Source organism: Cydia splendana, chromosome 11 (assembly GCF_910591565.1).
Source record: "Cydia splendana chromosome 11, ilCydSple1.2, whole genome shotgun sequence".
Taxonomy (NCBI): Eukaryota; Metazoa; Arthropoda; class Insecta; order Lepidoptera; family Tortricidae; genus Cydia; species Cydia splendana.
In genome coordinates this window covers 15,653,631-16,230,346 of record NC_085970.1, presented here as the reverse complement: position 1 = coordinate 16,230,346, position 576,716 = coordinate 15,653,631, and the positions used below count along the sequence as shown (strand labels likewise).

At 38.5% G+C, this 576,716-nt stretch overlaps 16 protein-coding genes across 19 annotated transcripts; 7 read left to right on the top strand and 9 right to left on the bottom strand.

The window, feature by feature from the left end:
* Nucleotides 1-10,573: 10,573 nt before the first annotated feature.
* On the bottom strand, nt 10,574-11,602 carry LOC134795160 (alpha-(1,3)-fucosyltransferase C-like). The gene is made up of 2 exons (XM_063766991.1): nt 11,238-11,602; nt 10,574-10,859 (listed from the first exon to the last, which is right to left on the bottom strand). The coding sequence occupies exons 1-2, from the start codon at nt 11,600-11,602 to the stop codon at nt 10,574-10,576; spliced, it is 651 nt and encodes a 216-aa protein (XP_063623061.1).
* A 3,938-nt stretch (nt 11,603-15,540) lies between these two features.
* Nucleotides 15,541-17,172, bottom strand: LOC134795159 (alpha-(1,3)-fucosyltransferase C-like). The gene is made up of 2 exons (XM_063766990.1): nt 16,210-17,172; nt 15,541-15,826 (listed from the first exon to the last, which is right to left on the bottom strand). Exons 1-2 carry the CDS (start codon nt 17,118-17,120, stop codon nt 15,541-15,543), a joined length of 1,197 nt encoding a protein of 398 aa, XP_063623060.1. The 5' UTR covers nt 17,121-17,172.
* A 1,612-nt stretch (nt 17,173-18,784) lies between these two features.
* LOC134795158 (alpha-(1,3)-fucosyltransferase C-like) lies at nt 18,785-26,339 on the bottom strand. Its single transcript, XM_063766989.1, has 6 exons — nt 26,277-26,339; nt 25,379-25,571; nt 24,606-24,782; nt 23,698-23,918; nt 19,581-20,539; nt 18,785-19,070 (listed from the first exon to the last, which is right to left on the bottom strand). The coding sequence occupies exons 1-6, from the start codon at nt 26,337-26,339 to the stop codon at nt 18,785-18,787; spliced, it is 1,899 nt and encodes a 632-aa protein (XP_063623059.1).
* A 64-nt stretch (nt 26,340-26,403) lies between these two features.
* On the bottom strand, nt 26,404-28,029 carry LOC134794827 (uncharacterized). The gene is made up of 2 exons (XM_063766626.1): nt 26,838-28,029; nt 26,404-26,487 (listed from the first exon to the last, which is right to left on the bottom strand). The coding sequence occupies exons 1-2, from the start codon at nt 27,825-27,827 to the stop codon at nt 26,482-26,484; spliced, it is 996 nt and encodes a 331-aa protein (XP_063622696.1). The 5' UTR covers nt 27,828-28,029; the 3' UTR covers nt 26,404-26,481.
* Nucleotides 28,030-60,057: 32,028 nt separating this feature from the next.
* Nucleotides 60,058-61,799, top strand: LOC134795066 (alpha-(1,3)-fucosyltransferase C-like). The gene is made up of 2 exons (XM_063766905.1): nt 60,058-61,083; nt 61,448-61,799. The coding sequence occupies exons 1-2, from the start codon at nt 60,062-60,064 to the stop codon at nt 61,731-61,733; spliced, it is 1,308 nt and encodes a 435-aa protein (XP_063622975.1). The 5' UTR covers nt 60,058-60,061; the 3' UTR covers nt 61,734-61,799.
* A 38,236-nt stretch (nt 61,800-100,035) lies between these two features.
* On the bottom strand, nt 100,036-104,962 carry LOC134794826 (ecdysone oxidase-like). Its single transcript, XM_063766625.1, has 3 exons — nt 104,784-104,962; nt 104,056-104,189; nt 100,036-101,618 (listed from the first exon to the last, which is right to left on the bottom strand). The coding sequence occupies exons 1-3, from the start codon at nt 104,932-104,934 to the stop codon at nt 100,053-100,055; spliced, it is 1,851 nt and encodes a 616-aa protein (XP_063622695.1). The 5' UTR covers nt 104,935-104,962; the 3' UTR covers nt 100,036-100,052.
* A 2,134-nt stretch (nt 104,963-107,096) lies between these two features.
* Nucleotides 107,097-111,473, top strand: LOC134794941 (deoxycytidylate deaminase). Its single transcript, XM_063766810.1, has 5 exons — nt 107,097-107,233; nt 107,365-107,520; nt 108,948-109,036; nt 110,115-110,328; nt 110,995-111,473. The coding sequence occupies exons 1-5, from the start codon at nt 107,193-107,195 to the stop codon at nt 111,071-111,073; spliced, it is 579 nt and encodes a 192-aa protein (XP_063622880.1). The 5' UTR covers nt 107,097-107,192; the 3' UTR covers nt 111,074-111,473.
* On the bottom strand, nt 111,219-216,192 carry LOC134794959 (N-alpha-acetyltransferase 15, NatA auxiliary subunit). Its single transcript, XM_063766832.1, has 16 exons — nt 215,940-216,192; nt 215,576-215,660; nt 215,150-215,412; nt 214,168-214,475; nt 212,771-212,905; nt 211,364-211,504; nt 210,572-210,839; nt 210,019-210,175; nt 206,829-206,953; nt 205,594-205,807; nt 120,230-120,327; nt 117,921-118,019; nt 117,489-117,597; nt 116,989-117,146; nt 114,643-114,819; nt 111,219-113,821 (listed from the first exon to the last, which is right to left on the bottom strand). The coding sequence occupies exons 1-16, from the start codon at nt 215,994-215,996 to the stop codon at nt 113,639-113,641; spliced, it is 2,577 nt and encodes an 858-aa protein (XP_063622902.1). The 5' UTR covers nt 215,997-216,192; the 3' UTR covers nt 111,219-113,638.
* Nucleotides 190,050-204,140, top strand: LOC134794825 (uncharacterized). The gene is made up of 2 exons (XM_063766624.1): nt 190,050-190,281; nt 200,391-204,140. Exon 2 carries the CDS (start codon nt 200,391-200,393, stop codon nt 203,724-203,726), a length of 3,336 nt encoding a protein of 1,111 aa, XP_063622694.1. The 5' UTR covers nt 190,050-190,281; the 3' UTR covers nt 203,727-204,140.
* Nucleotides 216,193-216,502: 310 nt separating the features above from the next.
* LOC134794933 (uncharacterized) lies at nt 216,503-394,805 on the top strand. Of its 2 annotated transcripts, none has more exons than XM_063766798.1 (2): nt 216,503-219,074; nt 394,574-394,805. In XM_063766798.1, the coding sequence occupies exon 1, from the start codon at nt 216,623-216,625 to the stop codon at nt 217,310-217,312; it is 690 nt and encodes a 229-aa protein (XP_063622868.1). In that variant the 5' UTR covers nt 216,503-216,622; the 3' UTR covers nt 217,313-219,074; nt 394,574-394,805. The 2 variants fall into 2 exon arrangements, with proteins under 2 accessions (XP_063622868.1, XP_063622867.1); XM_063766797.1 differs by lacking the exon at nt 394,574-394,805 and adding an exon at nt 219,552-220,058 and having other exon boundaries at nt 216,503-219,369.
* Nucleotides 220,504-224,393, bottom strand: LOC134794824 (uncharacterized). Its single transcript, XM_063766623.1, has 4 exons — nt 224,192-224,393; nt 223,926-224,102; nt 223,313-223,666; nt 220,504-223,100 (listed from the first exon to the last, which is right to left on the bottom strand). The coding sequence occupies exons 3-4, from the start codon at nt 223,654-223,656 to the stop codon at nt 222,479-222,481; spliced, it is 966 nt and encodes a 321-aa protein (XP_063622693.1). The 5' UTR covers nt 223,657-223,666; nt 223,926-224,102; nt 224,192-224,393; the 3' UTR covers nt 220,504-222,478.
* LOC134794931 (nuclear transcription factor Y subunit alpha) lies at nt 226,770-234,684 on the top strand. Of its 2 annotated transcripts, none has more exons than XM_063766791.1 (9): nt 226,770-226,943; nt 228,436-228,609; nt 229,325-229,388; nt 229,895-230,023; nt 230,757-230,848; nt 231,206-231,397; nt 231,910-231,992; nt 232,705-232,795; nt 234,483-234,684. In XM_063766791.1, exons 2-9 carry the CDS (start codon nt 228,442-228,444, stop codon nt 234,555-234,557), a joined length of 894 nt encoding a protein of 297 aa, XP_063622861.1. In that variant the 5' UTR covers nt 226,770-226,943; nt 228,436-228,441; the 3' UTR covers nt 234,558-234,684. The 2 variants fall into 2 exon arrangements, with proteins under 2 accessions (XP_063622861.1, XP_063622865.1); XM_063766795.1 differs by lacking the exon at nt 226,770-226,943 and adding an exon at nt 226,963-227,147.
* Nucleotides 239,746-256,960, bottom strand: LOC134794823 (uncharacterized). 2 transcript variants are annotated; one of them, XM_063766621.1, is made up of 14 exons: nt 256,540-256,960; nt 251,054-251,238; nt 250,307-250,488; nt 249,371-249,851; nt 248,839-248,989; nt 248,162-248,309; nt 247,781-247,889; nt 247,611-247,690; nt 246,970-247,188; nt 245,422-245,636; nt 245,011-245,166; nt 243,908-244,004; nt 243,368-243,485; nt 239,746-241,189 (listed from the first exon to the last, which is right to left on the bottom strand). In XM_063766621.1, the coding sequence occupies exons 1-14, from the start codon at nt 256,622-256,624 to the stop codon at nt 241,040-241,042; spliced, it is 2,376 nt and encodes a 791-aa protein (XP_063622691.1). In that variant the 5' UTR covers nt 256,625-256,960; the 3' UTR covers nt 239,746-241,039. The 2 variants fall into 2 exon arrangements, with proteins under 2 accessions (XP_063622691.1, XP_063622692.1); XM_063766622.1 differs by having other exon boundaries at nt 248,162-248,306.
* LOC134795157 (uncharacterized) lies at nt 257,800-400,378 on the top strand. Its single transcript, XM_063766987.1, has 25 exons — nt 257,800-258,194; nt 268,144-268,305; nt 373,107-373,252; nt 375,622-375,770; nt 378,482-378,551; nt 379,130-379,265; nt 380,641-380,859; nt 381,367-381,521; nt 382,015-382,191; nt 383,056-383,209; nt 384,764-384,865; nt 385,143-385,253; nt 386,265-386,429; nt 386,954-387,073; nt 387,275-387,492; nt 388,225-388,290; nt 390,106-390,219; nt 390,944-391,146; nt 391,795-391,829; nt 392,255-392,419; nt 394,374-394,514; nt 395,533-395,610; nt 396,229-397,826; nt 398,234-398,326; nt 398,814-400,378. Exons 2-25 carry the CDS (start codon nt 268,147-268,149, stop codon nt 398,980-398,982), a joined length of 4,743 nt encoding a protein of 1,580 aa, XP_063623057.1. The 5' UTR covers nt 257,800-258,194; nt 268,144-268,146; the 3' UTR covers nt 398,983-400,378.
* A 10,757-nt stretch (nt 400,379-411,135) lies between these two features.
* Nucleotides 411,136-447,257, bottom strand: LOC134794939 (uncharacterized). Its single transcript, XM_063766808.1, has 3 exons — nt 447,163-447,257; nt 445,235-445,706; nt 411,136-411,286 (listed from the first exon to the last, which is right to left on the bottom strand). The coding sequence occupies exons 1-3, from the start codon at nt 447,163-447,165 to the stop codon at nt 411,150-411,152; spliced, it is 612 nt and encodes a 203-aa protein (XP_063622878.1). The 5' UTR covers nt 447,166-447,257; the 3' UTR covers nt 411,136-411,149.
* Nucleotides 447,258-477,227: 29,970 nt separating this feature from the next.
* On the top strand, nt 477,228-527,912 carry LOC134794949 (uncharacterized). Its single transcript, XM_063766820.1, has 3 exons — nt 477,228-477,436; nt 525,161-525,294; nt 527,538-527,912. The coding sequence occupies exons 2-3, from the start codon at nt 525,179-525,181 to the stop codon at nt 527,818-527,820; spliced, it is 399 nt and encodes a 132-aa protein (XP_063622890.1). The 5' UTR covers nt 477,228-477,436; nt 525,161-525,178; the 3' UTR covers nt 527,821-527,912.
* Nucleotides 527,913-576,716: the final 48,804 nt, after the last annotated feature.

Here is a 576,716-nt window from a genome sequence, read left to right as displayed (position 1 = left end):
AAAAGTTCTTGAATTGAATTTGCATTAGCTACTGATTTTAACAATAATAGTTCGGTCCGAAAATCGAAAATAAAACCCGGTTTTGTGTGAATATATGTATATATTTAGGTACGTGTGTGATGTGTAGTTATTTGACCTGAAAGCTTAAATAATTAAAAAAAAACTAAATCTCCAGTTAGAGTTAAACAAAGAAAAGTCTGCAGCGATTTTGATAACCCACGCATTGCAAGTGTTATTTTAAACGTCAAACTTCTATGAAATTATGACGTATAAATAACACTTGCACTGCGTGGGCTATCAAAATCGCTGCAGACTTTTCTTGGTCTAACTCTAAAATATCTTAATATATTACCGCTCTCAAAATTACTTTATTTATTATTTCTCATTGGAAATTATAATACTCGTACGATGGTCTTTCTTCTATTACGCAACCTACACTTTTCTAACCTTTCCAAACCGTTTGATCTGCCCAAACCTGTTCAAGACAGTGGCTCTGGCAATCGCAGTAGACACTTGAGCCTCCGACTGTTTATTGCAGTCCCGAGTAGTGGTGTGCACGGTGCCCTATTGATATTCCGAAAAAAAATACGCCGATTTTTGTTTCGCCGACAACGATTCGCAGACGGGTTGTTTGGCAGAGTAACGATTCGCCGAATCTCGTTACGCATAATAGTAGTTTGCGAGAGTAGTCAATAAGCATAACATTGATACGCATATTTACTATTCGTAGAATAATCATTTAGTAACTGTCATAATTACCCGAGAAAACATTAGTCGAAACACAATAAGTCGAATGTTTATTTGGCATTAATATTGAATGTTCGTTTTTAAGACATGTCAACGTCGCTTACCTTCTTTCTAATGCTAAAAAAACGAACTATAGCAGAACTTCTCTCTTATTTATGACTAGACTAGGATATGACTAACCTACACAACAAATTTTAGTTTGAATCTGATAAACATGGTTTTAGATACATTTAATTATACAGTGTGGAAAGATAAGTCGGGCCCTGGAGGGAAACTACCTTAAATCCTTAAGCTGGCTCATTTTACTTAAAGGAGACATTCCTTTATTTTTAAAAAGAAACAAAACTGCATTCAAAGATTTTCTAAAACTCGCTTGCCTCACCCGGGACTCGAACCGACAAAAAATTCCAAATAATAAACACTCGCAATTTTATTCTAGTAGTCGATACAGTTAATGTTAATGATAACATTTCTCCAAGAAACATTAGGTCTTACACTCGTCTGTCGTACAAAATATCCATAAAATCTAATATTTAGTACTCAAGATTTTTTTTTGACGCCAAATTGAAGAATAAAAGAAAAATCTTTGAATGCAGTTTTGTTTCTTTTTAATATATAAAGGAATATCTCCTTTAAGTAAAATGAGCCAACTTAAGGATTTAAGGTAGTTTCCCTCCAGGGCCCGACTTATCTTTCCACACTGTATACTTATTTTCACGTAGGTAGGTATATAAATGACCATAAAATTAAAATCTACGTTGCAAACCTACCTATGCTTTTGTTCATATTTAGGTGAAAAATTGATTAAAACCTAAACGCGAAACGTAACGTAAAATGTGAAACATTATTCGACAAAACATTGCTTAAATGAAACGATTACTCTGCCAAATGGAAATCGTCCAATAATAGTTCTGCGAATTTACACAGAAGCAAACTGAACGGTATGTGAACCAAGAGTCTACGTAACGTTAGTTGACCAGAAGTTACATTGACAAATAAATGACTCTGCGAAACGATGTTCGGCGAATCGTTGTCGGCGAATCGATGATCTGCTAAAAGTTTATCGGAGAATCATTAGGTACCCGGTGTGCACTATAAAGTTCCGGTTTCGGCAGGTATTTATTATAACAAGCGATTTGCTCTGCGATAGAACTAAAATTTGATAAATATTAAATTGGCAACGTGATTTCTTGGTAACTCCGAAGACATTTTCGGTAACGCCAGGGATGTGATAAGTGTCGGTCAAAAGTTGATTCGCGCACGAAACGAAATTTAGCATGGCGCCGTCAAAAAGTAGATAAATTTCTTATGTGTGCTGTACATTTAGGTATCTGAGGGCCTACCGCGAATCACATTCGACGTGTTGCCTTTCTGTCGCACTTGTAAATACGTACGTAAGTGTGACAGGGTTGCAACACGTCGAACGTGGTTCGCGGTAGGCCCTCTGTTTTCCCGGCAAAGGGAAATACGGCGCATCACTATTCGAGTAACCAGACACTCCTAAGCAGAGGGGTTGATTGAAAACGTGCGATATATCCTACTGAACACGATACTCTTTTACGACTCGAGGAAGCATTTGTGAGCAGCGATTCAGTAAAGTGGTGATTTCACTTGGTTTTCGGTTGCATGCCTGAAGAGTTAATGGCAAATGTGGAGCCATGTAGACGATTTTTATTATATTTAGAGTAGATTGAATGAATAATTTTGAACACAACAATAACAAGTAGGTACTTTTGAATAACAAGAGCGTGCGACTTTCAATCCGGAGGTCGCGAGTTCAAACCCATGTATTTACGAAATATCATTTGATATTTAACAGTTGCTTTTCGGTGAAGGAAAACATCGTGAGGAAACCGGACTAATCCCAATAAGGCCTATTTCCCCTCTGAGTTGGAAGGTCAGATGGGAGTCGCTTTCGTAAAAACTAGTTCCTTCTTAATTTGACGAGCCGGGACAAAATACCGGGATAACGCAAGGAAGGAGAAGAAATGAATAAATGTAATGTTTTCAGTTTAACTTTGCTTTATTAATATGAAAATGATTTTCATTATTTTTCAGGCTGGCAGTGCTCAAAGGGGCCCACTGATTACCAGTCCGCCGGACGATATCAGCCTGTCAGTTGTTCGTAACTGTCAAATCTTTCCTTTAACTGACAGGCTGATATTATCGTCCGGCGGACTGGTAATCAGTGGGCCCCTTAACGGATAGAGGTCATGACCATCGTTCCGGGTCATTCCTGATACAGAGGCGGTCTATCGCAATTCAGCGTGACAAATCGCCGAGCATGATGGGCACCTGTGCGTCGCGTCGGGAAGGGCGCGGGACAAGTTTTTTGACTAGGGTTTTATTGTGACTTTGTTTAGTTTAATTCTGATGATAATTAATCATCTGTAACCTAACAGATTGAAATTTCCAAATTAATAACAAAGTCTAACATTCTGATTTGTTACGAAAATGGCAAAATTATAATTTATAAGACATAGGATGACACAATTTCATATTTCCACCAGTTCAGCTCCTTGAAAATCCTAAAATAGTGTTTGCCGCTTTATTTCCTTTATTATTTCCGTACTTATTTTATTACTCCCAAGAATAATGTCTCAAAGAATAAGATAATCCATTAGTATCCCTTTAGAAAACACTTCCATGTAACATACAATTTAAGGAAATGAACGTCATAAACGAATATCTTGGAATTTTTCTAATGACCTGCATTTGAATATATACCTTGTTGCCTTCGTCATAGAAGCGACTTTGACCCGGTGAAATTTTTATGGTATGTGACGTTACTATTTGTTCCTACTCGTTCCGAATTTCTAGTGTAAATTTTATTCGATAGCGTGACGAACGTTCGCGTTTGCGTTATGTGTATTTTTGTATGGGATTTTGAACAGCGCGCCAAGCGGGACGATTTGGAAACTCAAAAGCCCATACATAATGATATTTAACGCTAACGCATACGTCACGTCACGCTATAGAATTAAATTTACACTAGGGGTATCGATATTATGAATCAAACTAATATTAAAGACCTGTAAGACAGAGAAGTAATATTCGCCAATATCTAGTCTGTTATGTCAAATCATCATGTCATTATCTCCGAGGAAATTCTGAGGTAGGTACAGTCTGTTCGGAAAGAGAAGAGTCTTGAAATGTATTGAGCCCCATACATTCCATGACCCTTCTCTTTCCGCACAGACTTTATTATTGGATAATCTCCAATCTGCTCTGAAGGCAGGAAGTTGGGTATTGTGAGGGATAACATGCAAAAGAAGAAAGAAGGTAGGAAGCTGAGTATTGTGAGGGATAACATGCTGCGAAGATAATTCTCAGCATCATTCCTGGAGACCGTGCGAAGTGGATAGGGACGAAGTCGGAAAGCGGACGCTAGGCTCCGAAGTAATAGCTGTGGATGCAACCAGGATTAAACGCTAAGATAGAGGGAATATTTTACTTGGGTTAACTTTTTGGACGCCAATGACGGATATATCCGCACCGTAAATCCAACGCCAAAGACTGAATAATCCGCCACAGACCACAGAGCAACACCGACCTACGTGCATATGCATAAAGTTCAATTTCCGTTTTGACACTTCGATGACGTGACAGCTTTTGTGTTTGACACGGCGTCGAAAAGGTTAAAAGCAGCTATTTCGTTTAAAATGTCAAGACTTATATCTTTTATGCCGGGGCCACACTATCGGGAAACGGCGGGAAATGCCGTTGATTATCATGACCGTATGAAAAACGTCCATTATCGCGATAATCAACGGCGTTTCCCGCCGTTTCCCGTTAGTGTGGCCCCGGCATAAAAAAATATAAGTCTTGGGAAATTCAGAAACCGATAGTAAGAGCTCCAACCCATGAATGTCTGTAATTCGCTATATTTTTCTACAATCTGAATGGAGCTGCGAATGTCTGCACTCGTGCCGTAGCCAATTTAATAATGCCGCCTTGTAAGCCGTTTTACATCCCCCACCACCTAGAGGCTATGAAAAGATTTCCCCTTTACTGCGCTAAGGGTGTAACTTGACGCGAACTATTGGGGGTTACAACCTTTTTAGTAAGAGAAGAACATGTGTGAGTGTTCTTTTGTCGTGAGAGATTTATTTAGGATAGATACTTGTGTTTGGTTTGATAAAATTACTATTACCAAATGCAAGTTATTACAACAAGTCAAATATAAGACCTAAGCATACCTACATAATTTATGTAAATCGAACGAAGTGTCAAAATTGCAGCGAACTGGAAAAGTGCACACCCATGAATTACGTTCGTAAAGCGGGTATGCACTTTTGCAGCAACTCCTTTGCCTATATCACATGCCCACTTGCACCATTCCACTAACCCGGGGTTAACCGGTTAAACCTGGAGTTACCATGGTTACCAGTACAATTTGGCACTGGATTAACGGTTTAACCGGTTAACCCCGGGTTAGTGGGATGGTGCAAGTGGGCCTTACGGTTTAGGGCCGATACAGACGGACTGCAACCCCACTGCAATTTGTATGGCAACTGCACGCCGACGTTGCAGTGGGCGTGCAGTTCCCATACAAATTACAGTCGGGTTACAGTCCGTCTGTGCCGTCCTTTACAGGCCTTACGGTTGTTACGCGATCTGGAGCAGAACTCGGTTTATATCACAAGATATTCTTTATAGCGGTTCGCGCAAACCATGCTTTTCTGCCCGATTCGAACTTTAAGATACGTCAATTAATAGATCTAGATGTGTCAGTGTCAAAAGTGACGTTTTTGTTTGAAGAAACGTCACATTTGACACTGACATATCTAATCCATATCGTTTCTAGATCTATTAACTGACGTATCTTAAAGTTCGAATCGGGCCGTTTGAATCCCGTCGAAGAATAAAATATGAAATAACGCTTTAAAACGTCAACAGCGCGCAGATAGTGTCGTAAAAGTGCCCTAAACGCCTGTTTCGCGTTCTCGCGTTCATTTGTTTATCACTTTATCCATTGCTGCTACAATCACTTGGCGAGCGAGAGCGAAATCAATCATCAATCGTGGTAATCAAATCAAATCAAATAATTTATTTCAGAATAAAATTCCATATACATTCCATTTACAATAAAATTAAAATTAACTAAAACTATAATTGAATTAAATATGTTAGTAACATTAGGTAATTCTTAAAAAACTATGTTAGCACACAATATACAAATTATTAGAGAAATATGAAAACACTTAATTAAATTTATTTCCCACTGTGGTATGGAGTTGAATCCATCGCCGCAGTATCGGGGAGTCCCACCTCTCGGCCAGTGTTTGTAGGATGGTGTTCGTGGAGCCGCGCACACGTCTCATCATCGAGGCGTTAATATGAAAACCATAATGTCAATATGCAGACCACGTTTGTATGGAGAAACGGTCGTCCCCTTTTTAGGGTTCCGTACCCAAAGGGTAAAACGGGACCCTATTACTAAGACTTCGCTGTCCGTCCGTCCGTCCGTCCGTCCGTCCGTCCGTCCGTCCGTCCGTCTGTCACCAGGCTGTATCTCACGAACCGTGATAGCTAGACAGTTGAAATTTTCACAGATGATGTATTTCTGTTGCCGCTATAACAACAAATACTAAAAACAGAATAAAATAAAGATTTAAATGGGGCTCCCATACAACAAACGTGATTTTTGACCAAAGTTAAGCAACGTCGGGAGTGGTCAGTACTTGGATGGGTGACCGTTTTTTTTTTGCTTTTTTTTTCGTTTTTTTTTTGCATTATGGTACGGAACCCTTCGTGCGCGAGTCCGACTCGCACTTGCCCGGTTTTTTCTTAAGTAATAACACTGTCCTGTGCTCGGCAAGCATTGTGAATATCCAGCTCAAACGGGGGCGTCGTAAAAGTCCAATCTGTATATTGCGTGGCCCCGTCGGGCAATCAGGGGGCGCAGATGAAAAATTTATCAACGAAAAACGTGGAATTTTGCGTTATGTAGTTTTGCTCTGTCTGTTTATTCTTTGGTTGGTTATCAGCACTTACTATACCTACTATACCTACGTCAAATATGTAATCATGTATGTGTGTGATATGTAATAAAGGTAGTCATACCGGGTGTGTCCTGTAATAGGTACGAGCAAAAAATTAAACTGTAGGCTGTACGTACGTACCTACTCTTCAAACTGACCGATATTTGTTAAGCGACTTTTAAAAATAACTTACTGTATTTTTATTTTTAGCACACTTCACAGTTTATTCTAAGACTTAATGTAGATACCTATTGCCAATTTTGTTTTATTTAAAGCGTGACTACCTAAAATCTTTAAAGCGTGATAGGCCAAAGGTATGGCGCCATCGCTCAAAAAGGCGCAATACCTTTGGCCTATACTCGAGTAGGTGGCGACACTATTTGAAATTTAACAAATTTAACACAAATCAGTGAAAGAATAAGGATCAAAGTCAAATGGCGTTCTATAAAATTTAATCACGTGTCGAAAGATGGCAGTAAATTTACTGTGACTACAGAATTTACTTCAACAATACGCCTCTATTTAAATTATCTTTGGTTGTATGAATAAAAAATACTAACTCTTAAGTACGCGTGTAATATGGCGATTGTCCACTTTTAGTGTTTAGTAGTAACGCTTTGGTTTACTGCGACATAAACGCGTATTGCTTGTGTCAGCGCAACCTAACGTGTATATATAGGCAGGCATTTAGAGAATATACGTTCTTATACTATCACACATAAGGTGTTTGACTTCTACTCCCATCACCCGCTCGAAACCATATACATAACTACTACTCTCCTGTTATTTGATGGCGACCCAGACCAGCGAACCAACGAACTAATACTCAAGAAAGAAGAAAGAATCTACCAAGACTACAACCCAGATAACCAATCACACTTTCAACGCAAGAATCCACGCAGTCAGAACCAACCACCATTAAGAACCAAGAAAAAAGAAGAACCACCCAACATCAAAAAACGGAAACCAAGTTAAGAAGAGAAATCAAGAAGAGCGAAGATCGAAGAGCGTTGTCCAGGGTTTCCCGGCTCGCAAACCAAGAGGTGTCCAGGGTTATCCCGGCCCACCATAATCATCGGAAGCAGAGCCAGCCAGCCATATGAAGCGTCAAGCGAGTGCCACGTGGAGGTGCCAGCTCGCCAGGCCGCGTCAATAGCTGCCAAGAATGCCGGTCGCGAACTCGCACCGGACCGGACGAAGACGAAGCCGAGGACGGCCAGCCACGCAGCAATAGGATGTAAATCCTACGTGTAATTTAGTATTTTATTTAATTTTCTCTAAAAGCCAGCATTTTTTTTTCCAATTCAGTAGCAGTCATATTTAAATCATGCATAATTATTAAAGGTTGTCGCTAAACTCAATTTCGTTTCGAGCATAAATAATTTTCATAAGAAGTCATAATATAATATAAAAATTAAAAGCGTCGAATAGTGTCCTCAATTATGTATGTTGCAATTTGCAGCGCGTGCCACACGTTGTGCGCACGTCGACAGAAAACTTAACTAGGCCGCGAGACTTTGCCGCGAGTTAGAATATTTTAATAAGCGATGAATGAAATTTGATACTTACATCGCATAACGATTAAGTAATAAACAACTCAATTCAATAAAATTATTTAAGTAATTGTTTTTGAGTAACGATTAGCTTCTTGTCGGACTGATCACCTGATATACAGCGAAAGTTTGATTTATTACATAATTTTTTTTTGAATTTTGGAAGTTAAATAAAAGTGTTTATTTTATAAAAAACCTTACAGTACGGTACAAGTTTGAGAAGTTTTAAGGAGTTTAATAGGCACATTCGTACAATGTGACCTTATAGCTAGAGCACTAGTCCTTCGTACTTGATCATAGTGTGATATACAGTATCCTCCGTGAAAGTTGTAGGAGACATTTAAGTCTTAATGTATTTGTGTCTCTAGGTACAGGCAGAGCCGTACAGCCTGGCCTGATATGCCGCTATTATTGTGTTTTAGGGTGACCATGCCCTCGGGTAGCCAATCCCGCGTGTAGTTATGAAGTTCGGGTACGCACGGGAGCGTAGCCTATGATGTATTGATTATAGGGTGACCATGCCCTGGGTAACCATTCCCATTAATTATGTTAGGAGCTTAGGACTCCGTCTTAATACGGCATTAGTTATTTTTATTACGAGATTTATAGGGTACCGTAACTATAAACAGCGAGAATGAATATTTTAAAGTTGAATACCAAATGTTTTTAAATGTTTTAAAGTTGAATAGTAAATGTTTTAAAGATGAAGAGTAGGTAAATGTTTTTAAAGAACGAGATTTATATTTTATGAGAAAAGCAAGTAAATTAATATTTTAACGTTTGAGAGATGATAACATTTTAAGTGAAGATAATATTTTCTTATTAAAAGATAACGATATTTTTTTACAAGGACTACGACATTAATACGACACATAAAGTCAAGCTAAATAAAGATTGTTTGCATTATACCTATATAATTTATTAACATTTTTTTTATTGATTTCAGAAAAAATTGTAAACAAGTAACATGCGTTTAAATTTTTTCTTCTGCCACCCCGGCGGTGACAGGAACTTTCGGGGGAGGTGTAATATGGCGATTGTCCACTTTTAGTGTTTAGCAGTAACGCTTTGGTTTACTGCGACATAAACGCGTATTGCTTGTGTCGGCGCAACCTAACGTGTATATATAGGCAGGCATTTAGAGAATATACGTTCTTATACTATCACACATAAGGTGTTTGACTTCTACTCCCATCACCCGCTAGAAACCATAAACAACAAGTACTATATATTGTTATTTGACGCGGTTGTTTTATGTGATAAGCGCAACATTGAATGAAATATGACATGACATTGCGCAGACCGCTGCGTTTACCGCGTAAAACAATATAGTGTCATATTAACTCACATTTATAGACGGGTCTATGGCGAATTTACTGTATAGTTATCATACAGTTAAGCTAGGTTCACACGGCAACGTCCTGCACGTTTTTTCACGTATTCGATTTTAAACGTACAACCAGTCGGGTGTTCACATGGTAGATTTTCATTCGTTTAAAATCCGTTTTCACGCCGAATAGCGACAGTTTTCACGCAGTTGTCGAAGTGGGCAGACAACTGCGTGAAAACTGTCGCTATTCGGCGTGAAAACGGATTTTAAACGAATGAAAATCTACTGTGTGAACACCCGACTGGTTGTACGTTTAAAATCGAATACGTGAAAAAACGTGCAGGACGTTGCCGTGTGAACCTAGCCTTAGTCGTCCTACCCCGTCGCCCCCGTACCGCGCAGGCGAGGTCTCATTTAAGCGGTCGGTCTCTAGCCGCGACCACGACCAGTGAAACCTATGTCGAAACGTCGGTACCTAAATAAAAGTAATAACATAAATTCGCGATAGACCCGTCTATAAATGTGAGTTAACACATTCAGTGCCAGCCCGTGCTACGCGCTACGAGCGTAGCCGATAACACGGGAAAAACCGTATGTAGCGAAAAGCGCCTACGAACAGTGAACTCCCCTAGGGAGTCGCTGGCAGTTAAAGTGTTAATATGTATTCAAAATGCGAAAGTTTTAAATATAATTCGGTCTTAACATGTCGATTATTGGTGGTGGTGTTTACGCTAGTTCGCTCACTGCCCCATTTCACAGTTTAAGTATGTATAAATAAATAATCATGGTCCTCATGGTACATTTTTTTTTAATTTATTTAGAAAACCAAACAGTCATATAAACATATCAACATAGTACATATTTGACTTATAGCTTATGCTAATAGTGAACAAGAAGGCGATATAAAATTACTTTTTAATTGCGATTGAGCCCAACAATAATATCTACGTTAACGAACATCAACTGCCCCAACTGTCATCTTGACATCTCTCTTCCCAGCCCGGATTCCACCAACTCCTGAAATGAGGATACGTGGACTCCATCGTCACCATATTCTCATCATTGAGCGCCGAGCACAAGTTGCACACGTCCTCTTTTTGTTCTGGCTCGGAGTACTTGTAGTGGTTCCGCCATCGGAAGAACTCGTGGTACTTGCTCGGGTTGGCTATGATGTCCGCCATGACGCGGGCCAGGGACTCTGGCTCGTGAAGACGGGCGTCGATGTAGGAGCCGGGCGGGAGGAACCTGCGGAAAGGTGGCACTTTACAGTAGATGTCGCTATTTACCTGTGACATGCAAAAGTAAAGTGATTTAAAAATGGTAAACTCGTATCTCCTATAACTGACACAAGCTCATTGCAGAGATCACTCGTTTGTCCTGCATGAGATGAGTTCTAAAAACGGTACCTAACAAAACTTCCCATTCCGTGCCCTTTTTTTAAATTATTTAAACTACTTAAAATTGATTATTTTGTGAGGATTCTAATGAAGAGTATTGTATCGGAGTGTTTATCAAAATAAAGAGATACAATTTATTAGTTGGACTGCCAATAAGTTGGCTAATTTATTTTACAAGCTGCAACTTTACCTACTGTTTTTATTGGACTAAAAGTGATAACTGTACCTGGTGTAGTTGGATCCTCCTAGCACAATCGGCACTGCGTCATTATTCAACGCGGTGAGCAACTTCTCTGTCACATAGTCCTCCGCGAAGGAATTCTCAAAGGAAAGATAGAAGTAATAAACAGAGGACACCCTAGCCCAACACTTATCTTTCTCATACCAGTGGCAAATGAACGTACCACACCTTCCGTATATGTCTACGGTCAACTCATAAGGTTGCAACGCCTTCTGAAGTGACTTCACATAATTCTCTCTCTTACTTCTAGTGATGCAGTGAGACACAAACCAAGCTGCCGCCTTTTTCTTACTTTTTAACTTCTCTTTTAACGTGTCATCAATTTCTTTCATATCTTTAACCCAGTCCATGTCTATTCGAGGTCCAACGTGTACGCCATTCATATCCCTTATATAAATATATGAGTACATTACGTCAGAGTTCAGCTTGTAAGTGGATGTCCAGTTGAAAAAGTTGTCCCACCAAGGGTTGCAGATCGGTTGGTTCGTAGACGACTCAGTATTGAGGAAGATGTATTTCTGATGAGTCGATCTTTGCTGGGGCAGCTTTGACGCATTTACGTACTTCAAGTTTCTTCCATTAAAAGCTATGGCGACGAATTTTGTGAGGTCTCCCTTGAAATATCCTCTGTCCGCAGTCACATAACAATTTGTAAACTTACACTTGTTCCTAATAAATGCGATTTGTCCTGTTCCAAAATAGGTGAACGGATGAACGCTTTTTCGTGTCCAAAGCAATATGTACTTACGGCCATTACGGTCAAGTTCATTATACCAGTTCATGTATATTATGAATACAAAGAAATCAAAACATAGCAATACAAAAAATATCTTTGTAAAACCAACTTTAATCATTGTGCTTTGTAATAGCAAATTTTCGTTTAATAAACTTATAATTTAATTCAATCGTTATTGTCTCCAATAATTTTTTTTTTTATTTTACTGTTTGTTCTGTCATATTATTTTTTAGCACAATTTTGTCCAATCTTGTTTGACGGGCACAAAATAACAGTGCTGTTTGACGTCTTGGCCTGCAATGATAGAATAGAAAACGTTCAAGACAAACCTGACCATTGTCTATTTACTAGGGCTGCAGTACAATCTTGTAAAACCAACTTTAATCATTGTGCTTTGTAATAGCAAATTTTCGTTTAATAAACTTATAATTTAATTCAATCGTTATTGTCTCCAATATTTTTTTTTTTTATTTTACTGTTTGTTCTGTCATATTATTTTTTAGCACAATTTTGTCCAATCTTGTTTGACGGGCACAAAATAACAGTGCTGTTTGACGTCTTGGCCTGCAATGATAGAATAGAAAACGTTCAAGACAAACCTGACCATTGTCTATTTACTAGGGCTGCAGTACAATCAGTTGAGATAACGTATGAGAAAAATTATTGAATATGAGTAAGTCATTTGAATGTCGCTAGTTAAAGATTCGCTATTTCAAACTTAAACTGAATTTATAGATGATCAAGAAAATCTTGTCAGTAGAAAAAAGCGCGATATTCAAATTTTCTATGGGACGATATCCTTTCGCGCCTACATTTTTAAAATTTGCCACGTTTTTTTACTGACAAGATCTGCTTGACCCAGTATAGCAAATAACAAGGGCACTTTTAGGGCCGATAAAGACGGACTACCCGACTGCAATTCCCTCCAAATCCTTCCATTCAATATCAGATTTTATTTCAGTCTGTACATCTTCCAAATATGTCTGACGGACACATCTGTACGTATCTCTAGCTTATGTGGGTAGTACCTACATACGTACATCGAGTTATCTTAGTTGGTGGACTAACAAAAGTATTAGTTAGGGAGGCGAGGTAGCTAAATGGCGTAATTCAACGGCGCCGTCGAGACCTATCAAAATCGAAAGATAAAATAATTTCGAAAAGAAAAGCTCGTATGGCAAAAACCATTTTAGCGGTGGGTTTGGCGTGTACGGTTTTTCAAAAATGTTAAAAAAAACAGTTACTTGGGCATTCTCGAGCGCGTCAGATATTCATACTACGTATGCCCCGAGTGCCTCTGATAACAACGGTATACTAATCTGCCGGTTTGCGTGGTGGGGGTAGGCATATAAAGTAGTCAAAAATGCAAAAAAAAAAATTTACTCGAGCGCGTCAGATTTTTGGAAGGGGTGTTAAGTAGGCCCCAAGGAAGCTTCCTTTAAAAAAACTGACGATTTCGGCGTGACGATAAGTTACGATGAATTTTTGAAAATGCAAAAAAAAAAAGTTTTTTTGAAATACTCGAGCGCGTCAGATTTTCATAGGGGAGGTTTATCTCGGTATCCTGAAAGCATATTTTTTTAATCTGACAAAAATGTTGGTGGGTTCTCTTAATCTGACCGAAAAAGGTTTTTTGGTTTCTTTTTTTTCCTTTCTTTCTCCTTGATAAAACGGGGAATTTAAGAATGACAATAAAATTACCTTTTTTGTTTATTTAAACTTTTTTTTTGTAAAATGTATCGTTCGCGACTTATATGCCGCAACGCGTTCTTAGGAAGACGAAATGGCTCCTCCACACTTCCGGTCATGCGGAAACCGGCAGATTTTGTATTTTTAGTAAGTTTTAGATTATATTCTTCAAAATAAAAAATAAAAAAATCGCGCTCGAGAATGCCGGATTAACGTTTTTTTTTTTACAAGTTCGCGACCCTATAACTCGGCGGCGTCAAGGACTTATCGTCAGATTAGTTAAATTTAGTCTTTAAACACTAAAATCAACCCCCAATATCTTAATCTGAGGCGCTCGAGTATTTCAGACTATCCATTTTTTTTTACTAATCTGATCGTCTATCCTAGGCGCGCGTCACTACATATAGAGCTAAATACTTTACAAGGTTGTTCTATTAGGTCTAAGGTATCTCTCATATCTTAAACTGCCACGCTCGAGTATTGCCGAAAATTCCCCTATTCGCCTCCCTAACTATATGTACTTAGTACAGAATATACAGAGAAAGCGGTTTAAGCGGTCGCCTGTGTGATTGTCCTTCAAATATCACTCAGGTTCTTCTTAAGCGTGAACGAGATAGAATTGGTAAGAACTCGAGTCTTTTAAGTCTAAATTTGAAGAACTCCACTCGTTATATTACGCGACTGTGCTGAAAATACTTTTAAGTCCATTATTGAGTGTTTTAAGTGCAACTAAAAAGGACTCGAGTCTTCGAATTTTATCTACAAGAAAGAAAATTTTGATTTTTTTATGATTTGTGCATATAGCCTTTTAGAAAACTTTTGTATATAATTTGACAGTTCGCTTTAAAGGGCCTCAAGTCTTTACAAAAGACTTAGGTCTCGATAAGGACTCAAGTTTCGACTTAATGACTACCGAGTCGAGTCTTACAGCAGAGGACTCAAAAGACTTGAATCTTAACCAACATTAGAGCGAGACGGCTGCGCGTGCCCAGGATCGCGGATATCTTGTTTTTGGATTTAATTTTTTTGTAAGTTTCAACAAAAATGTAATGGATGAGTTCGATCAAAAATAAAATTACGCCCATTTGAAATCAAATTTGATATTTTTAGCTTTTGTGCAAAAATAATTATACATTTTAAGATGCGCTTTAGACCTAGTTGTTTAGGTGATTTTTTTAAATCGACCGAAGTTCAAGAAATCAGGTTTCGAATCGATGAAGTTACCTAGGTACTAGAGAAAGGCCGCAAGACTGTTGATTTTGGCAACCGTAGGTATTGTGATCTAAAAAAACCGCTATGATTTCTCAAAAACAATGCTGGCTGAACCTACTGCACCATAACTAGCATAGAATGAGTTAACGACTTAAATGTTTTTACCTATTGTATTTCGTTGTATCAATAAAAAATACTAACTTTTGAGTGCGCGGTTGATTTGTGCGATAAATGAAATATAATAGTGCGCTTACCGCTGCGTTTACAGCGTCAAAGAATATACTTACTTACTGCTGTGGCACAACGACCCTAAGTGGATCTTGGCCTCCGACACCAAAGACCGCCATGCTACTCTGTCCAAAGCCGTGTGTGTCAAAGAATATAGTGTCATTAAATTATCAAATGTAAAATGTAATTTTTCCTACATTCTGTTGATCGCATGCGTACAACCCTGCGTTTATCACAAAAAAACAAAATAGCCCGCGTGGTTCGCTCACTGCCCAATTTAATAGTATATATATATATATATATAATCATGTTCATGGCCATATTTCGCTTATGTCATTATTATGCTAATAGTGAACAAATTGGCGATATAAAAATACATTTTAATTGCGATTGAGCCCAACAATAATATCAAGTTAACGAATATCAAGTGCCCCAGCTGTCATCTTGACATCTCTCTTGCCAGTTCGGATTCCACCAACTCCTGAAATGTGGATACGTGGACTCCATCGTTACCATACTCTCATCATTGAGCGCCGAGCACAAGTTGCACACGTCCTCTTTTTGTACTGACTCGGAGTACTTGTAGTGGTTCCGCCATCGGAAGAACTCGTGGTACTTGCTCGGGTTGGCTATGATGTCCGCCATGACGCGGGCCAGGGACTCTGGCTCGTGGAGACGGGCGTCGATGTAGGAGCCGGGCGGGAGGAACCTGCGAAAAGGTGGCACTTTACAGTAGATGTCGCTGTTTACCTGTGACATGCAAAAGTAAAGTGATTTAAAAATGGCAAACTCGTATCTCCTATAACTGACACAAGCTAATTGCAGAGATCACTCGTTTGTCCTGCATGAGATGAGTTCTACAAACGGTACCTAACAAAACTTCCACATTCCGTGCGCTATTAAAATTTACTTAGACTGCTTAAAATTGACTATTTTGTGAGGATTCCTATGAAGAGTATTGTATCGTAGTAATTATCCACATACTTAAATGGATTAAATTTATTAGTAAGACTACACATAAGTTGGCTAATTTATTTTACAAGCTGCAAGTGCCTACTGATTTTTATTGGACTTAAAGTGATAACTGAATACCTGGTGTAGTTGGATCCTCCTAGCACAATCGGCACTGCGTCATTATTCAACGCGGTAAGCAACTTCTCTGTCACATAGTCCTCCGCGAAGGAATTCTCAAAGGAAAGATAGAAGTAATAATTAGAGGACACCATAGCCCAACACTTTTCTTTCTCATACCAGTGGCAAACGCACGTACCACAGCTTCCGTATATGTCTACGGTGAAGTCATAAGGTTCCAATGCCTTTTGAAGTGACTTTACATATTTCTCTCTCTTACTTCTAGTGATGCAGTGAGTTACAAACCAAGCTGCCGCCTTATTCTTACTTTTTAACTTCTCTTTTAACGTGTCGTCAATTTTTTTCATATATTTAACCCAGTCCATGTCTATTCTAGGTCCAACGTGTACGCCATTCATATCCCTTATATAAATATACGAGTACATCACATCAGAGTTCAGCTTGTAAGTGGATGTCCAGTTGAAAAAGTTGTCCCACCAAGGGTTGCAGATCGGTTGGTTCGTTGAAGACTCAGCATTGAAGAAGATGTATTTCTGATGAGTCGATCTTTGCTGGGGCAGCTCTGATGCATTTACGTACTTCAAGTTTCTTCCATTAAAAGCAATGGCGATGAATTTTGTGATGTCTCCCTTGAAATATCCTCTGTCAGCAGTCACATAACAATTTGTAAACTCACACTTGTTCCTAATAAATGCGATTTGTCCTGTTCCAAAATAGTTGAACGGATGAAAGATTTTTGGTGTCCAAAGTAATATATACTTTAGGCCATTACGGTCAAATTTACTAGCAGTATTTTCAATTCTAGGGGTATATTGGTTTGCAAAAGATGAATACGGAACGGGATTATTCAAAGCTTCTTGAATTATCAATTGTTCATCGAGTTCTGTGTTGAAACGTTGACACCAGTTCATGTATATTATGAATACAAAGAAAGCAAAACATAGCAATTCAAAAAATATCTTTGAAAAACCAACTTGTGGTGAACTTAATAGAGTGTATTTCGTCATTGTGCTTTGTAATAAGAAATTTGCGTTTAATAAACTTGTAATTTAATTCAATCGTTTTGCCTCCAAAAAAACTATATTTTTTTATACTTTTTGCTCAAACATATTAATTTTTAGCACAATTTCGTCCAATCTTGTTTGAAATGCTGTTTGACGTCTTGGCCTGCAATTATAGAATAGAAAATTTTCAAGACAAACCTGACAATTGTCGAATTACTAGGCTGCAGTGTAATCAGTTGAGATTGTGGATGAGAGTTAGTCAATGAATCATTATTTCAAACTCATACTCAATTTAGAAATTAACAAGGGCACTTTTAGGGCCGATAGAGAATACCTACAAACTAATTTGTATGGGTCGTTCTACAACGTCGTCGGCGTGCAGTTCTCTTACAAGTTACAGTCGGCTTGCAGTTCGTCTGTACGGACCCTTACACGTCAAGTTGTTTTACAGGCAATGAAAATAAATCACCAAAAATTATACAATATAAATTTCATATTCATTACTTAATTTATTTTTAACTTCTGTGTTTTTGCAAAAATTGTTATACATTTTTCAGATTCGTGATTTTTTTTCTATCGAGTGAAAGTCAACAAACCAGGTTTCGAATCGATGAAGTTACCTACTCGAGAAAGGCCTCAAGATTGCTAATTTTGGCAACCGTATTGTAACCTAAAAAAACCGCTACGGCTTTTCAAAAACCATGCTGGCTGAACCTACTGTACTGCACCTTAACTAGCATAGAATGTTAAAAACAATGTTTTTACTTATTGTATTTCGTTATGTCAATATAAAATACTAACTCTAAAGCGTGCTGTTGTTGTTTTATACATAAATGCAGAGTTGATACCATTATTTTTGACATTTGTATATATTATGTACCTACTCTGACATTTGTATATATTCCTTTTTAATTTGTGTGGGTTATGTATTTCTAATTTTATTGTGTACATATTGTATATTTTGACATTAAAGATATTGAATTGAATTGAATTGAGTTGAACGCATGCGTTAACGGAATGTATGCAATATAATAAAGCGCTTACCGCTGCGTTTATCGCGTAAAGCAATAAAGTGTCATTAAATTATCTAATATGAAATGTAATGGCGCTGGTGGCCTAGCGGTAAGAGCGTGCGGCTTTCAATCCGGAGGTCGCGGGTTCAAACCCCGACTCGTACCAACGAGTACTTCGGAACATATGTACGAAATATCCTTTGTTATTTACCTGTCGCTTTTCGGTGAAGGAAAACATCGCGGAAACCGGACTGATCCCAACAAGGTCTAGTTTCTTCTCTGGGTTGGAAAGTAGATGGCAGTCGCTTTCGTAAAAACTAGTGCCTATAGATGCCAATTCTCGGGATTAGTTGCCAAGTACCAAGTGGACCCCAGGCTCCCATGAGCCGTGGCAAATAGCCGAGATAACGCGAGGAAGATGATATAAATAAATAATGTTCATGGTACATATTTGGCTTACGGCATTTATTATGATAAAACATAGTAAACAAGTAGGAGAAATGAAAAATACTTTTTAATTGAGATTGAGCCTAACAAAAATATATATGTTAACGAACATCAAGTGTCCCAATTGTCATCTTGACATCTCTCTTCCCAGTCCGGATTCCACCAACTCCTGAAATGAGGATACGTGGACTCCATCATCACTATATTCTCATCATTGAGCGCCGAGCACAAGTTGCACACGTCCTCTTTTTGTTCTGGCTCGGAGTACTTGTAGTGGTTCCGCCATCGGAAGAACTCGTGGTACTTGCTCGGGTTGGCTATGATGTCCGCCATGACGTGGGCCAGGGATTCTGGCTCGTGGAGACGGGCGTCGATGTAGGAGCCAGGCGGGAGGAACCTGCGAAAAGGTGGCACTTTACAGTAGATGTCGCTGTTTATCTGTGACGTGCAAAAGTAAAGTGATTTAAAACTGGTTCACTCGTATCCTCGAAAACTGACATAAGCTAATTGCAAAGATCACTCGTGTGTCCTGCTTGATATGAGTTCTAAAAACGGTACCTAACAAAACTTCCCCATTCCGTCCCATTAAAATTTACTTAGCGCCACTTGCACCATCCCACTAACCCGGGGTTTACCGGTTAAACCGTTAAATTGTACTGGTAACCATGGTAACTCCAGGTTTAACCGGTTAACCTCGGGTATGTGAATGGTGCAAGTGGCCCTTAGACTACTTAGAATGATTATTTTGTGAGGATTCCAATGAAGAGTATTGTATCTCAGTGGTTTTCTAAATAAAGATATTCAATTTATTGGTTGGACTCCCAATAAGTTGGCTTATTTCTTCTACAAGCTGCAAGGACTGTTTTTTTGGAATTAAAGTGATAATTGAAGCTGAGTTTGTAAATACCTGGTGTAATTGGATCCTCCTAGCACAATCGGCACTGCGTCATTATTCAACGCGGCCAGCAACTTCTCTGTCACGTAGTCCTCCGCGAAGGCATTCTCAAAGGAAAGATAGAAGTAATAATGAGAGGACACCGTAGCACAACACTTCTCTTGCTCCAACTCATTGCAAACTAACGTACCACATCTTCCGTATATGTCTACGGTCAACTCATAAGGTTGCAACGCCTTCTGAAGTGACTTCACATATTTCTCTCTCTTACTTCTAGTGATGCAGTGAGATACAAACCAAGCTGCCGCCTTTTTCTTACTTTTTAACTTCTCTTTGAACGTGTCGTCAATTTTTTTCATATCTTTAACCCAGTCCATGTCTATTCGAGGTCCAACATGTACGCCATTCATATCCCTTATATGAATATACGAGTATATTACGTCAGAATTCAGCTTGTAAGTGGATGTCCAGTTGAAAAAGTTGTCCCACCAAGGGTTGCAGATGGGTTGGTTCGCAGAAGACTCTGTGTTGAAGAAGATGTATTTCTGATGAGGCGATCGTTGCTGGGGCAGCTCTGACGCTTTTACGTATTTCAAGTTTCTTCCATTAAAAGCTATGGCGACGAATTTTGTGAGGTCTCCATTGAAATATCGTCTGTCAGCAGTCACATAACAATTTGTAAACTCACACTTGTTCCTAATAAATACGATTCGTCCTGTTCCATAATTGCTGAACGGATAAGAGTTTTTTGGTGTCCAAAGCAATATATACTTTAGGCCATTACGGTCAAATTTACGAGCAGTATTTTCAATTCTAGGGGTATATTGGTTTGGAAAAGATTGATCCAGAACGCGATTGTTCAAAGCTTTTTGGATTATTAATTGTTCATCGAGTTCAGAGTTGAATTGTTGAGACCAGTTCATGTATATTATGAATACAAAGAAAGTATAACATAGCAATACAAAAAATATCTGTGAAAAAGCAACTTGCGGTGAACTTAATAGAGTATATTTCGTCATTATGCTTTGTAATAGGGAATTTGCGTCTGTTAAACAGAAGATTTCATGCAATCGGTTTGCCTCCAATAAAACCTGTGTTTTTTTTTATTTGACTTTTTGTGGACAAACAATTTTTTTACACATTTATGTCCAATCTTGTTTGAGGGCCACAGAATAACACTCTGTTCGACGTCTTGGCCTGCAATGATAGAATAGAAAATTTTCAAGAGAAACCCAACAATGGTTCATTTACTAGAGCTGTCACGCAACCAGTTTAGAACGGATGAGAAAATTGATTGAATATGCGTAAGTCATTTGAATATTGTTAGTTAAATAATCATTATTTAAAGGTACTTATTAAGTTTGAGAAACACGAATCAACCATTGTACATAAATAGCTAAACCAAACTCTTACTTATAGGCAAGGGCACTCGTACACGTCTAGTTGTTTCACAATATGAAAATAAATAGCGACATCTTTGAAGTAATTTGAACAACAAACTAAACATAGTCCATATCGGCTCGAACAAAATAGGTATTTAAATATAAGAAGTGCTTAGGTTAAGTTAGGTTAGCATTTTCAAAATGGCTTTTTACCAACAATATTGGCATGCGCAATTTTCAAATACAACAAATGACTGTCAAAATGATAAATTGCATCTCCAACTTTCACAAAAACCGCTACAATTTCATTCGATACCGTGACGAGCGCTCGCTTTCGCGTTATGTCTATTTTTGTATGGGATTTTGAACAACGCGCCAAGCGGGACGCTTTGGAAGCTCAAAATCTTATACAAAATGACACTTAACGCAAACGCGTACGTCACGTCACGTCAGTACGTCACGGTAACGAATGTAAGTTATACTATTAAAGTATTTTTTTTTATTCGGTAGACTAAAATGACATTTCATACTAATGAAATGTTATTTTATGTTCATATACTAGGAAATGTCATTTTAGTCTACCGAATAAAAAAATAGACTTTAGGGGCACTGTGTGTCAAGTGGTGTCAAGTCACTAGTGACACTACCGTTTGGCATTCAGCATTGTTGAATCAGCATTCTTGGTCTTACTCTATTGCTAGAGTAAGACCAAGAAAAGTCTGCAGCGATTTTGATAGCCCACGCAGTGCGAGTGTTATTTATACGTCATTAATTTCATAGAAGTTTGACATTTAAAATAACACTTGCATTGCGTGGGCTATGAAAATCTCTGCAGACTTTTTTTAGTCTAACTTTAAGCGTGATTAAAATGCATCGATACGATTCGCACTGGGCCGTTTCATTCATATCTTGTATGTATGTTTATATACTTAGGTGGTATATGTAGATAACATTGTAATTTTCTTTAATCCATGGCTATAACACAGTGTAAAAAGTAACAGTGGTCCGACGGCCTTTGACGTGTACCGAGCTACTAACAATGGCGTTGACATCGATGTATACAGCTCGGGTGCAAACCCTCTAATTTCTGCAGAGAGTTTTGTTCAAGCAAATGGTTAGTTAATTACTGCTTTGTTTATATGTTGGAGAACATGAAAAAGTAATGGACACGTGTTTTGTTATTTTGGCTCAAACTCATATTTTACAAAATTATTATTATAATATAACACTTTAAACTCTCGCGTTTTGTACACATATTTAATTACACAAACGGGTCTACCGCGATATAATTATGAAATTATATCGCGGTTAGGGAATGCAAATCGGTTATTTTTTGTATGGAAATAACCGCGGTTTCGGTTAATAACCGATAATTTCCATACAAAAAATAACCGAAAATAACCGATTTGCATTCCCTAATCGCGGTAGACCCGTTTGTGTAATTAAATATGTTATTATTATAATGTTCATCACTTACTGATAAATACTTACTGATACTGTGTGGTAACTACTAACTACCTAACTAACCAGTGGGAATAACCCGGTGCAAGGTATACAGATGTATTGCATAATTATACTTGGTCAAGCAGATCTTGTCAGTAGAAAAAGGCGGCAAATTTGAAAAATGTAGGCGCGAAGGGATATCGTCCCATAGAAAATTTGAATTTCGCGCCTTTTTTTACTGACAAGATTTGCTTGACCGTCTATATTTACAATATTTACCTTCGTATTTTCACGGAAACGTAAGAACGTGTGTTGCTATTTCAGTCGGTGTCGGTATAAAAAATACCGAGTTTGATTGAAGTAGCATGACAGAAACGTTCGTGTAATATATGTGCAGGGTGCATAAAGGAAAGTCACACGTCCGTTTAGTAGGCGATTTATTATGAGACTGGCGGTAGGTCCATAACTCATTACGTATATACATATCATTACTCTCTTCTTAAACTTAAACATAAATAGTCTTAAAAAAAAAGAAAAACTTCAAATCCCAGTCGGCTAGCAAAACTCTTATCGTTAAATATCACTGTTATACATTTTAACAATTAGCTATTTCTTACTCTCTTCTTAATGCTACATATAAAAAAAAATGTATCCATACCTACACATCACAAAGCTAAACTGGAGTGCAATGCAAAATGTAAATAGTTACCCATCTTACTTAATGACCCGGTAACTAAACAAGATCATCGTAAATCGGAACATCGCAGATCAGCTGATGATCTGTAGGTATAGGAACGTACATAGGTAAGTATAACATGTAATTTAAAATTGTTGAGGGTTACTGACCTTACTGTAGATCAAAAATAGATAGGTAGTAATGTACTTACATTAAGGTATGTTTATTAATATTTAAGTTTTGTATTGATTCTAAACAGTAGGTAGTACTTATAACTAAAACTAATTAAATATAGGTCAGTATTCGTCTACTCACATGGAACAAAAGAAAAAGTTTTAACAAATAAACCTTTATTTTATGATCTATAATCAACAACGTAGCAACAGGCTAACCTAAATAACTAATTATTCACTACTGTTTATACAGGTAAGTTTATTATTGTCAACACAATTACTTAACTTTTGTGAACCCTAGTCCAACGAGGTAAGGTATATCAATGGTAAGTTAAGTTAAATTTATTTATTATCTGTTATGGCACAATGATTACGTTACACCAAAAAAAATAAAAACTAACATTACCTAACTAAAATTTGTATTTCGGGGGATTTAAAATCCGGCACTCCCTAACATGGCGGGGTTGAGGCGGTTCCTGAGGCGGCAAGGGCGACGTTTGGAGGTCACTGCTGGGGCCAGCGGTAGGTGATGGCGGTGTACTGTGTCGCGCGCTTCCGGGTGTAATGACCTCGCGCGCCGGGGTGTCTGGCGGTGTCCCTGGAGTGGGTGCAGCCTCTCTAGCCGTGCTCCCTTGTTCCGATGGTCTGCCCTGTGGTAAGAGTAAAGCTGATGGATCTGGTGGACATACTAAAACACCTGAACGCCGCTTTAGCTGATCGACGTGCCTATGGGACCCCCTGCCTAAGCTATCTAACACTGTATAGTCGGTTGTTCCCTCTCTCCGTAATATCTGCCCCGGTGTCCATTTGGTGTTGCCCTGGTTTTGGCGTGCCCAAACGAGTTCACCCGGTTGAAATACACGTTTTATACCTGCAGTATTAGACATCTGTTTCTTTTGGGACTCGCGCGCCTTTTTCTCACAATCCGGTCTAATCGCGTCCAATTTGGTACGTATTTGCCTACCTAACATTAATGCCGCCGGACTCTCACCCGTTGTGCAGTGTTCGGTGTTACGATAATGTAATAAAAATGTATTGATTGCAATATTTATATTTTGCTTTTGCCTAACAGCTTTTTTAATAACCTTTTTGATCGTGCGCACGGCATTTTCCGCTGCTCCGTTCGATGCCGGGTGATATGGGGCGGAAAACAAATGTTCTATACCATTAGTAGTCAAATATGCCGCAAATTCCCTACTAGTAAATGGCGGTCCATTATCGGATACCAATTGTCTTGGCAGACCCCAACGAGCGAAAGCTTCACTGAGTTTTTCAATTGTATTAACCGCGGAGGTGCTACATCGTGGGAAGACCTCCAACCATTTCGATCGTGCATCCACCAAAATGAGATAAGTTTCCCCACCTATAGGGCCTAAAAAATCCGTGTGCACCCTGGACCACGCTCTCGCTGGGAACGGCCACGCGGCGGGCCCGTGCCGGGGCGGAGCGTCGGCCTCGGCCGCGCACACCGTGCACGCGCGACACATGGCCTCCACGGCCTCATCGACGCCCGGCCACCATACGTAACTCCTTGTAAATGCTTTAGTTTTCACAATCCCCATATGACTTTCATGCAATAGATCCAACACTTTTTTCTGACAGCTCTGTGGTATCACAACGCGATGGCCCCACATAACACATCCTAATTCCTCATAAAGTTCACCTTTCCTGTTATGATAAGGGCGTAAATTATCTATTTCTATCTCAGATGGCCAACTTGATCGTAAATAACTTAAAACCCGACCTAAAATTGGATCTCGTCGCGTTTGTGTTTTGATTTCGTGATAGTCTAACAACATTTCATTTTGTACCAAATGCAAATAAGTTTGCTCTGGAGGTGGGCCATCCATAGACGTCGCATTTTTAACTGGCACCGGCAAGCGCGATAACCCATCGGCGCCATTCGCGTCTGTGCGCACGTATTCTATGTCGTAGGTATATGCCGACAGCTTGATCGCCCACCTTTGCAATCTACTCGCTACCATTGCTGTGGGATCCCTTGTTTTGGACCGAATATACTAACAAGGGGTTTATGATCAGTCCTTAACACGAAACGCCTACCATACAGAAATTGATGCAACTTTTCAAAACTAAACACAATCGCTAAAGCTTCCTTGTCAATTTGCGAATAATTACGCTCCGCGTCGTTAAGCGAGCGCGAGACATAGGCGACCGGCCGCTCCGCCCCCGCGCCCGGCCGCGCGCCGGCGCCGGCGCCGGCACAGGGTTGGGTCAACACGCCGGAAATGCCGCGCGAACTCGCATCTGTCGTAAGAATCAAGGGTTTGTTTTGATCGTAATGCATCAACACTTCTGCGCTAACTAATACCTGCTTAATTGTTTTAAATGCCTTTTCACATTGTTTACCCCATTTCCACGCTACGCCCTTCCTAAGCAAGTCATATAAAGGCGACAATATGGTGCTTAAGTTTGCCACGAACCTAGCATAGAAATTGACGACGCCTAAAAATGATTTTAACTCTGTTATGTTTTGTGGTCGTGGAATTTTAACAATAGCCTCAATTTTTGCCGGGTCGGCTTTAATGCCGTCTTTAGAAATAATAAAACCTAAGTACTTCACTTCTTCAGTAAAAAAGAAACATTTACTTTTTTTTAGTTTCATGCCATGACTATGCAATTTCTGTAAGACTTTGTCCAATGTCACTAGATGGGATGCCACGTCTGGTGTGCCAATTAAAATGTCGTCTAAAAATACTTCTACGTGTGGAATATCCTTTAGTAAACTAGCCATGATTCTCTGAAAAATACCCGGACTAGAAGATAGGCCGTAGACTAACCTATTGTACTTAAACAATCCCCTATGCGTGTTAATAACCGTATATTGCTTTGAATCGTCTAGTTCTACCTGATTATACGCTTGAGTTAAATCAATTTTCGAGAAAACGCGAGCCCCGTTCAGCCTTACTAATAAATCATCAATTTTTGGAAGCGGGTACCTATCGATCAGCAAATTCGGGTTAAGGGTTATTTTGTAATCGGCACAAATCCTTAATCCGCCATCAGCTTTACGTACCGGCACTAGGGGCGTGGCCCACTCGGAAGTGTCGACGGGCTCGATGACTCCGCTGCGCAGCATCTCGTCCAGCTCGTGGTCCACCCGGTCGCGCAGCGCGTACGGCAGCGGCCGCGCGCGACAGTACACCGGTGCCGCGCCCTCCTTCACGCGAAGAGTCGCCTTGCCGCCCGTAAACCGCCCCAACCCGCCGCTGAATAGCTCCTTATACCTGTCGAGTAATTTACACAGTTCATCATTACTCACAGTTTGACAGTTAAATACTGGGATCTGAATCCCTAGCTCCGTTAGCCATTGCCGGCCTAACAAAGATGTTGTGGCCCCTTCTACAACAAACAGTTCTAAAGTTTTTAATTTCCCTTCGTAAACAACATCTGGTCTTATAACTCCTAACGGTTTAAATTTACTCCCATCAAGAAACTTAAATGACAAATTGAATGGCCTAATCGGCCTATGCCTAAAATATTTATAATAGTTTTCTTTACTAATGCAGGATATTGGGGAGCCCGTGTCTATTTCCATGTCTAACATTATGTTGTCTACGTGCATAGACATGCTTACCGCTCTGTAGTCGCTCAAACAGAGATGATGCAAATTTTCTTCAAATTCAGTGTCCGACGAATTGTCCTCGTCGGCCCCTGGAGTCTCATATTGTGCCGCCTGGACGTGGTGAAAAGCGCGCCGAGGCCCGCGACCACCCGCGCCCGCGCCGCGTCTGCCGGCGCCCGAGCTGCGCCCCCTGGCAGCACCCTGGCCGCCAGCTGCGCCCGAAGACGGGCACACTCGCCTTAGATGCCCCACGCACCCACACTTGCTGCACGTGAAATTTCTATAGCGGCAATCCGCTTCACGGTGGCCTTCCCGTCCACAAACTGCACATTTGAAACCATTGTTCGACCTATTGCTGATGCTGGCACCGTTATTCTGTCGGTTATTTGGATTATTGCCTTTATTTCCGCCACGTGGTCCCGGTGTGATCGAATTTACGGACGCCATGTTTGATCTGGCAACGTTGCTCTCGCTCGCACCCGGGCGTTCTACAGTCGCTGCGTCCCTCTCCGCCGCTTCTAACGATAGCGCAAGGCTTACCGCTTTTGAATAGGTTAAACTCTTCTCGGCAAAAAGACGTTGTTTGATCGTGTCGTTTTTTAATCCACACGTAAACTGATCACGGAGATTGTCCTCTAATGACGTATCAAACTCACAATGTTTCGACAATTTCTTGAGCTCCGTGAGGTATTGTGCCACGGATTCCTCCTCGCCCTGACGCCGCAGCCGGAAACGGTACCTCTCGGCCATAAACGAAGGCTTGGGTTCCACATGATCTTGCATAATCTTAACGACATCAGAGTATTTCAAGTCCCCGGGCTTCTTAGGGCTAGTTAAATTTCTCAACAACTCGTACGCGTCCGCGCCCATGACAGCTATTAACGTTGGTAATTGCACCTCAGCTTTAATGTCGTTTGCTTTAAAATACATCTCCAAACGCTCGATGTACTGAGTCCAGTTGCCAGAAGCTACTTCGAAAGCCTTGATCTTCCCAACCGACATTTTTGTACCACGCCAATGCACCACAACAAAATAACCGCTTTCAAGCCAATTCAATTTTTTACACAACACTATCACAGCAAAAAAAAATGTTTATATTATATTTGCACGCATCTATAATCAAAAATAATTTAATCGTCGATCGCCAATGTAATATATGTGCAGGGTGCATAAAGGAAAGTCACACGTCCGTTTAGTAGGCGATTTATTATGAGACTGGCGGTAGGTCCATAACTCATTACGTATATACATATCAGTTTCCGAAAAAATACGAAGGAATAAGTTTTTGTCAAAAATTTCATTATTGGTACAAGCTTTTATCGCTGACTGTACTTTTCTTACGACAGACAACTAATACTCATCGAGACAATTCTAAAAACCCCTAACACAATTAGGTTGCGTTGTTTCATCACAGAGTTCCTATGGCCACCTCCTGTCCCCATCATCAGATCAGTTCGACAGTACCATATTATTGTATTGTCATCAGAACTACATACAGCTGCCAATTTTCATGACGCTACGATCCTTGGAAGATTGTTAAATTAGTTACCTTAGATTCCATTACAGTTAGTTACATACAGGTCGAGAGTTCCTATGGCCACCTCCTGTCTCCATCATCAGATCAGTTCGACAGTACCATATTATTGTATTGTCATCAGAACTACATACAGCTGCCAATTTTCATGACGCTACGATCCTTGGAAGATTGTTAAATTAGTTACCTTAGATTCCATTACAGTTAGTTACATACAGGTCGAGAGTTCCTATGGCCACCTCCTGTCTCCATCATCAGATCAGTTCGACAGTACCATATTATTGTATTGTCATCAGAACTACATACAGCTGCCAATTCTCATGACGCTATGATCCTTGGAAGATGGTTAAATAAGTTACCTTAGATAGTTAGTTACATACAGGTCGACCTAATAAAAGCTTGGTATTAAAAAACAATTATGCACCACATCTGTACGAGTATGATATATATTGGCATAGGTAGGCATCTACTGGCGAGTGCGGATAAAAGTACAGTTGGAAAAGTACAACAAAAGCCACTCCGTCCAAGACGTTAACGAAAAAAGTTAGCCAAGTTAATTAGAAAAGTTCAGTACGTGCACCCACACAGACGTAGCCGTGCGTGCACCGAATACCTCATATTATTTTATACGGTGTCTACCTGATAGAGTTAGACCGAGAAAAGTCTGCAGCGATTTTGATAGCACACGCAGTGCAAGTATTATTTTAAACGTCAAACTTCTATGAAATTATGACGTATAAATAACACATGCACTGCGTATGCTATCAAAATCGCTGCAGACTTTTCTCGATCTCACTCTAGCAATGAAACTTGCTTGTGACAAAGTTTTTATAAATAAGCCTGTAATTGTGACATTAAAAAACCGACGACTGCATTTTTAAAAAGCTTTTTATTAACTTGCAATGTACCTACAGTCGAAAGTTTTTATTTATGACCCAATGTTGTACCTAGTCACAGTGAAAATAGTATAAGGTCTCTAGCGACTTTCATATTAATACTTTCAACCGTACGTATATTAATAGTATGTTGTGCGGATCAAATCTTGCAACTTAAATTTGACCCACTTGACATTTTGACCCGTTTTTCTGTCAAAGTCGGTGTAGAGTTAGTTTATAGTATTTTTCAAACTCAATGGCTAGGATGACAGCTGTCATTTCAATAGAAGGATGGAGATGACACCTGTCATCCTACCCATCGAGTTTGAGAAATACTATAGACGGACTCTATCTCTGTCAACAACTTTCATATCTGTGTTTAGGCCGCCATTTTGTAATTGGATGAGGCCGCGGGCGGTAGCAAATCTACTTACAATCTCTTTGTATTGACTATCGCGGGACACGGAGCCATGAAGCGGGGAAAACGGTAGACAACATCTCTTAACGATGTGCCGTTCTCGAAATTTTCTTGAGAACACAGAAATCTATCGGAAACGTTCTCGGAAATGTTCTCAGAGAGTTTTACCCTTTCGTCGCAAAAGCGATGAATTCTTTTGTTTAATCGCTTATTCAATAAGACAAATAATAATTCTTTTGTTTAATCGCTTAGTCAATAAGACAAGGAGATAAGACAAACAAGATAAGGAGAAGGAGATAAGGAGTTAAGAGTGGGAGCTTAAAGGCAAATACTTGGCACCATTCATAGCAATATAAAAAATAATACTAATTGATAAAAAATACAGGAGTAACAACACACAAAATTGCCCAAAAAACACAAAATTGCCCAAAAAAGTTATATGAGGAAAAAGGTATAAACTTAACAAAAGTAAATATGTCATTCCATTAAAAAAAAAAGATTGATCATAATTTACTTATGCTTATAGGACAACGTTCTCGAGAAAGTTTCCGGAAATTTCTCCGGAAAGGAATTCTCAGAAACGAGAACGTTCTCATCGGCACATCACTAACAACAGTAAAAAAACGTGTATAATACAAACGGCCTGATTCTAATTTTAATATGTATACCGTAAACTCAGAACTCGGGTAACTATAGTCCTATAGGCGCCAATTGCACCATCCCACTAACCGGGGGTTAACTGGTTAACCCAGTGTCAAATTGTACTGGTACCCATAGTAACCCCAGGTTTAACCGATTAACCCTGGGTTAGTGAATGGTCCAGTTACTAACGTTGATTATTAACGAGCCTTTTTTATTTGTAGTCATTACATTTATTTTGGAGCTTAGATATAGGTAGTAATGCTTTTTCTATACCTACTTACATATTAGGATACTCTACATCATTTGAAAAATACTTATAGGCCATCGCCCACGCTGTTAACTGTACATCGATAGAACTTATGCCTTTTGTAATAAGGTCCACCGATGTACAGTTAGGAGTGTTGCTGTTTGTACAGTCACCTGCAATAATATGTTACTCTTCGAAGGCCGCAAAAATATGTGACACGTTATGGCTCTACAAATAAGATCGTGTCAGATATTTTTGCGCCTTCATTGTGTAACATATTATTGCAGGTGACTGTACATCATCATCATCATCATCTCAGCCATAAGACGTCCACTGCTGAACATAGGCCTCCCCCTTTGGGGGGGTGAATGCCATAATCGCCACGCTTGGCAGACGGGTTGGCGATCGCAGTCGAGTACACCGAATTTGAGGGACGCTGCTGCCCGTCCACCGGTGGCCTTGGACGTAGTTTAAGGAGGGTATGTCCTTCCCCTGTCCCCTGTACATACTCGTATTTTACTGTTTCTAGAATTGGGACCATAGTTGTGTACTAAAGTTACCTGAGTCTACGATACCTACGTCAAAAATTGGATATAGGTCCGAGGGTGGTTTGAGAAGTAACTTGGTTCGATAGAAATTTTTAATTTTTTTTTTTTCAAAATTCAAGATATGGTTTTAGTTGGCAGAAGAATAAAAGTACGCGAATTAGATGAAGCTATAAGCATCTACTACACGGTGGGCCATCATATTGGCCCATTAAGTTGGGCCAGCATGTAGAGAGGATAGTGGTGTCCGATGGCTTATGGCGCGGGGGGAGGGCGATCGGATGACCGCGGTGTCGGTTTTTCGTCCGCACATCAAAGGTAGTGGGCCAGCGATGGCGCGTATATGCATCTACACGTGGCCCATTCCATAGTGCGTGTTCGCAACCATCGCATGGCCAATAGCTGGATGCATCTACACGTGGCCCATTCCATAGTGCGTGTTCGCAACCATCGCATGGCCAATAGCTGGTCCAGCGCTGGGCCATCGTGTAGAGGAGCCATCAACTGTGTGAGTTCTTCACATTTTTCATAAACCTTGGTGTCATAAAGTACACATCAACATTCCTCAACACATTTGTTTTCAGATCGAACCAAGTAACTTATCAAACCGCCCTAGTACCTACGATATGGATCGGATCTTACCTGAAAATAAGAGAAACAACATTTAGGACAGAATTTTCCACGAACTCTATAACGTTTTAAAGAAAATATTATGTATAAAATTACATGACTATTAACGAAAACATGTTGTCAAATCAACTGTCATGTCATTGATATGTCATATGCTCATATGTTAACTTATTCTTCTTGTATTCGTGTCGAGACTTTGTCTAGGTTCCTTTTTCGTACGATGGATGCCCATATGCTAGTTCTAGAGTAACGAACGGACAATAGGGAATATTATGCAAAACTCTGCGTAGAGGGCGTCAGTAGCACAATCATAGGGTCTACCGCGAAACACGAAAATCGAAAGTTCGTAGTTCCTAGTGTAAAACTCACTCTTGCCTATTATTCGATCGATAGCGTGGCAGATAACGAAATTTCGATTTTCGCGTTTCGTGGTAGGCCACCTGTAAAAAACCGTCTTGGTGCATCAATGTAAATCATAAATAAATAAATCATAAATCATTTATTTTTCGTGATAAACTTAGTGTACATACAAAAGTAAAATTAAATGCTTAATACAAACATAATTACAAATTGTTTACCACGAAATGGGCTCGCCTCAGCATAATGCTGACCCGAGAGTCGGCGGTCTTCCGGCGAGTCCATTTTGGTGGGCCACGAACGCAGCTGTACGGCACGGCCTCGTAGAACTGAACGCAACCACTTGCGGCGGCTGCCAGCGCCATCTGGCCTACGGGTGTGACAAATGACAGATAACCTAAAAGGCAATGCCGTACAGACAGGGTGCTAACAATAACAATTGAGAATACTAGAACATTTCAAGCATAAAACACATGGAATAACTGTGAAAACATTACAAATATTAAGATACAAACAAACAACATAAATAAATAAGACTACATACGTGATTAACGTTTAAAAAGTTGTGATGTGTTAATATGTTAATGTCATAGTGAAAACTTGCCAAAAAACTGTTTAAGGCCTAGTATGTACAAGTTACTCTATGGTTTACTAAGTGCACTAGTGCTGCACTCTGGCGCCAGAACATTGCAGTAATACTCCCTATTTTGTTGCGCAGGTCCAAAATGAGTAATTCATACAAGCAGTAAGGCAGGCAGCAAGGGCATACCGCCTCCGATCCATCGTGAGTAGAAACGGATAAGTTTCGCAGCTCGGTGTGATCGCTTGTGCTCAGGGGCCCCGTAATGACATCAGCGAGCGATAGGCACTCTCCGGCCGCGCCGGGGGATTTTTATCACAAATGCGCGAGATATACACTTATCACACTGATGCGGATCCGTTCGCCGCTCCGGTGTGTGAGCGAGACAGCGATATGCACGTGTATAGCGGTGTCCCACTCGCACACCAGGGCGGCGTGCGGATAAGCAACCAATGTGAAGACCGCTTTACGCACAACCCGCGGGCGGGGAAGGAACTTGCAAGCGGTGTAGTAAAAACTAAAAACCAATTTTACTGCGATATTCCTCCTACTTAGAGTTACCATCAATAGTAACAGATAAAACTGCGCTGAAAACTTTTGCAAAATATATATATATCAATGTGTGAAATATTAACTCACATTTATAGACGGGTCTAACGCATAAACGGCTATTCGCGTTAGACCCGTCTATAAAATAAATGTGAGTTAATATGTGTTCAATACGCGAAAGTTTCAAATATTATAATGTGTGAAATAATCAGTGTTGCAAATACTTTGGAAGGTTAACTGTAAAGATACGTATTTATTTGTAGGTAAAAAAAAATTAAGGGTGGCAGATAGAGTTAGACCAAGAAAAGTCTGCAGCGATTTTGACAGCACACGCAGTGCAAGTGTTATTTATACGTCATAATTTCATAGAAGCTTGGCGTTTAAAATAACACTTGCACTGCCTGGGCTATCAAAATCGCTGCAGACTTATCTTGGTCTAACTCTATTTAGAGTTACCATGAATAGTAGCGGATAAGACTGCGCATCAAAACTTGGATATGATTGTGAAATAATTTTGCAAAAAAACAAAAAATACTACTAAGATACTTTTGAAGATAAACTGTAAAGATATATATTTATTTGTAGGTAAAACAATTAGAGGGGGCCAGATAGTTATCGTGCATTCTTCCACCCTCTAGGGCAGCGGTCGGCAACCTTTTAGCAGCCAAGGGCCACATAGTAGTTAACGGAGGTGACGCGGGCCGTACTTTGTTAATATTTATGACTTTATGAGACATTGTCGTTTGTCACTATTACATACAAAATAGCCAAGGCGCCTCTCGGGCCGCAAGTGACAGGTTCGCGAGCCGCATGCGGCCCGCGGGCCGCAGGTTGGCGACCGCTGCTCTAGGGGAAGGTGGGAACTGGGGAAACTTCGTGCGCTTTTTGCTCTGAGCCTAGTAAAATGAAAACTAACAGCTATTTTATGAAACTATAATGCTACTCCATCATCGATTTATCTGTTTATAATTTTCAGGCCGCGTATTTTTGATTTGATAAAAAGCACCTTGAGGGCTAGCCGGAGAGGTGGGCTAGCTTAGCCACCAAGTGGATGCCGGTAGAGGGACGTGGACGCGGTAGGCCTAAACGGAGATGGCGGGATGACCTGGACAGTTTCCTGAACAACTATAGCCGGAGGAAACACCAAATCGGGAGTCATGGAAATTAAGGGAAGAGGCCTTTGCTGCTGGGACACTCAAATATGCTAGGAAAAAATAAGCAACATGGCCAAGTTATAATGATTTTCCCAAAAAGTAGGAATTGTACGAATCCACCTCACACATGGGGTGGCCTCGTACGCCATTCGTTTAGTCCTAAGATTAATTATTTTCTCAGCTATTTCACCTGTTCTGTCAAAACCACATCGAAATCGGTCCATCCGGTTGAGAGCTACGATGCCACAGACAGACAGACAGACAGAAAGGCAGACAGACAGACAGACTTGGCGTCAAACTTATAACATCCTACTGTTTGCGTCGGGGGTTAAAAACACTATTGAATAGCTTTTAACTCTAGTCTTCAAATCCAAAGGGAGTTCATTAAGGTATCTCCAGAACAACAATCAATGCTCACCTCATTAACGTCCAAATGGAACGCCAGTGGTTGGCGGTCGAGTGAATTAGTACTGGAGAGAGTGGCTTACGGCGCGACAAGTGTCCAGTAATGGATACCTATTAACCGCAGGCCATACCTCATGGTTAGGGTTGGCACTTCGTTTGCTTTGAATTATACTTTCTTTCTCCTCCAGTGACCGACTGTGTCTTATTTTGTAAATACTTACAAAGAGGTTTTCAGGGTTCATCATGTGGAGCTATTTGAGGTCCATTATAAGTTTTTTACTAAACTTAGACTTGGCGACTCTACAACTCAGTGAGGTGATTATAACACACGAAAATCCACAGAACCGACTCATATATTCAGTACTAGTTAACATACTACAGTGCGGCTAACCTATGTAAGTGCCAACACAAACGTCAAATTTCCTTTAAAACACTCCCTGCAAATTTCTATGAAAACATAGGTAAGGTTAAGGTTATTAATATTTAGCAGCACTGCCACACTTTGTCACTGTCAAGTCTGTGCAGAGTTGAGACAGATTCTAACATACTAAGCGCCACTTGCACCATCCCACTAACCCGGGGTTAACCGGTTAAACCGTTATCCCAATGTCAAATTGTACTGGTAACCATGGTAACTCCTATTTTAACTTTTTAACTGGTTAACCCCGGGTTAGTGAATGGTGCAGCGGCACGGCTAGTAAAAACTTATTAAAAGTGTTAAAACAGTGCGTAGCAGCCCTACAAAGCGAGCCCTCCATCCATTACTCGGTTTCCTCAGCGCGGCAGCACGCAACCACTCGCGGCGAGATCAAAGCCACCTGTCCTCAAACAAAACGACCAAATTACATACATTTAGTGTGACAGTTACGATCTTTTGCGAATCGGCCGTCTGCCGGAATCAGAAGACGAACTGAAAAAGTGAGGATTTTTATAAGGATTCTTATTTATGTAACTTGCGGTTTCACATCTGGCTTGTTTCAGGTTAGCTGCGGAACTTACGAATTGTTAAATATGTATAATATTATGGTAAGTTGGACTGAGAAAAATCAACTTAAGTATGGTACCGTCCGTCGCCCCATATGTGAACCAGAGGGCCTACCGCGAACCACGTTCGACGTGTTGCCTACCTGTCACACTTAAGTACGAATTCGCACTTGTACGACAGAGAGGCAGGTTTGGTCTCCTGGCCCCAGTTGCCTGTTTTGGTCGCCGAGAGGCCAAGTCGCCGGGGACTAGTCGACAGTGTATTACGGCTCTAAGAGTGAGTTATAATATATCATAAGTAAATATCATATCTAAAGTAAACGTGATTGCTAAAAAACCTATGACCCGCGTGCGCGCATAAAGACGAGGGGAGTCACAGTTTTGTCTTGGCGACGTTAAGTCCGTTGTATAGGTCCACGATTAAAAGAACAAGGATCGTATCGCTTCGTTATCCTGTAATCCAACCGAACAATGGAACGCTCTCAGGGAGACGCCGTTTTCACTGGAGTAATCTGACATTTTACCGCGAGCGCTTCTGACGGCCGAAGCCTCACGCATGGTCCAAGTCAAATACTTACGCGGTTACTCCGGTATGCGAGCAAGGCAACGTTATGCACGTAGGTATATAGCGTTAACCCGCTTCGGAGCGGCGTGCAGTACCCCTAGTGTAAATTTCATTCTCATTTGCGTTGTGTCATTTTGTATTGGGATTTTAAGTTTCCGAAACGGCCCCCTTGACGCGCTGTCCAAAATCCCATACAAAGTGAGGCTTAACGCAACGCAAATGCGTACTCACGTCACACTATCGAATGTTTACACTAGGGATTCAGAGGGCCTACCGCAAACCACGTTCGACGTGTTGTCTCTCTGTCGCCCTTGTAAATTCATACGTAAGTGTGACAGGGAGACAACACATTGAACATAGTTTGCGGTAGGCCCTCTGATCCGCATCCAATGTGAAGACCGTGCCCACGCCTCACACTGGGACGTTCACTGCATGCTAACAATACCTATCAGTTACAAGCAAATCCGATGAATGACTCGACGTTACTGTACTTTTATTCAGGCAGTCGTTTTTAATGGTAAGCAAGAAATGAAGGCCAAAAAAATAAATTAAAATCTTTTATATATATATTTTTCGCCGAGTTCTAGACAAATCTAGCTCTACACAAATCTATTTATCCCATTCACCAAACAGATATTAATAGACGACCCACAGCCTAAACCGTAGAAAATTGGACTACATATATAAGGTAAGGTGGGGTCAGACTATCACCAGGGTAAGACTATCACTTGTACGGAATCCTCATACTGTTTATCTTGCCGCGAACAAAATAAACTATGTTAGTCTTAACCCACCTTACCTTTAAATGTTTTAAAGCTCCAAGCAGAAAGGATTATTTAAAATTAAATTTCTTGGGGGTGAAGGGGGTTTAGAGTTTTTAAAATCGTTTACGCTGACGTGGTCGCGGTTGGAAGCTTGTAAAACAAAATATGTACATGTGCACATATGTTTCCAATTTAGGCCACAAGATGGCAGAGGCTCCAACGCGCCCTATTGGCGTTTTCTACGACGTTTTCTGTGACATATGTCATCTTGACTAGGCCCCCTCTTGAGTTCCAATGCAATCGCTATCGCTTTTGATTTGAGGGGTCAATCCGACTCCCTCTTGGAATCGGAGAAAAACCGACATCTAAGGATTAGCGCACTTAGACATTAATTGAAGTCACGTTTAGGGGTTGTAAGGGCGGAGGGTCCAAACGTTGTGCTCACTCAAATAACTAGTTATACTCTGTATCTTCAGGTATTAAAAAAAACCGGGCAAGTGCGAGTCGTACTCGCGCACGAAGGGTTCCGTACCATAATGCAAAAAAAAAACGAAAAAAAAAGCAAAAAAAACGGTCACCCATCCAAGTACTGACCACTCCCGACGTTGCTTAACTTTGGTCAAAAATCACGTTTGTTGTATGGGAGCCCCATTTAAATCTTTATTTTATTCTGTTTTTAGTATTTGTTGTTATAGCGGCAACAGAAATACATCATCTGTGAAAATTTCAACTGTCTAGCTATCACGGTTCGTGAGATACAGCCTGGTGACAGACGGACGGACGGACGGACGGACGGACGGACGGACGGACGGACGGACGGACAGCGAAGTCTTAGTAATAGGGTCCCGTTTTACCCTTTGGGTACGGAACCCTAAAAAGCAAACAAAATCTACCCTCAAATAGCTTCTTAAGCCTGTTGAGTGTAGATGAAAATATTACATGATCAAATAATGTAGAAATCAAAACCAAAATATTACTTTGCTAATCCGCGAAAATAAAAAATAGCCTTTTCGCGGATTAGCAAAGTAATATTTTGGTTTTGATTAATATGAATTTCTGCAAAGTAACGCCTGATTCTATTCACCATAATAATGTAGATTACAGTCATTTCGTTCAGTGACAGATCCAGGCGGTTTTGTATTTGGTTGGTTAACCAATAAATGTTATAACTACCCGCAAATGTACAAATAACAATAACAATATTTTTATTGACAGTAAATTGTACTTTTATTTAAATTTAGGTATTTAAAGGTATAAAAAGATACAGACTATACTTTGGATTGAATCATACAATAATTAGTTGATTCTAACGTATTGTTTATGTTTAGATAAGTATACCAAAAAAAATATAGAAGTTATAATATTAGTTATATTTATTTACCATAAATTTTGTAAAAATTGTGGTCGCGAAAATTTATAGGTGGATTTTTGAGGTTAAAGTTCCACAAAAGCCTTCAATCACGGCGTTCGAACTTTAGAATTCGCTACTTGATTTGATATCGATTTGAGATTAATCGCAGTGCATTTTGTTTATACTTAAACATATGTATGTACCTACAATCAGCATCATTAGTAGCTCTTGAAACAACGTGCCAAAAGGAATACGTCTCCAAATAGAGGCACATCTCTTTCCTAAAACCAGACTACGGGTCAAAAGTATCTACACTTTTGACCCGTAGTCTGATCCACTACCTTTGCCAAAGTTATCGCATACCGCATATTGTACGGAGACACACGACACGAATTAGTCAGACATTACACATCTATACCTCTCACGCCGAATGAATGGTCCCTTGTAGACATTTTTGGGAACTTTAGCACATGATATATTTACTTAGACACTAGCTTTTGCCCGCGACTTCGTCTGCGTGGAATTAGTGATAGCAACTAAAGTAGATATAGCGCCTGGATAATGCTAATAGCAATCATTCAATTCGCGCATTGCTTACTTCAATTGAAGGGATGTTTACAAAAACAACATAACTGACTACACTGGTTGACACCTGAAACGATTAACAATGTTCTTAAAAAAGTGTAACCGCTCTAAGCAGTTATGTTGTTTTTGTAAACATCCCTTCAATTATTAGGCAATTCATTAACTCTTTCAATTCCCTTTGCACTCTCTTCAGGGATGATTTCCGACATTAAAAACTATCCTGTGTCCTTCCCCGGGTCTCAAACTATCTCTATACCAAATTTCAACTAAATCGGTTCAGCGGCTTAAGCGTGAAGAGGTGAAGAGGAGGACAGATACACTTTCGTCTTTATAATATTGGTATGGATGTGGATGTAAGATTAAAGTCATAAAAATACCTTAATATATACGGAAGTGCCGCACACTTATGGACGCTGTTTAAACCATCATCTTATTGAAGTTACAGGCCTATGATGATGACATACTTCTTAATTTTTTTTTATAAATTCCAACCAAAAGAGATTTGAAGTAACTCATCACATTCATTATTCATTTTTGGATCAATTGTTATTTAACTGCGAGTAATATCAAACCGAGTTAATACTTTGAAACTTCGAATGACGCCCAGCCCTCGAAGCGCAAACAATTCGGCGAAACACGCGCGCCGATTGACCGGAAATAGTAGCGGCTGTATTTACAACTTCCGGCCGGTGACGGGGAACAATTAATAACTTTTATCGCTTCCGGTGGCGTCGCGCGCAATTAGCCGGGCCATAAAAATCGTGATTGGGAGCCCTTCGGCTTTAGTATCGATAAAGTAGGTAGGGCCTAGCAGTGGTGGTAGTGTTGTCTTCACCAACACTACCTAGATACTTCAGTCTTCACTCGTCCTTTAAGAGTCCCAGCAAGCTCGGTTCTCCATCAAAACGCAGTTAGTAGAGATGCACCGGATATTCGGTTACTATCCGGTATCCAGCCGTTATTTTAATATCCGGCCGGTTACCGGATAGTGACCTACTATCCGGCCGGATACCGGATAGTAACTTTGCTTGATATCGGAGTAAACAAATTGGATTTAAGAAACAGTCACGGTCATAACTAATCGTACCAACTCGTTTATTAAATTTTGAAACAATTTAAATATACCACTCACTTGCACAAGCACTCATTTCGAACCTAGAAATGAGTCCGCGCGAACGTTCACTACAAAACAGATCAAAACCTGCATAATGCGCACCTTAAAAACCGAAATGTAGGTATAGTTCCGCGCGCGAATATTCAATAAGGTTAAGGTATATCTAGTCCTGTAAAAATATTTAAAGCCACGGACTCACAAAATGTCGTATCTTAGGTACTACTTACTACAAAAAATCCCGCTTTCCATTCTCTGCTTTTGAAGGTAAACACGTAGACACGTACCTTTGCATATTCCCGAGTCGGCCAAGCATGAGTTATCAGTCGCCAGGAAATGAGATTTTTGTCTACCCTCGAACGAACCCTGTTACCGCCTGTTTAGCGTGGAATGTATCGCTGAATCAAAGGAAACCGAGATACCGACTTCCATTTAAAAAGATGGATGATTGTGAAGTTAATTACATTTTCGCATAATAAAATCTTCTTTTACAATTTAACTTTTTTGCACGGAGCAATTAGTTACTTACCTACTTTAATTTGTTATTAAGGTTAGATTATATAGTTTGATATATGTTTGCTAATTGTAAAACTTTCTTATTCTAATAAAAAATCTTATTATAATCTTATATCCCTTGCTTTTAGATTAAATTTTATTAAAGGGCCTCTGCTCTGTTGGCTACGGCCCCACGCACGTCGCACGCCTCCCAAAGGTCCGAGACCCCATGGTCCCGAGATATGGAAAGACATACAAATAATAATTAAAATAAATAATAAAATGTCTTAACTAATAACTATTCATTATTTTAATTCTAGTTTCTTCTCTCTCCGTGGTCTCCAAGAACTTTATTTGTCTCTACTATTTAGTTTCTAATTTTCCTCCACAGCCTTATTTATATTAAACACTCTATGCTTCTTACCCCAGATTCATATCGCAATATTGCGGAATATCGCAATATAACTCAGTAGATATTAATGTAGAGTTTAGATTATCGAGCAATAGTCGGGACGTCGCCGACTGCAGATTAAACAAATATCACCCGAGCGGCTCTGAGCACTACGAACGGGTAGAAGTGGCTTGGATATAATTTTACTCAGAAGGGCTAAGATGGCCGGCTTTTTATCATTTGTCACCATGCCTGTCACGTTCTAACAAGTGCGAAAGTGACGCATGACATGACAGGTGATAAAAAGGCGACCATGATACAGATGTAGAGCTCGGGATAACTGGGTGCGCACTTGCGTAGCCAACGTGCAATCGTTAGCGCTCCATAGCGAGCGAAACGCAACTGTTACTGTCGCACTAGTGAGGAAGAGATGACTACGATCTACGGAGCGTTGACGATTGGCACGAGCTACGCGCCTTGAAAGGGATAAACTACACCACGAAACGCGTAAAACATTAATTTATAGAATGGCGTAGAGCACTGTTACTAGTGTTACTGGTGTTTCCAATATGACTTAAAACTCAGGTATCCATTTGAAGTGTCTTTACGCGTCAACAGCCCGCTCCACACTCGTGTGCGAAGCCGCGAACGCGAGTGTGGAGTCGATTTCGCTGATCTGCGATCTCGACTCCACACTCGCGTTCGATGATTCGCGCACGAGTGTGGAGGCGGCTAAATGCTTTTAGCGTGACATCTTTGATGTCAGCTTCTAACCCTTCCTAGGTCTGCGACGCCGCCGCAAGCTTTCGGCGCGTAATGCCGAGCAATATCAATACTACTGCAAGGAACCTGAGAAATGAACGCCGCAATAATATTGGAGCTGCCGATTGTCCCTACAGCTGAGATCTGAGATTGGTTTCCGAACGGCTCTGATTGACGATCATTTTGAAATCGGAGTGATTTCTGAAAGCAAGCTTAAAATGCTAAAGCTTTATCAGTTGGTAGAGAGTAATAACTAACGCAAGAATCTCCAAAAATGCGTTTTTTCATATTGAAATTTGTTGTTGCCTACTTACGAAAAACGCACAAGTGTAAGTTCGAAAAATTCTTCTTCTTCTTCGCGTTATCCCGGCATTTTGCCACAGCTCATGAGAGCCTGGGGTCCGCTTGAAAACTAATCCCATAATTTGACGCAGGCAATAGTTTTTACAAAAGCGAGTGCCATCTGACCTTCCAACCCCTGGGAAACTAGGCCTTATTGGGTTCAGTCCGGTTTCCTCACGGTGCACGGTGGTGTCGCATGACACCTACTGTTCATAAAATCCTTATTCAAGGAGTCGCAATAATATCTGAGCACCTGATCCCAATAGGCAATTTAAGTGAAGAGGCCCAGGAAGCGAGGAATAAGGATTTTAAAAACTATCGAGAGAGATTTAGTCGTAAAACTTGTAGATTCGACAACATGACAGATGTTTTTAATAGGCTCTTGGTTTCTTCTGATCCCATCATCACCTGCACACGACCTCTGCCAATTATTAATTCAAAAATATTTCACCCGGAAGCTGTCAACATGTTTATCGGTGAATATGTAACGTCATCATAGGAATATTTTATTTTTTAATATAAATATAATGTAAATAATTATTATTATAAGCACTACTTGACATTACGAATGTAGAATAGTATTTTTTTTGCTTAATTTTACTTATTGTAGTTTTGAGCACAGCAATGTATGGGCGGGTTCCAGTGTGCACCGATGATGTCCCAGCAAAATGTCAAAACAGAGATTTGTGCAACTACCCGACGAAAAGTGTATGGAAAAGTTTGGGGTAGACATCACATTTTCGAACCACCCATTACACATAATGTTAATTATTGTCAATAGTCCGACACGCAACACTCACAATATCCACGCACACGTTCGAAGATAGATCCTTTGGCTTTAACTTCTGTATCACTGGTTCCCAAGTTGGCGATAAGTTGAATCCATCCTCCCTATTAAAATTCCTGGGGTGTTTCTTGATTTCAATTGCTTCTCGCACAACTCGAGGATAATAATGGCGTTCAGTGGAGACAACTTTTGGTCTATGCAACTCAATCCAGTGATTTGTGCCAGATGTAAGAAGATGTTCGGCGATTGCGGATTTGTGTAATTGGCGATTTTTAACTGCCGCTATGTGCTCTTTCACCCTCTCTTGCACGCTCCGTTTAGTTTGTCCAATGTACCTACACACTTCCGCAGCTACAGTCTATTTTGTAAACGCCCGGATTTTGGTACAATGGTGGAATGACATCTTTTGGACTGCGCATCAGATCTGGTACTTTGAATAACGGCTTGTATACAGACTTGATGGAGAATTTCTTAAGTACTGCTCCAATTTTGTCCGTTATCCCTTTCACATACGGTAGAAACGCTGGTTGTCTGTTGACCTCTGGATGTCTTTCCGTTCTCTTCGGCTTACGTTTCATCCTCCCACGGTATCCATTCTTCTCCAGCACAGCTTGGACATGGGCTAGTCCCGTTAGACGCGTTAGACCCGTCTATAAATGTGAGTTAATATGTGTTCAAAACGCGAAAGTCTAAAATATTATATTGAAATATTGGCCTACACCGAAAAGAAACAGGTAATTATCATAATGATATGTATTTTGTACAATACGTCTGAGAAACTTACCAAAAATTACGTAAGAACAACAGTCAACTTACATTATATTAGAACCTTTCAGGCCCGGGCCGGGGCGTCCGACACTTCAGTTTTCTATAAGCATCACGCGATCACTGATTACATATATGCTATAGAAAAAGTGTTGGAAGCCTCGGCCCGGGCCCGGACCGTTCTAGCGTGAGTCATCCTTTAACACATTCAACACCAAGAACCCGACTGTCGGGTACACTGTTCGTAGCGACTACGCGCTACATACGACGAAACCGTGGCTACGCGCTACGAGCGTAACCCGTAGCACTTAGTGGTATTGAATGTGTTAAGCATTAAGCAACGACAAATACATTGGTAATTCATATTTTAGTATCTCCCTCCAATAGTACATTACGATACATGTGCGAAAGTAGGAAATTCACAACGAGTCGCGATAAATTGAAACACGACCGAACCGAGTGTTTTAAATCGACACGAGTTGCGAATTACCTTTTCGCACGTGTATTGTACAACGTTTTACAGTACATATAGCCCATTAAATTTTTGACATAGGCACGTATTGTCCTTAATCTCGCCCTATGCAGGCGTGGCTCACTCCGCGATTTTGTCGCTTTGCTACAGGTAGCTAAAAGTACATCCGTTCCGCCCCAATTTTGGGGAAAGCCATAAGCCGCGCGTGGCGCTGTCGCCACCTAGCGGCCATATCTGTGCTGATCGTAACAGACGCGTTTTGTTAGAGAGTGAATCTTCTGTACCTAGTACTATTATTTATTCTGTGCCCTAGGGAGGTAAAATATGCATATGTACTGTAAAATTAGTTTTACGTAACAAATTACGTTATCATTTCGGTGTTTGCAAAACCGACTGTCTCAGGCATCTTTTTAATCAAAATAAATGTTTAAAATTAGGTCTAGCTAATGTTACGTGCCTAGCGGAGATGAATAAATGTTTGCCGTGCTCCCGACTCAGGGGAAATTACAAAATAGCCAGTAGCAGAAATGCTTAAAGTCTAAAAAATGTGTTCATCTTACATTTGGAACATACCTCATGACCTTTTTAACTTAATATTTTTCTAAAGGTGAAGGTAGATACACCTAAGGTATACACATACAGTGTAGTGCTAATTTTCGTTTTGTAGCGATTTGTAGAAGCAACGCGATCTGTCTGTCCGTTATCTCTCAGGGATAAATTACTGACTGAACTACTACTTTAAACCTGCGCTAAAACGTAATTTTTTGGCGGTAAGCGTGCGACTTTTAATCCAGAGGTCGCGGGTTTAAACCCCGGCTTGTACAATGAGTTTTTCGGAACTTATCTACGAAATGTCATTTGATATTTACCAGTTGCTTTTCGGTTAAGGAAAACACCATCAGTCAGCCGCGACCACGACCAGTGAAACCTGTGTCGAAATGTCGGTAAATCAAGGTAATTGAATAAAATTCGCGTTAGACCCGTCTATAAATGTGAGTTAAAATATTTCAATACTCGTAAGGCTTAATTTTTCTTTGCTGATGTGACTAAACTTGGCCGTCTCGCTGCCTACCATTTGTTTGTGAAGTTTATGGAGTTAGTTAGATAGTTAGGGCATATTGAGTTAGAAGCTTGGCTCTACATGAGATCTGATAACTTTTTGACAGTCCGAGTCATTATGGTCTCGTCTTGGCAACATTTTGCATGAAAATGTTTTTGGTGGGATTGAAATTTTCAAAATTACCCTTCTTTCGAAGTTATCCCGATTCACCTTATTTATTTAGGGATTACACCAGATAATAAACTTCTTAGAGTCAGACCAAGAAAAGTCTGCAGCGATTTTGATAGCCCACGCGGGCAAGTGTTATTTATATGTCATAATTTCATAGAAGTTTGACGTTTAAAATAACACTTGCACTGAATGGGCTATCAAAATCGCTGCAGACTTTTCTTGGTCTAACTCTAACCGTGTTCCGCTGGTTACTGTAACAATAAAACGTAATTGTACCTAAGCTCCGTATTGTTTTTCCAAACGAGCTTGTCCGTCCGTCTAACGAACCGTGCTCCGACAACTAGTAAACGAGGTTAGGACAACGGACATACATCTTTCTAGATCCCTCAAGTGAATTTTCGCGTGCATATTATCCCTACTAATATTATAAATGAGAAAGTAAATCTGTCTCTTCTTCTTCCCCGCGCTATCCCGGCATTTTGCCACGGCTCATGGGAGCCTGGGGTCCGCTTGACAACTAATCCCATGATTTAACGTAAGCACTAGTTTTTACCAGGGACCGGAACCGGTTACCTTAACCGGGGTTTTTCATAGGGTTATTTTAGAAGTGGTTATAAAAACCCCTACCATAACGGTAACCTTCTGATAAGGTAACACTTTGATTCGGTAACCGTATCAGATCGAGTTAACCTCGGTTACCGGTAACCGAAATAAAAACCCAGTCGATTCAGTTACCTCATAATAAGGTTTTGAACCAGTTCAAACGATTGTAATCTTTACGCACACTTAAATTGAACTTATTATTGAATAACCGTGGTTGGCATGGGCGGTCTATTAAGTCTCCAGCACAAACATGTTTCTTTGTCGGTAACTTCGCTTATTGTCAATTCAAACAATATTGTACTTTGACTCCTTAAGCTAAAATTGAAAACATTATTGGGCGATTACAGTATTATTTTGGAGCGACAGCCGCAGCGCAGCCATTCCTTTGTTTATCTTTATACTTTTATACCTGTGTGTTCCTATTGTTTTTGTTCATTTCGGAGCAATTCTAGTTTGGAATTTTTATCCATCCTATCCTAGCAATATCTGTTATTGTTTAGTTATATTTTTAATAGTGTCCGACCGAAACATGTTTTTTTGCCGAAACCGAAACCGAAACCGAATGTTCGGCTTTGGCTCTAGTTTCGGCCGAAACCGAAACCGAAACCGAAACTTTTGTAGACTTGTTAACATCGTTGAAAAAATGTCATAAAACCGCTTTTAGACACATATTATGGGGCTGTCAACACCCAATGTCCTTGAAATTGATGTTACTTACGAAGTTTTTTAAGAAAATTACTAGAGTTAGACCAAGATAATTCTGCAACGATTTTGATAACACACGCAGTGCAAGTGTTATTTTAAACGTCAAAACTATGAAATTATGACGTATAAATAATATTTGCACTAGTTGCACTGCGTATGCTATCAAAATCATTGCAGAATTTTCTTGGTCTAACTCTATTGATTCACCAGTCAAGCTAACATGTAGATACAGGGTCAACCAAAAAACCAACCAAAAACGCGAGCGCAGCGAGCGCGAATTTTTTTGTTAACAATGTCGCAAGGCCGGGTACCGACCTTCACCTGGGCCTAAAAGTCCGAAGTGCCCCAGTGAAGCGAACTTTCATGCGAAGTCAAAGCCGTGCTTCAGGCTTCAGGATAAGTAGTTGAGCACAGACTCCAACCAATGTCCATTGTATAAAAAAAAGCGAGACCGCAGGCCGAGCATGGCGCAGCGAGGCCAAAGGCTAAGCTGAAGTAGAGGACATGTGGAACACAAACCAATGGTAAATTGAGGTAAAAAGTGAGGCTAAGATCGAGCATTCGTATGAAAAACTGTACTGGGGACACTTTTAAGGGTTTTTTCTTCGTTTTAATCAATAGTCAGCTGTTCAGGCTCGCAAAATATTAACTATTGAGAAAATCAACTTTGCGGCACAGTTGAGAGTGGCCTTTAGCCTCGCTTAAAATTTGCCATTAGAGGTAGATAGGAAAATGACTGAATAAGTAAGTGAATAAGAGCGAAAGACATCGTTCGACTCGGGTCGAGCTGATACTCGGCCAACGGCTACGTGCGACAGTGCTATCTCATTCACTCCGATACAATTAGACAGTGTGCGCGTTATAGTTATTGACAGCCTCTTAAGACTGCCTCGACCGTCCAGTGGTTCCCTCATTAGTGGAATTGTGTTTTATAATAAACCAATTAATTTCTGTACCTATACATGAATTAGTATATGTAGGTATTAATATTGTTGTCCTACTTATTCCCCAACTTTTGGTCTTTGTCCGAAGTACCATTTCGTAAGTTTCGGCCCGGCCGAAAGGTTCGGCCATTTTTTGGCCGAAACCGAAACTACAGCCGAAACATGATTTTTTGGCCGAAACTGGCCGAAACCGAAACCGAACCTTCGGTCGGACACTAAATTTTTAATGCTACTTAGATATTATTTTTCTATTTTCGGGTTCAAACTTGGTATGTACCTACAGATTAAAGACTGATTTAAGGAAAAAATTTAACCTAACTAGTAATTTTACTGGTAGTTATAGTTTATCTTTAGATAGAGTGATTAAAAAAATCACGTTGTGATAAAGATACATGCGTTAGCGGATTGTGGTAGATATTTAACCATTGTTGACAAATGACATAATACCTAATAATGAGCTTATTTTATAATAAGCAATTACTTTTAAACGTTTTCAGATGCGGTAAGTTGTGTCAGCTAAAAGTCGTAATTTACCTTGTTTTGCTTAATGCAGCGAGCAGAAAATATATATATTATCTATAGCAGTGATAACCTTATTTTAATACTTCAAATCTTTCATTAATACCAGAATTCATTATATTTATTTAGTATCTGTAACATTGGAAAGGTGAAATAATTATGATTAAATTAAATAGATACATACTTAGTAAGCAGTGTTGGGCATTCAAGAATAAAATCATAATTTGAATAAGAATTCCTAAGAATAAAATCATGTTGATTTATTCCCGTCCAAATTATTCAAATAAAAAATTTAATATCAAGTAAATGTAATCATGATTTTATATTCTTAATAATATTCCTGGATTAAAATGTAGTCTGGGTGCCGTATAGATAGAAGTAAATAATAATAGTTGTCTAATTTATACCTAATTTTATTCAATAAAATCTTAAGAATTTAATTTACTGCCGCATAGTCTTTGTATTGGTCGATACCCGTATTGCTTTTAATCTGATAACTAAATCATCAGGTACAATTCAGCTGATCTGCTCGGATGGTGGATAGCGAAACACTTCAATGGCTCACTGTGCCTAATTTAATGTAAAAAAATAAAATACCGGCCAAGTGAGAGTCGGACTCGCGCAGGAAGGGTTCTGTACCATTACGCAAAAAACAGCAAATAAATCATGTTTGTTGTATGGGAGCCCAACTTATATATTTATAATATTCTGTTTTTAGTATTTGTTGTAATAGGGGCAACAGCAATACATAATCTGTGAAAATGTCAACTGCCTAGCTATCACGCTTCATGAGATACAGCTTAGTGACAGGCAGACGGACAGCCGAGTCTTAGTAATAGGATCCCGTTTTTACCCTTTGGGTACGGAACCCTAAAAAATATGTTTTTAAAGGTATGATAAGGAATAGCTCGATATGGTGTATTCCTATTTCTCTCCGCCGGGCACAGATGGGAATAGGCACTTCATTTAAATCATTCCCATATGTCCCCACCTCATGTATCGCGGCGGTCACGTTGGGCAGGAACAAATGGGGAAAGTATTCATGATTTTTTGTTTTCGAATTATGTTTAGTATGTAGTTTCAGTGTCCGAGTTACTACCGAGACTCATTGTGTTTTTAAAAGTTCAGCTGATATTGATGATATTTAAAATTTTTGTACTCATTATTAGACGGAAATGAATAGGTATTAATATCGTTTGACACACTGCCTACCGCACGTGTTTAGCAAATGCTGACGAAAAATTCACCACGCCACGACTTAATCTTATTGTTATTGCCAATGAGTAATAAATGACGGTCTCAAGTGGAAACACAGCAAATAATACAATACAATTCATGCTGCGATCTGCGACATTCTGCAAATCTAGTGATAAGCGTAGGACTATTTTCTTACCTGATGTAATTTGCTATCTCATTCACTTTCCGTAGGTGTGAAAGAGATAGCATACGTAAAGACCTCAAGGCTGATAAGAATAATAAACAAAATATGACATACTTAATTGGCAAAGGAATATACATTCAACCATCATAATCATAATTTCGCAGTTTACTTTATATGTAGTTTCATTATCAAATTATCATCGCCGTTTCGAAGGCTCCAAAAAAATGTACATATCTATCACAATATAATCTTTTACGCTAAAAAAAATTCAAATCAATCCGACCGTTGAAAAGAGGGGTGAAATTCATTTTACTAACTTTATACATTGTACTACAAAAGTTAAATTAATTGAGTATAACATTCTAATTTAATAAGACGTTATTTAGAATAATCCTACATTAGGTATAAATATTCCGTTTTTTATTTTTCATTTAAATAAAAGTGACATGATTTATTAACTTTCATTTTATTCTAAAATAACGAGTGCAAGAACTATTCTAATTCAAATCTATTGGATTAAGAATAAAATTTCTGTGTTTATTCTTCTTCGTATTCAAGTAAATTTTAGCCCAACTTAGTATGCTTTCTACATTCCAACAAAACTTTCTTCTACAATTCACGGGATTTTTTTAAAACCCGAAAGAGTAAAAGGAAATAGGTAGTAGTAGGTAGTAATGTATGTAGTATTTTTTTAGACTCCGCTGTCCGTCTGTCTGTCACCAGGCTGTATCTCATGAACCGTGATAGCTAGGCAGTTGAAATTTTCATAGATTATGTATTTCTGTTGCTGCTGTTACAACAAATACTAAAAACAGAATATAATAAATAAATTAAATAAAAAAAAAATTAAAAAAAAAACAAAAAAACAAAATAAACAAAAGAAACAAAAGAAACAAAAGAAACAAAAGAAACAAAATAAACAAAGTAAACAAAGTAAACAAAATAAACAAAATAAACAAAATAAACAAAATAAACAAAATAAACAAAATAAACAAAATAAACAAAATAAACAAAATAAACAAAATAAACAAAATAAACAAAATAAACAAAATAAACAAAATAAACAAAATAAACAAAATAAACAAAATAAACAAAATAAACAAAATAAACAAAATAAACAAAATAAACAAAATAAACAAAATAAACAAAATAAACAAAATAAACAAAATAAACAAAATAAACAAAATAAACAAAATAAACAAAATAAACAAAATAAACAATATAAACAATATAAACAATATAAACAAAATAAACAAAATAAACAAAATAAACAAAATAAACAAAATAAACAAAATAAACAAAATAAACAAAATAAACAAAATAAACAAAATAAACAAAATAAACAAAATAAACAAAATAAACAAAATAAACAAAATAAACAAAATAAACAAAATAAACAAAATAAACAAAATAAACAAAATAAACAAAATAAACAAAATAAACAAAATAAACAAAATAAACAAAATAAACAAAATAAACAAAATAAACAAAATAAACAAAATAAACAAAATAAACAAAATAAACAAAATAAACAAAATAAACAAAATAAACAAAATAAACAAAATAAACAAAATAAACAAAATAAACAAAATAAACAAAATAAACAAAATAAACAAAATAAACAAAATAAACAAAATAAACAAAATAAACAAAATAAACAAAATAAACAAAATAAACAAAATAAACAAAATAAACAAAATAAACAAAATAAACAAAATAAACAAAATAAACAAAATAAACAAAATAAACAAAATAAACAAAATAAACAAAATAAACAAAATAAACAAAATAAACAAAATAAACAAAATAAACAAAATAAACAAAATAAACAAAATAAACAAAATAAACAATATAAACAATATAAACAATATAAACAATATAAACAATATAAACAATATAAACAATATAAACAATATAAACAAAATAAATAATGTAAATAACATTAATAAAATGAATATTATTAATCAAATAAACTACATTAATAAAATAAATATTATTGCTAAAATAAATAACATTAATAAAATAAATAATATTAATAAAATAAATCAATTATAGTAAATAAATAAAAAAGTAAAAAAAAACTAAATTAAGAAAATTAACAAAGTTAACAATTAATAACTTAACTAATTTTTTTTGTATTTTACTGACGGCACATCACTAAATACGGATGTAGCAAACCTATAAGCAACCGATAATAAAGGTTACCATAACTGAATAAAAACCTGTTAAAAACCCCTAACAAAAACCCTATCGCGATGGGGTTTTGAGATTAACTCGGTTAAAGGTTAGGGTTACCGTTTCAATAAGCTTACCATTACAATCAGGTAACAGCATGATAGGGTTACCGAATGATACGGTAACCGAATCGATTGGGTTACCGAATGGATAGGATTAAGCGTAAAGAGGGGTTTTCCGGTCCTTGGTTTTTACGAAAGAGACTGTCATTTGACCTTTCAACCCAGAGGGGAAACTAGGCCTTATTGGGATTAGTCCGGTTTCCTCACGATGTTTTCCTTCACCGAAAAGCGACTGGCAAATATCAAATAAGTTCCGAAAAACTCATTGGTACGAGCCGGGGTTTGAACCCGCGACCTCCGGGTTGAAAGACGCACATTCTTACCGCTAGGCCACCAGCGCTATTCAACTTTGTTAAAGTAACTCTGTCTGTATGTCCGTTGCCTCTTCACGCTTAAACCGTTGAACCAATTAAGATGACATTTGGTACAAATGGAGATAGTTTCAGGCCCGGGGAAGGACATAAGATAGTTTTTATCAATCATCATCATCATTCTACGTAGACGAAGTCGCAGGCAGAAGCTAATAGTTATCTATACTTTTTTTCTTTATTGAGGGTTTTTGCCAAATGCCAGACTTATAGTGCCATCCGCCATGCAATCGAAATTAGGCTCTCATTTTAAAACTACATTCTGAAATAACATTAAAATTGACATTAATATTCAAGTAACATTTATACTTGGTGGAACATTTCTAGAGACTGAGCTGAAAGGATAGGGTTATCTAAGTGATTTACAATCGAGTTATTATCATCGTAAAGCTGGGTGAATAAGAAGTAAAAGAAAATTATTAAAATTAAATATTTTTATATTAATGATAACCCGACAAAGTTATTCACATTTTAAATTGACATTTGACGTCATTCAATAGGATCTATTTGCTATAGGGTTGAAACATACTTACAGATTTTTGAAGCACAAACTGTATCTCAAAAACGGATAGAAATATTAACGTAATTAATGAGTGAAAATTAAAGTAGGTACATAGCCTAAACAATTCATCGTTTGCGTAAAAGTCCTTCGTTCTGTTCTACCCGATATATCTTATCATTAACATTCGAAGGTTATGTAGTAGAAATAAATATGGAAGTATTTATATGCTCATATGTATGGGTATAACCTTCTTTAGTTATATAGGTACCTGATAAAGTCTGTTCGGAAAGAGAAGGGTCGTGGAATGTATTGAGCCCCATACATTCCACGACTTTTCTCTTTCCGCAAACACTCTATTATTGATATAAACATAGGTATCTTTGAGGTCGACTGTACATACGCCGTCTATTATAGATGTATATCTGTAGTTACGAGGTTACCAGATACGCAATGTCCGTTTCGTCTTAGTAACAATACGATTTGGTAGGAATTCCTGTAAATAGATAAACTATAGTATCGATAAAACAAAAGTAATCAACATTTTCTCGTTGTATCTCAATGCTGATACGTTGTGCGAGGAAGCCGCCAGCTTTTCGGTCATCAGTTACTCCAACCAGACGCTTCGCGGCGTGAATTTCATTTAAATTCACACTATATTCTATCACAAACATTGTATAATTATGTATAAGCTGTGATATGATGTGTGATATGTGATATTATAAACTATGATATAAACACAGCGATTTTTTATATAACTTATCATCCCGCCACAACCCGCTTTATTTTTCTGAGTATGGGTTGGGAAACTCGATAAGGATTCGAGGCTTTTGTGTCGGATATATTTTAAAAATTAATGCAAGAAAGCGAATTAATCCATATTATTGCATTTTACACACAATTTGTATTTGTACAAACAGCAACACCCCTAACTGTACAATGGTTCTTATTAGAAAGCGCATAAGGTCCACCGATGTACTGTCAACAGTGGGCGATACAAGCACGCTGGGATTTACAAGGTTAAGACAAATACAGTCGGCTGTGGAATCTTGTAGGAATCTTGTGGAATCTAATATGAATAAATATTTATTTTAAGTAAATTTGGTCAGGGTCAAAGCTGCATTTCGTGGAATGATTAGATATGATAGATATCTATTAATTCTCGTTATCCATATATGGTGATAATGATAACACGTGGGTATTGAAACGGTGTCAGTCGATAGTGTACCTACACACGGTGTGTCTATCACCTTTCAACCACCATATTTGTGTCGGTTGATACTTGTGATATTTTAAAGGATTTTTTAATAAACGTGGTAAGTCAATAACACTCACTCAGTATTACACTGATATTCGCTACCGCTTCTATACCTCGTTTTTTTAGCATTAGTAAAATGGTAAACAATCTTGGCGTGTCTTTTTATTGAAAAACAGTTTTGAAAAATAAGTTACAGCAATATGTAACAATTATATAGCGAGGATATATATTTATATTTACATTCTTTTGGTTTCATAAGTTAAAGTTACAATTTTTTAAAGCGTTTTTCAATAAAAAGACATATCAATTTTGTTTGCCATTTTTCTAATGCTAAAAAAACGAGGTATAGTTCAGCCCTAGTAGCACGGTCGCATTTTTATCATTTGTCACCATGCCTGTCACGTTCTAACCAGTATGTAAGTGCGAAAGTGACGGACATAGTGATAGTCGATAAAAATGGAACCATGCTGAGCCCGCAGATTAGCAAACAATTTGCACAGGTTTTCTAAAATCCGACCACCTTAGGTTCTCATATCAACAGCTAGGTCCATTTTGGCGCTCCTCTATACCTATATAGTAATAGTATATTATGCATAGCAGTTATTGCCAAATTTATGTACACTTAGCGTGGTCGACGCTGCTTGTTACTCATTTGACAAACTTTAATGAATTATCATTGTTATAAGTAAAAAACTATAATGTTTCGATAAAAATCAAGATATCAATTCAACAAACTCGAATTATTAAAAAAATATTACATATAAAAAATATTACAGGCGCCTATTACGCGTAATGTACAGAACTTTGTATTTACAATAAAATTTAAATAATAAAGAAAAACAATTAAATTACCGTTTTTTGGAATGCTAAATTTGACTAAAAATAAGCAGTTATGGCCATGGATTAAAGAAAATGACCCTGTTATCTATTATATCAACTTATTATAAACACAAGATAAGAATGAAACGGCCCTGTGTGAATCGTGTCGACGCATTTTAGTCACGCTTACTCGTATTGATATTGCTGAATGCCAAACGGTAGTGACTTGACATCACTTGACATAGAATTGCGAGTTGGAGATGCAATAGGATAAATTGCATTGCAATTTGACAGTCATTTGTCATATCCAAAAATCGCACATGCCAATATCGTTGATAAGTAATAAGAATAAGCTATTTGTAAAATGATAACCTTATTTATACTTAGTTTTTAACGTCGTTACTTATAACGTTGAAAAAAGGAAAACAATCTGGACGTGTTTTTATTGAAAAACACTTTTGAAAAATAAAATAGGTACGTCACGGCAAATATGCAACAATTATAAGTCTTAAACGATAATTTACCTTATTTTGCTTTCATAAGTAATAGTTACTGAGTTTTAAAAAGCATTTTTCAAACAAAAGAAAAGTCAATTATGTTTACCATTTTTCTAATGCTAGAAAACGAGGTATGGCACGGGTTACACAAAACCTTAACAAACTAGTGATTATTCCTTTTTTTGAAATAATTGAATTTAATTTAATTTTTAATTTAATTTATTTGGGAAACATACAGCACATAATAATACAATAAGGTAAAATATATACCTAGTTGGAACATAAGCCAAAACAGTATCCACTTATAACTAATACAAAATACATTACTCCGAAAAAAAAAATTAGTATTTTGAATTTAGAAGTTGGTTTAACAGTAACATTCAGCAAATAAGATATTCCACAAGAACGAAAAAAAAAAATACATATGTATATATATATATACTAGCTGTGCCCGCGGCTCCGCCCGCGTGGAATTCGGTCTGTGTCAGTAAGCGGCTTATTTCTGAGCCTAATTTCTCTCCCTCTCCCCTGAAGGCGGAACTTGAAGTAAAGTTGACAGATGGATATGCTAGAGGACTGTAGTCCAGATAAAATATTTTACAATTAGGTACCACTAAATAAAACTGAACTCCAAAATCAATAGTTTTTTCGCCCTTATTTAAATTTTACACGTGATTTAAACGACAGAGTAGTAGATGTACTTATATCGGACGATACAGTAAGGTATACGCGCGCGAGCGAAAGCGAAGCGGCCTGCCTGGCTAGAGCGCCACCCACTCACCGTGGTCTTCTTCAGACTCCTGAGGAAGACCACGTGCCCCTTGTAACCTCATCGCGTTGCGAGACTTTCGCGAATGATTCGATTTTTTTCGGGAAGGCATGGTAATTAATGCGTATAAAATGTGAGTCCCAAATCGTTTGACTCCGCAAACGACCAGTTCCGGATTAAGATATTTTGATGCCCTAAGCATTTCTAGACCATGGTGCCCCCTGTCCCTAGCCCTAGGGTCATCGAGATTACATTGATTTTTTTTGGTAAGTTGAGTGACGTTCATTGACGCATTACAGCTGAGAATGGAAATCAGTCACATAATTTTATCACGAAAATTGACTGTGCCGCAGCAGTAACGTTGCAACAGAGTAATGCTGCTGCAGTCGCCATATGTTAGAAAGTGATTGAAAACGCGAGCGAAGCGAGCGCGAAATTTTTTTGATATAAAAACGCAATTTGATAGACAGTTGTACATTTCTACTTTTAGTATGGAAATCAGTCACATAATTTTATCACGACAATTGACAGTGCTGCAGCAGTAACGTTGCAACAGAGTAATGCTGCTGTAGCCGTCATATCTTAGAAAGTAATTGAAAACGCGAGCGAAGCGAGCGCGAAAATTTTTCGATATAAAAACGCAATTTGATAGACAGTTGTATATTTCTACTTTTAGTATGGAAATCAGTCACATAATTTTATCACGAAAATTGACAGTGCTGCAGCAGTAACGTTGCAACAGAGTAATGCTGCTGCAGTCGCCATATCTTAGAAAGTGATCGAAAACGCGAGCGAAGCGAGCGCGAAATTTTTTTGATATAAAAACGCAATTTGATAGACAGTTGTACATTTCTACTTTTAGTATGGAAATCAGTCACATCATTTTATCACGAAAATTGACAGTGCTGCAGCAGTAACGTTGCAACAGAGTAATGCTGCTGTAGCCGTCATATCTTAGAAAGTAATTGAAAACGCGAGCGAAGCGAGCGCGAAAATTTTTCGATATAAAAACGCAATTTGATAGACAGTTGTATATTTCTACTTTTAGTATGGAAATCAGTCACATAATTTTATCACGAAAATTGACAGTGCTGCAGCAGTAACGTTGCAACAGAGTAATGCTGCTGTAGTCATCATATCTTAGAAAGTAATTAAAAAACGCGAGCGAAGCGAGCGCGAAAATTTTTCGATATAAAAACGCAATTTGATAGACAGTTGTACATTTCTACTTTTAGTATGGAAATCATAATTTTATCACGAAAATTGACAGTGCTGCAGCAGTAACGTTGCAACAGAGTAATGCTGCTGTAGTCGTCATATCTTAGAAAGTAATTGAAAACGCGAGCAAAGCGAGCGCGAAAATATTTCGATGTAAAAACGCAATTTGATAGACAGTTGTACATTTCTACTTTTAGTATGGAAATCAGTCACATCATTTTATCACGAAAATTGACAGTGCTGCAGCAGTAACGTTGCAACCGAGTAATGCTGCTGTAGTCGTCATATGTTAGAAAGTTATTGAAAACGCGAGCGAAGCGAGCGCGAAAATTTTTCGATATAAAAACGTAATTTGATAGACAGTTGTATATTTCTACTTTTAGTATGGAAATCAGTCACATCATTTTATCACGAAAATTGACAGTGCTGCAGCAGTAACGTTGCAACCGAGTAATGCTGCTGCAGTCGCCATATCTCATAAAGTGATTGAAAACGCGAGCGAAGCGAGCGCGAAATTTTTTTGATATGAAAACGCAATTTGATAGACAGTTGTACATTTCTACTTTTAGTATGGAAATCAGTCACATAATTTTATCACGAAAATTGACAGTGCTGCAGCAGTAACGTTGCAACAGAGTAATGCTGCTGTAGCCGTCATATCTTAGAAAGTAATTGAAAAGGCGAGCGAAGCGAGCGCGAAATTTTTTTGATATAAAAACGCAATTTGATAGACAGTTGTACATTTCTACTTTTAGTATGGAAATCAGTCACATCATTTTATCACGACAATTGACAGTGCTGCAGCAGTAACGTTGCAACAGAGTAATGCTGCTGTAGCCGTCATATCTTGTCTGAGGTTGTTTTACCTCGAAGACTGCAATGCTGATGCAGCCTGCGCGTTTTTTTGCCTATGATGGTTGGTTTTGGTGCCCCCTAGACGTGGTGCCCTAACCAAGTGCTTATTTTGCTTAAAAGGATTAATCCGGCACTGCAAATGACAGAGGTCAATGCTTTTTTTTTTCAAAGTACCCACCCACCTTCGTGGCTATTATCTATTATTAAGTGCGAGACGATACCTCCGTATGAATATGGATTTGATATGGGTGCGATATAATTACGATTAGGTATAATTCATGATGGAGAAAATTTATAATTTTAAATAGTTATGCAATTATACGCGTGTTGATATGTGTGTTTATTTTACCACTACCAAAGACATATGTAACTTCGTATAAGACGAATAAAGTCTAAGGACAAAACGTGCCTCGGATTTCAAGAAAAAGTCATTCTCGAATAGATGCCGCACACACCTTTAGCCTATTCTCGGCTAGATGGCGTGACGACACCGTTTCATATTTAACAATTTTAACACATAGATATCAGTGAATGAACATGGATCAAAATGATATAAAAATAATAAAATCATTTATCCATATATATACTTTTTTTGATAATTTTATACGTTTTCATTTTGAGTTTTAGTCGTGTGTCGATAGATGGCAGTAAATTTACTGTGACTACAAAATTTACTATGACAGGACCCCTCTATACCATCTATTCTTTTTGCCACTACGTAACTATGTAAACTCATTTTTAGTTTTCTTGATTACTTAATGTTTACTCAGTTCCCCAAAAGATGGCACTGTGCAATGAGGGGCAATTAATTTACTGTCATTTAATTTTGTTGTATTATTAATGTATTAAATCAACATAATTATTCAATTATTTTTGTTGATATCCGTAACCCCTCTTCTAAACTTAGAGTTAATTTGGCAAAATCTTTCCTCGGTGGCTTATTCATGTCACAACGTATTAGATTCAGCGCCATCTGTTAGTTTACCAGGGTACTCAATAGTGGTAGCACATATTTGACAAAAGTTTGCCCCTCCTTCCTAAGTAGCGCCATAAGATTCAGGGGCAAACTTAAGTCAATCGAGTGTTGTGGCTACCCCCCCTTTTAGGGGTTGAATTTTTATACCCTATAACCTGGCCGGGAATTTTCTCGACAGATTAGTAAAGTTTTCATTAAAATCCGTTCAGCCGTTTTCACGTGATGCGCGTTCAAATAAACAGACAAACAGATAAACAGATAAACAGACAAACAGACAAAAATTCTAAAAACATTTGGAACGTGTTCTGTTATCGATTTTAAGTATCCCCAGCCAACTTTTTTTCAAATATCTTCCATGTACAGACTTTCGACCGTCTTCAGCTTTATTATATGTATAGATATGTATTTTTTTTTTCGTTCTTGTGGAATATCTATATATCTATCTATATATATATATATATACATAAAATATATAACAAGCATCATTTAGAATTTGGAAAATAACAAGCACACTTTACAATTTAGAATTTGAAATTACAAACAAAAGGTACAATTACAATAACAATTAGAACAATACTAGACAAGATTACAATTTTATTACGAGCTACGAGTTTTATTTAGTTTGATGACAGAAACAAATCTATTACACTTATGCTGAAACAAATCAATGTGTGAAAATAATGATCCTTTGACTAACGATATTAGAATTACTTAAATTTGATCGATTTTCTCATCCGTATTCTCAACTTGTTGCATTACAGCCCTAGTGAATGAACCATTTGTTAGGTTTCTCCTGAAAATGTTCTATTTTACCATTGCAGGCCAAGACGTCGAACAGAGTGTTATTCTGCGCCCCTGAAACCACATTCTTGGACAAAATGGTGGTAAAAAAATATATGTCAGAACAAACAGTAAAATGAATGGAGACAAAACGATTGATTGAAACCATAAGTTTATCAAACACGAAATTTCACGTTACAACGCATAATGACGAAATACACTCTATTAAGTTCACCGCAAGTTGGATCCACCCGAGTTTCAAGATTTTCAAAGATATTTTATGTATTGCTATGTTTTGCTTTCTTCGTATTCATACTATACATGAACTGGTCTCAACTTTCCAACACAGATCTCGATGACCAAATAATCCAAGAAGCTTTGAATAATCCCGTTCTGGATCCACCTTTTGCAAACCAATATACTCCTAGCATAGAAAATACTACTCGTAATTTTGACCAAAATAGCCTAAAGTACATATTGCTTTGGACACCAAAATCTTCTCTTCCGTTCAACTTTTTTGGAACAGGACAAAGCGTATTTAAAAGGAACAAGTGTGAGTTTACAAATTGTTATGTGACTGCTGACAGAAGATATTTCAAAGGAGACCTCACAAAATTCGATGCCGTAGCTTTTAATGGGCGAAACTTGAGATACGTACAAGCATCAGAGCTGCCCCAGCAAAGATCGCCTCATCAGAAATACATTTTCTTCAACGTAGAGTCTTCTACTTACCAACCGGTCTGCAACCCTTGGTGGGATAACTTTTTCAACTGGACATCCACTTACAAGCTGAACTCTGATGTAATGTACTCGTATATTTATATAAGGGATATGAATGGCGTACACGTTGGACCTAGAATAGATATGGACTGGGTTAAAGCTATGAAAGAAATTGATGACACGTTAAAAAAGAAGTTGAAGAGTAAGAAGAAGGCGGCAGCTTGGTTTGTATCTCATTGCATCACTAGAAGTAAGAGAGAGAAATATGTGAAGTCACTTCAGGAGGCGTTGGAACCTTATGGGTTGGCCGTAGACATATACGGACATTGTGGTACGTTAGTGTGCCACGGGTATCAGGAAAAGAAGTGTTGGGCTAAGGTATCCTCTGATTATTACTTTTATCTTTCCTTTGAGAATGCTTTCGCGGAAGACTACGTGACAGAGAAGTTGTTGACCGCGTTGAATAATGACGCAGTGCCGATTGTGCTAGGAGGATCCAACTACACCAGGTACTTTGTTCAATAATCACTTTAAATCCAATAACAAATCAGCCCTTGCAGCTTGTTGAAGAAATTAGCCAACTTATTGGCAGTCCAACTAATACATTTATTCTCTTTATGTGGATAACCACTACGATATGATATAATACTCTTCATTGGAATCCTAACAATATAATCAATTTTAAGTAGTCTAAGTCAATGTAAATAGGGCACGGAATGGGGAAGTTTTGTAAGGTATCATTTTTAAAACATGTGATCTTCGCAATTAGTTAGTGTCAGTTTTCGAGGACACTAGTCCAATTTTCCAATCACTTTACTTTTGCATGTCACAGGCAAACAGCGACATCTACTGTAAAGTGTCACCTTTTCCCAGGTTCGTCCCGCCCGGCTCCTACATCGACGCCCGTCACCACGAGCCAGAATCCCTGGCCCACGTCATGGCGGACATCATAGCCAACCCGAGCAAGTACCACGAGTTCTTCCGATGGCGGAACCACTACAAGTACTCCGAGCCAGAACAAAAAGAGGACGTGTGCAACTTGTGCTCGGCGCTCAATGATGAGAATATGGTGACAATGGAGTCCACGTATCCTCATTTCAGGAGTTGGTGGAATCCGGACTGGGAAGAGAGATGTCAAGAGGACAATTGGAGCACTTGATCTTAATTGACATGGACATTGGACATTTTGGTTGAACTCGATCGCAATATTATTAAAGAGTGTTTTTATATGGCCTACCTGTAGGCAGACAATACCGTCTTTGCTCACAAGAAACAACTGCCAGACAGATCTGACGGATACCTACCTATTAATGAAAATTGAAGTAAACTGGCATTTTTATTACTTTAGTACAGCGGTCGGCAACCTTTTAGCAGCCAAGGGCCACATAGTAGTTAACGAAGTTGACGCGGGCCGCACTTTGTTAATATTAATGACTTTATCAGACATTGTCGTTTGTCAATATTACATACAAAATAGCCAAGGAGCGCTTGTTGCCGACCGCTGCTTGAGTATAATTATATTAAACTTAAAGTGGAGTCCAATAGAAAACAATAATGTAAACAAACCACTTGAATTTTTAGTCGCTATTGGCGACATGTTACGGGCCCGTCGGGGACAATTTAAAATATGTCTCACGAAAGTTTAATATCGAGTAAACAAACCAATTTACCTCAGGTAATTTCTTCTTAATTTCCCACTTTTTGTGGACAACCATGATTTTATATCAATTACTGGTTAAAATACTGTATGTTTCTAATAATATTTCAATAAAAACAACCATCGTTAAACTTTTACGTCAAGTGCTAACAACATCTGCCATATTTAATTACATTATTTGTTTTTTTTGTATTGAACTCTACCTACAGTAGTCAAGAAACTCGTGAAAAACAAAACGTCGCTCTTTTGTTGTTTAAAAAGGACTTTTTTAAAGACAGGTGACGCAACTGGAAAGAAATTGAATTTAAATTTCCTAAAGCGTTCTTTGTACAACAGGGGCCCTGTTGTACAAAGAACGCATTATTTTTTATCATTATTTCTTTTATTACGCTTTCCCATTACTTTTATTTTATTGCTAGTCACAATGGAAAGTTCTTCTTTGGACGCTTTGAGAGATAATTGTGGTGAAATCTGTTTTGTTGAATTTGTTTTGAACTTTACTTTGCCGTTTAATGATTGTGGTTTAACGTTTTATGTTTGATCTTTGAATAACAAATAAATGTATGTCCTGCGCATGCATTAATTATATGTGTTTTTATCTGCACAGCAATATTGTCTATGCAATAAAACAATATTTATTTAAAATGAGCTTAGTAAATTATGATGTGAATTTGAATTAAATTCCAGTCCATTCTTCATAAAACTAAACCAGCATAGGTAGATAATAAACATATGAAGTAAATACAGCAATTTTTAATCGACTTAACAACCCGCTTTCATATTTAAAGTAATGTCTTGGGAAACTCGATAAGCATCTGAGGGTTAAGTCTGATTTAATTCAAATTAATGTAAAAAATCGAATTAATCCAAATTATCACACATCTACCTTCCTAAACTATTGTTCTAAAAACACGGTGTCTTTAATTTCTAAGCTTTCAGTTTGGCAATCCATTTCTGTCAGTAGAAAAAGGCAGCTAATTTAAAAAATGTAGGCGCGAAGGGTTGTCCTCCCATAGATTTTTTTTTTATTATTTATTATTTTATCATATTACAAATATTACAATAATCGGACAATAGTACCGTAAACTCAGCTAACTTTAGTCCACAACTTACAACTGTCGTCCAAAATCAACTTCGTTTAAAAATATTTATACATATTTTGAAATTAAACTGTTTTACGGTCATCGCTTATGCCACTGCTAAGATAAGATAGATAATATACAAAATACCTGCTACATATGTTTGTTAAGTTTATATTTCAGCAATTAAACTTCAGATTTGTAAAAAACACTATCCCCATACAGTAGCCACAAAGAACGCTGACTATGACTAGGCGGACAACACGATAAATCTCCCCGGGATAATCCCCGGTGGGCTGACTCCGCTTTGTCCCGTGTGGTCGCCCTGAGCCCTCTGTGATACGGAAATTGTTGAGTGGCCGAAAAATCTCGGATCTTGGTTGTACGGGCGATACTGTAATGCCATCTTATGCGGGACGCAATGTGTTTATAAGGAAACATAAGAATACTCGCTTGTCTGTTACGGATGAGTTTTCATGATTGAGCAATTCTCAAAAAGTTTGTACATTTCGATCACATACTTACTTACTTACTTACTGGGACATTTTGGGAAATGTGGTGGAAGTTGTTCAGCTTCATGTACTTTAACAGCATATAAATTTTTATAGAAATCTAAGATGTGATCGAAATGTACAAACTTTTTGAGAATTGCTCGATTATGCCTAGAATAGGTTTATAACACAACTTGATAAAAATATTCTCTCAGCTCTCGCGCACAATATCGCCTCGTGTGTAATGACCAATGTAACACACTTGTATCACAAGGTGTTAGGGGTTGTGCACAAATCACACGAGGTGTTTTCGGCTACTTTTTGACCCCCCCTCCCCTTTGGTGATATTTGGTGAAGTTTTTGGTTTTTTCTTTTCATTCGACCTAATTTTAAATTACGCGCTCCAAAATTTCGTAAAATAAGATAATAGCGAGCTATTTTGAAGTACGGAGTGAGATTTATGTTTAACGAAACCGAGAAAAAGTATCTACTCATGATGTGGTAGGTATTTTTTCTTAGTTTCGTTCACTGTAGAAAAATACACGTGAGGTCTCCTTATACTCCCCTCCCCCAACGTGATCTGTCGTGATTTTTTTTGGTGACCCCCCCTCCTTTATCGAACCTCGCGTGATTTGTGCACAAGCCCTTATTATGTGCCGCAGATACGTCTTTCTGGCTTGATAAGGTAATATAAGCGGCTTACACTCGAACTGTCGTGTTCCGAAAGCTAGTAGATACCTTGTGACGTCACGGGATTGGGGACAGCAGCAGCCATTAACAACTTTGTCTAGTTTGAAACAACGCTAGACTAGTTATTGTATCGGAATATGGGAAGTCAAATTAAACAAATCTTCGTTACAAGTACAGAAAAGTATATTATAAACTAAAGTTATTGAGAAATAATCATCTTTTTTTTCAATATTGAAAAGGCGCCTCTTTTTTTGCGAAGTGATTAACGAAATCATGACCCCAAAATTAATTAAATAAATAAAAAATTAAAAAACACGACTGCGAAAAAGCGAACTGAAAAGATAAAAATATTTTTTAGTTGTGTTAGTTACTCAACTTAATGAATGTAAAAATTCTAAAAAGTATAAAATAAAATAAATTAATTAAAAATTAAAAAACACGACTGCGAAAAAGCGAACTGAAAAGACAATAGTTATTTGTACAACAAGAGATCAAAGTTTGATATTTCTTCGAGTGCTTATTTTGAGTCCCGTGCAAGCGAAAGATTCTATAATCTAATTTAGAATCTTGAGCATAGTAAGGGATTCAAAAGCGCACGAGATGTAAATAACTTTGATCTCGTGTAGTACACAAAATTTTTCACCCTAAGCAGTGAGAACATACCTAGAGGGGCAGAGATAATAGAAGCCAAGTATATCGAACTTGTATTAGGCCCCGCATATTGAAATGACATTTGACTATAAAGGTCACTTGAATGACATTTTGTCTCACTCAGTGAGCAAAATGCGATCTTGCTCACTCATTTTGTCTCACTCAGTGAGCAAAATGCGATTTTGCTCACTGAATGAGACAAAATGACTCAGTGAGCAAAATCGCATTTTGCTCACTGTTTTTAAGAAGCAAAGTACTCTTGTTCGAGCTGCTGAGGTGAAAAAATAATTTTTAGTTGTGTTAGTTACTCAACTTAATGAATGTAAAAAATTATTAGAATATGAGTGTTTAGTGAAGGTTATAAACAACAAACGCAAAAGTTTTATGCTCATTTAGGATCGTGACTGTACCTGTGTATTTTATTTCAATTGCAGTCGGGGACCTTTTAAATGGGAAAATGTCAATACATCAAGGTCCCCGACTGCAATTGAAATAAAATACACAGGTACAGTCACGATCCTAAATGAGCATAAAACTTTTGCGTTTGTTGTTTATAACCTTCACTAAACACTCATATTCTAATAATTTTTTACATTCATTAAGTTGAGTAACTAACACAACTAAAAATTATTTTTGTCTTTTCAGTTCGCTTTTTCGCAGTCTTGTTTTTTAATTTTTAATTAGATAACGACCTGTAGGACAATGGGCATTAGACGTAATGAGGATTGAGGACATAAAGGTTAAAGTACAAGATAGAGATAACTATATCTCTACCGTTCGCATTCAAAAGTATGTGTGTCATTTTTCAATCTAATTGATCTACATAAGAGGCATGTGTATTTTTGTGAGGCTATTAGAAATGGCAGATAAATACTTTAGACGCGTCGTCTGATCCGCTACTTTAGCTGTTAACTATACTTACCTCGCCACGAACAGACACCTCGCGGTGTCAATTTCATGTTCTTTTTTAACTACCTACTTACTCGGAAAATTATCGTCCTAAAACTCTTAAACCATGGACCTAACAAACAAGAAAAGTGCACCGCTTGTTTACCTTAAGACATCTCTTGGTCGATAATCTATTTTTATTTAAGGAATCGGAAACTCCTGATTTCATTATTGACCAAGCGAGAGCGAATATATCAGATACAGCTTGGTGACAGATTCATCGTCATCAATATTTAAGAGTTATGCTCTTGTCGGTGGAGTAAACGCCACTCTTCTTTTTGCTGGGCCAGCCTTTTAACTCCCTCGTACGACACGACAGAACTCTATCTTTTATTTGGGTGAGATATGTGAGCCTAGGCCTTCCTCTACGTCTTTTCCCCTCAATCTTGCTCTCCAGGATGTTTAAAAAGAATCTGTCGTGCCGTACAGACAGATTACAGAGCATTAAATAATTCCTAACGAACATTAGATCGATTGCAAACTTTTTGAGTTAAATTCCTGGCAGTAGCGACTAGTGGCAAAGTTGGGCGTTTCACCGAGTGCAGTTTTATAAGGTTTCGGCTTAAGCGCCTAAGCTCACAGTGTATGTATTTATAGCCAGTAGACTCTGGCTAGCCAAATTTTGTTGACAGATATTTCCTTGTAGTATCACCAATTGTCTCTGATTTAAAAAAAAGTTAAAAGTCTGTTGTCAATTTATGTCATTCATTCATTTGAACGGTTTATAAGGCGTTTATTTAAATAATATTAATAATAACTATACCGAGTAAGGTCCGCAAACTATTATTTAAGCTAGTAAATAATTACGACAATGTGCGAAGTCGACCTGAAGCGTTCTATAACGAAAAACTGCAATGTTTAATTGCTTATAAGTCGTAAACAATTTAGTAGGTTGGTGCTCTATTAATATTTTGATAATTTAAGTACTAGTTCTAACATTTGCCTATAACTTTGATTAAGTACGTGTATTTATTAATACCTGAAGCTCATAAACAGGACAAGTGTGTAAAGAAACGGATAAACTAGAAGTTCTGGAAAATATCAATAAAATCAAAACATTGGAACGTAAACATATGTGTTTGTCGTTGACTGTACTTTAAATAGTGGTAGAAATTATGTAATTAATTTAATTAGTGGTGGGCTGACTTTGAGTGCACGTCAACGTATATTTAATTTATTTCCTTAGGTACTTGACGTGTGCACAGAAAAAAGAATCTAGTATCAAAACTATTATTCCTACTACACAAAGTGTGACCAGCCCAAGATTTTTTGAATAACCCGCCAAAAATTTGTGTGATATTTCAGTAGCCAGACTCTAGATTGCTATACAACGGAGCCATGCCGTTTTGTTGACTAAGTGTTTAGTTTATAAAATTCATTTAAATGTTAGTCAGTAAGATATTTGTAATATGGGCCTTGTTGCCTGATTTAAATTTTAATTAAATAAATTAATAAATTGCTTCATCATAATAAGGGATCAGACTATAGGTATTCGTTATTGAAATAAATTATTTGACATACGTACACAATACAAACATTCAAAAATACTTAGGATTAGGACTAGGGAATGCAAATCGGTTATTTTCGGTTATTTTTTGTATGGAAATTATCGGTTATTAACCGAAACCGCGGTTATTTCCATACAAAAAATTACCGATTTGCATTCCCTAATTAGGACAAAACAGACACATATTTCTGTACTTTTGAAAGGCTGAAGCTTAAGAGATCCGGTGACTGGTTATATCTTGGAATATACCTGCTGTTACAATTGTTACAAAAGCAAATAATTTACGCAGTCACATTAATCTTAAGTACTTAAACACTTTTAATGACACTTCACATCATTCCATGTTCGTCGCACTTTTGATATATAATTGACCGGCAATTTTATACATAGATCTGTAGGAAGGGTAAACTCGATCGTCAAAGAGTTTTAACAGAGTAAGTACTGCAAACATTTTTGTATCGTGTTGAAACCTTGAAGGGGAAAATTGCGAGTTGTACGCGTCGAGCGCCGCCAAATCCTGGCGCCGATTTGCTCGCTCGGTCCGGTCAAGAGATGAAACCTAGGTCTAGGCCGTTAATGGGACTTTATTTCGGCTTCATAACTTAAGTAGGTAACAAATAGTGCTTTATAGTAGAACGCGTGCTTTTTATTGTCGCAGTGTGGTTACCACCAGTGTGGCTTTGATATAAACGCTGTCGATAACGTACCTTACTTTCTATCCATCTCGCTCGCTGTACTCGCATATTACGTTAGCATATATGTCAGTTTTGACACTGTCAGTGACTCATGGTACGGGCTCAGGTATAAAGTCTAAAAAATACTTTAGTTTCCAAAAGTTGTTGTTTCACAATTACAACAAATTATGCAGTATCAAACAAAAGCTAATCGAAAAGTAACAATGTATTGGATTGACATTGATCATTTTCATACATTATTTAGATTTCGATTGGCGTTCAGGTACCTAATAAATGACTGGCAGGGTTGGTTGGTAAGGTATCCACATGTTTTCCCCGCGCCGCTCCCAAATCACGCGATTGTCAGTTGTTTAGGCTCCCGCCTTTTTTACTTCGACTTTTTATTAAGGCTCCATTATTCAACTATAAAATTTAAGTAACCGCAAAAAATCTGTAGGCTGAATAAAATATTACGTAATATGACTTACACGGTAACGCGGCCGAACGAGGAGTACAATGAGGGACAAATAAAAGTGCTTCTCGGATGGGTGAATAATGTACGAACACAGCGGCAGGGGGCTGGCTTAGTGATAGGGGCAGCGGAATGATAGCGTGAAATCCAACTATTATTCCAACGAAACACCACAACTAGCGGCTCGATTCGGAAAATGAATTAGATTTCTACTAGACTTCAACAAGTTACGATACGCATAATTTAAAGATATTTGTAAGATAGATATGTCAAATTTGACGTTTCCGCGATTCTGGAGGTCCTCTTGAACGATTTCGACAAGTTATGACTTAGATATCCAAGTCACATCTAGTCGATATCTAATGTTACATTAGATCTACATTAGTAATGTAGATCTAGTTGATCTCTAAATCGTCTAATCTTGTGATTATCTCGAAATCCGAATAGGCTGGTATGGTTCAGAAGTTCAATACGTAAATAAGTATCAATACCAATCTTCTTTTTGTTTTTAGGGTTCCGTTCCCAAAGGGTAAAAACGGGACCCTATTACTAAAACTCCGTCTGTCCGTCTCTCTGTCCGTCTGTCTGTCCGTCCGTACGTCTGTCTGTCACCAGGCTGTATCTCATGAACCGTGATAGCTAGGCAGTTGTTGTTGTTGGCAAATTTTCACAGATGATGTATTTCTGTTGCTGCTATAACAACAAATACAACAGAATATAATGAATATTTAAATTGGGCTCCCATACAACAAACGTGATTTTTTTGCCGTTTTTTGCGTAATGGTACGGAACCCTTCGTGCGCGAGTCCGTCTCGCACTTGGCCGGTTTTTTTTATGAATTTTTCTTCCTTTTATGAAAATATTTCATTTGCTGGATGTAAGATATATTCATGCCCATATCGTACAATACTACCACTTACAAGGTACAGTCAGCTGCTGATATAACTGACCCACATGCATCGAAATTTGTTTGGGGGGTCAAATCTCTGACTGTATAGTTGAATCATCGAAAGCGTGGAATTGCATATGTAGTAGTATTGTTTGTTTACAGGCATTCTATATTTTGAATTTTCTATTTTCTTGTACTATCAGCATACAACCACTACAAATGCAATTCCATCTTCTCGATAATTCAACTATACTTGCGTCGTTAGTAAAGTTTTTATTTAACTTTCAGTGTATACCCGTTCCGCTCCCCGCTCCGCTCATCACCTCGCCGCGCGGTGAATTCAATCAGTTTCGCCCGCAAGGTGATTCCCGCTAAGGGCACGTGCATAAATAAAGCGATCCGCGTCCGCCCTCATTCCGCGGATGGAGTGTGCGTAACTTATTGCCGCGTCCGAGATGGATGGGGGCTCCGCGTAATGAGAATAGAATTTGGTATTCTGATGGGAACCGTGAAGCGTCAGCGATAATTCTGAAAAAGATGTCATAAGGGATGACTCGAAATCGGTCCGGGCCCGGGCTGCGGCTTTGGATACTTCGTTTTCTGAAACAATCTTGATTATGTGATAATCCCCGATCACCTGTCATAGAAAACAAAGTGCCACACGCCTCGGCCCGGACCCGGACCGTTCTAGCTTAAGTCATCCTTTTTTATAGCCTATATCGTCAGGTGACAACCAAAACTCACTAATTACCACAAGTTCATAAGCCATAGTGAACCATATTAGTAGTTAGTACTAGGATAAGGTTGATTTTTGTTTAATTATTTTTTAGTAGTCAGTGAGTTGTGGTTGTCACCTAACGGTATAGTGCCCCACTGCTGGGCAAAGGCAGGCTGGGTGTCTTCCGCCACGCCACATAACGTGTTAAACTCGTCAAAGTTTAAATCAGAACCCCTAGGTGTGAATTTCATTCGATAGCGTGATAGCGTTTGCGTTTACGTTACCTATCCCTATCTATTTTTGTGTGGGATTTTGAACAGCGCGCCAAGCGGGACGTTTTGGAAACTCAAAATCCCATAGAAAGTGACACTTAACGCAAACGCGTAGGTCACGTCACGCTTTCGAATGAAATTTACATTAGGGGTACAGAACTCGCGACTGCCTCTGCATCCTTCTAAGTTAAGTAGTAGTAGGGTTAACTTGTCCCCTACGAAACGGATTGAGTTTCTTCGGCAGCAGGATTGATCCCCGTGATCCTGACATCGATCTCCGCGAGTGAATTGTTTCGCGGGGCCATTTGTCGGGCTTACTGCCTTTAGATGTGGTTGATTACCTGCCCTCTGCTACAACCCAATAGGGTATTTCACTACCAGTCAAATCAGTTTCTTTTTTCCAACTGTCAAAACGATTTTGCTTTTTATGGAATTTATATGAAACACTGGCATGTGACGTCACAATCAAATTACCTACTCTTTATCTATCTATACATCTATACATATAATAAAGCTGAAGAGAGTCGAAAGTCTGTACATGGAAGATATTTGAAAAAAAGTTGGCTGGGGATACTTAGAATTGCTAACAGAACACGTTCCAACAGTTTTTAGAATTTTTGTCTGTTTGTCTGTTTGTCTGTTTATCTGTTTATCTGTTTGTCTGTTTATTTGAACGCGCATCACGTGAAAACGGCTGAACGGATTTTGATGAAAACTTTACTAATCTGTCGAGAAAATTCCCGGCCAGGTTATAGGCTATAAAAATTCAACCCCTAAAAGGGGGGGTAGCCACAACACTCGATTGACTTAAGTTTGCCCCTGAATCGTATGGCGCTACTTAGGAACGAGGGGCAAACTTTTTTCAAATATGTGCTAACAAGTACCTTGGTAAACTAACAGATGGCGCTGAATTTAATACGATGTGACATAAATAAGCCACCGAGGAAGGATTTTGCCAAATTAACTCTAAGTTTAGAAGACCCCTCTTCTAAAATTTCATTCAATCGTACGATATCAACAAATTTAATTGAATAATTGTGTTGATTTAATAATACAACAAAATTAAACGACAGTAAATTAATTGCCCCTCATTGCACAGTGCCATCTTTTGGGGAGCTGAGTAAACATTAAGTAACCAAGAAAACTAAAAATGAGTTAACATAGTTACGTAGTAGTGGTAAAATAAACACACATATCAACACGCGTATACATAAAATTATTTATTTACGCCGTCATGAATTATACCTAATCGTAATTATATCGCATCCATATCAAAGCCATATTCATACGTATCGCCTCCTGAAGCACTTAATAATGGCCACGAAGGTGGGTACTTAAGATGTTTATGATAAAGGTGACATTTGGGTGGCGACTGCAGCAGCATTAGGTACTCTGTTGCAACGTTACTGCTGCGGCACTGTCAATTTTCGTGATAAAATGATGTGACTGATTTCCACACTAAAAGTAAAAATGTACAACTGTCTATCAAATTGCGTTTTTTTGTATCGAAAAATTGTCGCGCTCGCTTCGCTCGCGTTTTCAATAACTTTTTAAGATATGATAAAGGTGACATTCGGGTGGCGACTGCAGCAGCATTAGGTACTCTGTTGCAACGTTACTGCTGCCGCACTGTCAATTTTCGTGATAAAATGATGTGACTGATTTCCACACTAAAAGTAAAAATGTACAACTGTCTATCAAAATGCGTTTTTTATATCGAAACATTTTCGCGCTCGCTTCGCTCGCGTTTTAATTAACTTTCTAACATATGATAAAGGTGACATTCAATTTTCGTGATATAATGATGTGACTGATTTCCATACTAAAAGTAAAAATGTACAACTGTCTATCAAAATGCGTTTTTTACACCGAAAAATTTTCGCGCTCGCTTCGCTCGCGTTTTCAATAACTTTCTAACATATGATAAAGGTGACATTCAATTTTCGTGATATAATGATGTGACTGATTTCCACACTAAAAGTAAAAATGTACAACTGTCTATAGAATTGCGTTTTTTTATATCGAAAAATTGTCGCGCTCGCTTCGCTCGCGTTTTCAATAACTTTCTAAGATATGATAAAGGTGACATTCGGGTGGCGACTGCAGCAGCATTAGGTACTCTGTTGCAACGTTACTGCTGCGGCACTGTTAATTTTCGTGATAAAATGATGTGACTGATTTCCACACTAAAAGTAAAAATGTACAACTGTCTATAGAATTGCGTTTTTTTATATCGAAAAATTGTCGCGCTCGCTTCGCTCGCGTTTTCAATAACTTTCTAAGATATGATAAAGGTGACATTCGGGTGGCGACTGCAGCAGCATTACGTACTCTGTTGCAACGTTACTGCTGCGGCACTGTCAATTTTCGTGATAAAATGATGTTACTGATTTCCATACTAAAAGTAAAAATGTACAACTGTCTATCAAAATGCGTTTTTTATATCGAAAAATTTTCGCGCTCGCTTCGCTCGCGTTTTAAATAACTTTCTAACGTATGATAAAGGTGACATTCAATTTTCGTGATATAATAATGTGGCTAATTTCCGTACTAAAAGTAAAAATGTACAACTGTCTATCAAATTGCGTTTTTTTATATGGAAATATTTTCGCGCTCGCTTCGCTCGCGTCGCATATACCTTACTGTATCGTCCGATATTCACCTACTACTCTGTCATTTAAATCCTTAGAGAATATAACCAACGGAGACGCCATGTCTAGAATTTTCAGTACAAAATAGTCTGGTGTTTTTTGCGAGGGAGGGGCACATCAAATGTGTACCTACGTAACGTAAACATAGCCATGTCAGATAAACGTCGGTTGACCATTGGCCGCCAATTTTCGACAGAGGGGAACGCCTGTTACGACCACTCTCTAAGTTTAAATCACGTGTAAAATTTGAATAAGAGCGAATAAAACTATTGATTTTGGAGCTAAGGATTAGAAATTAGCCGCTTACTGACACAGACCGAATTACACGCGGGCGGAGCCGCGGGCACAGCTAGTAGTTTTATACGAGGTTTAAAATAGAAATTGTGTCTAAAAATAACTCTGCTGTTTACGTTTATCTATTCATCTTCTGGTGCTTTATTCCATGCACTGTGTAAAATAATTTATTTTAAATACAGTCAAATACCCTATTCTTGATGTTGTGAAGGAGATGTGTTCATTTATATCTATTTGATTTTTAATAAAAATTCTAAAATAAACGCAGACGACGTCGAAGTTTCTGGAGACTTATATGACAATTTAAAGTATGTTTCCAATTTTTCCATTCAAAAAGTTTTTCGTGAGAATTTTTCAAAAAGTATTCTTCAGAATATTATAATACTAGCTGTGCCCGCGGCTCCGCCCGCGTGTAATTCGGTCTGTGTCAGTAAGCGGCTAATTTCTAATCCTAATTTCTCTCCCTCTCCCCTGGAGGCGGAACTTGAACTAAAGTTGACTTATGGATATGCTAGAGGACTGAAATCCAGATAAAATATTTTACAATTAGGTACCACTAAATAAAACTACACTCCAAAATCAATAGTTTTATTCGCACTTATTCAAATTTTACACGTGATTTAAACTTAGAGAATACCTATAACCAAACGGAGTGGTCATTAACAGGCGTTCCCCTCTGTCGAAAATAGGCGGCCAATGGTCAACCGACGTTTATCTGACATGGCTATGTTTACGTTACGTAGGTACACATTTGATGTGCCCCTCCCCCGCAAAAAACGCCAGACTATTTTGTATCGAAAATTATAGACATGGCGTCTCCGTTGGTTATATATTCTCTAAGGATTTAAACGACAGAGTAGTAGGTGTACATCGGACGATACAGTAAGGTATACGCGCGCGAGCGAAAGCGAAGCGGCCTGCCTGCCTAGAGCGCTACTTACCGTGGTCTTCTTCAGACTCCTGAGGAAGACCACGTGCCCCTTGTAACCTCAATGCGTTGCGAAACTTTCGCGAATGATTCGATTTTTTTCGGGAAGGCATGGTAAATGCGTATAAAATGCGAGTCCCAAATCGTTTGACTCCGCAAACGACCAGTGTCGGATTAAGATATTTTGATGCCCTAAGTATTTCTAGACCATGGTGGCCCCTCTCCCTAGGGTCATCAAGATTAGGTACATTGTTTTTTTTTGGTAAATTGAGTGACGTTCATTGCTGCATTTCAGCTGAGAATGGAAATCATGCAGTCACATCATTTTATCACGAAAATTGACAGTGCCGCAGCAGTAACGTTGCAACAGAGTATCTAATGCTGCTGCAGTCGCCACCCGAATGTCACCTTTATCATAAACATCTTAGAATGTTATTGAAAACGCGAGCGAAGCGAGCGCGAAAATTTTTCGAAATAAAAACGCAATTTGATAGACAGTTGTACATTTTTACTTTTAGTATGGGAATCAGTCACATCATTTTATCACGAAAATTGACAGTGCTGCAGCAGTAAAGTTGCAACAGAGTAATGCTGCTGAAGTCCCCACCCGAATGTCACCTTTATCATATCTTAGAAAGTGATTGAAAACGCGAACGAAGCGAGCGCGAAAATTTTTCGATATAAAAACGCAATTTGATAGACAGTTGTACATTTTTACTTCTAGTATGGGAATCAGTCACATCATTTTATCACGAAAATTGACAGTGCCGCAGCAGTAACGTTGCAACAGAGTACCTAATGCTGCTGCAGTCGCCACCCGAATGTCACCTTTATCATATCTCAGAAAATTATTGAAAACGCGAGCGAAGCGAGCGCGAAATTTTTTTGATATAAAAAAACGCAATTTGATAGACAGTTGTACATTTTTACTTTTAGTACGGAAATCAGTCACATCATTTTATCACGAAAATTGACAGTGTCGCAGCAGTAACGTTGCAACAGAGTACATAATGCTGCTGCAGTCGCCACCCGAATGTCACCTTTATCATAAACATCTTAGAATGTTATTGAAAACGCGAGCGAAGCGAGCGCGAAAATTTTTCGATATAAAAAAACGCAATTTGATAGAGAGTTGTACATTTTTACTTTTAGTACGGAAATCAGTCACATCGTTTTATCACGAAAATTGACAGTGCCGCAGCAGTAATGTTGTAACAGAGTAGCTAATGCTGCTGCAGTCGCCACCCGAATGTCACCTTTATCATATCTTAGAAAGTTATTGAAAACGCGAGCGAAGCGAGCGCGACAATTTTTCGATATAAAAAAACGCAATTCAATAGACAGTTGTACATTTGTTACTTTTAGTATGGAAATCAGTCACATAATTTTATCACGAAAATTGAATGTCACCTTTTGTCATATGTTAGAAATTGATTGAAAACGCGAGCGAAGCGAGCGCGAAAATTTTTCGATATAAAAAACGCATTTTGATAGACAGTTGTACATTTTTACTTTTAGTATGGAAATCAGTCACATCATTTTATCACGAAAATTGACAGTGCCGCAGCAGTAACGTTGCAACAGAGTACCTAATGCTGCTGCAGGCGCCACCTGAATGTCACCTTTATCATAAGCATCTTAGAATGTTATTGAAAACGCGAGCGAAGCGAGCGCGAAAATTTTTCGATAATTTTTGGTGCCCCCTAGACATGATGCCCTAAGCAAGTGCTTATTTTGCTTAAAAGGGTTAATCCGGCACTGCAAATGACGGAGGTCAATGTTTTTTCAAAGTACCCACCTTCGTGGCCATTATTAAGTGCTTAAGGAGGCGATACGTATGAATATGGATTTGATATGGATGCGATATAATTACGATTTGGTATAATTCATGACGGAGAAAATAAATAATTTTAAATAATTTTATGCAATTATACGCGTGTTGATATGATGTGTTTATTTTACCACTACGTAACTATGTAAACCCATTTTTAGTTTTCTTGGTTACTTAATGTTTACTTAGCTCCCCAAAAGATGGCACTGTGCAATGAGGGGCAATTAATTTACTGTCGTTTAATTTTGTTGTATTATTAAACCAACACAATTATTCAATTAAATTTGTTGATATCCGTACGATTGATTGAAATTTTAGAAGAGGGGTCTTCTATACTTAGAGTTAATTTGGCAAAATCCTTCCTCGGTGGCTTATTTATGTCACATCGTATTAAATTCAGCGCCATCTGTTAGTTTACCAGGGTACTCTATAGTGTTAGCACATATTTGAAAAAAGTTTGCCCCTCCTTCCTAAGTAGCGCCATACGATTCAGGGGCAAACTTAAGTCAATCGACTGTTGTGGCTACCCCCCCGTTTAGGGGTTGAATTTTTATAGCCTATAACCTGGCCGGGGATGTTCTCGACAGATAAGTAAAGTTTTCATCAAAATCCGTTCAGCCGTTTTTACGTGATGCGCGTTCAAATAAACAGACAAACAGATAAACAGATAAACAGACAAACAGACAAAAATTCTAAAAACGGTTGGAACGTGTTCTGTTATGAATTCTAAGTATCCCCAGCCAACTTTTTTTCAAATATCTTCCATGTACAGACTTTCGACCCTCTTCAGCTTTATTATATGTATAATGTATAGATATCCCATACTAATTAGACAGACAGAGGAAAGATTTAATAAAGCGTAGGTATCTAGTATAGTCTTGACATGATTTTATTAAGTATTTGCTAATTTTAAATTTCTGAGAAATTAGAAAATTTATGAAATTTAGCAACTTCGGAAACTTCTCCTTAGTACAATTGTAACCCAGATATGTATACATGCATATGTTCTCAAAAACGCAAACAAATTGTAGCAAATACCTATGTGCTACAATTTGTACAAAATCGGCACAATTTCACATCAACCGTACCGGATCAAGAGGACTCATAAACCCCGGTTATTGAGTGCACATGGTAATTTATTGGGGTCCGGCCCGGCCCGGGTTCGGAGAGGTGACAAGTGCGCGCGTGCTTTTTATTGTCGCGCCCGTGGACGAAACCCGCGGAGATCACACAGACTCTTTTGAAACCCCGTAAACAGCGGAACTACTGTGAACATCGAAAATCGAAGTTTCAAAACTGAAACAAATGTCATACATATACGAAGAAAAAGTGACCAGGACCTCCAGTGCCCCAGACTAGAAACGAACCAGCGTCCTCTGCTATCGCGGCAGGTGAAAATAATTTAATTTGTTCTATTACTTCTAATAGAATCGAAGTTTCGTTTAGACATCTCTTTGTCACTTTGTCAGTTCGACTGCTCAGAACAAAAGTTAGATAGAATTTGTGCGGAAAGAGTAGAGACGTGGAATACAAGAGAACCAATACATTCAATGACTCTTCTTTTACCGCACAGACTTTACTTTGCATCACGGAAAAGTTACTGCAAAAAAAATCAATTTAACCAATCGTTATCAAACTTCTGGCGTGGTATCAAGCATTTGTCCCTTATGGGGACACATTTGTTGACGCGAGCCAACCAAATCTAGGTACTTACTTTATTAACGAAGTTTTTTTTAACGAAGACCGGGTTCATCCTGGGGGTCGCGAAGTTGGAATCTCGATACAATGCGAATTTTAATGCGTTTGTGGTGAGCGTTCTGATTGAACATCTAGCGACCTTCACCAAGGAGGAGTTTTGGCCGAAGGCTGTCAAGTTTCGGCGGTTCCGCGGCCGGCTCCCTGACACTGCGGGGTTGCGTAATGCATCGCAACCATAATGTGATTTGTAGTGTTTCGTTTTATAAGGTATTTATGTATGGGCCACTAGTTGCCTGAAATAAAAAAAAACATTTCATTTCATTACATTTCCGGATCACCTCCTACCGCTTCCACAGTCCGTGTTCGATAAAGTAGCCCTCAGCGTTAACACAGTAACCACCTCGCAGTATGTTGCTATTGCTACGAGTAGGGTACCTTTATGTCTTCCGTGTACAACTCGTGTTTGGGCCGTTACCTGCTTATTAGCTTTATCAGAAGTTTAAAAAAAAACCGGCCAAGTGCGAGTCGGTCTCGCGCACGAAGGGTTCCGTAACATTATATTATAGCGGCAACAGAAAATACGTCATCTGTGAAATTTCAACTGTCTATCACGGTTCATGAGTTACAGCCTGGTGACAGACAGACAGATAGACGGACGGACAGCGGAGTCTTAATAATAGAGTTCCGTTTTTACCCTTTGGATACGAGACCCTAAAAATAGCGTCAGGTTATATCTTAGGTATTTGAGTTATAACAGAAAAGTGTCGGTTACTTTTCTGTTATAATTATAACTCAAATATTTTGTCAGGTCTGATACAAAACAGCCTAATTTAATTATTAACTCCATTACACTGCAAGATTGTAAGCTGGCTTATTAGCACAGATTATAAATTACTCTCCCATTTTCAGTCCAGTTCAACTTCCAACCTTAACCCAACATAGCTAGGTCGTGTTTCCAATGTCACTATCACGTTAGATACGAGATAGTAGAGTTAATTTGTTGTGCACTTCGAGAGGCCAATTCAAACGTACAACATTGTAACATCAAAATGATATCTAAATGATGTCAGTTGCCTGTGCGTCTTGCTCGCGCCAACACATGTACGGATAATTAGGGGAGAGTGAGATAAACACGGACATTAGGTACTTCCGGACGCTAGAGTATCTAACATCGTACTAGCGATGTTACGATTCGACTTCACAAATCGGTTCAAACCGATTTAGGTCTGAAGTCGACTAAATCGACTTGAGTGTTCCGTAAATCGACTTAAGATACGATCACCCGCTCTAAGCGCACCCTTTCCGATTTGTTGCTGCGTCACTTTCGTCGGACATATTGAGGCATAAGATGTACACGAATCGACTTCAAACCACGAAGAAAAATGTTGGCATGCACTTTGCCGTCATTATTGAGTCGAGTCAAGTCAAAACTTGGTATCTACAGGTAAAGTAAAATGAAACTTATGGTTCAAGTAGTAAGGTTCAATTTCGCATAGGCTTAAAGAGATCAATTTGGCGGTTTACTTGGATCGGTTTGCCAGTTTTGCGCCGCGTCGATTTGCTAACTGAACGAATTCGCGGCAATGACTCACGGAATCGCACGAGACCGCACGCTCTTTCCAGCTTGCTCGTATAGTGCTTTCCCGTTTTATCTTTAGCAATTAATGACATTTTGATCTACCGCGCAACGGAAAGTAAAAAAATATTACAAAAGTTTTAAGTCAAAAGTTTTTGCTGTAGTGTTATTCTAAGAATTCTAAGGGTCGAACAAACCGTAAAATTTACAATTCCATTTCTTCAACTCAAAACCAAGCGACTACGGAGCGGTTTGAACTACTGATAATTAAAAAATAGAAGTTAAATCGACTTGGCCAAATCGGTTTGCAAACCGATTTGGGTTTAAATCGGAGTCGACTTATTCGGTTTGAAAATTTTTCGATTTGACCCATCACTACATCGTACTACCCTTCGCGCCCAGCCAATGACTACGAGTGAAATGCAGCGCGACTGACATCATTTATACAGGGTGTTTGGTACATCGTTTGCCAAATTAAAACGGCAGATAGGTTGGGTCATTTGCTATCTACTCATGCCTAGAAAAAAAAATTGGCCATGGTTTTTTTTACTACTGCGCATTGAGTTGAAAAAAAATACTTGCGCAAAATTAAAAATTTCTAAGCCTGGGAAGATAGCAAATGGCTCAACCTATCTGCCGTTTTAATTTGGCAAACGATGTACCAAACACGCTGTATATCATGCCGCGGTTCGCAAGCGCGGACTTCTGGCCGAAGGGTGTGGTGTTTCGGCGGTTCAGGGGCAACCTGCCGAACCCTACGCCGAGTCAGACGACGCTACGGAGCCACGCTGTTACGTCGTCGCCCAAATCTAATGTTTAGTTAATTTCATTTTAATGTGTATTGTTTTTCTTTGTCTTTTCTTTTATTTTGTAGTTTCACAGTGCCTTGGTTTTATACTGTAATGCTGTGTTACTTATTTGATCAATAAATAAATAAATCATTTTGATGTCACAATGTGAGTTTGAATTGTCCTCCGAGCTCCGTGAGGGATCAGGTACGGGCGGGATTAGAGATGGATGCTGTTTTAACAAGCGTTAACGATGTATTACACGGCTTAGCTTCCAGACACCTTCGAGTAAGCTCACGTATGGAGTATATTACAGGAGTGTTGTAAATGAAATCCGGATATCGCTAGAGTTAGACCAAGAAAAGCCTGCAGCGCTTTTGATAGCCCACGCAGTGCAAGTGTTATTTACACGTCATAATTTCATAGCAGTTTGACGTTTAAAATGACACTTGCACTGCGTGGGCTATCAAAATCGCTGCAGACTTTTCTCGGTCTGACTCTATCACTTTTATCATAGAGTTTGTCAAAACAATTAGCCACCATGGACTTTTTGAGAAACAGAACAGGTAACGTCACGGTCAAGTTGCATACTCTTGATAGTTCTATCCGGTTTATTAAAATATAGAAATTGTGTCAAAAAATAACCGCTGTGTACGTTTTATCTAATAATCTTTATAGTTTTAAACGGAACTTGCTAACTATGTAAACAAAAGTCACTAGTAAATTCATCATTCGGAGACATTTTTTTAATATGGCGGTTTCTTTACATAGTTAGCAAGTTCCATAGAATGGCACTTCACAATAATATAAAAACCGGGCAAGTGCGAGTCGGACTCGCGCACGAAGGGTTCCGTACCATAATGAAAAAAAAAACGGAAAATAAATTAATTAAAAATTAAAAAACACGACTGCGAAAAAGCGAACTGAAAAGATAAAAATAATTTTTAGTTGTGTTAGTTACTCAACTTAATGAATGTAAAAAATTATTAGAATATGAGTGTTTAGTGAAGGTTATAAACAACAAACGCAAAAGTTTTATGCTCATTTAGGATCGTGACTGTACCTGTGTATTTTATTTCAATTGCAGTCGGGGACCTTGATGTATTGACATTTTCCCATTTAAAAGGTCCCCGACTGCAATTGAAATAAAATACACAGGTACAGTCACGATCCTAAATGAGCATAAAACTTTTGCGTTTGTTGTTTATAACCTTCACTAAACACTCATATTCTAATAATTTTTTACATTCATTAAGTTGAGTAACTAACACAACTAAAAATTATTTTTATCTTTTCAGTTCGCTTTTTCGCAGTCGTGTTTTTTAATTTTTAATTAATTTATTTTATTTTATACTTTTTAGAATTTTTACATTCATTTAGTTGAGTAACTAACACAACTAAAAAATATTTTTATCTTTTCAGTTCGCTTTTTCGCAGTCGTGTTTTTTAATTTTTTATTTATTTAATTAATTTTGGGGTCATGATTTCGTTAATAATCATTTGAAGTCACTTTATATTACTTTTGCGAGGGCGTCCTCAGTACAGAAAGGCACGCTGAGCGCCACATATATCGGGCTACGCCCGACTACTTTGGAACGCGTACAGTGCGCCACGAACGTCGGGCTACGCCCGACGCTTTGAGCAAGAGGGCACTGAAGGCGTCTTGGTAAGGGTACAGCGTGTCACGTATGTGGGCCTACGCCCGACACTTAGTATGAGAGAGTCAAAGGCGCCTGGCTTTGGACCGAGTGCAGCGCGCCACGTACGTCGGGCTACATCCGACTCTTTTACCATTAGGGCGCCGAAGGCGCCCGGCTTTAGAACGCGTATAACGCGCCTCGTACACGCCCGACGCTTTGAGTATGAGGGCGCCGAAGGCGCCCGGCTTTGGTAAGCGTACAGCGTGTCACGTACGTCGGGCTACGCCCGACACTTTTAGTATGAGAATGTTGAGGGGACTGGCTTTAGACCGCGTGCAGCGCGCCACGTACGTCGGGCTACGCCCGACGCTTTGAGTATGAGGCCGGCTTTGGTAATCATACAGCGTGTCACGCTACGCCCGATACTTTTAATATGAGAGAGTCGAAGGCGCCTGGCTTTGGACCGCTTGCAGCGCGCCACGTACATCGGGCTACGCCAGAACCTTTAAGTGTGAGGGCGCCGAAGGCGCCCGGCTTTGGTATGCGTACAGCGTGTCACGTACGTCGGACTACGCCCGACGCTTTGAGCAAGAGGGCACTGAAGGCGTGTTGGTAAGGGTACAGCGTGTCACGTATGTGAGCCTACGCCCGACACTTAGTATGAGAGAGTCGAAGGCGCCTGGCTTTGGACCGAGTGCAGCGCGCCACGTACGTCGGGCTACATCCGACTCTTTTACCATTAGGGCGCCGAAGGCGCCCGGCTTTAGAACGCGTATAACGCGCCTCGTACACGCCCGACGCTTTGAGTAAGAGGGCGCCTTCGGCGCCCGACACTTTTAGTATGAGAAAGTAGAAGTCGCCTGGCTTTGGACCGCGCGCAGCGCGCCACGTACGTCGGGCTACGCCCGACTCTTTTAGTATGAGGGCGCCGAAGGCGCCCGGCTTTGGAACGCGTACAGCGCGCCACGTACGTCGGGCTACGCCCGACGCTTTGAGTATGAGGCCGGCTTTGGTTATCATACAGCGTGTCACGCTACACCCAATACTTTTAATATGAGAGATTTGAAGGTGCCTGGCTTTGGACTGCGTGCAGCGCGCCACGTACATCGGGCTACGCCAAAACCTTTAAGTGTGAGGGCGCCGAAGGTGCCCGGCTTTGGTATGCGTACAGCGTGTCACGTACGTCGGACTACGCCCGACACTTTTAGTATGAGAAAGTAGAAGTCGCCTGGCCTTGGACCGCGCGCAGTGCGCCACGTGTGTACGTCGGGCTACGCCCGACTCTTTTAGTATGAGGGCGCCGAAGGCGTCCGGCTTTGGAACGCGTACAACGCGCCACGTATGTCGCGCTACGGCCGATGATTTGAGTATGAGGGCGCCGAAGGCGCCCGGCTTTGGTAAGCGTATAGCGTGTCACGTACGTCGGGCTACGCCTGACCCTTTTAGTGTGGGGGCGTCTTTGGCGCCTGACTTTGGACCGAGTGCATATACTTGGACAAGTTGCAGGAAGCGCACATCTTTCTTACGCTCTGAGCCGTAGGCCCTACGTGGAGCTCACCCTTCGGCCTTAAAAAAAATGTCATCATCATCATAAATGTTAAAATTAAATCAAACCATACGGTTATAATGATACTTTCACGATTTGTTCTGCCAAAGTCGGTGCAGAGTTAGCTTAGACGGACTCTGTATCGTATCGATTAATAAATAGAAGTTATATTTTAAACTTTTCGATTCCATAAGCGCAATTACGAACATATTTTAAAAACTATGAGTAGTATGTACCTACCTAATATAATATAATTATATTTTTTTATGATCACCGGTCAAACCCTTTCCTTTTATTTTAATAAGTATCCCATTCAATAATAATATTTGGTTTTATGAGATTAGCTTCTCTTAACATATTTTGTCAATTCTTACTTTCTCAAAATGAAACTTAAACCCACATGTTGCATATATAGTATCAATCGGCTTTCAAAGCCCTTCATTTTGATACCCTACTCGATAGGTTTGCACGATATTTTTTCTAAAGGTTGCGTAATATGGCGTATTAAGTTCGCCATATTGTTTTTATAATGACGTCACATAGCCTATGTTACCCGGGATGACGTAAGGATTCTAATGATGTATCATACGTCTAAATCGGTTAAGGCATTCAGAAGTTAAGGTGGAATAAAGAAACTCACATACATACAAACATGAACGCTGAAAACAATACACTCTTTTTGTTTGGGCAGTCGTGTAAAAAACGGTCACCCATCCAAGTACTGACCACGCCCGACGTTGCTTAACTTTGGTCAAAAATCACGTTTGTTGTACGGGAGCCCCATTTAAATCTTTATTTTATTCTGTTTTTAGTATTTGTTGTTATAGCGGCAACAGAAATACATCATCTGTGAAAATTTCAACTGTCTAGCTATCACGGTTCGTGAGATACAGCCTGGTGACAGACAGACGGACGGACGGACGGACGGACAGCGAAGTCTTAGTAATAGGGTCCCGTTTTACCTTTTGGGTACGGAACCCTAAAAATGGTAGGTACCTTAGGTAGTTTGACCGGGACGTCACTTTTTCTGTATTTCACAATAAATTCCATAATGGCTGATCGTTTTGACATTTCGAAAAAGAAACTGATTTGACTTGTCAGGTCAATGCCCTATTTCATTGATACGTCCGCTTCAAGCGAACTCATCAATCATGCGGTTCGGTCCATCAACTCTCGTCCGGTCAACATCCGGATCCTGTGCGACGACAGTGACCCGTGAAAATGGTGGTATAAGTATATTTACAGGCACATTAGGTACCTATAGGTAGGTACTTAAATCACAAGATTCTAACAGAACCTTGCCATTTTAACCCCTGTCGCAAAAAGAGGTGTGTTATATGTTTGACGTAGGGTTTGCAATCCGGATCCAAAATGTATGAAATTATCCGGATCTGGATCTTCCCATACATTTCAGATCCGTCGTGCAAACCCTAGTTTGACGCCATCGTCTGTCTTTCTGTCCGTCTGTCTGTGGAATTGTAGCTCTCAAAGGGGTGGACCGATTTCGATGCGGTTTTGTTTTACGTGAAATATATTTTCCTTGTGGTTGTTCTTAGCTATGTTTGATAGAAATTCCATCAGTTTGGAAAGTAGGTATCACTAGTATCAGCGTTTTCCATAATGAGATACCTAAGGCATTTTTGAAAAAAAAAATGTTTTTGCATATAGCGCTTTCCGCACACACTCTATATTGTAATCACATCCTCACACCGTTAAGGAGTTTTCAGAAGTCAACATAATAATAGACTCATCCGATATATTTCTCGAACGATCAAAATATAAACAACAAAAATACGATAAATATGAACTGAATGTGGCAGTCTTTGCTATATTAAATAAGATAATATTTTTTCATATCTCATGCTCTGAAAGTGTGTCGTTGTTGTTCTAAAAGGTGCGCAGAAAGTGATACGTTTATGCTCTAGCGCAGAAAAGTGGTGTACTCCTCTGCGTCCCCGTCCCACGAACAACTGGGTGGAAACAAAATGGAAAAATAGTGTCTTTATTTCCTCGCCTGGAACAATTGGTAATTGTTTAATTTTACTAATCCCACGTTGATCCTTTTTTTTATGAAAAATGATGTAAGTAAATTGTTAAAAACAAATTATTCTTGATTTCTTTCGTTGAATTCTATTTACTCGATTTCATAAGGCGGGAACTAAAAGGAATACACCAAAAATATTTTTTAAACCTTACACAAATGAGCAAAGGCAGAATCTTATACAGCCACAGTTAAACGTTTGTACGATATTAAATTGGTTTTTAAAATTATTTAGCACTATATCCATGAAAATAAAATAAAATACAAGATAAAAAATTCTTTTATTATTAATTAAATTGTTATTTAATATTTAAAATACTTCTGTTATGTTATTACGTGGTGCGGCGCACCAAGGTCGCGGTGCGGTCCGGTAGTCTGTTGCGGCTTTTAGAACGAAAAAGTATAAAATTAAAAAGTAAGAAGCAATCCCGCTGATTTTCATAATTACTATAATGAACAAATAATTTTAAAATTACTGCAGTTTGTTAAAAAATGTGTGGTTTCGTAAATATTGCAATCTAAATGATTTTCGCTAGGGGTTATTAATCTTCACACATGTAAAGTCAGATTGCAAGTAAGTCCTAAGGAAAAAAATCATGGCCGTCGTCTATTAGGTACTTCAATTACTGATTTTGCGAAATTGCCTTGTCTTGTTTGGTTTCCTCGCATTCGATATGAAAAGTAGAGTGTTTAACTCGGGTGAAAGGCACCATTTCCGTCTCGGACTATTGGCGCTCTCACTGCGTTCGAGCGCCAAACTTCCTCGACAGAAATGGGTGCCTTTCAACCCTTGGTTAACAATCTACTATTGTGTTATTATTATTATTTCTAATTTAATGTGTACTTATAACATTAGCTTATTAAGATTAATTTCTGTTGTATTACTAACAAATGATATGGGCTTTTATGTCCCAAATAAATGATTAATTGATTGATTGAATTGTGCCATTTAATATTACATTAATTTTATTTTACACGAGTTATATTAGGAACAACGTTGGATGACTACGAGTATACTAGCGAAAGTACAAAGTTAGCACATTCGCAGCATGTGTCGCGGCATATCCCGGGGTTATCGCTGTACTTTCGATTTATAACGCACCTAACACGCAGCTAACCCTTCGCTTTTACTAGATTTATAACAGTAACGTGTTGTTTGGAGAAAAACTTAATATACAGTCAGCCTCAGAATGGCCGATTTATATTTTATTGTAGAATTATTTTTCGTCAGAGTTCTATAAAACTTGGAGGATAGATAGAGTACCTACCCTATAAAAAAATCCCTGTGTTACGAAGTCGTACCTATACCTATGATAATTTCCTAACGCAATGTAAGAACGATAAGAGCGAGAACGAGACGCTTTTCAAATCAGCCATTTATTATAGAAATCCAACGATGAAAATTAGGTAACAAAATAAAAATCTAGATTAGCAAATCTTAAACTTAGCAAAAATTAGCTTAGCTTAAACAGACAGGCGTACTTACAGAACAGTTTACTTTTTACTGTTGTAGCAGGGGGTTCTACCGTTTTCACATTGTCTGATCCGATATCGTAAGTCGGGTGTTCTTTTTAACCGACTTCCAAATCACAAAGAAGGAGGTTATCAATTCGGTTGTATGTTTTTTTTTATGTTTGTTACTCCATATCTCCGTCATTACTGAACCGATTTTGAAAATTATTTTTTTGATTGTATGTATGTACATACAGATTGGTCCCGTTTTTGTCAAAACCCAGTTCTGATGATGGGATCCATGAGGAATCGAGGGAACTCCTCAAATCTTAGAGGCATACATATAGTGATTTTTGGGTTTTTATCAACAAATCAAGCATCTACATTCAAAATCGTGACATTTGATGAAGTGGAACTGCTGATGATGATCAGAACGGAACTCTTCAACGACGCATAGTTCACCTTTGGCGATTTGTCCTCTTCGTTGTGTTTGTTGAGCAAGTTACGTTTTTAAGCCACATTTTTGTCAAGCTCGAGTTCTGATGATGGGATCCGTGAGGAATCGAGGGAACTCCTCAAATCTTAAAGGCATGCGTATATAGATTTTTGTATTTTCATCAGAAAATCAAGCATTTTCATTAAAAACTGTCGCATTTGATGAAGTGGAACTGCTGATGATGATCAGAACAGAACTCTTCAATGACGCATAGTACACGTTTGGTGATTTCGAATTTCGATTTTGACTGGGACCCGGACTTGGACCCAGACCCGGACTCGTATCCGGATCCGGTTCGGACCCGGACCTGGACTCGGACTCGGACCCGGACTCGGACCCGGACTCGGACCCGGACTCGGACCCGGACTCGGACCCGGACTCGGACTCGGACCCGGACTCGGACCCGGACTCGGACCCGGACTCGGACCCGGACTCGGATCCGGACTCGGACTCAGACCCGGACCTTGACTCGGAAAACCACTATGATTAGGTACCTACCATAAAATGTAGGTATAAAGTATGATGATGCCAAACCCCTCCCGCTCAAACCCCCGTACACCGCACCGCATGCGCCGTTAAGTGGGTTAGGTTAGGTTTGAACTGCGATCCTCACAGAACCGAACAAAAGTGGGTTAGGTTAGGTTAGAACTGCGAGCCTTACAGAAATAAAATGCTACTAGAAAAGTGGGTTTGATTAGGTTCGAACTACGATCCTCACAGAACCGAACTGCTATCAGAGAAGTGGGTTAGGTTAGGCTAGAACTACGACCCTTATACAGAAACGAAATGCTACTAGGAAAGTGGGTGGTTTTACCTCCTTTTCTACATAGTGCACCACTTACCATAATCTTTCACCGGGACTACTAGAAGTCGGTTTTTTTTTCTTAAAAATTATTACATTAACGATTTCTTTTAAACAACAAACAATACCTAATACAAAATTATACATTAGGTACTAAAACTTAAAAGGTCACTTTTTGCTTCTTTGTAGTCGACATCCGATATCGGATCAGACAATTGGAAAACGGTTTTGAAAATCATCTTTAAGCTATTTGTGATAATTCAATAAATAGACCTTGTATTGGTAAACATTCGATTTAGGCGGAAAGCCGCGGAAAGTGAACTGCATTCACTTGCGAAATGCATTTATACGTGCACTTTACTATTTCAGGCACGTAACCAGTGGGGCCAGGTGCATAGAGGATCGGGGATTACTAGATATATTAGATTGATTAGGATGTGTAATGACTTGTTAATTTTAGGATACAAGCGTTTATTGCATGTATAATAAAAATCACGCGAGCAAATCCACCTCATAGCAATGCATACAATTAATTACAAAAAGGCTTTTTGGTTTAATAACAGACATTTCATATGTCTTGAGTAAAACTGTCCTCACTAAACAGAAGGAATAGCCAAGATGACATCGCAGCAGGTATAGTTGTTCGATTTGTAGCTGGCCCCAAACGGCTAATCCTTTGTCTATTGTTAAGTAAAAATTCAATATGTGACCGATGCAGGTAGTAGCACACGCGCCGTTTTACTTAACAATACACAATTGAGGATTGGCCGTTCGGAGCCAGCTACAAATCGAACGACTATACATAAGGTAGAAGTACTAGTGCTCGACGCTGCACTAGTATTCGACATGGGCACTTTATGTCAAATTAATATAGGTTAAATTTGAACGGCGAAGATTTTTCTGTAAGTATTCAAATTTAATCCTTGTAACTTTGACATAAAGTGCCCATGTCGAATACTAGTACAGCGTCGAGCACTAGTACTGCTACCTTACATCAACAAACGCCAAACGAAAACTAGGTAAAATGTATCGGGATGACAGATGCCACAAAAAAGTCACGTGAATATTCATTCCATATGTTACTTAATTTTCGATTACTGTTTTCTATCAATGATTGTCATCTTGGCTAGGCCCCGTACTATAGAAATTCATGTTAAAAAACTTATAACCTCTGCCCTCCAGTAATTGCAGGGTTCCACGGTAGACAGGCACTTCGTAGCCCCACGGCAAGACGAGTTACTTACCCGCCATTCCGTATTCGGCGCGGGTGCAGCGTCCATTGCGTTACGAGTATTCGCCTGCATGTGTACGTGCGCGAGAAAGGTTCAATATTCTATATTAGATTTAAGTATGATGTTGATGATTTTCAATTACAACTCATTAGTACATCCCCCTCTCCCCTCCCTATTTTATATCACTTCAGAGCTGCCCCATCACGCAGATAAGATTACAAATGATAACAATCGATCATCGACGAATATCAAACGGAAAACCGGCCAAGTGCGAGTCAGACTCGCGCACGAAGGGTTCCGTACCATTATGCAAAAAACGGCAAAAGAAAAACACGTTCGTTGTATGGGAGCTCACTTAAATATCTATTTTATTTATTTATTTATTTATTTATTTAAACTTTATTGCACAAAATACAAATAAAATGTACAAATGGCGGACTTAATGCCTAAAGGCATTCTCTACCAGTCAACCATAGGGCTAAACAGAGATGTAATAAAAATGGTGCAAGAAGAAGAGTAAGAGAATTCAATTAGGAACTATTGCAAACAACTGAAAAACATAATAAACTACATATACAATACACAGATAAAAATAATAAAATATATACAATGAATATACTACTACATAATTCTCACATACATACTAATATATTACGATGGATACTACCTACTCATACTCTTGTTTCAGCAGATGTTTATGCAGCATCCTCTTAAAAGCAAATTTGCTCGGGGCTTGTCTTATGTTGAGAGGGAGTGAATTCCAGAGACGACTCGCCTGGACAGCGAAGGAATTAGTCATGAAACCAGTATGGTGAGCAGGAACTGAAAGTTTGAGAATACGAGAGGTTCGCAGCTCACAGCCTGGGCGAGGGGTGTCAAACACGAACTTATTCTTAAGATATTTAGGAGCAAAAGGCTCAAACATAATAGAAAATAGAGTACAAAGTATTCTGAGGCATCTACGGCGACGGATAGAGAGCCAATTGAGTTGGCGGCGGTAGAAGGAAATACGATCATATTTACGCAGGCCAAAGATGAATCGTATGCCATTGTTGAGGAGACGTTCTAGTTTGTTAAGGGACTCTTGAGTGGCGTTCGTTGTACACACATCACCATAATCAATAATTGGCAAAATCAACGCCTGTCTGTCTGTCTGTAATTTTATTCTGTCTTTAGTATATTTGTTGTTATAGCGGCAACAGAAATACATCATCTGTGAAAATTTCAACTGTCTAGCTATCACGGTTCTTGAGATACAGCCTGATGACAGACAGACAGACAGACGGACAGTGGAGTCTTAGTAATAGGGCCCCGTTTTTACCCTTTGGGTACGGAACCCTAAAAACTGAAAAGCTGTACCATCGTGATGACAGTTGCTACGAAGAGTCACGAGAATATTTCCATACATTATTAAAGTTTCGATTGACGCTGTCGACAAAGATCAACGATTGTCATTTTGGTTAGGCCCCCGGTGTGTTCCAAATTCATAGTGGCCATGCAGAGTGGCCATCTAGTATATGGCCTGCCTATTGTGGCATTATTTTAGTTGGCACAAATGCTTACGGTCGCTTACAACTCCAATGGGATCAAGAGGCCGGTGCCGTGTATGCAGTGACATACTTATACCTAGTTTATTACATTTGACATATTGAACAAAATCTATTATCCTGATCTTCAAAACGGCCTAAAATTTGCAAAATTGATTTTGAAATAAACTTATTCTAGTGGACATCTTTAAAACGGAGAGGTTCTTTTTAGAGGTGTGTTATATGCTTGACGCCAATGTCTGTCTGTCTGTGTCGTAGCTCTCCAACAGATGGACCGATTTCAATGCGAATTTCTTTTACGTAAAAGCGAGTTTCTTTGCGGTTGTTCTTAACTATGTTTGTTAGAAATTCCATCAGTTTGAAAAGTATAGGTAGTAAGTAAACTTATTCTAGTAGACATCTTTAAAACGGCACCTTTATAGTTCCCGCGCCTCGCCAGTTTCAATATAGATGAGTCCTTTGTTTTTCACGTGTAAGCCCCACTTTTTCTAAATGGTTACGGGGCTTATCCTCAATCTCATTTGCGGGATCCGCCGCCGCTCCCCGACGCGAATTACTCAATTTAATGCACAAATCCGGTATTTTTAGCCCATTATTACCTACCGTAATGGATCCCCAATTATTAAATTATTCGTTTGGCGCTTTTTAGGATCAGCGTGAAGATTTGTTGAGGGGGATAAAGTACCTAATGCAGGAAATAACAAAGCTAAACAAACCCAGTTGATTCTATTGGCAAAAAGTTGGAGAGCTAAGATTTGACTAACTCGAAAACTTAATTTTTTATTTATTTTTTATACGACTACATGTTAGTCTAAGAGTTAAATGCAAAAATAAATTTACTTTCATTATCTTGGTACTAACTAAAAAATTACGACTTGTTTTTCACGACGTGTTTGTAATTTGGTAAATGCAACCTAAACTTACAAAATAAAAAGGTGTCCCATAAACATAAGATTTTATTCTTTGTTATGAAACTATTATAGTTTCATAACAAACAACAAACTATAATAGATCGGTTTTATATGGGCACTAAATAATACGAAAACGCTCATAAAAGTAATCCTACTCGTATGTAACACTGTTTCTAATAGGTAAACAATATAAACACAACATAAAAACTAAACTCGAAAAATAAGAACCATCCTTTTAAAGAGTACCTTTGTTAGAGTTACACCAAGGAAAGTCTGCAGCGATTTTGATCGCCCACGCAGGGCAAGTGTTATTTATACGTCACAAGTTCACAGAAGTTTGACGTTTTAAATAACACTAGCACTGCGTAGGCTATCAAAATCGCTGCAGACTTTTCTTGGTCTAACTCTAGGTACCTACATGGTACCTACCTACTTTTATACATATTCAAAGACTTTCAGCAAAAACCAAATCAGAAGCCCTAACGCGAACCACGTGTTGCTTCCCTGTCACACTTACGTACGAATTTACAAGTGCGACAGAGAGGCAACAAGTCGAACGTGGATGTAGGCCCTCAGAATAACGATAGGTTCGCGAACGTCTTCATTACTTTTTGTATCTCCATCGTTCGTGGAGTGGTGAACATTATCATCAGGGGCGGGGGACAACCGACTGTATTCCAAGACATTAAGCCCCATTTCGGCGTGGCGAGATGGGTCATTACCCCTGATTCATATTGGTACTATGGGTAGGGTTGTCACTGGATACTCGCATTTGATGAATTTTAAACAGATTAGATGGTTTTCACCACAATAATTCAAAGGTATATATATATATATATATATATATATATATATATATATATATATATATATATATATATATATATATATATATGTATATACCTTTGAATTATTGTGGTGAAAACCACCACATATATATATATATATATATATATATATATATATATATAAGAGAAAGCGTGATCTGGAATTATCCATTCAGTCAGGTAGGTAAAGATATTAAGAAATTTAACTTTAAAATTGTTAGCTGCACTCTCTATAAAGAGTGATTTATCAACTTGCAACTCTAATCTAAAGCCATATACTCCGCAGAGTAGAGTAAAGGATGACACACGCTAGAACGGTTCGGGTCCGGGCCGAGGCTCCGACACTTGTTTTTGGTGGATCACGTGTAGCTTTCTATAGAAAACTAAAGTGTCAGACGCCCTGGCCCGGACCCAGAAAGATAAGTAGATAGCTCTAGTCATCCTTAAGTTGAACACCTACGAAACGACTTTTACTACAAGAAACTTCAACTTGCGAGTTCAAGGGTTGAAAAACACACTTACGGATGACTCACGACGCTAGACCGGGCCGAGGCGTCCGACATGTCATTTTCTATGACGGCTGATCGGTGATCACGTGGTGCTCCATAGAAAACGAAACGCCGGAAGCTCCGGCCCGGTCTAGCGTGAGTTATCCTTTATATACACGTATGCAAATAACTTATTCGCAGTCACTACGCAATAAACACTTGGAATGTACATGTGATAAGAAGATAAACCTTGATGAATATTCCATGTGTCTCATCTCGTAGTGCTCATTGACATATACCTAGGGACGGGCCTTACGGGCACTAAGAATGGTGCTAGTTCAGAGGTTTTTTCTTGGGTTTCTTTCGATACCTCCCTTAAAAGAGGTATGAGAGGCCGTGTCCGCCTTCCGGCTGCGACGGCTGTTGCGGATCGCTCCCCACCGTGTGGGGAGGTCAGTCATCATCGTTGTGAGGACGATAGTGTGGCTGGTGTGGGCCAGCTCTTCGCTACCGATCGTTACCCAACCCCACGACCCCTAGCCTGGTGACACCGTTTGAGCGGGGCCAGGTTTCGGGGCCGCGGTGAAGGCGACCGATAGCTTAGCTGGCGTAGTTCCGGGGTTTCACTCACGAATTCGAGCCGATCGTGCAGTCTAACGCAACTAGTTGCGGCCAATCGCGTGCGTGATGTGAACCTCATCAACCAATCGCGTTGTTGCGTTAGACTGCACGATTTGCTCGAATTCGTGTGCGTGACACCGCCTTAAAGATGACTCACGCTAGACCGAGCCGGGGCCGGGCCGGAGCTTCTGGCGCTTTGTTTTCTATGGAAAGCACCACGTGATCTCCGATCAGCCGTCATAAAAAATGACATGTCGGACGCCTCGGCCCGGGCACGGCCAGTTCTAGCGTGAGTCATCCTTTACTGGCCCCATTCTTATTGCCCGGAAGGCCCGTCCTTAGATAGGTATATGTCAATGGTAGTGCCCTTATTACACGACTGCCCAAAAAAAGAGTGTATTGTTTTCAGCGTTCATGTTTGTATGTATGTGAGTTTCTTTATTCCACCTTAACTTCTGATAGCCTTAACCGATTTAGACGTATGGTACATCATTAGAATGCTTACGTCATCCCGGGTGACATAGGCTATGTGACGTCATTATAAAAACAATATGGCGGACTTAATACGCCATATTACGCAACCTTTAGAAAAAAATATCGTGCAAACCTATCGAGTAGGGTATCAAAATGAAGGGCTGTGAAAGCCGATTAATAATATATACGCAACATGTGGGTTTAAGTTTAAGTTTGAGAAAGTAAGAATTGACAAAATATGTTAAGAAAAGCTTATCTCATAAAACCAAATATTATTATTGAATGGGACATTAAAAAGAAGGGGTTTGACCGCTGATCATAAAAAAATATAATTTTATTATATTAGGTACAGTATACCTACTACTCATAGTTTTTATAATACACCTTCTAAATTGCGCTAATGGAATCGAAAAGTTTAAAATATAGCTTCTATTTATTAATCGATATGATGCAGTCTCTCTAAGCTAACTCTGCACCAACTTTGGTAGAACAAATTGTGAAAGTATCATAATAACCGTATGTTTTTATTTAATTTTAACATTTATGATGATGATATTTTCACACTTTGTCTTAGCGAATGCTATGCAAAGTCAGCTTGGTATTTTCTGGATAAATGATTTCTTCTAAAAAAATTGTAGATTCTTTCCTAGGACGCCCGACGTACGTGGCGCGCTGTACGCGTTCCAAAACCGGGCGCCCGCATACTAATAGAGTCGGGCGTAGGTAACCCGACGTACGTGGCGCGCTGCGCGCGGTCCAAAGCCAGGCGCCTTCGACCTTCTCATACTAAAAGTGTCGGGCGTAGCCCGACGTACGTGACACGCTGTACGCTTACCAAAGCCGGGCGCCTTCAGCGTTCTCATACTCAAAGCGTCGGGCGTAGCCCGACGTCCGTGGCGCGTTGTACGCTTACCGAACCCGGGCGCCTTCGGCGCCCTCACACTTAAAGCGACGTACGTGGCGCGCTGTACGCGTTCCAAAGTCAGGCGCCTTCGGCGCCCGCATACTAAAAGAGTCGGGCGTAGGTAGCCAGACGTACGTGGCGCGCTGCACGCGGTCCAAAGCCAGGCGCCTTCGACCTTCTCATACTAAAAGAGAGTCGGGCGCAGCCCGACGTACGAGACACGCTGCACGCTTACCAAAACCAGGCGCCTTCGGCGTCCTCATACTCAAAGCGTCGGGCATAGCCCGAGGTACGTGGCGCGCTGCGCGCGGTCCAAAGCCAGGCGCCTTCGACCTTCTCATACTAAAAGTGTCGGGCGTAGCCCGACGTACGTGACACGCTGTACGCTTACCAAAGCCGGGCGCCTTCAGCGTTCTCATACTCAAAGCGTCGGGCGTAGCCCGACGTCCGTGGCGCGTTGTACGCTTACCGAACCCGGGCGCCTTCGGCGCCCTCACACTTAAAGCGACGTACGTGGCGCGCTGTACGCGTTCCAAAGTCAGGCGCCTTCGGCGCCCGCATACTAAAAGAGTCGGGCGTAGGTAGCCAGACGTACGTGGCGCGCTGCACGTGGTCCAAAGCCAGGCGTCTTCGACCTTCTCATACTAAAAGAGAGTCGGGCGCAGCCCGACGTACGAGACACGCTGCACGCTTACCAAAACCAGGCGCCTTCGGCGTCCTCATACTCAAAGCGTCGGGCATAGCCCGAGGTACGTGGCGCGCTGCGCGCGGTCCAAAGCCAGGCGCCTTCGACCTTCTCATACTAAAAGTGTCGGACGTAGCCCTACGTACGTGACACGTTGTACGCTTACCAAAGCTGGGCGCCTTTGGCGCCCTCATACTAAAGCGTCGGGCGTAGCGCGACGTACGTGGCGCGCTGAACGCTTACCAAACCCGGGTGCCTTCGGCGCCCTCATACTTAAAGCGTTGGGTGTACCCCGACGTAGGTACGTGGCGCGCTGCACGCGTTCCAAAGCCAGGTGCAAATCATAAAACATATGGTTGGTTTAAAAAATCTAAAAAGTATAAAATAAAATAAATTAATTAAAAATTAAAAAACACGACTGCGAAAAAGCGAACTGAAAAGACAAAAATAATTTATAGTTGTGTTAGTTACCCAGTCACATGATTGATATTTTTCATTGACTGTACCTGTGTATTTTATTTCGATTGCAGTCGGGGACCTTTTAAATGGGAAAATGTCAATACATCAAGGTCCCCGACTGCAATTGAAATAAAATACACAGGTACAGTCAATGAAAAATATCAATCATGTGACTGGGTAACTAACACAACTATAAATTATTTTTGTCTTTTCAGTTCGCTTTTTCGCAGTCGTGTTTTTTAATTTTTAATTAATTTATTTTATTTAGTACTCTGTGTGCGTAATCAATACGCCCTCGATCAATACTCAATACTGCATGCTTTTAGAATTACATGCTAGCAGATAAGGTTACCTTTTACATTAATCACATCTTCTTCTACTTTTAGTTAAACAAAGCGAAAAATGTTACGAAAAATGAGGTTTTCTCACGCAACAAAATCAACTATAAATTAGTTTTATTAGTTTTAGCTTTAATTCGTACTTATATATTTTATTAGTTTTATTTTATTAGGTTTTATTTATTATTGTTCTCGCGTCTACGTAACAGCGTGATAGGTAAACGGCCGAAGCGCTCAAAAATATTTGACTGCATTTGATTAACGTCTTGATGATGTTGAGGTTCCGTTCAGACATTATGAACACCATGGCTGCTCCAATAAATCTGATGGCAACTGTACTTAATAATATTGTACCATGAAAAACAGCAATCCCATCAAAAACATAAATGTGAAATGAGAGCCAAGTTCAGTTAAGTATATGCGTTTTTGACTCTTTGTTGACTTCGCCGGAAAAAGAATTGAGATCTATATGGGTGCCAAGTTCTAGTTCGCTTGGGATGTAATTAAAGTTCAGGATTTGACTTGGCTAGCTTTTATACCAACAAACTAAATTTTAGAAAAGTAACATAGAGAAATATAAAATAGCGTGGACACCAATTTGCAGTAAAACAATATATGTAATTTGCTGAACACGTGTAATTTAAAAAACTTTTTATCCACTTTTTACAAAAAAATGAGTTTTGGTCACACCCTGTATAAATTTTTATATTCACAAAATTCACCAAAAACACTATTTTGATTGTTTAAACTTATTTATAACACAGTATTATTAGTCTGCCTTCCGCATAAGGGGGGTAAACATGAAGGTTAAAAAAAGAATACGGCAGAAAATTTTGCTGAAAAGAAAAATGTATCAATGTGGCGAATAGTATGGACGATGATGGTTGACACGTTGGGTGAATCCTGCTGTAGATCAGGTGAAAATGCCGCGAGTTTCCATAGTGACCCAACGTCGAGATAATCATGGTGTAATAGCACCAGCTAAGACTTTGTCATGTTAACGAGCCCTTTACGGCCTCGTCAAGCGACCGCCCCATTTCAAGGGTCAGACCGCGGTTATGATTTTAAACTGATGTCACATCAACGATGCACCGGAAAGAATTAAACGTAGATGACAGAAGATAGAGATGTACTATATTAGTGAATATAAATATACTTAAGTTATTTAATTAACAAATACAACAGAGAAGATAACGTAAATGTAACCTAAAATTAAAACTACCTACAAAACTAAACTAACATTAAAATAAACCTACTTAAAAATTAAACAACAATAGAAAAAATATGAAAGGCCTATGAAAGGTCCCCCAAGTCTGTGCCCTGCGGAAGGGTGCCCATGAGGCTGGCTACGCTGGATGGCTATGCCTACTCGTTGACCTAGGAATGAGCCAGCCCTAGGGTCACCCGAGGTCTCCAGTAATTTTTTTTTTATTTCCTGGAAGAGGATATGGGCGTCGCTGCTCCACGGCCCAAGGGTCTCTACCGCAAACGCCGCAAATATGTGGTTGTTAGAGAGACCAGCATATTTGCGGCGCTTTAGGCCTTCAGCCTCTGCCGCCGCTCCGCCAGCCTTTAGTGACGTGGCGGCTAGATGGGACGGCGCTAGGGTGTCCACACATGTGGCATCCCAGATAAGCGGCCGCCCCATTTTCCATGGAATGAGGGTAATGCCATCGGGCCTCTTGCCATCGTCGCGCGCCAGGCCGGGTGGTTCTAACGCGGCCGGCACGCCCACGCTGACAAGGGCCCGACGGATGACATCGTTGAGGCTGGCATGGCGGGACAGACGACCGGCACTCCTTCGGCAGGAGAGGCCGTGGGAGCCCAGACCGTCAACTTCTGTTCCGCAGGGACAGCGGTGGGGGACAACTATTTCGGCACCCAGGCGAAGGCCGACAGCCAATATAAATTGATGTAGGTATATATGTAGATAGACGTATCTCTTTTTGTCGCCCGCGTAATATATTATAACGTTGCAACAGTAATGCTGCTGCAGTCGTCCGAGCAGTGGCGTAGCTAGGCGTGGACGAAGTGCGCCGTCGCCCACGACCTCACGTTCCAAGGGGGGCCTCGCGCGAGGCTCTTTCGGGCACAGTGAAAGAAAAAGACCTCGCAGATGTGATTTCGCCCACGGCTAGATTAGTTCACGCTACGCCACTGCGTCTGAGTGTCACCTTAAAAAATTCATCCTGCTAACCAGAAAATGTATTGCACCGCGAAACGCAACGGGCCCGGGCCGGAGCGCCCAACTCTTCTTTTTCTATGACTGGTGACGGTGATCACGTGACGGTTTCTATAGAAAACTGAAGTGTCGGATGCCCCGACCCGGGCCCGGACCGTCGTAACGTGAGGCATCCATAATATTTATTTATACTATGCAGCAATATCACGTTGTCTAACACATTATTAGCGGATCGTCTATCTAACAAATCACATGAACCTTCCAGAGATTGAGATTAGATTCCACAACCCGGGTCTCGGGAAGACAAAGACAATATTGTAATTGAAGCGGTGTTAAGCGCCGCTACGGAGGGCGCAGGCAGTCATTACCATCACAAAGCTATACCCTTCAGTTTATGCTAATGCCGAGGTTCTTTCATTGTTTTTCAGCTGTTGGGGAGTTAATTTGAGTTTCAGCACTGATTATTCGTGGCACGAAAACATTAATTACATAACCTACGCTGTTGAGATTCCTTCCTAATTGAGGATTACCATGTCGATGTGATGGATATAACTTCGTGTGCCATATTTTGGGGTGTTTTGCCATAACCATAATAATCAATTGTGGGACCATACCACCCACCACCAACCATAACAATCAACCTATGTGGGATTTTTGATAGTGCCAATAGCCAATAAAGGATGACTCACGCTAGACCGGGCCGGGGCCGGCCCGGAGCTTACGGCGCTTTTCTTTTCTATGGAAAGCACCACGTGATCACCGATCAGCTGTCATAGAAAATGACACGTCGGACGCCCCGGCCCGGGGACGGCCCGGTTTAGCGTGTCGTCGTTAAACAGATGCAATGGGTATACATATAATATGTACGTAATCAATTTTCCTTGCGTACCTCGTGTATTGGAGAATAAATTCACGGATAGTCAAAATAATATAAAACAAAAATTAATAATACTTTACTTCATTATATAATTAACAAAAATCAAAAGAAAAACAAACAAAACATATATTTTCTCATTTACTTAAAACGTGAACGTAGATTGGTAATCAGCCTTAATCACATCGGCCGCCCTCTCGCCAACCATGATAGCAGGTATGTTCGTGTTACCACTTGGAATTGAAGGCATAACGGAAGCGTCCACGACCCTCAATCCAGACATGCCATGTACCTTCAAGGTCTCGTCCACCACGCCATCAGGCCCCATAGCGCATGTACCCACCGGGTGAAGCAAGGAAGAGACCGTATTCCTAGCATAACATCTCCAGTAACTATCTGTACCCCATTTCAAACCCCTACATTCTTTCACGTTTAATCTCGCTACTCTACCTCCCACCTTTCGGAAATAAGACGTCTTCGCCAAACGCGTCATATATTTGATCCCCTCAACCATGACGTCTAAATCATTTTTATCCCTATAATACCCTAATTCTATAACAGGACTGTCGAGGGGATTTTTGCTTCGAAGCTTGACTTGTCCTCGGGATTTTGGATGTAAGAGAACTAAGATGGTGTAGTCAATTTCATTAAAAATGTTAGCAGTGCCGATTGACTCGCAGAAAGAGGGATCATAATTAGTTACAGTTACACAACCAATATTTATAAAAGGAGTCAACCCAGCTCCCATATGAATGTTAAATGACTGAAATTGAGGTTTATTTTCCATGATATAATTAGCTGATGACGTATTCAATTTGAATAACCCAACCTGAATAGGTGTAGGATAAGAATCTAACTCTGTAACTGTAGCTAGATTTTGAACTGTTGTCTGAAAACCACTTTGCCCTTGAAATATAACAGGAGTTAACATGTGGTCATGGAAATTCATACCAACTGGAAGATCGGAAATGACTTCAATATCCAGTTTATCTAGTTCCTTCTTTGGACCAATCCCAGACAGCATTAGAAGTTTAGGAGAGTCAATCGCACCTGCCGACAAAATCACTTCTAAATTAGCGAAAATATTGAAAACTCTTTTAGACATTGTCATTACTTGCACCCCATAGGCATGACGCGTAGAGAAATCGACAAGAACTTTTGTGACTCTAGAAAACTTAGCTATATGAATATTAGGTCTATTTTTTATTGGCACTAAATAAGCTTCAGCAGTACTAGATCTCCTTCCATTGGCAAACGTGAAATGTGGTTTGGACGCGCCAAAAATAGCAGGTCCATAATTCTCGAGCACTCTTTTCACTCCTATTTCATCGAGAGAGTTAAGCATCCTCTCATTTATAGCTTCAAATAAAGCATTTTGAGCCGGTCTCGATATCGCGACAGGTCCTTCTGTAGAATGGAGGAAAAGGTTTTCTTTTAAGACACTGGGATCAGTCATGCGTTCAAGTTTTCTGAAGTAGTGTAGTACAGTATCCCAGTTCCAACCAGGAGCTATTCGGTCCCACTGGTCGTAATCTGCGGGGACTCCCCTGGCATAGATCTCGTAGTTGTTGGAGGAGGAGCCGCCGAGCATTTTGCCGCGGGTCATGAAGATTGTGCGGTTGGGATGGCTGCTGCCCACGCCTGCGTCAAGCGAAGCCTTGTAGTCCCAGTCGGTGGGGGTGTGTGCTAGCGTCGCGAACATACTGGGTGACTGGAATACAGAAATTATTAAATGAAATCATTTCCATCCATTACAATATTAGAGTAATCCTACAAAATGAGTAGGTATTCTAAACATTATTAGGCGCCAGATAAAGTTGTAGTGTAACGAACAACAAAATGAAGATACGTAGAGTACCTACACGGAAAAATTATATGTATTGATGTCATGATTGTCCATCTGTATTAATTTGATCGTGTTCTTTACGGTACCTACAACATTTTGCGACATCAGTCTCATATATGTAGGTATGTCATTCCAATATATGACATTTTGTCATACCCAACCTACCTGACTCATCGTTGTTCACAAGTTTTTCATGGCTTTACTAAACGTGGAATGGGATACTATAAGAAATTTGCAGTAGAATTAAATACGTTTCCGAAGAATTGCAAATGTACTTGCAACTTCAACTGTGTACCTACTTGCTTGTTTAGTTGGATTAATCTAAACAAGCAAGTAGGTACACAGTTGAAGTTGCAAGTACATTTGCAATATGTAGTACATTTGCAGTATGTTTAAGGAATTACAACTAGGTACTAGTTTTAAGACTCTGGTTGGCACGCTTCAATCCAACTTAAAGCACTTGACATTGGCAATCTCAATGTCATTGTCAAGTTAGATATTTCACATTGATTAATCGCAGCTAGGTACCTAGTCCATCAGATACTAGTTCCTGACGTATTTTTATCCCATTTGAATTCAAACCGGTTGTTATGTCAAAGGCGAATGAATTAATTGCCAATCAAGGTTAAGTCGTTGCATAATGTATAATGCGCGCACGCATGAATGGCAGTACAACTCTGTTATTTGTAAACAAACTGGGTTAATGCTTTGTTCTTCTGAAAAGTGTTAATTAGGAGTCTTTGTCCATTTAGGTTTGAGCATGAACCTTTATATTATACATATCCTCATGAAGTTTTCGCATAGAGACAAAGTGCTAAGAAGGTCCTCTAATTTTGTTCTGCGGGATAACTCCACAAGCAGCACAGTCGCCATCAGACATATCAGAGCGGTCGAGGTGCTCAAAAATACCTGAACACGCACTCATAACGCCTTGACCAAAGACTCCATAGAGTCGTGTTCAGATATTTGTGAGCACCTTGGCCGCTCCGCTATATCTGATGGCGACTGTATGTGATATTCTTGGGGATGATGTTAAGGGTCTGTATTTGTATGAACCTGAATGGCGTGGCGCTCGCGCACTCTTAATTTTAGAGGAAGCGAATAATAAACACGCAAATAAACACGGCTCTAATTACGTTTTTATTCGAAGAACAATGTTTAGTGTAGGTAATGCGTGTAATAATTAAAATTGTTTTCTTAAGCACTAAAATCACGGAACAAAATTATCTTGTTTACTGAGGTATCTATAGGTATTTAGTGTCAAAATTCAAGTTTTTGCTTCGCTATCTTAATGCACTCTACGACGTTTGTTTGTAACGACTTTTTGATTACCTCTAACCTAGAGGAATCATTCCGTTTGGAGGTCAAACAGACTTTGATGTTAATAGAAAAAATGTTAAGAGGAAAACATAACATAGGAAACAACACTTAATCACACCGCTGCGGATCCGCACACCGCTTCGGTGTGTGAGCGAGATTGCGCTATGTACCCACTACGTAAGGTTAGACCAAGAAAAGTCTGCAGCGGTTTTGATAGGCCGCGCAGTGCAACTGTTATTTATACGTCATAATTTCATAGACGTTTGACGTTTAAAATAACACTTGCACTGCGTGGGCTATCAAAATCGCTGCAGACTTTTCTTGGTCTAACAGTATGTATCCTCCCACACCTGTATCCAATGTAAAGACGGATAACGCAGGATAACTTCAAAACTGTTTTTTTTTAAAGAATCGAAGGTGATTTTATTACATCATAAAAACCTTGGTCGGAGTAGGCCAGTTATCGCGAAGGTCATGATCTGTTTTGGGCAGGATACTTGTTTTTCTGAATTAAGTTAAGATTACTAGGACAAGGCAACATACTTACTTAAAAAGCTGCGCCGACCCGCTCCGCTGCTTTTGGTACTAGTACCAGCAGTGAATGTAGAGAGTTAAATACATGAATAAGGCTCTTGACAAAAGTAAGAAATACTTACTTACTTTTAGACAAAAATGAATCGGTCTCGGTCGGTTAATTGATCGGTCTGGTCGGTCATCAGGTTCAGTGTATTATTGAAAATACATAAAATTTTCCTAGTGACCCAAGAAAACAAGAGCAGCGTATTACTGATCGTTGTGGAGATCCTTGGGCGCCTTTAATATAAGGTAAGTTAGGTACCTACATACATATTCTAGATTAAAGCTATAGTCGAGCTAATATCAGTTGAGTTTTTTCGCTCTATCAGAGCCGAAAACTTCACCTGTTATGAGCTCATACAACTACTTATACGTATTATTACGTATACTTATAACTATAACGTACCACGCTAGCAGGCGGTGGGTCCCCTCCTGCCTCTATAAGCAGCACTTGCCAATGCGGCACCTCGCTCAGCCGAGCCGCCAGCGCAGCACCCGACGACCCCGCACCAACCACAATGAAGTCAAATTTCTCCCCATCTGTCGTAAAAACTAGATACAATGCAGCCGAACATAGCTGGGTTAAGGCCAGGCCACACCGGCTGCGTGTGCGTAGACGTGCACGTCCGCGTGCGCTAAAATTTTGGAGCCGCGCACGCACACGTCACGCAAGCGGTGTGCCGTCTTTCATAAGAAACTGTATAGTACAACAGAATAAATAATAGTACTACCGTACATAAAGGAAACTTCCTACAAAACCGAAGTTTGACAGTTGTTCAGGGTCGAATCATGCTGTCCCTTTCTAATATATGACACTATCCCTTTCGGCTATTTAGGATTGTCAAAATTCAAGCCGTTATCTTATCTGTGGTCGTGCACGCAAAGGGACGTCAAGTTGTGTCAACCCTAATAATTGCTCGGAGCAATTCTGAGCCGAGCGGAGCCGAGTTTGGCCGAAGTCAGGAGTTTCGCACCCCTGATACTACAACGCGCACGTGCACGTGCACGTCTACGCACACGCACCCGGTGTGCACAGGCCTTTATTCTCAAAAAATGTGTGCGGCCCATACAAAATAATTTTGCTGAGATACAAACATTACATTTTAACTTTTGCATGATATGACGATAGCCCACCTTTTAACTTGTGCGCTGCTGGCCATCCAATCGGCATCACAGCCTGGGAGATAGCCAGTGTCTGCAAAAACCATCGCATCAGACTAGATCTCGTGGCCGTTGACTGCATCGAAGACAGGACGTCGTTCACTGCTCCATTCACTGATGCCATCTTGTTGGTCTGTATTTATATACGCGGGATTTTTTTTTATGATGATAAAAAGATTTCTATTGTTAATGGTTTTATCGACGAAATATCAAATAAGAAAGTTCAAATAAGTTTGTCAGTAAAAAAAGGCGCGAAATTCAAATTTTCTATGGGACGATTCGCGCCTACATTTTTTAAACTTGTGGCTTTTTTCTACTGGCGGAAATTGCTTGACAGAGTATACTTTTAATTTTTAATTTATAACAAGGAGTACGAATTGTATTTTAATTTGTCTACTAATATACTACACTACACTATACACGAGCACTTGTTTGAATTAATTTGGAATCTTCGTAATTTTTGTATTTGTTAGGTAGGTAGGTACAGTCTGAGAAAAAAAGAGTAGAAATCATGGTATAATAATATACTCCGCCTGGTACTCCATTCCCGTCTTTTCTAGGTCACCTAACTGACACGGGCTTACGTCATCATGCGACAGCGCTATATGATAATATGCGATAGCGCTATATATAGCGGCCATGTTGTTGTGACGTAGCCCCGTGTCACTCTGGGAATGGAAGACCATGTTTTATTAGACTATGGTAGAAATTAAAAAGTGGTAATACTGTAATGTCGTCCCTTTCAAGGCGTATCCAGATTAGTCAATTTTTCGCCAATCTGATTCAATTGCCTGATCGAAACCAAGGTGCGGATGCAAATACCATTAATTTCTGATCAAATCGGTTGATCTGAGTCCCGTCTGGATCTAAACTTAAATCTAAAAAAAATGGAACGACACTACAGTATTGCCACTTTTTCATTTCTACTGTTTTTTGTCAGACTATAGGTTGCACCTCCGAAATATACACTGTACCTAGAGTCTGGCTAGCCAAAAATTGTTGACAGATATTTCGTTGTTGTATCACCAATTGTCTATGATTTAAAAAAAAAAGCTAAAAGTCAGTTGTCAATTTATGTCATTCATTCAAATTGTTTGCGGTTTATAAGGGGTTTATTATAATGTCTATACAGAGTGAGGTTCGCAAACTATTATTTAAGCTCGTAAATAATTACGACGATGTGCTAAGTCGACGTGTAGCGTTGTATAATGAAAAACTGCAATGTTTACAACTCCTAAACAAATGTAAACAAATTAGGAGGTTGGTGCTCTATAAATATTTTGATACTTAGCATTTAGCATATTTGGCATAGTACCATAGTACTTATGTATTTTTTTTGGTGATGGATTAATATTACTGTATTATCGAGCTAGGTTTTATTTACACTACATTTCATTTGTCGCCTTGTACAATGGTATATGGTGATAAAGTTTTAACATATGTATTTATCGTTGACTGTACATAGTGGTAGAAATTATGTGAGCTGACATTGAATGCACGTCAACGTATATTTAACTTATATCCTTAGGTACCTTACGTGTGCACAGAAAATCAAAAATATTTTCTAGTATCAAAACTATAATTCCTACTACACAAAGTGTGACCAGCCCAAGATTTTTTGAATTTCCCGCCAAACATTTGTGTAATATTTCAGTAGCCAGACTCTATTAGTTTTACCTTATCGAATATTACGCAGTGACACTTTATTCATAACAATAATTAACCCTAAGAAATAACCCAATGAAACTGGTTATTGTACTTAATTGACACTTTCGAAAAGGATATTGTTCGTCAAGGATTTTTACAAGGATTACCTATTCATTCCGCATATCGACAGCAATACCAAATAGCACAACGTGACTGAACTTAACAACAATACGATTGCTATTAATTTAAATAATGTACATAAGACCATCCCGTACGGACTTGGTATTATTATAATGATTATAACGTTGTCATCTCTATTGAATACTTGACATTAAGTCTACCTAAACGACTTTTTGCGATTTTTCGCGGTATCTGTTTCTTTAAAAGTGCCGCGCAGAAATTTATCACCTTTATAAAATACTAGATTTTGAAAACAAGTAATTCTTAAATAATTTCTTATTACATTACTAAAACATAATATAAAAATAAACATTCGTATCATAAAACACAACAAGATTGTTTAAATAAGTAGTTTCATGAATGGCGTTCCTTATATAAGTAGATGTTACCAGGCAACACCAAAGTTGACAGAAGGCGATGATATTTGACAACTTGACAAGTTGACAGCTAGTGACATTCATTTGGCCCGTTGAGACGTTTTGATAATTTTGATTCAACTGCTAGAATTAATTCAACGTGGTCTTTTTCCTTAGTGAATTATCATAATTTTAAACAATGGATCTCGCTGAAATGACCGCTAATATGTCTTTACAAAAGTAAGAGCTCATTTCGTGTTTATTAGTATTTGAGTTGCAGCGAATGCCTCTGTCTATCGTGTCTTTCCGGCTCAGAATAACAGTGTTTTGGTATTCCCCTTGACATAAGATGGCTTATTTCTGAATTTCAGTATAAACAGCAGCGTTCAGAAGAAACGAGAAGACTATATCGACTGGCGAGAGTATTTCATGGCAACAGCATTTTTGGCCGCAAAACGTAGCAAGGATCCCAGCTCGCAAGTCGGTGCTTGCGTTGTCAATAAAGACAATAAAATAGTCGGCATTGGGTAAGTTGAAGAACAATTATAGCTTCATATAAATAGTAAAAATAATTATGTTTTGCTTTACTTGTTTTCATTTTCACTTCAGTTTTTTATAATGACAATATTGTAATTAAACTTATTAACGGCATTGACGCTATTAACCGAATTTTATTTGATGATATTTTATATTTAACTAAGTATAAATGCATGAATAGTATCAACACTACTTCCGTAAACAATCAAAATTGGATCTTGGTACCTAAGTCTTAATCCTACAATTAAATCCGTATAGGTACTGGTATACTATTTTCACTGACATGCATATAAATTCAAAGGCAATTAGATGCTCTTGATATTGTTTATTTCTTTAAATATGCACAACAAAGTTTTATTTCCTGTAATTAACCAAGTGATAACTAGACTATATACCTAGACCAAAACAATGCTATTATTAAATCCTGTTATCCCTAAAAATTATAGTGTGCCTTAAAAAGTAAAGTACTACTACTTAATTAATAAATATGAAGTACTCACCACAGTATTCAGGAAATATGTTTCTCACCGGTTTAAACATAAATTCATTCCATTATGGTATTATTGTTATATTTTATTTATTTATTACAAGTTAACAGTCCACCCTCCAAGGAGTATAGGCCTACACTACCTTAAGGACTTGTAGTAGTTCACATTGACTACTCAGTGCAAGGTTAATATTATTAACATAACTTGTTTTTTATCATAGCTCAAGTTCAACAAAGATAACATAATAAGGTTTCTTATCAAAAATTCTGTTACTGGAATTAATCCAGACCTTGACAAATAGCATTGAGACATTAGTATGTTTAAGACAATGTAAGTATTACGAATTATAATATATACATATTTTTTAATGTATAATTTTATGTTTATTATGTTATAATTGATGGATTTTTGATACTAGTTATTAACTTATTAATATAGAACTATTCAAAATTAGGTCAACTTAATAATTGTCCGTGTATCTGCATAGCTCTCTTCATCCATATTTTAATTATCAAAACAAAAACTCTATAGTTTGAGAGACAGTTAAGACTAATTGGGCCACCAATTCTTAAATATTATTGAAAGAAAAATACTAACAAACAAACACAGACACACATGCACCAAATTTTCATAGCCTGTAGCCTCTTGGGATTCAATGTCCTGAAACTAGTACAAATTACCTCTGATGAAATTTAAATCTTAATGGAATAGAACAGAGTTGCTTTTATTTTGTTTTGTTTGATTTTAAAACAAAATTCAACTCTATTTTCTAATGCTGTTGATTCAACTTCGATTGCCCTTTGATTCGATTCGATTCGATCTTCGATTTTCCTTGTATGGTGGGCCGCTAGAGGGTAGATAAGATCACAAATTATAAATGTTTATAATTATTAAATATGTATATTCATACAAATATTTTTTTTTTTCAGATACAATGGGATGCCCATGGGATGTAGCGATGATGTGTTCCCATGGGGAAAGAATACTCCATCTCCTTTAGATAGCAAATATCTATATGGTAAGTCATTGCTGCATATTAATTTTATTTTATGTTATACTATCCAACCCACCCCCTCTCTTCGCATAAAAGGAATGGTGGTTGGTGGTTAATGGACCACCACCTTGAAAAAGAAATGTATAGATACATACAATCTGATTATGGCTAAGAAAGCTGATGGCAGATGAAAGTAAAAACAAAAAAAAATGTTATACTATCCATAGGACAGGAACTGCTTACCATCAGGTGGGCCTTATACCTGTTGACACAACCGCACACTCGAGATACTTTTCCTTTACAGTGTAATCTCGATAATCCGGCACTTCGATGGTCTGGTATACCCAGTAATCCGGCACTAAAATTGGGGTACAAATGATCATTCTATGTCCTAATTTACTAGGTATGTGCGCTTACATAATCACACTTCAATCTCTTTATAAATGGCTAAGTTCCAGATAACACGATATACTAAAAAACACATCAAAATAATATGCAGATTTGCTCTAACTTCGAGGAGTCCGAATTTTCCAGTAATCCGGCTATCTTGTGTCAGCATTAGTGCCGAGTTAGTGAGATTGTACTGTATTTCTTAGCAGCACATATAGGCGCAAGTGATCCAATACTAACCCTACATGAAAGTGCGAAGATTGGCAGTACGTCACTTAGGGCCACTTGCACCATCCCACTAACCCGATGTTAAGCGGTTAAACCGTTAACTTAGTGTCAAATTGTACTGGTAACCATGGTAACTCCAGGTTTAACCGGTAAACCCGGGGTTAGTGGAATGGTGCAAATGGCCCTTATTTCAAAGGGTTCAAAAGTTTGTTTGCGATAACACCACCTGTTGTTTAGGGCCGATACAGACGGATTGCAACCTGACTGCAATTTGTATGTGAACTGCACGCTGACTGCACACTAACTGCAACGTCGGCGTGCAGTTCCCGTACAAGTTGCAGTCGGGTTGCAGTCCGTCTGTACCGGCCCTTACCTCTGCTCGAGTTGTTATTTTCATTGTATATTGTTTTCTGTATTGAAGTGTGCAATAAAGAGTACCCAATTGCATTGTAGGTATTGTTCTAACCTATTGTTTGTCTTTCAGTATGCCATGCAGAAATGAATGCCATAGTCAACAAAAATTCAGCAGACGTCAAAGACTGTACCATTTACGTCGGTCTTTTCCCCTGCAACGAATGTGCCAAAATAATCATACAGTCTGGGATCAAAGAGGTGATTTACCTGTCGGACAAGCACGCACACAAACCTGAGACGGTCGCCTCGAAACGGATGTTTGATGCTTCTGGCGTCAAATATTGGTAAGTTTACCCCATAAGTGGTTTGATATTTATGTGGAGACATTCGATTTTGAATCATTATTCCTTTCGTCATAAAGTCGGACCAAGATAACTCTGCATTGCAAAAAATGTCATCAATAATATCAAATTTCTATGAAAATTTGATGTTTATAATGACACCGCCTCACTTTGTTTTGTTCAAATCGGTGCAAAGTTATCTTAGACAGACTCTAGACAGTCTAGATACTCTGATATAATTTAATCTTTGTAAATAAAGATGTGGAAATAAAAAGCTATTTTATTATTATTTTATTAAATAGAGATACAAGCAAAACATGTTTATGTTTGTACCAAATTTCAAACTAATCATGTTACAAAATGCACTTTTGCTTGGTTTGACATATCCTGTTTCAATGCATAAGATCCGATTTGGCATCAATGATCACGGATACCATTAGGGAACAAAATGTTATTGTAATTTGATGTAACGTTAAAAAGACTACAATTGAAATTGAAATAGCAAAGATCCTCTGGACAATATAATAGTGAATTATTTGGGTTCTTTTTACTAATGTTCTCATACATTACAACTGTTTAGAAGTTAGAAGTTGAACATGTATATGATGCTCACATGTTTAATTAGCAGTTACATAGCCTAAACTAAACAATAGTAATCTTTTGTTTCAGGCAATTTAAACCAAAGAGTGAGAAGATTGAAATCAACTTCGGTGATATTGACTGGGACAGAATGAGCCCTAGAAAATGACGCTAATGTATTTATTTATACTGATAAGGACATCTAATAGATATTTTTAATAATGTGTTACCATAATGTGGTAAGAATGTTTGATATTATCTTTTATGAATATATTATGAGTATAATGACATTTTGTGAGAAATAAAATAATTAATTCAATTTTGTAAAATAAAATTTTATTACTTTATGTACACGATGACAGAGGTACAAATACTTCGGTCACACAACTGAATAGGAAAACAATGACTGTTCTTAACACAATTATGTGGTAATTAGAGTACAAATAAATGTTTAACATGTGCATGTTAAGTTCCAGCACAACCAGTGTGCATTTAATGACATTTTGGTGTATCCAATTATTTAATTATTGTCCAACTTTACACATAAATATACTGTCTGAAAAAGAAAACTTTTTTTATTCAATGTTATTCGAACAATGTAAAATAATATCTAGCTCAAGCAGCAGTCAATTTGTCGACAACTGCACAACTGCAGAGTTTTAACGATATTGTATAGTACAGACTTAAATATAAGAATTATTTACAAAGCATACCTCAGAGTCTATATTGCGTGAGGTTCGAAAATTGCCACACAATTTTTATACACATTTTAAACCAGTCATTAAAACCCCTAAATACATTTGTTTGAATTGAACACGTGAGGCCACACCGCTAACTCTCATCAATTAAGTCCAAAATAGAGATTACACAGATTTTATACGAAATGCTTATTATAAATATCGAAAATTTACACTAATTAGATAAAAGATTATTGTACCTATTGGTGAGGAGGCGTGAGCGGGACTAGACTTGCGACCATTCATATCATACAACATCATAAGACCCTTTATTTTGCTATATATTTTATGTTCCTAGTTAATTCGGTATCATAATTGAAAATTATTTGCAAATATTGCTTGTCCGTTCAATTCATGTAAAAGGAATTTAAAACAAATAAAAATTACAAATAAAATAAAAATATCTCATAGGGCGACTCTAATAACGGCGGCCCGTGACATGTTCTAAACAGATACTTAAAAACTATAAAAAGGAACATGTTTTCAACCAAACAATCGAGCCTGTTTCCAATTATAGTCGAACCATTAGTTTGTAATTAACAAAATTAATCTTGTCACACTAGTAAGAGAGTCTGTTTACTAATATATTCTAATTTTAGCCAATCAATCTTTCACATTTGGGGTAGTTTCGTATTTAAAACTTAAAAAATTGACTACGAAACCACAATGTCAGAGAATTAAGTTGTAAAACTTTCGGCCCAGATATTTGTGACAACATTTGAATGTTTACTGATATGAACGCCAATTTCGAATCAAGACAATTCGATGAAGCCTAAAATTATGTTATGTATAATTTTTTTATAAATAACTATCTGTGATTGGGAATTATCATGATTAAAACATTTTTTTAGAACGAACAAACACACCGCAGTCACTAAACTGCATTTATTCCTTTATTAGAATCAGTCGGGGATTGTAAAGTACCAAAAAATTATTTCGTAATTCTACTCGCATTTCGAGAAATGAGCGTGGTTTAAGCATAAGATAGTAAAATAACAGGGTTTTGCAAGTTTCAGCGACGAATCCTGAGGTTACTATGACAAACCCTATTTTTTTCTATCACTATCCAATCTGTGAAACTGTGACAATAATTTAGGAGCCGTCTGAACACATACGTCACCTATTCTTGTATTCGTCGCACTTGCACACCCTATTATTACAGATTACAGACTACGGACTATCGTTCTTACTTGACATATTTGGTAAACAGCTCTTTTATGTTAATTATGTTAAAACAAATATATTATAAACAAGATATCTCATAAGAAAAGTCAGTATAATCTCGACACGTCAGATATCTAGGATTTACGAATAGCGTCATGTTTGTCTGTTGAGGTGACGGTTTACCAAATAAGTCAAGTGATGAGATCTACAAACGTCTACCTGATACACTATCCGTTTGTCGTTTAAATCCGTCGTATTGTTTTGAGGCCGCAGGTATTGTGATTTTTAACCGACTTCAAAAAAGGAGATTATCAATTCGACCGTATTTTTTGTCTGTAATTTTTGCAGTCGCACGCGTCATTCTACTGCGTCACTTAATAAATTTAAACGACATATTGGTGGTCAGATCGTTAAGGTGCGTCCACATCTGCAGAAGGCGTCACTAGCGGATCATTCTTAATCGAGCAGTTATAGTAACGTAAGAACTGAGTTATGACAGTATGAGATGAGTTGATCCTTAGATGTATCTGGTAAGGCTATCAGTTACACGGTAGGTCTTACTTCATATAAGGGTAAATTTAACCGTAAAAATCAATTCTTACGCTACTTTAACTGTTTCATAAACGTACGCGTTCGTGGCTCGTTTGTCAGACCTGTGTACTTAGCCAAGGTGACAATCGTTTGCGCCACGATAACGAAACGCTTTGTGTCTCTATCACTTCTATATTAGTGTGACAGTTTCGTTCGCTACGGAGCGTAAACGATTGGTATGTTGGCTAGGCATCCTGGATGCATGTTTACGCTTGTAGACCTAACTGAAGGTAGTCGGTGGCTCAGTTGTTCTGTTCCTTGGGCGCTCTGGCGTCGGCGACGTGGTTGGGCTCCTCGAGCTGCGGTGGCTTGAAGGCGATGGCGTGCGGGAAGCGGGCCGAGCACGCGGAGATGTAGGCCTCCGTCTCGGCGGGACACGAACCGAAGTCGCCTTCCCGGAGGCTCTCCAGAACTTCCACGCAACCCTGGAAATTAAAATACTTCGATTAAGAATGGGGTACATTTTAGGCAGCGCGATTCTTTACGTAAATGTGATAGATTCGGGTCATAGTCGACGGAGTGAAAAAAAAAAACCTATAGCATTTTATTACTAGAATGTTATACAATACAGGGTGGCTAAAAAATAACTGCATTCCCGTTGCCATGGAGGTCTTGGGATTATACTGACCAAATTTTACTATGGGACTAACTCCGAAATCGCGAAAATAAATTTTACTGTTTCATACATTTTGGCTAGTACATTTTTTATAGGAGGGTAAATTTTTTAGCCACCGTGTAAATTTTCCCGTCCCATCAGTTCAGTGAGATCGGGATGATGTATCTGTCATCATTACATTGCAGACGGCGGACAAAAAGTTGATGCGTGATCTGTTTTTTATTTGTTGTAAAACTTGTTTTTAGTATAAAAAAAAGTATGATGGTACCCCTGGCAAAAAATGAATGGATTTTAGTGAGTACAGTAAATCACACAGGGTTCCCAAATAAATTCAGGGAAACTCAACCAAATAGCCAGGCAAGTATAGTTCGTAGTACGAACTTCGTACACGAAGGTTTAGGGCCCGAGATGCTCACTCAGGTGTGTAAGTGGTGCGGAGGCCCCTCACTGGCGATAGTGACATTTCGTTTCTAAGGACCGAATGTTGGAACTTTCTCGAGTCCATAGTGCTACCGGCCACTAGTCGGTACAACGTTCACGCTCACCTCAGAATGAAGCGAGTAGATTTTTGTATGTATCCCGGAAAACATTCCTCCGCTGTTTGGTCGGAATGTGAAAGTTTCTGTCTACCTGTATGGAGAGGTCGGGATGGTCGAGCCCGGTGGCGAGCTGCAGCGCCGGCGCGGTGCGCTCGGGCTGCAGGCGGCGCAGCGCGCGCGCGCCCCACAGCGCGGCCGCTTGCGACTGCTGCGCGGGACCAGCGAAGAACTCCTCCGCCATCTGTTTCGCGCTGCGACCCCGCATCGACTGAAACATACAAGTTATAAGTTAGCGAGCGAGCTAAACAGTTCATGAGGCTCAAACCCGACCAATTTTTTTAGAGATCTATGTAAGTATACACCTTCACACGACTACTTATTTCGTTTACTTCTTAAGGTCTTACCATAAAGTCGTCAAAGCAGCGGAACGCCTGCAGCGATTCCTTAATTTTCCTTAATGATTTATATAAATCGGTGTCATAGAAACCACATTCAATGGCTCATACAATACATAAGACACCTGCTTAGATCTTCATAACAACCAAAGGGCTTGCAAAAAGCCAGGAACTGCGACGAGCAAAGCGAAATTTTCATTTTGTACAGAAGCGCACCAGACAGTCGTGCAAGTGCTGATGGGAGGCTCCTGTAGTCAGGGAGGAGTCTGCCTACCTCCTGCGTCTCCTTGTTGACGACCTCGGCCACGGCGGGTGCCAGCTGGTTCTGGTCGAGCCAGCCGCGGAAGCGCACCAGGCAGTCGTGCAGGTGGTGGTGGGAGGCTCCTGTACTCAGGGAGGAGTCTGCGTACCTCCTGCGTCTCCTTGTTGACGACCTCGGCCACGGCGGGTGCCAGCTGGTTCTGGTCGAGCCAGCCGCGGAAGCGCACCAGGCAGTCGTGCAGGTGGTGGTGGGAGGCTCCTGTAGTCAGGGAGGAGTCTGCCTACCTCCTGCGTCTCCTTGTTGACGACCTCGGCCACGGCGGGTGCCAGCTGGTTCTGGCCGAGCCAGCCGCGGAAGCGCACCAGGCAGTCGTGCAGGTGGTGGTGGGAGGCTCCTGTAGTCAGGGAGGAGTCTGCCTACCTCCTGCGTCTCCTTGTTGATGACCTCGGCCACGGCGGGTGCCAGCTGGTTCTGGTCGAGCCAGCCGCGGAAGCGCACCAGGCAGTCGTGCAGGTGGTGGTGGGAGGCTCCTGTACTCAGGGAGGAGTCTGCGTACCTCCTGCGTCTCCTTGTTGACGACCTCGGCCACGGCGGGTGGCAGCTGGTTCTGGTCGAGCCAGCCGCGGAAGCGCACCAGGCAGTCGTGCAGGTGGTGGTGGGAGGCTCCTGTAGTCAGGGAGGAGTCTGCCTACCTCCTGCGTCTCCTTGTTGACGACCTCGGCCACGGCGGGTGCCAGCTGGTTCTGGTCGAGCCAGCCGCGGAAGCGCACCAAGCAGTCGTGCAGGTGGTGGGGGGAGGCTCCTGTAGTCGGGGAGGAATCTGCCTACCTCCTATGTCTCCTTGTTGACGACCTCGGCCACGGCGGGTGCCAGCTGGTTCTGGTCGAGCCAGCCGCGGAAGCGCACCAGGCAGTCGTGCAGGTGGTGGTGGGAGGCTCCTGTAGTCAGGGAGGAGTCTGCCTACCTCCTGCGTCTCCTTGTTGACGACCTCGGCCACGGCGGGTGCCAGCTGGTTCTGGTCGAGCCAGCCGCGGAAGCGCACCAGGCAGTCGTGCAGGTGGTGGTGGGAGGCTCCTGTACTCAGGGAGGAGTCTGCGTACCTCCTGCGTCTCCTTGTTGACGACCTCGGCCACGGCGGGTGCCAGCTGGTTCTGGTCGAGCCAGCCGCGGAAGCGCACCAGGCAGTCGTGCAGGTGGTGGTGGGAGGCTCCTGTAGTCAGGGAGGAGTCTGCCTACCTCCTGCGTCTCCTTGTTGACGACCTCGGCCACGGCGGGTGCCAGCTGGTTCTGGTCGAGCCAGCCGCGGAAGCGCACCAAGCAGTCGTGCAGGTGGTGGGGGGAGGCTCCTGTAGTCGGGGAGGAATCTGCCTACCTCCTATGTCTCCTTGTTGACGACCTCGGCCACGGCGGGTGCCAGCTGGTTCTGGTCGAGCCAGCCGCGGAAGCGCACCAAGCAGTCGTGCAGGTGGTGGGGGGAGGCTCCTGTAGTCAGGGAGGAGTCTGCCTACCTCCTGCGTCTCTTTGTTGACGACCTCAGCCACGGCGGGTGCCAGCTGGTTCTGGTCGAGCCAGCCGCGGAAGCGCACCAAGCAGTCGTGCAGGTGGTGGGGGGAGGCTCCTGTAGTCCGGGAGGACTCTGCCTACCTCCTGTGTCTCCTTGTTGACGACCTCGGCCACGGCGGGTGCCAGCTGGTTCTGATCGAGCCAGCCGCGGAAGCGCACCAAGCAGTCGTGCAGGTGGTGGGGGGAGGCTCCTGTAGTCAGGGAGGAGTCTGCCTACCTCCTGCGTCTCCTTGTTGACGACCTCTGCCACGGCGGGTGCCAGCTGGTTCTGGTCGAGCCAGCCGCGGAAGCGCACCAGGCAGTCGTGCAGGTGGTGGTGGCCGGGCTCCAACCGCCACGCGCGCTTTATGCTCTGTAGCATTAGGAGGGGTTTCTCTGCAATCATATAGATGGATAAGATAAGATAAACCAAGCTAAAAAAAATGTTAACCTAAGAAAAGCTCGTAGTCTTAGTTTTGGAAGCTTTCCGTCGGCACACAGGCAGACGACGGCGCCATGCTTTTAGCACAGTGTAATAAAATGCCCTCGTGTGTTGAGTTTGTGAACTAGCCCTCAGACAGAATATCCGGTTGCGCTCGGTTCAGTCTATCAAACAAGGAAGAAGACGGGACATGCGTTAGGAAAAGTTAACATGACTCGTATACATTAGAACGCTTACGTAATACTATTTCCTACTTTGTGGCACATAGCAGTTTAAGTATTATACTGGTAGCTTACCTTTCCTAAAGTATATTTCGAAGGCCATTAAATATGTTTCTATCCTATCGGCGGCGAGCGTCCGTAGCGGCTGCAGAAACTTGATCGCCTGTTCTAGAGGATCCTCCGCCTGCAACACGTACAATTAATACCTAGCCTCTTTTCGTACCTACTAAGTTAGTGTAACAGCAAGAACGCTTGTTTCAGTTACGTCGACTTTAATTACCTGTGCTTATGTAAATTAAAAATAGCAAAAAAAAATATGATTTCTGCGCCACTTTATACCTTGTCAGAGTGATCATCAATATGAAAGCAGTTATGATCTCATATATCACAGTGACAAGGTAGACAAGATACATACGAACTGACACAGAAATGAAATTCCTCGACCGTACTCCCTCGTATATCTAGAGACTCTTACTACGCATTAAGACAATTGATAAAGCGACTTACCCTAGCCAATTTGTCTGGGATGAGCTCGTCTAGTTGTGGAGCCTCCGGGTCGCCCTGCTCCTGCTGCTGCCGCGCCTTGTGGTGTTGCTCTCTCTTCACCTGGAAACCAAACAAGATAATAATTAATTATAATTAGTAACGACCACCTCGCTCACTAGTGCCACCACGATCGCAGGGCAGATTGTGGCGAGCTGTTGGGGAGTAGCGACTCCACGTACCTTAGAGCTCCTGGGGCGTCCTGTCACCCGACAGGTGGGTGTGACAGGGCCCTCTGTCTCTGGCCTGCCTTAGCTGGCATTCTCGAGGGTAGATGTGGAAACAAGTGTCGATTTGCCTATATGTTAAAAGTCCGGTAACATCTCTCTACCCCCAGCTCTCTACACCAATGTTGCCCTTGAGACCTAAGATGTCGCTTTATGCTGGGGCCCATCTTGTAAGGGAGAATCGCCGTCTACCGGAAATAAAATTGAATATCGTTTTATTAGGGAGGCGTCCGGTATTCAGGTCCATCATTTTAACTCAATGAATTAGTAAATTTTAGATTTTATTAACTCTCAATCATCATTCATCCTGTGTGGTATTGCCTCTCCGTGCGTCCTATATTAATAATTTGTTTGTAAAGTGTAAGTTTCATAGCACAAATTGATAGAATTTAATGCCAATAGACGCAATTTTTGTCAAAGACTACGCCACCACGCCAATATGTAACACGGTCCTCTATAATTTTTTAGAGTGCCTGTGATATGTATGCAGCAATCATGTGTCAAAGCAATATATCGTAGGCCTGCTATAGACTATTGCACCAGGCGCTGTATGAGGCCATTTTCAAGTTTCGTGGTAGCTGTAATTCTTAACAGTCTAGTTTATAGTGATTATAATAATTTTTAACAAGCACAAACGTCTGCGAACGATGCTATTAAGCTTAGAATAAATTTAAAAGTGGAAAAACCCCAATCCATATTGGTGGAAAGTTTTGCTGGCTATGGATGAGGTCTTGATGGCTGAGATGGCAGAGCGCTGGAGTATCGATCCAGAGGCCGTGAGTTCAAGTCTCACCCAAGACAGTAATTTTTCCACTTTTAAATTAATTATAAGCTTAGTTTATAGTGTTCTTAAAATTTCCAAAGTTACCATTGATAAACCCTTTTCACATTGACATAAAGCCTACAAATAGCCAGTCAGACATGTTGGACGTCCATACAACGACTCAAGCTAAAGCTGAACTGGTACGAGTAATTAATACGGCACCGCATTTAATGGAGATCGCGGTTCATTAGCCGATACAAACTAACACTTTCTAAACTTGTAAAATATCTATTAGAGTACACATGGGAATTATAAATATGCCGTGGCTGTGATCTTGTGGACATTTCAAAATGCCTATCAGTAATTAAATGTATGTGAGAGTTGGCAGTAGCGAGGTGCAAGGCAATATGGATTCCTAAATAATATTAGCTGTTTACTAACTTCAAAGAGCCGCTAGTAAACGTCCTGGACGTAACACCTACTTACGTCACCCGCGGAAGAAAGTGACGTCCAGGAAAAAGCAAAGTAGAAACAGCCAGGCACGGGCTTACTTACTATACTTACTACTTACTATAGAAAACAGGTGGCAGGTATTATCGAGGACGGTGGCACTCAGCATCAAAGTGACATAATAAAACGGAGCACATCCTTATTTTTATGGCATTGTAGGGTTTGGTGCTAACTGTACGCTACCCTATCTACCTATGTATATAGTAAAGTCTCTCTTGGTATGTTTGTCTGATTATTTGGGGTGTAATGAATATAGAGTCTGTGCGGAAAGAGAAGAGGTGTGGAATATATGGGGTCCAATACATTCCACGACTCTTCTCTTTCCGAACACGCTCTAATATAGAGGTATGAACGTTCGATTCCGTTCAATACTGCGTTCATTCAGATAACAATGCCACAGAATTAATATTAGTACTAGGTACAGAAGAGTCACTCTCTAACAAAACGCGTCTGTTACGATCAGGACAGATATGGCCGCTAGGTGGCGACAGCCATAAGCTCTGTCGCCACAGCGCCACGCGCGGCTTATGGCTAGCCACCAAAATTGGTGTGGAACGGATGTACTTGTAGACCTGTAGCAAAGCGACGAAATCGCGGAGTGAGCCACGCCTGACAATGCGATGTAATTATGGATAAGTGAAATAGCTATTAGGAACTCCGTATTAAGTTAACAAACCCTTTCGTATTCATCTGTGAGCGACGATACGTTTGAAAGAACATTCGGAAGTAATAGACAACTTGTGATATGAAGAAGTTTGCATCCAAACACCAACCTGAACTTGTGCCGCCAGCATGCTTTCCTGTTCGGCTTTACGCTTCGCTTTCCTCTGTTTATTCCTCAGCTTCTTCAGTTCGGACGGCGCGAGATTCTCTGTAAGAATCAACATGCAAAATATTATTATACAGACATTGTTGATACAGGCTAAACCTTTCTACAGACCGCACAAAAAGTTTGGTAGGTACCTTAAGTATAGGCCTAGTAAAAACCCTTCCCCACAGCACTGGCCAAACTTTCCCACGAAGAAAATTAATGTCAACTTGTCAATGTAAGAAATACTAACTTAAGAAAGAATTTCCAAATATATATTTTTATTCTTTATCGTATGGCAAGCAACATCTGTGCCTGCCAATGAGTATAACGACAAAGAATATATCAGTATTTTGCAAATACGCAACGAACGAGCCAGTGTTCAGAGAGCTTACCCTCAAAATCGAAAAACGTTTCCCACAGCGGGGTATATAGGTATTATATACATACTATGTCGCTGCATGATGTCAGTGTACATAATTCTTAAAAACACCACTACATACATACATAATATAACGCAACTGATCAAATAGGCGACACAGAACACGTAATAATAGGTTACCATACCAGTAAGTAAAGCGAATATTAAAATTCATGCGGACTAACGATGTAGCGCAACATATCATAAAAGGATAGGCTGTTAGAACCGTATAAACAGGCGAATTACAACTATATGGGCTTTAATAAGATAATAAGTAGTATATTATAGTCGTACATCTTCATCAGGATCTGGATTGTAGTAAATGATGTTGGTAATGTCGCTCCTTGTTTAACGCCTACTGTCGTTTCTATCAATGTCGATGTTTAAGGGCTTGGGCATTTGGTTGCTAATTGTAAGTATCTTTTTAATAGATCATTTATCATCCAATAACAAGTCGTTATTGGTCTATAGTAGGGTGTTTCATTTTTCCGAATTTTCGATTTTCATCTGACTTTGCTCGAATTCTTGTTCTAACTGATAAAAATATATTATACGATAAAAAAAATTAAAATCGGTCAAAATTTAGAGGTTGCACAACATCAACAAAGATTTTTCAAATAACCAACGACTCTACATCGGAGGGTAGAAAATGGTTTAAGCGGCTACCATCAAAGCGGAGAGTAGTGTGATACTGAACTTTCTACATATAAATAAATTTTAAAATTAGTAGTAAACTTGGATTTTGGTTACTCGATAAATGTTCTAATTAAGATTTTTCAGTTTTTCCACCTGTTTCCAAACGAAAAGTGCTTTTATCGTGTTTTAGACGCAAAATTCAGTTTTCTCATTCGATTTTAGTATCAGTTAATTATATTTTGTCATTTTAGAACATAGTTCATTTTCACGCAATGTATGGGGTTCTCACTCTACCTTTTCAACTTGTGCAACCTCTAAACGTTATTCGATTCTTTTGAAAATTGAAATAGATAGTTTTTAGTGTGGGGAGACTCCATTGGTGAGCAAAGTCAGGAAAAATATTACAACTTTTTTTTCTCCATACAAAAGTGAATCACCCTAGTCTATAGGTGTGAATGTTTTACTACTAAGGCAGGCGATAACATTCATATTAACGATATTCCGATATAAATATCGCCACTGTGCATTTTCTACAAGTCGTTTTCTGAAAACGATTCAATTTTATTTTCGCTAATTTCACCACCTTTATTCTTCAAAAATTTTATGGGAAAGTTGCATTTTATTCATAAGAGTGCCAAAGTAATTTGATGCCAATTATGAGTTGTTTCCTCATTTTGGCTGGTTCAATTTTGGAATCTTTCGCTCGCTCGGGTAGCGCGAGGGATAAAACAACAACTTTGCCCTCATTTTAATTTTTAACAAGCAGAAACGTCTGCGAACGATGCTATTACGCTCCAGAAGTATCCAGAGGCCGTGAGTTCTAGTCTCATCCAAGACAGTAATTTTTTCCACTTTTAATTTATTCTAAGTTTGCCCTCATTGTAAAACAAATATCTACTCTGTGAGATTTTGCCTTCGTCAGTATAATCACAGAATGTATAATATTAAACCGAGACGTACACGCAAACAAGACTGTGGTTCTGCGATAAAAAGTACAAAATCACGCGTGACAATATAGCCCATGGTGTGAAAACACTGAATAGCGGCACTTTGTTAACTTATGAAATGATGGGAAAATTCAACACGAACAAATTGTCGTGTAACAATGCGGTTTCTGGGCTTTAACTTTAATAGCAATTCGACTACGGCTTATCGCGATAGTAGGGGAACGTTCGCATTAAAGTTCAAGGTTCTGTACGAGTACATACCTACTTCCATAAAACATTGTTTAAAGCTTTTTTTATTAAACAGATAAGTTTTTAGATAGTGTCAACCATATAAGCGTCCTAATTTTTAGAACGCGACAAAATATAATGGTCTGCATCAATTAGTAAAGATGCTAATTTTATAGCAGGTTTTTTCTAGGACCAGTTAAGGTAGTCAAATATTATATTCAATCCTTTCTCTCACACTTTGCCATTACAAACGCCCTGCAGAGTTAGCTTAGTCCAACTCTAGTTCATTATCCATGACTGTAAAAGGCCAATGTCCATCGATTAGCCTAGCAGCCGGCCAGCTGTTAGCGGCCGCATTAGGGTATGCAGGCACTTTGTCGTGTTAGGCACATGGCTATTTACTTCGAAGGTCAACTGTTGCAAACAGGGTGACCTGTGAGCCTAGCCAAGATGACAGTCGTATGCGCCGTAGCGAACGAAACGCATCCCTCTATCGCAATAATATAGAAGAGTGATAGATTAGCGTTTCGTTCGCTACGACGCAAACGATTGTCAGCTTAGCTAGGCCCCTAGAGCGACTAAGTATTAGGCCAGTCATATAAGGATATAAGGCCTTTGACCTGTAATTTGAAAAGGAAATAGAATCACTTTGAGAGTAGTAGCAGTGATTTAAGTAAGTAGTAAAATGGCATTGAACAATAAAACAAATAGTGGACGTCTTCAAACGAGGCTGCGTGGGAGCGCGCATCACCCACCCTATTGTTGTTCAAGATAACGTCTCGTTACTTCTGGGTTATTCTCTTAAAGTAGACAACGAAAATACGTTTAAATTTAAGCGATAATAGACATTATCACAGCCTTAACGAAAATAACCAAAAATAGTTACGGAATTAGTTAAGCTCATAAAGTTAATTGGCTTGAAATTCGGTGAGTGATGATAAGCGGTCATCCAATGAATTAAGTGCAGTGCAGCAACTATATCTAAGTCATTTAAATAATAAGCACTGGAATGTGAGCATAATTTATAAATGTTTTGTTTGTTTTGTCTTAATTATAATATAATACTAACTCTAGATATTATGTATGTAAGTCATTGTAATACCTAACTCTATATATGGACTTCACGTTCGAAATAAAAGTATTTCATTTCATAATTTACACCCAGCTGTAAAATTGCATAGCCACTTTATGCATCCATGCAATTTTGCAGCTCGGCGTACGTACTAGTTCAAAATCCTTAGGTGTATCTCTAAGCTCTAGTTCTAGCTCAAGCGCGTGGGTTTCTCTGCTATCAATATTACACAAGAAATACAGGATCTACTAATTAAATACTAGCAAAACACTCAGCTTTCAAACAAGGTTCGCTCTTGACTGAGCTGCGTAGATAAAATGACTAGAAAAAGCTGATCACGCTCGTCGAGTTCTTGTGGCGACAACTTTTTGTCCTAATGTAGTTAACGCAGGTGCATTCAAGTGTGAATAAATAATTGACTAACAGATAAATACAGTACTGTTGTATTTTACTAAAGCTTAAACGACCGTGAACTATCAATTGTCGACCAAAGAAAATAACGTTTATCTAGCGAGTCTGAAAATTTAAAAGGGAAAATTCGGTGTGATAATTAGAGACGTAGGTAAAGTCCCCATTCAAATCAGAGCTGGGCGAGATACCGAAGAGGTTGAACGAGGAATAAAAACAACCACTAAATATCTTACATTACTAAATATCTCTAAAACAAAACTGTAGCCTAAAGGTAATCAGACCATATGTACCCACGAGTAAATATTTCTTCTCAAATCCATATTTTAATTAGGTTAATCTATAACTAAATTAAATTTAGTAAGGTGCAGAGGGCCATTTCGGCTGCGGGATAATTTCAACTAATCGATATATCCTTCCATGTTTTAGGTACATTATTAACTAGAGTGCCATATATGTCGAGATAGCGAAAAAGATGTGTTGTGTGTGTTGTGTGTGACTCTAGTTAATAATGCAAAACATAGAAGATATTAATTTCCCCGCAGTCGAAATTGTCCCCCTGCACCTTATATGGATTTTAGAATAAATCCTAATCTTTGTGGGTCAAATTAGCACTAAAATCTGTAGTAGGCAAGACGCAATAAATCGCAGCTTGTCCTTAAATTCCCTAAGCTGGTAGCCGATTCGGCAGCCGTTATCAAAGTGGGCACGGCCGATTATGTCAGATCCGGTGATAAGGTGCGCGTGAGACGGCTAGGGCTCCAGTCACGACCCCGCTGACAGAGAGATAAACATCTGTGACGCCGACAAGCGCAGTTGCCTAGTTGATCTATTTTCACCTATGTTTATTCAAATTTTTCATTAGTCACGACTACAAATTTATTATAAATAGTATAGGTAAATACTTTAACCCGGTTACAAAATATAATATGGAAGTATAGTTCACCTGCAGCATATCTAGCAGCAAAAACCTATCACACTAAAATTATCATACACCCAGCATAATCGAATTAACGGATATCTAAGTTAACACTAATCCTAATCGCCCAATCATGTTTCTTATGCTCATTAAGATCACAAATTTCTCAATTTACATAGAACAAAGCGTAATTGTAATGAAGTCACAATTTAATAGGCTATTAATAATAGCATAACCCTTTATTGCAGGAACTACGATACATATATTTTAGAAGCCGTTCTACATGAAGACACGTGAAGCAATTTCTTTAATGAAAGTAGGCTTACTAAATATGCGTAAATAAATATAAATACGGGCGGCTATTACGATATATCATTTGTAAGCTGCTAATACGAATGCAGAGGCAAGTAAGGACACTATGTGGCCGAAAATGAAACTAAATAAAAAGAAACCGAAAACAGTAAACTGCTTTCAGAGAGCGGGTACTGAGCTAAGCATATGATTTTAAAAGTAATCTTTAGTCCGAGGGGACAAGCTTGTGTTTATAATGACGTGGATTAAGTCTGACACGAGTTTGGGAAAGCTAAAGACCGAAACTAACACCCAAACCGTGACGAACACTCCGCGACATACAACCGTAGAAACACAAAAGAGAACAAGCGACTTTATGCATAACAGACCTGTCGGTCTAGCATAAGTTGCGTTCTCGCGCGCGAGTCCATGCTTAAAGTCGCGCATGCCTGACCGGTCAACACTGAGACCCTACAGTCTTATCTCACATAATTATAATAGACATTTTTAATGACAGTAGATAAAGCAGCCTACTTATATCAAGTGATATTTGAATACCACGAGTGCTTTATCTACTCTATTGCGCTGCTAGTTGCGATTTACTTATTCCTTCAGCTACGCTCAAAAGCATAGTAAATAACTTGAGCACTTTATTTAGAATTCAATACTCGATATATCAGGACCTGATCTGTCAAATAAAGGAGCCAGGTGCCGTCACCACACATGCCTGATTACTGAACTGTCCCTTTACTATCAGTAGTTATCCCCGAACAATGGGCGGTTTCATTAAGGTCGCTGACCACAGCGGCATTGCAGTTTCGCAACATTTGCGACACGAGCGCGGGCGGCCGCGGGTGCGCCTGGGGTAACCATGGCTACGTGACTATTTTTTATTTTTTTTATTAGGTTTATTTCTTCCTAAACAACCATAGTATTACAGGCAGGGTTAGTAGTTGAAGTTATTGAAATGATTGACATTGACGACACAATTACGCTGTTTGGTTGGTTGGCGCTAAAAAAGGAATAAATTAAGTTATGCTAAGTTTAGGATTTCAAAACACGAATAACGAATTTCATCATAAATAAAATATTTACCTTGGCATTATGCAACGATCGCATCGGCTATGTTGACTAAATAAAATAAAATAAATTACTGATAATAAAATGCATTTACTTCAGACCAAGCTTTTCAATCTCGTACCTTACTAAACACGGTACTCGACTGAAAAGCTCTCTATTATATCACGATTGTATAAAATACTATTCTGTTAGTACTTACAAACTAAAAACTTAAACTATGATAGTGGCTAGGCTCAATGTGTCTTATCTAAAATTATTTGAACGAATCATACAATTCGAACTGTTTTCGTTTTTTAACCGATCGATATAACACGTAAGCATTGTACGTTATCAAAAATGTTATGGATTTTAAAAATAAATTCCTAACTAAAGGTTCCTGGATTCCTCATAGTCCTAAATCAGGGTGCTCCACATTTCTATAGCTCTAAGCAATCGTGGTCTCCAGCGTTCTAAGATCTACGGTTATTACGTATCGAACCAATGGCCATCGGGACTCGTTATGCATAACATTGCACCAATAAAGCGCTGTACAGTCACGTATCTCGACCACTTTTTACTATAAGTACTGTCCGACCAGAGTTGACAAGACGTAAGTGCACATAACAATCAATGAGAGATACGTCATTTCTTATTATGTTAGTGTAGGTTCAACTGATACAAGAGCAAGTCCAACGGTAGATTTTATCGAGTACTTGGAGAATTGTGAGGTTAGTTAGTTATATTGGAAAGTGTAGTCTTTGTAAACTAGGTGTAATGCTGGGTTGCCCCATTTATTTCATGCAGTTCTGTATTTATCAGCATTCTTTTGTAATGCCTTTACTCCAGTAGAAGAAGTAAAATTACCCTCAAAATAAGGAGGTGGCAACAGAGCAAAACATCGAACAAATAGCATTGTCGAAGGACGAGAAAAAATCATGAACATTTGTTGTAGTCGCACTTTACTTCTTAAATAGGGAGATGGACATTTGAGGCGATGATAAAAACATGCTGACCTAGCAAATCGTTTAAAAAGAGATAGATAATAATCTTCAAATTAAAATAGTAAGTAATTAAAGTAAGTATATTTACCGGCTCAAGCTCATGTAACTTGAATGAGACCCGGGCTATAAACCATTGAGTGCTAAAGTGCTAAATAAAACAGAACAGGTGTTCCTGGTATGTTAGTACACTTTTACTCTTGAATCCGGTCTTGATTGCTGATAACCAACGTTCCGTTCAAAATTGTTTTGCGATTAGCTATGCAATTCAATTAAGAGAAAATACAATGAATACATTTACATACCATTAATTATTTTTTGTTTTAAAGATCACCATGGTCGAGAATAACATTTTGAAATTTTCTGAATTTCTCTTCTAAACACAGTTGCAGCATGTCAGACATCCTTAACATGATTAAATTAGCATAGTAATAAATCCTTCTAAAACGCTTACAAAGTGTTATACACAGCATTATTATACCCAGCGAGTAAAATAGTAATAAAGCAATTAAAGTTTACTACCGAAAACCATACAGATAAATTGGTCCAAACCAATTTTCTAGACAGGATATAAAGTTTTAAGCGCGCCGTTGAATTTAAATAACCTAGTACCTACTAACAGTACTAACAGAATGAATTGCGAAATTTGCTTGAGGTTTAAATCAGTTCAATTTGTACGAGTACTTGCCTAAGAATCATAAATACTTCTTAACATTATTGACATAATAGCAAAGACTTTTTCAAAATCAAAAAAATCAAAATCAAAATCAAAATATACTTTATCTACACACATATCATAAACTCTCTATGACGCCTTCAAAATCCGTAAATAATGGCCCACATTACGATAAACTGTTTTGTTACAGCAAATTTCTTATCTGTGAAAATGTGGTAATAGCTTCATTACTATATCAAAATCGATTTGGTAATGCATTTTAAATTTCGAACATCTCTGAATAAAAGAAGCAATTTGATTTGACCCCTATTCTAATATCAGTCGAGATGACGTTTTATTCGAAATCAAATGACAATTGCATACAATATTGACAAATCCCGCATGTAAGTTGGTATCGGACGATATGGTAATCGACCCCGACTCTAGTTTGTCTCTGAAATAAAAAAAAAACTTCGGATGCATGACATGCGTGAAAAAAGTTGCCGCCATTTGACGTACAGTTTATATTTTAATTAATTTGTAAGAAAAAAATAATTTGTTTTGTTGTTTTTAAAGTAACTATAACAAAAGTTTCGTGTAAAATGTGCGATAAAGATATTTCGGAGACGCCAGCTCATATCCGCGAGTTCCGCCAGAGAGGAAAGTGCCCCAATGTCGGCTGTAATATGAGGTTAGTGAATATATCATAGAAAGTTTATAATATGTGTGTAGATAAAGCAGTGTATGTAACTGTACTTACATAATTAGGCATTAAAACACTCGTGTGATACTATTATGAAACTCATTTCATTCGTTTCATAAACCCACACTCGTATTTTAATGCCTTTCATTATGTAGCAGTCACATAAACTACTATTATTCATGTAGGCCTAGCAACAAGCTCTTATGAATCGTAATTAATCTTAATCTAATTATCAGAGCAATTAATTGATGTTAATATTATTCCATAATAAAATTGGATTATTATACATATCAAATTTAACACTAAGAATTTCACAAAAGGATCGTCAAACATTAAAAAGATTGTATAAAAAAATACTAGTCTAGAATTTCTAGAATAAAATCTAAATGTAAAAAAAAAGCATAAGTAACAAAAGAAGTAGATAGTATTACATCGGAATATCCATTTCCTCATCAATAATCAAATATACCTAATAAATAAATAATCATTTCGAATAACAATTAATCCCACGTTGTAATATCATTCATGTAGTCTTGTGTGGTATAATAAGCTTTAGAAATAAGTTTACGCTTTACATAATTCTTAAATTTATTAATAGATAATTCAGTAATATGGTTTGGAAGTTTATTATAAAATCTTACACAATTACCCATGAATGATTTTTTAATTTTATGGAGCCGAGTGACGGGCACTGCGAGCTCATGTTTATTTCTAGTATTAATATTATGAATTTCACAGTTTTTCCTAAAATTTACAATATTTTTATGTACATACAGAATATTCTCATAAATGTATTGACAGTGCACTGTCATTATGTCAATTTCCTTAAATTTATCTCTAAGTGAGTCTCTATGGTTCATTTTGGTTCAATTGCAGAATCCGTTTCAGTTTATTAGGTTTGATAAAGCCGCATAAAAAAACCTGTCGCCAACTAGCAGAAGCTACAACATCGTCTGTTATTAGGGTTTATTATATATTTAGAGTTTAGAGAAGATTTCGAAAATAAGAAAAAATAACAGAGTAAGTAAGTACTAACAAAACGAGCCTATAAAAAGCTGCACAGCATTAGATACCGTTTATTATCCTTTAGTACCATAATAAGGACGATAATCCACATAAGATAATGCGTCCCAGTTGCTGAATGTGTCTCGATAAGACTTCTAGATTAAACTTAAAGCTTTACATCTAAGGTATACTTTTAAACATATGTGTGTTCTTTATTAAAGCCCCAGTTTTGCCTTTTTCTAAAAGCGCATAAGTGACTGTATTATCCTTAAAAAGCCATGCTTTTTGTTACGTGGGCGTGTGCACGCGGCGGTTCCGTTAATAACGCGTTACGCCACGCATTGTGCCCTGATCCGTCTAGGACACGTCGCACACATAAATTGCTGCTCTAATTCACTCGGGTTTCGTAAAACTAAAACGAAACCGCGAGCGCATACCGGGTCGCCGGAGGTCAGGCATTTTATTATGAATTTTGGGTAAACAGGCTGAAGTCATTATCAAAGATAAGATTAACGTGATAATTCTCCCGCTGTCTCCATGTTTGCGCTGCACTTTTCATCGCAATTACTACACGTAAAATTAACTGAAAATCAGTTCATGGACTCAGTTTTTTAAAGCTTTGAAAGCTAAATGGTTTACTTAATTTTATCATTATTGTACAACACAAACGAGACATGCCCGGAGGTATTCTTTAGATTTCTGTCAGCAAGTCAACCGTAAGTCCGAACTCTGGGTTAAACAGTTGACCCCTAGACTTGAGCGTGTAAACAATATGCCACCCGAAGAAAATCGCCCTTTACTTGCGGCCAGTATGAATTACATGTAGGTACATTTTTAAATGTTATAGAATCAGAGATCAAAGGGCAGAGAGGGTCAATATTATTCTGTATTTTGAGGTAATAGCACAGATTCTGACGTTCGTTATGTGAAAATTACACATTCACATTGGAGTTCAGTAGGTAAGTACACGTTACAAGTTCTGTATGTAGAGCAATGAAAATCACTTCGGTTTGGTGCAAGCATGTGAGCTTTAAGTCTAATTTCGCAGGGGCACGGTAGCCGGCCGGCCCTAAGTGTTGCAACTGTGTAAGGAATAACTTCTACAAACATGACGTGATTTATGGTTTCATTTTGTACTATAAGGAGATTTAGAACGAATTACATTTTACGGAAAGATTATTTCTCGCAAGGCAATGTATGGATTTTATGGTTTTACCCTTATTAAAGTTCTGCGTCAAAGTTTAAATGTTTGTGTAATATACATACACATTAATACACTGACTACTACTTTCTTGTACCAAATAACAAATTATCAAATAAAAAAAGGTTAGTTTGGATTCAATATTCATATCCTGAACCAAGAAGGCCAAGTGATACCATTCTTGTCACAAGACTTACAATCTTGAATTTTGAGATTTGAAAATCCTTGAACAGTTAGTAAGATTATCTTAGTATATAATATACCTATATCTTAGATCAAGAAATCAGTTTAGACATAATGATCTGGTTCTTATTTCTAAAAAATCTGTGTCTGCATGTCTATCTGTGTCTCAAAAACAGAAACAAAAAACAAATTACTCTCAAGGATATCTGAAATTTGAATCCCTATCATAAAGAGATCTAAATGAGGCACATTAGCCTATAAAACACCCACGTGCGCGGTGAGCTTTAGCCTGCCTTAGACTTGTATCTAATAATTATTAGATTATATTTCGAAATGTTCGGCTGTCTTTATAGAACGGTTGCTATGGCATAGCCCCGAGGTCTTGGTAGTACCGATTTTGAAAAGTATTCTATATATTTATAATGTCGTGTGCCGACTGCAGAATGAATAACGAAGTAGGATCGAGTTACTGAGCTGTTAGCTGTTTGTTCTGTCATAGGAAGTCGCTAATAAAATGACGTGACCCTTCTTGATGAGCGACGAGTAGTAGATGCCCGTGAATAGATCAGTAGCTAGTAAAGATAAGATAAGAAAAGTAGAAAGTTATATATTTTTTAATTTAACAAATTAAGAAGGATATCGTGTTCCATATGGATAATTTCGAAATTTAGATGCCGCGGCATCAACACCAACAGTCAATTATGTAGCTAACTATATTCGTACAAAAGCTCTTAAGTACCTAAAGTACATAGGTACATAGGTATATGTGCAATCATAAACTTGTTTACACGTCTGTCTGTTGCCATGTGACTGTACAATTGTGCATTGTACATTTGTATAGGTTTAATAGGGACATATAAATTCTTTCGGCAGACAGCTTAGGTCGTGACTCGTTCACCTTTGAGCTTGTAGACAGGAATGTTACTTATTTGTTTTTTGTTGCTTATAGTACCTATCGGGGCGGGATATCATACTCGACAGTTTTTGTAGGTACGTATTATTAGAATTGAGTTTTTACATTGATTGAATTCAATCATCTGCGAATGAATATTGTGAACTATAAAGGTGCATGGCTCCCCACAGCAATTATAACACGTTATAAAACGTTGTTTATCAGGGGAAACAATGATATTTTGTAACGTTGTATTTCAGCTGTGTGTAAGCACCGTAAGGTAGCTTACCTAATTATTTTATGGTCTGTGCTTCTGCATATTTGTAAACGTACCGAATATTTAGCAAATTGTAAATAACAAAACAACTTTCAAAATCTTACGAAATATTGTTTGGGTGAAACAAGATTTCTATTATACTGTTTTAGCTTTCAACTTAGCTATCCAGCATTGCGACAGTCGTTGACTCTTGCAAAAAAACACATTCATTCCTATCTCTAATCCTGCGAGCTGGTAACATTCGCACATGTACAAAAACATCTGTCATTACATAATAAGATGAGAGCACTTTTATCCGAAGATTAATTTGCCGAATTAAATTGGGCTTAATCTTAATGAACTAACGGTTACTTTCAATTTGAACTTAATTACTCGCTTAATAAAGGTGCGATCACAATGACTGAATAAGATGAGATAGGCGAATGTCTTATAGTGGCACAACTGCTGTAAGTAATTCCAATCGCTTGCTAAACTTTCAAATCAGGTGGACCGGTATAACTTTGTCCTCCGACTACGCCATGATTACAGATTTTGTGGCCACAGATTAGTCTCTAGTTCACATGCTCTTGTAAGCGATGGATACAGAGCCAGCTTGAGGCGTGACAGATGGTGAAAGAGCACATGTCGTGATAGGTATTAATGGGCTGCGCCTGCACCTGTCGATTTGGACACGAGGGACACTTCCTAATAACATTGCACAACATCGGAAGTGCGGGGCACGAGTTCGAGACAAAGGGCTTAAAGTGTTGACTTGTCAAATGCTTCTGAAGTGGACAATGGGCTAATGTACCGAACAAGGTGACTTCCGAGTCCGACCGGAAACCATATGGTGGTAAAGGTAGAGTATAAGTTAAAAGAAAAGCAAGGCGACATTAGTACAGTCAAGTGTAAAAATATAACCCTGTAACTTACTCAAAAATATGTCCCATAGCTAGAGAGCTATGGGACATATTTTTGAGTATGACGTGTGCACCATATTTGTACACTTGACTTTACAAGAAACTGAGACAGTTTTAGTAGGTAACTGAATTTAGTAGTTAATACAAACTGAAAAATATATACTTACCATATGTTACTTATGTTAATCCATCAATCATTAGGTTAGTTCAATTTGTTTCTTGTTTACTTCGACACTTTTTTTCATTTATTGATACAAACTAAATAGGCGCCAACGCCAATTCAATCAAACTTCATTATCAAATCAGAATTTAAGTTTGAATTGGCCTACACATGAGAATACAAATCCAAACGTCTAGTTCTCTTACCTACATGCGTAAACAAGCACATCGTGATACGGATGAAATCTAAAAATAATTTGCATAGATATCAGACCACTTAGGTACTTACCTATTTTTATAGGATTTTCCCAAGCACACTTTTTATTAATGAAGCGGACCCTGGCGCTAGGCCGGGAAAACGCTAGGTCGAAGAAGAAGACTTTTTATTAATGAAGTCAATTCAGCCGCACACCGCCAAAAAATTGCACTGCATAGAAACGAAAATTAGCAAATCACCCTTTTGTGATTTTCTGTCATAACTCAGTCCTTGACTTAGTAACGGAGTTGACCAAATTGAAAATAATGATACAAAGGAATCGTTGAGAATGCATACGGTGTTGAAGCCGCCGTGTGCCTATCATTAATAATGATGCATGTGGTTAGATTGATGACAGTTAGTGCATTGTGAAAGCAGACCACCTGTAAGAATGTTGAACTTTGCGGTTACTGCGGTTGTAATGGTAACCGGTAGTATAATTGTTGACCGATACAGTTTATTAACCACTTAGATGGAAATCCATTTCACAACTAATTTGGAACTTTTTCAGATATCTGACTGCTTTCAGATATGTGACTGTAAGTATAAGTCTTTTATAAAGTCACATAATTGCATGAAAACAAAGAATTATAATCTTTTTGCACCTAATAACAACCAGTTAAGACGATAAAAATCGCTACAAAATAATACGTCTAGTCGTCTACCGCCCGCGAAGGATTTATAAATATCGTAAAATATAGCCGGATCAAAGTAAATTACAATAATGGTGGCAAATGGGGCTCGGGGCCCGACCACTTACCGACCCAACTGTTTTCAAGCATTATAAGAAATAAATCTCTTATTTATGAAGTTAAGCCTTGGCGCCATACCGGCACCCTATATGTCGCGCTAAAACCTGAGATTTTTGAATCCGACGTTGAGATAATATGATATTATCGAAGCTTTTAAACGGATTTAATAGTAGGTTCTAGTGGTTGTTAGTCTCTAACGAGGTTGAAACTAGCTCTAAATTATACACTATAAATTAACACAAACTACTGCCATACATAGTCAATTGCAGAATAATTACCGTGAGTCATAATTATATAAAATTATGCTTTACATTATGTTTTTGTATCACATATTTTGACTTCTACAAGGTGTTTTGCCGATCTGAGGAAGGTTGTGGGAAACCGTTGGATGACAGGGGACTAATTTAATCATTAGGGATATTATGTACCTACAAGTGTGCATAATAGGTAAACGTTCTTAATCTATAGGTATCATAATAGTATAAAATTTCAAATCTACCTAGTCACAAAGTTGGCGCAATATTTTAATTTTAATCCACAGCAAAAAAAATATGTCATAACAAAGAAAATAGTAGTAATTTATGTGAGGTCAGATGACACCGCGATACTTGCGATGCGTCGCGTAAGATATTAAATATCGACACGGACAAAGTGCCAAAAGCATGTATACACGTCCTTATTGCCCATACATTAAGGTAGTGTATACATATGTCGTCCGTGTCGATAATGAATACCTTGACTGTACGTTGGTGACATTGACACTGGCGGAAACCTGCGTAAGCTGACAATAATACTGGGCAGCGAGGTGAGCCGCTTCCATTGTATCAGATGCAGGATACCATTATTGCTGAATTATAATGTCTCTACAGTCATAATAGATGGGTAAAGCAGGCCACTGACGAGCCTTCCAAATGGATGCCGTTACAATGGATTCATCCAAATGGACGGCATCCTAATATTAAACATTGTACGTTTTTGACATTCACGGACCGATTTTGGATTGCAGCCACGCTATTTGGACTGTTGGAAGGCTCGTCAGTGGCCACCTTTATATATGTATCTGTCGAGTTGCATATGGCAGAAACTGTAAACCACTAACTGCAGCTGACGAAAAACATAAGTCTCAATGCGTTGCATAGGTATATTTTTTTATATATGATTCGAATTACTCCAATTTGTATAACTATAATAACTCAATGATATTATTCTCTAAGTGACAATTTTTAAATGTAAATAACATATAACTTAACAACGAAAGCAAAAACCATAATGTTTTTTTTCCACATTATTATTGTATTTATTGTCAAAACATGCCACTTGTTTTGGTCGGGATTTCCCAGTTACAGTGTAATATTATGTAAAATTTTTGCTACAAGTCAAATTATCATAAGTCTTTGTATTCAAATGTACGTCGTGCGAAGAACGACCCAAAATTCCGATATGACGTACAAATAAGTAATTTTACAACATACTTAATGGACCTTGTAAGCTTTGTATTATTGTTATGTAAGTCATTTGAAGGGTAACCGTCTAGAAAACTGTCTGGACCTATTAAGTAAGTCAGTCTTCACTAATTAATTAGTTACACTGGCCAATTGAGTCATCGACAGACTAAGTGGACGGATTCTTACTAAATGAAGTATCAAATCATTTATAAACATTATACAATAGACGTCCGAACAATATAAATCAATGTAAGTGGATCGCAAATGAACACTTAAAGCTAACAAAGCTGATTGAAATGTTACATAAACGCATTTTGCTGTTTGTTTACTTACTACAGACAAGCGACGTAACTAACACAAGGATATTTATAAATCAGATTATTGTTAAAGCCAATGATGGATGCACCAATGCCATTCAGTGTTATAAGACTAGCCCTTGCGACCTCTAAATTACTGATGTGTTTTGCAGCCCCATAGTTATAAGTAACGCCTAACGCCTTGAGCAATTTAAGCTGGTTGGGTAATTGTTTAAATACCGTATCTTGAGAAATGACGTTCCATTCCGATTGCTAGGCTGTGTGGAATGTATCGCTAAGGGCAACTTCATTGTCGCCATCGAAGGAGGCATATCGTAACTCGTAACATCATCGCAACTTCGTGTCTTATGTGTATACGCACTGTTTATACGTGTCGTATCTTCAGGGCGGGGCGGTAGGTATTTATTAGTTAGCACGTTTTAATAATGACGGGGCAAATTTCTATATATTGCCTTAGTAAAACCCATACCATAACAGCATAGATATTTTACACGTTTTTGTGGTATTTCTTTAACTAGTATGTAATTTTATAACTTTGCTGACCTCTGGGAAGTTCCCGGATCTATGGTAGGTATTAATATCATATGTATATTATTATTTGGATCTATGGTAGGCATCCTTACGGTGCAAATTCCGATGTCAAGAAGCATTTCATTGAATGAGTCATAAATCGAGCAGCTGCAATCCCTTGACTTATCGTCCTCGCTTTGATTTTCCTGTTGGCATTGATCCAAGACCTAAGCCGTATGGCGTAGATTAAGGACCTGTTCTCCGAAGGCTCGTTGATTAGACGTCCTATCAGCGTCAATAGAGACAATTGTGCCTCGTTATCTAATAGAAAGATCGTTTTCTTGTTTAAGGTACTTCTGGTGTCTTCATCACGTTTTGTCAAGTTCATTGTCAAGCAGTAATATCTTTGTTGTGCTCTTTTATGGCAATTGGAAAGTATATATTTCATTTAATGTCGTATTTAGAAACTTGACTCCGCCGCAGGATAACTGCAGCTTAGGCGAAAAATCCTGCGTAAAAATCTTTTAAATCAAGGTTTCGTACTCGACTGTTTCCTCCTCCAAAACTTAACCAAACGTAACCAAATTTGGAAATCTAAATGATTATAAAATTATCTGTGCCGGACCGTTTTGCTTTTTTGGCTAATTGATATCAGTTTTTAATACCACGCCTCTCATTGCGGCATTGTCAATTAGCCCAATTTGGCCATTTTTGAAGGGCTCTCTAGCGCTTTAAAAAACACAAATATAAAAAAAAGCAAAACCGTCCGACACAGATATTGACAATATTAATATGTGTTGAAAAAAACATTGTTCTAGCTTCAAAAACCACGAAGGAAACAGTCGAGTACGTTTGTATGGAGAAATTACCACTCCTGTTGGCTCTTAAGATCTTAGGTGGAATGATATATGGACAATGGTACAAACCAGCTATAACTGTAGGTATCACTTTATGGAAAAAAAAACATACTTGCACGGCTAATCTTTTCATTCATCAATCTAAAAGTCAAAGTTCACCACTTGTTGAAATATGAAAACCCAGATTTTTTTTTCTAACACCTGAAAAGTGCACTAGTAGGTATAGGTGTACTATTCCAAGTATACAAATCCAAGGTAAAGTAAAACAGTCCAAGCTGCCCGTTTCCCAATGTCCAGCAGAACATTCCGGTAAGGCGACCGACTGTGAGAAAGCACGTAACGAACCACGTTTCATAGTCGTTAAGTTATGTTTAAGGGAATCCTTATCGAGCTATTACATAACCGTTGTGCAAGTGACTATTTTGGTGCCCGTCCATGAGGAAGACTGGATTTGTGACATTGTTTCATAATGTCCGACTTTGTTCTTTCCCGCGATGCTGTGTGGTAAAGTGGTGGTAAAAGAACGCTTTGATGCGCGTAATGTGAACTGTATTGAGTCATCGGTGGCAATCAATTGAATTGTTTAATCGTGTTCTTGTGTTACCTTTCCAATTACAAATTGGCGTAGATTACCATAGTTCTCTTCTCTTGTGTGTAAAAAGAATGAATGCGCTTTAACAGCATTGTGTACTCGCCTACAATGTTTATGTACATACATTGGGAACACGAAGATTTAATACAACTAGTTACAACATAAAATCAACAACTATATTCTTGTGTACCTACCTAGAGCTACACTATACTTAACTCACAATTCGTCGTCGTAAATTTAAGAGTTAGACTCTTGTCGGTGTAGCTCTCTCCATTTAACTCTATCCAGGGCCGCCTCCTTGATTTCCTTATACGACATTACAGCTACCTTTTCTTTTATTTCTGTTATGTAGCTTATCCTCGGCCTTTCCCCTCCTCTCTTGCCTTAAAAAGAGTTGGAGAGAAAAGGCAACTGTTGAGGACAATAGAGAGTAGGAGAGGGAAAATGATTGGTCATCTTATACGACATGACGCTTTTATAAATAACTCACAATTACTTGTGATGAATTACTTAACTCGTAGCAGGCGCCGAATGTTAATGTCGTTTAATGTTACAGATTAATTAGAAATCTCGTGCGAGCTCGTATGAATCCGTACAATTATTTAAATTATAGTATTTATAGAAATAATATAACCAAACATTAATAAGATTTATAGTTGCTTTTACATTCTTGGCATCAACATGAACACCTGGATAAATTGGGTAAGAAAGAGTAAACATGCCTTCATATTTCCAGTGCCAGAAATGCATTACGGCTCGCAATTAGAAATAACATTGCGCAGGTGCATCACGTGTCAAGAAAATATTTAGCCGAAATATTTCCAAATACTGTACTAAAGCGAGACGACCAAATGAAAAAAAAAACAACCTCATTGCTGAATAACATGAAACATCCGTTAATCACGTCAGTACCAAAATAATTATTAATGTAAAGATGAGATTACTTTTAAAAAGAACGCGTTGACTGCTGAAGCAGCTACCTATATACTTAGGTCATACTGAAAATTCCTGGACTGGCCACTTAGAAAAAACAAGTCGTCTCATATATCAGAATCCAGAAACTTTCAGTATGACCCACGTATACCTGATAGCGTACACTTTAGTTGCGATTATTAAGTGATAATGAAAAAAGCGTCCGAATCTAATAATCCTGCTGTGTCAAAATATTAATCTATGGTTTATCTTATTCTATCACAATTTAGTATGTGCTCGTACATAATGTACAACCATGCGATTGGGCTGTACTTGCAGCATCAAGAAACATTTCCGTAAAATGTTCGTTCACCAATTGAATTTTAGTGTTCCACGTTAAAATAGTTACTGGCAATATAAATTATGTATTTAGCAGTAATGGACATTGGCAGGATATGTTCCAGATAAAATAACAGCCATTAGAAATAGCCGAGCAGACAGGCACAGACGAATCTAGGTTGCTGGCCCTGGTTTTGGAGCCGCACTTGCTACACTGCACTGGCCGTTTTTGTTCCGCGTTGCGCCGCCGTCCTACATTTTAATAAACGTCGATAAATTCTATTGATAGCGGTAAACTGGTAGGCTGATAGAAAACACGATTGTGTATTCCTTTCACAAGACTATTTAAGTTTAGGTCGAATGATATTGAGGTTTCGGGTCGGGATTCATTGACATTGGCTGTTAAATAGATTCCTATACGAAACAGCCAAGACATTTCGTAGGATAAACTGTGTGTGTCAACTGTCACTGAGTCATGAGGACAGCCCACTGACAGACGTACGGATTGGCAGATATACCTACCACATTGCTGAAAATCATGTCCGTTGTGAGAAATCTCTCATAATATAAAGCGTAGTGAAAACCTCCACTAAGTTCTTCAACTTAATTTATATCCAAGCAGTCCTTCCTCAATTTGGTTTTCGTTACGACGTTTCGTTTTTGCCATACTTTTGTGAGCTTGGTCATTGCATTTTTGGCCATTTGTGATTGTGACCTCCCATTACCTTCGTGCCTTTATAACGCACGTCTGATTTACTCCTTAAACAACTTCCATATACATCAGCGTGCGACTGATCAGCAACGTTGCAAACCTAACGAATACATCCGACCGGATACTTACGTTTGTTGCAGTATCGTATACTGCTTCAAGGGCCTGTTAGTAGAAGCAGTTGCTTACCTGAAATAAGGAAATTTTTCACATTAACACATTGTTAAAAATATCTAGTTAAAAAAATCTTAAGATATGTTAAATTGAGCACAGCCTCGAAATGTAATTTTGTAACTGGCCGGAAAAAGCACTACAACGGGAGTTGTGGAAATCAAGGGGATAGGCCTTTGCCCAGCAGTGGGACACTATAACGGGCTAATAAAAAAAAACCGGCCAACAAACGAAGGGTTCCGTACCATTATCTATAAAAACGGTCACCCATCCAAGTACTGACCCCGCCCGACGTTGCTTAACTTCGGTCAAAAATCACGTTTGTCGTATGGGAGCCCCACTTAAATCTTTATTTTATTATGTCTTTAGTACCCGCCGCCTCAATTTCGGGCAGGCTGAAAACCAGCGCTGAAACCACGCCGTAATGGCGGGGCTTCCAGCACATTAGCTGAGACTGTCCTATTGTCACATAACTCACGTAGATGTAATTGAGCTTATTTATACATAATTATATTGTCTAGGTTAAGTATAGCTTAAGAGTGTAAAACCAATTGTAATTTATAACCTTTGTTGTGGCAATAAATGATTTATCTATCTATCTATCTAGTATTTGTTGTTATAGCGGCAACAGAAATACATCATCTGTGAAAATTTCAACTGTCTAGCTATCACGGTTCGTGAGATACAGCCTGGTGACAGACAGACGGACGGACGGACGGGCGGACGGACGGACGGACGGGCGGACGGACGGACGGACGGACAGCGAAGTCTTAGTAATAGGGCCCCGTTTTACCCTTTGGGTACGGAACCCTAAAAAACAGGTCAACAGCAGTAATATTATCTAGTCACTTCTAGTGAAAGAAATGAAAGTTAAATTAGAAATGTTATTTCCATTTGTTTACGATTTTAGTACCATCTAATACTGGCGACCATCCAATCACCATCCATTGGACCATCTATTGGATATTGGGCATCTATTGGGGGTTGGGATTGGGATTTATTGATAAAAGTTATGAAAACCCATTACGTCGTAGAAACAAAAAATATGGTAGTTATGTATTAACATATTCTAAATATTATAACGATCCTCCCGTAATAAATTCGAACATCTTTAGATGCCAAAATGGAGTAAACACTTGTCTCCGGCTCCTTTACACGGTAATTTATTTGAGAACGAAATCCAGCAGCTGCACGTGGTTTCTAAGTTTGGTCGGCGCATGTGATGACTATTTACATTTCCGCCAGTATTAATTTTCGCACATTTAAATACAAATACAATTTTTATGGAGACTATATAATACAGGTGGACAATATTTGAGTGTGTATTTTATCGATGAGCTGTAACTATTGCAAATTACAAATAATAACACAACGTAAATAGCATTGTTGTAGTAAGAAGTGTGATGTGAGGGATTTGTGTCTAAGTATTACACATTCATATTTAATACTACCCAAACTCTTAGCATAGTTATTGAGAACATTAGATATCGCGTAAATACTCCATTTTGCCTTCTTGTCTTAAATAAAAGAAGCACATTGCGATATTCAATTTTATTACTTATATGTAACATAAACAACATTCCACTAAACCATAGCGAATTAAAGCATGACATTAAATTAATATACATGAACACAAGTCCACGATCGTGCATTTCACATTTGACAATCTATATCACCGGTATTACGACATCGTTTACGCATGTCCGTTACGAGAATTATGAATAACGTTTCGAAATAGAAAGCATGTCCAGATTTAGGGCTGCGGCAGATCAGATCTGAAACGGCGACAGTGTTGCAAAGGGTACACTCGACGTCAAAAATATGTTTACATTTTTGCACCTTGATCCTTTGTAATAAGGTGAAAAATGTAGACATATCTTTGACGTCGACTGTACAAGCGGATGCTTTGAACTCCTAATGATAGAGCTGGGGCCTATTTCTCGAACGGTATTAGACTAATATTATTATTCCACGAACTGTCAAATCGTATGGGTTGTCATGACAACACACTAATAATATTAGACTAATATCGTTCGAGAAATGGGCCCCTGTATTTCCGTTAAGCTCTTAGGTTGTGGTAATAAACGAAATCAGTAGTTATGCACTTAAGTAAACATTTCATCTAATTAAATGCGACTATCAATAACGCCATCTAATTGAATTATTATGGCAGTAATTTTATTGAGACTCAATATGTTACAGAAAATAATGTTATGGTGATTGGTGATCTCTTCAATATATTACAATCCTAAAATACTCGTTAAATCATAGTAATCATTGGTTAGTCAGAGTCGTAAAATCTAGAAATTGGCGAAGCCGCAACATAAACAGCGACCAGAATAGATTTGCATAATTGTAAGTAAAATTATCAAATTGTCGTCACAGCTCACAGCGATCGTGCGACCGCGAAGGACGATGACAGGCAAATTACGTCAATTACATAAATCTGTAACAAATCTAGGCTCATTTACAACTTAGAATCCGGGAAGGACTGTTAAGGTAATATCTTATTTTCTATAACAAAGGTCTAAGGCAGACGCAGCTGGAAATAATTGAGATAATGTCGCTATTAGGCATGCTTCAAACAGAATATTGTCAATTAAGATGGATCGAGTGCTAGGCGGTGCTTAAACCTAGCAGCATTGACTAATTTACAAATGCGAATTTGATAGAGATATCTAAAGAGAAGACTAAGCGTGAGGACATAAAATGTTCGGCCAATACCGAAAACGATGTAAACAAACACCGGCAAGTCACGCATGCATAAACACAGCGATTAGCAGCTGGCAAATCCACACGATACACATCCGTAAAGCTTCCAATTCGCAGTCTACCGGCGTCCGCGCACCGCTAGCGCCGTAAACATGAAAGTCATCCCAATCGCTGCGCTTGTTGATCGCTAGGACAAACCAGTATAAAAACACTCTTCAATTACACGTATTAGTTACGGATTGCGAGTTCACGTCGCTAGGGCTCGTGAAACCTATAAAATTACACGGCCAGTACCGAGAAAAACCCACACGATTCCTGTGTGACGAACACCACGTCAACTTCGTGTAGTCATACCCTAAGCTGGGTAATGCGATGATGTCGTAGGCGAAGCGCGTGCGCGGCATCCATACAGCCTCATCACGCCAATAGGCAATAATCGAAAACGTGGGCGTGACGTAGGCATAAATCTTTGACCCTGCCAAGTCAGCGGAAGCAGACAATGCATCATAACGCTAAGTATGGCTAAGATAACGTGTCAAGGTGCAGCCAGATTAAATCAAGATAATTGGATATAGGTAAATAATGATGTTTAGAGAACCATTAGCGGTGTTAAGTAACAGAAACAGTATAAATAATAGATAGTTATTTAGTAATTGAAAATGCTACATCATTCAGTCCTCCTCGCCGTATCCAACAACAGCAACATCCTTTTGCGTATTAGCTCTGATCGAATGTGCCTTCCAAAACCAATTATATCAGAATGCTACAACGTTATATGTGACGACACAGAAAAGCTCGATATATATTATGTTGAAATAATACGTCATAGATGACGGGACGAGTCACAAACCGCAATGACATCATGTTCATCATCTCGAAACATATTCAACGTCAGAGCATAGCTAAACGGTGACAAAGAATTTGACAATGAACTTAGCACCGCTTGTACAAACAGATATGTGACTCATAACAACTTTTGTCGTACTAGAACTTTTTATAAATGATGACCACAAATGACTAAAAGACATTTCCGATTTAGTAAAACATTAATGAAAACAGCAATCAGGATGTGGCAATTGACAACAATCTGATATACCAAGTATCAAAGCGAGCAGCGACCCGGATACCGGAGTACGTGCAGACTTGCTTCAACGCCAAGATCCGGGACTTAAACACTTTGAAAAAAGGAATATGGTCAAAACGTGTCTGCGAATTAAAAAGGAGAACAATATAAATCCAGTATACGCAGTTTATTTCTGAATGCACGACACGCAGACATCGTAAAACCGAAATATAATTTTACCAAAAACGTCTTTGTATTTTTTTTTTGTCTTTTAACGAGTCTGGTAACATTTCTAACATACATATAATTCTCCAATAAGAACATCTCCAACAAGAACTCGTTAATCTTATGTCAACTACTTAGTACTTACAGGAATCGCATTTCTGGCATCATATCTAAGTCACCGGAATTAATACAAGCCTTTAACGGTGACCCATTAAAATTAATGGCTACATCTTCCATGAAGCAAATGCAATCACAAATCACCATAGTTCCTTGATAAGATCACTTCATCACATGAACATAAATTATTTTTTGTGGTAAGGTATCTGTGGGGTACTAGAAGAGAGGCCTATGCTCAGCAGTGGGTGATAAAGGGCTGATATGATGAGATGATAAAGGTATGTATCTTAATGATTTTAAAATAACATTAGTATGATCCAAGTAGTTATACTAGTTATACATATAAGCTTTATTTGACGTTCATAAGCGCATTGTAATATGACTACTTGAAAATAGTTATTTGTTTTACAAGGGGGCAAAGTTGTTGTTTAACCGCTCGTGCTAATATTGATACCCAAGCAAGCGAAAGATTCCAAAATTGAACCACGAGCGTAGCGAGTGGTTCGGAAATGGAATCTTGAGCGTTGCGAGGGTTTCAAAGCACGAGGGTTAAACAAAATTTGCCCCCGAGTGAAACACAAAATTTTTCACCACACCAACCCGAAGCAAATATTAAATGTAAAATATCAAACAAAATCAAACCAAATCAAATCCAAATTAATGTTATTAAATATTTATCATCCAAAATCATCATTTAAAAGTCAATTCTACCAGCAAACATAAGAAAACAACTCAAAATTTGCATTTGATTACTTTGCCTCACATGTGAATAAAATGCAACTTTGCTATCAGTTTTTGAAGTGCAAAGTAAGGCTTTCCGAGCTGGTGTGGTGAAAATAAACTATATTTATCTAAAGGACATGAAGCAAATTGTGAAGCCGGAATCAAAGGCTCATCAATATTAAACCGATGGAAATATGTACGTAGGTAATAAATAGAAATAGCGTTCGGTACTAGGAAATACGAAGATGATTATAAAGAGAACAGAGCAATAGAGTCAGGTGGATCCTGGTGTAATAACGTATTCTGTGGGAACGAATAAATCAGCAGCCGACAAGGACGATCTTATTGTTTTGAATCGTCGAATGTGTGGGGTTTTTACGATGACTGCTATGTAAATGCTCATTTGCATGATGGAGATGTCGCAATAAAAAATAGAAACACGAGGAACAATTATAGTTACAGCTGCGTTTTGAACAACGGTTTATACTTTATTGAAGGTACAACGCGACTGCACGAAAACCACAAATTCCGTTGGTTTTTTATCAGAATACGGCAAATTCAAAAAGGCAGTTTTTGATTTTAGTCTATGTATAATTTTGATTTTAGTATATGTACCGTTCTTGTTTACACCGCAGCGTCGAATCTACTGAGCCGGCTTTATTGAATGACAAACCAGCAAAGGCATTTTTAAAATGTGGGAGAATATATTGGATACTAAAGATTTTTTACTTGTGACCATAATTAAAACTGATTTCAATAAAAGAAAAAAACAAAATGACCCAATGAGGCAATTAAAAATAAGCGGAAACTGAATGTGACGGTTAGATTGTAATAAATATGAATCAGGATACTAAGACAGGATTAATAATACATAAGGCCCTTTTAAGAACTCATATATTTACGATTATACATTTTAGATTTCTATGTAATCCGTGCAGAATTAATGTTTGTTACCAATTGCGGACGAAGGACCGTGAATCACGGCGCCGCGGCAGGTGTCCTTTTACGGACTCATCGTCTCGCCCACAATTCAACATAGCAATTTGTCGATTCGATGCGCATATTTCGTTACTCATTCTAGCAGTTAGAGATGCTCCTTTACAATTACACAAGACAAATCGTTTTCAGTTTGGAAGCGGAAGTGGTCAAGTGAATAAGAGTACTTAAATGAGAAGAGAAGTCTAGCTATTTAAATGAGAGGTCGTGAAACTGAACAGGATGTGGTATAAAAGTTTTGGGGAAATAGGTTTCCATGATGTAACTGAAAACCACATAAACCTAACAGCATTGCTCAAATCTACATTTGTAACGTTGATTTCAAATTGAACCGACAATAATAGCCTTTAGCTTAAAAATGGCACATTTACGCAAAATCTTATGAGGAAATCCATCTATAAATAAATCTGTGCTTTTGCCCTGGAAGTCTTCCTATCTTGTACGTGTGTACATCATCCTTTGGCAACCTGCACGTCCATTGTTAGACGGATTATACAGGACTTCACTAAGGGCAAGATCGATCGTGACATACATATTCAACGTACGCGTTTGCCGGATGCTAATGTGTCGTTGATCCGAGAGCAATACCCATTGGAGAGCATTCTAAATTAATCGAGACGTAACAAGCAATTGTAAGGGCATTAAAAACAATAAAAATGGAAACGTGTAACGGCAATTAGAGTAACAAAACACAACGCTTTTGAATAATTACACGAGCGTGAAAGTTGTCTAACAATTAAAAATTATAGTAGGTCATGGAGATATTTAGTTTTCTTTATCAAGTGTTTAAGAATAAGGCAAACATACTTCATCACGAATAATTGTAGGTACAGTCAGCTAAATTGTTTGCTTAGCACCCCTGCATCCTGCATATTATATCCAGGGGTACTAAGCTGTTTGCTGACTGTACATTTAGGTAAAAAAAAATTAGGTAGTTGCGGCAATTTTATTACCAATAGAAATATTAAATTTCACGCCTTTCTCTATTCTAATATCACCAATAACCGGCAAAACTCGGCAAACTTTTTACGGATATTAAGCTGCCGACACACGTAATATAGAATTTTCTCAAGTATATAAAAAAACGGCCAAGTGCGAGTCGGAGTCACGTTCCAAGGGTTCCGTACATTAAGTCCGACTCACGCTTGACTGTACATTTCTAATAGGTTTTCCTGTCATCTATAGGTAAAGAACTATTTTGTGTATTTTTTTCAAAATTTTGACCCAGTAGATTCGGATTCGGAGATAAAGGGAGGGGGAAGGTAATTTTTTGGCTATTTTCTTAAATAAGTTATTTAAGAAAATAGCCAAAAAATTAGAAGTTAATTAAAATAACTTCTAACGTTTATATTTTAAAATTATAAAAAATATATATTTGAAATTCTCAAAATGAGCTTTTTCATTTGACATATAACACGATATAGTTTGAAAAACTTTATTATATATTTTTTTCTTGCCCGACCTAAAGTGGCCAACATGTTTAAAATTCATTTATTTAAGTTACATGTCCGTCTTTGGGTCACTAATTTACATGTGTGTACCAAATTTCAACTTAATTGGTCCGGTAGTTTTCGAGAAAATAGACTGTGACAGACGGACAGACAGACAGAAGCACGAGTGATCCTATAAACTTATAAAGGTTCCGTTTTTTCCTTTTGAGGTACGGAACCCTAAAAAGAGTAAAAACCAGGAAACTATACTTTCAACATTACGTGTAGCAGATACACGTCAAGTTTTACCCATTAACAAGGCGATTACTATTAAGATAAGTGTCGTTTTAGCCGCTTCAAACCGTCCGTGGTAATCAGCGGGCCGTTTGCAGCGCAAAATGTTCTATGGTCATTAAATATAAATATAGTGCTCGCGTTTAATATGATGTTTGCGCACGTGTTATGGCGCAAATATGTGTAAAGATATACGTATAGTGCTTACTTAAGATAATCAGAATAAAGCCTTCTTAAACAAGGGAGTTACAGAATTTAAACCCTTTTATGCCATTTTGCTCGATCGCGGATTTTTTAATCTGCCAAATCATTAATTTCTCCTGTTTTGGGGAATATTAAGAATATAACATGAAGAAATCTAAGCAAAATTAAGCTGATTAAATCAAGCACGAAAAATAATAACTGGTTCCTAGACAATTTGGAACTGATGCTTTAATGACCGCATAGCCAAAATACTGGTCACGTCGTAAAAAACAAAAAGGCAATGAATATATATCCAATCGTCTTATAATAGACAGCTACCTACGTTACTGAGCAATTCTCAATGAGTTTGTACATTTCGATCACATCTTAGATTTCTATAAAAATTGGTATGCTGGTAGAGTATACGAAGCTGAACAACTTCCACCATATTTCCCAAAATGTCCCAGAAAGTTTCTAAGAAACATTTCTTTTTTGTTACCAAATGTGTAAGGAAATCTGGTAACAGAACGGGAAAGTTTTATAATAACTTTCTGAGACATTTTGGGAAATATGGTGGAAGTTGTTCCGCTTCATGTACTTTATCAGCATACCAATTTTTATAGAAATCTAAGATGTGATCGAAATGTACAAACTTTTTGAGAATTGCTCTCCTACGCCCATGTTCAGGCAATTTTCTGAACCTGCAATTAAAGAATGACGTGTCAAAACAAAGTTTTAATTACAGTTAAATCATAATGAACGAGCCAGGCCTTGTCAGCCTATGGGCGCAAAATGACTTCGTACAAAATGTATGTTTAGAAAACAAGCACACTTCACTGCAAGTATATGCCGTATCGCTGAGTCCTAAAGTTGCGTTTGCAAAAACTTTTCATATTGATTTACGGCATTATTAACATTGTTTGATCCTATGAAGTCGGTACCTGCTTTGATCAGATGGAGGGCGTATAGGAAAATCAGAATGAGTTGAGATTTCATTGCCATGTTTCATTTTGAAATATTAATAACGTACTTCGACACAATCATTAAGTAGGTACATCAAGTTAAAGCGCATACGCAAGTAATGTAGAGCTACGTCAATGTTGATGGTGCCGTCCTACAGACCATGGCAAGTAAGGATATCGGTATTAGATAGTCTAAGCAGGAGTTTGTATAACTATATTTATATGATAATGTTCTTAGTCCTCAGAAGCAAGCCGCTGAGAGTTAAATTCTTTGAAGGGTTCTAGAGATGTATCCTTCTACAATAGGCTAGATGAAAATTTTAATTTATGGTATCAATCGATCAGGTTTGTTTTTAGGATCAAATGTCTATATGAGACCCATTGCATTAAAGCAAAGTCAGAAATGATATTCAAACTCCGACAGTCGTACTTCACTCGCAAAACGCTCTTAACAAAACGATAAGTGACCGTGACGTCAAGGTCACTGAGAGTCCAACTTGACAAAATAAGAAAATTGCGTTTTTGTCTTTTTGTCGGTGAAATATTGCGTTTATGTATATAGTTGCTATACAATCTTTTTTTGGATAAAATGTAAGGAATCGAATGTCATCCTTACTTATTTTTGGAAGTTAAAAAAAACTTATATTTTATAACTTTCAGGTCCTGTATTTTTGTATTATTTTCATATATTATTTTAATATCCATATTATTGTGATAAATTGCTCATTTGCTATCTATTTTACTAGGTTTGTTATAAAATTCAAGAATAATTACCCACGTTTCAGCAACATGGAATCGATGAGGCTTTTGAAAAGGAAGTACCTACTGTATTAGTTGCACGGTTGAATAATTCTCAGCTGTATTTAAATTGCAAACTGCATTTTAATACGGAATCTTGGCAGGACTCACTGGCGCTGGCATAAAAAAGCATCCGTCTTTCCGAACGTACCTGTTACAGTCAAGGCGTGTCCAGACGAGTCAATTTTTCGCCAATCTGATTAAATTGACCGATCGAATCAGGGAGCGTTCAAGTATTACGTAACGAATTTGGGGGGAGGGGGGTCTTGTAAAACATTACGATGCGTTACAGGGGCGGGAGGGGGGGTTTAAACTACGCGTTACGTAACATTGTTTTTTAACCCTTCAGAACGGTCGCGTAGAGAGATTATCTCACACATTTTTTAAAACGTGATTTTTCTCAAAATTTTAGACATTTCAAATGTTAATTAATAATATTAAAGCGATTAAAACAATAACAAAGTATTTTAGCGACTTTCCGGTCATTGTGGCCTTTAGGTAAAAACAATGGTCACTTGGTGGTTACGTAACGTTTTAATAGGCGGGGGGGGTTGTTACAGAAAAACGTTACGGCGCGTTACATGCCAGTATTTTCGTTTTGGGGCATTTTTTCAGTTTAGAGGGCTCTAATATAATATCGGTCGATTTGATCACCTCGTCTGGACTCCACTTCATTCGATTTATAACGAGTTTGTATCACTGTGTATACTTACAGATGTAATTGTGATATACAATAGCATTTTCGTTTTTAATTTACCTCAAGTTGCAATGTCCTTGAGATGTTTTCTCATCATGCATTGACGTATGGTTGAGATCATAGTGGTATAATTACGATATTTATAAGATTATTAAGAAATCCCCGCTTGGGGGGTATGGGTTTTCTTTCATCCGGGTCTTTACATACCAAGCTAACTACTAACTGTTTGAATAAAACATTCACTTATTTAGTGAATAGAATCAGGCGTTACTTTGCGGAAATCCATACTAATTAAAACCAAAATATTATTTTGCTAATCCGCGAAAAGATAACGTGCTAGTCAATCAGTGCTAACCCGTTATACTTACTTGCGTATTTTTACATGCAATTAATATTCCCACCCTCCCACCGCAAAAATAAATACGCAAATAAATATAACAAACCACCACCAAAAGAATAAACCTCGACACGTGTTTCGCCTCTCTACGAGGCATCCTCAGGAGTTGTTGACGGTCTGACGCCCGGCAACGGAATGACCTGTCTAGAATGGTCGGCCATATTTATACCTTGACCACTCCCCCTACCGTGCAAGTGTGAGTGAGATGGAAAAATTCGTAATAACGGCGATGACGCAACATTCAATTGTTCGTTAAGAATCATGCCCCTATTGTTGTACCTAATTATTTCCAGTTGTTCCAGAACACCCAAACGCAATCCCTTTTCGCAAACATGTAAAATATCAAAAGAATGATTCTCAGATAAAGTGTGACCTGTATCTAATAAAAATCAATTTACTAATTTTCCTAATTCATTTGCATTTTTTTTATTAATTTTCCTGTATCAATTTTGCAAAGCACTTATTAGATACAGGTCACACTTTATCTGAGAATCATTCTTTTGATATTTTACATGTTTGCGAAAAGGGATTGCGTTTGAGTGTTCTGGAACAACTGGAAATAATTAGGTACAACAATAGGGGCATGATTCTTAACGAACAATTGAATGTTGCGTCATCGCCGTTATTACGAATTTTTCCATCTCACTCACACTTGCACGGTAGGGGGAGTGGTCAAGGTATAAATATGGCCGACCATTCTAGACAGGTCATTCCGTTGCCGGGCGTCAGACCGTCAACAACTCCTGAGGATGCCTCGTAGAGAGGCGAAACACGTGTCGAGGTTTATTCTTTTGGTGGTGGTTTGTTATATTTATTTGCGTATTTATTTTTGCGGTGGGAGGGTGGGAATATTAATTGCATGTAAAAATACGCAAGTAAGTATAACGGGTTAGCACTGATTGACTAGCACGTTATCTTTTCGCGGATTAGCAAAATAATATTTTGGTTTTAATTCACTTATTTTCTATTCGATTATTTCCGCAGTATATTTCACTCTTGAAACGGAGTTAAATATCGAACCGTGAAACGCTTGAATGCAAATATGATTAAATCACTCTGTCACTTTTGATTATAGTGTCTGCATTGCTGCAGATACCAAGCTCCTACCTAGTAACCCGTTTGACACATTTGCATGTGCAGAGATGCATACAATCTTGTCGTATTTACTTACTTGCAGCGTGCAATGCTTTTATAAAAAATAAAGTTACTAACGAAACAAAAACAATAGAGGTAGAACTAGAATGCAACCCTATCCCAGCGCGAAAAGGGGAGCGGGTCTAGGAATTCATTTAAGTTATTCGCAACCGTCGCGACACAATGTGCGTGCATTTCTCAATTAACCGGCATCGGCATCGAGCCTGTCGCAGGAATTCGTTATAAATAGAGCGGCTTATAGCGACAACTGAACGGAAACCTTTAGGCGAGTACTGTAAGTGGTCGCATTCATCTAGAAACGAAGCGTGTGATCTAGTTATTTGATTACATTAGGTTACCTATAGCTACTTAGTACCTAGGTATACATCTCTCCTTTCCTTTTAGGTAATTAGGTGTTAGGTTTTCATAGGTACTTTGGAATATTGAATGTCTAAGCGTAATAGTACATCGCTAGACATTTCGGAAGAAAATCCATTCATGAATACAATTAATACTTTTACTCTGTCGTAACTTTCGCACACGCTGCACCTGCGTATTTTTAGAACCATTAAGTTTTACAGGAGAACATGGACAAAACCATTAATATTCTTCATGAGTTTCAGAACCATTAATTTCTACAGGAGAAAAAGATACTACTAATAAGGTAATTTTCATTAGGTACATATTCCGAATAAATCTATCGGTCTCACATTGTTGCTTGCATACCAAATCCCTTAGACTGAGTTCGGAATGAGAAAGATTGTAACAATTCACAAAGCTATTCAAGTTTCAACATACTGCAGATCTACAATTCAGAAGGTTTGCCGTTTCGTGATCAGTATACGTGTTAAGAGTCCAATGGTTGAACAACACTAGAGAGGTAATAGACGAGGGAACCACGGCTTGTGAATAGATACGACAGCTGGCGGCGCCGGCGCGCGCGCCGGTCACGAGCGCGGCGCCGCGCCGCGTGCGCATGCCATGGACACAATGAGCTAGCGCTTATCATGCGTGTGGTCAGCATAATATAACTAACTTTTAGTTGTACTCTTTTGGTAACCTATTGTGAATCGGTCGTGAAGAACTACTACAAATATGAATTACTATTCAGTTTAAGTAGTCGCAGTATAAGGATTGTACCGATTGTATAAGCGCATTAAGATAGTATTTTATGTTTTTGTATAGGTAATTTACCTGAAATTTGCTACGTGGTATCCTAATCAGTCGCCGAATATTTCAAAATGTTATTATTATTTATAGAGAGACTGCTCTACATTAATTCACATGTAAACTTAATAAGCAATTTGTAAACACTATCAGTCATCGAATTGCGTTTTTTTTTTCATGAATATGTTTACGCCAACGAGATAATCAACTATTCAATAAAACAAAGAAACAAAAACGGATTGACTACGATGTCACACGTGAGTAGCCACAGCCGAGGCGCAAAGTTGCTGACCATACGAAAAGTCATGGAAATTTCGACTTTGAGCGCAAACAACAACCCAATTCTAAAACGCATAAGGTATGAAATCGACTGACAGTATAGTCGTCAATTAATTAGCGATGCCGTACGCAAGATGCGCCGGAGTCTCGGCATGCGTACGCATTTTTAGCAAATTAAAAGTACGTTAAAAGTCTACACGATTTGCATACAGACGTCTAATGCATGCCAGACGATATTTGTCTGCATTCATATGGTAATTTTATTAAAAATAGGCCCTTACACGTATACAATTTTGCTTTGTGTAGTACCTACTATAAAGCATTAACTAGAGAGATTTAATAGTATGACTGCCGTGGAGAAATTAGCTTTAAAAGACTGTCAATTAAAAATAAAAGGTGTGAATTTTCACTACGACTATTTTGTCACATATTATGTGATATTATGCAACATGTTCTCTGGAAGGCATAGAACATTTAACATGTGCGATAAGATCGCATGTCGTTAGGATTGCAAGTATGTAAAGGGTTATATATTTGCAATCGTAAATGTTGTGCCCTATTGCAATTCAGCGAACAACTACATATTCATCAGACAAGCTTCATAAACTATTTTAATTAGCACGGAACATTAAAAATGATCACGCTTCGTTCCATCTAGAATATACCTAATAAGTATCCGGTTTTAATCATCTATAAACATCACATCAATATTCTATAACTCGTCATTCAGGACTTGATGGTGCATAGCTATGATCGTCAGAAATTAAAGTATGCAAAACGGGCACCAATAAACGGTTTGTTTATAATATACACTTAAACGGTAATAATATATTATGAATGATTATAATGTTACGAGTGGATAATTTTCAATTTCACGCAACTGTTTTGAGCGTAATATAATAATAATTAGTTTTGGAATGCCGGCCAATGTTTTGAATTCGTGTTTGGTTGACCGTAAGAGATGGTTCTAAAACCAGATGGATAGATGTTGAAATAGTGCATATTTACTCGCAGAGCACGCGACCATCGCTACCACCGATAAGACGCGTTTACACTATTGAGTATAAACTCTCGAACTGTTTTTTTCGTGGTATGGATCGACCCAGTGTAAACCCCCCTAAAGTTGACAAAAACAAGTAAAGCCACAGATTAAATGATTATTATATAATAATAACAAAATATCCGTACAGCCGTTTAAAGTTGTAGAGCAAACACTCGACAACGTGAACTGAACCTCGCTTTCTTATCAGTCGTGTAAAAAAAAGGGAAGGCGTATAGTTAATTGAAACAATAATGTCTAGTATAATTAATTAGACAAAATAAAAACACGTTTTCAGACCCACGTGTTAGTACATTATCGTTGACACGGGCAATTAACCAAACTGAATTCATTATACATAAATTAAAACGCCCAGAAATACGTAATACACTAATATCGACGTGTGAAATATCAATCAAGTTGACATAATATGTTATGTATTACTGTCATTAGTAAGGTTTACGGAGTAGCAATCAGTATAATATATATGTCAATGATATCGAGCTGTCTTTTTCTTAAATGAGATTTGTGTGACAGTTGGGTTGTTACTATTTTTCACTGCCTGCAGCAGCCATTAAAAACTAATATTATCCGGATCATCCCATCACCTCCACCATTTTAACGTATAATAAGAAAACCAGCTTTGACTGGGCCTAAAAAGGTATAATAGATCCGTATTGTACATCTAGTCCTTAGTTGTCTATAGTCACTAGTGACCAGGAATGACCACGGGCCAACATGACCCACTAAATACACATAAAACAATCGTAAATACTTATTAGGTAAGTGAAAAGTCGTCGTTACATGACGTAACGAAGCCGATAGATCGTAACAAAACAGCACGCGATGTTGGTGTTGCATCAAAACTAGATAAACGAGATGATGGAGTCGATAAAAAAACGCTCAATAAAAATATCTACTAACAAATGTTAGTGCCTGTCTGTTTATATGAACAGATTCCGATAGGGTAATTAGTTTATAAAATTCCTTAAGCTAACTTACGAAATACAGGATACCATTACAGTATTATTCTTTAAACAAATTTGTAGTTTTCCAGTGCTTTGGTAGTAATAGTAATACAGTAAATGTATGTAATGTATGTAACTAAATTGAATAAAATGAAAAAAAAATAATGCTTTTTGGAAGAATGTAGAAAGAGCGAGAAAGTCATGATTTATATACCCTCGAGTTCCTCAAATAATCTGGGCCCAAATCGAAATAAGTTGAAGAATATAAAGCAATTAGATCAAGTAAGTCCCAACCCAATGTACACCCAATGTACACTTACACTTACATCCAAAACAACTTTCAATAATGACATGTAGCTAGCTGTAGCTGTGTAATAATTAATTATCGTGTCTCATAAGTCAATTTGAACTCTCGGAAATATGTTGTCTATTGTTTTGAAAGTCACTGAAAATAAATAGCCATCTTTCAACAAAATAATGACTACAGTAAAGCGCTTTTGGTCACTTGTGATTGGCGACAACTGGTGATTGTTGGTATGATCGATATTAAACTTTCGTGAGACATATTTGAAAATGTTTATACGACAACGGTTTCACTCACTTGAATTTTTAGTCGCTATTGGCGACATGTTTCGGGCCCATCGGGGGTCCTTCCTCAGTGCTCGCGGCGACTGCAACTCGGCGGGCGGCACGATCAGTGCACGAGCCGCCCGCGAGCACTCGAGCCTGAGGAAGGACCCCCGACGGGCCGGAAAAATGTCGCCAATAGCGACTAAAAATACAACTGAGTGAAACCGTTGTCGTATAAACATTGTTGGTATTGTTGATGGTTAAGGTGCATCCACACCGAAGTTAAATTTTGTAGAGCAACACTGTGCAACACGGTAGCATTAGGTTACTTACCTACTCGCTCCACAGTTGTTCCACAAAAGTTAACTGCGATGTGGCTGCACCTTTAGGTTCAACTAGTGTGGATGATTTCAGACCGTAAGTTTTCATTACGGATAATAATATTTAGTGTTAACTATGACAAAACTTGTAAACATACAACTGAAAGTTTAATTAGTAGAAGCTTCGAGAGTTCTACAATCAACAAGCCTAAGCTAATCATAATACCATTCTTATCTGTTAACAGTTTCTGAGAAATGGTTCACTCGTGTAATTGTCACATTACGGTATCGATGGCGATGTTCATTAGAAATTTACTTAATTACTGTCCCTCACGCGATGCATACAGGAAAAGGTTCAAATATATTACAATTAGTAACACGTGTTCGAAGATCTATTACGTCAGAATACAGGGTGATTTCGGGGTCGTGTAGCAAGAGAACAAGACATCATACAGAATTCAAAGATGAGCCTAATGATGTTGTTAATTATTGTTTATCACAAATAATGATGATTATTTTTCAGATGACAAGTAGAAAAAAACATATATGCATACAATTTGGTCACCCTACTCAATGTGACGTCTTGTCGTTTTCCATACAACGTATGTCAGAAGTCATAGGGTGACCATGATTACTTAGTGTAAGATTAATTTCACTTGAAAAATAAGAAAATTTAAACTAATTATCTTTCAATCATATTCTACCATATGATAATGAGGATCATTTACAGAGTCAGAAAAAGTGGTTTTGGATCACGACCCAAAAATCACCCTGTATAATCCCCCAATTAAACTTTATAGAGCCCGAGCCGTGGACAGAACAAAAAGTAATGCGTTTATCTACAAGACACTTTTGCAGTGGATTATTTAACTCCATCGATAAATACGCTTTTCTTTGAAGAATTATCCTGTGGTTGGCTACAGTTAAGGGAATAAGAGCAGAGAGCAAGGCAAGACGGTGGAGCGCAGCGCAGATCACAGAGGAGGATTTACGCCGCGCAGAGCACACCGACAAGGTAAAATACCCCGTGATACCGCGAGCGCCCGCCATCGCCAGCCCGGCGCTGGCGGCCGGCGCACCAGCGAGCACTTCGGCGCAGAGCCCTGATCCAGAAGGGTTTAATTAGAGTAGGGATATCTCATAAAAAAAAACTCTTAATGAAATTCCTCTGAGACAACATTGACAAAGTACAAAAGTAATAAAACGTAACAATATTCTTACAAACGAAACCGCAGGCCACAACATAAGCACAATAAGACAGGCACATCCGTCAGCGAGGAATGTTTTATGTCCATTGTCGGTGTGGCCGGTAATTATATTCGTATTAAAACTGTATCTCGTAAATAAGTCGATTTAGTTAAGAAAGGTGGTAGGGTATCATTAATCAGTGGCGAGATGTAATCATTGTCTTTAGACAGCATTAGGCAATAGTTAAAGAGAACGTTTAATAGAGATACTCTAACACTATGCGGTAGAGTGGGAAAAAGATGTATTGATGATAATGAGATTTGTATATGGTACTGAAACAATTTGAGTACCGACAAATAACATCAGGATTAGGATACTTTTTACCCAGGAATTATTCTACAAGGGGGAAACTACCAATCATCTTCAAAATCTTTCATCTGTCTCAGATATTTTCATTAGTCTTGAGTAAATTTAATAAACGTACTTTAAATTATTGAGTGTAGGTATTTAATAAACATTTTTAAAGTAAAGGAATCGTAAGCATGGGAAGACATGAAAAGAACTTCAATAAATCGTAATGACGAGATAAAAAAGAATATTTGGTTCAACGAATGCATGCGTACGTTAATATGTATTAATGTAGACAGTTGACATACAAATGTAGAAACGATCTCACAATGCAAACAAAAGGACAATTTGTTCGCAAGTGTCAAAGAGCAAATAAGAAATTTAGCAGACAATTACCATTTAAGAGACACTCAATTAAGCGTAAAGGTTGCGAAATTACGACGCTGTAAGAGTTGCGAACATTGTGTGACGATTGTCACCGAGTGAAATTTCTCGGCAGTATGTTGTGACGGGGAAAGCGTAAAAACTGTCATAATGAAGTACCTTCTCAGCTGTTTAACTAACTGCCAATATAAAGATGATTAACTGTGTGTAAATTTGCTTTATACTGGCGCTATGAAGAAGATTTTCTCGTAAATAATTTATACGTTTTTATTGCCTACTGTTTTTGGCATGTTTGTTACTATATTTACTATTTATAACCATTGTATATGTTAGAAAGCTACGAGATACAAATTATGGTAGGTACCATTAACACGATAAGTATTTACTTTTCGTTTACCATTTGCAGAATTTCTACTCACATTTATTTAAAATGATTATTACCTACTCATGTCCTGTAATGTTCCTTTAGGGAGGCATTTAAAGTAAGTTAATATGTTCTTTGTTTACGTTAATTTAAATACATAACATAAAAGAGCAACATTAAAAATAATGAAACACTTTGAAGTCCACATTTCAGAAAGTTAAACGAGCATATCAACAGATTAGCGAAATCAGGAACTGTCAAAGGTCGTTACGAATTTTAAAGTACCAACACCTCATTAGGTAGGTACTCTAATTCAAATCGTACAAGTGCAGGTGCTGTTTAGCTAGAGTGTTTCGTATTGAATTGTAGTTTCACTTTTGTCCTAGGCTACACGCAGAAGAAAGTTGTCAACTGGCGCGAGACAGTGTCATAGAAATAGTATCGTAGTCTTGTCATAATTTTAAGTCACATGATGTAAAATCATACACATAAACGATTTTACGTAATAATACTGTCTGTATTATTACGTAAAATCATGCCATCAACGATACAAATTTAAATGACCAATCTAATCGCTGCTAAATACAAGACGCAAGTAAATTACCTGAGGTACATGTTATCAGAGAAGTCAATTACAGTGCATTAAGTTAATACGTCGAACGCACGTCATAATAGGTGTCTACAATAATTGATAATGTATATACCGACCTACCTCAAGATATGCCGACATTAACATAAATGCGGCTTTTTTCTTGAAGACCGTTCAAACCCATGCAATGTTTAATTAACTCAACGAGGCAGAGCGTGTGAAAACTTCAACGCGCCGGATCTTTCTATGCAAAAGGCCGAACATTACCATTGCTAGCCTCAAGAAACCACCAATGTATCTGTGACTTCAAGCGCTATAGCAACTTAGCGTAAACCAAAAAAGTATTTACACCAGTTCGCTTGAGCGTTTGGCTCGCCTTAGGCTTTGTTAGTCGTAGTAATAAACACCGCAGTTCTATTGTATGCGGATTTTTTAAACGATGTCCAATCAAGCTGATTGCGAGACACTAAGACATCTGCTTATTTACATGTGAAACAAAACCTTTTATGTAATTTTGTACTAACGGCTTAGAACCTAGGCTAACACGACAGCTTTTTTTCTCTATCCGCTTATACCTATATGCAGTTTGTTAGCTAACCACCCACACGCAAGATAATACGCCCTGTTTAGCAAAAAGATATCGCATAAGTATAGTACATATCTTGCATATCGCATAATCAAAACGAGTATTATAAGATTTATAACGCGTTGGCAATGCTTAAATTCCTCATAAAATATGGCACGATCTATTTAGTTGCGACAACAAAACAACAATATAAAGTCGATCGTTCATAGTGTTCGGACATCCAGGAGATAGTATCGTCTGTCAGTCGGACAAGTGGGTTGAGGAGTTGGGCAACAATATTAATAATTAAAACGAGACCATTAGATGACGTGGGCCGAATATTAGATGCTTGAAACAAAGATACAAGATAGACCCTCAATCGATGTTCGCTTTGCAGTCAGTAAATTAAAATATAATTAGAGAGCAATCAAAGACATCAAAAATAGTCATAGATTTGTAACCGTATTTCGATAAAGTCTATGTTGAAGTTTGAAATATTTGACATTTCTCTAAGGGCCTGCTGGGCCAAGCTACCTGCACAGAGCACGGCTCCATATGTAAAGTCAATTGGATAATCAATTCGTCGATATACACATGCGTAATGAAACCCACCCTCGGAGATTGAATAATGATGGAATAAACTCGTGATTAATCGAATTGATGTTAAGATTTCTAGAATAAACAGTTTCGAACCTGTTTTCATCATCTTCTGGTGACCTTAACAAGGTCGTTAGTTCATTTTGGGGACAAATCCTCGCTGCGTAGTACATACCCCGTTTAGTTGATTAATGTGAATTCACTTGAATTTTATTACCGTAATTAATTGACAATATACCTATTCTTGAACTCGATTGATTACCCACTGTTGTGTAATAGAAGCGACCTGCCATTAAAAATAACATGAATTAATTTAATGCTTAAAAGGTTTGATGTTTTTTTTTGATAACGCAAACGACTCAATTAAAAAAGGTTGTCCTTGTCGACAACAAATTAATTTTATAGTATCTTATCGTGATGTTTTTGCGCATCCTCAGTTTTTTAGTAAGTATCGGAGTTAAGTGGAAAAACAGTCCTAAAGAAGTTTGATGTTTGGATGTTTAGGTAAATAGGTGTTCTTCGTTACAAGACCCTAAAAAAATGAATATTCAATATTTACAACTCTCCCCACCCTAAACCTTTGTAATAAAAACTCACATATGTAGATATACTACTTATTACATTAAAATTCATTTCCCGCAACGTTGATATTTTTGAACTATAACTTAAGGTGTAGTTAGCTTTAACTTTTAGTTTGACAGACGAGAAGATTTTGCCCTATTTTAGTACTTAGTAATTTCTTAGGAGATTTATCATGATTCATGATCTTTCGGGCATAAACATAATAATGATGGCCGGTACTGTGGTAAAAATTTAGGCTGAAGACACCGATACGCCATATAATTAATGTACCGCTTAAAGAGTTAATTAAAAAGAGATTAGATATATGAGATAACTTAAGCTATGGATAATTCTATGAACGGATCGTAAACAACATTTATTTCCACAGAAACGATTAAAACAGTTAAAACAATGCGGAAGAACTAAGAAAGTTTTCCCACGATCTTGCGTAAAAATTCGGTGTACAAATTAAAATAAGTAAGCGACAATAGCATAGTATTGTTTACATAATACACAATACAAACAGTGATATTACGCAATTTCTTACGCAACTTTAAACTGGTTGATTGGGTAAACAAGCCATTGAAGTCGTCTAAATTACGATGTTTTAAAAACCAATAATTAGCTGTGCACGGCATGCGAAATAGTAAGATGAACCTACCGCGTTTTGTAACACAGGTGTGACAATATGTGGTTTTCCATAAGAGAAGAGTTCTTATGCACATGGAGGAGAAGGACCCTTTAGACGCTTTTAGATGGAGCTACATATATTAAACAAAATGGTCTACAAAGTTTGTTTGCCAATTATAGAGCCAATGTTATCAGTCAAAGTGAAGCGTCAGGTAAAACTCAACCTCTTTTTAAGGTTTTCGAGTAGCAAAATCAGAAAGTAAGAAAATAAATGTAAACCAGAACATTTGCATATGGATATAATAACATTACAAAGACATCATTTCATCAAGAACTGGAATAACTTGAGACATTTTGTAAAAATCTCTATCATATATTCTTATATGGTAGAGAGTTGATACCGGTTTCAAATTACTACATTTAACGTGGATTTGCTAATAAATAAATAACTTCAATAAGCTTGTTACTAGCTAAAAATAAAAATGAACCAAATTCCGCAAATTCGTACTATTATAGCTTGGCAACTACTTCATATGAGAAAGTAAACATACGTATTCTCGGAGACAATAAAATTAAATCACAAAACAACTGAACGCATTATGACTTTTCCGAATGATAATTATAGAATGATCTGTCCTTAGTGTCATGACATTTGACAGATGTCAGGGACATACAAAAATAAGGGTTTGTTAAAGGTGAAATGAAAATGTCATCGATATGACAGTTATTTTGCAATCTTTGCAAACTTTATTGTGCATTTTCTTTGAATTTTCATATGCTTTCAGATCCTTCGGCTACTAAGAACAGAGGTCAAAACGGATATATCCAGAGTGATAAGAAAAGTACATAAATACAAGTGACGTTGTATACATACTATAGAAAAACACTCTTGAAGGAAAGTTAATAACGCCACAAATGCAAATGACACGAAAATAACGGATTTGCAAGACCGTGATCCCATAAGTGTTCCGTGAACAAAGTTTTGTACGGAACACTAAAAAGCAGGTACAAATATACCTAAATAAACCAGTAAGGTAAAGAGACTCCACATTTTTGAAGTCGATTAAAAAGAAACTAGTTTCCCTATGCGCCATACAACTAGTTTGCAGCAATTTGCCCTCGGCGGACGCAGCACGACCTTGCAAGGTCATGCGCAGCCAGGCGTTGCGCTTGCGATGCAGTATGCTAATCTTCTTTAAATACCATCGCGGAACCTTTTGCACGGCTAAATATTAAATAGTATCTATTTAAAAGCATACGATACGCGACTTACACTACTCGATTCTTTTTTTTTAACTAGTCCCAGATGTTTTATTTCAGTTCCTATCGTGTCCCCCCATTTTTATTTTTATCTTTGCAAATTTGATCAGCATTGTTTTTCACAAAAGTTATAATAATGGACGTCAAGTACGTGGTTCAATTTATACGACCAATCATTTGTTAAGTACCACTTTAGCCCTTGTGTTCGTTAATATGCAACCACTTTAATGCGGCAAATTTTGACAAATCTCAGCTCTCTTTCGCAATGCACCTGCTACCCACACAGCCGCTCAATGCACTTCTGCACCAACAGGTTGCCAAGTTGCGATTGCCCAACGCCCGATCATTGTGAGAATAGCTTTATTCATTGTGCATAAACACATTCAATTCATGCATCAAATAAATGCTACTCTATTGTTTGGTTTGTGCGAATGTTGATTTCAATTTAGTAACTTCGTTAAGTTCACAGTGTGGAATAATGGAATATTTTATAGATAGCAAATTGACTAAGAGTTCCGTAATGCCCCGGGGTATTTTACATCCTTTAGTACTAAGCACTTAGTAGAATACAACAGCGTGCCGGTACTATGTATAATAAAAAATGTGTCGTTTTGAAATCGCAAATTGGACTAAGAGTTCCGTACCGCCATGGGATATTTCACATCCTTTAGTACAAGCACAGCAGCGTGCTGGCACTAGAATTAAAAAGAAAATCTTAGGGTCTTTGAAATTGGTAAACCTAAATATTTCTACTGTGGTTGATGGTTTCTGTGTATAAATAAATGTTTGTTAACCCCTGAACAAAAGTAAGTCAATTAATACATTTAGGAATAATTGCTCATAAATTAGACATTTTGTAACATTTGCATAATCATTTCAGCATGCTTTTAGTATTTATTTACGATAATTGAGCAATTGTATTAATAAACTAGATAGGCAGTCATAAACGTCAAATACATCGAAAAGCACGATATTGGTTGAGCGTAACGCCTTGTATTTATTGAGGTCCAGTCGCCATCATATATATCTGAGCCGCCAAGGTCCCCACTAATATCTGAACACGCGTCTATTGTCAAGGCGCTAGAATGCGTTCAGATATTATGAGCACCTCGGCCGCTCCGATATATCTGATGGCCACTGTCCAACCGGCCTTGTTACAATTCGTAACTATAATTACTCAAAGTATTACGATATAGGAAATAATACCATAATATATAGTTGGTTCAAAAAAACTCGGTATATAATGCAACACATTGAAAAGTCGTGAACAAACATTCCCCAAACCAGCAATATAATGGGTCTGGCTAGAACAAAGCCGCGCGTGTTCGTACATGAGGAAGTATTGAGACACACCTAGATAGCGGACAAGCTGACTGAAATGTAAGATATATTAATATGGGTTAAACCAGACTTTTAGTGTCCTGAGTCTATGATGTAGGGAAAGGTTAACCCATGTCTTGTAAGTAACTCAGGAATACTTAAACCAACATAACATTGGTAAACAAGACGCTGCTACTTTTAAAACCTTCCTTTGCAATTATTTCTTTGGAGTTTTATGATTTTACATTAATATTAATACTCGACAACATGAAAGGAATCATGCTGGTGTTCTGAATTGAGACAAATCAAGTGTTGTCGGACTTGTCGGTCAGAAAGGGTCAGTTGGCAGTGTGACCTTTGCTCGACATTTTGAAAGTATAAGACCATTGTTTTGGTGCTTAATAAGAGATAAGCCATCTTAAATTCCTTGTATACAGACACGTGAACAGTATTTACAAAACGCTTCAATACAAATTTGTATAAGAATGGACACATTAATTCCCGACCAGTGTTGTATGACAACGATTGCAACAGATTGCGAGCAGATTAATAAACTTCGCTGACACCTGGACGATTACTTGTTTTTACGATCGATTTACATCAGGATATATTTATCTGTATCTGTAGCAGTCTTACTAAATTACAATTTCCCAATAAAAACCGCAAGCTAGATGCGTTTTCTTCAATGGAAATATAGCATCAAGATTACTGTGAAGAGTAATGATTCAATAGGCGTATGATATGTTCAAATAAGGATATATCTGATCATTAATAAGAGTTTCCTTAGTAGTAGCGCCCACAAGACCTTTGGCCACCACTTTCCTAGCCTTGGTGCCTACAATCCGAGATAATGATTCATTGAACGTTAAGTTAAATGACTAACAAGACAAACTAGGCAGCAATCGGTAATAGTTAGGATTTGCTCAAGTGAATGTTTACGTTCAAATTACTATTGACAAATGGAAAGGCTATGTTTAGACTAGAAACAAAGTGTTCATTACTAAACTTTACAAGTACCGTATAACCATCCAAATAGTCCAAAAGCTCCCAACCAGGGCCCTAAACTGACTCGTATATCTTTAGATGTGAAATTGTGATGTGAATATTATCTGAATGTTGCAGTTCTACGGCAAAACATTTTCTCAAAAAGACAAAACAATTTAAAGCATCAGCTCATTTGACTAATGTAGGTAATTTTAAGTATAGAACTTTACGACCACTGAAAGAAGCTCTTTCAAATGTATGGTAGGTTTAGTTAGACGTATTTGTTAGATGAGATGGACGTGCCTGGAGTTGTTGGATTCGTTTCAGTTGTGGAAGCGACATAGGCTGTACGACTAATAATAATTCTGTAAGTCTCAGTGGCGGTGCGTCAAGATTGTTCGTAGGCAAGCCGTAGCTAAGTTGCCCTTCCTTTTCTTCATAAGTTTAAAGAAAATGGCCCAAGAACCTGAATATCAGACAAGCCGATGGGAATTGAGTTATATGGACGCTCCGCACCGAAAAAAATAATTTTCTACAATACTACCAGAACGTATAGTAATTAAAAATATAGTTATACCTACTAAAATCCGGTAGTAATAACAAAAAATGTTGTATCGTGTAAAACTTGTTTTTTAAACATCACTGTTTAATTCTAGTTAAATGCAATTTAGTACTGCTTACAATTTCGTTGTATATGTAAAGATGCAAGTGTTGTAAATATTAAACGTTTGTCTCGTTTAATATATGCATCGTAACACTAACTATTGATATGTAAAAATAAAGATAAGAGTGTACACGTTACAAGTTATTATGTTGTGGTTACTATAATGCATTGTAGTCTGAACGAATCAAACAGTTGTGCCAACACCACGGTGTATGCGCGGGTGGCGGGGGGCGGAGAAAGGAATTGCGCAATTCACAGAACGGCAGCCATTACGCCAGCGTCTTACGTTCCGGCCGGTCGATGTTTTATTTACGTAGATCCTGTCCATAATTTTATTGTAAACTAGTACAAGTGTATAGTATAAGTGCGTGTTGTTTGCGTGTTGCTGACACAGCGAAATGTGCGGGCTCCGATTAAGGAAAAGTCCTCCCGCACCGATGTGGATAAGGAGGGATTCAAACTGGTGGAAAGGAAACGCAAGGCGCGCAGGGCGCCTCGTAAAACTCTGTGTGGCACTGCGGAGCCGGTTAATTCTGGCCTACGAGTTGCGACACCGAGTAAGGCGCTCTACGTGTCTCGCCTGCATTACTCCGCCGGGGCCGACGAGGTGGTGGAGTACGTCCGCCGGAAGACTGGCTACACGCTGAGGGTGCACCAGCTACAGTCGCGTCACTATGTGCACTTCAGTTCATTTGTAGTGCGCGTGCCGCGGCCTCTGCAGGACACCATCGCAAGCGCGGACTTCTGGCCGAAGGGTGTGGTGTTTCGGCGGTTCCGGGGCAACCTGCCGAATCCTACGCCGAGTCAGACGACGCTACGGAGCCACGCTGTTACGTCGTCGCCCAAATCCAATGTTTAATTTGTATGTCATTTTTGTGTCTATTGTTTTCTTTGTGGAGACAAAATGTTTTTTTCTTTTGTAGTGTCACAGTGCCTTGGTTTTACTGTAATGCTGTGTTACTTATTTGATCAATAAAATAAAAAAAAATAAGTGTGTAAAACTTGTCTGTATTTACTAGAAGAGCAGTGTACTGGTTATATATTGTTCACGTAACCAGAACCCACTGTGCTGAAGGGACTTCTAAACGGGCCATATGTTCACTGCAATATGTGGCCGGCAACTATTAGTGTCCCTCTCTAACATGTAAGTAAGAGGACACCAATAGTTGCCGGCCACATATTGCAGTGAACATATGGCTCGCTTAGAAGCCCCATTAGCACAGTGCGTTCTGGTAACGTGAACAATATAAAACCAGTACACCGCACAAATCGTTCAGTTACATATACTAAATACCTTGTTATAACAACAGGACAGGAACGTATATGTTACTGTATTATTTAGTAACCATTAACAGACCGGCTAGTTGGGTTTACTAAAAGTCTTATACCCACTACTATACACTTCATAGAATTAACAAATTTAATTTAACAAGAATGGTCTGGTTATGTTTACAAAGTGTCCTGTCGTCACATATACAACAAGACAATATAGTACAGCTAACCAGATTCTGGTTACCAGTACCAGGTTTTTTTTTCAGTGCGCCACTGGTAAGTCTTAAGATAATGCCTTCACCAACATTAAAAACAGAGTTCGTGCCAAACTCAGCTCAATATTATAATATAAACTGTCACACAATGTCAGCGCGAGCCGTGTCAAAACGCGGTCCCACATGCAAAGGCTACGACAGCCACGAGCGAGCAAGGCCGATGAGAATTGTCTTTCAAATACCATGGGTCCATGACCAACGCGCTTGGCGTTAAGTGTATCATGGCGCAACGAAATTTACTGAGCGGGTAAACATGTATACCGTGGTCCACAATGTTAAACTGTTCTTTAACCCTATTGTGTATACATAAGGTCTACCGATGGTCATTTAAAAGTGAAGCTCTTAAGCGCAATTAATGCGGGTCAATTTCTATGAAAATATCAATGTGAATGACATTTTTATTGCTCTGGGGTGTACAATCTACAACTAGCCATTACGGGGGAGGAGGTGATAAACTAGTTAAACTTATCTCGAATACTGCTATTTTGCTTCAATCGTAAAGCAGGTTCTTTGATAAAAGTAGCTATAGTAGAAGCTATATGAAGTAAGTCCACTGATAACCGGTAGGTCCACGTAGGCAGTGTTTAAGTGTTTATATTTTTGTATTTGCTAAAATAAAAATTATAAAATCCTACATAATGCCGGTTAATGTCTAAAGCTAAAATGTTTAAATTAGAATAATCGATTTTCACAATATTAATAAAGGCTGTAATAAATTGCATGCAACGGATATTGCGACGGACAGAAAACCTTACAATTCCACGATGTAACTTAAAACTGAGGTCAAAAACGCTATATCAATAAATCAATTCTAATAATTTGTTGCCAAAGTGAATCATCTGCGAAATGTTGGCTGGCAAGTGAAATTCGGACAATAAAGCTTCGGCGGAAAGGCAGACCACCATTAAGAATGCCGTTCCCCGGAGTAAATATAAAATGTACGAACTTCAAAAGACCTTCATAAAACCCAACACCCGTTCAACGGATATTGCGACTGACAGAAAACTTCACAATTTTACGATATAACTTAAACTGAGGTCGAAAAAGCTATATCAATAAATCAAAAGTATAATTATTAGGTACGGGCCAAATAAAACCGTAAAACGGTGAACTTGCTCGTGCATGTCACGATTTCTAACGTCGCCGTGTTTGTGGGCCAACGAAAGTCGTTGCCTTCGCAAATGCATAAATATGTCACGCATGCGTAATTTTGACCCATATTTAACATAAATACTGCGAAGGTTACCTCGGAGTCGAGATTTTATAGGCGAATGTAAGGACTAAGAAGTTTTTGAAATCAATTATTGGGAATATCAGAAATTACTCTCTGAACTTCTTTTGCATGAAACGCTAAACATAAAGGCTTGCCAACAAACAACAGCATCGAAATATAGATCTATACACATTTAGTCCAAACAGCTTGCAAAATCTCCATTGCATATGGAGAAGATCAAGATCAGTACGATGCGGTGTGGCATCGGCATTGCGATCGCCATATTGAGAGAAGGCTGACCGGCGGCGGAGCATCCGAATCGGTCAAGTTCACGGCGCGCGCGGCGCATCGGTTGCGTAGTGTCGCCGTCTAATGCCAAACGTATCTGGGGAACTATTTCTTACATAATGATTCACATCTGAGCATCGAGCTTTTTCGGACCCAAATTATGCCTGATACTTAAAATGGTCGACGGTTTTTTGCGGTTTGCACGAAAATAAATTTAGGAGTAAAACCTAGTAAAGGATTCAAGCCAATTTTAATATTTTGTAGCCATCAATGAAATTTCAGTCAAAGCAACTGTATTTTTCCAATTAAACGTGTTGATTTGAACTGAAGATTCCTCTATGTCAGAAGCAATGAAAGTGACTATAATTAATGAGTAAATAGTACCTAACTCTTTCTTTCCTTTGCTGGTTTTTATTAACACTTTCTCAAAATAAATGACTCTTTTTTGAACTGTCATAGGTTTTATGGTAAACTCCGAAGATGGTTTGAACTCATTGTTATATAGAAATTCATTCTGCTAATTGTTGCTTCACAAGAGTACTTATTTGGTTCCCACACTGACAATGGGGAAGACCAAGAAACAACTTAAAGCAATGAAGATTCAAATGCAAATTGTTTTTGTTTAGTTGACTAAAAACAAAGCGAAGAAAAGGATGATGAAACCGCACTGTCACTTAACAACGAAATTGTAGTAGAGTCGTTAAGCTTGCTAGCTAAACTAAATACACTAGATAAAGGTACCTTACTTACGTTTTACGTTCAATTCTTGCAAAATCAGAGCAAGCGGCAGCAGTAAAGCAAAGGTCAATAGTTATAGGATAACAATTGGTGCAAATTGATCTGTTAGCGCGTGAACAATGTAAAAAAAATGATTAAATTAAAAATACATTAGTTAAACTATTCACGGTCGGAGATTGTGATCTCGCACTAACCATTTGTGTAATGTATGATCTAATAGACTTACATAGTGACATTCGAGGTCATTGTCGTATGTTATAAGTCGGTTGACTTGATTTGAAGCAGAACAATGGAACAACAGGATTCGAGTTTCGATCTTATAATGGCATTACTGTTGCAAATTCTTCCGGTGCTATTTTTGTTCAGAAGATTGATCGAGGTTACAGTGGCATTTTATAGAAACTTAATTTATAAGTACATGAGAAAATAAATGGTTTGGTAACTGGTAACTAAATAGACAACAAAAGAATATACTCTCGCCACAAAAAAAGAGAAGTGAATGAACTGGGACTGACCGAAAAGTTCATGGTTAGAAATATCCTTACATCCGGCTGTCTACTTACGCGGCTGTATGCTTTCACACACCAATGGAAATGAACATAACCTAATTATAATATACTAGTAAATATTGTTCAAAGAAACTTGTATTATTAATAGTTGGAAGATAACAATGACCAATAAAGGATTTAATGAAATAAACACTTTTTACTATCTATTGTAATGGATTTCTAACTTCCTACACGATTAACACAATAAAGGTGTAATTTTAAAAACGTAGTAACATGCTCGCATCGAATCGATAATTGCAATATGACTATAAAGCCCTACGGTTAAATCGAACTTGCGAGTACCCTGATGTTAATTATAAATACCTATGTATAAGACTACAACAAAAGGTACTTACGACAACAAAGAAAATTATCATTGCGAGTTATCAGATATCGTATTTATTCAACAAAACGACATGGTATTTCAATCGTCCTGAATTTAAATTCTTAAAGCCTATGTCAACAAAATAGTCAATGGAATCTGTAAACTTGCTAAACCAGACTACGATGCTATTTTGCAAGGGAGCTTTTTCATTGCCATTGCCAAAGCCATTGCATTTCCTAAAGAGCTCAAAGTTCAAGTCATGAACTGGGTGCCGTCCTCAATATCTCGCCTCAGGCCGTGCCCAGTCGGTCACGACGGGTCAATGGATGCGGCCGGCGGACCGCGAATGTGGAAGTCTCGAACTTGACCCCACACCGTAGAACGACCTCACGGATCTACAGATTACGCGTAATCAAATAGTCCGTTAGTAGACTTTGATTAGTAAACTGGCATCATTAATAAAGTGGTAATTAATGAGAAACAACATTTATGACGCCGGTGATTTTATATAAGATGAAATCAGTATTAGTAGATGGTAAACAAAACACAGTAGGTAGTTAAAATAACCAAAATAAATTTGCAAATCGCATAAACAATCTAGTATCCATTGGTTTTCCCGAGTATGAAAAAACATGTTGCCAACGAACATGCTTTGTCAGGCATACGTAAGAGTAAACTATGTCGATATAACGTGAAAATATTTTTCGTTCGTTTGATTTATAGCCGGGTTTCCAAAATGGTTGCTTCAATAAAGCAACAAATCACAAATAGGATACTAATGAACTATGTTATTTGAGAAGCAATTATAGTTATGGAAGCATAAACTTTATATTGCCTCAATTAGTGCCCGCTCCTTTAAACGGAGTCAATAAATATAGATGACGTGATAATATTGAAATACCAAAAACTCTTGCTAAATCTGCAAGTTTCTATCTTTGGCAATTGTTATTGATTTGAGACTTAAAAGCAGTAGAAAAACTAGGCTGCTCGGCAACTTCAAGTTTCACTTGCAAATACCTATTTTGGATGAAGGTAAAAAACAACTAAGTAAATTTATTAAAATGTATATTTTGGGTACCTTAATACAATTAATACTTGTCATATGCTCCGATGTTTGTGTTATGTTCGAACACAAAAATGACAGCATATTTTCCTTCAATTTGCTTGCACAACAGAAAAAGTATAGGTACTTTCGAGTATCATTTTAAGCATAGCTCGAAGTTGTACAGTCGACGTCAAAGATATGTTTACACTTTTGCATCTTACTCCTTTGTAATAAGGCGAAAAGTGTAAACATATCTTTGACGTCGACTGTACTATAATAATCCGATGCAGTAGCGAAATGTAGAACGATGTAGATTACACGGACTACTGTAATAGTAAGTGATCGTATTCGTAACGCAACAAAACGAGAAAATGTGCAGGTACCGGCCGCGTACAGTGATTAGGTGTTGAAATGTGGACGGAAATGTAAAGCACCTGCTGCGGTAAGGGAAACAAACCGATATGTAATCTGCAAGTGTGCTGAATATAATCTTGTTTTAAAACCTCAACACATCGATACGTCTTTATAAAATAAAGATACAGTGTACGATTGAAATCGTAGGCCCTGGCAATGGATGTAACTATCCATTTTAATAAGAGATGTCACCACGAATGCTGTAAGAATTCCTTGCATTGTCGGTATCGATGAAAATTATTAAGACAAGATGTATAAGTAAAAACAAACTAAATTTACTATTGCTTTTAAATTTACTATTGCTTGTATATATTCTAAATCCTTCGCAAGTAAAAGTTAACGATCATACTCGAAGGTTTATGGGAATAGCATTTGATTGCGAACTTTGCACAAAACGTGTGAAATACATTCTGGAGTATCCGTTGCAACGTCCGGTATTAAACTAGCTATAATAATGTCTTTATCATTCCAGAAAGGGTATCTATATCTATGTTAATTAAAGTTTATGCAGTTAGCAGTAATTGTGTAGAAAGTACGGACACTTTATTAACAAGGTCTAAGATATTTTCATAAGTGAAACCCGTGACATATTTGGCACAACTGTCGCGTTGGTAACTGAGATGGATGTTCTTCGCCGATATTAAGTCTAAGTGGCCGTAAGTTATGATATCCCGACACTTTACTATAAATTCTCGATTGATGATAAAGCGGTGCGAGTTGGGAATTGTAGGCTATTATGGTGATTTATTGTACTGTCTGTGTAGTAGTGAAATTAACTTAAGAACTGCGCTCGAGTGAAACATTTCTTGGCCAAATCGGATTAGAAGGCCAAAAGAGTGGATAATTTACTAATTGATTCTAGAAGGTAACGTCGAAATTAATCGTTGAAATAAATAAAACATTGAAATCTGTTGTCCTAGGTAGAGACTTCGCAAAATGTTAATCTGGCTGCGCCACTACCAAATTATAATGAACTTTTTCACCCTTATTAGATCTGTGCGAAAGATTCCACTGTCGCGTGGTGGCGACAGTGATTAGGAGGACTTATATGCCACAGGATTTTTGTACCTATCGTGCACATGCAATTAACTGGCAATTTGCAAACATTTTTGCAAAGGCAATAAGTTCGACTAATGGTCGATTAAGAGTGTTGCATTCACGGCAGTAATACTACAATATAAGTTACTCATAGTAGTGGTATAATATAATTTCCACCGGCGGCAGCTTCTTTTCACGAGTCCGCTTGTGGGAAGCCTCGGGAAAGTGGAAAGTGGTCGGGTTATCATCTGATTGTCAGTGTCGAGGCCGCTCATTGTTGCTGCTCGCTTCCCGTGAGAAACTTGATGCGAGGATGTCAGGTGGAATGGAAGATACAGAGGTAATAATCATATAATTATGATGTTTGAAGTCATTAGTGAATAAAATTGAAAAATTAACGTGAAGTCGTATTAACGAAATCGTCGGCTCCGCTAGAAAAGGCAGTTACTAATGAATTAAAATCCAATACGCCCGTGGTGACATTTTTATAGCTCAGTTTGACTGGTTGTTATTATTTACTACAAGTACCATGTCGAATAGAAGTTAAGCCAGTGAATTAAAATTCTCCATATTCCAAATGGCGGGATAGACCTGATTTTAATCTGAAATTGCGTAACATCAAGGCTGTATTCTGATCCTAATCTTAATGAAATTCGGCGGTTCTGTTATCTGTTAACATCACAACACTTGGCAAGGCGTCAGATTAATTTAAACGCAGGGGCGGCGTGAACACGGATATTTAAAATTCGTTTAGACAACAGAGTGAATGAATACAGTATGAATAAGCGTTATACAAGAATCCATCCCTTAAAAAACTGTAAAAAAAAGTCTAGTCCTACTAGCCCACGGTGATAAGTTAACTCTAACTTTGATGTAAGATAGTACCTATATATAATCCCTACTAATATTATAAAAACGAAAGTAACTCTATCTGTCTGCTACCTTCTCTCACTTAAATCGCTCAACCAATTTTATTAAGATTTAGTACGGAGTCAGTTTGAGTCCCGGGAAAGGACATATAATAGTTTTTATCACGGAAATCATCATTCTACGCAGTCTAAGTCGCTAGCAGAAACTACATAGTAGGTACTAAAAAGATAAAAAAGCAGGCAATGCTAATACGTCTATCTACCATTGGCTCCTTAATAGGGTATTTGACTACTAGTCAAATCAGCTCTTTTTTTCGAACTGTCAAAACGATTTGCTACTATGGAATTTATATGAAATACTAGCATGTGACGTCACGATTAAATTACCTACTCTTTATAGTTTTATATGGGTTTTAAAATAGAAATTGTGTCAAAAAATAACTGCTGTCTACGTTTCTCTATTAATTTTCAGGTGCTTTATTTCATACATGGTGTAAAATAATTTATTTTAAATACAGTCAAATACCCTATTTACAGCATTTTAGCGACTATCTACTCATTTCATGTTTACGTAAAACGAAAACAAACAATACGAAACATACTACCTATTATTAAGCGATTTCGTAACTCAGTGGCAAATAACCAATCAACGTCGGTCAATTTATGAATATATATCACAGTGGAGGTCAAACATATTGTTATTCTAATAGCTACAATAAAGTGTCTCATACAACACCCGAACACTGCAGGATGGTGTTAATGTTCTTTAAAAGAATTTATGTGATTATGTAAAAAATATCATATTACAACATAATGCCTAATATTCCTAACATAAATTTTATAATGTCCTATTCTTAGAAACAAAACTAGTTCTTTAGAAATAATTTATTTACACGTGTAAGAAACTAGATTTAACAAAAATTATTCATTATTCAAAATCTAAATTATCCACAACAACAGTGGACACTTAACAATAGAGATAAAACCAACCCAACCAATGTCTTCAACTAACATTATTTATACCTGGTGTGTTCTATAATAACTGACCAACATATGTTTAGCAACTTTTAAAAATAACTTGTATTTTGATTTTTAGCACACTTTAAAGTTTATTCTAAGACGTAATGTATTGCGAATTTTGTCATGTTTAAAGCGTGACAAGCAACGTCAATTACACTGATGGCAGCGTACATTGAAGATAACATTTCATGTGTATGAAAAATACGAAGTCTAAAGTCTTCATAATTTTTAAAAGTCGCTGAACATATGTTGGTCAGTTTGAGGAGTATACTACAGAGGAGGAGGCTTTAGCCTACAGTTGAATTTTTTGCTCGTGTTATACAACCAGTATACGATAAATCATAAATAAAGCTCCTTCTAGCAAATTCTTTATGCACCGGTAGATGGGCATTTCTCTCCACCCACTGCAAGTATTACACATGCAACGATTAGTAGTAGGAAAAAAGCAGTTTTCCTACCGAACACAATACGTACATCGAAAGTGAAATATTCCCTCGCTTTATCTGGTTTCTAATTAGACTAATCAGATTCCTTTCATCTTGTTAATGTTAACAATAGACATGATTGCTGTGCATGGCACAGGTCTGTTCCAGTTGTTGGTAAACTTTTTAAAGGTTATAGCAAAAGTTTAAAAACAGAGCACGTATGGGATCACATTGGTGTCTGTGTCTCCGACTCACAGATTAACATATACATGTAAAATATACGTTAACTTTGTAGTCCAAATTTGTTTGGAGTAATCCTATTTGCAGTATATTCAACGTCCTAGTCTAGTACTCAAATGCATTTTTGTCGATTCGTGTTTCAATGCATGTCAAAAGTTTCACTGAAATCATACTCAACCAACTTTTGTGTAATGACTAATGACAGAAACAAGTTTTGTTATAACTAGTATGACTTATGCTTTCCATAACTAAATTGCGTATCGAATGCTGTGTGCTGGGACATGGAATTTGAGTATAAATGTGTCAAACTAGCTAAAACTGGATAATGGCTAACGATGTACTTTTCGAGCCGGATTTAGCGAAATTTAAAATCTAGATTAAAATTATAATAAAGTATCTAGATTTCTAGAAGTTCAAGGACGTATACCAGTCGTTTCCGTTGCATTATGATAAAACTATAATTTAATATAAAGGCGAAGTTAATCAGCTATTTAGATTGAACTTTTGAGTTTTATTGCAAAAGCTAAAACAAGACATCAACAACATTCCTATGTATGTTTTTATGTTTATGTGTATAGGTGGTTATACACTAGCACAATTTCTTAGGGTCAAGATCCAAGGTCGATGATCCAAATAAAATAACAAAAACAAATATCGAATACATAACTAAGCATTTGCAATATTATTCAGAAGATGAAACACGTCATCATAGTGTTTACGACATAACCAATATGCCATAAAGTAAGCGTCGACATGAGAGGCCCTACCGCGAAAAACTAAAAACGATATTTCTTTATCTGCTCGAATATGCAAGATCGATAGACGCAGAAATGTTGGTCTCAGTAAGAGAATCGCCAATAAAATTAAATGCAGGTGACCTTGTTCTACCAGTATATCTTAGTCTTTATGTTTTAAATGGTTTTTAATTGAACGGAGAGAAAAACAATAATTTAAGTTTGTTCTACTTTTTCATACTTTTTTTGGACTTAACACTATTGAGCTTAAGTTTTTGTTTTTAAAAGTATTGAATGAGTGTACATAAATTGAAATTGATATAATTCAAGCTGCATTAGAGCAAGATAAGACATAAAGTTATCCGTCCAGTAAAACGCACGCACAGTTACACGTGCTTGCTTTTTTTTAGTCATTCGTATAAAGTAAAAACAAAGTTTTATATGTGGTATGCTAAATATGTTAATACAGAAGTCGGCGGATCCATAGCGGGCTGGATTTTATAGCTTGTTTATATTCGACCCAACATTAATCATGCCTTTTGAATTATTCACCGAATCAGTATTCTTTAACAAAATAAGTCAGTCATAATCAAATCCACTTTTGTCGTGGATCTAAAAAACCAGAAAAGGTTATTAAGATTGGCGAACATTTGACAAAAGTGGATTGTCTTTGGATTAGATATACTTACAAAAATTTTGAAAAGCTACTTTCTTTACACGGAAAAATGAACCCATTAGCTTATTATTACTTCGTAAAGACGCCCGTCCCCTTACGATTTATTGTCAGTGAAAGAAAGAAAGTCAGTTGAATGTTGGCTTGTAAAGATGCAGAGCAGAAGCTGTCACAGTATGCCGACGATTTGTGTATATTAAATTCAGCACTTAGGCCGGATCAAGCTACACGGCGCGCTACATGGGCCACACTGTAAAGACAGGCGTGGCTGACTCCGCGATTTCGTCGCTTTGCTACAGGTAGCTAAAAGTACATCCGTTCCACACCAATTTTGGGGAAAGCCATAAGCCGCGCGTGGCGCTGTCGCCACCTAGCGGCCATATCTGCGCTGATCGGAACAGACGCGTTTTGTTAGAGTGAGTCTTCTGTACCTAGTACTATTATTTATTCTGTGGTAAAGATGTTTGTGAACTCGACTTTACAGAAAGAAACACTTAGGCCCATTTACCTGTTCGCTTCTCTTTCTCGTAAACTTTGCCGTATATAAATAACCGCCACCATATTTAATAACTACCTATCAATCTACAATTAAAAGCAAAAGTTAAACTAGTTATCTATGCTAGCACTAAATACTGTGATTAATGTAAAAGTTATAATAGGTCATAAGTTTAGCGCTAATCATGCGAAAATAGAAAATAATAGGTACACAGGTCACGACATAAATTCCCACGTGACACTTCACTAATATTAACATCAATCAGTCCCTCGTTCAACACTTTCTTTGTGAAATTGTGCTGGTCCGTAAACGTGTTCATTAGAAGTCATATTTAGGCGTTAACAGCTCTAAATATTTAATCAAAAAATGGTAACAAAATATTTGTAATCGTAATCTACTTTCGGAGATAAGTATTAACATCTTTATCATTGTAACTACGTTAAAATTATTTATTTTCGATTGTATACTTCAATGGTCACTTCTAGATGTTTTCATTTCATATCAACGTTATTAATTCTTCTTGGCGCCAAATCTCATCTAACGTCGAAATAACCTTTGTCACAGTTGTAAAAAAAGCCAAATTGGAGGCTTTCGAGCATTTATCACGACACGGTCTTACAGTAAAATACACCGTATTCTTGTAGCTTTAAGTTAGTAAATTAGTTGTGTGGGTATGTTGGTCGGGAATCCCGACCCAGTATCGTCGAGACGGCGCCGCGTGCGCACGCAACCGGTGGAATGCGGAGATGCGGATTTGGGCATATTTTAACTAACATCAAATACGAATAGTTCTGTTTTTGACCATCTTCTATGGATGCACGCTGGAAAGCTTGGGTGGCCAACATTGAGAATATCCGTTAAATAGCAAATAACAGTATAATCGTGAAAAATCAGAAATAGTATAATGTCAAATGTCTTGAGCGAATGGGAGGCGATCAGGCGGTGAAAAGAGCGTTTGATGAGGTAAAACCATAGTCTAATAAAACATGGTCTTCTCTTCCCAGAGTAACACAAGCCTACGTCACAATAACATTGCCACTTTATATAGCGCTATCGCATATTATTATATAGCGCTGTCGCATGATGACGTAGGCTTGTGTCAGTCACGTGACCACGAAAAGACGGGAAGAGAGTACCAGGCGGAGTATATTATTATACCATGGGTAAAACCGATAGGACGCCGCCAGGTTTGTCGACCTAGGTATCGAGGGGCGGATGTGGTGGACGCTGATCAGCGCGAGCTCCGGGTTGCAAACTGACGAAAAACGGCACAGGACCGGGATCAGTGGCGAGCAGTCGTGTTGGAGGCCAGGACACACTTTGGGTCGCTGCGCCAGACTAAGTAAGTACGTAAGTATCATGTAAAAGTACCTTCAACAATCAAAAACTTCATTTATGTCTAGCTCGCATTCGAAGTGTGCCTACTGCATTCATTTATTTAATGATTTGGGAAATAGGGGTATTTCATACAAGTAAACAGTAGGTAGGTACACAATCAACTGTAAAAATATGGGTGTAGCCAACTTATTCAAAAATATGTCCCATAGTTCTTAATTCGCTGACATAAGAGCTATGGGAGATATTTTTGAGATAATTTGTGCACCCATATTTTTACAGTTGACTGTACATAAACTAGAAGTTTTAAGTACAAACAAACGTTTACGAAAACTTTATTTTTATGGTGATTTACGTGCGCTTCTGATTAATAGCGGTTTTTAAAAGTATCATATAATTATAGATAAGCATAAAAAGGCTTCACGCGTGATCGAAGTTTACGATCGGCGTTTGATTTACTCGACGGGCCGCGTAATCCACGATCAATGTCAATGTTAGCCGAGCATTCGGCAGTGGTGTACTTATTATAGTTATTATACATATCTAATAGGAGATTAATTCAATTACGCAACTTTCTGTTATATTAAACTTAGCACTGTTATATTCAGTGAATTTATTTTACATGACGTGGAGAAAAACTAAAAATGTATACATAGCTCTACAGCTACTCACTTAATAATCTACTCGGACACTTTTTGTAGGTATATCATTTAGACTATTTGTAGACTTTAGGGGAAAATTTAAAATAAAAACTCCACAGAGAACGCCATCTACGCAACCCGTAGAAATCTGAAAAAAGTAGACGAGACCAAGGGCCGGTTGCATCAGACAGAATCGACGGTCTGATTAACGGTTACAAAGAACTATGAAACTTCCCATACAATAAAATTTTATAGAACATAATTACGGTTAGACGGTTAGATGCAACCTGCCGTGTGTAAGATTTAGGTTCAAGTGAAAATGCTGTATTTGTTAATTGACAATATTCTAGTCCCCATAGTAAATAACTGTAAAAGTTGATGACAGCACGTACCTACATATATTTCATTCCTACGTTTCAATGATGATAATTCAATTAGTGTAATATTAATATTTTCGCATGTTTACGTTAACTATCCTTAGATAGTACCTACTACAAATCACAATATCTGGGAGACCTAGCTTTGCTCGGAAAACATATAAAAACTCAAAAATCGATTTATCGCCCTCGAAAACCCCCATATAGCAAATTTCATCGAAATCGTTAGAGCCGTTTCCGAGATCCCCGAAATATATATACCTATAAATAAATAAACAAGAATTGCTCGTTTAAAGTTAGGTATTAGATTTATCGTTACTTCTATATAGTCTTTTAACCGACACATAAGACATAAGTTAGTCCCAAAATTGTCCGTATCTGCGACAGACAGACATATCTAGCGCATTAATTTAGCACAAGGCGCCTATGCGGCATGCAAAACGGCATATATATGTAAATTCCAGCTAACCTTAGAAACTCTACACGTGCTCATATTCTAATAATATGGTTGATAAAAGCTACGTCCTTTGGCTCCAATAGATTGTATGAATTAAGGAATATCTTGTAAATAAGACGTATTGATTCCGAGATACAGATATAGAAGGCACGTCTCCTTTGATTATTCTGATTAACGACAACAAAACGTGACTTGTTGACGTTATACGAAGATATGCAGACGGTTATCTATTCGGTCAGTGGGGTTATGATATGAGATGATTTTCCTGATAATCAATTAATGCATTAAATGTTCTGAGAAATGTCAGAGACTGAGAAATACTTGTCATGGAATTGTCCGATAAATCTTCCGCTTATATTCGAAAGATATCATTTAAAGAGTCAATTATCATCTTTCAGACTTAAAAATTTCAATGTCAATAGTTATAATATATTAATTTATGAAATGAAATGAAACAGAATAGATCACGATTACATTTTTTTTACAGCAATGTGAGAATACAATGCACAAACACTATCTAAGACTAATAGCCCTAACAGTTATGACAATAACGCCGTCTATCCGTTCACTCCCCTCATCAAAACCATACCCAGTTTCTTTCCGTCGGATGTTTTTGCTCACGATCCCTTTCCCTTCAGCTGACTTATGTGGTCCCAGACCACTTTCTAGCGTCCGCAGGAACTGGATACGTCCGTTGCGTAATGGCCTCTCTCCTGTCTTATCATGAGCTTGGGTTTAATTGTTTGTCATACTAGGCTGCTCAGGTATTTAAAACATGAAGTCTCATACATTATTCTTGGGAGAGAATCCCTGTAAGGGCTTTTATTTGTGTGATGAGCACAGATATTCGTACGTGAGTCTTGAGTGTTTAATAAAAAATCGAAAAAAGTCAAACGAAGGGGCATAGCTAGGTTAATACTTGCCACAACATAAACCCCATAAAATACCTCGTATTTTTCAAATTACTCGTCATCGTAGGAATATCTTACTATTTATCTTTATCTTAGCGACACCCATACAGAGTTTCACTCCAGAACCTCCTCGCTAAAATTTCCCCCTCTCGTTTAATACCATCCAAGTTCCATCGTGTGAAATTGACCATGATTGAGCTTGACCACTTCCTTGGCGCAAGCAAAACCACAAAATTAAAAGCAATCAACATTTACACAGAATGTGATTTCAAAGATTTAAATTTTCCTTTACCCACATAGCAACGAGGTCTTGATCAAGAAGATTAGATACCTATAGAATGTTTGTGGTCAGGACAGTCAATCTAACCGAGTAATACAAGGAGCTTGTCGCGACAAAAGCCATTAGCCGGGTATCCAAAAAAGTCAATTGTTCTGTGAAGCGATAAGGAAGGTCAAAGGATCATACATTTGTCTATTAAGCATAGGTAGGTATAAAATTGTTGAGGATTTATTGTAATGACATTATGTAGGTTCAGAGTTTCAGACATCCTTTCAAATAACTAAAAGTAGTCAAATACCCTTTCTGTAAAAGTTACCTATTTCTATCCAAACCTGTAACGCAAACCCACAGATGGTAAAATTTACGTGATGATGAATCGTGAGCAAATATTTGCCTAAAATGGAAACAGTTCTACGTCAAACTAGCAAGCTAACACAGGGGGTCAAATCAACATTAATATGTCATAAGTAACATTCCATATATGTACTATGAATAAGAAGAGTACCTAACATGGAGCCTTGTGGCACGCCACACCAACGCAGTCTCAGGAAGGTTTGGGTGTGAGGGGTAAGAGAAGAGTATCCGCGTAAAATCCGGCAGTTTGCATTTTTCATACCGTTTTGCATAGTTCGGAGCCGGCGGGCCAAATCCGCAATCTCTACAGTGCGACGACCTTGGAATTTTGCGCCGTTAATAAGTATGGACAATGACAGGTGAGAAATAATGGGGTATTTTGATTGCTGTTTACTATCTTATCTCGGTTGTCAAATATTTTATTCGCATCTATTAAGTTCCGGGAAGGAATGACCCAGTTTAATCTACATACACAGGTAATATATGTATGAAGTCGACCTTCAAACATGTTTTACATTTTATTTTACTAAAAAATAGTCTAGAAATTGTTGCCGACTTCATTATTCGGTTTCTTCGTTAACTCATTATTAGAACAAAAAAACAAAACAGTTTTATAGGCAATAAAAAACTCGTTAAATTTCATTTTAATAGGGTTTTTCGTTAAAATTATTATAATAAATACTAAAAACAATGTTCGTGTTGATGTCTATTAAGTATGGTAGATATACATATGTTGTATATGTTAAACAACATATTTTTCGGGACGACATATTTTACCCCCGCGTTATTATAGCTCAATTTTCGACAAGAAATCAGAAACTGAATTTGTGGGACAGTACGAGTACAATCCATATTTTACTTAAACAATTTAAAAGAACTTTGTACTTTAAACAATACAAACCTTTTATGAATAACTGGAACGTATTACAATATTCATAACAGCCCTCTTTACAAAGGCCGTAAGGTATGCTGACATAAGAAATTAACATTGAACATACGCAATAAACCAAAAGAAGTCAGTTTTCAAAATGGTCGACTTACCAAAAATGCGTTTCGCAAGTGCGTTAATTTCAAAATGTAGGTCCTCTGACCGAAAGGTCGCTCACTCGTCCGTAAGGGTTTTCTTTGGAGATATGATAATTGGACTTGCATAAGTGAGGTATGGCATCAGTTTGAGCGATGAGTTGCTTTTCTTTAACGATGGTACAAAAAGCAACACTCCTCACTGTCCATCGGTGGACACTTTTTGTAATAACACAGTTAACAGTGTGGGCGATAGTACAGATAGAGGACTTAGAAAACCGACAGGATAACGCATCAGGACAAGACCCACAAGAAGATGGTCCGACTATCTGGTTAAGATCGCAGGGAGCTGATGGATGAGGGCAGCGGACGGCCGGCCGTTGTGAAGATCCCTGGGAGAGGCCTATGACCAGTTTTGACGTTTTTCGGCTTTTCGTTGATATGATAAGATAACTCAAAGGTCTCTGTTGTGTTATTAAAATCGGATAGTGAATATTTCATATATGTAATTATAATTTATTATTTAAATCGATTGACATTCGTAGCTACGTATTTAGCTTCTTACTAAGCACTGTGTAATAAATCAAAAAATAACCAAACAAAACTATTTACCTAATAAGAAGATTAAACGTCTCACCGCATTGAATTAATCTGAATAAAACGTAAAGACAGTTGACATTTAAACGTTAATAGGTAAACGTGTCTGACCTCGACTTGTCAAACAATATTAGACAAGAACTTCCTGGAAATTATTCAATTGTATTACTAAAGTAAAATAAATATTGTTCTCTAAAGCCGCAACTTGGACGATATTTTATCAAATTCCAACAACAAAAGCTACATTCCAATTAGCAGCCAAACAATTGGTATGTTCCAATAGTGATATGTAGCATAATTTCATAAGTCAATTAAAAAGTTACTCATCGCCGCCCGTACTAAGAGCTCCGAGGGTGCTAACAAGCGCTAAATTCGCGCATAAACCAGACCGAGGTCCCGAATTGCAACACCGCATGGGAAAAGGTTCAGAAGAACATAACAATTGAATTAAATGTATCATAGTGCGAACATGCAGTCTTAATTAGCCTCTAGGATGAGAAACAATTATTCAATTACATTTTAGATTGAATTGACGTACCTTAATAAAGATAAGGTGTTGTTCACTGACCTGCAACAAAGAAAAGGTATGCAGTTGTGTAAAACATGTAAATGTAAATATGAATATATTTATAAGATCACACAATTTCAACTACGTGAACTAGGTAGTGTGATGGTGAAGGTGGCTGGTAAATATTTAAAAATACAGAACCAGTCAAAGGAAATGTAAGATCTTTCCGTACTCTGGCATACGAAGCTCACATATTTGAGATATTGTGATTATACTAAAATTTCCCTCATCATCATCATTGGCCTTTGCGTCTATTGCTGTCGATTTATGGTGTAGGGTCATTCTTTGATTTGGTGTAAATCGGCGGGTCCACGGTAAAAAAATAAAAAATCTTTATTTTGGGTATTTGTTTGACCATAATCAAATGTTTAGGATACAACGATGTTGAAAAACGTTATGGTCCCTTTCTGTGAAACTTATCTGCGAAGATATGGACCTCGCAATTTTAAAGTGTCATGGTGATGACTTTGTACGGCGATAATACATGGTAATGACAAATTATCATTTTCACCATATAAATAGTTATATATTTTTCTCACTTTAAGTGAAATATTATAGTATATGAATAAAATACAACAAAGAAAAAATAACTCTCCTTCGGCAAATTTTGTTAAAAGAGACCATAAACAATAAAAAAAGCGATTCATGTTCTTACCGTGGAAGAATGGTCATTACCCTGGTCGAAAAATACCGTGGTTCCGTGGTAATGACAACCACGGTAATGATAAAAACTATCATTTTGTCTCATAACCCTAAACATAGTTAATGTTCCAGAACATTCTTCCAATTACATCATAACAATTCGAATAAGTTATCATATCAAATAGGATTTGTATTAAAATGATTTCCACTTACCGAGAAATAAGACACACGGAACTGACACATTTTTTTGGACGAAACCACGGTAATCGAGTTATTATTTAAAAATAAAATATATACGGGCACAAATGTTGAAGTGTGTTCCCACTGTCGATAGGCGACGAAAGGCGCGCGGTGGCAGTGGCAGGATCTCAGCACAGCCTGCTATTCGACAGCTATATGATGTGCAAGTAGCATCCACGGAAATGACGGTACCGCGAGGCCGGAAAAATTCGATGCTGCCAGGTAGTTCTGTACGACACAATTTAATTTGTGCAATCAATAATTAATGTACTAACTAATATTGTTTTAGGCACTTAGTAAATACTAGGCATAAAGTTACATTTAAATTGAATTTTATCTCATGTTTTGATGAAATCTGGTCAGGCGACACGCGTTGGTAGTGACATTTTGACCCTTTGGAGCCTTAAAAAACATAGATCTTCTTAAGATATCGTGAAATGGAAAACGGCCTGTACTACTATTTTTTTATTTACTACTTATAAGTATAAGACACGGTAAAGATCCAACTTCGTTTAGTACCGAAAAACGCGGGCGACATGCATTTACACCAAATCAAAGAATGACCCTGTAACACACACCGTTTTGTATTTCCCTAAGTCGTATATTTTTTCTCGAAAATTAACAAGACTAAACGTAACTCTTCCCCTTAAAACAATTTGAAGAAAATTTAATCCAAAGACGTGAATAACGTATACATAAAGTCGAGGCTCAAAATAAGAATTAGTCTTCTTCCTCGCGTTATCCCGGCATTTTTGCCACGGCTCATGGGAGCCTGGGGTCCGCTTGACAACTAATCCCATGATTTGACGTAGGCACTAGTTTTTACGAAAGCGACTGCCATCTGACCTTCCAACCCAGAGGGGAAACTAGGCCTTATTGGGAATTAGTCCGGTTTCCTCACGATGTTTTCCTTCACCGAAAAGCGACTGGCAAATATCAAATGATATTTCGTACATAAGTTCCGAAAAACTCATTGGTACGAGCCGGGGTTTGAACCCGCGACCTCCGGATTGAAAGTCGCACGCTCTTACCGCTAGGCCACCAGCGCTTCTTCAAAATAAGAATTAGTAATACGCAGAAAATCATTAAAATACTGGAATTACAGAATTGATTCATAAAGGCCTTGGGAGGCGTCGGGACAAATACTAAGAAGACTGAAGATGACGATTCTGACGCTTATAAACTTGACATTATAAATAAAGACGTAATATTCTGAATTCCTGAATGTCAAATGGCAGATGTGGGTGAAGGAAAGCTATTCTGAGTGAAATTACCAAATGACGTAGGTATTGATATTAAATTAGCTCGAACGAATTCATAAAACTATACAACCACGGAAGCTTGATTTTTTAGAAACCTTGATCTGAATACCCTGATACTATTCAAAAATATATTTTTCTGTAAACAGGAATATATATATCCCCACTAATATTATGCATGCGAAAGTAACTCAGTCTGTCTGTCTGTTACCTCTTCACGCTTAAACCGCTGAACCGATTAAGATAAAATTTGATAGAGAGATAACTCAAATCTAAGTTTTATCAATCATCATCATCTTCCTACGCAGATGAAGTCGCGGGTACCTAGGTATATATAAGCGCAGAGCATATAAGTTTTATGAATACAGATATGAACTTTGCCAAAAATGTTACGAGTATAATGATAGGTCGAATATAAATGTTCTAGATGATAGAGATATTATAATTTTCAATCTAATGCGACTTGCCTCTTAGGAATTCATCGAACCAGTTATAATTTATACGTCAAATATAAATATCGTCATATGAAAACAATTCCACACACCTTATACGGGAAAAATAAACTTATTTACATGATAAGCATAAAAACAACGAATCCGTTTGAGAATTAATAGAGCATCCTTGCTCGCGTCACGGAATATTTAACGCTGTCGCGAATTTAGATGAGAATTGATTAGCAAGCATTATTATAGAAAAAAACACACCTGTTATTTTATTTAACTTATGTAACAATTAAAAGAGCAAGGATTACCAAACAGCGGAAGGTACGGATAAAGATATCAAAAAAAGAATCGAGTCAGGTCAATAATGAGAAATGGCTCAGACAATGTGAAATCGATTCTATCGATAATATCGAGGCTGTAACCTAAGTGGAAAAGGCGTTGCACCTATCGACATGAATATTCGATTACATAATTTAAGTGACCGAGGCGCCATATCGGAAATTGTGGTGTTACAGAGAATTGCTTTTACACCGTGCATTTTTACCTACAGCCAAGAACTAACGGTTTAAAGAGTACTCATTTGTATAAAACTATTTAATCTTCGAAAAGTGTAAGAGCTTTGTCCGGCAAGGTAATTAATTATTAAGGATTTGTGTCGTGGTTTTTTGAGTTAAAACATTGAGTTAAGGTTTTATTGTTATTTGTTATACATGCAGTCCAACACTTACCATTTTCTTCGCTGTTTTAACTAAACGCTGATATTATTACACGTCATTATCTTTTAGGTAGTGTAGGTAGGGATATTTTCACAATAAATTAAAATCAACTAAAATATCAGGCATGAAGATAACAAACATGGAAAACCTAAACACAGCATCAGAGAATCTGCATTTGGTCAAATCAAATAAACGATTACCGTCATACGGCCGCTGTGCAAATAAAATAATTTTTCGATAACGTCATGATCGATCGACGTTCAACTGTCATCGCTCATCGCATTCCTCGCGAGCAAGTACCTCGTCCGCATTCAGAACATATGAGTTAACTTAGGGCCATAGGGCATTGAGAAAAAGACGCACGTAAAGTTTGAGACTATGTGATATGGAGTTGTTACGAAAAGTTGAAATTTTAAACTGAATTATTTATCTAAAGAGATTCATATTTTCATTAAAATATTGATGAACAACAATCCATATTTGCAATCGTATCCGAACCGTTGTCAGAATACATAGTAGAAGCGATAGTTATGTCTTACTGAAATATTTTTCTCACAACTCCGTACCTAATTAGTGCTTTAAACAATGTGTCCTTGTTTCATGATGGAATCTTTTTTTTATTCGTGTTTACTATTTAATTATTTACCTATAAAAACTCTACATAGTTGAAGATCAGATAGGTACTCTCCGATACATTAATTATAATATTTATTCCCCACTATAAAATCCTAAGTGTTTTACAGTATAATAACAAAACGGTGCCTTCGCGCCAAAGGTGGTAAATATTAAAGTTATGGAATGTCCAAAGAGCCGCCACACCGTCGCCACCCAAAACACGATTCGAAGAAAAATATAAAATATTACTGCGGAAAATACGTGTGGCGCCAATAAGGACGTCTTCTAGTTTTGTTTTTTTATAGATTTCTAAAGGTCAACAAAAATGCTAGATCGTTTAGGAAATAAAAGGACATTCTTATCAGTTATCATATTTATGAGTACATTTTGCTAAGTGGGTATCAAGAAGACGCTAGAAATAACATTGTATATATTTGCGATTTTTAAAGGTCAAAACTGTTTCCTAAAAACCGAGATTCATTTGACAGTGTAATCCCCAACAGTTGTCTCTGTTTGACCCAGTGGTTGACTGGTAGAGAATGCCTTTAGGCATTAAGTCCGCCATTTGTACATCTTTCATGTGTTTGTGCAATAATGTTTAAATAAATCCCCGGACTCTGGGTTAGCCTTTATATGTCTTTGAGATGATAGTTGTTCCCAAACTTCCAAAGTATTATATGTAGTGGCTGTTTGTTTACCGTAAAATGGTCCTACTTTGCTCCTTGATGGGTAACTGTGCTCCGTTTAAAAATGGACTTAACGTCTAATTATATTCCAACATATATATTTTTTATATACTCAGATAAACGAAATTGTATATATATTTTGAATTTCTACGTTAGTCATAAAATTAATCTCTCTTTTTGGTGGGGGTATTAATTTGGCGCACAATGGGGTAACTTTGCACCAACCAAATAACTCTAGGTAGGAGCAAAAATACCCCAAAATATGGGTATCTTGTGCTCCTTATTCATAGATTCGTTTTATATGAAAAACATTTCATAAAGTTGATTTACCGATAAAAATATGTTACATAAGATGTCCTTCTTAATATTCAATTAGTCTGAATATTTAATAATGAACAGTTTAAAAAAAATTCAAAATTTTCTTAAAGTGGAGCAAATATTGGTGCAAAGTAGGACCATTTTACGGTACCTAATAAAAAAAAAGTTGATACCGCTTGATAAAAAGGCGTCGGAAAATTTAGTGGCACTCTGTGAAAGTAACCGAAACGTACTATGTACCAATAAATACTATAAATAGGTCAGAGTAGAAAAAGGAAAGGTCATTGTTCAGCACTGGAGCCCTAGGTAGGCTGCAGTTGATCTAAAATAACATCCGATAATACTCGAAAACCAGCAACAACCTATTCTCAAAATTGAACCTGGCTGCTCTAGATATCGGCTACTCTGCACACCGGAATGCACTCCCAAGATCCGGGACGTGTAAAAAACAACTGTAAAATGTTTCTGTACACAGTCCATTATGCAAATATGGGGGTCCGGGCGACCTTACGAGGACGCGGTGTCGATGACACGTTACATAACCTGTTTAATTGCTTATTGGAGTGAAGCGTTGATTGTGGTTCAGGTTAAAGTGGTGGAATAACATTGCTCGCTCATCGGAAGGCGTCGGTTTCGACGTTACCTAAAGGAACGACCTTACGATTATATTTAGTAGCATCAAATATGCGTGGCCGTGTTGACAATAACGTAGGTAATGCCAATAAATTAAGATTCATAATATTCTCAAATCAGAATATTAATCTAATACACGTGAATACAAAAATAACATAGCAAATGCATAACATATGCATAAATTATTGATGGCAGTTGAAAAATATTAAGATAAACACATTTTTCCCTTAATTTAAGACTTTGGGAGATCAAATCATTTTTATCTGTATACACTTTTACGATTACCAATAGGTATAAAGGTTATTTTACTTTTTGACGTGTGTTAATATTTTTTCCTTTGAATATTCCGGAAGTTAAGGTCAATTGTAGAGCCACCCACACAAACGTGGTCGTTAATACAGTCAGTACATTAATTATTAATCAGTTCTAGATATTGAATAAGTGAATCATTTCAAATCAAAGGACCATAGAAGGGCAATAGTAAATTATATAGTAGGATGTAATTAATCCAAGATCCATAGCATAAACACGTTACATCATCTTATGAACAATAGCGTGCCGGCGACATCCGTCTAAGCACGAGGACGATAGGGCTCCCCCATCAATTTAGTATCAAACACTCATCATTAGATATTAAACACGTTATTGTTATCCACGTGTGGGTGACAACCGTCAGCGTGTGCGTGAGCGGCGCACGCGCTACGGCCGGAGTATTTACTCTGAGCGCCCCCTACCACCTTGCCACTCATGCGCCGCGAGACTAGACGACCACACGTGCCACCCCACCACAGGAACCCGGGAGCCAGCATTCGAGCACCGACCGACCTCCGAGACAGTTCCCGACATGTGCCAGTGACTGACCAGTGATTAAAAAAAACTCAAGTGAAGTGACTTTAGCATCCGTGTGATGTGCGATTGAATATCAAGAAGTGTTGACCATAGCCGCAGCCTCAACCGTTATCAGAAATGTAAGCGCAAGTTTACTGTTGTTTTATGAGTTTTAGTATGGTTTTATAGTGACAATTCTGCAGTAGGGCCCCGACCCAGATCTCACGACGCCGGCAACAATGAACGCCACAACAATAAGGTTCGGTATCGCGACACAAATATTAAACTTAAAGTTTCACAGAGCTCAGCCTTCGACATAAAACTCAATGACGTGCTCGTATAAAGAAACACCTGTGGGAAAATGCAAACAAAAATGCGCGTTTCGGCGAATCGAGTCACAGACTCGGTTACCTATAAAATTATTTCACCAAACATGACTAAACCCTTTATATTAATTCTGATAATTGGATGATAATGCAAATAACAGCGAATAATAAACAGTTTCGCAAATATATAACAATAAGTAAAGACATGACCCGAAACGCCTACAATGTCAAAATGTTCACCCACACGTTGCATCGCTTCAAAAAAATTCTAACGATAGCAAATCAAGCGTAGGACTTTATGAATGGATGTGCGTGTTAATGTGAAGCATCAGTAACATCGTAACAACTCATTCAAAGCAATCTGCGTAGACCACCTAACATGGGCTAGATGGCTTTATTAGATATAATGAGTTTTGTCTAGGATAGGCCTTAATAGCATATGAGTGTGCATTCCATTACACCATACTGCTGTTAAGACAGTAGAATTCCATGGTAGCTAGGATTTTACAATTTATTTTCAAATCAGGTTTCGTCTCATTTACAACTTTACTGTTCTTTCATAATTAAGAATGTTGTAAACTAAGACATAAAATCGTAACAGTACAGCGGTAAACGTGTATGCGATACAAATGGTACATTTGCGTCGAACTATCGATACGAATTACGTGACTATTTAAGCTTGATTAGTTCGATACGTGTAACTCGATTAACTCTTATGTCACGTACATACCCGTTAATAATCAAGTCGTTAAAGGTTTATCAATACATAATCGATAACTAGAGCGTTCAAATCTGGAGCAGGTTCCATTTATAATTGCCAATCGATTAGCATTTTTTTAATTGAAGAAAGTTGATATGAACATTTTGATTGCTCGCCATATGGGTGGAAGATGAATAATGATCATGTAGCTATCAAGCATTAGAGAGTAAATTGGTGACTTCCGATCGCGCTCAGTATTAAAATAAATGCACCAAAGCCACACACGATGATGTAATCTTAAGATATGAGAGTGCTAGTAGCTTATTTACAAAAGCAATACAAGCGTAATGTTAAAGTTGAGGAAGTAAACAATAACAATAGTATACCCTCATCATTTGAACGTTTAGTTTAGGCAAATCGTGTGAAAATAACACAAATATCAATTAAAACGCGGATATAAACATTCGTTTATTGTACCCGTGAGTAAAAACCAGATAAATTCGGTTAAAAAACCATAACAGCCGAGATCGTAATCACGATAAAGCAAATATAGCCGGTTAGTTGTGATTGTAAATCTAATAGCTGCAAATATGTGTTTTAAAGTGTAACTTTATGTCTGTTAAACATAGTAGCACTTTAGCAATTTGAATGCATAGAAAGTAAAAGAAATTTCACATTTATGTAGAAACGCACACATTTAACATAAGATTCCGCATACATAAGTTTTGGCATTCCGCAGTTATGGTATTACCTATATCAGAAATAGCGATGACACATCGATATTCTACGTAGCTAGGTCACCTTCTTGGGTCTTACCTGATTGCAATGTCATCTGCCATATGCAAGTGTTGCCTTGAATTTGAAACGGGTTGAGTGGATACAATAACAATGTAGTAAGACTGAAAAATTTACTGAGCAAATAATTTATACGAAATGTAAGTAATCAGTTACATTTCGTTATAAATTACCATTAAAAATCAGGCTTCGTAATCGTTCATTCATATGAATCGGCCATGTTTGCAAGTACATTGATTAGATGTAGATATAAAGGTGTTGAATAAACAAAATGATAATAATAGGCAACATGTAATAGTACAATACATATCAGATTTCGTGTGTGACTGAGTGGACAAGACTGGCGTCCTCGGTCTATTTCACACGAGGTTCGACAATGTGCGCTTTAGTAACCTAGACGTTACTAAACTATAAACAAGACGAAACGCTTGCCGTTCCGAACGTGAATTATATATATTAGCATACGCAAATAACGATTAAATACTCATTTATAATGGGTTGAGACCGTGTTGACGTCAAGAGGTACAAGTAAAGATCCGGCTGAATAAGTGCAACAAAAACCATGATCAGGGAAAACCGAGATAGCAAAAACAAAATAAAAAGACAATGATTTTTGTAACTGCGTATGTAGCAAGAGACTGAGACAATAGTTGTGTTAGTCGCGCTTCGTCATCAGCGGGCTAACGAGACGAAATAACCGCAACCATAACTCATTACTGTTATTATAACTATAGCGTTGTCAGCCCATAATGTCGCTAGTTCCGCACGTACCTCGCAACAAATATAAAGTTTACCTTGGAAATAATTACCGTAAACGCTAATCTGATAACTATCCAAATTGCCGTTGAAAATAAAGTTACAAAATGCAACAGATATTAAAATATGCAGCTTTTCACGCGCACCGAGCGAAGGACTCGCGCGCAATCTAAGGTTGCCTATTATGCGCCACGCTCCGAAAAACACCAAAAGGCAAAGCATAGTGGCGGAAAAATTTTGAAACTCTTGCAAAAGAGGCTCATATTAAACAATACAGAACTAACTAATAGCTAGCATTATCTATGTATCAGCTAATTGATGTTTACCTCATACTGGTATATCACAAAGCGTTGTTGATCTTACCTTCCGATCTGAATCGTTGCCCACTAATAACAGTGAGATGATAGATAGATGACTTACCTGCAACAGTAAAAGATGCATGTTAAAGACAGTAATGGTTAATTTGATGAAATTTTCGTCGATAAGGAAGTTCATAAGTTAACAAGCCACGTACTGGATGGGGCCGGAACGGAGATGTAGAATTTGAGGATGCTGTAACAGCAATTACGAACGTATGACATGGGAGCGCATTACACGGCAGATTACGTACAATAAAGCTGGATGTGACCACTTTACGGACTTACGAAACAATGCTAAGAAAGCCGCTTAGTGGGAAAAGAAAGCCAAACTAAACGTGTGTAAATAGTTATATAAATATTAAAATTGGGACACGATACTAAGATAGATTTGTTTAATTAACCGGCAAATGAAAACATGTTATCGCTATCATGATCTGTGAGATATAGTGATACATTAAATAATGGACACACGACATATTTGTGAGACGAAGTTAACAAGCAGCTAGCACACGGAAGTTTACCAATTTAATTGGTGTGAAGGTTCTTTTCTTAAAAACTCAAGGGTGAGATTCCATTCAACGTGTGCATTTGAATAAATAGAGAAATAAAAACGAGCATACATTTTTATGTAAAATATGCAATAGACTTATAAGTCATATAAAAATGCTAGTAGAGAGAGACTTGACATGTTTTTTTATACAAAACTGCGTTTCTCACCATTTTTGTATTAAATGGTGAGGTTATAACGAGGCCGCAGCTCTTTATATTTACAATTATGCTTTGATGTCCATAGTACAACACATATATTCCTATCTCTGCAAGCCTACTAAATAATTGTCAATCGGAGGTCAAAACGACATACAAGGTGTATGAGACCGAGACCTTGCCATGTACACCAATGATCAAGAATGTTGTGCATGGAGATATTGTACAGTCACCAGCAATAATATGTTACTCTTCGAAAGCCGCAAAAATTACCGACACGATCTTATTAATAGAGTCATAAGAGCGTGTCACATATTTTTGCGGCCTTCGAAGAGTAACATATTATTGCAGGTGACTGTAGGTACTTTACTATGCTAGTGACACTGAAAATTATGCACATACACTGCTATGATACTGTAGAGACGGATAGACAGACAAGCAACCAACGAACCTGCCTAAAGTATATTCATAACAAGTACATTTTCTAGTATAATAACATTTGAAAATTGTTGTATATCCATTACTGTAGAAAGACTTGCACAATGTGCACGTTACCTTGGAGTTTAGTATCATTATAAATCATAAATCTGCTAACAATGGGCCACATGACAGAGCCCATAGAAAAATAGTTTGAAATATCTCACTGCGAGTGGCGCGTGCGCGCCGTACCTAGTCACGACTCGGGGAATTAGATCGATATTACAAGGTGATCTCATACCATTAAATGAAAATAACAAAGATTATTGTCATTGCGAATCTTACGTGTATTTATGCCATTGTAAGAAACTGTATGGCACATCACTTGAATACCAAAGCAAAATATAAAACAACAACGACATAGTTCCTTCTTAGAAAAACGAAACAGAACTTAACTGTGAATTGTATAAGACGTAGGTACAAAAGAGCAATTTTAAATAGGTACATGTAAACTCAGCATTAATAAACCAATAAAATCTATTTAGGTAAAACCAGATACGCTAAAAAGGATTTCAATCATTAATTTCATTATACACTAACGATTCTTAACATTTAAGACTAATAATCGTAAACGCCTACGTTCGTTACCAATATTGTGAATTTGGACAAAGGTGTAGCCTCAGCGTTTTATTAAAAGCTACATAATCTGATTCAGACTTTGTTTAAGACATTATAAAGGAATTCCCACATTAAGGTGAATTAAAATGCGAGGTCGTCGTCTAGGGGACCTTAACCAGGCGCGGCGAATTTATTCAGTGATGATAAACTATGAAATTACAATACTTAGTTTTGTTGCATTATCTAAAAGTGTAGTTTGAGATAATAAGAATAAACATATAGTAGAGATGAATGAGAAATGAATGAAAACTACGCAATGTAAGTAGTGATTTTACACATACTGTGCAAATATTTTTTCTCATCTTTTTGACAATATTTCCTTAAACCGATAAGGTTAATTAACAGTGGAATATACCTAAATATAACAAATTACAGTAATCCGGCTTTTTTACGAACTCATAACCCGCAAGCCGTTAACCATCTATACAAGTTCTGACGAATCGATAAAACAATCATTAATTTCCATTTTGTAATTAGGAAGATTCGAGGTAACAAATACGTTATAGAAAGACTAACATGCATCAAAAAGACAAAAAACATAAAACGGTAGAAACAGAAAAAGCCAACAGGCCAACAACACAATCACAGTTTGATTTTAATTGAACTTAAAAGGGCCCACTGATTAACAGTCCGCCGGACGGGATCGGCCTGTCAGTTAGAACAAAATTTTGACAGTTCCGAACAACTGACAGGCCGATACCGTCCGGCGGATTGTTAATCAGTGGGCCCCTTAATATCCTGAGTCGCGCTCTTACACATTTGTTTCATATTAACGCAAGCAAGTTTAACTTTTTTAAATCCAGTCTCAATACTTAATTAGCGCACAAATAGGCCCATTGATCTCGCTTATTGTTATCATCCAGTTGATTAATTTTGAGATCAAAGAAAATTCTCCTATACACATTTTTATATTGTTCTTTGACCTTAAAGCAATATATATATTGCAATGATTTATCACATAATGTCAGTACATCGACAAAGGTTGTATCCCTTTGAATGTTAGCATCGTGGATGCGCAAATGTCGTCTTCAGTATCGTTAATTACGTTAAGTTTCTATTGTTCCATATAGTAGATGCAAATAGTGTCAGGGATCGGCGGTCAAGGCGATGGAACCTGTTTGTGGACGCATCCAGTGTGATCGTGTCAACTGACACAGATTTCTAGTTATAGTCATATTGTAATTTAGAATTCGCTTTTCAATATTGCTTTTAACGGTTTGGTTGATTATTATTAAGCCGAGAAGCCAAAAGGACGGGTTTCCACGTTAGATTGCCGGGGTGACATATTTAGGCTTTACTTTTAACCAGGCTTTTAATTTGCAGGTCAATACTTAAATTGAAAAAAGATGGCTATGTTAAACGATAACTCGACGTTAAAAGATTGCAAACTTACCAAACCAAATGTGTTGTGCACGATGCATTGACAATACGGTTCGAATCAAATCTGGTTTGAATTTAGAGCCATTGAATGCTTGCCGTATATATTTTAAAAACAAAAGCTTAGCGCTATGCGAGGTTAAATAGCAGACCATAAACTATGTTTACAGAACGTCTACTCTAAACCTTTATAGCTACCATCGCAACTAAATCACACTAAAACGTACCATCTGTATGCAACAATTTTGCGATAAATTTGAGCATACCTCCAGCTACCATGTCAGTTACAAAAGTCACGTTTATAATATAAAGTGCGATGTATTTGCGACCTTTTAAACTTAACGGCATAATGAGGCTGTAGATCAATCAGACGGCACGCGCTCGATTAGGGTTGGCTCATCGCTTTTTGTTGGGATTAGAAAGATTTAGATTAGTTTTACAGTTGAAAAATGGATACGCGTTTCAGACAGTTTTGTTACGGTTGAGTAATTTACTGATTTTTATTTAGAAGACAACGAAACAGAAATTTAGAGATAGATGAACAAGAGTTTACGAAATCCACGCATTTCTAATTTCATGCCAATTTTGTTGGTGAAATGGGTACGAATTTTAGTTAGATACTCAAATAACAGCATTTATAAAGTCGCTTGATTAAGTAAATTGCAACATAAAGTAATTTCCTAACAAAATCGGAAAATTCAAGACAAACCAGCTAAGCAAAAATATAATGCAAACCTTGACCATGGACATTCTAATCTACTACGGTACCTTGATCACAGTAAAATTTATATGAGAACCCTAGTTTTCGTATGTACTAGAAGTATAAAAAACTACAAGTAGTTGACCGTACAAAATGTAATTAATGATAATGTAATGAATTTCCTCAGTAGCCTTCCCGTAATGTTGTCAGGTTAATAAAATCTACTGTCCTTAAAATGTTGTATGAAATTACCAGCAAATATCAGCCTTCGTGAATTGGGTGTCGCTAACGGTGACCGTAACGGTGACGCGAGTTCAATGGTTTTTTCCCAACTCAAAAAATGCCCAACGCGCCTAAAGAAAATTTCACTTAAAAACAATGTTTGTTGCTAGCAACCCTAATCGGTCCACGCTAACGACGCGACGCGTGCGCATCCTAAACGGCTGGCCGGCTCCGCTCACCCGAAACATTTACAGACTCAATTACGTGACGCGTCGCTACTTGTTAACGCGAATTAACTCTGCTGTGTAATTTTGAAAGTAATTATAGTTTGAAATTGAAATTATTTTGATTAGGAAAGAATACGACATTTAAGTAAATTGTTGCAAGGTACAGTCAACTGTAAAAATACGGGTGTACAAATCATCTCAAAAATATACTCTTCTGTCAGTGAATTAAGAACTATGGGGCATATTTTTGAGTAAGTTGTCTACACCCATATTTTTACAGTTGACTGTACAATTTTCTGATGCTGAATGATTTTTACCAAGGCATATATTAAAGTGCCCAGGGTGAAAAATGTGTGTTTCATTAAAATAGTAGATTAAAGTTAACATTTTTCTTTCCAAAAATAACGAGTTTATCTATGAAATACATGAACGAAGCTACTTTTCTAGTTCTGGTCAATGTCGTGTTTTTAAATTTTCAACACAATTTTGCTAGACGAAACTAGTTTTTTTAAAAACAGTATTTTTTAGAACATATGTTATGTAAACCTACCTGTATAACAAGCTAGGATACAAAAACCTAGATGATTTTAACTTAACCCTATATTTCCGAATCAATAATCGAAGACCACTCAAGGTGGACATTCCGACCATAATGACCACATTGTTACGCGCACACACACACACACACTACCTTATAAGGACAAAGTGCATAATTGTGCCGCTCGGGGCCACCAATGCCACAGTCAACAATTTGTTACAGTTTCGAAAGTGACAAAACCAGATCGCCACGTGTACTTTTAATAATATCGATTGATACGATCGATTTATTATTGTGCAATATTAATATTAACGCGTGTCCAGAACAAGCCTGACGGACAAGTTGTCAAACTAATAATATGGCAGACACACAGGTTGCAAACAGTCGGTACTTAGTGTAAGCTGTAATAAATACGCGTAGGTTTCCGTCGTTCCGTAAGCTCAAGATCTATGTATGCAATTATGCCGACCAGAGACGTCCGTACGGTAATTACGGTAATAGTAACTAAACACGACGCGAGAAAGGACCGGGTTGAAAAATGCGTGTGACGAAACACATCCTGGTGTGGACGCGAGCACACACAAAGGCCGATGGAAAGTCGCCGATCCAAGCTGAATACAAATCGTCAACAATGCATCACCCGGCCGTTTCCCAACGCTCGGTGAAAAGAGAACGTAAAGAAAGCTCACAGCATTAGAATCGGAGGAAAAACAATGGCTTTGTGTGCTGATCAGTGGTTAGGGCGTGATCACAACAGCCACAAGGCTGGGCATTGTTGAAAGCGGCTGCGACACTCCCAGGCCGTACATTCCCGTTGCTGGCTAAGCAACTAGAACCAGTAAATCGGTGATCTCGAGATTCATGGTAACTATGCGTAATCGGGAAGCTATCTTATACTGGTTAGTAGCAGCGTTCGATTCGCTCGAGCTCGGGAATCGATTGGAATAAAATCCCAGGCCGCTGGTTTTGTTTAATCATTGCACGTTTTGTACTGACCGCAAAAAAAATCGGGCACCTTGCCTCGCCAAGGCCGCGCGCTTGTCTTAGTTTCCATCGCTCATGTCGCATTACGACAGCCTTTTAATAATATAAAACCTTTAGTTCGGTAGTGACAATCGCGACAATACTTATGAAGGCTAACGAGATATAAACGAAAGGATGCACTTAAAAGATGATTCGGCAAATGTCAGGAGCCTATTCCATGTTTACTTTGAACTTTATACTCATTTATTTAAGTAGTTGTTTTCGCTGATATATAGTTTAGTAAAGTGGTAGTTATTGGGTTCGGAAAGCAAACAACCGGTGGGCGTTATGCAAGCGTTGCTCAACCGCGACAATGCGATTATTAAACAAATCAAGGTTGCCGTGATTTACGTCCAAATCCAAAGCATTTCCCTCCAAAATTCGTCTAATACCTATCTAACTTGTAGTTGAAAGGTCAGAGTAACCTATTGGGGTAATATCATTAGTATCAATCTGGAGCAGAATCGAACCAATTAAAAACATCGATAGCGCAGTTTTGCAAGGCGCGGCAGGGCACGCGCAGCCGCCTATTTCTGTTTAATGGGCCGGTACACTTTCCGCCGAGCGTTCGTGTTCTTATCGCGGCTGGGCGACCGTGCCTTTCACGGCGCCCTGCAACGCCCACCGGACACCGGCGACTCAACCTTCACTGCCCTAACTGCTCTAAATCTAGCTCCACCATTAAAGCACTCGAGACAGCCTCCGAGTACTTTCGCTGCAACAAACGCGCTCGTTTCGCAATATAATGTCGTTTAACCATTTCGCGCATTTCGGCCCCCTGTCACATGTCGCCCACGCCGCAATCATCTAAAGAGACGCGATTTTGCACACAACTCGGCTAATGCACAATCGTGACTTCAACCATAAAATTGCATTACAAGCTCGTGCCGTTCGATATTGAAAAATTATCCGATCATTGTTTCAAAACTCGCGTAGATTTCATGTCGTTAGCGATTGCGGCTAATGAGCATTTCTCTCGTCGAGGTTAAAGAAGAATGAGCGATTTAAAACAATGAGGCCCGATCGATTGAAACCAAAATGGAATACGGAGTCAAAGCCGAACAGCATGACACTCGCAGTTTTCGTATTAAGGCCGGCCTTCCTGTCTCGTGGTTATTACTGGCCATTCAATTTCCAATTAAACGCTTGATTCTCAATGCCAGGCAGGTCGGAGGTGGTCAGTAAAACTTGATAAAAGGCGAGCAGCGGCGCGCGGCGCGGCAGTGCCCGAATCAGTGGCCGCCGCCTTTGTCTCCGAGTCCTTTCACTTCGCGCGCTCATGAGCGAAAACTACGGAACGTATTTAAATAACAATTTGCTTACTTAGATGACTTAATTCATAGTTTTACTACACCCGTGTTTGGTTAGACGTAATACTTGTAGTGTGGCTTGTATAACTAAATGGTGATGTTTTCTAAATTTTCAGATGGTGAGAGGGGCGGCGATAGCGCTCGTGCTAGCGCTGGCATGTGCTTGCGAGGCGCGCGCTAGCGTGCTCGTGCCGACCTACGTGCTGCCGCCCGACTCGTTCGTGCGCGATCAGCGCAGCCTCGGCCCTCCGCCCGACGCCGACCCCGCTGAGTCGCAGCGAACCATTAAGCGACTCATCGGCGGACATATCAAGATCAAACCCGATAAAGAGTACGGTAACCCCAAGAACTCCATAGCGTACGACGCCAAGAGCGAAACCGGCAAGTTTGTAGGCGTGGTCGTGCCGGACCAGTCGGGCAGCACCGTAGGATGGAACCAGGGCATATGGGACGATGGCATGCTCATGTCCAGCGCTGGCGAAGGCAAAGAAGCGGGCAAACCCAAAGAGGTGGACGAGGACAAAAAGACTCTCTCCGATCAGGTGGCCGAAGGGAAATATGGTCTCATTCAGAATGAAATTTTCTCTAAAACACCTAAGCGGCCGGGAATAGTGAGTTACGAGCCAAACGCGGAAACTAGAGATAAGGATAATATACAGACATTAGGAGGTCTGAAGAAAGACGAAATTTGGCTAGCGGAGGACCATCTATTAGTGTTGAAAGGTGGTTCCTTCCCGGAGCGAACGAAAGAGACCGCTCGCAGGCCATGGCCCCCGATCGACGATTACGAGGCGCCCAGAAGGCAAGTAAAGCTACCGCAGAAACCAAAAGTGCCACCGCCCTTTCCAGTACGACTCTCCGACGACGGACCGCTCGTCTTCCTCACTCCTAACGGCAGTGTCCCTGCGCCCCAATTCCCTCCCTACGCTACGCGAGAAGGCGAAGGCCCTCTATATCCTCCGCCATTCCCCTTTGCACCAGGTCCGCCCTACGCCCCGGGTGAAAATCCGGGAAACACTTCTACCGGGGGAGCGTCGCTGCCAATTCCTCCGTTCCCATTCCTACCCGGGAATGCGAGCGAAGGAGCATTCCCTTTCCCTCCATCCATGAACGGCTCTTTTCCAGAAGGCTTTCCGCCGGGCGCAGCATTCCTACCACCACCGAGCAACCAGTCAGACCTGTACGACGAAGACGACCCTTCGATCTACTATCCGCCGCCTTACAATTTTTCTTACCGCGCGGACTACAACAATAGCGTGCCAGCCGGACCATTAGTACCTGGAATTATATTGCCCCCACCTCCGGACTTCTTTGCTCCTCTGGAAGATAAAACAACAACACCAGCGACCAAATCGACAACTCGACCGACAACCACATCGACCTACGCCAGGCCGAAACCGACGATAAAACGGCCGTCGCCGACACCGTCTGTGCATCGCAACAAGTACAAGACTAGACCTACCACTACTACCACCACTACCACAGAATACCCAAGGACAACTGAAGTGCCTACCACAATAACAACACCGCAGTATGTTGAAGTAGTCCCGACCCAGAAATTGAGACCGCATACTGTTGTGGAGATACCGAAACGAGTCCCAGTGCGTGTCCAGAATCTTCCTGAAGAAATTAACCAAAGACTGAAAACAGAAAAGCCTGCATACAAAATCAGGAGTAAGGTTACCTCAAAGCCTTTGTCGGTGTCCGTTATATACGACTATCCTGACACATATGAAAACCCGCCTACTACAACGGAGAAACCTTACATTGTATACAAAGTGCCAGAGAAAACTCCCGATGTGGTCACGGACAACTTTGTTACATCGACCCCAGTGCCATTAAGAGCGTACTACTCGAACACCCAAAATAGCAACGTACCGATCACGAAGCTTCAACCTGTGTACAACCGAAAGCCAAATGAAAACGCCTTGGCATCGTTCTACTTCTACGACGAACAGCCTAAAACTTCTCCGTCCCCAGCATCGTTCTTTGATGGTAGAAACTATTATAAAACCGTGCCGACACCGCAGCAACATCAACAAGCTTTCAATAACCAACAATCGTATAACCCGGCTGTGGACGTAGCTTACGGAGCGATCGATCAAGCCGATGCGTTGTTCTTGTGGCCACAGAAACAAGGCCCCCGTACGCTCACACAGGAATACTTCAGTATTCAGAAGCCCGTGTATGTACAACCACAACAAAAACGGCCCGAGGCGTTCTACCAGCAGATAGCTGACATACAGCAGACTATCGACTTGTTTACAACTAAGAGGCCCAAGCAACACAGACAACACGGCCACAAACCTAAAGCAATCACCGCGAGACCCGTGCAAGTACCTGTATACCAATTTAGCTATCAATCGAAGCCGAGACCCGATCAATTCAGTTTCCGAGCGCCGAAATTGGACCCTGAACCTTTCAGACCCATGGTGAGCTACAGCAAGCCATTTAATTTGGATAACGATTTTAACGCCATCACTCCATCAGCTTCGCCTGTGTCCCACCAGCAATATTTAATAGAGAATGTGCAAGTGACTACCGAGACACCGACATCTACAAGATACTATCCGAAAACGAAGACCAGGGACGAAGATTACGAGGACACCCCGATAATCAAGGAAGTCAGACCGAAAAACAATCGAAACCACATTCCGATACAAAACGACAAGCCAGCACAACATCACGTCAGCCACAGAGTTCCTAGCGTGACCCCGAGCCCGATCAGCCACGGGTACTACACGCAGCAGGACGAGAGATATCTGGACGACATCACTAAGAACTCCTTCGACATCTTCGGCAAGAAGATCGAAGACAGTACTCACGACGTCAACGGTTTGGCGGTGACTCCTCCTATCGGCACGGTTAGGACGCCGATAGATAACAACATCAACCTGAATTACGCGTATGAAATCATAGAGTCCCAGAGTCCAAATCCGCCGTCGCTGGACAGAGACACTCTCGTTAACGAGCGTCACCCTCGGCCTCAGATAAACCCTAACAGCGAGCCTATAGGGCATCATAACGCCGAGCTGATACAGCCTCCCAAGCCGCCGTCATTAGCCGATGACACTCTAGTGAACGAGCGGCTACCACGTCCGACGATAAACCCTGACAGCGAGTTTATCCCGATACCTAATCCGGGATACCGATCACAGCAATACAGGGTGCCATCTCAAGTTCAAAGGCCACAGTACACAGCAGGGGAGCAATATGACTTAAACAGACCATCGTTAGCTGGTGACACGGCGGTTAATTACAGAAGGCCGCTGCCGCCTATAAACCCAGATGCGGAGTGGATATCGCCCGTGAACGCGGCAGGGGAAGGCCGGCCGGGTTCGTTCGTGTCGTACCGACTGCCCGGGGAAGGCGCTCACGTGTATTTCCTGACGCCCCAGGCGGCGCAGACGAGGGACCGCGAGAGGTACCGGTCGGCCGGCTACGGACGGTGAAACCAAAGCTCTAGTCTGAACAGTTGTATTGTGTAAATATAAAGCGCAAATGTGATGTTAAAGTGTCCTAAGTAGTGTAAGCGAGAGACTAGCGGGCGAACCCGCGTTGCCATATTTAGAACGATTTTTGGACGTGCGTCCTGTTGGACGTTAGCGATGGTTGGACGCTCGTAATTATTTATTAAATTATTTTAAGAGACTGCGGTGCATGCATAGTTTGTTATTTATTTATGTCAGTATTTTCGAAATGTTAGGAATGTGTGATATGATAGATAAGAGTGACAATGTACTGAACATTGTGTTGTAATTATGGTGATGATTGTTATTTTTAACAAATTAATAACAAATCATTGTGATTTTGTACTGTATTTTTAATACAAAGAATATAAAAGTAAAATAAAACAATGTAAACATTTGAAAGCTTGTTTTTCTTTATCTCTCTAGGTGGAACTATAAAAACGTTAGAATATAGTAAACAAACAGACTCAGGATTAGACACATGTTATAATAAAAAATATAATATGTGACGGGTTCACCTGTTTAATGTTAATAAATTTACATAAAATTTTACAATTATGAAAGTAGTAACAAGTTTCCGATTTTCCAAACTAAAAAGACGACAGACTGTTTCCGGCAGGTCGCGCTTTTTAGAGTTCCGTACCCAAAGGGTAAAAACGGGACACTATTATTAGGGTTCCGTACCCAAAGGGTAAAAACGGGACCCTATTACTAAGACTCCGCTGTCCGTCTGTCCATCTGTCCGTCTGTCCGTCTGTCTGTCACTAGGCTGTATCTCATGGACCGCGACAGCTAGACAGTTGAAATTTCCACAGATGATGTATTTCTGTTGCCGCTATAACAACAAATACTAAAAACTACGGTACCCTCGGTGGGCGAGTCCAACTCGCACTTGTCCGGTTTTTTATAGACCATCCATTTCCGTCAGTTATTATTATCTTCACGCATTTTATGTTACATGAGTAGTCTAGATTTAGAACTTTTCAAATGTCTCGCTCTATTTGGCTTCACGGTGGTTTTGTCGCGCTCTATTGTACCCTTCCGTTTTTTATAATGGTGAGTTAAGACTAAATAATAAATAGATAGATATAATGTAGACAAACATTATGGGCCGGTGATCTGGTTAAAAACTCAAGACTGAATGGATGAGGGTAGCGTACTAAGGGTAGGGTTGTAAAAATCCTTGGGGAAGCCTATGCCCAACAGTAAAAGTGTTTAGGCTGATGTGGTAATGATGATAAGATAGATAAGATCGATGATAATATTGAGGTGATATCAGAAAGTTGTAAATATTGCGGAATTTTTTACATTGAAATATTTCGAAAAATTTTCATATTTTCTACATATTTTAAAGTAAAGACTTCATTTATTTATATTTCAATCCTCCGGTAAATTTCCGTAATCTTTTCAAATTTTCTGGAGACTTTCCGTAACCCTCACCTCTGTGGAATATAGATATTATCGTTTTCACACCGTGGCGGGTCGTGTCGTGAGAAAGGTCAACAAACATATAGCTGATACCTGAACCGGGCTCCTGTGGCTGTTAATTATCCTGTAGCGGGCCAGCATAAAGCGGAGATACGCGGCGATATCGGCGCGAAAAAAGGTAAAAGGTTGGGAATGCCTGCTCTAGGGATATTTCTCTATATCTAGAACAAATAGACTGTAACCGTTTTTGAACGCGAACTGTAGAGATACGTCCCTATTTGCAAAAGTATTCCCGGGTGGCAGATACTTTTGGCGCGTTGTTCCATCCGCTGCTATTGATGCCGACTGTACATGTGGCTACTGTATGTGGAAATCCCTTTAGTGAATCGCTTCACGTAAAAGGTTGAAAATGTAGTCATACCTGTATCGGGCTCCTGCGGCTGCACGTTGTCCTGCAGCGGGCAGGCGTAGAGGCGCAGGTACACGGAGATGGCGGCGCGCGCGGCGCGGAAGTAGAAGGGGTGCGCGCGCAGCACGTCCTCCAGCCGCAGCAGCCCCACGTACGAGCGGAGCGTCATCTTGCGCATGCAGTACGAGTGGAAGTCGAATTGATCCTCCATTATTTCGGAGAAGTGCTGGAAGGGGAGAACATTATGTTAAAATTTCTGATATGAAAACCAGGCCCACATAAATACGAAATCAGGGTCAAAATTATAGTCTGTACCTAAAAGCCCCGTCTCCATATCGCGCGGCGGCCGCGCGAGCAATGTTCGACCGCGGCAAACCTGTATTTTGGCTCGCGAGCCAATTTTGCCACCATCTTGAACTATAGCGCGGCCGCCGCGCGCGGCAGGCGATCCGACGATCGACCACATTATATTACAAAAATTAATTATTCGGAACAAAGTATAGCCAAATAGAAAAATTATATGCTGCGATAATCACTACATTAACTGTTCCATAGAAACTGTTTAGTGCCGTATAATTTAATTAAAGTACGACACTTTTCATTATCCACGTATGCGGCCGCGCGAGCCAACTGAAATATATACACATCAGTCCCAACTGCGCGCGAACATTCCTTTGCCGCGCGTCGAAACACCGACAGTGAATGGTTCCACGCGCGGCGCGGCGCGGCGCGGGGCGCGGGGCTTACTACGGGGGGGGGGGGGGTTTACTATTCTACGTTTTTATACGTTAAAAATCAATATCCCAGAGCCAGATATTATTCATTACTGTGGTCCGATCGCATTTAAATCCAAAATCAAAACTAAATATTTCAGTCAAAATTATGAAGATCAAAACTGTTTTCAAGAAGACATTTACAGGGCGACCCTGCCAATAAAGCATGTACAGTCGCCATCAGATATATCGGAGCGGCCGAGGTCCTCACAACGCGCCTTATGTCAAGTCAGTCAAGGCGTTATGCTCTAGTTTCCTAGGATAGTGGTGTCGTCATATAGCGGTCGTCTCCATACAAATACCACGACATCCATATTTAGCCGTATTATTTAGTATGGAGACGGCCGTTATATGACGGCACCGCTATCCTAGGAAAACCGATCTTTAGAGTACGTGTTCAGATATTGTGAACACCTCGGCCGCTCCGATATATCTGATGGTGTCTGTACAACGAGTAATTAGTTATCCACTCACCCTGTCAACCTCATGTGCCTTCTTGAGCGCCTCGCCCCACTGCCTGGCGCGCTGGTAGGCGGCCGCGGCTTCCGTTTGGAACCACATACACTGCATTTCGTTCAGGTTTTCTGTGGCTGGTACACCTGTAAAAAAAATTAAGACGTTTTGTGTGGAGAACCAGAATAAAACTTAATACACAGTAATACAAAACGGTCTTTTTTTTCTGGGAAAATATAAATGGTAGGCAAGCACAGCCAAATGCAAAGAAAATTGTTTATTTTTTTCTCCACTCTTGGTTTAGCTTTTCTGCTCAGCTCTACCAATGCTCTTTAGCTATAAATCTGTTCGTTGCGGTGCACAAACTTTTAGTTAATCACACATTAGCCCTGGAGATATCTTCTAGCCCTTCCTGAAGAATACATTTTACTTTTATCCCTATTCTCCTTTTGTTTACCTCTACTTGCTATATTTTCTGTATTATTTTATTTTATCCGGCATTTGCCTTTAGTCCTAGTCCTCCCATGCAACATACTGATTGTTTTAGTCCTGCCCATGGCATAAACAATCTCATGAAACAGTCTAATGAATTCGGTAAACATTCAACACACACATAACACTTCACAATTCATCACGTACTCTACACTCAAATCTTTCCCAGATCACACAACTACACACCCAGGAATAACGCGTATACCGATAGCGCCGAGTTTCTGGCAACAATAGTACAACAAGAGATCAAAGTTTGATATTTCTTCGAGTGCTTATTTTGAGTCCCGTGCAAGCGAAAGATTCTATAATAGATTCACGAGCGTAGCGAGTGAATCTAATTTAGAATCTTGAGCGTAGTAAGGGATTCAAAAGCGCACGAGATGTAAATAACTTTGATCTCGTGTAGTACACAAAATTTTTCACCCTAAGCAGTGAGAACATACCTAGAGGGACAGAGATAATAGAACCCAAGTATATCGAACTTGTATTAGACCCCGCATGTTGAAATGACATTTGACTATAAAGGTCACTTGAATGTCATTTTGTCTCACTCAGTGAGCAAAATCGCATTTTGCTCACTGAGTGAGACACACACAGTGAGCAAAATGCGATTTTGGTCACTGAGTGAGACAAAATGACTCAGTGAGCAAAATCGCATTTTGCTCACTGTTTTTAAGAAGCAAAGTACCCTTGTTCGAGCTGCTGAGGTGAAAAACACTTTACAGGGTGGAGGGGTTTAGTCCGTAGGCGGCTGGGAGGAAAATCTCCAACGCAGCCGAGTCGGGCATGCTGCCGGATACCGGGCCGGCAGTATCCAATGAGGATTACCTCCACCTCTGACAAAAAGTCTCATCTGGCACATTCCTTATAGTTTCAGCCCGACCCGCCAGCTCTAGTTCTGAGTGACGAATCCCTTTGTTCTAACTCCCGATGGTCCTTAGGCTGCATTGCCACCAGAGATGGGCAAGGATGCGTAGCTCTCTGAACCAAGCATATGTTCAGTCAGCAGCAGAAGTTGCTAAGCGGGCTAGGTGTTCAAAATGAACTTTATTGATTATTGATAAGAGAATAAGAGCGTGTCAAGGTAATTTTGAACACCTCGCCCGTTTAGCAACTTCTGCTGCTGACTGTTCTACAAACCCAATATACCTTCTCTGGTGAACTTGGCGCACATCTCCTCGGCGCGCGCCACGTGTCCGGCGCGCAGCATGTAGCGCGCGCACTTGCTGTTCACGTAGCGGTCCGCCGTGTCCATGGCCTGCGCCTCCTCCAGCCACTGGTACGTATACCTGTATAGTAGGTATACCTTCTCTGGTGAACTTGGCGCACATCTCCTCGGCGCGCGCCACGTGTCCGGCGCGCAGCATGTAGCGCGCGCACTTGCTGTTCACGTAGCGGTCCGCCGTGTCCATGGCCTGCGCCTCCTCCAGCCACTGGTACGTATACCTGTATAGTAGGTATACCTTCTCTGGTGAACTTGGCGCACATCTCCTCGGCGCGCGCCACGTGTCCGGCGCGCAGCATGTAGCGCGCGCACTTGCTGTTCACGTAGCGGTCCGCCGTGTCCATGGCCTGCGCCTCCTCCAGCCACTGGTACGTATACCTGTATAGTAGGTATACCTTCTCTGGTGAACTTGGCGCACATCTCCTCGGCGCGCGCCACGTGTCCGGCGCGCAGCATGTAGCGCGCGCACTTGCTGTTCACGTAGCGGTCCGCCGTGTCCATGGCCTGCGCCTCCTCCAGCCACTGGTACGTATACCTGTATAGTAGGTATACCTTCTCTGGTGAACTTGGCGCACATCTCCTCGGCGCGCGCCACGTGTCCGGCGCGCAGCATGTAGCGCGCGCACTTGCTGTTCACGTAGCGGTCCGCCGTGTCCATGGCCTGCGCCTCCTCCAGCCACTGGTACGTATACCTGTATAGTAGGTATACCTTCTCTGGTGAACTTGGCGCACATCTCCTCGGCGCGCGCCACGTGTCCGGCGCGCAGCATGTAGCGCGCGCACTTGCTGTTCACGTAGCGGTCCGCCGTGTCCATGGCCTGCGCCTCCTCCAGCCACTGGTACGTATACCTGTATAGTAGGTATACCTTCTCTGGTGAACTTGGCGCACATCTCCTCGGCGCGCGCCACGTGTCCGGCGCGCAGCATGTAGCGCGCGCACTTGCTGTTCACGTAGCGGTCCGCCGTGTCCATGGCCTGCGCCTCCTCCAGCCACTGGTACGTATACCTGTATAGTAGGTATACCTTCTCTGGTGAACTTGGCGCACATCTCCTCGGCGCGCGCCACGTGTCCGGCGCGCAGCATGTAGCGCGCGCACTTGCTGTTCACGTAGCGGTCCGCCGTGTCCATGGCCTGCGCCTCCTCCAGCCACTGGTACGTATACCTGTATAGTAGGTATACCTTCTCTGGTGAACTTGGCGCACATCTCCTCGGCGCGCGCCACGTGTCCGGCGCGCAGCATGTAGCGCGCGCACTTGCTGTTCACGTAGCGGTCCGCCGTGTCCATGGCCTGCGCCTCCTCCAGCCACTGGTACGTATACCTGTATAGTAGGTATACCTTCTCTGGTGAACTTGGCGCACATCTCCTCGGCGCGCGCCACGTGTCCGGCGCGCAGCATGTAGCGCGCGCACTTGCTGTTCACGTAGCGGTCCGCCGTGTCCATGGCCTGCGCCTCCTCCAGCCACTGGTACGTATACCTGTATAGTAGGTATACCTTCTCTGGTGAACTTGGCGCACATCTCCTCGGCGCGCGCCACGTGTCCGGCGCGCAGCATGTAGCGCGCGCACTTGCTGTTCACGTAGCGGTCCGCCGTGTCCATGGCCTGCGCCTCCTCCAGCCACTGGTACGCCGACACCGGGTCGCCGGCGTGCTGAAACATTCAACATTTTTACATTTCAAAAAAATCATAGAAAATACGGCACTTTCACCTGAGGGGCAAGAAACGCGCGCTCCAAGTACACGGGCCATGCACGCTCGGGTCGGTAATGGTCGAGACGTTAGAATGAGATAGCATACTCCTTACTATTCATTTTACTAGTAAACTTAACAACACTTCGTAAATCGCTTAAACACTAGGACGTAGGAGACTGTAAACGCGACTCTGGCGTCGTCGACCACTATACATGAACAACTGAACAGCGATCGAAGCTGATAATACTAAAAGCATTTTTAAAGTTTTTGTAATTTGCCTCGACCTTAGGCAAAATATTCCAAAATTCTAACTAAACAAGAAATATGGATTCTATAAAAAAGGCTATTAACCAACCTTATATATCCTTCCTTTAACAATAAACAGCTCGATCAACGTTGGCGTGTGTTCTATCGCGGCGTCAATATACTTCAAAGCCCGGTCCGTATCCTTCTTATAATCGAAGTGCTGAGCGGCGTAGTAGTACGCCCATAGAAGAGCGCTGGCCGGCTGTTTCGCTTCGCTCGGCTCGGAACTGAATGTGCCGGTTTTGGATAAATTCTCTATGTATTGCAGTACTAGGTTTTCTATCGTTTCCGCTTTGCTTTTGTCTGCGTATAACGATCTGAAAATAAAGGATGTTTTTGTTTAGCTCCATCTTATTTATGTAACAAAAATGATTTCCAGTTCTATCATATTTGACTATCATACAAGCATTGAATAAATATGAATCCATTATAATCCGTCAAAACATTTGCTTCCGAGGTTTCTACGGTGGGCACGGTGGCCAACCCTAGCGTTGTTACGCCGGTGCGTGCTGTTAACGACTGGTGCGTTGAAGGTCGCTTTATAGTATTATTGAATAAGCATTTCAAAAATCTGGAGAGAATGAATAAAGATCGGAATGGGAAAAGAGTGTACACCGACGTTCTGTCTAGGATATCGTTGTAGGATATCGCAGGTATCGCTGGAGCAACATGGTGGAGGCGGATCTGCGTTCTGCGCGAACTGCGAGTCAACGATTGGCGAGAAGTTGCGCAGGGCCGGGGAAAGTGGCGCTGTCTTGTGTTGGAGGCCAAGTCTCATTTTAGGTTACTGAGCCAATGGAGTAAATATGTAAGTAAGATCCAACGGATGGTGTATTGTTACCTAATGTCGACGAAGAGCGGCGGGATGCCCTTGTGCAGGCCGTGGCGCAGGTACTCGTCCACCAGCCGCGCGAACACGGCCGCCGAGCCCGCCTCCGACAGCTGCAGCCGCCGAGGCGCTATTGCTTTGGGATACTCTTTCCTGGAAACGATGTATGATGCGTTAAAGTGTCATTCTATGGAACTTGCTAACTATGTCAACAAGCCGCCATACTGAAATCATCATTCAGTGACAGTTTCAATCAGGGATGTTGCGAATATTCGCATCCGCATCCGCGTAAAATCGATGCGGAGCATCCGCATCCGCGTAAAATCGATGCGGAGCATCCGCATGATGCGGATGTCGACCAAGTCGGTAACAGGAACGTATTAGCGGCGGCGCCGGCGGCGCAAGTGCTAGGTAATTTTGTCATTATATATAACGAAATCGTCTAGATCCCGAAAAGTCGGCCAAGTTACTGTTTATTAAATAAAACGCACCTATATTCTTGCTCAAATACTAAACGTTTCGTTTTTTTTTAATAAAAAATGCTAAAAATGTAAAATTTGACGTTTTTTAAGTACCAAATCTTGACATCCGAATCCGCGGATGTGAGGCTTTAAATATCCGCATCCGCGTCCGCGGATGTCAAAAAATCTGCATCCGCAACATCCCTGGTTTCAATATAGCGGTTTGTTTACATAGTTAGCAAGTTCTATAGAATGACACTTTAGACGAGTGTATTTCTTTTTCTACGTCGAAAATGTCGACATATCGAAAGTGTTTAAGCCTTTGACCGCCAATGACGTTACGTGAATTCCGACAAGGGTCAGGATGACGCGCCGCGCACAAGAGGCTTGGTGTCCAAAGGGTTAATAAAAGTAACTAAAGTTTACTTAACTTTGAGCTTTGAGAAAGTTCATAATATGGGGACTTTAGGCGTGACGTTCAAAGGGTAAAAATTACAAAGGTTTACTTAACACATTCCTTTTAGAAATGAGAAATAAGGAGATGTATTTTTTCTATTAATTAAATGAATATGTTTATTCGTTAACCTGGCCACCTGATGTATGCCAGCCCTTCTCTTGCAGAGTATACAATTACGAATATTTAATATTCTAGTACATCAGTAATCTGCTAGATTTCAATTTTGTTTTTTGTTGTTTGGTACATCCACTCTATTTAATGTGATATTAAAACTGAATCAATAAATGTACTTGAATTAAATCAATATTTCTAACAACAGATATAAATATTAACCTTTTAACCGCCATAGAATTTTTCATCGAGCGTGCTCCTGTCGCCGGCGGTACGAAGTTATACGAAGATTTGTCTTATTTATCAGACCGCGGCGAAATGAGCCCGATTTTGTATGACTTATATATCAGTCTACGGCGGTTAAAAGGTTAAAGACTGATTTCAACTTACTTATATACATCGAAGAAGGCCACTTTTTCATCAGGATCACTAAGTTGTTTAGCTTCTATAAGTTTCTGATAATACATCACATTTTCAGGGTTCCTCTTTAGTAAGTCTTCATAAACTGCCTCCGCCTCTTTAAATCTGGAACATTCATTATAATTCTGTTTAAATATTATTTATTTATTTATTGTAAAGTTTTTAAACTTTCTTTAGCAATGAACTAAACGGAATAGGCTGTGGGGTTTGTGTGCATAATTTAAAATAGGAGGTTAATAAAATTCTGTTAGATAAATGCATGTTTCCTCTTGAACTTTACTTGAACTGATAACCCATACAAAAGTACTAAAAGTCCAAGTCTCGGATTAATCAGGATTTGAATCACCCAGGCCCTTATGACCCCTGAGAGCAAAAGGGCAACAATAAAGCTACAATACAAAGCATCCAGGGATATACAACTCAAAACCCTAACTCATTAAATGCAGGTCAAAAGGCCCCATGAAGTTGTTAATTTCGAGTTACACTACTTGCCGCAGCAAAGGTGTAATAGTGTATGTAAGTCATACAATTGTACACTTCATCTCACACTACAAACTTTCTATTCAATTCTATTTAATGCAATGTAGATCAAAACGGCACATAGGTCCTTAATAAATATTAACAATAACATTCTAAACAAAACTGGCATTGTTGTGCTAATTTGGTAGTGCTACGTATTGCATGTCTAAGGGTTTTAACTGTATATAAACACCTACCAACCTACAGATGTAGTGCATAATTGTTTGCCATCGTATTTTCTCGGAAACATTCCTATTTGTCATGTTGGTTCAGTCAATTCATTGTTTTTTCATCTAGATTTTTTGTCTTTTTGGGCCCATTTTTGTACAACAGGTTAAATGCAATACTAGACTTATACCCACTTAGCTATGCTTGATGTAAGAACACTCTTTGACGCGCCCTTCAAAAAATGAACCTACTAATAGTCGTAAAATGATTACTATGATTACTGTACTGTGATGTTTAATACTTAAGAACGTACTTCTCTTTGTTAAGGTGATTACAGTTATATTGTGTAATACATATAGTTTATAACTAAGTGAATAATTAATATTGTCCTTCGCTGCCTGAAACACAGGGAATCCTAGTTCAGGCATTTGTAAACCACTTGTCTCTGTATACATTCAGTCTTTAAGAACAACCACTGTACTATACTTTTCTCAATAAATTATTTGTATTTGTATTTTATATTTGTATTTGTAATGTGTACTTTTTGTACCGAGACTGACTGAATTAGCAAGACACGGTCGTAAGTTTCCGTGAAAATAAGATGGAAAATAATTATGCACTACATCTGTACAAGATGAACTAAAATAAGATGGATAGATGGACAAGAAAAAATTACAAACCTCTTCAACTTCAAATAATATTCCCCACTAGTTTCTTTCACTGATAATTTATCAAGTATCTGCGTCTGGAACTTGTGTAGATGTGACAGTGCCCTGTCAAACTGTCCGGACTCCGCAAGAACCATGTTTTGGTACAAAAGCAGTTCTGAGTGTTCATAGTCATACGGTCCTTTCATTTGGTTTGTACGGAAGGCATCGAGAATGCTGTTGGCCATCTCGTAGTCTCCGAGCAGGTGATAGCTCATTGCGAAGCCTATCCAGGAAGCCCTCTGTGTTGGTCGGAGCATGAACAGCTGGTACCGGGTGTCCTGAAATTATTTTAATAAAAAATTTAAAACTGCTTGCTTGGCATATAATAACAATAATATTTTAAGAATTTAATGCCTACTAATATTACCTATAGAATTATGTCTGTCCATCTGATATTTTGTCATGATTAAACTGCTCAACCGATTTAGATTAAATTTGGTATGGAGATAGTTTAGGCCCAGAGATGGACATAGGAAAGTTTTTATCAATCATCATTTCACACACATGAAGTTGCGGGTAGATGCTAGGCAAGTGTATAATAACCACCTTACCTTAATAATACTTTAACCTATCCGAAAAACAAGTACTTTGGGCAGAAATTAGTTAATTCATGTATAAAGTATAATCATGTGGCAAACCAAAGCCACATGAAAAATTGATGGGAACCCCATGTAGAGACTAAAGGTGAGGCCATCCATAGAAATTATCAACCACCTCAGATGCTACAGTTACATTTCGGATACGCATATGCAATGGTTAAACCACATTAATGTGTCTTTACAGCTATGTTTTAAAGCCTTGTCTTGAATCAATAAGTAGTAGGTAAATAAATTCTACTGTGCAACTGAGTTCACTATCATGTTGCATAAATTGTTCTAGTAACAAATATTATCTTAACTCACACAGATAGCATTGCATTCCTTATAATGAGTAGATAACAAAATGACAATACCTTGTATCCTTCTAAATCTCTCATCTGGATCTGGAGAAGGGATAAATCCCGTAGAATCTGTATATTCTCCTTTTCCCATTTAAGAGCATTCCGGTAACATTTGATTGCCTCATCATATTTCTTATCGGACCGCTGCAGGAGGCCATAGACATGCCAACAGACTGGGGACTTGAGATCATTGCGAAGGCCTCGGCGCACGTATTCATACGCTTCATCTTTCCGTCCCAGGCAGTTTAGAGTCAAACCTTTCATTGCCAGGGTCTCTGAAAAAAAAAATTGAATCACTGAACTCCTCTCGACCAAAATAGTTTTCCACTAAAAATATAGGTATTTTAAGTGAGATTTTATATTTATAACTGAAAACAATGTTTAACCACCATTAGGAACATTTATTTATACATAAATTATTGGTAAAAAAACACTCACCTCCATGTTCTCCGAATTTTGGGTTGGAGAGGATTTGCTTGGCAAATTTCAAACCATTTTTATATTGTTTATGTTCATAGCAACGCTGGAAAAAATAAGCGGTAATTAGATATTATTTAACCTTATTTATTATTAGATACAGGCACTCGGAAGATGCAAGGCCAGTTATTATATGATATAAATAAAGATACGAATCATTTACTAAAGGAACAGATGGTAGTATTAATAAATAATAATAGTGCCATACAATTGCATGAAGCCCTGAGTTGTCATTCAAAAGATATGCTTTATTTTATAATTCAATATAATCGCCGAGGATGACAAGCTATACTGAACCAAAATATATGTTTACAATTGCACTTACCAAAATTCTTTTGAATAGCGCATTTTCTTTGGGCGGCAAAGGATTACTGGGTGGCATTTTGTTCAAAGAAAACGAAGCGTATTTTTATTATTTCACTAATAAATTGAAATATAGCTAAAAACCTCGTGGCTATAAACCAAAGAAGTCGATGAAGGATTGTCTATGGGCATTCGGAAAGATGATAAGTGGGTCACGTGACCAAATTAGGTGATACCAGCATCAATTTCAAATGTAATAATGACAGCCGTATCATCAATAGACATCTTTATTTAAAAGTAAATAGTTTTTGTCTATGATTACCAAGAATTGCGTTTACAAAGAACGTTACGAATAAGAAGCATTTCAATAGCTCACTAGGTATTTTAGCAAATTAGAGCAAGTTTTATGGTGTTAATAGCTTTATTATACTACGTACTTTAAGATACTTTTGTGAAATGAATGTTATAAGTCAAATGGGAATATTGTTCAGATCAAGTTTAAATTTAACATAATTATAACAACCTCTGTCAACAAGCATAACGTCAAGACATATATCAATTGGCCAATGTCAATCATTCAATTCATTCATTGGATAATGTAGCGTTTTTTTAACTTGATGGTATATAAATAAATTGAATATTTTTATTTATGTTACTGTGAGTTTAATTAAGTGTGATAGTTCGTTTTAAGAGAGGTGAAATAATATGGGTATAGAAAACATGCGTCGCTGGCCCATGTACTTGATGTTCGCCGTGTGCATTCTGCTGGTCCTTTCACTATTAAATAGTGGAAGTATGCTCACCGTGTTGCGAAACAGAGTAGCTGAAATGAGCGTACAACTTCAAGAATGCTCTAAACAACAGACCTCATGTATGGAAGAGTCCCTGCGGCTTCTTGAACAAAAAGACGGTTACGTTTCAAAACTCGATGATCTCGACAAAGAAAAAGGGAAGTTGATTGACGACATTAAAGACTACAAACATAAGTTAACAGAAACGGAACTTAAAGTTAATAGAACTAAAATGGACGAGCAGCTGTGTGTTGCGGAGCGCGAGTCTTTAAAAAATCTGCAGCTGAGCAAAGAAGGTGTTATCCAGACTTTGAGATTAGAAAAAGTTACTTTAACAGATCAGTTAGCTGATAGAAAAAAGAAGATAGAAGATTTGGAGAAGCAGGTAGAAAATTTAAAGGCAACGTTAGCTTCTATGGCTACAAAGCCAGCTGCGAACTTAGTATCATCTAAAGTTACTCCTGCCGCCCAGCCTCCTAAGCTAAGCCCTGCTTTGAACGCTCATGAACCGCTTAATGAACCTATCCTTGACAATGATGCGAAGGAAGACATTGATGACACAAATGTGCTAAATGATGATCAAGGTTTTGATCCACAGATGTAAATAAGTTTTTTTAAGGTAAGGAATAACTGGCAGGGCAATAAAAGATGATTGTTACATCCTGACTGATAAGGAAAAACATAGCCAAATTGTGTTGAACTCCAATAAAATTGTTGACTCACTTTATTTTGTATTGTAATACCATAAAACCTCCAAACTATAGTCCAAAGCTCATAACAGTCCCAACTAAGGTCCAAAATTAACTGTACTTTTTTTTCGTTCAGGTGTGCCTTTTACTGTATTTTTTGTAGTTCTAAGACAAGGTATGTTTATAAGTGGAAGAAAAAACTTGGAGTAAACCAAAAGGATTGGTATTTATACTAAATTTCCTTTTGAACCCTGGACCATAGTTCTACTATTGGAGTATAGTTGGGAGGTTTTACAGTATTAAAGTGTGATTTATGATATTTTTAGCTACTGATACTTTTTGTATGAACAAAACAACACTCCCAGTGCAATTATATACATGACATTTTATCATTTATGATATTGCAATAGTTAATTATGCATTTACTACATTTACTCATTTTTCTATATTTAGTTATCTATTGTTAATTATACAAAAGTAATTACCATTTAGAAGGGTTATTGTTACAGACAAACTGATAAGTTTCTATGTTTTATATAATATGTATTAATTTCGCTAAATGCTGGCCTATACATGGGGTTAAGAGCTAGGCATATTTATCAGAACCAGGCCATAATACACAGAAGTGTAATAACTATTATGAAATGGTTTTGTTGTTAAGATCACAGAAATCACATTTGGTGAACAAGTTTTTTTAATGTTACCCAAAGTATTGCAAAATTGTACCTGTTATTATTTTGAATGAGGTACAATGGTACCTCACTAGCTAGAGGGCAAATGTACCCTTAACTAACTTTGATTAAAAGTAATTTTATAGTTGAGCTTATCAGGCAATCTTTTTTCAAAAAGTATGACCTGTAGGGCTAAGATGGTTGGCTCTTTATCATTTGTCACCATGCCTGTCACATTTTAACAAATATTTAAGTGCGTAAGTGACGCATGGCATGACAGGTGATAAAAATGCGACCATGATACCGCTTCTGATATTAGCTTTAACTACTAGCTGTACCTACAAACATCAAAAAGAAATAAGGCAATATTTTTTTTATATTTAAATATACTGTTGTATTCAATAGTGAAGTCAACAATATGTTATTAAACAATTATTTTCTGATAATTTTGTATATGGTTGTGGGATTGTGCAAGGAGTAAATTGAACATAAAGGCATTATCATGAACAGGAAACCAATCTTGTGTTCATATCAAGTGTGTTAAAGAAGGTCGAATATACAATGAATCTGTATAGCAGTTAATACCTTTTGAAATGAATGAGTGATGGCAATTTGTAAAACATCATTCTCAATTATATGCTGTAGGTATGTGTATTGTATACACTCCCCATACCAATAAAAGCAATTGGTTTTTAAACATGTGGTTGCCTTATACAGGATGAATGAACCAAATGGATCATAAAACAGCATGAAACTGTAAAAAAAGAAAGCATATAATTCTTTCTTGGGGTCTACACAGATCCACGATTCGTAAACCTTATTAGAAAACGGTACATTCAGGAATACTATTCGCTTAGCACCTTTGCATACAAACTTCTGTGCAGGGGGGTCACTTTTCTCTGCAGCTGACTGTACATAAGGTCCACCAATGTTCAGTTAAGAGTTGTGTTAATCTCGTAAGGCCCACCATACAAATATTTCCTATTTTTAATTTGAAACTTGTACAGTAAATTAGGATGAATTTATTTGAGAAAGATTTGAAACAAATGAAAAGCTACTTTATTTGGTTTATGAAAGGTTCTTATTAGATTGAAATGGAGTATACATTGTAATTGTAATGCACAAGCACATGTTACGAGTTTAGTACACATCCAGGCAGTAGTGCGATAAGAAACGAGTGTTTACTTTACACACTGTTATCATAGTATCAATGTTTTGCGTGAATTAAGTATTATAAATTATAAGCCATCATGGTGCCACAATTTGTGTAGTTTTAGATCTGATTTGTGTACTCTGCTCAAGTTACTACATAGGGGCTATTCATAAATTACGTCATTTCAAATTAGGGGGGGGGGGGGTCTGGACATCGGATGACCGTAGCATGAAGTAGGAGGAAATGGGGTCATTTGATGCATGATTTTTGGATGATTATAGGGGGGGGGGTCCAAAATCGTCAAAAATCGATGACGTAATTTATGGACAGCCCCATATATCATTGTTGTTTTCAAGAATGTTTAATTATTTATCAGGTACCTTGCGCTTGTTTGCCACCAATGCCTTAATTCATGTGGTTGACATTCTTGACTGAGTTTATTTAGGTCTTGGTCAGAGATAGTGGCGAAACAATATGGTAAAGAGGTCTTAATATTTTCCACAAAAAAGGGGAGGACATAAGATGAAGTTATCCAATTGATACGGTTACGTCTATAATTTATTATTTTGTCTTTATACGAAGAAAAATCTAATTAAAATTATTATGATTGATAAAATGAGAGACTAGAAGTTAACATTGGCAACTATAGGGGGATAAGTACAGTCAAAACATTTTGAGTGCAAAACTACTTCCAAGTTTATTTTATTTTGAAAACAGCATACCTAGTGAGTGATATAATTAGATTAATTAGTACCTATTTGACTTTCTTTTTTTATAACATTATTGTGTTGTATAAACCCATTGTATACTATGAATAAAGAAGGGAATTGAATTATATATATTTATACTGAAAGTTTCATTGATAGCTTTACCAAGCCCCTGTAATGTAGTGAGGAAACTGGAGTCTGGACTAATCCCAATGAGGTCTCGTTTCCCCTCCGAGGTTGGAAGGTCAAACGGCAGTCGCTTTCGTAAAAACTAGTAAGTACTATGTCAATTCTGGGGATTGGGTTACCAAGCGGACCCCAGGTGAGCCGTTGCAAAATACTGCGACGACAACGCTAGAAGGATGATGATGAGCCAAAGCACAGTTATTAGTGCTTCTTCGAATCTCTCACTATGCTCGAGATTGTAAATTAAACGCTACGCTCGTGCTTCTACTATACATACTACTATAGAATCCTTCGTTTGTTCTGGGCTCAAATCAGCCCTACGCATCAATAACTACAATCATGTATTTCTCCTATCCCTGTCACATCTATGGTAAATAAATAAAACCAGATTTATTTTAACAAGTTTACTGAGCTTATACACTTTAGCATAATGAAACAAAAATCCGTTCTCTCATTACTTCAAGTAATGAACTAACAACTTAAAAGATACAGGCTAAATCTCAATACTCATTAACAATGCATGTCAATAAAATCACTTTCAGCTACTGAAATTCTATAACTAATTGTGTAATTATTTGATAATTAATAATCACGCCAAAGTAAACTATATTTCACATAGGTAATATTAAAAAGGTCTATTCGAATATACCTAATCCTGTTCATTCAAATGTATACTAATGCGTTTAACTTTTGGACGCCAGCATAGGATTTACCAATAAATCCTACAAATACATTTTTTATGGCCTGGATGGTAGCCAAATCTCATAGAAAACACTGAAGACAGGTAAAACCTATGCTGGCGCCATCTATAAAGACCTTTGACAGTTGCCAACTCCATTTGTACGTTATTGGAATTAGGTTAGCATTCTCTTTTGCAGAATATTTTGACCGGGCAAGCTTAATGAAAGCTGTAAAAACTGATAATATACCAGGCAGTTGTGTTTCTATGTTTGGCCAGCCAAACAGACTTGCCGATGATATTTTTATAGAATTTTGATTTGGATTCGGTTTCCATTGCCATATTAGGCCTACATAATTATTGCATTATTTTTAAGAATTAAACATTATTTCACCTTTGTATACATAATGAGTAGATATAACCTAGCGTACACAACTAAAACTAGACATACTATCCCTTGGGAATAAAAAAAAGGAAATCGGTGGTATAGTGACAGAAGGGACCCCCTAGCACAATCGTTTGTTTTAGAATGCAGATACAGGTTATTTTCTAGCCAAGATGACAATATCGTACATCGACAAACGAAACGAAAAAAAAATATCGCTATGAAAAATGCTCCGAAAAGTCACGTGGCTAATTCCATACATTATTTAAGTTTCGATTGGGTTTTTTTTATCAACGATTGTCATTTTGGCTACCCCCTGGTCATACACCTTGAGCTGAACATCACCAGATTATTATAGTCGTACTGACTGAAAGACTAAGGACCAATCCCATAATGCAAAAAAATAATAGGTCAGGCTTGGAAACATAAGCAGTTTTTTCTATCAAACGAATAGATGCGAGGTTAATATTTTTTTTACCAAACATGTACTAGGGGTCAGATAACGGTGGAGGTAAAACTAGCAGTATATTGATGGTACTGGCAAAGGAATATCGACTTTAATCACAAGGTATTAAGAGTACAAATGATACAGCTTAGTTTGACCACCACCGTCATATAAAGAGATCTAAAAGAAACTGGACTTAGACAAACAATTCATGAGTTATAAAAATACAAGTTACTTGTTAATCAGTCAGTTATATGGCTACAAAAGATAACTAAAATACAGAGATCTTACATTTTACTATAGGTAAAATTGTTTAAGACAATCAAAAATTACATGAAGTACATAAAACTGTTATTACATTGTGAATTAACATTTTTTCTATTAATAAGTATATGCGAAAACTATCTGCTGAATAGAATATCAATACAAGAAATATCTACACCTTACCATCACAATATTCATATTTCATAACATATTCTCTTAATGTCAACTTAAAAGTAATAATTATAGTAAAGGTATTGCTACCACTAACAATATTTTAATTTTTTAGAAGCAAGTTTGGAAGACAAACATACTATCATAACATAAATTTCATACACCCTAAGGCTCTGTCAAAAGGTAAAGATATTCTTATATCAGGAACACAGTACATAAAATAATAAATTGTTGTAACAAATAAAAATATAACTATCATATCACAAGGTTAGCAAATGTATATGAAAAGAAAATGTGCAATTGCAAAACTGAAATTAACCGGCCATAACAGCATGCATTTTGTGACAAATACATATAGCATCATTATAATATAGCTTTATAAAATAAAAATGCTAAAACACTCAAATGTAATACCAAAAATCACTTGATCTTATTTGATTCTTCCTCCTGGGCCGCTGCTTCAAAGGCAGCCATCAGATTTCTCCTACACTTGGTTTCGTCAATATAATGTAAAGACCAAATTATGTACTCCCCAACGTTCAATGGGTCTTCCGAGTAACTAATTTGGACTTTACATTTCCTTTCCCATTTCATGCAGTCAGTACTGCGGTTGTTTCTAGTTCTAGTGAATTCTATGTACCCGTTACACTCTACTGCAAGTTTTGGCAGCTGAGCATTAAGAGCGTCATGGGACGCTGTGTTGGCGCTTGTAGAGGGCAAGCAATCCCCTTGTCCAAGCTCATGATTAGGTGGTGTGACAGCAATACATTTTTGTTTCGGCCTTCTTTCCACAATACTATCGCCCTTGCTACTGACATCAGAGTCTGGGTGACTACGTTTTAAGCTGATATGTTGGTCATCATGCAGAGATTCAATATGTCTGCTCTTTAGCCTTTTTCTTTCTGTGCTTTTATCCGGCTGGCAACCCTCTGCCCATTCAGGGCTGTTACAGTTAGATCTGAGCAACCTTTTCTTAGCTGATGACTTGGAACTTATTAGCTCAGGTGAATGCAGAGGGCTAGCTAAAACCGTATCATCCTTTCTGAAAGGTAAATAAGATTCTTATTAGAATAAGCTAAGTATTCTGGTAAGTTTCTAGTGTGAGTTTTAAAAACATTACAAGTAATGCTACTAGCCTTTTTAATTGTGATGTTGTAAGGAATTAAGTATGGAATAGGAGTTAATTGAAAGAAAACTTGAAGTTACATAGTAAAGCAAGAAATTTATTTAAAAAAGCATCATTTCAATACAGACCTCTTATTGATAATTCTTTCATGCCTTAATTGGACTTTATCGATGCTCTCAACAGTTGTAAAATCATGGCGGGAGCACTGCATGTCATATCTCATGAATGATTGAACTTTCTTTCTAGTTTTAATGGTTCTACCGAACCACTCAAGGATGGCATCATCTGATAGATACAAGCCAAAGTTCTGCCTCTCATGGTCAATCATGCGTTTGTACCATGAAATGAATGTGCGTGCTTGCTGGCGCTCGGTAAACTTATTGGTGGCATTGTTATTGTCTTCTTTGTATGTTTTTAGTTTGTATTTGGTAATATTGGTTTGTTTGCGAGGAGTCGCTGGAGAGTTTGACATGGTTTGTATTCTGTGAAGGAAAAATTAAAAAATTTAATGACAAACCAAAGATATAAGATGGTTTTTCTCATATCACATTTATCCACATAATAATCTTTCAATCAGTCTAGGCCAGCGGTCACACACACACATCTCTTAGTAAAAATCTTATAAGATTAATTAAAGCAACACATTTATATGCACATGGTCTTACTATTTAGGTATGAAAGGGTATATGTCTTGAATGTTCCTAGGTTAATATTCTTAAAAGTAATTCGTATACTACTTACATTTCTCAGAGAGTATTTCGACTACTTCTTGGGAACTTTTAGCCTGACGTGCAAGGTTCAAACGATGGTTTAGAATGCGTTTTTTACTTTCCTCGATGTAAGTAGTAAAGGACAGGTCGATCTCCACCAATTCCTTGTGTAATTGAGTTACGGTTTGTTGGTTCTCCACTATTTTCTCTGAAACAAAATAAACCAGTGTCAATTAGTTGTCATTGCAAACTAAAACAGTTGAATTTAGGAATCAAACTTTTTGTAACATAACCTACTTAGACAATTCGTAACCTGCAGAGCCAAATGATCCCGGCTCAAGTCTTCAGATGTTGTCGAATACATCTTATGTTAGCACTTTTGAATATTAACATTCGCTGATTAAGTCACAATGTACAAATAATAGTTTTACGAAAAGAAAAAAGTGTTTAGCGTCTTCCACAAAATTGTAACCATAGAGAAAACTTTTTATGTCATAACATAAAGGAACGAATTCGTTATTAGGTACCTTATACTGCAACCGTTATGAATTTCTATTTATATATAATTAAATAATTCAAATAAATACAGAATAATAAGTTAAAGGTATATTTATCAATAGGCCTGATGACAAATTTTGAAAACCCTTTTAATATCGTCGGTACACTTGTATTAGTTCCGAAAAACACTATATTTCAGTTATACTCATAAGATTTAACATAGATAATTGCATTTTATTATAGCTAGTTTAAACTTCGCGCGAAAACGCCTCGCATGCCATTTGTGACGTCATTATTTAGTTGGTGGTAGGGTGGTAGATATTGTTTACATACTTACAGTTACGAATTTCCCTTGAATCCGAATGATATTGTTAATTCAGCACCATATATTACGATTAGGGATGATAAATACATTACAAAAATTTATCACAATAACTCATTTTACACAAAAACTCTCACACGGTTGCAGTTTAAGATGAATTATTTAGATACATGTACATTTTGAGTGAAAATCACCGAACGCCGGTTTTACTTTTTAATTTTTCATTTTTTCTAGTTACGACAGCCAACATGGCAATGATAGTTCCATTCAGCCAAATAATTAAAAATGTTTGTTGTTGAAATATCGTATTATTTAGCATTTTATTTAAGTAATAACAAATAGATATCTACTTTATATCGTGTAATAATATTTTTTGGACGTAATAAATGTTTAGTGGCGAAATAACATTTTTTTTGCACCTTTCGAACTCTTTGGTGCCCACGTATAGATTTCGGTCAATGAGGTTGTCTATGTTGCTCTAAGAAATATGTTATGGATTGATGACGTCACTGTTTGGAACGTTTCTGATTGGCGTTTCAGTAAAAATGGCCGATTGGAGAATTTTGCACTTTTATTTTATTGAATATATTAATAATCCTTCAGTTTATACTGAGATTGGGCCATTTTTTAGAATCATATTAACATATATGTTTCGTTGAAACCATTATTTCCATGATTCTTTGTTACTTGCAACAGGCCTATTGTCATGGTATATCTTATTTATGATCCAACAACGCTTTTGTCAAGTGTATAAAAATATTTTTATTTTTAGTGACTATTTTACTTAATAAAACACCCAACATCTATACGTAATCTTAGTCTATGGTTTCAATAATGATACCAGTTGTAGTAAGAAACTACTATTATAGAAATTAAAGAACTTATTTAAATTAGTATAGCTGGTCAAGCAAATCTAGTCACTAGAAAAAGGCGCGAAATTCAAATTTTCTATGAGACTATAACCCTTCGCTTCTACATTTTTTAAATTTGCCTCCTTTTTCTACCGACAAGATTTGCTTGACCAACTTTTATTAATATGTTTTAGATTTATACTCTGGCACACCCACTTTTTCAGTAGAAAAAGGCGGCAAATTTAAAAAATGTAGGCGCGAATAGTTGTCAAAGTGGGTGTGTTTGAGTTTAAATTGCTGTATTTTTTCACATTATTTAGGGTTCCGTATCTCAAAAGGAAAAAACGGAACCCTCATAGGATCACTTTGTTGTCCGTCCGTCTGTTTGTCCGTCAGACCCTTTATCTCTGGAACACGTAAAGGTAACGAGTTGAAATTATTTTTTTATATATTTCGCACTCGGAACTTCAAGTCTATTTATACTTTTAAGATTTTTTTAGTTTACACAAGTTATAAAATGTGTAAGCACAACTTTGCCGGTCTGTTAAGTCAGTAAGAATTAGAGGGCCTACCGCGAACCACGTTCGATGTGTTGCCTCTGTCGCACTTGTAAATTCGTATGTAAGTGTGACAGGGAGGCACACGTAACGTAGTTCGCGGTAGGCTCTCAAGAAACTATACTCATCCCTTTCTTTTGGGTGCTAGTACTAGCGTAAGACAAATACAGTTGATTCTTTCTGTCTATGTTTGAAATGAGACAGTCCTGGGCCAAACTAACATTATAGTTTATGCTACACATTATAGTGCTTATAGTTTGTCAAGGGACTGTCTCATTTCAATCATAAACAGAGAGAATCATACTATCTTTGTCTTACACTAGTACTAGGTACTAGTACCCAAAAGAAAAGGATGAGTATAGTTTTCCTGGTTATTGCTGACTGACAATTTGGTTTGACCAAGTATAAATTATCTATTTTGTTTCTTTCATAATTCATAAACTATTTAGTAAAAACAATTCGTGTCTAACGATGACGACAAAAAGGTAACAAAGAGGATTACTTTCGCGTTTTATTCTATAATCGAATATGGATTAATGATAATTAATAATAGTTTAACAAACTCAACAATAACTTATTCAATCACAGGAAATCGTCATGATTTGTGCGGTTTTCTACCATTAGTAGGGTATCCCAAAACGCGAAGCCAACCATAGACGAGATTTTAATTACGTGAGCGAACATTGGATAGTGGAACATCCGCGCTTATTTGGGAGTGGTAATGCGCCGAACCAATCTACTGCGTTCCCGTGATCATTGACTTCGGCCATTGGTCTATCCTTTGTCAACCAATCATTGAAAAACCAGTGAGGAGACCCAATGTAAGTTTACAATTTTGACTGAATATCACTTTGGAAATGGACATGCTTTACTGGAATTATCGGAAAAGTTTCATTTTACACGGGAAAATGTGTTACATGTTCGAAGAAATAACTTGAAATCGGCCATTTTGATTGCGTTGCCTTCGCTCATAGTTCTAGCGAGTGACGTGAATATCTTATGACAAAGTACTTTTCCTATTCCACGTAAGAGAAATTATCTTTTTCGAGGTAGAAATCCTTTCTCTATATTTGTTTCAAATATTCTTATACTTACCATCTTGTGTAATTTATACGAATTACTTCAATTAACATTACATGCATGTACTGTAGTATATTCCTACTGTACTCTATACCTACTTAATTAATTAACCTTCCATCAACATAATTAAACTCGTTTTAGACGCTTGAAGGCAAAAATATTGACGGGCAACTATTTTTATAACAAGCAAACGTTTATAAAAACTTGTAATTTTATAAGTAAGCTCAGTTAAATATAATTTATTGACGACCGGTCTGGCCTAGTGGGTAGTGAGTAGTGACCCTGCCTGTGAAGCCGATGGGCCTGGGTTCGAATCCCAGTAAGGGCATTTATTTGTGTGATGACTCAGATATTTGTTCCTGAGTCATGGTTGTTTTCTATGTATTTAAGTATATATGTATATATGTTATATATATATCGTTGTCTGAGTACCCACAACACAAGCCTTCTTGAGCTTACTGTGGGACTTAGTCAATCTGTGTAAGAATGTCCTATAATATTTACTAGGGTTGTGTTATCCCTCATCAAATGGATGTGGCAAATATAGCAAACTCGGAAACGATTTCCTCTCTAACCGCTTTATTGATTTACAGTACTTATTCTCCATAGCCTCTTAAGACCCACCATACAAAAATTCAAATTTTTAATTTGAACTTTGTTCTGTAAGTAAATTGGAACTAATTTCGTTTGTTTGAAAAGCGATGAAACAAAAGAAATGCTACTTTGGTCAATGAAAGGTTGAAACAGAGTGTACATTATGCACATTGGACCTTATGACTCTTACGAGTATATACATACTTATTATTATAAAAAAAATTAAATGCCTTTTACTTATTATTTTATAGATTAGATGATTTATTCATTTCATAATATGAAATTACAATATTTATAAATTATTTAACACTAATCTATACGTATTTATATTATGATCGTCAAGTAGGAAAATAACAATTGATTATAGTTATACAAATGTCAAGCAATACACAATTTAAAAACCATTATAAGTTGATTATAAGTAATTGATTAATTATTTACTATATTTTTTAACAATGTCAAATAATATAAAATCGTCGGATGACAAGCAAAAGTCACTAACTAACACCATTGAAATTATTGGACAATAAACCGTGTTACAAGTGTAATAAAGTGCATTGTTACTTTAATTTTTCGATAGTACTTAGTGACTTTTGAAATGAAAAATAGAATGTCAATAAACGGTGTAACAAATTCCAGTGAGCCATGGAGCACGCTCAGATCCAGAACTCGGATGGTACGCAGGTGATGACCATCAACGGTCAACAGCTGCAGGTGCTGCAGATGAACAACGCTGGCGCGCACATGATCCAGGGGCCCAATGGACAGCAGATTGTGGTCCACGCTATACCAACCACTGCACCTACTATTCAGGTATATATAAGATAAATGTAAACCTTTTATTTTAGGTGATAAAACATAGGTATCTACAAGATATATTAGATTTAAAACTAGGTACATTATCAAACTGAGAGTTTTTAAAACTAAAATTAGTATGTAGGTATGCATGAAAACTTATAATTTTCTATGTGGAAGAACGGTGACTATTCACTAAGAAATAAATCGTTTTTGATATCTTATAAATCTCATTAATTTTATATACTTTATTTAAAAAAATATTTCAAGGAAAATTACATTACTTCCATGATTTGATACCTATCAATAGGGAACTGAACTATTCAGTTGAGCACAAGCAAAACTAAAATCTGAGAATGTAGATAGATTTTTTCTTGAAAATATTAACAAACTTTTTTATACATGCATACACAGCTGGGGACTCCACAAATCCAGGTAGTAGTATTTTATCAAGGTAGCAATTACCTACTGAATGTATAATTTACATATTTAAAGTCTTGCTAATATTTTACAACATCATGTGTAATTGTGTATGCAGTATGGACCCTGAACCACCAGTCCCGTAGCTAGACTGACGGAATTACAATTTGTGTTAATAAATAAGAAACCCTTGCAATTGTTTTAAGCGCCATTATAAGGCCAAGTATAAGTAGAAAAAATGTCTCTGTAATATTGTTTTAAGTCAATAAATGAATTAAATTGTCTACTAACTAGAACTTGTTGACTTTTGCAGATGGCAACACCCAATGGACAGCAACTCCAGCAATTACAGGTCCTACCTCTGTCCAGTCTTCAAGGTAAGGTCACAAATAATAGAATATTTAATTCTACAGCAAATGATTTACTAAAGCAACGCGCAGGAAACCCACTAGAGTTGCAAGCACCCATATGCTGTGGTGGCTGCTTGACATCAGGCGGTCTGCATGATTATTTGCCACCCTGCTCGATTTGAACTTTAAGATACGTCAATTAATAGACCTAGAAACGGATAAGATGTGACGTTTTTGTTTGAAGAAACGTCACATTTGACACTTACATATCTAATCCATATCGTTTGTAGATCTATTATATGACGTATCTTTAAGTTCGAATCGGGCCGGGTGTCACCGTCACGCTACCCAATAAATGAAGATTGTGAGTTTTGTATAGATTTAGAATTTGTGTTCTTTTAAGCAAAGAGACTCAAAAATGTTCAGAAGAAAAGTCAAATTATAATTCAGAATAAAATATGAATGCTGAAAAACCTAGTTTTTGTACTGAATAAGCCCATGAAAGCTATTGCTCAGTTTTAACTGTATTTCAGGCACAAGTAACAACATCCAACCAATGCAGCTGGTGCAAACAGCAGACGGACAGACATTCATCTACCAGCCGACTGCCAGCGCTCCGCAGCCTGCCATAGACCAGCATCAGATCATCCATCAACCTGCTGGTAATTCAGTTATACACAGATTTTTATAAATTAAGAATTCTATTTAACCTTTTGAACGCCACAGATGGCAATTGACGTGAACGCAAAATCGTGACAACGACGCTAAAGACGGCATTTGACGTCGATCGTTTTTTGATGAAAACCTACTGAAAAACATCCCACTTTTAGGTTGGCATTATTTAGTCATAAAATAAAATTTTACTCCCGTGGCGTCACGTCAGAGGCACGGCAAATGGATGCGCCGTTTGGCATTCAAAAGGTTAAGGGTGTTATTCCATCTTTCAAATATCTTGGTCCAAGTCCATCTCACTGCATCTCACTCTCTCTCTCATTAAGCAAAATTTGGGACAAAATGCACATTGGACAAAGAAATTGTAACTGGTGGAATACCACCCTAACATTATTCTGGCAAATCAATTTGTCAGTAAAAAAAGGCGTAGGGCATGAATTCAAATTTTATATAGGTGATCTACCTTTTGCTTCAACATTTTTAGTTTTTTTTTTAACTTCATTAGCATGAAAGAAAAAGTGACCAAATCCACCAGTGAAGTCCAGTAATCAACATATTTCATAAAATAATTTGATTTTGTTCCCTAGTTGGATTTTGCTGATATAAAGTAGGCTTTTGGACAAAATCGAGCTTACCACCCCAAATAAACATCCTACTTTGTTTATTTTTGGCATTTTAACTTTTTAATTGGCTATATCTAATGAAATCTGTTGTATTTTTCAGTGATCAACTTGAATGGTAACCTGGTGCAAGTAGCGAATGTCGGCAACGCGGTGCAGCAACAGCAAATTGTCAACCAGCCCAATATTGTGATGGTAAATATCAATGAACACTGCTTAGGGTTCCGTACACAAAGGGTAAAAACGGGACCCTATTACTAAGACTCCACTGTCCGTCTGTCTGTCACCAGGCTGTCACCAGGCTGTATCTCATGAACCGTGATATCTAGACAGTTGAAATTTTCACAGATGATGTATTTCTGTTGCCGCTATAACAACAAATACTAAAAAGTACGGAACCCTCGGTGGGCGACTCCGACTCTGAAAGATCTTGTCAACAATTACCAAATTCAGGAATGTGGAATTTATTGTTGTGACCCTTCCCTAACCCTTACTAATTTGCTGCCTTTGTTACTGTTTTGTACAACATTAGACGTCACGATTCCTCTGCAGATGGTAAACAACAACAACAACAACAACAACAACAACACCGGCGCCAGCACATCGGCAGCGCCGTCGGAGAGCGCAGCCTCGGACGAGGAGCCGCTGCTGTACGTGAACGCGCGCCAGTACAAGCGCATCCTGAAGCGCCGCGCCGCGCGGGCCAAGCTGCACGAGCAGGGCAAGATACCCAAGGAGAGGCCGGTGAGTAGTCACCACACCACATGTTATGCCATTCAGGGTTCTTGCTAAATTGGAAATTTTATAGCGTAAGTATTGAACAACCAATTTAGCCAGGACCCTAAATGGCGCAACAATCGCGGAGCGTGATGGTATACATGTCGTAGGCCGATCGTAAGATCAGGCAAATCGTAATGTTCCTGTGTTTTGACGATAGTCACATTAAACCAATACATAGGTAGGATAGGTTCGTTAGGTTGCTTCAGATGCCCGAAGGACAAACTACCCAGAAATAGGAGCCCCGCGTAGCGGGGCTCCGTCGACTCAGGGAAGGAGTCAAAGATTTTCACGTTTCACGATATGCCTAGGAATTTCACGATATGCCTGATCTTACGATCGGCCGCCGACATATACATTACATACCTTCAAAAAAGGCGTTCTTTGCAAGTGATAAATGATTATGAGAAGAATCAACCAGTCATGAATTAAGAAAGTTTAATCGACTTTTTTTAAGGATTATTATTTTTTGTTTTCAGAAATATCTACACGAGTCCAGGCACAGGCACGCAATGAATCGGATACGCGGCGAGGGTGGCAGGTTCCATTCCGGTAGTAGGAAGTAAGTATCTGTATACATTTTGGACAATCATTTCCTAAAATTTTTGACACAACACAAGTACCAGCAAAATTGTAACACTACTCGATTAAAAAACCGGCCAAGTGCGAGTCGGAATCGCGCACGAAGGGTTCCGTACCATAATACCATTTCGCAAAAAAATGGCAAAAAATCACGTTTGTTGTATGGGAGCCCCACTTAAATATATATTTTATTCTGTTTTTAATATTTGTTGTTATAGCGGCAACAGGAATATATCATCAGTGAAAATTTAACTGCCTAGCTATCACGGTTCATGAGATACAGCAGGGGTAACCAATTAGTTTCTTCAGGGGTCCGGTTCTTATAATAAAACGACCATCGCGGTCCGTTTCTACTTGAGTTTATAAATTAACAGATTCACCACCAAGAACCTGCTGGGTGGGTTCATTTTGTATTGGAAATGGGGAGCGTGGCACTAAAAGCGTTAAGCAAAAAAATTAAATAGGGCGGCGGTCCGGATCCCGTTTTTACCCTTTGCGTACGGAACCTTAAAAAAGTAACCTTAAATAATATTATGCTTGAAAAGTTGCTCAATATTTTTGAAAACACTGGCCCGCCACTCTATCGTATAATCGCGTTATATAATATATTTCTGTTATGAGTACAATATTTTCTTTGTTGTGAGGCGAGGATTATGTTCACATACTGACGTGTTGTAAACTTACATGTGTAGGAATATGGAGATGGCGGAGCAGGGCTCGGAGGAGGAACACAAGCCTCTGGAAGACATCAAACCGGACACCGTATCTATCACCATTATTCAGGTAAATGTCCTCTCAGTTCTATTAGATCTATTCATGAGAGCCTTATATGAACTTCGCAAAGTAGATATTTTTAATTCTGGGTTCGACGACGGTGCCGCCCTTCCACACATCGACTGAAACCCCTTTTATACCCTACCTATGTATTATACACGGTGTAACACGAGGAAACCGAATAATTTTAACAGCGTATTCCTGATCATATTTAGAGACAAAAATGTCCTATAAACTTTTTTGAAATTCGCCTAGTTTCAGAGATAATATTATTTAAAAAAAAAAGTTTTTATTGTTACATAGTGTAAAAGGCCTTTTTGATGGTGATTTGCTGCTATGGGACATAGTCTAAATATCTATCCGTCTAAATATTCCAAAAAGTGACAAGTAACACTTTGCAAAAAGTACGTTTTACGAAAAAAAAATGTAAAAATCAATTTTAAGTGACAAGTTTACCAATAACATTTATTTTTTTATGTACAAATACATTCAATAAATTAAAAAAACTAAACAAAAAAAAATTTATAAACTGAAATAAATGTCATATACTAAGAAAAAGTGACCAAGGCCTCCAGTGCCCCAGGCTGGAATCGAACCAGCGTCCTCTGCTATCGCGGCAGGTGCCTGAACCACTCGGCCACCGGGCCACAGCGACATTAGTCAAATTTTCCAAGTATATGCACTTCCTACTGAAGGCAGGGGGCGCCACAAGCCTTCAGTAGGAAGTGCATATACTTGGAAAATTTGACTAATGTCGCTGTGGCCCGGTGGCCGAGTGGTTCAGGCACCTGCCGCGATAGCAGAGGACGCTGGTTCGATTCCAGCCTGGGGCACTGGAGGCCTTGGTCACTTTTTCTTAGTATATGACATTTATTTCAGTTTATAATTTATATAGTAGTGTTTCTACTTGATAAAAACAAATTAAAATATTTTCTGAAAAATAATTTAATTTGTTCAAATACTTCATAGTAAAAAAAAATTTTTTTTTGCGAAATTGACCTAAACTCGTATTACATTTTTTCGTTCTTTTGACCTCAGAAATGCGTGGTTAAAATTATTCGGTTTCCTCATGTTACACCGTGTATACCCCTTTGCCTATGTATTATAATTGATATAAATTATTTACGACGAGAACTGTGTAGATAAAATAACAAAACGTACTTTTTAATTCTGAGACTTACTCCAGATTCCATAAATGACGATTCTTGCACAAAAAATCTATAAAAGATAACTATAACACTTGTAGTAAGTTTATGAAATTGGTCACTTCATAGAATGTCTACCTTACTTTTCGAATATATCCTAGGCGCCAATTGTTAACCCTTGGCAAAGATATATGTAACTCCATATAAGATAAATAAAGCCTAGGAAAAGACTTGCCTCGGAAATCAAGAAAAAGTCATTCTCGAATAGATGGCACCACACCTTTGGCTTATTTTATACTTGGCTAGATGGCGTTGACACCGTTTGATATTTAACAATTTTAACACATATCAGTGAAACAACATGGGTCAAAGTTATATGGCGATCTAAATATTCATTTTTACTTTTAATCGTATGTCGATAGATGGCAGTAAATTTACTGTGACTACAAAATTTACCATGACAATAACCCTCTATACTATCTATTCTCTCTGCCCTTGGTTAACAATTTACTATTTTGTCGAAAGCTAACTAACCTTCCTCACCTTTCCAGGATGAAGAGTCCCAAGAGCGCCAGCGGAGTCACTGGCGGCGCCTCGCGCCACACCAACCCGTGCCTTCTGCGTAGCAGCCGACACGTGCACGCTGAGACTGAACTAGACCGAGCCGGTCGCTTACTTTAGTTACACGACGAAACGTTTCATGTTAGCGCATCGGCCGAGAAAATATGGGGAAGTCCGCTATACCTATTCAGTTGGTTGGTGAGTTATGATTTACTACGGTTAACCTTTTGAACGCCACGCTTATGTGGCCTTAAACCTTGAGCCTTGTTGGAATGCACGAAGGTTGATATTAGGCTGTAGCCACGCGCGTCTGTCGACGTCTTCGGCGGTCTAAGTGATTGGTATTATGACTTCAAGAGCACGTAAAGTGGATCATAAGGCGTGCTCGCAGCGCCAAGAACACTTACATTGTTACGGCGCATGCTGTCAATGTAACCTACATATTTTCTCGTAAAGATTATAACTTTGCCGATAATGTTGGCGTGTGAGTGAGGATGTTAGACATTAAAAGGGTTAAAGATTTCCCAAACTAAGCTAGCCTTTATTAAAAAACCACCGCATAACTACACCAACCGACTGAGATAAGTGAAAGGCGGTAATTATAGATGGCGCTCTCGACGATAGTTCCTTTTTATGTAGGGACAGTCAATTTGACAGATGCCTTTCCCATTGTTCGTGTAAATGTTAATTTATTGGAAATCTTACCGCTGCCAGGCTTTTTACGTCAGCTACATAAATGATAGGATACATAACAGAATAGACAATAGATGATACCTATAAATTGATGGGTAGGTATTGACTCGATCGAGGCTAGACATATTAACCTTTTGAACGCCAAACGGCGCATTCATTTGCCGTACCACTGACGCCACGGGGGTAAAATGTAGTTTTGGGCAGAAATAATGCCAACCTACAAGTGCGGTGTTTTTCAGTAGATTTTCATCAAAAAACGATCGACGCCAAATGCCGTCTTTGGCGTCGTAGTCACGATTTTGCGTTGACGTCAATTGCCGTCTGTGGCGTTCAAAAGATGAATAATATCATGAATTTCAGTTTAGAGAGATTATAATATGTCCGATCTAGATTGATAAAAAATCAATTATATAGCATCTTTATTGTCAAATTGTGACTCCTATTAATTTAGTTAATTAATTTAATGTGGTGTCGATTTAAAGCAAAATACTGCAGCACTAAGGCATTACTTCCATAAGAATGCAATCAAAACTCACCCTTATCGACAACCTTTAGAATATTTAAGTAGCTGGCAAAAGTAATCATGTTTTGTAAACTTAAGTACTGCGGAGCAAAGCTCCTTTCAGCGATACATTTTATGTTTTTGAAAATATCGGACCGTGTGAAAAGGTCTTTAAACTAAAGGCTATTTGACATTAAATCTAAGTATTGTTGATTATTATTTACTGTTTAAAATATCCGTAAAAATAGTTTAGGCAATTAAAATCGAAGTTTCTAGGTACAGTCGCCATCAGATATATAGGAGCGGCCGAGGTGCTCACAAATATCTGAACACACACTCTATTGTTAGGGCGTTAGAGTGCGTGTTCAGATATTTTTGAGCACCTCGGCCGCTCCGATATATCTGATGGCGACTGTACCTATTAGCATTAGATAGACTAAAAGCTTGGTGATCTAAAATATCTAAATAATTCTAAAATGACTACAACACTGCCCGTAATGATAGACGACAAATAATAATGATAGCTCCAAATTGGTTTACAATTTTACCGCTTAGACTGTCTGTATTATTGGATCTTAATCCGTATTTGGGTGGATCAATTTTTTTTATCGTTATTCTGTCCGTTAGCCAGGCGACAATAGTAGCATAGTTTATTAGAATAAATGTTATATGTACTACGTTCTACTATTATGTGACAATCCAAACCAAAAGGGACCTTATGGCGGTCGGCGTTTACGTCGCGTAGTGCCGCATTAGTAATGGCGTAAGCGCCGGCCACCATATAAAACCCTTTTGATATGGATCGTCAGATATACTAAGTAGATGACCCTTTATGGAAATGGTTTAAAATTAAAACCGTTATAAAAATGTATGTTTGGTTATTTTAAATACAATAAAACCAGGGGTTTAAGTGTGACCCAGGTGACCGTAACCATGGCAACGAGTAAAAAGAAAAAGTTGATTCACCCATATGCAACATGCTTAAGATTACGCGTTTAAAACCCTTTACCAGTCTGACATTTCAAAAATGTCAATCGAATGTCAGTCTTACTCATCGACAATAGGACACATGTTTGAAGTGCCGTATGTTGGAAATATATATCCCTAACGCCCACTTGCACCATTCCACTAACCCGGAGTTAACCGGTTAAATCTGGAGTTACCATGGTTATCAGTACAATTTGACACTGGGTTAACGGTTTAACCGCTTAACCCCATGTTAGAGTGATGGTGCAAGTAGGCCTTAACCTGGTAAAGGGTTAAAGCGTTAACTAACATACCATAATCGATGTTAAATTAGTAATGGCTAGAGTAGGTTGATAATTTCAATATTGACTAATTCGTGGCAAGATTAGGCCACAATCAGCGTTTTAAACTATTGTACATGAGGCTTTTTTACTGAGGTGTGCCAATAAAGAGTATTCTATCTATCTATCTTTTTTCGCATCGCGTTTACGTAACGTTGGTTTTTATTTTTATATTGCTGGCAATTTACTGATATTTTACATGAAATTGTTAAATTATTCTTTTAAAATTGATTAATATTATTATAGTCGTATGTGAAGAGTAGATTTAATAAGCTTTAATATTTCTCAGCAAGGATATTCCATGAAATATTGGTCAGCACATTTTGCTCATAACGTTTTGTAAAATATGGGGATCGGACTTAGAATAAAACATATTTTCACTTATTTATGAGCGTGTAACGATTTTTAATGAACAAACTAATTGACAGTAGGCAATCATTGATTGTTGTAATAATAAAAGCTATTCTATTTGCGTTATTCATAAACGCTTATTGGGGTTGGCCGGTGGAAGTTTTTAGCAGATGGCGCCATCATAGCTTGCCCTGTCAATCCATAGAATTGTGTCATTTTTTTGTTTTTTTAATACTGGATGCCGGCCCTTTAAGCCAAATCTCATAGAAAAACCGGGCAAGTGCGAGTCGGACTCGCGCACGAAGGGTTCCGTACCATAATGCAAAAAAACAAAAACAAAAAAAAAAGCAAAAAAAAACGGTCACCCATCCAAGTACTGACCACTCCCGACGTTGCTTAACTTTGGTCAAAAATCACGTTTGTTGTATGGGAGCCCCATTTAAATCTTTATCTTATTCTGTTTTTAGTATTTGTTGTTATAGCGGCAACAGAAATACATCATCTGTGAAAATTTCAACTGTCTAGCTATCACGGTTCGTGAGATACAGCCTGGTGACAGACGGACGGACGGACGGACGGACGGACGGACGGACGGACGGACGGACGGACGGACGGACGGACGGACGGACAGCGAAGTCTTAGTAATAGGGTCCCGTTTTACCCTTTGGGTACGGAACCCTAAAAAGGGGCAAGCTATGATGGCGCCATCTATGCAAAACTTTGACAGTTGCCAACCCCATTTAAGTTAAGGTTAACAAGCTCTTGATAATCGTTTGCCTTATCTGTCATTTTGAGATGTGTTTGTTAGAAAGGGACAACAGTTAATGAATAAGGGGGTGTATTACAGTAACTGGCAATCCGATCCCCTACTTGGGCTAACCACAAGGTTCATGTTTCACACAAGCAATCTTATATTGCTTGTTTTTTGCTGAGCATCACAAACAGTTTTAGATATATTTGGATGAAACATTGTTGTTAGCCGTACATTTAGGATACAGAAGACCGTTTGGCGGTCACCATGTTTTTACCTTCCATTATTTTTGTATTTATAACAGTCCAGATCTTGACTTGTACTTATAGCTTTTTATGACAGGATTTGTCGAATAATATTGCTGTATCTTAACAAACACAAGGGTATGAACGTCTAACAGATACCCTACACTCAACAGATATAGTGCATAATGCCTAATTATTTTACATCGTTTCACGGAAACCAAAAAGAATAGATAGTATAGAGGGGTCCTGTCATTGTAAATTTTGTAGTCACTGTAAATTTACTGCCATCTATCGACACACGACTAAAACTCCAGATGAAAACGTATAAAGTTATCAAAAAATGTATATATATGGATAAATAATTTTATTATTTTTATATCATTTTAATCCATGTTCATTCACTGATATCTATCTGTTAAAATTGTTAAATATGAAACGGTGTCGTCACGCCATCTAGCCGAGGATAGGCTAAAGGTGTGTGCGCCATCTATTCGAGAATGACTTTTACTTGAATTCCGAGGCACGTTTTTTCCTTAGACTCTATTCGTCTTATACGAAGTTACATATGTCTTTGACGGAAACGTACGAACGCGTCATGCTATTTTAGTCGGTCTCGGTACAAAATGGACTGAAGTTGACTGAAATATCATGACAAATATGAACGTTTCCGAGAAAATACGATGGAAAACAATTATGCACAACATCTGTAAAGAATGTAGTGCCAATATCACAATTCACTGATATATCTTTGCAATTATTTGTACTTATTACGTTTATAGCAAATCTAAATCCAAAGATAATTTTAACAGACTTGTTGGTGTAACCTTATTTTTTGTTGGTGTAATATTATTTTCGCCATTAACTACTATGTGCCTGAAACTGTCAAGTTTCCATTTTATCTTCTATCCTTTTCGCACTCACAAGCCCCTGTGAACCCTGTTACACATTGATTAGTGTTAAATGCAAGTTAATACAATCACTACTTACGTTTTAGTGGCTAATGTAAGTAATGTATGAACTCGCACTTAACAGTAATCAAAACAGGCCTTAATATGTGACGTTATCTATGAAAAGGGACTTTATTGTCGATGGCGCTTACGCCATTACTAACGATGCTCCGATATAAATACAATGCCGCGCGACACTGTGCGGCGTAAGCGTCATCGACAATAAGGTCCCTTTTCATAGATAATGCCCCATATATCGTATTTTAAGGATATAAGATGAAATTAAAACGACGCCTTTTCGGTTGTTCTTCATAGTCATTTGTATGTATGTAAATATGACTTTTTATATATCTAGAACTGAGTATAAACGTATTGTAGTGTTTTATATTGCAATTAAACGAGTACAAAATATAAAATGCACCAAAATGATTGTTTTATTTCTATAATGAAATTTGAATCAGTTTCATAAGAGTTTATTATAAATCGTTAAGAAACTTATTTTACAATAATGAATGTTCAGGTAGATTAGTGGTTTTATATTCAATTGGCCTCACAGGGGTCAGGTATAATCTAATTAAAATAATAATATCTAAATTACTGATTACTAACTAACTACCTTATTGTAAAACAGGTTATTTGTAATAAGAGTATAACATAAAAGTGTACATTTAGAATAACAACTATCAAAATATCAACATAAGGTGCAGGGGGGCCATTCCGACTGTGGGGTAATTTCAACTAATCGAAATATCTCCCATGTTTTACATTATTAACTAGAGTGCCATATATGTCCAGATAGCGTAAAAGATGTGTTGTGTGTGACTAGTTAATCATGTAAACCATGGAAGATATTTCGATTAGTTAAAATTATCCCGCAGTCGAAATTATCCCCTGCACCTTAATTAAAAATATTAAAACAATAATATAAGCTTCATAATATCAAGTTTACAAACACAATGATGAGCATTAGCATCACTAAGATTTTTTTTTTTCGTTAAAAAAATGATTATTAAATATTCTACTCTTAAAATTATTTTTTTTAAACAGTTACTTAGATTTTTAAAGCTCCGAATGTAAGATAGATCTCTCATTACAACATTCGGATATCATAAAAAATTAATCATACTTGTAAACTACAAGTAAGTATGCAAACATGCATATTTAACTGATTTTTAAAACTATTTACCATTGCATTTCATGTCTTAACTTAAACTATTTTACAATGATTTTAATATTCATAAAAACTTAATATGGTTACAAGAGACATACATATCGCTGACACAATACACAGACCAATATTACGGGGTTCTATACTTCACTTTTTATCAATATTTTACTGAAATCTGAACATTGTCATAGTGACATTAAGTTGAACTTCAACTATCTTGAAAATGTAACATAGAACCCTGTAATATTGGGCCAGCGATATGTATTTTATTATATTGCTGTTTCGCTGATGATGCCGGCGCTTAACCTTTTCGACGCCGTGTCAAACACAAAAGCTGTCACGCGGACGCCTCGTCACCGAAGTGTCAAAACTGAAATTGAACTTTATGCATATGCACGTAGGTCTATGTTGCTCGTGGTCTGTGAGCGATTAATCAGTCTTTGGCGTTGAACCTGCGGTGCGGATATATCTGTCATTGGCGTCTACAAGGTTAACGTCAATCAGCAGTGTAGTATGAAACTTCCCATACAATAAAATGTAGCGAACGTTTTAACAGTGACAGACGGTTTGGTGCAACCGACCCTTAGTCAGGTTTGTGCTGTTCCCGTACGCGTTGTATTTCTGTTTTGATGGCGGATATGATCGGCAGCGCGGGGTCGGCGGCGGGCAGGCGCGGCCGCGCCAGCACCAGCGCCGGGTTCACTGTGGGCGTCGGCGGCAGCCGGGTTAGGGACTGTGTAAAGGAAAAAACCGGTCAAATGAGAGTCGGACTCGCGTTCCAAGGGTTCCGTACATTACTCAATTTTAAACAATGTATTTTTTTATGTGGAACTTGAATGAAATGTCTAAACCCGTAGGGTCGGATCAAAAACTTAGTTATTAAGTCCGACTCACGCTTGACTGTACATTTCTAATAGGTTTTCCTGTCATATAGGTAAAGAACTATTTTGTGTATTTATTTCAAAATTTTAGACCCAGTTTTGTGTATTTATTTCAAAGTTTTCGGAGAAAAAGGGGGGGGGGGGATGGTCGGGCAGACAGACAGACTCACGACTGATCCTATAAGAAGTATAAGATAAGGGTTCCGTTTTTTCCTTTTGAGGTACGGAACCCTAAAAAAGAACGATAAATATGGCGGCGGAAGTTGTCGTCCCATTAGACACTATCAAACTTTTCACACAATTATTCTGTCTCTTTTGTTTCTTTTTTTATGCAAAAGATTTATTGTGTGTTATTGTAACGCCTTATTTATCTTACAAGAACATTTTAATCCATTGACTGCCAAGTCATACATACAATGCGCCACCGTAATGTCCGTAAACCATATCAGAAAGTGCATGTCCGTGGGACTCTTTGGCGGTTAAAGAGTTATATAATGTTGACAGACGGTTTTGTTGAACTGGACCCACGGATGTACATTAAAAGCGAATAAAATATGAACGATAGCTTAAGGCTCCGTCACACAGGCGCGTTTTCCGGGTGGGACGTGAGCGGGGCGCCGCTTTTACATATAATAGACCGCGAGCCACGAACAGGTTTCCATGACCAATAGCCTCCCGGGCGATAACTCGTATAGTGGTTAACGGCTACGTATGATGAATCTTCGTGGACGTCAGCTGCCGCTCCGTTGGTGGGTTAAGGATTGGCAGCCACCGAAACACGTAAAAAAAAATATCTTTTCAGTCATCGCCTCCCGTTTGATACTTTGTCAGATGATAGTTTAGGTGCTATTGTTAATAAAAAAAATCGTCAGCCGGTTGTATCGCGGTGGAAACACCGTCAGCTGATCACATGAACATGTAAAACATTCATACACATTGTTATCCTTATACATAGTAATTTAGCACTATCTAATCTAATGAAAAAGATGACTTGGTTAACTAATATTTCTTAGCATTTGGGTATACATATTTTCATTACCTTTACTTGATAATGATAACCTTCAAGCCACAAAGACGATGAAGAAATTAAAACAAATAACGATGAAACTTCATTCCCCTTCCAATTTATTTCTGTCCGCTGCCGCTGTTTCCAATATTTTCGGAGAAAGTAAAGAATTATTTGTGGATAATTTTCAGGCTAATAAGACTGTCTTTTAATTATAATAGGTACCATAACACTCTTATCAAGTTGAACTGAACTCTGACAAAGCGAATTTTATAAGATTTTCCATGCGGAAAACAGATCCGGTCGCACATAACCTCAAACTTTACGCACATAACTGTAAGGAAAACCGGCCAATTATTTTACATGTTCATGTGCTGACGTTCTTTCCACCACGATACAACCGGCTGACGATTTTTTTATTAACAATAGCACCTAAACTATTGTCTGGCAAAGTATCAAACGGGAGGCAATGACTGAAAAAAGATTTTATTTTTACATGTTCATGTGCACAGCTGACGGTGTTTCCACCGCGATACAACCGGCTGACGATTGTTTTTATTAACAATAGCACCTAAACTATTGTCTGGCAAAGTATCAAACGGGAGGCGATGACTGAAAAAAGATTTTTTTTTACATGTTCATGTGCACAGCTGACGGTGTTTCCACCGCGATACAACCGGCTGACGATTTTTTTTATTAACAATAGCACCTAAACTATCATCTGACAAAAGTGACAAAGTATCAAGCGGGAGGCGATGACTAAAAAAAAATTTTTTTACGTGTTTCGGTGGCTGTCATTCCTCAACCCGCCAACGGAGCGGCAGTTAACGTCCACGAGGGTTCATCATATATGGTCGTTAACCACTATACGAGTTTTCACCCGGGAGGCGATGACTGACGAAATTTGCGCCTGGCCCGCGGTCTATAAAACGCTCAGGCCCCGCCCGGAAAACGCGCCTGTGTGACGGAACCTTTAAAGACCAATAAATGTCGGTTTAAAGAGATTATCAAGAGTAAACATTACGTGTGGTGGTGTAGGCCCCCACGCCCTTGCGGGAGGAGCCCCGCGCTCGGCGGCGCGCAGCTGCGACGTCCGCGGCCGCGCCTCGTGGGCCTCTATAGTGGCTGCTGTGCTTCCTCGACTGGAATAAGTTTTGGTACAGTTCATATCACGCAGTTTCCGGTGTCGAAGGAATTTAAACCTTCTAAACAGAAAATACACTCTATTTATTTTTAAACAAAGGTCAAGTCGCTACTATGCAGTAGGTATGCAGCTACTGAATAGAAGGGTCAAATCTCAAACGTGCCGCGAGTTGGAACTGCGGCCGTTTGATATGATATGAATTATAATTCTCACAATTCGTGTCGTACAAGTCAAAGGAATTTGTACCTTCTATCCGTTAGTTACAGTCCATATTTAAATGGCCCCAATAGTAGGTAGATAGCAACTGTCGTGTGTGTCTAAAACCTTCGTGTATCTACCTACCTAGGTAGGCACCTGCATTATTGATCGAGTTTTAGCTTTTAGCCTTTCATTAGAGTTAATCAAAATTACAAATCTTACCCAGCACCAGCAGAACGGCCCCGCACGGTGTCTAAAGCGGTGTATGGAGAACCAGGCAGGCGAACGTTGTCGTTTCGCGCCTGAGCTATTTCTCCTTCTGAAAACATAACAGAGATTTCCTTCAATTCAAATTCAATTAATTAAAAGACTGAATTTTTATTTCCACACATATAAATATCATTACAGGCAGAACCCAATGCGATATTGTTGCAAAAACTCAAACATAAACAGACAAACAAAAAAACAAGTACATACTAATCTATTCACTACAAAGAGTTAATAATGCTACTTTTGTGAATATTAATTGCTGCTCTTAAACCCGATGACCACTGGGGCAGACAAGCCAACCAGAACCAAAGGACGTAGCAAGCGTAGAAACCCCCAGCAAGGTGGTCCAAATAGCAAGGAACCGTCAGATCAGTATCCTTGGCCTCCTTGAGCATTCGATTCGATCGATTGCGCATTTGATCGAGAATCATTTGCGGTCTATGGTTAACTTGGCTAGACTAGATCGTACCATTCTTCTTCTAAACAATATAGGTATCAGTCAACACCACCGAAGAGAGTGAAGGGATCATCCATAAGCTCGTTGAATCTCTGTCGAATTCGAGAGACTACGTGGTATGGCAGACTTGGATGGACTAAGACCTTACCTTTCTTTTACTCAACGATATAGGTATCCTGGGAGTTGGATGAACCAGCGCTACCGAAGAGAGTGAAGGCATCATCCATAAGCTTTGAATCTCTGTCGCATTCGAGAGACTGGACGTGGTAATAGCAGACTTGGATGGACTAAGACCTTACCTTTCTTTTACTCAACGATATAGGTATCCTGGGAGTTGGATGAGCCAGCACCACCGAAGAGAGTGAAGGCATCATCCATAAGCTTTGAATCTCTGTAGAATTCGAGAGACTACGTGGTATGGCAGACTTGGATGGACTAAGACCTTACCTTTCTTTTACTCAACGATATAGGTATCCTGGGAGTTGGATGAACCAGCGCTACCGAAGAGAGTGAAGGCATCATCCATAAGCTTTGAATCTCTGTCGCATTCGAGAGACTGGACGTGGTAATAGCAGACTTGGATGGACTAAGACCTTACCTTTCTTTTTCTCAACAATATAGGTATCCTGGGAGTTGGATGAGCCAGCACTACCGAAGAGAGTGAAGGCATCATCCATTAGCTCGTTGAATCTCTGTCGCATGCGAGAGTCTTTCCGGGGAGTGGCAGACTTGGCTGGGCTTGGCGGTTTCGATGCTGTGAAAAGTAAAAACTGTCAGATGATTCCTTTTATAGGTAAAAAAGGGCAAAATCTTCGACCTAGTTGATTGACCATCCATGAAATTAGCTGCTAGTTTTTACATTTGATTTGATATTATTAGGCAAAGATACGTCAGTCATTAGGTCAAACTCTAAAAATCACCTATTTTTGACGGTCAATAACCACGACAGCTCACGATAAATCGTGTGTGGGAGATGTATGTCAGATGAAATTATTATTGTTCGTCATACCATCCTTAATCCTCTGGCAGTGTAGGTCCCACACCAAAGGCCCTATAACACCCGGGTCCTTATCAATGCTCCCCAGCCGGACCAACTGCGAGGCCATCTGGCGGCGAGGCACAGCATCCGCAGTTCTCTTCGGAGTAGTTATTGGTGAGTCGATGTCGAGGTGACGGACTGATACTGGTTCGAGGATGCGAGAGAGGGGTTCCACTAGGTTGCCTCTGGAAGAAATTGTTAAGGTCGATGATGTTTAAAAGAAATGTGAAACTTGCACAACCAAAACCTCTGGAATCTAATGAATGAGAGACCCTGGAAAGGAAAAGGAAGGAATTACTCTGGATGGGCGGCATCATGGTGTAGATTGCTTAATAGGTCATCAAAAGGCCGTAGTCCACTGCAATGCACTGGACATCTCAACTAGCTGTGTGCCTGACAGTTACGACGGAACACATTGTTTGTTTGTTCTATAATAATAATAATATCAGCTGCTTCGATCATACTATCTTAATCCTGTTTCGATTCTTCTGCTGCATTCTCAACGCATCCCCCTTCTATTTTAAACACACTAAATACTGCCGAAATCCTTATAGTTCCAACTCGATTTTTAATGTGGCATCATCAAAGCGTGGGGTTTCAGTCTTCAACACCCTAACACCGGATTTGATACTCCTAAAGCAGGCTGTAATTTTTGTGTTTTCGGCATAGTGCTTTAGAGACCTTAACAATGCTAAAAGCACAAGACTTACCTTGGAAACGAGTTAACTGAAGGCATAATCGACAGAACAGACAGGACGTCGGCGTCTGTGGGGCTGAAGGTTGCTCACTATCCGAACTGTCCAAGCCAGCCGCTTCTAGCAAACTATCTGTAGTCTCATCTCAACTCGTTTCTCCTGTGGCATCTGCACGTCTTCAACACACTCTTAACATCGAATCCGATACTCTACAGCAGTCTGTAATCCTTGTGTGTTTCCTTCGTACTTTACCCTATTTAAATCTGCATTTGGGCACTTACCTTGGGAACGAATTCACTGAAGGCATCGACAGGTAAGACGTCGGCGTCTGCGGAGCTGAAGGTTGCCCACTATCTGAACTTTCCAGGCCAGCCGCTTAATTCTAGCAAACTGTCCGTAGTTCCAACATGTTTCTTCTGCGGCATTCTCAGAGCTTGGGGTTTCAGTCTCCAACACCCTTACACTGGATTTGATACTCCTAAAGTAGTCTGCAATTTTCGAGTTTTGGCATTGTGCTTTAGAGACCTTAACAATGCTAAAGGCACAAGACTTACCTTGGAAACGAGTTAACTGAAGGCATCGACAGGTAAGACGTCGGCGTCTGCGGAGCTGAAGGTTGCCCACTATCTGAACTGTCCAAGCCAGTCGCTTCTAGCAAACTGCCCGTAGTTCCAACATGTTTCTTCTGCGGCATTCTCAGAGCTTGGGGTTTCAGTCTCCAACACCCTTACACTGGATTTGATACTCCTAAAGTAGTCTGCAATTTTCGAGTTTTGGCATTGTGCTTTAGAGACCTTAACAATGCTAAAGGCACAAGACTTACCTTGGAAACGAGTTAACTGAAGGCATCGACAGATAAGACGTAGGCGTCTGCGGAGCTGAAGGTTGCCCACTATCTGAACTGTCCAAGCCAGCCGCTTCTAGCAAACTATCCGTAGTTCCAACACGTTTCTTCTGCGGCATTCTCAACGCATGGGGTTTCTTTTGTCGACGACGCACGGTTGCTACGTCTTCGGATATTCCGGATGATGTCGTGGATGAACTGTTGGAAATTAAAATGATCACTGATTGATCAGTAAATGAGAAATTCCCTTAATTACCCTTGGGTCCTCGATTGTCGACTATTATTTATTACGAGGTCTTAAAACTCCATTTAGGCTTAGTTTAGTTTTTTATATTTTCTTGATATTTTTTAATGCTTTTGTTTTGGTCAGTTGTCGTATAAAATCTTGTTGTTAGCATAGCCGGCTGTTTGGTTTCTGCTCTCCCTAGCTATCCCTAACATTAATGATCCGGTTCAAAGGACCATTAATATTAGAGATCTAGGGAGAGTAAAAACCATACAACTGTCTCATTCAGGATTACCAAATGCTTTAGCTTTAAGCAAGGCACAGGATAAGTTAGTCTTTACGCATTATGTGAAGTATGATTGGAAATATATTTGATAATCATAAATTAACTCACCTCGAAGCACTCGCCGCTCTGTAAATGGGTAGCAACGTGCTACTAGGCCTTGTTCTGCTAGGGGACACTACGCTTATCAACTGAAAAATATAAAAAAAGTGACATCATATCAAGCAGAGTAAGCTATTTCCCTATAGAAGATAGAACTAGTTGATGATAGCAAATCTTACCCTGCCATCTTTTTCTTCGTGAACTTGTTTTAATTGATTTCTTTCTGCCTCTCTTAACATTTCATTTCTGTATGCTCGGAGGGAGGCTGCCGATTTGATTGCTTTTCGCCTAAAAAATAAACAATATACATCGACCAAGAAAAAAAATAGGTACCTACGTATGCAGCTCTACTACTACAAAGATTCTCAGGTAACGAACGGACTACCATAGCAAGATTAATTTTTTTGTGAGGTTTTGTCAGGATTGTAAGCCATGACTAACCGTCTAAAGTAACGTCACGGCGCTGAGGTGGGCAGAAGTGGTCGAATAGGTCGATAAAATAAGACCTTTGGGTTTGGGTTTCCACGATATTTAGTATCTAAATTAACAGAAAACCTCACCTCTGAGCCAAACACAGCAGCACAAACAGCACCAACACTAGCAGAACCGCTATAGTGGCTCCCACTGCCAGCGCCCACAGCTCCGTCCCGTGGATACCGCTCACTGCTGCTTCGCCTTCCAGACCCTCAGCCGCCTTCAGGTACGCTGCTGAAATGGCTTGATTTGTAATTTTACGCAAGTTTTGCTTAAGGAATAAGTATACAGGCATATGTGTATCGGGTTGGCCAAAATATTCATGCCCAAAGCCAGTGAGATTTTTTAGACTAGAAGAGCCGGATAACGCAACTCTACTTTATATATTCCTATAGGGGCCTAAATTTTTTTTTGTTGCGTTCTATTAGATGCAGTGTCATAAAGGTCTATAGGTAATATAAAGGCCCAATACGCCTAAATTCGTTAAGCCCTCAAGTTAACACACACACACCAAATTAAAACAACGGGTTGCACTCCGGGAGAGCCGGCAGAAGTGAAAACTCAATGACATTGTAACAGTTTTTCGATCAGGTCACGTGTCCGTCTTACGTCTTACGAATCTTACGGTCACGTGACCTGTCGCGAGTTTAACATTTTTTCCCCATCACAAAAAGTGCACAGCGCCGCTAAAGAAGTTTTCACTTCAAAAAGTCGATGACCAAAGTAGATACAGTCAGACCGGTTTCATTTGAGCTCTACTCACGCTCAGCTTTAGTAGTGACTACGGCTCCCAACTCCCTGGCCACTTCGGCGTCACGTACAAGTCTCATGTCCCTGGCAGCTACTGCTGCAGGCACCGCTCTACCGCCCACAAGTACCACGTAGACGATTTGGACGCTCCCGGTTTCTGTGAACTGAAAATTCAAAGGGCTTCTGTGAGCTGAAAATTCAAAGTTCAGGAGATAAAAATCTCACTCCGTCAACCAGTGAAGGATGAGCCCACGTGGTAAAAGTAGCCAAAGCCACGGGCGTTTGCCCCCCCCCCCCCCCCCCCCCCGCACCTTGCGCATTGTGGCCGTAAAAAAACCTAAGTTTCACTTCGTCCGTGGGCCCCATGATATAATTTGCTACAGGCCCCGCGCTGGCTTAATCCTGCACTGCCGTCAACTCGACTAACTTTGAGAGACGTTGGGAGAGATTCCATCCTGCCCAAAAAGGTCGAGATTTCTTTCCTAAATTTTGCTCTCTACACCTTTCTCGTATGATTGATTTTAAAATGCCTTAAACTATTTTACCTCAGTTATATTCTGGATGTGGACTTGCACTGGTGGTTGCTGTTCCGGTTTTATAATCTCTCTTTTAAACAACATCGTCTCATTGCTATTATCTTCTTCTAAAGGAATATCTATCAATTCCCCCTTCTCACTTTCTCCCTCATCTTGGTCTGATACTTCTCTCTTTCTTACTACTACTGTAGGAGGAACTAAGATCCATGATTCAACGTCTGCAAGCCTCGTTGCTTTTATATCCTCTTTTAAGGTAAGGTTTTCGTTTTCAATAGGGATGTCTATTTTAGAATAATCTATTATTTTTGTTAGCTGTACAATTTCAGTCATGGAAGGAACTATCGTTGAACTATCGAGGTATCTTAGGGGGGTGTTGGAAGCAGCGATTTGATTATCGTCTTTGTTTACTACAAATGAATGCACTTCGTGTTTCTTTCTCGTTTGCGGGGCGTCTAAAGACTTTATTATTCCCAGATGGCGTTCTTGTTGTCTGAAATATTTCAAAGGTAGTTGAATAAACGACGAAAGTGTCATGTCACATTATACTTGAAGTCAATTTCTAAATTACAACCACGCGGCACGCGGCTATGCCGTCAGTTGGATATGTTTCTTCTCCTTTTAACTAACCCCAAATAAAATCCGTTAGCCCGGCATGGTCACCATGCGTTGTGAGAAAGATGGGAAATCAAATAATTTATTGAAAATTAGGTCTGTTATTTTATGTAGACAGTCGATCTATTAACTATAATATTTAATAGGTAGACGGAAAGAGGTGGGGAGGTACTGCAGTTAGGCTATTAGAAGTATTTCCTCACTTCTTCTGAATAAACCAAATGCACTTCTATATTGTACAAGCACTACAAGCGTTGGGATGTGAATTTTAAACAATATACGCGAAAAACACGTTAAGGTTATTTTAATGAAATTAATAGGTATTCATTTTACCTTAGAAAGGCCTTCTGATACAACCTAGCCAGCCTCAACTGCAGACTGTCAGGGGTGGATCCTTGTATGACAGTCAGCAGCCAATACCGTCGATCCTCTGGTATCTCTGGCTCCAAACTGCCTGGAGGAACCGGCTCGCCGCAGTTGAGGACACATTCTCCTGTTGTTTTGTCAGTCACCGCCTGTATTTTAAATTGTCTTTAACTCATACATACATTCTCAAGACTAGTTATTGGTCTGAAATCCTTCAGGTTATATTATAGGCTCTCTCCCCTATTAATTTTATTATTGTAAGAGTGAGTTTTATCAAATGGGCATATAAAATAAATGGGTTAAGAATATTAGGCACTAAATAACAGTGGGAAATGCTCTAATTGCTCCAGTGTATATTTGGGAAATTCTATATACACATAGTGGATAATATTACCCATATTGCAATCCAGTCAGGTAAAGAACAAATTGCGCCGTGCATTAAAATTTCTCTTTTGTCAGTCTTTTGTTTACTTGAAAAGTAGAGGCACTTCCTACTCGAAGGTGTATGTTAATTAGAATTACATACATATAATGAATGAACCTTCTGTAGCTAAGTATGTTGTGCAGCTCTAAATCTGAACGCTTGCCCCCACAGAAAAAAGACAATTACCTACTGTTCTTTTTTTGCCCCTCACGCGACCACTTCCTCAGCCTTTGAATCCTCAAAACTCACGCATGAACTGCTCAAATACTTTAAATAGGGACACTGAATACCTGTGGCGGAAACGAATCCAGGTACACAGTGGCAAGAACCGTAGTTGTGTGCACAATTGGTGTGGGCTGAGAAGGCTCCGGCAGGGGTGAGTCCGGAGGAGGTGGCCCATCTCCTGAACCTGTCCAGAAGAAATCTTCGAGGCGTGGCGTGCGCTCGTGCTGGTCCGGGGATACCAGGAGGTACACTGGTAATGGAAAAAGAGAGTTAAGTAGTAGTCTCCTTGACTGATAAGAAATAAGTAGTTTGTCAAAAATTTAATTATTGATACTTCTCTTTCAACAGGCAACTAATACTCATATCATAGGTACCTATATAGGGACTATCAAACCCAAGCACAATTAGGTTGCGTTGTTTTATCACAGAGTTCCTATGGCCATCTCCGTGTGTCCATCAGTAAATAAACGTTGTTACAGTTCCAGACAGTAGATATTGTTAATTGGCACACAACTGTATAAATTATAAGTCGCAGGCAATTCTCATTGGGAGTCCTCACTTCATCTCTAAGTTGTCTGAAGTCACAATGTCTAAAATTCTCTTCGATGGAACACACATTCCTTTCCCAGCCACTGTAAGAAATATAGGCATTGTCATGGATCAGACTCTTTCTTGGGCATCCCACGTGACTGAAACCAGTAGAAGACTTTTTGCTTCCCTGCACTCGCTTCGTCGTCTCCAGAGTTTCCTCCCTGTCCACACGAAAGTCATGCTAGCACGTTCTCTGCTTATTCCCCTTCTTGATTATGCGGACATTGCTGTTATGGATCTCACGGAGGAACTACTTGACAAGCTTGAGCGTTTGCAAAATGTTTGCATCAGATACATTTTTGGCTTACGCAAATTTGATCATATTTCATCTTTCCGCTCCCAACTCAAATGGCTGCCCATTCGGCGTCGTAGAGACATTCATGTACTTTCCCTTCTCTTTAACGTCCTTTTCTCTCCCTCTTCTCCCCCTTATCTCTCGGAGAGATTTAAATTTTTAGCAGACGGCAGCGGGTACCGGCTCCGTTCCAGTGCAGATCTCTCTCTGGCTATCCCGCCACACAAACACCGATCCTATGACAAGTCTTTTACTGTGTACTTACTCTGTCAAATTATGGAATTCCTTACCGTCTTCTCTTCGAAAGTGTCAATCGGTCGCATCGCTAAAGGCGAATTTAAAAAAGTTATGACTTTCTGACGGAACTTCAATCTAAAAGATGTATGCGGTTAGGTAGTTTTAGTATATATGTATTATATCATATATAATGTATTATATGTATTATATATTTTAAATATATATAGCTGTTTGCATGTTTGTTATATTTCATATCCCATACTTTGTATATACATAATTATAGTATTAGGATATAGGTTTACCTATCTTGTAGGATATTAAATATTTTATCTTTATGCCGTTTAGTACAGCTTTTATGTCTACCGTTCTCCAATTCTCCCTCAATTGCTCAAGGGTTAACTGGAAGAGATCCCTGAAAGGGATAAGTTCGCCTTTGTACTAATGATGTGTGTTCTTTCATGTTTCTTTTTGTACAATAAAGTATTTTACTACTACTACTACTACTACTGTACCTTTATAAATTATAATAATATATGTTTATTTAATTACACAAACGGGTCTACCGCGATATAATTTCATTGTTTTTACCTTTAATTCCGACGTTTCAGCTGAGTTGCACCAGCTGTGGTCACGGAAAGACTGACGTCCCAACAAATGTCAACGGAGATATTAATAAAACACCACTAAACTACCCGAAATTAGTTTATAAAAATGTTCGGGGTAGACAAAGAAATTGCAGCTACCCGTTAAAGTTTAATGTTTATTGTCCACGGCACGACACGCAACACTCACAGTATCCGTACACTGGTCCGAAGATATATCCGCTGGTTTCAACATTTGAATCACTGGTCCCCAAGTAGACGATAATTTGTACCCGTCCTCACGATTGAAATTTTTAGGGTGTTTTTTAATTTCAAAACCCGACCCGACCCGGGGTAGACCCGTTTGTGTAATTAAATATGTGTACAAAACGCGAGAGTTTAAAGTGTTATATAATATATGTTCTTTGAATATACGTTTATAGTACCATGGTATAAATAAACCATTCGGTATGTTGTTCGAGTATGGCCAATAGATGACACCTCGCTGTCACCTCTATTGACACAATGACTTAAGTTTCAAGATGACATGTATTGGAAGAATTGGGACCGCGTCTAGCACCAGTACATTTACCTTAGTCGTGTTAGCCCTATCTAATCGCATTAGGTTCTGCAGGGATTGGCTAAAATAACTCAATCCTCATTATTCAATATCATAACAAGCTAACGTCGATGACAGGCTAACCGCATGAATGCATCGCGTGACGTACTGTAGGCTTTATTGGCTGGAATAACTTCGGCTGAGCAGGATACTGTGTGGTACAAGCCGATGTAGCGGGATGTTGGTTTAAAAATATTCTTGCGTACCTTAACCTACACCTTAACCTCTAACCTCGCTGAATTTTAAGTCATCATAATTGCATTTTATTCGAGAACAATTTTTTTTGCTCTACAAAATAAACCGAGGACAATATGAGATCACATTCTTTAGTGTATCGTAAGAGCTAATTTAATTACAATCGAGAGTTTTAATTTATGTCCCATTTTGTACCTTGTCAGAGTGACAATAGTATGAGGTCTCTATATAGAGACTTTCATATTGATTGTCACTGTGACAAGGTACGAAATGGGTCATAAATTAATAGTTTCAATCGCACATACAAGCTGCTATTTTGAAAATACAAAAAATTTGGTACGCACTACGTAGTTTGCAGTCATATTGTAGCTGGAATAGCTACCTACAGACGAATGACTGACTTCAACACTTTCAACCCTTGTATGAGAATTTTATTTAGGGTGTAAAAGTGTACACTTTTCTCCATTGCGAATAGATTTACCTATTAAGGGGTTGAATAAGCAATCTTTGACCTGACCTAGTAATTGAAAATCGGACGATACTGAAAAGCCCGCGGTTTTCTTATCCCTCGAGCCAAGCTGTCAGGAAAATACTTTTGCACCAGTCTGTGCCATCCCCCGCTTTATATATAAAAGAAACGCATTTCCTCGACGATGCCACGATATTGATACCGATATAAATTCCTTGACTGTTTTAGCAAGTAAACCTAGTTTGCGGGCCATTTTTGCATGGACTGAAGACTAAGGGAGACCTTTTGACGATTCTAACCAAGAAACATAGATTATCAGGCCATAGCCTATGGTCTTGGCCTGTCCAGAAGGACGAATAAAAAAGCAAGTTCGGTAGAGATGCGGAGAGATGTACGAATTTCGATGTTCGCCGTAGTCCCCATAGTATTAAACTAGGGCAAGATTATGAGGGAAGCGCAGGACTCGCAGGAGGCATCGTTTTATAGCAGTCGTCACGAATCTTTTGCTGCCCTAATCTTTAAAGTCGTATGTCGCGACGTGAATCGTATGGAGAATTGTAAATGTGACTTTTTGGGTTTGTGTGAAAGTATTGCATGCATTAGATAAATCGCATTTAAATCGATCTATGATCGAGATATCACTGGTAAAAGTACCAACAGGTACCTACTGGTAATAGGTAAGTATATACTGAATAAAATTTACAAATACTAAGCTACTTATTAGGTACCTTTAAAGTACATGATTAATTATTTTACATTTCAACCTCCGAGTTACCTACCATAACGTTTCCAACGGGCAAATATGCTTTTTACAGAAATCAATATTACATTAAATATTTAAAAATGTAATTTGTTGGAATATAATAAATATGTAAATTAACATTTTGTCTCAAACTGCTAACCGTGTTTATTGGCGCAGTCGGTAAACTCCATAACCCTGTAATTCGTTATTTATGTTATTATACGTTAACTACTCATGGCAGTGCGGTCAGATCGACTGTTGTATGTTTTGTGGTTCTCATGTTATACATACAGTAAGTGTCGCCATACTAGCTCCTACAGAAAAGTGGATACTTATGTTAGGGCACCGACAATACCACTTCACGTCTCCGAGGAACGCTAGGACAACTCATAAGTAGTTTTATGATATTTATACTTAAAAAAACTTCACAGAGGCCATTACCCAATTCTAGGTCTCAACTCAACTCATAGCACGCCCTTATGAAAGTTTTTTTTGGGAATGTTTCTAGTAAGTGCTGGTTCTCCATTACAGTTATATTTTATTTAGGCAAGGGAGACCAAGGACCTACTCTCATTGGACTGCTTGCACTGGGTAAGTGTTGAGCACACTTACTCCATGTAAGTAGCTCACTTTCATTTTAGCTTCACAAACTCCCCTGTTCACAAAATTTGTTGGGATCTGATCTGCGGCTCTATTTCCATGTAAGGTCTAGCCGAGCGGGCTACTTACATCAGAATAAGATCATATGATAGAATCATCAGACAGATGCAGTGCAGCTCACCTGAGGACTACCGCGAAACACGAAAATCGAATTTCGTCTCTATCCCTCCTGCATATTCGAACGCTAGAGAGTCAGATAACCCTACAATACAAAACGGAATTCAATAATTCTAAAATTCTAAAGTTAAAAAAATAACATGCGTGGTTTTATGTATCATGCTTAAAATACAATCCAAATTTCAGGTAGCTTAGTACTGGCTAGATCATCTCCTTGAACGGTATGGTTGCGTCGTCGTGTAAGCAGGGCCGTAACTTCACAGACAAGCAGTAATATTAGAGCACGTATCCTGTCAGTAACTAGGTTTTATAACGCCACACAATCGCATTAAAAAGGCATATAATAGCTGCATAAATGGCAGTGGGTTTACGCGGTCGTCCGCGCGTCCTTTGTGTGGACAGCGGATGTGGACATACTAGAAGCAGCCGACCGTATAGAGATGACCCTTGCCTTTGATCGATTAAAAAAAATGTTTCCCGCGTAATGAGGACACTGGCGACGGTTGCTCAAACTGTTAACAGACTACGAGTCGTGACTGACATAATTAAGTTAAGTATGGCTACAAACCTATTACAATTTACAATCTAAAACTTATTTATCCCTTTAAAATTTGGTGTCTGTAGATATTTAATTAAGTCATGATGTCATGAAGTCGAAAGTTAACGCGGAAAAGTGATAACTCGTATGATCATTTGATCATGCAATACCTACACAAAATTAGGGCAGTATGTCTACATAATTAATAAAGCGCTACCAAGTTTTTTTAAATAGTTGACTTGGTCAATGTAATAAGTAGGTAATGAATGATCATACATCCATGTTTTTGAACACGGAAATAACACTACAGTAGGTGTACAAAACAATAAAAAATGTACATGCGCCTAGGGTCCGTTCTAATACTTGTAATAATAGAGCCATCCATGGGGGTATATTTAATATTTCTAAGTACGTATTAGATAATGTTGGTACTGGCAGATATACACTTGACCACTCAAAGTTATTTGATTTTAATCAGCACATAATTTTATAAAAACTGGTACTTACTTCTATCATCATTCTCGTATTCTTCGGCCAAAACATAGAACACAAAACAACTAAATATTGAAACTAATAAGTTAACTACGAACATGTTTTAAGTCTCACGACACTGTTATTTGAGTTGTCGCGTCCGAAAATAACGCATTAACCACATTATGAATATCACAGATAATTTGTATTAAATTGCAGCCGCCGCTGAGTAAAAGAAAAAAAAGTTTTTTTTGTATACAAAAGCTAGGCCTAAATATACCTACGTATGTGATAAATGTTTTGTAAAATTATATGAAAGATCAAAACCGACCAGCCACCAAAAAAGCCCGAAAACTACTGTGCGAGTTGGATTGTTATCGCGTTGCCAAGCAACGAGTTTATCAAATTGAATTCCGCGCGCGCAGGGCAAAGGCGCAATTAAATTGTCTATGGTTATTTCAAGTCCAGAACCAAATGTTTAAAAAACAACAGTGAAACTTTAATTTAAAGGTTTTTTATTATCCTTTTCTTGCCTAAATGTAAATTACTAAATTTTTTATGTACATTTTTCATTTTCCAAAAGCTAAAACGTCACTTTCTCTATAAAATTGTCTATGGTCTGACAGTTACAAAATGTTGTCAAGTAATATTTTTTCTACTATTTTATAAATAATTATACTGTGTTAAGAAATCTATAAGTTATGTAAAGTATTTTCCATGGGCTTACCCAGGTTTTTCAAAATAAAAAAGATGTTTTATGCGCACTTAGAGAAGAAGTTTTAAAGTCAATCAGACTATTTTGATAGTTTATTCAATTAAAACCAAAATATTACTTTGCTAATCCGCGAAAAGATAACGTGCTAGTCAATCAGTGCTAACCCGTTATACTTACTTGCGTATTTTTACATGCAATTAATATTCCCACCCTCCCACCGCAAAAATAAATACGCAAATAAATATAACAAACCACCACCAAAACCACTTTTTTGCGGTGGGAGGGTGGGAATATTAATTGCATGTAAAAATACGCAAGTAAGTATAACGGGTTAGCACTGATTGACTAGCACGTTATCTTTTCGCGGATTAGCAAAGTAATATTTTGGTTTTAATTAGTATGGATTTCCGCAAAGTAACGCCTGATTCTATTCACTAGTTTATTCAATGCATTTACTGTAGATACCACTTATTTTCAGCATAAACTATCAGAAAATTTGCTATCTATAAAATGTCTAATAGAATGTAACGATTAGTGAGGAAAATACAGTTTTTATAACAGTCTGTATTACTGCTGCCGGTTATTTTGGTAGAATTCGTAACTTTATGCTGACAACACTGGCAGAGTGCCATCGCACCACCACTCGCAGCTCCATTCGTGTGAGTTCGTCGTTTCCGCTCGACGGACCTTACGCGACGTAAGCGGGTGTGTGCGAAAGTATGAAGTGAAATCGTACCCAGTGTGTGAAATGTTTAGTGGTAGTTTTTACTGTGAAATTTGTGCGAACAAAATGAGTGCAAACGGATAGTCGACTTTCTTACTTCCCGGATTTATAAACATTGGACGGTAGTGGAACACGTAACATTTTGTAGAAACGGATTCAAAATGGCTGTGTTTTGATGGACCCTTTGTCCGATTCGTGTGTTTCTTTCAGCATGGTAGTGGAATCCTACAGTCAGAAATTTGACTTAGAGAGGTGAGAAAGAGGCTTGTTATATAGTAGTGGTTTCCGGGTGTAGAAACTCGAGTGGAAAATACTGGTTCCCGCCGAAGTGAGGTGTCTGTGCGGTGCTTTCTACATGAGCGAGCGATATAAAACGCTTTCTGACGTGTGAGTTTCTCTCATAACATTTTGGTTTTCCGTTTATGTTGCTTATAAAACAGTCTTGCAGTCTTTTACGGCATGAACGTGCTGTCGTATAAATAACTTGGGTGTACTTTTACATTTTAGTTTGAGGCCAACTGTCAACCATGTAAACATATGACATCTTTTATTAGATATTTTTAAGTATTCTTATTGGATTTTTTCGACGTGGCAAGCCGATAATGCCTCGGTTTGTATTGGGAAATTTCCAGTTATAATCAACAGAACAATACTCATATCATTAGGTATTATTAAACCTTTTAAACAGATAATTATGAAAAAAAAACAATGATAGTGATGTAAAACATAAATGTTCATATAAAAGTTGGGTGATAAAGATGCATGAAATTAATCGGTATCTAGATTCAACACTCAAATTTATTATAGTTGTACTCATTCAATTATTGTAGTCATAATTAATAAAATGCTCTACTTTGGTCTACCTTTTGGCTTAAGGCCAAATGACCATTTGGTTTATTTTGGCTCAGAGCTGACAGGTACTCTTGAATCATAATCATAACTAAAACTCATTCACCCAATTTTAATTGGTATTAAAACTGGCCAGAGGCTCATGTCGGGTGAGAACGCAGAAACATATTAACCTCTAACTGCCCAGAGACCTATTCTTCTTCCTCGGTCCCTCATTGCTGAGGATCGCGACCATGTATGCGCTGATACCCACATTCTATTGTATATGATAACATCTAATATGTACGTGCATTTTTAGCAAATAAAATTTTGAATTCGAATTTGAATGTATGCAACGTCTCCACAGTGTGCGATCATAGGCCATATGGGTCAAGCACTGCATGTTGCCGCCAACAACCCTCTTCACTACATCAGACCATCTCGTGGGTGCTTTTCCTCGCGCTCGCTTGCCCTCAATTTGGCCCAAGATAATCTGACTTTCTAGGTCGTGCTTTTTAGACCGCATGATATGACCAAAGAAGCTGAGTGCGCGTTCTTGACATTTTGTAGAGAGCCGTGTGGTGATCTTCAGCTCCTCTAGGATAGACTTATTGGTTCTCATAGCCGTCCAGGGTATGCGTAGGAGCCTTCGCCTGATACTTATAGAAATCCCATTTCATTCTATTTTGAATCTTTATTTTGTTAAGGATAAAGATAGTTTATTATTCAAGTAGGCATATTACAATGCGCTTATGAACATCAAATAAAGCTATACCGGCTTCAACCCTACACCTCTGCCTCAAGAAGGTTTAAGTCCCCCCTCAATTTGACCAATCCAAATTGTTGAGGTTAAAAAAGTGTAGAGGTTAACTTCTAACTGCCCAGAGGCTAATAAAAAGGCCTTCCATTCGTTCATTGTATTTTAAATCTTTATTGATAAATCAAAATTGCAGTCTTGGGCGACTAGAAAATAACTTAGTGGTCATTTTAAGGCCAAGCCACACCGGATGCGTGTGCGTAGACGTGCACGTGCACGTACGCGTCCCGATGCGTTGTATAATACGAAAACTCATACGAGAGGACACACCGCTTGCGTGACGTGTGCGTGACGTGCGCATACGCGTGACTTGCACGCAACGCAGCTCCGACGAGACAAACCGGCTGCGTGCTGCGTGCACGCGTCCACGCAGCGGAGCGGCAACGTCGCTTCGTTGCGTGCAGTGATGACGTTGTGTTTAACTGCGTTCCCTATGAGAGGGCGAACCGAGCAGGTTCGGACACGCACAGCTCGGTGCTGCATAGGTGCTGTGCGTGTACACGCGCAGCTCGCTTGTATTTATTTACAACTCGGCCGGTGCGCGTGCTGGTTTTTAATATGGATTCAGTGATAAAAGAAAAACTAATTAAAATCGTTCGTCAATACGAATGTATATTTACAACATAGCACAAAGATTACAAAAAATACATCTTATAAAAATTTAATTTGGCCTGTGGGAACAAATCGATACTATACTATTACGATAGGTATTAACGATACTATTGGAAAACAAGGTTGTTGTATTGTGAACTATAGTGCGTCGGTGAATAATATTATGTACTCTCAATTATCTCGATTCAAATATGAGACATTTTTTTCCTCTAATTGCAATGGCGGCATTAGGTGAGCTGCTTCCATTTGCAACGGGAGTTATAATAACATGATGTAGGTACTGTCGCAGGCGTATTTTATTTTACTGCACGCATGACTGAGCTGCAGCGTGCGCCTGCGTGGCGTGTGCAGCACACTGCGTTGCGTGCGTTGCGTGACGTGCGCGTCACCCGGTGTGACAGGGGTGCTGCGCACGTCACGCAGCGCACGCAACGCAGCGTGCTGCACACGCAGCCGGTGTGGCTCGGCCTTTAATTCCATTTTTACTTTGTGTGAGGTATATACAAAGGCCGGAATTCTCGTGGCAGTTTTAATTGTCATTAGGGTAGTGTTGTGAATAACGCTCATTTCGAGGCTTAAAGACTCGAACCTTTAAGACTCTCGAGGCTTAACGCCTCAAAGGCGGCAAAGACGATTTCTTACATCCATACGCGTAAAATAAATAAATACAATTCTCAAATATAGTTGAGTCTTCAAGACTTACGAGTCTTGATGGCTCGAGTCTTTAAGCCTAAAAATTAGCGTTATTCACCACAGCATTAGGGACTTCTCATTTATTGACTTTCGATATACCTACCTACCTATATCAATACAATATAGAATATAACATACATATTAAAAAAATATTAAAAGTAGAGGTAAATAACAAGCGATCTTATCGCTAAAGAGCAATCTCTTCCAGATAACTTTTGAGTAGTCGAAAATGCGAAACAGAGACATTGCACATCTCTATTTCGCAATCGCAAAAACAATGAAAACTTGATAGTTAATAGTTTCACATTTAATTACTTTCGTTCGGTGTTTTTTTTTAATTTCACGTTCAAAGTCTATTGTAGGGCTAACAAATATTCTATTATGTGTATTGAAGTCGATAAATGAGAACTCCCTACGATAGTTCTAAAAAGCCACAATAATCCCGTTCTCTGGTTATCTTTTCTTGTTTGCTGGTAGAATTGACTTTTAAAAGATGATTTTGAATGATAAATATTTAATAACATTCATTTTGAATTGATTTCCTTTGATTTTGTATGATATTTTACAGTTAGTATTTTCCTTATGTTGGTGTGGTGAAAAATTTTGTGTTTCACTCAAAATGCACTGCAAAATCTGTTTAACCCTCTTCCCTTGAAATCCTCGCAACGCTCAAGATTCCACTTTTTGAACCACTCCCTATGCTCATGGTTCAATTTTGGAATCTTTCGCTTGCTTGGGTATCAATACTATCAATATAAGCACGAGCGGTAAACAATAACTTTGCCCTTTGTAAATAAATAACTATTGCTTTTGAAAATTACATAGGTATAAATATAACAAAAAGAAATAATAGACATAAAAGACGCTGATTTCAGGGCACCCATATAATCTAAAAGATGTCAGAAAATAATCCGAAAAATCTCTATTTTTGATAGCTAACTAGGTACCTACTACTAAAACTCGGTGAACATAAGGGTTAATCAATAGCTACAGGCATTTAAAAAAGAACAGTTGTATAGAAAATGTTTTATGTTCAGAATAGATAGGCACCTAGCAATAAACGTCGGTGCGAGAGAGCGCGGCGAACGTGAAATGTCGCCGGGACCGTTACTGGTACAGTTAGCAACTAAGTGCGCCTAAACTTTGGCATTGCATGTTTAATGTGCCGGCCGCAAACCTGCCTAGAGGATTGTACCATACGGCAGAAGTTTCTGCACAGAGGAACTGAACGAATGTATTAAAACAATGTCGTATGCAAATTTTGAGTAATTAGTCGGCTTAGTTACTTTCGCCGACCGTACAGTCGCTAGAAGTAGGCTTGACATCGACTAGTTTTGAGTGCGTAGTGCTGAAATATTTGCATTTGTCTACACTAGTGTACCTGTAGTCCTGTACACACACCTGACACACCTCAGGTAAAGTAGTAAGGCCTGCGAACACCGGCTTGCGTGTGCGTGACGTGCACGTGCGCGTGCGCTAAAACGTTGGAGCCGCACACGCCCACGTCACGCAAGCGGTGTGCCGTCTCTCATAAGGATCTGTATACTACAACGCAGCACGCGCACGTGCACGTCACGCACACGTAGCCGGTGTGCACAGGCCTTTGCCTCACACTGATGACTCGGTCGTTATTGTAATCAAGTAGGTACGTAAATACCTACCCACACCAGCTTCCGATATTTTGGGTACGGTGGTAACGACTGGAACGCGACCATCAAAGGCCTTATCGGCGCTTAGCTAATTCTAAAGTGGCCTTAGGGTATAATATCACTTACGTTAAAACGACAGAATAACACTAGTTGGATTATTATACGCTACGAACATAAATAATAAAAAATATAGGCAAGATACATACAGTCAGCAAAGATATAGTTCGTTTTTTAGCATTAGAAAGAAGGTAAGCGATCTTGACATGTCTTTTTATTAAAAATCACGATTGAAAAATAAGTCACAGTAAATATGTTAGGATTATAAATCATATACGATCTTTTACATTCTTTTGCTTTCATAACTAATATAAACTATTTTTTTAAAGCGTTTTTCAATATTTTTTAATAAAAAGACACTTCAAGATTGTTTACTTTCTTTCTAATGCAAAAAAAACTAACTATAGCTCAGCACCCATAATTGTATAATATATAATTATGTAATACACACATATTTGTATGTAGGGGTGCTCAAGTAATAGTTATGATGATTTTATTTCTAATATTTCCCTACAGAAACCGCCTGGTGTGCGTAATTTTCTCGACAAATATACACTTTTACTTAACACGTTGAAATAAAGTTAAAAAAGCAAACATCTCTATATATATCCACGTTGACTGCACCGGCTGTACGCTTTTCTATTCTCTTAATTAACCATCCTTTTCGTCGAATAATAGGTTTTTTTAGCAAATGAAACTTTTATCTTAATTTTCCTCATTATTTTCATACGCGCAATGCATCGTTATTTCCACATGTGGATTTTTCCCGGGATAACTATGTACTTATTTCCTCGTGGAGTATTATTCTGAGAAGGATAAATAAACAGACTACTGCTTGTTGACAAACTTCTGATTATATACCTTTTGTTTATGGTACTTATAGAATCTCCGTTTATTATAAAATTATGAGAGCGAGTGTGGTGATACAATTCCTAAGCAAAATATTATATGTATGTAATTCTTTAATTACGCACGTAGTTATTAACAGAATTGGTATTTACGTTAAAATTCAAGGAATGAAACTTTCTTGTGTAGGTACGTTAGCATCTACGGATTTAAAATTAAATATTGTGGGTCGCTACTGTCATTTTACGTTCTAACAAATTCCTGTTATTTTCTGGTCCCAAAGCGATCCTCGCTGGGCTCGCTACTTTCACCTTGTAACTTCCATCTTTAGGCTTTTACGTCAACCGATTTAATTTATTCTTAAAAGCACTTTATTCGTAAATGTTTCTTTTGTGAATATTTGTCTTAAAAAGTTATGAGGCCCTAAATGGGTTTTGGCTCAGTTACAAAACATTGTAGCGCTTTGTGGAGTAATAGCAAGATTAATCTTTTGAACGTAAAAGGTACGTTGGCATAATACTTTACTCCTTCGGTACTCCGCCTTCAGATGCCAAAAAAAGAAAGCATTGTTGTATTTGTGTACGATAATAACGTGTGATTAGTCTTTGTCAGACAAATGCTGTTGTCACGTTTTCGACATAACGCGTACGGTTACGACATGTCTTAGGTATAATTATTGAGGCTTACTTTAATTCCCTAGCAGGCAATTTGATGCTCAGACCGATGTATACCTAAGTCGGTTTAAAATTGCCACACGGTGTTGCTTAGGTGTTCACCCTAATTTAACTGACCTTATGTGTCTGCGTTTACTCATGACGGCTGTCTGTATTGTTTGTATCCCAACCCACTCCACAATATCCTCATTTCCAAACCACATTATCCTCATTATGTTAGTCTTTAGTTTGATCAAAATAGTTTTTTACTTTTTTTCCTAGAAGTGAATCTCTCTCGGCTTACGTTCCTATTTTAATGTTAATTTCGTTAGTTAATCCGTTTTATATGATGCAAAATCGTTGGTCAAAAGCCGAACTTATGCGTAATGTAGCAAGGTTCCAGCTTCAAGCAACCTACGCCGGTAACGTTTGGTCAATTCTGACATTGCGCTGTGGCCCATGCCGCTTCTGGTGGCCATGGCTTACCAACAGTATCTGTGTTACAGCGAGCTGCAAAAATACATACCCACTTCATCATCATTCGCTTGCCCTTATCCCATTCATTTGGGGTCGGCGCAGCATGTCTTTTTCTTCCACACCTCTATCTCGCCCGTCATCGCATCATTCACTTGCGTTCGTTTCATATCATCTCTCAAACAGTCCATCCACCTTTTCCTCGGTGTTCCTCTCCCGTTTTTCCCTCCACATTCATTCGTAATACCTTTCTCGTCACATGAAAAGTGCATACCCACTTAATGAATGAAAAAAAGAACGTGGTTATGAACTTTTGCAGCTGGACGTGGGTGTACCTTCACTAAATTCAAATGCACTTAGCCGTAATGTCCAGCGTCGCCCACGGTCCGTTTAGAAAGTCGATGGCTGCGATAGCCGAGGCTTTGTTCTCGCCACAATAGGATCATAGGATATCATTCCGACGGCCGTGCTGGCTTCCGACAGTTATGGCGTATTGTTGATAATACGTTAATTATACAAACAGCTGAGTGGAAGAATATTTCTCGTTGGTCACTTTGACAGCTGGGTTAGATATATTATATTGAATGTTGACTTCATTGACAACCTTTGTAACAACATTATAATACTTCTTGCGTCGAATGATGGTGCCGGTGATACGGCTGACGAGTAGTTGAAGAATTTCTTCGTGTGTTTTTTAACATACATATATATTTCCAAGGGAATTGCGAGCGTCCCCTAGCTCTCGTGACCTATTGATCTTTTTATCAATGTTATTACGTATTCAGTAAATCATGATGCTTAAGGTAGATCATAAAACCAATACCTCTAGCCCAGTACAGTCGCCATCGGATATATCGGAGCGGCCAAGGTGTTCTCAATATCTGAACACGCACTCTAACGCCTTGACAATAGAGGCGTGTTCAGATATTTGTGAGCGCCTTGACCGTTCCGATATATCGTGATGGCGACTGTACCTACCTCAAGAAACATTAATAAATATGCAACAAAACCGGCTTCATTATCACCACGTAATAAGGAAAACATAAATGACTGTCATATTATTCATTTCCTTCCCTCGTCTCGTTTCTTAGCAAGTTGAAGTAGTTCCTTATTTCGACAATCGATTTAAATCGGTTTCCAATAGCATTAAAATTCACACCGAATCGAACAGTCACTTCAATATAATTTAATAGGTATCTTGTTACAAAACAGGTAAACTTTTTTTTAGGGTTCCGTACCCAAAGGGTAAAACGGGACCCTATTACTAAGACTCCGCTGTCCGTCCATCCGTCTGTCACCAGGCTGTATCTCACGAACCGTGATGTATTTCTGTTGCCGCTATAACAACAAATACTAAAAAGTACGGAACCCTCGGTGGGCGAGTCCGACTCGCACTTGTCCGGTTTTATTTATCTTAATCCAAAACAGGCAGGACGACCTTAGACACCTTTCTCAACCACTGGCCGGAGAAGGCATTATGTCGGTAGTCGTGGAAGATAAGTGTCAAGGGGAGAGGCCTTTGCCCAGCAGTGGGACACCACAATAGGCTAATAAAAAAAACCATAACAGAAGGACAACATCGATGAACTATTACGTTCATTACATTACAGCCTCAGAGTAGAATAATCTTAGAATTTTGCTAGTATTGTTCTTTTTACGTTTAAGCATCAAAAGACTTTCATAAATATTATATTGGCACATCTCGGTACGGTTTGTTGTATCAAATGTCCAAGGCTTAAAGCAGAGCTAAGCGCATGAAACCTTGCAAAAGACTGTTCCGATTTTATTATAATAATCGGATTTAACTGTACCATCGGGGCTGCGCAATTCTTTGTCTTGCACTCAAGGAGAATCGAGTTTCATTGTAAACCTAGATTGTTTTGATCCGCTCATATTTCCTTGGGCCGTGTCTGTTTAATATTCTGTTAGAGCGGCGGCTGTTACTTTGTAACATTCAGTTTGATGCATTTTGAAGCGAATTTGACCTAACATTAGTGATTGCCATATTTTTGCTTTCCAGATGTCATAATACTCATAATCATTTCTTAAAGAACGACCACACCACAGTGCCCAAAACTCTTCTTTCGGTGCTTATAGAAAAAACCGGAAGAAAACAAAAAAATGTTTATATTTTGTTCCTAATTGTTCCACATCTCCTTGTGTTTACACACGTATCACGTTTAAATCTTTTGCATTATAAATTTCATTTGGGCTTAATTTGCCTTTTCTCGAGCGAGTGCCTTTGGTATGCCAATTATTTGCCCGAAAGTCTGTGGTGTACACCAAATTAAAATTTGTCTTTAGGCGCTCGGCAGCTTGCCAAGAATGGCAAGGATCTTTATATTTTTCAATTTCTCATTATAACCTGCCGTTGTTCAGTAAGCCCACTAATTTACTGCCAGTTTTGAAAGGCAGTAATGAACCAGAGTTTCAATTCTGTTTAAGTGGTTTTATATATGCAGCCGTGCTTTTACAGGTTGAAGTCACGTTACAGAGACATGCCTCATTGTAATGGCGGCTCTTAGCAAATGAGAACTCGATTTTACGACGCAGTCCGCAATATAGCTTCGCCACGAAAGCCGAAAATATTAAAATCGCCACGTTCGACGGTCCTCTGTTCGCAAGATTCGCCGTTCTTGTTATGATAATGTCCGCCCGTTGAAATTATTATAAACAGCCAAATTGCCTGTTACGGACAAGTTGAAATTACCTCTAGTAATTAATGCTTTGAAACTCTCTACTTCGCAATATTCTGGAATTCTGTTTAAGTTCAAGTTTACAATTCTGAAAACAGTCTGCCTACGGACTATCAAACAGTTTTATTAAAAGGAGGATTATTAAAAATGCTTAATTTTTTATTTCTTTTTGTAGGCAACTCTTTATGTCCTCATCACAATTTTTGTAAAAAACATTGCACGTTTGACAAAAACAAGCATATGTTATCTGTTCATAAAACTGTAAAATATGAGTAACAACGCAAAACGCAAATACAAAAATATGTAAAATATATCAGGCTCGACAAACACAACTGTTGCGTACGTGTCCGTTCACGGTCGATATATATAATATATATCTACATTGCATGTAGGTATCTCAGAACAGAATATAAAAATACTACAGGTACCTATATAAAGTTATGTATGGAAGTGTTCCTACAAACTTTATGTATACCTGTAGGTTCTTTATCTTTATGCTATGCTAATTTGTGCTATTTTTGTACCTGTATAAGTCGGAATATAATATCGAAGCTCAGTAGGTACCTACTTAAATTTCATAGGCAAATATAGTAAGTAGATTTCTGATATTCCAACATAAATAATAACAATAACTTCAGAGAATTCCAGGAATATCATCATTAAGATGGGTTTTGTTTTTTATGATGTCATGCGATCACGATCAGTTAATGTAATATCGAATTTGTCTTAAAATCGTTCGTAATTTTTTTGTTGTTATTTTTACGTTTCTGCTAAATCAAATGTCGATGCTAAAATCGCTAAATCGCTTAAAAATCTCTATACATTCATGAGATCCCAACTTATTCCCAACTGATGACACAAATATTTTTTTTTCAGGGAATGCATGTCATGTACCCGGACCCGACGCACTATCGCAATCAGCCAGCCAGCCAGCCCTCGTACCAGCCGGCCGTGTCGCCGGCCCGCCACCAGCCTAAGAAGCGCCGCGCGCTGAGCCCCGTCTCGCGACACGCGGGTCTCGATAACACTGGCTACAAGGTGAGTCGGCGTGTGGAATTGGATCGTAAGACTTCGGGACCAGTTGTAGTAAGTGTGAAGACTCTGAAGACGTAAATGCTGTATGACGTGTCTGGTGTGGTTCCACCTTAGGGGGCCTAGCCAAGACTACCAATCGTTTGTGCTGTAGTGAACGAAGCACTAACGTCTTTCTGTCGCACTTATATGGAAGAGTGATAGAGAGAAATATATTACCGTTTCGTATAGTGCTTTGATAGACGAAGTGCGCGAGGCTGGCTTGTCTCAAATACTTTATTGTAGAAAAAAAACAAAATTTCGCTCCGCACAAGTTTCTTTATGAAAGTGCAGTAATGAAACATTTCTCGTGCCTATGACAGCGACATTTATGGACCAAACACGGAGGTTACAATAATATCACATTTGCGATTTCATATCAGCTAAAGCATAATAAGTATAATAATATTCTTTATCATCTTTTATTGATAGTTTCAGATGCTAGCATTAACTTACAGAATACTTCGTGTTTTTCGAAGTTAAGTAAAGCTAGTACATTTTGGAGCGAACTGTTTTGGAGCCCGAGGTCCGGTATCCGACATTTTCTCGCCCATGCGGTGAGCCCAGTGGCAATTGGTGATGTAAATTGCAAACCAATCAGTAAATAAATCACCTATTTACCATACAAAACTAATAATTTACGATATCGACTAGTAATTACACTGAATGACTTTAAAATGAACGCCTGTCCTAACGAAGCAAGCATATTTCAAATTAATTAAATTGGACGTCGCGCGAGCGTGTGGTAGGCTGTTACTCCAATTGCGACTAGCACAGTCAAGTCGATCCAGCCAACCAGTGTAAGTGCGCTAATTGATTACTTATTGTTGTTCCGAACCATTTCATAAGTTACCTGGTTCACTTTACTATTCGACTCACTTCCGATTGCTCAGCAATGTAAATACACGAGCTGATGAATATTGAATCTATTTACCACATTACCACTGGCCTGTCGCCTCTCTATGTCGGCTCCTATGACAGGGCGCGGTTCTGAACTCGACGGAGCGTAAAATTTCCATGGAAAATGTTTAGTCCTTGTACTATTTTCTAATGGCGAGTTGACTGGAGTTCAATCCGGAACAGCCCAGACGTGATATTTTTAGGGACAATCCACTAGAATATCTTGAAAATGTTTATCTAAGACAGACGTTTTTAACTGATAGAAAAAGTCTGCGGGGCGACGTCTATTTGTAGATTTACATTTCGTATTTTCTTGTTTATTTGTTGAAATAACGAAGTAATCACCATCGGCCTTATTGTCTAGACTTTGAACTTGTTTTATAGCGGACCAAAATAAACGCAATAATTTTTGGAACACTTAAATGTTACGTGTTATAATGAAATGACACGTTTCGGTAGCGCAATCTAGTCGTGTGTCCATTTTTACCGAGCAGGAGACAATCGATCGTAACCATCAGTAACCCTAGTGTAGTTTTTATTTCGATCCGTGACAACAATGTATAACCAGAGAGAATACAGGTTCTTTCGAGCGTTCGGCTTTGTAACAACAACTATGTTTGTTTATCGATCGAAACTCGATCTATTCGTCGGTTTGTTTTATCGGAGTTTGGTGCCACCTGCGGAAACAGCGAAAACATCTTACAAATAACATCCCAACACGATCTTCCTGTGTTGACGGGAAACGGGTTTATATTTGAAACCTCTACCTCACAGTGCATCAAAACATACTATAAGTCATAAGCGCATTGTAACAAATAAATTACTAGGTGCAGAAAACCAACGGCTGCAGTACTAAGCTTCTGAGTGGAGGCCATTACGTTATCTCTCACTCATGTTTATTTTTTACTTTTCTTTAAAATGAAAAATGCAGAGATCGGATTCTCATGAAGTCGAGTGTTACAGCGCCTGGGAAAGCTGAAAGAAAATAGCCGCTTCTATCCGACCATAGATCAATCATCATCGCCCTGTCTTACATGATTGATCTATGTTCTATGCTGCAGCGTTGCATACAGATAGCCGTTTTAATTTCAAATCTTCCTTCAATCTGCAGCTTTAATGGTTTAAATTGGTATGTTCTATTTTATTTAGTGTAGCTTTTGATAACGAAACTGAAACTCACACGTTCCGAATTGTACAAGTATGTAATGTACTAAACAACTTTGCTCATAGGAAGGCATCAGCTGCAGAACTAATAGTCATCCTGAAGGATTTTTCGTAAAACTGGTCGTGCGCTGCTCTCATCTGTCAGTTCCCAACGTTCATGGCCAGGATAATCGAAAAGATGGAGCGACGAGGGAGTCTATCTTTTTGACCACAAAACAAAGAAGTAATAGAAGTGAAACGCGTCTATAGCGTGTGGCAAGATTAAGCCTTATTGTACTCAGTTTCACCACAGACTATTGTCAGTCGTGTGTCAATTCAGTATGGCGCTTTTGAGATGTCAGATGTGAAAACGATTCCAGGAAAAATTAGAAATAATTACAAATATGCCGTGCTGCTCCATTTTGGAGTGTAAAAACACTAGCCGAACAAAAAATATTAGATATGGAGGCATTTCATATCATCGGTAAGTATTATTTCAATATTTTTACATTTTCGGTTTCCGCAAGGATTTTTGGATTGTTTAGTGCAAAAATCAAATTTATGTAAATGAGATAAGGTTGATATCTACTGAGCGTCAAAGTCATGTACGGGTGCGCTTTTCAGCCACAGTGCGAGGACCATATCAAAAATGTTATCGATGTTGATGTTCGTATAAATACACAGTTCGGTTTGTTTATGTTCATACATGTTCTTAATAATTTATTTTTGTTTTGCCTCTGAATGATCATATCGAAAAAGTCGTCGCTTATGCACATTTTATATTATGTACAAAATATGTTCTTACTTATTTATTGCTATTCAATGGATTATTTGATTTAAAGTTTTTCTTATAGTATTGCATCCATGGATACATATATGTCAATTTTGTATATTAAATACGAGTAGGTAAGGTGTAGACGTGTGCGCCGATTAAAAAATGATCGGCGGCGGCGTTTGCCAAAAAATCGGCGGCGGCGGCGTGTTTTCGGCGTGAAATCGGCGTGACCTTGACTTTCGGTTTTCTTAAGAAAAATCATAAATTTGTTGTTTTTCTTGAAAATTTTATCAATGCAGGTTACTGGTCAGTTAACTACGTATAGTTTGAATATGCTGTGAGTAAAATAGGGTTTTTAAATGTACATATATAGGATAGGTATAATAACTTATTTTCCCTAGTTAAGAGGTTACCTGGTCCCAATGACCTTCGATCCGATCTGGAACTCTCCGTTTTCTCAAGCTTTCCTTGGCTTATCCTATTAACAATGACGTACTTTAACAAAACAGAACTCCACATATCCTAGACATTTGCTAGACTATAGTGGACTGCTATGGCTTATTTTTAATGGTTTTCTTGTCGTACAACCACCAGGCTTACTGAGACGTATCTTCTTTCTCGTTTTCTCATTGCTGAGGCTCGCGACCACATGTAATCTGTCTCCATTTCGTGCGGTCATAAGCCGTATGGACTGCACGGTGCAGACTGCTGCAAGCCGACCTCTTCATAGCGTTCGACCATCTCACACATGCTCCAACTCGAGCACGTTTACCATTCATTCGGCTTAAATCCATGTGTTTCTTCACATCATGCGTTGGATAATATGTCCGAAGAATCTAAGGGCTCACGCATGGCATGTTGGGAAGAGATGAGTGGCGATATAGAGCTCTTTGAGAATGGAGGCGTTTGTTCTTCTAGCTGTCCAAGGTATAAGCAGCACTGGCAGCAGTCTTCGTTCGTTCGTTAACATTTGACGGTGAATACTTAGGATTACTCAGTTACTTTAATTGGTGTGTCAAATAGTTTCTGCAACTGGCTATTCAGTTTCATTTAATTAATAATTGATGTACTTATTTAGTTGGTTTAGTTGATTTAGTTACGCTTCCGGCCTGACCGAGGCACCTGTGAAGCTATATTCTCTGTGCGTCAACTAAAAGAGAAAAGCAGAGTGCAAGGTCGTCAACTGTCTCTCTGCTTTGTTGACCTCGAGAAGGCGTTTGACAGCGTGCCTCGTGAAGCCCTCTGGATAGTTCTGAGCAAGCTTGGATGCACGGAGAAGTTTGTAAGGCTAGTGAGACTCCTACACGACGACATGGAGTGCTGCGTTGCTACTGACGACGAACAATCGGACTTCTTCCCCGTTACGTGCGGGGTGAAGCAAGGTTGCGTCCTAGCACCCACTCTGTTAGCGTTGTATTTTTCGGTCATAGTCCAAGAAGTCTTACTCACATGCTCTGAAGGTGTTCGCGTCCGCTTTCGCACTGACGGCAACATTATCAACCTGGCCAGGTTTAAAGCACGCACAAAAGTCTCATACTCAGTGATCACAGAGATCATGTATGCAGATAACTTGTGCTTTGTGACTGAGTCCCCGGAAGGCATGCAACAGCTCATGTCCAGCTTCGACGAGTCCTGTCGCAGATTTGGGCTCAAGATCAGTGTCAAGAAGACTGAGGTGATGTCGCTGGACGTTGTCAGTCAACAGGCACTGGTCGCTAACGACGTGTCTAAACACGGCGAGGACCAGCTGAAGCAGGTGGACAAGTTCCGTTACCTGGGGAGCACCTTAACATCCATGTGCGACCTTGATGCTTAAATTAACGGCTGCAGCTTTTGGCAAGTTAGACCACAAGGTCCTCAGCTCGCACGATTAAAACTGGCCACTAAGATATCCGTTTATATGGCAGTCGTGCTGCCCAACCTTCTATACTCCGTTGAGACGTGGACCGTTTATCGCCGCCATGTCCGCACGCTGGATCGATTCCACCTCAGATGCCTACGCAAGATACTGAAGATCCGATGGTCTGATCGTGTTCGGAATACCGAAGTGCTGCGTGGAGCAAATGTGGGTGGTATCGAGGTATACCTCATGCGACGTCAGCTTCGGTGGTGCGGTCACGTTTCGCGGATGAACGACCAGCGTGTGGCTAAGCGCATCTTTTATTCCGAGCTTGATGAGGACAAGCGGAAACAGGGCGGCCAATTCCTCAGGTACAAAGATGTGCTTAAGCGGCACATGAAAAAGTGTCGTATAGAACCCTCTCGATGGGAGCAGCAGGCAGCCAAAGCCATACGGACGGAAGGGCGGGCAGCAATAAATGCCAACGTAACTGATTTTGGATCGCGACGGCGCTTAGAGCTGGATGCCAAGCGCGATGAAGTAAACGCCAGACCAGCTGCGGCAATACATTATAATTACTCAAATGGTGTGCTCACATGCCCGCAATGTTCGCGAACTTTTATATTTGTGTGCGATGTATATTTGACAACTGTAACATAAATAATACAAAAATACATTTTGTAATCCAAAAATCAACCTGTAATAGCTAATTAACAACACTCAAGGTCACGCCGATTTCACGCCGATCATTTATCGGCGGCGGCGGCGTGGTCAAAAAGCCCGGCGGCGGCGGCGCGCCGGCGCGGCGCACACGTCTAGTAAGGTGTCAGTTTTAAGCTTTCACATAATTTTACTGCCGGGTATTTGCTGGCCAGTCTAAAGCCCGCTCCACACTCTTGGACAAATCTTAAAGCGGTCTTCACATTCGACCTCAATATTTAGTATTTGACGTATCTCATTGTTCGAATACGGCTGTAAAGTCTCCTCTCGGAGTTGGAAGGTCAGATGACAGTCTCTTTTGTAAAAAAGAGTGCATAAGCCAATTCTTGTGATAAGTTTCCAAGCAGACCCCAGGCTCCGTGCCTGACGCGGGCCGGCTCACGGGCCGTGGGAAATAGCCGGAACAACGCTAGGAAGAAGGAAGATGATGGTTGCGCGACATGTAGTACGTAACTGAGGACGCGGACATCACGCGGGGTGTGCTAAGGAGTAACAGTTTTTATTATATACTGGCTTACAGTTATATGCGTGGTTGGTGGCTTGATTACTTTCAATACGAGCATTTTTTTATTAAAAAGTAACTAGGTACCTAATCGTCGCCAGAAAATATAGTAATAGATATGTATAAAAAACCTGAGTAGTTTACGTGTACACTAATCATTAATAAGCGTTTATCGATATCACACCGAATCATGCACATCCCTATCGCATGTGTCAACCTCATAGTCGAATATTTTATCATATCGCATTCACTCTTGGAAAAGCCATGCAAATGCAAGTGTAAAAGCAATAGAGCATAAATGTCAATTTACAAAAATAAAAATCGTAGTGCAATTTCGACTTATTTTCTTTGCTGTAAAGTTCAAATTATTGAGATGGGCGAGAGCTCATAATCCTTTTCGAAATAAGAAAATATGGCCAATTTTTGTGACAGCGTTTTGGCGACATAGGTTTCCATACTAATCCAGGCACATGCCGTTTCCCGTCAGAGCGCGGCGCGCTCATTCTTTCTTCCGTGTTTTTGACAAAGCTACTACACAATTTATTTAATTACACAAACGGGTCTACCGCGATATAATTTCATTGTTTTTACCATAAATAGTAAAAACAATGAATGTAGTGTTAGTGGTGTTTCATTAACATCTCCGTTGACATTTGCTGGGATGTCAGTCTTTCCCTGATCACAGCTTGTGCAGCTCAGCTGAAACGTCGGAATTTAAGGTAAAAACAATGAAATTATATCGCGGTAGACCCGTTTGTGTATTTGAATATGTGTACAAAACGCGAGAGTTTAAAGTGTTATACTACACTTTTTGACTTATCTGACTGACCATAGAAGCGTGAGTATACATACAGTCTTATATAAAAGTTTAGAACTGTTTTATCGATTAATCCCTTCGTAGACATGAATTTGAAAAACAATCGAATTATTCAGTGGATGGAATTGAATTGCAATTTAAAACACGGCACAGCAAGTTGAAAACGCTGCGTTGCGCTGTTTGTACAATAAAAATTGCAGGTTTAAATTTTAAAGCGGGTCGCAGATTTAATTTTAAAATGGAACGCTTGCGTCGGATACATTATCACCTTTTTGCATGCGACTCATATTGGAATGTATACTTGTGTAGGGATCACTTTTCACTATAATATCGGATACAATAGAGAAGAAGTACGTAAAATATCGTTCTCTATACAAACTGCATTCCTAAAAATATTTTTCTGAAAATATTTTGGCACCTCTTCGATAGGATACGCCACTTGCACAACAGTGAACAGTAGGCACGTCATTCAAAGAGACAGACTGTCATCATGCTGTCACAAAGAAAAATGCGTTCCTCATATTCGTACTGTAGTTATATTGTGCCAGTTTTTCCTTGTTCCGAAAAAAAAACTCGAACTGCTGAATATTTTTTTGACTCCGTTTGCTCCGGTGATTAAATTATCATGTTGCCCCAGAACCACCGAAACACGATACCCTTCGGCCATAAGCGCACGCGATGGTGTCCTGTAGCTATTTAACTCTTCGTTCCAAAATTCGTATGGAACTTAACGATCCTCATTACTCCCGTCAGCATGCATTCGCACATCTGTCGCGGATGGTCTCTTTACCGTTAGCCAGCATCTGGGGCAGCGTCGAAAGTATCCGCCACGACGCCTTGCTTGCTTTACGACGCGCCGAAATCTTGTTACGGTCCTTTATTGTGTTCGGAGCCTACTTTTACCGGAATATCGGAGCTCCTTTCCAAAATTGCGGCGCTGAGTCGTGGCGCTACTGTACGTGACTTTTTTTGTGACTACTTTTATTAGCTTGGTGCATATACAAAAGTTCTCATGATAATTTATAACGTTGAAAAGTAAATTGTAGAAGACCGTCTAACAGGCAATTCAGAGCTATTTTTTGCACGCTCTGATGCTCAGTAAGCAGTTTTTCAGCTTACTCGTACGTAGTACATTTTGACATCGATGCGTACCTATGCATATGCATACACCACATAACGACCTAGTTTCCTACAGGTACACGACAAATAAAGTTAAATTATTCCATGATATCTAGTCGATGTTTCATATCACGCTTAAAACAACGCTCTAATTTTATATTCATGTTTTTCACTTTCCTTCACGTGAACGGCTGGCTGACACGTTACACGAAAAATAACGTGACAAAACGCCACGGCGACTATTTATAGACGAAATTTGCTCCACAACGCGGCTGTTTATTCTATTTTGCAAAGCACAGGCTAGCAATAAACTCAGTCAAACCAATATAACTGTAGACTTGTCTATAACGACTCGGAGAGTGGACTGGGATCGGTTTTGCTGAAAATTGAACTCGCGCAGGTTCGAACGATTGGAATACCACCAAGGGGTTGTGCACAAATCATGCAAGGTGTTTTCGGCTACTTTTTGACCCCCCTCCCCCTTGGTGATATTTGGTGAAGTTTTTGGTTACCCCCCCTCTCCAAATAACCTCACGTGTATTTTTTTGAATGTTTTCAATCCGACCGGTCAAGGCCACGCGTTCCAAAATTTCGTAAAATAGGCTCGCTATTTTGAAGTGCGGAGTGAAGATTTATGTTTAACGAAACCGAGAAAAAGTATCTACTCATGTGGTAGGTATTTTTTCTTAGTTCCGTTCACTGTAGAAAAATACACGTGAGATATCCTTATACCCGTATTTTTCGTGACCCCCCACCCCCCTATCGAACCTCGCGTAATTTGTGCACAAGCCCCAAGCTCCGTCCACGTGCCCACAAGGCAAGCCCCGTGACCCAACAACGTGATGCTACCGAATCCATAATACTGTTCAACCTAAGGGACTTTACTGTTTGATCCTACCTCAGCCTGTATTACCTTTTGGAATACAACCGATATTCAAACGTTGCTGAAGCATTGTTTTGTTTCATGGAAAGATTTGAGACCGCATTCATGAATGAGATTGACTCTAAAGGATGGTATTATTTCATAACATTTTCTTTTAATGCAATCAATGAGGTTTATTACTTGCAAGTACACGATTATTAATTTTATGCCGTGCCTTCGTTGCTAAATGCACTTGACCCCGTTTAATTGCATACAAATGAATATTTATATTTTATTTTGTGCCAATGCGATAATAGTTTCGCATTCTAACAAACAGGATACAAAACGTAGCATATTTATAATGGTCTTGCGAATTAAACCCTTACTGTTAAGGCCGGTGTTTCGCTAAATTAAACGCCTACAAATTACTCGCAAAGCGAAAATTTCGTGAATAACAATGTAATCAACACGTCGTACGTTGGATTTAGTGTTTTATCTCTCCATGATAAAGTGTGTTTTGGTCTGGCGCACGCTGTGACGCAATAGTTTGTTTACACGAGTGGAGTGGCTGCATGTGTGCGGGCCTCTCGACGTTGCCAAGTCGTGCGTTTATTCCTGATATGACCCCAAATTCGCGAATATTTAACACTTTTTTCAGGATTTTTGAATAAATGGCACTGTTTGAATACTTGATGCGATTGTATTAAAGTAATCCGGTCATTATGAATAAATAAGGAATATTTTCAGCTGAGTTCTCTTTCAAAAATGAATATAGAGTGATTGGAAATTCGCCGTATTCCTTGAAAGGGGTTATCCTATGGGTCATTTGCAATGATTTAAGTCCAGTCAACCACGGGTCAAAATTCATTGGTTTTCAAGTTATTTGAGTTTTTAGTTCTTTGTTTAAAAAACCCGCCTTTCGACTAAAAAGTGGTAATTGTGAAAAAACTACTCAAATTTGGAATAAAAAAAAGCATTCATCTAATAGCCAATAAACTACTGATTACGTGAAATAAAAAAAGATTGCCAAAACTTTCCAAAACAAAAGGATTTGAAGTCACAATTTTTTGTAATTTTCCCCTAATTTTGTAACATTTTAAGGCATTACTTTAAAAAAAAGTATGACACTTCGCTTTAAAAAATATAGATATGAGTTCCTTCTTTCTTCAGCTTTCCAAAAAAGTACAAATGTTGACATTTTCTCTTAAACTTTTTACAATAAGGAATACGGCGAATTTCCAATCATCCTGTATAAGTAAAGATAAAGTCGCTAGTGTCAGTAAAGTTTTTAGTCTCATTTTGACCACGAACATTCAAAACGAGATGAAAATAATTACACCGGAGCTCGTCAAATTTGCCTTATTAAAATGGCGCCCGCGACAAGGCGCCCGGACCGCTTTTTGCCAGTAATGAGTACGCCGAATTATCAGTATTATCACACAAAAACGTCGTATAAACTGGTATAACCTACGTTTATAGGACGTTTTGGAACTGTTAAGTTTCGTCATCAGATCTTGTTTGGGATGCGATAACCGCCCGTCCAGCTTGTTCCCTAAATTACCTTAACTTGCTTTCCACCTGTATGTTCGGTATTCGGGCACCAGATTACAATTTAACTTCGAAAGGCAAATAAGATCCCTGAGCAACTATTCTCATTACAGGAACGTCACTATTTTGCAAAACTTTCATGTCAAAACAACATCAGGTTGATTCGCAGCATTGCCTACTGAGTAGGCAATGCTGCGACATTATATAGAGTAGGCCCTACTCAATATGATGTCTCTAATATACCTAAACTAGAAAGTGTTTCAAATTACCAATAACTAACGTACCTTCCCAAGAAGAAACCTTGCTGTTGAAAATCCTGATTTCAGTGCGTTTTTTCAGATTTCATTTTAGTAGATAGATTTGATATTTATAAAATGTCCTACCTAGTAGGTATTTGATTATATCCACTAAAATGAAATTTCTTGAGCAAAATGTATACCTTTGATGTAACGTTGTTTACTCGTTCTTTAGAGAACTGTTGGTCTAACTTAGCAGCTATTTTTTGTCCGGCGATTTCGCCAGAACATTTCGCAACGTGATCAATTTTCAAAGTCACGTTTGTTTCATTGTTGCGACGTTGCCACTCGTCCGAAATTTCTTACGCTGTGCTGATTTCGCGGACCGTTGCTCAATCGCGAAAAAACTCGCTGCGAGCCGCTTAAAAACGCTGGAAAAACGCTCCCGGATGTCGCGTCTGACGCTTGTAATTTTCTCGCGACATTTCGTAGTCTTCCTGCTCTGATTAAGTTGGATCCAAGGTGTTTCCTGCGGCCGCCATATTGCTGTTATAATAATTGTATCCCCATGTTGCTTGCGCGTTTTTTCCTTTGACGGGCTGCGTCCGGGCTGCGGTTCTTTAACACCGTCAAAGGATGTGGCCTTAGAAACATCTGCTAAATGCTTTTGAAAGGTAATGGGTACTTTTGTATTCATTTTCTGTAAACGTAGATTGCCGAACACAGCTTTGTTTTTAGGACTTGTGAAAAACCTTCATGTTTTCGCGGTTGCATCTCCAGTTTAGCGAGAGATCACAAAACCACTTACCAAACTGAAACAATCTTGGCAACACGTTTAACAGTCCCATCTCTGTTAGCTTTGCATCGTTTGTGCAATGATTTCGTGATGTCGTGTGATGGGCGAATTGGCACCGGCGGACCATACAGGTCAGTAACCCGGCGTCCCGCGCCCCTCCCTTACGTAAGCGCTTGGCACATTGAATGCGACATTGCCAAAGCCCAAACGTTCGTGCCTGGTATCTCTCCTTATCACTTCACTCATGCCGAGGACTTTATCATTGTTTAAAGTTACATCATCTCCATTTTGGCATCGAACGATACTGAATATACTGTTTACCAAAAATTTTATTACGGGAAGCCTCTAAAGTCGATAAAATATTAGCAGTTAGCTTTAGCCTTGTCGATAAATTAGAACGCTGCCCTAACAAACTTCTCTTCATGAAACGTCAAAACGATTTCTACCAACTATAAAGTTAGGAAGAAACCTACTTTAAAAAGCATTAAAAGCTCAAGTAGGTAAAGTTGCTCTTTATTTAAATTTTCGCATATTTTTCAAGTTTCAAGTTTTTTATTGTATGTAAGAATCAGGTTACATTGCAGGTGGAATATACAATTACATATTTAGTTACACCGAAACTTTACCTTTTCATGTCTACATACATTTACAGTATACATATTTAGTTATAATTAGGAACACTCATGATACATTTAAATAATCATTTATGCAGTAAAAACATTTTTCTATTCATTGACGACCGGTCTGGTCTAGTGGATAGTGACCCTGTCTGCTAAGCCGATGGTCCTGGGTTCGAATCCCAGTACGGGCATTTATTTGTGTGATGAACACTAATATTTGTTCCTGAGTCATGGTTGTTTTCTATGTATATAAGTATGTATTTATCTATACAAGTATGTATATCGTCGCCTAGTACCCATAGTACAAGCTTTGCTTAGTTTGGGGCTAGGTTTGATCTGTGTAAGATGTCCCCTAATATTTATTATTATTATTATTTGTCTGTCTTTCCATATCTCGGGACCATGGGGTCCCGGACCTTTGGGAGGCGTGCGTGGGGCCGAAGCCAACAGCGCAGAGGCCCTTTAAGACAAATTAATCTAAAGGCAAGGGATACACGTGGCGGATACCATCCCCGAACGCACAATATGATACATCCGGAGATGGTCCCCGCCAGGTGCAAAGACTATTGCAGTGCAGCACTTTTGTGCTGCGATGGGAACTAAGGTCATAGGCTATAGATTTGAATGTTGGATGGACTGGATATCGGGCTATGGGAGGAGACTAGCGGACACCTGCCGTGACAATCAGTCTCAAAATTGTATGAGACAGGTGGTGACTTGCCAACTCATAGAGTGGGCCCCGCAATGGCCGCACGCACAGTGCGACAACAGGGCAACACTTTGGAGTGGCTGTAAGGTTGTCGAGAGGTGAGTCTGCGGTAGCCAGATCCCGGTAATCCGTTCAGCAGGCCGCCGGCGTTATGACATTTTACACTTCCAACCTGGAGCATAGGTCCCGCTCTTGCGACTCCACTCTGGCCGGCCAGTCAAGGCAAGCACAGAGGCGAGGGCCAGATGAAAGTGCCCTCTGGAATAGGGGTCCGCGGTGTCGCCACTCACCGTCAGCTCGCCACAAGCTGCCCCCGCGGGGTTATTATTATTATTATTATTAGCCACGTTTTTATATTTGTTTTGAAATGCTCAAGATCCATGTCTTTAAAACGATCAGGTAATTTGTTGTAAATTGTGATACACATAATATACGCATTTTTAGCCGTGAGCGACAAGTTAACATGTGGCCTAGGTAACCTGTGTCTGTATTTAGGTCTTACTACACGAGGACCCAATGATATATTTTCTGTGTACAAATATTTATATTTGTGATCAAAAACTGAAACTTCATAGATGTGTCTATAACACAGGGGAAAGTAAGAATATTATTTTGTATAAAATATGGACGGCATGACTCATTGTCAGTAGGACTAATCGAAAAAATGGCTCTAATACAGCGTTTTTGAACAATAAAGACATTATGTTTGTCTGTGCAGTTTCCCCAGATTACTACGCCATATCTTAAAATAGAATTTACATATCCATTATATGCTATTAACGCTGCTGGAATAGAAACAGTTTGACTCACCGTTCTTAGGGCAAAAACGAAGCTATTTACCTTGGAACATAGTTTATCTATGTTCCCTCCAGTTGAATTGATTATCAATAAGAATACCTAGAAATCGTGCATGTTGTACTTCTTTTATAGATATATTGTCATATTGTATGTTTAACTGTTGTGAGTTGCCTTTGTGTGTATGAAATTGAATGTAATTAGTTTTCTCCAGATTTATTTTCAAATTATTTCTATCTAACCTTTTAATTGTAAGAGCAAGCGTTCTGTAAAGGTCATCATTATAAGTTAAAAGATCTGTACATTTCACAATTATTGATGTGTCATCTGCAAATAATAAACTATTATGTGGAAGGCTTTTGGGCATATCATTTATATAAATAATGAATAGCAGGGAACCCAGAATACTGCCTTGAGGTACTCCATAATGATTATTGACGAAAGTTGATCTATAACTATTTAGAGACTTAGTTACTGGACAGTATCTTATGGTCTCTACACATTGGGTTCTATCACTTATATACATTTTTAACCATTCAAGAGCAGGACCACGTATACCATATTTGTTTAACTTTACCAATAATCGCTTATGACATACAAAATCGAAAGCTTTACTCTGGTTTTCGTGATTGCCTTAATTTATATATTAAAAAACTCCTATGGTCTCGTGCGTGTGTGTGTTGCATGTCTGTATTGTTTTTAAAGTAAATTCCAAGATATAATAACAATTTATCGTTCCTATCACCAATAAATTAATCATACCGCGATAATGGCACTTTAATTATTATGCTATATACTGTGCATTTCATAAGTCTCGCCTAATAATAACCATCTGGCGCGCAATCTATGTCGTGCAACGCTCAAACTGACAGACATGACATTTTGGATGCGTTATGAAACCATTGTGATTTATCTTCTATTGTTGGATTTTGAGCCTATTGCGATATTTGCGGCTAACGCCATCTCCACAGCAATTCAAGAGAATTGCTGTTATAAAGTATTTTCAACAACTTGACTGTAGCCTGACACGGCGTATTGTCAGTGTAAGGAGTCAATTGTAATCATGTACTCGGCGACATGGATCTGCTTGAAGACAAAACAATCCATTGTGCCGCTGTCTTCATCCGCGGTCGCCATCTTAAAGAACCTTTTTGGCCCAGCGCATTTAGTTTTACATGTGCTCTTCCAAAAAAACAAAAGAGTGTCACGAATAAATGGTGCTATCTATGTGACGTCAGAACCTCTAATCAATCTGCGGCCTTTCCTTTAAACACTTATGAGGCTGAACTGAAACTGAAGATGGCTCGATATTTTTACCGAGCTGTCAACATTTTCATATGCTTTCTGCGCCATCTCTGGTGACGGTAACAGCTGTCGACATTCACAAAATTATGGCTACCGTTTTGTAGTGCCTAGACCGTTAAATTACCTACCTCTTATTTATCTAAAAAAGGCTACCCAGCAAACGAATTTGAGGTGCTTATTTTATACATTTCCGTACATAAGTCTAAACTAAATAAATTACCTGTCTTTTAATTTATTACACATATGAGTATGACACATGTCTCTTAAACTGCGTGTCTGCCGAGTAGAACGTAGAATAACTCTTAAGTTTTATAGAGGTGTTTGTGTGACACAAATCGCTCAGTACTCTAATTCCAATAGTATTAAATGGCTTCCGATTGTCGGCGAGCATTATGGCAATCCAGTATGGCAGTCCAGCGGAATTTGAAATAACAGGGCCTGAGTTTTTTGCTGAAGTCTTGGCTAGGACAGGATTACTAAATTGGCGATAAAACTGTTATTATAATATTTATTAGGTTAAGCTTTAATCAATCTCACTAGAGCACAAACGGATTTACAAATGTTCATGAGGCTACAATCCTGTCAATCGCTTTATAGCCCCATATTAGGGCTGATTTAGACGGAGCGCGAACTCGCATGCGATTTTAGTTACATTGCGGACTGTTAGTTACGTCCAATTCAACCTACCGATTAAAACCCGCAATGTAATGAAACTCGCATGCGAGTTGTCGCACCGTCTAAATGAGCCCTTAATGTTTAACCAACCTTTGGTTCCGAACCAGCTGCTGTGGATGCCACCGGGATAAACGCTAACCCCTTATTCATAAGCGCGCTAAAGCCTCAATAACCGTTTGACAATTGTTTTATGAATGGTATCAGTCGATCACGTTTGTTTTGAGAATGAAATGTCTGTATCTGTCATTTCGACTTATGTATTTATAAGAAAGGGATAAAACATAATTTAACTCTATCAGGCCCGTAAAGTTTTATGAATAAGTAAGATGATAGAGAAAGCCAAGATGCTGGTGTGCCTGAGCCAATCGCTTGCGCTCGGTGAGTGGCAATACAGGGCGAAACGTGAGTGTTCTCTCTTGGCAACAGCACCGTTAACTTTCCTCGCGTTTAGCCAAAACGTGCAAAAAGCACCGCTCTGACACGGCCGATTACTCTATGTCACAAACTTTCACCTCTCTAGGCACATCCAAAGTGAGCAAAACTGTTCAACTTGTCAAACGCTGCGCCACATTACGTTGCATTTGTTCTGGTTAGAATGGAAACAGCGTGACTTAAGAGTGTTGTGGCGTAACTACATTGATCGAGTCTCCTAATCCGGTTGACTTGTATTATACAATTGATTTTAATCCGTATCAGAGACTAGTAAACTCGAGTATTTACTAGACGTGAAGACTCTGAGGGAGAAGCGATTTAACAACCACATGTAATTCTATATTAAATGAGTAAAACTTATTTACCTTCGATTATGACTATTGAATTAACAGCCGGGTTAAAGGCTAGCTTATTAAATGCGTCTTATATTAGTATAATGAAAGAAGACGCATTTATTTGCCCATTTGATGCTCAGTGACTTGAATATTTGGGACTGTTGATGAAGTGTCATATTTTGAACGACATCACAGCTTCATTGATGTTATTGTTTTACTTTAATAGTTTTTACAAATGGTTGCTAAGGTGCACGAGCAAAAAGTGCACGTTTCTAGTCCAACAGTATTGAGAGTGGTTTCTCAAGGTGCCGCGGCTCCGTTTCCAACGATGTCGGCCGTGTCGCTGCAACCGTGTCGCCGGCCCCGTGCCCTAGCTGCAGGCACTATGTACACCTGATTAACTCTAACATATGTACGATATCGTAACATACTAACTATTGATAATTACAGGTAGAATCACATGTAGTACGTTTCAAAACGCTGTTTGTGTTAAAAATGCAAGCCTCAGCGCTGAGGAATCCTTAGAAAACCATTGGACAGACATAAGTTCCATTTATCCCGATAGCGCCAGTCGCTGTTTTGGAGTCCTAAGAACTTGAAAGGAGGTTTTCAAAATTGTATCATCAACTTTGCACAATCTTCATCATCTTATTCTGTGATCGGAATAGATCAGATAGTATGTCAATCCTGGCAATGTGAAGTCATCATTTAATACGACCTGAAGAAGGCGACATAAAAAATTATTTCCGATTTCCCTCGTAATTTACACAAATACTAACGGCATGCCAATCAAGGCTAGGTATTTCTCTCTAAGACCTTGGTTTTTACTTTATCAAAAAGCTAGCGTACGAAATTAGCCCTCATAACCCTCATTATAATCTCGTTAGCTTTGTTCCTGATGCGAAAAATCTCAAGTAAAGTTGTTGTAAACACGCTCTTTTCTCATTATAATAAAGTCTTATTTTGAATGCAAATTTAGGTTATTACGAGCGACAACACTGGGAGTATTGTCGCCAATACTGGGAGAAGCTAGAAAATGATGTAAAACTATGTCTCAAGCGTTTGAAGGACTTATCATTAGCATTTCCTGCTGTCGGTGTAAATATAATAGCCGGCTGTTTCTAACACATACTTTTGGTTTTATAAACACACCTCCTGTTATGTATAAGATTTCCATGATTTAAAAGAAACATCTCTTTATTTTCACGAGTTATTTCGGTATTCATAAATCAAATGTTTATTAAGATATTGGTATAATACAGGCATAAAATCCCGGATTCGAGGTTTGTTTATACAATCAGTTTCGTTTTGGCGCTGGCTCCAAACAATTCCACCATAGATCTTTATCAACATCCACGAAATAGTGGTGAAGCTAAATCTAGCGCTAACCATAGTTAATTTAGGACCTACGGTGGAAGACTGGAAGTGGCTGGTATAATGTCGGGTTTGACATTCTTATTTGACTTTTATAGCGCTATTCCTACATGAAGTTACCAAGGCCTAGTTTTCCCGCTGGGTTCGAAAATGGCAGCTATTTTTGCAATAACTAGGTGTACCAATCCTTATTTCGAGCCTAGCATAGGTATGTGAGCGTAGCATAATACTGGGACAACGCTAATATGATTCAAACTTCTTCTAATAATAAGTAATAACTGACGTTTTCAGCACTTTACCTGTAACACAGTTGCAGTGGCAGTTGCTAACAATTATTGTGAATACATTAATCATTGAGAAAAAGTTGTTATTATTCAGTTTCACGTGCTTATAATGTTCATTTTCTTTTAGTTATAAGCAAAGTTATATACTCTGACGCTTCAGGACTCGTGCTAACTTCACAGGGAGAGTTTCTAGTTTCACCACCGTCTCAGCCTTATCTTAATTAACTTTGTTATGACGCAAGGATACTTGCCTGTTTTTTTTCTTAGTAAATGGTATGGTAGCATAAAACACACAAGTCTAAAAAAAGATAGAAAGAAAAATTAAGTTCGGTCGATGCCAAAAAAGGTAAACTAATTAATTAATTCTATCCATTACATAACTGATCAAATCAACACTTCTTCACTAATTGACGTAAATTGCTTAAGATAGTTGGGTAACTCACCGTTAATTAATTCACGATCGGAAAATCGGATAAAACAAATGATAAAAACTACCAGTAATTAAAGGAATCGGGTCGAATCCGATTGAATTGAAATGTTTTTGATACTGGTACATTTCCATCGGCCCAAGGTGGCTAAAGTAGGCAATTCGTGAGGTCAATCACGTACTGTGTTATTTGTTACCTACTCCACTTCAAGCAACCAGACCAGTGTAAATCGAATACTCGATTGTAAGTTGTTATATGGTATCTAGAGACCAGGTTATTTAGGATAGCTAGGGCGTGATCGTGATTTGTGAGCAAGGTGTGAGCGCAGACTTGCTAATGTACCCGTGAATATTCGCTATCGAAGTTTTCATACTGTTGGAAATTGAACTGAAACGCCACAATTTTTAAATGCGTTTAGGATTAATATTTTAGCATGTAACCTGAAATAGACGTCATACATCTACTGAAGAAGTAATATAGTGACTATTTGACTAAGTCTCATTCATAAAACTTCACAAGTCTCAATTAGTTAAACACTCAAAATCCATGTACATCTCAGAATGGAAATTATATTATGACCTTCTTGAACGCTTTAATAAATTACCTAGTCATAGTTTGAGCACAAGTAGATCAAGATCAATATATCTATGTAGCTAATTGTATATGATGCTATATATCTACCTGCCAGTGACAGCGTAGTACAGATATATTTTTTATTATTAGTTTATAAAGTTCTAATATTCTTGTAAACCAAATAATAGATACAAGGTTCGCCACATCTAGTTTTTGGTCGGCCTTGTTTTAGGCTGCGTGAATCACGTTGTGGTTTGTCGACACTTATCGCCTTAGATATAGCGCTTAATCCCATTACTAAAGGACCATAAACACGACCATAAAACACCTTATAAATGTATAATACGTCTTAGAAGTTACAAACAATCGGTTGTTATCTACGCGACGAATAGGCAAGCATTCGCCTCCTAGGGAGCAACGCACTCGCTCAATGCAGTCGCGATGGCCTCGGCCGCACGCGTCATACGTTCTGTGTCATGTCTACGAGACCTTATTAGAAAACTAATAGTATAGGGGTTTGCTGAGAAATGGATGTTTATGTGTACAGCGATCTTAAAGACGTGTCTCTGTCTTTTCAGGTTTATATTGACGTTAGATCCACCACGGGCAATCACAATTCGTCCTTGTTTAGCGACGCTTTGACAGCGAGCGTAATATTGGGTGCTGAATTTACACTTTAATTTACCTCTAATTATTGAAAGTAGGTGTATGATGTATAGTAATTAAAAACATTTGGGGATTGTGTCAGCGCGAAGTACTTTTCACTTTATTTCCGTGAAATATTGAAAATGTATAAGTAACCACATACCATGTATACCTAACGTTTTCCCTATAGGCCTTATTGCTAAATAACGCAGTCTTAATTATGTTTTGAGTATTATTTTCAAAACGTAATTTATTTTATAATTCAACAGGGCTTCGATAGCTTGAATTGCCAAGTAATCAAACTCTTTGAAATGCTAAACTGGCGCCGCATCGTAAATTTGTATATACATCAAAACACACCTACGCAACTATCGTCTAATTTACTAAAGCTTTCTCCAAACTAATAAACGTGACAACCATGCGTTTAACTACAGTTACATATAGGGTTGCCAGATCGAAAGGCGCTTTTATCGGGAAATAATATCAATTTTTCGGGATTTTGGGACTTAAGTCGGGGAAAAAAAAAACATTAAATTAAAGTAATTGTATTAAAAACAACGATATTTTACATTATTGGCACTACGTCAGCTGCTCTGCCCATAGAGCCCTTCCCCGGGACTCAAACTATCTCTATAGGTACCAAATTTCAACTAAATCGGTTCAGCGGCTTAAGCGTGAAGAGGTAACAGACAGACAGACACACTTTCGCCTTTATAATATTAGTATGGATAACGTGAAGCTGTTTTTCGGGACAATTTTCACTTTGTCGGGAATCGGGAACACATGCTAAAAATCGGGAGAATCCCGCCAAATCCCGACCATCTGGCAACCCTAGTTACATACGTAAGTACGTATTAACATTACAGGCCTCAACACAATAGATATGGCCCGCGTACCCGCAGCATACATCAGCTTGTCTATTCACAAGGCATTTTGTTGTCAAGTTACCTAGTATGACTTGACTTCAACATTAGTGTCAACTTCGTGTAATTAAATATTAGATTTATACTGGCTGGTTGGCTTGCAGTGGTTGCCCTATCGTGAACAAGAGCCCAGGACAAACGGTTCCATATAATGCTATCTATATGCCAAGAGACGAGCGACACACTTCGATACAATGCTCTGATGGCTGTCAGTGGAAAATATCGCAGAACAAAAGATAACGAGTAGATATGCCAAGGCGGCAGTAAAAACATTCATGTGAAAACAATTTTCACGTCACGCGAGTTTACAGTTTTATGAATGTTATGGAATTCATATTTATTATCAAGCCTGGGATGTCGATCGTTAAATATTTCATATAGCTATTGATGCTTAAAGATGTGTATAAATTTAATATGTACTCGTATATTGAACACGGACAATAAGTTTCTCAAACCGAACAGCATTAAGAACGCGAAATAACTCAAATAACAAACTTTAGGGCTGCGAAAATTTTGCTTCAATAGGCGGATGTCATTCATTGGTAAATACTTGGGATTGTCAATTGTCATGTTCAAAGTTATGAATATAAGGAATTAAGCAATATTGCAAAATATACGCAAGTGTAGCCCAATACATTATTATAGCATCGCTCACAAAATAGCGACGAATAATTTTCCGGAAATCCTTCAAATAAGTTCTAACAAACATTTGTTGCGGGTCACACCATCAGGTGACACAGGTTTCTTGTGGCAAATTAACTTTCAATTCTTATAACTACATACTTATTACCAAATACGATAGTAAAAAATCACACTTATATCAATCGAATTACCAATACAGTCAGGGCTAGTAACTTCATAATATGGAAGTACAAATCTAATCGTTGTTAAAGTAACGTCTAGTTGGGCAGATAACACAATAGCGGTCGGGCAAGTGTCGATGACACTGTCACCGTGTTGCTTGCTTAGAAACTATGTACCTCTCACCGGTGAGAATGGAGATTGATGGCTGCTGCGGAACAGTCAAGCTACGAATTGAATAACTTTCTAGGTAAGTAGAATGGTACCGGAAATATATCCTTTAAAATTTTTGCTACTTATTGTTATTTGAGATAAAAGATTATCGAGATTACTTTGATTGCAGACATTGATTTGATTCCTCTGGAATTCTTCATCAGAAGCCCCGCGTCTTAAGGGTGCAGTCAAAAAAGCTCTAATATGTTTAGGAGTAAGTAGAAATTAATTTCAGATTTTATTTGTGACTGCAAAAGGGTCCGATGAACTCCGATGCAAACCTCAATATGTGAAACTGCACACTACGCCATATACGAGACTATGCTGCTCACGTTCATCTTTCAAAATATTTATACATTTCCGCGCCTTATTCCAAAGATATAAGGTTGCAAATGTCTTTGACGTCGACCCTACAATGGACTCGTTATAGATAGCATCGAGTCGATGGCACTGCGGGATACTACACACATGTCAGTACACAGCGGGAAACGTTCGATAGAACGTTCGTGGCTGATTCATAGCTTAAGACTGAGAACTTTGATTTAGAATTTAGAAACATACTAGCGACCTGCATGCTAGATACACATAGAGGGACCCTATAAATGGGTTTTTTCATCACCTTCCCTCAATTTTTTCCACAATTTTACGGATTCCTAAAGAAAACTTTCACAAAGTTGATGGAAAGGTTTTATATAGTTGTGCTCGCAATTTTCAGTACGCTGCTAATTGTAGCACACATTCAATTAAGTAATAGCTCAACTCCCTACCTGCAATTTTCCAGATTGTCGTAGATTATGCAAGGCTATTTACCTATTTAGGCGTGCATTTGCAAATCCCATGTTCCCTTTAAAAGAAATGTCGCGTGCTGGCCGCATATAGCGCAAACCTATGGGAATTCTCATCCAACTGCCCATTATTATGCATTGGATGAACTTTACTAAGGTAATTCGTTCGAACATCGCCTATGTTCGCCTATAGACTATTCAAACGGTAGCATCACGTCTATCAAAGACATATGTAACTTCGTATAAGATGAATAAAGTCTAAGGAAAAAACGTGCCTCGGAAATGAAGAAAAAGTCATTCTCGGATAGATGGCACACACACCTTTGGCCTATACTCGGCTAGATGGCGTGACGACACCGTTTCATATTTAACAATTTTAACACATAGATATCAGTGAATGAACATGGGTTAAAATGATATAAAAATAATAAAATCATTTATCTATATAGACATGCATACATACACATGCATGCATACATATACATGGGTTAAAATGATATAAAAATAATAAAATCATTTATCCATATTTATCTATATACATTTATTTGATAATTTTATACGTTTTCATTTTGAGTTTTAGTCGTGTGTCGATAGATGGCAGTAAATTTACTGTGACTACACAATTTACTATGACAGGACCCCTCTATACTTTCTATTCTCTTTGCGTCTATTATCTAAACTTTTACCGTAACGCTGATAGTATGCAACGAACACTTCGAAATTGCAACTAGAAAGTGCTTGGTTATCTTATTTTATATACGGAACGATTTACCAAAGCAACCATTTGCCCATAACAAAGTGTATCTGTTATATTGCTTGCAGACAAAAGATATATTGGCATGGGAAAGTAATAACTAATAAGTATGTACGCAGAATAGTTGATGGAAACCGTGATCCAGTTTCACAAAAATGAACAGATGAATTTAAATTTTAAGCTTCCCAGCCCGAAATGGTTCTGTACGGCTACCACCAGTTTTGACATTGACATAACGCTCACGTTTACGTAACTTACTTTCTATGCATCTCGCTCGTACTCGCATATGCGAGCAATAGTGCAAGCGAGATGTACAGAAAGTAAATTACGTAGACGTGAGCGTTATGTCAATGTTAAAACTGATGGTAGAGGCTCTGTTATATTATATAGCAACCTTCGTTAATTACGCTTCAACGGATTTTCACTTATACCTATTTCAATGAGCAGATGGGTATATAAGTGACACAGATAAGACCCAAGCTACAGCTATTTACGGCTTGAATTCATTTAGAAGGGACACGATACGTCGGACAGTAACTAGATCAGCCCAAGGGGCTGTCCATAAATTACGTCATCGATTTTTGACGATTTTGGACCCCCCCCCCCCTATAATCATCCAAAAATCATGCTTCAAATGACCCCATTTCCTCCTACTTCATGTTACCGTCATCCGATGTCCAGACCCCCCCCCCCTAATTTGAAATGACGTAATTTATGAATAGCCCCCAAACCCCGTTTTGCGTAATTCCCGTAATTTCCTCTCTAATAAAGGACTGCGAATCGCTGAATATTGCATTTACGCTCCGAAAAGTTAAATCTAATAAGCGAAGGTACATTTTCGCTTAACGTTGTATAGAATTCGCAACATCTAAATGATTATCCCGAAAAGTTTAAATTGAATTAAAATTACGTTCAACACTAAGTGAAATGTCTAGAAGTTAAGTTAAATTACAATTATTACGTAGTAAGTAGTCTGCTAATTTAATTTATTCAAGTTGTTTACTTACCTTAATTTTTTCCATGGTTTCAGGTAAACAAAGCTGTATGAGGAGCATAATATAGCCGGGCGTGGAGGTCAGTAAACAACGGTAAACAGCGATCTCAATTTGCCAAATATTTATAGGTTCGTGGAAATTTTGCGTAGTCTCACAATATTCACACTGAAACTTGGGTCGGTGTGGGTGCGCTTATACCTACAGAGTGAAATCGGATAGGTAATCATTGGCATATTTAATCGGAATTGACATTAATAATATAATATTATCTTATACCTTTAAAGCTTTAAACTTTTAAACGATCAATTCTTGTATATTTATTTATATAATATATTTCGGGGATCTCGGAAACCGCTCTAACGATTTCGATGAAATTATATGGGGGTTGTCGGGGGCGAAAGATCGATCTAGCTAGGCGTTATCTCTAAGAAAACGCGCATTATTGATTTTTTATTTATCTTTTCCTAGCAAAGCTCGATCTCCCAGATATTATTGATTTAATTTAAGCGAACACAATTGTCACCATTATTTGAACTAAAACGGGACTTATTGCATACACCTACTTTTATTATTTGTCCTGACGTTTCGAACGTGACTTACGTTCTTGGTCGTAGGCAGACTGGTGAGGTGGCGAGGAATTGTATCAATATCTACTAGCTGCTCGTGCTTTGTGGACAATCCGCTCTTAGCCGTTGGAAAATTATTTTTTTTAATTTATTTATTACAATTTAATGAAGATAACAGTGATCTTATTTTATTTAGTCCATTCTTTAAAAAAAAGAAATGTATCATCCTCTTTAACTTTCGACACACATAGTACGTATACAGCATGAACCATAACGTCGCACTGTGTATGAAATAATTCAAATTATTAAAATAAATTTGATTATCAAAGCTATTATAATTAATGATAGAAGCTTCATTAAACCCTTTCAATTCTTAATCAGTAATCCCATTTCATGCTGTATATTTGTGGGTACACGTGTCGCGTACATACCTTGTGACTATATTACTGAGGTTTGTTCGTTAATGGGTTTTATCATTTTGCGCCGCCTACGCCCACCGTGATTCTGAAATTAACCATTTAAATTAACCTTGAAACGTGTTCTGAAACAAAATATATTGACGAAGATATTATACCTCCTATATATGCACAGTATGTGTTTAATAACAAAATGGTACTACATAATACATATTCTCTTCGGTTTCCGCGATTATAATTGACGAAAGTAATACATACTTTGTTTGACAGGTATTTGATAATTTGTTGACGTAGCAGCACATGGCGTGAAAATTTCGCGTGGACGGATTTTAAGTCTTATTGAAAAAACTAATTAGTCCTGTTAATGACTCATTTACAATTTCAACAATTGACTCATTTGCACATACTAACGCAATTAAGTAATTATCTGGCAATAAAAATGTCGTATTTGTATCTGTAATTTGAACGTCAATTCCTAACCATAAAAAAATGTCCAATTAAAAATCATGAATTTGTGTGAACAAAAATCTAACAAAAATTTACACTCGGAGAAACAAATATTTGGCTTCGAAAAGCTAAAACATTCTAGGTACTATTGTATCTTCATAATTGTATTTTGTTTTTTTTTGTGTATATAAAATTGTTAATCTTTGTTGAGGACATTTTAGGTTTAGTTAATGTCTGACATTTTCCAAACTTCATGCTTAAGTTCGTTGACATTTGAATCAAAGCATCCGCTTGTTATTCAGCATTAAATCCATTGCTATCATCTTGTTAATTAGCTGAGAATCTGAGATATACCTACCAAATTATCCGCTTTATGAATGGGAGAATTATAGACTTTCTGTCTATCCGGTAAGAGCCATCGACATATTGCGATACAAGAATGAAAAGGTCTTAACTATCCTATTCACTGTTACTGCAATTCAACACCGTTGTCTGATTTCATAGAGTCGAAATTCCTTCGAAGTTTCCTAGGATTAAGCAGGTTCACTAAAGTTCACGGTATTCTTTATATCAGATATGTTGACTGCGCCTATATTCCCATCGCTAGTACAACTATAGTATTTCCAAACGAACCAGTGAAATAATGACAGTGAGATTCGCAACACCTATGTGTTCCATGGATCACACTTGGACTGGGTAGCTACTGTAGTTAGACAAGCCATGAGAATTACAGCTGGCCCGTACTCTTGGCATGACGTCGTTTCGCAGCACTCATTGTGAGCCGTCAGACCGAAGCACATGTGCTAGAAATATGCTTGGCTTCTAATTATCCAAAGAAACCATTTTTTAACATCCGTATGAATGCAATTGCGTGCATGTCTAAACTGAAACGTGACTTGTTTTCGATGAAAATACTACTACGTATAGATATCGGTTAATTAGGAATTAGAACACACTTTGCGGTTTTTCTGTGTTCATCTGGAAGGTGTTATTCCCCGACATGACCTGGAATTATATAAATGACGCAACTAAGGGAAATATTATGATGTCGTTTTTCTTGCAAACTCACTTTTACTTACTTACTCTGACCTGAAACTTCTAATATGGTCACCAAGTCACCACTTTAAGAATACTATGGGATCTGGTCGTGGTCAGTGTACCGTTCTTGCCGTACTAGGTACTTACATTGATACATTTATGTAGGTACAAATCCTCGGAAGTGAATTAGTTTCGTTGGCCATTTTCTAACCTAAATCACCAGTTTGCGGGTCGTTTACCATGATATTGTGAAGCAGATTCGTGTTTCGTTGCGATTAGCCCTGGTATCTTGATAATTTAAAAAAGTTGAACGTAAAACATTCTACTTTACGACTCCTCTTTGACACTCTAGGTATTGTCTGTATATAACTGCTGAGAAAAGCGTCATCAGTATATTCAGTTTGATAACGACGAGTCTAGATTGCTCTGTGTATTTAAGTTTCTTTTGTCTTCATCTCCGTTGTTCTAACAACTCTTACAAGTAACATTGTCGTGTCTGCTCTGAAGATTTCTAATGTAGACACTCACTTAGAAACTTCTTTCCACAAAAACATTTGAGAGAAGCCGTATCCAATAATGCTTTGCGTTTGAAGCAATTTATTTAATTTAGTATTGTCTGACGCCCACACTACCGACGTCTTAATGAAACATTCTTCCGACTAGTTTTGTAAATTTATTTTAGTTTTGGTCGTTTTCTCTAAACCTGCCTTGAAATTTTATCCATTATTGACTTTGAGACGTTCTATTGCTTATCGTTGTTGATTCTCTAAAGGGGACACAATGATTTGCCCCGCCCGCTTCAATGCCAAATGTCTCAATGACAATCACCCACGACTAGCCCAATATTTAGCTCCGCAATGTTTCCACCTCAAAGCGACCTCCACAGCCAATTAATTACAACAAATAAAATAACGAAGCCAATTAAGGTTCTAATTCAAATTTTCCGCAGAAACAGCCGTACACATGTTTCGCCTTCGTCGATTTCGCCTTCGTTCGCCAGTGCCCCCTTTGGGGTGGCGCGTGACGTCACGCCACCCCCGCGGGTCCCCCGGCCCCTAAAAATAGACGGCTGAGCCCGGGAGCGCTCAATGGAGGCTCCGAGTGCCCCCTGCCCCGGGCACCAGACGAATGAGGGCCATTATGATTCCGAGCATGCATTCACAGGCCGACGTATAGCATATCAACCCTGTTTGTATTTTTATAAACAAATGACGTTGCGCTTGTGCAACTACCGCGAAAATCCTCTTGTGCTGTTTCGCAATGTTATGATATTTTGCGCTTTGAACCTCATTTGAATATTCAACGCAACGCTGCCGAACTCGTATGACATTGACTCGACACGACTCGTCCGGAATTCGATCCATTCGACAATTGAACTTCAGACGTATTAATAAGCAATAAGCCGCGGGATATTTGACGGGCCGGCGATAAAAGTATGATTGCCGAATTCCAGACCGTAAGGGCTTGCAGCTTGCCGGGGTATCAAACGTTTTATGGCGTATGCGGGCATAAAAATAGACCCGCCAGACTTAGTGACTTTGAATGGCGAGCCCCCTCGAAGAGGGTGGACTCGCCCGCATCGCTTAAACAATGTACACATTTCGATTAACGATGCCAACAATATCGGCGTATAGTTATCAAGGGCCTTGGTTCCCGAACACACCTGGATGTGTGAGTACGTCAATAAGCACATACGTGTATAAGAGTAATAAACAGTATTTTCGTGGAGCGTTACACGTGTCGCAAGGTTACCGTGTTACGTCGCAACGCTGAATTTAACGTAATATGTATTTACATATGAGGTACTATAAGGTTTCCGTAGACTAAAAGTTTGCCGTTTATATTTAGTATCAGCAACGGTCTCTACGAAAGGCCGACTAGAAACACTCAAGTCTGCTGAAAAGTTTTCTAAAGAGCCGGTAAATGTTCAACAAATTTTACTTTCTTTAATGTCATTATGGGAAGTTCTGCTCAATTTAACAGTAGCCAATTGCGTATTTAACTTAAAACGCTTTATACTTCGAGGAAAACTTCGTAATCATATATTAAACTTTGTTTTACTTAGCAATACCGGGTGTTACATGATTGCTGAAAAATAACAAATCACAAAAAGAATTGTCTCTTAAACTCACCAAAACGAGAAATCGCACGTGAAACTAACCAACCGGCAATAAAATTTAAAGCCTTTGAAATGGAAGGGGACAATGTGGCCTAAAACGTGTTTAAATATGTAACCGGACCGGGCATTAGTGTCGCGCTGGCCTCATCTATTAGGCAGGGGCATGCTATCGATTGGGTCCCATAGTCTACATTACACCGATGCCCCCTACAGCAGTACAAAGGTTACACAATGTAATATATGTGGGGTCCCTTTGTTTCACATAAAATTTTAAGTCATAATGTATCGTTTGTCATATTATCATTAGTCATAAAACTGACACCGTTTTAACTTTTCAGGATTTTCGTAAGGTTATCCTATAGATAGGTTAGGTTAAGTTAGGTTTGTTTTATGGCAATCCTGAAAAGTTACGCGTTTCTGAGCCAAACAAATTATGACTAACGAAAATGCGGACATTAATACATTATAACTTAAAACTTTTTGGGAAACAATAGAGACCCAATATATGTATTCTGTGCTTAGCTATGGCAATTTTCTGTTTCGCGAATATTGACGAAAATTACGGCCTGGCCTACCGTGTTAAAAAAATATGTAACATAGCATTATTGTCGCGCTAGCCTCAACCATTTTGCAGGGGTAAACTACCGATTGGCGTCTTATAATAAAGAGTAGGAATATAATGACCATCATGAAAGATGTTTTTATATTATTTAACTAAAATTGAGATGTCTATCTCTATCTACATCTAAAGAGCAAAGTACCGACTAGACAGAGGTGAAACGCACGGCCTCAGACGAGTTGGGTAACAATTCGTGCTTCCGTTTCCAATGCGCGGTTACCTTCGGCTTTGAGGACAATACGCATTGAGACTGGCCGTTTCATTGGCCAGTGGCGCATGCGAAATTGCAAATTGGTAGGTACGTTGATAAAAAATAATGATTTAATAGTTTAGAAAAGCAACAAACAGAATAAATAGCCAATTTTTGTGGAATTTGCGCGCTTGCACGTATTTGTGCGTGTTTTATTTGATTCAGTAGATAATATGTGATTAAGATACGGTCAAGAAATTAGATTTATGTGCCTCTTCTTAGGTACAGTCAGCAGCAGAAGTTGCTAAGCGGGCGAGGTGTTCAAAATTACCTTGACGCGCTCTTATGCTCTTAACAATAAAGTCGCGTCAAGATAATTTTGAATACCTCACCCGCTTAGCAACTATTGCTGCTGACTGTACTCTAGTGCAATTAAAAGTTTATGCCGCGAAACGTATAAAACGTATGCGCTGTAAGGTTCCATTTGTATGGTATTTACACAATTTCTTCTATGATATATTAAGTTCACCTTCATTTACACCGAAGCATATCGTTTACATAACCCCTTATTTCAATATCTTTTATCTCCGATCACCGTACATACACAAACAGTGTTATCTACTTATCTGTGCCGATATGTATGTATGCATAACGATACGCACCTTGTTCATGAGGGCCTGTTACAAACGGTTTTCATTCGAGATTATCGACAAAATGTTTAAGTTGGTTCACGCCCTACATGAATACATAGAAGGCTATGGTTTTATTAAACTTTTAATTAGATTTCAAATATGGAAAAAGGTCTCTATTTGGTACATTACACCCCCGTTGGTAAAGTGAAGAGTTTATGAGAGACTGTGTTTCTGTGTTGCGCACGTAGTAATATTTTTCCATTTATTTCCAAATCGTGGACAGATTTGGTTGCAGTTTTCAGTAAATGGTTACGTAGGTAATACATCAGCAATGGTTTTTATTCTCGGCGGCTCGTCAATTAACACAGTTATGTATAAGTTAAGTTTTAAAACAAAACAAAGCATAAAAGTCTTCAGAACAGAAGTATAAGGTAGATATGTAACATTATCTAAAGTGTTATTCTATGGAACTTGCTAACTATGTAAACAAAAGTCACTAGTAGGTAAATTCATCATTCAGAGATAATTTCAATATGGCGGTTTGTTTACATAGTTAGCAAGTTCCATAGAATGACACTTTAGCTTGAGAGAGCTGGCTTGTCTTCGTGAACTGGACATTTTTACGACATTTTCAATATTTTTTTTTATTATATTTGAAGGAGATAAAACAGAAGCATACAAGTGAAAAACAAAATACTTGGGAATACGTTACGACGTTAATTTATAACTGAATTACACGTCATATTAACCTACAATATTTGTAGTGAGTAGGTATGTGGTATAACACAAGAGTTGTTAATGTTGTTACACGACGGAATTTACGACAGTAATTATATTCTGATAATTATCGATGAGAAATGAGTTGTAATCGGTTTTTAATCTTGCCAAAAATTTCCAATATTGATATAGTATATTGAATGATAGTGAAGAAAGTTTGATTATTCATTAACTATATCACATTCACAGAACTGACGTCATGATACTCATGACTCATGTCAAAAGCAATTAATTATTTATAGAACAAATTTTAGGTTCGTTCTGGTAATATTTTGATCATATTTCAATACATATTTGCCAGTATCAGTTTATTGAGCACTTTACCTGAAAAGCAAGCCAAATAAGCCCCCGATAACCGAACGCGAATGCGTTTTATATCCCGCCACGATGATATGATATGACTGTATACGCATAGAACGCGATTCTGATCAGTATTCACGTATAGCCACAAACGTATATGCGACTGTGTGCGTGTCTCATTGAGCTGGCTGGTGTGGAGCCCGGCCGAGGGGGGGCGACCTTGACCGTGACTCCCCGGCCTAGGTCCTAACTCCCGGGACAGGGCTGCCGCTCACACAAATTCACAGCTCCATTGTTATTTTAGACGAAAGTTAGATTGTTTCCCTGATAAAACGATGTTTAGGTACCTACCTTATTCATAAAACTTTACGGGCCTGATTTAGTTAAATTATGTTTAATCCCTTTCTTACAAATACAAAAGCCAAAATGACAGATAAAGACAAACGATTATTAGCTAATAGGGGTATTACTGCAATGTTCTGCCACCAGACTGCAGCACTCTAGCTCCTCTAGTAAACCATAGAGTAACTTTTCACAAACAATAAAATATGACATTGATGCATCAAGGCGGTTTGTTAACAGGGGCCTACCGGGAAAAGCGAAAATCGAAATTTATTTATCTGCCTCTTTATCGCTCGAATAAGCAAGAGTGATAGAGAGGTTAGATAATGAAATTTCGATGTTCTTGTTTCGCGGTAGACCCCAAGATTGTGACGGATAGTGGTAGTGGCGCATCCTACGCAGAGTTTCGCGTAATATTCCCTGTTGAGGTTTGTAGCGCGTTTATGACACGTTTATGAATAAGGGGGTAAATGTTTCAATTATCCGATACGCTATTATTTAGCGATTTTGTTTACAGATATCTTAATTTTCTATAGCTCCTTGTTATAGAAAAAGGTCGAGGATCGTTGATAAAACCTGAATTTGTCTTTGACAACCCTATTCAATTTGCGTTGTACGTAAACAAATTTTCTTCCCATCAATACGCTTATTATGAGAGGAAATCGAAAATGTATGTACACATTCACGTCTTACCACTTATTTTATTATGCCGCACGTGTGAATAAAGCGATCATTTTTCATCCGTGAGCGCGTTCAATCTATCAACTGCCGAGTGCCTGTCGTGTCTGCTTACGTTAACCGGAATTTTCGTGCGTGCACACAAATAATTCTAATAAAACTGTATCGAAGGTCCCGGGGTACTGTGAATAACAAAACCGGGTTCCTCTAAACTTGGGAACGTTATTAGGAAGGAACGTGCTTCCACTTCCCCGAGGAGTATGTATGATATTAACATGTAAAGTGTCGTAGCTGCAGGAATTGTAGGAGTGGGAATAACATTAGTAGTAGTAGTAGTATTAGTGATCACTTTATTGCACACAACACAGGTTTACATTATGTACTCAGTTGTGTTTTAGTTCCATGTTCAAAAGTTGAACCCTTATCACTAGGTTGCTTAAACGGGTATGTCTGCCGCCCCGCCACTGGCAGATATGAACTGTATTCTATATAATTATGTAGGTACCGTAATTACGAGTAATGTATGTTTTCATTACGTTAAAAGTTACTGCATTTGTCCGTGGTTTCCTTTTGTCGTGCTTTCAAGTTAATGCTATAGGCGTCATACTCATAAATGTTTTCCGCGAAACAGCTGTTGTTAAGTACATTACATACGTCATCGTCATACCTACATTAACAATTGATATGAATAAATTTGGATAGATGCTACATTATCAAAATACGGACGTGTACACTTTCAAAGTAGAACTTATTAAACATAGTAGAAATATCCCTTAGTGGTGTTTTAATTTTCCGCTACAAATAGATGAGATTTTTTTTACAAAGTACCAGTAGCATGAATTCAGTCATTCGTATTTTTCTGTTTTTAAACTTAAGCAAAGGCAATCTCTTTTTGCATATAATCTAGCCCATTTCACTAGGACGATACAGTTGGACTTTCTACTTCTCGACCAAGACAACATCAAGTGCCAAGTTAAGACGATACAGCGTGTATAGAAATCTTGGAACTGATTTTATCATTTCTATTGTGTATTGTATATTCTTGCGTGTATTTATTTCGATACGCATCAACATTCTGACACCATTCTAGTATAGAGGACGTTTGTGCCATTTTGATTCTAATTCTAATACAGATACACTCCTTTTCGTATTAGACAGAAACTCGGCCGCTTGAGATAGAAATAATTCATAAACAGCTCGACACCTAGCCAGATCCTAGATATATCGCTGAATTTTTTCTTTTGTTACGTTAAAAATATACCTTTAAGCAAAGGTGTAGGAGATATTAGGCATCAGGCAGACGCTAAAAAGGACTTTCGAGTAAATAGAACGAGATCGTTGCAGTCAATCTTTTATTGAAAGCAATACTCCTGTTATTCCACATATATTAAAAACAACAAATGGTTATTTATTTAAAATGTTGACGTAAAATTTGTACATTCCTGTTTTGCTCCATACAAATCTCATTTCATCATATGCAGATTTATTTATATTTTCCGACGAAACCCGCCACGAGAGATGGTATTTTTTCCATGTGACAGCCGGGGGCAAAATATGAAAATTCCAGCCACTCCGTGTAACATTGCAATCAGAACATTTTCAGAAATCTAAAAGCGAGTGCTTGCAGGCAAATGTAGGTTTGCGTTTCTGAATTTATAAACGGTAAGTAATTTGTAAATAAACATAAGAATGAGTGACATGTATTTCTAAGAATTGTACTCTTTATCTGAACGTATAATTGTCCAGCAATAAAGGCGAGTTAGGCGAGGGTGGAATACTACCTACCGAGTCTACAGACGTAGGTACGCCTTAGCAATATACGTCTTTTAGTTAACCCCCTGGATTTGCCGCTGATCTGTTCCGTTCCCTTCAAGATAACGTTATTTTCAACTTTAGCAATTGTTTTATGGATTTCTTTGTTTCCTCGCTATTTTACAAACAAGCGATTGTGTATTGTGTCATGTACGAATTGTGTAATATGATTGATTGATTGTAATCATACTAATCATCAATTGGACGTGAACTAATGGTCACATCCAAATACATACATCTGAAAAAATATTTGCGTGACTCTAATGTTGAAATGTTGCTTGTAATAACCTGCAAAAATGTGTTACTCTTCAAAGGCCGCATAAATATGTGACACGCTCTTATGGCTCTACAAACAAGATCGTGTCAGATATTTTTGCGGCCTTCGTTGTTTATTGCAGGTGACTGTACCTAATTGTACCTTTAAATACGTAGTTGAAGAAGAAACTAATATAAGTGTCGGTGTTTGATCAATTTTGTTCAGCATTGGATATCTAATTAAACAGCATGTTTGAATTGTTAATGTGCTGGTAATAAAATAACGCTAGGCGGATTTTGATTGCAATTATAATTGAAAATGTAATTTATTCCGCATTAAATTTTTTACATTGCTATTTGCGTTAGTTTGTTAAAAACTGCTTGTTAATTATAAGTTGTTTGTGGAAATCCTTCACATTCTTTATAATGATAGGTATCTAACTCTTTAAAAAAATTACATGAGTTAAGGTTAGGTAAAGAAGTGAGCCTCATTATTAGTAATATTTTCTATGCGTGACTGCCAATGAATAGTCAAAGGCAGCATTAATAAACCTTGTACTTTCGTGTCTTGCATTTGCTTAAGTCCAAGACATTATTATACATTTTGAATTTTAATTGCAATAACAACCGGGCCGCAATTATACAGCGGTCGTCAACCTAATCCTCATTGAAAAACGAAGCCATTCTAATCTGTTTGTAATAAGTTATGACGTGACGCACGCACGCGAGCTGTCCAAGCCGAGCTGAAATAGAGCCGTGTCTTGGTTGGAGGCCGCGGGCCGCTGAAAATACCTCGCGCCTCTAATTATAGTGCGCGCTCTACCTATGTGCTTTTTAGAATAGTTTATCTAGTAGGGGTGGGATCTTTTGTGCTATTTATGATGGGTTATTATATTGTATTTAACTAATGTTAAACTAAAACACCAATCATCATCAAATAAAGGAATTAATACAATAAAACAGACATAACTTGGGAAGCTTTACTACGACGCCGCCATTGCGGCGATGTTCATCTGTCAGTCCTTGGCGCGCTATAGTGAGGTGATTTCCAATACCGATTGTTAGGCTGCGATGCACACGCGAAAGATCATTATCGGTTATCACCAGTGATCGTACATTTTCCAGCATTTTTGGTGCAGCAGAGTGGTGTTAACGGAATTGGTATAGATAATTTCAACTGAAATGGTAAATTAAGGTTAATATTAACGTAATTAACGCTAATTAATCATTAGGGTTGAAATTATTTATACCAATTCCGTTAACACCACTCCGCTGCACCAAATCGATTCGCGTGGTGTTAACGGAATTGGTATAGATAATTTCAACTGAAATGGCAAATTAAGGTTAATATCAACCTAATAAACGCTAATTAATCATTAGGGTTGAAATTATTTATACCAATTCCGTTAACAACACTTCGTGCACCAAAAATGCTAGAAAATGTACGATCACTGGTTATCACTAAGAATATATCGTACCCTACAGTTTTACAGATTTGTAATCTTGACCTATGTTTTAATTTCAAATCTTATCTATTAGGGTGTGATTGATATTTTTTAAGACGTTATGAGTGTTGTAATGCATTCTGATTAATGAATGAAACATTTACTATATTTAAGAAAATAATCCGTCATAAATTATAATTTCATTCCAACTTTGCTAACTTGCATTCCAATATGCGTCTGTCCAAGGTGTGAGAAATTAATTGATTATAAAACTGAGAATTTAACAACATTCGACATACTTAGGTACTTACGAACCGTCAGATCTCATTATATCGTATATTCCAAAAAGGCCTTTATTCCATGCAAATACATTTTAGATTTCAGCTTGCACGAATATGTAATGCGAGCTGAATGTTAACAATCGATATTAATAATTGTCAGCATACCTGTACAATCACGTGCATGCCTTCACGTCAAACCTCTCGTTCTATATTAAAAACGCGTTATGACAGCCTATTAAATTCCGTGTATATGAGGTATTAAAGAACGCGAATATATAGAGAGACTTATGGACAGCTGGCAGGAAATAGAATATTGTAAATACCAGGACCATGCATAAGTTTCAAGATGTGACCGACGTTATAATTATTACAAGTACGAATATGCAATACGGCATGAACAGAACGCATTGAGATTTCCTGGAGCCCTGATAACTTATTTTTCACAAGAAGGTGTTATACGGGTTGGCTTAATTCATGTTGAAACGTCGGTTATACCTAAGCTTTTGCTATAGATTAAATTGAGGTACTCAAAGTGCGTTGATATTTATGGAAGTGAGAGTAACAGCCGTGGGTGTTGAATGGGATTTCTACCTAAGCCTTTTGGGTGAGTTTGTATGATCTATAGATTTGAAAAGGTAAACGTATTACGAACAACACGATGATAAATATCTATCTGTATGCTTGTGCTTCACTTGTAGGTTCATGTTTTTCTAAACGTTAACCAAACCAGCAAATTAACAACAACAAAAACGTTATGTAGTGGCGCTTTTTGTTGCCAAATACTAGGTATGAATGAATATTCGAGGAACAATATCTGGCGGTTGAAAGGTTCCCCAGCAGACTCGTGCGCGGACCTCGGTCGTTAACAAGTTTGAAACACAACAGTAAAACAAAAGTCCAATCCACTTTAACGACTCACTACTCTCACTAGCAATTTACTTAGCTTCAATACAACGTACGAACTTTGAAATTGCTTTCTCTGTGTTTTAAACTTTTTAATTCCTTCAATGTGTCTGTTAAATTTTATCTCAGCCTTGCTCAGCCGGACCGTGGAACCGGTTGGCCGAGGTTGGCCTTTACCATTGTACTTAGACCCCCAGGCCCCCCCTCGTGCTACACTTCTGTAGTGCTGGGGGGGAAATGCGTATGCGTTTGCAGGTCTTGTCTAACTGGTGGAGTTTTGACGTTTCGGGCCGGTCTGGCCACGCACTTGCGTGAGCGGCGTTCGGTGTTTGAAGATCGTGGTGTGTTTCATTTAACTGTGTTACTATTACGGTTACTCTTTAATCGACTTACTCCTAATGGACCGTTGCTTGTTTACGTGGTTTATTGTTTCTTTTACATGTTGCGGGTACCATCACAGTTGAAACACTCTCAAATTGTCCATATACAATCATATTCTTACGAACTTATTTAAGTATAGATTTCTTAACCATAATAGGCGGACTGGTTCGTTAAATATTGTGACCCAGATTGGATGATTGATATAATCAGTGTTTTAAATCTGTGGCGATCTTGACGAATGGTCGAATATAGATCACTTATAAATAGCTTATCATAAACTGATGGGTACTATTCGCTTACCTTTGAGCCAGAGCAGCTATACCGTCGGCGTTACTCGGCCTTCGTTCTTGACGCCAGCCGGCGGCATGATGCCAAACTGACGATTGACACGTCTTTGACAAAACTGAGTTCGCGCTATCAGGGTAAAAACGTGCGGGTTCCAAAGTGCATGCAAATTGTAAATTATAGCTATTAGTACTAGCCAATATAATGTCACCATCCGAAAGATACAAACGTGTCTAAAATATAAAATGCGTGCAGCTGTAGCTTGCTCCTAAACCGCGGTTCGTATCAGCAAGTTATTTCCCAAATCATCAACATTTCATCGGCCAAGCTGTATGAAACAACCAATTAATTAAATTTCGCAATTTTAGACTTGATCCCACTCCATAAAATTTTCAACGTATTTTTAACGAAAACACAATTAAATTAAACCCGTCCGAATACATGAACTCTGCATATTATGGTAGAAGAGCCGGCCGCAAATTTTCTAACCGACTTGATACCACGATGAAATGCACAATGGTTTCCCATAAAAGTGATGCTAAGACCGAATTCGATAGTCTGCCACGGCGGAACTTGCCGAAAGTACGAAAAAGAAGGCCACTTCCGGTGCGAAAAAAGGGGGCTGATTTAACCCATCTGATACCGAAATAATAGTAATGGCAGCAGTTAGAAATTTACATGTAGACACAGAAAAGCGAAGTCTGCCAGTATTTTTTCTGCCGGAAGTGCTTGGCAGACGCTCTCAAAGGTGGCCACCAGGACCCCTAATTTAACCCATCTGATACCACCATGAAACCAATTCCAGTCGGTAGGTATGAACCCTCATGTCAGGAATATATAAGTCTGCCAAGGCTTTTCCTGCCGAAACACCTTGGCAGACGAGATTATGTGAGCAAGGTAACCATCGATTACCCTACACTAACCCATCTGATACCACCATGAAACCAATTCCAGTCGGTAGGTATGAACCCCCATTTTAGGAATATATAAGTCTGCCAAGGTTTTTCCTGCCGAAACACCTTGGCAGACGAGATTATAAGCAAGATGACCATCGGTTACCGTACACTAACCCATCTGATACCACGATGAAACCAATTCCAGTCGGTAGGTATGAACCCTCATTTCAGGAATATATAAGTCTGCCGGGGCTTTTCCTGCCGAAACACCTTGGCAGACGAGATTATGTTAGCAAGGTGTACATCAGTTACCCTACATCAACCTATCTGATACCACCATGAAACCAATTCCTGTCGGTAGGTATGAACCCCCATTTCAGGAATATATAAGTCTGCCAAGGCTTTTCCTGCCGAAACACCTTGGCAGACGAGATTATAAGCAAGATGACTATCGCAGGCTTGGCAGACTTATATATTCCTGAAATGCGGGTTCATACCTACTGACTGGAATTGGTTTCATGTAACTGATGTACATCTTGCTAACATAATCTCGTCTGCCAAGGTGTTTCGGCAGGAAAGGCCTTGGCAGACTAATATATTCCTGAAATGAGGGTTCATACCTACCGACTGGAATTGGTTTCATGGTGGTATCAGATGGGTTAGTATACGGTAACCGATGGTCATCTTGCTTATAATCTCGTCTGCCAAGGTGTTTTGGCAGGAAAAGCCTTGGCAGACTTATATATTCCTGAAATGGGGGTTCATACCTACCGACAGGAATTGGTTTCATGGTGGTATCAGATAGGTTGATGTAGGGTAACTGATGTACACCTTGCTAACATAATCTCGTCTGCCAAGGTGTTTCGGCAGGAAAAACCATGGCAGACTTATATATTCCTAAAATGGGGGTTCATACCTACCGACTGGAATTGGTTTCATGGTGGTATCAGATGGGTTAGTGTAGGGTAACCGATGGTTACCTTGCTCACATAATCTCGTCTGCCAAGGTGTTTCGGCAGGAAAAGCCTTGGCAGACTTATATATTCCTGACATGAGGGTTCATACCTACCGACTGGAATTGGTTTCATGGTGGTATCAGATGGGTTAAATTAGGGGTCCTGGTGGCCACCTTTGAGAGCGTCTGCCAAGCACTTCCGGCAAAAAAAATACTGGCAGATTTCGCTTTTCTGTGTCTACATGTAAATTTCTAACTGCTGCCATTACTATTATTTCGGTATCACATGGGTTAAATTAGCCCCCTTTTTTCGCACCGGAAGTGGCCTTCTTTTTCGTACTTTCGGCAAGTTCCGCCGTGGCAGACTATCGAATTCGGTCTTAGCATCACTTTTATGGGAAACCATTGTGCATTTCATCGTGGTATCAAGTCGGTTAGAAAATTTGCGGCCGGCTCTTCTACTATTAAAAAATATGTACATACGTAATGCCCAAAGAACGCACTGACGTATCAACTACTGAATCACGATTGAAACCGAATAGACCTTTGGCACAGTGAACCGAACAGTCGCCGTCCACATTTAACATACCTACAATCTACATAATGCAATGAAACCGTAAATGCTACATTGTTAGTGCTAGGTAACGGATGTAGGACTTGCAAATCGAAGAGTAAACACGTTTTTATAGCTTATCGCTAAGAAACGGTGTGACATTGTTGTCGATAATCGATATCATCTGCAATGTCAATTGCTAAGGAAAAATTCCATTATAATCTTGCCATTTTCTTAAGCAGTCTGTTCAGTTAGGTACCTATATCGTTCCCATGTAGGTACCTACTAAGTATAAAATACTTACCAATCCTACTTAGGTATACAAATATGTCTTATACATAAATAAATAAGTAATATCAAAAAATTAAGAGGTAATTTAATTTAGGCAAGCATTTAGTGTCGGTGAGGTTGACATGTTTGGTATAGAATTGGGAGTCTTTCCTGTAATCGGACGTAAATAAAGCGGAGTTTAACCATTCTTTCGAACCTGTACAAATCAAATGGCCAATCCGGTGGGAATCGAGTTATAGGCCCCGCACTGTGCCTAGTCAAAATTCCTACTCTAAAATGTCTCGCTTTTATTATGTCGGTCGTCATAAGTCGTCGCCGACTCGCCGTACATAATAAAATTATACTAGTTTCAATAAATATTTATACACTTATTGACGTATACCTGTCTACAAAGCAGGCTGGACAAACACGCATACCTACTTCAATGTTTCCAGGGCAAGTCGTATGAACTTATGGTATGCATGCATGGTGCAATATCATGCAGCTGGCTATGGAAATGTTTTTGTCTAAACATATCGATCGTTTATAAATGGATTTCTCGTTATCTCATTACAGGTTGTACAATGTCGCACTCAATTGCACCTGCTGCATTTTTAAAAAGATCATGATAAAAATCTTCAAAAATTCTTCTTTATGATCAGAAAGAGGGATCACCCTTGATTGATTAATCCTGTATTGTTCTAATCGTGTACCTAGTGTTTTAGGCAACAGTTATTCAAAACAATACCAGGACAAAGCAAGATACATACAAACACTAGCATAACAACTTGCTATAGCTATAACTATAGCATACACCGCAATATATTGTAGCATGTGAATGCCATACCCACAACGAAGATATCACAGCACGTTAGTCTGCATTCTAGTGGCCGGTTTTAGTCGCTTATTTGGCTTCCCGGTCTATTTTCGATAGGTCGTCGTGTCACTCGGCGTACGTAGCGCCGAGTATTCTAATTGGATGCGAGCGAAGGCGAGTAGGTGTTAACTGACCTTGGGACCCGTAACATCATCATCTTCCTCGCGTTATCCTGGCTTTTTTTGCCACGGCTCATGGGAGCCCTTCCAACCCGGAGGGGAAACAAGGACTTATTGGGATTAGTCCGGTTTCCTCACGATGTTTTCCTTCACCGAAAAGCGACTGCTCAATATAAAATGATATTTCGTACTTAAGTTCCAAAAAGCTCATTGGTACGAGCCGGGGTTTGAACCCGCGACCTCCGGATTGAAAGTCGCACGCTCTTACCGCTAGGCCACCAGCGCTTGGGACCCGTAATAGTAACAACTATCTGTAATTAGAGAGAACTTGCACTGATTTGTCTGAGCCTCGTACTCGGTAAGCGATCGCAATGAAACGTTTTATGGTGCACGAGAAAGATGATATTAGTGTTTATTATAAATAAGGCGGCTGTCTATTAAAAACTCTTGTCTATTACCGGGGGGAGACTTTGAATTCCATTTCTGGCGTTCGTTCTTGTCATGCTTTGAAAATTAACTGTAAATAGCTGTTTGCACCTTATTAGTTACACGTTCTAGTATTAATGATTTGATGATTTGATTTTATGACAGGGCGTTTTATGTTTAACATTAGTATTTCTGTATTAAATTAACCTTTCTGCGTAGGTCCCTTATGTAAGAAAAATGGCTGTGTTTGAAAGCGAACCGTCGCGACGGCTGTAAGTGAAGTTTCGGGTAGGGTTCAACTTTTTGTAAGATTTCTTCAATTTTCCTGTCGATAACAGTAAAATAAACAACTGCTACCACAAATTGAGGGTTTTATCCTGTATTTGGAGACAGAGCAAGAGGGGGACAGTTACGTGGCTTCGCTTGATTGGCAAGTTTCAATATACACATACTTGTTTCTTTAACACTAAAAGTTATAATTGTTCTTTTGAAATTTTCTTAAATAAGAAAGTTTAGAAACGAACGTTTTAAATTTCAAATGGCTTTTATTTTTCCAAAAATCTAATGCAAAATTGTTTCGCAGCATCTACGATATGCCACATCAAATTGGAATTATATTGAATATTTATTTCTTGTTATAAATATTTCCCATTTCGTACTTGTCAGCTTGTCACAGTCACAGTGACAATATAGTACATTGTGCAACGTGGGGGGTAAGCGAGATATTGTAAACGAGGTTTATAACTACGAGTTAAAGACTCGAGTTTACAATATTCTTACCTCCAGAGTTACACACAATGTTTTTCATCACACTTGCGAAGAAAAAACTAAATTTTAAGCGAAATAATTCTTAAATACGGTGACATTTCAAACATTTGTCCGCCATATTGTCTTGTTTTGGCAGGTTAGGATTCGAAGGCACAGACCCACCCGGATTCAGCCATAATCGAAAATTGTGTAAACAATAATTTAAACGGCTATTAAATTAATCAAATTAAATAGTTTTAAACATACACATAAAAAATAATTTTTCACTTCTCATGCTCAAAAAGTGCACCTTTATGTCGTGCGTAGACGACATAAAATCGCATTTTATGCTCTAGAGCATAAAGTAAAATCATCTATTACGACCCTTATTGACTTAGCAATAAAGTCCAAATTCTGCCATACAAACTGCCAGCCCTGCCGGCGCGCCCCCGACCGGCGCTCTCCCGATCGGCGTGCCCCGCGCCTCCGACCGGCCCAAGAACAATTTTCTTTAGTCTTGAATGAATACGTTAAAATAACCTAAAATATTTGATTTTTTGTATATTTTCCTCGCAATCGAAGTGAAAAGCAGAGTGTACAACAAGGGCATAAATGTCCATTTTTACCCTCGTCTACTATTTTGGTCTTCGCTTCGCTCAGACCAAAAAAGTGCCTCGGGTAAAAATAGGTCACTTTATGCCCTTATTGCCCTTGTTGTACAATCTACTATATAAACGTCAGTATTTTCAATGTAAAACTCATTTAAAACTACTTTTTTCGTATAAATTAGTGACATAATTTAAAAAAAAGCCATAACTCACTCGTGAGTTATAGCTTTTTTTTTCAGAATCTATAACTCCCGCGGGAACAATATAGGCCTTTGTCCTTCAGTACACCTGCATGAAATAAGATCTTTTTCGAGCAAGGGTGATGAAAATATAATATCTCTAACAGCTTTCATATTGATTGTAACTGTGACAAGGTAGGAAATGAAACTGAAATCAAATTCCTTGCTGGTCATTAGATTGATAGTTTAAAGCAAGTATGGTAATGATAAACCTGCCACTTAATCAATTTTCATTGTTTTGCGTTAACAATGAAACAACATAATCATACTCGACCGTGATTGTATTGGTTATTATTCATAATTCCGCGTACTTAAGGTAAAAACAAATTAATGGTACTTGCTAGATAACAAAAGTACTTCTGCTCGCGACTTTGTCTGCGTGGGATGGTGATGATGATTTATAAAAACTATCCTATACTTTCTATCTCCATACCAAATTTCATCTAAATCGATCCAGCGGTTTAATCGTGAAGAGGTAAAACAGACAGGATGGTTACATGCATTTATAATAATAGCATGGGACTATCGGTATTAAACAGAAACTTCTCTTCGTCTTACCATGCCTTGTTATTGTAACGAATGTATGATGACGAAATGTCATATTTCTCTTGTGACGAATTAGTCTCTTATTTTTGCCAACATTAAATTATTTTAAAATGGGACTGGGCTGGTCATGTCTGCCGAATGCCGGACGACTTGTGGGCCAAGTTAACCACAGAGTGGGAGCCCCACGGGTCTAACCGGGGAGCCGGCAGGCCTCGTCGGCGATGGCGGGATAACTTGGACTCCTTCTTGAGAGGCTGGCCAGATATTGCACTAAATAGAGACGAGTGGAGGAAGAGGGGGGAGGCCTTTGCCCAGCAGTGGGACACAGTGGGCTCTGAATAATAATAATAAATTATTTTAAACAAGCCTGCTCATTAAACATTTTCTCCTATCCTTTGATCGAATTAGATTTTACTTTTGTTTGATTCTACGGCACAATGCTAACGATGTTTATCATCTTTTATTTTCCATTTTCCCGGAACGTCTCATTATTCAATCGTCTCGGCTCGAGAGCCCGGGTATGATTTAGTATCATTTGTTGTTCCTTCTGGGATTCGTGTAATTTTAGCCTCAAACATTCGCCCGGACAATTTACGACGTAATTTGCGAGATCCCTTTCCCAACCGCGTTTCTATATTCAACCGCACATCAAAAGCAACCTTGTTTTATAGACTACAGGGTTCATATTTGTAGGATGCTAAGGAGAGATAAGAGGTTGCTAAAGTAGTTGCCGTTTGCGACGGCTCAAATTTGGTCAAGTCTGAACAACCTTCGTAGTCCGGGCTCTCAAAGAAATTGCGGCGTTAGGGCGGAGAAATTATGATGAAATATTACATTACTGCCCTGGATTTGCAATTTCTAGGAGGAAAGTGTTTTGATTATACTTTACGATATATTTCTATCGTCAGGTGATTATATGTGACGTCCCACGGTCAAAGGTACCTTATGGCGGGTATGGAGTTATGCATACCCCAGTAATCTACAATAAATAAGCTATCGATAACACAAAAGATCAACCTTCTAGGTTGCGTAGTTACAGAGATATGATTTTTTGAAAATAATGTTGTGAAATTAGCAACTTTACGATAGAGAAGTTTTAAGTTTAGCCGCCTAAAAAACTATGTTCCTGAAGTAAGTTACATAGTTGACTACAAATAATAATACCTTATATATGTGAGATTAAAAAAATATTGCGACTTGTTCTGTAATGCAAATAGAAACTTTTGATATCGACTGATTTATGTGTATACTAGCCAATCTCTTGAAAATAAAGTTTTATTTCATTTTCACGATTGATTGCAATGAGCTCTCAAGATTTAAATTCTATCTATTAGAAAACGACACTGACAGACAGTTTAAGCAAAAAACAATACCGATTTAGAGGTGAAAATGTATTTTCTGACTTTTTCATATAAAATCACAAAATTGAATATTTTTACTTTTAATGTGACACACAATCAATTTTTCTGAGCACATATGAAAGAAATTCTGTCATTCAAATGAAATAAATCCTAAAACCCCAACTAAATACTATATTTAACCCCTTATGCCACTTTAAACTTACATAACAATAACAGTATTTGCTCCATACATTTACGAAAAGGTACCTTATGGAAATAAATCTAATAATACATCACTACAAAATATCAATCATATTACAGTTTATCTTTTATGAATAGAAAATATTAATATACATTAAACTGCCCCAAATTTAATTAGTTCTTCGTCATAATAATCTTAAAAAAGACCAATAATTTGTATGTAATGAAAAGGTACCTTGTGATTAAGTTACATGATGAGGCATGATGATGATGGAACAGTTAGGATAAACTAATAATATTTTGGGGTTAAGATGGTATAAATCGTCTATTTCTTATCAATAATATATTTCGGTTGCTATTGAAGATAAGCGGCATTGAGGTTCAATGACCTCAGATATTCCATAAGGTAATGCGTCGGGTATTGGCATTTTTCAGCAAACCAATGGCTGATTTACTGCATGCGACCAAACCAAATGAAGATTATTCTAGTTAAGAAAGACTTGACGAGAGTAACTTTGGTATAATAGCAGGCTACTTGGATTTGTGATGTGGGTCTATGTACGGTTATAATATTTGCGAGGCGCCCCAACCAGAACTGAAATTATCAAATTAGTTTTGCAGAATGCTAATACAGTTCTCTACCAAACTTCTTTTCCCGTATTGACTAGTTTTTTTGGGAATTTTCAATCTGTTTTCCATAAGGTACCTTTTCTACTAAACTCTGAGACGACATTACTAGGCTTATAACTAACTTATAACAAAAATAAAAACAGGTAAACAAACGTTACGCATTAAGGTTTCAGATCACACAATAAAAAAAAATTGAGCATTTTTTCACCTCTTTACAAAACATTTCATATCTCCGAAACTAGAAACCCTCATAAGGTACCTTTTCCCGTGGAACGTCACATATTTGGTCTATATTTTGGTGAATAAATGTGGTCTGTTTAGTAATTGCAAATAATCGAACCGCGTTTCGCCGCTTTGTATATATGTCGCAGTCGGATCGTATAATCCGCCGTATTATATTACGGCTAGCCGTTTTCAAAAACAGGGGCGTTTTGAAATGCGGCGGTTTAACGATTAGCCGGATTGAATGCGGCTGAATGAAAATCCGCCGGAATGTATTCGACGCCATACGTTCTTCAACACGGCTAGCCGTAATGTAATACAGCGAGTCATTAGCCGCCGCTTTGACAGTTTTTAGTTCCCATTTTTAACACTCGCGGCGCTGCCTGACATAACAACAACAAACTATGAAAAACGCTGGGGTGTCCATCAAATCTGGAGTTCGTCGGACTGTTTCTTTTCAAAAAACATTTCCTTCGCAACTTAACTAGACGGAGCTCCGCTTTGCGGGGCTCCTATTTCTGAGCGGTTTGCCCTTCGGGCATCTGAAGCTACCTAACGAACCTAACCTACCTACCTATTGATTTAGTGAGACCTCCGTGAAAACATTATTACACTTTGGGGAAAAAAGCGTAGGTAGGTAAGTAGGTTAGGTTCTTTAGGTAGCTTCAGATGCCCGAAGGGCAAACCGCCCAGAAATAGGAGCCCCGCAAAGCGGAGCTCCGTCTATTTAAGTTGTGAAGCAAATGTTTTGGAAAAGAAACACATGTAGTGCGGTGGGACCATGGTAAAATAAATTAAATTGCAAACTTTGTCAAACTCCGGTTACGTAGGCGACCGAAAGAACTGGTCACTCTACAATCTAAATAGTAGTACGATGCGGCTAAACGTAGGCCGCCTTATTGAAGAACGTATCGCAATGACAATCCGGCTAATCGTCGAACCGCCGCATTTCAAAACGCCCCTGTTTTTGAAAACGGCTAGCCGTAATGTAATACGGCGGATTATACGTTCTGACTACGACATATACACACCTTGCTTAGTGTATATTATATATCTGTACTAGTTGTTTTTAGTATTTCCTTTGCTCAGAAAAAAAACCCGTAGAAAATTAAATATTTGACTTAACGTAACATTTAGGTACTGCCAATTCTTGATACTGCGAACTTTCTAATCTTTCTATAGACGTGACGAATTTGATCGATAGTGTCGACAAAGTAAAATAAAATCTATAAATTCCATACACATTATAATTCTTTCATTAAGGCCTAGTTTACTACGGCCTTGAGCACGGGCATTCTTGTTCATAAACAACTCAACACACCTCGTACTTCTAACAACCAGTATAACTGTGATCTCCGCTTGAGTATGGTTGTTACGGATGTTTAGGCCAATTTACATCGGACACAAGTTATGACTGAATAAGACTGGACTAGAGTGATATGATAAGGTCAAGGTCTAGCCTGACAGCCCTTGATACCTATGTCCAATTCACCCACGCGTTGTTTTTTTTTACGGAAAACACACACGTCATGGCCTACGAAAAAAAAGATACACGTACCACTCCCTTTTCAAGAACAGCCTGTTAAGTTTTTCATGTAAAACTTCTACTCGCTCTGATTTCTCTGTAAGTATTACAATTTTTAGCGACGAAAACTACGGCTACCACCAGTACGGTTACCATCAGTTTGTCACTGACGTAAACGCCGTCGAGAACGTAATTTACTTTCTATACATCTCGCTCGCACTCGCATATTAGTGCAAACGGGATGTATAGAAAGTAAATTACGTTCTCGACGGCGTTTATGTCAGTGAGAAACTGATGGTAACCGTACTGATTGACATCTGATGTATTCGCTAACGTGTACGTAACTTACTTTCTATGCATGTCGCTCGTACTCGCATATTAGTGCGAGCGAGATATATAAAAAGTAAGTTTGCAGACGTTAGCGAATATGTCAGCTTGACACTGTTAAGGCAGTCATGGTAAGGTTACTAGTATCAGACGTAGATGTGTTACTTGAATGTTCATGACAAAATTAATGTTATTTTAGAATATCGTTTTTTAAATGAAATGATAATTTCGATTTATTGAACGCGGCTAAGTTCGTAAGACTCTTGAGTGTGGGATAGAGCGGGCGACTAACTCATGCAGGTTCTTAGGCATTTTACATATATCTAAATTATGTTTTCAAACAAAAGGTATATAATAATGGTGCCATACAAATTCGTCCTTATCGATATCTGGAAATTCCATCTTGCGATAAATACCAAATTAAAGTAAGAAAACTCACTCGTGAGTATGTATAGCTAGATTAAAAAATCTGCAGCCAGTAATACATTTCAACATCATTTGAAATGTAACGAAATATTGCGTAAGCCCACGGAATCACCGCCCTGCGTCCTGCGTCACAACGTTCCTGAAATAAACGAAGAAAGTGAAGAAACTCCCTCTGGCAATTTCCATGTCAACTAAGAAAATACTTACGTAAACACCTAATCAAAGCCTGCTGAGTGCTGAGCATACGCAGCTGGTGTAACTTTATATAAACTATACGCCGACCGAGGTCATAATATGTAACGACTCATGTTATTATGTAATCGGTGTGCGGTTGTAATGATTTATTATTAGTGCGGCAGTACCCCTGTTGGAAAGGGATATCTTTAGCTGTAGCATCGATTGAATCATTAAAAGACGTATGGAATTTATAAATACAATAAATCAGGCGCATTTGTGCCACACCGAAAAAAATAATTTTCTACAATACTACCAGAACGTATAGTAATTAAAAATATAGTTATACCTACTAAAATCCGGTAGTAATAACAAAAAATGTTGTATCGTGTAAAACTTGTTTTTTAAACATCACTGTTTAATTCTAGTTAAATGCAATTTAGTACTGCTTACAATTTCGTTGTATATTTAAAGATGCAAGTGTTGTAAATATTAAACGTTTGTCTCGTTTAATATATGCATCGTAACACTAACTATTGATATGTAAAAATAAAGATACGAGTGTACACGTTACAAGTTATTATGTTGTGGTTACTATAATGCATTGTAGTCTGAACGAATCAAACAGTTGTGCCAACACCACGGTGTATGCGCGGGTGGCGGGGGGCGGAGAAAGGAATTGCGCAATTCACAGAACGGCAGCCATTACGCCAGCGTCTTACGTTCCGGCCGGTCGATGTTTTATTTACGTAGATCCTGTCTATAATTTTATTGTAAACTAGTACAAGTGTATAGTATAAGTGCGTGTTGTTGCGTGTTGCTGACACAGTGAAATGTGCGGGCTCCGATTAAGGAAAAGTCCTCCCGCACCGATGTGGATAAGGAGGGATTCAAACTGGTGGAAAGGAAACGCAAGGCGCGCAGGGCGCCTCGTAAAACTCTGTGTGGCACTGCGGAGCCGGTTAATTCTGGCCTACGAGTTGCGACACCGAGTAAGGCGCTCTACGTGTCTCGCCTGCATTACTCCGCCGGGGCCGACGAGGTGGTGGAGTACGTCCGCCGGAAGACTGGCTACACGCTGAGGGTGCACCAGCTACAGTCGCGGCACTATGTGCACTTCAGTTCATTTGTAGTGCGCGTGCCGCGGCCTCTGCAGGACACCATCGCAAGCGCGGACTTCTGGCCGAAGGGTGTGGTGTTTCGGCGGTTCCGGGGCAACCTTCCGAATCCTACGCCGAGTCAGACGACGCTACGGAGCCACGCTGGTACGTCGTCGCCCAAATCCAATGTTTAATTTGTATGTCATTTTTGTGTCTATTGTTTTCTTTGTGGAGACAAAATGTTTTTTTCTTTTGTAGTGTCACAGTGCCTTGGTTTTACTGTAATGCTGTGTTACTTATTTGATCAATAAAATAAAAAAAAATAAGTGTGTAAAACTTGTCTGTATTTACTAGAAGAGCAGTGTACTGGTTATATATTGTTCACGTAACCAGAACCCACTGTGCTGAAGGGACTTCTAAACGGGCCATATGTTCACTGCAATATGTGGCCGGCAACTATTAGTGTCCCTCTCTAACATGTGAGTAAGAGGACACCAATAGTTGCCGGCCACATATTGCAGTGAACATATGGCTCGCTTAGAAGCCCCATTAGCACAGTGCGTTCTGGTAACGTGAACAATATAAAACCAGTACACCGCACAAATCGTTCAGTTACATATACTGAATACCTTGTTATAACAACAGGACAGGAACGTATATGTTACTGTATTATTTAGTAACCATTAACAGACCGGCTAGTTGGGTTTACTAAAAGTCTTATACCCACTACTATACACTTCATAGAATTAACAAATTTAATTTAACAATAATGGTCTGGTTATGTTTACAAAGTGTCCTGTCGTCACATATACAACAAGACAATATAGTACAGCTAACCAGATTCTGGTTACCAGTACCAGGTTTTTTTTTCAGTGCATACAGTATCAAGATGTTAATATACCTTTTCTTAAGAGGTCTTGTAGATGTAAGTCGCGATGTTCGTGTTTTCATGTCTTGAACATATACGCAGATTGCAGATATAGGTACGCCTATTTACACATTGATCAGGGTAGTGGTTTAGTGCAAGTTCGTACATTTGCTGTATGAACTTATACCTATACCATAAAGCCGAAATCTTGTTAAGCTCATTTCCATTTATGTAGTGAAACATTGACGCCAAAGTACGATTCATTTCTCAAAGACAGTATAAATATAAAGCAGCCTGTTGCAGTCGAATAGTTTCCTCAGTGAGGTCACTCGGCTAGATGACCGCCGTGGTTATTATTTATGCAGTAACTCATTTGACTACACTACAGGTCAGTTCCGCAGTAATAACATACTAAGAGTGGATTGTGCTGTTGAAAATCTACAAATGTTTTGTTCTCTAGATAATTGTCTATAGTCTGCAACGGTGCATGAACGCGAAGGAGGCGTACAAGGTTAACAAGACTCGCTGAGTAATTTTGTGCATGCTTTCGTGTCTGGTATATTTTTTGTGTATCATGTTAATAGGAATATTATAAATGCAAACGATATTTGCTATATCTCGCTATCGATGATTAAATGTGTCGCTTAGCTCTGTAATCTACAGTAATCCAAACTTACACGATACGGTTTTTTTTGCATAGTTTCAACTTGTTTTTGTTGATCGTAATTCTAATTACATGTCAATCAGATGACCAAATATGCTACGTGAGTTATGAGCTTACATTTCTTAGAGGCGTGTCAGTAAATTTAAATTCTGTCATATTTATAACCTAAGTGTAATTAGTCGGCACGTTCTTCTATTTCTTTCTTTTTCATACCAAGCAGCCTTTATGGCTTTCCCAAATTTATTACGTCGAGTTTATCCGGATGTTCAAAAGTGTTTTTACTTCTATCTTGTTTTGGTAACAAAACACAAAATATACGAGTTTTTATAGGACTGTTTCCCGTCCCCTGCCATCTCGGTCAGACTATGCTAGCCCCTTTTATTACAACTACGATAACGCAAGTTACATAGTGTATTCCTCATTTGGCACTCCCCCGCGTAGGCGGTGTGCCAACTATACCTATCGCGGTACTTACCTTTTTTGTAACTAAATGTACACATCACGAAAGGGGTCATTACCATTCACGTATGTTTTTTCACTGAGTAATTTGACTTGCTAAAGTTATGGCGTTTTTTTTGGTGTGCGCTTGTTTCGTGTTTTGTAAACGGTGAAGTTATTTCGGAGTTCGATGCGTGTGGTTAGTTTCAGGTTATTTTCTGATTTTACGTTCTAAAACTTTTCGTAGTTATTCCATGACTTTAATGCTTGTGAAAGGTATCTGTATATTTCATTCATATTGCTTAACTTTCCCAGAGAATCCTCTATGTAAATGTTTACACGGTAATTATAATGTGCCCTTTGAGACCCCACTAATAAGCTCGCGCTGTTGACTTCTTGGCCTTAATGAAATTCTAGTGCGCTATAGCGTTAAATTGAATAAACTGTGAATATTGTATATGTCGCAGTCGGATCGTATAATCCGCCGTATTACATTACGGCTAGCCGTTTTCAAAAACAGGGGCGTTTTGAAATGCGGCGGTTTAACGATTAGCCGGATTGAATGCGGCTGAATGAGAATCCGCCGGAATGTATTCGGCGCCATACGTTCTTCAATACGGCTAGCCGTAATGTAATACAGCGAGTCATTAGCCGCCGCTTTGACAGTTTTTAGTTCCCATTTTTAACACCCGTGGCGCTGCCTGACAAACGCTGGGGTGTCCATCAAATCTGGAGTTCGTCGGACTGTTTCTTTTCAAAAAACATTTCTTTCGCAACTTAACTAGACGGAGCTCCGCTTCGCGGGGCTCCTATTTCTGAGCGGTTTGCCCTTCGGGCATCTGAAGCTACCTAACGAACCTAACCTACCTACCTATTGATTTAGTGAGACGTCCGTGAAAACATTACACTTTGGGGAAAAAAGCGTAGGTAGGTAAGTAGGTTAGGTTCGTTAGGTAGCTTCAGATGCCCGAAGGGCAAACCGCCCAGAAATAGGAGCCCCGCTTGCGGGGCTCCGTCTATTTAAGTTGTGAAGGAAATGTTTTGGAAAAGAAACACATGTAGTGCGGTGGGACCATGGTAAAAATAAATTAAATTGCAAACATTGTCAAACTCCGGTTACGTAGGCGACCGAAAGATTTGGTCACTCTACAATCTAAAATAGTAGTACGATGCGGCTAAACGTTGGCCGCCTTATTGAAGAACGTATCGCAATGACAATCCGGCTAATCGTCGAACCGCCGCATTTCAAAACGCCCCTGTTTTTGATAACGGCTAGCCGTAATGTAATACGGCGGATTATACGATCTGACTACGACATATATATTATGTACTCTGACATTTGTATATATTCCTTTTTAATTTGTGTGGATTATGTATTTTTAATTTTATTGTGTACCTATTGTATATTTTGACATGTGTTTTTTGACATTAAAGATATTGAATTGAATTGAATTGAATTGAATATTCTGCTGCCCTGATACAGTGTCAACAATGTATTAACTTATTAAGTATATTAAGAACCAGTCACTCACGTATTTTAAGTCGAAAAACGCTCGACATGTTTACCGAGGAGTCTAATATAATTAATATGTTTGTGTCTCACGGAAGTTTTGTTATTAAAATATATAAACTTTAGGGTACTTGTGATAGATTTTTACATTTATATTAAAGAATATATATTGTCCTTTTTTTTTGCCTCAGCCGCACCACAAACTTGACATTACCTATAAAATGCCTTCATATAATTTTTGCAACACCATTAGAACCAATGGCGCCGTTCCACAAACATTTCAAACCCGCTCAAAGAACCCCTGCAACCTCTATACGACTAGGTACACAAACCAAACCGTCATGTCATACTCATTTACCGTAAACCAGCCGAGCGAGCTGACAACATTGTAACATAACACGCTTTACAAAGTCGACGCAAGGAGACGCAATCACCTTAAGTAACCTAAGAGAGGATTTTTACTCCGGCATGGAGTATGTTTAGGAGTAGAGTTGGTCCGGAAAGTTACACAGCTAGAAGTTTATGTATAAAGTAAAGAGTTTTTCAGGAAACTTATCAGAGTAAATTATTCCGTCAGTCAGAACTTCCTAAGATTCCTTCCATTTAGATCCGAATACTAAATTATTAGAAAACTTGCAGGCTGTCGGAGTAAATTCCGTCAGTCAATCGGCTTCCTAATTAGGTTTTAGAATGCTAACTTCCTACATAATTAATTGACTAAATGGTGTATTAGATTCGAATACTAAGATATTGAGTAATGAGTAAGAGTCATAGAAGAGTATATTTCTTGTGAAGTTGGCACGCAAGGCGCGTTGGTTCAGAAACGCAGCAGTTCTTCTAATTTTTTATGGTTCAGAAGTACGTGGTTTATGATAGCCAAATAGGATGACTAAGTATAATTAACCCTGTTGTACGCCTCTGTTCTGTAATAATCGCATCACTCCCACTTTGCTCACATTGTACTAATAGAAAGAGATGATTACGTATAATAACTATTTGTCGCATGCGACAAACATTAGACATCAATAGCTTAATTGCAACAGGGCTTCTTTTCAAGGAGTAATCCTATATGGAATACACATAATGGATTACTTTACTACCATCTAATAGCCTCATTGTATTGTCACGATGACCTTTTCGAAGTATAAAATAAATAGCATATTGTTCTTCTTGACAAGACTTAAGACTTAGACGATGAACAAAAGGACAGGTCGCCCACAGCACAGCTGACAAAGAAATGCGTCTAATGTATCGAATATGACCCTTCGATGTTTTAAAAATAGAGCGACATGTCAGGCGTGTGGGAGTCTTGTGTTAGATTAGAATAATTAAGTTAGAATGAAAGTCTGAATTATTTTACTTAACGTTAACATGACAAGGTTAATAAATTACCACGTTTAAATAAATAAAATAAATGAATAAATATTAAGGACATATATTTTACGTTTAGGGGTCGTCCATTAATTACATCACACGTTTAGGGGGAGGGAGGGGGTCAAGATAATGTGACATGTTGTGACAAGGGGGAGGGGGGAGTCACAAACTTTGTGACGTCACTTTAACTTCATCAGTAACCGAAATTTATTTAGATTACTTTATCCGCTATACAGTGAAATAACAAGTTTTTGGAACGATAATCGTTTTTATTCATATAATTTTCTTACCTTATCAGTTTTCGTTATAAAATTACTGATATTTAGTTTGTCAAAAATATTTTATAAAATATTAATGGTAACACTTAATTCGATTGGCCGATTTTGTTGAGAAAATGTGACGTCACACCAGGGTGGAGGGGTTTGCCAAATGTGACCAAGTGTGACAAGGAGGGGGGGAGGGGTCCAAAAACTTAGAAATTCGTGTGACGTAATTAATGGATGACCCCTTACCTAAGTATGTCGGGTTATTTTTTCAGAGTTATTTCTTATCCTGCGTAGTTAGAGGGGAAGAAGTTCTTTTCAAACTACACAACTATAAAAGTTCAGTGTCACAATGATTGTGTGATAGATATGATGGCCCATTAATCATGTACCTACAAGTGAGAAGGTAACAGATCTGAGTCTGACAAAGTTTTTATTGATTTGATTTTGTATTGAGCGAAATATACCGGGTGTGGCCTGTAACATGAGCAAATAATTAAAACATAGATTGTACTCCTCAAACGGTGACACTTTTGTTCAACAACTTTTAAAAATTATGAAGTATTTAATAGACTCCCTATTTTTCATACAAAATAAATATTATCTTCAATGGACGCCATCGCCACGCCATACCATTGTGATTGACGTTGCTTGTCACGCCTTAAACATAACAAAATTCGCAATACATTGCCTCTTAGAATAAACTTTAAAGTGTATTAAAAATCAAACCCCAAGTTATTTTTAAAAGTAGCTGAACAAATGTTGGTCAGTGTGAGGAGTACAGCATACTGTTTAATTTTTTGCTCATATTACAGGCCACACCCGGTATGTACCTAATCATGAAGCTTTTAGTATTGTTACTAGTTGAATTTCCTAATTATATTGTCATCAAATTAACTTTTAGGAAAGTTTCAATCATAACTAAACTAAAAAATATACTAAAAAATAAACTTGAAATTGTAGCTCTTCGGTACATACAAAAAAATAACACTCTCTTAGGTCTTAGACCAGTCAAATTAGGATTTTTGCCTCTCGAACATTCTTAAAACTGATGATTTCTACTATAAACTATATTAGTAGAAATCATCTCATTAAAACCTCTTCTCATTAAAAGTCTGCTGATCCCTACACTGCCAAGTTGGTTTAGGACTCAGCTCAGATAGGCCATCGGTCCAGGTGTCAGGCTACTGCCAATAATCCGAACCAGATTAAACAGTCTCCGCAATAATTAATTATTGGCGTAATGTAACACGACCGGGGATATTAATCGAATACTCGGTAATTCGATCATGGCGGTAATTGCATAGTTTATCCAGCAGCATATGTACGGGCTCACTACAAATTATATAACACCTTATATAAAACATGAGCTCGTCTGATCTCACCTTTATACGAGGGATAGAAATGAAAAAGATCATTTTATGTAGACCTTTCCATACAAAGTGATTGTTTTTAATTGTTCTGAGTATAGTACATTTTACAGTGCTCATATAGTCTAAACTACTCTACTTAATTCATTAAAAAATGGGTAGTACTTTCAACTTAACATATAAATAACAGAGATAAATGGAATTGAACGTAATAAGTTAATGAAGACGGACTATTGATGAATAAGTATTAATAAATTGCTTTATTTTTAATGCGATTGCAAGTGTCATATCATAATATATCATTACAGTCTCGACAAATCTTAAACCGTAAGTTAACAATTATATTAGCACCTATGTTGTATGTTGTAACAAGTACAAACTATCTTAGACAAACGCCAATAATTTTCGTTAATTATGCCTAAACCTGTCCGAGTGTCTGCTTTATTGTATCAAAATAATTCAATTAACCTGTATTGTATCAGTAACGTTTGTGTGAATTACAGCCTGGCAAAAAAGAGTAGAAATTAAAAAGTGGCAACACTGTAGTGTCGTCCCGTTCTCTTATATGTATTGATTTGAAAGGGACGACACTACAGTGTTGCCACTTTTTAATTTCTACTCTTTTTTGCCAAGCTGTATAGCTCCCTACGGGATTAATATATGTTTATAGTACTAACGAAGGGGCCTATTAAAATTCTTATCACAAATCAATAGATACATACCTACGTAGCCTAGATGTAACTTTAATAACCCCAGCCATCGGGTCAATACTAACTGATCAGCTATGTTAATTAATTACAGTTAATAGCCTCAAGCCTGCTCAGACTCGACTCTAATACGGATGCATTGTAAATACTGTTATTGAAAACACAATACATGCCTATTTTAGTTTATTAAGATGTTTTATTTTTATTGCACTACACATTGAATAGAATCAGGCTAAGAGTATGTTTACGTTTTGTTTTTGATTCAGTATCCAATCATTTGCCCGTTTGACTGCGCAGTGTAGTTAATTCTAACAAAAGTCCTGGTACCATACCGATTGTTTCTACTTTTTAATTCCATGACTAGTTTTAAAAAAACTACATAGTTAAAATAAATAGAAAATTCGCAATCCAACAGTTTATATTGTTCAAGAGAATCTCTATAGGTATGGATAATATAATAATCTAGCTGTGTAACTATATCGTTTTTAAATCTTTATTAAACGTATTTTTATTTTCTTTCAGGTATGAAGAATGTTCAGCGCGTAGACTGAAACGATCTCGGATTTTTATGAAAGGTAATTTCGTTGGACGACTATATTCGCTTGCTAACATTCAAGGCTTCATCAGCACCTGAACTAACAGCTCGCAGAAGTATAGTACAAACAGCAATACTCATATATATATATATATATATATATATATGTATACATGGGTGGACCTTATTACAAAAGGCATGAGGTTCACCGATGTACAGTTAACAGTGTAGGCGATGGTGCAGTCGCCATCAGATATATCGAAGCTGCTAAGGTGCTTACAAATATCTGAACACGCCTCTATTGTCAAGTCGTTAGAGTGCCTTTTCAGATATTTTTGAGCATCTCGGCCGCTCCGATATATCGGATGACGACTGTGTACATATTGGATTTTAACATCATATGTTCTAAATTGCACCATGTGCACACTTGACTACCTATATCACTTATCTCTAGTATCCAATCTTAATACTAAAATTTCGGTATTGAAATTTAAGCTGTCTTTTTTCCGAAATTCATTGGCATACTTACTGACAGAAAAAGTCGATAATTACGAACAGCACAGCATACTTAATTTTGTAGCTACACGATTATTCCTATATTTTTCTTTTGGATTATAGTTATACGTTACAAAAACTGGTACAGTCACCTGCAATAATATGTTACTCTTTGAAGGCCGCAAAAATATGTGACACGCACTTATGGCTCTACAAATAAGATCGTGTCAGATATTTTTGCTGCCTTCGTTGTGTAATATAGTATTGCCGGTGACTGTTCATTCAGTAATCAATTTACCCAAGTCAACTTTCCACTTAAATTCTCCCAAAGGGAATGCTAGCTCTCGCTAAAATAAACTTTTGAGCGCGCCGCTGATGGAATTGCCTGAGCAATACCGGCCGGCAGCTTAGCCCGGATCAGTCCAATGACGGCTTTTCCTTTCATTCCCATCTTTTCCTTTCCCAGAAGTAAGTAAGCAGTCTCGCGTGGGCTGTCCTTTATAGTTTTTTTATTAATATTGCAATTTGTAGAGTTTATTGTTAAAATTTAATTTATAAAATTTCCTGTTATCTAGACAGCTTTTTTTGCGGGCTACGGGGCGCCGCTATTATAGTTTTTAGCACGGTATGGAAAATAGATGTCCCCAAAGAATGAAACTTCTTCAGATCCATTTTGGCTGTTAAATTCATACACGTTTTGTACCTACTTGACGTTCATCATTTCAATAATTATAAATACGCGTACAGTTTAAGTAAAGTAACGCGAAAATATTGGCTCAAGTAGTAAATTTTATATAGGTACCGAAAATTTATACGATCTTGTTTAGCCATGAATAGGCATTATTTAATTTTTTCTTGTAAATAATAACGCAATATAATGTTTTCCCGCTACACTATCCTTTTTATCGCAAATCGCTTTGTTTACTAGACAATCGCAGGGCCCGGTAAGCCTTGCAAACTTCTCACGAGCATTACTGTTCTAAACGGTTTCCTAACCGACTATTGTGGTTCTTGTATATAAAATGGTTTTGAGAAAATGCATGTTGCGTCAGTCATTGTCTGGTATAAAAAAAAAATTGCGGACCACGAAAAAAATTACGGTGGTATAATGAACATACAGCGCAGCAACATGTCTCTAATCTATCTCCTTTGCACATGTTATGAAATCATCTCTCTGTCTCTCACCTTATTGAACAAGAGTTTCATAAACAATTGCACTGTTGCCTTTTTTACATCCTTACGCGCCATTGTACGGCTTTTCGTACCGCTATTTTTAACGCACTTACTATATTAATATAAATATACATACTCTGCTGTCTGCACTTATTTTCGAATGTATAGAAAGATCTTGATGAAAAGTTGAACAAAATGCCCAAAAAAAGCCAGTTAATATTTACAAGAAATTCATCAACATACTGGTTTTGGCGCGGTGGAAAGGGTCGAACAATTAGGGCATAATTATGGTGAATTTACACTTATAGGTGATTTGTCGCCTTCAACCATCAGTAGACGTGCCCTAAGTCCTCATTAATTAATTGTGTCTTGAAATACTAATTTGCTGCCTTCGTGGCTTTCGAGGCGTGATTAACACCAAGCGAGCGAAATTGCCATTTTTTACATGAAAATAATTAATTTATCAGCGACAATGTATTCTAGCTTAGTCGCGTAATTTTAAAATGGGTTTTGAAACCGTTGCTGACTCAAATGTTTCTTTACTTAAGGGCTATTCATAAATTACGTCATTTCAAATTAGGGGGGGGGGGGTCTGAAAATCGGATGATGGTAACATGACGTAGGAGGAAACGGGATCCTTCAAGCATGATTTTTGGATGATTTCTGGGGGGGGGGGGGGGTCAAACATCGATGACGTAATTTATGGACAGCCCCTTAGGTACTTTATACTAATTATATTCTCTCTGCGCGATTGCAAATCTAACAATAATTGGTTTATTAAATACATTCGATTGAATTGAACATATAATTTGCTCTTCATCACGAGAACGCTTATCAACCACAGTTCCTCAGCTTCAGAAAACGATTTCCGTTTGGCTCATTTATTACAACGATACCTTATTGTTTCCTTTCATTAAAGATAAATTATTTCATTCTGCATAATCAACTCTATGTTTTAGAGAATAGGTTTTGGAATCGTCTGCAGGCCCGTACAAAGGTCGGTGAAACAATGAAAGCGCTTGATTATTTAAACGTAGATATTATTCATGTTTGTATGTGTTGTACTCGGCATTGCGAGCCCTTGCGTGCGACGTAAATACTGTATGAATACATGCCAGATCCCTCTAAACACATGGATTAATTCACTTTATCATCCTACTTTCTACGTTTAGGTTTAATAAAACATAAAATTCTACTCAGACCGGCTTTATTGTACCTTACAAAGGTATAGAAAACACGATAAATATTATCAAAGTTTCATACTTGCAATATTTTCTTATTTATGAGTCTGAACTCTATACATCGCGCCCCCTTTGCAAGGTAGTCTTAACCCTCGTAATATACAGTGTATCTTTATACTTTGTTCAGGAAACTTTTCATACACCTTCTTTGTAGTATGTACTAGTAGTAATCACTTTATTGTACACAAGACAGGTTTACAAAAATAAATTACAATAATGGAAGTACAAAGGCGAACTTATTTTTAATTTCCGGGTAGGTTCTGATTAGCCTGACAATAATTATAAAATTCAATTACATTACCTGGATTATTTTTGTGTAATAGTGTTTCAAATATTTTAATTTATACCGAGGTACAATAATTATTGTCAGCAAACTTTATAAAGAGATGACGTGTGATAAAAAACATAATAAATTGACGTGGCGTACAAGTTTATGTTATTTTTTTTTATTTAAAGTCGCCTTGCCTGAATTTGAAGTTTCCTTTGAAGACATAGGTTTTAAAGCAACTGAATCACAACAAAACATTTGGCTTTATTGTGATTCATAAATGAGAAGTATTAACTAATGAGCAGTGATCCTCTTTTATTAAGCAATGGCCCGAGTATTTACGCCAATTACTTTCACGAGAGCTTGTACAGAAGGAACCTGACAAATTGCGACTCGCTGGCTGATGATCGAGATGAAATATGAGGGCCATTGAAACCGCGGCTCTATCGGTCACAATCAATAACTCATGTAACCTAAATGTACCTTTAAAAGTACACGAAAACCGTCAATTTCATCCTGTCCACAATTAAACTTTGCACATCATCATCGAATAGAAAACACGGCATGATAGTTTTCGTCGTTATTTTTTTAGTGAGGTTTTAGATCCTTGTATGTTTGCAGTCCATCAAATTGTTTGAGTTGCCCAACTTTTCACCTTGCGTAGGTGCCTTGGCATGCTATTCACAACTGCCACAATGATGCTTCTAACCGTAACTTATGTGGCAAACTAGTGTGATCTCCAAAAATGTATAGCAATTACGGAACTGTAGTTTTTGTTATGCTGGTGTCGAGTTTACAGAACCAATGGTTTGGGAATTAGGCAGGTGTTGTCAGGTAGGTGTTATTATGGTAACTGAAGTATACTCAGTTCACTCACGCATGTTTAGATAAGTGCGATAAGCGCTTGCGTCAAGGCCAGGTTTCGTGCAAATGTGATAAAAAATAGGTTCACTCACCGTACCGAGTACACCTTCGGCTAAGTTTCTAAATACAGCACTTATAAAACTCTCTGAAGTTATTGCACATTACAAAATTACGAGCAATCAATTGCTTATAATGTGTCTTGAACACCTTTAACGGCCGGTTAGCAATCGTTACAAAACTGACGGTCAATGTCAAATTCCATACATTTTGTCAGGAATGTAACGGTTAGACGTTACTGAAACACTACTTAAGTCGCGCTTTAAAGTACAAGTTAAATGAAAATGCCCATAACTAATTGTTATTTTGGTTATTTTCTTGTTATTCGTACCTATATAATATTGAAAATTAAGTTGGTACTCAATGTATGTAATCATAAATAAGTGAAATATGGTAATATTTTTAAAGTACCAATTTATAAATTGATAATTTTTAAAATAGTTACAGCTAGTTAGATCCCAGTTCATAGACAAGGTCTTATCAGAAAAACTAGCAACTACTTTTGAACATTATGAAACCAGTTTCCCAACAGTTTGCCCAACTAGTTGAGGTCACCAATTAATCAGAACTACTAATGACATGCACAGAATTGTCTATTCTAATGACACGTAGGCGTCAGTCACATGGAAAATGCCGGTTGACGTCTTCTGTTGAAACTAAATGCACGGCTGTGATAAGTTGTGACGAAATTGATGTTCAATAGGTAAGCGGGTGTCCATGCCGTGAATAAATATATGAATAAACCAATCGGAAATTAAGTTACTTGATAACTAGAATCCTTTAATGGGACTATTTTTTTGGTTGCTCGTTCAACCAGATTGGATTTGGTGAAAAAACTATTTTTTTTCAAAGACACCTTTCAAACTATCCTATGTAAGTTCCCCGGGTCTCAAAACTAATATCTCCATAATAATAAAATTCATCTGAGTAAATCGGTTTAGCGGTTTAAGCGAGAAGAGGCCACAGACAGACGGAGTTACTTTCGCATGTATAATATTAATATAGTAGGGTTAGTTTAAATAAATAATAAAAAACAAAACACTCTTTTTTTGGGCAGTCGTGTAATAAATAAATAACCTTTGTTAAACGTAAGTTGTTTTAGTACCTAAGTACTGATAACAGTTTTTTCTATCTGATATTAATATGCAGTAGTTATAATTGTACAACACAGTTAACATAATTTATAATTTATGAACCTCCAGGTCTTTTTTATTGTATCTTTTGTTGCAGTACATCTTTTGTATTGTATTTTTGATATGTTTATATGACTATTTGGTTTTCTCAATAAAAAAAATATATCCTAGCCCCAAACTAAGCAAAGCTTGTACTATGGGTGCTAGGCGACGATATACATACTTATATAGATAAATATATATACATAGTTTAGCAGGGATGTTGTAACATTCGGAAACTCAAATTGGTTTTCCAAAGTCACATACGGTTATTATACGTGGTGGGGCAGATTAGCAATCTAGATAATAAATGGTGTGGCTCTAATTAATTATATTTTTCGAAGGCAACCGATTTAATCAGCAATATATCTCTGTAGTCTGTGGCTTATCTTAGACCATATCATATGATTTGTTTACGTTATGCAAAGCGTAATCAATTTGTAAGCATATTCGACCTCTGACTTTGAAACTTAAATAGCAATTGTGAAAGTTATGTAAATGTTTGTTTTCATTATCATGCCTTGACGTAAATGCTTTTCAGAATAAGACCAATCTAGATGGCTCACGATTATATTGTTTATGTACAACGCATACGTTCCACTTTGCTTTGACTGTATTTATTTATTTTATGATATGGGATTTGTGCCTGTAATAAATAATTTCAATATCAATTCAATTATTTATTATATTTAAATGAATGTATAAGCGAAATTTACAATATCGTAAATATTGTTTTTTTATAATAATCACGTGTACAATAACGCAATAAGTCAATAACACAATATATCAACCTCAACCCGTAGTTTTAGCGGAACATACTACAGCAAAAATGTTGAATAAGTTCGAACGATCAAAGTTATCCAATAGGTGTTATTTAATTATGTGATTAACAGGTACTTAGTAACATTCACACCTTAGGGCTCTTGCACAAATCACGCGAGGTTCGATAGGGGGAGCGGTCACGAAAAAATCACGATAGATCACGTTGGGGGTGGGGGGTATAAGGAAACCTCTCGTGTAATTTTCTACAGTGAACAAAACTAAGAAAAAAAAAACCTACAAAATGAGTAGATACTTTCTCTCGGTTTCGTTAAACATAAATCTTCACTCTGCACTTCAAAATAGCGAGTCTAAAATATTTTTTTAACGAAAATAGAAAATTAAACAAGATTTTCTATATACAATACTATTTATCTTAAAATTAGGTCGAATGAAAAAATTTCAAAAAAATACACGTGAGGTTGTGTGGGGGGAGGGGGGTAGCCAAACACCGGACCAAATATCACCAAGGGGTAGGGGGGGTCAAAAAGTAGCCGAATACCTCGCGTGATTTGTGCACAACCCCTTAGAAGACGAGGCTTGTTTTTACAATCGCTATTAATTAATATCATTGGTGTGTTTTTAGACCGGATTCAAATAAAAGTAGTATATATGTCGTAGTCAGATCGTATAATCCGCCGTATTACATTACGGCTAGCCGTTATCAAAAACAGAGGCGTTTTGAAATGCGGCGGTTCGACGATTAGCCGGATTGTCATTGCGATACGTTCTTCAATAAGGCGGCCAACGTTTAGCCGCATCGTACTACTATTTTAGATTGTAGAGTGACCAGTTCTTTCGGTCGCCTACGTAACCGGAGTTTGACAATGTTTGCAATTTAATTTATTTTTACCATGGTCCCACCGCACTACATGTGTTTATTTTCCAAAACATTTCCTTCGCAACTTAAATAGACGGAGCCCCGCAAGCGGGGCTCCTATTTCTGGGCGGTTTGCCCTTCGGGCATCTGAAGCTACCTAACGAACCTAACCTACTTACCTACCTACGCTTTTTTCCCCAAAGTGTAATGTTTTCACGGACGTCTCACTAAATCAATAGGTAGGTAGGTTAGGTTCGTTAGGTAGCTTCAGATGCCCGAAGGGCAAACCGCTCAGAAATAGGAGCCCCGCGAAGCGGGGCTCCGTCTAGTTAAGTTGCGAAAGAAATGTTTTTTGAAAAGAAACAGTCCGACGAACTCCAGATTTGATGGACACCCCAGCGTTTGTCAGGCAGCGCCACGGGTGTTAAAAATGGGAACTAAAAACTGTCAAAGCGGCGGCTAATGACTCGCTGTATTACATTACGGCTAGCCGTGTTGAAGAACGTATGGCGCCGAATACATTCCGGCGGATTCTCATTCAGCCGCATTCAATCCGGCTAATCGTTAAACCGCCGCATTTCAAAACGCCCCTGTTTTTGAAAACGGCTAGCCGTAATGTAATACGGCGGATTATACGATCCGACTGCGACATATATACTGATTACAATTTTTCGTTGTTCTTACAGTTTACAATATTGGTAGCACCATATAGTAGGTTGCTAAATAAGTCAGCCTGTCAAGTTAAAGTTTTACATTTCTACCAGGGCGTGCTGGGCCAACGTTTGCTCTACCTACCCCCACCATGGGATTTGCTACAGAAATACCCCTCTTGAAAAGGAATTCAACTTCAAACCTTAACATATTTACAGTTTTCTGTACTGTAATGTAAACATATTAGTTTCCCATAATAACGTCAAATGATGCCTCGGCTTTGATCGAAAACAATGGCGGCCAAGTGGAAGAACAAACAAAGTGTATCGAGCCGTATTACTTATCGTGGCCCCGCACGCGGCGCGGGCAACTATGAACCCTTATCACGACCCCTATTCGATATGTGTGTGGAGCCATGTGACAGCGATACTGCTTGTAGCTCCGTTATACAGTCGGCAGCAGAAGTTGCTAAGCGGGCGAGGTGTTCAAAATGAGCTTGACGCGACTTTACTGTTAAGAGAATAAGAGCGTGTCAATGTAATTTTGAACACCTCGCCCGCTTAGCAACTTCTGCTGCTGACTGTACGAAGGAAACAACTACGTGTCGAACACGGGGATAGATATAAAGATGTGTGTCTAGTGGTTAGACCTATTGTTAGCCCATACCACCACCACTTCGAGATCCGTGTCAAACTTTATACGTAACCGGAGAGCCTTTCGAGGACAGATTTCGTCTGAATGCTTGACTCCTCTGGGGGCCTAGTCAAGATGACAATCGCACATCGACTAACAAAATATTCCGGGAGGATATGCTCCGAAATGTCACATGACTATTTCTATACACAAGTTTCTATTGGCGTTTCCTATCAACGATTGTTATTGCCCCCTGCGCTCTTGCTTGGATCGTCTCAATCGGTAGGTAGGAAGTTATAGTCCTAAAATAACTTCTAGTCCTGGATCACTACAAAATGACCTTTCCCGGTAAGGTTGATTCACCTCATCTGATTGATTACGTTACTTCAATTTTCATACAAATGATCGCGTTATTTTTAGATGTTCCACCAGTGTACGGTTTGCCGTCAAAGAGTTTCTTCGGAACTTCCAAATACTGATCGATGGTTATTTAGATGATTGATGTGAATTGCGAATATGTTTCTGGTAAACTAGTTTATTGCTGATATTAATCGTTTGTTGAATTCCTTAATCTCGTTTAGCTTTATTGTCCAAGTAAAATAATTTTGTATGTTTAGGTATTTATAAACGGTAAATCTGAACAATACCTACTTGACTGTTTCTGAGTTACATGCATGCTAATAATATTTGTGGACTTCTGCAATATTGCTTGATATTCAATATCCAATTTATAGCATTTCAATAATAAATTTTAACACGATATAAACGCCCACATCTAAAAATATTTTTTCATTTCTAAATAAATACACAGTAACTGCCGTTAAAGTAATTAATGGCTAACAATTGTCGAGGGTGGATCAGCTGTCGAACATCTGCCTAAAGTATCCCTTTACGAGCGCTACCAATAACACTTGAGCACATTCGAGGGGTTGTTTAGCCTTCAGTTAATATTGAATGTGTTCTTGAAGACACGAGATCCAATACACTAGGTACTAAAGACAACAAGACTGCGAACAAGAAGCGAACAAGAGCGCGACAATTAGAACAGTGGTTCCTATAAGCTTTTCAATTATTGTTATTTCTGTGACCTATTACGATGACTTATCTGACAATATGGCAATATACATGATGGCAAAAAAATAACTGCATTCCCGTTACCAGGCAGGTTTTGGGATTATACTGAGCAACTTTTACTATGGGATCCACCCCAAAATCGCGAAAAAAAAATGTTTACCCTCCCATAGAAAATAGACCAACCAAAATGTATGAAACAGCCAAATGTTTTTTCGCGATTTCGGGGTTGGGCCCATAGTACAAGTTGCTCTGTATAATCCCAAAACCTCCCTGGCAAAGGGAATGCATTTATTTTTTAGCCACTGCGTATAATTATACATATAACCATACAAAGAAACGGTGTAGCTGCTAGATCTGATCTGTATCCCTATAAATAGCTGTTTTACCTACAAGTTCGGAAACCTGGCCATTTATGGCATTATTTAAATGTCATCAGGTTACATGTGATCTTAATATGTATTCTGATTATCCTTATTTTGCCACCACACTGGTATTTTATTTCATATCGAATCAGGCTTCGTTTTTGTTTCATTTGGGCTTTCTGTATTGCTTTAGGCGGACCCCTAATTAAGTGAGAGGTCAAAGCTAAATAGATGCACCCTTTTGCGATTTATTTTTAAATTGTTATTAGCTTAGGCAGTACCAATAATAAAAGGCGTAACAGAATTTCTGTTATTTTCTTTTACAATAGTATATAACTGTTTTAACATACTGTTCCACCAGTTTCCCTTACATTGCTCTGTATGTTATTTATGAGTGTACTCAGAATTTTTACGCTCCGTAAGTTTTAAGTGGTAGTTCAAGAGACAGGTGTATTGAAATACGGGCCTTTTACAACTAACTGAAACCTTCCCTTTACGATAACGTATTAGCATACATCATTCAATAGGTTAATGTATTTTAAAACATTACAAGTTACAGATGAGGGTATAAAAAAATTTAAAAGGAAAGGTGTCTCATTCTGTTTCATGACTACTAGAGCCAAGTTTTTAGTAATGACTTAGGTATGCAGTCGAACAATTGCATGGCCATATTATAAAATGAAATCATTCATAATATGGTCACATAATTTTGCAGCCGTACGTGGCCTAAACCGCCTCGATGTAGTTTTGCCCTGTACTATGAGGAGGTTTCTTTCACCAACTTCTATATCATTCGGGAATTTAAAATTAGAATTAGAAACTAAGTTTTTTATACACATGTTATGATCTACATATGTAATTTCTGTGCAACCTTTGATATTGATTAGCTCAAACATCTTCGCTTATACTCGTAATTGCTTAAAGTTGTTCGTGGGAGCAGTAGATATTGCCCGGAGATTTGTTTCTGTAACGGTCCCCTGTTGGCGTAAACCAGAAAACAATAAACGAATAAACGGTATATCTGCCTGTACTTAAGCTAGCGGGTTTCGTCAAATCCTCTACGTAGACAAACAATGGGTGTCTCATTGAACGTAGGTGCGAATTAAGACCCGCGAAATTATCGCCGGCGGAGAGGCGAAGTCTTAATTAAGGCGTTCTCGACATTAGATGCGAATTCGCACGTCGCTCCGGTGTGCGAGCGGGACATCGCTATATGCTCTGTCCCGCTCATACCCGGAGCGCTATGAGAATTCGCATCAGTGCTATAGGTAACCGCGTAATTGAGATATAGTAAATGTTTTAAATTTATAACAAAGTTCGACATTTTAACACTGCTGTTGCTATCACAACTATTTGCAAGATTGAAACAAGATGATAAGTACGGCTACCACCAGTTTTGACATTGACATAACGCTCACGTTTACGTAACTTACTTTCTATGCATCTCGCTCGTACTCGCATATGCGAGCAATAGTGGAAGCGAGATGTACAGAAAGTAAATTACGTAGACGTGAGCGTTATGTCAATGTTAAAACTGATGGTAGAGGCTAAGGTGACATTAAACAAACGGATATGTGTCACGTATGTACGTAATTATGAAAGTGTAATTTAGTACTTGTTTCCCGTGCCTAAAGAGAACACTCTGTAAAAAGTTCATTGTCCAAAAAAGAAATTCAGTTTTCAATTTAACCTGTTTGTAGTAGCCATGCAATCAATTTGCTGTAATTAAGCAATTATGATTCATTTGCATGCATAGTTATTAGACGCATTTCATGTCAGCAGTGGAACAGTACTATCATCGACCTAGTTGACTGACCGTTCCTAAACCTTACTGCAACGAAATAAGATCTATATTTACGTATGTTGTTGTTAGAACTTTTCAAAAGTTGTCAGGCGTAACGAGACGTTTCAACCCGTCAATTTTTTCTTCGAACAATAGATTTATTATTCATCGGAATTTTTGAAACCAGCGGCCTCTGTCGTGAAATTTAAATATGCTAATTATGTAACTGTTAATTAATATACATTATGAAAGAAATCATTTTCTACACAAATAATTTATAGAAAGAATTTTAATCGTTCACAGGCTATAAATTTTGTTATAATATTTTACTCGAGACTATGATTTTACTAATGTTTTCTATCCAACTGAGTCCCTAGAACTGTTACTAGAGCATAACATTCCTTTTAGATACTTCAACTGTGTTATTCGTACATCACGTACACAGTCAGCTGCAGAGAAAAGGTATAACTCATTTGATTTGATTATGAATTTGAATTGAAAATTATATGCAAAGGTGCTGACCGTACCTATTCATGATACATCCCTATCTGACACCGCGCGTTAGTAAAAGACGAACCCTGTATCATCTTATGCCGATTAGCGTTAGCGGAAACGTAAAGACGTCTGCAATGGTCATATGACATAAAATGCTTTTATTTAGTCCCAGTATTGGTTTCATAGTTCACACGTGCCACGTTTGAGCGAATCGCAATCAACGCGCAGAATGCTTGCACGTTCTGCTATTCACAGACGGTTCAGCCCCACGCGCAGGTTGAGCTGTACACTACAAAGATATTAGATATCTATGCCACTAACGCGTTTCGAAATGTCTTGAACTTATTAGGAATGCAGAAAGAAGATAGATGTAGCATTGCAGGTCAGGATTGAGTCGAATAGAATTTAATTCAAGAACTCTGACCCTGATAAGGAATCATAAGAATTGTTACTGGCATCTCACTTTATTATTGTAAATGTGTAGATAGGCGGTAGTCGTGCAGCAATTGATCTAGGATTCTATAGGGTACACTTCAGTTACCTAAAATACAAAGCACGCTATATTAACTATTTTAATTATAAGAATATGCAAAGTTAATACATACAGTGCGACCTAAATAAACACTAACGTTATCTTCTATAGGGGCAGAGGTATAGTGGTTATTTTCTTTATGCCTTGATAGTCCTCGCCAGCTCCAAGTCCAAACGATTATATTTTTCTCTCAAAGGTCGTATCAATAAAGGTCGCGATACGTTATCGACCGGCGTCGTGTTTAACGTTCTCATTGTCTCTGTACAGATGTTAAACGTTCATTTTTAGTCGGAACTATGGAGACCTTGGCTTTCGTAATTTGGTACCTTAGGTTACATGGCATTTAATAATCTGATGCAATACCGGAGTCATAGTTTATTCTGCGAAGTCATTAGATTTTTTTTTTCTAGTTTAAGTACACCCCAGACCCCACTAAGTACTTATATACTAAAATAAACACCTATCGTTAAAAATATATTTTTCTTCTCTTCTCTGACTAGTAACTCTCCATGTTGATGTGGAGTCGAGCTAATTCAGTCCGGTGCGATATGCGACCCCATCAAAATGAGTCGGCTGCGCACGAGCACAAGACCGTGCAGAATAAATAGTGAAGTTCGTCTAATCTTAAAAGGATCTTGGCTATGGTTATACAATGTATGACAAACGTCTGGTTGTTGATCAATATAGGTTAATATGTCTATATTGATCACGTCACACAAATCAATCATAGCATTGTACACAATTTAGAAATGTGTTTCTAGACCACACATATTATTGCTTATGATTGTAATGCGTTCTAATTCAAAGTCCAACACCGCCTGTGTGTATAATCTTTCAATCATGTGGCACTGGTCACGCGCACACACTTAATGTATCGTTCCAATATAACAGGACCAAACTGACTGTGCGGCAAATATTATTGTTTAGTACAGTCATAGATGATTAAGGAGACCGCAAGTCTCCGTATACTTTAAAGGGGCCCACTTATTACCAGTTCGCCGGACGATATCAGCCTGTTAGTTGTTCGGAACTGTCACTTTTTGCGTTTGACTTGGTGGCTCCTTTACAATACGGAGTAAGAGTAAGTAGACTATGTTTAATTCTATGTAACAAAGAAATCCTGTAAGTATTATAAGTTATCCTTATCTCGATTTAAACATACGAATACCTGTAGATCAAGTAATATTTATAGCAACATGAACCCCAGAAATGAAATGGTTTACGATTATCTGTACGCTCGTAAACCATTTCCGTTCGAATTCAGAACGTTTATATTATATTTTGTAAGCGCCGGTGAATTTAATCGCGTTGTAATTCAATTTTGGATTCGTTTTAGTAAGTTTAGGCACAATTGATTTTGAGATGGGCGAGTCCTTTCACGAAAACTACCAAATATGGCATTATTTTTTATTTATTTGAAGATATACTAAAGTTGGTTACACGATTGTAATAAGCATATTTAGAACTCGTCTCGTTAGTTTCAAATTTATGCATTTCATAAACTTACTCTCAGCATGTTTAAATTAGGCAAGCGACTAAAGTTACGTAATATATCTTGGTATAATTAAAAGACAAAAGGACGCCTTATTGTGTTAAACGTCCATTTTAGTTTTAATCTTAATTCATAATATTTTCGTTTCCTTTTTTTTTCAAAACGAAATGTTCTTATCGACTTCGATTGAAATCTTCTTGTTCTTTCGATGTTTATTATTTATTATGCTAAGAACATAAATAAACCGCACCAAATCAAATCCCCAAGAATAATTCTCGTCAAGTTTTCATTGCGCCGAAAACGCGTAAAAGTCATTTTAAAATTTTAGTTGAAAGCAATTTCGTTGGCTCATTTTTGCCAGCGGCTCGAGGTTTGTTTTGATATTTAAATGCTCGGAAGCTGGTGCCTCCCATTTAAAAACAAGCTTTATTTTGGACAAACATACCTTTGAAAGCCTTTGAACCTCTTGTAAAGGGAAAATTAATGACATTCTCCAGTTATACGCGTGGTGGAATAAAAAGGCAAGCTACTTTGAAAAGGGAATGAAACATTAAAAAGATTGTTAATTCTGATTTACTGATGACGTTGTGTGAAATGTCATTTCAGCGAAAAGTTTTTTGTGGGTATAGGTTTAATTAGTAATTAATTTATTAGTGGAGATTTCGTGGAATTACTCCACTTATGGTGTTTCACACATGTATTCTGTATTTTATAATCTTCATATCGTCACTAACTTGAAGAAAAATGTCGTATCTTGTTCTGTCAATCAAAATACTGCGTTTTCAATATACCTACGGACGATATGTTACTTTTGTACTTTGTAGAGTCGGTACAAAGCGTTCATAATCATCTGCACATTTCACATGTTCTAACATCTTATTTTCTTAGCAATTATTGCGGATTATATTATACTTGTTTATTATGCTGTTGATAAATTGCATTTTGATGCGCCAGAAACATTTTTCTGACTGTTTAAATACTCGTAATTACATTTTAACAACAATTCTGTTACCGAAATTAATTGCAATTGTCTATTTTAAAACTGGCTTAACTGCCACTAGTGTTACTCACTATCGGCAATATTTAGGTCTATGTACTTCTTTGCACCATTACATTTTATGGTTATCCCATTACTCTCGAAACTACGAATAGAGAAGGTAAATACATCCAATTCTCGGTGCATCTAGTATAGAAGCCATTTCATCACTCTCGCTCAGTTGCTCTAATGACTAGAGGCGTGTGCGATAGAGCGAGCTATATGCGTCTCCTCTCGTGCATAATAAGGAGGGGTATAGGAGCGTTAAACTTGGAATGAGGTCTAACAACCCCCTAGAATCACGGTTCAGGTCACCTAGCGTAGCCATTATCCTGGAGGAGGAGCCGGTTTACACTTGAATGAAACAGATAATTTACCCTGTACGGATAGGATGGTTGCACTTTACCTATCATTTGTGTCATACGTCACTCTCGCACTTAGGTACTTGGGATTGTCTATCGAGTCATGCGTCACTCTTTACTCATAGGTACTTGGAATGATAGTGACTTGATAACAGACGATAAAAGCGTGACTATTTTGGGAGACTTGGAGTTGTTGCCGTGACATTTAAATTAACTTCAAAGGTGGGGTAAGGCGACGTTTGCTGAGGCCGATTTGTAATATTTCCGATTAGATTTTCTATCGAGCGAAGCTTATGTAAGTGAACAAATGCTGTTGTCATGAGTTTGATTTTGAACGATTTACATTAAGTTATCGTTTCTGAAATAAAGTTTAGTTACAGTGTTGTTACTCAGTAAACTAACAATTATTGGGCTGCCAAGAAATATGTAGCTGCTACACAGTACACGTATGTGCATACCTCCTTCACATTCTTTCGCTTGCTGTACAACAACCACCTAACTTATATTTACCTCAATCGACTTTATTCGACCTCACTAACAAATATGTATGTCAACTGACAGTAACACAGACGTAGTTTGTGCACACGTATACATGAAATAGTAGTTTGTGTTACAAGGGATCAAAATGATATATTTCCGTCAAGGGCGTACATTGAATCCTGAATGAAGCGATGGATTCTATAATAGAATCCCGAACGTAGTGAGGGATTTTAAAGTAGAATCCTGAGCGTAATGACGGATTCAAGTGTTAACGCCCAAAACGAAATAATTTTGATACCGTGTGACACATACTGCTTTTCACATCAACTATGAGGAAAATAAATAAAATCTTAGGGTTGACACAAATTATTGTTTCAAAATATTATTCAAGCTAAAAAAATAATGCAAAAAATAACAAAAACAGTGTCCTAGAACAGAAAAGTGCCACTTTGATCCCCCCTAGCAGGGAAGAAAAGTGCCACTTTGATCCCTCCTAGGGAAGAAAAAGCCCTTTTTCGAATAGGTTATGTGAAAACATGTTTGTGTGCTTCCATTACTCAATCAAACAATTATATCTATACACAGGTCCCTGTTATGGAGATTATCCCGGCTTCGTATCAAGATTTAAATTTACCATGTAGTAGCTCCGCTACGCGCTATTCCACTCGCACTATAGCTAATTAACGTTAGGGTAAGAAAGACAAAAAAAAGCATGGTTAATCTTAACAGATATAGTTTGTGTACGCAAAACCTGTTGTACCATTAATTTCGGATATATTTGCCATTTTGTACCGTAATTCTTTGCAATAAGGCGGGAAACAGATACTTGCTTTTATTATAGAACTTACATTCAACTTGATTGAGAAATGTAATATAGAATTGTTATTCAATTATGGATTCAAGATTCCTTTGTAGTATAAGTTAATGTAAAGTTCATAGGAAATCACGAATAAACATCAACTTGTAGCAATAGTAACTGGATTACGTTAGTAAATATTGTTTATTGACTGACTAAATAGTGACCGCATTGTGTTATTTACTCGCGATTAGTCCATTCAAAATTTATCGTAATTCATATTTCGAGGAGTCATCGTGACTTGGTTCTCCGTACCGTTGATACTTAACGATTTATAAAAGTATTTAAAAGTGGTTGGCAAGAGCGAAACGATAGTCAGAAGATAGTGCTTAACGCCGGAAAATGAGAGATTTCCGTGTCAAATAGTGGCCTAAAACAGACTGATGGTGACTTGGTGATGTCCACCGTTCTTCATTCAACCAAACAATATCTACAGCTTACACGAGCAGTTTGAACGCCATACTCCAAACTCACGGCAGCGAAACCGGAACAGGGTAGTAACAGCCGTCAATACAGGGCTGCATATACGTGCGCGCAGCAGAAGCCATCAGCATCGCTGGTTCCGGCGCGGCGGCGGCGGCTAACTCGATTGGCAGGCAATCTCGCGGCGCCGTCCGGCGGATTACCGGCCGTGCGTACGGTAAAAATGACGGATGGAATAGGAAATGAGGGGCAAATATGGTAGGAACATCGTTGATTGTATCTAATCTGAGTAATTGGAATTGGTAATTAAAAATCGCGCTGAAGTTGTCAACCCCTAGTCCAGTCTTTCCGTTAGTCGAAGGAAGTTCGGATGTTGTTCGGATGGACTGTCTGATATAGGTACTATGTTTGCAAGATTATTATCTGTATAAATGAAATGATCAAAATAACCTAAGATGGCAATAACAGTAATATGATTACCACTTGAAACAAGACCAAAACCGGTGCAGTTCTGTAACTTTTATTTGTGAATATACGATTCACAAATAAAAGTTGCAGGTTGCAAGTTTGAGGTCGAAGTAAAATCTAACTACTAAATTACTTTCCAAGTCGGCAATATTGCTCAGGCTATCGAATTGAAACAACGGTGTCAGGAGTTTTGCTCGGCGCAGATAGAATCTCCCAAGATATTGCCGATTCGTCGTTTCGAAATGGTGCCGCATCGTTTTGCCCCTATCAGCATAGACTGTGAATCTCCATCTAAATGTAGCAGTTCGCTTGCTCCGCTTACAACTTCCACGATCGAAATCGTACCGAATACCGTTCAAATTACACGCTTCGTGTGGCGTGTACCGAGTATCAATCTGGTTCGACGCCACGCAAACCATGTTAAGATTCAATTTCAACGCCTTAATGCCATGTTGGTATCTTTGCTCTGACGTCACTGCTCGTAAAAACTCCATCGTGATTCGGCATTTCATAAGCAACAGACGGATTTAAGCGAACAACGCAAGTGTCTCGGGTCATTTGAGAGTGTTATTTATTGTAAAACGACAAACAACAGTGAGCTCTGAATACATTTTGCATAAGCTTGAACTCTAGGCGTCTTTTTTTTCATACGAATATACCGATTTATTTTTAAAGCGTTTGGAATTTCACAGCTCAACATTAGCATCTTTAACAGAATGCATAGTTACGTTGGGTTTAGTTTAGCCTGTGCTGCCAAATGCTGAATGTTTAATAGGAAAAAACCGACTGACTCCACAAAACAGTTTGAAATGTCATTAAAATTATTTACGACCATAGTGCATCTCATAACAATTACAATTAGCATCAAGACGTAAAATACTTGTAGTGAAAGAGTTCAATTCTGGTCATCAGCAGTTCCATTTCACCAAATAGCACTGTTTATGCAAATGCTTAATTTTTTCATGAAAATAAAAAAAAAGCTTATAGTCCCTATGCTTATAAGATTTGAGAAGTTCTCTCAATCTCACGGAGTGAGTAAAAACAATTTTACGAGTATATAGGTCTATTCAAGTCTGTATTAATCTCGTCAGTGGCCTAAAATCTGCATAAATACAGATAAATTCATACATATGGCAACACAGATTTCAGTCCGCTCGTAGATATGTGGGCCATTTCGAAAGTGCGCACGTGCTGCCAAACTTTGATGCGCTCTGCCAACATTGTTTCGATCGCGACCGCGAGACTTTCACAACACTAAACACTATGCAAACACCCGTCTCCGAGAATCGCAGTTCACTTCAAGTCGTTCTTCGTTTAATGAGTGTGTTTATGCAATTTAAATGCAATTGACGCTGCGCTGAGAGGTTCGAGTGCGAGATTCGCAGACTGTAAAATGTGTGTTGCTTGACAGTTATGGTAATTGGAATGATAGTAAGAATATAACGATAACGTGGCTTGTAAACTATCATCGAATTAACAGTATAAGTGGATACTGTTAATTCGATGATAGTTTATTCCAGCATTAGTCCATAAAACTTGTAGATTATCGGTATATAAACTTAGGTAGTTCTTAAACATGGCCCTAGTTCTTTAATGGCCTTGTTGAATCGATTGCCTCGGTTTTATAACCATGGTTAGAGTGCAGGGACCTATAAAACAAAACAAACCATCTTTGCGATAATGTTGTTACTATTTTAACAGATAACTATAGCTAGGAAGATTTTTTCCCGACGAACACACCATAACTGTGACATATCGAACATGTGACACTTTCTTGTAGAATATGGACTTCGACTTCCGACGCTCCAACACGATCGACGACCGTTTTATCCCCAGGACATCGTGATCCGCGCTTGACCCTGCTTCCTTGATCTAATGGCGGCGTCAGTCTGCGGTCCGACACCGCGGTCACGACTCGTTTCACGCCAATCAAGAACCCACGGAACCAAACTATGCCACACTCCAGTAGACAGCGCTGCTGTTACCGACCATAAGCGAGTGATCACTTGTGAACCATTTGTAACAGGCCTAGATACACGCTAGATTTGTACCCAATCGAAGACGAACGTTTGCTGTTGATCTATAGCCGATGGAATGATCCGAAAGATACACCCATGAGTCACGGTCGCCAACAGCTTGGAATACAACGCGAGGGGACAGGTCATACTTGCCCGGGAACGATTTGAAAGTTGATTCAACCTGAGTACACCTTTATAATACGAGTTATCCTCAACATCAAAAATAAACGGAAAGTTGCGTTTCTCGCAATGACGTTTACCTTGTTCCAGTTCCCAAATCGGAGGCCTTCGGACATTAAAAGAAAAAAAATACTATTTTTAGCTTTCGCTTCTTTCACCGTAACAAGAGCTGAGTTTCCAACCTGGACAGAAAATCTTACCCTACGAACGGTACATAAATCGGATGAGTCATAATTAATAATTATTGAGCCAGGGTTTAAACTGTGTAACCCATCATTGTACTGACACCGACGCGAGATCTGACGCGTCTATGATCCAATGTAGAAACGCTATAAATCCAGAACTTCTTTATGTTGTTGAAACCTTTTTCTTTTAAACGATACTTACGAGTATAGGTAATGGTCGGTGTTCCCACGTAAAAAGTGGACGGTGTCAAAGCATCGGTCGAATAAATATTGGAAACGAGCCTATGGCCTTCTTCACGGTAATGAATCCTGTTTTTTCTGCAGTTTATTGGGCACGGATCTTGGCGAGCGGCCTTCATTGATTATACTACTTAGTAAGAAAAGTCAAGACTTGTCTTGCGGCATCAATGTGTCGGTAAAAACCGCACAAGTCGGCTCCGTTACTTTTATGTATGTTTTATTGATATACGAGTTATGCATTTTCACAAATGCACTATGCATATGTTTTTGTTGAATTGTATGCGTTGTTTTCTCTGTGACCCTAGAAACGAGCTGGCTGTACATTGTCATCACCAATTTGGTTAACGTGTTGTCACACAACGTATACACACATTGCCGTTCTAAACAAATGCACAATGCTCGCAAAACTAAGACTTCTCTACTCGCTTCTGCAGTCTGAGCAAACAGTCATGCAATTCCGCACCAGCATTTCCTTGTGCAATTGCTATTAAATTAGCGAATTTGTAAGCAACCGCACTGTTGGTTGTTTACCTTTGTCGCGTTGGCGTTCGCGACTATGTAACGATTGCAAATTGAAGACAAAGGAAGATGCTTTTATTGTTGCGAAACGTTTATTAACGAACTGTAGGCCGTTTGGAAAGGAATTGATGGTACAGTCGACGTCAAAGATATGTTTACACTTTTGCACCTTACTCCTTTGCAATAAGGCGAAAAATTAAAACATATCTTTGACGTCGACTATACGAGACACTCGAGAGTTAGGCGAAAGACTAAGGATGTTGCTGTGGGTGTATGTAATAAAGTGGGAAGAAAATTGGTGCTCGAGAATCTAAATTTGTATAAAGTGAAGTGACTATATACGTAAAATACAGTCGGGGCGCGTAGGTAGCGAACATTTCCAATTTTATTTGACTCTATACCAGTCTATACCTGCATTACGTACCCAGAGTTGATAGCTTGATAGGTCTCAGTCAAAATGCAATGGAAATGTTATTATTGTACAGTCTCTCTTTATTTTATTGACACGATAAGCTTCTTATCATATCCAGGGTTTTGCCGTATCTTGTAGTAAACAGTGATAAGTAGGTATAAGGTGAAAACAAGCTTTCACTCGCGATATGAAATCGCTACTGAGTACTGATCGTTTGACATTAGATGATCTTGAGCATGGGAAAAGGCGGTTTACGACCTGTCACGAACTCAGCTCTTCTGCACAGAGAAAACAAATGATAACAGGTACATTATATTCCTTACACTAGTAAGATCAGTAAGTCAAAAATAACTGCGAGCTAATTCTGCCACTGAACAAAGCGATATTAATTCAGCACAGATATTACAATGTAAATAGCATTGTCAGACACAATCACAATCTCATGTAAATACAGTCTGAATGTAAGGCTTGGATAATGTATGATACCTTTGACCTTTATGTTTTTAATATATTTATAATTGAACCGTTGATCTGCAATACTTTAAGCACCAAATAATTATTGTTCGAATTTCCATACAAAAACATTCTGCGTTGATTGCGTTGCACCAATATACGCCCTATTGTTTTGTTTACAATAAACGTACTTACGTACTGTATCTCTTCGAACCAACAGAAAAAAGAACATAACTTAATTGCACCTTAAAGGCAAGCTATTTAGGTTGAAATTGGGATAAACCTGTCAAAGCTTACTGCCTTCCAGTTATAAAGTCCACATACACGGGCGACATTATCAGCGACAGCAGTAACAGGAGTACTTAAAGTCATTCCCGGCGGCCCGAACTCGGCTCGCACTTAGTGATATTGGTCCGATCTGGTCACCCGCACCCGCACCACTCAACTAAATAATTGATTCCAAGGCTGTACTGGTTTATATACAGATTTACACCCATACAAGTATTTACACTGGCGTAGGCGGCGTACCGTCAAATGAATTTAAAGGTCACACCTAGTTTGTATTTTATTTTTCAAGAACCATGCCCTGATAAAAAATGCAAATTGCTGCGACTATGGTGCCTCTACGCAGGATACCCATGGACAAAGACATATGTAACTTCGAATAAGACGAATAAAGACTAAGGAAAAAACGTGCCTCGGAATTCAAGTAAAAGTCATTCTCGAATAGATGCCGCACACACCTTTAACCTATCCTCGGCTAGATGGCGTAACGATACCATTTCATATTTAACAATTTTAACACATAGTTATCAGTGAATGAACATGGATCAAAATGATATAAAAATAATAAAATCATTTATCCATATATATACATTTATGATAACTTTATACGTTTTCATTTTGAGTTTTAGTCGTGTGTCGATAGATGGCAGTAAATTTACAGTGACTACAAAATTTACAATGACAGGACCTCTATACTATCTATTCTTTTTGCCATGGAGAGAAAAGAGGAAATTCCTTCGTTTACGGGAAATATAGATATTGTGTAGGTACTTGAAGAGCTCAAGGAATCTAGTGAATCTGAAGAAACAGATGTACGGATCTAGTTATCAACGTATGTCAACGTATTTCACTAAGCATTCTCATCATCATCATCTCAGCCATAAGACGTCCACTGCTGAACATAGGCCTCCCCCTTGGACTTCCATTCGTACCGGTTGGAAGCGACCCGCATCCAGCGTTCTCCGGCGGCCTTAAGAGCGCTATTACATTTCGGCGTTGAGCGAGTTTAGGTATTTTACGCGCTGCGGCAGGCCGTGCGAGCTCAGTACGCCGATCCCTTCTACCACACTCGCACTACAATGATGGATTAAACATTCTTGATCCTTCGCGAAGCATATTGAAATCAACCATAACAACACTAACTGTACTTAACTTTTAAAGTTCTAAAACTGTTATTTGGTAAGTACGAAAATACTAAATGCAGTGCAAATGTACATAGGGGCTGTTCATAAATTACGTCATCTATTTTTGACGATTTTTGACCCCCCACACCCCTCAAATCATCCAAAAATCAAGCTTCGGATGAATCTGTTTCCTCCTACGTCATGTTACCATCATCCGATGTCCAGACCCCCCCCCCCCCCACTCCTCCCATTTGAAACGACGTAATTTATGAATAGCCCCATACTCGTACTTATGAAGGTATATTACTCGAAAGAAATTATAGGTACCTACTCGCTTATTTACATGTTTCGTCATTGCATTTGGTACCTATAGGTTGTAAAGTTTGTATCAACGAGGGTTTAAAAACGAACTGGTACTGAGGATCTGATGATGATTAAGGTGGTCACGGATACCAATCAACCATGTAGTAACATGATTAGGCTCGTTTGATTCGTCTCAACAAGATCTTTGACACTGAAGATACACAGGGTCTGATGATGGAGCTGGAAGGTGGCCACGGGTACCAGTCTATCATGTAACTAAACAACTTCGTGTTTGGGCTCGTTTGATTCGTCTCAACAAGATCTTTGACACAAGACAGTACTCAGGGTCTGATGATGGAGCTGGAAGGTACCATTACCAATCAACCATGCAACTAAACCACATCGTGTTTAGGATCGTTTGATTCGTCTCAACAAGATCTTTGACACTAGGTGATACTCAGAGTCTGATGATGGAGCTGGAAGGTGGTCACCGGTACCAATCAACCATGCAACTAAACCACTTCGTGTTTAGGCTCGTTTTATTCGTTTCAACAAGATCTTTGACACAAGATAGTACTCAGGGTCTGATGTTGGAGCCGGAAGGTGGTCACCGGTACCAATCAACCATGCAACTAAACCATTTCGTGTTTAGGCACGTTTTATTCATCTCAACAAGATCTTTGACACAAGGTAGTACTCAGGGTCTGATGATGGAGCGCGAAGGTGGCGACGGGTACCTGTCTATCATCATCAGCTCCATCATCAGACCCTGAGTAGTATCTTGTGTCAAACATTTTATTGCGACGAATCAAACGAGCCCAAACACGAAGTGGTTCAGTTACATGGTAGACTGGTACCCGTGGCCACAGTCCAGCTCCATCATCAGACCCTGAGTACTAACTTGTGTCAAAGATCTTGTTGCGACGAATCGAACGAAGCCAAACACGAAGTGGTTTAGTTGCATGGTTGATTGGTACCGGTCACCACCTTCCGGATCCATCATCAGACCCTCAGTACTACCTTGTGTCAAAGACCTTGTTGCGACAAATCAAACGAGCCCAAACACGAAGTGGTTCAGTTACATGGTAGACTGGTACCCGTGGCCACCTTCCAGCTCCATCATCAGATCCTGAGTACTATCTTGTGTCCAAGGTCTTGTTGAGACGAATCAAACGAGCATAAACACGAAGTGGTTTAGTTGCATGGTTGATTGGTACCGGTGACCACCTTCCGGCTCCAACATCAGACCCTGAGTACTATCTTGTGTCAAAGATCTTGTTGAGACGAATCAAACGAGCCCAAACACGAAGTGGTTCAGTTACATGGTAGACTGGTACCCGTGGCCACCTTCCAGCTCCATCATCAGATCCTGAGTACTATCTTGTGTCCAAGGTCTTGTTGAGACGAATCAAACGAGCCTAAACACGAAGTGGTTTAGTTGCATGGTTGATTGGTACCGGTGACCACCTTCCGGCTCCAACATCAGACCCTGAGTACTATCTTGTGTCAAAGATCTTATAGAAACGAATAAAACTAGCCTAAACACGAAGTGGTTTAGTGGCATGGTTGATTGGTACCGGTGACCACCTGCCGGCTCCATCATCAGACCCTGAGTACTATCTTGTGTCAAAGATCTTGTTGAGACGAATCAAACGAGCCTAAACACGAAGTGGTTTAGTTGCATGGTTGATTGGTACGGGTGACCACCTTCCGGCTTCATCATCAGACCCTGAGTATTATCTTGTGCCAAAGATCTTGTTGAGACGAATCAAACGAGCCCAAACACGAAGTGGTTTAGTTGCATGGTTGATTGGTACCGGTGACCACCTTCCGGCTCCATCATCAGACCCTGAGTACTATCTTAAGTCAAAGATCTTGTTGTGACGTATAAAACGAGCCTAAACACGAAGTGGTTTAGTTGCATTGTTGATTGGTACTGGTGACCACCTTCCGGCTCCATCATCAGACCCTGAGTACTATCTTAAGTCAAAGATCTTGTTGAGCCGAATCAAACGAGCCCAAACACGAAGTGGTTTAGTTGCATGGTTGATTGGTACCGGTGACCACCTTCCGGCTCCATCATCAGACCCTGAGTACCATCTTGAGTCAAATAAATACATATAGAATGTCAGGTCGTTTCAAATATTTTTAATCCTGTCCGGTAGTTTATTAAACTGTACCATTATAAATTATAATACTATAAAAACAGTGCTAGGATCAAAGTCTCTCGTTGCGGTTTACACGCACACAGTATAGCGTTTTACACGGCGCCCGCCGCACACAATGATAAAAAACCTCGTCGTCGTCGTTGAAAATGTGCGGAGCCGACCGACACACGTCCTGCCTCTACAAGCTCTGCCGCGGCACTGAGCTGGCGCAGCGCGCGTCATCGGTAATATAGAGTAGTTTTCAAAAAATTGCCAAAAAATTATAGTAGAATTTCATAAACACTAATGTATACCAACAGTATAAGCAAACGTTGCAGATTGCTTGAGTATGAAAATGACTTGGATATTAAGTAGATTTTCGTAGGAATTGACACTTGTTTCGGAGAGAAAATCGAGTTCGTTTTACTTTGATTTTCTCTTTCTCAAAGGTATGTAGGATAAATATAGTTTGATATGCCTAAAGTACAGGGTATTAGTAATACAAAATAGCCAGGTTTAGCAGAGTAAAATTCTCAACATTTCCAAATAAGAGCTCGCCATTCAGTGCTTCACGGGGTTTTTCGGAAACGACCATCAGAAAAAAAATCATTACTAATTTAATAAGTCCTTTTTCTAATATTTACAACGATATTTATAAAGATAAGAAGACGCTTTTACTGGAACAAGTACTCATTGTTTCTAATAATGAGCGCAAAGTCCTGAATTTTGTCGACTAGTATCATCAATTTTGCATTATTTCGACTTTTCTTGTAAGAGCGCTCTTAACAAGGTCGTCTGTCCATCTCTCCACTCGAGGACTTTTCGGCCCCATCGGCCATCTTCTCTGCGTGCAATGTGGCCTGCCCATTGCCACTTCAGCTTGCTAATCCGGTGGGCTATGTCGGTGATCTCCTCATTTCTGATTCGATCACGCAGAGAAACTCCGAGCATAGGCCTCTCCATAGCTCGTTGAGCGACTTTGAGTTTTGAGATGAGGCCGATAGTGAAAGACCACGTTTCGGAGCCGTAAGTCATCACTGGTAACACACATTGATTAAAGACTTTCGTCTTGAGGCACTGAGGTATGTCGGACGAAAAGACATTACGTAGTTTCCCGAACGCTGCCCAACCGAGTTGGATTCGGCGGTTGACCTCTTTCTCGAAGTTGGACCTACCTAATTGGACTACTTGTCCTAGGTAGGTGTACGAGTCAACAACTTCGAGTACCGAGTTCCCAACAGAGACTGGGATGGGCACAACATTGGCACATAAGTTTCGTCTTGTCCATGTTCATTTTCAAGCCCACCCGTTGTGAAACTCGGTTGAGGTCATCGACCATCATGCTGAGTTCCTCCATCGACTTTGCCATGACTACGATATCGTCGGCAAACCGAAGGTGAGTGATGTATTCGCCGTTGATGTTGATGCCAAGTCCTTGCCATTCCAGGAGCTTGAAGGCGTCTTCCATTGCGGCAGTAAACAGTTTCGGAGAGATAACGTCTCCCTGCCTTACGCCTCGTCGCAATGGAATCGCCTTCGTGCTCTGCTCCTGTACTCAGACCGACATGGTGGCGTTACTATACAAACACTTCAACACTTCGATGTACCGATAGTCAATATGGCATCGCTGAAGAGACTCAAGCACCGCCCATGTTTCCACCGAATCGAAGGCTTTCTCATAGTCCACAAACGCTAAGCATTGCCGCAGCGTATGGATGTGGTCTATGGTACTATAGCCTTTTCGGAAACCGGCTTGTTCGGGAGGCTGGAAGTCATCAAGTCTGTGCTCGAGACGGTTCGTGATGACCCTTGAAAACAGCTTATAGACATGGCTCAGAAGCGTGATGGGTCTGTAGTTCTTCAATAGGCTGTTATCACCATTTTTGAAAAACAGCACCACCTCGCCTCTATTCCATGTTTCAGGCGTTTTGCCCTCGGACAAGACGGAATTAAAGAGCTTTTGGAGGACTTTAAGTACCGGTGTTCCACCCGCTCTCAGAAGCTCTGAACTTCTGAAGTGATTCCGTCTTTGCCCGGCGCCTTGTTGTTCTTAAGCTGCTTCAGGGCCATCCTAATCTCGTACAGACTGATGTCCGGGATATCTTCGGTATAATGTCGGGACAGCTTGGCTCTTGGATCTCCTACCACTAAGCATTCTATGTAAAGATAAATTAAATCTACCCGTAATTGGACAAAGGAGAGCACGTAGATAGTTTTTTGACTGTAATAAAAGTGATAAATCAGTTTACACGGGTGAAAGGAACATATACAAAACTTTCTATCACTTTTTGTTCTCAAAAAACCCTACCTACGTATCCGAGTTCTGCTCGCACGTATCAAATTTATTGCACCCGTCCCCCAACTTTTAACTAACTGGCTAATCCAATAACGGAGTTAGCAACAAAACAAGCGGGTAAAGCTATAGCCGAAAAAACATGTCAGAGCTACCTACTCAATTTGGTGTTGTGCGCGTCTACTGCCATAGCCAAAAACCCATGCCTTTATTTGAGCTTCATAGTCACATACGACCTTTTTGCATTTTTGTAATGTTAGGCCCGCTATTTAGACTATTTAGAGAGATGAGTTGAGGAAGTTTATTGAGTGAGATAATTTTTATTTGCTGGTTTGGGCTAAAAGTGGAGTAGCGTTTTGAAATGTTCCAAGTTTTCACAGTAATAAGCAAAGCATTTTTGTGATACTAGTACCATTAGGAGTAGGATGCTTTAAAGATTTAGAAACTAAGGCAGCAGTAATCACACTGATGCGGATTTGCATCCAATCCCGCATTCAGTTTAAAATTATGTACGAAATGACGATACGACATTCGAGCTATTTTCCCCGTGAGATTCTTTAAATTATTTTTATACTAGTTGAAAACTGAATGATAATATCATCATGTAGGCCTAGCACAGAACGGGCGCGATAGTATCCCATCTTTTTCTCACAGTATTAATTACAGAGGATGGTTAGTCTATCTCGCGGGCGAGATACTGTCGTGCCCGTCCCGTCCTAGGCCTGCATGATAGTTAAGATCTAATTCATTCCAGTTACCAGCACGTTCAACTCATGAACACGGATAGGATACACAACGCATCAACCAAGAGCATCACTTGCCATGCAATGATAGCTCATATTTAAATGCAGTAAGGTCTTCCGCGTGCAGTTGTTTGTGGTTCTGGTGTAACGGCTATATTTGAGCACGCGATATGACGTCGGAACGCAGGGAATGCTGCCGGGTATTGCCGCGCCGGTGTGCTGGACATTTCTCACTGACATTTCATGTGCTTCAAAAGTGTCAAATATGTACATTTCTATAGAACTCGATGATGGGAAGACCCAACTCGTATTACTTTATGGTTCTTTTATGTTATTTTGTTTAAAAAAACGGAATACATTCTAGACTAGTAAAAGTTTACCTTCGAATTGATGGTAGTTCAAGGAAGGAGAAAGTATTTTGATAGTTTAGAATCCACCAATATTTGAGGGCATTAAAAAAGGAAAAATAATTGTCGTAGGCTACTAACATCGCCATACAGTACCTAATAAAATAGTAACTATTAGAGGCGCTTCAAAAATTAACCAACTATTAGTTAGTGAATATCAAGATATTTTTACGTGTTAACTTCGTCGGTTGATATTCTTTGCAGCTGACTACAATTTGTAAACTGTACAATTTAGTAGATAAGCTTCTAGTGGTGTAGGTCTATAATAAGATATCTCAGATAATATTGACATAGAACTCTCAACGTGGGTGGAAATCCTTGTAGCATTAAACAGCGCGTCTTGTTGCTTACTGTCTTCATATGGCTTATACTCTTCAATTTCCTGTCTGGTATCCACTTTCATGTATCGTCTCTCATACCATACAAATGTGTATTGTATATCGAGAGTATCGACTCTTGATAGAAGAAGAAAGAAGCGCTTGGCGTCCGTTGGCTCGTTGGGTGGAACGACATCCGAAAGATTGCGGGTCACTTCTGGATGAGATTAGCTCAGGACCGGGATAAGTGGCGTACTTAGAAGAGAGGCCCATGCTGCTCAGCAGTGGGCGATAAAGGGCTGATATGATGATGATGATGACCATTGCGTTCATTGCGATTAGTTTATTTGTTATTTCATTCAAACGTGGTTAAACGTAACTCCGAAAATAAACAAAATTAGGTACATAACTCGAGGTTGAGTCATACAAATGAGTGGTTTTACTCACAACGTGACAACTATTTAGCACGTCTTTATTTCCATCACAAGCACGCTACGATTAGATAACATGACAAGAACAATCCTCTTCAATCCGTGTACCAGTTATTTTTATCTAGCCCCGTACTGAAATCACAAAAAATAACGAACAATACTTTATGTAACTCGGTTCCATAAATCTCTCTACATGTAAATCGTAGAGATAACGATTTAAATCGCATTGAACTATAAAATTGATACTATCAATGGACAATTGTAATCTTTGTTGCGTAAATTTAATTTGCTTACGTAAGTCGTTAGCTTATCGTGTATTCCCATTGGTCACTGAAAACTAGCGAGTCGAGGCGCTAAGACAACCAATGTTTCGAATGTGTAACAATGGATCAGCAATTCAGCACATTTAAACTGGTTTCCTTGAGCGCTCGACTTGGTAAGACCATTGGAACACCTCAGAAGTTGCCTAATGGTGACGTCATATAAACCGGGCTTTCCTCGGGCTGATTAATCGGAGCTTATGCTACAGGATGATTCATACCCCAGTCCTCAACTCGTACCAATAAGAGATAAATTCGGTTGAAACAATACAATTTTTTAAGCGGTATAATGCTAGGGATGTAGGTACCGGTCTCCCGATTTGACGTAGGGTGAAAATTTCAGTACCAAAGCCATGTAGCAATTTGATGCATCGTGAGTTCATATCGATGAGTGATGCAGCGTTTAAGTTCTTGAGATAGGACTGATGGTTACTTGATCGAGATTGACGTATCTTTTCATTAATTTGTATGTACTTTTATAAAGAAAATTGCATTCGTTCTCTACAGAATACTATAGAATATTGTTTAGATTCAATATCAATAAGTTTGTCTTAAACACCCTTTTGTATTGGTAATTTTAGTCTTAAGTTGTTTATGTACTAATAAACTATAAACATACAATTTTTACAACATCTAACGAAAAGGGGAGGGTCATGATTGCATAAATATGGTGAGATTGATGAGATATGTATTTATATTGCATTTAAAATAATTACGCGTATGCCTTATATTAATGTTTTTATTTTATTTGTTACAGGTATATATTGGTATCGCTCGCTGCATTTATGTAAAAAGTAAGTTAGTATTTGCTGTGTGAAGATTATTGCTATAGCTGGTGTAGTGTTCAATAGAACTAACCTGATATTAATGGATTTTATATCAGTTATATAAATATATTTTTAATTTATTATAAAGCTGTCCATAAACTAACCAAATTCATCAAAACATATATATATCAACTATAAATATACATATCAATAAACCATAAAATGTATCTATACTTTGCTCCCCACTGGGTAATTGTACTCCAACAGTTTTTATACCTATATGAAAACTATTTCACAACCTCATTTAAGTGTTACAACATGATAGTAGTGATTGTCTACTTTAAATCGGTATGGAACGTCACATTGTATCAACATACCTACCAGAATATGATAATTTTAAAATTTCAATTTCAATTCGAATTTTGGAGCAAATAAGGAATATTTACGGTGTGTTTTGACGTCACAAACGCCTTATTATATCCAACACAACTGATTCACATTTAGATAGTCAAGCGGAGCTCCGAACAGCCACTGTTTAAATATAACCGCCAGTTTGGACGGCTGCCCTTAAACGTCGACACTTATCGTGTCGTGACTCACACACATCAGCCGCTCTCAAGTCTGATTGTAGTTCTATTTGTGTAAAAAAACGTCTGCGCTGTCAGTAGATATCACCCCCTACGTACTCGATGTCACACAAATTTTCCAAGGATACTAGTGTCGCTTTTGTTTGCATTAGGACGAGTCTAGAACGTCGAGACGGCGACAAATTTGGCTTACCTTGTTATCTGTATCAAACACACATCAGCCGCTCTCAAGTCTGATTGTGGTTCTATTTGTGTAAAAAAACGTCTGCGCTGTCAGTAAATATTACCCCTTACGTACTTGATGTCACACAAATTTTCCAAGGATACTAGGTGTCGCTTTTGTTTGCATTAGGACGAGTCTAGAACGTCGGGACGTGGACAAATTTGGCTTGTCTTGTTATCTGTATCAAGTGTCAAACACGGGCGTTACGATGAAAAATATGTACATAACACTTTAAACTCTCGCGTTTTGTACACATTTATACATTATTTTCGAAATATATAAAATATTGTTATTTATTATTTATGATTTATGAAATTATGTCGCGTTAGACCCTATTATATCGCTAAATACGATGAAAACACAAAACATACATTTACAACTCTGACCTGAGTATTGATTTGAAATTAGCTGTTTTAGTGAGTAGTCGCTTATTACGTCATTCATCTAGGTCACTGATAAATAATCGATCAAGTCATCCAATGCTGGTTAAATGTAGATATAATGAAATTAGAAATATCTAATATTTCTGACTTAGCGTGCATGGAACCTCTGAAAACTTATGTATTGCATTATTGTAGTTTCATCACAGTCTCATCATTAGTCGTGTGTTCCCAGTAATTTGAAATGAAATGTAATCGGGCGGCATGACATGAAAACTGTTGTGACAACGAACATCTGTTAAACTTATTTTACGACTGTGATAACGACGAACGTAATATTCCGAGAATGAAGGGAGAAATATTTTGGTCCATTATCGTGTTTCTAATATCTGTAGACAGGTACTCAAGTTAAACTAGACACGGATCTCAAAACTATCACCTTTTATGTGTATATCCTTAATTTTTTTAAGGTAAAGCCGTAATTATGGTGTTTGTCATTTGAAAACAACAGCATTCATGCTCTAACATTAAGGCTGTCAAAAAAACGCCATGACATTTGCGACATGTTAATGATCGGCAATTTGTGAGTTTCGTGTTCTGATGTAATACGCGTTCGTGAATAACACTGATTAAATAAATAATGGTTGAATCATCCAATCCGTTTGAAGCTTGTTTGAAGGTTAATCGTATACCACGTGAAATTATACTTTTGTTAATGGACACTACATGTGACTTTTTGATAAGCTTTTAAACAATTTCGTTGTTTATTGAAGCTACTTAAATGCGACGGAAAAACGGAACGTTATTCAGACCTGGAGTGCCCAAACTGTCCCTCGCCGATCACTTCGTTGACTTTAGCCAAAGTTTGCGCGTGTACTTACTTTACTTGTTTTTGTGAAAGTCCCCTTCGAATTTTTCATCTACGCGACGCGATAAAATAGAACCAAGGGTAAAATTTAAGAGCGCTCTGACTGCTCGGATAAGAGTTAATTACAGGCAACGAATAAACGAAAAAACGAGTGGCACTTTTGATAAAATTTTACTTGACCTCGGGAGTGTATTTTGTTCTAAAAAGTAACGTTTATTGTTACAAATAATCATAGTCCCTGAATATTTAAAATGCCCTTATTCTCAACTACTAATTTCACCATGACAAATTTTGCTCTTTATTATATTTCTAATAACTGTAGTTTTGCACAAATAAAGAGACGGGGTTTCCACCATACATTAGTTAGCTCCTTTGACTGACCACATGCATCAGTTGTAAAAATAACCCCGATCATGCGGCCGTGCCGCGGACAGGTCCCCGGAGGCTGTCGCTGACAGGATAATGAGGCTTTGTCTCACTTACCTGCCATGACAATGTTGCTGTTTTTACACAAGGACTTGCTTGACAGATATATGTTACGAATAGGTAATTTTGTTATTTATCCAACCTGAGATGGACATTGTCAGCTGTGATGACAGGCCATAAAAAAAAATGTCTCGGCACTCCCCTCCTAAGGGAATTTTTTTTGAGGAACTGCGGGTCAAAAATTTTGGTTTGACCTCTAGTATAAGTGTGCCAAATGGCTGAACCTGTACATCGATTTGCGGTTTTTCTATGAAATTGGGGTCGTACGGCTGCCACTACAGGTGATATACATGCTCTTAACTGGCACAATTGTTCCAGCTCCCAGTCCAGTGCGCATCTTTATAGGGTAGCAGAAGAGACCAAAGTTAGTAGTAGTAGACTTAATTTCTTCCTATTGATCATTAATCGTAAAAAAGTAAGGAGCGATATATATTTATTGCATCATGGATATTGAATATGAATAATACCGTGAGTTATACTGAGATAAATGTCATATATGTACTAAGAAAAAGTAACCAAGGCCTCCAGTGCCCCAGGCTGGAATCGAACCAGCGTCTTCTTCTATCGCGCCAGGTGCCTGTGCCATTCGGCCACCGGGCCAGTCGGGGCACGGCGGCATAGGTCATATTTTTTCAAGTATATGCACTTCTTACTGAAGGCTTATGGCGCCCCCTGACCATCCCTAAGGTAGAACAATATGTTCGACCTTCTAACTGAATCATTCATGTGATTCCGAGCTAATACTTCTAATAATACCGCGAGTTGTTTATTTTCCAAGGGTACAATACGTAGTTAGTCGGAACGGTTGCGCAACAAGGCTCAGCAAAGGGCCACATTGTCTACTCTACTCCAATTAGACCACCGCCAACAACTCCCGATAATTGGTTGTTTCCTGAACTACATCTGAGCCGGCTTTTATTGCTCTCAATTTGTGCAGGGAAGAAAATAGCACAAGGCAAACAACCTGTTGTCACCTTTTGGTATATTTTATAACACAATAATGTATTGTGAATTACTTTTGTCGGCTGGGGTGACGAAATAGCATAGACACTTTAGTAAGTATTATAACATTTAGTGTATTTGCGACTTATTCATTAATATATTTTGTAAGGGGGTATAACAGATCTTATTTTAGACAAAACAAGGCCATTATATGATTCCGTGAAATAATCAATAGTTTCTTAAACTTCGTCATTGGAAAATCACCCACATTGGGCTGCCATACCCTTCTTGTCGTACTTGCTTAAGCTTGCCACTTCCTTTGTAAATATGACTATACAGTATACATTTGTCTGTTTTTTTTTATATATTTGCAACTAAACAAAATAATACAAGCCTCATACGTCAACATCTGAAGGTATTCAAAATACTGTTGCACAATCTATTATACCCATCTAACTGACATCTTCACCTTTATGTAGACGAAGATATTGCGTGTTGTTCTTTTGTTGCCGAAAAGTTGCGGTGGGTAATAATTAATTCACATATTTACACTGTCGGGACTATTAAATGAATTTCATCGTGTCAGCGTCATGACAGCTATTGTTAAATTGAGTTTTAATATACGCTAACGATACATGGTGGCATTTATCTCAATGAAATTAATAGACAGAGTTCATAAGGTCCATCTGGCATGTGAAATTGAATTGTGTAATTTTAATTTCGTAAGAATTACTGTGGTTTTTGTTTTACATGCAGCGCCAGCGTAGCCAGTCTATTGACGATCCATCTAATAAAGCAAAAGAACATCGTCATTTAATCGTGTCCGTTTGTTTGGTTTACATTTCAAATCAACTGTAATAATCAAAATCAGAACTAACTGAACTCCATCATCAGTAGGTATTCGACGCGCAAACCATTGGAATCTCAGCGCTGGTGTTTACATATTTTGCAATTTTAATAAACATGCTGAAGTATGACTCGACGGTGTCAACTGCAGTTATTGCAACACTTCCTCTAGCGAACATAGCTGCACGATTATAACGTATCTTGCATTTCATTCTAAATCTTTAGTTTGTTAACCAAATGGAAAGTTGGCAGGCACTAGTCTAAAACAGCATTCGTTAACTCAACGTATCTCCGGTACGCGTCAAAAGCTCGCCCGGTCAGGAGGACTCCTTTAAAGTCGAGTCGAGGTGGATGGCTCTAGCGATCCTTGACATGGTTACTACGCGGCTTGGCCGTGTATTCCAAGTGTGAACGCAACGTGAGCGAGTCGATTTCTCGGGTAAACCAATGTATAGGGATCTACTACCGTAGCAACTTTACGTAAACGTGTAAGGTTTTTATACTGGCTTACGACTCGCCCGGACTCTGTAAGTAATTGGAATGACAGATCAGGGGTTGCCAACTTGTCTTGTTAACCCAGGGCAGCCAGAAGAGTAAACTCAAGTTTCGAGACTTAAAGATAGCCCAAACTGCGCGGGCTAGTTTTGTAGTTCAATTTGGAATTCTTTCAGTAAAAGTCGCGTAGCTCACAGCCCTAATTTCAACCCTCGTTCGCTGCGTACGGTTCTTTGCTAAGCCGTCTTTGAAAGGCAGCTTACAGTAAATGGGCTGGGTTCCGCCAGAATTCGGTCAACGCCTCATACTGGCGTGTAACTCGTACATGACATGGCACTTTTGTCCTATGTCATATGTCTAATGTACCTATGTCGATGTTGAGATATTTTAGGTAACGTAGAAAATGTGATTGTGGTGTTGGTGTGATAAATTATAAAGTTACTTTATTTGTAGGAGTACTTAAAATTAATCTTTCTCATTTTTTGTTGTTGTAGTGTATTTGTGCAGTTTGGCAGAAGAAAAAAAAATCTGTATAATGGGGTTTATTTCATCTGAATAAATGATTTATTTATTTATTTTTTTTCCTATCTCAAAATCAAAAAAATTAAACTCATTTTTTTTTTCTAAATTGAACTCAATGTTTGGTTGCAGTTAAGCATAACTACTTTAATCTTCATGATTATGTAAGTTCGCCTTGCAGTTTAAAAGCAGAATCGATTAAGACTTTTCACTCACTTGAATTTTTAGTCGCTATTGGGGACATGTTTCGGACCCGTCGGGGGTCCTCAGGCTCGATTACTCGCAGCGGCTTAAAAAATAATCAAGTGAGTGAAACCGTTGTCGTCTAAACAGTTGATTTTTAATGTTCGTTATACAGGATTGCTTAAGCTCTCCCTGCCCAGTGAACTTACCGATATAAACCGTAAACCTTGGTCAGTTTTATCGCCGAGCTTATCGTTGGCCTCGGTACGCCGTCGTTAAGACGCTTTACGGCGCAGAACAAAGCTTTTTAATGCACACGACTGTACAAGATAACTTTAACCAATTTCCTCTCGCACACTTCCTTAGGCCTCATTCTGAATTGTCTTATCAAAGTGATATCAAAAACGTATTGTCTACGTGCGCTCGCTCGCTAGAAAATGTTACTACGATATGTGCGAGCGCGAGGCACTGAAACTCATTGAATTGAAATCTAAGATGTTTATATGAACATTTCATTTCTAAATAAATCCGGGACAGGATATTAACTGTCGGAATACGTTTTCTTCTTATTTTTCACGTTTCCCGGTACAATGAAGGCACTCGCGAGATGTCAGTGTGAGTCAATGTTTTCACAATTTGCTTTCTACTGAAGGACATTCAGTTTCAAAGATGTATTTTGAAATAAGAGTGATTTTAGTGACTAGAAAATTTAATGTAATGTGATAGGTTTAAATTATTACAAGAATTACGTTTTCTTTACTTTATTCTGTGTCACATCACATTATATTACCTATAATGTTTTCATAGAGACCTCTCAACGAGGTATCTACCTCTACGGTAGCCTACATATATAATCTAAATTAATAATTTAGAATTATCATACCGTGAAACACATTTTTGCATAGCGCAATGATACAATCAGGCAAATTTAATTAAACATTGGTACTTCTTGCCTTGTTTAATTTTACTTTTTTAATTTTACAAAGGTGCCGTAATGATGTCCAGTGCCATAAAAAACGAGTCAAATTTGTCTCCAACCCAACTCTCCATCGAGAAAAATTTTAGTAACAAGAACTTTCAAAGTTGACTGACCCAAACCAAACGGCTTATTCAAGCGGAGCACATAGCTGCGTTCTACCAAAACTATCCGGGTTTTATTGCCTTTCTTCGTTTACCCGAGCGCTAACAATCCAGTATAACCTGACATTGAGGCCCATAACACTGAAGAACGCAACTAAACTGGTTCATCCGTCTCTGACTAGGTAAGAAGAATGACACTACGTGGGCCCGAGACGCCCGTCATGGCCGCTGACTGTCGTGGGTCGTGACTGCTCCGACTGCTGCGCACGCGACACACAGAACTGAAACAGCTTATGTACGTTCTAATAAGGAAAGATGCAAGACCTTTTGATAAGAGGTGTATCTTGAGACCGGGTGGATGCAGCCCACGTTAGGTTTTGGGTTAGATCACGCTCGGCTTTCAAATATATATGAATTTGGTAATTACGGTTTATGGCCTTAAGGCGTCAATATGAAATGGTCCTAGTACTTTAACTTCAGCATTGGGTTGATTTGACATTCATATATTTGTCCGAAAACGTGTTTTTTGTCTGTACTGCATAATAGGGACGAAACTAGAATTATTTTTACATGTCAGACAGGCAGTTAAAAACATAAAAATAATTGATTTGCTTCTATAATGTGAATGAAGTATGCATATGCACTGCATTTAACATTATTATGAATAAAGTATTAATATTACTATGCATAATGAAAAAAACGCCTACAATATTATGAAATGACTAGAATAAGGAAGGACAATAAGAATTACTTGCAGGTTGTACCAGGTTAAACCAGATATATTTAGTGTTAGCGGGTATCGAATGATAATGTATATTTGTTTAATGCTTTGATTGCAATCCTCAATGACATCGGATTTGTGTAGGTTACTCATCTCATGACTTGAGCCATAAATGCATACAGACATCATTATATTAGTGTGCATAGTTGTATTTATTATAACTATGTAGGTACATACGAGTACTAATGTATTTAAATTGATCCTTTATCGAAATTATAGCATATAATTTGAAATAAAAAACTTAATCAGGTTTACGAGATTTTATATTGCATTAATTATGAATATTATGATGATGCACATGATTTTAACTTACCTTGAAATTAAATAGTCAAAGTTCAAAACATTACACTAATTTCCTTTTATCATCTTTCTAGTCCGTACTAGTGGTATCAAAATATGTCTAATTCGTGCACTACAAGTAAAGTATGTTTGGCGCCCTTTCATTCGGCCGTCCGTGTTAGCACATTCTTTCCCATTTTATTTGCCAAGCCATTTGTCGACAGGCGGTCTTGCGAAACGGCTTTTTTCCCTTTCGCCCAACTTCCGACCGCCTTTACAACAGTTGCACAAATTTCTTTCTCAACTCGCTATTTTCGAATTTTACACTAGAAATTTTATCCTAGTTACTTGAGAAATAAGTCGTCGTTGTAATAATATGACCGTATGCGGTTTTTTCCACGAGTAATTGCGGATTGGCACTGTCTTGTGTCGGAGGCCAAGTCTCATTTTGGGTCGCTGAGCCAACGGAGTAATTGCGGATTATTACAGTAGCAGCAAAAATAAATTAGCGGTTCTTTGACATTTCTGTGTCTGTATTTTTCTGTCACATCCCACAAGTAACATACTAGCAATCATTTATGTCACAAATATTAGTTTGGCATGTGTGTGATACATTTTTTATAGCGTTTGCTTATGAGTGTTAGTAGACTGGTCCAGCAATCATTAACGTTTACTTTGTCACTTAACTACAATTTAGCGAAGCTTTAACCTACGCACAAAATAATTTTGTCCATTGATAGTTTCGAAAAGCGACATACATATATGTATACTTAGTGTAGTAAATAAAGGTAGTGGACCCCGCAGTAATTCCTCAGCCAGAAAAAACTTTACAGTATGATAGAGTATCAATAAATAAAAAGTATTCTATAAATTTCCAAAGAATAATAATAATAGAATTAAAGTCAATACCTAAAGTCTTAAATCGTTAATAACTTTTTACGGAAAAATGCTCCGTTCAAACTTTCTTCACCGGACATATTCATGTAACGTATTGCAACAATATATGAAATATCAAAAAAATAACCCAGCAGAAATCCCAGTATTAATAAAATATAATTTTTTGGCGTGTCTTGGACCGGAAAATTGCTCAGTCTAATTTTTTCACTGCAATGCCATTTTATTGCCGTTTTATACCTACAAAATGAAAATCTAAAAAATTTCCACTCTCAGTTTTTAATAGTTCTATAATACATACATTTGGGTACGCATTTTTTTTGGATTTTCTTACCCACTGCGCCAAATTATATTCTAAGATCATATAAGAAGAAAAAAATGACAGAGCAATTTTCCGTAGAAAATGAGCGGCAAAAAAAGGAATTATCATAAAAAAATATTCTCATGTTTGACAAAACTTTTAGATTTTTTTCTAGTATCACATACTGATACAAATAACTTATTTTGTAAAATAATTTTGGACTGAGCAATTACTCGGTTCAATATATAATCAGATTTGTGTTTTTACCTAACTTAGGAGTGTTTTTTTTTTTGGATATTTATATGTTAGTCTCGGCTCATGCTATACAATAACCTAGCTAAATTTCATCGACTGAGAAATTAATGCATGGGTCTCCATACAACCACTTGCTTCATTTACTACACTATACTGTACATATATTCAAATCAAGGTGGAAAGCTGCAGAGTTAAAATATAGGTACTTAGCTAAACCCATTTCTGATACTATTTGGTCGATATTATTCTACTTAGTATTGCCAAAATCAAAAATTAAATTTAGTTTTATTAAATATTTTTAAGTGACAAAGGATTAAACATTCTGGTTTCCGACCTTAGTCCAGTAGTCTAGTTCCATGCGTCAAACTAGCTGTCCATAGCGTCTTTCGCAATGGGCAGATTCCTCCGACGCTAAACTAAAACTGAGAAATAATAACATCGCATAGTTCTACTATGTGTTTATTGTTTTCAGGACATGCATGGTTTTATACGTAGTTGTGTGTGTAGTTTGTCTTATAATTAGTTAGTAGACAAATAGTATTTCTTATAGACTACTTTAGAATTCAATTTTTTTTGTGGTTTGATGCATGGAATTTAGTTTGCTGTAGTACCATGTACATGTTTTTGTTGCTTTGTACATTAAATTATTTAGTTAAGCACCACTTTACAATTAACATATAATACGAACAGTACTCGGTCAATGCAGGGTGTATCCTTTGGGTAGCATTATAGCCAACTATTTCTAACGATCCGTTTTTGAAACCATCCACGACGAAGTTTTGGCCAGCACCAAAATTGTTTTGTTTGACCAATGTCGCTAACTTTCGGATAAATACTTGGAAACTGTAATCTTTAATGTACATTAAACATAATATATAATGTGACAGAATAATTAATGATGGTTATATTTTCAGTGAAACTTTACGTCTTTTGTTTTGCCCCTTTATTTTTAAAATTAATTTTAAATGTATTGGTGAAACCCAAATGAGCCGTACTACGAATTTGTGAAACGCATATAGCAACAGTAGTTTCCGATGGACATTGTTATTGTTTTCCCGGTACAAGGAAAATGTTTATCGACATTAATTACGGCTCACGGGCTAATTAACTGTTTCGTGTCTTGTTATTAATGTTTTATTTATATTGTATGCAATTAACTTCATCCTAAGACCGTTGAAGAGTGCGAGTTCTTATTACCGTAATAATAGTATTTGTATTTATTTTTAAGTGAAAACTTCTTTAGCGGCTGTGCACTTTTTGTGATGGGGAAAAAATTATAAACTCGCGACAGCGTAAGACGCTTCGTAAGACGGACACGTGACCTGATCGAAAAACTATTACAATGTCATTGAGTTTTCACTTCTGCCGGCACTCCCGGAGTGCAACCCGTTGTTTTTTTTTTTTTCAAAACCTGCACGATTGCAAAGTGCATTCGATACGATGAAATTAAAAATATTGTATTCCAAAACGATCTTTATCAGCTTGATCTGATTCTCAACTCGTGTCTCATTAATTAAAAAGAAATGTTAATGAGCCCTTCTCTTAAATAGACTTTTTTATAACAACGCGATGATTTTTTTCGTTTCTCTTTCAATTATAAAATTCTAAGTTCGCTAACAGACGTCTCTGCTTAGTAATTTATTTAACTGGGTACATGTGTTATGTAAAGGATAAAGGATCCGTTACAATATTAAATGTTACCTATATAAATGCTAGTAAATTTGAGGCATTTGAAGCTTTACATTTACGAGCTTAGAGTAGAGTATCTCACTGCATCCTGCATTGCATCGAGCAAAATGAACTTGTGAGTTGTGACTTTTCGAAACACCGGCATATTTTAATAGTAATTTGATGTATAGTGGCACTTCCACACTGTCGTTTGCCAAGTCTGTGTAGATGTACCCCCTTATTCATAAAACTTAGCCATCTCTTAAGAACCTTTGTTAAATTTTGTATCTTTCTAACAAACAGAAATGTCAAAATGACGGGTTATTAACGATTTGTTAGATTTGACAGCCTATTATGAATAATGCAATTAGCTTAAACGAACTCTATAGGACGGATGGGAGTTAATTTTATATGGTTGCTTCCGCCTCGTTTCCGATGCGTGTGCGCCGGTCACCGATGACCGAGGCCAGGCGTGGCTCACTCCGCGATTTCGTCGCTTTGCTACAGGTACCTAAAGTACATCCGTTCCACCCCAATTTTGGGGAAAGCCCGCGCGTGGCGCTGTCGCCACCTAGCGGCCATATCTGTGCTGATCGTAACAGACGCGTTTTGTTAGAGAGTGAGTCTTCTGTACTATCATTTATTCTGTGCCGCGGCAGCGACTTATCGGCCGTAAATACCTTGATCGATTGCCGCTTCCCTATTAACCTGTGTTGGTCTAAGATTCCTCCATTTATATAACTTATTAAATTGTTTATGTCACCTTTTCTATAGATATCGATTAATTAGAATGATATGGCGTTGTTGGGTTCGTTATTCTTCTACTTATCTCGAGAATTTTATGATCCAGTAGGTATCAGAATATATATCTAACATGTTACCCTGAAAACGCTTTAATTGTATCGTCCGCACTATAAGTGTGGTTGTGTGGTGTGTTTACTGATAATTCGTCCGTGATAATGATAATACATGAATATTGGGTGTATTCCCATTCGTCCCCGCTGGACACAGTTGGGATACGTGCATTGCATCATCATCATCATCATCATCATCATTTATGGCGGCGCGCGGTCTCGTCGCCCGGGGACAAGTGGGTATACACCGAATATTGAATATCTTATAGGCCATTATAGGTATTTATAATTCCTGCTCTACTACGAGTATGTTTTTTAAAGTCAGCATGACGTCTTTTCCTTAGACACGGCAACGGCAATGTCTCCATTAATCGATCTGCCGTGTATTTCCACGACCTTTCTTATAAGCGATAGTTGGCTGGTACGAGGTATTACGGGTTCTTCGCTTTAAGACATTTTCTTTGTCTATTACGTGCCGATGTGACAAAACCGGGCCAAATTTACCTCTTACATAACGACGTGATCTCTATAGAAACCAGTCTCGAATTCCCTATGGAGCCGTCCTGGGTGAGTAAGAAGAGCTCATTTAGACGATGCGAGAACTCGCACGCGAGTTTCAATACATTGCGGATTTTGATCGGTCGGTTGAATTGGCCGTAACCAACAATCCGCAATGTAACTAAAATCGCATGCGAGTTCGCGTTCAGTCTAAATCAGCCCTAAGTTGCGGATGGACTTATATGAATAGATACCTTCGTAATTTATCCTAGAAATAGTGGTAAACAAATTGCATACAATGATAAGTTGTTATGGGAGTTAAATATATATAAAAAAATCAGTCTCGTGTTAAACAAATAAATTGTAATATTGTCCGCGATAGTTATTCATGAAATAAAACTATTTTTATATAATCCGTCTAAATACCTTTGTCATAAATAAATTGTACGTTTGGGTTTAGGTACTCTATTCAATATATATTCTCTGCAAAAACATCATTCCTTTTTCTAACTGAAGTATCTCAGCAGATGGCATTTTGCTCCTAATGTAACGTACAAAACAAAAGTGATTCCTACATAGAGCACGTTTTTATCTAAGTGTCGCTCGTGACTTTGATCCTCAGTCTCAGACAGACAAGATAAGACTACCTAAACTTGAAATGGCTCAAACGTCCCGTCATTGCCTACTTTCTATGAAAGGATCGTTTGCCTCAGGCCCTAAGTAGTCAGAGTTCCACGTCCTTGTTTTTTATGTAGTTACTTATTTTTTTAGTATCTGAATGAGTATAAAGAAAAACGTTGTTTAGCAGAGCTATAACATAAAACATATTCATATTAGGTATATACTCGTATTCACAAAAATTAAGGAAAGTTTTCTTTTGTTTTCTTCTATGTTTGTGCTACTAGAACTATACCGGGTGGAACAGAACGAAGGACTTTTATGCAAACGGGGAATGGTTTAGGCTACGTACTTTACTTTTCACTTATTAATCCCGTTAATATTTCTAACCGTTTGTGAGATACCGTTTGTTAAACTTTAGTGCAAAAATCTGTATGTTTCAACCCTAGCAAGTAGATCCGAGCTTTGAATGTAAAGTCAAGTTAATGACATGTGTCAATTTAAAATATAAATAACTTTTTAGTGGTAGGGTTGTCACTGATATAAAAAATATTTCATTTTAATAATTTCGTTTTACTTTTTAATCCAGCTTTACGATTATAATAACTCGGTTGTAGATCACTTAGATAACACTATGTAGATGTAGTGTAGGGTCGCCCGGCCGGAAGCAGGCGGGCTGTCGATCGCTTGTCACGTTCATTCAGCCCAGTTCCCTGGAGTTGGAGCTGCAGGTTACTGTCCCGGCGGCATTCCCACACTATTCTCCTCAAGTCTTCTTGTTTTCCTGCAGAACAGAAGGACATCTTTGAGTTCGACGTCCTTTAGTTCGTTTTCTTTTAGTGTGTCTCTACCGAATGTATTAAATCGCGGTGCTGCGTACATAGTACATTCTGCTAGTAAGTGTAAGCTAGTCTCCTCCTTACCACAATGTGGGCAGGAGGCGTCTCTACTAATTTCCATTATCTTAAGGTGTCTGTTGAGAGTATTGTGACCTGTAATGATACCTGTCAATAGTCTCAGACTGCTCTTACCTAGTTTCAGAAGATACCGGTTCTCCTGTGGTCTATACCTTTGATCATCATCTTCGACTGTCTGCATCCAGTCTCTTCTTCCCATTCTCTCTGTGCTTCCACTAGATAACACTATACTTTTAGCTCAGTCCCTAGAAATGTTCCAACCTGTATACAACTTGATAATAGTTTTTACACGGTGCTAGAAGTTTCCTGGGAGCCTGGAACTGAGTTATATAACTTATTTACGATCAAACTTGTTGCATTTCGTGACTGGCAAATGTTGGAGTATTTTAGCTACGTCAATTAGCGTCAATACAAACATATTGTCAAACAGTATTTTTTGTAAGACATTCCTGTCGCAGCTGACGGAATCAGTCAGCTGCAAGTCTATACGAGATACTTCAAATGGTCTGCACCTGACTACACTATTGTCAAACAAATAAGGCGGTTTTAGATTCTTACGAGCATTTCTACTAGAGTTAGACCAAGATAAGTCTGCTACGATTTTGATAGCTCATGCAGTGCAAGTGTTATTTTAAACGTCGAAATTCTATGAAATTATGACGTATAAAATAACACTTGCACTGCGTATGCTATCAAAATCGTTGCTGACTTTTATTGGTCTAACTCTAGTAGCTATTTGTGCTCCTGGGTGGTACGTAGATCAAATCGATTCAACACAACGTTTATCGAGTATTTACGTATACTTAGGAGCATAGATTAGTAACTCCTTGCGCAGTATGGAACCCTGTCAAATAGAGATTCCCCTGCCACTTAAAACGTTACCTTGACACTATGCTTCCATTTCTTGACCTGAATATGTGGTATTTTCTATGAACTCAGCTTTGTCATGCCATCGCTCGCCGGTGTGTACTCGTATAAGAAAAACAAACTAATAGAAGTGTTATTGACGTGACGTCCAAAAGCGCTCAAGGTTGTTGTAATAGAATGGGCAGTTAACATTTCTGTTAGACAGACATATAGTTTATGGAGTATTTTGTATACGTGATCAATTTAATTTGAAATATTCGCCGTAATCTTAGGTGGGGTGGGGTAAGAGAAACTCATGTAGGGAAAATAAACAGTTAGAGATGCTTAAAGATATTTAAAACTGAATTGAATGATAATATTATAATAAAAATAAAACAAATGCGCAAATAAAATTAATATTAAAAATACTTACGTTTATAGGACTTTCCTACACGGTTTCTCTTGCCCTGATCAAAATAAACTATGTTTATCTTACCCCACCTCACCCACCTGATCTTACTCTTAGGGATAAGTTCGCCTTTGTACTACACATTTATGTTTTATGTGATGTAACCAATATATTCCTTTCTTTTCGTACAATAAAGTGTTTACTTACTTATAGGGTAATCCGCCAGTAACTGGCCACTGTTAGTAATTGGCCACCAAATGAATTCTATTCACCTAACAGAGTTCATTTTAGTACACGGTTTCAATAACTGGCCAGCCTTCAATAACTAGCCGCCTTATACTAAAATGAATTCTGTTTACTCGCGAATTACAGTTGTTTGAGAGAGATCGGTGCGAAATAGATTTCGTCAAAAGAAAGGCAGTAGGTACTTACCTTGTTTTAGTTTTACGATGTGAGATACAATATCTATCGTACCGTACTGTTGTTAGACGGGTTTAGAACCGGTCGTCTATCGCGCTACATGTAAGGTTTACTAGGTACCAATACAAAGACACCATACGTTGTACAATCTGTACTATCAAGTACATAGGTTTGTTCGACCCGGCATACAATCGCGTCCAACGACTCTCGAAGACTGTTAGATGTCACGAAAGGTTAGATATTGTCAGTGTTTATCTAACGCCGGTTACACACAGCGAAAAGCGTCTCAGTCACGATACAATAAAAAGGTATGTTCACACCTCCACACCCTCATCAACTTGCGTCTTCAACTTTCAATTCGTCTCTTGTCAAATGCGTGCCAGTTGATTGCGTTGTATGTAAATTTAGGACTGGCGCTCTGGCATCCCCTTTGAAGTACTTACAAACACATTCGTTTTTAATCGATTCAAACATCCATCAATCGCGTCGCCATGCAGTCGGTCCTTAAACTAAGTTATAGGCACATTTGTTACTTTGAATATTTTGTGTTACCTTCTATTTGTGGCCTTCATCATCAGAAGACCACAGTTAATTTATAGCTCATGGGGTATGAAAATGTAGAAAGTCGCCGTCTGCACTCCGCCTTATGCTTTTGCGTTTCTCATGTATTAACGCATATCTCTCATTAGTCTAATCATAGACGCATTGTTCATAAGTCACACGTCTATTTAGTTATGATTCTTGTTAACGTTCACTGGAAGTACTGTTATGTGGTTATTAAACCGCTTTTAACGTCACAATGGCCTTGTCAATTAACTGTTTTGAGATTAAGTATATCGCGTAATTATACTGGCTGATTAGTCATTTATTACAGTTATAATTATTGTTAGAATACTATTTTCTATTGATTAATTCCTAGAATTTTCATCACCTCACTCTGTTGAATAGTTATGTTACTCAATGTCGATTGTTGACCTTTTCTGTCTATAAACTTCGTAAAATTTTCGTTTGTTTGATAAGGCAATGAAACAAAAGACATGCTACTTATTTTGACATATTTGTTTATGAAAGGTTCTAATTAGTTTAGTTGAAACGGTACCATCGCCCATACTGTTAAATGTACATCGTTAGACCTTATGCCTTTTGTAATAAGGTCCACCGATGCACAGTTAGGAGTGTTGCTGTTTGTAATACATTGTGCCTTCTTTTTTAATGCTCTGGATTCAGTTGTATTGTAGCTATATTTTATTAATCCTTACCTTTCTCCAGTTTACACAGCGGGAATTTCTCTATTTCTTACTTCCCGCTGTTAGCAGTACGAGTATGATTGCTTTTAAGCGTAGAACTGGTTCTCCTAAGTAACCTAAGTTATAGTTAACCTAACGGTTATTTTCAATCGTGATTTTCTGTCTTTTCCAGAGCAAGTGTTGGTCAGGCGTAGGGCCGGTCTGCTGCGCCGCGCCCGCCGCGCCGAGTCGCGCGTGCGATGCTGAGCGGTCCCCTCCGCCCGCGCTGCCGCCCGCTCCGCCCGTGCTCTGCGCACGACCGTGCTGTCGCGACGCGCCGTGAGTACCTACACTCATGTTGCTAGTAATGTTATTATACACGACCAAGTGTCCGTCGGCCATAGATATTGTTAAGTAGCACGACTGTCCGAAATTTATTGTATTAAATAAGTAACAATAACTATGCTTCGCCAAGACGAGCCGAGGGGAACCCCGCCCTTCAGTTACAGATATTCTACAAGATTTTCTCCTTCAGTCTGACAGCGGGAAAGCGGCCAAACGATTGAACTGCGCTGACATCATATGACGTCTCGGTTGCTTAGGCTTTGGAGATCCTTGGATCCGCTGATGTCTTGTCACATCGCGTTATACAATGAACAAAGACATATTCAGATGCTCTATCCGAACATATTAGTCCGAGCACAGCCTGATTAGTTACAACACTTTCAACTGTAGATCAGATGTAGGTATAAACTGTTTTTCTCATAGAGATCATTTGTCAATCCATCATTGCTTGATCGGCTCCTAGGGAAGAATTCATCAAGATACGGGCAATAGATTACGTTCCAAAAATAATCTAAGTAATATCGTGCCATTCGTGCCGTCAGATGAGATTTTAATGGCGTCTTTTAATGAAATGACTCTGCAGTGAATTACCTCCCGGAAATATAGATAGATATTACTTAGATTTCCGGTTAGATATTACTTACTCTAAACTCCAATAGCATGTATATTTTTGGATTCGTCTCGTTATGAAAAAAACTACATGTTACACAGTTGTGTTTTGTGTTCTTGGGTTGATAAGTTTCTACGTTTTATACCTTCTATTTGTACACATAGTAGGCATTATTGTTACTAGCGCTCATGACACACGGCTATAAAACGTGTCTGATGAAACTAGGCCTTTAGGCCGCGCTATTAGATTCTATATACCATTTTTGCAACATTGATCGTTGTCTATTAGTAAATAATCAACAGCGGTCAAATTCCAATTAACAAAAACAAGCAAACAACTCCACAACGGCCTCTCTCGTCAACTATAGTGGTTGTATTTCCAGAACGTACATTGGTTTATTAAAATAAAATTTAAATTTTGTTTTAAACGTGGACCAAAATTACATTGAACTAGTAAAAAAGTAAAAGTTGAATGGAGTGCACCAGAACTGCAATTGCGCGCATAACGGTACCCCAAAACATTCCCTCGCACACAATAAAAAATATTCGCCTTCATGGAATTCGGGGTACTGCGACCCCAGCTACCTGGCGTCCCCTCCACGCCAGTCTGTTCAACCCCAACCCTCCGGCCTGCGCGTACGCAAGTACGCAGCGCGTCCGCCGAATGTTTTAACACGGAAAACGCTTGTGATATTTTAAGTTTGTGATGTTTTATTTTAAATATTCCTTATAAAGGTTGTGAATAGTGTATATGTGTGGTGAAAATGGATTTGTCTCTACATAAGATCAAATATGAAACTTACGAATTTGATGATGAATTCGACTTGTTTGAACCGTAAGTGCTCTATCTTCTTCTATTCTTGATACGAGTTCGTGTAACATTTATGAATGTAAAGTATGAATCTACGTGAGAAATGCATAACTATAAATGCTTAATTAAAGAATGATAAAACGTGATAATTAAAACACATTAGAATCTAAATGCCCATATTAACATTTACTGCTGATTATGATAAGTGTTAAATATTTTGTAGAATATATGCTCTGCTTTAGCCAATAATGACTACGTTTGTATTATTATTTATTATTTGTAGTAAACTCGTGGCAGGTGTGCGCACGCACACAAAATGTACACAAACCAACGCAAAAAATGCCGCAAGTGTGGAACATTCTAAACATGGACAAGTGTAGGATTTCTAGTTCAGATTAAAACCAGAATAAGTTCTATAGGGCTTCCTCGCAAATAAATACCATGCCTTTATGCTGGTGGTTGCTAATTATCTACCTACTTGATAAATGATAAGGGATTTTAGATATTAAATGGTGTACCTGTTATCATTAATTGTTTACAGAATGCTAGGTTTCGGTATATCTGCTGTTTCTAGGTATTAGTGTAATGAGTCCGACAGTCATCCAAATTATCAAAACGAGGACTCATTTCAATTATTTTTGTTTGTCGACCATCGTGTTATGAACAATAAGCTAGTAAAGCTACTCAATTGCCTTACATAAATTTCCCAGGGAATCCTGTTTACGAGACAGTCTAACTAATGTAATCTTTGTCGAATGTCGATCCAGTACCATGCCTAGGTAATTTTAATAATCCGCTTGAAGGTTTCGTCGCACAGAGTTATAAGAGTTTCTGTAGGATCTCCGAATTGTTTGAACTTCGGCACTCTAAGCTCAAACCCGATATTGCACGAAACTTAGGTACTTACCCTTTCAATTCTCATGTATGTTTTGGTCGGTTCCAGTGTCGGCGACACCAGCGACCAGCGTCGCGCCCCGCCGGCCGCCGGCGCGGCCGCTCGCCACAAGACGGCGCCACAGGCAACGACGACGGCCCACAGCAAGACAGCGGCGGGCGGGGCCAACCACCCGCCCCAGCCGCAAGGTAACAAACGTAATGTCATTGTTACCTCCTTATTTACTTTATTGCACGACACGAACGGCTTTTAGATGATACTTCTTTAAACTGAGGTCATTTCTCGGTCATCCGTGCAAAAATGTTCCTTGGATAGAGCTAACTTTTCGCATGGTCTTGGTTTATGCAATTTTTGTCTGAATATATAATGAGACTTCATAGATTCGGTATTTATCAGAAGTAAAGCTCAGTTAAAGAAGTAACTCTAAGAGCCAAAGTGATCCGAATTTTTCAATAATGCGGTATAAAATGCGCCAATTTTATGTAATTACCAATTTCTGTACACTCTTTTGCTGTAAGTATTGTTTTGTTTTAAGAAATTGTGGTCAAAATCTGTGCATTTTTTACTTCTTAATTTATTTTTATACACTTACGAGATGAGGCACATGCAGAATATTTATAGAACGAAGAAAAACAGATTGTCTTGCTTGGTTTTGTAAAGAAAGGTCGCATTGAATCACAGTATTCGATTGAGTCTTTACTGTGATTGTACTTATTTAGTTACCTTACTTGTCATTAATAATACCTTGCGTTGCGATATCGGGAAAAGACCGCGATTAGAAATCCTATGAGCTCAACTTAGTTGACTAGCTAACAATTATTAATCACCCAAGCATGTTGCCAGTACAACGGCAAAAAATCTGCCGTCAAATAATAAATTTCATATCTCAATAACAAATTCTAGTACCTACACAATAACAAAACCGCGAAACTGATTGTGCTAACTGACATTCTATCAATAACACAGGCTTTGATAGACCACAGTTTCTTGGTTGAGCTCTATACAGTGCAATATACGGACAATTTCCAAACACTATCCACACACACGTTGTATTGAATTTCAACCAACCTAACAGGAGGTAACAATCCTGGGCTACAGTTCACCAACAACCATCCAAACACGTTTGATGAAGTGCCAACCTTTTCAAAACGTTTGGTCAAACCAGTTCATTGGTGCACTTTGGCCCAGCGTGGGTGTCGGAACCTGTAGTTTGTTTGATATTTCATGCACTATCCCTTAAGCGCACTGGTTACAGTATTATCAACCTTATTTCCAACTGTACATTGCTTATTTTGAATCGTAGTATATATGTGTAGTTTCCCTTAGTACGATAGAAGTCATTACGCCGGTATCGTCCGTCATCATAAGTTATAGTTTCACCCGCATTGCCTTGTTACATTGCAAGTAAGGGCATGTTAAATAGATCAGACGATGCCAATAAGTAATTCATTTCAATGTAGTGATCTTTCTCTCTAAAGGATGAATTTAATCAGTCAGGCATATACATATAAAGTTAAAAAAGAAAACCACTTTGTGTAATAAAAATAAAAAAAATAAAAATAATACTATTTCGTATGTAAACACAAAGTGGTGTAGAGATACCTCTAGCGAAGGATTTTGGCTATACAAAGTTGTTAATGACTGGCGACTTTTAAAGGTTCTTTCATGCAGAGCGCTGTAATTTGCTGCTTCTAAAAGTTGCTGCCAGTAAAAAAACACTATTTAAATGTCCACCACATAATTTAGCACAGACACAAAATTACAAACTAAGACTTAAGTTTTTTTACTCAGTAAAACGTTGAGTATGGTAAAGTCACCTGCTATGTTACACAACGAAGGCCGCAAAAATATCTGACACTATCTTATTTGTAGAGTCATAAGAGCGTTTGGCATATTTTTGCGGCCTTCGAAGAGCAACATATTATTGCAGGTGACGGTACTGTCGGTACTGATCCATTTATATTGCTCGGTCTTGCAACGCCCTTATTCCATTGTCATTGTTCGTCTCGCATGATGCTCCCACCGCTATCTTATCGCTCACGTATCGCTGCCGCAGCCACCCATAGATAGTGGTTATGGTGCCTTATCGTATTTCAACATTAATTGTGTCTGCTTACGTTCATGTTGAATTTGTGTTAATTGAAATAAAGATATTAGTAGAACTATATATAGCTATAGATGGAAGCAAGATTCTATCCTAATGTATGTCTGTATGAATATCGATATCTGGTAATTTTTGAATTTTGAAAGGCAATTTTATTCCTATATTAATGTCCCAAAACGCCTGGTCAGCTATTCTAGAATATACAGTTTCTTGGTTCGACAGTACTAGTCTGTCAGCCTCAACCCAGCAACGCTCCTTAGCGTTATTCTAGGTAATTTGAATGTTGATATTCCGGGCGATTCAACAGCTTAATTTTTTTGGACTTATTTTAGCCGAAGTGTGTGTTTCTACATTTCAATGGTACTTCTGGTTTTAGTAATCTATCACCTATCAGTCAACCAAAACTGTCATCAAAATGTCGAAACACTCCGTCATAAATATGATCTTCTTTTAACGGTCCGGTCGTCTGAACGGTCCCATTTCCCTATAAATAGAGCGCCAGATGTTGATTAAAACATCGAACCACAGAATAAATACAGAAGACTCACTCTCTAACAAAACGCGTCTGTTACGATCAGGACAGATATGGCCGCTAGGTGGCGACAGCGCCCCGCGCGGCTTATGGCTAGCCATCAAAATTGGTTTGGAACGGATGTACTTGTAGCTACCTGTTGCAAAGCGACGAAATCGCGGAGTGAGCCACGCCCGATCGAACCTTGTAACTAAGATGTAATTCGTTTTTGTTCACATGCCGACCGCTGCGCGCCCCACCGTTGCACCCGACGTTGCGTTTGGATACGACAGGCTCTGGCTGTGGCGGCGATGGCGACTACCAGCTGGTGCAGCATGAGGTCCTCTACTCCTCGTCCAATAGGTGAGTAAAGTCTCCTCCAAGACGTTTTCTCGAGGGACTACATTATCAAAAAACCGGCCAAGTGCGAGTCGGACTCGCGCACGAAGGGTACCGTACCATTTACGCAAAAAACGGCAAAAAAATGTTTATTGTATGGGAGCCCCACTTAAATATTTATAATATTCTGATTTTAGTATTTGTTGTTATAGCGGCAACAGAAATACATCATCTGTAAAAATATCAACTGCCTATAGCTATTACGGTTCAAAAATTACAGTCTGGTGACAGACAGATAGACGGACAGATGGAGTCTTAGTAATAGGGTCCCGTTTTTACCCTTTGGGTACGGAACCCTAAAAAGGACTGTACAGGTTTTTAAAGGGGCGACAACGCGCATATTATATAACACCTCTAGGCAGGCGTCCATCCCTACGCTGACGGCTTTCCATCAGGCGGGCCGTATGCTTCGATGCCATCGACGTGGTATTAAAAAAATATTATAAGCGGGTAATTGAAGTTTGAATAACACATGGTGCAACTAGCCCTCTTACTTGCTATTCCGTTTGGTTTTAATCATGGATATCTATTCGTGGCTTCAGGTACGAGGTGTTGGAGTTCCTCGGGCGAGGTACGTTCGGGCAGGTGGTGAAGTGCTGGAAGAAGGGCACCAACGAGATAGTCGCCATCAAGATCCTCAAGAACCACCCCAGCTATGCTCGCCAAGGACAGATTGAGGTTTGCACCATTTTATGATTATCAGAAATTAATTCGTTGATTGGCACAGGGCCCTTCTTTGGTACCTAGCATCTATTGTCGCTGAAGCTTAGATTGAGCTTAAAATGTAGGTAGTTTTTTAACTTTCTTTAGCAATGCGGGCAATATTAATTTTATCGTGGCCTAAACGAAGTTTTGTAGAACCAGAAAGAACCTTTGCAAATATTTGAATAAGCTTAATTACATCAATAAACTCATTCAACCAGATAACGTTAGCTCATAATCCCTCGCAAACATCATTAGTATACATTTTAGGAAACACGGGCCTGCTTTACGCTGCATACCTATAGTAAACAATAAGATTGGCACAAACAACTCCGTTCCCGTTAAAAATAACCACGTTAATTACCTCTGATTAACTATCATCCTAACAATACTCATAGAATGTCCATTATGGAGCTTGGCAGCGCTCCAAAGCGCTCTGTTTGAACACCAGAGTGTCTGACCATTCCTCGTGCCTCAAAATATTTACTCTTACACTGCCATCCCAACGAAAAAGATCATATGTCACTAGATGCATATGTAGATACGGTATTTTGCCTAACGTACCGTTCAGATGAGAGGCTACTTCTAATAACCTTATTTTTACACATGGGCCCTCGATATAATTAAACCCATGCAAAGTGGGTTGCCTTTAATCAAAGCGGTTGTTTATTTTGATGCCCTATTTCATACGCGCGTCACGTATTTTATGAATCTCGTCTAAACATAAACACGACCTAAAATTGTTTGACGTCAATTTAACTAAGAAATATCGTCCTTTAAGAGTCTCCTTAATTTTAGGAGATTGACCCGACGCCCACTGGTATTTATTTACAAATGTAATGGGATTTAAAGGGGAACTTAGTTTGTCAGGACATGTTTTAGTGCATACGGGTGCGCGTTCTGAATTCGCGATGAGGCGAGTTAAATGACCGGTGCGATACTTTGACCTGACTAAATAGCTTTTGATGCTATCGGAGGATACATATGCGGGTAGCCGGGTATGTACTATCGATTTTGAAAATATGAGGAAGGTGGAAGGGTGACCGCTATGTTAATATCTCGAACTAACACCACTTTATTGTCAATTTGACATCGTTTACCGTGCGATATAGCTACCGATAAAACTACCGTAATAAATGAAATGTGACGATATCGTAAATTATAACCAGTGCACTTATTACTTATATTTTTATTTCTTTAAATTTATGGCATATTCAGCGGAATTACCAATAAATTATTGAAGAAGTCTCAGCTTACAAAAAGATCTTAGATTTCGCGATGCATAGTTTCTATTGAGCTTCGGGACGATGCGCTCTCTATCCCTATTTGAACCAACTGTTCGTTTTCCCAGGTGTCGATCCTCTCCCGGCTCTCCCAAGAGTCCGCGGACGAGTTCAACTTCGTCCGCGCGTACGAGTGCTTCCAGCACCGCTCGCACACGTGCCTCGTGTTCGAGATGCTCGAGCAGAACCTGTACGACTTCCTCAAGCAGAACAAGTTCAGCCCGCTGCCGCTCAAGTACATCCGGCCCATTCTGCAGCAGGTGCTCACTGCGCTGCTCAAACTGAAGGTAAACTATATAACGTTGACTAAGCAACCTTAGGCGCAAGAAATCCCATGTTTTTCTACTAGTTCATATGTTGTATATATCGTCATACGTTCAGAGAAACTCGCAAAAAGAAAAACGTTCCTGAAAGGAATGAAACTTTTTGAATACAATAAGTATTTCTTTTCTGTGTAATTTTTGGTAGGCAGCACACAAGCAGCCTAAGAAAATCTATTGCTACGGGGGAGGCACCAATCTTATTCATTCTTCAGAATTTGATGCCTCCTTGTGGTATTCCACCTGCCTAAATTTATGGTCCAATGTCAGTGCGTCTCATTCTCTTATTAAAGCAAAATGTGAGACGCAATACACATTGGACAAATAAATTGGATAGGTGAAATACCACCCTTAGACATGGTGTCCCTAATCAACTGCCTTATTTCCTTATTAGTTAATTCGGAACATTCTTTCGGGCGCCAAATGTACCGAGTAGTGTTGTCAGTTCTTCTAATTTTCTTCTTTTCCTTGCAGCAACTAGGGTTGATCCACGCGGACCTGAAGCCGGAGAACATCATGCTGGTGGAGCCGGCGCGGCAGCCCTACAGGGTCAAGGTCATCGACTTTGGCAGCGCCTCGCACGTCAGCAAGGCCGTCTGCAACACCTACCTGCAGAGTCGATACTACAGGTACATAAGTATTTTGTTTGCTGACAAAATTTACATTAGAACTGAATGTAGTAGACAGCAATATGGAGCTGGCTATCAACAAAAGCTGCTTGTATTGTCTTAGTATTGAATTGAGAAAAGGACGTGCTTTCTCTATTATTTATTGCCAAATTGCCCTGCACTGAGATGCATGGAAGAGAGAGACAAGTTTTTGTTTTCCGCCATATGAAATTGACTAATTTATGATGTGCTATTTAATGGTCCTGTAAATGGAAACCTGTTGTGTTGCCATTTGGTCCGCTGGCTTAGCGAGCAGAGGTGGGCCTCCGATGCTAGTTGGCTGGCGAGCCATGTGCGATTTCCTTCCAGTTTCTTTCACAATTTTATTCACACGTCTATCACCCGCGGCGCGAACTTGAACCTTTTTCACTTAGGTTGATATTGGGCAATAGTCGCGCGCGTAAATTGACGTTTTCGATGTATATAGGGTTAATTGTTCTTTAAAACCTTTCAGAGCTCCCGAGATCATCCTGGGCCTAGCGTTCTGCGAGGCGATCGACATGTGGTCCCTCGGCTGCGTGGTGGCAGAACTGTTCCTCGGCTGGCCGCTGTACCCCGGGTCCTCGGAGTACGACCAGATCCGCTACATCTCGCAGACACAGGGCCTGCCCACCGAGCACATGCTCAACAGGTCAGCTGACGTCTCTGATGTATACAAAAAAGATACATTTATCCAATATAAAAAAATAAAAACATTGTCCGCAATAATATCGGTCTATAAGTGCATTAAAATTTCAATTAATCTTTGCATTATAAATTAATTATAAAATAATTCCCCTCAGTATAACCGAATCACAGCTATTTATATGGTAACAAATAAGGAAATGTATTTTGAGGTAAAATAACAAAAGTAACTCTTCAACCTGCAAATTATAATGAGTTTAAAGTTTGTCTTGTGCAGTATATGAATATTTGTGCACTTTGTACTTGTTTATCGTCGGTTGCTAACCAAAATTCAGTAAGTAATTCGTACCTAATTAAATCAAAACTCGTGACTTTTTAATCTCGGGTTTAGTAGTTTTGTTACGAAATGAAAGTATATGTGATTACTTCTAATAATATACGTTTTGTCAACTTGTGTACACGTACAATAGTGTACACTTAGTGTGATTTCATCAAACAACTATCATAACTTTTCTGGCATTTCAAAATTGCCGTCAAATTCGAATTTCTTTGTCATCAAAATACGATCAATAATTTACGCTACCATATAAATTTTCTGCGGATTAAAATATCAATGTAATGTTTATGGTGGGCCCGTGGCGCTTCATATGTCTGTTGCTTGCCAACTCGGTGGAGTGTTATCTTAGTTTTAGACGGACCTGTAGAGTTAGACCAAGCTAAGTTAGTAAGTAAGCCGTCAAACTTCTGGTGAAATTATGAAGTTTAAATAACGGTTACACAGTCTGTGCTATCAAAATCGCTGCCAACTTCGCTTGGTCTAACTCAAACTTTCTGGGATCAAAAACATGTGATCTTTAATTTTGGTATGCAGTGCGTCAAAAACGGCCAAGTTCTTCTACCGCGACGTGGACAGCACGTACCCGTTCTGGCGGCTGAAGACGCCCGAGGAGCACGAGCTGGAGACGGGCATCAAGAGCAAGGAGGCCAGGAAGTACATCTTCAACTGCCTCGACGACATCGGACAGGTATATACCCCACCCTGCTGATATGTTAGCAGGGGTTACTATCAAGCACCGCCAAGCTCTTCTACCGCGACGTGGACAGCACGTACCCGTTCTGGCGGCTGAAGACGCCCGAGGAGCACGAGCTGGAGACCGGCATCAAGAGCAAGGAGGCCAGGAAGTACATCTTCAACTGCCTCGATGACATCGGACAGGTATATACCCCACCCTGCTGATATGTTAGCAGGGGTTACTATCAAAAACGGCCAAGCTCTTCTACCGCGACGTGGACAGCACGTACCCGTTCTGGCGGCTGAAGACGCCCGAGGAGCACGAGCTGGAGACCGGCATCAAGAGCAAGGAGGCCAGGAAGTACATCTTCAACTGCCTCGACGACATCGGACAGGTATATACCCCACCCTGCTGATATGTTAGCAGGGGGTTACTATCAAAAACGGCCAAGCTCTTCTACCGCGACGTGGACAGCACGTACCCGTTCTGGCGGCTGAAGACGCCCGAGGAGCACGAGCTGGAGACCGGCATCAAGAGCAAGGAGGTCAGGAAGTACATCTTCAACTGCCTCGACGACATCGGACAGGTATATACCCCACCCTGCTGATATGTTAGCAGGGGTTACTATCAAAAACGGCCAAGCTCTTCTACCGCGACATGGACAGCACGTACCCGTTCTGGCGGCTGAAGACGCCCGAGGAGCACGAGCTGGAGACCGGCATCAAGAGCAAGGAGGCCAGGAAGTACATCTTCAACTGCCTCGACGACATCGGGCAGGTGCGTACCAACAATGGTCACGTCGGCAGGAAACGAATATCTTAGCAACCCATGGGCGCCTGCAACTCCATTGCTTCTGCAATGAGTTGCGTTCTCGCGCGCGACTCCATACATCTTGCGCGACTTCAAGTATATGGACTCGCGCGCGAGAACGCAACTTAGGGCTGAATTAGACGGCGCGCGAACTCGCATGCGATTTTAGTTACATTGCGGACTGTTGGTTACGTTCAATTCAACCGACCGATCAAAAACCGCAATGTAATGAAACTCGCATGCGAGTTCTCGCATCGTCTAAATGAGACCTTATGCTAGACCGCCAGATGTGCCAAATTGCCAATGCGTGTTGCCGGCTCCTTAGAGACAAGTACACTACTTTTTTGAGGAATCCAGTACAGTCGAAAAACATCGGTACCCAAGCTTTCATTCTACAGCAAAAGCGTTATGGAACGTATGTCGCCAAAACTCTAGTTTCCTCTGAAGGCTCGATTGACATTCGTACAGTAGCAATATAAACGAACAATATTTTAGCAAAATCGGTCGTCTTTTTGTTTTAATTTAATGTAATTCTGTGTCAGTGAACTAAGAGACTTCATATAATCATTCTAAACTAAATTACTATCAAAAATCTACAAACATGTTCAGAACAAAGGGCTATATAAAAAAATAATTATGTAAAGAGGAATTGCAATTGCTTTCGGACCTGTTAATCGCGCGATGGTCCGCCGGTTGCAAGTTACGAATAACGCAGTATTCATTGCAGGTTAATAATGTATTCTTGTACATTTACAGGTTAATGTACCAACGGATCTAGAAGGTGGCCAACTCTTGGCCGAGAAGGCGGACAGAAGGGAATTCATCGATTTACTCAAGAGAATGCTCACTATGGATCAGGTTAGTAAACATAAGTAGAAAAAACGATCCTGAATTGGAAATTGTCAGGAAGAATTCCCTTTTTATTAATTAACTATTCAACCGCGTTTGTTTCGTTAAATTTGACTTCGTTTTAATACTTGCACAGATGTTTTACGTTTAACTATTTATATTGTATTGATTAAAATAAGCTTTAAAAGTTTATACGTTGAATTATCACGTATACCTTCGACGATGCCGACTCGATTGGTTCAAATCCGTTGTATTTTAAATAATAACGGTATATAATATATTTCAGGAACGAAGGATAACCCCGGGCGAGGCGTTGAACCACGCCTTCGTGACACTCGCACACCTTGTGGACTATGCGCACTGCAACAACGTCAAGGCGTCCGTGCAAATGATGGAGGTACATAAACATAACTACTATATAATAGTTGGTCAAACCAAATTTGTTAGTAAATAAGAACAAAAAAACTATACTCATCCTTTTCTTTTGGGTGCTAGTACTAGTGTAATACAAAGATAGTATGATTTTATCTGTCTATGTTTGAAATGAGACACTCCTTTGCAAACTATATGTATTTATTTTCGTAAAATATATTGGCATTTTTGTGTCATACACTTCATATTGGCATTGGAGTGTATCTGATTAAAGTAAAAATCATTTTATTTTTGGACATTTAAATATTGTCTGTTGTCCGGGGAGAAAACGTGATTTTACGGAAGCATTCGGGAATTTCACAACAAATATCCAGAACTGCTAATAACACCCCAAAAAGGTCTGGTATTGGTCAGTTTACCGAGCAATTACCGAATTTCAATAAAATAGTAGACAAAGACGTTACTGTCATTTTCTAAAATCTTACCAGCTTGACATTAGAAGTAGGTATCATGTATTCGGTCTTCCCTCATAATTGACCATGTGTAATAGGGTATTTGACATTTTTTTATGAATGGTATCAATCGATTAGGTTTGTTTTGAGGGTCAAATGTCTGTATGGGACCCATTGTCTTAAAGCAATACAAAAGTCACAAATGATGGTCAAAGTCTGGCACCCGCACTTTACTGACGAAACGCTTCTAACAAAATGGCAATACATCGTAACGTCACCATGTAACGTTTGAGGCCGTTTCGGTGTATGGAAAACAAGGAAACTGCGATTTCGTCGGTGAAATATTACGTTTATGTATATTGTTGCTATACAATATTTTTTTAAATAAAATGTAAGGAATCGAATGGTACCATTATTTTTTCCCTATTAAGAAGTTATTTTTTTTTTTAAACGAGGTCTTGTATTTTTTTATTATTCCCATATATTATTTAAGTTTCCAATTTATTGTGATAAATTGCTCATTTTCTATCTGTTTAACTAGAATTAGTTATACAATTGAACGTGTGTCAACAACCTTATTCTAGGTGTGCCGGCGGTCCGGCAGCGGCTCGGGCGGCGTGGGGGTGGGGGTGGGGGTGGGCGGGGAGTACGCGGGCGGCGTGGTGGCGCCCGCCGCGGCGCCGGCCGCGCACCACCTGGCGCTCACCATCAACCAGCAGCGCCTGCCGCCGCAGCCCTACGACAACCTGGTACGTGCCATACTTAACTTGTCACGGTCAGTTGCATCAAGCCGTCTGTCACCGTTAAAACGATTGTTATTGCTAAATGATATTGTATGGAAAGTTTCTTAGCTCTCTGCTCGGTTTCTTAATTATGGTTGGTGCAACGGGTCCTTAGAGATATAGATAATGACAGTAGTTTGAATATGAATTATTGACGAATAACAATTTTTTCAAATAAAGATGTTTTGAATCCCTAAAAGTTGGTTTACATGATTTACCTCATTACGTTGGACTTACTTTAGTCGTATTGTGTCAACTTTAATTTTATGGCTGACATCTTTTCTTAAGTTTTTTTTACCTTGTTTTATTCTCGAAGAATATTTTTAGGCGGTTCACTAGAGAATAATATTTGACGTCGACAGCATTCACAAAAAATAAACATTGAAAAAATTTCCTTGAAAAGAGTTATAATAATATTGGACGCCTTAAATAGAACCTAAAAAAACCAGCTACCTTGAAAAATTAAATATAATGTATATTTGTTTTTCCAGTACCAACTATATCAGGGCGGTCGCGTGGCAGTGGGCGGTGCGCGACAATACGCGACGAGGGCCGCGGAACCCTTCCCGCACCAGTTCGTGTCATCCATCCTGTGCCCACCCGCATATCAGGTTAGTAATACACTTCTTATCCACTTTAATACGTTTGCTAGTGATATCCACGACTCTCTCGTCAAATTTCAGGGTTCCAAATTGAATGGCAAGTATCACTTTGGTCTAATCTTCGATGAAAGAGTTCGATATAGTCACACCTGTCTTAATTCTATAGTTAGTTTTCTTATAGTTCCGCACTGATTGAAACGTTTCCCCTAGGTGCAGCAACTAGCAGCAGCGGCAGCAGCGGCGGCCGCAGCGCACCACCAGCACGGCGTGGGCGTGGGCGGCGTGGGCGTGGGCGTGGGCGGCGTGGGCGACGTGGGCGTGGGCGTGGGCGAGTGGCGCGCGCCGCTCATCGTGGAGCCCGCGCCGCTGCCCGAGCCCGACGTGTGGGACTTCCATCCCCACCACCTGCACCACCATCCGCACAAGAGGTTAGCGACTCCAAACTTTTACTTCGCCTAAGAGGGCATATTCACTCCGATGTTCGGCGTCACCCGCCGTTCGTACGAATTCGCACGGAACGCACGGTTTTTAACTGACATTCGAATGAGACAAGCGTTCCTTAACCGTTGTCCCCTGTGACGCGGGACAAAGCCTTTTAAATACATAAAGGAACGATGATGTGCACAGCTTGCGCTGCAGTGAGTTTCTGTCATTGTTCCGATGTTGAGCGATTATTTTAACGTAGGCGAAAGTTACATCTAAGTTTGTCCTACACATTTTGTCTATTGTCCCAAAAAGACTACCGGATAAAATCATCGAATACAGATCAATGCGTCGATACTAGACTTATCAAGAGAGTTTATTCATATCAAGAGTAGACTGACTTCAAATTTGTACCTATAAAGGCAGAAATAGAAGCTTCTAATTGTAAAAATGTTACCAGTTAGTCATATAATTTTGTGTTAACATTATCGTTAAATTAATATTAATAATTTAATCAGGAACTTACCTAAATTCAGTCACCCGAATCACAAGGAAGCCCGTAAACGTATATCCAGTTTGCCTTATCTTTTGAATTATTGGATTTCTATAACATGTTACATCCCCATACAAACTAGTAAAGTAATCTATAAAACTAGTATGCTCCAGTATGTATTAGGAATCCTCTACTTACATATAAACGTACCTACGATGTTCTACATCGTCAGGGTTGTCAACAGATCGACAAAGCAGCAGACGAGCGCGGTGGCCCACTACCAGCCGCATCACCAAACACACCAATACAGGTGCCGACCCTAATTTAGCTGTACACTTTTAGTTTCACCCATCTTCATACCTTATCCCTTGTGTGTGTTCTGTGTTTGTGATGTTGCGACATTATAAGAACTTATTTGAGTTCTTAAGCGTATTAATATCATTGTGTTTTGTGTAAAAACCTACAAAGTCTACAAACTGAATGTCAGTCAAGTCGGTATGAAATAACCCTCTGAATTCATGTGGACAATACTTAGCGGCTTGTGTGAATATAAGTTATGGTTTTATCACACAGGTTAATAGAAAAGGAGTACCCCTTTATGCAATCAGAAAATTGGACTTTATGGCCCTTGCTTTGAGCGTGTCTACAGGAGAGACGTGTGACGTATGACCCAACTATCCATTATATGATTGAGTTGATTTACGGTATTAAATCACAAAAATGTAACCGTTCATACGCACTTATGGTTTATGGTACTCACTAGGTCACCATTCCAGCGCGTCAAATTGTTATGCGCTAGGTCACCATTGAAAACCGTAGCTATTCTTGATCATAGCATTATGCTGAGTGGGGATACTGTCTATTGTATCGGTATTTTGTATATTGACGTAATAAATATATATTTATAAGAGAAAAATGTCAAACAGATGCGTACAGAAAAACACAGACAAATCTAACCTATATTATCATTTCACTTTAATTTGTCCCTCATAACAGCTTTATAAATATAATTGTATTTTACTTTATTAACATATGTAAAGTATTTTTTTCTATTTAGCTAACTTAATTAATTTAGAAAGTAGCTTATAGTCAGACCGTATATTAGAGAAATTAGATTGTAGACATTATTTTGTAATACTAGTCATGGTATGAATAGGCAATGAAATTAGTGAATTTATCGAAAAGCAATAACTTGAGTTAGTCTACTTTTTTACCATACGCGTACTCGCTACACAAAGGTATGCTTCGTATCTATGTGTTCGCAGTTGAAAACGGAAGGAAAAACCCCTATTGTCAATAGCGACCTTTTTAAATAAAACATATCGCATCGACGTGTTAATAAACACTAATTCTAACTGCATTCTTATGGCAATAGAGAACGACACCATTATTTAGCTAAGGAATGGTATTAAAAAAAAATCATCTTCATTTAAAATTCATTTTCGTCATAAAACTGTCTTTGAAATACGTTGTACGAATATTTCCAATAAATTTACAGTATTAGGGCTCATTTAGACGCCGCCGGGCTGATTTAGACGGCGCGCGAACTCGTATGCGATTTTAGTTACATATTGAGGACTATTGGTTACGTCCAACTCAGCCGACAAATCAAAAACCGCAATGTAATGAAAGTCGCATGCGAGTTCTTGCACCGTATAAATGAGCCTTAAATCATCCCGGGTTTGCACATGCACTCTTAACACAGTGATATGTAGGTATATTTCAATTGTATAATTTTTCCACGTGAGATTGCATATCTCTCTTTTGTTTGGTGCTTATCCTCTTATCTTTTCTTGCACTGTTTTTAAAACAATCCTTGTTTTGTCGCGTGACAAAAAAGAACCACAATTTGTGGTCCTCGTTTACCAGCTTAATTGAATCTCTGTTTCTATTACTTACTCTTACTGACTTTTAATTAAAGCTGAAATTAACGAGCTGTAATTTGAAACCCCATTGTTTCTAAATGTACTACTATTTTGGATATTCATTGTTTTTAATACAGAAAAGATTTTAGGTCTGATTTTATCTAACAGATATTTAGCATAGAAAACTTTGGTTTTTCGACCAGATTAGTCGGAATTACGTAGGCATGTGGATTTTATACTAATGTGTTACTATTATACAGTATGGCGAGCAGTGCGGGCAAGAAAGAGCCGACTCAGCTGTCACCGGTAAAGAAGCGGGTGAAGGAAGGCACGCCACCGTCGCGGCACAACAGGCATACGCACGAACAGAATACGTAAGTATAGTTCGTTTTTTTAGCATTAGAAATAAGGTAAACAATCTTGATGCGTCTTTTAATTGAAAAACGTATTTTAAAAATAAGTTACGACAAATATGTAACAATTATGAATCTAATACGATCATTTATATTCTTCTGCTTTCATAAGTAAAAGTTATTGGTTTTAAAAAAGTATTTTTCAATTAAAAGACATGTCAAGATCGCTCACCTTCTTTCAAGTTCTTTCTAATGCTAAAAAAAACGAACTGTAGGATGCACTAGTAACACGGATAAGTTTCGCATCAGCGATCAATTGTTTTGCGGAAAAAATCAGGTGGAAGTAGGGTAGTTGACCGACATGAATCAGTGTCTTTTTTGAACTGTCAAAACGTTTAGCTACTATGGAATTTATATGCAACACAGAATAGAGGAGGAAAAAGTAGCAGATTTCTTTTTTGTCGCGAAAACTTTTTGCCCTTTGGTTGGCCGACTACGGGTTGGACGATCTGCACCATAGATAAAAAGTTTTTTGCGCGTCAGAAAAAAAATCTTCTACTTTTTCCTTATAACATGATACTGACTATGCCCTTAAACTGATCCCTACTAACTATTTTTGTTACATTATGTATATTTGATATATTTTGGGGGTAATCAATGTTTGTCTTGCATAGGTATTTTTTTTACATAAACGGGATTTAATCGCGTTGATTGTATTCTAATGAGTAATTATTTGTTACAGGAGCAACATCGGCGGCGGACGAGCGTCGTGGGGCTCGGGCGGCGCGGCGGGGGGTGCGGGCGGTGCGGGGGGTGCGGCGCACACCATCACCATCCGCGACACGCCGTCGCCCGCCGTGTCCGTCATCACCATCTCCGACTCCGACGACGACGAGCCCGCCGCCGCCGCCGCCGCCGCCGCCGCCCGCGCCGTGCCTCACAACAGAGGTAACCTGCCATACTTACTGTTAAACTAAAACCCCAACCGTCATCAAATAAAGGATTTAATACAATAAAACAGACATAACTTGGAAAGCTCCCCTACGACGCCGCCATTGCGGCGATACTCATCTGTTAGTCCTTGCCGCGTTATAGTGATCTGACCATTTCCAATACCGATTGTTGGGCTGCACACGCGAAAGCTCATTATCGGTTATCATTACTCTTACTCCACTGGCGCTGCGACCCAAGTGCGTCTTGGTCTCCAACACGACTGCTCGCCCTTGATCCCGGTCCTGTGCCGTTTCTCGCCAGTCTTCAACCCGGAGCTCGCGCAGATCAGCGTCCACCACATCGGCCCATCAATAACTAGGTCGACCAACCGGGCGGCGTGCTGCCGGTTTTCCCTCAAACGCTCTTTTCATCGCCCGATCGCCTCCCATACCTGTCTACAAACATATTTCAGCGACCGCTTTGCATTTGATTTTAATTTGTATAGTGGGTTTCCAGAATCGGCGTCTAGCGAATTTGCTTGGAACGTTTTATTATCGCTCACTTTCAGTCAATCGAAATTTCGTAGTATAAATAACTTTTGTAATGTTGACTCACGGTGCATCTCGGTCGTGCTTATAAATTTTTAAAAGCGCGGTATTTCAGGTCGAATGAAGCTTAGGCAGTTGATTTCTATGCGCGTACGTAAGTGCGCATGTGGACATGCGCGTCGTAAAATAAGAGTCCTCAAAGGAGATCTCACACCATATCGTTCGTCGTCTTAATAGTGGATTCGGACATTAAAACGCTCACGCGCATGTTTACGCACGTATCTGGTGCTCAAATTCAAAATCTCAATTAAAATTTAATAGAAATATTGAGCTAAATGTACACATACATATAATCACGCCTATTTCCCGGAGGGGTAGGCAGAGACCACTGATTTCCACTTGCTACGATCCTGACATACCTTTTTCACTTTCGCAACGTTCCTCAGACACGCTCGTCGGTTTAGGGTGCTCTTGACCTGGCCTTTCTTCAGGATTATATTATATACTTTCTCTGAGCCCCCGATCTGAGCAGATCGGGGGCTCAGAGAAAGTTCTACAATAAATAAATAAATGAGCTAAATGTAGGGTGTAAAGATTGTATTTTTTTGTTATTTGTAGCGGGCGGCAGCGGGCAATGTGCCCCGGCGGCGGCGGCGCCGGGAGTCATCTGCAGCGCGCGCTCGCCGCGGGACGACCCTCACGTCAAACCTGAGCCGCAGCCCTGCCACCACCATCACACGGTACGTCATATAACCTGAGCATAGACTAGGAAACCTCTAGACGGAGTTCAGAGCAATTATTTCATGAAACCTATGCTGCCAAAAATACTGGGGTGCGGGAGACGAGGAGAGCGAGTCCCGTGCTGTGATTGGTCCGTTCAAAGACACAGGCGTCACACAAAGACACATTGACTCGAAAATGGAGTAAAACTACCGTATATTTGTGACAGAGGGGGTAGCGCTACATGCTCAGTCTGGAGGATGTCTTGTCTGTGAACCTGAGTCATTAACGTGAACGAAAACAGCACCGATATTTAGTTACATGATTGAAGAATATTTGAAAGAAAATGTACGTTATAGACCTAGCATTTTTCTATAGTACATAGTATGAGTTTATACTGAAAGACTTTACTTACATTATTTCACCGGTCCAAGTGGTCCTTGTAATAATGCCAGTAGTGCAGATCGACCATAATATTTCGAAAATAAATCAATCGACTTCTTTAAAGTTGCGTTAGAAAGCCAATTTATTATTTTTTGACAAATGTTTGCTATAATAAATATAAATAAATATTATGTATAGGACAATTTTACACAGATCTACCTAGTCCCACAGTAAGCTCAATAAGGCTTGTGTTGTGGGCACTAGACGACGATATATATAATACTTATATTTATATACGTAGAAAACATCCATAACTCAGGAACAAATATTTGTGATAAACACACAAATGCCTTTACCCGGATTCGAACCCGGGACCTCCTGCTTCGTAGGCAGGGTCACTATCGACTAGGCTAGGAGGCCGTTGTTAGCTTTATAAAATGTAACTTCAATAGGGAATATTAGGCAAAGCTCTGCATAGGTGGCACCTTTGTGGCACATACAGTAAACAAACCACATTGACACATGGCCTACCGCGAAACAAGAAAATCGAAATTTCGTTATCTAATCTCTCTATCACTCTTGCATATTCGAGCGATATTTAAAGAGGCAGATAACTAAATTTCGATTTTCGCGTTTACCGGTAGGCCCTTGTTAACAAACCGCCTTGATGCATCAATGTCATATTTTATTGTCTGTGAAAACTTGTCAAAAAACACTTTATCTACACACATATCATAAACTCTCTATGATACCTTCAAAATCCGTAAATAATGGCCCACATTACGATAAACTGTTTTGTTACAGCAAATTTCTTATCTGTGAAAATGTGGTAATAGCTTCATTACTATATCAAAATCGATTTGGTAATGACATTCAAATTTCGAACATCTCTGGAAAAAAAGGCAATTTGATTTGACCCCTATTCTAATATCAGTCGAGATGACGTTTTATTCGAAATCAAATGACAATTGCATACAATATTGACAAATCTCGCTTGTAAGTTGGTATCGGACGATATGGTAATCGACCCCGACTCTAGTTTGTCTTTGAATTAAAAAAAAAAAACTACGGATGCGTGACATGCGTGAAAAAAGTTTTCATTTGCCGCCATTTGACGTACAGTTTATCTTTTAATTAGTTTGTAAGTAAAAAATAATTTGTTTTGTTGTTTTTAAAGTAACTATAACAAAAGTTTCGTGTAAAATGTGCGATAAAGATATTTCGGAGACGCCATCTCATATCCGCGAGTTCCGCCAGAGAGGAAAGTGCCCCAATGTCGGCTGTAATATGAGGTTAGTGAATATATCATAGAAAGTTTATAATATGTGTGTAGATAAAGCAGTGTATGTAACTGTACATAATTAGGCATTAAAACACTCGTGTGATACTATTATGAAACTCATTTCATTCGTTTCATAAACCCACACTCGTATTTTAATGCCTTTCATTATGTAGCAGTCACATAAACTACTATTAAGGCACAGTATGTATAAGTTAGTCTATGAATTTACTGAGTCGGTAGTGCTGCACTCTGGCGGCAGAACATTGCAGTAATATCCCCTATTAATTTGTTACCTTTTTGTCATGCAGCAACCGTCAGCCCCGGCGGCTGCGCCGGCGGCGCGTGCGCAGGCCACGCCGCAGAGCCAGAAGAAGCGGCTGCTGGCGCTCGCGCAGCAGGAGGCGCACAAGCACGACCCGCCGCCGCCCGACCACCACCATTACCAGCAGGTTGCTTACCGAACATAATTTCACTAAATTTCATAGTATTTTGCTAGGACTTTAAGAAGCGGTGGTGGCCGAGTGGATATGACGTCCGACTTTCAATCCGGAGGTCGCGGGTTCAAATCCTGGCTCGTACCAATGAGTTTTTCGGAACTTATGTATGAAATATCATTTGATATTTACCACTTGCTTTTCGGTGAAGGAAAACATCGTGAGGAAACCTGCATACATCCGCGAAGAAATTCAAAGGTGTATGTGAAGTCCCCAATCCGCATTGGGCCAGCGTGGGGACTATAGCCCAAGCCCTCTTGCGAGTGAGAGGAGTCCTGTGCCCAGCAATGGAACGTATATAGGCTGAATGATGATGATGATGATAATAAGTTATCGCCGAAAACAAAAAAATCACATGGCCATCACAAGTATGGCTTCGTTAGTGCAACGAACGGTGTACCATTTGACCATGTTGTGGTTTAGACTTAGAAAATTATTAGATGAATTAATCAATAGACCGTTGGCGGCCCTTTTTCTGTTATGTAGGATCCATATTGTGACAATACTGCATTTTATTTTAGAAATCTCTGGCCTGATAAAAAACCGGATAAACTTGGATTTCAAAAGGCCCTTAATTAATCTACCAATACCTCTATGAGATAAAAGTTAGTTGTTCCCTGTTCTAGCTAGATTACTTTATTTCTTACTCTTGTATGTTCAAATAAACATAGTCAATGATTAGTCGATAATATGTAAATGACTGTATTAGGATATTAGAGTGAGACCAAGATAACTATACAGCGATTTTTATAGCACAGACGTGCAAATGTTATTTTGAACTTCAATTTGAATTTAAATAACTTTTTGATTTCGCATGCTCTGAAAGAGGGTCATTGTTGTTATAAAAAGTGTGCAGAAAATGATATATTTCTACACTAAAGCATTTTACTTTGCGAGTACGATTTTTTTAATTTTTTTACGATAAGTCCCCCGCAGCAGACATTAAATATGTTGTTAATGTTGTACGTTGTAGACTGGTGCCGCCGTCCGGCCCGCGAACGAGTACCAGTGCAACCAGTACGTGCCGGCGCAGCACAACAAGAGGGATAGTGTGAGTAATATATCACTTAAGTTCTGGTTTCCTAGGAAAGCGGTGCCGTCATATAGCGGCCTTATAATACAGCGGTGAATGACGTCACTAGAACGTTGTTTATGTAAACAACATGGCGCGGTTTCCTAGAAACGGTGATTGACACCGTAACGTCAAAAAGCGGTGCCGCCATTTGCATGATGGCCGTCGTGACGGTGTCGATAATTTAGTGAACGTTTTATTTGATAGCGGTGAAGCCATTTCTACTAAAATCTCAAATGCTCCTTCTGTATCACGAGATTTGAATAAATGATCTTCCGTACTACGATTCCTCTTCTGATGATAGTTCATCCTCCAAATAAACAAACACACAGACACAATATATCACACATATTGTGTAATACTGTTAAGAGTAATAAGAATTGCGACTATACATGTATTTTAAGAATATTAGGGATGACACTAGAAAATTGTTTTCAATACTACATAGATGACGTCTTAGGTTGTCTATTGCTATCAAATAAACGAATGTATTTACAAATACGGTTCTACACCATACATGAATACAAGCCAAGAGGCAGCGGCAATAGTACTGCGGCAAATTGTAACAGACATATAAAAATGCAATTATAATTCCAGACGGGCGGCTGTCGCGAGTACCCGAGCGGCGCGGCGGCGGCGGCGGGTGCGCCGCCCGCGCCCGCGCACAAGCAGCACGCGCATGCGCCGCACGCCGCGCACCACGCCGCGCACGCCTGGCACCACCACCCGCACAACCACTACAAGTCAGTATACACGACTATACTACACTCCTGCGAGTACCCGAGCGGCGCGGCGGCGGCGGCGGGTGCGCCGCCCGCGCCCGCGCACAAGCAGCACGCGCATGCGCCGCACGCCGCGCACCACGCCGCGCACGCCTGGCACCACCACCCGCACAACCACTACAAGTCAGTATACACGACTATACTACACTCCTGCGAGTACCCGAGCGGCGCGGCGGCGGCGGCGGGTGCGCCGCCCGCGCCCGCGCACAAGCAGCACGCGCATGCGCCGCACGCCGCGCACCACGCCGCGCACGCCTGGCACCACCACCCGCACAACCACTACAAGTCAGTATACACGACTATACTACACTCCTGCGAGTACCCGAGCGGCGCGGCGGCGGCGGCGGGTGCGCCGCCCGCGCCCGCGCACAAGCAGCACGCGCATGCGCCGCACGCCGCGCACCACGCCGCGCACGCCTGGCACCACCACCCGCACAACCACTACAAGTCAGTATACACGACTATACTACACTCCTGCGAGTACCCGAGCGGCGCGGCGGCGGCGGCGGGTGCGCCGCCCGCGCCCGCGCACAAGCAGCACGCGCATGCGCCGCACGCCGCGCACCACGCCGCGCACGCCTGGCACCACCACCCGCACAACCACTACAAGTCAGTATACACGACTATACTACACTCCTGCGAGTACCCGAGCGGCGCGGCGGCGGCGGCGGGTGCGCCCGCGCCCGCGCACAAGCAGCACGCGCATGCGCCGCACGCCGCGCACCACGCCGCGCACGCCTGGCACCACCACCCGCACAACCACTACAAGTCAGTATACACGACTATACTACACTCCTGCGAGTACCCGAGCGGCGCGGCGGCGGCGGCGGGTGCGCCCGCGCCCGCGCACAAGCAGCACGCGCATGCGCCGCACGCCGCGCACCACGCCGCGCACGCCTGGCACCACCACCCGCACAACCACTACAAGTCAGTATACACGACTATACTACACTCCTGCGAGTACCCGAGCGGCGCGGCGGCGGCGGCGGGTGCGCCGCCCGCGCCCGCGCACAAGCAGCACGCGCATGCGCCGCACGCCGCGCACCACGCCGCGCACGCCTGGCACCACCACCCGCACAACCACTACAAGTCAGTATACACGACTATACTACACTCCTGCGAGTACCCGAGCGGCGCGGCGGCGGCGGCGGGTGCGCCGCCCGCGCCCGCGCACAAGCAGCACGCGCATGCGCCGCACGCCGCGCACCACGCCGCGCACGCCTGGCACCACCACCCGCACAACCACTACAAGTCAGTATACACGACTATACTACACTCCTGCGAGTACCCGAGCGGCGCGGCGGCGGCGGCGGGTGCGCCGCCCGCGCCCGCGCACAAGCAGCACGCGCATGCGCCGCACGCCGCGCACCACGCCGCGCACGCCTGGCACCACCACCCGCACAACCACTACAAGTTAGTATACACAACTATACTAGAGTTAGTCCAAGAAAAGTGCAGCGATTTTGATAGCCCACGCCCAAAGCCCAGACTTTTATAAGTAAGCTGTAAGTTTTATTTATAGGTACGTCATATTTCATAGAAGTTTGACGTTTAAAATGACACTTGCACTGCGTGGGGTCTCAAAATCGCTGCGGACTTTTCTTGGTCTTAACTCTACATTCCTGCGAGTACACTAGCGGCCTGGGTAAGCAGAGGCGTGCGACCACCAACCACTACGTATAATATAATTACAACATGAAACTTGGGTTGGTAGAGTTGTTATAATTTCCATTAAAATTAAATTAAGTTGTTTTTTCAATTTAAATAAACGACACAGCTTACAATTCTCATGTATTATATGAATTTGTTAATATTTTCAGAACTGGGAGCGGAGGCGTCCTGTCGCCGGCGGGAGGGGTGTCCCCAGGTTACTTACCACCGCCGCTCTACGTGCCCACGTATCACTATCATACGTGAGTATTCCCCTATTCGCGATCCATAAGATTATTCAAATTTGATAAGATAGCTGAATATGAAACTTTACCGAAGGTTTAATGGTTTTAATTTAATGTTTTGTTTTTAGGGTTCCGTACCCAAAGGGTAAAACGGGACCCTATTACTAAGACTCCGCTGTCCGTCCGTCCGTCCGTCTGTCACCAGGCTGTATCTCACGAACCGTGATAGCTAGACAGTTGAAATTTTCACAGATGATGTATTTCTGTTGCCGCTATAACAACAAATACTAAAAACAGAATAAAATAAAGATTTAAGTGGGGCTCCCATACAGCAAACGTGATTTTTGACCGAAGTTAAGGAACGTCGGGCGGGGTCAGTACTTGGATGGCTGACCGGTTTTTTTGTCATTTTTTGCATTATGGTACGGAATCCTTCGTGCGCGAGTCCGACTCGCACTTGCCCGGTTTTTTGTACGATAACATGAGTGTTTATTGGTGATTGCAGCGGTGGCGTCGGCGGCGTGGGCGCGGTCGGCGCGGTGGGCGCGGTGGGCGCGGTGGCGGGCCCGCCGCCCGCGCACCACGCCACGCGCCTGCCCGCCTACCTGCAGCCCTACTCGCCCACCTACCTGGTGCCGCAGCACCCCAACCAGCACCTCTGGTACACCGACTGAACACCCGCGCCACTGTAGGCGTGTCGCCGAGCCGAGCCCGACCGACATACACGGAGACGCGGCCGAGCTCCGAGCGCGATCGCCGCGAAACTGTGGACCCGCGGCGAAAATATAACCCCGCTCCGCGATCGACTCGACTTTGTCGCGTCGCGGCCCCGACGTTGGCTCGTCGTGCCCGATAAAAGTACGGCGCCGAGCGGAGAATATTTATATATTCCTAGAGCTTTACGTGTTGGCTGTCCTTTCTTAAAATTTAATATTGAAGTCGATTTTTAAGCTCGCTCCTGACTAATCGGACGTTAAGTTTTTATTTTAAAAAACAGATTATGCCGACTTATTTAATTTGTTTCTAAATCATCATATAATTGAAATTATAAACAGAGTTCCATATGTGGGGGAAGGGGCGACCTTCCCGTTATCGTGACCTGTCACGATAATCCCTTCGACTCTTTATTGACTTTGCCGATTTATAAAATTCGCGACTGTTGTTCGCTTGTAATATGTTCGATGTTTGTGACCGGGTGTATTCGATATATTGGTTCGAGTAGAATTATATTAGTTAGCGGCGGAGACCTGTTTGACGTAGATGTATTGTTGTATTGATTTATTTTGTTTACTCATGTACGCGCTAGGCGGTAGTGATATAGACTCGTTTGTTTATCGCTGTATAATATGGATTGTAAATTTTGCGTTATTTTTTTTTACTAAGATTTTGCGGTAAAGCGGAGAGTAGGTTGCATTTACTAATATTTTTACTGTAGACGTTTAGTTGTTTGTACCAAATCTTTATAATGGAAGATGTATTCGTGATTCGGGCCCTGTCCCTTGGACCCGCTTCGGAGGAAGCGGTTCTCGACTTGACTGTACTTTTAGTTTTACGTGACGGTGGTTTGTCAATTACGGTTTGATTTAAAAATGAAGCAGTGGACCTACCGCGAACCGCGTTTGACGTGTTGCCTCTCTGTCGCACTTGTAAATTCGTACGTAAGTGTGACAGGAAGGCAACACGTCGAACGTGGTTCGCGGTAGGCCCTCTGTAGCGATGGGTGTTTCGTTACGTTCCATATCACGTAGTCGCGAGACATGTACGCTGTTCACCTGTATTCATATTAATGGGATTTTATAATTATTGTGTAGATATTTACGTGTGGGCGCGGTGATGGACTACTTGTATAGCTTTAGAAACATAAATTAAACGAAATTAAAATTATCTAAGAATTTTATATTAAAAAAAAACTTTAGTACGCACTAATAGGTAAACTATAAGTGTTATATGCATGTATAAATCACCTTAGATAGAAGAAAAAATAACAATTCATTAATATGAAAAAAATAATGTAATGCAATTATTTTACGACTGCAATCTTAGTTTATTTGGGTAGTTTAGTGATGCTTATTCGATTGCGCTATATCAAAAGACTGGGTATTTCAGTTTTGCACATATTACAATGTACACTGCGTCTGGTCGGGTCCCATTATGTTTTATCACTAGGTTTAACTCCCGTGTTCCTTTTCCGTAGTGAGGTTCGCTCGTTTTGGACCTAAATGATTGATGGAACTGAAACGAGCGTTCTGCTCGCGGCCGCTCGGGCGCCTCGCTGCGAGCGGCCGCTGTCGGCGTCGGCCGGGCAGCAATTATATTAGTCATATCGTACAAGTTTCGTATTAGCGTTCGAATCGGCCCGGCCGCACGGCATTATATCGCTTATTAGTCGTATATTTTTTAGATTTTAGCCTAAGTTTTATTTACATTAATAATCAATTCTAATCGCGGTTTCTTATTTTAATGTATTATAAGTTCGTTCACTGTGTTATCCAACAGATTAATTCGTGACGAAACTACAATGTCTATATTGTATTTAGATGGTTTAAGTTGCTGCCCGACAATAATGATTATGTTTAGTTTTATATTCTTACGGTTGTAGTTGCTATGGTAAACGCGTTATTTTTTATTTTAATCATTAATGACATTTGCAAACGGCGTGCGTTGCACCTCGACGTCCACAATTTAAACTTTTGAAACTTTCAGAGTCTGAAATTGTTAACTCAACGTTTTCTAGACTGCTTCGAATTATACTTATTTTAGATTTGATACTCATTTTCATCCTTCTACGGATGTTATTGAGTGTCATATTGCCTCACACATTAGACTGTATTGTATGTCTTTTGTTTACATTATTTTAATATACCTAATTTCTCTTCTATTCAGCATATGATTCTGTCTGTATCTAAAAAGTTATTTTTCAAAAAAAAACATAATTTAAACTCATTTGTTGTAAAAACATTTTTTTTTTTCAATTTTTATCTCATTTTCTTGATAATTAATTTCAATTTTTGTTTTAAAAGGGGCACTTTAAATATCTTTGGACTAACACTAACTGGTTGCCATTTCGAGTCGTCGTCACTTCTCTTGCGTTCTGTTATGCTAGGCCCTCGATAGCCTACTATAGTTTCGTTCTTCGCTTGATACTTATACAACAAGATAGTAATCGTATTTATCTGATGCTCCTGTATGCCAAGTGATATACGTTATGTAGGTAAGTGGACGTCGATTGGTTCAACCGCCGAGTGCCGTTGCTGTAGCAAGCGAGATTGTCCCGCGGAGGCGTAGTCAATGATCTCTGTTCGTGCACTCGCGTGCCACGTGCACATTATAATAATTATATTCAATACATATTATATATTAATTACCCGCGACCCGCGTTCTACGCACGCTCATTTGCCTCACATTCTTTTGATTTACTACTACTAAGTCCTTATATCGGAGTTTTGGGGTTTATTTTATAAGTATTTTAACTGATGGAATGTTAACATAAAGTTTGTAATTAGATCATACAAATTGGATGTAGTCGTATTAACTTGACTTACTTAGTTCGTATCTGGGGCGCATCTGACGCGGCATAGCAACAGCGTTTACTGTCCATTGTGGTTCTGTGATTTAACTCATTATTATATTAGTTCGTTGCAAACTGATTATTGTAAATTTTGGGTTGTTGCAATAAAAAAAATTGTGTATAAAATTCCATATTTGCTAAGCATCTGGATGAGGTCATGCCCCGTGTATATGTATATTTAGTCGTAGTATGGTTTCATCATAACGCCTGTATCTTAGTGCATGGATCATGCTCCGTTTGGTATAATTATTTTGACAATAATTTATTATCCTATTCGACTTATTACAATGTACAAACACACTAGTGTGGGTTGATTATGGTCTTATGTTTGATTATATTATTTTTGTATGTCGTAAGTTTTGGTTGCACTGCCGCGGCGGCTCGTGCGTGCCGTGCGTGCCGTGCGTGCCGTGCGTGCCGTGCGTGCTGTGCGTTCCGCGCGTGCCGTGCGTGCCGCGCGTCCGCCGCGGCACTTCCTCTGTGATCGCCTCGTGTAGCGTTAGCGGTGAAACTGTATCCTAGGATTACGTTTGATTTTAATAATTTCATATAACAATTAACTGTGAGTACCTCAGGGTACGAGCCGAGAGCTAACTCTGTACAATTATGGGTATTTTTACGTTTTAATTTAGCGTTAGGGGCTTGTTCAACACGAGTTGAAATGTTTTAACATGTTTTGAATTCGATAATGGGAAATCAGGGATCAGTACTGATGTTGCTTAATTTTACCTTCAATAATCACATAGTTATTATAGAGCAAATGTAAATAAACATCCAGATATCCCTTTTTATTTTATTTTTATTTGTCCCGCTCCCGGTCCTTTCCGTTGCGTCCTTGTCCGGGACGGTCCGCCGGCCCGTGTGCGCATTCGCAACTAGTTTATTCGTATTAGCTCGTGCTGTGACGTCACACACCACTACACCACTTGTAACCGGCCGCCTGTTTCACAAACACGATTGTGACAATGTTTCTCGTGCCCAATAAAACAACAGTACATCCCCGGGCTATTTTTCATACACATTTGTCATTTGTTTGTGAAATGGCTGGCTGAACGAACGAGCAGCACTACCTTGTATTGTATAGGTTCCGCAGAAACCTTCCAGCCTCTCGTAGATAGTGGCGTGTCACAGCATGGCTTACTATAGTCAATAGATTGGCGGGCGACGCCAGAGAGCTGCTGTCTCGACAATAACCCAGTGTCAGACAATAATCATTCTTATTATTTGCCGGTTAGAAAACTTTTTAGTTCGCCCCTTATTAGTGTCCATATTATATCAATGTTTATAAATAGGTCCTTTAATATCTAGGGTTCATAGTTGCCTAGTGTTCTGCTAAGATTCCAAATTAATGGCTAGATTTAGTGCCTGTTTTGAAACCGTAGAATGGTTTAACTAAGTTTCCGGTTTAAGGATTGTTTATTAGTTTTAAACCATAATACCTTACTCGTTGTGTAATAAACGTGTATGTCGGCATTTTTTCAAATAATATTTGAGTGTGGCAAATGTCGGCAAAGTCCACATTTGTATTTTTTGTATGTTAAATATAATAATATTTATATTGATCTGAAATATAACTACATAGTATCGTATGATTCATATCATTTGAGGTTAAAGTATTAGGTACCTCAAATTAATGACATTTTAAAAGCATTTCTTTTGCGATTTTCAAGTTAGTACCACAACGAAAGGTTTTAGTAGATAGATGTACTTATAATTTATTGTGGTAGACAACCCCTAGCGTAGTGGAAGTATTATATTCTGTGGTAAACGTAATGAATGGGCGTGAGAGGTAAGTAGCGTACTCGTAGCTGCAACTTCGTGTAGTTCGTTAACTTTAAACGTTCGTGTCCACCGACTGATGACCTCATTACTTGATGGCATGCCATTACATAATACCGCAACTTTCTATCCGAACGTTAATACGCACGTTTTAAATAAATTACTATTTATTACTTAAGTAAACGGAACGCTTAAAGATCTATAAAATGCGGTGTTCGAATAAGGTTTTTGCAATTTTAAATCGTCTTAATGTTTCAATGTGCGCACTTTTGACGTACTTTCATATAATGGCTAGGATAGTTGAATTTGTACGTAACGTTGTTAGTCCACGGCGCCTGACCGCGCGAGCAGGCAACTCCTCTCAAAGGGTGGTGGGAACAACTCTATACTGGAACTTATTCTAAGGTCTCCCTGGTAATACTGAAGTCTGAGTCGCACGTTATACTCTAGCTAGTGCTCTAGTGTTGCTACTAGGCTCTATTTTAGCATTTGTACATTTGATTCGATATCTACCTAATGTGTGTGATAATAATAATAAGCTTTTCAACTAGTTGAATACAATGAATTCTATGATTAACTTATAGGCCAATGTTTACAAACATTATTTTTACACTATCTAAAGTAAATGTGATTTTGTCTGTAGGTTAGTTTGTAAAGTTTTAGATGGCTGCAGTCCAGTGCGTCGGTTTCGTTTCGCAGCATAATAAAAACTGTTTCGGTTTTACAAACTTATCAAAGTGATTTTTAAGGTGTCAGCACGAACAGTGACGTCAATTGTATGTGGAGGATGTACCGATCTGTACCATAAATATCGCACAGCTTTAAACTGTCGTATAACTTAGACGACGTTAATATATTTGTACGGATTTAGTCTGTGAAACGCTCTCGCTAATGTTTTGCCGTCCATTCTTATACGCGGCGAACGCTGGACTGCTTTTAATGTTCGACGTAACGTAATATTCATTCTATAATCGCATACTTCGACACCAAACCGACTTATTAAAATATAGATGTCTAAAATAATTTTATAATTATCTAGAGCTTATAGAGTGGGTAGGGCCGTCTGTAGTCTTACAGTTCGGTCTCATTTCTGCTGCGAACTGTCGCCTTACAAAAGATATCCCGGTAGTTATCAGCAGTGAGGAGGCTTTTGAGAAGGGATAGACTAGTGGTAGTCAGCTTCTTAGGGTCTTTAGGTATCCAAGATTTGTATAAGCTATGGGTGTAGTGTTTGTTCCGCGGATATTTTCCCGCGAACGCGCGGACGACTATAGCCGACTAGCAAACGCTTCGAATATAGGTACCTTTGTAATTTAATAGGCCAAATTGGATAGGTTTCATTGAAACGACAAACATTTTCAAGGTGAGACTAACTAGTAAATAAATCTTTTAGTATCAAGAAATGAATTGGACGTCTTCAAATTTTAAGAATGTGTCTGGCTAGTCGCTCGCGCGATCGTGCCTTCAGCAAACAAATTTAGATGGCACCAATTTCTAGATTACTTGAATAGATAATATATTTATTTTACATATACAATGTGATTTCGATGTCCAAAGTTAATCGAGATTTGCTGTCTTTATTACTCTACTACTTTAACGGCCGGGGGTCCATTCTGAACTTCCAAAACTTTAGTACATATATTAACTTTAAGTATATTATTTGTATACCTACCCTTGATACAGGTATCTTCATATTGAGCTGGAGTGTGGGCGTTCAGGATTGACTCCCGTGATACTTCTATACTCAGTGTTTCCGGTGTAGCCGGTGTCGGCCGTACGACATACCTACCTATTTATGCTAGACTATAGTCCCAAATAACGTAGAATTATGACCAAGTTAGCAAGTGATTTAAATATATCTTCAAACACAAATATTATAATATGATAGGTACGGTTTAGTATAGTACCGGTTAACGGGGGACATGAAAGTACAAATTTAACGCGCCCCCCGCGGTCACGCTTGTTGCCTACTTCTGGCACGATTTCAACACTGAAATGAAGCACTTGCTGCGTAGTCAACGTGCCAATAGTTTACGCTCCGTGGCGAACGAAACTGTCTCTGTCGCACTAATACCTATGGAAGAGTGATAGAGAGAGATGACTACGCTACGCCACGGAGCGTAAACGGTTGGCACGTTGGCTAGGCACCCTGGTGATTCAAGTCAGTGGTAAGTCGTTGTGCCAGAGGTTATCATCGGAAAGGGACTTCCGAGCTAAATGCATGAGCTCTTTCCGAATAATCACATACCTACCCTCCAATTTCAATAAGTGCTCTTCTAATTTCTTATCGTGCTTTTATATACGATTTTCTAGTGCAAATTTATATTTCAATTTGTAGTAGGTAATAAGCTTTATAATTAAATCACAGACAAGGAAAATTATATCCAGAACCACTTGTGGTTGAGCAATGCATAGATCTCGGAGTCTCTTATTCGATTCAGACACTTCTCGAACTCTCAAAGAATGATGTTTCAATACAAATCGTTTCTAAGTACATATTTCAAACGTTAATAAATGTTGTAATATACAGTAGCGGTTACAAGTTGTTTTACGATTTTCACATTTTTTTGAGCATTGAAAGACTACCTAATCTTAATGTGCGTTCACATTACTTGTCTCATTTATTTAGCATGGCAACATCAACTGGTGAGTTTTAAACTTAGTTGCGCAGTTGCAATTTCTTTTTTGGAAATTTAATTCAAAATTTGTTTTTTTTTTCTTATAGAATAAGACAAGTAAGTGTGAGCGCAATATGTATTGAGATAATCACTTATTATATTAGATTCGTGGTAGCATAGCTAAATATCGGTGACAGGATCACGTTTTCGAATTAAATCGTAATTTTATAACAATTGATGTGCCTAAGTGTAATATTCTATAAATGTAAATAATTAAATTACTTAGTTACTGTATGAGTGCATATTATTAATTACTAGAGGCAGAGGCGTTCCGATATCAATGTATTTGTGGCTCTGGCCCTCTACCCAACTTGTAATGTTTTGAGACAATAACTCCTCTTTTCGATTATAACTGTTGCTTTAATGTAAATCGTATAAAATAACGGCCACCGATGTAGCATTGCGGAAAAAAATACTTAAATAGATAACTGTGCTTTCAAATTATTGGCGTTTTCATATTAAACTAAATAATGCTACGTTGAGGTCGTATAGTAAAGTTTTAATCAAAATTATTCATATTTTTAAAATTGGCTACGATATGATATCGACCCTCGTTTTAACCTTACTGCTACTCTTTGTCACTAATGTTGTACTGACTAGCATGTATTTCGTTAATCAATTAAGTATATCTTTAATATTATTTCCAAAAGTAATAGCTGGAGTTATTAAAAAGATTAGAATATTATTATTTCATTTAGGCAGGTACCTATTTTTTCCCCATTATTAGAACATCATCAGTAGCTGGCAACACTGACAGTGAAAAATGTGGTGCTGCCAGATTTACCAGTACTGTCATTTCATTCTTGGTTTTTATAATAATTATAAATTGATAGCTTCAAACGTTGAATTGAATCATGCAGAAATTGTCCTCCAGTACTTTTAGGAATAATATTTAAACTAACTGAATGTTTCTACCTGAATTTAACTTTTTCCACGTATTGGACACGTAGCTCCGTCTAACACTAGTTTAGATATTTTTAAATTGTTACAGCACACAGAAGGACCTTTCCATTTAATCGAGAAATTATAGTCACCGTTTCATTGGGGTATTTATGTACCAATAGATTTATAAGAATCGGTACCTTGTAGTGTATAGCGCCAGTGCCGCGCTTGGGTGTACTACCGCCGTGGTAAGAGGTACAAGTCATTAAAATCCAAAATAAGAAAAAGGTGAAATTTAACTAACAAATTGGCAATACCTGACGTCAAAGTTTTAGGATTGTCAGTGTTGCCAATATAAAAAAAAATTCTCCTTAAATTGCCATACAAGATCATCTTTACGAGGGTAATTATCTATTTTGGTTGATTTATGACTTGTACCGTTTACCAACTGGGGTATATTTATAGATAACGTGTATCTCTGTATTGTATCACCCATAACCGCAGTGTACACGATCGATGGGTAATGGGTAGTTGTGTAGACTTGATTGTGATATCAGTAAACATTTTCATACGAGCATCCAGCTAACTCTTTCATTTCTAGAGATATCCTTGTCCTCTCCTTCCATTTTGACTTTACTAACCCCATCCCGGCTTATATTTGAGTTCTCTGTTTTAACGTTAGTTAGGGGTCATCCATTGAAAAAATGTGACGTCACATTTTTTCAACGAATTCGGCAAATCGAATTAAGTATTACATATTAATTTTTTGTCAAAATATTAGTAAATGTATAACCCAGAACTGATTATGAAAAAAAAATTAAACTAATAAAAACGATTATCGTTCCAAAAACTTGTCTTTGAACTGTACAGTAAATAAAATGATTACAATAAAATTTTGGTTACTGATGAAGTTAAAGTGACGTCACAAAGTTCGTGACTCCCCTCTCCCCCTTGTCACAACATGTCACATTTTCTTGACCCCCCCCCCTAAACGTGTGATGTAATTAATGGATGACCCCTTACCTACGTTCATTAAAATTACATTGTCCGAGGAATTTGTCAGTTTCATTTGGCAGAGCCATATTTAATGCAACTCGCCCATATGATATCAATTCACTTCGTGGTTTTTTATTGGAATTTACCGAAACATTCGTGTTTTCTTTAGATATCGAAAGTCGTGCAACCACACTACGCAAACTTAAACCACGAAATGAATTGTCGTCGGTATTATTAGATTTATTAGAATGGAAGTGTCTGATAAAACTATGGGATGATAAGAGGAATAAAACAACAAATTTACTGAATCAAATAAGCTTTCTTTTATCTAAATTTAAGTATTATACATTAGACAATAATAAAATGGAGCTCATACATAAACTATTACACATTATTTATATAGTGTTGACCGAATGTTTACAACATAATATTGCTCGGCTCGTGATAGTAAAGACCACTCTCGTAATTTCCATTGTTCCCGGAGTATTAAACTCTGGTTTACACAATGAGCTATATTTGGCACGGACTAACACTTATTGCCTCTGCAGCTTCATGATACAGTATTATATTATACATAGAATTATTTTTTTGTGTATCCCTTACAAAACACACAGCCCGCCTCAATAAATACAAGTGAGTGCACATATGTACAGTGCGCGGGTCGGTCTCTGCCCTCCTTACACTTACGTTAACATCAGTCGATATTTACATTATCATACAGACTGATGGGTGGGCTACTGGCTACTGACTCCTACCTACAGATATAGGATAGAGGCGTCGCCATGGTATTAGCAGAACCGAGGTTTTTTTAAAAGATTTCACTACATTGAGGGTATTTCTGTTATTGCTTGTTTTTTTAAACTGGTTGAACAATGGCGACGCCGCTAGCGATATCCGCTCTTCTCAGTAGCCCCCCCCAGTTCCAACATTCTAATAAAAACATTTTGATGTATTAAATTGTTTCTCAAGTTCTTACAAGGCTCGCCAGGGATACGTTTTATGCAGTTACCATCGGATTTACACCCACTGCAGTAACTTACACTATTTTAAACAAAAAATATTAAATATGACAATTGCATAAAGTAAAATTATGTTCTGAGATCATATTTAATACATCACAGGTGTTAAAGAGAAAATTAAATTAAAATTATGACATCGAGGGTTAGGACTCGATTAATTCGATAGCGAATAGATCGGCACCTCGAGGGCGAGGGATCGTTCGGAGGCCGCTATGTCCGGCGCTTCTTGGCACATAACAACATCCAAATAGACATCCAACAACAAAACTATAATTAGCAAACATTTCAGCGTAATCCTGTGCACGGAGGCTCTCCAACTCCAACCCATGAGTGCGAGCAGCTCTAGTCCTGAGATGAATCTCCGGACATCGACCGATCACACGCATGGCTGTTGGCAGAAGCGTCTGTGCGCAGGACCACGCGTAGACAATTCATAAATTTTGGAACAAAATCGAAATAGTCTATAAACAAAGTCATAATGTTAACGAACACCTAATTTTCGAAGTCTTCTTAAAAACATGCTTGCAAGCAGCATTCTAAAAATAATTTAAGGAGTGTTCTCAACTTTGTCAATAATTCAAAAAGTTCATTATAAATTTCATTTCAATGTTAGTCAGACTGTCGAACACAAGCTTTGGCTAAAATGCAGTGAAGATGGCACGGCTGCTGCCGTCATGCCGCCAAAACTATTCCCTAATACATTATGTATTTAACATTTAGATATGTTTTCGAATCTTAAGTAGTATTTATTTAAAATTTCGGATGAGACACGAAATAAAATGGCAATCGTATGTCTGTCTTTTGTATAGTTTAGGGACAGCCGCGGCTCCTCGACCTAAAATTAACGAGAAATAATTTGTACTTTGATAAAGAGCCGCGGCCTGGTGCGGTCAGTGGACTATGGACGCGCCGGCCCGCGTGAAACGGAACTAAACCTTTATATCCAATATCATAAAAAAACAATCATCAATATCTATAATTATAAAAGATATAATCCATTAAAATACAACAACAAAACAAATATACCGACTAAGGATGCAAAATAGGAGTACAATGCGTTCCAACAAACACAAATACTCAAACAGTGCTGAACGCAGTAAATAATTAAAATTGGCAATATAAGTCTTATTCTGTTACAGTAAGGTAACAAAATCGTTTCACATTGAGTATTTGTATTTTGACTATATCAACTATTGCTTAATTACTGTGCTGGCTGCTATGAGACACTTTAATGCAAAAGAGGACATGTCCTACGTCTCTTCCACGATTTCAGAGGCGGAGGGAAAGACACAGTAAACGTTCTCTTTTAGAAATGTAAATGCGTCGAATATGCTCGGAGGCTAATGGATGGAAATTTTATTTCTGTCGAAGCTTCTTAGCATTTTCAAGGCATTATATAATCTACGTTGTTGTGACCTGCAGGGATCGATAAGACACGTGACACGACAAAACGACAAGACCTTAACGTTATCCGGAAAACCTTATCGTAGCCTACCTCTAATTCTAATATAACTTAATTTACTTGTCAAAGAGATCATAATAAACTTACAATTAAATTGTCACATAATAAACATTGCCCATGACATGTAACATTATTGTTAACGAGCTCATCGCTGATCGTCGCTCCGTGACAGGCATGCATTGAGCAAAATATTATTTGTGATGCTAAATGACAGTGTCTAGGGACAGCATAGTATATATTAATGTGTTGCCTACGTTAAATCATATACATAATGTCTGAAACTATCTTACAAATTACTTAACATTATTATATTGTTCTCCACAATGCGAATCGACATCAATAAATTAAAATAAAAAGACTTGGACTGCCGCGCAGAATTGAATTTCAAAGACATGATTGGAATAGGAAAGCTGCCTGGTTTGAGGTGCAGCCTGGGGTTGTAGATGTGTGTCGAAGCCTAGCTGGGGCGCTTGTGGGTCTGGCTGAGGCGGGCCACCTTGGGCGGGCGGATGTGCGCGCCGTGCCCGCACTCCTTGTGCGCGTGCGGCGACTTCTTGCTCGCCGCCGATAATCGCTTGCGCGGCTTCAGGAAGTCTGGAAATAAGAGAAAATTTACGTTAAATATTGCATTTAGACAGCCGGTGCCGTTTGGGATTTAAATATTTATATTAACATACAAAATATATAATCCCGCTTGCAATTGGTTGCGCATGATCGCTTCTCGAATAATTCCGCAAGCAAACTGGACCAGCAAATGTCGATCGCATAAAGCACAAGTTTTATGACGCTTGTTAACATTCGTCGCGGACTTACTTCTTGCATGAAATTAGTCGTTAAACTGCTGACGGGACTTTATGGGGCCGAAAAAGAAAGACTCGTAAAACCTGCGGACCTTACAACTTACAAACATTTGACATTTTTACGACTCTATCCGTAAGGGGCAGTAAAAACTAGCATTATGCACCGGAATCTATTCTCCGATAATCCTTTAGCGGCGACACCCTTTGTGACTATTTCTAATTTTGGAAAAATATGGGCTATAGCCATAAAACTTTATGGCCTTTTTACTACTGTTTAATCTGTATTATAATGGAGGTCTGTGAGTTACTGGTGTGAGAAGGAAATGCGTCTTAGTTCCTAAAGGGTTATTTCGAATTAGGAATTCCCCTTTAAACGATTGCAGTGATTTAGGAAACAAAACCAATCGTAAAATGTTAATAGAAACGGTTAATAACGATACTAAAGTTGGATTTCGAAATGGTTGTTTTTTTTTACGATATCAACCCGCAACTTCGAAACATAAACGACTGTCGAATATCCCGAAGCGTTGCCGATGAGACAGACGCGAGGCATGGTGGAGTTTTAACTAAGTGACCAAACAAAAAACACCTTAGCAACAAAACGCGTCCAATGAGAAACAAGGTCGTGTATTGCCAATACGCTGCAAGACGCTCAGACAAACGTATCTTATGACACGGAGAAGATAAGAACCTTAGTGCTTGCATAGGCTCAAGTATGAGAGCCAAGATACCAGTAAAATTAATCATTGATATGAAACTTTGCTTCGCAGTTTTGGTCGGGAAAACTACACGAAAATTGAAAACTGAAGCTAAACCAGCGCGATACTAACAGTGAGAAGCAGGCACGTGTAAGCGTTATACATATATAGGTACATATCTGTACATGCGTTTATTTAATAAAAAAAACCTTGAACAGTAAAAACAATGTGACACACCAAATAACCTAGCTGATAACGCCATGTCAACTATGTGAAAAACCGAGCCTTGTATTTTCTCACACGACACGTCAACTCGTTGAAGGCTTTTTGGCGGGAAACGAACTGCTAAATAATCGGCACACGTTTTATCAGAGCGTTAGTAATAAGAATACTATATAAAAAGTGGACGCGTCGGTTGGTGCAGTCGGGAGCCACTGACGTCACGCCAAGGTCGACAGGTCCGCCGAGGACTTCCCGCCAAATCAACATAACAACACACCACGTGGCTCTACCAGGCCATCGCCGAAATACTAACCTACATTTGACATTAACTATACCTTTTTTAACTGAAATACCGCCTCCCTTGTCGTGGAAATGGAGAGGTATTTCCCTAAGCAACTAGCATGCAAACATACTTTTATGGAAAATATAAGAACAAGTAAAATACTGTCTTTCTAATTTTAATAACATGTTTTCTCTGTGATATTGAACCTCGTGCTACAAATAGAATACTATGCTCAGGAGTTGCGCTCGGAGAAAATACTTTCACAACGTTGCGCAATGAGTTTCCCGCCAAATGCTCAATGGAGCGTTTCGCGCCATTTTCTCGCAAATAAATTGACCGGTTTCCGGAGCATTTTGGCACAGTGTTACGTATTTGGTCCAGCCGTGAACGCTATTCGGTCGGTTAGCCGACGCGAGGGTGTAGGACGTTAGCGTAAACAAATTGACCTTGAAGACGCGCGTGGTCTTCGAGCAAACAACTCACACATTGATAACCCTATGACGAGTGACACAAGTGCTTTGGCTGCTTGTATTATTAGATAGGATTTGATATTTGGACGAGGAATGTATAACTCCGGCTCGGCAACCAATATAGAACGCGTGTTCGAACGTTTAACGTTTGAATGATGAAATCAGTAATCCTGTCGTCAACAACATGTAGCAATAACGGCGAAATAATGTGTCGTTTGAAGGTTGCGAGCGCATTAGTTACGCTATTTGATTCGTGTATCATCATTGCCGGTTTATCACGCGTTATCAGGCGAGCGGATAATGCGCACAAGTTTCCATTTCGATAACATTTTCAAACGTAAAGTTGTAAACAACGTAGATTTGTTTTTGATACGGAAATTTAAAAATATGCGTTATCTTATCACCAAGTTTAATAGGTTAGTGAGACAGGAGTCGAATTTGTGCGGTAACTCTAACGAAATGGCTCTACAGTTGATTGTTTTCACAGACAGAACATGTTATTTGAATACGGCGAAGCGAGTTAGTTGCGTAGAGGCGCGGTTATTTCTGTCGACCTAAATATCTGCGCGAGCGCGCCCCGGACACCTAAGAGCTTCACACTCACAGTATTGGTTCTTGTTTACTCAGAAATACATTACCGCTGGCCGGCTTTGACGCCAGGGTGTAGAATTTAAACATCGTAAGAATAAGAAGTACAATAGGACTATGAATTTTAAACGATGCACTGAATGCAGACCACGTCCGAAGGCCGCCTGATGCTCGCTGCATCCGTCATCTGACACAAGCATGCTTGATGCTTTAAGAAGATTATACAATGTACAATTGTACATTATTTATCAGTCATCACTATCCCTCGACGAAATAACTCAAGTATTTAAATAGACGCTGCCTGTAGTAGGTTCTGCGTGCACAACGCTTAGCCTTTCTCTTTAACCGCTCGCCACTTTCATTTCGCATTCATGCGCTTCAACGTTCTTGCGATTCCCTATTGTCTTTATAACAAGTTAGATTTCTCATCTGAGATTTCGTTTGGCAGTCGAAAAAAGTAAAAACTTGTTGCAGGATGTCAACACTGTTAAAAATGTATGCAAGAACGTGATTGTGAAAAGTTTTCGACGAAACGTCAAAAGTGTGTTGAAGGCTTTGATCCGCCGCTGCGTCTAGTGCAGGAAACAACGCCACGTGAATAGATAATCTCGTGTTGGGCGGACAATAAACGCATTGTTTACGCTTTCCAAGTGTCGTCAAATGTAAATCGTTGACACTGGAAAGTAACCCATTGTAACTTTGGGCGCATGCCGCCGTTTTTATTAAAGTGAAATTACGAATACACAGAAGAAGCTAAGGTGAAATGCCTGGAATGCTTTCAAAAGGTAAACTGTTGCGTTTACGGAAATTGGAGAGCGTGCCACAAAAGATATCGTGCGGTGTATTACCAAAGTTGCCCCGGGTCCGTGGGAATGGCCTCAGGGCACGGTACTCCCGGGAAAGCGGTTGCCGCCTCCATATCAACCGGCCCGGGGCTAAGGTGTGCACCTGACTTGTGAGGTGCAGACCTAGCTATTAAGAACTACGCATCAAATCGGAACCGATGGTTCCAAGCTGTTATTAAGCTACTAGGCGTGAATAGACGTCGATGCATAACGAACGCAAGGTTCTATTGGTTATGCATAGTTGAGCCGAAGGTGTTTCAGCATGCGCCGGGTGCAAAAAGAAAGCATATAGCCAATACAAGTGTGAGTACATTCGCGAGCGTTTATAATGATAACTGATGATGTTTTTTTAGCGTGATTAGTGATTACTATTCGCTTCGGCCTCGGCTGTATATACGTTTGATAAAGCGGATTGAATGAGTGCGTAAACGCACGGTTTGATATCATAGCACGTGATTCAGCCGGAACGATAGACGTGCCCACTGCCTACGCTAGACGTATTCGTATTTTGGGATTCTTCAGCATAAGTGTTTTGTTAAATCTGCAATAAAGTATGATGGACTAGTGAATTCCTGCCTGATCGCATCATGATCTGTTTTAAAGTTCGTAATCTAGATCGCTCATATAATAGAGCGTTTTATCCCGAACTCGACCTATGCAAATCAATGGCAGTTGCAGGACTTGCAGGTTTGGAGTGTAGTTGAGATAAATAGCGATTTCGCCCGTTAAAATATCTTGAAACGTTCCAAACAAGTCTAAACAAGATAGGACGCGTCGCTGCATCATCTAACTGGTATAGTTAGTGAATACATTCGTCGAGGACGGGACGGGCGCGGATTTGTCAGGCGCCCACGCCGGCCAAACAGGTTGCCTCGGCCCTAGCGCTCAGCTTTTTTATTTTATCCACGATAGGGCTGCCACAGGCCGATGCAGCTGCATTTCTTTAAACGGGAAATGGGCAGTAATAACGCAACGGCGAGGCGCATTGTAAATCGCGAACCAGTTCCTAAATATCTAGGTCGAGTGAAAGGCGAGTCCGTGGCCACGGCGCGTTAGCGGATATACATTGTGATCCGTCCCTGTTACTCTAGTTCAGGCGCAACCCTAGGTTCCTAGCGCAGCTCGAAGATAAAAAGAGCAACAAAAACTGATCCCGCGCACGGCGTATAGCTCGTACCTAGTACAGCGCATGTGTATAGTTGTTTGGGCTCTCGGCTACTGGTTTTGAGACTTGACAGCCTAAACAAATAAGTGACACGCACCCAGGTAGCGGCCATTGTATCCCGCCCTTAACATTTGTTAAATATTATCTGATATCGTTTAAATTGCGGTCGATGTAACGGATTATTTATGGCTCGAGGACTCTTCAGGTTCCTTCGGTGACAGTTTTGTAAATAATATTGAATTGTTTTCACTGATGGCGATGGCGTCACGGTCGAGGCAGGAAATAGCGTCAGTTATACTCACTGGTGAGTCAGTCGGCGCTTCCAGGATTTAATTGTTTAATACCATAATGATTAATAGCTGCTTTTCCACGGTCCCTTGGATTTATTCCTTTGTTAACCGAAATTCGGGCATCTATTAGCTAAAATCTGTTACTGGACTTACGAAATTACAGGTTCCAAACTTAAATTGCAGCTTAGCTCTAAACCTGCCAATTGAGAGTCTAGACTAAATTGTTCGCGTGTACACCGCTATTACAGTGATCTAATCTTCTAAACAGGATGTCCAAATTGAACGTTATACAGCGTTGAGAGTATTGAATTTATCTTTTGAATTAGGACCTTTTTTATCATGATTTCAGTGTGATTTTGGGTTAAAGTTATATACTGTAATGATTAGTGCTTTAAGAATTTTGGGCTCTTTTTTACCTAGGTATTTAAGTTTGTGATTAGTGTTCGTGAGCAAAAAGTGGCAGTTTGAGGTGGGAGCTGTGTGAAAACGGCCCGAGTCAACAGTAGAGCGTGGATGTCAATAGTGTGGATGTGTAAATATATTTATATTTACACATCACACGACGTGACAAACGTTTCGCGCTGGAAATAGGATATATATGCAGTTTGTAGGATAACTGTAGGATATATTTTCCAATATGATTTAATATAAATTATAAATTCAAAATAATAATACAATTCGACTTTTGATTTGGCCTGGTACATATATCCGTACACACCAGTCAAGACCAAGGTTTAGTCTTAATGGAATTGGTATACCATCATCATTTGATTGATCAAAAGATTCTACCGCAACAAAAAATCTATCGTAATTAAACTCTGTTACTGTTATCATGATCAAAAAACCGTTGCGTAAAATGCCGGGTCGTGTATAATGGTGTGGAGACTAAGTACTGTGAAAGTAACCATTGTTGCATGTCGATCGACACACTCATGGTACGTGCAACTCATGGTATCCATAGCTTGACAATGTATCAGAAATATCCACCGAGAAAGTCGTAAAAGGTATCTTTGTGTACGGTTTTTACAGCGTACTCTTAAGCATTCACATATTTTTTCCCTTGGTTTTCTATTTCTAATAAGAAATCGTGCTTTTTTGGATTACTTAACTAAAAGCCAACGCAAGAATGTTTTTTTTTTGTGTTCCACGTACTGATGAAATACATATTTTTTTCAAAACTCATGAAAGTCATTTACGATCATTAAGACAAAGTAAAGAGAGATAAAAATAAGATTTAGAATCTCGATGCGCCGGAGTACACGGGGGGCAACGAACCGCGTCCATCTTGAAATTATTCACGTGACCTCAATGCATTATACTTTATAACTCTTTCAGTTTTTAAGGAAGTAGAAATGCCAAATTGATCGTGAATTTCACGCGATATTTAAAACTTCATATAGAAACGATTGCCTGAAACTGTAGGTTAAAAATGTGGGTCATGCTATTGACTGACTGCAAAACAAATACAGCCGCTAAAATTGAGCTCAATTTAAAAAACTTTGGTAGTTTAACCAAATTGTTAACAAAGAAAACTAGGCTATCAGCTTTCGATGAACTAACAAAAACGCCTTGCTTCACTTGTTCTACACGCCTAGTAATACCAATTTGTATCGTGATGCACTCAAGTTTTTTACTCGCAGTCTCGTACCTACACGATACCTACAATGGTTGATTGCATTGCATTGTCCACAATGTGTTAGCTGCGTTTTTCGGACGTTGAAATTGGATAGCAGTATTTTTAGTTTCCTAGAGAAGTCATGAAATTTAAACTTAAAATAAAATGCTTTTTCGATTGTAGGTTTTCAATGGGCCCTAGTCCAACCGTTTCTTTACTATCCTGCAAATATTTATAAAAAATGTCTTACGTTCTTAGTTGCAGCTTATACCTTACCTAAGACTAAATGCAGTAAGTGCGCTTCAACGCATAGAAACTTCCTACGTTAGTGCATGGACGCTAGACGTGTGTCCTCCGGGGCGGTTCGTTCACCCTGCGTCCGCGCAGGTGCTTAGGTAACGTTACGACACAAACCAGAATCGAGCCAATTGCATGGGAGCGTCCAATTATCATAGACCAGCGAATTAGCTTTGCAACATTGTTCAACAGGACCCGATAACGTAGCAAGGGTGGTTTTGTACTAGAACATTACGTACGGATGTAAAATCGGAATGTTATAGTTTCCCGAAAAAAAAAGGCTGCTGTTTGTAATACTTTGCGGTTGGTTAACATGAAATTGCTGAAAATTAAAACTGCAAAGAATACGACACGTATCAGTTGTGGAAGAAATATATGTATTAATTTTATAGATGATTTTGCGTTTGCAACGGCATTGATATGGAACTGATGTCGTTTTCTAACAAAGGGCACCTTTTTTTTGCTACCAGTATAAAGATGTACATAATTAGAAATCGTACTTAATTGACAGTTCAGATGTAATAAATAAGTTTATCATGAGAACTTCGTATTTATAAAGTAGGTAGCTATTCAGTATTCTAGTAAATGCTGTCAATCATGTTGTGCCCTTTACGCAAGGCTGCTACAGCGCGATCTTCACGCGTTCTGATCCAGTTTGCTATTGTTTTATAAACATGGGAACGACGTATCAGTGGAAAGGTATAATTATCGATCTGTAGAAAACACATTGTTGCATAGTGCGTTAATGTGTGTTAAAAAAAACTAGCTTACTCGCACAATGATGGATGCATGATGTTATCATTAAAGACCCACTGCTGAGATCTTAAAGATGATTGGATGACTATAAAATAAATGGAATGGTAATAAAAGTCATGTTTTTTTACCAAGCCCCATGATTTGTCCAGCCCATTTTTTATGATTCGGCCATACCAAACAAATCACGATCGAAAAAGTACAATAATGTATTATTGATCTCGACTACTGTGCTGTGTTGCATTACAATATATTAAAGGGTCTTAATGAACGCTTAATAAGGCGGCGGATCAAAGCGCGTACGCATCAAACGTGCCGGTATAGGACAACAAAATACTTAATGTAAACTGGATCAGCCGATAACAGCCCATATTCCCTACCCATAAGATCGACAACAAGCGACTTATGATTGTGGTTTAGTAACCACTTGTTACTATCGCTACTAACATACGCCATCTTGGAATAAAAAACAAGTGCCATTTTGGTTAAACTCTGTAAAAAACAAGTGAAGTGGTAGTGTAGTTGATAGCCTCAAGGAAGATGGTGGAAACATGTGCGAGCTAAGATTGAAAATTTCTGAAGCGTCTTAAGATAATAGTTTTTATGGATGGGTCCGTATGTAATTTACTTTACTCGTATTTCAGGTACCTTTTACTATGTTAATAGTAGCATGGCTCTATTTACAACACAGCTTAAGAACTCGATAAAAAGACACAGAACTAAAAATTAATTATTTTCTCAATGCGGTTGTGCATGTTGAATATTGTATGCACATGCAACCAGTTGTCATGGCGTAAATCAGAGTGGCGGCTACCGGGCCACGCAATTAAACGCGCTGCCGCGGGCAGGGGCGGGTTTATTATTTTTAGCCCACATCTCGACACGACTGCGAAAATATTTATGGAATAGCCCCTTCCTTACACATCTGTCATATTTTATCATGATTTAAAAAGGCAACAAACTTACAGTAGCCAAGTAAACAGTAGCAGCTTTTTTATCCAAATCAGATCAAAATTAAATTCGGTCGGAGCTATCACGAGCGCTCGGACACGCAAGGTGCGTTCCCATGATCGTTAATATTCAAATTTAAGATGAAACGGCTTTATAAAATCCAGAACAAAATCGATACCCGCAATAAAATAATATAATAAAGACACGTAACGGCTTAAACGGTAGCTAAACAACGTCAAAGAACAATGCTGCCATTGTAAGAGATGAATAAAGGAGACAAAAGAGGAAACTTGTCGAGATGATATTGGACAGCTTCTGAAGCTTAAACATCGGTTTTTCTGTAGTAAACACAATCGGGCGCTTTGTGCGTTCGACCTCAGGTCACTCCCAAGACCTCAGGACCAAATTTACCGCTCTCTCAGCGAAAGGAACAATGGATAAGAAAGGACAGGATTACCGCGAGGGGTGATGCTGCTAAGTATTACACCAACAATAGATACAAAGCCTGGTGTGTGTTTACCCATGAATATGTGGAATAATGCACAATGGCCGGTGCTATGCTAATAGGAGCAACAGGTTCACGCTCTCAAGATAAGTCTTCGTGTGCAACGAATTCGCGTTTGAAGTTAAATCGTGCAACTGAAAAATTGCCCTACGTTGTAATCCCGTTTATAAATGGTGTATTTAGACGTTTCTGCTAACTGTGCTAGTGGGTATTGTTAGGCAAATTAATGAATTAATTATGCTCGCACGGCGTGCGAGCGCATGAGTACGACGACAAAGGCATAGTTTGAAGACAATAAACAATAGCCTATTGATTGATTGCAATCATAGACGTTGGTTTTCGCAATGATTCTAGGTAGGTAGGTAGTGTCTGTAGTCAGAAATGTTTATGGGATGAACTATAAGTATAGATAAACGAACAGTTGCCAATAGCGGCAGAAGGGATGCTAAGCCCCCTGAACAGATGCTAAAGAGTCATGGCGACATTTGGTAGGCTACTCGAGCAATTATCCGTGTAGTGGCTTAGAAATCCTGCGTCATGTGTCCACTCCGGCGCAGCCCATCTGCGCTGGATTAGCGCACGTATTGGGTTGCGAGAGGGAAGCGCTCGCGTTTCACACGATAGCTTCCTTATAAGACTAGTTTCTAACTAGCAGTGGCGAGGCGTTCGTAGATCACAATTTTTATTGAGTTGCCTAACTATAGGTACCAGGGCAATAGAACGCAGAGCTGTATGTGAAAAAGAAAATCAAAGTGGCTATGGTTTGTCTACTGTTAGCTATTTGTGTTTAGGATGCATCTATATTCAGAATTCCCGTCCCTTTTGATCTAGCGAAGGGACGAGGAAGTTTACGACCACTTGACATTACTATTAAAAGGCATAAAGTGCTAAAGATTGCGTTATCGTAAGTGCTAAGCGAGCTAAGTGGCAATTATGCGGTTTCAGAGCTAGCGTTACGTAAAGCGTTACCGCAACTCCAGACGAAAGCTGCCATTATGAAGTTACCTCAACTGTGTAAAAACGGTATCAGACAGGTATACATTTCGAAAGCAATTTATTTTATTATTAGTACATTATTTATGTAATTTAATCGTCTAGTAAACTGCAAATCTTTTCAGAGCGTGAAGCGGCTCTTTCACTTGTTTTATTTTATTTTTTTTCCCTATAATTACAAAAAAAAATTGTCAGATTCAGTTCTTCAATCAACAGCTGAAGGCACACGATCTGTTATGATCACCGCGGTCACGCCGGTCACGGACCACACACCGACAAATCACGACCCAAAAAACCTAAGATTCCAGTCACGCTTCACTAATTAACCTTACGTGCTGTAAATTTTATTATTCCTGTAAAATCATAATAAATCAACTATTTTTAACAGCACGTAAAAACGACAATGGGGAATTCACTTTAGTTTTTTAGCATTATAATTTTTACGACCTTAAGTTGGTCTTGTACAGTCCTAACAAGATTTTACGACAAGGCGTTTCGATTTAAATGTGTAAAAGTAGGAATAAATACAATTGGTCAAGCATCGGATCAATGATACAATTAATGTAACAGCTTATGACTGTTTTACGATATTATTATGCAGGTAATTGTTCACTATTTTACGATCGAGGTGACCGGTAGATATCTGCATGTACCGGACACTAGTGTGTGAAAGTCAGACAGGTCATAAAAGCAATTGGTGAAGCGTTGACCGTTCAATGATTTTACGACTGCGTCTCGATTTCAGTTGGCATTTTGAAACGTGTGAAAAGGTAGGGTGCATAGTAACTAAAACTGGGATCTTGTATGTGAAGAAATGAAGTTCTATATGTTGGTGTCAATGATTTTGTAGGTGTTGATGGTAGACTCAATAATTAAATAAGTACATACTTAATAGTAAAGCATTGAAGCCTCGGTAATATCTCCGTCCAGAAGGAAATGTGTCGATAGTTACGAGTGTCGGTATTTCATTTGTTAGTTAAGCAGTTGGTTAGCGTACGCCGAACGTGTGACGAATAGGAATGGTCCTAGCGGTCCTTGCAACTAGGACATGCATGATTTATATAAATAAACATTATAAGTACTTGAATGCTACATACTTAGTAGTTTACAAATAAGCAAAATTTCAAAACAAACAATGTATTATACTGAAAGTACGTAGGCACTTTCAATATAATGCGCGTGCATAAACTATCGGAATTTAATAGACATTAAATTTAAATAACGTTGTATACTCGAAAAGTTGTAAAATACGGCAAATAAGTACCTTCCTATAAATGTTGCAATGGTAAAAAACAGCCTATCGATACGCGAAGAAAACCGATAAAAATGCAGCTATAAATAAATTCACACCGTACCATTTACGTGTGTATGCGGATTGTTTTGCCTAGTTTTAATGAATTCAGATTAATATGCAGTGGTCATGCAGATATTAATCAAACGATAGTGCCGTGGGAATGGAGTGGCTCTGACCGAACGGACCAGTTTCGCGCGAATGCAAATCTGCAGGCGCCTATGCAGCTTGGGGGTTCAAATGTAGAAAATATAAGTCTATGGTAATCGTTTAATAATTCTTAAACCGCATTCAAGTTTAACCAATATCGCGGGTAATTATAATAAATATACAATATATATACCTAAGTATGAGATACACGGAACGGAAGTCTGAAATAATGAATTAATAGAAAACCATGGATATTCTATTACGCAGGAAAACGCATTATATTATCTACTTAAGTACTTACAATACAACAATATTAATGTAGAACCGTCATTATGTCAACAAACAATAAACTACTGTTAAAACAGTTTAAAAGACTATAAACAATGAACATTCACACAATATTCCCGATCTGTAAGCTGTGTTTTAAATAGTTTAGCATATATTAACAAAGTAACAATTACACTCCTAAGCTTCTCGCATCGATGAAACTTAACTTTAGATCTATTGTCTTTATTCACCATTTGCATAAGAAAAGTTACACTGTATGCAACCCTTTGTCAATTAAAAGTAACTGAAAATAATAATTGAATGGGTACTGCAGTTTGAGTTTATCAAGAACAATTTCTGTGTCGATCAAAATAACCGCAACCGTTTTTAGCCGCCTAATATAGGGTTACCAGATGACAGGAATTTTCCTGACATGTCAGGAATTTTGGCCTTTTGTCAGGAATGGGGACGGAACACGAAAATGTCAGGAATCTTTTTAAAGTAGTTTTTTATAAAGTACCTTTTTATTTACTTAAATTAATCCAAAAATATTGTAAAAAAATAATAAATGAGATCCACTCAACTTATCAATAACTTCGTAATTATTAATTAAGAAATCTTTACTCAAGCATACATATATAGATGTTTTAGAAATTGGAATCATGTCTTATATTCGCATTTGCAAAGTCAACAATATAATAAGAAGTATCCTCTCCTCTGTGATTAAAAATAATGTAGGTAAAACGTCTTGTTTAATCGGACTAAACTTAACTACTAACTCACCAAAATAATACAATTGCTCTTTTAGGGCCATCGCTAACGGCTAAATCCCCCCCCCCCCCCCCCCCCCCCTCGTCAAAAACATGGATGTCAGGAAAAATATTCTGAAATCAGGAATTTTGTCCGGAAATTCTAAATTTGTATCTGGTAACCCTAGCCTAATAAGACTTATTGGAATTCTCAACAATTATATTTTATTGACAAATAATTTTTGGAAATTAAAGTATAAACAATGAAATTATATCGCGGTAGACTCGTTTGTGTAATTAAATATGTGTACAAAACGCGAGAGTTTAAAGTGTTTTATTGACAGAGATTAGTAAAGGTAGGAAACTAAGTGTCTTGTTGTTTTATAATACAGGGCAAATGGGAAAAGCAACGTAGCGTATCCTGCACAGTGGTTCCCACAAATTAAATCTCCAAAAATCCTTTACACTAGGGGAGGGCAACCCTCTATTAATTAGAGAACCAAATAACGCACAAATTATATGGGAACTGATTTCACTTGCACCATAAAAACGTTTGTTTATTAATTTAAATATTAAGTGAAGCGATTAAATTAAATTCCGTAAAATATTTTGACAATGGCAGCTAAAATTTATTGATTATTGAGCAACTGACATTTGACGGTGGCATTATGATTCAGAATCTCAAATAGCGCTCGAGAGTTTACGTTAAGCATGTCATGAATACTAGATCCGCCTGTATAAGTCTCATATGCATTATAATGGCTGTCAATATGTTTATGGCTGCATGTCTGCTGCACTTACGCCCTGTCGCTCTTGGCGCATGGCAACCGATGCACGGTGCATGAACAATGCACTCTGTTGGCAACCTACGCTTGATAGCTGATAACGTACGTGAAATCACTTTTTGCAACAGCATAAAATGCAACTCTATTTTAAAGGCGATATAGTCAGATTTAGAATGATGCCCTAAAATTTAAGAACATCTGTGTCAATAGCGTCAGATTATTCTATAATAAGACTATCATGGAATAATAAAGCGTCTAGTTAAATATTGTTATCTTTACAAGCTTAGCTGAGATGTGAGTGTAAGAATTGCGAAACGTGTTTACTATGTTTTTTACTAGGATCGTCATAACATTTGATAAGTCAACAGTGTCAGTGAGGTTATTTTTATATTCTACAGGCCATTTTCGGATACGCCCCTACTCTGTAGGGTAATCTATCAAGGCTTCTTAATAATCTTTTTACGCATATACAACCTGTCTTCGAAAAGACCCCTCTGAATTGGGACAAAAACGCAACATTCAATACGATCTCCCCATCGTCAATACGCCGCGGGTAACTGGGCATTGTAAGACATTGTTCGATTATAAGGGCGACAATGCTGGTCTTTGACCCTTGCCCTGATTCTAACGGCGTTCGCGAAAGATACAACATCGGACGATAAAGTTTTTAATGTATGTACAATTGTACATAGTACCTAACCTACGTCCAGACGGCATGTCTGACAGTACGTCATGATATCACGCGACAATGTTTGTGTGAATCATTGTGATTTTTGTAAAGAACAATGTAATACCTATTTACTATGTTGATAAAGGTCTAGAAGCTAAGTATTCCAGTTTATTATTAAGCGACGAGGAACTTCATTGACTCTGGTGGATAATAATCAAATTCATTCCTTCAATGACTATTTGCAGTCGCTTTGGTTGAGAGCAAAATGGTACCAATGGAAAAAGATTGTAACGATTAATTCCTCACACGGAGAAAACTACAAAGACATAACAGTAGGTAAACATTTAGCAGATGTAGCTCGCTATTAATGCCTGGGTGTAAAAACAGTGGCTTTGTCGGCGCGGGCGCACGCGCTCTTACGTCTTGTTCTCTGTGCGACCTACCGCACTGCCGATGACGTACTGCTACAGAAAAAGTATATTATTAAACGGATTTTCGAAAGGAAGAGCTTTGAGATGAATCTAGAGGTTAGCTATTTATGAATAGAATGTCTACTCTATTTTGGAATAGCAATCCTAGCGCACAATAGGCGCTAAATGATAAAATCCAACTGAAGATTTATTTTATTTGCCTTGTCTTTTGTTGAGGTATGTTTTCATACCACATATAAGTTCAGAAGAACCTTCATGGGGATTTTACAGCTTTGCAGATATCGGTTGAAGTAATCCATCTTGTAGTCGTGTAAGAAATCAAAGCTAAAGACGTGATCTAATAGCCTATTAATGGACTTAGAGCTGAGTCACTGCAATTGTCGAGCCCATGCGACCCTCGAATCCATCATCCTGACCATTATAACCTCAATTAAATCCAATTTGCATAAAAGCAGTCACTAGCCCTATTCTTTCTTAGAGATGTCACCACCTTTGTCCCTACGTAACCTACTCCTATTGAAACCGGACAACTTAGGGCAACAATAGGGACAGTTTGACCCACAATGACCATGGGACAGTCGTTATTTGTGTATTTTGAGCAATAAACACTGCTTTTTATGCGATTGTGAGCGCAGTTTTTGTATAAAATTTGAATCTGAATGGCTGAATGCACATTGTCCGTTGGCGAGCTCGTGGATGCAATCTGCAGGTCAGTTTATGCATAATCGTTAGAAATTACCGAGGCGAGAGTAACGCGGTGGGAAACGCAGTCCGTTTGACGGGAAAGTGATGCTGACTGACAGGTGACAGCTTGACTTTTTAATTGCCTATAGACTAGAGATGCCCTGAATAGTGAATTTGGTCGAATACCGAATATTCGGCCCCTCTCGGCCGAATACCGAATATTCGGTATGACATGCGAACATTTTGAGTCACAATCATTATGAAAATTGTTCGCCAACAAAGCACAACGTTTGCTAAGTTATATTATTATGTTGAACAGAATTAGTGTATGTAGTTCGAGTCAATCAAATCAGACCTATCATAAAAATAAAATATTTTGTAATCAACAAATTCTCAAAAACGTGCCTGTGTATTTAACTACTTTCCAAGAATACATTTTTAATATTAAATATACCTAGTTTTGGGTTATTTATTTGTGTTATTTTTTTTTTAGGTAGGTGCAACAGATATACGGTATTCAGCCGAATAGTAGGCAACATTCGGCCGAATACCGAATATTCGGCAAAGTGGCCGAATACCGAATGATAGTTGCCGAATATTCGTGGCATCTCTACTATATAGACCAGGAATGTTACGCGTTCTGATTGCGTTACAAGTGGAGTAGATTTAAGTTTTTATAGCGTGTTACGGGTATACACATTTCAAATGGAATGTAATCTCATTCGTTATTAAAGATTCGGTTAGTTTCAGATCGTGCCGACTGGCTGGGAAAGAGTATAAGCGTCCAAGTCCAAGGCTTACCATACAACAATGCTTTAATCGCTCGCGTTCTAAAGCCGCTTTGTAAAATTAAGCGCTTACCGGCCATGCCTTTAGTCCTTTGAAATCCGTATCCATAAAAACATGAACGCTAAAGAATTAAAATCTGTTCTTCGATTTGATATTCTTCATGCATCGTCGCTCGTCGAAGGCGTGTTAGAAATTGGAGGCGTCTAAACAATAACAAACGCAGGATTAGACGCACACAAGCATGCCTAAGGACATCACGCACACATCGGGGGTAAACAATAATACAATAATTTTCATTCCTTCGTGCGTACGCGCATCGGACGTCCCGCTCACGTGCGTTGCGCCCTCTCGCTCGCACGGTCGTTGACCGCGCATCTCCGCCCAGATTGCATCTAGTGACCAAGCAGCTTCCCCTCAGATAGATGCACCACCATCTCACCAATTAAAATTTCATTTTCGAATCACTGCCCTTTCAAACTGAACGCGTTGAGAAGTTACTATTGTTGGGCATAAAAAATGTATTTTACCTTTACCCAGCTTTATATGTACACAAGACCTGACGCGTGTTAGTGTTTAAACCCATAAAACGTGTTCTGAAGTGCCCTTGCACAATATATTGGATTAGCGTGTCCCAGTTAAGTGTTAGCGCAGATAAGAAAAAAAAAACACAACGCAATGAGCAAAACCACATCGCTGTAACGCGATCCGAGACGAGCGTAAACCAAACACAAATGACCGTTGGACCAACAGATTTGAATTTCACCCCCACAAAAAACGTCGTAGTAGTTTATTTATGATATAGTACGATCTCAAATAAGAAATGCTTTTTTTCTACCTCGCCTCGGTCACGACTTGAAAAAACCAAAACAACTTTTTGTGCTCGAAAATCATTTTACGACCCCTTCAAATAGTAAAGGCCGGTTGGAAACGCTGGTTGGATGGAGGTTGTTTTCTTTTTTTACATTTGCACTTGAAACGTTCGTTCGAAATTTAAATTTATGGCTTGTTTTTGAATAATCGAGTCTCGAACGACTGGCGCACTAGACGTAGAAGAAAAAAAAAAGTTTTAGATGACTTTTTAGTCAACTTAAACTTCAGTTATGTTTTAGATAGCAATTGATGCAAAGTTGAAACAACCTACTGCAAAATGAGTATCTGTCTCAGTGGCATTAAAGCCACACGATACGTTTAGGTGTTAAAAGTAATAAAAACTGTTAAAACAAGAGTAGTTAGTAAGCACGTGTGTGACTGTGTCGCAAGCGGAGCCGTCACACTACACCCTAATGGCGCTTTGTGCAGGTTCTGAGAAGGTGCGTCGTCTGCCTAATAAGACACTGGTAATTCAAAGAAGCTATTACCTTGGCTGGAAAAATGGAAAGTAAAATCAAACACAGAGGGAGAAAACGGAATAAAAGTCACTGAATAAAAAGAAAAGCTTGAAACTTAAAGACACTTGAGATATTTGAGTAAATTTGTGCACGTTAGTTACAGTGAGTTCAGGTATAACATAATACCCCTATTTTTTATTCCCCTCAAACACGTGCGTAGATAATTTGAAACCCGAGTTAACCTCTGAAACCGAGTTACCACAAAAAGTAAATCAAGAAAACCCGAATTTCACGTCACGCCTCCTTTTTTATCGAAGTCGAATTAGGAGATATCAATTTAGGATTGGAGTTACTGAATATAAACATTGCGTTATCAGTGAACCATACGTTTCTAAATGCGGTTATTGGGACAAAAAATATCACTACCAATAGTGACCCACTTGTCTGGGAATGTAGATAGCCCTTGAACAGTTTATCTTTATGTCTTGAACCCTTCTGGAATACTTTAATGTGCGTCTCAAATTACGACGACGACCGAGATAAACTTTGGCAGTTTTAAAAGACTTATTTGTAGTCTGGATGCTAAAATATTAGGTTAGGATATTTGATTTCTGCATTTTGTGCACTTAAAAACTTTTTTGCTTTTTTATTTTAACTACTTACTTGTTAGCCGCTCTCAAAAACATGTTGTTTAAAATAGTTTTTCCCTTTAAACGCGGTTAGAAGGTCTTCTGGTTTGTGGACCTAATGTTTTAAATTTTCCCATGCACTTGACCCAAAAATCTCACGTCATAATAGGATGCTCACGACTTGCTTTCACACACTGTGTTTAAACAGCCGAAAGAACAAGGACCCTCTAACTAGGTCCGAGACAAAAGCCATAATGCGTATATTAAACATGTTACACCATGAATAGCTTGTGCAAACCGGGATGCTTAGTAGCTATTCAGGAAATGAAAGGATTGTGTGCATAGGACGCTCAAAAGTTTAGGCCCGAGAGTGAAAACCATATTGAGGTCGCCGCTAAAGATTCCAAGATTTAACTCTAAAATTTGGTGCCATTACGTTAATAGCCGAGTTTACAATATCTGTATACTGATTATACACACAGGGGAAAAGATTATAGTAATAAAAATCCTTTGTTGAAGATTTATTCAAATTGCTCCAATTACAGTTTTCTACGCGGTTCAAAGCTGTATCAGTTGGGACGATTACCCTTCGGAATGTTTGAAAAGCATTGAAACATCCTTAGATTACTTACAGATCGAAGATTTAACCAAATTGCCTTGTCGATAAACGAAGCTTACCTGCAAGAGAAAAAAAAGTATTAGTTTATCCAGCGTAATTATGCAACTAAGAACAAGAATTTTTAATTGAACATGTTTCAGCGCACTGTTTACGTACCTTCTAGTATTTAACGAGGACGCTCTAGGTAGTCTAGGTAAATGTCAGCTCCCACACAACTTCGACATGTCTTTATAATTACGAGGAGACAAAATGACCGGTATTATAATAATCGGTTGGCTGGCTAGATTTCTAACGAAACCGGTCCGCGTGGGCGCGCCGCAAAAGGACCTAACTCGAGTAACTGGTAAGATACAGCCTTCTAAGACACCTTGGTACGGTTACTGGGCGCATGAACATGGTTCACTGCACCTTGTATTAGAAATTATTCGTTGCTGTAATGATGTCAACTCATACTAGAACTACACTAGGCTACAGTAAAAACTCGTTAAGACTCAACATCGCAAAGATTAAGTTTTAAAGATTTTTCGTTTGACATTTTATTATAGAAAGGCTTTCAAACTCGGTTGTTTTGAAGAATTCTACTACAAACTATTTTAACTCGCATTTATAGACAGGTCTATCGCGAATTTATTTTATTACCTTTATTTACCCACGTTTCGACACAGGTTTTAAATGTGAAATGTGAATGTGTGTGTGTGTGTGTTCAGGAAATGTGAGTTAATATGTGTTCAATACGCGGAAGTTTTAAATATTATCCAATTTTTAACTTTTATAAGTTTTATTTTAAGTTAAGTGCAGCAAAACGCATTAGGCATCATAAATTAAAATAACCAACACTATTCGCAATACAGCACCTCTAGCATAATTTACTTCGACGTTTATTTTCCTCTATATTTACGGCAAAATCGTAAAGATACGTGAGAATACAGCCGTGGACGTTAACAGTTCGTTAAGTATGCGTTCTTCATTACAGTGAGCATGATGGTTCTTAGTTACAGTGAGCATGATGGAGTATAGGCTAACCTCGAAACGACACTTTCACTACGTCGAGCTATTGTTGCCACTTTTGTTTGGAAACTGATCTACGATTCTATTGTGTTTATAACGTGCTAGTGTGTTTATTTTGTGATACTTCTATTGACTGTCTAGCTCTAGGATGCCTGCGGGAGCAACTGTCAACCAATAAAACTAATAAATTCAGAAAAACAAATTTAACTGATTTGCAAGACCGAAGTGATCCCATAAGTGTACCGCGAACAAAGTTTTGTGCGGTACACTAAAAATCATACCTTTCCGAAACATTGAACAGGTAACTCGCTAGCTTTATTTATCCAACTATATTCCGAGTGAGCAAATAAAGGTTTTATTTAGCTTTTTCTAAAATCTGTTCTGTCAGTAATTGTGCAGTGCAATTAGGACCACATTCCCGATAGCCCTCATAATTGCACAAGTCCTGTTCCACTGTGTCGCGACTAGGGTTGCCATACGTGAGGATTTACCAGGGTAAATCAGGATTTATAAGGGGTTTACATGTCAGGATTTTTGGTTCTTTGTCAGGTTTGTGGGGGGGCTTAGCGAGTGTCAGGGTTTTTTTGAAACCTCAACTAACCACTAGCTGGCTAAAAATTTGGAGTTTGGCAAAGGAAAGGGAAAGTATGCTACTAGCGTATTGTGACGAGTTAAGGGGCTAATAGCCCACGAAAGGTTTTGGAATACAGGATTTAATGGACGGAATTTTGTTGGAAAAATGACCGTCCAGTAAATATCAGAATTTTTAGGGTGGGGTGAGGTCGGGATTTTTTTTCACATGGCAACCCTAGTCGCGGGACTGTCGTATATAACTTTACGCTAAAGTATTCTTGGCTAGATCGCTATCTGTACCTGTAGATAATTTGCTAGGCCTGCCTTTATGCTAATGTGAAATTATTGCACGTTTACGGAATTGTTTTATGTATACTTGAAACTTTATCAAGCCATAATTTCCTACTACATGACAGTACCGGTGGTTCTTGTTTAAAAACACGATTAAAATTCAACGACCTGAACTGGATTCCCTATGCGACTAATAATTCAATAAGTGGGATCAGATCAGTGGCAACTCAATAATCGCCTATGTACAGTCGGCGTCAAAGATATGTTTACATTTTTCTCCTTATTACAAGGTATTAAGGTGCTAATGCAAAAGTGTAAACATATCTTTGACGTCGACTGTACTCGATCGATTTGATCTCAAATAAAGAACTATTTATGTACTGGTATAGTAAGTACACCAACATAGAAGATTTGAGTTCTTCACTGCTTGACTAAGCCAATGGAATTTTAAGTCTTATAGAAACACTATTCAAATTATTGATAAATTGCTTTATAACTATCTAAGTTTCTACCCTTCCCTAATATGTCGATCAATATAATAGTACATATGAAAACTTAGATAATTAAATGCAAAGTGCTTGTTTTCCGAGCATTGCGAAAAGGTTCAGTAACCTTAAAAAGCTGCGCGAGAGCGTTGAACCTCGCTATTGTGGACGCCTAGATCGAAAATTCACAAAACACTGCAATTGAGCTCGTTTTTTGACCTGTCCACTAAGTATTATGTTATGTTTATTTATGAATCCTGAATAGTACTACAACAGCGGGATAATATTAGATAAATTACGAGTAATATTAGACAGATTGTGTCAGTAATAGTAGTATGTGGTTCTAATTTACGCATTAATAAGCAGAAATCCTATAGGGTAATTCGACAAACTCAGAGTTGAATAGTTTTATAATACCATGGAAAAAGCACCTAAATTTCAGAAAATATAGTTATTATGCGTATAAAAATATCACTTCTATAGGACTACATACCGTACCCGACATTGGAAATTATTTCGAAGTATACCTAGAATAACTGTCAAAGTTGGCATGTCAACATTGCTCCACCCCGCCTTCGTTTATCGCCAGTGCTTTAAACTCTCGCGTCGACGACGCAGATTTCTGTTGTTATTGTGCAAATACACGTGTACAATGTTTATTTAGCTGCGTTTGAGGAAGACGGCGGAACTGCGTAGAACTAATATAATTATTCATAACTATAACATGTTAATTAATACATGATTGTATGATATAGGTTTAAAACGCAATGGCTAAAAAGTATGTTTGTTAGGGTTCCGTACCCAAAGGGTAAAACGGGACCCTATTACTAAGACTTCGCTGTCCGTCCGTCTGTCACCAGGCTGTATCTCACGAACCGTGATAGCTAGACAGTTGAAATTTTCACAGATGATGTATTTCTGTTGCCGCTATAACAACAAATACTAAAAACAGAATAAAATAAAGATTTAAATGGGGCTCCCATACAACAAACGTGATTTTTGACCAAAGTTAAGCAACGTCGGGAGTGGTCAGTATTTGGATGGGTGACCGTTTTTTTTTTGCTTTTTTTTTTGTTTTTTTTTTTTTTTTTTTTTTGCATTATGGTACGGAACCCTTCGTGCGCGAGTCCGACTCGCACTTGCCCGGTTTTTATTTTTCTTTTCAAGTAAACAACACGATATTATGCAACAACACGTAAATAATTAAGTATGCGGGAAGCATCGTAAAAGACACCTTCGAAGTCCAAAAGTCACCTTAAGGTCCACGTGTGGAATGAACAACAACAGTTCGAGGCCGTGTGGTGTTCATTTTGTAGCGTTTATGGAGGGACGGAGGTGTTTCTGTTGAACCCGAGTTAAGTTCAAGCACCTCGTTGTTTTGGAGATACGCCGCCATGGGTTTCCGGTGGATTAAGGCGTGCTAGATAGATAGCTTGTTTTGCGAACTAATAGGGTATTTTTCATCATTAGTGTCCTTTATTGTCTAACCAGTGAAGTTTAAATCCAATTATTTTTGTTATTTTATCCAATTTTAGGTATTAGAGTTCAATACCGTTTTCTAAACTACGCAACATTTATGATAACATTGACAGCATTCATGTGTATGCATGTAGGTTATTTAGCGGTTACCGACTGACTCACACAGTTTACTAACAAATTCGTAGCTATACCTAAAACATTATTGTTCATAACATACAGTTCTACAGATAATACGTATATTCTAGGTTGTATTATTACGTTACTAATTTACATCGATACAACAAAACAATGAGATCGGAACTATGCGAGCCTTATCTTTCTAGCTAGGGCTCCGATAATATAGCATCGTACGAGACAGTACATTTCCTTATCTCACTCTATTGTTAAGTATTCAATTGTACAACGTTAAAACAAAGAACAGGCTGATAATGCAGTGAATAAACGTCGTAAAATGATCTATTTAACAAAAATAACAACCGTAACGAAACTATTTTGTAAAATATTCCCTCTCTAACGCATTTTAACTCAACAAAACGTAAGAAAGATAGTAAACCCGTAATCAGCTATTTTTTTCTGGGACGTCGTCAAAATATTTGTAATGTATTTGTTCTATTCGCGTTGGTTGGAGTGTGAATGAGATTTGGTGAAAGGCGTTGGCGGCCGCCGTACCGTTAATTCGACTACTGCGGTCGTACACTTTAGGCTGCCGAAACACTATAAAAAAAATACGGTGCTGCCTTTTTTACAGTTTTTGCACGTATTCAATGATTAATTAAGTCATAATAAGAAAGTAATGGCATACTTGAACTTTCGAAACTACAACTACACCTCAATGTGACCACATTATTATAAAAGCAACGAGTTTTAAATTGAAATCGTAAATTCCAATTCAGGGAGCGCGAACGCCAACCGAATTGGCAATAAAAACACAATTGCCCTGATCGTCACAATGTTGTCGATCGATAGTCAAATCGTAAAACCAATTCGGGGAGCGCCAAACGAACGGCAATAAAAAAACAATTGAGTGCAATGCAATGTTGTCGATAGTACGCCGTGTCTGTACTCCGTGCTGCGACAAGCGTTGTTGTTGTGCGTTCACCGCAGTTCGACGACCCGACGCTAGAGCTGATGCGGAAATATAATGACGATTTGCGAAACATTTGCGATCATATTGGCGTAATTCGCGATTGTTTTGTAGAAAAATGGGTGCAATAATGGAAAAATTATGATGATACTTGATGACTTTTGGCTTGGTTGCCCCTACTTTTTGTTGAGCCTTAACTTATTAAGAGAATAAATCCCGCAGAGCAAGTTTTTCATACATACATTTTGACAGTTGTAATTTACAATAAATGTTGGTCGCTCGAAGAAAAATTAAGTTTAAAAAAACATTGGTTGCTGGAATACAAACTAGTTTTTAATGATCTGCAGCGTAGCTAGTTATACCGACTAAGCCAGCATAAAAACAAAGTCGTGCAACGTCAAATGGCATTAGTTAAAAATGAATGGTTGTCGTGGGCTCGGCGATACCGTTACGAGGTCGCAACAGCCACCCTGTAGGGCCTCAAGTAACGGAATCGCACTTGCGTAGGACACGCACTCTTGCGCAGCTTTTTGTGCCCATTTGGCTGATGCCGCAATTGTGCTCGTAATTTGGGTACTTTGACTCTTTATGAGGAAATTCACGGGTTGTTTTTGGTTTTCAGACCGAAATTATACCACCTATCTTCGGTTTTCTTTTATTTATATTGAATCGACGTCTTTTAAATGAAAGCTTTTCGAATTATACAAAATTCTGAAGGTGAATAACGTAAATCCGTTGGTCTCTGTCAATCAAACTCTTGACCCTCGATTCAGTTCAATGGTAACCGTATAAATAAGATAAATATTCATATTTCTGTTCCGTATAAATAGTTCGTTCACACACAATTAGCTTCATTATATAACTCCTTGCACCAGACGCATCAAAATACAAACAAATTTAAAATTCAGATGGTAACTCAATATCATAATTCTTATCTTTATAAGAATAGCATGAAATATTAATTTTATCTCGACAATGCGTATTTTCATTGTCGTGGCTTCTATTATTTCGAAGATCTTTTGTAAGTTTGTGAGTGGGAGATGCATCTCTTCAGTCACGTTTGAGTTCTTTGTATCTTTGGTACATTTTGATCAATCACTGACTGAGAAATGGTGTCACAGCGCGACAGGTCAAAGGGTTTGTTAGCCGAGGCATTTAGAATGCTCATTATGTTGTATGTTTGTCAAGAATTTCTTAAAACGAGCCCGAATATGGACTGCTTAATTATTCATTATGTCTGTGTAAACTATGTATTTACATTTCAAGGAAGCATTACCATAGTACACACGGCCCGTGTGTAGATAACTGCGTTTACGTTTGTGGTTTTGTTTAAAGCAATTAAGATAAATCGAACGATACAATTATGTAATAAAGTTTTAAAAGGTTTAATTGCTGATGACAATAAGCGTTGTATTACACGCAGATGCAACATTGTACTAAAATCCGTAGAAAAATACTGAGAATGAGCAATGACTGTTTATTCAGTTGGACTCAAGAGTCGTCATAATTATGGGGAATTAACATTTCAATCAGATATTAACATAAATTTACCATTCATCGAAAGGTATCCATCACCTCGGGTGATGGACGGGACATTTGTGTCAGTTGAGTCGTCAAGAAGAATGGAGTGTCGCCGAGAGGTCCATTATCGACCGTATCGGAGCTAAAGTTCACACGTCACACACAGGGGCTTCTGACCCCTTTTTTACCACGGTGACACAAGCGGCCGCCTGAGGATACAACTCGCATCAGATGTACCTATATACCATGTTAAAAGCTTTTAAAACCTTAAAGAGACATGCAACTCGCTGTCAGAGCATCGTCAGCATACCCCGGGGTTTTGGATACAAGAATGTAAACACTAGCCAAAAAATAGGTTAAAACTAAATATAAATACAGATACTATTTTAACATTTCTAAGCACATTTGAAGCTACCTATTTTTAATTCATGGTTTGGTAACTATATTACAATAAACAAAGTTATAAACACACGAAATAATTCCCGCACCTAAAACTGCACATCAGGCCTACACTCCACTGTAAGTTAAGTGTAATTAATGGGAGTGGCTTTCTGTAAGATGGAGGTACTTGAGTTGGGGAGGGAGTTGAGTTGCTTAAAAAATTATGTAACCAACAAAAACCATTACTCCTTCACTGAGACTTCTGAAACCTCTAGAACTTGTTTCGGGCCCACGCACTCGTCGCCTACTTGACTTTCTCTCTGGATCTTGGACAAACAGGCTTGGGCAAACATTTTGAAATTCAAGGGCCTGTCGATGGAGGGCCTGTTTGCTCTGTACTTAGAATTTGGTTTACTTGACAACGACATGATAGTTCAATGGCGTGAGCTTTACTTTTGAATTTCCTGAGTTTGGTTGGGCTTTCTTTTTTTCACTTAGAGCACGTTCACATTACATTGTGGGCACTGTGGCCTATCTTGCAGTCTAACATTCTAAATATTGGGTCTTAGCCTGACTTTCTATTTAACTCTTCGTGACCACTCATTGTCACAGTAATATCTAACGTCTCTAATAATACGCCTTTGATTTTCAGTTGCGTAACGCCTCGGTCATCCACAATAGAATATTAAGTGTGTCAGCCATATGTCAGCACAACAATAAAGGATTCATTGAAATGTAAGTCGAATCGAACCGTCTAATCCGACCAACTCTCGAGTGGCCTTTTCTCATTGAAATACGAGATCACTAATGTTCTCAAGTTTATAAATCGACTGAATAATCTAGTAATACATCACGCATTTCCACGCCCTTCTTTTGTTGGACAACAAATTGTATGGAGCCAAGGAATTTAATTTACATAATTATGTTCTGTTTTCACTTTCTGTGCTATTTAAAAATGAACGCTTGAAGGTAAAGTGCAGTTAATTAAATCGTTCTCACGTAAGGCCGACTGGCTCAGGCCAAGGTCTTAGACTCGGTAGGTTTAAAAGATACGATCTTTCAGTGTTTCAAAATTTAAGGGAGTCATTAAGTCGTTAAGGTTGGTGGGAATGCTCGAAATCTGTCGCCGAATCAAACGCAAAGGGAAGCTCACGCAAGCCAAGAGGCACTTAGAAGGGACATTGCGACACGTATAATTATGTGAGGCGTCGTTCCCACGCACAAGTCGTTATAGACTTCCGTAAATTTTGGGACAGTTGACAAAATGTCGTCAATACAAACAAAGGACAATGACATTTCCTAATGAAAAGGGTCTAACATTAATTGACAGATTTTGCTTTAAAAAACTGAATCGCGACTTCTTCAGTTAACATACATCCGCGCCGAGAATGAACGATTTTAATATACCTAATATGACTAATATCTATAAATAGAAATGTGGTGTGGTGTCTAACGAATATAAAAACAATAGAGCATTTTGACCGTTGGTTTTAAAAAACTGCAGCGACCCCACAGCTGTTCGGCGCGGGCGCAGCGGGCGGAACATTACCGTTTTTATTTAAATTTCAGCTTCTGAAATCGGCCATATTGCTCAAGTTGACTGACCTTCAAAATTTTCAGTTGCAAATGTGTTGCCTGCCGCCTGTCGTAAATCTGGCACGCGTTTAAATTGAAATTGACGAGTTCCATTTAAAACAATCAGCAGGCGTTTATTGAATCTGATTGAGGGGCTTTGTCAAAATATGGGGATTTTCGTTTTGTGTTGTAGACGTTAATATAATTGAATTGGATTGATTTGAAGTTTGTTTTTTATTTGATAAAAACTGGCAGCGATCACGCGATCCCGCGTATCAGGCATTTTTATTAAGGTCAAGTTCGCACGGGGTTGAAAGTTGTAATTATTTATTGATCCACAGCAAAAAATAAAAAAATCCCCCTTCGCATTGCTAAATATGGACTCGCAGAAAATGTCAAGGGTCAGCGTTTGAAGTAGTATCACCCGGAGCTACAGGCTATAGGTATATTCTCATTTGAATCCATTAAATTGACATTATTTTATAGAGATTATAATCTTCTTTTTTTTCAATCGTGGACTTGAACTCTAGTCAGACCGACCGTGGTTGTCAACTTATCATTATGACGTTGGTTTATTGTAGTAAATGCCATCGCTATCATAACAATCTCCTTAGTGAAAACTGCTGGGGTGTTTCCATATTTTGTTTTGAGGGAATTTGCAGTGCGGATCTCTGCGTTGCTGGCATTCGTTATTAATGCTGTTAAATTAACATTTTACAGAGCGGTCAACCGTTGACGTACTTTACTTCCCATTTACCACGTGCATCTATCGTGGGAAACCGTTTAACAAGGGTGATATATTGCTGATAGCAATTAAAGGGTCCACTGATCGGTACAAACCTTATTGGGAAATTACAGTTATCGATACACCCTAAACAAACTAGCATGGGAATTTGGGGCTATTATCAGTCGGCGATGCTACCGAAAGCATTTACTTTTACAAAACTAATCAGCGTAGTCTCACCTGAAACGAAGAAAAAACCAATGACCAGAGGGTTGTTCTTCCTTTCTTTCAACATTTTTGCTTGAAGATACCTAGTTGGTATTTATTTGTCAGTGAACACAGATTATGTGGAAGGGATTGAGCGAGTTATTGTCTTAAGCAGTTCACGTAAGGAACGATCAAAGATGAAAGAAATGGTTTCGTGGAAACAAAACCTTGAGTGAGAGACAAAACGTACGTAGAAATCAAAAGTTCCAACCGTCACTTTCCCTGTTTGAAATCTAGTGATTAGATTTTACGGTCTGCGGTGACCGCCGTTCCCATCAAACCTTCGGGACGCCTCAACCGTGACATTCTTATCAGTTTTTACGACAGACGCGTACGTTAAATACCCAATTAATTCTCAAGGGGACGAAGAAAGTTATAAAAAGATGTTATCACAAACGTGATTAAAACTTGCACTCTTGTGATTGAGCGAATATCATTGCATTTTCGTATTACTTTAGAGCTGTTTGTATGTATTTGTGTAAGCTAAATGTTAATGTTAAGACAGAAATCGGAAAGTCTCGTAATAATATTTCTGGCCGGTTCTGCTAGACTAAGATCAGATAATGCTGGAATTTGAAACCAACGATGTGTGGAAATATCGCGCTCGAAAACGATCTCTTAAGAGCTTAAGCATGCCCTGTTTCTTCTACATGTTTCAAATTAACTTTTTGCATCTGATTGTTGTTTAATGTAGGGCAGAATAAAATTAGCCTTTTTTAGGGCTTTTTTTTAAAACGGAAATAAAAATTGTTAATCCGCAAACTAACTTCAAACTTTACCCACCAGAATCCTCATTTAAAATGCGAGTTGCATCATCTTTCAGCATAATCGAAGACGAGTAACTCTGGTCTGGTACAATAGATAAAGTACATAATTGCCTCTTACGCCATCGGTGTATTTCGCCCTTGATCCAATTCTAGTACCGTCTTAAACGATACCGTTTGTCTCAATTCCGTAAATGAATTTATGCGTCTTTACTTGGGTCATTTGAATGTCTTCTTCATTCTCATATGTTAACGATTTGACTACGTCTAGACGGGTAATTATTTTACCTGTCAACTTTTGAATTAAATTATTGATATTGAACACCCATGAGTTCAATTAAAAATATGTACTTACATGTATTTTTATAGGGATGCATTAACATAATTAATGCATAACTAGTTGGTTAGGCATGTCCTAGCCCTAGCTACACTGGATTCTGTTTTTTGCTGCCAGGATGCATATCCCACAGGCATTAACTTGAACAAGAAACGAAGATTTTTTATCGCTAGGAGTCGTTAGAGGCATTGAACCATATCTTCCTTCCTGAGGGTAGGCAACGTGAGAACTGTAACGTACTTACTTCCATTAGTTTCGTGTCGGTGCCTGCTACAATTTAGCATTTAACAAGTGCAAGTAATGGGAATTGTTCAATTGTCTGGCTTGTAGAGATAAGCCAATGGTTTGTTTGCTTTCCAGACCCAGAGAAGCAAGGCAGGTGTTTTAGATATTAACGATTCCTTGGGTTTGACTAAACTTATCGACGTAGCATGAATTCCACGTTGTTGCATATATTCGTCCTCTGACTCATAAATTGACATTGAAGCAAATTTTTACAACAGCGCGCAAACATGAAAATTTGACCGAATCATGCAAGGAGATTTATTCATTGGGCAATTGGCCACTAAAAAGTGAACGACCGTTTCGTTAGAGGTCATCAGCGTTGCAGTTGCGTGTTGAAATCGATCTCGTAGTCAACACAGATGACGATTTAGGATAGTTGGGGGATAGGGAATTTCTCCCCCGGACAGTTTTGCTTTAGTTTCAAAAGAGCTTAAGCGTCATTACGGCCCCTATACTGTTACTCCCTTTTAATTTATTTTTGTAGTGTTGGGGTGGCGTAAACGCAGATGCGTGGCGATCGATACGGCCGTTACGAGATCTGTTAATATGTTCAAATTCAGAACACGTGTGAACACCTTTTTTGTTTAGCCCGCATCGCGCTGTGTCGAAATTTTTTGACGGTTTATCAGAGTGTAACGCGACTTTCTTTTTGCGGAGCTGCTCGGTGTGGAATGTTGGGATTTACAAATGATTATAGAATAAAGTATTATAAACTAAATAATGGTCACATAAATTTTCCAACCTAAATGAGATGATTCAAGGGGATATATTTATTTCCCTTGAATGTTGGCAGTATTCGCTAATTCATCAATTTCATCACACATCCGGAGGAAAAACAATGTCGGGTTTTCATCACTGTCCTCGTAAAAATAAATTTTAGAACTTTCATATAATAAATGTTTTTAGAATTGTTAAATTAGCACATCTGAAACTATCGATGATCGATACTGGATGCTGTTTAGCAAAAATGTGTCAACTCACATTCATTTTGCAATAAAGATAATGTCAACTTTCAGCGTATTTTTTTTTTAGTTGACATGTTATTAATTACTGCGGGTTAACACATTATTGCTTATCACCATCCTACTATCCAATTCTTGTCAAGTTCAACTTAAGGCGTCTACACGCCAAAAGGAATAGGAAAGGTGTCCTATTTGAATGCCAATAGGGTCACGAAAGTACCTATACCTAAAATGACACAATGTCAACCAAAACGTAGGAGACAATTCAGAGGGATAGCAAACCAAAACAACAATAGGTATTGTCGGTGAAAGTGACAGTTAGAAAATCAATACGACCGTTAGTGTCCGCGAGGGCGCGCACGCGCCGGTGTATTATTTGTCAAAAGGGCGTATGAGTGTATAACGTTTGAGGGAGTATACGACTTTTGTGAGGAAAGTGCACGGTATTGTTGCGCGCTGTTGATTTATGCACGTCAGCCGATTTATTGGGGCGAGCTCCCTTAGTGAAATTATGAATATGGGGAAATGTTATTTAGGTATTTCATTTTATTAACAGAATTTGTCCTGTCTTATTAAAATAGGATGAAGATATGTGGTTTATGACAAACTATCCAAGCTTTATTATTGATTTAAACAACGAAATACCTATGTCTGCGATACCTACTGGATTTTTTTTAATCTAGTACATACATACATACTTAAATTGAATGTCCACCCAAGGTAAGATTTCTGCTAACAAAAGTCTAAAATAATCTGGCGTGTTACATTCATAACTGCCAGGTATAATTGTAATTCTGAAGATGAAATTCAATCCTCACGGATTCAAACCCTTTAGGGTATTATAAAATTTCAAGTAAAGCAATTACTTGACCACCAACTGACGCAAAGCCGTTCGCGAATTGCAACAATTTCTAATTCTACCCATTAGAATAACCCCCGCTGTTTCGTCCACTTACGTTCACAGAAACTCAAAACATTTGGGTTCAACGACTTCTAGAGGACCAAATGTGTAATTATGTCATAGAAAAGGGATAGAAATAGGTGACCCGGTTATTTAAGGAACCCCTGCGTTGTTCTTACAGTTGGTCAGTTTCAGACAATAGAATTTGTGACCCTTGAGAGCTCCTTGTAAAATCTTAGGAAGTCATTGCATCTGCTAGGCCCAATGCAACATGCAACCGATTTTAATGTCAACAAAATAGGCAATAGCTTGGGCGTATGACCTGATTTAAATGTCACTTACCACGCTCGGTTCGAGATACGATTGAAAAAAAAAAACAATGAGACGTAAACGTAACTAACGGCCCACTAGTAAAGCGAAAAAAAGTTTACAATATAGTCTTTGTCACAACTGGTCCGATTCTCGCTTTTAACAATACTCATCATGACACCATCTTAAAGATTTAAATTTAGACAAAAAGTATTGAACTCAATTTAGGTACTAAATGTTGTGCGTTTTTTACAAGTTGTGTAATGTTGTAGCATCCTGAGTCGTTACGACCTACCTCAAGCGGTTTGGCGACCGTTTCGTACGGAACATACGTGCATTCTTGTGTATGTAATACCTACAGTCAATTTGCCAGACAAGTGGGCATGATGAATGATTTCAATTTGATTGGGTAGCTACCTGTGTAATATGTACGTGACGTGCAATCCTCACAATGGTATTGAAATATCACGTAGGTAGTTATTACTTAGGCTATTGTAATTTTAATTTTATTGTCACTATTTCTTTATAAACTTTATACATTTCGCTTCAATCATGAGGATTCAATTCTTAGAGGTATTATAGTTAATATACATGTTAACTTGTCATACGCCGTGTCATAATTAAACTTTATTTTCTACACATTTACCAATGTTATTATACCGTGTGTATTGTATACCTCTTAGCGCCTCGTTTTCGAAAACATAACACTGTACAGGGTGGAGGGTTAGTCCGTAGGTGGCGGGAGCAATCCCAGCTGAGTCGGGCATGCTGCCAAAACCGGGCTGGCAGTATCCAATGAGAATTACCTCCACCTCTGACAAAAAAAAACAGGACGTACGTAACGTACGTTCAACGTCCTACAATGACGTAAAAAAACCGTCGCCATATTGCGAAGAGCGCATCACTAGCACGCATGCGCGCTGACGCGGCGTCGGCGTCGATGCAACCCGATCCATTTAAAAATGCCGTAAGCGTCATGAGTTTCTACGCCTTTACGACCTTTTGAAATAGCTAGACTGATCTATCGTAAATACGCGTTTGATTTTAAAGGGCGTATCCGTCATACGAGTTCCTACGTTTTTATGGCATTAAAAAAAATCATCTATCTTAATTCTTACGCAGCCAAATCGCGTGAATTGGGCGAGCGAGCACATTATTGATAATTTACTAAACAAATAAACGTGCGTGAATGGTTATAGTAAATTATAGTTATATAAGTGCACGTATAGATTAGCTTACTACTTTTATACGTATCTCAAAATAATTAATTTGATAAAATGTTATAGGTTACCTAGTAGGAGTAAGATAAAAATAATTGGCTTATTTATTTTTATAACTATACAAATGGCGGTGTTAAAGTACGTTTTGTTTTGAGTGTTTAAAATATTTTTTTCAAGTAGGTATGTAAATGAAACTTGTAGAGGTCTACCTATTTATCCATTTAATTTAAGACATTTAAGTCAAATTTTGTTTTGTTAGTTATTATTTATTTAGTTTATAAATATTTTATTTGAATAACAGTTCTCTAAGCCTAATTATAACTAAGCGATGTTGTACTTTTGTGTAATTAGAATGTAGGTATTTAACTAGGTACCATAAGTATTGTTGCTTCATAATACCTACCTAATTAAAAAAAATATCAACTTTACAAACCTCATTAAAAAGTTAAAACCTACCTAGTTTTTTTTTTCAATTAGTGTCAAACAATCTATACATAGTACTCCCGGTAGTTCATTTAATAGTAAACACGCTAACTAATAGCGACATATGCGTTCGCGCACCGCGTTGTTTTCAACTTTTCACGCACACATGTGCAGTCTAAAATGGGACAAATGTGGGAGGCGAACGTATCTGGATGTCAAAACAATATAACTAGGTCAAATATATTATGAACCCAGGCATATGGTCACACTCTCATTAATTTGTTTTGCTTAACAATGAACAAATAGGTATGCAAACGTCTTTGAAATTTTAGAACAGTCATTTTTAAATAAGCGGGTTAATATATTTTTTACCTCAAAATGTCCCCTTTAGTTAAAAAGTTAAGAAAAAACTCCATTAAAAATTAACTAAGAAAAGATTTGCGCTTAATCTTAATTTTTAATTGCAAGGTAAGTAATGAAAGAATAATGGACTTCCTTGCTCCCTAAATGAATTCATTGACACCTTGATGGTCAAAAAAATGCCATTTGACTCATTTAAGGGGCGACTGAGATCAAGTTTCGAGGGTTGAATGAACCAAATCAAAGATTAGCTAAAAAAGTTCCCCTCTCATACGCCTAACTTGCATTAACAACATATATTACGGACCAGTTAAAGCGAAAGACTTTTATGTCTAATCAGAATTCTGCATCAAGTAGGTACCAGCCTCGCTAAAATAAGGACATCATAAACAGGCCTAATTCAACAGTGCACTTATACTAACGAGGTACTGAACAATGAACAGAGTCATAAAAGAGTCCTATTCAAGTAGTCATCATTAACTAGCTAGGCTAGACTAACGACGCCAACGCAGGCGCATCGTCGCGGCTACGGCATTCGACTTGACATTAAATAAATATTAATAATACGAGATACAACCTTGGATACCTATCTTAGTTTTGATTTATTATCGCAGTAAAACAACATTTATGCACCTATAAACAAGTTTTTCTCCCAAGCCCGTAATAAACTGCATAGTGATAAGAGATAAAAAAAAACAAGATGCAATTATTTTAAGATAAACTGACCTGTTATTCTCTTCTGCGTCTTGCCGCTCTCGGGGCTCGATAATTTCGTAGGCGATTCTTGCGATGGTGCACTGGGCTTAGGCGGCGCCATGGCCATGGGTGCTCTTCTGAGGGCCGCCGGGACCGCCGACGCCGGCACTAGCGACCACGCGAACCTCTGAGGGCCCGGCAGAGGTTGCTCGTTCGCGAAATCGAAACCCCATCTCTGGCTGTCCAGCTCCAACTGTCTCGCCAACTCCCGCTCGACAAACTTTCTATTTTCTTCCCTATCGGTGCAGCCGAATAGGTTTCTTCTCACTCCCTCGAGCGTGGTGACACCTCGGACCCGCAACGACCTCGTGTCCAGCACGGAGGTCGTCTGCAGGCCGGGCGCTCTCACGCTTAACGCTGACATCTCTTCTAGCCGACTGAGTCCACCACCAAACACAGCGCGAACACACTTCTCTGATAGCATCCGCGACGCTCTCTTCACCTAGCGTAAACAAGGTCAAAATCAGTTTTTGAACGCAACACGACGTAATAATCTAGGCACGCAGCTAAATGTTTGGTCCATCACGCACTAATAAGAACACGAGTTGAGTTTCTAATTCAGGTTGGTGCAAGTGAGCGTAAACAATTCGTAAAAACACGCGACGTCATAAAACAACAACGTGCGTCCGCACGACCGAGGTACGTCCGGAGACTGACGAAAAAATGAGCAACGCTAGGCGTCGCCAGCGCTGCGCGTGCGTGGCGTGGCGCTAGCGGCGTCGGTCGAAATAGTTCCACTTCTCGACACCGTATGGCGCCACCGATCTTAAAAGTCGCGTGCGCTCATACTTTGTGATAAAGGAGAGGCCATCGAGTGTTGCCTTATCGCATAGGTTTGAGCCATGATATTCGTTTATTATTTTAACTCAACGAATCATTCACTATTTTAGCTTACCTACCTATTTGTTATATTGTTTATTTTAACATTAAGACCTTTAATAAATATTGTTTTGATTACTGAACTAGATGAGTATCTACTTAAATGTACTTGATGTAAATCAGGACGATTTACAATGGGGTGCCCGAAAACCAAATTAAATTTTCATATTGGTAAAACACCAAAATAAATTTTCATATTTTGTTAATAATGATAACTCTTAAAGTCTTAATTACCTACTATTTAATTACGACGATGCATACTAGGTAGTTAGTGAAATTTTATCACTATAAAATTGAGCGTAACTCAAAATTTCTTTGAGCCTGACCCTCTTACGCAGGTAAATTAATTTCCTAGAAATGCCCCACGAATCTCATCATATCATTAATGTTTATATTTTAAAAATATATTATAAAAATAATTGAAGAGCAATTCGAAATTTCCTTATATTTTGTAATATAAGTAATCTCTGAAATTGTTCTAGAAAATAAATCTGAAGTACAGCAAAATTAGAAAATAAAATCCCGAGAACTCAGATAATTTGTTATAATGGCAACACTAAATCAGACTTGTTTACGAAATAAAGAAGACGTGTCTAGTTACGTGTGCAAGCAGTCAGGCGCTTGCGGTGGATGTGTTTCTGAGTAAAACATAGTCGTCTCGCTCTTTCATACAGTCAAAACGAACTGTGCGCAGTAGATAGAAGATACATTAATAGCTTGTAAGACCGCCGCCATCTTGCCGAAACAAGGCTGACTAGATTTGAGTTAGTAGATGTACCGCGATGAATTTTATTATTTTACGTGTTATTCTTAACTTTATATTCAAAACAATGGTACCTATTATTTTTTATTATTTTTGCGTAATGAATGTAACTTTTTCGATCGAAAACTAATTAGATATCGTAGCTTTACATATTAAATCGCGTGATATTGCCGTCTTAGTGAAAAATAAAAATTATGTGACGTATTCCAAAGTTAATATATTATTAAAAATAGATAAAATGTTGTTGGAAACTCACCATTCGAATATTTTGAAAACTCGAACGCGGAAAATCGTCAATTTGCCGTCGGGGTTCGCCGCTGTACTAATTTTCAAGATATGACAATGACGCGCAGCGCGAGCGCGGGCTCGCTCCTGATTGGTCGAAAAAGGCGGCTACCGGTTTCATTGGCCGGCGTATTTTAGGCGGCAATTTTCGGTTGGCTGAGGGACCGGATGGCGGGAAATGAAGGACACTTGCCGGCGCGCGAGACTTTAGGCTCGGAAAATTGTTTGGCGCGCTTTGAATACTTTTCGTTTGTTGAGTAAATAGAGGCTGATGAGTTTTTTTTGTTGAAAAACAAGTGTGAAGAGTATTCAGGTAGGTATGTACGTACTATTTGGAACGCTGAATTGGTTGTTTGTTTTGTTTCGTCCGCGAAATTTGAATCGATTGACCTAATTAATTTCTGTTTTATTTTAATATCTACCTAATAGGTATACTGTTGTATTTGAGCAAGTTGTATTCTTTTTCTAGCTACGTATTCTTTTAAATATAATTTCGTTTTGTGACTTTTGTGTCATGTTTAAAGGGATTGTAAAAAATTTGGAATTAAGCTTATGCACATTTCTGTCATTTATGTTATATATCTGTATTAGCTATAATAATGAGGTTGTTCTTTTTATATTTCGGTGAAACCATATTTTTGTAAAATTCGGTTCTGTTTCAGTTTTTTTTCGTTTCTGTTTCAGGTTTTCTCACGCAAACCTAAAAAAATTGACTTAAAAATAAACATTGAAAAACAAGAATTTGTTTTCAATGTTCTGGTAGATGCAGCGGTGACATATTGACCTATTTCGGTAGGTATAACGGAAATCGGCGCGCGCGCAAAAACTATATCCGCTCCAAACAGATGTTGCTAATACGCATTAGCTTAAATAAGTTAAGAAAACATGACTTAATTGTGGCAGTGGGAATATAAATTAAACATTTATGCAATAAGTAGGTAGTTATAGTATACTTACATACCTTGTTGGAGCTTGAATACTTTTCACCGATTTGAGAACTATCTTTTTATTACCCAGCCACTAGCCAGGCGTTGGGTAGACTTAGATTAGGTGTGTACGGGTAAAAACCGAACACATATTATTTTCAATTTCATATTCGGACTTTGCCCAAAAAGCTTGGTTAGTAACCCCGGGTAAACCTAAGTTTACTTAATATTCTGGCATTACCCACATGGGTATACTTAATTTAAGTAAACTTAAGTTTAGCTGGGTACTCTGGGTATACCTAGTTTTACCCAAGCCTTTTGGGTAAAGCCCGAAAATTAAATCAAATTCTACAGCATTACCCACTTCATATCTTGGCCATTTTCGAGAACAATTTTAAGTATGTATAGCAGCTATAAAGCAGGAAAGGTAATATTCAAAACTTCGTCATAAGTGATTCTTGAGTTGATTGGAACATTCATGTTCTACCATAAAAAATAAAATCAAAACGTATAAACTCGTGGTCGATCAAGCAAAAACGCACTTGACGCGTTTTATTTTTGCATACCTACACAAATTAGTGCACTCATAATTTACGCAACCGAAAACATTATGTTTAGCGGTTAAACCGGCAAACTGGAGAATGGTTTATGATTGATTGAAACCACATTTGGCTTCACAAAAACGGCTTGCCACCTGGCAACCACGGCTACATAATTTACGAAACATTCTGTATAGAAAGAAGTTTCATCCCTTGTATAATATGATCCCGAGTCGGGATTATTCTCTCTCGGGATTCTCGACTATCTCGAGTTCCACAACAAAATATAGTCTTGCAAACCAATTTCGTCTGTAACAAAAAAAAAAATCTACTCAACCCAAATTTTTGGGGGTTTTGGGGATTAGATTAGGGTCTACCGCGAAAAACGATAAAACGAAATGTTGTTATCTGCATCTGTAATTATATCGCTATATCGCTATTGCATTTTTGAGCGATTGAGAGGTTTTCGCTGTAGGGCCTCAGGGATCACTATTTAACTGGTTGGTGTACTGAATATGCGCGGTAGGGCTTTCTGAATGCACGTTTAACATACATTTCCGATTTTAGCCGGGTTTTTCTTTACGTTCTAATTATAGTTCGGTTCCAAAAGTATTGGGTTCGATTGGTAACTGCACTGGATGCGGTTTGGGTAATTTATTGGGGTGGAACTGTTCGTTGGACCACTTTGAATCTGGAAGAGCACTTTTGTAAAACTGCGTAAGTTTTGGTACAAAACACTTAATTTAAGATTGTTTTAAAAGATTAGAAAGGATTCCGCATATACCTAACAGTAATTTCTAAATCAGGCATGTTAAAGTAAAAGTAAACATCCGATATCAGATAAGATGATGTAATAAAAACGCTCTTACATTACGTCTGTGGAGTCCTTGCTGAATATATTAAAAAAAAACTAAATGTACTTAGTCCTTAAAATTGTAGTTATAATGTTACTAAGCATTATGGGCCATTGTTGTCTTTTAAATAAATAAATTGTAATTTAAATTGAAATATAATTTCTTTTTACACGACTGCCCAAACAAAAAGAGTGTATTGTTTTCAGCGTTCATGTTTGTATGTATGTGAGTTTCTTTATTCCACCTTAACTTCTGAATGCCTTAACCGATTTAGACGTATGATACATCATTAGAATCCTTACGTCATCCCGGGTAACATAGGCTATGTGACGTCATTATAAAAACAATATGGCGGACTTAATACGCCATATTACGCAACCTTTAGAAAAAAATATCGTGCAAACCTATCGAGTAGGGTATCAAAATGAAGGGCTTTGAAAGCCGATTGATAATATATATGCAACATGTGGGTTTAAGTCTCATTTTGAGAAAGTAAGAATTGACAAAATATGTTAAGAGAAGCTAATCTCATAAAACCAAATATTATTATTGAATGGGATACTTATTAAAATAAAAGGAAAGGGTTTGATCGCTGATCATAAAAAAATATAATTATATTATATTAGGTAGGTACATACTACTCATAGTTTTTAAAACATGTTCGTAATTGCGCTTATGGAATCGAAAAGTTTAAAATATAACTTCTATTTATTAATCGATACGATACAGAGTCCGTCTAAGCTAACTCTGCACCGACTTTGGCAGAACAAATCGTGAAAGTATCATTATAACCGTATGGTTTGATTTAATTTTAACATTTATGATGATGATGACATTTTTTTTAAGGCCGAAGGGTGAGCTCCACGTAGGGCCTACGGCTCAGAGCGTAAGAAAGATGTGCGCTTCCTGCAACTTGTCCAAGTATATGCACTCGGTCCAAAGCCAGGCGCCAAAGACGCCCCCACACTAAAAGGGTCAGGCGTAGCCCGACGTACGTGACACGCTATACGCTTACCAAAGCCGGGCGCCTTTGGCGCCCTCATACTCAAAGCATCGGCCGTAGCCCGACATACGTGGCGCGTTGTACGCGTTCCAAAGCCGGGCGCCTTCGGCGCCCTCATACTAAAAGAGTCGGGCGTAGCCCGACGTACATACGTGGCGCACTGCGCGCGGTCCAAGGCCAGGCGACTTCTACTTTCTCATACTAAAAGTGTCGGGCGTAGTCCGACGTACGTGACACGCTGTACGCATACCAAAGCCGGGCACCTTCGGCGCCCTCACACTTAAAGGTTTTGGCGTAGCCCGATGTACGTGGCGCGCTGCACGCAGTCCAAAGCCAGGCACCTTCAAATCTCTCATATTAAAAGTATTGGGTGTAGCGTGACACGCTGTATGATTACCAAAGCCGGCCTCATACTCAAAGCGTCGGGCGTAGCCCGACGTACGTGGCGCGCTGTACGCGTTCCAAAGCCGGGCGCCTTCGGCGCCCTCATACTAAAAGAGTCGGGCGTAGCCCGACGTACGTGGCGCGCTGCGCGCGGTCCAAAGCCAGGCGACTTCTACTTTCTCATACTAAAAGTGTCGGGCGCCGAAGGCGCCCTCTTACTCAAAGCGTCGGGCGTGTACGAGGCGCGTTATACGCGTTCTAAAGCCGGGCGCCTTCGGCGCCCTAATGGTAAAAGAGTCGGATGTAGCCCGACGTACGTGGCGCGCTGCACTCGGTCCAAAGCCAGGCGCCTTCGACTCTCTCATACTAAGTGTCGGGCGTAGGCCCACATACGTGACACGCTGTACCCTTACCAAGACGCCTTCAGTGCCCTCTTGCTCAAAGCGTCGGGCGTAGTCCGACGTACGTGACACGCTGTACGCATACCAAAGCCGGGCGCCTTCGGCGCCCTCACACTAAAAGTTTCTCGCGTAGCCCGATGTACGTAGCGCGCTGCAAGCGGTCCAAAGCCAGGCGCCTTCGACTCTCTCATATTAAAAGTATCGGGCGTAGCGTGACACGCTGTATGATTACCAAAGCCGGCCTCATACTCAAAGCGTCGGGCGTAGCCCGACGTACGTGGCGCGCTGCACGCGGTCCAAAGCCAGTCCCCTCAACATTCTCATACTAAAAGTGTCGGGCGTAGCCCGACGTACGTGACACGCTGTACGCTTACCAAAGCCGGGCGCCTTCGGCGCCCTCATACTCAAAGCGTCGGGCGTGTACGAGGCGCGTTGTACGCGTTCTAAAGCCGGGCGCCTTCGGCGCCCTAATGGTAAAAGAGTCGGATGTAGCTCGACGTACGTGGCGCGCTGCACTCGGTCCAAAGCCAGGCGCCTTCGACTCTCTCATACTAAGTGTCGGGCGTAGGCCCACATACGTGACCCGCTGTACCCTTACCAAGACGCCTTCAGTGCCCTCTTGCTCAAAGCGTCGGGCGTAGCCCGACGTTCGTGGCGCACTGTACGCGTTCCAAAGTAGTCGGGCGTAGCCCGATATATGCGGCGCTCTGCGTGCCTTTCTGTACTGAGGACGCCCTCGCAAAAGTAATATAAAGTGACTTCAAATGATTATTAACGAAATCATGACCCCAAAATTAATTAAATAAATAAAAAATTAAAAAACACGACTGCGAAAAAGCTAACTGAAAAGATAAAAATATTTTTTAGTTGTGTTAGTTACTCAACTTAATGAATGTAAAAATTCTAAAAAGTATAAAATAAAATAAATTAATTAAAAATTAAAAAACACGACTGCGAAAAAGCGAACTGAAAAGACAAAAATAATTTTTAGTTGTGTTAGTTACTCAACTTAATGAATGTAAAAAATTATTAGAATATGAGTGTTTAGTGAAGGTTATAAACAACAAACGCAAAAGTTTTATGCTCATTTAGGATCGTGACTGTACCTGTGTATTTTATTTCAATTGCAGTCGGGGACCTTGATGTATTGACATTTTCCCATTTAAAAGGTCCCCGACTGCAATTGAAATAAAATACACAGGTACAGTCACGATCCTAAATGAGCATAAAACTTTTGCGTTTGTTGTTTATAACCTTCACTAAACACTCATATTCTAATAATTTTTTACATTCATTAAGTTGAGTAACTAACACAACTAAAAATTATTTTTGTCTTTTCAGTTCGCTTTTTCGCAGTCGTGTTTTTTAATTTTTAATTAATTTATTTTATTTATTCACTTATTGTTTCGCGGAGTGACCATTTTGTAGCTAATCTGCGGCTAAGCAAGCTGAGGGTTTCTATTCTAAATTCGAAGTATCACGCTTTCGTGTCGATTCCTTCGGGATCCTCTATTAGGCGCGGTCACGCCAAATGGCCATGTAATTATCTCACATCTTAGAACGTACAGGCGAGACCAAAAGTGGATACGAGAATCCTTTTACTGACATACCTATTTGATTTGAATATTTTGAGGTCTTAGTTGTACAATTTAACTGTAGTGTTATGTACACGTTTTTCAATAGATAACGATAAACTAATGCGGATATAAGAGTCACTTTGTCCAGTCTGGCAACTGGTTCGATATAGTCAAGGACAACTATTAATAGACTGAAGATATCAAGGACTTTTTAAACGATATTGGCTTTTTGTGACCTGATTAAAGCGTAGTAAAGTTATCTCTCGCGCCCTCAAGGCCCGGAAGTGTAGTATCGCAAATAAAGTAGGTTAATTTATCAGTTCCGCGTTAATTAATTCTGTAACAGTCGTTTTCAATAAACAAGTAAAGGGTTTTAAATAAAAACAGTTGGTAACTTGATAAAGCTGAAGCTTGTTCCAGAAAAAATCCGCTAGTTTAAAGAAATCGAGAAGATTATGGGAGTGAATCTTCAAATAGGTACCTACTTTAAAGTTCGTTTTTTTTAGCATTAGAAATAAGGTAAACAATCTTTATGTGTCTTTTAATTGAAAAACACATTTTAAAAATAAGTCACGGCAAATATGTAACTATTATGAATCTAATACGATCATTTATATCCTTCTGCTTTCATAAGTAATAGTTATTGATTTTTAAAAAGCGTTTTTCAATTAAAATACATGTCAAGATTGCTTACCTTCACTCAAGTTCTTTCTAATGCTAAAAAAAACGAACTATAGTTCTTGAAAACGACTCTATAGGTGTCGAATTGTCGATGTAATCTACTACTTAGGGGATAATGAAGAAGAAAAATCGATTCTCCAATGTTTAATTACTGGGAAAAACGGTTTTTGAGTTTATTCATGAACTGGCGGAAAGCGAAAATAGATTGGTAGGTACTCCCATAGGTAGGTATAATTATATATTAGTTATGATCGATAAATATTATACCTAATATTTATCGATCATAACTTTGAGGGTAACGTAACGATAACGTTAGTCACACAAAAACTACCAATAAAGTCTATCTAGTCTAGTCTATTTAATGAAAAGTGAAAGTATGCAATAGCACTTGTTCTCATAACTGTACAAGGACTAGCACAGATTGATCAATTTGCCGGCCTGGGCAGAAAGGCGGCATTACAGCCCCTCAGGCCCGGGAACCGAAATTACCGAAAAACCCTAAAAAACCGGTAAAGGGTTTAGCAACGCATGCTGGGATTGCTGGGGAACAAATTCATCGTGGACTTTGTACCTAATGCGTATTGCTTGAGATTACGTTTTATGTGCTCGTATTTAATCGATAATTCTCATAGTCACGTTTTAGAAATAGGAGCGCCGTTTTAAGTACATGGTTTCAATAGTACAATTCGTGGATCGTGGCGTGGTACAAAGAAATAGTCTTCTATTAAATTATGGGGTAGTTTTATTTATAGGTACCGTAAAATGGGGTGAGTGGGGTCAAAACTGAAATTGAGTCGCTTAATGAAGTTAACTTGGGTAAATCCATCTGTCAGATAATGCGATTTTGGTATTAAGAAAAGGTAATAGGGTAGACATTTGCTGAGAGGGTCGAATGGATTTACCCGAGTTTGAAGTTAAGCGACACAATTCAAACCTCGATAACATTTTATTTTTACATATGAAAACTGAATGGTGTACTTATATAATAAGTGTTCCGGACGTTTGTATTTTAGTTTTTATTTTATTTTGGGTAGTTCCATTTCATAACTTTGACGATAAAGAGGAAAACCCACCTCACCCCGTAGTGCGTCGTATTTGGGGTGAGAGGGGTTTTCATACAAAGGTGATTTTGGAAGATTGTTGGATCGATTTTTTTTATCATGCGTATTACTATAGCTCCATTTTAAATTGGAATACATTATTTTTGTAGCAGTCGCCTTAAAATCCCTTCTCACCCCGCTCTCAAACCGTCTCTCCCCATTCATTACCCACCTCTCCCCGCGAAACCTACTCACCCCGTTTTACGGTACCTATAATTTTTAAACACCTCAAGGCTGTCCTACACATACTTATACTATTTTTTTAAAAGTTAGGTAAATTGACGACTTCGAACGATATAGATAGTTAAATATTAGCACTGACGATATTAAAACCGCTGCTCAAATGTTCAGTCACTTTAACCTAAGGTCACGACACAAATTCAATATACTAAAATCAATTTGTTCGATGTTATCCATATGCCAAGTGATGATACATATTCTGACGCCCCGTAGTCACTTTCTTTAAGTTTGTATTGGATAGATGCAGGCCAGGCTAAGCACGATTCCTGGCAGATCTATCGCCCGATGACCTTCTGTCGTTTTTTGTACACTGTGTTTATTTTTATTATCAGTATGTTATGCGTGCTGGGCTGCTGGCCCAAATTGAATTCGCAATTTTGAGGGTTATCTCTAGTAACTTTATCGATTCGATACCTGATCTTTTGACTTTCGCCAGGCGTGGCTCACTCCACGATTTCGTCGCTTTGCAACAGGTAGCTACAAGTACATTCGTCCCACACCAATTTTGGTGGCTATTAGCCATAGGCCACGCGTGGCGCTGTCGCCACCTAGCGGTCATATAATATGTCCTAACCGTAACAGACGCGTTTTGTTAGAGAGTGAACCTACCTACTACTATTATTTATTCTGTGCTTTCGCTCGAGAGAAAATAAAATCACGAATACAGGTCTAAAACGCACGTCCCGAGCAGTGAGAGTGAGAGAAGAACACGAACCTACGGGCCTTTAAGTAGCAACATTAACAAGAACATTAATAGGAGGGAAATAAAGGTGAAGATGGGAAGTCAAGGACAGCATATAAATCAAGTAAAGTGCTTCTAAATAGAAAACTTGCGATCAAATCCGAAGCCTTTAAACATACTTAACTATAACACAAGTTGAGAGTGCTAACAAGACACAAGTATCTTTTTAAAGATGAGGGCCTATGCGGGTTGGTAACTTCAAAACAATTCGAACACGATTTGGACACCTACTGAGATTTCGTTTGTGGCTCGCTTTTGTTATTCAAGTAACCAAACGTGTAAGAGCGCTACGAAGGTACTTAATCCTGATGATGTGCAATAAATTCGTACTAAATCTTCGTAATTGGCACCGAATGTCTTTAAATTTTATACAACAATTCCTCCAACATCTATAAACCCAGAAGCAATTCCAGTCCAAAGCTAATAGAGGCCAATGATCCTCATTACCTCCGATGTGCTACACATGGTAACAAAGGTAGCCAAGTTTCGCGTTCCGAAAGGGCATAAATGTATGTTGAGGCTAAGCGTCGCATTCAAAAAGGGAGTATGTGCTTGGAGCAGAGGCTGCGCGTCGACGTTTTGGGCCGGGCTGTAAAATATGGATCGTGGTCACGCAGCGTGGCGGAGGTTGACAGGTGCCAATCTTGTACGTGCGCCTGCGTTTGACGGGGGCTGGGGATACACCAGTGCCCTGTTTATCAAAAGCTTGTAACTTGTAATACTAGTGGAAGTCCCTTTCTAACAAAAGCTGTCAAAAAGGGACTTCCACTTGTATTACAAGTTACAAGCTATTGATAAACAGGGTACAGGGCTTAGAAATATTGTAGATACCAGAAAGAGTGTCCCACTGCTGGGCAAAGGCCTCCCCTCTTCCTTGGCATTTGGTCCTGTCCAATGCACACTCCCGCCACTTATAACAATGTGTCTAGGTCGACCCGCCATCTCTGTTTTGGCCTTCCTCTGTCCAGAGATCCATCCTGTAGGATCCAGTCTGTGGCTAGTTTGGCTTCAGATGCATTCGGCATCAGACGTGCCCTGCCATATGAACTTGATGGCCTTCATCCACAATACCGGTTTTGGTGGTCAAAATTAGTTATAGGGGAAAAATCCTGTCATAAATCCTAGTAATTAAGTAAATGCGGTGGATACTGTAAGACACACGGCGAACTTCAATGTAGGCACAACCCCAGTTTGAACCATATGAATTTCGTTACTCTTGTGATCCAGGTAGTGCATAAGACAGGCCAAATATTGAATTTTAAAGTGTATCTACTTGGTTGCAAATAAAGATCTCTCTCACCATCTCTAAAAACCTTGTTCTAAGTGTACCGCCAGCCCACCAAATGAGTTCACGCGTCGCGAACCTGCAGTGATTGCGGGATGCGGCCTATTACGGCCCCCACGCATCCTTCCCTCCATACCTACCACGCTTTCCATCGTCCCTTCGACCAGCAACATACTATGGCTAACCGTGATGAGCCGGCAATGAATGTGAAGTGCGGCGTTTTAAGGGCCCCTCATATATATAGGTATAGTTTCATCGCCATGCCACTGCCACTGTCGTTTCTTGGACAAGCAAAGTGACGTATAATTGAAAATTTAATGTCAAAATATGAAGTTTTTCTACGTGGTACCGACTAAACTAATGGGTCACTAAGTCACTATCAAGCACTGTTATACACTTTAATAAAAAAGTGTAGAGAAATCGTATTTAGCTAGACTTTCGTCTAAATTACGTTGGGCATTCTACCCCACAAAAAGTTGATGAAGAATTATGAAGATAAAATTTATTGCGAGAAAATTGTATTTCGATAACCGTAGCTCTAATACAGTGGTTCCTAACCTTTTCAGTCCGGTCACCCCTATGGCTAACTAGGGAACCTGATTTTACCCCTCCTCCCAATGGTAATAAAAAATAAAACGTACGTTTGTTGTATTGTTATATTAGGTTAGCTTATTACCCCCGTAAAATACCAGTTTTACCCCCATGGGGGTAATTACCCCCAGGTTAGGAACCACTGCTCTAATACGTCTATACTTGACTATTAAACAGCTTAGAATAGGACACCGATTCAGAGGGCCTAGCGCGAACCACGTTCGACGGGTTGCCTCCCATCACACTTGCGTACGAATGTACAAGTGCGACAGAGAGGCAACACGTCGAACGTGGTTCGCGGTAGGCCCTCAGTTTTAACAACTTGCTACGGCTTTGATATGAACTTGAAGATAGCTCTCGAAAAAGATGATTGGTGCATGCATGCGAAATGAAGTCTTGCGTGAGATGCGCGCCAAGACGATCGTCAGGATATCAAAACCGTTTATAACCATAACAAATTGTTAGAATCAACCTCTAGACGTCATCATCCGTTATTTTAGTAACGATTTTAGTATAGGGTCCATGCGCCTTCGAGGGTCTGCCATCTTGTGGCATAAATTGGAAACATAAACTGTACTATTGCCACTTATCGCCAAAGCAAGTGCTGCCCTTTACAGTTCACATACGTTTCTGTACTGTGGGCTACAGTAGAACCTTAAACTTGATATTTACGCTTCGCGCTATTATATAGCTAAGTAGGGGGGATCCTGTGCGGGCAGCAGCCTGAAGTTCATGCACGTTCCCTATACTCTCTCTCTCTCTCTAGTCGTTTGCTTCATTGCTGAAGGTCGTGTCCGTCGTGAAATTTTCCGATGACCTCTGTCACCAATCGCTTCCATCCCACCCTGCTCTCGGCCTTCTTCAAGGCGGTTGCTATTGTGAGGCCTTTTTTTTTTTTTTTTTTTTTTTTACGTTGGGAAAATGCTTTTACGCACCCCGTCTCGAGGGGAGCAAGACGGGTATGACGGACTAAAGGGCGAGGACCTACTACCGTCTAAAAACCCAACGAGTGCCACCTCCGCCTATAACGGAGCGGCGCAGGATCGCGGTGAACATTCAACTGCGACGCTCCAGCGGGCAGCCCGCAACCGGGCTGCAGGCTCCATGGGGCATTAAGTAGTTTAGTGCCCCCCCGTTCAATGATACTACCATAGTGGGTGATTCCCCAATCCCCACATGGGTCTACTAGGGCGGAGGTAGCAGATGCGCATAACGTCTGCGCCGACCTCCTGGCTTGCGTCGACGGAGCGGGTGCGCTTCCGGATCGTTTTCTCGCTCCCGTTCCGAAGCCTCCTTCTGCGAAATTATGTCCTCGCAGAAAGAGGCTACAGTTCTCCAGCTCCTCTCGCTGTCAAGCATCGCCCATACAACGCTTGGCAGTGACAGGTCAGCTCCCACTTCTTGGCGTAATACGGCTCGGCTGAGTTCCCAGGCGGGGCATTCTTCAAGCACGTGGCGCACTGAATCTACTTGTGCGCCGCACTCGTAACACGCTGGAGACTCCTCTCGTCCAATCCGGTGCAGGTACGCTCCGAAGCACCCATGGCCAGAGAGGACCTGCACTAACCTGAAGGTAAGAGCCCCGTGGCGCCGCTTTACCCAATGGTCCAAGTGAGGACGAATGGCTTCTATTGTTGCCCGGCCGTAAGGCGATGCCCCTAGGTCTTCGTCCCATTGGAGAAGCATGTGATCCTGTGCCAGGGCACGTACACGCTCTAACTCCTGCCAGCAAGGGACTTCGCCATCCGTCATCCGTTGGGTTTTGAAGCGATATACTTCAGCTAGGACTCGTGCTTGAAGCTCCCATGGGGGATCCGCCGCTAATGTCGTCACTGCCGCCCACGAAACTGTGCGGTAAGCCCGCACTGCCCTCATCGCAATAGCCCTCTGAGGTCTTCTTAAGAGGACTTTATTCTGCGTGGTGAGTGCGTCAACCCACAAAGGGGCTCCATACATGGCCATGCTGCGCAGTACCCCAGAATACAACTGCCGGCATCGGTTGTCCGGCCCTCCAATGTTGGGCAGCAATCGCCCTAATGCGGCAGCAGCAGCCACCAGCCTCGGTGCGAGAGCAGTAAAATGTCCAAAGCTCCACCGTCCGTCCAGTACCAGGCCAAGGTAGCGCATTTGGGCCTTAACCAGCATGGTTTCGCCATCGATTTCAATTGTTGCACCACGGGGCGGCCCTCTGCGTGGACCATGAAAGAGTAAGACATCCGTTTTATGCAGGGCGACACTGACACCGAGTTGACGTATGCGGTAAATCACCATCTCGGTCCCTACGGTCGCCCTGCGTGCCGCTTCCTCATAATTTCGCCCTCTATACGTGACGAGAGTGTCATCCGCATAGCACAGCATTCCCATCCCCGGCAAGACCGGCCCTCTCAGAAGCCAGTCAAAACCAATGTTCCAGAGTACTGGTCCCAAAACAGATCCCTGTGGAACGCCGCGTTTAACCAGTCTTCGACCTAGTTTACGGTCTGCTCCTTCCCAGATAATTTGGCGGTCTTGAAGGTACGCACGAATCACTTTTTCTAGGTAGCAGGGTACTCTATGATATCGAAGTGCCTCAATCAGCGTCTCGAACGGGATACTGTTGAACGCGTTTTTGATATCTAGGGATACCGCTAGGACCACTTCTCCTTGGTCAACCGCACTTTTTGTTAGGGCTTTTAGTTGGGTAAGGGCATCGATTGTGGATCGGCCCGCTCTGAAGCCGTATTGAGCCTCCGAAAGATTGGGTCCAACGTCTTCAAGGTGACGAACTAGGCGAGTAGTGAGAATTTTCTCAAATAATTTACCCACCTCGTCCAGCAGCACAATAGGTCTAAAACTTGGAGGCTGGCCCGGAGCGCTGTCTTTTGGTATGAGACAGACTCGACCCTCTTTCCATGGCCTCGGGAACTGTCCAAGGCGGAGGCATTCATCAAATATTTCCCGCATTACATCACCTAGAAACTCAGACACCACAAACAGCATCCGCCCCGGTATGCCGTCTGGACCTGGTGCAGTTCGTTTGGCTCGAAGTCTATTTAGGGCCGCGTTCATTTCCCCATCTCTAATCGGTAGGAAATCTGTCTCCGCTCCTTCGTCAATGGGCTGGGGTGGAGCCATTCGCGGTGGGACATGACCCGTCGAATCTGGAAATAACCCTGCCATTACTCTTTCTAGCTCCAAGCCTGAGAGGGTCTCCGTAACCGGGACAGTCTGAGTCCGAAGCTTCTTTCGAGCTGTTTTGTAAGGGCGGCCCCACGGATTCTGGCTCAGTTCGGTTAGAAGTATCTCCCTCGCATTGGACTTCGCCTGACTGATTGCCACTTGTAGGGCCTTCCGTGCTTCACGATACTCTCCATGAAGTTGGTTTTCTAGCTCCAGGCTTATCCCAACTAGCAAAATAGTCGTATAAGAATTGATTTACTCAGCCTGTAATCGTATAACAGCCGAGTTACGGTTGTTGAAGCACCAATATATCGTATAATAGCGGTTAACTCGACTATTTAGCAATTTTCGCTAATTAGTGCTATAATCATGTCGTATAAACGTTTATAGCACTATCTTTTAGCACTTTTATTCCACCTTTTATTAAATGCTGAGTTAGCGCTACTAAATCACTTTTATTCAGCATAATTGTTCTATTAAAATCATATAACAGCTATAGATTAGCTAATTGTCTGAATAAGGCGCTTTAATACAACTGTTACTTAACTCTCTTCTCTGTTGCTATAAAAGCCTATTAAAAGCAATCAAATAACCATTTGGCAACAATGCTGCTGTAACAGCGCGCTTATATCATAATTCGGGTAATGGGGTTCAAACCGCTGTTATAGGAGCTGAAGTGTATTTACAGGTTTTATTCAAAATGTATTCAGCTTAGAGTACTTTTAAAGAGTTTTGAACTACATTAACAGCACAAGTCAGCCATGTTGACGTTTCAATATAGCCCGGTGGCCAACTGCATGAAACTCTACCTGACAAAAAAATAGAATAATCCTACTCTGTAGGGGTAGCTGACTTTTAGTAGCATCAACTGTTCTTGGTCGGCCGCGGCTTAATTTGGAAAATTTTGCGCTAATGGCAAAATAGTGGCACAAAAATTCATAAAAAAAACCCCATCGTATAATAGAATGAAACTTGCATGGTAGGATAGCTGCCTTTGAGGACAGCAAAACAAAACTGGTCAGCTACATCCTGTGTTGGCAGGTTCTTGTGTCCGACCGAATTTGTGGTACCACGTGACAGCTACAATTTACCTCATCGAAAAATAGAATCAAAACAACTGATTGTAATACCTACATTAAATTTGTTGACATATGTCTTGGTCGGCCTCACCTTAGCCTGACAGCGTTTTCAGTCCGTCCGCATTAAAAAAAAAAGTCAATGGCAGCTATCCTACCATACAAGTGACATTATATTTTTCGATGAGGTAAATTGTAGCTCACTTGGTACCACAAATTCGGTCGGGCACAGGAACCTGCCAACACAGGATGTAGCTGACCACTTTTGTTTTTTTGATGAATATTTGTACCACTTTTTTGCCATTTGTGCAAAATTTGCCAAGTTAAGCCACGGCCGACCAAGAGCAGTTGAAGCTGCTAAAAGTCAGCTACCCCTACAGAGTAGGATTTTTCAATTTTTTTATCAGGTAGGGTTTCATGCAGTCGGCCATCGGACTATAAATCCATAAACATGGCGACATCATGTGCTATAAGTGTAGCAGTAGACGCAGTTACTCGACTTATAGTCGAATTAATGAGATATAACAGAAACTAGATCGTGTAAGCAAATTTTTACTTATTTTTATTAATATTTTTTTATTGAAATTTAAGAAAATAGGCGGCCCATGAATATATATGAACCAGTGCCTTTGGTTTTATCAATAAAGTATTTTTCGCGCTGGGTTTTACTGTGTTACGTGTACTTACAGGTAGTAAAAACTTATGTACACAATCACGGTAAAAATAAATGTCATGGATGACAGCAGTAAAAAATACTTAAGTACCTTTTTGTTTTATTAGACACGTGAAGACGATTAGGTCTCAAACTTAATCAAATAATTGAAATATAATCGCTTACCTGAGATCGTTTTTAGCACATATTAGTTGAATAAAAGCATTTACTGCACTCTTACACATTTAAAATGCAGAGTAAAAGCAATCCGGCTACCTTTACGAAACATTTTTGCTGAGAAAAAGCAGTGCGGCTGCTTTTATAGAACACTTTTACCGAGTAATAGTAAATTGCTAATGTTTATAGAACAAATAGTCGAGTAAAAGCACTATCGTTGCTATTAAAACACTAGAAGTGATTTTATCCACTTTTACTCAATTCTTACAGCATCGATTTGCTTCTTATACAGCGCTTACTCGATTTGTATAACACTTTTAGTCTGTATAAGTGCGCCTTTTCGCGTTGAGTAAACGCTTACAGGACTTTTACTCGACTGTTTTTACACCGTTTATAGCACCAAAAAGCGAAAATAAAAACGTGCTCTCAACTTTTATAGCACATAGATTTGCTAGTTGGGATGTCTGTACGTCGACGACAACGGACGTATCGTCTGCGGGCAACGTTACTTGTGACCCGGAGGGCGTTAATTTCCGGCGACCACCAGTAGACTTGCTATTGTGAGGCCTGTAAGGGTAGTACCTGATCCAACCACCGACCAGGAGATCTGCCACGTCGCCGCTTGCCGTCTACTTTCCCAACGACTACAAGTTTCTCCAAGTTGTCAGGTTCTCAGCGGGCTATGTTCCCTAAAGTATAATGCTATATATAATAAATTTTACAATAACTCAATTATCAATTAGCTGGTATAATATGATCATTATTGTATTTTGGCTATTGTTTAATTGCGTCCTGATCACAATTGGTCCAATCAATACAAAACCAAATATTTTTATACCTTATTTTCTATCTCGCTAGGTCCATAATTGCATGGCAAGTGTCCAGCACGCATCAATAAACCATCAAACGTGTTTACCGATATTGTAATTGGGAGGTACTGTTTGTGTGCACCCGGTTTGGAATAGTCAAATTAACTGAAGCATTATTTAATTTATTTCCCGTTTGATTAGAGCGAGTAAAAAGGTACTTTTCCGTGCTTCTATATGAATATAATTGTTTAACAAAAATGGAAACTATAGGTCTAGAATGTCTATCTCTGAGCTATCTGCAGTGGTAAGTTCAATAAATTCAGCCTGCTACGCACTCAGAAGCCTAAGAGACGAAATAAAATTGGCCCAACTCATTATGGTTTACTATGCGCTAGTCGAATCGAGATTAAGATATAGTGTTAAGTTCTGGGGCAATAGCTACCAATACAATTGTCATTCGGCTTTTGTGGCCCAAAAAAGGGCTCTTAGAATAATAGCACGAATATCGCAGCTAACGTCATGTAAGAATTACTTCTCTGAGTTTGGAATTCTGACTGTACCCGGTCTGTACATTCTTATAGTGCTATGTGATTTGGTAAAGTCCTTGAATGAGATTGAAAACAAAGAGCAACGGGAAGCTCGTCTAGCTTCAAGAAGAAAGGACTTGCCACTGACTGTCAGATCAAACCTCAAGGTATTTAAGCACTCAGCAGGTTACCAGGCTATTATCTTATTTAACAAATTGCCAATTGAATTGAAGTCGCTCACAAATGCCAACTTGTTTAAAAATAAATTAAAAGCTTTTCTACTAAAGAAATGCTTCTATTCAGTAGAGGAATATTTATTGGAGGACGATACAAAATATTAGATATGTACGTACCTAGTTCTGTATACGATAGACATTAATAATAATTATATTTGACATTATAATAATTATATTTGCATTGCACTTGTACTTGTAATTATATGTTGATAATAATGATAATGAATAAGTTGACGATGAAATGTATATAATTAATTAAAATAATGAGAGCATGGATTATTATGTAAGATCTAATTTTAATAATTTCATGTAAATATTTAATTAGGTTAAGTTATTTATAATAGAATTTCAAACACAATGTTTATTGTTATATGAATAAATAAATCTAAATCTAAATCTAAATCTAGATTAAGAGAAGGAACTGTAACAATATTTTTTGTATGACCGTTTGTTCCATATTAAAAAAAAAAAAAAAGTAATATATAATTGGAAGCTTGTGTAATGGGCATCGGACTGTCGTGATTTTTGAGTTACAAATAATTAGGAGGAATATTTTAATTAATTGAGTAGATACTATTTATAATTTGTATACCGCGCGATAATATCAAGATAATATACAAGTTGAGTCATCATATCAAAATGCGATTAAGTTGGTGTAACTACGCAGGCAAAGCCTATATACATTAGGTATATAATTAAACGCTGCAAAGTATGATTTCTATATAAAACACCTTAATAGGAATAAATTAAGAAACTTGACGAGAACCGACACATTCCTAAGATGAAAAAAAAAATACAGTTATGTACACTCAGTACAGTTTATTATAGCCTATAAGTAGGTACCTATAGATACTCGTAGGGTTCCGATTTTTGAATTTCGACCGCTCGATTTCGTGTATTTCGTCCAATAATATCTCCAGTACCCGGCATTTAAATTCTACTAATAGAGTTGAAAACGAGTGGTCAATACCACTCGATTCCCAATTTCTATCGCTCGTATTTCAAAAATTAGCATTTCGCTGTTTTCCACCGATTTTCGAGTGACGAAATCGAACGCTCGAAATTCAAAAATCGGCCCCCTGGGGCGCTATATTTTGATAGGTATTTTAAATTTTTTAGCTTTAGTTATCTTAATTGTAGTTAATTTTAGTTTTATATTCATTTTATAACACTTATTATACAATAAATGAGTTTTAATTTCAATATTTTTGTAAGGCTGTCATCATATCTTTTTGTCCAAAACGTCCACAATTAAGTTGTTTCACGAATTTTCGAAGCATAATAAATTAACTTGTCAACGGTTCGTGTACATCCGCACATAATTCGGCCATTTTTGACTACAATGGTAAATAGGAAACTCGATTACACAGGAAATAGCGGCAAAATTTGACTCCATGACAGTGCTGTGATATTCATGTGATATGATAATCAGAAGCCGATTCGACGTGATAAAACGACAGTTAGTGATATAATAGTCACTTTTACTTCTAAGACCGCTCTGGCCTAGTGGGCAGTGACCCTGCCTATGAAGCCGATGGTCCCGGGTTCAAATCCTGGTAAGGGCATTTATTTGTGTGATGGCCACAGATATATGTTCCTGAGTCATGGTTTTTTTCTATGTATTTAAGTATTTATATATTATATATATCGTTGACTGAGTACCCACAATACAAGCCTTCTTGAGCTTACCGTGGGGCTTAGTCAATTTGTGTAAAAAATGTCGTATAATATTTATTTATTATTATTATTTTGTAATGAGACAGCGTCATCTGTTGTCAGACTCGAAAAATATTAAAAGAACGTGTAATAAGACCTATAATGTTGGGTCCTGTTAATTAGTGATGTCACAAGATATCAAACGCAATGTGGAAATGTGCTTTAATGTGTCATCGTCATCGGGACATCGCATTGTTATATGATAATGTCACGAATAACAATAGTTAATGATAAATGTGCCCAAATTTGATCTAATGTGTAATACATATATGCATGCGTTATTGTATTTGGGGGCTAGACAATAGGTTATTTTTTTAATACGGTAGGACCATATAGCAGGCGCCTAATTTGTTCTCTGTGTAACTATGATGGTCGTGCTTGTCTACGTGACAACGTGATAAAACGGTGTCCGTCACTTTCTATTCCACGGTGTTAAAAAGTGACAGGTATTTTTATCACGTGGATAAAACTATCCATGATACGCCTGCTTTTCATGTTAGGTAAAGAGTTTTATAGACGTTAATTGAATGCATAATGTCAGTATTAATGTCCGAGTATCTCAAAATTTATGTTAAATGAAATATGATAAGTTTAATGTTTATCATTTAGCTTTATGAAAATAGTGACTGAAATCACATTTTGTTCACTGACGTGCTTAGAGAATCAAATATGACTTAGGAACCCGATAACAGTTTGGGATTTAATTAAAAAAAAGTTGAATATTAAATAATATTTGTGGAATAGGTAGGTAACTTAAGATCGATCTAGGGGAGACATAATCCTAAGGTAAGACTTGGTCCCTAAATTATAAAGTTGAATCAAATTTTAATAATAGAGTTAAACCAAGAAAAGTTGCAGTGATTTTGATAGCCCACGCAGTGTAAGTGTTATTTTAAACGTCAAACTTCTATAAAATTATGACGTATATAAATAACGCACTGCGTGGGCTATCAAAATCGCTGCAGACTTTTCTTGGTCTAACTCTATCTATCTTGCGCGCCAGTATTATTATACAATACCTAGACTTTATTAAACTTTTCTTTGTGACTGTTGTAAAATGATGATGATAATGCCATGAATGACTTCGTTCATAGCTCGGCTTGCGTTTCATGTTTTTGTTTACATTTCGCGACACCTGTATTTTAACAGATGCGCGTGACATTTTGTTTTTACTTTTTAGTTGACAGCTATTTCGATTGTTAGGAGCTACGTGTTCATCTTTAAGTCATCGATTGTTTCATGTTTTCATTAAGTTTTGATGTTTTATTCTAGTCACATCACACCTTAGAGCATTTAATATCTGGAATCGCCTTTAAGAGCTTACCCCGAAAAGCTTGCACAATAGTGTAAACTATAAAAATGGACTGACATGGCTATTCGTACGTTACTTACAAATCATGTAGAAATAGCAATACATTTGACGACCGACGACCGTCCTCTCCCGCAAAAAACGGCAGACTGTTTCGTAAAGAAAATGACAGCGATGACGTCTCCAGTTCCAGTTACTAAATGCTCTAAGCATCACACACTATAAAATGTAATTTATTTGTAATGAAATACTTACAGATTTTGCTGAGTTTGATACTTATGAACCTAAGTCTATATGTCGTAAGTGATCAGTACAGCTCTGGAGTATATTCGTAACTATGTACATGCACAGATATAACATATACATAGTAACAACAATAACAGAATGGCCTTTACAATTTCCTCTTTTCGAGTCGCTTTTAATACTTCTAATGAATGGGATCCAGTAATGTCACAGTTGAATGAGGCAGCTACAGAGGGTCTTTGTGAACAAGTGCAGTAAGGAAGGGATGGTGTGACGTAGATTTGAACAGGGACGAGAATGGAGTTGCTGCGCGACACAAACCACCATGAATAGGTAAATGTTCCCGTAGAGGTGACATTCGGATGGTCAGCTGCATTACTGTTGCGGCCTTGACGCGGACACTGTCTGCCCGATTCGAACTTTAAGATACGTCAATAAATAGACCTCGAAACGATATGGATTAGATGTGTCAGTGTCAAAAGTGACGTTTTTGTTTGAAGAAACGTCACCGTCAATAGATCTAGAATCGATATGGATTAGATATGACTTCCGGTTCGAGCGCCATCTTGATGGCACGCGGCGAGATTGGTTATTTGTTTTTTGCTCATTAATATTGTTTAAAGTGTAATATCGATAGCCTATTATACAGTAAACTAATGTGGTAGTGTGCAGTGAATGGAGAATTTATCTTGAAGCTCGTTTAACCATCATTTTGGAGTCTACGGCCGGTTGTCCACGTGTTTCTTGTAAAGCCCGCTATCGCTTTACAAGAGCTAAATCACCGTACACTGTCTTGTACTAACCGTACAATTTCAATCGTTTTACCCTGCTACTACGACCTTGACACTGGCGAAATAGCCCCAATGGGCTGAAGCCATAATTTTAAAAGAATGAATGATTAGATATGTCAGTGTCAAATGTGACGTTTCTAATTAATAAATTGATCTAGCTATGATTTATGCTTTGATGTAATATTAATTGTAATGATTTTGCGTCTCATAACTTTTTGATTTTATCTCAAAACAAATTGTAGCAAATGCTAATTACTTAATTTATGAGTTGCGAAAGTTATTTCATGATTTATTTAAATGTAAAATCAATGTAGTTTTGTTGGGTTCCTGATCATTCAGGTGTACTAGGCAATGAAATTGTTGACTCTCTTGCTAAACATACAGTGAATTCTGAAATTTGTAGTTTTAAAGTTCCTCGTTCGGATTTATTCAAATCTCTTAAAGATGTCATGCTAAAGCGGTGGAATGTTTCTTATAATCAGTTCCAGAAATATTAAAGGGAAATGGCTGGCTGAGATTCAGCCTGACCCATCAACTTCAGCCTGGTTCTAAAAAGGTAACGTTTACTCAGGCAGAGAGTTTATTAAAAGTTTGTGCAGGCTGCGTCTTGGACTCTTGGCCATTGCCATTTCCCAGCTCATCTTTTCAGGCTAAAATTGTCAAGTAATTCTGTTTGTAAGTTCTGTCCCGCTGAAGATTGTAATCTAGACCATTTATTTTTTAATTGCCCTTATTTTAATTTACAGAGATTGTTGTTTATTTGTACTTGTACTGATATATTAAAAGGTAAGAAAACAGACATTTTTCATTATATAAAGTAATATTTGACTTTGCAAAAAATACTTTCGGCCTGTTATAGGCTTAGTAGGTGTTTAATTCTTTTTTTTGTTTTGTGTTATTTTTAATAGTTTTTAAGTTGTTTGTGTATTTCTGAGTAGTTAAGGTTCTACTTTGTAATTATTTGTAACGTATTTTTGTGAATTTTGTTTGAGCTGATGGCCGTGATGCCAATGCTCGCAATAAAGAAAAAAAAAATTAATAAATTGACGTATCTCTAAGTTCTAATCGGGCCCACGCAGTGTCAGTGTTATTTATACGTCATAATTTCATAGAAGTTTGACGTTTAAAATAACACGTACACTGCGTGGGCTATCAAATCCGCTGCAGACTTTTCTTGGTCTAACTCTATCTGTTGATTTGCTTGACAAAAACTGACAACAAGTGACGTTCAAACCGTCACTCATTTTACGTAACGTAAGTACCCACATAACAATTGTGTTTCATAAATAAACAATAAATAAATAATAAATATTTAAATCTCTATTGAATTGCATAATTTCTGTTACAGTAGGTAGGGTATGTGTTCCTTATTTCATACACTTATTTTGCCATTAGAATATAGTCCTGTTGGGTTCTTAGATAACATAATATTATCTACAAATTTATATTACAGGGCGACTCCTCAAACCCCTGTCCTATTACCATAACCCTAAAGTTTAGGATTTAAATGCCATTAAAAGAGTAATCGGATAATAAAGCAACACGTGCGTTCTCACAAGACCCAAACCAAGAGGGTCAACGCACTCTCAAAAACAATATGGCCTATATTCTATGCTCTATGGTTTTCTTATTAGATTGCTTGATTGAATTTGAAGAAATTTCGGTTTTGTTTCAATGCAGCTGCAGGATGTTACGTAATGATCGGTCATTCTTCCGATTGTGAGGGTAGTGGAGTATGAATCCTTTTATTGCAGTCGTTGTTGAAGCGTAGCAAGATTAGATTCATTTTTACGATTTTTTAAAAAGAAAAATCCGTGGTTATATCCAGTACCCCAGGTAATTATTACCTACTCGTACACTTGTCGAAAGTTACTTTTTGATATCACCTTATAGCGATAGGCGATGTAAAAAAATACTCATTAGGGGCATTCCACAAAAATATCTCCTTTGTTGAGGACAATGACGCGTATGGCACCTTAATAACCTGCAGAAATCTGTATTATATACCGTTGAAAATAGCTTAGTTATCAACCGTTATCATGCCAAATATGGGCTTATTAGGTCCAAAAGTGTCATAAAAATAGCGTCACGAACCCGACACTTTTCTGGAATGTCCGATTTAGAATTCAAATCCGACATGATTACATTTCGGGTTTTCGGGCAGCCACCAAATCAACGGAACAAGGTTGCTAATACGAGTACATCAATATTTCTTAATTTTTTTTTCTTGTTACTCAGATATTTTATGCATTTAGAGGCACAGGTATCTGCGCTTCTCTACTAGATATACCTTTGCAAAAAATATATATGTGTAACCATATGTAACAAGTGCGAGTCGGACTCGCGCACGAAGGGTTCCGTACCATAATGCAAAAAAAAAAAACGAAAAAAAAGCAAAAAAAAACGGTCACCCATCCAAGTACTGACCACTCCCGACGTTGCTTAACTTTGGTCAAAAATCACGTTTGTTGTATGGGAGCCCCATTTAAATCTTTATTTTATTCTGTTTTTAGTATTTGTTGTTATAGCGGCAACAGAAATACATCATCTGTGAAAATTTCAACTGTCTAGCTATCACGGTTCGTGAGATACAGCCTGGTGACAGACAGACGGACGGACGGACAGCGAAGTCTTAGTAATAGGGTCCCGTTTTACCCTTTGGGTACGGAACCCTAAAAACGGAACCACTTAGCTGTGAGAAAGTAACCTTTTCAACACTTCAAATGCATTAAGACAGCATTTGAAAGTGCTTACATTTTTAAATACTTTAAATACCACACTTCATTTACCAGACGTCTGACGCTACGCGACCATCTAGTCAAGTTGGTTCGTTTTGTTGTTGTGTATCTATGAGTCCTTAAATCAAAGGGCCGAGGGCCCTCCGATGCCGAGCACGTTTGAGGGCCTGAGGTCCTTCCCTCGGTTCGTTGAACCGGGTCCTTTATTTATAGGTAGATTACTTTAAAATGTGAGAACTACCTATTATTAGTAGGCAAGTTTCAATACCTGCATTTTTATCAGAAATTGTTGGGTTCCAGTTTTACTTTATTTGAAATTAGACTCGTATTCAGGATTTTAGGATAATATATTTTGAAACATTTTGAGCAGTTTTAGTTTCTTGCATTTTCTTGCCTTAACTAGAACGCATTTCTTGATTAAAATAATACCAATAAAGTACCCACAAGTAATAGCAAATTTTAGCAAGAATTAAGCACAGGTTTTGCTGCTTTACCTAATGATGCCAGAAATTGAGAACATAACTACGCAAAAAAGACGCACGTTTAGTTTTAGAAAAAGTGCAAATATCTTTTAATTCCCTGCTTTTTCATGCCACTTTTCCTTCTTCAACCAACAATATTTTACAACATATTTCTTAATTACTACCTATGAACTCGATCATACCTATGAAATGAACACAGTCATTTTCATATAATAAAAAGTTTTCCTACCATTGAAACTGGCATCGTGTGTAATATTTTTTACGCCGTATAGTTGAATAGGCAGCGTGCAGCGGTGGTCGGATGAGATTTGATACAATCCTGGGGCACTGACCCATTTAGGATGCGAGCATGCTTGGGGTAGATCGTGGAAGGAGTATGGAACGAATATTTTGAGAATATGTTTATGTAAGAGACCTATGCTGCCCTGCTAAGCCAAAGAGCGATCTCAAAAGAAAATTCAATGCTAACTTATACTTTAGTTTCTTTAACTGAGAATTCCATTTGCAAAATCATTTGTTTTTGAGATAGCGCTATTCAGCTTAGGAGTGCAGTAGCTATGCTGCCCTCTTAAGCTAAAAAGCCGTATTTGCATTCAGTTTTCATACAAATTGACTGCAAATACGGCTTTTTAGCTTAGGAGGGCAGTATGTATAATGGTGATCGGATGAGATTCGATACAATCGCGGGGCACTGATCCATTTAGGATGCGAAGATACTTGGGGTAGGTGTGGAAGGAGTAAGGAACGAATATTTGAGAATATGTTTATGTGTAAGGGAACTATGTGTAATTGTGTAATGGTGGTCGGATGAGATTCGATACAATCTCGAGACACTGACCCATTTAGGATGCGAAGATGCTTGGGGTAGGTCGTGGAAGGAGTAAGGAACGAATATTTCGAGAATATGCTTATTATAAGAAACCTATATAATGGTGGTCGGATGAGATTCGATACAATCTCTGGGCACTGACTCATTTAGGATATGCGAGCATGCTTGGGGTAGGTCGTGGTTGGAAGGAGTAGGAAACGAATATTTTGAAAAATATATGTTTAATGTAAGGGAATTATGTGTAATGATGGTCGGATGAGATTCGATACAATCTCAGGGCACTGAGCCATTTAGGATGCTTTGATCGTGGTTGGAAGGAGTAAGAAACGATATAACGCATTTTGAGAATATTATATCACATGTGAAAAAAGAACTCATCACAGGATTATTTATTGATTCTCTATTGATTAAGATTGAAAGCGGGCAACTAGAACATTTTACGTCTTATGGTTGAAAATACCTATAGATGATTCTTACTCGTATCTTCATAATTCTTATGGATAACTCACGCTAGACCGAGCCGGGGCCGGGCCGGAGCTTCCGGCCCTTCGTTTTCTATAGAAAGCACTACGTGATTACCGATCAGCCCGGCCGGGCCTAGCGTGAGTTATCCTTTAAAGCGCCCATTTATTTTGTTTGTGCAATAATATTGCGTTTCTGTATTTTTAATGATTTCCTCCCGACCCCGCCCAACTGATAAGGGTGCAACGACCTTTGCCTTTCGAGGTTATTGTTTGCTTATCATATTGTTTGCGCTGACCCAATGGCAAATAGTTAATTAGTGAAACGAAGTACGTGTCTAATTATTTCATTGATTAAATATTATCTAAATCCTCCGTAGGTTAAATGGTAGCTCGCTAATAACTCATAATCATAACATATACTTAGTTACTATAATATGTCTTCTTCCTCGCGTTATCCCGTCATTTTTGCCACGGCTCGTGGGAGCCTGGGGTCCGCTTGACAACTAATCCCATGAATTGACGTAGGCACTAGTTTTTACGAAAGCGACAGCCATCTGACCTTCCAACCCAGAGGGGAAATTAGGCCTTATTGGGATTAGTCCGGTTTCCTTCACCGAAAAGCGACTGGTAAATATCGAATGATATTTCGTACATAAGTTCCGAAAAACTCATTGGTACGAGCCGGGGTTTGAACCCGCGACCGACCTCCGGATTGCAAGTCGCACGCTCTTACCGCTAGGCCACCATCGCAATATGATATATGACTAAAAGAACAGTACCTACAGTATAGTGTTTAATATTTAAGGGTCATAAACTTTCGGGAAAACCGGCGTCTTTTCTGAGGACATCGCAAAAGTTAACGATTTGGATAGGTACATTTCTAAAACTTTCATTACTTATACAAATTTTAAGAAGCATGTGGAAGGTTTTTACATAGGTACCTACATATAAGGATAAAGTACAAAAAATAGTATTTAATGGTCCGTTTATTTCGTGAACGTGATGTTTACAGGAAAGTCCCATAAACTGAGACTAGAGTGCCGCCAGCAGCGGGGCAGGGCCCAAGGTGCCAGTGGTGAAAGCCGGTAGAGAGTGTCCAAAACTACCGCATTCTGTATGTGACCCGTGATCCAGCCACCTAGCGAGTCTCTCAAGCTGTTGGTCGAAACTCTCTGCTATGAGACCGTTCGCCGGCTATCGGGACTATAATCGTCGAATCAAAATCCCACATGGCGGTTGTTTCGTATCACTAGTTATTATTAAAGGTGTATATATACAGTTAATTTTGGTTTAATTAATCAATTTTCCGGTGCGTAGATACCGCATGCCTATCAAACCGTCGACATGACATATCATCTATTCCTGCTGTCCATTATCATATAGGCACTAATTCAGTCCGTCCGTCTGTCCGTCACGCTGCCCGCGCGACAACAATGCTTTCGCAAGCCTCGTCTGACGACAGACAGACGCACTGATTGAATGTCAGAATGTGCAGTTTCAAGACTTTTGGTTTAATAATTTATTTTGATTGTTAATTGGTCCTTGATTTTATTATTTTGGTGCTTGGGTATTAAACGAAGAGAGAATTCAAAAAAATCAGTTGAAATACAATCGCCTACTTTATATCTGTAATTATCAGTACCTCTTTGTTTCTTATACATATTATTTACATATAATATTTAATCGTTTCTTTAAATACTGATTTATCTACACAAACTATTTGGAAATGTGGTTGTTATGATATAATTTTGCTGTAGGTATACACTAACAACTTGTAAGCTTATTTTTTACGTTATTTTATCGTGTTTATCACGGATTCGCCACTACATATCCTAATAATTTATCATACGAGTTGAGTATCTATCTCTCACTTCTCCCTCGCGTTATCCCGATTTAGCCTGGGGTCCGCTTGACAACTAATAATCCATGATACCTATCTATATAAGCATTATTTCTGTAAATTAAATATTTAAATAATCCATCCAAAAATAAAAACACAGCCACTGTACCTAATTATAAGTCTGAATTCGTAGACAGAGATAGCAATCTCACGCTTCTAAAATTTGGGAGTAGCCGGTGGAAAATTGCTAGACCCAGGCAGACTGACTTGCCAATGACCTTAGCAATTTGATATGCCTGTGCGCATGTTTGGGACGATATCAAAGTCAGAAAACAAGATTTGATTTGTATATCATTCATTAGTAATATTTAAAAGGCTATTTGATTAGACTTTATGTGATGATAATGACTGATGGCATGAAGCAACCAGGTTCCGAAAGAGCTACAACATGTTTTTTATTTCTAAGTTGAGTTAGGTAGAAGTACTAGTGCTCGACGCTGCACTAGTATTCGACATGGGCACTTTATGTCAAAGTGACAAGGATAAATTTGAATACAGAAAAATCTTCGCCGTTCTAATTTAACCTGTATATATTACTTTGACATAAAGTGCCCATGACGAATACTAGTGCAGCGTCGAGCACTAGTACTTCTACCTTACTTACTTCCAGGTTTTTATTTTTACCTGTAACTTTTTTTGGTTATACAGAAACATTTGAAATTTTCTGCAATCACATTTCTATCTTTCATCTTCCGCTAAAGTGCGGTAGTACGTCACGGTAGAGAATGCCTTGATGCTTTAAGTTTGCCATTTTTTATGTGCAATAAAGATTAAATAAATAAATAAAATCACAATTTTTGGTTTTGTCGTAGTCGGATAAAAATATGGAGAAATAGGTACTCGTATGTATAATGGTATCACAAAAATATATAAAAAAAAGGCTTTTTTGATAAGGCTGTTATTAATTTGGTTGCTTATCTCAAGTCTGTTGCGATAAATGTATTTTTCATAAGAATGACAGATATTTACCAAGGAACTGAAAGAAAATTTTACGAAGTTCGCGCGCATTTCAAATGCTGCCTTAAGCGGTTGTACAGATATAGTGCATAATTAATTTCCATCGTATTTTTACGGAAACTTACGAACGTGTCTTAATTTCAGTCAGACTCGGTACAAAAAGTATTGAGGTTGACTGAAGTAGCATGACAAATACGAACTATTTTGAGAAGATACGATCTGTAAACGCATGTAAAGTTGATGACGAAATATAAAGTGAGCCGATTTCGTTAAGAAAGAGTCTAGCAGTATTGCATTTTTATATAACCAGCGAGCAAATTTGCGCTGTATTCTCTCCAACATTAGAGAGTACTGGTCTTCGTAAGGATCCCAGACAATTGCACCGTACTCTAATTTGCTAATGCTCTAATATGCGTTATATAGAACTTTAGCCACTCCAACATGAAACTGTTTACATATCCGCATAACAAATCCTAAAATTTTACTAGCCTGTTTACTAATATTAATGACATGTGTGTGAAAGTCAAATTTATCCACAAGAATTAAGCCTAAGTCGCGGATTTCGCTAACTCTCTCCAGGGTGACATCAGCTAAACTGTATTGAGTTAGGAGTGGCGAACGTTTGCGTGAGAAAGTTATCACTTTACAGCACCCGATAGCCTTAGCCGATTTAACACACTCCACTCAGCTGCAGCATCAATATCAGCCTACAATGCCACACTGTCAGCCACACTACTGATACCTCGGAACAGCTTCAGGTCATCAGTAAAAAGGAGGCATTTGGCAGTGCGAGCTACGTCAGGCAAATCATTCACGATAAGGAGAAACAGCGTAGGCCCCAGAGTACTGCCCTGACTTACTCCAGACCGGGTGTAGTAATCCTTTGATTCAAAACCGCTCACCCTGACATGAGCTAGCGCTAGTTTCCCCAACAGAATGTCGTTATCGACCAGTACGGTTACCATCAGTTTGTCACTGACATAAACGCCGTCGAGAACGTAATTTACTTTCTATACATCCCGTTTGCACTAGTATGCGAGTGCGAGCGAGATGTATAGAAAGTAAATTACGTTCTCGACGGCGTTTATGTCAGTGACAAACTGATGGTAACCGTACAGGTCGAAGGCCTTCCTGAAATCGAAGTACGCAGCATCAACCTCGTTATTTATAAAATCTTTCCCGACTAAAGCTCGATTTTCCTAGGATAGCGGTGCCGTCATATAGCGGCCGTCTCCATACAAAATAATACGGCTAAATATGGATGTCGTAGTATTTTGTATGGAGACGGCCGCTATATGACGGCACCGCTATCTTAGGAAACCAGAGCATAACCCAGCAGCAACATTTCGATATCGCTAATAATGTAACTTTCGATTTTCTTCCCCTTTTCATTGCACGTGAAAAATCACGCAATTCACCGATTATGCCGTTATGAACGTTATATGCTTCGTCAAAAGATTTAATTAACATTATGTTTTGTAAAATACATGTTGGAAGTGTTGGAACAACAATCGAAGTATTCGAAGTAGCATTTGGACTTTAATACCTGAATAAAGAGTTTATATTCCATCAAACAACATGTTAAACAAAAATCAGCTGGTGCATCCAGACTGAAGTTAATTATATCCTTATTTGCCTAATAATACGGTTTCTATTGCATTGTTCTTAGTGTAAAACAAAAATCAGCTGCTGTGGAACCTCATCTGTCAGTTCAGTCAGTATTGGCGCGAACGCGGCGCGCGCACGCCGCATCTTTGCTTACGTAAGTAGTTTCCCGCCCTTTTGGACCAACGAAATCGCGTTCGGGATTTTGAAAATAGAACGCACTGTTTTGGATTAAAAGTTACCCTTTTGAAGGTGAGTTTTTCTTTGTTGTTCTTTTACGTAAGTAATAGAAGTGAAGTACCTACCTAAGTTTTGAGATTAAAATAATTGTAGGTATGCTTAAGTATTGGTACTTAAAAGACACATAATTAATCATTTTAATTGCGAGTATTGCGACGCACTCAATACAATAGTCATTTCGAAAAAATGCCGTGAAGCAAAATAAACAATATATATATAGCTCATGCGTTTGGTTTATATTTACCGACAGCACCTATAAAAACAAATGGGCTTATCTATAGTTCTATACTAACAGTAGGCAACTAGTAGGATAATTTATGATTATACGGTGCAAGCTATACATATAAACATTAACATATAAGGACGTAATAATATATGCTGGCAATTTAGCATAATGTTGTCATAGTCCCCTTTCCCTTGATAAGTGGTTTATTAATTGTAATGGAAACAATGTCTTATAAATCAGTAGTAATAGTAATGTTAGATGCGTAGGTACTAACATTACGCGTAGAATCTAGATAGGTACTTCATGTAATAACTAATAATCATGATGAAACAAAATGGCGTCCATTGTAGCATTGATTGATTGAATATCTTATAGGACTAATTAATGGGTGAGTGGAACTTTACTCTTGCTCTCTTTATTTTATTACTTCTGTAATTTCTGTTCAACATTTTTCTCCCTTCTGAAAAAAATCATGAGGCGCGGTGTGGCAGTGTGTCAGTCAGTGAGGCAGGGTGTCAGAGAGTTATTGCCGCCTTATGCTACTGAAAAAGCTGGCTTGCCAGAGCATAGTCCCAGTGTAAAAAGTAGCAGTGGATCGACGCCTTTGATGTTTGCGTAAATGCCGGCACTGCACAGTAGGTACAGACTTTTACACAACTACCCAAAAAACTGCACATGTCAAATAAGACACGCTAGTCCTGTAAGTAGTACCGAGCTACTAACATTCTAACAATGGCGATGTATGCAGCTCGGGTGCCCGCGACCCACCCTCGCCACTCGCACCCCGCACGATTGCCCTATGTGGTATAGTTGTCCAGCATCTAAGATGTAAAAGATTTTGTGGAGTTAAAATAATTAGTTAATTGGAGATACGGTTAGAAGCAGCCCGTGGATATTGTCTTACACACCAGAAACGGCTTATTTCCGTGTCTAGTTAACTATTCAGCAGTGAAGAGTGTTAAACTGTAAAAAAGCCATTAAAATTACGGAACCCCAGCGCATGCGCCGGAAACCGCGACATGTGGCATGTGGCATCCGAAACATGTCGATGACCTTTACTGCACTGAGATGCGTATATGCTACTATGTACATTGCGTATTTTAACAAGCAGTGAACTCTGTGAACTAGGTATGTTGGGTTATTACCGGGTTGATGATGAAAACTATTACTTGTACCAATATTTTAACTTTATTCATTTGTTACAAACATTATAACAACCAATTTACAATCAATTATTCAAGACGTCTTCACTCTAACTTGTCCGTACTCGAACTGGCCACTTGTCACTGCTATACCGGCCTTTTTATAACAATTCAAAATGGCGGGAACCAGTGACAAGTATGAGTCAATTGATACTCTTTTATAAGCTAATCATAAATAAAAGTGAGAATGATCAAAATATAAGCTATTAATAAATAATGATCCTTACAGGTAATAGGTGTACTTACTTCAAGCAGTGAACTAAGTACTTACACTGCCGGTGACATATTCATCAAATGGGGCAGTGGTTCCCAAAGTTGATTGGGCTCCGACCACCCACCTAAAAAAACTGCCAAATTCGGGACCCACCTCTTGGCTGTCTTAAAAAGGGCATACAATATTATTGGTAACGCTTAGTGATTCTAGTAGTTTCAGGGGCTTCAGGGCCCACTCATCAACTCGACCAGTGGGTCGCGAGCCATAGTTTGGGAAATGCTGGAATGGGGACAATGAGCTCCTGTTGTCAAAATGCCCTGTTAGCATTGCTAACAGTGCTAACAGGGCATCTACCGATCAATAAAAAATAAAGAATATGATGCTGCATCAGTTATTTTCAATAGGTAGGTACATAAGTTGGTTGGTTTAGAAACGGTAGAAGTTTTATACATTAAGATTATTTGAGATCACTTTAATCTATAGAAGAATCTGTTTTTGCTTTAGAGCAGTGTTTTCACCCATTTTTATGACGCGTTTTCTTAACGTGAAAAAAATTTCGCGGTCTCTAGCATTTCTATGCATTTTACTTTCCTCGTATTTGAAATGAAAAGTAGAGTGTTAAACTCGGGTGAAAGGCATCATTTCAGCCTCGGACTATTGGCTCGTTGGAGCGCCAAACTACCTCGGCAGAAATGAGTGCCTTTAATCCCTTTTGGTAGTCGGGTAACAAACTACATAAGTACTTATGATTCCTTGCAAATTACTTCGGGCCTAAAGTCATTTCAAGGCAATTGTTGCAAATTCCTGACACATTTTTCTTATTAACCACATATATTGCGTCCAAATAACTTTAAAATATTCAATTATAAGTACCACGAAACTAACCTTCACTTGCGCCTACACATTAGAAACCATTCGGAACCTATCGAATTACCCCATTGCGGCTATACCTACTTACCTACTATGATCAATTGATCATTGATGACACCATTCACGCTGCATGGAATCGTATGCACCTTTCAATTCGGGTTCAACGAAACTAGTTAGCCTGCCCATAACTGGTCGCCTAATTGGAGATTGAGTTCTTTGGCCGGTCAAATTAATTGAACAGGTGAAACCGGGATAAGTAGGTAAACTACGATCATTCCGGTTAGGAAAATTTTGAACTTTTATATTATTTGGAAACTTTTGCTTTACTTTTATTGCCTGGAGACCAAGCCAAGTGAAAAAGCTTTATAGGAAACGGCAAACTACTTAAACTTTACGTCTACCATCAGTTCTGACACTGACATATACGCTCACGTCTACGTATCTTACTTTCTATGCATCTCGCTCGTACTCGCATATTAGTGCAAGCGAGATGTACGGAAAGTAAATTACGTAGACGTGAGCGTTATGTCTATGGGCCCGATTCGGATTTTGAAATAGACATCTATTAGATATCTTTTAGACATCACCAAGAATCGCGCAAATGTCAAATATGACATTTGCGCGATTCTGGAGATACTCTTGAACGATTTCCTCAGGATATGACTTAGAGATCCAATTCTCATCTAATAGATATCTTACGCTATCTAACGTAAAAGTGACATTGGTTGCCCGAATTGCGCTGCAAAAGAGAACTAGTTGATATCTAAACTATAACGTATCTAGAATGGATCTAGTACGTGTCGTCTCTTGTGAATATCTTGAAGTTCGAATACGGCAGTATGTAAAAACCGGTGGTAGACGTACTATATAGGTACGTAATGTCATTACGACATATTTTTACTTTTTGATTGGCGTTTGTCGATATAAATATGACAGTCATTAATGGCTATGATCCCTGAACTAAAATAAAACAAAACAATTGTAAATATCACGTAGATAATTAACAAATTATTTTATTTCATTAATAACTATCGCGGTAACCGAAGTAATTAAATATTACAACTATATTGATTAGCATTTGCAAATATAATTTTCTTAAAAAGTAAACTAACCGTATAACTTTCTACCATTTATATATGCTTAGTAGGGAAGCAGGTGTGAACTTTACGATAAGTAAATATGGACACGTGTCTGTTTGATTAGATTTACAGTTTCGTATTTGGGTCACATAGGGGACATATAACAACTGCCATATTTAGGGGCCCACAGATTACCAGTTCGCCGGACGATATCAGGGAGCAGTCAAATACGAGTAGTCTTTTTTTTCAACAATGTACTTTGTGACGACACAAGATTTTTTTTAACTTTTCATTATGGTCCATTTTGAAAAGTTATTTTTACAATTAGCTTCCGGATCAATAGTTGTAATTTTTTTTAAGCTGTACCTGTATTGTAAATATTTTGAAACTAAGTGTATGTACCTATGTATAGGGCTGTGGATGAGTCTACCGTTGTGTTCTGACACTGCTGACTGTTTGCCAAGTGTGTTGACAACTTGACACAACCGACAAACTCTACGAGGGCGCTATTCTCTAATTTTGCTTCATAACAAAGATTCGTATGGTGCCATTAATTAGGGTTCCATACCCAAAGGGTAAAAAGGGACCCTATTACCAACTATTACTAAGACTCCCCTGTCCGTCTGTCTGTCTATCACCAGGCTGTATCCCATGAACCGTGATAGCTAGACAGTTGAAATTTGCCTCTATAACAACAAATACTAAAAAGTACGGAACCCTCGGTGGGCGAGTCCAACTCGCACTTGTCCGGCTTTTTCTTATTTCAAGTTTATTTGCATCATTTGCTTATGACACTGGCTGAACACTTCTTTGGCCGACCTAAAACAATATAAAAAATACAATCTAAATGACAGATCTCTTGATATTTATCTGAACTCTTCAACTTGTCGCTTGATCAACATATGTATTAAAGTGGCTGGAGCTGAAGCGAAGACACTTAAAGACGATTACCGAAGCGTTAATCACTAAGCAGTAACTACGATTGGAATACGAGTTTGGTTACATAAGCAGCATAACTCCGCTTCACCGGTCGTTATTTCCATAACACGGCTTCGATACGCGACGCCGCATTCCTGCCCATTGTGTGGACACTGCGTTATCGATACCTGTTGTTTCGTCGGAGGCGATAGATGAGGGAATAGATTATAGTGACTTAACGACAAATTGAGTTGGCCACCCAGGGAATGGCCTAACTAAAGGGCCCATTAGCGACCGTTGGAAGTTTAAAGAATTTCAAGACTCTCCAATTTTTGTTTTCAAAATTCTTTCGTAGGTACATAATAATTACAATCTAGGTGCATTACTTACCTCATAGGTTTATTTTGTGGCGTATCCCTATTTCCTTCATAATTCTAATAAATGTCATTTATTTCAAATATCCTGTCAATACTGCTAAGTTAATATGGTGGGACAACAAGGTTTCTACAGCTTGGCAAAAAAGAGTAGAAATTAAAAAGTTCACCTCACCTTTAAATTCAAAGACTGGAACTGCATAATTCACTCTGCTACTACTTAGTTACCTACTTAAATCGTTCAAGTTCTAGTCCAAGTTACTTATCGAACGATAATAACTTGACATTCCGGGCTGTGGTTAAGTAGTTTGTAAGTGTCCGAGGCATTCCTTTGTCACTTTTTATGTCACTCTTGTTTTCAATGCTTTTTAGATGGATTAGTTTTTGTGGAGCGGGAACTGTGAAATCAAAAGTGAGAATGTCCTCGCCTGGCTTGGATATAACATGATGTTTTGACATACCTATACCTACCTAATTATTTTGTATTAGAAAATTCGGATTAGAGTCATAAATATGTATGTGTATGCTTAAGTATTCGTTTGCGTCTTTCCTGTAGGTAGAGTAGACATCGCAATAATATGAAAATTAAAACAAATATTGTAGGTGAAGTTATTTTTCTGAAATGTGTTACTGTTGACCCATTATAACATTGTTGTTTTATTAACATGCTAAAATGAGTGTATAAGGTTTACCAACGGTCGGCAATGCGAGTGAGACACCATCACGCTACTGATTCATAGCCTACGGAACCGCTTACCTTTACCAAGTTCGCTGTATAGATGATTGAATCAAGAATACAAACTCAAGTGAAACTTGGGCCATATTTAAACAACATAAAACTTAGTAGAGATTAGGTTCTGCTCTGCGCTTTAATCTCTATCTTAATATTGGACCACCATGCGTCGGGATAGGGAGATCTTCCTCTTCCCAGGGATTTTGTGGGGATATTTAGGACGAATCTAACTGAGACACTATTATGTCGTTTCATTAAGATTAAGATTAAGAATAAGAAGAAGAATAATAATAAGAAGCCTGCTTTCTTTTAGTTTATCAATAATCCCTAATATCCCTATTATTCTCTTTTCTCTCCCAGAAAGATTCTCTCATGAAACTCATTTCTACTTTGAAAGATCCTCTCATGATAGTCATGATCCTCTGACAGATGATGATGACACAAAGACCAATTTATCTAGGATTGCTGTATGTATTTACGTATATACCAGAACAGTGTGGCAATGTAGAAATCAATTCGACCTCAGTCGTGTCTGCATTCACACGTATAAATATTTACAATACACGTGCGCTCATCGACAGTGACAATGAAATGGTAACAATAGCATGTCTAATACATATTCCTTATCTGAGATGACTGTGTGGCTGCCTATAAGTAGTGTTTGGTGATTTGAATGAGTTTGAACGCTTGGATTGGAAGTTGCTTTTAGTTATTCTTCTACTTCTTTATTAATATTTTTCATATAAATTTAATAAGTATATTTATTTAAATTTTACATCTTAAATAATTACAAAGAAAGTAATTATTAGTCAAACCCGTTCTTTATCGCTTCCGGTGCAAAAGTGCCCATAATACTCACGGCATTACCCCGCTGGATGGCTATGGACAGTCTCTGCACTATAATCGATCGGAGCGGGGATCCTTTTGCCTAAGTCGACGGCCTATGTCACGCACAAATTGTTTGGCGTCAGCACCCCAGCAGCCCGCCATTTCCACCGCAAAAGGGACGAAAATATAACCCGAGCCCAAGGGATATTAAATTAATTTTTAATAAGCAGAAACGTCTGCGCACGATGCTATTACCCCCCCCATACCCCTAGACCCATATGGTGCAAAGATTTGCTGGCTATGGATGAGGCCTAGGTGGCTCAGTTCGCAGAGCGCTGGAGTATCGACCCAGAGGCCGTGAGTTCAGTCTCAACCAAGCCAGTATTTTTTCCACTTTTAAAATTTTCATATTTGTGATGAATTTGCCAATGGCATGTGTACTCGTAGTGCATGAGGTAGTTCGGTAGCTGCTTTTAGTAAAGCTGGAGTTTATAAATAGCTACGATGGAGTCACGGGTGTTGACTAAAGAATGGTTAAACGCGTTGCAAGACTAATTCATTAGCTCCACACTTATGCAGTGAACTAACGTGAGTTCACTGCATAAACTTTAAATTAAGAAAAACACAAAAAAAATCTCGAAACGACTTCGCAATTTTTAAGTTGGACCTAAAATCACAATTATTCATTAACACATTCAAATCAAATCAAATCAAAAAAATTCACCGCTGAGCTGCGGTCGTAGCGCTACGTCGTAGCCGATAACATGGATTTCCCGGTATATTAGCGATAATGCTTCGTAGAGGCAAAACGACAACGCGTCGTGATTAAATAGCGCTAAATGGTAAGCCACGTGGCAGAAATGCCAATGGTTTAGATGCATTTTATCGCGCACATTTCCATTTAGAGTCTGTGGTTCATGGTCTGTGAAATGTATGGGAACCAATTACATTCCACGACTTCTCTTTCCGCACAGACTCTATCATTCAAGATTCAAGTGAGTGAAACCGTTGTCGTCTAAACAGTTTAAAATATGTCCCACAAAAGTTTAATTTCGACTCTATCATTTTTCCCGGCGTTTCAAGCATGACATTATTGTGTGCCAAACGGCCAAAACGATTAAGATTAAATAAATATCTAGAAACTTCATTACATTTACAATCATTACAATAAGCAAATTATTTTATGTTAGACTAGGCGGTTGCCAGGCTGAATATTTATTAGCCGTATAGGTAATGGAAATTGTTTGAAAACACTCGGCATTGTCATTTGCGCTTTTAAAACAACCTTAAGTAGCTAATCAATCATTTCTTCAATAATTGTCGCTTTTCTTTGCAAGTGACTCGTTGAGATTTCTCCCGAGTAAAAATCATACTTGGGTCACAACTTCACAAGTCACAACCAGATAAGACCAAAAAATAGTCGACGATCTGGATAAGATCGCAGATCGCAGGTTATCGTTGGATCATGGATGAGAATAACTCACTACCGGTCGTTGTGGTAATCCTTGGCCTATGTCCAGCTGATATACTTAATAAAGACTGCTGTGGGGACGATACTTTCCGGGAAATTGAGACTTGTAATACCTGGAAACAACGCAACACTCGGATTGTAAGATATTGGTTCGTTATCGACTCCTGCGCATTGAACGTTTCAGCGCTATCGCCAAGGTTGCGGCGCATTATGCGGCGCGCGACCTTGTGCTAATGCAGCCGCTAGGGTTGCCTATCCTCAGGTTTTCATTTTTCTATATACTTTTACCTCCTTTTTCATAAAACTTAACAATCTCTTACATTTTGCTGTTAAGTTTTGTTTCTTTCTAACAAACAGAAATGTCAAATTGACGGATAGGGACAAACGATTATTAACATTTTGATAGATTTAACAGACGCTTATGATTCTTATGAATAACGTTAACGCCACTAGTAATTTTTGTAGTTATACGCGTAGATTGTAGGTATAAAATTGGTAATTGTAGTCATAAAAGTTTTGATCCAAATACGGTAAGTAGCTAGTTTAAGGCGAGGTAAGCTCTAAAAACGTAATTTTTAATGCCATTTTATTAAGAAACGGCAAAGATTAAACACGTGAAAAAAATATATGTTGCTTTTGAGACCTTTATGTAAGTACGTCGGGTACTCGTTACATAATTGGACAAACTTCTCTCGATAGAAAAAAAACGTTTCATTACAGACGTTTACTTTGATGTGATTTTCAATACATCAAGTAGTATAATATTGAAATGAAATGAGTTTTAAGGTAGAAAATAAGGGTATGTTTGGATTTTTTTTCTATTAATTTATTAATGAATTTCCTTGGCTGTACAACCCTAGCTTGAATTGTTATTGCTACGCTATAAAGTGCAGCGTGTGTTCTTCATAAAACGTCTCACGTACGCGCGGGTAATAGCTGTTTGTTCTAACAAATACACCTAAAGGCCCCTGTACACACTGGGCCAGCGTGGGCCAGTCTGAGGGACGCATTTATGTGTTAGAGGGAGCAAGTGATATTGCTATCTCATTCTGCCGCATGGCTGCGTCCCTTGGACTGGCCGGCGCTGGCCCAGTGTGTACAGGGGCCTTAACAGACTACTTGGGGCCAGAGAGATGAAGTTATTACCAAAAATAACTTCAGCTCTCTGGTCGTAGTCTGATAATCATCATCCTCGCGTTATCCCGGCATTTTCACGGCTCATGAGAGCCTCGGATCGGCTTGACAACTAATCCCAAGAATTGACGTAGGCACTAGTTTTTACGTAAGCGACTGCCTTCTGACCTTCCAACCCAGAGGAGAAACTAGGCTTTATTAAGATTAGTTCGGTTTCCTCACGATGTTTTCCTTCACCGAAAAGCGACTGGTAAATATCAAATGATATTTCGTACATAAGTTCCGAAAAACTCATTAGTACGAGCCGGGGTTTGAGCCCGCGACCTCCGGATGGAAAGTCGCCCGCTCTTACCGCTAAAGCCTAGCTCAAGAGAATGAAATAAATCAGCGGAAATAATTCGTGTAGTTACTAGGCCACCAGCGCTTTTAGTAGTCTGATAATTATATTTGCATTTGGTCCTGAATAATTAACAATGTAGTACATCTCGCTCGCTTGCCATTTAACGCGTATTTAGAGCCGCCATAAAAGAAAAAATCACCAACTGTCAAGATGACACTTCATATATTTTGCGCGCGCCTCACGCATCTGTCGCATACTGTTAGTAAATTAAGTTTTATCGAGTATTACTAGTTTTTCCCATGCAGTTATACCTAAAAAAGACGATATGCAGTGCAATGTGTACATGGAAAGTGAAATTTGTAAATATCGCATCATCACAATGTACAGCCTTGTACATCTTTACGGATGATTTAATCAGCATTTGTGTTCAGCATAGGTTCAGCTGGTAAACAAAAGTAGTCTTCATTTTCCTAAATTTTGCAACTATAAGGTGCTAAAAGTGTTCCCGTGGGGAAACTTGGAGGTCTAATACAATAGTCGTGTACTTAACCTCACTTTATTATAGAGTACCTATACAAAGTTTTTGCCAAGTTTTTATACATACTCGTGTGACGAGTTTGTCTATGTCCGTGGGACATTGTTGGAGGTGTTGGCTTAAAGATATTCACATGTCGAGTGGCGACATATTGTGCTTCATTCTATAGAGAAGATAGACATAGGTCCGTGGGACATGGTTTGAAATATTGGCTTGAAAATATTCACATGTCGCGTGGCGACATTGTGCTTCGTTCGTGGAATGAAGGTCAGATCTTTTTCAACTCACTTTAACTATAATATAATGCTTATTGCATAGCAACATTGTTTGAAATATTGGCTTGAAAATATTCACATGTCGCATGTTGACATTGTGCTTCGTTCATGGAACGATGGTCAGATCTTTTTCAACTTACTTTAACTATAATATAATGCTTATTGCATGGCAAAAAGCCTTTCGTCCGTGGGACGACCAAGAGTATCTACTATTCGATAATAAAATGGATTACATGTGAATGATATGAAATTTATTAAAAAATTTACTAATACATGTCATCCGTGGGATGATAATTTGTGAATCGTTTTGTATTATAAAAATAAATAAAAAATGACATTAGCACACTAGCATTAGCACAGTCATGGACGTGGTCCTGTTTCATGTACATACTATAACATAAATAACACAAGCATATTCTAATATAGACAGTGATATTCTGTCATTAACAAGCCCGCTAGCGGCATTAAACAAAATTGTATGCTAATTAAGTATCTACTTACTGTTTACAAATAATAACAATATTCTGGATGCTGTTGGAAAAATGTCTCTGGATTAATGTCTATGCTAAGCATTTATAATATGTGCTGAACCCTTTTAAGGCTTAAGAATGGCCTACCATTTTTATTCTGTAACCTGCACTAATACAATAAAATAAATAAGTGACTTAGCAGTGTATATCACACACATATACTAGTGTACAAAAGAATGGTATTTAACAGCCTTTATAAGGACTAGAACCAAACCACTGCCTTATTGTGAAAGGTCATATCCCGGGGTTAATGGCTTATACTTTTTTCACTAACACTTACAAGTTTACTATAGCTTTAGCTTGTTTCATAATATCATATTGTGTGAATACAGTTTGGTAAATTGCCATACAAATTTACTAATAAATTCTAATATCATAAGGAGACATCATAACATAACCCTTCAAGGGCTACTAATTTATTTTAGCCACCCTCATAAAAATATAAATGAAAATGTCACAATTATAACGTGAACAAACTATGAAATGTCCCCGGATAGCTCAGTCAGTTGAGCAATGGAATTTTAAGTTCTCGAAGCCCTATTGCCTTCGGTGAAAATGATCAAACAAGACATATTTTCTATTTACTTCAGAAAAATGTATTATATATTGAATTAAGTCGAGAGTTTATTATTACTTTCAAATGTAAGATAATGAACAGTATGTTGTATAAAATACAAGACTGTAGGTGAACAAGGATACAATACCAAAACTATGCATATGAAATCTTAATCAGTCCATTGGATGGATATTTAATATCAATTAACTTATAGCACAATGCTTCAAACTCATTTATTTATCAAACTTTCAGGCCTTTATAAGACAGTGGTAACATTTATTTATTTTTTGGAACCCTTTTACAAAATGATAGGGTTCAGTTTAGCACAAGCTCATGCCCATTAAAGGGCAGACTTGAATACATTTGTGATTAGAAAGAAGAAATGGTTAGGTTGGTAGGTAATATAATAAAATATAAGTAGGTAGGTAGGTAGATAATTAGTTAGGTTTATAGTTTAAGTATGTAATTTGGTAATAGTTATATTACATTTCCCAACTTTTGAACATTAGTGTCCCCATTACCTTGTTGTATTTGTTTTTTAAAGGGTCAAGAGAAAGCTTTATCTACCAAATTTCTGTAGGAGAATCCTTGAGATTTTAAAACAGTAATGGTCTTAGCTAACTTTAAGGCCAAAACATAAAATGAAATAATATTATTACTTAGGTATTTATTTATATCTGTGTTTGAATGTTTGATACCTCTTGGTACTGTAAAATTACTTTGTACGGTTGGGGGGCTAATGATAATGGGTCAGGTCCATCAGAGACAATTATCGATAGTAGAGCTGAAATGAAAGAAGGATTGGATTCCGAAAGTAAAATTATGCTTTATGCCCATTTTATGCCATAATGAGCAATAGATATTTTTCTTTTATCTCTAATGATCTAAGTAATCAATTATAATTGTATAAATAATCAGTAGTGAATTGAAACAATTTCACAAGTATAATAAAATTTACAACAGATCATTTTGTTGTATTTATATGCTTTTCTTTATACTGTACAAATATGATCAGTAAAGACCCAACAGAAAGTGGAGAGATAGGGACACCTCTCAGCAGTCTTACGACTGTCCAAGCTGATCTATGAAGATATTTTCACTTAACAGAACATTCGAGACAAACTGTCTATCTATAATAACTCATAAGCTCATAACTATGTTATGTAAATAGTCATATTCTGTTTTTCTTAGTACCTATTTAGAATTCTCGAGGTGTATGCACATGGTGTAAGTGATTTGTGGTTTTTATTATGGGATAGTGCACGAAACGTCACAGACCGATCCACATACATATGTGTGGTTATAATTTCACACAGTCCCTAAATAAATGTTTTACATTATTTGACCTAATTACATGTTGTTTTGGTTTAAATTGTTTATTTTGTTAGATTCTGTAGTGGTTGAGAAATACTAGAACAAATAATTGAAAGAATGATACCCAACAGGATCATCTTTTTATATAAGTACTTACCTCTAGACATTTATAATAAATAAATAAAATATTCCCTATGCATATGTCCAGCAGTGGACGTCCTCTGGCTGATATGATGATGATGAAATAAAATATTAAAATATAATACAAAGTGAAACTTGTTGTAGCTAGGAAAGCAATTTATTATATTTTAAGTGTAGGCTATATAAATGGTAATACCCCTTTTAGCATAGTTAGGAAGTGACTACTTAGTTAGCTTAGTTAAGTGGTTACTTAACAACTTTTTAAATAAGGATACTTACTTAAATCCCTTCCAACATAAACTATCTAGTGTTAAGTCACCATGTAGTAACAAATTTACTATATTTAGTTGAAACAACTCCAAACATGTCTCAAGATACTCCAACCGGGGAAAGAAGAGTTGTATTCGGATTTTAGAATATGGACATGCAATAAATCACGCTTAATTGCATGCACGAGAAGCAATGCGAATCTATTTAATTTTGAGGGTGTATGACACGAATACTTCTTATTTCAACAAATAGTACAATTCTTTTTATGTTTATTTAGAAAAGCAATACTCTTTGAAGACCTGAGATAAAGAAATATGACTATTCAGACACATTTGTTTATGAATAAATAAATAAAAGGAAGGAAATGAAATACGTACTTATTGGAATAAACGAATACAATATTAGAGAAAAATATGGCATCATAATATCTTAAAACCTTGTCTTACGTATCTTAGACAAGTAACAAGAAATTCACATGTCTTCCTTCTTTTATGGAGGCTTTATATTTATATACCATAATATAGGTACATTACTTAGATGCTACTTAGTACTAAAAGAGGGAGTAATAATATTTCTATATTTTCTTTACATAATGGAATTATCATGTCTCACATTGGTTAAGGTAAAGATCATAAGGGCAGGTCTCACCAGTGAATATAATGTTTTATAACGAAGGGATGCTCCAGATAACTAGTCTGCTACTTTTGTTAGATATTTATTAGGTATCTTTACATGTTCAAAATGTTGTACACAGTAAATCTCTGATTCTCAAAGTATTTACCTATTAAAATAGCATGATAAGTTCAGACTCTAATTTTATTGTTGATAATTCTCATATTATAGGAGGGAGAATTTGAAACATTGATCTACTTTAAGATTTCTCATGGCAACTTATGTTTAGTTTACCTTTGCTGATATATAGAGATAGGTATCCATGATAGATATATAAAATATATATACATTCTTGCCAAAAATACAAGTGCTTGTTTTTTGGGTAGTTTTTTGAGATATTTGGTTTTGACAAATTATTTAATTCTCTTCTCTAAACATCTACATTGTTAATTATTCAGGACCAAATGCAAATATAATGATAGGATTAAACGAACTTACCTGAAGTGAAGTTCAATCCTGATTATATGAAGCATTTGGTCCTGAATAAGGGGTACCCCCACCCTCCTCGAGTAACCATGAATTCATGGTTACTTCCCAATCAGTGTATGTATGCTCTAAACTATATGAAGTGTCATCTTGACAGTTGGTGATTTTTTCTTTTATGGCGGCTCTAAATACGCGTTAAATGGCAAGCGAGCGAGATGTACTACATTGTTAATTATTCAGGACCAAATGCTTCATATAATCAGGATTGAACTTCACTTCAGGTAAGTTCGTTTAATCCTATCATAATACTTTATTAGGTAAATAGGTAGGTACATACTACCGCAGATCTAGCATGACGCTTACTATTCTTGACCAGTACCTACGTCTAACATCAGTTTTGACATTGACATATACTCTCACGTTTACGTAACTTACTTTCTATGCATCTCGCTCGTACTCGCATATTAGTGCAAGCGAGATGTACAGAAAGTAAATTACGTAGACGTGAGCGTTATGTCAATGTAAAAACTGGTGGTAGACGTACAGTGCATACTACAGAGTCTGTCTCACTTAGTGAAATAAAAACTGGGCAAGTGCGAGTCGGACTCGCGCACCAAGGGTTCCGTACCATAATGCAAAAAAAAAACGGGAAAAAATAGCAAAAAAAAAACGGTCACCCATCCAAGTACTGACCACGCCCGACGTTGCTTAACTTTGGTCAAAAATCACGTTTGTTGTATGGGAGCCCCATTTAAATCTTTATTTTATTCTGTTTTTAATATTTGTTGTTATAGCGGCAACAGAAATACATCATCAGTGAAAATTTCAACTGTCTAGCTATCACGGTTCGTGAGATACAGCCTGGTGACAGACAGACGGACGGACGGACGGACGGACGGATGGACGGACGGACGGACGGACGGACAGGGAAGTCTTAGTAATAGGGTCCCGTTTTACCCTTTGGGTACGGAACCCTAAAAAGTTGTACAAATAATAATCGCTTTGTTTCAAAATGATCAAAATGCACTTTATCGCGGCTTAGTGCATATGTTTTCAAATATCACCTCTATTGTTCAGTAAGGTCACCTACTCAGATACGATACTTAATCAGGTCGTTCAGGTCAGATAACGATACGGACTTGCTGATTTAGATATGTGCATTAACTTTAATGCAATGGGTAACAGATTAAAGAGGATATTATGAGAAAGAAAGGAGTGAGTGCTGAGGTGACGAAAGACAGAGGAGAATGGAAGAGAAAAACATTGTGCCGACCCCACGTAACGTGGGATAAGGGCAGGGAGAAGAATGACGTCACCAACGGCTCGCACCTAGGCAAAGAAGAAGAGAAGACAATCTTTATGGCACACCTCATGCAATACCTAAAAGAAAATCAATGAGAAATAAATATTATCTATCTACACAACGTCAAAGATGGCGGCGGTTTTACCGAATATCTGCTTTTGTTCTTTAATTTTTTCTGGTGACAAGATGTCTAAAAACCGGCCAAGCGCGAGTCGGACTAGCGCACGAAAGGTTCCGTACCATTACGCAAAAAACGGCAAAAAACCACGTTTGTTGTACGGGAGCCCCACTTAAATATTCATTTTATTCTGTTTTAAGTAGGTATTTGTTGTTATAGCGGCAACAGAAACACATCATCTGCCTAGCTATCACAGTTCATGAGATACAGCCTGGTGACAGACAGACAGACGGACAGACGGACTGACGGACAGACGGAGAGACGGACAGACGAACAGACGGGCAGACGGACAGACGGACAGACGGACAGACGGACAGACGGACAGACGAACAGACGGACAGACGGACAGGCGGACAGACGGACAGGCGGACAGACGGACAGATGGACAGACGGACAGGCGGACAGACGGACAGCGGAGTCTTAGTAATAAGGTCCCGTTTTTACGCTTTGGGTACGGAACCCTAAAAAGTGCAAATCACAAACTTTTGTAGAGGTAACACAATCGGCAGTCCTATCGCTAAAGATCGGTCTCTTCCAGGCAACCTTTACCGGATTAGTTTTTAATATTATTCGTTTTAGTTAACCCATCTCTGCTTGGTATGCATCACTACAATTGGGTACTTTCCTCTACTTAAAATAAACTATTTCACACCATGCACGAAATCAAGCACCAGATAATTATTAAAAAAACATAGATAAGGTTTACTCGGGTAATTCCGAATGTCGAAAACTGTCGGATAGTTCCGAAAAGAGACTTTTATTATGATGGAATTAAGGGTGATTTTCATCTGAATTTCGGAATTATCCGACATTCGGTATTACCCGAATACACCTTAGCAGTTATTTTTAAACACAATTTGTATTTAATAAATCGGATAGAAATATTAAAAGCAAGTTGACCGTGACGTCACTATACTCGTTTTCATATAAATTCCATATTGGCAAATCGTTTTGACAGTTCTAAAAAAGAAGCTGTCATTTTCTGTAAGAAATAGGCTGCCGATTTTTGCGGGGGAGGGGACGTCAAATGTATTGCTATTTCTACATGATTTGTACGTAGCGTACAAATAGCCATGTCAGTCCATACAAAAGTTTGCACAATTGTGCAAGTTTTTCGGCAGAGGGGTAAGCTCTTAAAGGCGACTCCAGTTATTAAATGCTCTAAGGTAGGAAAGTACCCAATTTGTTACTACCTGTAAACTATTCACCCTGTTAAGAACCATACATTTTTTAATTGCCTACTTTATGATCTAACGAGAGTCTCAAATAATTGTCAATGAACCAGACCAAACAGCATAAAGACTATACTACAACACTCTTATTACTTTGGCATAAAGTTCATTTTAGCTTGAATCAAATCTTACAATGGCCGTTGTCATAACATCAATGCGCACGAGCCAAATTCGCGCATGCGTACAAACTCAAAGCACATGTATCATGCGTCCCTTTCCTTCTAATATGTGGTTTATATTGCCATCCTATTTCAATGACGGAGGGTCGCATATCGATTGATGTCTCTTTCTGGCATACGTCAGTGTATTTGACAGCACCGGTGCATGTGGTTGCTATGTGCATTTTGTGATTTTACTGTGATTTTGCTATAAATATTTATTTCTACATAATATTCTTCAAATGGTAAGTCATTTGAACATATTATTTTGCATTTAGAACAAAGAAAAAATTAACAGCGGGCTAAAACATGACGCATTACGCATACTCATTGTCATTTTAGTGAACTTCTGTGTTTACAAACAAAGAATTTTACTTCACACAGTATATCGTGATATCTAGGGACTATTAAACTATGCCATGATAAGATTATTATGCAAATTATCTTCTTATCGAATGAAACCGGCGAACAGTTCATTGCTTTTGATTGGGTTATTGATTTTGAGTGAGGGAAGGGTTAGGTTAGGTTATAAAAAACCTAAATATAGTAGTATACCCTATAATGGACACGGAACCAGTAATGGGACAAAAAAACACAATTCCTCTAAAATAAGTATATAAAAGTAGTTTATAAACACTGGATATATTTTTATCATAAATAAGAGTCCTAGAGCTGATTATGTTTGAATTTTTATTAAATTCGGTTATTTTTTAAGAAATGTGCGTCAACCCAAAAGTTGTCGTGCCACTGAAAAAAAATATCACTAAAAATTCTTAACAACTTCGCTAAGAGAGGTGAGTTAATTTATTAAATTTTAATTAATTAATACTTGATGAAAACTAGAATGTGTTTTGTTAATTGCATTTACCATGAGATAAGGTATACAACACACTATGTTGTGACTCCACAGATGTAAAAAAATATTGGTATTTGGCCCAATCCCATTATAGGAGCTGTAAAACTGCATACCTCCTATGATGGGACAACTGACATAATGATGCTTGCCATGCCATAATTTCATGTTTTAAACAATACAGAAGTAAAATGTAGTTACGAAATATGTCAACCAGGAGGTATGCTCGGACTTAGGATAAATTAATATCGTTTTTCCAAACTTTTATTTAACTTGCCTTGTTAGTTAGTGTGGGTCAAATCTTGGTAGCTGAATTTGACCCACTTTTCGATTTCCGATTCAGTTGAAATTTTGTGTAAGTACGTAATTAAGTATGAAAATCGGATGATAATGCAATATTATGATAACATGGACTTGATCTGATGATGGAGACAGGAGGTGGCCATGGGAACTTTATCGCAATAAACCCTAACTAATTGTGTTTGGGTATATTAGATTTGTCTCGATTAATCTAATACATTAATAATTGGCTGTGGAAAGAAAAATACATTCAGCGATAAAAGCTTATACCAAAAATTGATTTTTTTGCCATAACTTATTCCCCATTTCAATATTTTATACTGATAGAGCAATGTCCATTATAGGGGGCCCATTAGTGGATCCACGTCCATTACCGGGGGCCCATTACTGGAGCTTTGGTGTCCATGACTGGAGAAAAAAAGCATAGTTTTAATTTGTTAATTATGTGGAAACTCATTGCAGTATCTTTGATACAACACGCCTAAAACATGAAAGGCGGATAGGACTTTCATCTTTTAACACGCTAAGCGGAAGACCATTTACATGTACAAGGGAAATATCATAAATACTCCAAATTTCCTCTTAAATGTCCCATGACTGGTGCTGTTACTATAGGTACATTATTTTTATAATTTTACACGTCCTTCCACAGTAGGTAGTATATCCGACAATTTTGAGTTTCGGTACTTTACTTATACCAAAGACATATGTAACTTCGTATTCTATTCTTTTTGATATCAGTGAATGAACATGGATCAAAATGATATAAAAATAATAAAATCATTTATCCATATATATACATTTTTTGATAACTTTATACGTTTTCATTTTGAGTTTTAGTCGTGTGTCGATAGATGGCTGTAAATTTACAGTGACTACAAAATTTACAATGACAGGACCCCTCTATACTATCTATTCTTTTTGCTTATACTTACTAAATTTATTCCAAAACGTAAATTTAGAATTGTACTAAAAAGTTATAGCATTATGATTTAATGCTAGTAAAGGCGAAGTAATGTAATAAAGGCGAATTTATGATACGTATTGTTGCCAACAACGCTAAGTTTCAATGAACTGCAACATTGATAACGAGGTTTATCTATCAGCAGTAGCACAGAATAAGTAAATACCGTACAAAAGAAACTTCCTACAAAACTGAAGTTTGACAGCGATTCAGGGACGAATCATGCTGTTCCTTTCTTATATATCGTACTGTCATCATCATCATCTCAGCCGAAAGACGTCCACTGCTGGACAAAGGCCTCCCCGAAGGATCTCCACAGCGAACAGTCATTCGCTGCCCTCAACCCAACGGTTTCCCGCGACTTTAACCAGATCGTCGGTCCATCTAGTCTGAAGGGCTACCGCGAAAACCGAAATTCGCAAATTGCGGGGATCTTTCTCTTTTACTCCAATGAAGGCGTAATTAGAGTGACAGAGAAAAATGCCCGCAATTTGCGAACTTCGATTTTCGCGGTTATAGCCCTGGGGCCTTCCCACGCTGCGTCTTCTGGTACGCATCGTACTATCCCTTTCGGCTTTTGGGGTAGTCAAAATTCAATTCATTATCTTATCTGTGGGCGTACACGCAAAGGGACGTCAAGTTGTGCCAATCCTAAAAATTGTTCGGAGCAATGCTGAGCCGAACCATAGCCGAACGGAGCCGAGAATGCCCGAAAGGATCAGTTTCGCCCCCTGGCAGTAGTATCGATCGCGTTCCTGTAGGGCTACCGCCAATACCGAAAATCGTCAATTGCGGGCATTTTTCTCTGTCACTCTTATTACGCCTTCATTGGAGTAAAAGAGTAAGATCCCCGCAATTTGCGAATTTCGGTTTTTGCGGTAGCCCCTCTGTCCCCTTCTAATGACCCTTCTTGGTCGACACGTCACCACATCACGATCGTTCAAATCAAGCCAGTCCATGACCAATCACGAGTGGCGCAGGCAGGTGCATTATAGTTCGGCGTGTGTCGGATCGATATCGGATTGGTCACTTCGGTCATGGTTGGAATCGGACGTCACGATATCGTTCGATATGGAACTTTGGTTAGAATGTACCGAAAACAGCTGCGTCACTGATGATTCTAAGTTTGAAGTACCACCACCATTTGGATAAAAAAACCAACGACCTTTTGGAAAAAGGTCTAGCTATCACGGTTCATGAGTTACAGCCTGGTGACAGACAGACGGACAGCGGAGTCTTAGTAATAGGGTCCCGTTTTTACCCTTTGGGTACGGAACCCTAAAAAAGGAAGTACCTAGCTCCTAGTCCACGTTAAGAAATGGTGAAAAAATCGTCAGAAGGTCATTGGCCTGATAACAGATCATATGGTTTATCAAGCCAAAGATCCATTAAAGTAAGTAAACTGTGTACAAATTTGTCAGTTCGCCGCATCCGGCCCACCCGACACGCTCGCGCCGTGTTTGTACACATTGCCTGAAAGGTATTTGAAAAGTGAGAGTAGTTTATCGTTTAAGCCTCTTGTCATATTTACATAGTTTTGGAATAATGTATAGAAAATGCACTACATTATTCCAAATTGCAAGTTGCAAATATTAAACGCTGCAAAGGGACCATCATTACAAATTAAACAAATTAAATTAATCAATACAATTGTACAGTGGCCAATAAAGAAATTGATATCTTATGCAACTCCTTCCTTCATTTTTATTAATAGAGTTGTGAATGTTGTGATCTACTTTATCAATTGGACACTCAAACGGGATACTCAATAACGATTACTAGCTTTTGCCCACGACTATGTTAGCGTGGGATGATGATGATGATGTTAAAACTATCCTATGTCCTCCCTCGGGCCTCGAACTATCTCCATAACACATTTCATTGGTTCCGCGGTAACAGACAGACAGACAGACCGACAGAGTTACATTCGCATGTATACTGTATAAATTAGTAGGGATGTGTACACTCATTTTCATTTGAGCTTAAGAAAATATTTCTTACCTACTTCCTGGCTACAATATTTGAACCATTTTGTTGAAATTTTAATGTCCCACCTTCAATGGCTGTTTTATTACACATGAAATTTTACTAATACAGAGTTCAACATGAACTTACAGAATGCCGTCCGTGAAAGAAAACATAAACAAGGAAGCTTTCCTAACACCTGCTTATCACCTTATCGCAACATCCTACCCACAAATTAAATCTAAACCATATCACAAAGCTGCTAAAGCATAAATTGCCATGCGCGCGCATATAATTATGACATAAGTGATAATAAACTGTACGCAACGGCACCTGCTCTAATCGCTTTCTTTATTAAAGCGTCGTAAATTATAGTTAACTCGACAATGACAATTTAACAAGGGAAGGGAACTAACAGAAAGGTTCAATAAAGTATTTCTTTATGACGAAGACAACGCAAGACAAATGATCTATCTAAATCATCAAATACAGATAAATAAATAAATACAAACCAATCCCCCAACAATCACACACCCAAGCCCACAACACACACACATACAGCCATGAAAACATTACCTATACATCAAATAATGTAGATTAAAGTCAGGTCGTTCAGTGACTGTTCCAGGCGGTTTTATGATTGGTCGGTTAACCAATAAATGTTATAACTATCCGAAAATGCGCAAATTCTTTGTCTACTTTTATTTAAATACCTAAAGATACAGACTATAGATGCTGGCAGCATTCTCCGTTGTATCGCAATACTTATTCGTTGAGCGAGGCAGCTGCCAGCTCTACGGCCGCCAGATTAGGTATTGACTTACTTGACTTAAGATCCTATGTCCCCTAGATGGGGCAGAGGGCGTCCAGAGTGACTCTCCATGTAGATCGATCTTGAGCTTCTCGCTTCATCTCGCTCCAAGACTTCCCGATCTTCTTCGCCTCGTCTAACACCGTACGCCGCCAGGTTTTTTTTGGGACGGCCACGCTTTCTCTTTCCTTGGGGGTTCCAATCTAAGGCCTGTTTAGGTATATGGTCGGGCCCCCTCCGGAGTGTGTGTCCAATCCAGTTCCACTTACGGCGCTTGATCTGCTGGTCGATCGGGATTTCGTGGCAAGATTAGGTATTAGGTAGCTGAATACCAGTACCCTTTCCCAATACATCCATTTATGAATATAATAGACTATAGACATTGGTAGTAGTTGTGGGTGATAAGGAATGCTGTTTACTTTGCATGTTTCTAGTCTATAATGCATTGAGTGCGCAGCCGGTGAATTATTGATAGGCGTGGGACTTGTCTGGAATATAAACAATATTTAATTCATTATTAAATCATTAATTGTAAGTAATAAATCTGGCATCTCGTGTAGGTTGGGAGGTTAAGTTGATGAGGTTAGGTTAATAGTCAAATCAAAATCGTTTTAGACTTATCTTGGTCTAACTCTATGTACATGAGATTTCTAAAACAATATTTTCAAATGAGCATTTGCCTACGCAAAATGTATCTACCTAGTTTTAAAACTATATAAACTCGACTAACTACTTATAACGTTTTGTACGTTCCTTTCAATTCGTCGTCACACCTCTCATGTCAAAATCAATCGAGATTTGTTGATAGTATGTATTTATGAGTAAGTATGTACATATTAGGTACATAATTATTTATTGGATAGGATTAAATATTTCTGACATCATTATTAGAAAAACAAATCCACATCACAATGCATTGTAAAACTAACACACTGCACACACATAAACAAAAGAATAAGGAATAATATTAATCACTATTTATCGATCTGCGAACAAAGCTACGACCCCAGCCGGGCCAACCCCAGCACACGTCACGATCAATACGCGCGTGCGCCGCGCCGGCGAGGATCGATATTGTCTGCCCCGCGCACATCTGTTGCTCTGCTCCTGCGCAAGGTTTAGCATTTTAGCAACCATTGCTGGTTTTGACAGTCGAAACATACGAAACTTCTATGATATTATGACGTTTAAATAACACTTGCAGTCTGGGCTATCAAAATCGCTGCCAACTTAGCTCTATAAATATTCGGGTGACTAGATAAAATATTTTAGCCAGCACTTTAAGATACTGCCCACAGATCGCCCAGACCCCAGTTGTTAGGTTAAGTAGTTAGGTACCTACAAACATATAATATATTATTACGGATCCATATTTAGTCTCACAGCCATAATAATGACGTAAAGTCAAAACTATACTTTTCAGAAGACAACGGAAAAAGAAGAATAAAACACATGCCTATACAAAATTCCTAAAAATCCTTCTAATCACTCTGTCTGTCTGTCTGTCTGTTACCTCTTCACGCTTAAGCCGCTGAACCGATTTAGTTGAAATTTGGTATAGAGATAGTTTAAGTCCTGGGGAAGGACATAGGATAGTTTTTATGTCGGAAATCATCCCTGAAGAGAGTGCAAAGGGGTTGGAATTGAAAGAGTTAGTAATAAATGCGCGAATTGAATGATTGATATTAGCAAAATCCAGGCGCTATACTAATTCCACGCAGACGAAGTCGCGGGCAAAAGCTAGTAATAAACTAATAAAAGCATCACTTACAAATAAGTGCGAAGACACTAAAATTACATACTATAGTCTATTTGCTATGAATTATTATTAAATGTCTTAACACTAGTAATTGATAAGAAATAATTTCAAAGGTTTCTTACGTTCCCTTGCGAGTAATGGACACCGTTCTAAATCTATTCCTGTGGCGGACGAGGGTGTGATATTTAGAATCAGGGGACGACGGGACACGGGGGTTGTTTTTCAACTGCACTTCCGTTCAGCGTGGAATTTCAGCCGTGTTTAGAATTAGATAACATAACAAACACGTTTGCGCATTGATTTCGTCTCTAAACATTTCTTTACGGCAGTGTCCATTCATTTATTTCAAAATGTTAGTATTTTTTCCTAAGAAACTATCTTGATCGTAAGTAAAACAGTACCATACTCTATTCTAAGTTAAAGCTACAGGTATGTAGAGTCTGTGCGGAAAGAGAAGAGTCAAAGAATGTATTGGTATTATATTTCACGGCATCGGTACGGCTCTTTCCGCACAGTTTAGCTAGAATAGCTAGATAATAAATTTGAAAGTAGGTAGGTACACATTTACACAATACACATTGCGTATTGCTTGTGCTGGCGCAAAAACCATGCAAAATGGAATTCAACGTAAAATGGAATAAAATAACCACATACTTATATTATATTAATTAAAGGGAAAAAATATATATGGCTGACTACTGAGGTATTGTTTTCAATAAAATTTGTTTTCAATATAAGTAATATGAAAAAAAAATAGGTAACAGAATTTTAGCTATTAATTTATTGACATATTTACAAGGTTTAAGTAAATATAAATAATATAATGTAAAATATAAATTGTCTATAGGACCTAGCTTGTACGGTCTTCAGAATGTTTAAATGAGATTCTATTGGAAATATTCAGATGTAGGTATATCCTAGGTAACAGGTGTTAAAGTAAACAGCATATTATAATAAATACATGATCATGTAAAACATGCAGTTCTGAATAAGACATGAGAAAGATTAATATTTACATAATAATATGGGGCATTCTCTATGAAAAGGGACCTTATTGTCGATGGCGCTTACGCCGCACAGCGTCGCGCGGCATTGTATTTATATCGGAGCATCGTTAATAATCGCGTAAGCGCTATCGACAATAAGATCCCTTTTCATAGAGAATGCCCCATATATGTATGCAGTAGCAATGATCGCAGTGTTGAATGACAGTGATTGGTGCATGTACCTAATGTTGAAGTTACCTACTCGAAACTGAAATGTTATACTGGTTCAGTCTGGTTCTATAGGTAGGTATTCGGTACATAACTACTGAAGCCATACAAAAATAGGGCTTTAAACGACATTTTCGTATGGAACATATTAAATAATACATTTGTGATACAAGTGTGCTATTTTGGTCATTACACACGAGGCGATATTGTGCCTCCTGTGTAATGACCAACGTAGCACACTTGTATCACAATGTACTATTGTAATACTATAATGTCTATAATATTCAATAAATTTTACTATTTGCTATATGTATAAAAAATACATATTAGATCAACACCTACGTATTTTAATCACGGCTGGGTCGATTAATAATACTGATAAAACTTGTACAATTAAATGTAACTAACTACCTATAATTTATTTAATTACGTCGATACTACTAAAATATGGGATGCTAGTTTTTAATGAAATAGAAAGGATACGCAGTAATACACCTACCTAAAAGACACATGTTAGAAACATTATAAAGACTTGGTTCAAATGCAGGGCAATGATCTTCACATATGGCATAAACTCACAAAGTGGTTATTTCATTTCAAATTAATAGACATAGAAAACAGGGATTTCTGTTACTATTCTTCGTTAGTTCAGTTTTTTTTTCAACTAGACTAGATACAAAGTTTTTAATTTCCTGTTTACGGATGGTCTGAAGTTAGTCTTATGTTGCGAAATATAGGATAAGTTTAAAAAAGTAGTTTTGATGAAAATGTTTTATCCACAAATGCGGATGGATGTACAGATTAATGGCATGGCTAAAAAACAACAATATTACCAGACCCAATAACGTTTTCTCAGCATTTACAGAAGTATTTGAAGAATGGCGTTACGTAAGCGGTATTCTCGTGTAATCCCCCTAAACTAAACTAAGCACAAGCCACGAACAAACCGTAAAATATACATAAAACTTTACGATATTCTGTAAAGATGTTCCCTATGTATGTCAGTGTCGTCTAAACCTGCCAGTTATTTCACAATCAACAGTATATAGGTACTCACCTAAGTTATTGCTTTTTCATATCGACTGACATAGTTTCAGACAATTTTGTATTTTATAACGACTAGCCGATTTGACTGATTAATACACTAAACTATGACATTCTCTCCTAATAAGCTCAGAGTTGGTAGAATTATACTTACCAAGCTAAGTTGGCGGCAATCAAAATCAAAATAGTTGACAACTTAGCTTGGTCTACCTCTACGTAGTTGGTATGGGAGGTAGAGGTAAGGAAAACAATCTCTTTGTATCAAAAAGTGTCCGTCAAAAAATCTTAAATAGATGGTGCCACAATACCTAGAATATTTGATAAAATATTTCAAATCATTGACAGCGCACTTCACTCCGTCAATAACGCCTACGTTCTTAGCTACTCTATCGCTACTCTGGAGAGATTTGGAACTGTTATTTATAGGTGACAGTTGGACACTTTTGCAAATATTCTCCCATAAGAGTTTTCTCCTCACCTCTACCCTCCACAGTAGTTGGGCTATAGTCAGAGAGCATGTCGTTAATGACAGTGACATTAGTGACGGGCCGCAGTCAGTGCCCTGCGATAACGCGAGTGCAATTACTGACGCGGAATGCTCCGAGAATGTAGCTAACTAACTATCCACGTAGCTACTGGAAACATCCGTAATTGATGGGAGCGAGTTGCTTTGTAATAGGCATTTGACAATAAAAAGGGATGCGGCAAGCGGTTTGATAGTAGAGAAAATACTGCAATTATTCAAAGCTTCAAAGATAGCAAGCCGTCTTTACAGATTATGTTACAGATCCTTTATTTTTTTGAGAAAACTTTGCAAGATTAAACATGATTTATTGTCTCCCTATTACCTGTTTTCGATAATTTTGTAAGATAGCCTATAGTTCGTTTTTTTTAGCATTAGAAAAAAGGTAAACAATCTTGACGAGTCGCACCAGTAACCATAATGCAGCTGTGGTTGCCGTAGGGATATCACATTAAGTTTGATTTAGGTATTATATGTTGTTACTTACATCAAAATTGAACAGAAACACATAGTACTTACTTCAGCGCGTTCGTATGTCGCACCTTCAAAGGCGCCGCTCTTCGTCGGCCATTACAGGCGGTGAGCGTAATGCGCACAGGCATGCTAGATGTGGTCGTAGATCGCGCAATTTCCGCTGGATGTGGGGGTGGAAGGGGGTGGCGGTGAGAGGTGCGATGGGTGATATTATTGGATTGGGTGTGGCTCAATTTTCTGAAAGGTATTAAGAAAGTCTGTCTCTAATGTCTCTATTATATTATTTTATTTATCTGTCTAAAAAAGCTAGTAGACAAAATGTAAGCAATAAACATGGAATCACACTATTTTTACTAAAGTAAATATTTAATGTGTAGTCCGCTTGTACCTACATCAGATCGTCGGAACTAACTACACATAGAGACATTGGCATAGGCATACCTAATATTTGCTACTATTTGTCTATTTGTTTTTGAACAAAAAGTTATTAGAAATATGCCATAATGCCCGGAGATTGGTCCACTTAATCAGTGCGCGGAAAGCAAAAGTGTAACGTTTTAAAAACATTGTTCGCCTTTTCCGTTGTTAGTGTTGTTTCAGTACTCTTAATTTAGATTATTTAAACCATCTATTTACCCATTACCTCATTTAAGAACAGTGGCCTCACAGAAATATCACGATCCTTTTATTACACTCCACTTGAGAGAAACACGGCCATATTACGTATATAGGTACTTATTTAGTATCCTTACATACCATACATTCGTTACTTATTACGATGAGCACGCACGTGTCTCTGATCTTTTTACAAGAATCCTATCGTTCCCTGCGGCAAAAACACCGTAGCCAATTTCCTCCTAGATTCCTGGCTACGAGATTTATCTTGTGATTCTGTTCCTGCGTGTATGAAGCATTCTTGTTTCTTGCTTTTATTTTAGATGTGTGATAAATGTTTGTTTCTTCGATATGATGTGATAATGTGTTGGGTTGAAGAGGATGCCTCGATGATTGCAGTTTAAGATATAGTTAGGTTAGGAATTTAATATTTATGTTGATCTATTAATCTTGGACATTTTACCTTGCAACTATTGGAAGCCATTTCAGATGTATTTGAGTATCGCGAATTGTTAAATGTAATTTCCTGGCTTTACTGGCCCTTTTGAATGACCGAATATAAGTAAAGTAAGTAATAGTTACTCACGCGATACAAGTAATCCGCAACGAGCGGCAAATTTTTAAACACGACCGAAGGGAGTGTTTTAAATCGACACCAGTTGCGAATTATCTATTCGCACGTAGTGTACAGGACATATGGCCCTTTAAATACTGTAAAAGTACATTATTTGCTGTCGGTAAATTAACGTCAGACAACCCAAATGTTTTGATAGATGGGTAAATCAATTCAGCCTAAGGACTTAAAATTTCAGCAGGCCACAAAAAAGTCAATTTCCTACACACAATGATCAGTAGAACGACAATAGTATCGTATTGCCGCATCCTGCGTTTGTCCGTGCCCGATGGAGCGGCGCGGGCATCGAACACGGGACCCCAAGGATGTAGCATTCACACGTCGGATGGATGACTAGGAGGGTTTGGTGTCTTCGCTATAAGCAGTTAAAACTAGATATATCAGTTAAATTTTAATTCTGTCTACCAGTAAGAATGAAATTAAATAAGTACCATTAAGTGACGATTAATCGAATCCTGAAAATATCATAGACGGATAGAATAACTAACGAAAGAGTGCTGTAGTTAGTAAATAAAGAGGTCGAGGTTTTAAAGACCGTCAAAAAACGCAAGCTACAGTGTCTTGGTCATCATGCGAAACGAGAAGTATGAACTCCTTCAACTCATTGATCCAAGGAAAGATCCAAGGGAAAAGATCATCCGGACGAAGACGTAACTCCTGGCTCAAAAATCTTCGAACATGGTTCAAACAGAGCACACGCTCATTATTCCACGCCGCGCAGCTGTGTCTAACCTCCTAAGACCCAGAGGGATTTTTGCAAGTTTTGAATTTGGAACCTTCTTTTATTCCATTATAGTTCAAAATTCGATTTTAATTTGTTCTTTTTAAAGGAACTCAGGACTTAGGAGGCTAAAATTCGTATAGCCCTCATGATAGCCGACCTCCGGTAGGAGATGGCACTTGAAGAAGAAGGTGACGACTGTTGCGACATTTCTGCAGCGGCGCTGGAAACAGACGTTATTATTTCTCGGATTGGCAAAGAAATATTTTTGTTACTGAAATATATGTCATATAGTTACTAAAGAAAAAGTGACTAAGCCCTCCAGTGGCGGAGGCCGGATTCAAAGTTCGAACGGTCTTTGTATTGTATTTTTTTTGTTAGGTATTACAATTTTCTAAGCTAAATCGTTACAGTCTCGCAACCCTAAACCGGTGTTCACGGGCGCCGCTCTGAAACAATCGACAGGATGTGTCACCGTCACCGCCGCCATTGTCAGACGACAATGCACCTAGCCAATTAATTACTTAGTTCCATTACTACTGGGGTTTCGTTGTTAAATTATTGCAATTATAGAATGATTTACTCCCGATACTACTCTAACTCTGCTTGTTACCTTGATACAAAGTATCTGATAGTTAAATTGTCTCAAATGTATGACCCAGTAAAGTAAAGTAAAGTATTTATTTATTGTAAACTGTGTACATAAGATGACATATACAGGAGATATCGAATCAACAGTTGGCCATTTCAAGCATACAATATGATCTTAAAACTACTACCGTTTTTTTTTGCTTTTTTTTGTTTTTTTTTTTGCATTATGGTACGGAACCCTTCGTGCGCGAGTCCGACTCGCACTTGCCCGGTTTTTTAATTTAAATTTAAGACGATTAAATCCAAAGCAAATCCCAGACTTAATCCCAAATCCAGATTTAATCCCAGGCAAATTAAAGGGTTTTAACTTGGAATGAGAGATAATAAGCTCTAGTTAACACCCGCGTACATCAGCAGAAAACCGATTTCTGTGCCATATGACCTTGAACAACTCCCGACGCGCTCACGAGATTTTTTGTGACTTAACTCTTTTAAAGCCATCATGAAGGTGTATACGAGTTTCTAGCGTTTATCTCTCACTCCCAGGTTGACCCCTTTTTTTGCCTTAATTTGCCTGGGTCATTACAAAAAGGTCTACATACCAAGCATTGGATTATGATTAACTTTTTTTACAACTCAACTTCTTTTTCTCAAAAAGCTTTATAATCTAAATATTCTAAACCATTGGAAACGTCACTTTCTATCATGTACGAGAGTGGGCCATGACACGGTGGACGACGTTACTGCAACCATTATATCCATACAGGTACACAATGTACATACCAAATAATTAATTAACCACTGTTCTTTTATCTTATAGCGCTTTTCTGCTAAATATACTTAGCTCAATCAATCAAATCAATCAACATAATAGTTGATTGATTTTTACAAATATAACTTTTATATTATACTTAGAGAATTTTTGAAAGACCAGTCAGGGCAAACGCTTATTGTTCAGATATCAGTAAATAAAGCAGCGTTGCCTAACCAGACCCACGCATCGCTATAATCTATTAGCAACAAGGACCAGTGCAGTCGACCAAGCGAGGGCCCCCGATACGGGCCATCGGCTGCGCCAGTCATCCAGTGCACACAGTGACACCAACTCTGTGTGTGTATGGACCCAGGAAACGTTGATCTAACCGTGTCATACCTACACACACAGAAAAACATAAGGGACCATCTTCTGTTCTCGAAAATGAAAGAAAATTGATTTTTGGTTGTGACTTTTATCGCCTATGATAAGACGCGACGTATGTAGCACGCGGTACTGAGAAATAATGTGTACATTCTTTAATAGAGTCTGTGTGGAAAGAGAAGAGACGTAGAATGAATTGGATCCCATATATTTCACGACTCTTCTCTTTCCGCACAGACTCTAAAATGTATCTTCATCTTGCAACTGCTTGTCCCATCACGCTACGCGATTGTTATGTCATTTAGGGTCCTAGCTAAATTGGTTGTTCAATACTTGGGCTATGGAATGTCCAATTTAGCTAGAACACTAAATGGCTTAACATTTCCGTGTGGTGACTGTACCTTTAATACAAGTAGGCATAGTAGGATGGGAAGTCATGGGAATCAACTGACATGTAATGCTAGTTTTTGCTTGACATCGGATAGGGTACAGCCGTCGGTGGTCTGATTGCAATTTCTATTTCAATTACTGCTACGTGATACTTCTTTATATCTTCGTGATTTCTTTTCAATTGAAAAATGATAGAGTTAGACCAAGAAACGTCTGCACCGATTTTGATAGCATACACAGTGCAAGTGTTATTTTAGATGTCAAACTTCGATGCACATATGACGTGTGAAAAGTGTAAATAGCACGTACTTGTACTGCTTATGCTATCAAAATCGTTACATACTTTTCTTGCTCTGACTCTATCTTCTCTATCTTGTGTGTTGTAGTAGATAACAAGTAATTGAATTAGGAGCTTAACCGTAGAAAAGAAAATTACATTAAAATCAAACGTATACCACTTGACTCCACATTCGAACGCCGTTAAGTCAATCATTCCGCAAAAGGTACCTACCTACTTATCAATGCAAGAGCATATCGATTCTGATAGCTTCCCACTATAAACAGATCGGCTGCTTAGCACACTTATCTAAAAAGTTGTACCATATATAAGTTCCATAGTGACATAGGTCTACTTGGAATGGGAAGATGGGATGGCAGTGACGGACCGGTGTCAACATCCCGTTGTCACTCATCGGTTAAGTTCGCTGCGTTTGCGCAGCTTCCGCGAACCACTTGAATTACAACTGGTACTTGTGTGGGTACTTCGCTTCTCGCTTTGTTGATATGTTCTTAGCGAATATTGGCTTTGGCGTCTGTAAACGGCAAAAGTTTCCCATGTTATCCGGATTTGATTCTATGTTAAATTGGATTTGGACACAAATTAAACTCAAACTGAATGTATTTATACTTCCCTACACTTTTCTATTGTTTGCGGGGTTATGCTCTATCTCACAAAATGATCAGTGGAGAAGAGAGGAGGCTACAATTTCGTAAAATGTCGAAGTCCAGCATGACATAGTGTCCTTTTCTTGATTTAGATTTTTCTGTAATTTTTTAGGTTAGCTCTAGATTTATTTTTGGAGTTTAAAGGATACAGACTACAGTCATAGAGTTAGACCAAGAAAAGTCTGCAGCGATTTTGATATCCCACGCAGTGCAAGTGTTATTTATAAGTACGTCATAATTTCGTAGAATTTTGACGTTTAGACTCTAGGACCAAATGGCATCCCTGATGATTCGTACTTAATTCTTTATTAATGACCCTTTGACGAGAGAAGCTGTATATTCCCATTTAGGTAATTGAAAGATAACATCGAATTGAATCGAAAGCCTACTTTATTACACCAATCAACGGCTTTTATACCATTAAAGGACTTATTTGTCACAAATTCCTTCGGTTAACTGATAAATTGGATACCAATTTGATGCTATTACTTAATCGCCGTTGAATTAGTACCACCCGCATATATGTATATCCCTCTTCTGTTGTCTGCTCGCCTGATTTACATACGTGACATGCTGACATGACATGGCATTCGTTTATACAGGATGATTCATGAGACGTGAGCAGGACTAATCCTGCACAATCAGTAACTGATAATTGATCGATCACCGTCGTATTTAGGAGAAACAACAACACTTTTTCCTATTTTTTAGCTTTTTGGTGAGGGCAAATTTAATTCTCAACAATCATGGTCACCCTACAGGACCTAATTAATAAACATAAAACCTCTTTAACCGTAATGGCATTTTGATTACGAAGAAAATAAACTGTCAAACTTGAGTGAGATACGACTTTTCAAAAGTAACCAGACCGTGATGACAGTAATGACATTCAATTTGACACTGAATATCGGTAGTTTAGTATTCTAATTTTAGGGTGACCATGCATGTCGTAAAAAAAATAATAACTTTTTTTTCAACACGACTAGAAAATTAACGTTAACCTTACTAATACTGATACGAAACAGTTGCTTATAATGACCGATATGCGCAGTGTTAGTCCTGCTCACGTCTCCTGAATCACCCTGTATTGTTTGTCAATGAGATTTTAAAATTAAGAATTCTAAGGGCACTGAGAGTTATAGGTATTGAAATAAGTTTATTAAAAAAATATTATATTCCGATCGCGCATTACCTTCGATAAATTAATAAGTATTTTATGAATTGCAGTAAGGAATATTAGGCAAAGCTCTGCGTATAGGTGGCACAACTAGCACATACAGTAAACAAACATCAATGACACATCATGCGTCACTACGTCAATCACATATATGGCCTACCGTGAAACACGACAATCGAAAGTTCGGTTTCTGCCTCTCTATCACTCTTGCATCAAAGGACAATGGAGAGGGCTATGCTTGGAGTCTCTCTGCGTGATCGCATCAGAAATGAGGCCATCCGCAGCAGAACCAAAGTAACCGATATAGCCCTCCGAATCGCTAAACTTAAGTGGCAGTGGGCGGGGCACATTGCCCGTAGAACCGATGGCCGTTGGGGCGGAAAGGTTCTCGAGTGGCGACCACGTACCGGAAGGCGCAACGTGGGTAGACCCCCCACAAGGTGGACTGACGACCTGGTAAAGGTCGCGGGAGTTCGCTGGATGCGGGTGGCGCAAGACCGGTCATTGTGGCACTCTTTGGGGGAGGCCTATGTCCAGCAGTGGACGTCCTCTGGCTGATATGATGATGATGATGATGATGATGATGATGATGATGATGATGATGATGATGATGATCACTCTTGCATATTCGAGCGATAAAGAGGCAGATAACTAATTTTCGATTTTCGCGTTTACCAGTAGGCCCTTGTTAACAAACCGCCTTGATGCATCAATGTCATATTTTATTGTCTGTGATAACTTGTTAAAAACAGTTTAAGGCACAGTATGTATAAGTTAGTCTATGAATTTACTAGAGTCGGTAGTGCTGCACTCTGGCGGCAGAACATTGCAGTAATATCCCCTATTGCTGTAGGAAAATCAGCATATGCGTAAGCAAGCAAACATGAGAAATTGAGAATCGAGTGTATTAGGTATATATATAAATTGTACGACACGGTATTTCTGCATAAAACTCAAAAAGTCTAACAAATTTATGTAATTTTAGACCTATGTGTCGCTACCGTAAAATAAAATTTGATTTTGACAATTTGTATTAGTTAATGTGAGTAAATATGTATAATTATGCCCCTTTACTTCTAACGCAAATTATGTAATTCAACACCAATAATAAAATCAATTTTCATTGACATCACAATAAAACAACGAGTTAAATTAACATATCTTTCACACGCACTCAACGTCTCATTTGAGCTTAGTAATAGTTAAAACTAAATTAAAACATAAGTGTACCTACTAAAAATAATAGAATAGTGAAGGGTCGTAGTAAAAATAGATGCTTCCCACCTCCCACCCTCGTCGGAAGCTGCGGTGAGATAGTCCCCTCAACCGCAAGCTTAACCAGAATATATTTGGCCTCGAGTTTCGTAATAACTATGCATAATCAGAAATCTTACTTACACAAGTTTTGAGGAAAAGTAATACGTGATGGGAATATACGAACAGGACGCTAGGATAATTTAATAGCAGTAAGAAACTGAATATTCCGTGAGAAGTTCTCAAGAAGGATTTTTTAAAAGTAATATTGTTTGAATAGACGGATGTGAAGGATGACTTTTGTTTGTTGCTTTTGACATGACAAGTGTATTATTTCTTGCAAGTCACTAGCTCACAGTTTTTTAAGATAATATAATTTTTAGTTTCAGCAGAAAGCCTTTGTGTTGACACGTACTGTCAACAACCTTGATTTTTTCTAAGGACCAACATAATTTATTTTTAGTTAGTAATTTTCTATTCTCCTAATTTTTAACGATTATTCTATATCATTGCGTATACTATGCAGCGGGAAAACTATGTCGACATAAGTAGGTACCTAGCCTTTTATTTTATTTGTTTTCCTATCTGCTTTATATTTCTATTTGTTTTGTTTTTACTGTATTTGAGTTTAACTTCTTTTAATTTTATTATGTGTTAATGTGTCTCTTCTGTTTTACCATGTAAGCGAATTGGTAAACTACTGTACCTAAGCTTATAGCTTATACGAGAGAAATAAAAGGTATTGTATTGTATAATATTTTTAAGCATTATTAAAATATTGTTCTACTTTTTCTAAGTAAGTACTACCAAAACTTTCAAACGGCGGCCATGACTTGCACAAACATGCTTTTTAATTGTAATTGTCTACGATCCTGTCATTTTGTAATTACGGTGAAGTAATGGTTAGCAAGATTAATGGATGAGGGCTGCGCTGGCGCTGGCGCATCCACTAATGAACATCGTGAACACGTAACGTCGTAAACGTTCGAACATGAACGAATTACATCGTATAAAGGATTCTCGTCGAACAGTAGACACATAAAACCTGAAACACACTCAAGGGCCGAATTCAGGGAAATTCGTTAAAACGCGTAAAATTCGACCACACCGGAGTTTGAAGCTGAAATCCGCTTAAGGGGCTACCCGAGGTTTTCATCGATTTTTGAGAAGTTTTGAATCGTATCTCCTTTTTTTGCACTACAGATAGAATTATAAGACAAACGGTTATCGGTTCTTCAATCTTTTATCTCCGGTTTTGTCTACCGGATTTTGAAAGAAATAGTTATTTTTATATGATTTTTTTAAACATTGTCTAAAAAAACACTTTTCTCGTATCTAGTTAGTTTGCTGTGCTGTGAAGGATCTTACATGTACGATATCGACATATTTGGGTTAATAAGCTACAAAAAACATTAGAAAACTAAGGGATTCAGATCGAAGGTCATTGGCGTGGGGTAGCCCCTTAATGGCCGTCTAGCTACACCAGGGCCATGTCTCTACTGCATTCTTCGCTATGCTTCTTTTAAATCGATGTGGTTGGATCGCTAAATAAAAATAAACACCTCCAAAACCAAAACTTAACATTGCCTATTATGCAGCATGCAGCAATATGTTATACTAGTTATGTATAATCTTGCAATTATTTGTCTCGAAATAAGATTTGCATGCATTCACATAGCTTTACTTTATTTTAATAAAGTTTAAAAGATACGCGTTAAAAATGCAGTTGTGTATTTTACGGTGTAATCTGTGCCAGCCTGTCAGTATTGTGAGATTAGGAATGGCCTTTGTATCTTTCATCTAAACATTAATTTATCTCATATTTTAAGATAGATACGGTGCCATGACCACTACCACCATATCGCGTGCTTAATAATAATAACTAAGTATACGTCACTCATACTTATAATTAAAGCAACACGCATTCATTATGTTATTAAAGTACGCAGTCACCATTCCTGTACATCTCACATACATTTAAAGAACTAATGACTACGCTATCTACGAGGCCTACGAGTCCTCACTGACACAATAACGCGTCTTTTTAAATATGGGCACTTTTGTGTTTGCCGTGGGTGCTCGTACACAGGCAAAACACGGGAGGAAAATGCCATTATAATCACAAAATCCGAAAAACTGCGAAATAAAGCGAATTCATTCCAATTGCAGCAGTCTATTCTTCTATTTTCAAATTTGTCCGTTGTCTAGATTTTTAATGTTTGTTTTTTATAAACTTTTATAGGCACGTTCCAAACTTGCAGTTCCCGCGTTCAGTACGGCTACCACCAGTTTTGACATTGACATAACGCTCACGTTTAAGTAACTTACTTTCTATGCATCTCGCTCGTACTCGCATATGCGAGCAATAGTGGAAGCGAGATGTACAGAAAGTAAATTACGTAGACGTGAGCGTTATGTCAATGTTAAAACTGATGGTAGAGGCTCAGGTCTAGTAAAAAAACACACAGAACAAGCGAAATGACACCTTAAATACAAATGACTTGTCTGTTGAATTTTATAACCTTATCCACTCGAGACAGAAAGACGTTCTATTTTGAAAATCCCCCACACCGTTCTTCCTTTTCAAATTGATTTATTTGTGCTTTTAAGATACGTTGAGTTTATTTTTTCATGCGTAGGCTTAGAGTTTTTATTTTTATGCATGTGTCTGATTCCAAAATACGCGTTCTTCCACTGTTCGTATTTTTGGAATCTTCGCGTTGAGATTTTAATTAAGTTGTGTGGATGTGCAACACGGGAGCATATAGAGCTCTTATTTTGGTTTGGCGTTTTATTTCCAGAACAGCTACTAATAGTTTAAAAAATGTAGGTATACTACAATCACCAATCAGAAATTATTGATTTGTCGTTTCGCGGAACGGTTTGACCGTCATCGCGACTTTTGGCCTAAGGTAACGGCGGCTATTAACGCGGGTATCAAAATCGACGTCTAACACCGCGGTGTTTACAAATACGCATTTTGCAAGCAAACAGATCTATTCCCTAAGAAATAAAGCATACACAAAACAAGCTCATTCATTGGTCTATCGTGCCCATTAGTGTGCATTTGTGTGATTGTAACAAAAAAGTCGCGATTCGTCAGTTTGTGCGACGGCGGCGCAAGAACCGGTTATTCCATACAAACGCGTGACGCCACAGGTAAGTGCACTCCAATCTTACTTAGTGTTTTACGTAATAGTTATGGCAAATAAACTAGTGCAATGCCTTTTAAGAGGTTGTTTATTGTTTTCTACACGATTTTGAATTACTTTTAACTTAGTTTTTGACCGGGAAATGCGTTTAAAATGGAAAATAAAATACAGCGGTGATAGGCGCCAATTACTTCTGTGGTAAGTAATTCCGTGGTATGCCACGGTAATAGAAAAAGTGGTAGTTTTGTTATTTACTCTTTAGTTTTGGTACAAATTATCAGTTTTATAATTTCTTTTATTTATTCCAATCTTGATCTATTCACGCTATTAAAGAGCTATTTCCGTGGTATGGAAAGTATTCAACTAACCCTTAATTTTTAACAAAAACTTCAGCACCGATTTCCTTGTTTCTATGGGAACCCTTAATCTGTCAACTTTTTTTTATTTTGAGATAAAACCTAAAATTTACTTGCCGGTTATGTGATTTTGTCTTTATAAGGAGCTTGTAATATACGTGTTTGATTTGATTTGAAAAACCATCTGTGTTTTATTCTTTTTATGGGTCGGAATTAGGTTTAATCAAACTCCAAATTAAGCCTATTACCGATGGTATGATCAGATTACCCTCGGTGATAGAATGTATAGAAATCTATTACCGACCCATAGAAACATCGAATGGGTCGGTAATAGGCTGGTAATAGGCTCTTAAAGAGTTAACTATTACCGAGTGACTATTTGGTATTTTATTTTTAATATTTTTAAACATACTCCTATAGTTTTATTTTTTATTTTTGTGTCATTATTAAACTTAATGACACAAAAATTATATACAGAACCCACGTCATTATTATCGTTTTAACCCTCGGTATTAGGTTTCGAATTTTGAGTTTGGTTTCTATTAACGAGTGTAGAAAAATCATGCCAATTGTACCCTCGGTAATGAAAGCTCAATTCGCGGTAATAGAATCACAGCCTGTCCCTTGCCACGGTAATAGAAGATTTGGTCATTTTGGCTTCAAAAAATATTTAAATACATATAATAACCCAAAATGAATCGAAAAACGTGTGAAACGGAAAGTTCATTAAATGCTCTGATGAAAAAAAAATATTCCTGGCTGCTAGACAGCATTGATACCCTTAATTTTTGGATCTCTTTTGAAAAGTTCCTTAACTACCACGGTAATAGGTGCCTTTACCTTACTTGGCCATTTTAATACGGTCTTCCGTGTCTGAAGTGTCCTGAAATCATCCAACTTTTACCTCTTGTATCACTCCATAATAACTAAGGTGTAATTTTGAAAATCGATAATATTTAGACACGCGGTAGCGTGTCCAGCCAAGTTCAAAGAAAAAGGAACTGGCGACGCAGCAACCGTGTGTAATATTACACGAACCATTTCGAGCTACTTTTGACCCCTTCACAACTTGAAACCTACTTAACCTACACTAATGAAATTTGGCACATGTATTCAAGCCGCTTAGCTTGTCCAAAATACAAAATTTCATAAATGTAGCTCAAACAGTTACTGATAAATTAACGTTTAAAAACCGGCATTTTTGTGACTGACTGACATATAGATCATAAACCTAACCCACTTCCAGATGACCTAGAAACTTGAAATTTGGCATCAAGGTAGACTATTAGGTGTATATAGAGGGAAAAATCTGAAAAGTGGAAATTATTGATATTTCGATGGAAAAAATAATAATTAATACTTATAGACCAAAAACCTAACCCACTTCTAGATCACTTAGAAACTTGATATTTGGCACCAAGGTAGACTATTAGGTGTATATAGAGGAAAAAATCTGAAAACTGGAAATTATTGATATTTCGAGGGAAATAAAATAATTAATAGTTTTAGACCAAAAACCTAACCCACTTCTAGATCACTGCGAAACTTGATATTTGGCATCAAGGTAGACTATTAGGTGTATATAGAGGGAAAAATCCGAAAACTGGAAATTATTGAGATTTAGATGGAAAAAATAATAATTAATACTTATAGACCAAAAATCTAACCCACTTCTAGATCACTTAGAAACTTGATATTTGGCACCAAGGTAGACTATTAGGTGTATATAGAGGAAAAAATCTGAAAACTGGAAATTATTGATATTTCGAGAGAAAAAAAAATTAATAGTTTTAGACCAAAAACCTAACCCACTTCTAGATCACTGCGAAACTTGATATTTGGCATCAAGGTAGACTATTAGGTGTATATAGAGGGAAAAATCCGAAAACTGGAAATTATTGAGATTTAGATGGAAAAAATAATAATTAATACTTATAGACCAAAAATCTAACCCACTTCTAGATCACTTAGAAACTTGATATTTGGCACCAAGGTAGACTATTAGGTGTATATAGAGGGAAAAATCTGAAAAATGGAAATTATTGATATTTCGATGGAAAAAAAAGAATTAATACTTATAGACCAAAAACCTAACCCACTTCTAGATGACTTAGAAACTTGATATGTGGCATCAAGGTAGACTATTAGGTGTATATAGAGGGAAAAATCCGAAAACTGGAAATTATTGAGATTTAGATGGAAAAAATAATAATTAATACTTATAGACCAAAAATCTAACCCACTTCTAGATCACTTAGAAACTGGATATTTGGCATGAAGGTAGAATATTAGGTGTATATAGAGGGAAAAATCTGAAAAATGGAAATTATTGATATTTCGATGGAAAAAAAAGAATTAATACTTATAGACCAAAAACCTAACCCACTTCTAGATGACTTAGAAACTTGATATGTGGCATCAAGGTAGACTATTAGGTGTATATAGAGGAAAAAATCTGAAAACTGGAAATTATTGATATTTCGATGGAAAAAAAATTAATACTTATAGACCAAAAACCTAACCCCTCTTCAAGATCACTTAGAAACTTGATATTTGGCATCAAAGTAGACTATTAGGTGTATATATAGGGAAAAATCTGAAAACTGGAAATTATTGATAATTCGCTGGAAAAAACATAATTAATACTTATAGACCAAAAACCTAACCCACTTCTAGATGACTTAGAAACTTGATATTTGGCATCAAGGTAGACTATTAGGTTTATATAGAGGGAAAAATCTGAAAACTGGAAATTATTGATATTTACATGTAAAAAAATTAATTAGGTAATACTTATAAACCAAAAACCTAACCCACTTCTAGATCACTTAGAAACTTGATATTTGGCATGAAGCTAGACTATTAGGCGTATAAAAAAGAAAAAAATCTGAAAACTGAAACTTTTTAACAATTGACCGCGCGTTAGCTAGGGTCTCCTTTTCAGTTTAGGCAAACTGCTTTTATGATGAATACCTACTATAGTAATTTCTGTACAAAAAGTAATGATATCCCAACAAAAACATAAATGTGAAATGAGAGCCAAGTTCAATATTAAGAATATGTGTCGTTGTTGACTCGCTGACAAAAGAATTGAGATCTATATGGGTGCCAAGTTCTGTGTTGTGTAGAAAATCCTGAAATTATAAAGGATTTGACTTGGCTAGTTTTTACCAACAAACCAAATTTTAGAAAAGTAGCCTATACGTAAAAACTAGCCAAGACAACTCCTTTATAATTTCAGGATTTTCTACACAACACAGAACTTGGCACCCATATAGATCTCAATTCTTTTGTCAGCGAGTCAACAACGACACATATTCTTAATATTGAACTTGGCTCTCATTTCACATTTATGTTTTTGTTGGGATCTGCTTAACCAGAAACACTTCATAGTTTGGAAAGACTTAGGTACGCTACTATAAAGCTTACAAAGGCATCTTGTACCTGTAAGGAAGCGGCGGATTGGCGCGGCGGTTTGCGCCTCGCTTTCGCACATCCGCGCCAACCAGGAAGATGCAAACTACACCGCTTCCACACTGACAAGTCATGACAAAAAATCTACCATCCCAATAAAGCATAAAAGGGTATCAGTTTCGGATGCACCCGCCGCAGGAAGCGGGTCGTTGAGCGCGTGCGCGGCCCAATTACCGTCCCTGCGCACTCATATAGCACGCTTCCGCGGTGCGCGAACTTGGATACCTTAACCGTCGACTGTGACTTTACCTGCACTTATATTTGGATTACGGCTGTGAAATCTTCGGAATTTGAGACAAACGAACAAAATTCTTCTTTCCGCTAACGAACTATTTCTGAAAACAGAACTCTTACAGTAAATGGTTCAGTGCACGTGCAAGGTGCTGAACGGCACAAATATAGATCGCTTCCGAGGTGCTGTGACGGTTTATGATGGTTCTAGGAATTTCCTGGGTCACGGGGTTTGAATACGGCTCGAGCAGCTAAAAGTAGAATGCTCATGGAGTTACCACTCCGGCCTACTTACTAATAGTTTTATTTTAAGTATTATTCACATAAAGGGAGTTTTAATATTTCTAAATAGCTTACAAGCACACGCGCTGTAAGTCGTTAGGAAAGAAATTCTATTCCCAATATTTCTTTCTCCTTCAAACAATTTTTTTTCGTTTCTACATTGGAAAGTTAGAGTTTTTAAAGGGAGACCTTTCCAACTGGCGCATGTACCTATTCGGGTTTTACCCAATCTATAATAAGAGTACCTAATTAGGTACTGCTAAATTGATTTTTTTTTTAATCCAGTAGCCGCCTCGCTTAACCGTCCGTCAAGTATCTTGGCCCTGTAACATGGTCGTGTTTCAACACTTACATACTTACTTTATAATAAATAATATTTCTTTCAAATTATGTCTGTAAGATGCAGCTTTATCTTACCTTCATCACGTAAAAAATCGACCACCAAGTATTCTATTTCCGTTTCATAACAAACGACAGAAATTCCCCACCACCGTAAATCCTACATTTGAACAGGAACAAGTTTCACTAAAAGCAATAACTTTCCTCTTGTAGAGAGTAAAAGTCCATAACCGGGCGTCCCGGAGCGTGACGGCAGACATCCTTTGCAGCAGTGTTGGTTACGGGTTCAGTTCAACGGCCAGCCATCGGGTCCTTGAAAGACTTTCTGTCACAATGTTGGATGCTTTGTTCTGAATTCAAAAGCTGGACGCTAGCATTAGAGTTTTACGCCTACATGATTTCATTTAACGGATGTGATTGTCCAGTTGTGCAATATTGATGCTGTGATTTTTTTTATGTAACAAGAATTTAATCACGCAATTGTAAATCTGGATTTGATTTTTGAAATGACTGTGGACTTGGGGTTTTTCTTTCAATTTAATTTTTTTGTACAATTGGATACTTAACTGGCAGGACTTCTGACGTCTTGAAATGACTTATGCTTACGAGTACGCTATCTGATGACAGTGATAGTAGTCAGTTCTAGGGTTGTAAAAACGGTTTTTTTTCTGACTTGAAAAAATACATGAAAAAAAAAACCGTGAAAAAAACCGTTTTTTTTCTGGAGTACGTTTTTTTCAAAAGTATGAATACTCAAAATTTGCAAGGCAGTTAATACTTTTATACGGTTGTTTTACTTGTTTTAGACTTTATGTTAACCATTAAACCAATTTAATTTAACAACTTTGATTAATAACAACATAAATGAAATCTGTAGTGGTAGTTATTGTTGGCAACACCAACGCCTCTCGTCGCCGCATCGGGGAATTCAGGGAGTCCCCAAAAATTACTTAGTTTTAAGTTACTTATATAAATAAATCACGAAAAACCGTTATTGTGGCATATTTTTGTTTATCTGAAAAAAAAACCTAATTTAGAAAAAAAACCAGGGTGTCAGGTTTTTTTTCATGTTTTTTTCCATAATTTTGAAAAAAAACATTTGGTTTTTTTTCTATTTGCAACCCTAGTCAGTTCCGTCAAGTTGGGTAACTGGGGTCAAATATTCCCCAATTATATGAACGTAGCTGACAGCAGAGTTTTTTTTATATTTGTGAATCAGGATTCACCAGTTTTAAGGTAAATTGTTGAACTAAGCTAGATTAGTTCATAGTCAAAAAATATTGTCTAAAGTTACCCTATCTGTCATAGTTGAGTGTGCTCAGAGCATAAAAAGGTCAACCACGGCGTTGCATGAACAAGATATTTCCTTTGGCAGGAATGGTCCTTGGGACCCAAGGATGGATTTAAGAAGTGGAGCCACCCAGATTTTTGATGCAGCGTCTGTGACGTCTGAGGTTATTAATTCTTTAAGTTTAGGTTCTAAGTCAAGTGTAGTATCATTTTCAACTAAATCAAAGATGTAGACATAGATTTCATCCAAATCGGTTCAGCGTTTATTGATTTCCCATACAATCCTACACCTTACCTTTCATTTTTAAGGGATTTTTTTGGAATGAAAACTATCCTATATTCTTCCCCGGGACTCAAACTATCTCTATACCAAATTTTATCTAAATCGGTTCAGCGGTTATTGAATCCCCATACAAATTTCCACCTCCCTTTTTACACCCCTTAGGGATTATTTTTGAGATTAAAAGTATCCCCTATATTCTTCCCTGGGACTCAAACCATCTCTCTACCAAATTTCAACTGAATTGGTTCAGCAGTTTAAGCGTGAAGAGGAATAAAAAAAATTTTTTTTCATATTTTATGTGTTTTTACTTCGGAATGGTGCCGGAATGATATCATAAATGAATTTGGCATCCCCGATTTATACGAAAACGATACCAAACTTGGCCTAGTAACTAAAATTATATAGGTATCAAGATAAAGTTGAGAGCCCCCCCCCCCCCAAAAAAATTACATCAAAAATCTCGGTGGCTCCACTTCTTAAATCCATCCTTGGGTCCTAAGGACCAATCCTGCCAAAGGAAATCTTTTGTTCATGCAACGCCGTCGTTTAGGGCTTCCACCCTCCACTATCACCAGTAATCCAACTTGACGGTTATTTTAATCTATCATTTTCATTCATCAGAGCGTCGGCGCTTGTCGACATGTGACCGTTTTTAAAACTCTTTGTTTATTAAACATCGGACTCACAATGAGAGGATGTGTGAAAATGAAGTTCGAGTGTCTTTTGTTTACTTTTTTTTTTAATTCTCCATTAACCTTTACGATATGTGTAGTTTAAAAACCCAGTAACAGAAACCTTTCATTGATATGTACAGTCAAAAAATTTGATTTACGATCCATTTCGTACCTTGTCACAGTGACAATAATACATATAAAGGTTTCTAGCTACTTTCATATTGATTGTCACTGTGACAAAAGTACGAAATGAGTCGGAAATGAATTCTGCAACTGTACCTATTCAAAGAGTTCAATTATACCATTATATCAAGTGAGAACGTTTTTACAACTTCATAAGGATACAAAATGAACTCTTGCATTACAAAATGCATCCCGTTTTTAGCACCTCGGATTAGCAGTGGTTAGTGCCGTTATATAGCCACTGTTCAGTTCTGCCCTTTAAAGCGACTTTAGTCACTTAATTTTGAACGCTGTACCAGTGGAATAGAGATGTTTACTGCGTGTATTTGAGTGTTAGGAATTGATGTTCAAGTGTTAATTGGACTGCAAAATGGTGCATTGCATGCTGTTAGGGTGTGATGTTGAAATGTCAAGACATTGTACAGTCAGCATTAAAAATAGCGTATCAGACTATGCGTCAAAATGAAAAGTATCTTTCTGTAACAACTTAACAAAATGAGACACAAAGACACACATATATAGAATAATGAAACTGTTGAAGATAGTTTGAACGCGAACTGAAAAGTATCCGAGGGTGGCAGATCTTCATACGCCATTATTAAGTTATGCTGACTGTACCTACATTAGATTATATTTTCAACACGCATAATATCTTCTGCAGAAAGGCTCTGGCACGCGATCCACCATGAAAAATCGTTACATGTTAAAACGCTAATTTCATACATTATACAGAAGCTTGCCGCCAAAAATATTGAAAACCTTTGATCTAAACGCATTTTTCACCGAAATACACTTGCACTGAAGCGTGTGCATTTCTATTGTACACGCATGCGCGTGAAGATGGACACGCGATGCGCCCTAATGCCCTTCATGAATATGCGCAAGCGTCTAATCAGTACACAGCGAAATGTAGCAGCGATATCGCTAGTCATGCTGCTGCAGTAGGTTACTATATAGTTTTTTACCCGACTACGGCAACGCAAAAGGAGGGTTATGATTACTATATAATAACTCCGTATAAGATAAATAAAGTCTAAGAAAAAAACGTGCCTCCGAAAATCAAGAAAAAATTATGCTCGTAAAGATGGCGCCATATGGCCTATGCTAGTGTAGATGGCGACACCGTTTTATATTTAAAAATTTTAACACATCAGTTAAAGAACAAATATCAAATGGCGTTCTAAAAGTTTTAACCCGGCGTCGAATAATGGAAGTAAATTTACTGTGACTGCAAAATTTACTTTGACAATACGCCTCTATACTATATTCTCTTTGCTTCTAGTAGTAACTATTACAAAAAACCACCATACTGTAAAAAAAATAAGCAGATTAATACATTTTGATCAATATCATAAAACCGATTTTGTTGTTAAGTGCCGATTTAAGTTTCGATTGGAGTTAAATTCTTCATCCGAACACGGACGCCTAATTTTCTTCTAAACCATTAAACATCTTCTACACTTCACTCTAATTAAACGTGTTACGTGTTACATTAAATTACAAGCTACAAATATTACGAGCATAATTAAAACGTTACACCTTCGAAAAGTAATCCCGCCCTTTTTATGTAAAAGATCGTAACTGCATTTTATAGTTCATGCATTTTTAAAAGGCAAATCAGTGTGACTATATTAAACTTAAATTTCGAATTACTTAAAGCTACTTTTTGTGATTTAGGCTGTTTTAAAAATTTTTGTAAGTAGTGTTACGGAATTTAATAACGCATAGTTGAACCTATTTGAGTTTCCCGACCATGTTTGAGAAGATTGAAAAGTGATAACACAATTTGAACGTTAGAACTTCGAGAAAAAGACCCCTTTTTGAATGGATTTTCTCAAAAAGTTGATTACTTCATACAAATTTAAGTAATGTAATAACAATTAATATGTTAATGTAATATAAAGCGGCGGATTACTGGCGGATGTGCAGTTGCAACATCTGAGAATGGTCGTTATAGAGTTTTGCTGGTCGATGGCCCTTTTATGACAGCTTAGCTGCGTCTTCGTCCACGAAAAATACTTGCAGTTTGAAGTCCCTTCCCTTCATATACTATCTTACTTACTTAATATAAAACCCCCATTCTACCCACTTAGAGGATGTTATCAGGGATACAAGGATTAAAAGGCATCTTATGTCTTAAGGTTAAAAAAACCTAGTGTGCTGAATTTCATAAAAATCCGTTTAAAGCAAGGGAAATTGGGGCAAGAATGTATGGAGCAGCCTACGCTTAGGCGACACCACTTGACACGATTGTTGGCAATAGATGCCCATACTCTAGTTAGCTGTTCTCCTCTTTTCCAATCCGCGGTGTTAAAAAGTGACATCTGCTTCATCACGCCGTTAACAGTGTCCATCATACGCCTTACGTCTCAAAGGATAGCATGCCAAATTACCTGTTACTTGCCCAACGACAAAGTTTGACGCCACGACACTGATAGGTAACTACATTGACATACGATCTGCGACCCAAATCCTTCGCGGCGACGCGGGTACACTCACGACCAACGCCATATGAGAAGAAAGCCGCAAGTGGCACACTAATCAGTCCCTTTTGTACCAACATGCGACTTTATTCTATTGAAACTTCCATTTGGAACACGCTAAATATAGCCTTAGATCAATTGCATCGCCGCAAATAGCTTTGTGCAATCAATAAGTGCTTAATTGACAATGTTGGACTAAATTTGGACTGTTTACTAGAGAATATGTTTCAGACTGTCGTTAATAGCATGTTAATAGGATAACTTCGTATTTTGGGGTTTCAGTAGGTACTGATAACTATTACACATCTACAATTGAAATATGTAACTAAATAGAGGTGATAATGCATTCAGACTTTATTAATCATATGTTAGACTTTATAATTATTCGTAATCTTAGCGTTAAGCTTAAAGAGTATATTATTTTAACCCTTTATAGGACACAATCTATTTATATTGTAAAGTAAAAATGCCCAACCTAACTATACCATCACTTTTTTATTTTTTTTAATGCAAGATTTTAGTATTTACATACATACATACATTGTTATGCAGTGGTAGTGGGATTTGAATGATGTGTTTTTAAATGTAGGTTACTTAAAGTCCACCACATAATTAAAAACCTTTCCCTCTTGTTTCAGAACCTACACCAAAGAGCCATGCGCCGCATCTCCCCCCACAACCCGGTGCGCCGGCGCCTCTTCCCCGAGGCACATTTAGAAGAGGAAGCCCGCATGGACAATTGCGCCAACGTGCTGCAAGAATCTATAGCCAGGTACGAACATTACCTCAATCTCGATCTTCCAATATTGGAGTGACTGAGACCACCAAACAGCCATACGCCGTATTTTAAGCAATACCTACGTGGTTTCTACGCCTCCGTGCTCATGTTTCTGCTTTTTTTGGGATAGCCTAAGCAAATTAGAAAAATCTGCGGAAATAATTCGTGTAGTTTTGAAAATTGGTACAGGCATACCTTGTGCTGTCCAGATAAACATACTAAAAGTCCTCGAGGGTAGGGGGTGTGCTGAGGGTGTGGGGGGGGGGGGGTTTGAAGGTACCTTTTTTCATATTTTTGCTCATATCTCGAATATCTGTACGAATAGCATTATAATTACTTTGGACAAAAATTTTAACATTAAATTTCCTACAAATTTGGTTATTTCTTAGTTTAGAGTAAGCAAGCTAAGCAACCTGCTGATAAAATATAAAACAAACAGGCCATGAGCATGTCAGGCCATGCTCAGTGTAGGGTTCCGTAGTTATTCGTCTGTCAAAATAGACTATTTGCCAAAACTCAAAAACAGCTATACCGATTAGGTTCGCTATATTTTTCCTTGAAAGTCTTTACGAAGCTATCTTTTCACGATTTTTTTCATATTTTTTGGACCCATGGTTCAAAAGTTAGGGGAACTAAAGGGTAAAACACAACTTTTTTTCTTTCAGATCGATTATTTCCGAAAATATTGAGTTGATCATAAAATGGTTCTTTAAGACCCGTATTCGTTTTAAAAGACCTATCCAAAGACATCCCACACTATAGGGTGGAAGCGAAAATAATTTCATCCCCCCTTTAATGTAGGGCAGCCACCATAAAAAAAAATTCTAATTTTTATGATTAAATTTGACACGAATATATAAATCAGTTACGCTGACAAAGTCGTAAAATATAAACTAGAAAAAATATTTTTTTAAGGTGGCTCCCCTACATTAAAGTGGGGATGAATTTTTTTTTCGCGTTAACCTTATAGTGTGGGGTGTTGTTGGATAGGTCTTTTAAAATGAATAAGGGTCTTTAAGGACCATTTTTTGATCAACTTAATATTTTCGGAAATAATCGATTTGAAAGAAAAAAAGTTGTGTTTTCCACTTTAGTTCCCCTAATATTTGAACCATGGGTCCAAAAAATTTGAAAATAATACAAGTAAAGCTTAGTAAAGACTTTCAAGGAAAAATATAGCGAACCTAATCGGTCTAGCAGTTTTTGAGTTTTTGCAAATAGTCTATTTTGACGGACGGGTAACTACGGAACCTTACACTGAGCATGGCCCGACATGCTCTTGGCCGGTTTTTTTTATATTTTATCAGCAGGATGCTTAGCTTGCTTATTCTAAACTAAAAATTTTATTTATGATGATCAATTACGAAAAAACGACGTTTTCTTAAACCGTCTATTTTTTATCTCTTATTTAACTTTAACAGCCTGGAGCTCCTAAAGTATTGATCGCAGAGTAAAAATAAACATAACCAAATTTGTAGCAAATTTAATGTTAAAATTTTTGTCCAAAGTAATTATAATGCTATTCGTACAGATATTCGAGATATGAGCAAAAATATGAAAAAAGGTACCTTCAACCCCCTTTCTACACCCTCAGCACACCCCCTACCCTCGAGGACTTTTAGTATGTTTATCTGGACACCACAAGGTATGCTTGTACCAATTTTCAATACTACACGAATTATTTCCGCAGATTGCCCAATTTCGGCTTAATTTGACGTGGCTAGGAGTAAAGTTTTAGGGATAAGAGCTAAAGTGCCGTATATACACAGTGGCTAAAGATAACTGCATTCCAGTTGCCAGGGAGGTTTTGGGATTATACTGAGCAACTTTTACTATGCGACCAACCCCGAAATCACGAAAAAAGAATTTACTTTCTCATATAAAATGGACCAGCCAAAATGTATCCAACAGTCAAAAATTTTTTTCGCGATTTCGAGGTTGGTCCCTTAGTAAAAGTTGCTCAGTATAATCCCTGGCAACGGGAATGCAGTTATTTTTTAGCCACCGTGTATATGTATAGGACACTTTAGCTCTGTATATATATATTCATTAACAAGTGGGATTGTAGGTACCATCACGCTCCGCGATTGTTGCGCCATTTCGGGTCCTAGCTGAATTGGTTGTTCTATACTTACGCTATAGAATTTCCAATTTAATAAAAACCCTAAATGCCATAAGAATCCCCTGACGTGAAATGTGTATAGGCGTATGTAAATATAATGTTTCATTTGTTCCAGGGATCAAGTCGCCATGACAAAGAAATATAATTTCGACTTCGCAACCGAGTCAGCGTTACCAGGCGAATGGGATTGGTCTACGCGCGACGGCGAAAACTGGATCGGATTCAAATCGAACACGATGGAAACTACGCAAAAAGATAAAGACTGCGTTGAAATGAGACTAGAAAATGAGACCACCCCTAAAGAAAAACCTGATAAGGAACTGCCTGCTGTTAGAAAGAGAAAGAGTGATGCGGCGGCGAGCGACAGCGGAGCGAGAAGGAAGATCAGTTTCGACTAAAATGGAAATTCGAGTTTAGGGTTGTCACACGCTTACGAAGTGCCACTTAAAGTTTGATAGGATATTAAAATTTCTCTTAGTTACTGGTTTAATCTACTTGATGAATAATTTAGTCTTCTTTAAATTTATTAACGTCAACGTACGGAACTATTCCTTTATTCTAAATTTCTCTCATTGATTGAATCATTCGGTCTTTAATAAATATTGACATTGACCGGAGCAAGCTAAGTTTTGTGTGAAGTCCAGTTGCATCTCACGCATATGACTTTATTGGCTTTAAATCCCGCCTAATATGGTATTTATTTACTTTAACAATTTACTAAAATTATGAAATTCAAAGGACTGATGATTTCCCTAATAGGACTTTATATTTTAGAGAGTAACTGTAGATACTACTTACGATATAATTATAGTCGTTTTCGGTTATAGTCGTCTATTTATTTATATTAAGACTGTTTTGTGTAAAATTTTGTAGAAATATTTATTTAAAAACGTAGATTTAGAAATGTATTCGTTCCGCTACATAACATCACAATTTTGTAGCTTAGAGATAGGTACTTATTTTATTAAAAAAAAACCTTTCCCATTCAAAGATTTGATAAATGCATTTAATGTCACTTTTAAACTTCTTCATAAATCACTCTCAGATCGATCTATTTTCCAAAATATTATAAAACAAGAAGCGTTCGTATTTCACCAGGAACTAAAACTTTACAGCGCTAAATCTAGTTAGTAGTTAGATGTCAGATTTAGTCCATTTTATATAAATTCTCGTTTAGTTTAAAAAAATAAAAATGTTTTTGGTAAAGGACGAATGTGATCACCGATTGATGTTAATTTGTAATTTTAGTATAATTTAAATGCAGCTACCATTTTCCAAAACCTACAACTATAAAATTAAATATAATGATAGAAATTCATCAATATTATTACTTAAAGAGTTTGTGTATCTATAGCCGTTTTATAGTGACAGATATAGCTTTTTGAAGTATAAAGACGGGCGTAAAGTGTTTCGTCTTTAAATGCATTTTAAAGGTGACATTCGGTTGGCAACTGCAGATGCATTAGTTGCGACATTATTGGTGCGGAGTACATACATACACACATACATACATACATATAATCACGCCGATTATCCGGAAAGGTAGGCAGAGACCACGGATTTCCACTTGCTACGGTCCTGAGTCAGGAGCGGAATTTCTCAAAGCAGAAATCAAATGTCAAGAGGGATTGACTACTGTGTTTTATCGGCTATCGATTAGTATTTGTCACTTAACACGACATCGTTTAAGTAATGAAATTAGACTTTTAGATTAGTAAAATAATAGATAAAACAGAAAATACATTTATTTTATTATACACGGTGTGGCCTGCAACATGAGCAAAGAATTAAAACATAGATTGTACTCCTCAAACGGTGACACTTTTGTTCAACAACTTTTAAAAATTATGAAGTATTTAGACTCCCTATTTTTCATACAAAATAAATATTATCTTCAATGGACGCCATCGCCACGCCATATTATTGTGATTGACGTTGCTTGTCACGCCTTAAACATAACAAAATTCGCAATACATTGCGTCTTAGAATAAACTTTAAAGTGTAATAAAAATCAAACCACAAGTTATTTTTAAAAGTCGCTGAACAAATGTTGGTCAGTATGAGGAGTACAGCCTACAGTTTAATTTTTTGCTCATGTTACAGGTCACACCCGGTATAATGTATTATCTTAACATGAATTAAACAAATATACCTAAAAGTGTTAACCTTCATTCAGAATAACAAAATCGAAATATATAATATAAAAATCTATACTAATTATATTTTTTTCATCGTCTCTGTAGTAATAGAAAATGGTCATTATTTTCTGTGTAACACTGTTTTGGCTGTAATCACTTTTCACTTTAATTTTTTGCTCATGTTACAGGCCACACCCGGTATAATGTATTATCTTAACATGAATTAAACAAATATACCTAAAAGTGTTAACCTTCATTCAGAATAACAAAATCGAAATATATAATATATAAATCTATACTAATTATATTTTTTTCATCGTCTCTGTAGTAATAGAAAATGGTCATTATTTTCTGTGTAACACTGTTTTGGCTGTAATCACGTTTTGCTATAAAATCAGCATTATCGCGAATTATGTCATAGTCCGGAATCCTATCTAGTATTTTTTCAAGTTTTAGTTTCACAGTGTTAGATCCTCACCAATCTAGGATAGTCCTTACATGGTCTAGTATTAGGAGAGAGTCTTCTAAGGATAAGCAGAATAACATCGATAACTGGAATTGTCGATGAAACACAGTAGTCAATCCCTCTTGACATTTGACTTCTGCTATGAGAAATTCCGCTTCTTGATCCTGACATACCTCTTTCGCTTCCTTCACTTCCATAACATTCCTCATACACGCTCGCTCGCGGGAGCTGTGTCTGTCAATTTACTCGATAATATGAGATGAGTGACGGATTGACTGATGTCATAATCGCGGCAGTAATACGTTACCCACGGGAATGGATGGAAACAGGGTTTGCAGCTATAGGCGTCCATTCCGTAGCGGTGCGCGGTAACTACTACTGCTAGACACCAATATTGGTGTGGGCCTACTTATAGCGACGCGACGAAATCGCGGAGAGAGCCACGCCTGGTAATGCCGCAACAGTAGTGCAGCTATCGGAATGTTACCTTTAGAAACAATGTATTATTCGACTTGAATTGAGGAATGTGTGGCTTGCATAACGTTTTAGTGAGACTTATTATAGACGCTGTATGGGTTTAATACCGTTACCGTTAACGCAACGTTATTAAAATCTATCTGACGCTACATAAAACACGTATTGAATTATATTACTGGGATATTAATATGTGAGCGGGACATTTATCATTTTTATCGATTGTGTGTGTGAACTGTGTGACAAAAAATTATTACTGCATATTGTCGATAATTTTCACAAACCTGTGCGTTTATGTATCAAAGCTAAATTATATTTTAAAGATGATTCTATTTTTATTTTAGTTCAATGATTGTAATTTTAATTAAAATGTCATTTTGTTAAAAACGTTTAATCAAGACAAAAAATCCTAAAATAATATTAGTCAACGAATTTTTGAGTATATAGAGTAGAATCCCGTTGTTTTTTATGAAAATTAGGTAATACTTTGCCCATACAGCCAACTTTAGGAGTAGTATCGTAAAATAAAAATATTTTTAAGCAATTACGGCAAACTAAAACGCTTTTAGGGTTCCGTTCAAAAGAACGAATCCCGGATATAAAAGCTTTACGCACTAAATCTAACCTAAATATTTTGACAGTCGAGTCCATAATAACAGTAGCATGGCAGCTGTTAATTTTTCTATCAATTTATCATTTTATATGACAGTTTCAGAAACAAAACAAAACAAAATAATGTATGTACTTTTTACATATTATAACTCTTCTAAGGTCAACCGGGATAAATGCAACTATGGGGTTATTGCGTCTATTTGAGTTATTTTTTTAAACAATGTGAATTACGAGCTCCCGTCATCAGGGTCAGATCTAGTGATAAATAAAAGCCTGAGCTACTTGGAAATAAAACTTAACATAATAGATGGCGTTCCGACCAACCGTATTCAAGAAATACCCATTTACCTCGGTTGCACTTAACTGTTTTTTGCTAAATAAAATTTTAGCAATTTGAATTCAACCTAGATTTTAACTAACTCGCTTCGGATTACCTGTGCTGTTATATGACTCGACTAAATTAAACGAAACAGCTAATTCCCAAAGTTCCGGTAGATTTTTTACGTCTGTTAGACAAGACAATACTACTACATGACGGTTTTTAAACGATGATTACGAACACCGAAAAGGTCTGGTGAAAAAACCAAAACAAGTTAATTGGGGTAAACATTATAATTATTATAAATATACAGTTTGAAAGCATTCGGATTTGGGTCCTCCGTGTAAGTAAAAAATATATCTGTATCAAGAAAACCCGCGAAAAGGATCGACAAACATTAGTAGAAGTGAAATCTAACAAACTGACAAAACTAGTAAATTAATAATGTTTTCAACGTTTCAATATATCTAACCTAACTTATTGATAAACATTATTAAATTTATTAATTTACTAATTTTCGGTATCTACGTGGCGCCAAATTGCCCAAAATCATCGTTCCAAAACTGTACCGTAGTCTGATACTTACTGATATAAGTAATCAATTAATCATATAATGTAAACTATTTTAAGTATTTATATTTTTAATATTTATTTATTAAAAGGTTTAGTATTTAAAATAAGTAGGTTTGTATTAAATTTTAATATCCTTATTTTAAACTTGTTTTCTTTCAATGATCTGTGCATATTCCGATATCTGAATCCTGAGATGTCAAAAAAGTTATCTTACCTGACATATGTATTTTTATTTTGTAAACTGACTGACTAATAGTAGTAATGATATAGTAATCAATAATGATACTCTATTTGACACATTTCATTTACTCTTTTCACACAAGTCTCCTATTTGACAATATAAATGTAAAAAGTGACAGCGACTACTTTATTATGTGATGGTCATACTCGTCATCATGGGTTACGCATGATTATCATAATTATAAAATTAAAGTCAAATAAAGTCAAAGTTATAAGTTTACACCTAATTATTTTGTGCAATGAACTATTTAGCAATAAAAAGATATAATCAAATAGTGAAATGTTTATTTATATTTAATCAAATAATCATACAATTACCTAACCTAAAGATCAGCAAGCGAAATGACATTGGGTACACTGATAAAAAGCTAAAAAAATATGGACAATACAAAAATATTTTTTTTATTTATGTAACTAGTAGCATGCATAAGATAATTAATCATTCTAAAATGTAAATACCTTCTGGACTTCTAAAATTTGTATTTTAAAGTACCTTACCATATACATAATTAAGGTTTTTTATGACGATAATTTATTGTAGTCTGGTTTATCTAAATTAAATTATTATTTATAATATACTACTTGTGATTTTACTCGTAATCCCGCACTGTGCCGAAAGGTTTTGAAACATTCAAATTAAAAACGTGTTTTAATTTGAATACTTACTATTTAAGTTTTTAGATTTTAAGATTCTAAAATTGTGTGTCAGTAAGGAAGTACATATTCAAAAACTTCGTTAGAAAGAGAATAGGTATGTACAATTGTACAGTCACCTGAATAATATGTTACTCTTCCAAGGCCGCACAAATATGTGACACGCTCTTATGGCTCTACTTATAAGATCGTGTCAGATATTTTTGCGGCCTTCATTGTGTAACATATTATTGCTGGTGACTGTACCCATTTCATTGTAAAAAGCCTATTGTTTGTGATCACATTTGCTGAATCACGTCCAACCTCAGAACCGGTGAAAAAACTGTGAGCATAATAAAAGAGAAAAAGTAGGTAATACTGTTTTTTCCCTTTATTATGGTACCCAGGATCCGCAATAAGTATTATCAGAAGGCCGATACTAAAGTAAATAATTGTTTAAGTTTTGATCTTCCTGTTTTTACACGACTGCCCAAACAAAAAGAGTGTATTGTTTTCAGCGTTCATGTTTGTATGTATGTGAGTTTCTTTATTCCACCTTAACTTCTGAATGCCTTAACCGATTTAGACGTATGATACATCATTAGAATCCTTACGTCATCCCGGGTAACATAGGCTATGTGACGTCATTATAAAAACAATATGGCGGACTTAATACGCCATATTACGCAACCTTTAGAAAAAAATATCGTGCAAACCTATCGAGTAGGGTATCAAAATGAAGGGCTTTGAAAGCCGATTGATACTATATATGCAACATGTGGGTTCAAGTTTCATTTTGAGAAAGTAAGAATTGACAAAATATGTTAAGAGAAGCTAATCTCATAAAACCAAATATTATTATTGAATGGGATACTTATTAAAATAAAAGGAAAGGGTTTGACCGCTGATCATAAAAAAATATAATTATATTATATTAGGTAAGTACATACTACTCATAGTTTTTAAAACATGTTCGTAATTGCGCTTATGGAATCGAAAAGTTTAAAATATAACTTCTATTTATTAATCGATACGATACAGAGTCCGTCTAAGCTAACTCTGCACCGACTTTGGCAGAACAAATCGTGAAAGTATCATTATAACCGTATGGTTTGATTTAATTTTAACATTTATGATGATGATGACATTTTTTTTAAGGCCGAAGGGTGAGCTCCACGTAGGGCCTACGGCTCAGAGCGTAAGAAAGATGTGCGCTTCCTGCAACTTGTCCAAGTATATGCACTCGGTCCAAAGCCAGGCGCCAAAGACGCCCCCACACTAAAAGGGTCAGGCGTAGCCCGACGTACGTGACACGCTATACGCTTACCAAAGCCGGGCGCCTTTGGCGCCCTCATACTCAAAGCATCGGCCGTAGCCCGACATACGAGGCGCGTTGTACGCGTTCCAAAGCCGGGCGCCTTCGGCGCCCTCATACTAAAAGAGTCGGGCGTAGCCCGACGTACATACGTGGCGCACTGCGCGCGGTCCAAGGCCAGGCGACTTCTACTTTCTCATACTAAAAGTGTCGGGCGTAGTCCGACGTACGTGACACGCTGTACGCATACCAAAGCCGGGCACCTTCGGCGCCCTCACACTTAAAGGTTTTGGCGTAGCCCGATGTACGTGGCGCGCTGCACGCAGTCCAAAGGCACCTTCAAATCTCTCATATTAAAAGTATTGGGTGTAGCGTGACACGCTGTATGATTACCAAAGCCGGCCTCATACTCAAAGCGTCGGGCGTAGCCCGACGTACGTGGCGCGCTGTACGCGTTCCAAAGCCGGGCGCCTTCGGCGCCCTCATACTAAAAGAGTCGGGCGTAGCCCGACGTACGTGGCGCGCTGCGCGCGGTCCAAAGCCAGGCGACTTCTACTTTCTCATACTAAAAGTGTCGGGCGCCGAAGGCGCCCTCTTACTCAAAGCGTCGGGCGTGTACGAGGCGCGTTATACGCGTTCTAAAGCCGGGCGCCTTCGGCGCCCTAATGGTAAAAGAGTCGGATGTAGCCCGACGTACGTGGCGCGCTGCACTCGGTCCAAAGCCAGGCGCCTTCGACTCTCTCATACTAAGTGTCGGGCGTAGGCCCACATACGTGACACGCTGTACCCTTACCAAGACGCCTTCAGTGTCCTCTTGCTCAAAGCGTCGGGCGTAGTCCGACGTACGTGACACGCTGTACGCATACCAAAGCCGGGCGCCTTCGGCGCCCTCATACTTAAAGGTTCTGGCGTAGCCCGATGTACGTGGCGCGCTGCAAGCGGTCCAAAGCCAGGCGCCTTCGACTCTATCATATTAAAAGTATCGGGCGTAGCGTGACACGCTGTATGATTACCAAAGCCGGCCTCGTACTCAAAGCGTCGGGCGTAGCCCGACGTACGTGGCGCGCTGCACGCGGTCCAAAGCCAGTCCCCTCAACATTCTCATACTAAAAGTGTCGGGCGTAGCCCGACGTACGTGACACGCTGTACGGTTACCAAAGCCGGGCGCCTTCGGCGCCCTCTTACTCAAAGCGTCGGGCGTGTACGAGCCGCGTTGTACGCGTTCTAAACCCGGGCGCCTTCGGCGCCCTAATGGTAAAAGAGTGGGATGTAGCCCGACGTACGTGGCGCGCTGCACTCGGTCCAAAGCCAGGCGCCTTTGACTCTCTCATACTAAGTGTCGGGCGTAGGCCCACATACGTGACACGCTGTACCCTTACCAAGACGCCTTCAGTGCCCTCTTGCTCAAAGCGTCGGGCGTAGCCCGACGTTCGTGGCGCACTGTACGCGTTCCAAAGTAGTCGGGCGTAGCCCGATATATGCGGCGCTCTGCGTGCCTTTCTGTACTGAGGACGCCCTCGCAAAAGTAATATAAAGTGACTTCAAATGATTATTAACGAAATCATGACCCCAAAATTAATTAAATAAATAAAAAATTAAAAAACACGACTGCGAAAAGGCGAACTGAAAAGATAAAAATATTTTTTAGTTGTGTTAGTTACTCAACTTAATGAATGTAAAAATTCTAAAAAGTATAAAATAAAATAAATTAATAAAAAATTAAAAAACACGACTGCGAAAAAGCGAACTGAGAAGACAAAAATAATTTTTAGTTGTGTTAGTTACTCAACTTAATGAATGTAAAAAATTATTAGAATATGAGTGTTTAGTGAAGGTTATAAACAACAAACGCAAAAGTTTTATGCTCATTTAGGATCGTGACTGTACCTGTGTATTTTATTTCAATTGCAGTCGGGGACCTTTTAAATGGGAAAATGTCAATACATCAAGGTCCCCGACTGCAATTGAAATAAAATACACAGGTACAGTCACGATCCTAAATGAGCATAAAACTTTTGCGTTTGTTGTTTATACCCTTCACTAAACACTCATATTCTAATAATTTTTTACATTCATTAAGTTGAGTAACTAACACAACTAAAAATTATTTTTGTCTTCTCAGTTCGCTTTTTCGCAGTCGTGTTTTTTAATTTTTTATTAATTTATTTTTATCATCAAGTATGACTTGGGTCACATGTTGTGAGACAGGCAGGAAAAATGGGGCAAAATCGTAACGGATTGCTACCCAAGAGGTTGCACACGGAGCCAGAGGAGACCTCGAACAAGATGGGAGGATGAACTCAAACTCACAGCGGGCCCAAACTGGAGAAGAGTGGCCCACGACAGACCCCAATCGAAAGAGCTGGAGGAGGCCTTTGCCAAGCGGTACACTGAGCTAAGAGACATACTCTAACTCAGAATAAAAGGGCTTACTTAATAGATAGATAGATGACTCGGGTCGCAGTACATCTCACGCACACCATTAAGTGCGACTAGTGCGAGCGAAATGTTTAATGAAACGGCTCTATGACGCGCGCTTGCCAGCGAAAGCGATTGTCACGATCGTATCAAAACAAGATCAAACGTTAACAAACTGAACTCAGAATCGGCCTCCAGATATCCGTCACGGGCTGAGCAAAATCTTTGCGGTTGAGTTCTAAAATAGAATTTTCATCACACTTGCCCGTAAAAGGTGTTGTTTATACGCAGGCGATGTGGTCCGTAAATCCTAACTTTCGACCTAGGGTTGTAATGTATTTTTATTTATTCCCTTTTTTCTTCATTAATGTTATGACGAAACTTATGTCAAATGCCAATGTTGTGCCCATCCCAGTCTCTGTTGGGAACTCGGTACTCGAAGTTGTTGACTCGTACATCTACTAGGTAGGTCCAACTTCGAGAAAGAGGTCAACCGCCGAATCCAACTCGGTTGGGCAGCGTTCGGGAAACTACGTAATGTCTTTTCGTCCGACATACCTCAGTGCCTCAAGACGAAAGTCTTTAATCAATGTGTGTTACCAGTGATGACTTACGGCTCCGAAACGTGGTCTTTCACTATCGGCCTCATCTCAAAACTCAAAGTCGCTCAACGAGCTATGGAGAGGGCTATGCTCGGAGTTTCTCTACGTGATCGAATCAGAAATGAGGAGATCCGTAGACGAACGAAAGTCACCGACATAGCCCACCGGATTAGCAAGCTGAAGTGGCAATGGGCAGGCCACATTGCACGCAGAGAAGATGGCCGATGGGGTCGAAAAGTGCTCGAGTGGAGACCACGGACTAGCAAGCGCAGCGTAGGACGTCCACCCACAAGATGGACAGACGATCTTGTTAAGGTCGCCGGAAGACGCTGGATGCGGGTCGCTTCCAACCGGCACGTATGGAGGTCCAAGGGGGAGGCCTATGTTCAGCAGTGGACGTCTTATGGCTGAGATGATGATGATGATGATGAATGTTATGAAAACACTAGCTTTTGCCCGCGACTTCGTCTGCGTGGAATCAGTAACAGCAGCTAGTGTAAGCATCGCGCCTGAATAAAGTGTACATAACTACATAATAGCAGTCATTCAATTTGAGCATAAGTTTCAATCAGTGATCAGGCAATTGATTAACTCTCTCAATTCCATCCCCCGTTTTCACTCTCTTTAGGGATGATTCCCGACATGAAAACTATCCTATGTCCTTCCCCGTGACTCAAAATATCTCTATGCCAAATTTCAACTAAATCGGTTTATCGGTTTAAGCCTGAAGATGCAACAGACAGACAGACACACTTTCGCATTGGATTGGATTGGACAGCATGGATTGTGTGCCAGGGGCGGGGCGATAGGAATTACGAATTCGTGTTACTTAAGCCCTCGCTTTCGGCTTCAGACTTCAATTCACACTCGTTCGTAATTTTTTTTTTCGGCCCTTAACCTTTTCGACGCCGTGTCAAACACAAAAGCAGTCAGTCAGACGCCACGTCGCCGAAGTATCAAAACTGAAATTGAACTTTATGCATATGCACGTCGGTCTATGTTGTTCTGTGACCGATTAATCCGTCTTTGGCGTTGGACCTGCGGTGCGGATATACCTATCGGCGTCCAAAAGGTTAATACAGAATGACTAGTAGGCACCTATGGACCAATCAGTCATCGTTTCTCTGTATGTAAACTGTTCGAAACTCAAGTGTTGCGCTTGCGTCGCCAGAGACAACGTAATCAGTAACAAGTATTTCCTGCGCTGCGGTTCCGACCCGCTGCCTGCAACGGTCGGCTATCTGATACGTGTTTGTGGTTATATGTACTACGTAGGTAAGGTACTTTTCATCATCTTCCTCGCGTTGTCCCGGCATTTTGCCACGGCTCATGGGATGGGAGCCTGGGGTCCGCTTGGTAACTAATCCCAAGAATTGGCGTCTCTCTCTCTCGACTGCCATCTGACCTTCCAACCCAGAGGGTAAACTATGCCTTATTGGGATTAGTCCGGTTTCCTCACGACGTTTTCCTTCACCGAAAAGCGACTGGTAAATATCAAATGATATTTCGTACATAAGTTCCGAAAAACTCATTGGTATGGGCCGGGGTTTGAACCGTATATCGTATAGTAAGTTCTATAGTGGAAGCACAACCTACGATAAGGACTGAGAATCCATAAAAATAAATGTGTCTGGATCTAGTTTAGCTATACCTACACTTACTCGTAGATACGGTCAGCAAAACTATTAGCTTAGCACCCCTGCATGCATGTGACTGTACATGTGCATGAGCAACGGGTACATGAGGCAATGTATATAAGATTGCAAGTTTCCCTTAGTTACTACTTACCTGTGACAATTTTTTCCTCATCACTACTACTACTACTTAATGGCGCAGCGACCCAAAATGAGTCTTGGCCTCCGACACGAGTACACGCCAGTTGTCTCGATCCTGTGCCATCTCCCGCCAGTTATCGGCATGGAGAACGCGCAAGTCTGCTTCAACCGCATCGCCCCAGCGATACCTCCTTTTCCTCACTAACGATTTCTTAAATTGTACTCTCAATTATCATCAAATCACTTCGAAACGGTGCAATGTGCAACAGTCAGTTCAAGTCAGTTGCATATCAAATGTCCTTCTGTCGTGTGAGCCCGGAATCGACCGGTACCGCACGGAAACACATCTCGACGTTGCGACGTCGCGTCGGTTCACGTCATGTGACGTAACCGCAGGCGTTACAGCGGCGTTATCTACGTAATGCGGCCGAAATTATGACTCATATGTGATGTCTTTAAAATTGTTCGTGCTACATGTACTTAGTACTATAGTAGGTACAAACTAGCTAAGGTACCTACGTAAAGCTAGCTTGGTTAGCTGGGGGCTTACCGCGAAAACCGAAATTGCGGGGATCTTTCGCTTTTACTCCAATGAAGGCGTATGTGTGTAGATAAAGCAAAGTATGTACCTCCACATAATTAAGCATGTTTTTATGCAACTCGCTTTCGGCTCCAAATATGTACCTAAAACAGGTTTGCTTATTTAATTCATAACGAAAGTAGCTTGAACTATAACGCCTAAATTACGTACCTACGACCCTACGACTAATAAATATGTTTCTTCACGAATCACTGCGGCGACGGTTACGCTCTTCACAGGAACACTTCGTATTTAAATATCTCCCAATCTTTGGAAAAATATCAAAAAACGCTTTATCGATGCGTGTACGCATCGCAGGGTGCATACGTTATGAGTCACGCTCCAGGGATAGGACCCTGATTTTGTTGCCGCAAAAATATTATGCTGGGTCTACATTTAAGGTAGCTTAGTATGCAAGGTAAGTATTTCATGTAATGAAAACAAAAAAAGGAATGAATAATATTAGTCTGAAAAAGTTCTAACAAAATGACTGATTCTTCGACTCCGTGGCAGACGACAAAATATTTATGGATGAGACTAGCACATGATTGGGACAAGTGGCGTAGGTACACGAAGAGAGTACTGCCTAATACTCGAGGAGACTAAAATGATGATGATGATGATGATGATGATGAGTATTTCGGGGGTATGTAGATCAACTTTTACTCACCGGCCGTGGCGAGGAAGTCCAGGTTTTATATAGCCACAAAAAGTTTGTATTGTTTAAGGGCTACTTGTTATTGTTTGTGAAATCGGGTGAAATTAATTGCCGTGAATGTTATGTAAATTTCGTTTAGTGCTTAGATTTGCGTTTACTGCCATTTATAACTCTACTGTCTGGATTATTTTACCCTTCAGCTAATAAATAACTCTAATAACAAACTTGCTTTATGAATTTTCATCAGCTAATAAATAACTCTAAAACTTGCTTTATCAATTTTCATCGTTATACATATTCAAAGTAGGTGATCCCAATAAATTCATACATATAATATCACATCAGCCTGCAATAATATCTTGCATAACATAGCGCGCAAAAATATATATCAGAGAGGATACGCTCTAATCCCTTTGAAAATAAGATATGATTTCAGGTGACTGTACATACAGAGTTACCAAAATTACGTTGGAAAAAATAAAATATGTATTTTTCTTACTTTTGTAAGTCAAACGTTTGTTAAAATTATGAACAATATGCCGTAAACAAATCGTCAACGTATTTTTGAGCCATCCTGTATTACCAATTGTTATGCGCTATCAGAAGCTCTCCCAAAGAAATTGTTTTTTTTTTTTACTATGTCTTAGTAATCTAGAAACAAACAATTCACAGCCAATACAAATTAATCAACTCGAAGCTTTGTAACATAGACACCATCAGCGATGCACAGAAACCATACAATACACTAAAGTCCTATCCACCACACCGGTACAGCGACATATGACTTTTGATGCCAGGTAGATTGTCAAATAAAAACTCTTAGATCATTTAGCGCAGTTAGCGCGTGTTTTTGAGTTACGTACGATTATGTGTAGGTATGTACATTGTACAAACAATGAGTTTCTTTGTATGATTGTCTGTGCGTGGGAAAGCTATGTTACGTTTTGTTTTAGGAAATGGATTGGAACACACATGATGCTTAGGCTGGTCCTACACTTGCATGGTGGAATCCGGCCGTTCTTATTCTGAAAAGTGTCTTTAAATAATTGACAGTAGCATGTAGGTATATGCAATTTGGTATGGATATTTTACGATCAAATATACACTTGATGAAAAAAATTGGTAGGTACACAAAAATAAAATTCTTTTTTTTCATTTATTTACATACAATATATATACAGTGGTACTACTAAACTAAATTAATAACTAGCTTAAATCTAAAATAGGCCCTTGAGGCATTGTACCAAGGATTTAATAATTTATATGCTCAGGTCATTATTTCATAAATAAAATGAAAGTGACATAAATATTTGGAAATTAGCCCTAGGTACCTTACATTACGAGTATATTGCAGATAATTAAATACCTAATATTTATTTTATTAAACAGTAATTTTCGTTTTGTATGAGTACGTATATCTACGTGGGCCATACTGAAAGTTTCTGGAGTCTGATATATGCGAGACTTATTTTTTCTAAGTGGCCAGTCCAGGAATTTTCAGTATGCTCTAAGTATATAGTACCTATAATAACATACTTGGAGCATTCCACGGGCTGTTCCGTACAACGCATTTTATTTCCTGTGTTGCGACTTTTTTTTCGGCATTTAAAGCAGGCGATTATTTTTCGGTGCATATTTTTGACCATTTGTTATAGAAAAGGAAACTCTTATCTTATCTTATCTACCTGCCAATCTTCAGAAAATTCGCGTTTGTACGGGACAAACGATAGACAATTTCACGGAATGCTCCAGTTATAGCAAAAACTGAAGAAGGACACAAAGATCTTTACACATGTGTGAGCTCGCCTTTGCGTCGGGGAACACACATGATGTTGATACTCGGTTAAAATATCAAATAAATGATTTTATACACGGCCTTCTGTTGATGGAAGGATTTTTGTGTACCAACACGCGTTTTCAGACAACTGCTAATATAATTAAAGGATGACTTACGCTAGAGCGGGCCGGGGGCGGGCCGGAGCTTCCAGCGCTTCGTTTTCTATGGAAAGCACCCCGTGATCACCGATCAGCCGTCATAGAAAATGACATGTCGGACGTTCCGGCCCGGGGCCGGCTCTGTCTAGCGTGAGTCATTCTAAATACAATAGTACTAGTCTTTATTCGATGTTTGTCCACGGAAGCATATATTTTATTAATTCCTTCATTTTCATTGCATTATAAAAATATGATACCTACGGACTGACGACTGACCATATTCGTTCTAAAGCTTCCTTGCTATCATTAACTTAGAAAAGTCTTTATTACTTACTTTTTAAATTACATCACAGGTACTGGGCTTCATTCTAGTTTGGTTCATTTGATTTTCTATCTTAAGTATATATGTTTACATATTAGCCGGCTTTTGGGTGGCATAGTTTACAAGATTACCATATTTTTTGTTCAAAAAAAATATATAATCAGGCATAACCTCGTAAGTCCTGTGTTTTTCCGACAGCAGTAGTCATATCTGCCGGCTGTACTATACCAAGTACAAACCAAGAATAGTGCTTCAGACCGAAACAAAAAGATGTCGATTTTAGAGATTTTTTGAAGTGAGGTCTTATTTTCAGTATTTTTTATGATATGTTTATTATGTATAACACCTCTTCAAGAAGGAAATTATTGAAAATATTTTGTACTTGTGTGAGTACATTGGGTTTTTACACAGTATAATAAAAAAGTTAAAGGATTTATTTAATATTCAAATTAAATCATATATTTTCTCTAAACATCACTAAAGTAAAAAAAATACTTAATTACAACATAACTTATCTTCTTCTTATAAAAAGATGATTTAAAAAACCTCTTTTCATTATTTTAATACCATACTACATCCACGGAGGTTGGATTTCGGTGTTCAAAACCTGGACTAGATCTCCAGATCTACCCCTTGCACTTTGCCCACGTCGTGCCCTTGTGCACTTGTGCTTCTACCACGGCTACGCCCACCTCATTGACCACAAGCACTTTGAAATCGATGACTAGATACACGTCCGCTTACTGCAACTTCTATTTCTCCATCTTCATATTCCGAAAACGAAGAAAAGTCCCTATTTGATTCTTGGTCGGGTTCAGATATAAACATATCTTCATTATCCGAGTCCTTGAAGTCATAGTTATTGAGAAGTTGTGATATTTGCTTTTCATCAAACGCTAGAATAAGAAAAAAAATACTTGTAAGTTAGACCGAACGTACTACCATAAGTACAAATTATTTTGACCAATCGCGAACCTCCTTAAATATACAGGTTTCTTTGAAATATTGTTTATTTTACAATATTTATAATTTAAATATACTAATACATTCGTATGACAACAGAAAAAACAAGTGATTACTTGAATATAAACCGATTATCTTACCTCGTGCCGGCCAGTGACCTGAACTGTGTGGCCATCTTGCGAAAAATTGACACTGACACTGACAGTTGACTTAACCTGTCTAACATGGCGAAATTGACCATAGAATATAGAATGAGAATGACCGTGTTAGTGTTGCCGTTGTAAAAAAACTACCCGGTAAATGGGGAATGAAAAATTTGTACTTGAGTAAGTACATTAGGCAGTTACGCCATCCATGTAGTTAAAATGTCAGGTCTGAAGTGCTATCCTTAATTTGTACTTGTACAAGTACGCGGGGACTTACGAGGATAATGCACAATGCTCTTTTTAAATGTAAATACGGAGTATGCCTAACGCTACAGCATACTTAGACGAATAAGTAACAAATTAACTATTCTATTCTAAACACGCTTTCTTGAAAATACAAACACAAAAGAGAAAATTCTTCTTCATTTGGAGTAACACTTATGAATTGACAAAACACTACTGTTTTGGAATAATAAACTGTTGTTCCGAGACCCGTAAGAAATGCTGAGAGGCATATGTATTTCTGAACAGTGTCATTTATACATATGTAAATCGAGATTACCAAAGATTTTGACACCTTTTTACACGACTGCCCAAACAAAAAGAGTGTATTGTTTTCAGCGTTCATGTTTGTATGTATGTGAGTTTCTTTATTCCACCTTAACTTCTGAATGCCTTAACCGATTTAGACATATGATACATCATTAGAATCCTTACGTCATCCCGGGTAACATAGGCTATGTGACGTCATTATAAAAACAATATGGCGGACTTAATACGCCATATTACGCAACCTTTAGAAAAAAATATCGTGCAAACCTATCGAGTAGGGTATCAAAATGAAGGGCTTTGAAAGCCGATTGATACTATATATGCAACATGTGGGTTTAAGTTTCATTTTGAGAAAGTAAGAATTGACAAAATATGTTAAGAGAAGCTAATCTCATAAAACCAAATATTATTATTGAATGGGATACTTATTAAAATAAAAGGAAAGGGTTTGATCGCTGATCATAAAAAAATAGAATTATATTATATTAGGTAGGTGCATACTACTCATAGTTTTTAAAACATGTTCGTAATTGCGCTTATGGAATCGAAAAGTTTAAAATATAACTTCTATTTATTAATCGATACGATACAGAGTCCGTCTAAGCTAACTCTGCACCGACTTTGGCAGAACAAATCGTGAAAGTATCATTATAACCGTATGGTTTGATTTAATTTTAACATTTATGATGATGATGACATTTTTTTAAGGCCGAAGGGTGAGCTCCACGTAGGGCCTACGGCTCAGAGCGTAAGAAAGATGTGCGCTTCCTGCAACTTGTCCAAGTATATGCACTCGGTCCAAAGCCAGGCGCCAAAGACGCCCCCACACTAAAAGGGTCAGGCGTAGCCCGACGTACGTGACACGCTATACGCTTACCTTCGGCGCCCTCATACTAAAAGAGTCGGGCGTAGCCCGACGTACATACGTGGCGCACTGCGCGCGGTCCAAGGCCAGGCGACTTCTACTTTCTCATACTAAAAGTGTCGGGCGTAGTCCGACGTACGTGACACGCTGTACGCATACCAAAGCCGGGCACCTTCGGCGCCCTCACACTTAAAGGTTTTGGCGTAGCCCGATGTACGTGGCGCGCTGCACGCAGTCCAAAGCCAGGCACATTCAAATCTCTCATATTAAAAGTATTGGGTGTAGCGTGACACGCTGTATGATTACCAAAGCCGGCCTCATACTCAAAGCGTCGGGCGTAGCCCGACGTACGTGGCGCGCTGTACGCGTTCCAAAGCCGGGCGCCTTCGGCGCCCTCATACTAAAAGAGTCGGGCGTAGCCCGACGTACGTGGCGCGCTGCGCGCGGTCCAAAGCCAGGCGACTTCTACTTTCTCATACTAAAAGTGTCGGGCGCCTCCCTCTTACTCAAAGCGTCGGGCGTGTACGAGGCGCGTTATACGCGTTCTAAAGCCGGGCGCCTTCGGCGCCCTAATGGTAAAAGAGTCGGATGTAGCCCGACGTACGTGGCGCGCTGCACTCGGTCCAAAGCCAGGCGCCTTCGACTCTCTCATACTAAGTGTCGGGCGTAGGCCCACATACGTGACACGCTGTACCCTTACCAAGACGCCTTCAGTGCCCTCTTGCTCAAAGCGTCGGGCGTAGTCCGACGTACGTGACACGCTGTACGCATACCAAAGCCGGGCGCCTTCGGCGCTCTCATACTAAAAGAGTCGGGCGTAGCCCGACGTACGTGGCGCGCTGCGCGCGGTCCAAAGCCAGGCGACTTCTACTTTCTCATACTAAAAGTGTTGGGCGCCGAAGGCGCCCTCTTACTCAAAGCGTCGGGCGTGTACGAGGCGCGTTATACGCGTTCTAAAGCCGGGCGCCTTCGGCGCCCTAATGGTAAAAGAGTCGGATGTAGCCCGACGTACGTGGCGCGCTGCACTCGGTCCAAAGCCAGGCGCCTTCGACTCTCTCATACTAAGTGTCGGGCGTAGGCCCATATACGTGACACGCTGTACCCTTACCAAGACGCCTTCAGTGCCCTCTTGCTCAAAGCGTCGGGCGTAGTCCGACGTACGTGACACGCTGTACGCATACCAAAGCCGGGCGCCTTCGGCGCCCTCACACTTAAAGGTTCTGGCGTAGCCCGATGTACGTGGCGCGCTGCAAGCGGTCCAAAGCCAGGCGCCTTCGACTCTCTCATATTAAAAGTATCGGGCGTAGCGTGACACGCTGTATGATTACCAAAGCCGGCCTCATACTCAAAGCGTCGGGCGTAGCCCGACGTACGTGGCGCGCTGCACGCGGTCCAAAGCCAGTCCCCTCAACATTCTCATACTAAAAGTGTCGGGCGTAGCCCGACGTACGTGACACGCTGTACGCTTACCAAAGCCGGGCGCCTTCGGCGCCCTCATACTCAAAGCGTCGGGCGTGTACGAGGCGCGTTGTACGCGTTCTAAAGCCGGGCGCCTTCGGCGCCCTAATGGTAAAAGAGTCGGATGTAGCCCGACGTACGTGGCGCGCTGCACTCGGTCCAAAGCCAGGCGCCTTTGACTCTCTCATACTAAGTGTCGGGCGTAGGCCCACATACGTGACACGCTGTACCCTTACCAAGACGCCTTCAGTGCCCTCTTGCTCAAAGCGTCGGGCGTAGCCCGACGTTCGTGGCGCACTGTACGCGTTCCAAAGTAGTCGGGCGTAGCCCGATATATGCGGCGCTCTGCGTGCCTTTCTGTACTGAGGACGCCCTCGCAAAAGTAATATAAAGTGACTTCAAATGATTATTAACGAAATCATGACCCCAAAATTAATTAAATAAATAAAAAATTAAAAAACACGACCGCGAAAAAGCGAACTGAAAAGATAAAAATATTTTTTAGTTGTGTTAGTTACTCAACTTAATGAATGTAAAAATTCTAAAAAGTATAAAATAAAATAAATAAATTAAAAATTAAAAAACACGACTGAGAAAAAGCGAACTGAAAAGACAAAAATAATTTTTAGTTGTGTTAGTTACTCAACTTAATGAATGTAAAAAATTATTAGAATATGAGTGTTTAGTGAAGGTTATAAACAACAAACGCAAAAGTTTTATGCTCATTTAGGATCGTGACTGTACCTGTGTATTTTATTTCAATTGCAGTCGGGGACCTTTTAAATGGGAAAATGTCAATACATCAAGGTCCCCGACTGCAATTGAAATAAAATACACAGGTACAGTCACGATCCTAAATGAGCATAAAACTTTTGCGTTTGTTGTTTATAACCTTCACTAAACACTCATATTCTAATAATTTTTTACATTCATTAAGTTGAGTAACTAACACAACTAAAAATTATTTTTGTCTTTTCAGTTCGCTTTTTCTCAGTCGTGTTTTTTAATTTTTAATTTATTTATTTTATTAGAAGTATGTCTAGGTAAGTACCAGACATAGAAGTTTTTGTGGCATTAACCAGTGTTTGAGAAAATGAAACCTCGATAAATCTGTTATCGATAAGTCATACATTAATATTTAAAATATGTTACTTCTTCTTGCTGTAGGTAAGTTAACGAGAAATTTCAATAATGCAAATCAATTGCACTTATAACAAATTAAAAAATCAATGAAGTCTGTCCGAATAGAAAATAAGCGTTAAAACAAATATTTTGGTCAGAACTACTTAAACCAGCAATTAAACATTTTAACCAACTTTTACATTTTCACTTCTTTGTGGTTGTATCGGATCATACAATGTGAAAACACACTTTGACAACAGTTTTCACTACTTAAGCATTTTACGCTGCACCGATGGCCAAGAAAGAACCCAGACCTAATTACTCACGCACCCTCGCCACAGTTTACATGAACACATTTACAACAGGACACGCACAATGAGAAGTGAATCTCATGCATAGTAACGAGTAGGAAATCCTGCGGGACGCTCCGCTGCGCGCGGACAAATCTTACCGATGTTCTATAAATGTAGCTCGTAGGTCAAGGCAGGGATGGCAGAAATAATAGACCTATATTTATATTATAATTTATAAGTACGTCTAGCGGACGAAGTTCTTAAAATTCACTCACCCTCTCCGCGATAGTATTTTCGTGTTCAAATGTGCAGATTGGGGTGTCCCATTTGCATCTTAATGGAAAAAGCATCATAGGTACCTATATCCTGCCATTTATCGATGGGCAAGAGTTCATCAACAAATTCATTCAGCCGTTCCGTGCCTTCACATTAATAATATTAATATTAAGTAGTACAATTATTTCTTACCAAGGTATGTAAAACAGAACAGTTTTGCTAAACGTGAACTAATTTATAAGCAACTAGAATCCGTCCAAGATAACTTTGCACCGACTTGAACATACAGGCCATACAAAAAAGTATACTTATTATACCAGATATTTACGCTAAAGATTTCAAATCGACGTAAACAATATATCAATATATGGAGGAGACAGTAGGAATTACATAAAAATATAGAGATTTAAAATTGACCTAGAAAATACATATACATATAGGTAAATTGATACTCGTATTTCTTGGTTATATCCCTATTTTAACACATTGCACAGATATTTTAGCACCCCTGCATACAATTTTGTAGGCATGCAGATACAGGGGTGCTAAGCTACTAGTTTTGCTAACTGTACCTACATCATCTGTATATTTTTCTTTTAAACAAAAATATGCAACTTTTCCTTACGCACTCTTCAGTGCCAGCCCTAAAGTTACGTCAGAAATTAAAATTAACCCGAGATTTGAATATATCTTTATTCTATCACGTTCCTTGAGTAGATTCTGTTCCCGATAACGTTAATGTGGGATAATAAACATAAACAAGTGTTAAATAGTTCGCATAGCCGGGGAAAGGGAGCATCGCATTAAATGGATCACATAATATATTCAGAGTTTCGTAAGTATAAAGTTAAAACTATATATTTTTGTGCTAGATAGGAGAGAGTCACTAATATTCTTCTTTTACTCGCTGCTTTAGTAGCTAAGTCGATAAAATACTATAATATACATGTATTCTATTTATTTATAAAATAAGCGACCTTGTAAAAATATTTTTTAAAAGAATGGCCGAAAGACTGCACAAAACCGGAAGGAATGGAAATAGCGGGATTTGAGCTCATCGAAATTAAACTTTCGTGAGACATATTTTATATGCGACCTAAAAAAATTCAAGTGACTGAAACCGTTGTCTTCTAAACAGTTCAAATTCGAGCTAGTATTTTAGATTGACTCTAAAATAGAAAGAACATTTTTATCTATACTCTATCTGTATTGACTGTTAGTTAGGGAATGCAAATCGGTTATTTTTTGTATGGAAATAACCGCGGTTTCGGTTAATAACCGATAATTTCCATACAAAAAATAACCGATTTGCATTCCCTACTGTTAGTCATCTAAAAGTTGGTTTACTTTTTCCATAAGTGCTTAGGTACTTAAAATATTCTGTTAAATAAACAATCTGATAAGAGTTCAGTTATACAGGATGATTCAGGAGACGTGAGCAGGACTAACACTGCGCATTTAGTAAATTATAAGCAACTGTTTCGTATCAGTATTAGTGAGGTTAACGTTAATTTTCTAGTCGTGTTGAAAAAAAAAGTTATTAATTTATTTACGACATGCATGGTCACCCTAAAATTAGAATACTAAACTACCTTCGAGCAACACGGAAGGGAGGCGGCATTCCTACTATTTCCCCTCTGCCGAGGTACAAGATTAGCGCGTCAATCTAATCTAGCGCGGGTAATAAAACTAGTTGCACTTGGATTTTTCACTAGACCGAGTCCAGACGCGCGCGTGAACACTGCTGCACAAAAATGCCTGTTTGCTCGGTTTTTTGTTATAAAAAGAGGTCGGGGACATCAAATTTACAAAAAGAAAGTGTTACATTTCACATGTAATATTTTTTTTACATATCATACGTTTAATTACATTCAAACACAATTATTATATTTTAGTCTCATGTAATTGTTGGATTTATCGATTTTGCTCGCTCAGTACAAATTGCGGATCGGTCGAGCGACAAATCCGACTTCTCATCTCTCAGAATACAATAACATACTTCAACGAAAATGTGTTAGTGTGCGTGTTGTGACACTTGTCACTCGTCCGTACACAAAAAGAGATCGAGGTTTGCAAGATTTGTCTTTGACGTGTGTCATTTTCTATGTATTTGTGTCGTCATTACAGATTGGATTTTGTATGTAAGTGTGTGAGAAGTGCGACTGTGTGCACCTTTCCCCCCGCGAAAAATGGCAGAAAGATTTGTACGGTGAGATATCGCTTGGGCCCCTCCCTTCCGATGTGTCGGAAGCCGGTGTTGCTCGAAGTAAACTACCGATATCCTGTGTCAAACTGAATGTTATCACTGTCATCACGGTCTGGTTAATTTTGAAAACTCGTATCTCACCAAGTTTGACAGTTTATTTTCTTCGTAATCAAAATGCTGTCATTACGGTTAAAGAGGTTTTATGTTTATTAATTAGGTCTTGTAGGGTGACCAAGATTCTAGAGAATTAAATTTGCACTCACAATAATTAAAAAATAGGAAAAAGTGTGGTTGTTTCACCTAAATACGACGGTGATCGATCAATTATCAGTTACTGAGTGTGCAGGATTAGTCCTGCTCACGTCTCATGAATCACCCTGTATAGACGCTTTGCCTCTACTTTAAAATTATGCAACGACCATAATTCGACGACGGTCGGACATGTTCAAGTATTAAATGTCAAATGAACAACTTCAGCCGGTAACTGAACCTGGGACTTCGAACTGCGGACGTCCGTTCGTCTGCCGCATTTCCAAGGCTTCTCTGCACAGCTGGCTTGTGCAGTCGGTTGTAAAAAGGGTTCTTAGTGCTTGCCAGGTTGACAGGTTGGTCACGTACTTACCTAATGTCAGTGGGGAGACACTCCTGTCTTCGGGTAAACTCGGCTCCGTTCGGCTCAGCATTGCTCCGAGCAATTATTAGGGTTGGCACCACTTGACGTCCTTTTGCGTGCACGACGACAGATAAGATAATCACTTGAAATTTGACAACCCTAAATAGCCGAAAGGGATAGTGCCATACATTAGACAAGGATAGCATGATTCGGCCCTGAATCTCTTTAAAAAAAAATAAAGATAGAGTCCGTGGACGCAAGCTTGCACCCACTTGAATATAACAAAGTGAGGGAGTGTCATTACAAACGACATACAAAAAAACATTGCCACACAGTTTGTACCTAATTGCAAATTCCATGCAGAGTTGGCTTGGTCCGACTTTAGTTACCAGCTGTTATTGATTTGTATTCCGAGCTGGATATGATGTTTATGTACTTTCGATTAGGTACATTTTGTAGCGAGTTAACTTTTATATCGCATAATTTGCTATACGATTTACGGAGCTTAAACTAGCATAAAAAGCTGATGATTACCTACACAAAAAGTAGTTTGGTACCTAATTTTAATTTGTGGATTACTATGTCAATTAAGTTATTTATATAATAAAGTTCCTTTCCAGCGCACTGAAAATCCATCAACAACTAACAAACCAACACACTAAAAATTCATCAACAACTCACAAACCAACATAATCCGACGTCAAAAGTTTTATTCGAAGTTCAAAGTTTTCAAAGTTTTTTATTGTATATAAGAATCAGGTTACATTGCAGGTCGAAAATACAATTACACATTCGTTACACTGAGACTTTACCTTTTCAGGTGTACATACATTTGCAACATATATATTTATATATTACCTAAATACTACAAATACTTATGAGTAACTTAAATAATCATTAACACAGTAAAAACATTTTTCAATAAGCCACATTTTTGTGTTTGACTTGAATAGTTTGAGATCCATATCTTTAAAACGGTCAGGTAACTTATTATAAATTGTGATACACATTATATAGGCGTTTTTTGCAGTGAGTGACAAATTTACATATGGCTTTGGCAATCTGTGTTTGTACTTAGGTCTAGTTACGCGGGAACCCACTGAGCTATTATCCGTGAATAGGTATTTATTTGTGGACGAAAATAGAAACTTCATAAATATAGAGACTGGGAAAAGTAAGAATGTTATGTTTTATATGGACGGCATGAATCTCTAGGATGAATTGAAAATATGGCTCTAATGCAGCGCTTTTGGACAATGAATACATTATATTTAAATATCAGTGCAGTATCCCCAGATTGTTATGCCATATCTTAAAATTGAATGTACATATCCATGATATGCTACTAACGCTGCTTGAATGGAAACAGTTTGACTCACTCTTCTCAGAGCATATACAAACCTATTTACTTTGGAATATAATATATCTACGTGTTCTCTCCAGCTTAATTGATTGTCAATAAAAATACCCAAAAATCGTGCATGCTGTACTTCTTTGATGGAAATATCGTCATATTGTATATCTAACTGTAGTGAGGTGCCTTTATTAGTATGGAATTGAATGTAGTTAGTTTTGTCTAGGTTTATTTTTAAGTTATTTCTTTCTAACCATTTAATTGTTAGAGCTAGAACGTGAACTGTCACAAAGGGAACAGATATATTCAAAACTCAAACTAAACTCTAATACCATATAAATAAAATTCATAATGCAATGTTAACCTCTCTTGAAGTCTGTTGAAAATTATTGTCAATGTGCCTTTCTTATCCAGCATTGACATGAAATCAATAAATTAATGAAGTTCACATCAAGCCGGCCGTTATCAATTTGGGTAACAACTCCATCAATTGGGCAGCGATCAAGCTAGGGTTCCATTCCAAATGCTTAGCGAGCACGTCAGTTAAGCTCCCAAAGCTCGAATTGACTGGTCGAATGCAGACACCGATCCAATGACGCTCTATCGCAAGACCAAACGCCACATTGGTTGGTAGTTTTATAAGATAAGTAGTAAATTTGGTAGTCCGTCATACCTCCAATGCAGGCAATGTGTTGGCTCGGATGCACTAGTTTGATGTGCGAAGTTCATGCTCGAAAAAAATGGTGGGAATTTTTAGGTCCTAGTTTTCAGACTCTACTTATTTTTTTTACACCTATCGACTGTTTACCTATCTCATAACCAGTGATCGTACATTTTCCAGCATTTTTGGTGCACGAAGTGTTGTTAACGGAATTGGTATAAATAATTTCAACCCTAATGATTAATTAGCGTTAATTACGTTAATATTAACCTTAATTTACCATTTCAGTTGAAATTATCTATACCAATTCCGTTAACACCACTCTGCTGCACCAAAAATGCTGGAAAATGTACGATCACTGCTCATAACCACTAAATACGTCTCATAGCTGCTAAGGGGGCGCCACTGTCACCCAAACTGCCAATAAGATCTCAGATAACACATTTTTACGGATTTAGAAGTCATGGGAATCATGGGATTGTAAGAATGAATAGTGTGCGCTCGCGCACCCACTGACAATACATGATCAGTGCCGGGGTGAAAGCTAATTGAATTTAAACCTTGCCCTAAGCCAATGAAGAAAACATAAAAGTTTATTTTTATGGCACATTTTACTTTTAGTCCATCCTGTATTACCCTTATACTGGAATACGAATGTGCACTTACAATACTGTGTATCTGGGTGCAGCAATTACTTCTGATCTGATCAAGAATCATGAACCTAAGCCGCCGCCATACAATCGAAATTACGCTTTCATTTTTAAACGACGTCCTGAAATAAGTTTTTACAACAATTTTTGGCAAGGAAAACTATAGCCTGTCCGATTTCTAAGATCAAGTTCGCCATACATTTACTATGGCGTACTTGATCTTAGACAAACGGACACACTAGACATAGATATATGTTACGTAAATGTTCATGGCAAGTTTCATGTAATTTTTCGGTAAATTAACTAAAAACAAATTTAACACCCTCATAAGTTAACCATAATTTAAATTATCTACTTAAACGATTTATTAAGTCGTATAATCCGATTAACCTCCAGGACCTACCCGGATAATTAAATTGATATCATTGAAAATGTGTAAACTAATTCAAGATTCAACCCCATTAGGGTAAGGGTACCAACAGCCGATCCGTCTTCATCAATCAAGGAGCACAATTCGTGCGTAGCGACGCCATTGTCGCCTTTACCCTAATGGTTCATTAAGGTTACCTTTGGATAGGGTAAAGTCACTTTACGTGACCAATCGATTCGTTTTGGTGAAAATTAGAGCAATTGAGATGCTGCAGATGTGTGTTTTTTGTAATATGAATGATCTGACGAATTCGTTTTTTTATGTGTCTAACATATAGAACTTTAACATACGCTACGTAGGTTCAGGCAAGCATCAATATGAATATAATTACACTGTAATTTATTGTTTATTTTACAAGTTTCTATCGTAAGTTTACGTACACTTCTTTGTATCGTATCTAGTTGTTTCTAGGGTTAGCTGCTCCTTTAAAGTCTTGCCATCGTACATAAGTACATATTACCTTAGTTTTACTATTACCATTTCGTATGTAGGTATCTCTCTCAGTTACTTAAAGGTAAGCTGGAAGAGATCCCTACTGGGATAAGTTCGCGTTTGTACACGTTTAGGTATTGTATTCTCTCTGTGTTATGCACTTGTTTTGTGCAGTAAAGTTTATAAAGTGTTTACTACTACTACTATTTCATCGTGAAGTTTGGTTTATCTTTACAGTAAAATTTTGTTTGCAATAGGAGTGCAAAATTACACACAAATGACACAATGCATTAAAATCAGAACCGCCTACAGCAAACTTTCTGACACTCAAATTTATCTTTTAAAACCGCCTTTTGGACCAAATTGGCCCAAAAAAGCCCAAAATAGACACACACCAGACGTGTCACTTTGCGTGGCATGAGGCCAACCTTTTTTTTGTAAAAAATATGTTTTTATACCCAAGCAAAGCTCGGTTTTCGCTATGATTTATGTTTTTGAGGACTGAAGTGGGGCGACTTTTTTTGCGGTGTTTTAGTTTACAAACCGTTAAAAACCATTGCTTATTATTCTTTCTAGACAAATTTATAAAAACATGTACTTTTATGGTTTTAAAGGAAATTTGGAATTTAACTATAGGTACCTACTTAATTTAATTTTGATTTCATTACACGACTAATAAGATACATAGGTAGGAAAGTTATCAATAAAATTAATATAATTCGAATAAGCTTAGATTAATGCAACTAATAAAAAAAAGTAATTTATAAACATGAAAATGTCGGTACTATTCAATCATTTTCTTAAATGTTTATTGTGTGAATTTCAGTTACTTTTGGAGAGCTAACGCCATCTGTTGTGGAGTAGATGTATTAAACAAAATTTCGGGTGGGCTTGTATAATAAAAATTTCTTAGTGGTAGTGGTAGTAGTAAAACGAAAATGATTCGAGGATATATTTAACATACAATAACTACTTATAAGTAACTAGTTAAATATATATATTTAGTTATGGTAGACGAAAAGTTAATGACCGTACTCACGAAAAGTAGGTACCTATCTAACCACTACCTAATCAGCATTGTTGATGCCGATGTTATATTGTATGTAAGTTATATAATATTTAATTAGTATATAGCACAACAAGTGAGAATTGCAAATACACAATGCAACTTTTTTTCTATTAGTAGCATCGTTTAGTTTGGAGAAGCTTTTAAATACACACAACAAAATACTTTCGTCAGTTAAAATAAATAAAATAACGGTCTCTACTTTTTACCCGCATGGGCAAAAGCTTTAACATGTCCTATCATTTTAGTACCTACCTTTATCAAAGTATGTTGTGACAAAATGACAGAACCAGAGTTAAATAATTAAACATTACTAACGCCATCAATAGTCCTATGAACTTTACGCCGTTATATTCCAAGCACCTATTCGAAACTTTATAATATAATAAAAATTAACACTTCTTTCGTGACACAATGCCCGTATAGCGGAAAAGCCACAAAATAGTAGATAATACGCCCCTATTCTTTAGTCCATTGTTGTGACGAGAGAGGGCGCTGAAGTGGCGACAGATTTTTATTCATTAACTAATTATGATTGGTAAAAAGATGTGGGTTTTTTATTATGTTGAGGTTGTGGGTTTGGATTGCATGATTTAACGGAGTTTTAATTTTAAGTTTTAATTTTAGTTTTTTATTTGTTATTTTAAGTACCTACTAACAATACTATGGACCTTGTTGTCTGAAAATAAACGCATTTTTATTTTTATTATATTTATATGTTCGTTTGTTAAATAAGCGTAGCTTAGGGTGGTATTCCATCTGTCCAGTTTATTTGTCCAATGTGTATTTTGTTTCACAGTTTGCTTAATGAGAGAGTGAGACGCAATGCCATTGGACCAATATATTGTACAGATGGAATATCAACCATAGGCAATAAAAGCATGACACTGGCAACGATGATGCCCCGTTGAATTGACAAGATCTGGTTGGACCAGGTACGATCCGGAGCGAGGATAGCAGCCCCAACAAGAGCCCATCAACGTGCACACTAGCGCCACTGCTAAATAATCGTGGTTATTTAAATTTAACGACAGGTGTTTAAAAAACCGGGCAAGTGCGAGTCGGACTCGCGCACGAAGGGTTCCGTACCATAATGCAAAAAAAAAATCAAAAAAAAAACGAAAAAAAATACAAAAAAAAACGGTCACCCATCCAAGTACTGACCACTCCCGACGTTGCTTAACTTTGGTCAAAAATCACGTTTGTTGTATGGGAGCCCCATTTAAATCTTTATTTTATTCTGTTTTTAGTATTTGTTGTTATAGCGGCAACAGAAATACATCATCTGTGAAAATTTCAACTGTCTAGCTATCACGGTTCGTGAGATACAGCCTGGTGACAGACGGACGGACGGACGGACGGACGGACGGACGGACGGACGGACGGACGGACGGACGGACGGACGGACGGACGGACGGACAGCGAAGTCTTAGTAATAGGGTCCCGTTTTACCCTTTGGGTACGGAATCCTAAAAAGGGGGCAACTGCGTACTGTATTTAGTATTTAAGTACCTTTTAAATATATCAAACTAGTTTTTATGTTGTTGGATTCGTCAATCTATGCGTCCAAAGGTAAAACGGCCGTTTTTGTTTTGAGTTCATAGATCGTCGAATCCAGCAACATAAAAACTAGTTTGATGTACTCAAAAGGTACCTACTTAAATACTAAATACAGTACGTAGCGGCCCCCTTTTTTTAATACCTGTCATTAAATTCAAATAATCACGATTTAGCAGTGGCGCTAGTGTGCACGTTGATGGGCTCTTAACCGACTTCAAAAAATACACCAAGTTATCTATTCCACCTTTTTTCCGATTGCTAAAATGTTTCACGAGTGAGAATAACGAGGACTTCGCTATTAGGTCAATCTAAGTAAACAATAATGACGGAAACAGTTTGACGACCATTATTTTACAATCATCGTTAGAAAATGTACACAGTGCCGGTGGTCCCGTCTCGTGTGGTCCGTGGTAACATTATACAGTAAGCTGCTGCCGACGCGCTCAAAAACATCTACACAGTCTCTGTTGCACTGACAATATTGTGGAATATTTTACCTAAACAGGAGGCCTCATCAAGATGCCAATCCGACATCGAAAAACGCCAAACGAAAATCAAAATTAAAAACGCAGGTATTGGGATGACCAGACATCGTAAATTTTATAGCATTTTTTGGTGCAGCGGAGTGGTGTTAACGGAATTGGTATAAACAATTTTAACCCTAATGATTAATTACGTTAATATTAACCTTAATTTACCATTACCAATTCCGTTAAAACCACTCAGCTGCACCAAAAATGCTATAAAATTTACGATGTCTGGGATGACATATGCTACGAAAACTCACGTGACCATTTTCACACATTATTAAAGTTTCGTTTGGCGTTTTCTATCAATGAATCGAATAACATCTTGTCTTGGCCCCCAGCCATCGCATATAATTTTAATTTCACTTATTTATTTGGCATTTTTATCATAATACGTATTGTTGTTGTTCTGAATAATGTCGTTAAGATTTTTAACAGTAGGTATTTTTTGTACCATATCATATGCGATCACACACACATGCCTTATAGACTGTAGAGTATTAGACCCAATAGAAACATGTTTATTAATGCGAATAAATATAGGTACATAGTATTTTATCTGACGTATCTGAATTTCGTACCAGGGTGCCCTACCAGGGCCCATGTGAAACTTACTATTATTATGTACCACCAATGTAACAACCATGGATGCAATAAATGAATTATGAATATCAAAGTAAACAAACGTATTAATGAAATATTCACCCGTCATTCATGAGGGAAATGATAACAAATGCCGCGCCGTGCTATATCAGTTCCATCTGTATGTTGTATTTCATAGAAAAGTATGGGATACGCCACACAATACCTTGCGAGTGTACGCATGTGTAAGAAAGCACGCTCTAGGCGTTAAGGGTAAGATTACCACTCTTTAGGCTTCACATTTAGCTGCTACACGTACGTAGCACTTATTGATTGCGTAAATTGAATGTAAGTACCTACCATTTCCAACTTTGTCGAAACTGTCGTTGAAATATAAGATAGAGTTAGACCAAGAAAAGTCTGCAGCGATTTTGATAGCCCACGCAGTGGAAGTGTTATTTTAAACGTCAAACTTCTATGAAATTATGACGTATAAATAACACGTGTACTGCTTGGGCTATCAAAATTGCTGCAGACTTTTGGTCTAACTCTGCACTATATGTAAGTTTGTACAATAAAATCAACGAATGACCCTGCCTACGAAGAAGGTGGTCCCGGGTTCAAATCCTGGTAAGTGCATTTATTTGTGTGTTCATCACTGAAATTTTGAGTCAGAAACGTTCGGAAAACTGTCGTGTATCTAGTTGCTGCTGTTAAGGCTGAACCCCTGGAGCCTGGTTCCCGCGGGCCTGACGCTTTGGGTGTCGGCGGATCGGAACGCGTCGCGGGCCGGATTTGGCCCGCGGGCCGGGGTTTGGAGAGCCCTGATTTAAACAAACAAACGTTTGCGTTTTAGTATCAAAGCTAAAGAAGAATGTTTTGAAGGTAATAAATACGTGTTACTTTAGTTAAATTATTGTAATTTTAATGTTTAATTATTTTCTAAAATTATTTGTCAACGTATTTTTGAGCCACAGGGTTCTTTTCCATGTACTAAATTAGTCTTATGAAGTCTAAAGGACAACTCACAAGGAGGATGAACTGAGTACCTAACCTACCCTTAACTCCGGCGTGTGCGCCGCGCGTGTCCAGCGATGGCACCGCCATCTGTCGCCCCCATCAATGCAAATGCGATAACATAATGCACGAATTATGATGTGCGATACACCTAGATAAGTTATCTAGTGTAATTATACTGGAAGAAGGGAGTAAGTGTAAGTTTAATGAGTTCATTTAGGTCCTTTTGGGACTAGAAATACCGATGATGACGCGTTGTTGTGGTTAGGTAAGTACATACTACGTTGCGGCGGTGTTTCGAAAGGGACTGATGTAAAAAAGCTGATACTATTAGGTATATACCTATAATATTTGAAGAATATGTAGAAGATCTGAAATATATTTATTAATAACAATAAATATATTTATTAAAAATGAAAACAAGAAACTAAACGTTAAAATTAAAACTAAAACATAACAAATCTTAAACTAAACTTATAATTAAAAAATGCTCCCCAGGTCACCTTCACGCGTTATGGTGCCCAGAAGACTGGCAACGTTACCTTTTTGGATGGCCAGGCTTATTCTCTATGTAGAATATAATGGGTACTAAGATATGTTGGAAGTGTAACGCTGGCCATCAATTATTTTAATTTGAAAATATGTCAAGGCCTGTGGCGTTCTGTTTTCTTCCTGTCACTCGACAATAATTTTTCCGTATGATGTCACGTAATTTGAAATAATATTGTATTTTTTGAAATATTTGTGCACAAAGCTAAATTAATTGAATAGCAGGTTATGTGCTGAAGCCCGCGAAGTGTGAATATTTTGTGGAAAATATTATTATTTCACTATGGACGAGTATACTTGTAATCCGAAAGTTGCGTTGGAAAAGCTGAAAGGAACAATCAACTATCGAGATTGGGCGTTTCAGATGCAAAACATACTCGTATTCGAGGATTTGTGGCAATGTATTACTGAAAAATCCGAAACCTCAGGTGAGAACGCTAACAAATTAGCTCGTAAAGAGGAGAGGGCTCGAGCGAGGCTATGTTTGAGTGTTGAAAAATCGTGCTATCCTCACATTGCGCAGGCGAAAACTGCGAAGGATGTATGGGATGCCTTGCAGAAGGCGTACGATGACACCGGGTTGAACAGGAGATTGTCGTGTCTGCGAACTTTATGCTCGATTAAGCTGGATAAGTTCGATAGCATGGAGATTTATGTCAACGAGATCTTGTCACTTGCTGAACAATTGAGTAGCATGAAGAAACCTCTTGATGATGAATTTCTGGCTGCTATTATGCTCCAAGGGTTGCCCCAAGATTATGAGCCCATGATAATGGCTCTGGAGCATTCGAGTATAGCCATAACTACAGATATGGTAAAAACAAAACTTCTTCAAGATAAGAGATGGAAAGGGAGCGCCGCTGGTGGTAGCGACGATGGCTGCTTATTTACACGGAATCGTAATGAAAAGGCTAGCTCCCGAGGCCAGAAGAAAAATGCGTCAAGTACATCAAAACACGCTAGTACCTCGTCAAGTACGAACAAGTTGTGGTGTTGGAAATGTCGTTCTAAAGGACATGCCAAGAAGGATTGTCCTCAATTGGACCGCAATGGAGCGACGTCGACTTCTATGGTGTTGTCTGCACTTAACACTGACAGTTCGTGGATTATTGATTCTGGAGCGACAGATAATATGTCAGGACGCCAAGAATGGTTTCAAGCTCTCGATGAGTCGTCGACTAAGGAGGTGTGTGTTGCCAACGGCAAGAAGTTAGAGGTGAATGGGAAAGGTGACGTACATTTTACGGTTAACTCTCGTGGACATACGATAGATACTACTTTAAAAGATGTAATGCTTATACCCGACCTTACTGTGAATTTAATATCTGTGTCTACTCTTGCTGAAAAGGGATTTAAATTTATTTTTGATAATAATGGATGTGACATACTTAAAGCTGGTAAAGTAGTTTTACATGCTAGGAAAGTTGGGAGAGTTTACAGGCTTTATTCTGTGGGTAAAGTCAATCTGACAACGTCATCTACGTCTAAGGATATGATGTTATGGCATCAAAGATTAGGTCATATTAATTTTGATAGCTTGGCATCACTTAGGAAGGTTGCTAATGACATTGACTTTCAGGTTACTACTCAGAAGAAAGTTTGTGATGTGTGTCTTAAGGGTAAGCAATCCCGCGCTCCCTTTGTGACTAATCATAACAAACAGGTGGCCGAGGCGCGGCTGGCGCTCATTCACAGTGACGTCATGGGGCCGATGCCGACTACTTCTCTCGGAGGCAAGCGCTATGTCCTCACGTTCCTAGACGACTACTCCAGGAAGGTGTTCGTATATCCCATTGCAAAGAAGAGTGAAGTGTGTAAGTACACTAAAGATTTTATTAGACTGGTAGAGAATCAGTGTAGTGCTAAAGTCAAGGTACTGAGAACAGATAATGGCTCTGAGTACGTAAATGCTGAGCTGACGGACTTTCTTAAAAAGAAAGGCATAGTACATCAGCTGACGGTACCTTATTCTAGTCAGCAGAATGGATCCGCGGAGCGCCTGAATCGTTCTTTACTTGACAAGGTCAGATGTCTACTGTATAACGCAAATCTCGATGACAAGATGTGGGCAGAGGCTGTAAGTACAGCGGCGTTTCTGATCAACAGATCGCCAAGCTCGAGACTTTCTGGTAGGTTACCTGAAGAGGTATGGAGTGGTAAGAAAGTGAGCCTTAAAAATCTGCGTGTCTTTGGTTGCGAGGCATTTGCTCATGTAGATGACTGTAAACGTAAAAAGTTAGACCCTAAAAGTAAAAGGCTAATCTTTTTAGGTTACTGTGATAACGTCAAAGGATATCGTTTGTTCAATCCTGATGACAATAAGATCGTTATATCACGTGATGTGGTGTTCAACGAATCTTTGTTTCCAGGGAGACATTCTAAAATAGGGCCAAAACGTATGTTTGAAACTATTTATCTTACAGGAGGTGATGATGAGAGGGAGACGCTGAAGACTACGCCGGTTGAGGCGGAGCCAGAGTACCTGTTGGCAGAGTCGTCAGATCATCCACTTGAGGCGGAGCCAGAGTACCTGTTGGCTGAGTCGTCAGATCATACACTTGAAGCGGATACAGATACTGTTCCTGCAGAATCACCAAATCATCCTGTGGAGTTGGAATGTGAACGCGAGGCTAGTGAAGATTCGGTAACGTTACCTGAATTGGCACCAGAGTCTACTACTGGTCAACGATATAACCTACGTCCACGTATGCCTAAGACAACCTGTAACATAACTAACGTGTGTAATGTGACAGGGCCCATAGAGCCACGTACTGTCAAAGAAGCTTTAAGTTGTGAAGATAAAGAGTTATGGCAGAAGGCCATGAAAGAGGAAATCGATTCTTTTGTCTTACACGGAGCTTGGGAGCTTACTGATAAGCCGGTTGACAAGAACGTCGTTAAAAATAAGTGGATTTTTACCCTTAAGCGAGACTCGGATGGGAACATTACACGTTATAAGGCAAGGTTGGTAGCGAAAGGCTTTACCCAAAGATATGGTGAAGATTTCCAAGAAACTTTTTCACCGGTCGTTCGTCATTGCTCTATAAGATTGTTGCTATCTCTGGCTGTGGAAATGAACCTTAAGATTGATCATTTAGACGTGCAGACAGCATTCCTGAATGGAGATTTGCAGGAGGAGATCTTTATGCAACAACCGGAAGGTTTCATATGCCCTGGGAGTGAGAACAAAGTCTATAGATTACGAAAGGCTGTTTATGGGTTGAAACAAGCATCGCGATCCTGGTACCAAAAGGTAAAACATGTATTACTCTCTTTGGGATACAGACAGTGTAAACAAGAGGACTGCATCTTCACTAAGAGATCAGGTGAGTCAATTGTTTTTATCGCTCTGTATGTTGACGATTTTTTCGTGTTCTATAATGACAAACGTCTGGCTGAGACGTTAAAAAGTTCTTTGTTAAAGGTTTTTAAACTCAAAGACTTAGGCCCGGTACGAAACATGTTAGGTATAAAGGTAGAACGTGATGCAACTTCCATTAAACTTAGTCAGGAAAACCGGATTGACAATATGTTAGATCGTTTTGGCATGACAGACTGTAAGCCTGTAAAGTCTCCCATGATAACTAATATTAGTTCCGTCATTGAGAGTTCTAATAATGCTACGAATAACATTGTAACGAAGTTTCCGTATCAAGAGTTGATTGGTAGTCTTATGTATTTATGTGTAACTACGCGACCTGACATTTCGTTTGCCGTGTCATTTTTAAGTAAATTTAACAGTTGTTATACGGAATTCCATTGGAATCAAGCCAAGCGTATACTGCGATATCTTAAAGGTACTAAGCAAAAGGCTTTAGTATTTAAAAAGTCGAATTTAGATCCTGTTCTTGAGGGTTATTCTGACGCAGATTGGGCGGCTGATCCTGATCGAAAGTCGTACACGGGGTATGTGTTTAAATACGGCGGTAATTCGGTATCTTGGGGTAGCTACAAACAGTCGTGCATATCGCTTTCGTCCACCGAGGCGGAGTATTGCAGCTTGAGCGAAGCGAGTAGAGAAGCGGTGTTCCTACAAGCTTTAATTAAGGAATTGTTAATGACGACTAGTTGTGAAATTGTAATGTATTGTGACAATCAATCTGCTATACAGCTTGCTACCAATCACACTCATCACAGACGGAGCAAGCATATAGAAATAAGATTTCATTACGTTAGAGATATGATAGATAGGTTTAACGTTGAAATTGTATACATCCCTACGGATGAAATGTTAGCAGATGTGTTCACTAAGTCCCTGGGCTGTGTCAAGCACGAGATGTTCACTCGTCAGCTTGGTGTGGCTTGAAGCCATGATGATGCCCACGTTATGGGGGGGTGTTGGAAGTGTAACGCTGGCCATCAATTATTTTAATTTGAAAATATGTCAAGGCCTGTGGCGTTCTGTTTTCTTCCTGTCACTCGACAATAATTTTCCTTGTGATATGTTATAGTGTAATTTTATAATAATATACCTATTAAATGTTTTCACTTCTCACTGCGTGTATCACTCTAGCTACATACAAAAATAGCAAGATAAGATAAAAGATAAAAAATAGTTTATTCAAGTAGGCATATTACAATGCGCTTATGAACGTCAAATAAACCTTTACCGGCTCCAACCGTACACCTCTGCCCCGAGAAGATTTAAATTCCCCCTCAATTGGAGGAGGGTATCCCAATATGGGACCGGCAACAAACTCGGCGGGACACATCTTTTCAAAACATTATTACATCTTATAATTAACATGCATTACGAGTAATTAAGAAAAATACAAGTTAAATTACTATAGAATTCATGCAATTATACTCAGTGAGTACATAACTTTATACAAATACGTAGCTCTTTCAGAAAACATATCAAATTCTTACAAAAGGAAAAGAAAATAAAATCAATAAAATCAATTGGTAGGTACCTAAATACTTATATTTGTTTTTGTGCGAATTAAATAACCTACCCTATGGGTGTAGGGGTTAGCTCTCACTGGTTCTTTCACTATTTATATGGATCTAAATATCAAGTTCTTACCTAGAGGAAAGTTGGCAGTCCAAGGTGGCCTATATTCGCAAAATCCTCTTTCGCCTCAATTTTTAATATTTTGAGTATTATGTAGGTACACGTTCTATATTGTCATATATCTCTCCTAAAACGTTGAATACACCATTTACCCACTCATACATCCCATGTCAAAACAGCGGGTGGTGTAAGAGGGCGTCAAAAGCTTTTTATTATATTTCCCGATACACGGACGGACAAACAGCTGCCGATTGATATTAATGATGCAGCTTAAAAAGCCATTATTTGGGAGAAACAATGTTCACACATGGCTATTGATAAGATATCAAAAGGGAAAACGTAGGGTTGATTGGTCATTTGTTTATATAAAATGGTGGTAATGATGTGGGTTATTTTTTAAATTATCATGGTTTCCTTTTATACTAGAGACCGTCTACGTTAACTTTGCAACGACTTGGATAGAACAAATTGCGGGAGTGTCATTGTTTCATAGAAATCTGACATTAATAATGACATCGCCTCACTTTGTCATTGTAAATGCGATACAGAGGTACCTTGGTCCGACTTTATCACTTTTTATCGCAGCAAAAAAATAACCCAAATTCAAAATGTTATTATTATGTATGTCTATGTCTACGTCATTTATGCAACATACGACTGAATGTTATACGTATTCCCCAACCCCTTAAGGTGAAATTTAGATGGTGACTGGAGCAGCATTCCCTGTTGCAACATTAAGGTGACAGTCCATTTCCAACGACAGCAGCACTACCATTCATTTTAACATCGCATCGTGCTGCGCGCATCATGTTTCTATTGACTCTCGTTAACAATTTTTTCCGAACTCCCTTTTTGCACAATGTACTAAGCTAGCTATTACGGTATTCTTGTCATCAAATTCCCAATTTTATTTACTGGTTTTCCCCGGAATGTTGCGGTTGTTATGCGTCATGGGGTAGTATAATATCTGAATCACAACAACGATATGTCATGTCATGAAATTCAACATACAAATGGTAAAACCTTTTAAATAGGTAGGTGGCCAGTTTGTCTCCGTACAAAGTCTATTACGACGGTCCTTATTCAACACGATATTTACATTAAACTGTTATTCACAACATGTAAATAATAAATGTAACCTGAAAGTAACCAGTATAAATGTTATTTCGTCAACTATACCACATGGCGCCATATAGCGCCATCTACCACAGCAGACAAGGTGGGTACGATTATTTTCTTACACTTTACATCTCTTCTTCATTTTTTTGCTTTCAACATAAACTTATGTTACATAAGTGCCAGCCGTCTGAAGGTCCTCTTTTGAATACGACACAAACGTCTGGTGAATTAGGTTTGTCGCGATCTAATAAATCGAATCCATTGTATGCAGATGAAGCATTATTTTTCCTTTACTTGCATAGAAAATTATTCGGAACATTAATGTTTACATTCGATATGCAGTCCGTCAGTTTTAAATAAATTATACTTAAGTGGTTTGCAGGGGGCCATAATTTGAAACGCTGAAATATGTAAAGTACTTACACTTTATGTACGTACCATCGCTCACACTGTTAACTGTACATCGGTGGGCTTTATGCCTTTTGTAAGAAAGTCCACTAATGTACAGAGTGTTTCTATTTGTACATAGTACAGAACCCAATGGGCCTAGAAATTGGTCATAAATAATCGCGTTATCGCATATTATGTTACATATGTCATATATTATTATTATTTTTTGTTATCCTAGTTTAGTGTCCCACTGCATGTACTATTTATCAAATTATATACCTGTTGTAGTCACTTACAGATATAGATAGAACACAACAATTAATAAATACATATATGCAGGTTGTTACTACCTAATAAGTCAGATTTCCGAAATTTGAATCAGAAATCTCAGGTTTGTGAACCCAAAGAAAGTGCTGTGTCCTCTTAAGTGCGCCTTTTGTACGATAAGTTTTTTAAAGACTAAATTATTATTAATGACTAAAAAAGGTCAGTAATTATGATACATTACTAATTATAATGACAGTAAGACGGTATCGAGGGTCAGTTGCAATGTCATGCTAATTAGAAGAACATGCGTTTTTAAAGCCTTATAACTTATAGCCCCGACCCTAAAAAATAATTAAGTATTAAGAACAATATTCCTACAAACGTACTATGATGACATTGATGTTGTAAGGTCTTATATGTAGGAAATAACCATGAATTTCTGATTTATCATATTTTTCGGGATACTTTGAGTCTAAACTTAATTTAATCCTTTATTTTCTTGTTTCTGGTAATTATAAAAAAAAAATTTGCAAGTCGTCAGAGTTTCCGGAGCTTACTTTTCTATGACATGACAAGCGATCATGTGATGCTTTCCATAGAAAACGATACGCCGGAATACGGCCCGGTCTAACGTGAGTCATCCTTAAGTGCTATATGTCACATAGAAAAAAAATTAGGTACCTAAGCTTCATTACCTAAACTTTCGCTTTCCGGGAGCAGAAATTACTTTACAGTATCTGCAATTTTAATATCATATTAAGCTATGTATTTTAGAATTAACATACCTTCCTAATCTAATACCAACCGCACCATGTACCTAAAAGTGTCAAAAAACGGGGTAAAAAGATGCGCTTGCGTCGCGTGCCGCGTAGTTTTAATTAATTCAGCCAGGTGGCGTGTGGCAGATGGCCATTTACATATCTGTCGTTTGGACTTAGTTTAATTAGGCCGCCGAACAACACACAGTTATTTTATTGGTTTGGAGAGGTTCCGGGTTCAAGTCTCAATTACCCGGGCCATTTAGGAAAAATTCATAGGTACAATTAGGTCTTACATTAGAATGGTGAACAAGCTAAGTTTGTAGTAGTAGTCTACAGAATATCTTTGTGTACTATGTTCAAGTATTTTATAAAATCTTCTAATGTGTTGAATTTTCTATTGTTTTACATTACATTACTGGCATGAAAAAAAAAAACAAGTCGGAAAAATATACCAGACATACATACAATGGCATTCAAAATGAATGAAAGAATGAGGATAATGTGTAATTCATATCTGCATAACAATTAACAAATTATACTTACTAAATACTTTTTAATTCATCAAATACTTTATTTTCAACAAAACACAAATGGGTAGAAACATAATAAGAAACTTAAATTAAAAACTTATAAACCATTAGGTAATTTTTGATTTATCATACATATTTATATTATTTGTATGAGTACTTTGGGTCTAAACTTAATTTAATCCTTTATTTTCTTGTTTCTGGTAATCAGGAAAAAAATAAGCATCAAATAGGTAATACGGACAATTCTTGCGTCTCTTGCAAAGTTTCAGTTTTATTTACTAAGATAAATCCAACTGTTAGATTTGAGATTTTGGGATTAAGAAAAGGTAATAGGGTAGATATTTCCTAAGAGGGTGAGTGGATTTGTCCGAGTTTGAAGTTAAGCGACTCATGTACGGAAGCTTAGAGTATTATTTTAATAACCGGAGTCGCCTTTAAGAGCTTACCCCTCTGCCGAAAACCTTGCACAATTGTGCAAACTTTTGTATGGACTGACATGGCTATTTGTAAGTACGTTACGTACAAATCAAATCATGTAAGTACCAATAGCCATACATTTGACGTGCCCCTCCCCCGCAAAAATCGGCAGTCTGTTTTGTACGGAAATAACAGCTAAGCCGTCTCCAGTAGCGATCACCAAACCGTAGCATTGTTTGCATGATACCGTCCAAGTGTCCTAACTTAACCAACATTAACCGAACAAACCGAAAAATTACACCTTTCTTTCCGCAACTAATTTGCCTTTTCACGGTTAGAAGCTACCCTGTAATTGGTATCTTCAATCTAAGTCGGGGGTGAACGCCAGCGCAGCGCCAGGTGAGCCTTACTGGTGTCTACACATCTGGGGGATGGGATACGAATGTGTTAGAAATGACCATTGCGTTAACATTTAACTTTAAAAACGTTTTAAGTTTCGAATTTTGTTTGATTTTGTAGGTTTTACGTATACCTAATACTCGTACTTATGTTAAATCGTTGATGGCATTGCACATGAAATAAAAACACCTGTCTCTTAGCCTTTGATCGGGACAGAGGCATGACCTAATTATTTTACAATTTAGGCACATAAAAGACCGTTTAGGTAAGAACCTCCGTTACAGTTAAATTTAATTTCTGGCCCCTTTCCTACCTTGTCACAGTGACAATCAATATGAAAGTCGTCAAAGGAGGTAAGAAACTAAATTCTTTGACTGTACAGTCGCCATCAGATATATCGGAGCGGCCAAGGTGCTCACAAATATCGGAACACGCCTCTATTGTCAGGGCGTTAGAGCGCGTGTTCAGATATTGTGAACACCTTGGCCGCTCCTATATATCTGATGGCGACTGTACCTACCTACATCTAAATGTTTGAACACGAGAGTTTCAGGCTTGAAACGGTTCGAAATCGAAACTGCATTCTATTCGCCTTCGGTTGTAAGGAATCCCAAAAAAAAAACTTTCAAAATAAATCAAATTACAAGAGAGTATTATGCATATAGGCATAGAGAGACTACAAATAGTAGATCCAATCAAATATAATATAATAACTGGTGTCTTGAGCTTGTTACTTTTGTATACTTATATAAAATAAGGTGTAAACATTGGTAAGTCTATGATCGGGCCGTCTTCATTACGCCGTAAGCAATCGGGGGGTAGGCAGTAAATTGCCTTTAAACCAATTTGACCACACCTGGCCGAACCGGGCCGTACGCTAAGACGTTATTGTTCTTAATCTTTGCCTATTATCTTTAGGGGATGATTAGAACATTTGGAAGACAATGGCTAACAGAAAAGAATAGCTTATATGATATCAACTGGGAAGGTAAATAAAATATATCCCCATCAAATGAGTATGACTGAAAGTTAAATGTGAAGAAAGTTTCTTTTTTTAATTGTAAAAATTATGTCACTCTGGGGAGTAATAAAATAATATTTTAAAACGTCACCGCAAGTTTTAGTAATGTCAATGTTTTCCTTAATGTAATTGTGTTTTCCTTAGTGTAATGATCAATTAAACTATTTTGACTGCAATCGTCATCTTAATAATTATTATCTCGAGCTACCATGTAAACATAATAAAAGTATTAACTTGACAAAAAGACATTTCGACGATTAGTGTGTTAGATTATATAATACGCCCAATTTGCAAATTTATCTAGAAAACTAGCTACTAAGGTTTGCCAGAAACCTGGCGATTTACAGCGAGCGTTTTTCGTATTCTGGACATTCTAATCCACATACACTACTGTTCATGTTTGGACTGTCGTGACCATATGCAGACGAATCGTAAATTGTGCCATACCCCACTTTGTCTAAACGCATCCCTCGTAAAACCGACATACCACAAAATGCCTGCGCACGCGCCCCCGCTGTAGCGTTAAATTTATACAGATCATTGTTTTGTGGACAGTTTTACGTAATATGATGACATATAATAATAGTCATAATGTCGTGTTTAATCTGCATTGGGAAATGCGCGCTTGGTGAACCATACGTTCCGAAAGTAACAAATTATATATACTTAAATTTGTTTTTACACAAAATCTTAATAGGTACAGATCAATTGATATAAAAATCAATGTAAATCAATATGAAGTTCATTACTTGAAATGAGAATTACAATTTCATTGAAAATGTACCTTTTATTTTTATTTTTTGTGTAAGACTGAATACTTTAAGTTTTAATTTTATAATTTTAATCATTTTTAAGTGTACCTATTTATTGTTTTATTATTGTGTACGTAATTTTAATTATTTTAATTCAATATGGATCATCTGTTATCTGCAATAAAGAATTGAATATGAATATGAATTCCATCTTTTTTATTTTATGTAATTCAATTTAATTTTATTAATTCACAGTGTACCTGTATATGATCATACGCACCACTTGCCTCTTTTTAAATGTCTGTTGACAGAATGGCAGTATACATATAAGTATCAAAGTAGAAATAACTGGTCATAATGTTTCTGTGTCAGATAGACATGGTCATGATAGAGTTCAGAGGAAAGTGGACGACCCCTTTTTTATACAAACATTTTCCCTATTTTTCTCTCAGATTATTGCGAAAAAATTTCAATCATATTATTGGAAGCTCCCAACTTTTACATAAATTAAAAATAGAGAAATGCCACACAAAGGGGCATAGCTGCTAATATAATATATCAAATTGTGTAAAACTATTTACTGTAATGTGATTAGGTATCCATAAAGAAAGATGGGGAACTACGTTTGTATAGAAAAGCGGTTCTCCGGTTACCTTTTATTACCCGACTACGGCAACGCAAAAGGAGGGTTATCTTAATTAGATAAATCGTGTTTAGTTATTTATTGTGTAGATAGGTAAAATGAGATCTAATGAGACCCATTCAAAACAATGAAACGGCAATTATTTACTGTAATATTGCAGCAACTCTTATCTTACTGTACTTTTATGAGTTCTTAAAGTTCTTAGCCTTGTTAAATGCCTGTCTTTATAATTTATATTGTTTTATTATGCTTAGTGCCGACTTAAAACACTTGAGTATGAGCTTTTAAATTGGTAATTTCTGATATAAAATGAAAGAATCGTTTTCTATGAATTATGTAATTTATTTATGTGTCGTGTACGAGGTATACCATATTGGAGTTTCAGGCGCTTAACGCCATCTCTCGTCGAGTAGAGGAACCGAATTTAGGAAAAATTCATTGCGTGAAACCTGAAATCGTTTACAAAAACATTACGAATTCGTCTATTTAGAAATAAAATACGGTTTATTTGATGATTGATAGCTGCTGTGAATTGCAGTGCTGTAAAATAACTTTTAATTTGCTAATTAAGCAAATAAGACGACAGCAAACAGTTATTTAACTAAAACATTTCTAAATATTATATTCTTGTTGCACTTTTACTCGTAGACCTACCTTGAAGACCTTAAAGGTATATCAAATACAAATTAAGAATAGTTTAAAAGACACGAAGTACTCCTAAGCTTCCTGGTTCAGATACTTAATGATACAAGCATGAACAAAGAGAACACTGGAAATGTACAATTTTGGTACATTTGAGATGAGCACAGATGGAGGTCTTTTAATACTACACATACCTACTTAGTTTTTTTGCGGCTTGCAGGTACCTATGTGAGTTATAAAATACCTGAATTGTATTATGATAGATAATTATAATTTATTTTCACTCTAACACCATCGTACCTTCACACCCGTTTCAATTAAACCCCTAATAAACCGCCCCGCTGAAATCAAAGGCAGATGCGTAAAGATAATTCAATATAGACTGCGCCGGCGCAAGCTGCGCGGACAATGGCCAATCAACGCACGCGCATTCTGTTCCAAATTCGATTTTTTAGCCATGGCTGGCGAAAGGGTGAAATGTGTCTTTCAATCATAAAAGCTAGCTGAATCTATACAGATTCAGTGTAATGTGTTTTTAGCGATAGGACCGCCTGTTGTTTAACCTCTTCTTCCTGTATTATTTGTATTGTTTTCTGTAATGAGGAGTAAAGAGTATTTGTATTGTATTGTAATAAATTACTTATAATGAGGTCACAGCCCATAGATTATTATGGTTCTAACTTTCCTGCAGTTAAACAAAAATCTGTAATTTATGTGTTTCTGTTTCTAATTCTATGGATTCTAGATATAAATCGGAATAAGTTGATTAACCTGAATTAATTACATAAATATTAAAACTCATGTAACACCTCCTAGTGTGACAAATGAGTAATCACTCAATGCTAATAATCAAGTTAATGGTGCAAGAACTGTGAAGATGGTAACCCTACCACAAAGTGTAAATGTCAAGCCAACCTCACCTTTTGACCCCGCATTGCATGTAAGTACGTAAATCAACTTTCTTTTCTTTTTTGCATAGCAATGCGGCTTAAATGACCGCTAATTTGACGATTGTCATATTTTTATCCCGACAATTTTTCTGTTGCGGGTGAATTCATTAAAATTAGACCTTAAGATTAAGCAAAAAGAGTCCTCGTAAAGCGCAACTGTTTTACAAATGGTTCATTTCTTTTGTCAGTTTATGTTTGTTGTCAAATATGTTTTGTTAGGAACACTGGTTGAGCGCGTGCTTGTTTGTCTAAAACACAATATGAAATTAATGAAAAACTTGTATTTGCCAACTTGCTGAAGATTTTTTTAATTCTTGTCTGTTATAAATGAATGCATTGAGTGGGTACCTATTTATTTTCATGGTCCATGAAAGGCTTAGAAATAAGTTCAATAATTCACCGTTCGCAGACGTTTCTGCTTGATAAAAAATTTATTCATGAAAAGGCTTGTATTTGAAAGCATGTTAGGCAGCTGCATCTCAAAATATATTTTATAGAGATTAACACATTTATATAATAGGATAGATAAATAGAAAAATATCAATCATGTGACTGGTTATTGGCACACGGCAGTAAAATATACAGCCTAAATAAAAATAATACAACTAGAACACAATAATAATGTATGTTGTATGTGTTCAATAAATAATTGCATTTTTGTTATATTCTCTCGTAGATTAGGTACATTAATGAAAAACTTAGGGTGGAATCACATCTATCAGCATCGAGCCGCATTTTATATATGAGAAATCGCTCGTTAGTATGAAGATGCGTACGCATCGAAAAGCTGAAAGCATGCGTACGCATCTTCATACTAACGAGCAATTTCTCATATATAAAATGCGGCTCGATGCTGATAGATGTGATTCCACCCTTAACCAACTTGAATATTAGACATTAGGGTGTCCAAATTAGCTTTAACTGGCTTTCTTAACCTTAACGCCTGCCTTCATTCTTGTTAAGTTATGATGGTTAACACACGTTGCTAAGACGTATTCCAAGGCGTCTTAACACCTTATACGACGCAAACTTTGTCTCAAGTTGAATGCTTAATATTGTGTTTAGATAAAGTCTACTTACTCGTTAGATATTCTTAAATATAGACTATTTCATTAGTATTTGCATCTTGTATACCATTTTCAGACATGTAGACCTAATCATAATCAGTATTATGCGCCTGTCAATAATTTCAGTACATTTCTTTATCAAGTGTCGAAGAATGCGTAAAGACACAGATTAATAAATAGTTACTACGTAACAGATACTTCATTCCCAAACAAAAGCAAAAATACCTACGCTATAATAGCCTACAGAACCTTAATAATAATACCTGCTGCTCAGGACAAGAAGAAATGTACCATAATTACGCACGCAAAGAGTCGAGACTGTGTTGCCCGCCGTTCGAGTCACGTGCCAACGCGTCATCGTAAGAATGCGCTAGGGTTGTAGCTACCCTACCTATGATGATTATTGTAATAAAACGAATGTTGCGAATCAAAAATGTTTTAGTTTTAATATAATGATTTATAATTTTTTTACTTCTCGGAATTCTCTGTTATTAAAATTTAATAAGTAAGGTTTACTCGGGTAATTCCGAATGTCGAAAACTGTCGGATAATTCCGAAAGAGACTTTTATTATGACGGAATTAAGGGTGATTTTCATCTGAATTTCGGAATTATCCGACATTCGGTAATACCCGAATACACCTTAGTTGAAAATATCCTAAATCGCTTAATAATTTTAATAAATATTCAGGAGCAAAGCAACGGGCAATCAACGGGTTTTAAAAGTTGTAATACGGTGCTACCAGGCCGATTAATTATTACGTCGTCAAAGTTATTTAAAAATACTTTTTCTAACCCTTCAATATAATTATTAAACTTTCAGGTGGGACCTTTAGCCCGCCATAAAAAGATGAATTTTTATTATAGGCTTTTTCCTTTGTTTTTTTGACTTTTTCACCCATCTACTGCACAATAATTACGTGGTTTCGGCATTTCGAAGCATAAGCGCGGGAAACGCGCGGTGCAATGCGGTGCGAGCGCTGAGGCGGGCGTTCGGCGGCCCTCTGTCGGTTGTATCGTCGACGATACGCCGAGCGGTAGGCATATAGCGCGTGGCCTTGAGCGTGTGACGGAGGCCTGGTAAAGATACTTTGCGTTGCGCTACGTTTTCTGTTTTGTTATATTACATTTTAATACTTGGTTCTGTTTGATAATGTATGGTAGTAAGATAAAAGTATTACCTATTACCACGTAGGGCTTAAACTAGCCGCGTAGTCGAAATACTAGGTCAATAAAATTAGGTTGATAAAAAAGTAGGGAGGCATTGGTCTTGCAACTTGCAATGGACTTCTTTCGGTTGATATGACTACGATGCCAACGATGATTATGATATGTAATTAATTCATAAAGCGGTAAGGGTACCTATGCACTTTTGCAGCTGCTGTGTGTAGGTACATTTGCTGTAGTTACATTACTTACAACTTCAAAACAAGCAAGGGAAACCTAAGCTCTTTGTATGACGTTAATTCTCTAAAAGGGTAATGAATAAAAATTATTGCGATTAGCACCGCTGCATACATATTTGGATGAATGGTGCGAAACTAATAGTTTTGTTAACTGTACATAAAACAATATAACAGAATTGTGATTGTGACTAATCCAGTTGATTTGAACCAAAACGGCGCATAGTAACAATTCAAAAACTGAGCAGTGACTTCATGGAAACATTCTCAATTCATTTGGTTTTAAAAACGAACTTTAACTAAGTAAAAATAGGGTTTAGTTTAAAAGAAAAAATAAGATATACAGTCAGCTCCTGTGTGTGGTATTAGTCATTCCTTCGGGATGCACTTCAGATCCTATGAGTCATCTTAGGCAGTCAACCGATTTGATTTCTGGGCCACTTACTACCTTGTCACAGCAACATTTATATATGACAACCCCCTATGCCATTCGTATTATTTGTCATTGTGGCAAGGTATGTACCTACGAATTAGACCAGTATTAAAAATCGTTGACTATAACGCTAACGCTAACATGATTTCAGATATTTATTCCTACTTGCATATAAATAATGATTTTAAGTTCCATATCACAACTCCTCAGCTCGGTTCTTAAAGAATATATTTTGTTAAAGAATTGCTACTTGATGATATGCAGGCGCGGCTTATTATTTAATTCTAAAGACACTCAAAACTTCAATTAAGAAACCTTAACATGTGCATGCAGAAACATTATGTACTTATACATAGGTACTTACTCCTCTGGCGCAGCGACCCAAAGTGTGTCTTGGCCTCCAATACGACTGCTTGTACTGATCCCGGTCCTGTGCCGTTTCTCGCCAGTTTTCAACCCGGAGCTCGCGCTGATCAGCGTCCACCACGACCGGGAAGTGGGTCAAATTTAACTTGCAAGATTTGACCCTTATATACAAAGGTCCAGTCAAAGAATTTAATTTCCGACCCATTTTGTACCTTGTCACTGTCACAGTCTCACAGTTACAATAGTATGAGGTCTCTAGTAGAGATGCAACGGATAGTTGTTTCGCCGGATATTCGGCCAGCGGAACTATACGTAAGTACATTTCGGTTTTTCAGGTGCGAATTCTGCAGGTTTGACCTGTTTCCTAGTGAACGTTCGCGCGGACACATTTCTAGGTTCGAAATGAGTGCGCGTGCAAGTCAGTGGAATGTTTAAATTGTTTAAAAATAATAAACAAGTACGACTATGACCGTGTCTGTTTCTTAAATCCAATTTGTTTACTCCAAAATCAAGCAATGTTAGATTAGATTAGATTAGATTTATTTATTTCATAATATGAAATTACAATATAAATTATTTTACACTAATCTATACGAATTTATATTATGTTACTATCCGGTATCCGGCCGGATAGTAGGTCACTTACCGGTATCCGGCCGGATAGTAAATTAATGGCCGGATAGGCCGGATACTAACCAAGTATCCGGTGCATCTCTAGTCTCTATAGCGACTTTCATAT

Bases quoted from the DNA above. Each gene is read 5' to 3' on its own strand.
- LOC134794826 (XM_063766625.1), bottom strand. From the start codon at position 104,934: ATGGCATCAGTGAATGGAGCAGTGAACGACGTCCTGTCTTCGATGCAG. The intron at 104,190-104,783 runs GTGGGCTATCGT...TTTTTACGACAG, and splicing joins AGCAGCGCACAAGTTAAAAG to ATGGGGAGAAATTTGACTTC. The intron at 101,619-104,055 runs GTACGTTATAGT...TCTGTATTCCAG, and splicing joins ACCCACCGCCTGCTAGCGTG to TCACCCAGTATGTTCGCGAC.
- LOC134795159 (XM_063766990.1), bottom strand. From the start codon at position 17,120: ATGAACTGGTGTCAACGTTTCAACACAGAACTCGATGAACAATTGATA. The intron at 15,827-16,209 runs GTATTCAGTTAT...ACCTTTTCGCAG, and splicing joins GGAGGATCCAACTACACCAG to GTTCCTCCCGCCCGGCTCCT.
- LOC134795158 (XM_063766989.1), bottom strand. From the start codon at position 26,339: ATGCTGCGCAGCGGAGTCATCGAGCCCGTCGACACTTCCGAGTGGGCC. The intron at 24,783-25,378 runs GTAATTATTCGC...TGAAAACTAAAG, and splicing joins CTCGCTTAACGACGCGGAGC to CATTTACAAGGAGTTACGTA. The intron at 20,540-23,697 runs GTTAGGGAGTGC...GCTTTTTCACAG, and splicing joins AACCGCCTCAACCCCGCCAT to ATATTTTTTGTATTGCTATG.
- LOC134794949 (XM_063766820.1), top strand. From the start codon at position 525,179: ATGCGCCGCATCTCCCCCCACAACCCGGTGCGCCGGCGCCTCTTCCCC. The intron at 525,295-527,537 runs GTACGAACATTA...CATTTGTTCCAG, and splicing joins CTGCAAGAATCTATAGCCAG to GGATCAAGTCGCCATGACAA.
- LOC134794931 (XM_063766791.1), top strand. From the start codon at position 228,442: ATGGAGCACGCTCAGATCCAGAACTCGGATGGTACGCAGGTGATGACC. The intron at 231,398-231,909 runs GTGAGTAGTCAC...TTTTGTTTTCAG, and splicing joins AGATACCCAAGGAGAGGCCG to AAATATCTACACGAGTCCAG. The intron at 232,796-234,482 runs GTAAATGTCCTC...TCACCTTTCCAG, and splicing joins TATCTATCACCATTATTCAG to GATGAAGAGTCCCAAGAGCG.
- LOC134794823 (XM_063766621.1), bottom strand. From the start codon at position 256,624: ATGTTCGTAGTTAACTTATTAGTTTCAATATTTAGTTGTTTTGTGTTC. The intron at 247,691-247,780 runs GTAAGATTTGCT...TATATTTTTCAG, and splicing joins ACGAAGAAAAAGATGGCAGG to TTGATAAGCGTAGTGTCCCC. The intron at 247,189-247,610 runs GTGAGTTAATTT...AATTTCCAACAG, and splicing joins AGAGCGGCGAGTGCTTCGAG to TTCATCCACGACATCATCCG.
- LOC134795160 (XM_063766991.1), bottom strand. From the start codon at position 11,602: ATGGACTGGGTTAAAGATATGAAAGAAATTGATGACACGTTAAAAGAG. The intron at 10,860-11,237 runs GTACAGTTATCA...ACCTTTCCGCAG, and splicing joins GGAGGATCCAACTACACCAG to GTTCCTCCCGCCCGGCTCCT.
- LOC134795157 (XM_063766987.1), top strand. From the start codon at position 268,147: ATGCATGTCATGTACCCGGACCCGACGCACTATCGCAATCAGCCAGCC. The intron at 385,254-386,264 runs GTACATAAACAT...ACCTTATTCTAG, and splicing joins CGTCCGTGCAAATGATGGAG to GTGTGCCGGCGGTCCGGCAG. The intron at 387,074-387,274 runs GTTAGTAATACA...CGTTTCCCCTAG, and splicing joins TGTGCCCACCCGCATATCAG to GTGCAGCAACTAGCAGCAGC.
- LOC134794939 (XM_063766808.1), bottom strand. The intron at 411,287-445,234 runs GTCAGTTTATCT...TCTTATTTCCAG, and splicing joins GACGCAGAAGAGAATAACAG to ACTTCCTGAAGCCGCGCAAG.
- LOC134794825 (XM_063766624.1), top strand. From the start codon at position 200,391: ATGGTGAGAGGGGCGGCGATAGCGCTCGTGCTAGCGCTGGCATGTGCT.
- LOC134795066 (XM_063766905.1), top strand. From the start codon at position 60,062: ATGACGAAATACACTCTATTAAGTTCACCGCAAGTTGGATCCACCCGA. The intron at 61,084-61,447 runs GTACTTTGTTCA...ACCTTTTCCCAG, and splicing joins GGAGGATCCAACTACACCAG to GTTCGTCCCGCCCGGCTCCT.
- LOC134794827 (XM_063766626.1), bottom strand. From the start codon at position 27,827: ATGTCGGTTGGGAAGATCAAGGCTTTCGAAGTAGCTTCTGGCAACTGG.
- LOC134794824 (XM_063766623.1), bottom strand. From the start codon at position 223,656: ATGTCAAACTCTCCAGCGACTCCTCGCAAACAAACCAATATTACCAAA. The intron at 223,101-223,312 runs GTCTGTATTGAA...TTTACCTTTCAG, and splicing joins GAAAGAATTATCAATAAGAG to AAAGGATGATACGGTTTTAG.
- LOC134794933 (XM_063766798.1), top strand. From the start codon at position 216,623: ATGGGTATAGAAAACATGCGTCGCTGGCCCATGTACTTGATGTTCGCC.
- LOC134794941 (XM_063766810.1), top strand. From the start codon at position 107,193: ATGGATCTCGCTGAAATGACCGCTAATATGTCTTTACAAAA. The intron at 107,521-108,947 runs GTAAGTTGAAGA...TTTTTTTTTCAG, and splicing joins AATAAAATAGTCGGCATTGG to ATACAATGGGATGCCCATGG. The intron at 110,329-110,994 runs GTAAGTTTACCC...CTTTTGTTTCAG, and splicing joins GCTTCTGGCGTCAAATATTG to GCAATTTAAACCAAAGAGTG.
- LOC134794959 (XM_063766832.1), bottom strand. From the start codon at position 215,996: ATGCCACCCAGTAATCCTTTGCCGCCCAAAGAAAATGCGCTATTCAAA. The intron at 210,176-210,571 runs GTTGGTTAATAG...TGAATGTTTCAG, and splicing joins TTAAAGGAAGGATATATAAG to CACGCCGGCGACCCGGTGTC. The intron at 205,808-206,828 runs GTGAGTGGATAA...CTCCCCTTCCAG, and splicing joins AGGCACATGAGGTTGACAGG to CACTTCTCCGAAATAATGGA.